Source organism: Maniola jurtina, chromosome 5, assembly GCF_905333055.1.
Source record: "Maniola jurtina chromosome 5, ilManJurt1.1, whole genome shotgun sequence".
NCBI lineage: Eukaryota > Metazoa > Arthropoda > Insecta > Lepidoptera > Nymphalidae > Maniola > Maniola jurtina.
Window position 1 is genome coordinate 7,353,720 of NC_060033.1, and position 513,821 is coordinate 7,867,540.

Below are 513,821 nucleotides of genomic sequence, written 5' to 3' on the forward strand. Positions count from 1 at the left end.
ATTAAGTATTATACAATTGATGAATTTATTAATGAGAAAGTTGCGGGGAAGCAATCAGGTGAGCTTACAGTTGCACACTAGGTGTGTAGTAAATTACTACATTGTTAATATGTTGTCTTATGATTTTAAAAGAGTAACTGCTGTATTTCTTCTCGGCTCCTATCAGTAGAATCTGCTTACTGAACCGTAGATTGCGTAAATCGGGTAGACTCTCAAACGTAGCATAATGGCTCACATGGACAATGTTTTAAGCAATTGTTGCTAGGCAACACGTATGGATAAATCTGGAGCAATAAGTGGAGAATCTGGAGCAATTATTTTGCATAACATTGCTGAAATTTCAGATATCGCTGGGCATTGCAGTAAGTCATAATTGACTCAATTGTCTGTAATTGAGGAATTTCTATTGTGCATGTAAGCGTACCTTAAGAGACACCTGAGAGAGACTTAGCTGTAGTCCTACGTGAAATAAATAAACGAGTTTTTTTTAGTTGGATTGGTTTATCATTTGATTACCCAGTGGAATCAGAGCTGCAACTATGTTAATACGCTGCTGTTTCCAAATTACATTTACAATGATTTTCTATTATATTATGCATGAGGTTCTACATCAAATTCCAGTCTAAAGCCTGAGGCACACGACGGTTTTTGTCAGTAAGCACAATGCTCGCAATATGTACTTACCTAGTTACAATTTATGAATATTAAGTTTAGAAATAACTAACTTATGATTCGGACACACTAATGAAACCTCAGCAGGCATGCAACCACGACAGACTCACTCAGAAAGTGGTGGGACTTCTAACAGGTCATCGTCGACGTTATAGGTGACACCGAAAGTCCTCTGTGCAGAGCCTGTATGAAGTTAGACGCCGAAACACCGACGCACATACCGCTATCTTACTCCACTCGGCTTACCTCAGCGTCAATGGAAACGCACCCTTAAGTGCGAAAACCTTCGAAGAAAGCAAGAAAGACACCACGCTGTGTTTGATGGCGTGAAGATCATAGGAAATAGTGACATACAATTTGATCAGAACCTGTTAGAACCAATCTGCATTACTTGGCTTTCATGGCAAATCGCGCAAGGGTCTCGAACTGTATACTGTTGTATCACAAAGAACTGTCACGTTGTTATCGCCAATCACTTGTCAACCTAGTTTTGTGTGGGATGACAGCTCGCTAAAGTGTTGTATGATCAAGTAGGTGTCGAAGCAATTGATGGAATGCAGTCATACGCAAAATAATCTATAATAAAATACCTATTGCTTTGTAGGTATACGTATTATTGTATGTGTGTACATGACATCAATTCCATATCTACATAAAATACAGAAAAGGCAAAAATCCATACCATCCATACTGTGCCACTTATTACTATCATTATACCTTCATACTTGGAATTAAATGTAACTGCGTAGTTCATAGAAATCGTTGCCTACTTGCCCATAAATATCATCAATATTAATATCGTAAATGCAAAAGAGTGTCTGTCTAGTCTCTCTAGTCTGAAATGTAGATATATATTGTCTGGCGGGAGGTTTCGGCCGTGGCTAGTTATCACCCTACCGGCAAAGCCGTACCGCCAAGCGATTCAGCGTTACAGTACGATGCCGTGTGGAAACCGACGGTATGGATTTAATAAAAACTGCCATTCCCTTCCAGGTTAGCCCGCTTCTATCTTAGACTGCATAATCACTTCCCACCAGTTGAGATTGCAGTCAAGGGCTAACTTGTGTCTGAATAAAAAAAAATATTCATGGCTAAAGCACCGCCGAACTGATCATTGTGATACCTTTTGTCCCAGGAAAACAACTAATTTCTACGTGAATTTTAGAAACCAAACCACATGGATGATTGGGTAAGAGTAAGTAAGTATAATATTATTTTAATATTTTAATTATCTTCACACTAATACACGATCAAAATAGGTAAACTAATAAATTACACACTAATAACCACTAATAACAAAGTATAATCTCTTGGTAATATGGCAATTTGTTATCGTATGCAATTTTAATTAAACAATAATATGTTAACATTATTAACGTATCTAATTTAAACTACGCACAGATAAATTAATTATACAATTCCAAATAATCGATTTTAGTACATTGTTTTAGAATGATATTATGGTTAACAGGCTTTAATGCAGTAACTGATAAAATTATTACATATTTTTGTATAAGTAGGTAGGTATGCGTATTTACGAGTAATCTGTACACCTCGACTTCGCATTGGTGAGCTTACCTGTTCCACATATTATAGAAAAGAATATAGAATTGTTAGGACGTCAATCTGTCTGTACGTTTGTTACCTATGCATTATTATACATAAGCATATTATTCAAAGATTTGCATGTATTTTATTTATATGTGTTTTACAAACATTATAATAGGTATTAATACATCTAATTCATCTTAGGTATAGCTTAAATCGATACACATTTTGGCAAAAGGCAAAGTTATTTGGGATTGCTTATCCTTTATCTCTAGATAACTAATAGCGATTATTTCAATATATGCTGAACTATCTTTCGTTACAGTGTTTCTTCCAGATATTTCTGTCAGTTTTCCTTCATAAGCTTCAGCAATAACTTCAGTTACTTCTTATCCAGTTTCATCATTTTCTAAGACATCTCTTGTTTTAGGATTATGAACGTTGAACATTTGTTTAATATCCTCCAGCATAGACTTCGCTTCTTCCGAGTCATATAATGTCACGTTGTCCGTTTCAACAATTTCAGCTCCAACTAATCTTTCCCTCAAAAAATTATTGCCAAAATTTTCAAAGATCACTTGATCGTTTTCAATATCTTCATCACAACATTTGTGGAAAAACAAATGGATCACCGGTCGGCCGTAAATGCAGCTCACCACTACAAAGAGTATTAAAGTGACCAACACACAGAATGTTATGAAACGACACCACATTATCGTACTTTTGTCTCATCTTAAAACCTCCAAACACATGCTGTCTTTTGCGTGACAGGTCCTTTGCACTACTTATAACACGAGCTGCCGTGCGTGAAACTAATTTGTTACTAAAGCAATTGTAAGGAAAAACACTCGAGAACCAATCAACGTTCAACGGTGACGATTGATTGTTTTGCGTCGGGACACTTTCTGCAGACTTACGACAGTGTCTTGCGAATTAAAGCCGACAGTGCGCCATCAGAGCACGGCCTGACCGGCGTGGTGTAACATGTACCATCCAGTGATTCACATTAAAGCGTACAAGGCCCGCTCTGAAAGTTGCGCTATAAGTTAATTCAAACGAAAAATCCTTTTACCAAAATCGATAGAAGCTTTCAGCAGTCGGCAAACAGCCCGGTGTAACGTGAATGTCTAGACTCTAGCCCGACCGGCCCTCAGTGGAAACAATAAGGACGTTTGCGACCTGGCTACAGCACGGTGTAAGGTGGTAATCCTAGGAACTCGGCCGCCCAAGTCGCGTTGGCGAAATTTTTAATCGCAAGTCTGCATTACTATTACACAGAAGCGTTGCTTATAATTTGTATGCAGATTCGTTTTATACTTCACCAAAGATGTTTGTCCCCTATATTAAAGACGGGTATTGAATATTGATGAATCTAACGAATAAACGTCATTGCCGCGCTGTGCTGTGCCGAGTCACGTATATCTATTGTTAACCGACTTTTATAGCTTCCGGTGTGGTCCCAATAAATTTTGAAATATTACGCGGTGTTTTGGAGTATTTTTGTTATTGTCGTGCAGGTAGGAATATCGTCTTGTCATCTTTTTGGAAATTAGACTAACACATACCTAGTACTATTTGAGGGGATTCTGTTATATTCCTAAGTATTATGTAGTTGTTACAATATGTATATTTACTTAATTAAATGTCAAGTAGATACACTAATTTAATTGATTTCTGAAAATTTCTTTTGTTCCATTTTTTTTACCTATAATGGATGAGTATAAGTTAATATTTATTTTATAAGACGGACAATTTTCTCGATCAAAGTTGCGTAGATAAGCATTGTTTTACCAAATCATAATTCAAAAATTAATTTCTTGAACTAGCATTGGGGTCCGTAATGTGAATGCCATGAATATAAAGCTTGTCTAAGTTTTTTAATATTGAATCTGAAAGTAATAACTGAAGACTGTTACCTACTCCGATTTTAAATAATATTATGTATGTTGTATACATAGGCAGCGTTGCGTATTAATTACGAGGACGTTACACGAAAAGCGCGCATAAATGTGTACAATCTTAACTATTGAATAGGTAAATCTGTCCCGGTAGGCATTTTCTAAACCCTTTTTCACTATTCATTAAGAGGATACTTGTCAACGAGCCCCCGTCGATTTCCTACGTATGATATTATTGTTCTTATCTCTATTTGCCCTGGTTCGTGCATTCTCGGTTCCTAGATCGGTACATTTGTGATAACCAATTCAAATTGCTGTGATTGGCTGAATTTACCATGTTCTTGCTGCGACAGTGAGTTTGAGCCACTAGCGGAACAATGTTAGCCGGTCAGAAATGATTGCAATTAGTCAACCTGTTTGACGTCCGTGTTCTGTTTTAGATTACAAAAAAGCAAAAATTGTTGTTGCAATCATCAATTTTAGCAAATAGTGAAAGAGAGTCGGCCAATCAGAGGTCACAACTACCGCCACACTTTCTGTCAAACTTTGGCAGTAGGCCTGCCGAGTAATGAAAACAAATTTTTCATTCTGTCTAGGTGTAGGGTAGGTGTAGGGTTGCCACCTGCCTCTTTTAGATTTACAGGCTACCACCATCAAAAATACGGGGTTTAGATTTGTTTACGGGAGACATTGTTTCTTATATATTGTTGTATTATTGTATTGTTTATTATTGTATTTGAAGAAATAGGCGGTGGTTCTCTCTGAAAGCTTATTTAGGTATTTCAGTTTATTTGTATGTTTTGTATTTTTTCTCTGTATGTTGCCGGGTCTTGATCGGTGAACTGTGTTTACAATGTGGTCTTAAATAAAAGATTATTTATTTATTTCAATAGTTTTTAAAAACTCAACACAACACAACACGAAGCATAAGTTTCATCTAGATTCTAGATGATTCATTTTCTTGGCTTTATTTATTACTCGACTACAGCGAAGCCAAAAGGAAGGGTCATGATTTTAGCAGTCTATGTATGTATGTATGTATGTAAGTTTGTGTTTACTTATGTATGTTCCACCGTGGCGCCTAAACTATTGAGCCAATTCTGATGAATGAGGTGTCAATCGATTTGTTATAGACCGGGTGACATAGGCTACATTTTAAATGAACACAAGACTGTGTAAATTAAAAATTTATAACACCCCCGACAAGTGAAGGTTACAATAACTAGAAAAGAGCTGATAACTTTCAAACGGCTGAACCGATTTTCTTGGATTATAGCTAAGAACACTCGATCAAGCCACCTTTCAAACAAAAAAAAACTAAATTAAAATCGGTTCATTAGTTTAGGCGCTACGGTGCCACAGACAGATACACAGATACACAGACACACAGATACACACGTCAAACTTATAACACCCCTCTTTTTGGGTCGGGGGTTAAAAATCAATATGGCGGGTGTTGCACCCAAAAACATCTCTAAAAAAAATTTTTTGCTATCGTATCGAGTGGAGAAAGAGGAGAAAATTTCGAGTTCATAAATTATATTTTACAATATTATTAAAATATACCAAGCCACAGAAAAACAATTTTACTATAATATTTCAGCGTTTATTAAGACGATAGTAGACGGGTTTTAATTTTCAACTATATCTTGTTGAATTTATTTAGGACTTTGTGAACTTTATTTGGAAACCTTGTTTTGATTAAGAAAACACGATATTCTTCTTATGCTTCGTCAATAATAAATAATTAATTGATGAGTGGTTAATTAGGGACTCGCAGTTGATCGATTTTATCAACTAGCTCAAGACCATAACTGGTGTTACTTACATACGATGTCTCATAATGTGGAAAATGCTTATTAATAAGAGTAGGCGCTGCGCTCTACAATTTATTTGGAAAAGCTAACCCGCTTTCATCGGCTTTAGCTGAATGCGGAATGCCTACTTGTTTTATCAGTATTATAATAATGGGGTTTCTTAAGAAATTGTCAAATTGCGCGAAACCAAACATAATCCTCTCAGACTGAGATCTATAGACCGCACTTTGAGTTTGCTAAGTCTTAAGAGGATACTTGTCAACAAGCCCCCGTCGAATTCCTACGTATGATATTATTGTTCTTATCTCTATTTGCCCTGGTTCGTGCATTCTCGGTTCCTAGATCGGTACATTTGTGATATCCAATTCAAATTGCTGTGATTGGCTGAATTTACCATGTTCTTGCTGCGACAGTGAGTTTGAGCCACTAGCGGAACAATGTTAGCCGGTCAGAAATGATTGCAATTAGTCAACCTGTTTGACGTCCGTGTTCTGTTTTCGATTACAAAAAAGCAAAAATTGTTGTTGCAATCATCAATTTTAGCAAATAGTGAAAGAGAGTCGGCCAATCAGAGGTCACAACTACCGCCACACTTTCTGTCAAACTTTGGCAGTAGGCCTGCCGAGTAATGAAAACAAATTTTTCATTCTGTCTAGGTGTAGGGTAGGTGTAGGGTTGCCACCTGCCTCTTTTAGATTTACAGGCTACCACCATCAAAAATACGGGGTTTAGATTTGTTTACGGGAGATATTGTTTCTTATATATTGTTGTATTATTGTATTGTTTATTATTGTATTTGAAGAAATAGGCGGTGGTTCTCTCTGAAAGCTTATTTAGATATTTCAGTTTATTTGTATGTTTTGTATTTTTTCTCTGTATGTTGCCGGGTCTTGATCGGTGAACTGTGTTTGCAATGTGGTTTTAAATAAAAGATTATTTATTTATTTCAATAGCTTTTAAAAACTCTTCATTTTGTAAAACAAAATGCATGTTAACTTAAAATTACATTTAACTTGTAATTCCACCTTCAAAGTATCAATACCATGGCCGTAGCCAGGAATTGATTTCGGGAGAGGTTTTATCAGGGCCGGAACTGAATCCTGTCATGAGGAAAAATACGTTCGCTCAACTTTATGGGCTAATTACCTGGTTAGTTGAATTTCGCCTTTCAATTTGATAGTGGAATAAAATACAACAATGAAAAAGCGCAGCGCAGTGAGCGTAAGTGTTTTTGGTTCAATACAGAAAAAAATAAGTGAAAGGGAAACGAGTTTAGCCATAGCAAGATACTTCTTTACCAAAATTTTGATACTTACTATTCAGAGGTAACTTGCACCCCAGAAACGAACATAAGCTTTTATCCCGGAAAATCTCCCACGGAATTTTTAAAAACCTAAATTCATGCAGACGAAATTGCGGGGCATACACCAAGTAATACAAATTCAAAACGCGAGTGAAGCGAGCGCGAAATGTTTGATATATTTCCAAAAAAAATTGGTAAGCAAATGCAAGAAATAGTGTAAGTATTATTTTAGGTTTAGGTTTTTGACGGTCTCCCAGACGCAGTGGCCATTTCTAAATTTCTGGTCTGGTGGGAGGCTTGGGTCATGGCTAGTTATATGGTTAGTATGGCCCTACCGGCCAAGAAATTAGACTGCACTATTACCACTAGGAGGGATTAAAGTCAAGGGCTAACTTGTATAAAAAAAGGCTTAGATCCTAAAACCAACCTCCGCCTCTTTGGCTACGGCCATGATCAAAATCGAGTGGGTTTCGGCTACGCAGGTATTATTCTACGCATTGTCGCACAAGGAAAATATGTATTCTTTCTACTGGACATAACGTCAGCGTTTGGTTTCGCAAGCCAGCCCGGCTGAATTTGTAAAAAACCGGCCAAGTGCGAGTCAGACTCACGCACCGAGGGTTCCGTATTCGGGTATTTTTTTTCGACATTTTACACAAGAAATCAAAACTGTTATGCATTAAAAAAAATATGCATAAAAATAAATAAAAATCTGTCTTAGAATGTACTGGTAAAGTCCTTTCATATAATAACCTACTTGATTTAATATTTAGTTACTTTGAAAATTGAAAATACTAATATTTGTTCATGAACACATGACAGACGAAGAGACGGACAGACGGACAGATGGACAGACAGACAGACGGACAGACGGAAAGACAGACAGACGGACAGACAGACAGACAGCGAATTGATCCTATTTCCTTTTTGCTTTTGAGGTACGGAACCCTAAAAATATTTAGTTTTATTTGCCCCATATTTTATTTTCATAATTACGGGTTTCTGTATCCTGAAATACCAACCAGTAACCAGTAAAATACGGGGCCTCTGGCAACCCTACTCGGAAATCACTGTCACATTCAAGTTAATGTCAAATATTTTGTTTTCGATTACAGAAAGCTGCATCAATCATTATTAAAATATTTTATTTGTTGTGATTGGCTGAATTTTTGAGTTTCAGCCAATAAACAGACTGTTTGCCAATTAAACGTCATAACAATATAAATGCCAGAAAGTTTAACCAAATAAAACAAACTTAATGAGAACTTAGTGAGAATGCAAACGGCACACAATTTATAATACATATTATGTTAGTCGTATATAATAGATATTATAGTAGTCGTTCACTTTGGTAATAGTCAGATTGTCATCAGTAAAATTGATATTGGTTGATGTATCGTAAATTATTGTTTCGGTGACAAATATTTTTATAATCTATTTATCTTTGAACAGAATGGAATAGAATGAAATGGAATGGAGTACAATGATAAATTTTTATTCCTGTAAACTTTTAGGTAAACTTCAAAGTGTTTTTTGGTCAGAAAAATTTACCACTGGTTCGGAATGCCGTTCCTACGTTTCTAGGGTTTCGTACCTCAAAACGAAAAACAGAACTCTTATAGGATCACTTTGTTGTCTATCTCTCTGTCTGTCGAGTGTGTCAAGAAAACCTCTAGGGTACTTCCCGTTGACTCAAAACCATGAAATTTGGCAGGTAACCTAACTGCGTAATTTTGGCTAGTTTTTTTAATCGATAAAGAAAGTTTGCGACATTGTTCAATAAAAAATTTGGATTCCAACTCCTCAATCCTGATGTTGCAGGGGACCTGACTACTAAAGCTAATGGGATTTAAAAAGTGTCGATTATTAATTGATATTGAAGGTATCTATACCAAGTAAATACTTTGTCGTTGACCTCAACCCTGATGCTGTAAGAAATTGCATTCCTAAATCCTGGTGATCCCTCGGGATTTGAAAAGGATCATCCGTTTAAATGTTCTTACGTGATACAGAAACAAGTTGCATCCCGGGGACGGGCTATTACGGAGAGGCAACTTTTGTTCTGGGAAATGAAAGGATCGGGATTTTCAAAAACCTAAATCCACGCGAGCAAAGCTGTGGGCATTAGCTAGTAGTAAATATATTTAAAAGCTACTATAAGATAATAAATAAGGTACTTATTTCCTTATATTTTTATTGTATGGCAGCGCGCGGTTTTAAATTATAAATTGCACGTCCTGTCCTTTTCTGTAATACATTTTTTTCTCAATATCTATCGCTTTATCTCATAGCAAGAGTCCGTAAGACATAATACAGTGAAAATAGGCAAAATATACAATTTTTGCAGTTTCCACGTCAGTACCTGTCGAATTTTTCTAACAGTGTAAGCAGCAGAGTTGAGTTTACCATCAAGTGTTGATATGTGGGTGTTCCATAGAAGCTTTGCATCTAACGTTATACCGAGAAACACGGGGTTCTCCTTTATTTTCAATATATGATTATTTATCAATGAATTTATGTCATTTAAGGTCCTGGTATTGGGCAGTGTGAATTGAACACACTTAGATTTCTTTGCATTTGGAATTGATTTGGAAGTAAATTGTTAGCAATAAATCAGAGAGTGACCTGTGATATGGCATTACATATAGTATACATTGTCAAAAATTATAATATTAAAGCTGTGCGTATTGCGTGAGGAATTGCGTATTGGGTGAGGAATAGGTGCAACTTGCAGGGTTTGATGCATGCGCTATTGCCAGCAAACATGAGACATATTTTTATCTACAGGCAACGTCTGAGTAGGTAACGCATACGTCTAACGCAAGTTGAAATGTACCAGTGTATTTAGTTAGACCTATCGACAAGTTTAGAGTCGGGTGTAGTTTAAATGTGGCCCGTGTGTTTAGACCAGTTTAGACTGTCAGTTTCCGCCCCCCGTCACCGTCGGGGGTTGGTCGTCCCCCGCACCTCACCACCCCTCTTGCAGAAATCGAGACAGCACGAAATTTTCAAGATTTCTGGGTGTAATTTCTGGTTTTCGTAGTTCCAACATAATTATAACAATATAAAATATATAACGATAATTTTTTTACTGCATGATATTCATTAAATTTTCTAGGTCTGTGGTTTTTCCAAATTTCATTAAATTGCTTCGTTGTCTAGAAAAACGAGCACAAAGTTGGGCCTTTTTTTAAAGAAAAATACAAATCTTTGAGCCCCTGTAATTTTAAAACTACATATTTTTAGAAAAATCTAAAACACCACAGACACAGATATTAGTTTCTAGACTATGTCTGCAAAATTTCATGGACTTTGGTTGCTTAATATTCAAATGAAATGGGAACTACGATTGTATGGAGTAAGTGACGGAGAGAGCTCTGTTAAATCCTCCTCAATTTGGTTGCCTAGTAAATATAGCTTCAAAGCGATAAAGCCGCCAATTGCACTTCTATTTTGCTTAGTTTTTTTTTTACTGTTGTCTTTCTTTTTAACACAATTTAGTGTAAAATAAAGCATACAATATTTCATTCATTAATTCATTAATGCAATCTTTATACAATTCTTTGTATTACAATCTTTCAAGAGCCGTTTGTCAAGAGGGCTCTCTCCGTCACTCGTTTCATACAATCGTAGTTCCAATTTCATTTGAATATTAAGCAACCAAAGTCCATGTGCACACATATTTTAGAAACTAATATCTATGTCTGTGGTTTTCCAGATTTCTGTAAAAATATTCGGTTTCAAAGTTACGCGGTCTTAAAAATTTTCATACAAATCTTTGAGCCCCTGTAATTTTAAAACTACATATTTTTAGAAAAATCTAAAACACCACCGACACAGATATTAGTTTCTAGAATATGTCTGCAAAATTTCATGGACTTTGGTTGCTTAATATTCAAATGAAATTGGAACTACGATTGTATGAAACGAGTGACGGAGAGAGCCCTGTTAAGGTACCTACTCTACCGACGACACGCGTTCTTTTTGCTGTCATTATTTTTTCTTATGACGATCCGACACTCATGGAGCATACGAGTTACGATATATCATATCGTAAAACTGTGGTCATACCAACATTGCTTAGCTATTTGAAATTTTAGCGTTCATATCTTTATAACGATACATATTATAGTAATTTGACGATCAGCTCGGGCCCACTGCAGCCTGTATGTAGTACATATTAATTTATTACTTATTTTCAGAGAGCATGCCACCATGCAAACTCTTCTTCAACTACCCGCTTCCCACTTGCACTTGTTAAAGTCGTCGATCCAATAGATTAGGAGGTCATCCCACGTTGCCTATTGTCATTATTATCATCAGTTTGAAATTTCAGAGAAAATCAATATGCAGATTTGGTCTTCGGCAAAGATGTCACCTCCAGTAAAGACGGCCATTGAATATTGATTTGTCAGAAAGTACGGACAGACAACGGTCCGAATCACGTAGCCATTGTTCACCGAATCGGCAAGTTGCGGAACTAGGACTGAAGTCTGTAATGTAAATTTTATAAACGAATTCAACAAACTTTTTTAATATCGGGACCTTCCCACAGTCTTCTAAAATAAGATTGAACTGATGTTTGGTAGAGACAAATATTTTACGATGTCTGTCAGTGGTTATTTTAATTCATTGGGATTATTCTGGTTACTATTTTGTATTCAAGGAATCCTTAGAGTTTCGTCTTATCGTCCAGATAAAGTACTAGTATACATTCATTTGTATCTATGCCACAGCCAATTATAGAAACTTGTTACTAGTATAGAAAATATCGAACTATAATATGAATAACAATTTTGAAAAGAAAAAAATTGGGTATGGGTTTTTGGGTATTTGGGTAAAGCATGAGAACAGAAAGTACCTGATAATTCTTATTTAGAAGATGTACATGACAATTTTATGAAACCAATACCTCCTATCGGCTTCTAATGTGGTAACTAGCCACGAAGCCTTCTATTAGACCAGAGATAATTTGGAAATTACAAATTCCCAAACATCCTTACCGGAAATCGAACCCACGTCCCAAAACCTCTCCTATAAAATATAAGCCCACAAAAAAAAATTGCTGTTCAATCAAAAAAAGTTAATAAATGGTTATAAGTTATAATATGAACTAGTGTTTTTCATAAAACACATTAATATAAATATTTTGTATTTGAAATGATGTCTCTGTTTGGTAAAATTAACTCGTTAAATTATTTTTGTTTCAGAATAATTCTTATACCTAATTGTAATCAATTTGAATTCATTCTAGGCACTGCTAACATGTCGGCAATTAATCTAGTATTCTGGTACAATGCCAATTGAGGTGTGTGCAAACTGATTAGAGAGCTACTATTATACTATGAAGGTATTGTTGTACACGTCACCTGGATATATCGGATAATATCTCTTCCTGGTGAACGCATTCAATATTAGATTGTATCAACACTTACCATCAGATGAGATATTATGCACGTAGGTACGTGTATGTATTTAATTCCAAACCAAGAAATTAAAGTCTACAAACAAGATTGCCGAGTGTAACTAAATTTTAAGAAATCATCCCTCATGACATGAGTAGACCCGACTAACTAACTGTCGCGTTTTCCACGCGTTGGTGGTAGTTTAACCATGATCATAATTATTGAACACATCGCCGCCCACTACTAAACATGGGTATTTTCTTAAAATGAGCAGAGTACAATGAGAAGAGTAATCTACCGTGTTGGCCAGTTATAGAGTGGCACACTTTACACACCTTTGATTGAGAACATTAATTATGGCGTACTCTCAGACATGCAGGTTTCCTCACGAAGTTAGAGGTGCCTGCCCGGGATCGAACCACGGTATCATTATATCATATAATATAACCATCATCTTCATCATCATTTCAGCCTGCAGACGTCCACTGCAAACCATAGATAGACTAGACCTTTCCCAAAGAGTACCAAAACACCAATAAAGAGGGCGGTGAGACTATACAGTGGAGGATAAACGTTGCTTTTACCATTGTACTATTAGGTATGACACGGCTACTAATTTCGAATTTTGGAATAAAATATACTGTGCAATCGGGTGTACAGTGAGATACCGTGGTAGGCGCCTCATTTTATTATAAATATGCAGTACACGTCCTTGCATCTACGCAGTTATTCGACCTTCACATTAGCATACAAATGAATTCCCCGGCGTTGCTCGGAGATGATTTACGGGCGATCTCAGCCATGAATTCATTAAGTTTACTGATTTCGGGGTGTCTGACTACGCCGTCGGGAGCGGATTTTAATCAAATTTAAGACTAAGTCTACAATATTTAGATTTCATCGAAGCAAAACAAACTAATTTCTGAGGCTAAAATTTGAAAATTAACTTAGAATACTAAATTAGCATAATTAGCTGTTAAGTGCAGCGCTATATTTGATTGCAACTTGAATGTTACCTGGTAGGCTGCTGCTGCTAATACGTGACAATCCCAATCATCTCTGATTGGTTGACACTTTTTTACTAGCAGCAAGAATACCATAAAAGTCAATAACAATATTTATATGAAACTGATTTCAGAAGATTTAGGGGTTTCCGATAAGCATATTTACGTTTCCGTATGCAGTTGAAAAATTAGAATGTTATCTTATACCTTTTATCTACCGGTCTCTTTATGTAAGAACTTAGATTGTCATCTGAATAGGTTAGAGTCAGGTCTGACCCTTAGATATCCGTTGTAGGCCGATTTATTAGAAAAGTTTTCCAATAATAATATGCCATACATAACGCTTGTCAATGATGATGGCCCTTAAGCTATGAAAAATAGCACACTCATAGCATCAGAGGTCGATCGATATGAGTCAAGTTCTAATATGGCATCATGCTTCCATGCATGTCGGAGTTAATTGATTACGTGAAAACCGTTCATGATAGTCTTTGTTTATTGTTTCGATGTATAATAAACGAATTAGTATGGACGTCCGACGTGCATAATAAGGAACAATAAATAATCGGTTCAATGCAAAGTTAGACATTGGATTTCCTTAATTTTTTGCGTTGTTTTTGTGTAACCTACTTCTTTGTAACAAGTACTTAATATAGCTTTCTCCTTCACAAAGGTCTTTCACGATTAACAATCCAATATTAAGATTATAAAAATTGCCTATATAGTTTAGTAGTCCTTATAATTACGTTTAGATGATGTCCTCGTGCCACGTAGACGCGTGTATTGAAGTTTTTCTACATTCCGTGTGAACTCTTGATTTTTCAGGATAAAGAGTAGCCTATGTTTATGTTTAGGATGCAAAATACGCAATTTCTCTGTACCAAATAAATAATGCCTACAACTTCATCCACGTAGATTTATGGTACACGACAGGTGGAGTACGCAATCGGGTAATAGCGCTAACCCGCACTCACCCGCAGCGGGTTAGCGCAGGAGCTGTGCGGGTGTGCGGGGTGTTCCCTCTCCGATTGCCATTTCAACCTGTCGCGTAATTTAGGTTTCCTAAACCTTCACTATAATTATGTACCTTTTTTGTATTCTCATAGTTGTGAATAGTTTCTACGGGCATCTACGCAGGAACTTTATTCCGTGTCATATAATTGTATATCTACTTTTTAACCCCCGACCCAAAAAGAGGGGTGTCATAAGTTTGACGTGTGTATGTGTATCTGTATATCTGTGTATCTGTCTGTGGCATCGTAGCTCCTAAACTAATGAACCGATTCTTATTTAGATTTTCTTGTTTAAAGGTGGCTTGATCGATAATCCAAGCTTAGCTATAATCCAAGAAAATCGATTCAGCCGTTTGAAAGTCATCAGCTCTTTTCTAGTTACTGTAACCTTCACTTGGTCGGGGGTGTTATAAATTTTTAATTTACATTTGTTAGATAAGGAAAAAAATGCTTTATTTTAACGAAAAAAATTTAATTTGAAATATTATCATCTATCCAGTCAATATAGTAACTAAGATCGGTGAAATAAACACTTCTGTCGAAGCACAGGCCACGGTCGCTCGGATCTCCGCTTCGAATTCCTTGGAGATACCAGCCGTTTCTTTGTTTCACTGCATATACACCCCCGTAGCTTGGGCATACGGTGACGTCTGAAAACGAAACATGTACCTATATTATATTACACACCTAACTTGTGAGCTTTTTACTGGTCCTTGAGAACGGGGCGAGCCCTAGACCCTAATGTGGGAAGCGACGTGCGTTGATACATTGACTCCGTGTCATAAAGAGACAGAATCAAGATCCGGAGCCGCAACAGAATGGCTGAGACCTGTTATTTCAAACAGATTACTTATTGTGCAACCAGTGATTAGTTTCTAAACCCATTTTCATGGGATATTGATAATTAAGAACGTAATACCGCTACAAATGAAAATTTGATCTTCAGTCTAAGCATGGACTTAAAAATCTTGTTAAATGGCAACTGCCACTTAATTTTGACACATGGCTACGCTTGCAATTGCTCAACAAACATTGGCACAGTTCTTACAGTTTCTTAAATTTTTACAGTTTTTTATATTTTAATTGTAGTAGATAGTAATGTATAAAATGTAAAAATTAATATTTGTGTTTTTACGTAGTTTTGCCACTGGATTGTGGCCCTTGCCTGCTAATATGTTGCCGACCGTTACACTACATCAACGAGGTGGTCAGAAATTTTAACTATACTAGTAGGTTGTACCTAACTAAAACTAGTTCCACTGACCGTTTCCATACGCAGCGCAAATTTTTTTATTTTCCATTGAAACCCTGCAATTTGGACTCTGGTCGGCGTCAAAGGGGATTATTGTTAGTTCACCTGAAATCGCCCAACCGGTTGTCTGAAACAAAATGAAACTTTTAAGGGTGAGATTAAACGGATGATTGGAGGAACCTCGTAGACTATTTATGGTCCTCAGTCATCCTCCGAGTTAAGCTAAAAGTGGAGAATTAAGTCGTTTAATGATCACGTAGTAGATATCTAATATTATTAGAGTTAGGGTTAGGGTAGGATAGGGGTATCAGCCAGGTAACCTCCCCGTGTGTTGCGAGTAACAGCAGCAGCTGGGCCGGGTAACATGGTTTACAATTTCTGTTCGTGAGATATTGTTAGCTATGGCTAATAGACCTCGTAGGAACTAGGGAGGGAGTGTTGTCCATGCGTCCCTCCGAGTGTTTCGAGCAGAGGGCGCACTAGATGCACCCATGTTGCGTAGCCCCATGGCTGTGTTAGGTAGATGGTAATGAGTGTTTCATCACCCATCCAATCAATGGCGTCCCACTAACCCTAGCCCTCGGGAGGACCTGTGGATGATGGACGCGGGCCGGTCCGTCGTTCACAGTGTTGTCCTCGGGTTAGTTGGCATGTTGTGGTTCCATCATGCTTCTAACGGTGTTTGGGGGCTCGTAGTGTTCTAGTGGTGGGTGTGCTGCGGCGGACATCCGCTGGCGGAATAACGAGGCGTTGTCGGTCCCTTATGCTCCGTCGTCAGCGGTGGGAAGGAACTTCCTAAGGTTTTTAGTCGGTAGGAGTCCGACATAATCAGTTACACCACAAGCGCACACAGGGTGAATTTAATAGAAAACATAAATATTTAATTGAATTACCTAGCTTTAACTACTTATATTATGTATCACGAGAAGTTTAGAGATCAATTCGTATCTCTGAACTTCGTTCGGAGAAAATTTTAATAAATCTGTACCTAATACTTTTATCTCAAAAATGTAAAGCAATATCTTAAGTTGAACTTACTACAGCTTCCAACCCCTTCTCGCCCGCAAGGCAAGCGGTTTGTATGTGTTCGTTTAACGGGACTCCCTCCATTAGGAGGATTGCAATATCATTTTCTGATGTAGCTTCCTTTGTGAAGTTCTCGTGTATTATTATGGATTTGACCTGGAAAATATAATATTGTTCCATTTTAATTTACGAAAATGCCATCTGGTAACTCTGCTTTCCTTAATATAATAATCCAATAGGTACTATTTTTTTATTTTCATTATTGTATGATTTTTTATGATTTTATATTAATGTAAGTACAAAGCATCATTGAGAAACTCGAATTCATTTGTCTTTATCGTTGAATGAAACCTGCGATTTAAAGGCATCGGCACACAAAAAGCGTGACGACAGCGACGCATGATGGCAACTGCATGGCAAGACGTCACACTGACTGAACGCGTGGGTGCGTTTGTATGATTTGTTGGTGCAGCCACGGTGCGGCAGAAGACTCACTTTTGGTAGATGGATCATAACAGCACTATTCATACTATAAATGTAAATGTGCGTTTCTTGGTTTCTTTTTCAATCACGCCGCAATGGAGCTATGGATCGTCGAGATTTTTCACATGTATTAAGTTAAAAACCTAGGCTACTTTTCATTCCGGAAAATCAAAGAGTTCCCATGCGATTTTTAAAACCTTAAATTCCCTTGGTCCAAGTTGCAGGCATAAGCTAGTATCTTATACAGTAACAAGGACACGCAACATAACGTAGCTGTTCACAATATTGGAGGACAGAACACTTCAAATATATTCACAGCAAACATATTATTACCAGCCGCTGACTGTGAGCGAACTTTATGCAGTTCTTGTTCATTCATATTCAACTTTTAGTTCATACCAAATCAACAATACGCCATTACGCTATGCGTAGCCGCTGACTCTAGGCGATGATTACACTGAGCTACGCATTGTGGATACAGATCGGTCACGTAGCTAAGCGTATTGTCAGCAAGGTGTGAATGAAAAATGCAGTCTGACTTCACGTTTACACTGAGGCTCACAGTGAGTGATGAGTCTGCTAACAATCGGCGACTGACTCTCCGTTTGATGTGAAGCCTTAGAAACAGCGTTGGACACGTTTCCGTCACACATTGTGTGTGTTTAGACCTTTATTCATCGGATTTCCTTCTGCACCTCGATAAAAAGTCCAACTCGTTCGCAATTGTTTCATTTCTTTTTTCAATGGCAAGTAATAAAATTACCTTCGCCGCCTTCACTGGCCCACTCGTCGATTGTAGCAACTCTTTCAAGTAGTATCTACTTTTTATTAAAGGTTTTAATCCAATTTGTAGGATGGCGTCTTTTTAAAAATATATACCTAAGAGAAATTATGAAAACTGATGTAGGTATAATGAAGATTGAAGCGCCATTAAAAAAGTTAAATGATCCTAATAGGTATCCTTGAAGATTATCCAGCAATGAAAATAGTGAAACTAGACATATAATGAACTAGAACTTTCCCTAGTGAGCACCACTACCACCACTCTTAAGCCTTCCTCATCCAGCAAGTTCTCGCCAGGCAGTCCATCGTGCCGGAAGGCGCCCAACTGCGCCCTACGCTTGTACTTACCTACTAGTAGGTACTAAGGCTCTTAAAACTCAAAACATACTTTTAAACCATTTTTAAGTGTGACAATATTTTTAGTAATTAATAACTCAAAATTTAAAAAACCCCCGACACAAAAACCTCTATATGAAAACTAGAAAAGAGGTGATAATTTTCAAATGGCTGAACCGATTTTCTTCGATTATTATAGCTAAGAATACTCTCGATCAAGCCACCTTTCAAACAAAAAAAAACTAAATTAAAATCGGTTCATTCGTGTAGGAGCTACGATGCCACAGATAGATACACAGATACACACGTCAAACTTATAACACCCCTCTTTTTGGATCGGGGGTTAAAAACTAGTCTGAACGTCTTCCTGTGCCACCATTATTGACGCCTCATTGGTATATAACTGCTTTGTTAGATAATAGTGTGGAATGGTAGTGTGGAAAGTCTTAGTCAGGGAACGAAGTAATCGAATTACCTTAACCGCTCTCTCCGTTCCACTCATTGATTGAAGAGAACTTTTTCCCAATAAAACCAACAAGTTGTTGGCATCCACTTTCTTCCCGTAGTACTCCATGCAACGGGCAGCTGGAACAAAAATTAATATTGATAACTTCAAAAGAATAACATTATTTTAACTCCTGAATATGCAAATACCTACATAGGTTAGAGTTGAAGTCTGGACTCTCGAACTTCGTGTGAAAGTTTTCTACTCTTTGTTCAGAGCTGTGAAGTCAGGTATGAAAAATTTAATACTATTCTTATGCTTCATAATATACAATCGAGATACTTCAACCCGTTATAGCTCAGCTGGGGTGCCTAAGCTAATGGCGCGACGCGCCTTGAAGAACTCGAGTTTCTTCGAGTCATATTATTTTATCAGTTCTTATAGTTCTTACACGACTGCCCAAAAATAGGAGCATAATGTTTTCAGGTTTCATGTTTGTGAGTTTCTTTATTCCACCATAACTTCCAAATGTCTGATTTGTATGGGATACTTATTGTTAGAATTTTTACATCATCCCGACGATTTTTTTTCAAATAAATTCAATATGACGGATGTATGGAGCCTTGATGGAGCCATTTTCAAATGTGAATAATTTTACTTTTTGGTTCGTTTTGGCAGGGCAGTCGTGTTTTTTTTAATTAAATAGGTACGCCTTGTTCTTTGCACGCAAAGAACATCCAAACGTTTAGTAGAGAAGAGACTTGAGCAGCCTCATCTCTAAACCTGAAACTACTCAAATGGTTTACCTATCGCCTTTCAAAAATATTAAGTACTTTCTAATTCTTACATAAAGGAAAATATCCTAATCCCATGAAACGCTGTTAAATTCGATTAAAAACCCTGTCTTCACGCAATTTCCACAATATAATATGTTTTATAGCACGGAAATGAAAAATGAGCGCGTGGCATTGAAATGAAAATATTTTGTACCAAAATCGGGTGATTATGATAATGGGGTTATAATTTAAGCCTCGAAAAAGATGCTGTGACGCGAAAAATTGTCTGCAATCCAGATAAGAAATGAGATCAGTCTTTTTCCTTGCGTCACGTTTTTATAATGTAGGTAGATGTGTGGCTCATTCTGTGACAAACTGTTACCAAACCATTGCATCAACTAAGTAACTTTTACCAGCCGTAATATTCTGTGTCTATTGCCTAGATGGCAAAATCTGTAACGTGTGCAAAGTTCTCAACAGTGCTTATTCGGTTGTACACAAACTGCTCTTAGTAACAAGTTTAAATTATGCCACCTTTGTAAAAAGGGAACGTAACTTACAAAATCTTAATTAGACGTATGTGTCGCTTAGACTATTTTATTTGCAGCAAAAACTATAAAACTATTACGTACCTGTACCTAATGCTTAAACATTGCATTTTACAAATTACTTACCATATTTAAATACCAAATATAAATCGCCTAAATAACAAATATAGGTAGGTACGCGCAATTGTGCTTGAGTTGATATTTTCACGAGCACTGTTTTGACGTTCTCACACTCATCTTGATATCATATTCTGATGATTAAACCTGTCATTGAAGTTTTGTTCAGAGATATTAAAAACCCGTAGCACCATCGTCCGGGCTAAATACTTAGTCTTGCACGCCTCCAAGGTTCAAAGGTTGGAAGTAGAAACCAAAGAGAGTAATCCACCTACCAGTGATAACAATACTTTCTGACAACAAGGCCCCGTCACAGTAATAGTCGAACTGGTCGCTGGTATCGTTCTTGATGAATAAGGCAGCAATCCACGGGAATATTGCTTCTGTGACGTTTTTTGTGCTGTTGCTGCATTTATCAGCTACCTGAAAGTATAAGATTTAAGAAATGTTTAATATGCGTCTTATTTTAAGGCTCGGTGCAAACGGCACTCTTTACAGTCATATAAAATACACATAAAACACAGCCTATTGATTAAAATGTTACTTAAGCGACCGAGCAGTTGCTCAAGCTACCATCCAGTTGCTCAAGAGTTAGGACATATAGGTAGGCCAATGTCTATGTATACCTATTATCTAAGTGGTATTAGTATTATAGAAAGAACATCCAGAGTGAAGATGTTCCCAAGGAGAAAAATAACTCGTACCTTCCTAGAACTTCTATAATTTAGTCCAAATAAACATTCTAGAACACAGCGTCCATGTTAAAATAAACAAGTTTAATGTTATGTCAGTATCTTAAACAGTTAAATATTATAACAGATGCTCTATGCGGTGTGCAGATGCACTTGTGATAACAATATGTTTAATGAACCATAGTAAAGTAAACTAATGTAGACAGCATGCATGTTATGAATTTTCCGTTTAACCGATTTTGATGAAAAGTACAGAAATTGCAACCCGGACGGGTTGCAGACGGACATATGCTATATTTTATCCCGCGAAATCAAATAGGTAGGTATAGTACCCAGGGAATTTATTGATAGACCTATCGGTTCAACCGATTTTGACGAAATTTGATACAGAGATAGTTTACATCCCAGAGATAAATATAGGCTACTTTTGATTCCGAAAAATCAAAGGATTCTTACGTACTTCCGTGATATTTAAAATGGTCACAGATTACTTCGCGAGCCATAGACCTATAAATACATACTCTTAGCAAGCATCATCATTATAATAAGACGGCTCCTAATAATCTCATTAGCCAAATCTGGCAATGCTATGCCTTGCGATTTTATCTTTGGATAAACGTGTGGGTCGTGAAAAGCTGTCAGACAGACAGACAGATACTTTCACATTTGCATTTATTGTGTTAGTATGGATAAATAGAGAAAGATTAATAGAACTTGTATGACAGAACAAATTCTTGATTCTGAATTCTAGAATATGTCCACTCTAAAGGTCGGATTACACTAAGTATTCCGATTTTCCTAATAAGCGTGAACACGGGTAACCGATGGCACGTCTTTGACGAGGCACTGGGTCCTGTCAGCCCGGAGCTCAGGCCTGACCCAAATAGGTATATTATGTGGATAGCGCTTTATAGTTAAACACATTAAAGTAATATCAATAACAAAAACGCGTAAAATAAAACAGTATTTTACACGGAATTATTACACTGCAAAGTTTAAATTTCGGCGTCTGTATTTTACTGCGGCCATTGGTATTAAATACCCGCACGCAATATTTACCGCCATAAACAGCAATCCGAAATGGCGGCGATCCAAAATGACGCGTCGGTCAGTACATTTGAATCTTTAATTTTAATACGCCACCCGGTTCAAATTACGTACTGGCCGGCACATAGCACAAATATAGTATGCAATTTTCAAGTTGCCTTCAAACTATGGAAATTTAATATAATATATAAATATCGCTCACCCTACTTTGAAATATTACATCTAAGTGTGAACAGTGACATTTCAAAGTAGGGTGAGCGATATTTATATATATTATATTAAATTTCCGTAGTTTGAAATCACCTTTAAACTCAAACTATTTAATATCCATACATTTGAGACCTCAATCGCCATATTTTAGCTCTGTCTCAACTGTTATATCAAAAGTACGATTTTAATTCTTAATTATTTAAAGGTGATCCGTATTTTTGATATGATAGTTGACCAATAGACCTTAAATGGCAAGTGAGGTCTCAAAATGTGCGCACTATTCAAATTGGGTACCATCGAACATTTTTTTGACTGTCAATAACTATGGAATTTGTAAGATTTATAATAATGTAATGGTGATAATTAATTACGTAAGCTTAAAACTAAAGGGCGCGATTAGAACCCTCGTAGGGTTCTAATCGCGCCCTGGTCTGAGAAGAAGCCCTCAACAAACTTAGCCTGGTATTCTTTTTATTATCATCAATAATTATATTATTAGAACTATCAAAGCTATTAACGCAATTCATTCCCAAACTTTCTTTTAAATAATCCTATCTAGGCTTCTTTTCATCCTGGTAACATATACTACAGCTAGAATTCCACAAGGACATTTTTACAAAATCTCAATCTGTATGTTTCTGCCTACGTTATTATTAATTTCTAATCAGTAAGTGTGGTGCTGTTAGGTGCCTAATAAATAGGATATACACAATATTATTAAATTAAAATTCTCTATAAACAAAAAGAATTCCTACCTAATGATTTTCTATAATTTTAGTTCTCCTCAGCTTGCTTAGAAGGTTTACAAGTAGATGAAATACGTAAGCGCTATATACTTATGTGGCCTATATATACAACCTTGTTACCGTTAACTGACATTGAAAATATCTACGAATAAAACACCTAACCCCAGAAGGTCTAAAGCACGGGTTGCGTTAAAATCGCGTTGCTTACGCGTTTATTCGAGAAACTGCGATTCGTTTATCATTTGAGCAAACTAAGGAAAATATTTCAAGAGTTTTTATCTCATCCATACTATATTATTAATATTATAAATGCGAAAGTGTGTCTGTCTGTCTGTCTGCTACCTTTTCACGGCCCAACAGTTTAACCGATTCTGACGAAAGGTACAAGGTTAGCTTATAACGCGGGGACGGACATATGCTACTTTTTGCCCCGGAAAATCAAAGAGTTCCCACGGGATTCCTAAAACCCCATCCGTTTAACCGATATGTATGAAATTCGGTACCGAGGTAGCTTGCGTCCCTGTAATTGACATAGGCATTTTATCCCGGAAAATCAAACAGGGGATCTTTAAAAAGCTGAATCCACGCGGACGAAGTCGCGGGCATCCTCTGGTAGTTAACAATATTTTTCCAGGGGTTCTATCTATACTAATAAATAAAATTGGAGTGTCTGTCTGTAATTTCGAAATAACTACCACATATTAAGGTCATATGGTTATTTGATTAACGATACCATAACTGAATCACACGTTTTTAAAATTTTTGTCTGTCTGTCTGTCTGTCTGTCTGTCTGTCTGTCTGTCTGTCTGTCTGTCTGTCTGTCTGTCTGTCTGTCTGTCTGTCTGTCTGTTTGAAAAGGCTAATCTTCGGAACGGCTGAACCGATTTTAACGGGATTTTCACATACAAGTAGAAAATTGACCAGGGTGTAACATAGGCTACTTTTTTAACCGACTTTCAAAAAGGGAGTTGTGTTTTTCTACCTATGTACATTGAAATCTCCGAGATTTCTGAACCGATTTGCCTCATTTCTTTTTTAATCGATAGAGGAATTTTACGACATTGTTTCATAAAAAATTTGGATTCCAACTCTTCAATCCTGATGCTGCAGGGGATCTGACCAATCCACGCGGGCGAAGCTGCGGGCATCAGCTAGTCTTAAATAAAATAGATCTTTGGACCCTAAACGGAATATTCCATGAATAAATAGCTTGTCACTTACGCGAGGATAAGCATGAAGCAAAAGTTTTTCTCTTAATTACCCAGTAACCTTGAAAATTCGTGAGCAAACCATTAGGGGTCATGGATGTAGGTGCTAAAAGTCCGATTGATCCGGTATGATTCAAAGTTTCTAAAAGCTCACATTTTAATTCCGTCATTATCATAATATTACGTCTATACTTCAATGAAAACTCTGCCTGTCTGTTTTCTTATTAGAAAACAAAATATGCATTATTACTTGAATTTAAAAACTTATGATTTTATTATAATACCTAGCCCAAAAATGGAAATGACATCAACAATAATAATTATTGCTATGAAAGATATTCTCATACATAGATAAAATTATTCATAGATAAAAATAAGCATTGAGATAAAATAGAGGTTTGGAGCTGAAAAAATACCTTGGTAAATAGAACAAAGCAAACTCAATCCGCTATCTGTTTCTGCAAAAACCTCTGTAGGTACTGTATTAAATATTTTCACTGTTAAGACTTGTTTTCAGCTACTACTAATATTTTTGATCCATCCGTTGGGTTCATTCTTATTATTGGATCACAGCTACTAAGTAGTACGAAAACAATAATTTTTGCCATTTGTTTGTCGGCGTCATAACGGACACCCGTAATTTTTAACCACTAGTTTATATAAAGCTATCAAAAAAAAAGACAAACATACAAACTTAAACTGTTAAACTCATAACCCTTTCTGCTTCAGTAGTCAGATAATAAATAAAATGCCGCCGTCTATCAATTTTATACATCCCAGTTTTGCACATTGGCGTGTGGGGTGCGTGATTGATGTACTATTTCGCGTGTTGTTGACTATCAGCCAAATAACACAAAGCGTTCACGAGAAATACGGATATTTTGCTTTCCGTTCACTTCTTTCAACTTTTACCCTATCCTTACAAATCCGACAAAACAAAAGACTTCTGATAAATGGCTACAATAATCGAATGTATGCCTAATATTCTTCTGACCGAATTTCGGCCATGGCAGCCAATCTCAACGGACATTACCCAATTACATAGAAGATATTTTAGTGCACAAATATGTTTAAACTTTCGTTACACCTGTGTATTCTCTATTCCCTCACTCTCAAAGTCCAATGGGATGGCAATCCAATACGACCGCGGTAGAGAGATCAGGCGTAGGTTCAACGATTTTACGATTCGTAGAGACTCTCCGAGGCACTAAGAATTTTTGAATACTTATGAAAATTCAATAATGATAATTATGTCTACCTATACTTTAATTATGAAATACCTAATACTACTACCTAAAAATTCACTTTACAAAACTTAATGCATAGAAAACTTTGTAAAGGTTGCTGGATAAAATCTTAATATTGTGGTTCCCTAAAACCAGCTGGTAGTTCTGGTTTGCTGAAATAAAATTAAACAGATTAATCGTCTTCACCAACTCAACTATCGCCTTATACTAAACGCCTCTTCAAAACTTCCCGTGGGTTCTCAGGTCATGGTATTTATTCCTGCAGCCCTGACAAACAATGGGTAGAAAAAAATGTACGCACTAAAAAACAAAAATTCCTATCTTTTTCACGCTTTCTATCATGTGTGAAGTCAAACAACATTCTGACTTGACAAATTACAGGATTTATCAAACCAGTATTTGTACGCGACGAGCATTTTCAAAAAAATATAGGCGGGGATTTTTTTTTCAATGAAAAATGTTTGTAACGAACGTTAATTTGTTATGCGAGAACAGCTATGTCTATACCCAAAAACGGGTTATAAGTGCATATATTTCTTTCTAACATTTTACATTATTCACTGTCAGTTTCTGCCCCATTGATCCCGAAAATGCCAGACACGAAGGCCAGACTATACCTATCAACCCCTTATTTCGCACTCAAAAACTCTTAGAACAAGCGTAAATTAAAAATTTATAACACCCCCGACAAGTGAAGGTTACAGTAATTAGAAAAGAGCTGATAACTTTCAAACGGCTGAACCTATTTTCTTGGATTATAGCTAAGAACACTCTCGATCAAGCCATCTTTCTAACAAAAAAAAACTAAATTAAAATCGGTTCATTACTTTAGGAGCTACGATGCCACAGACAGACAGATACACACGTCAAACTTATAACACCCCTCTTTTTGGGTCGGGGGTTAAAAATAAAATATTACTCCATCTAAGAACTTTATTCTATTTTATTAGATTGCCAAATGTTGCTTTGCATACGCATTGCTCACAACTTACTCGTACTGCATCAAGAAAGTAAAATACCCATCTGCTTTTTCTTCCATAAATTGGATGAAATGATCTATCAAAATAATATTGTTATGAATAATTATGAAATCTTTTATGACCAAACAAACGAAGGCAGCTTTCATGTGAAAAGCTTGTTAGCTTTTAATCTAATTTCATAACGTACTATGACAAAATATAATCTAGCAATAACAAATCATACAAGTTATTTATTTTATGATTAAGCTTAAGGTACGCAACATTTTACATCTCTGATTTTTAAAGCTCCTTTTTCTATATATTATTTATCTTTATTACTTACATAGCTGCATTCTACACATAACAAATTCCATTGTTCCGTCTGACTGTTATTTAATTGCATTACATGCATATTAGGTTCGTTAAAATAATTAAGCGCGTGACTGATGTCTATCAAAAAAAAAATCTGAGGTCCTTACTTAATTAAGTATTACTTAAACAAAGAACAATTTACTTACGGAAATACTGCCATTGTTTATAATATTCTCAAACATAATTGCATTTGGTTGCATACTCTTGATTTCTTTGTCATTATCATTAACCTTATTAATATAAATGGTTGATTCTGTTGGTTTGGCATCAGTATATTCGTTTGTGGTATCTTTATACATTTCTAAGTAATCAATTTTAAGATAATCGGTGCCATTATCATCTTCATCCATATCATAATACAATCCAAGAGGGTCATCGTCATCTATTATTTCATTCTTTTCTATATTTTTATGCATGAATATGTCTTTAGGTGCCGAAGTGCTTTTGATCGGCACTGATTCAATGTCGTTTAAACTATTGCTCGAGTTTGCATATTTGACAAATGAATCAATTGATTTCTTAGGAGCTATATATTTTGAAGATTTGTTATGATCATGATCTCCAAAATTATTATTTATTGTTATAGACTTAACATAAATTGCAGTTCTATTACCAATATTTTGAAAAATATTCAATTGTGGTCCAAAATTTACATTACCATCCAATTCTTCTCGGATATAATCCGATACACGTGACAAAATATTAGTTATATTTTCACTGTCAATATTCACAGTATCAAAACCTGGGACCGTTATATTACCAACTTTAATATCAGTTTTATAATTCTTGTAATTTCCAAAAAAGCTGTCGAAAAATGAGCCAAGGCATTTTAAATACGTATTACATTCACTTTTCACGTTACTCACTACTACTATTACTATAAAAATTAATTGTAACTTTGCGAACCTCATTTTTATGAAAAAAAAATTATTTTACACATAAAAACGTGAGCACTTTGTGCATGGTAATAAACAAGTGCAGGCTTCTTCACAGCTTTTTTGCTTTGTAAATTTGCCTTACTTTACTTTATGTTCCTACTTCAGCGCCATAAGTTTCAAATTCGTTTGCAAATTATTTTGATGTTACACAACAACTTTACCTTGAGAAGTTCGTGGCAAAATTGACTTTGATGGATTACTTTGGACAATGAGCAGATAATAGGCAATTTGTGGTGTAAGCTCTCGGGTCACTAATATTACAGTTGATAGACCATTTGATAGACAGACTCCTCTACTAATAAACAGATTCACCGACTTTACAATTATTATTGTACCTAACTGATAGTTTTAATGTTAAACTATTTATTGAAGTGAATGAAGATTTTGTAATTTTTATGCATAATTATGTAAGTAGGTATAGCCGCGCGAAACAAGTAGGTAATGTAGTCAAATCCAAACACGATGGGTATGACTGCATATTGTACAAAAATATAGGTAATACTGGGTTTGTGTATTTAATCCTTAGCCTTTGACCTGTGCAAATCGCCATGTTGCAACTTCATAGTTGGACTAGGTACTTACTTGTTTTGCGATACTGTAATACTTGAAATTCAAAACATAGCTATTGCTGTAACATTCGGTTTTGTAGATTATAATATTATAAGGGTCAGTAGAATATATTAAAAGCTCAAAGTTATAGCAAACAGATACAACACTATATCAAATCTACTCTTATTTGCATTGCAAATTGCTTCCAATTTATTCACAATTTCCTAACAGAAATTTAGGCCTGTTGGTTTGATGAATTCTATTAAGAATAGTTGGCCAGGAGAATCTCACCATGTAAAATTATTTTTAACATATAGGTAGGTACTAGGTACCTATGTAGAATTTAGTTAGCTGGGAAACTTTGTTCTAGAAACCAGTTGAACAATGAAAATCAAATATTGGGAAAATTATATTACATTATATTACTTACATTAATTATATTATATTATATTACTTACATTTTTCAAATATTTAGGAGTATTAGACATTCCTGGAATAATTTCAACATCTATCATATCTCTAGTGGTCAATTTGTCTTCATTCACTAAATCTTCTATTGTTCCCGTCGTCGAATAGCCTACATCAAAAAAATAATCAACTAAAACATCTGATTTTGGTACTTCGCTGTAATCTTTGGGCATCTCTATTTTTACATTTCGTTTCTTTCTATGAACATCATCTAGATCAAAATAATCAGTTTCAAAATCTGCAATTGTAGTGGTTTCTATATTTTCATACAGAGACGTTGTTCTATACGTCTCGGTAACCTCTTCGACTATTGTCATATTTTCTATTTCTGATATCTTTGGTATTCTCTTAATAGTAATATTTGCATTCATGTAGCTATGCACGTCGGGCCAATATTTCGCACTGTATAAAAATGCGGATATTATGCTAAGCATCACAATTAAAATTAGTAGAATTAAAATTTTTATAATCATTTTAATAAATGGCAAGTTTAACTTCATTTTTCACTAAAACACTAGGTATCCTTGTTGCTATTTCAATATCTGAATCAATACTATCAAACAAATCTTATTGTGTCACTATAAAGTTTTATGAGTTTTCAAATATGGTGATGTGAAGTGGAAACAATAGACTATAACAGATGCTTGCTTAGAAGGGCATGCAGTAGATCATTGATAGTAAATCAAAGCGGATTAAACATTAAATCCAGCCTAATTTATACTTCCACACTAATATTTATGAAATATACAAAATTGTAACTATCTGGGTATTCACTGCTGCATATGCCATCCGTTTAACCAATTTTGATAAAAAGCACGGGATAGCTTGCGCCCAACAGACGGAAAAAAATCTTTCAAAAAATCTATTTAAATTAGAAAAAGCCTATTAATTATTATACAATCGAAGATTATGTAAATGACAAAAAAGCTTGGATTTGACTCGCTCCAGCAATACACGGCGCTGCAATTGCTTGTATACCTACGTATTGGTTTATACGCCTTTTGTAAATTGAAAGCAATCTTTGAAACTATAGTAATAAATTTACAAAAGGCGTATAAACCAATTCAAAATCTACCGCTTTCAGCGCCGCAAATCATAACAGCTGAACCTCCTAAAGCTAGCAAATATTAGTTAAATTCCGACATGATCTATATTTAATCTGAATAATAATTGCGAAACTGCAACGAAACTGCATGTTTTAATTTCTAAACTTCTAACGCACGGATTCGACTAATCTATGAAAGTATTCCACGGCTTTTCTGCGTGAATGAGTTTCGCTAAGCGAAACATGTAGCAGTTTCGCTATTTCATATGTATTGTGCCATCTCTTCATTGAAATCGAGTGGGAAAGAAAAGAAAATGGGCTCAAATTCAAAATATCCAACCTAACCTAACAATAACTGGACGTTTTAGAACAAAATTTTCGCTTCTGTTTTCCATGTCACGGCGGAATCAGTTTCGCTATTAAAATTTCGCAGGAGAAGTGTGCTGCGTGTGTGTGAAAGTAGGATCTGCAGGAATAAACTGGCCAAGTGTGAGTCAGGCTCGCCCATCGAGTCCTATTCAGATGTTTGGATAGATAGGTACATTTACCTAAATAGGTTACCGTCTCAAAAACAAATCCCTCTTATTTGGGCCCCAAACTAATTTTTAACTGACTTCAAAAAAAGAGGAAATTCTAAATTCGACTGTGTGTTTTTTTCTTCGTCAAATATGAACTGATTTTGATATTTTTTTTGTTTGGTAGGTCATACTTCAGTGGGTTTTTAACGAGGTATAGCAATTTTAATACAGTAAGACCACTAAAAATTTAGAACTTAAAAAAAAATTTTTTTGGATGTGGTGCCAATGTGGAATCACAAACGATATGAAGAATAAACGGTTCGTGTGGCTAATTGGTACCGGCTCCAAAAAAATGTTATTATAGAACTACCATAAAACTAAATTCTTATACCTAGGTATTAAACATAATATATTCGGTATTAAATTAATTTATTTTTTTGTTCGTGGTTACTGAAGTCGGTTTTTTTTTAGCTTTTGTTTGTAAAGATTTATATTTTTATCATATTTTATTCTCTTCTATAGAGTAACTTCCAGAAAGTCTACCTTTACAGTGTTTAATTGTAAGTATAAATTGGTTTTTTACACGTTTTTTTGATTATGTACGTAGCTACCAAGCTGAAATTAAATTATTATTATAATTATCCAGATGCAGGTAATAGATATACATTTGCAGTAAAAACCACTGAAGGTAAAGTACCTACCCCTAAACATAAACTCAGTTCAAATACAAAGTATTTTTAACTTAGTTTTTTTAAATATTTTGAAAATATGGATATCTTTTTGTGTCCTTGGTATAAAACTTAGAGAGTTAGAAATAACATAAGGCTATGAATAATAATATCGATTGTAAGAATATCGATATATTGACCCAGACAATTTTTTTTAAAGAATATTAGCCCTGCTAATCATGACTAATACTCCCCTTTCCCCTCCAACTAAGCGTAAAGCTTGTGCCAGGAGTGGGTACGACAATAGTGCAACGGGTGGGGTTTGAACCGCCGACCTTTCGGAAGTCAGTCCGCTTCTCAACCGTTGAGCTATCGAGGCTCTAAATTGTTGAACAACGTACGTCTACTACCTACACGGACCGTTAAACGGTCAGCTACAGTTGAAATTGTCTAGGTAGGTACGAACTGCACAGACCACTAGTCTTAGATTGTCTGTGAGGCAAGTAGGTACCTACTGCTAGAGAAGTTCGTTCTCTATCTTCGAAGATATTCATCAGATCTTCACGAAAATATGGGACCATCTCTGAAGTATGATTACTCCGGAAAATCAAAGAGTTCCCACGAGATTTTTAAAAACCTAAATCCACGCGGACGAAGTCGCGGGCAACAGCTAGTATACTATGCTTGGTTAAAAACCTACTGTTTACTAAGTTTACGGAACCCTCAGTGCGCAAGTCTGACTCGCACTTGGCCGGTTTTTAGTAATCATAATAATATTAAAAAGTTTAGAATAATTTTTATTTCATAGGTATAGGAACATTAGCATGGCAGACAATCATTTCCCTAGGCAGTTTAGCGTATCAAATAACATCATACTTACTTAATTTATTCATTAAAAAAATTAAATTGTTACCTCAGTTGTTTTTAACTCAGGTCATAGACACCTTTGGCGAGCTAATTGGCTTTGGTTTTATTTAAGTGCTGTGGCTGGTTTTTGAACCTTCTGTGAGCAACTTAGCCATTGTGCTATGAACGAGATACTCTATCCGCGGAAAGACGTTAGTACCTATCGCTCTCTCACTTACGTAATCCCATACAAATGATAGAGACAAAAATCACAGTGGGTGCTAAATTCAATGATCGCTAACGAATCTATAGATACTTTTTATCAAGGCCCTATAATATATAATTTTAGAATATTATATTATTTTAGATTATAAGTAAGTATCTATATCTAATAGATATAGTATACCTACGTTATTTTGGTAACATTTTAATAAAAAAAACTTCTAAAAACTATTTTTCTGACGCTCTAAAAATCATAACGCTCAACTTACTTAGATAATACATATTATGTATGACGTACCTATATCCCCATAACAAAAACTTGATATTACTTAATACTCTTAATGAATAGTAAGTGTTGACTGATAACATATATATTATGAACATTGTTAACATCTTATAAACACATCATTTCTAATCTTGTGGCCGCCGCCGCAGCCACCTCCATTGTAGAGGATTTTTAATTTTAATAATGGTGGCATTTATTTATTGGATTCTAGTGTTTAATATATGTGTTGGTAAGTACTCTTCATATTGATCTACTTTCTTGCTAATTAATACGTTAGTCCATTTTTAACCGACTTCAAGAAAAGATAAATATTTTTGAAATTGGAACGTAATAAATAATAATAATGTATTGAATTTTCTAATGTGTTTACTGTTTACCATTAAAAAACTACACTCTAAAATTCATTATACTTAATTGATAACTTAAAATTTAAAAAACTCTATAAAAAACTAGAAAAGAGCTGATAATTTTCAAACGGCTTAACCGATTTTCTTCGATTATAGCTAAGAACACTCTCGATCAAGCCACCTTTCAAACAAAAAAAATCTAAATTAAAATCGGTCCATTCGTTTAGGAGCTACGATGCCACAGACAGATACACAGATACACACGTCAAACTTATAACATCCCTCTTTTTGGGTCGGGGGTTAAAAAGTGAATTGAATTGAAGAGCTGTGTGTGCCTGCGTGTGTTTTGTACCTATGTTGTATTGTCCATTTTTGAGATTTTATGATGAATAACGGTTAAATTTTAAAATAAATATTTCTTTCTGTTTTTAATAAAATTTTTAAATGCAGAACTCTTAATAGAAGCATTATTAATTTCAACTTTACAACTGTAGTTATTAATTACCCTCTAAAGAAAAAGGCACGTGAAACACAGACGGACATTAAAAAATCAAATGATTGTTTTACTACAAAATCCTAAAACAGAATCATTCCTGCTGTTGACAGCTCCAATCTCAATAAAATCATTTATCAGTAGTTGTTTTTCTCTAGTATCTCCATGGAAAAAGAAAACCTCATCTAGGAACCAGTGTAAATTAAAAAATAACACCCCCGACAAGTGAAGGTTACAGTAACTAGAAAAGAGCTGATAACTTTCAAATGGCTGAACCGATTTTCTTTGATTATAGCTAAGAACACTCTCGAGCAAGCGACCTTTCAAACAAAAGAAAAATAAATTAAAATCGGTTCATTAGTTTAGGAGCTACGATGCCACAGACAGATACACAGATACACACGTCAAACTTATAACATATTTAAAAATAAAAACTTAGGCTATTTTCAGTCAGCCGAATACTTTTCTGTTATGCTAGGCGCACACGGGCGGGTTAAGTGATTGGCTGGTCAAATAGCCGCCAGGACCTGGATTTATCATACACCAATTTATTATGATGTGATTGCACGCACAAGCGTCCATATTTACGTGAAAATTTGGCATGACATAAATCGAGGCGGCTATTTGATCAGCCAGTCATTCAACCTTCCCCTCAGTGCGCGCCTAGCCTTAAAGCTGTCTAATAATTTTAATGATCTAATAAATTTAATGATGGCCTTGTTTCAAATCTCACATTAAAGTAATCGTCGTATTATTTTACTCATTAAAGAAATTTTATACATTACCTAAAATAAGTTTTACTTTTCAAATCAACTCAGACCCGACCCAAAAAGAGGGGTGTTATAAGTTTGAAGTTAATAAGTTAATAATCCAAGAAAATCGGTTCAGCCGTTTGAAAGTTATCAGCTCTTTTCTAGTTACTGTAACCTTCACTTGTTGTTATAAATTTTTAATATACACTTGTGGCAATCCCTATTTTAGCATAACTTGATAGCTATTACATATTATAAAAAACAATCGTTGTGTTTTCTGAAATGGTTTCGTCATAGGTAGGTAGGTACCTACTAGCTGTACTTGTAGATAGCTAGGTATGTGGTAATTTTTGCGTCTGGTTCACAACAATTATTGTGTGAACTACCGTAAACACTCTAATACTACCGAAATCCCCCACAAACACTCTTTTAATCCTGACTATTATGCAAAAGTATTTCGTCCATGAAGCATACATACGTAGAAACACGAAATTATTTCGGCTGAGTGATTAGGTTAGGTTAGGAGTGTGGTAGAGTTCGCTGATACGCAGCGGTCTACAGATGAATATTGTAATGTTTATATACGAGTATGTCTCATTTATTCATAAGGTGAAACTGTCACGCAACGCCAAAATAAAATTAAAAATTCAAGAGGAAACGAGATACTTACAAAAAATAGGAAACGGATATCGCACTTGGATTTGATTATAGAAGATCTTTTTAAAGAACAATGGGCAACAGAAGAAATTGTATGTCAGCAAAAAGTCTTAAATATATTGCAAAATGTGAAAAATTCTACTTTATGGGCAACTTGGAGTAAGTAGCAGATTACTTTACTGATTATCCATTCTCATTTCACAATAGGTAATTAATGATTTATCATTCATCATCAAAATCAATTGAGCTATGTCGGTCACTCTGGTTCTCCATGTCTGGTTTGATCACTTAGGGAAAATCCAAGCATAGCTCCCTTCATTGCCGTTGAATTTATCACTATCTATCATTTACTTTACCAACGCGTCATTCTATTACATTTTAAACTACATGTACTAGTAGGTACTTATTGTAATCATTAACTAAAATATAAGATGAGATTAAAACATTTTATTATTGTGTTTTTACAGTATGGGATTCAATGCAAACTCCAACAGGAATCTTCTACGGTTCTCGATATCAATTCGGAAATTACGATCAATGCATGAAAGCACCATGGCTAGAGACACATTCGGAGTACAGAACGCAATATTGTCTTGCTGATATCAAGCTTTATAATAAAGAACCACAGAAAATGATTGTAGAGCCTTACAGTTCTGTGAAGAGTTATGTAAATGTAAGTAAAACTGCTTTGTAATGTTTTTCATAAAAAAATATTAAATCAACTGAGCATTCGCTAAATTATTCTAGTTGGTAAAACATAGGAATCAAATTTATTTTGCAAAAATCGGTATAATCGGCATATATTTCCTTAAACCGTAAGAAATGTTTGTATGTATAAAAAGGGGACGGAAATATAAAACAAATTAAATTGAAAATATTTATTGTATCCTGTGTGTGTGTAAGAGTTATGTAAATGTAAGTAAAACTGCTTTGTATTGTACTGATCGCGATCGATTTGCTGCTACCCGTTGATGAGTTCCATCCTCTATTTCCGAAACTGTTTATCAAATCTTCACCAAACTTGCATGTTACCAACCTGACAGTACAACAAGAAAAAAGAATTTTGCAAATTGGTTCAAAGACGGAATTATGGAGTAAAATCGATAAAAAGTTTGATCCCTAATTTTTTTCGGGATAAAAACTACCCTATATAACCTAACCCGGATTACAGCTACCACTGTACCAAATTTCATTTAAAAATCCGTTTAGTAGTTTCTCGTGATACACGTACAGATAGACAGACGGTCAAAAATTCAAAAAAAAATGTTTTGGGATACTAATCTTTTCTCCGACTAAAATTTCTAAATGTACCAAACTTACCAAAATCTTCTAGATACAGTTTTCTTATAAGTAGGTATAGATTATGAATTGAATATTTGAAAAGAGCAACCGCCGAGTTTCTTGCTGGTTATTCTCGGCAGGAAAGTCATTCTGAACCAGTGGTAGACCCTTTTTTTTAGTCAAAAGCTTTCCAATTTCGTCCCAGGTTTAACATAATATACTTCAATAATAAAAACCTTGCATTGTTACAGTCTTTGACAAAACACGGTGTAACATTCAATACTATCACTTGGGGCGTGTGCGTTCCTGTCGATTGCAACTCGGAGGCCATCTCTAAACTCGTTCAGAGCTTATTCAAACAAACACATCTTGGGCTTACGATACCAATTGCCGATGTCAGCGTTGATTCATGCCAAGTCGCCGGGCTTAAGGAGGAGTACCCTGTGAAATTTTATCTTATTCTGTGAGTTTTATTTACTAACTTTTGTTTTAAATAGGCACCAACGTCTTTATCACTAACTTTTACAACGGGTTTTCTTATTATCCTCCTATCTACTTAATTAAGTTTATTAATTTACTTATTTTTGTAGATTCTATAGACACACTACTAGTTACGGATTTAGTTTATTTCATGAAGCGCCTTTTATATAATTAATTTATATTTGTTTTTGTCAAAAATAGCAGATTCGTAATACAGTCACAGTTCTTCTGTTATTATTATGATTACTATGTATTTTTAGGTATGTTTTAGCTTTTGCTATAATAGCAGTAGTCACTTGTACGACGTTGAATAGTTACTACGAAAATCGTCTCCAAATGGGCAGAGTTGGTAAGTCTTTTATGAAACCCTAATATGTTGTAGTTCAAAGCTAAAATGCGGGCACATCGCGATTGGTCAAGATTCTAGGCAATCCTCAGGAATGCCCATACTTATACAATATAACAATAATAACTTCCTACAGGTGTTTATAATATTATATGAATAACACAACAATGGTATCACACTAATATTATAAAGGCGAAAGTTTGTGTGTATGTGTGTGTGTATGTTTGAAACTACTCGACAGATTTGGCTGAAATTTTGAAAGGAGATAGATAATACCCTAGGGATAGATAATATTATCTATTTCTAGCACATAGGCTACGTATTATCCCGGAAAATAAAAGAGTTCCTACGGGATTTCGAAGAACCTATATCCACGCGAAGTCGCGGGCATCAGCTAGTTCTTCATATTTGTTTAGCTAGTTATTGCCTGAAATGATTGCAGGAAATAGGTTTGTCAAAGCCTTCTGCATGAAGGAAAATGTGGCGTTGTTATACAAGGAGTACAAAGATGATATCCCGTCGATGCATGGCATCAGATGCCTGACAGCTGGCATAGTAGTCGCCTTACACGTCTGGGTTGTAAACAACTTAGTCGGGACTATTAACTATTTGGATGTTGATAAAGTAAGTTTTGTAACAATCTAGAAATTATGCATTTTTAGGGTTCCGTACCTCAAAAGAAAAAACGGAACCCTTATAGAGTCACTTTGTTGTTTGTCTGTCTGTCCATCCGTCCGTCGTGTCTGTCAAAAAACCTATAGGGTACTTCCCGTATTTGTGGTTACATCATTTAAAAAAATTAAAATGTGTTTTAATTTTCAAACTACGATAACTATACCAAGTGGGGTATCATATGAAAGGGCTTTACGTGTACATTCTAAAACAGATTTTTATTTATTTTTATGTATAACAGTTTTTGATTTATCGTGCAAAAAATATATATTTGAAAAAAATACCCGAATACGGAACCCTCAGTGCGCGAGTCTGACTCGCACTTGGCCGGTTTTTCCTATATACATTTTCTCTCTTCTGTAAAACTGTTCCTTTGACTGTAGAACACGTAGGCCCTTCAGTCGTGAAACCCTCGATATCTATTTTTCTATACCTAGCTGAATTAAAATATAAACATTTAATTAGAAATGTGACTTTGATTGTAATGTTCGCGTGTTTTGAAGAGCAATATAACTATATTTTTAGAACTAACTGTAATTCTAAAGTGAAGATAAGATACTTATCGTAGATTGCTGTAGATTATCTAAATGAACTAACATTTACATAATCTACAATTTAAATCAAAAAATTCGTAATAACAATTATACTTAACTGTTTTAGGTACATGGAGTTATTGAACTCTTAGACGACTACATAACGCAAATTCTGTGCAAATATACCTATTACTTATAAATTATATTCTTTCATTAATCCCACGTAAAAATAGTTCTACCAGATTGACCATTTACCATATTTTATAGTTCATTTAATGTTATATTATGGTTTCTAGTGTAAAAGCTCGAACAAGGCCTCATTTACAGGAGAGCTTTTTTACGTCCGTTAAAAAAGCGTCCAAATAGAACAAAATTGTATTCCCAAATTGATTCCCAAGTATCAGTTCACACGTTAAAAATCGTTTACTTGTGAACATTCTTTTATTTACAGCTACCACTTCTGACTAAAATGTAGACATCTAATTTTGCAGGACACTGAAAAATATAACTTGACCGCTTTAGCACACGCAGAGCTAGTCGTGGACACTTATCTCATGATGTCAGGACTTCTTCTGGTTAAGGGAGTTATGTCTTCGTCGAACCATTATAACCCATTGCTTATGATACTGAAGCGATACTTAAGGTACCGTTTTTATATTTCATTACATTCCTTAGATTTTGTTTGCTTAATGAGATATACCCAAATAAGTCAGTGCATATTAAAATCAAGCCCAAGTAGCTTTGAAAGAAGTTAGGTAGTAGAACCAAAGCACAATAAGGACCAAGACAAAACTAAGACCTGATCAAGATACGACTAAGACAAGACTTAGACAATACCAAGTCGCGACCAAGACAGAATCTAATACAAGTTTCTAAATAATTTTAACCTTATTAATATGTGTGCGACTTGATTTTTTTTTTGCTATTACTTTAAATAAGAGCAATGAACTGGTTTTGATATTTCTTTCATTAATTTACATACTTTCAGGAAGGTAATAACATACCTACTGAATATAATAAACCTAGGTATTGTTCTCATGTAGGAAGTACCTAATACGCATAAAACACATAAGTCACTATATTTTTGATATGTAGGTAGGTAAACCGATTTCTCCGAGATTTCTGAACCGATTTTTTTTTTTAGTTCTGATGGCTTTTAATTTCCTATGACGTTACTTATTTAATTTGTTTATGTTCTAGGTTTGCATGGATGTTAGGATTTCTATTACTACTCTCAATGCAAGTGTTAGTACGCAGTGGCGACGGCCCTCTATGGCCCAGGGTCGCACAGGAAGAGGCCGACGTTTGCAAAAAGACCTGGTGGCTGACTTTGCTTATGCTAGGAAACTATGTAGACACTGCTAATATTGTTAGTATTGGTAGTATACACAAGGAACAACAAGTATATTAATTTTTTATTTCACGAGCTCGGAAAGGCTTTTTCACCTCTCTAGCTCAAACAGGGCGCCTTTGCTGCCTTAAACCAGTGAACAAAAGTCGTATTTGCTCACCCAGTGAGAAAAAGTGTTTTGAATTTAGAATGCTTTGGATTGGTATTGGCAATCTTGTATTTTTTCGCTATTGAGGTGAAAAGTTGTATTTATCACACGATAGCAAAGTTTTTGTTTCTTGTGCCTTTGAACCTCTCGCTACACTCAAGATTCTTACTTAGAATCTTCTATTATAGAGTCCTTCGCCCACTTGGGGTTCAAACTAGGCACTCGCAACAAAAATGAACTTTGCTATCTTGTTGAACAAATAACTATTTTGTCGTTCAAAATCTGCGATGAAAGGTTCATTTTGCCTCCTAGGATAGAAAAGGTTTTCGAAATCTGAACGTGAGCCCGGGGGAAGTAAATTATGATAGTACCTATATTTTATTACTTAAGTAGTTAATATCTAAAACAATTATCTTTTCTTTCTCCAGTGTTATCCTATCTTATGGACAGTGCCCTGTGATTTTCACCTATCAATCGTAGGAGTGATAATAATCTGGCTATTCAAAAAGAACCGTCGGATTGCGTTTGCAACGTTCACAGTCCTCGTCATTGCTGCCATAGTCTTGCCGGGAGTAGTGACTTATCAGCAAAGGCTACCTGCAGTACCTCCTTTTAATATAAGGTGAGATTCTGTTCGTCTGATCAGAAAATACTTACAACTACTACTTACTTACTAAGGTACTGTTTTAGGGTTCCGTACCTCAAAAGGAAAAAAGGAAACCTATATAGGATCACTTCGTTGCCTGTCTGTCTATCGTCAAGAAACCTATCAGGTAGGTACTTCCCGTTGACCTAGAATCATGAAATTTGGCAGGTAAGTAGGTCTTATAGCGCAAATAAAGGACAAAATCTGAAAATCGTTAATTTGTGGTTACATACGAAAAAATTAATTAAATCACATAATTAGATATAGATGGCGCAGTCCGTCATTAACTTGCAGTGATCTACATAAAAGTGTTAGGTTTATCTTTCAAGATGGTACGGAAGTCTTTGTGTTGGAGTCTGACTTGCACTTGGCTGATTTTTCAATTAAATATGTTAAAGTTTCAATTGTGAATCGATTCGATTCTGTGAATTTGCAGCCTATTCTTCTTAAAATATAAACTTTATTACAAAAACAGTAAACAGGTGAGTATTTTGGTATAACTACTTTATTCTAAGCTCATTCCCTCTTCCGTGGTATACCTTCCCCTCAACTAAGAATCTGTTATCTGAGTAGATAGGTGGCGATCTAAAAACACCGTTGTAATGACCACTACAGTGTTACAATCGCAATAATTATTTTCGATGACCACTAAGCAGATACACTAAAGTCGCAAACATTATTGCTGTGGTAAATCTTTTATGAATTGACTTCTGCTTCTGGACCGTGTGATGTTACACAACAATACAGTAGGTAATATCACAGAGTAAGTTTATGTCTTCACCTAGTAGGTAAATAAATATTTACGCAACATGCTTTCTTACAGAAGTATCAAAGACTACCGGAACTCCTTATTCAAAAATCCAACTTACTTGTGGAGTCACCTGCGAGCCGGCCCTTACTTGGTAGGCCTCGCAGTGGGTTATCTGATGACCGTTTACAAGCCGGACAAACACAGGAATGTTATCCCTAAGGTACCTATTTCCAGATACAAATAGAGAGCTTTAAATAATGTGTATAAGATTATGGTCTCATGCCTAGGTGCTTAGGTACATGATGTCATGATATGTCCTAGGCAAACACGCTCCACCTTAGACTGCATCATCACTTACCAGCAGGTCTGATAAGTTAGCCAATAACAAAATAAGGAGTTTGACTGTTATCTTTGGACACGGAAAGTGTAACAATTGCTTAGTTTCATAGATACTGAGGTATTCCTACGAAAAAGGTCTCTATGTTTACTACATCACACTTCACACTAATATTATAAGGCGAAAATTTGTATGTGTGTGTGTGTGTATGTTTGTTACTCCTTCACGCAAAAAGCACTAGACGGATTTGGCTGAAATTCGGAATGGAGATAGATAATATCCTGGATTAGCACATAAGCTAATTTTTATCCCGGAAAACTAAAGAGTTCTCCCGGGATTTCGAAAAACCTAAATCCATGCGAACGAAGTCGCGGGCGTCAGCTAGTATTACATATATTTTCAAAATTACCTGTTACCTACATTCGACATTACCATTAATATTTCAGGCATATTCTCAAATAGGTTTCATCATTGCGCTGGCTATAGCAATGAAAATTATGGTAATGGGCGGTACATTCCAAGACATAGACAGACCGTACAACGTATGGGAGGCGGCCTTATTTGTCTCCTTCAACAGGACTATCTGGGCAATAGCTATGGCTTGTTTGATTGCCTTCTGCGAATATGGTGCAGTTCGTAAGTTCGTCTTAATTTTATTCTGTATTTTATTTTTATTAACTTTCCAACTCAAAGCCTGAAAACGCTCATTGAGCGAAAAAACAGTTCACAACGCGTTGTGGCAATCGCAGAAAGGTCACGACGTAAAATTCGTGATATGCCTCTTATGGAAAAGCTCACGACGCGACGTGATGGCAATCGCAGAAAAGCCACATAGTGAAATGCGTGGCTATCATGGTACATAACCACAACGTGTTGTGGCAATGAAAAAAACTACGTTCTGAGCACTAATTGGTGTGACTATCGCAACCAACTACGACAAAAAGGAGTAGAGGGAGTAGTAGAGACACGTAAATGTAATATCCATTTTGTGCTGGGTTTTGTTGAAAATTTTCAAATTATCATTAACTAGCTATATTTTTCTCTTTCCAGCTATTATTGGTCCTTTTCTCAAATCAGGGATTTTCTTGCCACTTAGCAAACTTTCGTACGGAACGTATCTCCTCCACACGGTGGTCTTTTCTCGCGCTGTCATGTCTACAAGAACTCCATTGAACCATGACATGTTCTTAATGGTATGTTATCATGCTGATTTTAATATAATATCATACTTAACTTTTGTTCTAAGAACCAAAGTTACAAAAGGCTTAACGAGTTGTGAAGTTGCAATGGCCAAAGGGCACGGCTCTGGTTGACTCTGAATCGAAAAGACCTGCAGTTTTAATAGACCGCCTACTAGGTGAACTGAGGCTAGCAGACTCGGAGCAAGGCATTCGAAGAACACGACAGTCATGCAGTGTGGAAAACTTTGGAAACTTCTGTTGTTGAAGACGACTTAAAAAATAATGTTTCTTATTAAATTACACTTACTTTTTTCGAAACCTAAGTGCGTGTTATTTTTTTCAGCTTATCCACATATTCGGTGTATTGGTAGTATGTACCATAAGCAGTTTATTGCTCTTTGTATTCATCGAAGCTCCAATGAGTAAAATCATCAATATTATATTCGATATTCAGTAAGTGAAGTAATTTTGTAATTTTTCGAAAAAAATTAACCGCACAATCTTCAGTTTAGTATGCGAATGCCTTACCTGACCTTAGGCTTGTGGAAATTGCTCTTAATATTCTAAAGGGTTGCACACTTAGAATATTAAGTGCAACTTGTTGGAAATATTAAGTTCCCTGCATCTTTAAATTAAGATTAGGTACTAGACTCGCCCCGGCTACCCAAGGTTGGAAATAGGTATTCTATAGATGAAAAGTAATAGTCTTACTTAAATACCTATTTTTAACACGTAAATAATATGGGCCTCGTAAAATGCTCCAAATGCTAATGAAAATCGCATCGAAATCCAGTAAAAAGTGTAAAATATATAGGTACCTACACGAATATGTAGGACTGAAAACGCGAATTGCAACTTTTGTTTCATGCTGTCTAGTTACTTATTCTATAAATAAAACCTGTGTATGTATTGTGGTAATAATTTCGTACCATTCTAATTATTTTCGTTCTTTGTTTCCAGGAACAAGAAAAACGACTATAAAGTGAACGAATGCCAAAATAATAATATACACGCCAAACAAAAGAAAACTCAGTAAAAAATATCACTTTGTTTAAACTTCGTCTGTACAAAAGTTTGTCCTTTGTTATACCTTTAAAGTTTCTACATTGTTAAATTAAAAAGTATCAAATCTGTAGTTGAATTTCTATTTTAGTTTATTTACCAAAATCAGGTATAAGTACCTACGGACTTCCTTCATACAGTAAGTACAAATGAGTGCCATGGGACATTAACTCGATTGACATGATTTTTTTCAATCCCAATTTCACCAATAGATAATATTATTATGCAAGGAATTTAGGTGAGGATTATAAAAAAACTTAATATGTCACTAAAAATATTATTTATATCTTAAACTAATCAACAACAACAATAACAATATTTACAAAACATGCACACACTCAGACATCCTAACAATAACAAAAAATCTGTCACAAAAGGAAATATAAATCAAGGCGAATTTAGATAAATAGGGGCCTCTTATATTTTGTCGAAGCATCAAAGATAACAAAGCTTTATGCTTAAAACTATCGCAAAAGTATTAGAAGGCTTTTCTTTTATTTAAGAGGGCTCTCTCCGTCACTCGTTTCATACAATCGTAGTTCCAATTTCATTTGAATATTAAGCAAAATTTCATGGACTTTGGTTGCTTAATATTCAAATGAAATTGGAACTACGATTGTATGAAACGAGTGACGGAGAGAGCCCCGTTAACGGCGGGTTTAAAAATATATAGGATTTCATCATAGAGATAGTTAAAATTTTTTAATTTAAAATCCCTTTTTAATAAAATACCAGACGTAACTACCTATATTCCTTTCGATTTTTGATATTTACGTCTCTCATCAGAATATTCAGAAAGTAGTGGTTAAGACATAATTCTTTACCTAATTATGCGCAAAAGAATCACAGCGAAACGGCAACTTTACAATTTTAACGAATCTTGTGTGATCCTTTTTTTGTGTGGATAATAGTTTCATATACAGGTACTTTGAAAGGTACAGGCTTTTCCACTGGTACGATTATGTGTTTGATAACTTCGAACGGAACTTCCTTGATCTTGGGAACATGCACAGTCCTTTCAACGGGATACGGAACAGATTTCTCGACCGGGATAGAAACTTCCTTTATAATCGGGATGACTACTGCTTTAGGGACGGGAACTTGGATGGGGATGGGATGTGGGACAGGAATAAGGATGGGCTGATGGATTTTGAACTCAAAGTTCTTTGGAACAGGGACGACGATTTCCTTGTAGTGTTTGATTGGCTCGGGGTTTTCTTCTTCGACGTGGTGATGCACAGGAAACGATTGGGCCTGTAGATCATGGCCTCCGAAGCCTTTCCCGAAGTCTCCTTGATCGCCAGAGTCGAACCCATGACTTCCGAAGTCAAAACCAGAAGAATGGTCGCTCGGTTGGTACTGTAAGCCACAGTTAACATTAATTTTTTCAACTAAAAATTATACTATCTAGAAGAATTTAAATCGGACTCAGATTAGAATCGGAGCCAATTCTTCAACTCGCACTTAACTGTTCCGATGGCATAGTAAGGAAAAGAACATAAAAAGTCTTGAGTTTCTAGATACCTACGTATATTATGTAAAACTTGATTACAGCAGAACGTGATATGAAAGAACTAAAAACAAAAACAAAAAAGCGCTCCCAAACAATGGTGAGCGTTCCGAACGAAAGTTATATTTGACTTTTCACTATTCAGTCTGCGCTAGTTTATTAAGGTGGAAAAAATAAAAAATAAAAATGGCGCCGGTTCCGCGTAACGGTAACTTAGCGGCACACCAGACTTAACTTTTGCTCTATTTTCTGTTAAGTAAGCATCGATTCAGTTATATTTTAACGTATCTTTTTTTAGATCTATTATGTCATAGGTTTAAGAGGGGTCTCTCTGTCACTCGCTTCATACAAACGTAGTTCCAATTTCATTTGAATATTAAGCAACCAAAGTCCATGAAATTTTGCAGACATATTCTAGAAACTAATATCAGTGTCTGTGGTGTTTTAGATTTTTCTAAAAATATGTAGTTTTAAAATTACAGGGGCTCAAAGATTTGTATGTAAATTTTTAAGACCGCGTAACTTTGAAACCGAATATTTTAACAGAAATCTGGAAAACCACAGACATAGATATTAGTTTCTAGAATATGTCTGCAAAATTTCATGGACTTTGGTTGCTTAATATTCAAATGAAATTGGAACTACGTTTGTATGAAGCGAGTGACGGAGAGACCCCTCTTAACGCGCTGTATTACGTATCTGAAATGCCTATAGATAAAACAACTAAACTTAAAAGACTTTTTGAAAATTACACTTAGATAATTAATATTATATCTTTTACCTTGTACCTACTAGCAGATGCCTCCAAATTTTTACGCATAATTCTTAATTTTTAACATTTTTCTAAATAATAAAATATGAGTACCTAGAGGTAATCAAACGCTGTATTCAATTTTGTCTGCGTGGGTTTTTTGCATATCGAATCATGTGGGACCACTTTGATTTTTCGGGATAAAAAGTATCCTATGTCCGACCCACTCTCCAGCTCTTTGCAAAGTTACGTCAAATCGATTTAGCGGCTAAGCTGTGCTAACAAACAAACAGAGACTTCGCATTTTTCAATATAAAAGTACAGAATTCGTCCAGTTACCGTTTTATTTTATGTAAAAATAATACAGATATAATTAATTATAGATGTAGCATATGGTTGGTAAACGTGAAGGCTGATGTAGCCACTCATTCGTTCGTTCATTCTTACATAATTTACCACAAAACCATAACAGTTGCGGCTATTGTGTTGTGTAATATTATCAATATTTTCTCAATGCTATATTCCTCGATACTTTCAGAAAATAATATTATTCCCCAAAGATTCTTTTATGTTAGTCATTAATCGAATGAAATCTGTTTTCTTTCATCGGTCGAAGTAATAAATTCGAGTAGGTACTTCATTACATTTTCGAATATTTTTGCCGCAAAATAACAATTTATGAATATAAAACACCTGTAGCATGTAATAAAAATATAATTTTACGGGCCGCTTTCAATCCTTAGTCGTATTCCTTGGTCGTAACCCATTTTACGATCTATAAGTATTCTCAATTTACTTAGATATTAAGTTTTTTTCGAGCTGTAGGTATTGTGTAGACTGTAGATAATATAATATGATTGATTGTATGATAAAGCCCTGAATAGGAAAAGCAGCGACCTTTACAGTGTAATTGGAAAACTCCGTCAAACCCCGCAGAAAAAAATTACTTTTAGATGTTTGAAAACTGGTCTTCCTTTATTAAAGTCCGTCCCTGCACTTTTAAAGAATAATATTAAATCAGTTAGTACCTATCGTTTTATTTTTGATGAAGCCCGCAAATTACTTACTTTGCAAACATAATATGTAATATGAAAAATTTACTATTTCGAATTCAAGTAAAGATAAAGTTTTTAAAACTTGCCCTTTTAAATATATGACGACAGATACAGGGTACAACACAAGTTAAATTGGCGAAACAAAGACAAACATTGCATCGAATTTTACGAAAATACTAGAAATGCCCTTATATGGTCGTCAGACTCAGAATCCTAGAATAAAATAATAACACTCTAGCTAACAATTTGTGGCATCAATTGCTAATTTGATGCCACAAATTGGTATTTTGATATTTTTCATTTTTTTTGTGCGGATCCCTAAAAGACTCGCACATGGCCAGTTTACTTTTATCGTATTGTGCTTTTTCGTTAGGTTCTTAAAAACGCCATTGGAATTTCCCGAATTCCACCCGAACGACGCCGAGCGGATCAGCTTATACTTACTACTTATTCCTATCTATCTATTAAATAAATTAGAGAAGAATAAATTGACGAAACAATTTTTGGATTTATTTATATCAATGGCGAGAACCTATAATTATTATAGCGTAAAAATTACAAGATAGGCAAGATATAAAACGGGTAGTTTTCCAACAAGTGACATCGCATATGAACATTGTGTCTGCTTTATCGAATAAACATAACACGATTTAGTCCCGAAAACTGAGTTTCGTCCCATACCTAATAATTTACGCGACCTCAGTGGCAATCAGAATGAAATGTAATTTGTTCAATTCACTGTTGTTGTTTTGGTCTAGCAGACCTATTCAATTAGCTACATGAACCATTCTCAAGTTGAATAAAACAACAAGATGGAAGATCTATACTTATAATAAAACTGTAATTGGACGATTTTCGTACGTTATACACTTTGAAAATTTTAACAGAAGTAATCATTGTCCTTTCTGATACCTTAAAACATTTTTTAAATCTTTGCCTGTCTGTTTTTCTGTGCATGCATGGCGAGTGCACATCACGCTGAAACTACAAAACGGATTTGAACGCAACTTGGCATACTTATAGCTGTTAATAGTAATACCTACTCATTTAAAACTTATTATAGGAGAATAATTTCTTCTTCTTTTCTTATTTGGTGGCTTTTTGTAGTACCAGACCGTAAGGACCGTAATGTAAGGAGTACTTTTATCCCGAAAAACAATAGAGTTCGTTCGGGGTATAAAATAGTAATTCTTCTCGATTTTACTCTGTGATTTTACTCCACAACTCTATCAAAGAACCGATTTTAACAATTTTTTTTGCAAAGATTTACTCTCAGGTTGATTCTATATTTTAGGGAAGATAAGATGAATAGTTTCGGAGATAGAGGATGGAACTCCTCAATAGGTAACAAACAGCAAATCATTGGCGATCAGTGTAATAGCTTAGATTACAATAATTCCATCCCTATTAGTAACATGTTCAATTTCGGGTATAAGAACAATTGGCAGGGTTTAAAAACGTACCTGTTGATCGTGTTGTTGTAAATAGCTCTCAAGATTGGTGTTGTACGGCATCCATTGCTGTTGCTGTTGTTGTTGCTGCTGTAGTGGATTAGCGAAGGACGAAACTAACGCCACGGCGAATATGCACTGTAAGTATATTTAATTTATAAAACATAGATATTTTATAAGAACACGATAAAGACCAAAACAAAAACCCGACTACTCCTCTTAATAAACGTTAAAATATTATAGTAAAGTTGTTTTTCAGTTGCTTGTCGTATTATAATATAGAATTTTCTCCTCTCATATGACATCCCACTCCACATAGCAAAAAAATCTGAGACTCCCGGAGGAGTTTCTAAATGGAACTAATCTATCTATTTCGAATTAAGTTTCGAGTGTTTTTTGAAAACCTGAATTGAATTTAGTTTTTTTTTAAACTGGCAAGTGATTGGTTGGTGACTCAAAATGGTTAACGCCCACTGAAATTATTGTCTCTTCTCAGTCATTTGTATGGGATTACGTAACAGAGAGAGAGCGCTATACTAAATTCTTTCCGTGGATAGAGCATATGGTTTGACATTTTGATGCAATTTGCTATTAGGATGCGAGGTGCATTACTGCCGATCAGAAACAAGAAAACTTTCGGTAGAAACTAGTTCAAGACTATCAGCAATCCATCAAACAATCCAAATCTCTGGAAATAGCAAGCCTTTTTGATCTTCTGTAATGTTGCTAATTTTGACTTGCGTGGTGTTAGAGCTTAAACGATAAGTCATTAAAGATTAGGCAGTAGCAATCAGTGTGCGCCCAGTCTTATGTAGGTATAGACAGAGTAATAAATGTTCAACTATTAGGTCGCCGGTCGCTGCGTGAGCTATGAATCACAATCAGGCATGCAGCTTGTTGTATGCAATAACTTAGCCGATGTCGTTGGGAGCTCTGGTGGAACATACGGATGAAAATTTCGTTTATATTTATTTACTAGCTGTGCCCGCTGTGTACGCGCGTACCGCGTAGGGCGTCACTGCCGCGCGTCGCGGCTGGAGAGTATATCGTGCGGGGCGCTGACGCAACGCGCAGTTCAGCTGCAGTTCAGTTCGAGTGCGTGAGTTGCATGAGACTTTACTCAAGGGGAAATAACTCTTTTCAATAGTACCTACCTACTTACTTAGTGATATAAATAGTGGATAACAATATAATACGAGTAGGGTGAAAAGGAATTTAAAGCACTATTATACCGTTTTAGATGTGGATAAGCAAAATACATCATTCCATTTTATTTTATTTTTTATTACCTATTTTTAACCGACTTCAAAAAAGGAGGAGGTACTCAATTCATCGGAATATTTTTTAATGTATGTTCCCCGATTACACAAAGACGCCTGGACCGATTTGGAAAATATTTTTTGTTTGAAAGGGTATTCTTTGCAGGTGGTACCATATAAATTTGGTGAAGATCTGATGAAATCTTCGGAGATGGCGAGCAGAACTCCTCAATGGATAAGAGTAAATAAATTGCTCGCGATCAGTGTAGTCATAGTTTGGTAAACAGAAGGTTTTTAACTAGGCATAGCATATTTTAGTACAGTGGGGCCACTAAAATTGTGAAACGAAAGAAGTGTGAAAAGAATTTTAATCCGACTTCAAAAACCACATACTCTAAAAAGTAAGAGTAAGTTTTGAAGACGGTTCAATTTTTTTATACCATCACTATTCACTACCTATAACGTCTCTTGATTTATCCTTCAATCACGGCGCACACGCAATAGAGCAATTCGTTACTATATAAAATAATGTAAATAAAATGATGAATAAAAATTAATTAATAAATTACGTATAAAAGTATTTATAGGTACATGAAAATAATGAATAAAATCGAAAAAATAGGCAAATAGTGATCCCTAAGCGCGTGATGCTAAACCGTATATTTCAGGGCAAGAGGCTAAGCTTTTTACAGCTCGCTAACATCGTCTATCTGAAGCGTAGTGCACGACTGAAGGATATTTATAGTGGAATTATATGGACCAGTAAGTTACTATGACCTAGTGGGTATATGCAGTATGCCTTACGAATGTCGCTATAAACCAACTATGTGTCGGTATAAAATGTGAATCTTTATTTATAACTAGAGGATGCCCGTGACTTCGTCCGCGTGGATTTAGGTTTTTAAAGATCCCGTGGGAACTATTTGTTTTTCCGGGATAAAAAGTTGTCTATGTCAATTACAGGGACGCAAGCTACCTAGGTACCAAATTTCATACAAATCGGTTAAGCGGATGGGTTTTTAGGAATCCCGTGGGAACTCTTTGATTTTCCGGGATAAAAAGGAGCCTCTCCGTCCCCGTGATATAAGCTAATCCTGTACCAAATTTCGTCAAAATCGGTTGAACTGTTGGGCCGTGAAAAGGTAGCAGACAGACAAACAGACAAACAGACAGACAGACAGACAGGCACACTTTCAGTTATTATATCACAGGCATTATTAAGTTTACTTACCTAGCCAGGCAAATCCTGGTTGCCTAGTTAGGCAACCTTATAAATATTTAAAAATATTTTATCTTGTACAATATTCCTATTCCCGTCTTATGAAAGAAATAGGAATATTCGAGCATTATACAGACAACAAAGAAAATAATCATGAACCTAAGTGAACCGCTTTAAATATTTTATTTATCATTAAATCTCACATTTTAATTTAAGCCAAAATTCAGCCGTTGCTGGATTTAAATCAAAATGACTATTTTAAATTTTAATCCTTTGAAAATATTTTAATTAAGTATTTCTGAAAAGGCAACACTTGCATTTCACCGCAACACTCGACTTTCAACGCAAATTAATTTGTTAAAATTATAATTATTTATCTACACTCACATAATATCTTTGTAGAGCGAACATTTTGATGTTGAGTTTCTGAACGAAAAAGTTACTATGATGTCACAATAACTGGCGCGCCATTTTATAGTAAAGTGACAGGTTCAGATATTTTCTCGCGTTCCGGAACTTTTTTTAACTGTAACACCATTTTAAATTGACCGTTCATTGGCTTACGTCCGTTTGAATCGGTCAACCTACAATTATTTGTGATTCCAATCTAATGTCCAGTGTAGCTAGAGACTTGAATGTGGTCAATTTAAACAAAAACTAGATCAGACTTCGTGGTTTATTATATCATCAATGTATCTTTTAGTTAAAATAAGTTTACATTTGTCGATTTTCTACTCATGTAACATGTACGTAAGTAGGTACCTAACTGCGTTCTTATAGTTTTTTTTAAATGTTATAACCGTTATGGAGTAAATAATTTATATAATACCCGCGACTTCGTCTGCATGGACAACACAAATTTCAAACCCCTATTTAACCACCATAAGAGTTATTTTTTCAAAAATCCTTTCTAAGCGGATGTCTAAGTCATAATAGTTATCTGCATCATGTATGCCAACTTTCAGCCTGATCCGTCCAGTAGTTTGAGTTGTGCGTTGATAGATCAGCCAGTCAGCTTTTCGTTTTATATACTTATACCTACATATTTAAATAGAGGAAGAGAAGATTTAGATGGCTTCCCTGAATTAATTATTATTTGTTCACCCGAACACCCAAGTTTGTGAGTCTTACCTCGCTAACTACCTTCGTGCTAGCTACCATGGCCGTAGTAGGGCCGTAGGTAATATTTTAGTAATGAGAAACTTTTGCAAAAAAAGTTGAGTTGGCATTAAGTTCTGGCTCTAGTACCTTCAGCCTATTTCGTTGTTTTTTTAGGTATATCTAACGGGTACCTAGCTACTACCCACCTATAATAGGAGCGAACCCTGGCGTAGACAGGACAAATCCTAGAATCTTGTAGGTACACACCTTTCTTAATCCAGGGATAGTCGTACAGGGGCAGGTCTGGGAGCCCACCGCATTTAATTTTAAGAAACCCTCTACCATTATGTGATTAATGGAAAGGGGTCACTACCCTCAGCTATGAGGAATACGACATAGAGAAAAAAAGTTGAAAACTAAAACCCGAATGCGATCGTCTTAATAAACGCTGAAATATTATAGTAAAATTGTTTTTCTGTCGCTTGGTATATTTTAATGTTGTAGTACATTTATACATATTTATGAACTCAGAATTTTCTCCTTTGTCATTTGACACCCTACTCGATACAATAGCAAAAAAAAATTTGAAGACCCCCACTTTTTTTCATGTAGGTAACATCCATTAGGTCAATTTTTTTCGTTTAAAATGTAACCTATGTCACCCGGGCCTTTACGACGAATCGATGACACCTCATTCATCAAAATCGGCCCAGTAGTTTAGGCGCTACGGTGGAACACACAGTATCTGGATACAAACATACACACACACATACATACTACATACATAATTACATACACACATTCATACATACATTGACTGCTAAAATCATAACCCTTCCTTTTGGCTTTGCCGCAGTCGGGTAAAAAGAGACCTAGGCATACTTTCGCTGTTGAAAGAGAAATATCCAACAAGTACACAACGTACAAACAGGTAAGTACGACAGTATTGTTCTCTGCAATTGTCTTGTCTTATCAAGATCGGATCAGGAAGACGTAGCTTCCGCCTCGCATTAGGTACAACGTGTTCTAGATTTTGTTTTGTTCTAAAGCCAAATAGGTAGAATGTAGGTAGTAGGCACACTTAATTAAATGTTGCAGTTTTATTCGTAGTAGAGACATTTTGTAATTTTCTGCAACGTTTTTAGGGTTCCGTACCTCCAAAGGAAAACGGACCCCTTATAGGATCACTTTGTCTGTCTGTCTGTCCGTCCGTCCGTGCGTCCGTCGTGTCTGTCAAGAATCATGAAATTTGGTAGGTAGGTAGGTCTTATAGCACAAGTAAAGAAATAAATTTGAAAACCGCAAATTTGTGGTAACATCATTATTTAAAAAAAATGAGGATTTGTTTCAATTTTCAAAGTAAGATAACTATACCAAGTGGGGTATCATATGAAAGAGATTTACTTGAACATTTTTAAAACAGATTTTTATTTATTTATTTTAGCGCCCACTCAGATTTTTGGCTTTATCATTTGTATGGAAAAAGTCTGAGGGCAATAATTTACTGGATCAAAGATAACTTCATATTTGTTTAATATATACCTATAAGGTTTATTAGGATGGGTTGTGGTTTCAATAAAAGTCGCTATACAGATGAATACTGTAATCGTGAAAACTATGTACAAAATAATATAATCTTATATAACTAGAAATGAGCAGTCAGTCTGTCTATTTCGTAGAGATCTCCCATTATTTCCTCCACTTTGGTACCAATCTTCTTTGCGATCTGAAATAAAACAGAGAAATTTAGTGTTACGAGTATGTGGGACTTGTCACATTTCCAAAGAAAATAGTTCAAGGCCTTACTTACTAATAGTACCTATGGCGTTATGTTGACTCCCCTGTCTGTCCAAGTCATTGGCACGATATTTGCATAAGACGCAGATTTTGTTTATTTTCATTTGATTTTCCTGAATGAATGAAATGAAAATCAAATGAAAATAAACAAAATCTGCGTCTTATCATGCCAATATGGTGCCAATGACCACCCAACAGACAGGGGAGCCAACATAACGCCATAGGTACTATCCGATGAAACGCACTATACAAGGCCAACTTACACCTGTAAGTTTTACTCACGTAAGAAGCTTACGTGATTAATTTAGAAAAAATTTAGTAAGATTAATATACAAATAGGTTAAAGTGTTTGCTTTTTAACGTTTAAACTATCGTGAATGATTTCTATTATAAGTATAGATTATAGAGTACGTCGACTACGTACTCACGTTATTTCACATATTCATAGCAATCTATCTTATAGTGTTTACATTAGTGATTTTGTCGTAAGTTAATAATGTAAGCTACTTACGTGAGTAAAACTTACAGGTGTAGGTACCCGTGGCTACATACATACATACATAGGGTTATAATCATAACCCTTCCTTTTGGCTTTGCCGCAGTCGGGTAAAAAGTGGCTTACGTCTTGTTGTTCAGCGATGGGCATGGACGTGTAGAGGGCGACCAGGTCTCCGTCGAGGATGCCGCGCGCCGCACCGCCGCCCGCCGCCTTGCGAGCCGACTTGTACGTCCTATCCATAAGTTTTGAGTATGAGAATATGCATGTTGCCAAATGCCAACGTGAGACGGATTGCCATCCCATCGAATTGTGACAGTGAGAGAATAGAAAATGCAGCTTTTTTCGGCATCCCGCACAAAAGCGGGTATGTGAGACTCACTGAAGACCTCCGTGGCGCAGTGGAGAGCGCTGTGCTCTTGCTCTATTATTAAAAGCCCAAATGAACCCAGGACGAGTTCGATTTCCGGCAGGGTCAATTTGGGAAAAGTATAATCTCCAAATCGTCTCTGGTCTGGTCTGGTAAGAGGCTATTGCCGTGGCTAATTACCACCCGCAAAGCCGTGCCGCCAATCTACATATTTAGCGTTCCGGTAGAAACCAAAGGGTTAGCGCGGTTCCATCTTAGACTGCATCATCACTTGCCACCAGGTGCAATTACAGTCAAAGACTAATTTGTATTGGAATTAAAAAATCTCATGGGTCAGTTGATTTAATAGGAAACAAATTGTGGAAAAAGTCGTAAAGTCGTATTATTTTTACAACCACATCAATCAGTAGGCAAGTGAATATAACTTATTCGTTCTTTTCAAACAAGTCATGTTAAGAAAAACAATTTTAAAATAGGTGCATTAGTCTTTGAGATAATCTCGGAAATGGAACAATTCATATGGAACAAATGCATAACCTCTTAAAAGTTATGAAACTCGCTGTGCTCACCTGTGAGCTCTAGGGTTCAACCCGGCGATATGGCAGCAGTAGTTGTTCATCACATTTTGCAACATCAGCAATCTTCGGTACACCTTCTCGGACACTGGCAGTACGTAGCCCAAGCCGCCGTCCAAAGTAGCTGTATAATAATGAACTTGTTTAGAAACCGGCCAAATGCGAGTCAGACTCGAGCACCGAGGATTCCGAACTCGGGTAATTTTTCCGACATTTTGCATGATAAATCAAAAACGATTTTTTTCTTTATTTGTGCTATAAGACCTACTTACAGCTACCAAATTTCATGATTCTAGGTCAACAGGAAGTACCTCGTAGGTTTTATTAATAGACGGACAGACAGACAACAAAGTGATAATTTATAAAGGTTCTTTTTTCCTTTTGAAGTTCGAAACCCTAAAAATGGTTGAGATATAAAGATTTGGGTGGGGGGGGGATCAACTTTTAAACCACATACATACGATCTATTGTGCCGGTGCGTGTATTTCTTAAGACTTGGTGATACTTTATTCTTCTTCTTCTTGCCGATTTGGCGGTTATGCCAGGCTTTTTAGACTCCATATCACGTTGACCGTTGCCGATCTATTGTGATCGCAAGGTGTGGTGATACTTACTAAACATAGTGACATGTCGCCGCTGCGGCGGCTGGCCGGGCGTGGCGCGCGCGGCGATGCGGAACATGGCGTGCACTTGCTGCCCCAAGTGGTAGTCGCACTTGCGGATCAGCCTCTGACCTGTGCAACGAAGCCAGGTAAATGGCAGCTCACCAACTAAATGACATGGCTCGAGTGCCCAGGTTTGCACATATACACAGTACACACGTCTATGTCCTTATCCGTGCCTCGGAGAGCACGTTAAGCCGTCGGTCCCGGTTATTATGACTAACATCTGATAATAACTGTAAACTACCTAACCTAAAAGTCGATATTTTGTTCTCTTAGTTGGGTTGTATGTGGGAGGATCTGGGAACCCACCGAATTAGTATCCCAAGTGAACTCCTACCATTATAAGATTAATGGCAAGGGGTCACGACCCTCAGTAATGAGAAATACGACTATATAGAGAGGTTTCTTATCACGCAATGTAGAAAAAAGTTAAGCTATCACAATATGGCAGAAAAATCATTCATATTCATAATAGTTTCATACAAATATTTATGAAATACAGTTGATATCGTCATACCTCCATAACTTTCCCTGGCCTGCGGCTGGTACATGAAAAGTGCGAAGTTACCGTCCAAATCGCTCACCAGAAACCCAAGATTCATGTTATCTACCATGAATTCCATTTCGTATATCTGAAAGAAAAGCATTATATCATACCGGCAATACGGAATTGACTGTTGAAGAACCTATCGTCTAATGGACGCCTGAAAATCCTTTATTAGTCTATTTTATAGAGAAAATCTCAGGATTCTAGACTCGGCGCGTTAATACGTTGATATCAGTCAGTCAGTATCTCCTATAATATATGTATAGGTACATATATGAAATATCCAATCAATATCAGCAATACAAGTATTTCCTAGTGCAGAAGGTAGGAACTAGGAATCTCAATCTTGCTATGTAACCCATGTATGTATAAGTATCAATAAAAAAAATAAAAAAATATATATGTTACGGGCAACGTGATTAATTGGGCATTATTAATAAGGACCGGCCATTATTAATAATTCCCAAGAGCGATGGGCAAAGTGATTAATTTATCACTTTGACCGGCCCTTATTAATAATGCCCGACGGCTCGTGGTCCATATAATAAGTCAGTGTTTGAGATAGCTTGAATTTATCACTTGGACCGGGCAGTATTAATAATTCCCTACTTGTAGCCGAACAATGTGATAAATTGGACCGCGGCCTTTGGCAGGGGCGCGTACGTGCGGGGGGAGGGCCTTAGGTTAGGTTAGGTTAGGATAGGTTAGCTCCTCTTCCATTGGCAGAGGAGGCTTGAGTCACCCACTGCTGGTCATAAGATTATCGAAGCTATCCATCCCATCCTCGAAGATTAGACGAAGAGGAAGCATGGAGCACTCACGTTCCGTTCCACCTTGTACAGGTTCTTACGGGGCACGGGTGCTTTGGAAGATACCTGTCAGGGTGGCGCGAAGAGAGCCCACAGAGGAATGCCACCAGTGCGGTAGTGTCTCAGACACAGCACAACATACGCTGGCTGAGTGCTTGGCGTAGGCGGAGCCTCGTCAGTCACTGGTAGGATATTATGGGGCAGGACTTCTCATTGCCCGCCGTGACTAAATCCATGGTGGACAGTGAGTGGGCCTGGCAAGCGATGGTCTCCTTCAGCGAGGGAGTAATGACGCAGAAGGAGGCAGCGGAGCGGCTGAGGGAGGAAGCCTAAGAAAGCTCTCATCCCATGTGCCGCAAGAGAATCGGGCGCAGGCGAGCTGCACACGACCGACGCTTGCCCCCTTGAGTAGGGCCTCTGGGTAATACACACGGGGAGTCTGTTACCCGGGGGAGAGTAGGTCCTCGAGTTCGAAGGCAAGCCCTTGTTTCCGGCGAGCCTAAAACGGTGTTGGGGCCCCTTTTAGTCCCAGAGCTGGGCATGCCTTGGCGGGCGCCGTTAGCTGGGTCGCAGTTGAATACGTTCGTGTCTCTGTGCCCAGCAACAACGATTGACACGGTAAGCCGTGGGGTTTTAGTCGGTAAGAGTCCGACATAACCACCTCGCCTCCCCGAGCACGGTGGTATCCATGAGGATTTTCCCATGTATAAAAAAAAAGCTTAGGTTAGGTTAGGTTCTTTCATTTAATAAACAAAACACTACAGTTCACCTATTTTATTACTTTGCCCAAGATAGGGTGGGCATTATTCATAATGGCCGGGAAAAGTGATTAATCATGCTGTTTTAATCACATTGCCCAATTGAGTCGGGCATTATTAATACAGACCGCCCATTATTAATAGTGCCCGGACTTATCAAATTGCCCGTAACATATATAAAACATACATACCTGTGCCGTCCTTAAGTCTCTGGAAACTAAAGACAGTGTCCTCTGTTGGTCCTGATATCTCAACAACGATATAGATTTATACACATCGGCGACTAATATCAGGTTCTTGACAGCTAACATCCGATGCACGTATATCTGTGTGTCTATAAACGCTACTCCTACTAGGTCGTTGTCTTTCAGCTGCCAAATGTAGATCTGTATGGGAGATTATGAATTATTTTTTGAGATTGTAAATTAACATAATTATCCTTACTATCCATCATCATCATCGTTAACAGATATTCTTGCTGGGCATAGGTCTCTCTTTTAGAGAATTCCATAGTTTTTGCGAAAATCCATACTAATATTATAAATGCGAAAGTGTGCCTGTCTGTCTATCTGTCTGCTAGCTTTTCACGGCCTAACAGATTGACCGCTTTTGATGGGTACAGAGTTAACTTGTATCCCGGGGACGGACATAGGCTACTTTCATCCCGGAAATTTAAAGAGTTCCCATGGGTTTTTTTTAAGTCTAAATCCACGCGGGCATCATCTAGTTAGGCTATAAGCTAGTAGTCAAAACATTTTCTCACCTTTTGTCCCACAGCAGATATGAGGAAACCCAAAACTTGCGTGAGCGCAGTGACTGGACCTTTTTGTTCCTTTGCATAGATTTCTTTAAACCTGTTCTTTGTCAAAGGTTGACCCGGTTCGGGAACTACGTCTATGATGTCGTAAATTATTATCTGTAGAGAAACGATCATCATAACCTTTTTTATTTTTGTGAGAAGCCATTCTTTTTACAAATTTTAAATATGATAAGACTAGTCTTTTTAGTGATAGCTGAGAATGGAAAATGGTGGCAAATTGAAAAAACTTAAGTCGTGTATCCCTGTGTGTTATAGAGCAGACGTATTTGGTATTTTATATATTTCAATATTTTGATTATAATTACGTTATATGCTGATTACTTATCATAATAACTATTCTTACAAACATACCCGTCCTCTAGAAGTGATGTCTTCACCGTAATTGTAATTAGTTCCTATTGCGATGTATCCACGAAGACCTGATCTGCGAAAAATACGCATAAAATTGAGGACCTACTCTTTTTAGGGTTCCTAAAGAAAAACGGAACCCTTATAGGATCACTTTGTTGTCTGTGTCTGTCTGTCTGTCCATCTGTCTGTCTGTCATGTCTGTCAAGAAAACTTATAGGGTACTTCCCGTACAATCATGAGCAGGTAGGTAGGTCTTATAGCCCAAGTATCGCGGGCATCGTCTATTTGCAGGGATAGCCAGCATCCCGTATACGGATATAGACTGCTTATTATCCCAGAAAACCAATACTTCATTTAATAAATGCAATGAGTAGTTAGGCAATATAAGCGAATTGATGAACAAACCGATTAGTAAAGTAATATGACAAACTCACCGGGTCCCTTCGTATGAAAGCGAGACGTTTTTAAAACATGTTACATGCTCCCATTCCTCAAATTCTATCCTTGTGTTCGGTATAATTTCCCACGAAACTGGTGAAAACAGCATCACGGAGAAACGATCTTGCAAGGGGTATGGAAACCTATGTAAATTGCTTACCATTAAAAAAATTAAGTCTTTTAATCATAGCTGACATTCCCTTTCCCCCTTTTACTAATCTTAAAGTAACATAAGCAAAAGGCTTAACGTAAAGGTACGACAATAATACTGCAACTAGTGAACAGCTGTTGTGCACTGCTCCAATAATAATCCCGGGAAACCGATCCAAAATGTCACGGGTACAGTAATTTCTCGAGCAGATAAGTGCACTACCGCTCTTATCACGGTTGTAATGCAATTAGGGGCAATATTCCAATTGATTTTGGAACCTAGTATTAAGTTGACTTTTATTTTATCACCATTTATTTGTAAAATTGAATCATTGACAAAAAGTAGGACAGTGCAATATAAAATAAATCGTCTAATCTTTGAATGATAAATTATGCCATTGTCTCTATCATTTGTATGGGATTACGTAATAGAGAGAGCGCTATACAATTTCATTGCGCGGATAGAGTATAATACAAAACGTCTTGTATCTTACCTATCTCCCTTATTCTCGGTGGATTTTTCCTTATCCTCGCCGTTGAACTTGTAGTAGGACTGTGTGGGCGTTGCGGTGGAACATACAAGGCAATATGTCTTGGACTCCACGTGGAAGGTCACAGCGTGTGGGGTCTCACGTAGAGGCACTTTGCGCACGGCCCACGCCGCTTCGTATGAGAGATGGGTGGGAAGTACTGAGATTCTGAGTGAAACCTGCGAAGTAAACGGCTATGTTGTGAATACGGAAGACATCGAACTCAGTGAACGACAAAATATAGTAATACTCAGTACGCTCCATTATAGCGTAACGAAATCTCCACCATGGTAGGCAGTGCATAGTAATATATTCTTTGCCGCATACGTCTTCAATTCGATCCTTAGTTATATAGGTAAAAAGATTTACTTTGTTCTCCACGAAAGTTAATAAATCCCTTACGAGACCGTATCGCATGCAGTACAGGTACAATGTATCAGGTTAATGTGTACAGATTACAGAACGGATAGACTACCCAAATCTGTATAGTATCTGAATTTAATATGGGCTAGACATCCATCATCAAGGGACACAACGGTTGCAATCGTAATTCCCTACGCAACCCCAGTAGCAGAAATCTTACTTCTACTTTAAGATGGACTTCGTCTGTGTTAGCGTTTGCTGGCGCGCGTGTTGTGCCTTTTTGGAGTGTTTTTTATTGTTAAAAGTGGCCGGTTTTTGTGTTTCACTGGTGTTTTTTGGTGCTGGAACCAGCTGCAACTGACTGGGAAGCGCTCTAAAGGGGCGCCGCGCGTATGTCGGCGAGCGCCGGCACGGGCGAAGTCCATACTTATATAGTTTCCCTAACTTGTAAATAACTACAAACTTAACATTGGCTAATCTTTGTAAAGCCAGACGAGAGAAAAAAAAACTTTAAGATTGGTGTTCTTTGACTTACCTGAGCGTTAAAATACAGGAATCCCTGAGGACAATTGGTGTTGTTGAAGGAGGCGAAGGACGACACGGGTCCCTCGTCGGGACACAACGGATGCAGCCGCAATTCCCCGCGTGACCCCAGAAGCAGAATGTATGGCGTGTGACCGCAAATAAACACTCCGTTGTAACCGCCTACGTTACCTGATGACCAAATAAATTTTGAAAATATTAACCGAAGGAAGTATTATTATCGATTATTATCACTAGCGTATGCCTGCAACTTCGTTCGCGTGGAGTACACTCCTATTTTACCCCCTTAGGGACCGAATTTTCAAACATCCTTTCTTAGCGGATACCTACATCATATCGGCACACCCAGCCCGAATCGGCAAATATTTTGAGCTGATCTAGCAATTAGTCAGTCGGTCAGTAAGTCACCTTTTCCTTTTATATATTTAGATATGAAGTCCAAAACAGTATTTTTTTTTTAATTTTTGTATGTCTGTCTGCCTGTCAATGCACACTGCACGCTTTACACTGAAACTACTAAACGGATTTAAACACAACTTGGCATATGTACCTATTTACCAACAACTAATACTCTGGGTCACTATATAGGATAATTTTTGAATAGGATCAAACTATTGTTTTTCTGAAAAACTAAGCAAAAACGAGTTGCAGCCCGCCAACATTTTTGTTCAAAATGACTCGTCTAGTATGTACTATGTAGTAGATAGATAGATAGAAAACTTTATTATACACATAACATGAAATTAACAAGGACAAAGGAACTAAAAACAATTGTATGCAAAGGCGGCCTTATTGCGCAGAGCAATCTCCACCTTTTGTAAAAGCTAGTAGTTGTTCCACATACCAAAGTATCTCATCTGGCGGACGCTCTCCCTCAACGCGGACGCCTCGTACCCGTCGTCTGCGCACGTCACGATGCCGCTGCGGTAGCCGAACGGGAACGACACGAGCATGCGCGAGAAACGCATCTTGAGGTTGCCGCGAGGGTATTTGTATGCCTAAATATTTGCGCATTCGTTAATAGAAATATGAAGATTTTCTAATTGAAAATTTCTTTAGGCGCACTGGGCGATTTTGGGATGGGCAAAAACTGCAGGGTCACAACATGCTAATTTTATGAGCTTTTATTTGCTCCTTAACACGATCTCACAATCGGCGGTGTTCCCACTAGATTACAACGTGGGGTTACTCAAGGGGCGGACCAACAAATTCTTGAAAGGAATGCAACGCATCGGCGGTACCTCTGGTGCTGCAAATGTTCATGGGCAGCGGTAATTGACAAGACCAATAAAAAATTCCAATATTGAGGGACTCAGAAACATGTACTGAATCGGCGATTTCATTATTCGTTAGCATGCCCCTTACACTCTGTAAAGAAATGTATTTCGAGGCTCTATCTTGGGTGATTTAAAAATATTAGTATTTTCCAAAACACTAAATAATATGACAATATGACAACCGCATATTTAATGAATAGGTCCAAAAAAATAAGAATCCATTCCGTGCTTGGCCTAAGCTTAGAAAATGTTAGCAATAAACAGACCAACATTCTAACCTGGTATATCATTAACTGGTCACCATCACATCTCAACAACATGAGCACCCTGGAGCCCTTATTCCCCAATCCCACCACCAATATTTCCTGCAGCTTCTCGACATTGGTGCTATGGCCTGTGTTTAGTTCTTCTTCGTCAGTTGGATTTGTAAGGATCGGAACAGATTCCAGACTGTCTGCTAATATCTGAAGCAAATAATCTTTTTTTTAACATACAAACTTTTTAGGGTTCCGTACCTCAAAAGGATAAAACGGAACCCTTATGATGTCTGTATGTCCGTCCGTCTGTCGTGTATGTCAAAAACCTTATAGGGTACATCCCGTTGACCTAGAATCACGAAATTCGATAGGTAGGTGGGTCGTATAGCACAAGTAAAGGAATAAATCCGAAAACAGAGAATTTGTAGTTACGTCACAAAAAAAAAATGTGTTCACGAAAAAATTAATTTACTAAATTTAATATCTAATACATGGAGCTTTTGTCATTAACTTGCAGTGTTGCACATAAAAATATTAAAATATTTTGTACGATGTTACGGAATCCTTCGTATGCGACTCGCACTTGGTCGGTTTTTTTACATAGAAATTAAACTTTTCTAACCATTCAGACCTAAACAAAAAGATCCTCACCCTTTCCCCGGCGCACACGTCGCGTACAAGGAAGCTCAGTCTCATCTCCGGCAGGGAGTATATCTCGAGATTGCCGTTGTCTCTCACTACGAAGAGCCAGAACGAGGGTTTGGGCTCCATCAAATGCCGCCTCCACCATCGGGACACGCGTCGCGGCACACCCGGGTTCTTTGATTGTTCTGCTAACATTATCTGTGTACAAAATATGAGAAAACTATATGATGCCCGCGACTTCGTCCGGGTACGTTTCGGTTTAAGGCGCACTAAACGGGTCTAACCGCGAAATTCAAATTCAATTTGGTTTTTCGCAATTTGTAAGTTAATACGACAAAGTAGGCTTATGTCATTCTAATTTCACCAACGGCAGTATCATCTTCATAGGATTACATAAAGATCTTAACTTGAAAGTGTTCAGTTTACAAAATTAGTCAAAATAATGAGTTTGATATGAGTTACTCAAAAATTAGTCAAAATAATGAGTTTGATATGAGTTACTCACAAATTAGTCGTACTTTAACTAATTTCTAGGTCGCACTAGGTCGCTTGCCTTTGCAACGCGATGGACGTCGAAACTGTGGCAGCGCGCTATTGCATACTTACTGACAAAATAGGGAGCGATGGGCATGAACGAGGAAGATGCGAGTAACGCGGCCACACTACTTCTCTGCCTCCATTCCTCGCTTCTGTCCATGCCGCACGGGCAGTGTGTGGACGGGGGGTGAGACACACTACTGATTATATAAATAAACACAAATCCGTTTCAAACAAAGTTATACTCACGCTCGCCATAGAAGCGGGTGTTTGATCGCCACCATACAGCAACTCGTCCTCGTCGTTGAGCTCGTACACTGCGCCCGGCTTGAAGCCTTCCGCCTTTATGTTCTTGCCCTTCATTTTTCCCGTAAATTCGCCTTTCACCTTGGAAAAAAGGTTTAGTTTTGCACTGTCCGAAAATTATTTACCGGATGCAACCAGAACGCTAGCAAAAACGAAGACAGGTAATAGTGCTGATGATTACTGATAAGATACCATAACAAAAAACTACGAATTTTTTAACAAAAATCTTATATTTTTTTAAAAGTTCACAATATATTGCAAATAAAACACCTGACTGACGGTCAACGGACGTTCCATAAATAGGTCACTCGAAGTCAATGCCGCATCGTAGGTGGGGCATTGACCCGAGTTTTGCATGCTTTACAATGCGGGTAAGCTAATTTACCTGCACATTTTCCATGTCCGTAGTCGTGAAAAGTCCACTCAAGTCTCTATAGGGCACTGCTTTAAGCAGCGGCGGGCGGTGAGGCACGGCTTGTCTTGTGGGCGCAAGTCTTGCTGACTGAAAATAATAGTATTTTTAGCTAACCTAACTAATTCTTCATACTGCAATGCAAATTACTCGAAACTAAGATGGACCTTTAGTATGACATTTGAAACTTACCGTAGCGTCTCTAGCACGAAGCTCTCTAAGCGCTAGCACTAACGCCCTTCCACACGTCGACACCACGCACAGATAGGGATCTGCGGTTGATGCTGTTTTGGCCGTCCACTCCAGGGATATAGACTGGACGAGCACACCATCTATACCAAGTAATGGAGATGTTACCAACTCAACAACAAAAAATTACAATCAAATCAGACACTTTTTACTGCATTCTTACACTACTTACACTACGGCAAAGCCAAAAGGATAGATTATGATTTTAGCAGTCTAGTATGTAGGTATGTAAGTATGTATGTATGTTTGTGTTTGTATCAGATTCTGTGTGTTCCACCGTAGCGTGTAAATTACTGGGCCGATTTTGATGAATGAGATTTCAATCAATTTGTTATTACAATCCGAGTGTCAAAGCTACATTTTATGCGAAAAAAATTGACCTAACAGATGTTACATGCAAAAAAGTGGGAGTCTCCAAAAAAATTTTTTTTCTATTGTATCGAGTGGGATATTAAATGAAAGAGGGAAAAATTCTGAGTTCATAAATATAAATAATATATATAAAGTGATAGAAAAACAACTTTACTATATCGGCTATCTATCGGCAGTTCGCGGGTAGTAGTGGGTTCAACTTTATCTTGTGTTCGTAGGCCTTAAGGGGGTTACAGGTGAGAGATCAAATACACTTACTTCTTACAAGCCGTATAGCGAGTGTGGTGACTTGAACCATGAACTTATTGTTGCCAAGGTTGCCCGCGAAGATGGTGGGAGCGCTAGTCATGAATCCAGAGTTGTCTACCTCGTTGATCTCTTGACCCGTTTGCAGGATCTAATAATGCAACACCATATTGATTTATTGAAGAATGCTCGGTATGCTTACAGTCGAACGCCAAACCGCATACCGAGTTATAGGTTACATACACATAATTTCTTAAATTCATTAAGGCTAATACAAAAAACATCCAATAATTCGTGATGCTGATCAATTACTCTTGAGCAATGTAATTGGAGCCAGTTAAAGCCAGGAGTAACAAACATCCAAACATCCAAATATCCACACTTTCACATTTATAATATTATTAGGATATTAGAATTAGGATTAAGCTTTTGAATCTTTGTATATCATGGACTTCCGCAAAGTATCGCCTGCTTTTATACAAAATATAGGAAAGTCTCACCATGCTGGAGTCCTCCTGAGTCAGAATAAGGTAAGCGTGAGTTCCCTCCATGTCTCGATGTGCCTCGCGGTTAACCTCTGACGCTTCGCCGATCACCGTCCACATGTCGATGCAGCCTGTAGAATACGAATGCCTTGAGACTTGTGTCTTTTACTTTAAAAAATCGATCTTAATTATTCTTAATTCGTTATTTTTGTAAATATGGCACATGACGAAACGCATTTTCTCTAATATTGGGAACAAATTTTCCGTACAACACCTCCAGACCTCCAATAGAACCGTTGTCAAGTTTGTTTAAACTGATGCTGAGATCTATAGAAAGTACTGAGACTTTACTCAGACTTAAGTTTCAGTTAAAAGGGGACAGATTTATGCGGGCGATATAACGCTGTCTCGTTCTAACCGTGTTCTTAAGTCTGAGCAAATGAAAGTCTGCTCTATAGATACCTTAAACTTATGTTATAAATAAACGCCGGCCAAGCTTTCTTCTTCTCTGAAGATTCCAACCGAGAACTCATCTCTATATGTTATTAGGTTCGAGTTGACTATTTGCTACATCCATACATCATATTTGAGCAGTTGCAGCTTGCCCATCTTTACGTCGCCGATGGGGCGATTATTTCACTCACCCGCCCTTGGCAACCTGGGCGGTCTATTCGGTTTCTGGAGGGTGCTTGGATGGCTGGAGTGAAGATTTCAGCGGGGCGAGGCAACGCACGCACAACAGACGGAAACGTTTAAGTGCGGAAACCAGCCCAGAAAGAAGATTTCGCTCACCCGGCAGCTTGAACGCGGTAACTAGCTGCGGTCTGACGGAGCGCTGCAGCACGGTGAGCGCGCCGTTCTTGCCGCGCCCGCTGCAACAGACCAGCTCTAGCGCCAGTCCCTCTGCGCGCTTGTTCTCCTCCCCGTCCGTGAGCAGTTGCAGCTCGCCCATCGTCACATCACCGATCGGGCAGATGTTGAGGAGGGAATCACATACCTGACGCAATATTTTTGAAGGTTAATAGTAATTATTTAGCTGCTCGGACTTCAAACACGGCTAATCTACTAATCAACTACAGACATGGTATACAAAAGCACAAACACAGTTTCATTCTCTATTCCTCTCTAATAATCCGATAGGACGGCAAACCGAATCAATCAGATAGATAACATGCGCAGAACCAGCAGCAGCTGTAGGTACACCAATTTTCTAACAACAAACTCTTACTTAGAATTTATTGGCCGATAAACTCAATAAAATTTTTACTCAAGTGCGACTCCAACCCGGCATATCAAGATTCGGAGCTGATTAAGCTAATCTTGTGACCAGGAGACAGTCATGAAGAATTATAATAATAATTACTTAATCAACCCACGTCAATCAATATCTTACGAGGAATAACACATTTCGTGGGACTTGTAACTTCAAAATCTGAAGGGGACTTATATTGAAAGGGTCCTAGAACACCAAGTAAGTTCCTTCAAACAATTGTACTATTACATACCTCAAAAACGTAACTGGTTAGTTGTGTAGACGTCCTTATATCCGATCCGTACACCTCTAATTCATCTTTGTCACATATCTCAATAACATTACTCGCAACACAGTCACTAAGGTTTTCCAAACGACGCTTTTTCGCAGCCGACTCCGCAGATTCCTTTTGAGTTTCTTTGTTAGTTGATTCTTTCTCCCTTTCTGATTCGGGGACTGTGAGGTCAACTGTGGCTTCTAAAGGTTTATCTACTGAAAAGAGCATTCTGTTTTCTCGTTCTGTCACTCGTAATAATAGGGAGTTGCCGAGACGCGATCCGAGGAATAGAAAGTCCTCTTCTAATACGCACATCTGCAAATACGTACATGTTTAAAATTTGCTTTCGTACAAAAGTTAACAGGGCATAGTGTTAGATATTTATAAGGATACTAGCTGATACCCGCGACTTCGTTCGCGTGGATGTAAATTTTTTAAAATTCCCGTGGGAACTCTGATTTTCCGGGATAAAAAGTAGCCTATGTGCCAATCCAGGGTATAATCTATCTCCATTCTAAATTTCAGCCCAATCCCTCCAGTAGTTTTTGCGTGAAGGAGTAACAAACATACACACACACACACACACACACATACAAACTTTCTCCTTTATAATATATTAATTATTAATTAAGTACCTATTAAGTATTAAGTATTACGTATAACCTACCATACAAAAAAAGAATCATCAAAATCGGTTCATAATTGGCGGAGAAATCGCGTAACAAAACATTAAAAAAAAAACATACTGTTGAATTGAGAACCTCCTCTTTTTTTGAAATCGGTTTATTAGGATCAACTCACACAAGACGTTAACACAGATGCTGCAGCTCTGTCGAGATGGAAGCTCCGCACACTACGCACGGAGTCCGAGAGCAGTGTCAGCACGTATAACTGACCTCCGCGTAGAGCTAGCGCTAACCGAGTGTCGCCTAGAGCGGCCACTCTCGCGGCGTCTAGAGTTATGCAAACACCTTCTTGGATACCTATAAATAAAGTAAAATATTGTATTAATAATTTCAGGCTGGGATTTATAGTCTACTTTCACTTTATTTAGATATAAGCTTGGATTAGCGTCAGCGATGTAATGCTATCCAGCTGAACGATTCCGAAAAACTTGCATCAATTATAACTAGAATCGCAATTGTTATGCGTAAGATTCGCCGACTATTGACGTGCACATTCGCTCGCAATGTATCGGGTGCCTAGTACACAAGCCAATCACAATGGATCAACGGCCGGATTTACACTTTAATGCACATCTAGTGCATCATTCAATCTTGAAACTATCAATATTTATTTAAAAAATTGTAACTTTAGTATTTAGATATTTTAGCTCTTTAAAACTAGCTAACTAGCTTTATATTTAGCTCTAAAAAAAATCTTTCAATAAAAAATCTGGTAAAAGATCGAATACTGTCATATTAACTTACGCAAAGGAAAATTAGTTGTGTGTGTTGCAACGCTGTTCAATGATACTCCGTACGGCGGCACGGACTGATTGAGGTATATTAAGGAATTCACCGCCATTATCAAACAACCACCTAAAAGAAAGTGTTAGAATTTTATATCAAAATTCAGTCTCATGCAAAGGCTTAGGTACTGTGCAGAAACTGCAGCTTTGATCTCCCAGTTGCGACAATAAGCAACTTGCAGCTAGCTATTTATGACGATTTTCATAAAATTTTAAGAAACTGCGCAGTCATAGTAACTTTAGTTACGAGTTTCTGTGATTGATAAGAGTTTTCAGTTGCCGCATTCGGATCTTGGTGACAAAATCAATTCTAAACTGTTGCAACTAGTCTGGCAACTAGCAACTTAATTACCAGGTGCGTCCAGTTGCTGCTGAAACCTGATGGCTGTGATTGTGGTCAAGCGTTTGCCTATAATGAATTTAAAAAATAAGTCTGTATAGCGCCTTAAACTAATTAGGTCTGTGCAGGTTTTTGCAGTTTATTTATTTATAGGATTACTAGTGATTTTGCAGTTTATTTATTTATAGGATTAATAGTGATGCCCACGACTTCGTCTGCGTGGATTTAAATTTTCGGAAGTCCGTGGGAACTCTTTGATTTTCCGGGAAACTCTCCAGGTCTTCAATTATACCCATGTAAAATCATGTCAATCCGTTGTTCTGTTGCAACATAATTAAAGGACAACGCATTTATAATATGGATAGCTGTATAAAATGGACTCCTTACCAAGAGGTTTTTGTAAGGGCACTGCTTGAATGCAGTCGAAGGGTAGGCCACCAGTGGCCCATATGACTGGATGCACCCGAGCGCTCATGTTAAGACTGACACCAGCCATTGCACATGTATCAGTTCTTACGGCTGTGCGTCTATAAAAGAGGAACTGATTAGTGTGAAAGACCAAAATTTACAAAGTAAATATGCACATTGAAAACAAAAGTGACTCTATCCAACAAAAAAAAACTCAATTTTTTAATATGGCCATTTAAAGCTTAAAATTGAGCAAAAAGTATAAAGTGAGCAGAGGTCATAGAATTTCATCTGCAGGGTTCTTAAAATTCCTTGTATCCACGTAAAGAAGTTAGTATAGGGCTCTCTCTGTTACATAATTCCATACAAATGACAAGGACGAAAATCTCAGTCATCTCTCAATCTCTCTCACCATTTTGAGTTATAAACAAATCTATGTTTTTGAATTGAATTTTGAAATGTTTCAAAAAATGGAATTGAATTTCGAATATCTATTGAAAACATGTTTGTGATACTAACATTTAATATCATAAAACTTACCCAGCAAATGTCCTGACTGGTTCATATAACAATAGCAAAGTTGGTTCATAGTATCCATAAAGGAATTGTATGTCTAGAATGTTGTCTATCTTTTCATCCAGCTCTTTTAGCACTATCACGTAGGAGGCTAGAGTTGGTGCACGAGTCACAGTTTGTGGACCTTGCTACAAAAATATTACTTAGTACTATTAAATTGAAACTACACTTAGTTTATTTAAAAACACTTTTTTTTGACTCTTTTCGAATATTAACTGTTCTTTTTTATGTTTATGTATAATGCATGCTAGGGGTCTTACAAATTAGTGATCAAAGAAAGCTTTCTCAGGGGGAAGATCTTTATCATAATCAGCTTTCAAAACTCTATAAAAAAAAATTATGGTAGAAAGTAGTTTTGTGCCGCTTGTCTCGAGCATTAAACAAACAATTATTGAACATGAACATAAAATATTATAATTTGAAAACAACATGATAATTTTATTTAACTTACATTTTTCTTATTGTCAGACAATGGCTTAGCTTCTAAAGGGTCACCTTCTTCAGAAGTAATGTCTTTCCGAAATGGCAGCACTGCTAACTTTCGTCCATATAATAACATGACTGCACAACGGAATTCTGGATCCACCCTGATCCATGGTATGTGTGGATGAGTTGTCCAACCTCCCTGAGAGAAATTAGGTTTTCTTTTATTCAAATAAAGTTTTACAAGAACTTTTGAATTGATTGATAACAAGCCTGATTTTCCTGTAGAGCATTCTATACCACTAAAAGATTCATTTGACTTTCAAGATATAACACTTGTAAATATTTGTTTGAATTAAAATAAAATCTATTATATTTATTAGTAAGACCCATGTAAGACCTTACTAATAACACACCACTTATACACTTTTCTGTCATACATGTTGTCAGTTAAATCACAAAGAGGTGTATCTGAATTTTATAAATTTTACAACAGTAGAGTGATGCACTGTGACCGACAAATTATGTATGTATGTACATTTTTAGTGAGGACCTAACTGAAAGAGTAAATAATTCTGCTAAAAACAAGGAATATGCAGTATTTAGTAATTAGTCTATATCAGCATAAAGACAATCACCTCTTAAAAAAATTACAATATAATACACAATATAATATACAAATAAAACAACATGTAAGCAACACACTATTTAATAAATAGAGTGTTATTATTTGAAATTTGTTTTTCAAACCAAGCAATATTTTCAACTCTCACAGTTCTCTTTTTACCTTTCCTTCCTTTCTATTTTCCTTCTGTTTTCTGCATGTATTTTCTGATAAAAAATTTAGACTCTATCAAAGTTGCTTGTCACAAATAATAATCTTCAAATACAATACCTTCATATCTTCCTCTTCAAAGTAATGCATACTTAATGTAGCCAAGTTGTTAGTTTGTGGGTCATATTGCAGAACTGATAGTTTGGCCTCCTTGAAAGATACCAGCAGGAGGTCTCGGCCAGCGCTGGGGCATTTAACAGAGGCTATTGACATTACATTGCCCCACAGCGTATATGTGGCCAGACATTCAAGTTTCATTTTAGGCGGGACTGGTTGGCCGGCTATGTAAATAAGTGAAAAATATATTTTACTGATGATGCCTGCGATTTTGTCTGCTGTATGTTTCAATTTGAGTTGTTTGAAAATCCCATGGCAAATCTTTGATTTTTCAGGATAAAAAGAAGCTTATGTCCATCTCCAGGATACAATCACTATATTACCAAATAGATGATGCCCACAACTTTATCCATGAACTCTGATTTTGTAGGATAAAAGTAATTAATATCTGTCCCTGACCAAAATTCAAGCTATCTCTGTACCAAATTTCGTCAAAATTGGTTAAACTGATGGGCTGTGAAAAGCTAGAACAAAGACACACTTTCGGAACTCTAATATTAAAAGAATGGATATGCATTATTAATATAACTAGTTTCTATCTATATTGTGGAATTTGATGAGGCTTCTTTATTCTCTGTACATGTACAACAAATAGTGAAGAACTTACCGGCATTAACCTCCTTAGTATGGCCTTCGGGAACAAGCCTAAACACTTTCACGATATTGGCGCCAGCGGTTATCAAACACACCTCGTCGTTATTAAAGAAACAGCAACTTATGGCATGTTCAATTCCCGTGGCGGGATGCGTTTGCCGACAAATGGCAAACATTTTAAATTACATACACAATTGTATAGGTTATGTTTAAAGATTGAAAAGTTGGATTTAAGTACCTATAACCACTTTTATTAGAATATAATGAACTTATACAGTGTTTAGAATGTAACTGCAATTCATTTTTATTATCCAATTGTACTCCTAAATACTATTTTAAAAATTCCTTTAACTTCATTAATTTTATTAGTGTTTACGTTTAGTGTTTGACCACAGACCAATAGCATAAATAGGATATAAGGATGAGTGTTTGACAAATAGTCAAAGATCACAGACCACGAATCCGGGTCAAAGATTAGGCAATAGAGGATTTCACCGTTGACGTTTGATCACTGTTTGGCAATCAGTGGCTAATGTTGCCACTAATTGCCAGCAGCATTGCCACTTGCCAGCAACGTTGCTAATAATACAGGTCGATTACGAAATAGGTACAAAAAGCTTGAGCGTGATTACTTGATTACTTAGTAGTTACTCTTTGTCTTGGAAACTCGTGAGGTTCCCGTGAGTGGTGTATTCATTCAAAGGTTTTAATAAACGGTCTGCATTGCGGTCTGCAGTATTCGTAACTAGTTGCAATAAGCACGTATGTACATTGTACAATAAATGTTCTGTGATGCCAGTAGAAAAGCTGAGTAAATAAGGCTCAAAAAAAGCTAGAATCTAGAGCCAGAAAGCCAGTTGAAAAAAAACCAAAAACTTGCTGTGTAAAAAAAAAAACTATAATGTCAGTTGATGCGCAGGTCAAATGTCATGATCACGTCATGATGTCAGTGAATCAGTGAAAAAACCACAGAGTATCTACCTACAATAGAGTACCTACTTTGGAAAAAACCTAAAATTATGATGAAAAAATAAGTGTTCCAATTTTGATTTATGACTGATTTTAATAGTGAAAATTTTATTGATTTCGTTTCTTACAAATTTTTATAAAATAATATTATTTTTTGAGCTAAGGGCTAACCCAAATATAAAACCTGAATAGTTTTGGGTTGTTGTGCGTTAAATTATTTTGTATCACATTAATTTTAAAATGGATCCTATTGCTGTTTTGCAAAATCGTATTGAGCTATTGGAAGCTAAGTTAGGTCTAAATGCTAGTACACTTGATGGCCAACAAGGAGATTCAGCTACTGCCAATCTTCTGAATGCTGCTCAAACTATTAACAACGCGACCGCTGGCCATGAAAAGCTGTCAGAAGCCAGGAATATGGCAAGTGAATTGAACAACTATACAGACCCGAATCTGGTTGAAAATGTAAGTTGTTTTTGTTGCTTATATTCTTGATTTCATTATGAATGTTATTATATTAATATTTGATTGTGATCTGATTGATCATCCAACACCTGACCTCATCTATTGTTAACAGTCGTTGTATAACTGTCCATAGTTAAACAGACAGACTAGATACAGGCCTCTTGTCTGTTGATGCAGATCATTTGGACTCGCATGTAATTTTGTCAAAGCATTGGATAAAGATATTAGGCATGAATGCAACTCATCTACTGAGCATGGGTCTCCTTTCAAAATGAAAAGAGTTAAGGCCAGATTGACATGCTGTCCCAGTTGGATTGGCAGTCTTCACACATGTTTGAGAACCCCATAGAAAACTCAAGCATGCAGGTTTCTTCACAGTGTTCTCATTAAAACAAGTAATACTTGCTTATAATAGAGAGAGAGAGACTTAAAGTAGATTTATTTTGTGGTTCCAGATGCAACAGAATAACATGCATATGCATGAGGTGGCTGCAGCAGAGCCTCTCATTCAACACCATTGCCATTGTATGCACCGCTGTAAGCAGGTATATTCAATAAAATACCTATGTAAGTTTCTTTGGTGCTAATCCTGCAATTCTTGTGGATTCCATTTTTTTTTAATCCTGGTGATTGAAGGATAAACCAACAAAGATACTTTCACAACAACTAATACGGGAAGTCATTTTATTTATTTACATTAATGCTAAGCTTGTTTTTAGGCATCTCCAGTGTTGGAATCGGAGCCTATCCAGCAAGTCCCTAAGATGCAAGCTGCTGTCAACCAAATGCATGTGGAAGCTGCTGCAGTGAAAGAAGAAGCTGATAATGTAAGTTTGGTTGAAAACCTTATTTAGAGTTCATGAAGTTTCGGATTACTCTATTGTTTACTGGCTAAGAATTGAATTGATTTTTATCTAATAGTTGCTAAACATGATAAATAAAAAAAGTAGGCAAGTTTTTCAAGGTTAGTAAATTATTTTTCCCCATTCAAATAACTGCAAAGCTTGTAGGTACTAAGTTATTATGACAACAATGCAAGCAGAGGGATCTAACAGTTTTTGACTTAGTGAAAAAAAGTTGTTTAAGTCAACTTTTGTTTTAATTTCAGTTGTTCCTTTATCATTGCCAGGCCAGGCCTTTTACAATCTTTTTCATTTGCTTCAACAACATTAGGAATGATTGGATCGTGCAGTGTTCTCTTAAGATATAGTACAAGCGTAACACATAACTGACTAGGTTCCTGCAGTAGTGGAGCAGTGCTGGAGGTGTGTGATGAGTGATGACAAGACACGAGAGCTCAGTGATTTGTCAACTTGTGACAACTGTCACCACTCCCGCACCCCTCCACTGCCGCATGAGCCTACTCAGTACAGTAAGTTATGATACCTATAGTAATTCTTATTCTTTTATTAAAAGGTCTCTCATGGAATCCAAGAGTTGGCTGAAACGTGTGGTACTGCAGCTTCAAGTGCATCAGAGCAATTGGCAAATGTGGCTCAGAAAGTGGAACTGGTGGAGCAGAAAATGTTCCCCAAGAGGAGGAATGGCCTGGATTAATGAGAATCTGCATAGCAAATTTTTTTTTGTAAATTGTTGGAAATATAATTTTTTATTTAATTTATTTTAATATATTAAATCTGAATGTAAATGCTGTAGTTATTTTAATAAACCTTTGAAATTTTGAATACCTATGTATGTAGATAAGTCAGTTCTAGAAATGGAAATTTCACAGGTAGCATGTGAAAAATCACTTGAAAAGCCTTTTCATGTATTGCTATGTACCTTACTTATCTAAATTTCTCCTAGTATGCTAAAGAGTGCGCGAGCGCGGATAGTATGTACAGGTATAAGATGATCACACTGCACAGATAATATAATAATGTGACCTTTGTTGTACTTATCTTTGAATTTGCTTTGGATATTGCCTTGTCACTGGTTCGTTCACAACTCGAAACACTCATGGAATACAGTTGAAATTAGTGTTGTTATGGATATCCATATCCGTAACCGAAACTATCGGATATCCGAAATAAAAAAATATCCGTAACCGTAACTGAATCCGTTATAAAAGTTTTGGATAGTTTTGGATAGGGCGGAGTCTAATTAAATACTACACTCGTACGAATTAACTGTACACTCCGCTGGAATGCGACACCTTCATCAGTTCACATTTTACAGTTCCTTAAAAAATTAATATCCGTAACCGAAACTATCGGATAATCCGAAATAATTTAATATCCATAACCGTAACCGAAACCGATATTATTTTTTACCAATATCCATATCCATATCCGGATCCGAAATTATATATCCATAACATCCCTAGTTGAAATCTATAGAACGCACTTTGACTGCTTAGACTTAAGTTTCAGTTAAAACGAGACAGATTTATGCCAGCAGTATAACGCTGTCTCGTTTTAACAGTGTCTGAAGTCTGAGCAAAGTCGAAAGTGCTTAGCTTATTTAAGTAGGTAGGTATTAAGAATCAAGGCATAAACATTTTTTTCAAAAACCTTTATTGAATTACTTTGAAAATTTTGATTACTTATTTTATTACATTGATTAAATAATAGTACTGACATAATTTGTACCTAAATCATTTACCTACATACAGAAAAAAATCCGGTCAAGTGCGAGTCGCATACGAAGTGTTCCGTACCATTGATCGTACAAGAAATAACACTAAAAATTTTTTAATAAAGAAAAACGTTTTTTTAAGAGTTGCCTAGGTAGTTCTAGGAAAACCGGACCACCAACAAGTTAATAGTTGTAGCAAAGAATTTTTAAATTTTTAGAGTGATTACGCACTGCATATGATCCGAATCCGTGAAAATACATTCTGAACTAGTCATCCGTGAGAATATCTCATAGACTACAGGCCCATGTTTAAAAATGGGTGGGTCATATGAACCACCAGGTGACGTATACAGGACGATATAAGAGCATAAAATAATAAGTTTCAGCACTATGCCGTCACTCGTAAGCTGTCCAACAGAGTGCTGGTGAGAATTGAAAAGTGCAGGTAGAGTGAGTACATTTTGGTCATATATTTTTGTACGGCATTTTTACCATCGATAGATCCATGAAAAATAATAAGAAAGCGCGCAGTGCCGTAAAAAAATGGTGCGCCACAAAGTCAGTAAATGTTTTGATTTTCTGACAATTTCCGGGGTCAATTTGGTCATTTAATTCTGTACGGCACTAGTTTCATACTGTTTCAATACAGCCTCTAATCCATTATTCCGCAACGCCGTACAAAAATCATGCGACAAGGGGAAAAAATTGAGGGTAGCAACCCCCTCTCTTTCCGTGGTCCGGGGGGTGATTTGAAACAACATAAAATTAATTTATTTTGAAAGTGTTTTATGCATAGATAATATTTTTTTACATGCCGTACATTTTCGTTGGTCCAAAGGTTTGTAGGGGATGTGGATATTATATACACACCCGTTCACTTCAGTTAGACGGCATAGTGATTTTATCATATTATCAATTGTTCTCTTCAAAAATATGTTAATGCCGTACAGTATCAGATGGCCATAAAGTACTACACCCTTAAAATGGTAGCGTCATTTTCATCAGCCTAAAAGATATGGTCTGCATTAAAATGTACGGCATAATTTTTTCCTAATTTATTTATCTTAATACTATTTAAAACAAGGGAAAAGCGTAGAAAATTGCTATATTTTATTAATCTATGAATATTTAAACTTTTGCAATAATTTGAAAAATTTCAGTTTTTGTATTTATCTATAATTTTTTTTAGAACAGTTTCTTTTGAACGGCAATACTATATAACAATAGTATTTTACACTATCATGTTAAAAAAAAAGTTGCCGTACAGAGTCAAATGATTTTACAGCTTTAAAAATTAAGTATACCATGAAATTAAGATAATTATTGATACACATTCAAATGAACACTAATTTTTTTACGGCATTATTTTTAATAGTACTTTTGAGTGCTAGATAATGTTTTGGAACCAAAGCCGTACTTTGTCAAATCACCCCCCGGACCACGGAAAGAGAGGGGGTTGCTACCCTCAATTTTTTCCCCTTGTCGCATGATTTTTGTACGGCGTTGCGGAATAATGGATTAGAGGCTGTATTGAAACAGTATGAAACTAGTGCCGTACAGAATTAAATGACCAAATTGACCCCGGAAATTGTCAGAAAATCAAAACATTTACTGACTTTGTGGCGCACCATTTTTTTACGGCACTGCGCGCTTTCTTATTATTTTTCATGGATCTATCGATGGTAAAAATGCCGTACAAAAATATATGACCAAAATGTACTCACTCTACCTGCACTTTTCAATTCTCACCAGCACTCTGTTGGACAGCTTACAAGTGACGGCATAGTGCTGAAACTTATTATTTTATGCTCTTATATCGTCCTGTATACGTCACCTGGTGGTTCATATGACCCACCCATTTTTAAACATGGGCCTGTAGTCTATCAGATGTGCCTTGGATTCGATTCGGCCATAATGGTGTCAAAGGCTTCCACTGAATAGCTAGCTTGACTATACTTGATACTTGACTGGATTAGTGTGTAAGCAATATTTGTATGAGTTCGGTCCGAGTTTTTTATATCCGTATTTTCACGGACTCGAATCAGAGTAGTGCGTAACCACTCTTAGGCATAAATGGCTCAAATACATTTAGACAATCACACAAAATATTACCTTTATAATAAGTTAGATTGGAATTTTGGAACAGTTTAATGATTTAATAGTCAGGTACATCATCATAGGTCATAGTGGAATTTACTATACTTACAAAAAAAAGTGATTAGCCAATTTAATACTAGTACTAAATCAATAAACATTTATTAAAACCAATAACATTTCAGTCTTCCAACACCACACCAATCCCTTGATCAGTTTAGTTTCCACTCCATTCAGCCGAACGACACATTTCAGCAAGCAGTTCTTCAAATTCTACAAGTGAGCTTTCGTGTATAGCAAGATCTTTGGATAGATCCTCATTAGTCATATCAACATTCTGGCTTTCAGAGCTTTTAGTCTCGAATGGATCGTCTGCCAACTTCAGATGTGGAGCATTAAAGAAATCCTTATAAAACTCAGCTAATTCACGAATCGGATGAGTATCCGCAAACGGAAAATGTAACAGTTTTAAAGGTGGTTCATTTTCGCTGCGAAAACCAGGAAACTTTTTGGGTGGCATCTCCAGAGATGTCGGACTCTTTGATATGACATTCATATCCAGATCTTGAGTACTTTTACAGTCGGCGACTTTTCCTTCGGGCGTTTTTGGCCTTGGGGGTACTCTACAAATGGGTATGGGCATCTTTTCTAGAAACTCTTTGATGACCTTCTGAATTACAATTTCATCCACGAATGCCGCGAGTCGAAGTGGCTTATTCAAATCGACTGGAGAAGCAGGTCGAGGATCTCTTTCCTTTTTCTTTTTGGATTCGAAAATAACGTGTTTAGGACTCAGTTCAAAATGATCGCTTTTGAGCAGTAAAGTTTTATCTGTTTGAGAACGATTTGGCGATATAGAGAAATTGGTTCTGTAAGAAACTGTGAAACAGAGTCCGCCCAATGGGGTTTTCAATATTCCAGCCTGGATTTTTTTAACAGAATCTCCCAACGCCTTCAATTTTGGCTCTCCGTTATACACACGGTAAAATATGGTAAACGATTCCGTACGCTGTTTTCTAGACAAATGATATGCTGGTGTTATTCTTGTAATTGTTATCAGCGATTTTAGCAGTATACCCATTCTAAAGTACACAGTGTTCATAGCCTTTAATGATGTATCAAATTGGGAATCATCAAGTTCTAAAGTCCATAACTCGAGGACCATTTCATCACCATCGTCTGTCTGCACGGAAATTTCTACGTGAAGTTGAGACCTGATAGTTTCCAGAATTCTGTCTGATGGCAATGCATTTTTGGTGGCCTGGTTGACTTCTGGAGAATCTGGTATTTGAAGGTTAAACCAATCTGAATCTGAAGAAAGTGGTTTGCTGTTAGGCTCTATTTTAACTCCCTTTCTCGATTCTACAATAACTTGAACTCCTTTATAGGCGAGGAATTTAGCAAACTTTGTAAATTCGTTCTTGTCATTTATATTTGAAAATGCTGCGTCCGGCGCCATTTTTATAGTAAAAATTAACAGAATATAACCACTACTACTACTACTAATGATAATTTTAATATGTAAAGATTTAGTTTCTACCCTTCGTCGGCGATACAGGTTTCCACGAGGTTCCTTAAATTGGGGTTTTCCATCGCAGCTGCAATTCTCTCCTTGTCGTTGATTTGCTTGTTAACTGGAACAAAAAACAAAAACATTGTCTTACTCTATAGAACACTATGGATGTGTTATAACTATTCTCAATATACAATATACCTTGGGAAATGTTCTAAATGACAATAATAAAACCAATATAGAATTAAACTGAAAACAAATCCCCGTTCATTTATGGCATTTATTATTTCAGGCAGTGCTTTCCTAGTATGGGTGCCAAAGCACTCCATTGTGTTGCATTTATTGTTTACTGTTTACCTTTTCTGTGTACTAGATTTATTTTAGTCCAAAATTTTTCTTAGTTGAATATTTAAAAAAAAAAAACAAATTTAATAATATTTAACAAAAAATTGGCTCAGTAGTTTAGAGACTACAGTGGAAGACACATACAAAGACTACTAAAATCATAACCCTTCTTTTTGGGGACCCCGTAGACGGGTATAAAACAAGGACAGTCTTGTGATGTTTGGTTACATAGATCAATGTATTGTTATGTAATGTGGATGTTAGTATATGTTCTAAGAATTGATCAAACACTGAAAATACTATTCAGGTAAGTATTGCATAATCTTTTTTCCTATTTTCATCCTATTTTAGTGAATTAGTATGCTCCTCCAGTTCCTCGCTTGATCTGTGCTGATCTCCAATCTATAGTTACCATATTGTTACCATTACCAAGATATCAATCACATATAATTTATTTATCTAACAGATAAATAAACTAGCAACAAAGTTCATAGCTAAACCAGGTTATCTGACCTTATCAAAGACACAAATAACGAACAACTTTGCGTTTTAGATGATAATTATTTTTAATATATTTCACATCACATTGTAAACATGATTATCACTAACCATATTATAAATGCGAAAATGTTTCTTTGTTTGTTTGTCTTTCAATCAAGCTGTAACAGAGCAACAATTTACGTGATTTTTGCATGGATACTGGAGAGTGACATAGGCTTCTATTTAACCCGGAAAATCAAACTTATCCCAAAAAACAAGAGTTACCACAAGGATTTTTAAAAACCTAAAGCCATATAGACAAAGTTGCTGGCATCAGTTACTTGTTTGATAATACATTCAATAATACAAGCATCTGTAGTCTGACTTGTGGCATTGATCAACATCTGCTAACTTATGCAATCACAATGTCTGGTAACATAGTAAACATCTCTGCTTCAATATAAAAAGGACACAGACCAGAAAACACTTTTTTTCTTTGAGCTATTCAAAGTTTTGAAATTTATTTTTTGTCTATTAGCTTTGTGTTCTTTCATCGATTTTGTTTATATGGATTTAGATTTTATTAAAATCCTTCTGGGAACTCTTGCTTTTTGGAGATAAAAGTAGCCTACATGCAAGCCTTCAGGGAACAAGCTATCTCTGTCTGCTGAATTTTGTCAAGACTTGTCAAGCAGTTGAGCTATGAAAAGATAATAGATAGTTGTTCGCATTTATTATAGTGGAGCCACATCCATTATTAGTATGGATAATAAGTAGATTTAAATGCAATGTAGGTAACTAAACCTATCTGTTTTGCTCAATCAATGACTTATTTATTTATTTATTTTACTATGCTTCCTACTTATAAGGTAAATAATACTATAAGACACCTTCTGAAATGTAATTTTAATTTAAATTTGAATCAATCAATCAATAACTTTTTGCAAATATCATGCAACAACCATATTAATACTCACTTTCATCTTCAGTAGTGTGTGCTCCCTTTTTGATGTAAATATCCAACTTAACAGGGTGATGTAAAGAGCGTTGTATTTTTATTCTAATACACAGTCCAATAAGTGTAGCTAACGAGCAATGGGGTACCGTAGGATTGTATTCAACCCTTAAAACTGGGACTTTGTCTGCCGTTGGCTCTTTCACGAAAATACCTTCTTCATAAACGACCTTCAAATCCTCCAAAGTACTCGGCTTCTCCGGGTCCCGAATAGTCCGCAAAAAGTCTAGAAACACCACAACACTAATTAAAATCACGAACAATCCAGTAAAACAGTCCAAACACTTTTAGAAATAATTCAAAACAAACCATAGATGGTCTCTCTTAGGTCATTATCGTCTTTGTACCCGAGTTCCTGAAGCGATGCACTTTTGTCCATATAAGCTGGCTGAGCTATCTCCGGTGGTTTTTCTGTATTCTTCAACGATAACTTCGAAAAGAATGATATCATGTCGTAAGATATTCAACAATTTAGATACGTGGTGCAAACAAACAAGGCAGACATGTTTATTACCACAGATTAAAGTAAAGAAATACGTTCATGTATTTTTTCAACTGACTTTACGGCTCTGGGTTCTAGGAGCCTCGTACGTACAATGGGAGCCCACCTATTCATTATTAACAGAAATCGTCCAGTTGGTTTTATTATAGTTAAGTACTTATAGAAAAGGCGAAAGTTTGTGTTTGTTACTCCTTCACGCAAAAACTACTATACGGATTTGGGTGAAATTTGGAAAGATATTTATTATAGGTACTGGATTAGCACATCCCGGAAATCAGTTCCCACAGGATTTCAAAAACCTAAATCCACGTGGACGAAGTCGCAAGCATCAGCTAGCTAGCAGTAGATCAGTTATGGGTACCCTTGGATGGATAAATATCTCTGTGCTTAATCAGCGTTGCCAGATAGGTGGCAAAATAAATCTAGGAATGAACGTAGCTTCCTGAATCACAGGCTATTAAACTACTACATAGGTATTAATTCCTGTAAGGGTAATGTTTTATGTAGGTATTGGTTAGGTTAGGTTAAAATACAGAAAAGAGCCACAACATACTTATAAAGTAACTTTATTATATTAGAATTTTTTGAAAGATTTCTTGGAGCCCTTGCCCTTGGAAACCTTAAGAACGTTGAACCGTACAGTTTTGGACAGCGGCCTGCATTCACCGATGGTCACAATGTCGCCGAGTTCCACATCCCTGGAATAAAAAATTGTCTTGTTAAGAATCAATTATATTTCTTGAAATTATTATTGGAATATTAATAACAAATTCAGTTTGGGTTAGAACACGTTTTATCGTCAATTGGTGTTCGGAAGACCGTCGTGTAGGTATCATCATTTAGAAAACCTAACAATAAACTGTTTATCAATTTTAAAAAACTAGCAACTCCATTATGGACCAGTTGGTAGGTCTCATGGATGGTAGGTCTAGTAATAGTATGTCATACTGAGTATCCATTACAATACTTAAGCGTGAAACAAATTATGGGCCGCATCCCTGATATCTCTGACATCCGACCATTCAAGGTTAAGTCCAACAGTTAGCAGAATTCATAATCCAGATACCTATAAGTCGCGTCCGAAAAGAATTTGTTCCCACCTTTATAGATTGTTTAATGTTAAAAAACCACTGACCATGTCAGGTACACGGTCAGTGGTTTTTCATGGCAGGTGACTTATAAATCATTTTGGTAATCTAAAGTTAGGAGAGAGAGGGCATCTATATAGCCACACATTAGTTAGGAAGTTAGGTTGGACAAGCTTTAATTAATATTGACTTTAGAAAATGAGCATCTTTCCTACTGTAGGAAACAATCCCATCAAGCAACTCCATAAAATTCCTAAGCAGTCAGTATTGATAAACATAATGAATTAAATATTCAATGAAACATACCTAAAGCAAGGCGACAAATGGACAGACATATTTCTGTGTCGCTTCTCAAATCTGTTGTATTTGGGCAGGTAGTGGAGGTAGTCTCGTCTAATGACAATGGTCCTCTGCATCTTCATCTTTTGAACCACGCCAGTGAGGATACGTCCACGGATTGAGACATTGCCAGTGAATGGACATTTCTTGTCAATGTAGGTACCTTCAATTGCCTGTAAAATAATAACAGCTTGTTTTATTTTTGTAAGCATTTCTAGGTCTTGTGGAGTGTTTGAAACGCATCTATTCGAAATAATGGCTGTTTTTTTTTTAATTTCAGTGTTTGAAGTCTACAAATAAAATAAAGCATTCAAAAATTAATTCAAAACCACTGAAAAATTTAATAAATATAAAAATTGTTTACCAATTAAATTATAAAATAAGCAGCCATTTTCTCTTAATCAGAATTTGGGTTGAACACGGTGTTCATCATACAGTAATCAGAAGACCGTCGTGTGAGTTTCATCATTGGAGTATTTAATGATAGTATACATTTTTGCCCTCATGCTACGTAACATTTTTTACAGTGACAATACATAAGCATAATATTAATAATTATAGTGCATGTAAAACAAGTAATTTAAACCGAACATGATGCACACCTATCACTGACTAGTGTATTTAATCCTCAGTCTAAGACTTGCATAAACCACCATATTGCCACTTCAGATTGATTCAGATTTCATTAAGATTGAACTAACTTATTTTGCATGCACTATTAGTATATTATAATAGATTGTTTAGCCTATGGTTAATCCTCCACCAATAATTTTAATCTTATATCTCAGAAGACCAATTTTTCCCACTTTAAGTGATACTAGTATTTCTTGATTATGATCTTACAACTAAAATTTCTTACAGTAACATGCTTAACCAGACATGCAAACTTACCTTATTATAATAGATAACAAAATAATTATTACCTATTTAAATATGTATTTTGTTCCTTATAAATTATTTTGCCATCTTTTAGGATCCTTAACTTAACTGTATAACCAACTTATATAGCTTAATGAACATGGACCAGCACCTATACAGAGAGAAGAATAACTTTGACTTGGGAATTCAGTAAGACCATCAGTGACCTTTTATATTAACAGTACTGAAAATGACAATATTATTTCAAGTGATAAGTTAAATAATGTTAAAAAATAATTGTCAAAGTTAATTGTTCTCCTCTGCAAAAGAACCACTGTTAGCGACGAAGAAGCCACCGTTGCCACCGATGCCAGATAAAATGGTAAACTCAGACCTCTCTTGGAGTCTTGAAACCTAGACCAACATTCTTATGGTGTCGCATATCCTTTTTCTTCATTACCCCCTTGCGGTTGAGGAACACCGTCGCCTGTTTCTGAAACGCTTTCTCTGTCTACAGAAAAAAGAAACACACTGGTTAGAATCACTCCCATGCGTTACCTCTCTTGGTGTCTTGAAACCAAGACCCACGTCTTTGTGGTATCTCAGTGGTTTCCGGCTTCGTTTAACACCAATGCCTTTCTTACGGTTCAAGAAGACCGTCGGTTGCTTTTGGAATGAACGTTCGGTCTGGAATTTGCAATAAATATTAGGTACCTAAGTAGCTTAAAAATATCTAACTAGTTTTCCTAGTGCTGCTGACTTGCTTCTGTTATTAGTGACACTATTTTCTATCAAGAGAGAATCAGGTTGAATACAAAGCCTATGCCATATTTAAATATAAGTAATCATAACTTTAGAAATACCTACGTTTACAAATAAGTACATACCCATTACAATGATATCCTTTGTTTAGAAAAGCATAAACTATAACCTGGCAATGCACTTTTAACCTAGCAATTATAATAATTCAAAAAGGATTCTCGAACATATCAAATGTATTATTTATTTATAACATAACACAAAATCTGGGAAGTCAATAATTACGTGTATTATAGTATTCAACTATTTTATATAAATACAGTATCTATTTGCAAGAAAATGATCAAAAACCGAAACCCCACGTGGATAGAATAGTAACATTTCAAGGTATTTTAAACACACTTTCCCATCAAAAAACACTTCTACATAAACGGGCCGGCCTTTTATCATTTATTTATAGCAAATAATATTCTTATTTCTTTGTAAAATACATTTTTTCTGCTACAAACTCGACACCTACCTGATCCGCCATCTTGCTTGACAATTAAAAGAAAATGTGCATCAATCAGTGTGACCATCACGAAAGTACAGAATCTGCCTGCTGCCATTACATTCATAGATTTCATAAATAATTAATTAAATACATGGCTAAGCCAAAATCTGCTAAACATTTCCAATTTAGTGTTAATTTCATTTCAAATGTAAAAAGCCAGTCAGCGTGTCGGGCCTCTCTCTTTTAGGATTCCGTACATAATATTATGAATATCATAATATTTTTGGTGTATGAAATATTTCTTTTCTGTTCTAGAGCATCCCAATAAACCGTGAAGGAAAAACAAAAACAGTCAGGAAGTATTTACGTCACAAAATCTGCCAAAAGTCAAAAACTTTATTAAACATTAACAAAATCTGCCAGAGAAGGAAAATTTATCAAATCGGCCCAAATGGCAGAAATCTGCAAAAACGGTCACACTTTCTGCAAGACAATATCATCAACGTCAATCAATTCTCAATTCCATAATACGTCCATGCTCAATTCTGTCTACGCTTGTCACTGTCAATCGTACGCCATTGTGGTTCTGTGGTATTATCATTCGACAATGAGGTAGAATTAGGATATTTAGCATGGGTAGGTAGTGTGTTCCATGTTCTGTGGTATTATCTATGGTCAAACACATATGTCATTTGCGAATTGTTATGAAAATAAACTCAAAAAATAAAACTTAAAATTTTCGCTCAGATTGTTTTTAATAACTTCATTTTCATTTATTTTTCTTTTGATTAACATTTATAACTTTTTCTCATAAATACAAAGTGTTTTGCTCGAACGTTTGTGCGAGAGCAATGTGTTTGGTTAAACCATTTGTTTTTCTTTAGCCAAATATATTTTGGTTGATTTATAATGGAAGAAGTAAGGCAGCTGGTGCAGGAAGAAGGCAGAGAGGCGAGGAACCTCGTGGCTTTTCATGTTGCCGTGGATACTCCTGGTAAATCAATAGATATAAATTGCTAATGGCTATTGATACTTGATACTCATGTAGAAGATACCTCGACAGAACCAAAGACGTTTCACCGTGGGCGGTCAGTTTGAGGAGCAATACAAATAAACTGGCTATAAGATTACTCAATTTTTGTAGGAGTTTAAAAACATTAAAATTAAGAAATTGAAGTTTATTCTTATCCCTATCCTTTGTTGACAAAGAATTATATTGAGACAGGAAGTAGATAGATATGTACTTACATACATGTTTGAAGTGAATTATATTATTAAAAATATACATTAGGTAAGTTTTTCTAATAAGACTTTTTTTAACTTCTTTCAATATTCTCTAATGAGTTATAACTTGTAGCAGTTACATTACTAAGCTTAAATACAGTTTTTTTTTTGGCAAGAAGCTGGTTTTACTTACAAAAATTTCTGAACATCAATTCTAATTGGGGGTAAAAGCTACATGAGAAATCTCCAGTTTTGAAGACTAATAGTTGAAGTTGTTGTTGATATGCACTGATGTATGGGAAAACTCCAGTTAAGAGTTTATTAAGAGTTTACAAATACAAATCGAACTTATAAAAAAAAAACAATATTCATTAAAGAACAAAGATACATTCTCGTAACTACATAATTATTATGTATCTACTTACATACATATTTTCTTTAATGATTAAAATATTGCAATCTTAATATTTCCTACATCTTTAATTTAGTTTAAAATACTCATAATTGTCATTTGGCTTAAACAATTGGTCGGTTGGCAATCTGGATAATTGTTAATGACTGAGGTCCGGACTCCGGATCATTGAGTCTCTATTGTATTTACTAGATATCACCACAAAACCAAAAAACACAAATAGTAGTACACCAAGACACAAATCTTTAACACCCTCACTATCCATACTGTGTATATAACAATCTTGAAAGATACTAAGCTAATAAGTGATAAGAAACTCGTCTGAAAGACCACGAGAAAGGCAGTCCAGTTTAGTAGTAGTTTGTAGTTATAAAATAGGAAGATTTCTTTTTCAATTAACTGTTACAAGGTTGCTCTTTTCAAAACTTTTTGATACTGATTTTTTTTCTGTGCAATTACATCAAAGGTGGTAATGATTAATTGGGCTATAAAAATTTCTATCGAAACCAGGATCTATCTTAAACATGAAAAGTTCAAATTAATTGTGAATAATTTCAGTCATATTTTGTGTTAATCAAACTAATATCTGTCAATTATTGTCAAATAAGTACTAAAAATCAATACACTTTCTCTGTGCAAAAGTGCATTCCTTATCAATAGCTATGAACTTAGGATGCAAGGTCTCAGTTTGGGCCATTAGTTTTATTCAATGACAAGTTAGCACTTTACTGTGGACTCAAATCATAATAAATCTTTCCAAGTGATACTGTCTTGCAATCTTAAATCCCTTTACAGTATCTTCGCCCATAAGCATTAAAAAAATTTGTAATTATATTGATCTAACTGGAAAAGGACTCGGGATATTCCACTTTTAACGCGAATAACTGCCCCAAAGAGGTCAAAAAATATTACTACTGCTGCACATCAGTGCTTGTTGTTTCTGCTAAAAAGACCTCTGATCTTTAAATTGTATGTGAGCATTCGGTTCAGGATGTCCTTTCTCATTGGCTTTAGTCTGTAGATATTATAATTTATAGCTAGGGATGTGACCTCAGAGGGCGATGGAGAGAGCTATGCTTGAAGTTTCTTTATGTGATCGGTAGACGTTGAGGTCTCAAGGTGCTTGAATGGTGACCTCACATTGGAAAGCACAGCATTAGAAAATCCTCCACTAGGCAGACAGACAACATCAAACTAGTCGCAGGGAGCCGCTTGATTCAGGCGGCGCATTGCCGTGGCGCACGAAAGAAGAGTCCAGCACTGGATGTCTATCGGTTGATAATGATGTTTTTCTCTTAATAAAGGTCAGACTAAACTACGTCGAGATTTTATTTTGTCTGAAATCTGACCTTGACTTGCTCGTAAATGTTTAGATACGTAATCGATATGGAATATTTACAGATGGTGCCTTGAATAAATCAATAACTGTAAATAGTTAAAGTGGCTTCACCTCGAGTGCTGAACAAAAATATCGATTGTCTGCTAGGTTTCTATTTTTATGTTTTATGCTTAAAATAAAGTCTGGAAACTTTGTGTTTGCGATTATGTTGCGATCCATAAAATAGGGCAAATTCGTGCCGATATCAAATGAATTGAAAGAAAACCTAAGTATAAGAATACCTACTTTATTTAAATGTGTGCTAGACAAAACAGAAATGAGTAAAGAGTAAAGACACCCCAAAAATTGGGGAATTACATTGATGAGGTTACTGGATTGAATTGGTCAAGTAACATGTAACATAGATCCCTGTTGGTGATTTCTCATGTTTGTGTTTGAGTAAATTCTGTGTAATACTAAAGCTGGTCAACTTAGAAAAAAACCACTGGATGGTAAATTATCATTAGGGATTTATGCGTTTTCGTAGCGGTCCCTATCTAACACGTGCAAAATCGTCGTCACGACACATTAAGGCGCACTAAACGGGTCTAACCGCAAAATTCAAATTTAATTTGGTTTTTCGCGTTTTGCAAATTAATACGACAAAGACTACGGCAGACTATGTAGACTTATGGCATTCTAATTCCGCCAATGGCTGTATCATATTCACAGGATTACATAAAAATGTTTAGTTGAAAGTGTTCAGTTTAAGAAATTTGTCAAAATAATGAGTTTGACATGAGTTACTCACAAATTAGTCGATACTATAACTAATTTCTTAAACTAGACCCTTTCAAGTAAAGATTTTGACGTGACAACGTCTTATAATTCGATAGAGCCGGCTGCACGCACGAAAAAACATGACTCATGCGGCGTTACCTCGCTCTGAGGCGTTCCATGTAAGGCTTGAAGTGCAAGCGAGAGCGCGGAACGAGCGACAAAGAAGCACAATCGGCCTTTGTTGTCACGTTCAACTATCGTCAGTAAATCGACTTTACAGACAACTAATTTTTTTATATAAACCTGTGAGGATGGTACTATATTATGATACGATATGATATTGGCGCAATTAAAATGCCATAAGCCTACTTTGTCGTATTAGTTTACAAATTACCATATTTAATTTGAGTTTCGCGGGCAAACCCGTGTCATGCCCCTTAACTCCCAATGAGGAATATGATGCAGAGATATGTTTATATTTGTTTGTTTTCCACAGCTCGGGTGTCTCGCAAGCCACCTCGCGCCTTGCCTCCCGCCCGCCGCGCGCCTCCGCGGGCCACACGCCTCCGCTCCGCCTCGGCCGGTCGCGACAAACGCTCAGAACTTCGAGCTCGCTATTGGGCATTGTTGTTTGGAGATTTGCAACGAGCTGTAAGAACTTTTATCTGTGACTAATTTCGTCATTAGAAATACGAGCATTATTTTCTTGACAATCAAAAACATAATATAGATTCTCATTCAGAGCATTCTCAACCTTTTCTTTTCATATATTTCAGGTTGGTGAGATTTACAATACTGTTGAAGCTCACGAAAATCTTAACGAGTGCCAAGAAGTTATACTAGTTCTAGAGAACTACACGCGTGATTTTAAGGCCTTGGGAGAATGGTTCAGACTAAAATGGGAATACGACAATACACCTCCACCACAGAGACCACAGAGCTTAGCATGGGAGATAAGAAAGACTGATTTTGTAAGACCCGAATCGAGGCGTACTTTTTCTGTTAAGACTTCGCCATCAGTATCAGGGAAAAATAGTCCTTGTCTATCGGGATATAACACGCCGAGTGGCAAGAATAGCCCTAACTTAACCGGTAAAGCCAGCCCAGGCAGCGGGAAAATCAGCCCTAGGATATCATCTAACTCAAGTCCAAAAGCAACTGTTGAATTTTTTAGTAATAAAATTGTTGCATCTAAAATAACAGCAAAACCTGAACCGAAAGTTGCCAAAGAAACTTCTCGATTATCTGATATCAAAGAAAAAGATGTGACATTGGAAAATTCGAAAGAAATAAATGATGACATTAAAATTGAAAATAAAATATCAAATAATAAAGAAGAACAAATAAAGGCAATAACCGTCGAAATTGGTACAGCGAAAGAATATCAAAATGCTTGTCCAAAACAAGTAGTTGTTAAATCACCAAAACATGTTAAAACAAAAATAACCAACAATAAAAAATCTGCAGATGATATTTCTTGCCAGGCTAAAACAACTATTACTCAGCTAGATGCTATGGAAAACGAGTTTTTATATAAACAACTAACTGAAAATGAAGTAAGGAATAATAATATAATTAACAAAGATATTGAGAAAGAAAACATTATAAATAGCAAAATTTCTGATATTGTTAATATAAATGATAAAATTGAAAAAATAAAGGGAGAAAAAGACGACTTATTGACTAAATCGCCTACTAAATCCGAAGATAATTTTGCAGATATATCGAACGAAAGTTCACCTAAATTTAATATTGAAAAACCCCAAGATAAAAATGTTGATATAAATAAAGTGCCATTGAAAGCAAATGAAAATTCAGTGCACGATTATAGAAATTTGAACGGTAACGCAGGAGAATTGTTAACAAGTGACGCCATTGGTTCAGATATTGAAAAAACTCAATCAGATCCAGTCATAAACGAATCAGAAAATGAAAAGTTAAAACCCGATGTTCATATAGGAATAATCAGTCAGAATCTGAGTCCATTAGTGGCTGAAAAAGTTGACGTTTGTATTGAAGATGATAACGGAAAGGAAACACGAACAGAGGAGATTCAAGAGAAGTCGAAACCCGTTAAAATAGTAAACAGTATTAATTGTCCTGTTATAAAAGATACTCCTAAAAACGTAAAACTCAGTGGTGAAAAAAAGTTTGATGAAACTATTGGTGAAATTAATGAACCTACAAGAAACGTAACTGTTGATAATGTACATAAAAAGAATCAGATTTTTACTACACCCATAGAAATGCAGAATCAACCTCCGGAGACTGTTATAAATACTTGTGATTCCTTAAAGAAATTAGCAGATTATGATTCAAAAGACCTCATGCAAGAAAAAACTTTAAACATGTCGAGTGAGGCAGAAAAAGAGAAAAAAACAACAACAAACTGCAAAGAATTTACGAAAGAAGCAATTGCTATTGAAAAAGATGATTCTAAAAAAGATCAAGATTTGAAGAAGTTTGATATTAAATCTAATTTAGAGGCGAAACCAACTGCTAAGCCAGCTTATTCGCAAGCAGCTGCAAAACCCAAAACATCCACCCAACCAACAAAGGTGGAAGTGAAAACTCCAACACGATTGGCTCGAAGTTCCACTGTAGTAGAAATTCGGCCCACAACCGTACCTAAAACTCCACGATCATTCCAAAAAAAGAATCAAACAAATAAATGCAGCTATCCATTCAATTTAACGACTGGTCGTAGTAGCCTTTTTGATGGTACATCTAATACAAATAACAAAGGAGTTATACCTAAACGAACAATTAATAGAATTAGCCAAAATATGTCTTCTGCGGATCCTAAAACTGTGACAAATAAAGAAGTTATTAAGAAACGTCCCCCAAGACCGAATTCGCTAAAGATTAATGAAAAAACTGATAAAAAAGAAAAGAGTTCTGCTTTAGAGAAAAATAAAGATAGCAAAGATTTCAGCAGTTCTGATACAGTTGTACCCCAAGGAGATATTATGTCAAGAATTGAATCGAGTGAGAGCATAAAAACTCTTGTGCCTGAAGATCATCACGTTTTGCAAGATGTTGCGAATTCCATTGAAGTACTTAATGTTGATAGTAATAAAAACGACAACGAAGGTTGGCTAACAGTTAAATCTAGGCGACTGAGCCGTGAGTCTAAAAAGCACTTAAAGTCGCATTGGAGCAATAGATTCCATCAACCGTCAGCAACGACAAGTCTCCCTACTTTAAACATGTTGGAATCTCCTAAACAAGAGACAAAAAGTATCGTCGTTTCTAAGGAGAATAAAATAGATCGAGCTAAGTCCGAACAACCTCAACAAATTGAAAAGCAACTTCAAAAAGTGGAGAAGATTAAGCCCGAAAAGCTGGTTCCATACGAAATGTTGGTAAATAATGAAACTGTGATTACCAGTGAAAACTTAGTTTCAAATAGTAGCCTTGATACGAACGAAAAACTGCCTCGAAATGAGAAGCCAGCTTCAAGCAACATTTTTGAGGGAACTCCGAAGTCCGAAAAGCTCGTGAAGATTTCACCCAAACCGAAATCTGATAATAAACTTAGAGATGCGTCGATGATCAGACAGAAGTCTGATGTAACTGGTTTAAGAACTAAATCTTCGCGAAATAAGGTGCTGACCAAAAGAGCGGAGAAAGTAAAGGATTGTCAGAAATGTGATGATACTTCTGAGTTAACGAAAAACCGTTTGCATTCGTCTTTGGAAAGTCTAACAACCGCTTTAGCTAGATCGCAAGAAAGTACGGCTGACGCTTTCGATTTTGACAAGTGGAAGGCAGAATTCAAATCCACTTTCAAATATTTAGAAGACGATGATCAAATGCCCGATCAGAATGAGATATTGAAAGCGGCTGATCCTTCGGAAATGTCCGAAATAGCTGAGATGACGTCACAAATCGAAGAGAATGAAAGGATAATCAGTTGGGCTTTAGATTTCCAATCGGAAGTTGATCAGAGGAAATTATGTGAGGAGGAAGATTTGTTGAATAGGCAGATCCTGGAACTACAACAGGTTTCTGATATTGAAATAGACACTGAAACTGATGATACGGAAGTAAGTATCTCAACCTTTCGCGCATTATAAGTATATATACTTATTCTTTGGAGAAATTGTAAATAGCTAGTTCTCGTCATTAAAATCTGATCAATAAATAATTATTATTACAGACGGATGCAGAAATCCTTTGTGAGGATCCCCCAGCTCAAGTATGCCCCACGGAAACTTTGGGAGCTCTAGCGGCAAGTCTAGAAGACCAATATGAAACTGCTCTCGCTGGTATGTCTTGGGCAGAACGTGTCGACACTTTGGTGGTTTTAGAAGCATTGGTTGCTAGGGACCCCGGTAAGTTATGTACTATGGCAAAATATAAATACTAGTTTGAATAAATATAAGACATCATTTGTAAATAAAAAACATTGCTTTCAGGAAGAGCACAACAACTGCATGCTAAATTGTCACAAGGGATTAAACGCCGCGGGAGTTTACAGGATGCTTTGCGAAGGTATATAAATAACTAGATTACCCGCGATTTAAAAAATCCCGTGGGAACTCTTTGATTTTCTGGGATAAAAAGTTGGCTATGTCAGTTTCCGGGATACAAGCTACCTCTGTACCAAATTTCATATTTATAAATCGGTTAAACGGATGGGCCTTTAAGAATCCCGTGGGAACTCTTTGATTTTCCGGGATAAAAAGTAGCCTATGTCCTTCCCTGGGATGTAAGCTAACTCTACCTTTCATCAAAATCGGTTAAACTGTGCCGTTCGCGATTGTATCTTCCGTGGATTTTCGGACTTTTGTTATTGACTGCACTAATATTATAAATGCGAAAGTGTGTTACCATGCAATAAAACTTGTTAACATATAAGTAACACAAACTGTTTTAAATACATTGTTTACAATATTACAAAACAGTGAAATATATATACAATTATTTTTTGTCAACGGTATTTCGCTGCGACATATAGATCTCACCATAGAGAGGTTCAAAATCTTTCGACAGTTTACAATATCACAAGATTGATTCTGTTAATTCATAATCTGACGGTATTCACAATTTCACGGTGACATACCTATAGTCTTATATACTACAATAATATATTATAACAGGATATTATTTACTTTGATTATAGGCTTCAAGCTAAACAAGCTAGAGCTGAACGCCAAAGACTTGAATATCAGACAGAGCGTGCCAAAAAGATACATCAGTTGTTGGCACGCGTGGAAGAAGTTAAGGTGACTAAAATTTTGTTATTTTGATTAAGGTTTTGAAAAATCCCATGTGAACTCATTCTATTTCTGGGATAAAAAGTAGCCCATGCCCGTCCCTGAAATGCAAGCTACCTCTGTACTGAATAGATGCCTGCTATGTCCAGGTGAATTTAGGTTTTTAAAAATCCAGTGGGAACTCTTTTTGTTTTTTTTTGGAATAAAATGTAGCCTATGATTGTTCGTATCCAGGATGCAAGCTGAATCTGTACCTTTCATTAAAATCGTTTAAGCAGATGATCCTGTGGTAACAGACAGATATACGTAAAATTACGTATGGATTATCATTTGTTGTTTAAATACTTGTTTTATTTATAGGTGGCTAAAAACCAATTGATAGAGGAGAAGAGAATGAGAATGGAGAGGCGTCTTCAGAAGGCTGCAGAAAATAGAGATCAACATCTAAAGGTAACATAAAAATCACTGTTGAGATATTTTTAATTAACTTAAAAACAAATTTTTGCACTCTTGGCTTTGACAGTGAATTCTGGAGAGGTCTAAAAATTTTGTTCAATATCAGTTAATACTGACAATTTGGCAAAGTCCGTGATTATATTATACCGTGTACCATACTATATATTAAAACTACAACACTTGGGCTACATTTGTAAAGCGCTATTTCTTCTACTCTTGTGCGTTTTCTCTTCCTTATTACCGAGCACAATTTTTATACGCCATGTAATATGAATGTAACTTGCCTAATGTCTATGGTATAATGTAATTGGTATCATATTTTGTAGGACATAGTGCGCAAAGCACACGACGAAGAGGAAAAGCTACGCGAGATCGCTTTCATCAAGCAACTAGAGGCGGAGAACAGACGACACGAGTTCCTGGAGCAGTGTCGCACGCACACCACCAGACTGCGCCAGATGAGAAGGGATAGACTGCACAAATTGGTAAGACTTCACCAACACATACAATGCAATCTTATTTATTTATTTGACACACAACAGTTGTTCATTTTATTTTATTTGTTACGGAACAAAACACAGAATTACACACTTAAATTACATAATATGTTATTCCTTAAGTTTTATGGAAGCAGTAAAATGTGGGCACATTTTTGCAGCCGCTCCGACATGTTGTGTAGTGATGGGGGCTTCTTGACTGGACCTTTTTGTTAAGACGTTTGACATCGAGGTCTTAAAGTTAGCGTTCTTCAAATGCCATACCATTTGTTGGATGTGGATAAAATAGATAGTAAATTACGATTGTAGGAACAAAAGGCAGCCCGCGAGGCGGCGGTGGGTGCGCGGCGCCAGGCGCTGGAGGTGGCGCGTCAGCAGCACGTGGCGAGCCTGCTGGAGCGGCGCAAGGAGCGTGACGCGCGGGTCGAGGAGCTCAAGGAGTTGAAGAAGCAGGAGAGAGACGACGCGGCGAGGGAGAGAGTGAGTGTCTAGAGTGTAGGAGTGAGTAGGTAATGTAGGTAGGCACCGTTACAATTAAAGGGTGTTGTGTAAAAAAACGGGCCGGATCATTTCAGCCCGTTCTCATGAACCACCTCCTTTTTAGAAGTCGGTTAAAAAAGAATCTGATTAATTAAATTAATTAGTGATTGCCACAAATTAAATGATAGAATCTGGCTGATTCTGCTGCACACAATTTCTAAACTAAAATGACAAGTATCCATTTCACAATGCTCCATGGAAAAGGATAGCTCCAGATTTAGATCTGTCAATAGTATGTTTGTATACAACAGAATTAGCCATACTATTTTAATTTAGTCGATATAGTAAAATGTAATCATAGAACAACTAGCTAATAAAAATGAATTTTATTGAAAAAAAAAAAAGGAAAAAGTGACGTTCGCCCAACGTGGGGCTCGAACCCACGACCCTGAGATTAAGAGTCTCATGCTCTACCGACTGAGCTAGCCGGGCTGTGCGAGAGAGTGCGAAAAAGTGATATCATATGTTTTGTCTTTATCTTTATTATGATTTGCTACGATTTCAGCTGCTGGTGTGTGCGACTTAGTGTGGGTTTAGGCTTTTCTTTGAATATCCCGAATAAAAAGTGTATCCCTTCCAGGATGCAAGCTATCCCTGTTCTAAGTTTATCAAGTTCAGTGTTTGAGCCGTCCAAAGGTAATAGACAGAAACACTTTCGCATGTATAATATTAGTATGGATTTAGCATTTAAACTGTCGTGAGTGATTTCCATTATAAAAATAAATGATACCGGCTGTACTCACGTGGTTAGTCGACGTAAGACCGACTAATTTCAACATTGCGAGCTGAGTCCCTTTGAAAAAGGACCCCAGATGGGTTCGAAACTAGTCAGGCTTACATCGAATAACCACGTGAAAACAGCCGGTATCATCTATATTTATAACTAGCTGATGCCCGCGACTTCGTTTGCGTGGATATAGGTTTTTAAAAATCCCGTAGGAACTCTTTAATTTTCCGGGATAAAAAGTAGCCTATGTGTTAATCCAGGGTATAATCTTTCTCCATTCCAAATTACGAACGAAAGAGTAACGAACTTACGCACATATACACACAAACTGTCGCTTTGATAATATTAGTGACTAGTACGGTTGTAATCATTATATATTAATATATGTAATATAATATAATGGTTATAGTATCACTCTTATTCCAATAGGCAGAAGGAGTAAAATCCCGTCTGTCAGCATTAGCCGCGGCCGCGGAGTTGGAAGCTGACGCACTCCGGTCTCGAATTCGAGACAAACAAGACGCTAGCCAGCAAAGGCTGGAATCACATCTACAGGCTATTCGAGAAAAAGCCACTGGCCCAAGACAGGCGGTAAGATTTTTCAATCTACATCCACAGAGCACTGAATAGTACCTTCCAGGCTGTGGGCCTCTTATTTGGGAGGTCACGAGTTTGATCCCGAGCACGTATCTCTAACTTTTCGGAATTATGTAATTACATTATACAACACAAGCCCTTGACTGCAATCTCACCTGGTGGTAAGTGATGATGCAGTCTAAGATAGAAGTGGGCTAACCTGAAAGGGGTATAGCAGTTTTTATTAAGCCTTTGGTTTCTACGAGGCCTCGTACCGGAAAGCTAAATTACTTGGCGGCTCAGCTTTGCCGATAGGGTGGTAACTAGCCACGGCTGAAGCCTCCCACCTGGCACAGACCAGACCTGAGATTTAGAAATTATGAAATTCGATACCCTTTCCGGGAATCTAACCCGGAACCTCCCACTAATAAGACCACGCTTACCACTGTGCCGGGGAGTTTGTTAATTTTTTATGTATTTGTTTTTGAATTTGACGATTCAAAAGAACTTGTGAAAGTCTAATCGAATAAAAATATTTTGAATTTGAATTTGAAAAATGGACAGATTTGGCAATAGATGCTGATCTCTGAATTGCAATCGCTGCCTGAGTAAAATAAAATGGAACTTTTTTTTGCTAGACAACATCCGAAAGCCAAGACCAAAATTCAAAAGAAGAAGAAGAGGAAACTCTTAGACTAGATCAAGAGAGGAAAGAGAGGGAGAAACAGAAGATGATCAATAAGAAGGCGAGGAAGCTGAAACAAAAACTATTGCTCGCGTAAGTGGTAGACTTTATTAACGGTTAATTGTACTTAACGCTTATCGAGTGTCCAGAATGATACCTAAGTGGAAAGAGCCGAAAGAGATATTATGTAATTTATGAACTGAAATAAATTGAAAATTCGAACTCGCTTCGCTTGCGTTTTTAAGTTGTCAGTTGATTTTCACTTTAACTTCCTTTGAATAGTAAGGGGGTACAATTTTCCTTAACATTATAAATGCGTCTCTGTCTGCCAGTAACATTTTCACGGCCCATACATTTAACCAATTTGGATGATATTTGGTGCAGTTATAGGAAAATCAAAAATGTTACAATAAAATTTTAAACTCTAAATCCACGCACAAAGTCCCGGCATCATCTATTTAGTACTGAGCATAGTTCAATTAAAAATCCGAACAAGCGATTTATTTATTTTTGGTTTTGATATCCCTTTGCAGCGGTAACACAAACCCAATTTTCGACGATAACATCACAACACTCGACACATTCCTAAACCAAGCGACCAGCAAAGTATACCGCGCTATTAGCTCAATACGACACATTATCGCCCCGTTGGTTGTCGAAACCAAAATCGCCGACGGTATCGAAGATGAAACTGAATGCTCCACCAATGGTACCAGTAAAAAGAGGAAAAAAACTAAACCTATGAACGGTGATGTAAAAAATGAACCAGATAAGGAAAATGTAACCAAAAAGAGAGAAACTAATACAAATACAGACTTTAGAATAGAACCGAGTAGCAGTAAAGAGTGTGTAGAAGAAGTACCTAAACAACCGGATGAGAAGGTTCTAGAAGTTTCCAAAGAGTCCAAAAAGAAGAGGAAGAAAAAGAAGAACGGTGAAGATAAACTGACGTTAAACATTGCCGGTTCTGTTTGTAGTTCTATGAGCGACATGAGTCGGACCAGCGGGAAGAGTGAAAGGAAAGCCAAAGTTGACCTGGATTTACCGTTCTTGGAGAAACAAATGAATGAACTTTATCGGTTGATGGAGAGACATGAAAAGGTTAGTAATTGAAATTAAAAACATTTGTTTTTATGTAGATCAAGTCATGGCTCTTTTATAAGTTAACACCCGTATTCACAATCATTATTATGAGGTCTAACTCCCCCGTCCAGACACTGCCCGTGTGGCATGGGCAGAAGCGAGGAACGGAGGCAGAGACGTAGTGTGGCCGCGTTACTCGCATGCTCCTCGTTCACGCCCATCGCTCCCTATTTTGTCGGTAAGTATGCAATAGCGCGCACGCTGCCACAGTTTCGACGTCCATCGCGTTGCAAAGGCAAGCGATCTAGTGCGGCGTTGTCGCGATTAATTTCGCGAGTAGGGCAGTGTGTGGACGGGAGGTAACAGTGCGCTCGAACGCTGTGTAGATTCCACCAATCGGATTATTGAAAATTGACGTGACGCAGTAATCAGATTGGTGGAACACAGGTATAATGCAAGAACTCGCTCGCCGTGTGTGTGTTAACTGTCATGTCAAAAGTGCGGTTCGTCTTTAAATTAAGGACTAAAATCGTATTTTTGACATGACAGTTGACATATAGAGCTAAAATGGCGAGTGAGATCTCAAAATGTTTGCATTATAATGCCAGAGTGAATTTTTTTTGTCAAAACAAAACCGATTTAGGCACGCAAGAAGTGAGCACCTACGTGAAAATAGTCATAAAAATTATTTTTTCTTTTTGTAGAATAATAGGACTGAGAAGGCGGCAGTCCAAAGGTTCCAAGCGGTAAAAGTGATATCACAACTGCTCGCAGTTGCCGCTGAGAAAGAAGACCTGAACCCACCCATATCAGCCAAGTGAGTTTCAGTTTGAATGACACGTTTTTAGGTTATCTTTTTTCTTGTTTAGTAGTGGTTTAGTTGGATTGAGCGGAATTATTATTATTGAAAAATATTAAAATGGCACTTCTTAAATTATTGGCATGGCTTCACCATTATTATTTTTTGTTTTCGTTTATTTATCCTATTTCATGTTTTGTAATAATGTAATGCGCGCAAAACAAATAGTCTGATCTGAACTCAGCGTCAGCGAATTGTACAAAAACAGATCTATGCTAAGATTGTGTTGTATAATCCATATAGTCTATGACCTGCACAAATATGGAACGTCACAAACTGTCCGGAATATACACTCATAAGTCACAACCTCACTCGGACGCTGACCTGGTTTACATAATTTTACCACTGGAACCCATATTACCCGTCCCGATCTATATTCTATACTGATTTGTTTGTGTGCCGGGCGCACTGAATGATACAAGTACGCTTCGAGTGCCGATTACAAGCGCCCAACGAGCGTAGGGGCAATTAAAATTGATACTTTGTGTCAAATGGTTTGTTTCAAATGGATACTTTGTGTCAAATGGTTTGTTGTGTCAAATTAGTGTTGACACAATGTTGACAGATGTCTCATCACTAACATTTAGTTCCAAGTACGCTGCAGTACCAAAATGGCGAAGACCAAGTTGCTTCAAAAACAGATCGGGAATCGCAGGTCCAGCGTAGGTATTTGCATTAGAAGAGGTCAATGACCGGGCGCCTATGGGTACAATGTGCAGTTACTGTATTGGACTTCGTCTGTGTTGGTGTTTGCTGGCGGGCGTGTTCTGCCTTTTTGGAGTGTTTTTTTTTTGTTAAAACTGACTGGAAAGCGTTCTAAGGGGGTCCCGTGCGTAATATGTCTGCGAGCGCCGACACAGACGGGGTCCATACTTGTATAGTTTAACTAACTTGTTACAAATAACTACAAACTTGATATTGGCTAATCTTTGTAAAGCCAGACGAGAGAGAGAAAAAAAAAAGTTACTGTATTTGTTGCCAGGTGTCTGACAACTGCCGTGACATTGGTGACTCGCGTGATGACGTCATGCACGGCCACGGCAGCTCAAGTCCTCTCCACCAACACTTGCGTGCATCAGGCGACGCTGCTGGCTAAGCAAATGGTAAGCTCTTGCCTTTTTTAGGGTTCCGTACCTCAAAAGGAAAAATGGGACCCTTATAGGATCACTTGGTTGTCTGTCTGTACGTTTGCCGTGTCTGTCAAGAAAACTATTCCCGTCGACTTAGAATCATGAAAGGCAGGTAAGTAGGTCCTATAACACAAATGAAGGAAAAATCCGGAAACCATGAATTTGTGGTTACATCACAAAAAAAGTGTGTTTCAATTTTCAAATTAAGATAACTATACCAACTAGGGCATCACATAAAAATGCTTTATTTGTACATTCTAAAACAGTTTTTTTTTATGTTTTTTAGTTTTTGATTTATCGTGCAAAATGTCGGAAAAATACCCGAGTGCGGAACCCTCGGTGCGCGATTCTGATTTGCACTTGGTTTTTAAACGATGGTGCACGACTTCATTCGTGTGGATTTAGGTTTTTTAAAAATTCTAAGGGAACTCTTTGATTTTCCGGGATAAAAAGTAGCCTGTGTACCTTTCCGAGATGCTAACTATCTCTGTACGAAAAAGATGATGCCCGCGATGTCATCCATATGAAATTACGCTTTTTAAAGTTTCTGTGGGAAATCGATGATTTTCTGGGACTGAAAGTCTTATTTTTATAGGTCTATGTACATCCCCAGGATGCAAGCTATCTCTGTACAAAATTTCGTAAAAATCGGTTAAACGGATGGCCGTGAAAAGTCCGCTGACAGACAGACAAACACTTTCGCTTTTATAATATTAGTATGGATCCCGTTATTATGGAAATGTAACTTCAAATAAGTAACGTGAATTCACTTTAACCATAAACTAAAGACGGCCTAATCAAAAGTTTTGTACCAATTTGATAAAAGGGGAAACAAGGTAAGGGGTAAAGAACATTTTTACGCACGGTAAGTTTTGATATCCTTCAATCAGGGACGTAGCGAACCTTTTTCGACTCGCCGCTGTGATTGATTTTACGAGTTTAGTTCTTTGTCGGAAGGGTTTTGTATCGTCCTCAATTCTGACTGACTATTTTTCGACTCAACAATTTATATATACCTACTCGTAATAAAAATATATTTGATAGTTTTTGTTATTGAGCATCTTTTGTTTATAAGTTTTTTTCGTCGTTAGGTATCTATACTAATACCATAAAGAGGTAAAGTTTGTAAGTTTGTTTGTATAAAGTAATCTCTGGAACTACTGAATCGATTTTGAATATTTCACCAGTAAAAAGCTGTATTATTCCTGAGTGACAAATTCTATATTTTACATCAAAAAAATTACAGACCTCTACGAAATTTGTAATAAGCTACCCGTGCACTAGTTTTTAACAAGTGTAAATTAAAAATTTATAACACCCCCGACAAGTGAAGGTTACAGTAACTAGAAAAGAGCTGATAAATTTCAAACAGCTGAACCGATTTTCTTGGATTATAGCTAAGAACACTCGATCAAGCCAACTTTCAAATAAAAACACAAAATTAAAATCGGTTCATTAGTTTAGGAGCTACGATGCCACAGACAGATACACAGATACACACGTCAAACTTATAACACCTCTCTTTTTGGGTCGGGGGTTGATAAAATATGGCATCTTTTGACACATTATGAAACACAGTTTTCAATTCATCAGAAGTCTGTAAATAATGTTCTGCTAAGATAATAAAGATTTATTTATTTATTTATTTATTACATGTTAATAAATCATTAACATTTTTTGTGATTTGTTTGTATAATCAAGGGTCTAGGTATGCTTTACTGTGATAATAATTATGTGATATGTATATGACGATTTTGTGTGTTGTTTTACACGGTGTTAGGTCGCACTATAAAGACACGACGCACCTTTGTACACAGGGTTGTCACGGCCATCTTTTTAACCCCCAACCCAAAAAGAGGGGTGTTATAAGTTTGACGTGTGTATCTGTGTGTTGCATCGTAGATCTTAAACGAATGAACCGATTTTAATTTAGTTTTTTTTTGAAAGGTAGCTTTATCGAGAGTGTTCTTAGCTATAATCGAAGAAAATCGGTTGAACCGAAAGTTATCAGCTCTTTTCTAGTTTTCTTATAGAGGTTTTGTGTCGGGAGTTTTTAAAGAGTTATTATGGACTAAGTATCGCTTTTTTCTGAGTATGAATAAATCTGCAAGGCGAAATGAACAACCTTAAATTACTAAAGTCATTATAAATAAAATGAAAGTTATTGATAGTTAAATATTGATTACTTATTGATTTACTACATTCACATAATATTTTGAAATGGGCGTTGGTTGTGGCGCTGATTATAGTATTTCTGTCATTATTAGTGTTTTACGAGTCCTTATATGTAACTTAGTTATAACCATACCTATAAATTGATTAGTAAATAATCAATTTTTTTTAAAATTTGTTAAATTAATAAGCCTTTTTTTTTCTTCCATCGCAAGTAAAAGAAATAGTGATTCTATTAAGTAGTTTCGTTATTTTGGGTACCAGTAACGGGTCATAACGGGTCACAGTTGAGTTATATTAATATCTTTTGAGTGACACCCCTGAACAGTCTCGGTAGCGGCAAGTGGGCGGGCGCCTTGAAAGCACCGCTAATGCATCCACAGGGAGCGTTCACACGTGCCACTGTACTTTTGTTTTGTTAGTGGCATAGCTAAAGCAAGTAAATCAATAGCAAGTGCGATCTTGTTATATGATCAGAATATATATAAAAAAATGCCAAAAAATAAATTAAATAAATAAAAAATTATCATTGTACACTTTTGTTTAATGCCTTTTTGTGTCATTTGAGATATTAACAGTAAATATAACGCAACTGGGTTAAAAGTACCGAATGAATAAGTTTGAAAATTTCGATATTGGTTTTATTAAAAACAATAATAATAAATTATTATCACAAGTTAAAATCATAAAGAAGCAGATAAGTATAAAAATTCTGGCCCAAATTTTAAAATGCCGATAATATGTAATAGGCTTAAGGCCGATCGCATTTTGGATGCGTTTTCGTAGGAATTTGACTAGTGTGAAGACGTACGAACAAACTCGACCTTCCAAATACTATGGAAGCGCGCAGACTTGGTGCGAATTAGTCGTACTTAGAATATTACGTGCGTGCTCACTGCTCCCACATCCGAAAACAATCCGAACTTGTTGGCATTTCATACACTGTCGTGTCGAGACGAGTATTATCTTGAAAATACAGATTATTCATCATACACCAAAAATAACTTCGCGAAAGTGATATCACCCAGACACTGCTAATTTGACGGAGAGAAACGTATTCAGTACGAGCAGTATTCATACGTTTGCGTGCATTACAAATTCGCATCTAAATTACGGTTAACCAAATTTAAAATATCATATTAAAACATCCGTTCGCCGTCTGCTATGTTGATCGTCGTTATCATTAACGTTATCTTTATTTTTTGTACGTCGGCGCATTCTAGTTGTTTACGAGATCTGAATCGAAACATCGTTGTGATAAAATCTCGGTACGCGCCAAATTTGTTATTTCATGGCTCTTTTGCTCCCTTTCTGCATAATGATGCCAGTATTTACTTCCATTTATACGAAATCAGTGAAAACTTGTAGGTTTAATGATCCAAATTTTGTTTTAAAACTTTTTGCTGGTGATCTTTTATTAAAATTGCCCATTTATGTACACTTAATAATGCACTAAAACTCCGAATTTTAAGTAGGTAATAAGGTGGGGGATTTAATGATAAAATTAAAAAGATTTCAAAAGTTCGATGACAACCAAGACATAATAATATACCTACCACATTTGTAGTATTGATAAACATATATGTTTTGACCATTTGAAGTAAAGTTATTGTACACTTTTAGATTATTCATTGTTGAATATATAAGATAGTAAATTGATTAAATTGAGTAATGGCGATAGTAGTCTTGGACGCTACTTAAATAGTTAATACTATGAGCAAGTGCACTTGCTTGATTGAAGCTAGCATACGAAACGTATGGAACGCTCCCGATCCCTAATGTCCTTTCCTCTGACACTACACACGTAACCCCTAATGGTGACTATGTCTTGCATTGTTATATACATCTCCTTGTTTATATACCTGGTTAAAAGTAGTTTACCTAGTTAAAAGTAGTTTACCTAGTTAAAAGTAGTTTACCTAGTTAAAAGTAGTTTAGGTACCTAGTTAAAAGTGAGGGATGTGTAGCCGATTTGTGACAGAGGATATCAGTCGAATGCGCAGCTTCACGCCAGTCGGGTCTTTTGAGAACATATTGTATGTACGATTAGATTCACTTCGTTAAACCAGCTATACCTAGAACGTCCCACAAGATGTTTTCCTATTAGGCTACCCAAGTATGCTCTTTTTACAACACGATCTTCTCCCATTCTAGGTGTCCAAAACAGTAGAGTCTCGCCGATTTGGTCTCTTGTATTATATTGAGTTCATCCACTAGGACTTCAGCTATCTCTTGATTCTTTTAATGATATGATGTAGGTACGTGTTGCTATAAACGAAAATTGGACTATTCAAAGTTCGATTTATGAGCTTAAGTTAGTTTCTGAAACCTAATCCACAATAACAATAACAATAAAAATATTGAATCGAATGGTCACCTAATTTATATATAAAAAAAGAAGAAACGGATAAATATTCTAAATGAACCTTGTAAACATTTACGCATACGCAAACATATAGGTACACGCACGCACGCACGCTAACTTCGGTTTAGGCGGACTTTCTGAAAAGCCATTCTTAGTGAAAATCTATCGAGAAAACTCTACACGTGAAATCCGAAGATTCTAGACCCAGCTGTTTGAGCTGACACTCAGTCCGTTTATCCTTTTTTATAAATTTTATTCGGAAAAAGGAATATTCGTAGCTATTTTGTGTTTGTCTCAGGAAAAGGATCTACAATCTGACGCGAGGGAGATGGAGCTAGCAAAACAGCTTACCGACTGCATATCTGTGGCACTAGACTCCGTGCTCTGCGCTACCCGACTGCACGAGGACAACGGGACCAGACCTAAGGAGGAGTCAGAGATCCTGGGCGAGTTGAGGAATAGAGCTCACCAGCTTATCAGGTTAGTAGTATCTGCTGATGTTCATTTAACTCTTACTGGGCTACTTTTTACTCGGAAGAAGTCGCGAGATTTAAAAAAATCAGGCTATATTGCGTCAGTTGTGTCTAATCTGGATTTTGTTTATAAATAGTGTTTCGAAACTATTGTGTTGTGTCAAATCTGGATTTTGTTTGTAAAATATTGTTTTGAAACTATTGTTTTATATATCGTGAACGTGAGTCTGCTTTTCAATTGTTTACTTATTTATTTCTTCTTTTCGAAATTATTTTTGCAATTGCACATAGGGCCTAATTTTGTTTGACACTTTCTTTGACATACTCCGGGGTAGTCATAATCTAATTTGTCTAATGCACTAGCACTCACCGCCCCTCGTTTTTGGGCGGGTGGGTTGAGTAAAAAATATAGACGGAGGGTTTTCTCAATACTTTTTGAAGTTTTAGGAACTGATGTCGCCGAAAGTGTAAATTCAGAGGGGTTTTTTTAAACTAGGGATATATGTAGTGAAATTCCGTTGTAAAGTGACAATTTGAATTATTAGGTGAGTAAAATATCTGTTTGTTATAGATATAAGCAATGATAATTGACCTTCTATTTGAGGGATCTGAGATTCTATCCCGGGTACGCAATTCTAACTGTTACTTGCTTTAACGGTGAATGAAAACATCGTGAGAAAAACTGCATGCCTGAGAGTTCTCCATAATATTCTCAAAGATGTGTAAAGACTGCCAATCCGCACTTTGCTAACGTGGTGGACGATGGCCAAAACTTTCCTCAATCTGAGAGGAGACCCGTTTCAGTAGTAGAGCCTGTGGTAGAGCGGCAGTGGATTGATGATGATACAGCATGTTGCGCAGGATTACACTGGATTTGTAAAAAACCAAACAAAGCAATACTTTAACATTATGATTGTTTTTTCGAGTGCATAAAATCGAAAATTGAATAAAGATTATGCATTTCCTTATAATGCACAACGACAAATAAACAATAAATGTGCCAATACAAATAAAAAAATGAAAATGGAAATAAAAGCTTAACACCCTATCAAACAGTAGGTGCGCTATTCAGAATCCCATTTAATTAAGGCGTAAGGCACAACAATATGGGTCCCTCTTTTGTATGGAGTAACGCGACGTTTTCACTCTCAATGTTTTGGTAGGTACGTCACTCGTTGGTCTTTGTTTCTTGCCTGATTTTCAAAACCTTATACATATAATATGCCCCGGCTTCGCTTGGGTTCAGTTTCTGCAAAGCCTTTCTTAGTGGAGGTCTAATACTGAGATCTGTTAAGCAAACTTTGAATTTGTTCAGACCTAAGGTACTGTCAAAAAGAAACAGTGCTATATCTCTGACATAAATCTATCTCGTTTTAACCTACTTATCTAATCCTGAGTAAAGTCATAGTAGGTTCTAAAGATCTCGGCCTAAGTTACAGAAAAAATCTACACTTCCACACCCAGCTGTTTTAAATGTAGTACTTACTTATAGAAAAAAAATGAATACATTTTAAACTTTTATTTAAGTACCTGGGTATGACCGAGCTTTTGTCTTATGGTCGACTTCTTTCGGATTCTTCTTGCGGGAACCTCTGGGATGACACCTATCCAGATAAATTCGGGGATTTGCATCACCCGATATTTAATAATCGCCATAAATCCAACACCATAAATCCAATTTAATGACCACTACAAGGCTAAAAGGATCGATTGTTTTTGACACGTAACTTTTACGGCTAAAAGGCCAAAAATCAATTACTTTCCAATGGAATAGACCTAAAAGGCTTACAAGCTGTATCGAGAACCCTCGATCGACAATGGAATCGAGTGTCGGAATCGAATTAAGTACTCGATTTGATTACCTCTCCGCCTCGATAATGCTATTATTCTCTTAGTGTTCGCGATCATGCTTTGTACTGTCGGCGAACTTTTGCAAAGCTACATTGTGCCAGGTCTGAATATTGGTTTGTTACCAAATGGCAAATTACGCTGTCAAAGAACAAAGTGTTTCAATACGATGTAGCGTACCTAATATCTTCTCGTTACGTTCTTGATAGAACGGTTGTGGTTCTCGCGTGAATGTTATGGCACGCTTGACTATATGTTACGTTTCCACGTTTCCACTCCTTCCTAACAGCTGCCTTGGTCGTGCATTTGGGTAAGGGAACACATCCTCACATCGTCAGTCCATCTCAAAGACGATCTGTGAAACTCACTTCTTGATACATGATGAAAGAAAGTGAGAATGCGAGCCTGTACATCGGAAGATAGGAGTGTGTGATTGAATGTCAGTGCTCTATCGTTTAGTAGAGATGTCAAACAAAACCATGGATGTTAGACCTGTTAAAAAAAATGGTTAACCACTGCAGTCTTGGACTGCCGCGCAGCGCTCGCGAAGTCAGAGGCATCTGCTACTAGCAAAATAAAATTACAGGGTAAATGCGCCTATTTCCACATACCTACCCTCATTCAATTCGTTTAAATATCAAAAAGCCAATGAGCCGCTTTGTAATTAGTCAGCATGTCGTCCGATCGCGACACCACGCCTACCAATTGCGAAATTAAAATGTTGAGCTCTTAATACGAGATTGCGACCGTCCCGTGTTGTGGTACAGCCGATTGGTGTGCTGCTAGTGACAGCGGAAAGCGTCTTGCATAAAAAACCTCCTATGTTGTAGGATTCAAAACTCGTACGTTACAAAGGTTTTTTACGATACAATATGGTAATATTTCAACACTTTTTTTTTTCTGCGGATTGAGTTTATTTTCTTAAGTAAAATTATAACTTATAACTATGACGTGAAAAGAGCTACGAATTAAAATTTAAAGGCTACAAATGTAATCGAAAATACAGGCAATACTGTCTTTATATCAAACGTCAAATATTAAAATTTATATCGCTGATAGTGACGCTCCAACCTTTTGGGCAGCAATTTTAACAAGGACATTTTTAATTTATTAAAACGCCGCTGGTTCGATGATTATTTAATATACCAATATTTATTTTTTATTACCGCTGACTTTCACGTTAAGTTAGTAGGGGAGACATGATTAACATTCTTTGTTATGAAAATCGTTAAAAGAATCTGGTTCAGTAATTTGATAACTAAAAAATATTTTGCTTGCTAAATAGGTGTAAACTTTGTAATCAATCATGTTATTGCGTCATTTAAACTTATTTGGTCACGAATTAATAGGAGGATATCTAATATTTTAATTTCATTAATTAAAAAAAAACATCAAGAAATACCGTCTGTATCAGATTGTGTCCACATAAAACTTGAGCCTACTTTATTGCTCTCAGCGTGTTCCCAACACAACTTAATTCAATCCGTCGAAGAAACAATATTTATTCAATAGCGCACGGACAGAACAGGGGTGAGCCCCCTCTTGCATTCAATTTGTGTTTTGTCAATGATGCGCGCTCGATTTAATGGCAGGTGACGGTTATTGGAACCTTTGCCCTACTTTGCTAGTAATGACTGATGATTGTGTTACAACGGTGGTCGATAATGATTTTTTTTTCTTTAAAATGATGTAACGAAACCTTCGCAGATTAAAAGCATAAAATAAGATTAGGTCCGAGAGATCCTACTACCTAAATACCGTTGGACCCAAAATATTTATTTAATTTTAGACTAGTATAATAATTGCAAAAAAAAAATCTATGATATCCAAATATAAAAAGACAAGCCGCGGTAGGTACTTAATTAATTTTTCAGGTAAATAACAGAGTAATTATATGTAAAACGAAATAGTTTCAATACTTCTAGAGCGAATTCACTAATTAATTTAGTTTGTACCTACTAATTTTCAAAATGTATGCCTAAGCAGTCGCCTTTTTTGCAATTTGGTGAAAAACTAAAGAAAATCGGAATGACCTGGATAGCTCTCTTCTCACAAAATGGCGTCTTTGTTCCTAACTTGAGAGACAATGAACACAAAAAGTAGGCCGCAGTTTTGAGCAATGGTAGACCTTTCAAAGTCACTTTTGGTTATTTTTAAGTTTTGTTTTACAAACGCCTAGGACTGTCTATTGCTCTGAACTACGACATTAAACCCCCAAAATGACCATACCTGTCCCTGACACTAATCAGTAATCTTCAAACCTGAATTTTTAAGGTAAGTAGGTATAGTGTTTATTTATATTTTGTGTTTGAAATAAAGGTACTTAGGCTGAAAATGTTCAATCAAAGACTACAAAGCCCCGTTTTTCATTTATGTTGGTTCATATATGTTGTTAAAATAGTTTGACCTGGCGTTACTCGTTGCCGCAAAAAAGCTACGCTATGCCGAATTACCATAATGCAATTGCCAATTCTCTCACCTCATTGCCCGTTTCAAAACACGCCATATGCGCGCGACGACTGTGAAATTAAATCAAAATATACCAGAAATAAAAAATATGGCACTGATTCGCGTTAATTGTACTTGCTCCATTGCCTCCCACCCTAACCAGTTTAACTATATTTTATTTTTGTTAACACTCGAGAATCTCTAGTCTGTTTTAGGTGTTTTTGGTTTGTTTGTTTGACGTCGAAATCTACGACCCGACTTCACGACAGAGAATACATTCTTCATCATGTAGCTAGTTACAGACTATTAAAAGTTCTTCTTTACTGCCAAAAGAGGTGATCACAATATCCTGAAATTTTGAGAGTTCACCACATTTTCTTTTTTTCAAATACACCAAGCCTGATATGGTAATCACTGACTTGAATATAATTGAATAGGTATTTATTTCTGGCTTATATCTGAAACTTCGTCCGTGTGAAAGAAAGTTTTATAAAATTTCTAGGGATCTGTTTGCTTGAGATGAATAGTTTCGGAATAGGACATAGAATAGTTTATTCTATGTCCGTCTTCAAGTCGCAAGCTATAAAGCCAATCTTTGTAAAGATCAAATCAGTGCTTGAGCCATGAAAAGGTAACAGACAAACAGCCAGACAGTCAGACACATTTTCGCATTTATAATATTGGTATAGATGTGGAAATAACCAAACACTATTGTAATATGTCATATCTAAGTTTGTTATACTCCAAGAAATAAAATATAGCACGAAGTTGAACAACGATATTGCAAGTGGTAATTTTTCGGTCAAATAAAATTATTTAACCGTTATTCACACATGTGACAGGTCGCGTGCCGTCGCGTCGATGTATCCTCAAGGGTCCTAGGTTCGTTTATCGTCCCCTGTGTCGTCCTGTCTGTCATATGCAAGCGATATTCGTTGTGAAAATGGAAAAAAAATCGCTATGGTACAAAAATAAACTTGGTCTCGTGTTTTGGTCGGTAATTCGTCTCTACACGTTTAATTTTCGTTTAAACATCAATAAAGCCTACTTATTTGCTCGGGTACTTTTTTCCTCATATTATATTTACTGAAATTAATTGACGATTTAAGCACTAAATGGCAGCCAAACCGATAGTCTTCGTAGGCGATTAGAAATGTTATTTGTAAGCAATCTGATTTTTCGTACGATTTCGTATTTCTAAGTAGGTACCGATTTTTATATTGAGGTAAGTACAATTTCAACCCTTATTTTTTGAAAAATTGAGTTGAATTTCGTTTGCATATTATAGTTTATACAAGTCTACACAATGAGCACTCACCGTAAGTAATTAACATACGCGTGCCGGGTAATTATAATAATTGTTTGCGTTTCTCTAATTGGATTAGCGTTATATTTATTATCTGTGAGAATTATTCAGATGTTTTGTTACGACGCTTAGTTACCACCTTAGATAATAATTAGTTATCTTCTTTTTGGATCAAGCCAATATTATACTTGTAAATTTTTATAACTCTGTTTCTTACAGAGCTTAACAATGTCTGCTCTGAGGGAATGTGATGATGTAGTTTTTAATAAAGCTGAAAATTCTCAGTTTAATTTATTAATTAATTTATCGACCTGATTGATTCAGATATGATTAAGTATGCAGGTTTGGACAAAAGGTTAATGCCTTTAAAGAATAATACTAAGTACCAATTGTATTTCGAACTATCTGATGCCCGCGACTTCGTTCCCTTGGATATAGGTTTTTAAAAATCCCGTGGGATCTCATTGATTTTCCGGCATAAAATTGGCCTATGTGTTAATCCAGGATATAATCTATCTCGATTCCAAATTTTAGCCTAATCTGTCCTGTTGTAGTTTTTGCGTGAAAGAGTAACAAACATTTATCCATCCATACAAAACCATTGCGTTTATAATATTAGTAGGAAGTAGGTATTCCTTGCAGAAACGATTGCAGTAGTTAATGTTGTTAGACTGAAGAGCCATTAGGCGTATTCCACAAATGGGGTTTCGCTGTATACTCCCGGGACTTGGTTCGGTTACCGGCTCGTGACTGTCTCGTGCCGTGATTATGAGGTCATGCTATGAATAAAGAATTTTGATTACTCTGTATCTACTCCTGTCTCAACATGGTTTGTATCTAAACCCATGCAGCTTCCCAGCTTCAAATAATAAATAAATAACTAATTTTTATTTCAGGCAATATATTCCATAACAAACAAGGAGAAAAAGAAAAAACACAAAATAATACAGCATAATGCAGATATAGTATAAACTAATCTAAATAAAGCTGTTGTTGGCGCACCGATGCAGGTTTGACCAATGTTTAGTAAAATGATTATAAAATAATGCGGAACCCTTTTGAAATATCCGCCAGTGTCCTTTGACTCGTCTTCTCTTCCTGCGTCGTTTCCTCAATTTCGAGGATCGTGGCTCCCTTTTGATGCAATCTTTGCTACGATATTCTTCCATTGCTCTCTGTTTCTTGCCGCGTGGATTGCATCGCAGATAGGTGTGTTGATGGTTGAATCGAAAAAGGAAGCCGCAGTCTATTGGCGAAGTGTTCGGCCATTCTTTGGCAGAACTTATAAGCTGATTAGCTACAATACAATCAACATAGTCTACTCTTCAGTGGTTCGATATAATTTATTGCTGTTAAACATAGTTAGTTTTAGTTGATACTTTCTAATCCCAGAATTACTCAAAAAATACCTGTAGTAAGTATTATGTATATCTTCCTAATTCAGTAGGAAAGGCGTGTTAAGTTTTTAAAATTCCTCAGGTTGGTTATATAACTATGTATTTAAAAATCAGTTCTAAGTTTTCTAACTTTGAATTCACTTAGCGGTCGAGTTTGCAAATGTCGCCATTTACATTAATGAGCTTTCTTTTTAGTTTTAAAGGTGGGTTGTTTTCGTTTTTTTTTATCCGTCTGCATAACATGGGAACGTTCACTTGGGATGAATCTAGTGGAAGGTGAATTATCTAGATTTGTATTATCACTAGCTGGTGCCCGCGATTTCGTCCGCGTGGATTTAAGTTTTTCAAAACCTGCGGGAACTCTGATTTTCCGGTATAAAAAGTAGCCTATATGTTAATCCAAGCCCCAGGGTATAATCTATCTCCATTCCAAATTTCAGCCAAATCTGTCTAGTAGTTTTTGCGTGATTAACAAACATCCAAATATCCAAACATCCACACTTTCACATTTATAATGTTAGTAGGATTAGGATTATTATGGAATAGGGTCACTTTAGATGGTCAGATTATTTTACAGGTACAGAAATAAATATCGCAAACTACATCCCCGACTTATAGTACACTTTAATGCAAAAGCCCCATTAGTTGCGTGGCACAAATGGGGTTTCCCTGTATCCTCATGGGGCTTGGAAGTAGGTTCGGCTACGGTCGTGACTGCCCTAACTCGTGCTCCGGTCATACGTACTCTTAAGAACTTATTATCCCCTTTTTAACCGACTTCAAAAAAAGACGGAGGTTCTCAATTCGACGTATTTTTTTTGTATGTTTGTTACGCGATTACTCCGCCAAATATGAACCGATATTGATTTATTTTTGTTTGGTTTTGTTACTACTGAGGTGGTCCCATTTTAGTTTGGTGAAGTTCTGATGAGTATCTATCTTCGGAGATAGAGAACAGAACTCCTCAACGGATAAGAGTAAATTGCTCGCAATCTGTGTAATGGCTTAATAAACAGTAGGTTTTAACCAGGTATACCATATTTTAGTAAAGTAAGGCCACTTAATGTTGTGCAATAAAAAAAATTCAAAATAAAAATACGTGTAGAAACAAAAATTATTTTTTATTTTTTAGTGCTTGTGCTTGTTGAAGTCTGTTTTTATTTTAGTTTTGAATTCAGTTTTTTTATAGGTACATACTTATTTTATAATGAGTGTTTCACTCAATAAAAATGTTTTCTAACATAATCACTCCCCCATTTCACAAACATCTTAATCGACGTCATGCGGTGCCTGCTGTGCTGTTGTGACCACTATGGTCACATTCTTTTATTACACAAATATATTTTATTCCTGGGTCAGTTAGGTATATGAAAGGATTCAATACTTCGCTGGCTTTGCTGCCTACTACTATTGTAGTATGCAGCAAAGCCAGCGAAGTACCGCATTTGAGCTGCTTTTATCGGTTTATTTTCATAACATCGCTTTATTGAAAATGAGTGCAATGATCTATGCTATAAAATAAAGCGCTCCTACTCTACTCTGGGAGTCTTAAAGTCAAAGTTTATTGGAATATGAAAATTTCTATTATCAATCCGCATAACGTGTGAAATTGTTTTTGCTCTGAACCAGACAACCACAAAATAAAATATGTAAACAATAAATTAATCAAAGAATCGTGATTACAAGTTTCGCGCTACAGCATTTCATCCCCAATTTATCGCAAGTGTCGTGTTTCCCACCACCTGGACGTTCGCACGACACTTAACACAGACTTACACCTCCCCCTAGATTGACAAGTTCGCTGGGATTGTTTAAGATGCGGAATAAAATTATTTGGTGGTAATCCGCCAGAACACTCGCCGTCTAGGTAAAGTCACGGAATATAATAATAAGCGAACTAAGAAGATTGTTTGCATTTTTGAGCGATATGGATATCTATTTATCTTGTAATAATAATTTAAACAAAGGCAAGATCTTTCTTATTTCAGAAAAACTGTCTTTTCATATTCCTGGTCACATGTGTTTTATGTGACATATGACGCGCAATCGAATGAAAACAATCGACTTTTTTGACCCTCGTAATCGAATCGGACAATCGAAAACAATCCACTATGACGATTATCGCCGCGTCGCTAAGTAGTCGCGACATTGAGGAGTATGGGGCCCATTGTACTAGGGTGTGTGAGTGAGACAAGCAGGCACAAGTAGCGTGTTAGAAAGGGACGTATGATACTCGAGTGGAGAAGTAGCGACAGATTGGCGTGCACATGTCGAGATGCGATGTGCTTTTTGCTAACTTTACGCTAAGGTTGGTTGTAGTAGGTTTTGGTTATCGATATTTATGACGGTCTTTTTTGTATTCATAATTTTGCTGTACAGCGTATTTTATTGTTTTAGCAACTACATATTTATTTTAAACATTCAATATTTCCACTAGGATTCAAACAAGGTTTAGTTACCGCTCGGTGACTTAGATTATTTCTCAGCTCTGTCCTTCATGTTATATTATGTATATTCAAAAATTTGCTAATTTTTATCTGTATGAACGTGTATTTATATTAATTTCGATATGTTGAAAATTGTAAAATCGATAACCTTATGGTGCGTCTCTAAGCACATACGCGCGGTCTTATGAAAGGGGAGCCGCGGGCCGAATGGCGGCACTTGTTTGTGCGATTTAATTTCATTTATCAACGCATTACTTACTCAGAGAGAATTACTTATCCGGATTACTCGACTTTCCCCGCCCCTTTTTCATATGTAAATATGGCACGTATTTGGAATTTTAGAGTTCCGTTATGAGGGCTTAAAGAGAATTTTATCATCCTTACATTATCCTTAAAATGGTTTGGTTTCCCGTAAAAAGGATTCAACTAATTGTACTTTCTGCACCAAACCGCAATGTTTTGATCGAATAGTCATTCATTTCGACACATGGAAAACAAGCTATAGCTCCATACAGTGCGATATAATTGATCCGAGATAGACAAGGTTCAGTGACAGTATTTCATTTTGTGGTGGCAACTGGCAACCCTTTTTTGTTGACGCGGAGTTCCCCCGTATCTTCTTAAGATACCCGATTTCTTTGGGGGAGAGATAGGATTATGTGAGGCTTCTACTAACTAAACCCCTGGTGGCAATCCTCAGCGCATATTAACAGGCTCCGGGAACTCTAAAGAACGTGTGCTGCCTGACACCATTGGGCTCTTCCTGGTTCCTAGCAACCCTTAACAAAAATATGTTAGGTATGTCAACTGTCGTTATACATATAGGAAAAGTGAGCCCCATAACACTTCACAATTTATTAAAATGTAACAGAACCCCTTTTGGAATTGAATAAATATATTCAAAAAGGGGCTTCGCAATGAATTTGTTTGGACTTCATTTGCATTTATATTTGCGTGTATTAAAACGAAATAAATTTGATGTCTCAATGTACGGTCACAATCACGCCTCGCATAGTCGTTTCTTCATGCGTTTGAATGATTTTATGGGCATTTATGGGCCAGTGTAATGATCTAAACACCTGTTGCGTATCATAGTTGATATTTTAAGTGTAAAATAAAATTTATGTATTGTAATTAAACAAGCATTTGTTGTAGTTGTGGTTTATATTACATCTTTTATGCATATGAAATTTACTTTTATCGTAAGACAAACGCTTTATCAAACCACTTGACATGCCAGCCAAAACTTTTGTATTTTACCTACTCGGAATCAATCGGTGTACATAAACGAAAACAAACTTTTTAAATACGATTAAAATACGTCAGTATAATCGGCCATTGGTAAGAAGCTACAGCAGGACTTAATTATAGTCAGTCTCACAATTTTAAAGTTTTCTTATGCGTTAAAGATAACACATACTCGTATATGGAGTTGTTTTAATAATTCTGTAACATTAACAGCCAAATCAAATCAAATGTCGCTCTGATATATGGGAAAGTGAAATCATTCAGTTTCCTGCACTAAAATAAATCGTGTCGTGAAATTAACATAGCGCGCGCACTTAAGATGCCAGAGCAATCTAAGCTTGCCCATTTTACCTTGACCTCCCCTAGTGTTCTCTGGCGAATACTTGGTAGTGTAGTGTAAACAAAATATAGGTAAAAGATTCTAAAGATAAATAGGAATCGCTACTATTAGCTGCATATAAACTTTGTACAAAGCACCTAGACGACTCGCCCCGGTTTTCCCCATGGATGGGCTTAACTGTTCTCTAACTTCGATAGAGTTACTAGCTGATGTCCGCGATACATCACTACCTAGTCACTAGGTGTATAAACTGAATTATTTAAAGTTATTTGATATTTAATTAAAGACATTCTATATAGTGTAGTAAGATACTCGTACACAATCTCGATACTAAACTACATTGTCAGCCCTAAATCTAGGGCTATTCTTTTCCGCTAGGATCACCATGAAAGGGATAGCATGTAGTCTAGAACTAGCCACATTTTCCACCTGAAAATTGTGTCAATGGTATTACAGCTTATGAACCCTTGGTAAACCTAGCCATTAAACTGTTACGACTTAACTCTACTAAGGAGTTGAAATTTATCACAAATATTAAACCCAAACATGTCAACATTACGTCTTTAAAAGGTAAGGCACAGACCTTCACCAAGTGGCCGGGCAAAGTAAAAACGTATCGAAGAAGACACGAAGTTGGTAATGGAGGGGCATATTTCACGGCCTAAAGGCGCCGAAACGCGGTCGGCTCGTTTATCTAACTGAAATTAAGAACGAAAACATTTTAAACGCACTATAAATTTTTGTACGCGAATGCGTTTATAGTGTTGCCAGTTCTGCGTTAGATTTTCCCTAATAATTACCTATATTTTTCTCAAAAATGTGAGGCATAGAAAAATATATTTTTCATATTTTTGTGTTGGATGGTAAAAATTTACTTGGTACATTATGACTAGTAGATATATAATAGTTATTTTTTGCCTTCTAGCCAAACATTATTCTGCCAAACAGTAAATATAAAAGATATTGAGTTTTACTTATTAGTATAAATAAATAATTTAACGTAACTGGTAAGTATTAAGATTTATATTTAGTTTTTAGTGAAAATAAGCAGTCTTTAGTAGTAGTAAGAAAAAGCCAGTAGTAAGTTAGCCGTCTGCTGAGCGCTGCGTCGCATGCAGAATTCTCATAAATAAAGACCCCGAACGGGTCTGAAACTAGTCAGGCATACTCCGAACAATACGTGAGTTTTGGCCGGTCTTACATATATTTTTAGTACGAATGATTTATTTTTATTCGGCTCTCCTAAATTCAATAAAAATTTTGTTATCTGATAACTCAGAATGCGCAGGTACCGCCAAATAGTAATATGAAAGTAATATATTGACAGAGAGAAGGACAATTCTCATTCCTAAGATTAGTGTTGGAAGGGAGAATTGCAGACAAAAAACTGAAGATCGCCAAAGACGCAAATGGTTAGACGACATAAGGGGGTGGAAAGGGCTTAGTTACCCAAAATTAAGAGGCGGCTTTAAATAGAGAAGCTTTTCGGATGATTATCGTCAAACTTCGTTTCGAAGAAGGCACGCGAAGATGATGACGATGAATATATTTTGCTTTTTAGTAAAAATTAAATGTTTATTTTTATTTGGATTTCCTCAAATCCGGGGAAATTTCATTATCTGTTAACATTGAATGCGCAGGCGCCTCCTGTTAGCTCGTCTTCCATTAGCGTGTTTGGATTTAGAACGTGCCCCGATTGGGCGACGTCGGCCATTAATCATTGGCGCCTGCTGCTTTTAAATGTTTTCTATCTTTGTTTTGTACAGATTTAATGCAACATTGCTTGCGGTTGTGGTCGAGAAAATATGCCAATCAAAAGTTTTTAGAAATTAACGTCAAAAATATTGACACAACATTCCTGACCAACCCAGGTTATCTTTAAATTATTTTGTGTAATTTTTTTTATAGTGTAAAGTTCTTGTAAATTTAATAATGATCATAATAAAATAATGATAAAATGAAACAGGTATAGTAAAGTTCAAAGCACAAAGCTCTACAAAGCGTTTTAAAAAACAAAATACCAATATGGCGCCCTTTGAGCGCCGGGAATTCAAAGTTGGAATTACAACCTCCGTTCCACGATTCACTCAGGCATAATGTGGTCTTATACAGAAATGTATTTACTCCTAAAAAAAATATTTTCGCTTTTATCACCTTGCTATAAAGGTGACTATGAACGTCTTTGTATTATTGCCGGTATGTAAAGACACGATAATATTGGACCTCCTTGCCGAGTGACGGGTTAAGATAGTGTTATCTTAAATATTTGTTGCTTGGACTGCATCGGTTCAGGCATTATTTTGGATATAGGTAGGTGGAATTATAAATTCGTCTGGAATGTTACCTACACGTCTAATGATTGCAAATTTCTAAAAATAAATAAAGGCCACAAAGCAACAATTTTTTTCTCATTTGCTTATTATACTTATTACTAGTACCAAAAATAGACTGAACAAGTACTTAGATATATTTATTTCTGAATTCATACCGTAAAATAAAGCATGATATCCAACTTATTTGGGTCGATTTTGGATAGTTATGAAACCATATTCGCACTGTAGGCTTGCAAGTTGTATCCTACAGAAATTAAATTGCTGACTGTGTTATATATTTAAACTAACCAGCACCCCTTTAACTGAAGCGAGCAAATCCGAATGAAAAACAAACATTGTTGTGTTGACGCATCCCTAAACACAACACCGGTGAAAGCCATAATATTTTAATATTGAATGTACGGGATTTTAAGTGAAATTGTGGAGCATTTAATTATTATTTATGATATTTAGATGTTTGCGGAAGTCCTTACTATACAAGGGACAAAAAGTTTATTTTGTTATAATTCCTACGCTGGAATTAACGAGTGGGCAAATCACCTGATATGCTTCTTCTTTTGATTACTCTTCGAAAATATTATAATTTAATACTAGAAGACTATACAAAGTATACCTACCGCGAAGCGAGGCGTCCGTGTTTCCAACTGTCAAGGCGAGAGTGAATAGGCATCTTCTAAGCAAGCGCGATTGTCGTCAAGCGCAAGCCTATCTTTCTATGAAGAAATAGCATGATAGACGAAGTCAAACTCAAGTATAAGTTGTTGATGTCAGCGTTTGTTTCAGCTACCTCTGTCTAAGCGGCGTCGTGACCAACGCAGAGAATGCCGGGGAGGTTCGCGAAACCATTCAGACACTACTGACGGTTTGCGCTGACCTTTGCCATCCATACCAAGCCGATTTCGTAAGTTTAATCAAGTAACAAAAACTTTTTTACCTAATAATCTACCTTGTTATTCATTTAGGGCCGATTTTTCAATCACCAAACAACTTTTTAACTGAGGAATGGGTATTTAGACCTTTTGTATTGTGGAAATCTGTCAATACGTCTATTCGTCAGTTAAAGTTTATTTGGCGAATGAAAAATCAGGCCTTAAAATAGGAAAAAGCAATATTGTTATTTCATTATAGGGCTCAGAGCGCGAACATGCGAGGCAAGCACTTAAAACTGCATTGGGCAAAAGCGTTTGCGGTTCCCGGGCAGAGTTCTGCATGTTATTTGCCAAGGGAGCATCTTTAGGCCAATGCGGAGATTTCGTTAAAGCCGCCAGAACCTCGCATTTGCTGAAGGCAATAGCTGAAATGGACCATCACATTGTACAAGTAAGTTGATTGTGAAAAATGTTTTCCTAGTAGAGAATTTGCATAAGGTCCCTTTGGCATGCTCAAGGTGCTGTGCAATTTGTTCTATGTTTGGAAGCCGTCAGTAAACTTCTCGTTATCAAATGTAACCTGCGGCTTTGTACAAAACTTCATACCTATTCGTGATTTCGAAATAAAGCGGGTCTGCGTTGATAGGCACTCGGAAAGACTGATCTAACCTTACTTATTTGGCTGGCTTAGAACCAAAAATGGATCTTGGCCTCTAATGTTAGAAGCTGTAACTCATACATATCCTGCGCCTCTTCACGCCAATCGGATGTTCCGTTACTATAATAAGACTTACATAGTTACTTACACCCGTGTTCCCAATCATTACTATGAGGTCTCACAGTACCCTCAAATGCACAGTGTAGGTTCCACCAATCAGATGATTAAAAATTGACGTGACGCAGTAACTTGACTGGTGAGACCTCAAAGTAATTATTGTGAATATACGGGTGCTAGCCATGTTCTCAAACAGACACCTGTAAAATAAAATGAATGATGCATCATCACTTCAATAATTAAATCTGCAATGCCCAAGGCTATCCACAATTTATTCATCTCGCATCTCGTTAGACGTATTTGTGGAGACTCCTTAATTAACTGCAGTATCATTACAGTCTGTTTGCTATCCGCAAACAGGGGCAGCGCTGCATTGGCAAGTAGTGTGGAAGTTTATGCCCAGATGTAATGCACCTAATTGGAGTTTTCTGGGAATTTTCATATCAACCCACTAAAAACTATATCACTACCCATAGTATGAATGCAAAAGTGTATTTGTTTATTGGTTTGTCCTTTAATCACGTTTCTATAAACATAGCACGACAAAACACCAATATATAAAGGTATATCTAGATGATGCCAGCAACTTCGTCCACTTGGAATATGTTCTTTTTTAATCCCGTGAAAACTCTTTGATTTTCCAGGTCGAAAGGTTCCAGGGAATGGACTTTGTCCATTCCCGGTATGCAAGCTATCTATTTACCAAATTTCCTCAAAAACGGTAAAGCCGATGAACCGTGTAAATCTAGCAGACAGATAGACACACACACACTTTCGCATTTGTAATATTAGTATGATTCAGCATAGTTTGATTATTTTTCCTTTTGATCTATTCTAGTTACTTTTCCCTCAAGTTTATAAATTGGCTTTTAAAAATAGCAGGGCTTTTGTGTGAAAATCAAGGGAAATGGTAAAGCGAGATGTGATTTGTAATAAAGTTACGTAGGGCCAATCAATTTAAAACCGCTACGAATACAGACAAGAAGCCAATTTATCATCTGCTCACCGTACCATAGAATAGAGATGTTACAATGATATCTGCGATATCGATAAGTCGAATACGGATTTTATTAAAACCCACAGATCGTTATTCTTTTCATCGTTCTAAAATCTAAATTTGTATATTAATAAGGAATTTAAAAATCAGAAACAAGGCAGCTCAGCTACAGCAATCGATTTTTTTCGAATCCAAAATCCAAACTGATTATTTCTATTTCATCGGTTCTGTTTAACCTGACCTGTTGTAACCTGTTAACTGTTACTTTGTTTTTACCGATTTACTAGTTTTTCCTAAAATTGGGTTTGAGTGGTAATAATAATATCCTCCTCCTTGCGTCGCTCCCTCACTACTGATGATTGTGGCTTCTTTCTGATAACACCCTCTTGATAATGTTCTTCCAACGAACTCTGTTTTCCGCCGTGTGCTAAGCAATCTCAAGTCTCGGACCGCCTTTCCTCTTTCCTTCCAACTTCCTTGTTAGCATGAGGTTTTCTACGCTTGTCGCGTATTTCCTGGCAATGTTTATTGTTGTTCCTGTATGTTTCCGCAGACATATTATGGTCCACACATACATAAAAAATAATATTAATAAATAAGATATCGATGACATAATTTTTCACCACACTAGCCGGTATACGTACTCTTGGTGTTTGCGGAGCGCATCGCAAATATATTACGGCGGCTCGGCGATTCTGTTTGCACATCTAACCGAGATCGCTCCTCGCTGCGTAACTGATTCTATTCTATTAGCTTTTATATCGCAAAACTTGTACATTTCGGTTTTACTAAAAACCTTTAACTAACGTTGAAATACTGTAGGTAAATGGAGTTTGGTTTAATGGCTCGTACTCTTTAGATCTCTTGGCGATTCCCAACTGGTCAGCTAACTAGATAAATTCTTACTTTTGATATCACAAGTTTCGTCTAGAGTTACTTTAATTATGTGAAAAATGTAGTCTCGTCTCAATGCATCCAATATGCTAGCAAATATTATAATTAAAAATGAGTATGATTTTGCTGAACTTAACGATTATTATATTAATTCGGTGTCAATAATAAAAGATCGATTGCTTAAAATATCTTAAGCTCTTCAATTAATTAAGCTTATTTTCAGCAGTTATGAGTGCATAATATTAAGATTCAAAGACAATAAGAACTGTTTATAGAATTCTTCTGTGGTTTAGACACTATGCCTCTTCCATAGAACGGCGTTTATAAATAGGTGATGCGGCTCCTACCATAAGAGTTTTAGAAGGAGATATTATGTGTCCACTGTTTAGACTTTTGACCATGCATATATTTCTATTAAAGCGTATCGGAGACGTTTGTTTTCGACCAATCATTATTAGGAGATTACTTGAGAGGGGAAAAAGATAACCTGGTAGGTTTGTTGAACACGCCTCCGCTCCGCTTCAATGGGAACGCATCCTTATAGAGAAGCAGTATCGATTTCGGTTCTGTTTCACGTGCCACAATGACATTGATGTTCAAGTGACATCTGTCACAATAGGGCTGTCCTGTAGGGGAGCGAATATACTATTGTGCTGCATCAAGTTACACGGACTTTCGAATGTAAAAGTCCTGTAAACAATACAAATTCAAGAATGGAGAAAAATGACGATTTTTATTTATTTATTTTTCATGTACCAAAATTGTAGTTACAGAGTTATGATAAATTAAGCTATGTACATAGGAAATGCTTATCTCTAAACAGAGATTTCTTCCAGTTTCCCCGTGCAGGTTGTGAGTAAGGTGCATTTATACGTGGAACTAGAATTATAAAATGATTAATTTATAATTTTTTATTTTTGTATTAAAAAGTAATATGGTTTAGAGTTCATGTTAATTATGGGGTGTGTCTTAAGTCTGAGCAAAAACAAAGTACGGATTTTTCTCAGACTTAAGATAGGTCCAAAAGAGACAAAGTTATTTATTTATCTCTGACATTTTGTACAGTCTGAGCTAAGTCAAAGTATCTCAGCCAAGAGTAGGAAAAGGAAACAGCATAAATGATCATATATTGGCCCACTACTATTGAACTGCAACTAAATGCTGCTTTTCTTTGTTAGAGTCGTGTGATTTAAAGAAGACACGAAGGAAGTTTGAGGTTTATCTTTTGGTTTTGTACCGCGGTACAATAATATGTGTTTGATGTTTGTATGATTCCGGTGGATTTAGAATGAAGAGGAATGATTTAATGACTCTAATGAAGTGTCTAGTGTGCGAACTAATTTGGAGCTGTTCATCAACATTGAAATTCTAGTTGAAGCTCGCGACTTCGTTCGCGTAAAGATTTTTTAAAATTCTTTGGGAACTCATTGATTTTCCGGGATAAAAAGTAGCCTATGTGTTAATTCAGAGTATACTCTATCTCCATTCCTTTCAGCCAAATCCGTCCAGTAGTTTTTGCGTGAAAGAGTAACAAACATACACACACACACACACACAGACTTTTGCCTTTATAATAAATAAATAAATAAATAAATTAGTGTGAAGTTTGATCTACTAATATCGCGACGACAAGGATATTAATTATTCCATTATCAATTGATACAATACGATGATGTGTAGTGAAGCGGAAAGTACACAAAAGCGGCACGTGATAGATGATTGTAAAATGATGAGAACGAACCGTTTCCAGTATAATTGAAAATTATTTTGAAAGGGTTATAATAACGCTCAATTTGGGAAAAAGTTTGCTTACAAAGTAGATTGTGGATCTAATCAATTTAACTCTATACTAATAACTCCAGCCTTACCATGTATTACAAATACAATGCTTTCTGTTCGTCAAGCTATCTCGTAATAAAAAATACGTAGATATAGGTAGTGTTTCTGTTACATTGAAAATAAATATTTTTTATCCACTTGTAACTAATGTTTTTGTTACAAGTAGGTACCTAATGCCATCTGTGTTATTACTAGATGTAAGAAAAGTAAAGTTTATTGATCATAGAATTCCGTATTTTTATGAACATTTCATTTGCGAATGCGGACACTGATGCTGGATAATAAATTTGCTTTTCACTCATAACTTCAAAGTAAACGAGAAGTATAAATATTAAAACATCTCAACTGAAATAATAATAAAAATCAAACAATCCAACTCTCCAGGGTGCGAGGGCCAAACTTTTGATGTCTGTATACGGACCCTGCAGGGCCCCATAATGGCATGAATAATTGCGGGCCCATGGGACCTCCTGTTTGTTTAGTTGTCTGTGGGCTGTAATAGATAATAAACACGATTATAAGTTTATTAGCTGTGGTCGCAGATGCGTTGGTTTTGGGTTTATAAGGTTTTTTTGAGGGGCACAATTGGGATTGATTGATCGCTTTTGTTAATTAACATTAACGTATAATAAATTATATTGACTAGTTAGGTAAGTATACCTACTTAACTAATTTTATATCCAACTTTGTCACAATTTCATTTTCTTGAGTTGAAAAATACGAGCTATCCTTGTGATAAACACCAAGATCGGTTGAAAAAGTAACATCGATACATTTTCATTTCTATAATATGAGTACGGATATGGGTCTTACTCAAAAAAAAAAATTTCAAACAATACCTTTGAATGTCCACTTAAAAACAAGTAGGGTCCCATTCAACTCTCGTGTAGTTTTATTTTAACTAAGTAATTTAAATTAATTTCACCGTTGGCAATGTTAATAGGAAATTTTCATACCATTCTTCTCAAATCACAAATAAATCAGAACGTAAACTGAGATCTCGTCTGAAACTGAAAGAGACCATTGCGTGACCAGCAGTCGTAAGTTTGCCAGATTTTTTGCATTCACGCTCGACCGCTTGCGGGATCTTCATACCCTAACAAATGGATAAGAGGAAAAGTTTCGACGTGCGAAATATGTTTGGCCAACTCTCGTTGTATCTAATAGGACATAAATAATGATTTTAGACTTATTTCCATAGTAATATTTGTATAATAATGTAGGGAATTTATTTGACTGATGTACCTACCATTTATTTGCGATATCATACGCCCTCTTTCTTGGTTTGTTGATCTATAGATCTTCCAATGATTTTTTTGCCTAAAATCACAAACACTACGTCATAGTTTCAATTCAGAGTTGTTGTTTGTTTAACAGTGGTATCTTTGTATTTATGTTTGTTATCACTTATTAGGAAGCGTTCGGCGAAGACGGCTGGCCTCTAGAATTCAGAGCGGCAGTCGCAAGGCTTCTATCTCAACACGCACCCAATGAGAAGGAGGCGCCCAGGACTTCTGCTTTAGGTAAGAAAATAATCGTACTCAATTCTACACCACATATTAAAAACTTGGGCTTATTTCGACTAGTGGTTGCTGAAGTTTTCGCCCCCGCAAAATAATTAATTTATCTCAAAAGCACTTCTTTCAAAGACTTCTGCCTATCTCAAAGTGGCATCAAAATAATTCAGAGATTCCCGGAGTTGTGCTTAAGAAACAGTAAATATCGAAAATAAAATCACAGATACACAGCAATAATTTTATTTGCTGTATTAGTAGTTGTACTTCATCTTACTTAATATTATAAATGCTACGTTTTCACGACCCAACCGCTGAACCGATTTTAATGAAATTTGGTACAGACTTGGGATACATCCAGGAGAAGGACTTAGGCTACTTTTTATCCCGTAAAATCAAAGAGTCCCTATAGGATTTAAAAAACCGATATCCAAGCGGGCGCAGCCGCGGGCATCCTCTAGTTTCTTATATATCAAGAACGTATTTAATATAGAATATTTGTGCAGGGTTAAGCAATCAGCGACTGGATCAAACTCTCTCCGAGACTATGGTGCTGGATTTGATTATACTAGTCGGATTCGTGGTTGTGAATAACCCTCAACTACAGGTAAGCCAATTGGCACTTTTATTTTAAGAAATGTACATTTTTGAGTAGCTTTAAAGTCAGATTTGGATTACTGTATTTGTTATCCAAATCTGGCTTTAAAGCTACTTTAAAGGCACAATATTATTGGTTCTACACAACCGAGTTTGACACAATATTATATTTTAAGCTCTGTAGCTTAAAATATAATTTATTGTGTCAAAATCTGTTTTGGTTGTTTTCTGAATTGTAGTGTAACTGTAACTTGTAAGACTCAAGAGATGCAGCGAACACGATGTGCGAACAAATACACTAATAGACTAATTGATTTTATTTATTATAATTTAATAATAGTAGAAAATTATGGAAAAGCATTGTTGTTGCTAGTATTGATACAAATGCTTGAAAAGGTTTTAAGGTACCTGGAAAGATTAAAAAACAAAAATTAAACTAGTAACAGATGAACCGTATAAAATGACCGCCATAGCATACAAATAACCAACAAAAACTGAATGTTAATTATAAGAAACACGTGTAAGCTGCAGGTGGAACCCGCATGAGAACTGCCGTGGAAGGAAATTAAAAGTCGTTGGACATTGCAATGGTCAAACGAGGTCATTCGCATAGGAATAGGTCGATCGATTTGTTCATCGCATGTTTTACCCGCCACTTCGAGTTGAAACACACATGGAATTGACTTTAGCACCCCGTTGCAATTAATTCTATCTTGTTCAATAATTTGTTTAGAGTATTCGAACTTTTTAATTTAAGGCAATACATAGGTATGACACAAACTGATACTTATTAGAAAATGGTCTCGTTTCTGTGTTCTAAATCCTTTTTTTAAGACAGTTGGTCTGATTTTCTTTGTCAATTCACAATGCAGATTATATTCAGATAAGTAAATACTTAAAAATAAAATTGGTTTTTTTAAATGAAATAAACTTACAAAAGTCTTTCAAATCTAAATTTAATAAAAGGAAAAGCTGGCTGACTGACTGACTGATCTATCAACGCACAGCTCAAACTACTGGGCGGATCGGGCTGAAAATTTTGCATGCAGAGAGCTATTTATTACCTATGACGTGTGACGTAGACATCCGCTAAGAAAGGGTTTTCGAAAATTCAACCCCTAAGCGGGTAAAATAGCGGTTTAAAATTTGAACGAAGTCGTGGGCGTGAGTTATGATCGTATCTGTACAGAATGTCCAATACTAATATTAATTTGAGCCTGTGCCATATATCAATATACAATATCCTGTCTACACAAATTGTTACAATTTAATATAAGCTACGAATACCTACACTAACAATGTAAATTTATGTGCCTATTAGCAAAGTTCCGTAAACTTCCCACGGACACAGGTGTTTCAAGACAGAGTCGCTCGAGGAAGCACTCAGGGCCGCTGTTGTATCTCTTGTGTTTGACTAGGGGAGTGACCATTTAGATGAATAATTTATGTAGACTAATGAATTTCAAAAAACACATGGGATCTATGCTAGTGGGCTCTGTAAAACTTGGGACGCTGTTATTTTGTTACCTTACACATCAGTATATTAGCCTTTAATGATTTTAAACTAGCTTTTAACCACACTTCATCCACGTAGATTTAGGTGTATCAAAAACTTTGCGGGAAACCATTGTTTTCTGGAATGAGAAGTACACTATGTCCTACTCCAGTTCATTGAATTATTATGTACCTATTCCGGTTGCGCTTAAGCTTTGTTGAAATCGGTTGATTTGGTGGCGTTTTGAAGCGACACAGATACAAATTCATGTTGATAACTGAGAGTTACAACTTTTTTTCTTGCCTGAATTTATGGAATATGTATGGAACGACCTTGGGTAGTGACTAATGTTACCAGTCTCACATCTAGTGAGTAACGCAATTCGTAGAAGTGTGGCTGAACAGTATTTAAAAAAAATACTGCTTTTTTCTGTTTGCGGCTGTCTAGACACTTCTTTTTTTAATGTAAATGAATCTGTTTACTTAAAGGGAAGCAATGAAAATGTATGCATTATATAATATTATGTTGTGTAGTGTTTTTACTAACCTATTCATTTTTTTTTGGTTTACGGTAAGGCGGGTTTTATAAGCATGACTAACTAAAAAATTCTGCTTTTTTGATGCGCACTTGACCAGTTTTTGTTGAATATAGGATACAATCTGCGAGGGGTGGAGCGTGATCAAGACGCTGTGCACTCTGCCCGCTAACTGGTTCGTCTCGGAAGCGCGATGCAACGCGCTGTTGCCGACGCTCATCACCCTGGCCGACCGGCCGCAGTCCGCAGCTGCTATTGCCTCGGAAATGAGCATGAGTGTGAGTATTACCGAATCCTTTTTTCTAGATGATGCCCGCGACTGCGTCTGCGTGGATTTCGATTTTCATCAAATCCCGTGGGAACTCTTTGATTTTCCGGGATAAAAAGGAGCCTATCACTCTGCAGATTTGAAGATGACCGGAGAAAATAATAATTCGGAATGCTTTTGCAAACCCTAGCCACGCGAAAGCATTAGGAGTGATGATACTTTGCGCCGATAGATGATGACGTTTTGCGTAAATGTCACAAGACGTGTCGCAAAATTCCAAAGCGTTTTGTGCGTATAGATGTATTTCATTCGATTACAAATGAGAGCTTATCCGCAATCTCAAATGGTACGCGACGATACAGTCAGTCGCATCAGCGCCGACGATACGAGCCATACGAACGATTTGAATTTGTCACACACGCACTTTCAGAAACTATTTATGTAAAGTATTTGTAAGTTTAGATTTAGATACCTAATTTTAAAACGGTGCATCTGCTTTATGAATGCATGCACTAATAAAGTATTGTTTTATTTCCCTAGATACTAGAAGAGTTCTTGGAAAACCCAGGTTATCAGAAAATAAAACTCATAAAAGTTATCAAACAGGGGCGAGCGAAGAAAAATTCCGCTAAGAAGTAATCCAGAGTAACAATATCCGAAACACCAAAATCACTGTATTAGTTGATATAACATAACAACTAAAATCGAATTTAAGGCTAAGAATAGATAACCCAGGCTTAATTATTAATGAGGCTTTATGTCACAAATGAATTGCGAAATGAAATACAATTACCTACCATTTTTTACAAGTAAAATGGCCTATATCTTGATGTAAAAGAAAGTATCAAGAAAATGACAATGTGACATTCATTAAAATCCAAAATAACATGACACTTTGTTTTATCAATTAAAAACATAGAGAACAAACGCTGTAAATTGATCTTTTACCTGTTTGATAATAATAAATTAAATATAATTTCAATAAAAATAAATTATCACTGTACTTAATGTTAAAACAAACAGTAACACAAAACGAAACGTAACTCTTTCAATTTCTTGTACCGTAAGGCTGTGAGGATGTACGGTGTTACATTATCAATATTATAAGAATATTATAAGATTCACCATAAAAGGAAATATTTATTGTATTGACAGTATCGATACAAAATTGGCTTGAATCCGATGTTTTGTATATCCTACGATACCTGAATCACTATACGGTATTGATTTTGTAACACTGCCCCAGTTAAGAAATACATTTAAGATAAATTGTCACGAAAACTTAAATTATACTGTCTAATTGCGGTATATTTATGGAAAGCTTATAATTATTATTAAATACCATTCAGGTTCAAAATGTTGAATTCTCATAATGTTGAATTTGCAAAATGTTGAGTCCTAAAATGTTGACCTAAAAAAAGACTTACCGTCAAGGTTGTCAGTTTTAGACCATTTTTTGACGGGGGATACCTCAAAAACTAAACGAGAGCTGAATATCCAGCAGGGGGGGGGGGAGCTTGGGGTGCCTATACCCCCCCGCCCCTCAAATCCAAGGCAAAGATAAATTATTTTGCATAGTACTTGCATTTATCAAATTTTTTGGTAAATATTCAACACAACTCCGAAATTCAACATTTTACAAATTCAACATTATGAGAATTCAACATTTTGAACCTGAATGTTAAATACTTATATGAGTATTATCTTATTGGCGTGTTGCAGTTTACTACAAGAAACGTCAAATTAATGTGTAATTTGATTCAACAGTTTACTTATATTTTTGTAAGATTTTCTGAATGAAATCTCATACAAAACAAGATGTATTAAAATATTTTGCTAGTCCTGATGTATGGCCCTGTGACCCTGAAAGTGTTTTCTTATATGCTATAAAGTGTTTTGAATAATATGTATCAGGGATATATGACTTTGTAACCAGTATCATACTATTATGTCTTGTGTATATGTACTTATCAATTTTTATTTGCATTACGAATGTGCAATATTATTATTATTTATTAATGTGAAAACCATTAGCATCGCCATATTAATAAAAACGCTTAACTGATTTTCAAATAGGTCCAATAATTTTTCTTTATTAACTACATGTTATATAAATAAACTTTAAGACTTTACGAGTTTATAAATTAGTTTCATTTGTACTTATGAAAGTATGGGTGGAGTTTAGTATTTTTGCAGTTATTATGCATACAAATTGAAAACTTTTAGAAAGATGAATTTATTATACAGACAGAAACTTAATAATGAATAGGATAGATTATTATTTTCGTCATACTTTTGGATGAATATAAATTATAGATAAATGATTGCTTTCGAAACATATAAAACTCATACCTAGATAATAATTAGATGTTGTGATATACCTACAATCTACATAGCTAAATTGTCGTATCGATGTTACTTATTTTATCGAAACAGTATCAATAAAGTAAAATATTTACCCAAAAAAAAATGAATAAATAACCTTCAGAGATCACTGAATAATATTAAATTATTATACTATAATATTTATCAATAATAATAAAAAAATATGTGTAGTCTGTCTTACCTTAACTTTTTGATGTCTCTATACATATTTTTCTACGGATGTAAAACCTTTAAAGTTTAAAGCATGAGCAAACATCAATTAAATTTTGCGTTGTATTAGTTGATTTTCTATTCCAACATACTTTATTTCCAATTATCCAGTTAGTGAATTTTATAATCGCACAAATATATTTACTATCTGGAATAAATACTATTCTTCTATAACATTTTCATGGACTCAAGAAGACAGCTAATTCTTTATAAGATTGCGATATGCTTATATTTTTTGTGAGAATATTATCAACAATTAATTTGCGATTATTGTTTTATGTTGTTAATGAAATATATTGGTTAAGTATTTATTTAAATTATTTTAAGCTGGTGTGTCTAACGCATGAAATATATATAAGGTGTGCTAGGAGTGTGCCTTGCAAAACACCTGATGTTTATTCGAGAAAATTGAAAGGAAAAATAAATTAGGTATTAAATTATAGGAATGCTGTGATATAAAAGGAAAATAGGCATTAAATTGTTGGAAAACATTTTATATTTGAATAAAAAATTTGATAAGGGCTGATAACGATAATGCACACAATCGAAAGCTTTAGTCAAGACGGTGAAGTTTTTTTTCCAATTTTGTAATTATTTTGTGATAAATCTTTTTTTATGAACTGTGATGTAAGTATATTTATTAGTTTTTGCTGCGAATGATGTATAGTTGTTTTAGTTTTAGCAACAGTGAATCGAGTTAAATGTATTGGATCTGTGATTTCTTTCTTTTAGCGTTTAATAACTCTCGCGTATAACTTTCATTGACTATTTTGAGTAAGCGATAAATAAACGGTTTGTGTAACAACAAATTTGGTTTAATTTGCCTTACCACTTTTGTATTTTCTCCTGCTGATTTCGCTATAATAGCGTCACTGTCAATGAAATATCTGAAAAACAATATTGGTTTTATTGTGAAGTCGTAGACACAAATCTACGACTTGGTATCATTATACTCGTACAAATAGTATGATAAAAATGCTGAAATAGTTCAAGTAAATTAGGAAAATAAAAACAAAGTTTGTAAATTAACCACCGAAATCAAAACATTTCGGCCTTTATGCTGAGATGAAACACAAGGAATAAAGGATGTCATTGGGTCGTTGATACAATTTAAAAGTGATTCGCAGGCTGCCCCTTACAACAAACGACAACGATACGTAGTTACAATCCGACATTCCTAATATATGTTTAACACAACAAATTAATATTTCCTTCAAATCAGTCTACGAAGTTAAAAATAACATGTCAATTTTTAACGCCTATTGAATCAATAATATATTCGTTACAATACTTTTATGATCAAAATAAAGACATAATTTAGACACTGTTAAGGACTAGAGTTTTGTGCAGCCTCTGATTTTATCGGATGGCGATGGCAATCGATCCTGTTTTTATGCAAAACAGACTTGCGCTGACTATCCTACCTACAGGAATGAACATCGTGAGGTCTGTACTCTGTAGGATGTCTTTATTTCTTGTCTGTAGGACAGGCAAACTGATCCCAGAAGGGCGTTCCATATCCTAGCAGTGCAGGTAAAATCGCTTGATGGGTGTCCGTGGTATTTCGACTAAGTACGTAGATATATACCTTGACGATATAGTAGAAAGGTGAAGAAGGAACTAGGTCAAAGAGTTCTTGAGCACACTCTTTGGAATATAGCGTGTAGAATACCTATAGACATGCAACTTTGGTTCGGATCAGAAATGTTGAGCAAATTCCATTTCTGTGTCGATTTTGTCGCTTGGTCTAAAGGCGTAGTGAAGCAAGAGTTCAATTATCAAACTCAGTCACAAGTAGAGTGGCGGTGGCGCTTTGCGCTTTGATCAGACAAATTTACGCTCCGCGCCTAAGTGCCGTTAGAAATATGGCGACGCCACGATATACAGCATGATTAAATTAATATCTAAGTACCTACTAGAATTTATTATTAGGAATAGGTATCATTCACTTACAAAATGTTTACTGGGAGGTGATAAATACCTTGTTACCTATAAAAAAATCTGTAAATGTCGTAGCTACTCTACTACATCTAAAAGGTAGGTAATTTAATAAATAAATTTAAGAATTCTATGGAGTTCCGTGATTAGATAAATTAGTAACTGAAATCTCCTCTTGAACTTTTAAAATTATTTTGTACTAGCCGATGCCCGCGACTTCGCTCGCGTGGATTTAGGTTTTTTGAAATCCCGTGGGTACTCTTTAATTTTTAGGTATAAAAAGAAGCCTATGTGCTAATCCAGGATATTATCTATCTCCATTCTCAATTTCAGCCAAATCCGTCCAGTAGTTTTTGCGTGAAGGAGTAACAAACATACACACACACACACACACACACACACACACACACACACACACATATCCAAACTTTCGCCTTTATAATATTAGTGTGACAACTCAGCGTACGTCACTTAAATCTTTCTAGTTTACCTAAAAGGACGACAAAGCGTAAAAGTAACTAGCGAATTACATGCAGGTGAAAAAAGAGCAACCTGTATGTAAACCGCTACGGAAGCAGAAGCTAAGAGCGAGCGGAACTTAATGCTCGACACTCCAATATAGTATTTATACGCCACTTAGCTTATAATTTATCTATTCGACTGTCCGCCTCATGTGAACACATTCGTTTTTACTATTATATAAAATGAAAAATGGATACTTAAAATGTGTACATTTAGCATGATTTATGAATTTTTGTCTGTGTGGATACGTTTTTTCAAGTATTTGAACAGTAGCAACAGTAGATTTCTGGGGCCATAAGTTTATTTAGGTGCATAAACTTTTTGTTAACTAGATAGGTTGTAAGATAGGTTAGTACCTAGGTACTTATACTAAATACGCAGGAACCTATTCACAAAATAAGTAAGAGTATGTCAGAGATATTATAAACTCCAGTATGAAAAAGCTCATAGATTTGTTTTAAAAAAAGTTGAATTCGTCTGATCTTGTACGTGACACAGTGCATAGCAACACGGGTTAGACCATTATTAGACAGATCATTAGCACTTATGCACCTTTTGACTCCTTCGAGCTTCGTGTGATCGTGGCCTTCGAGCATGCTTCGAAAATAGCGATCCATGACCATGGTTGGAGTAAGTATAAAAGTCGTAAGTATTTTATACTAAAACTTATATTAAATCTGTAAAACCAGATCATACTACAGTAGACTGAAATCACACTAATATTATAAAGGCGAAAGTTTGTATGTGTGTGTGTGTGTGTGTTTGTGTGTGTGTATGTTTGTTACTCCTTCACGCAAAAACTACTGGACGGATTTGGCTGAGAATTGGAATGGAGATAGATAATATCCTGGATTAGCACATAGGCTACTTTTTATCCCGGAAAATCAAAGAGTTCCCACGGGATTTCGAAAAACCTAAATCCACGCGGGCGAAGTCGCGGGCATCGGCTAGTCACTGAATAAAATCTTTTAAATGTAAAGGGAAATTATAGACACATTTATTTTTAAAGCATTTACCCATTGAACGTTTTCAAACTCCGTTAATACCACATAAATCGCGGGCCCGACAGCCATCGGAAGCGTTTTTCCATGCCATCGCTCCGAGCGCGATTATGTTGAATTTTCTCATTTTTTTTCTTTAAAATGTTTTGTCATTCAGTTATTGTAGGGAAGTGATGTGTGCGTAATTTCTGAATGCCGAACCTTTTTTTAACTTTGCAAAACGAATTTGACGAATTCGACTAAGTATTCCTTTTATCTAGAGAAAGAAGTACCTAAGTATAGGGTAGATACTAGATAGGTATATTATAAACTAACTGATGCCCGCGACTTCATCCGTGGATTTAATTTTTTGAAAATCTCGTGGGAACTCTTTGATTATGATTTTCCGGGTTGAAAGTAGCCTTTGACACTCTTTATGTCATTAACTACGAGTATATCCATACAAAAAAAACCGGCAAAGTGCGAGTCAGACTCGCGCACCGAGGGTTCTGTACTCGGCTATTTTTCTGACATTTATAAATCAAAAACTTTTATGCTTAAAAATAAATAAAAATGGCCTTTCATATGATACCGCACTTGGTATAGTTATCTTACTTTGAAAATTTTAATAAAACACTTTTTAATTTTTTTTTCTATGATGTAACCACAAATTTACCGTTTTCAGATTTATTCCTTTACTTGTGCGATAAGACCTACCTACCTGCCAAATTTCATGATTCTAGGTCAACGGGAAGTACCCTTTAGGTTGTCTTGACAGATACGACGGACAGACGGGCAGACAGACAGACAACAAAGTGATCCTATAAGGATTCCGTTTTTCCTTTTGAGGTACGATACCGTAAAAAATCACATCGATGCGTCGCTCCGTTGCGACTTGATTGAAGGTTTTAAAGACTTTGCCCTCTTTTCTTCATCAATCATCATCGGCTCATATTCGGGCAGAAATATCGCCCTGGTTTGGTAGAGGCGTGTAGAGATATGTAAAGTTATATTTATGTAGACAAGTAATCAAACGGAGCGATAAATCAGTGTAGTGATTTTATTTCAGCCTCATCTCCACGACTCACGCTGACGGCGACCTTGTAAAGCGATGGATGTGTCCATGCGAGAGCGAACTTTTAAACATGTTTCAAAATCATACTTATTTAACTGTGATTTCCAATATCAATATACTTAAAGCACGAAGAAATGTAAGATTTAACTTTCTAGTAATTTTGTTTTAATTAAATTTAGCCCAAATAGTCACTTGGTTAAAGCTCAAAATGATATTTTAGTAGTTTATGAAAGGATTGCATAATATTATCTAACTATGAAGAGTTTCGTACACTAACTACTTTATATAAACTCATTTTTCTTAAAATCCAAACCATAACCTGGTAACATAATATTTTGTCATAACATATACCTACCTACTTACTTAAGCTTTTCTCAATAATAATGCAAAAAACCCTGAAGTAAAATTCTTCACAGTATTTAATAAGTACCTACCTGCCTACCGATTATACCTACATTTTAGCCACAAACAAAAAAATAGCGGTTGTTTGACGTATATAGTGTTGTTATTTAAATCGGATCTTTATAGGTATTCCAAGTAAACATGAATATCGCGCGGACGACCTCCAGCCCTCAAGAGTGAGGTCATTAATAAGATGGTGGCGTGGGGAATAGGTGGATGAGAAAAGCGAAGGACTGTGTGTTATGGCTTGATCTCAGGAAAGTTTATATTTAGCAGTAGACGCAATCTGTCTAATTGGTCAATTCACATAGGTCTCATCATCGGCGCTACAGCCCTTTGAGGTTCCGAGCCTACTCCAGAAGATTTCTCCATGTCTCTACCATTAACACTTTTTTTTCAGATATCTCTCACTGAAAAATAATAATGAAAATAAAATGCTTCCCTTTCGTATTACGCGCTTCTGAGTATACCTACACTCCTAAAAGCTTTTGAGATGCATTGACGTGCGTGCACAATATAGCTGTTTTAGTTTATTTTTAGTGAATCGACGACCTTTACTCTTGTTCCACATGAACACGTAGGTACAACACGTATCTAAGTTTAAAACAAGTAGCTACTGAGGTATCTACAATCCCATACCTAAAAAAATTGCTTCTATGTTCGGTCCTTCCTAAAATATGATATACCTATGATAGCTTTTCTTAAAGTATGCAGATCCATTTAGACATTGAAAACTCAAAATCAGAATACAGTAGGTATCTTTGGACCAAGCTTGAATACAACGCATTTTAATTGACCTAACCTAACTAACCCAATTGAGAACAGAATTCACAATGTAGGCTATTATCTATTATAAACATTGGAAATTCTGACTAAAGTCATCTTAAAGTCGCACTTAAAACCTATTATTGAAACATATTGCAATTTCATTTACTACCCAAAAGATTACATATCTTTTGTAAAAGATGAAAGATAACGTTCCCTTTATGACGCAGCAATGATTTTATTACTGCATCATCTAATTATGGTAGTTGATTCCTATCCGTGACACATATGGCGTGATTGAAGGGTAGATAAGGAACCACTCACAAAGACCCTTTCGATGTTTATTGGCGTGTAGGATTGGGGATCAAATTGTACTGGTCAAAAATCTGGCTAATCAGCGCTGGCTTCTATTTAGACAATGGAAATTATAGGTGTACAGAAATTATCTGATGTGAATCTTTCCTGGGTTTGTGTGGAACTAAATTAGTTTTATTGTGTTCCAAAACGTCTTACGATCTCTGTCAAGTGGTGAAATTCAGAACGGTAGGAAGGTCTCCTTCAAAACAAGAGCTCAAAGCTCGTTGGGTTTTACGAAGTTTTTAAGTTTGTTCAAAACTGACCTACACTAAATAACGTACCTAATTTCTATAGTTAGTTTTAGTTAATTATAATTATATAGTTAGTCTTCAAGCAAAAAATACTTACCTACCGAAAAAAGTTTGTGATGTATAGGTACCTAATTCGGCATTCAGCTATGAAGATTGGTCTAAAAATTTCGAGCTTAGGTAACACTTACCACCTACCTCTAACTTGCTTCCTGAAGATGTACTTATGTACTTCCGGGAAAACAAAATAGAATTCCACAAGAATGAAGTCACATACAATAGAAAAATATTCGTACCTAAGGCCCAAATGTTTGTACGTAAATTGAATAATAACAACATGTGCGGTCGATTACTGACTATTCGACGTCGGTAATGGTCAGTACATGAGTCCGGTGGCGTCGGTACCCCTCCGTAATTAACCAGATGCACTCACCCTCTTTGTAGATGGGGAGGTTGGAAATAGAATTTTGAAATTGTGAAAATATGGCTAATAGGCTAGCTTAGCTAACTAGACATTACTGACTACCAATGTTAAGTACCTAGCTTTGGATAGAATTAGGCGTTACTTTGCGGAAGTTCATGTTTAGCAAGAAACAGTTAAAAATTGTTTGACCATACAGATTTTTTTTGTTGGCGGATTATAGCAAAATAATTTTTAACTGTTTCATGTTAAGTAGCTTTTTCTTTATTTCTGCAGATAGGTACCTAGGAACGTATTGTAGGCTAAAAGAAGAGATATAAGTAGATATTATGCAACAAACAAATCGATCCTGGAGCAATTTCTTATCGACACTCGCGTACTGGGTTAGCGCGGGGCACCCCGATTGCCATGTCGACTTGTCGTGAAGTACTATAGGTATACAACGTACCCGCTGGCTGTAACTAGAAGATATTACTAGAGTAATTCTAGGAGAAATACAATATGAGCGCAGAATGTTTGCCAGCGCATCATCTGCGCAAACACTCTGTAACAAGATCGTCATTCGCAGAACGCAAACACCCTGTGGATGGCGCACCCTCAATGCATGGGACACACGGTTCTTAAAAATTATGCCCATTATTTTATTTTAGGAAATTATTGTAAGGAATGTCCTAGTTTAAGGCCAGGACTCCATGAAACTCGCATGTAAAAGTTTTTAGATTAATAAATTTTCAGTTCATTTTAATTTTCAATGTCCTTGCATTCCTTCCATCATCACCATCATAATAAGTAGATATGGATAGTGATTTTTTTAAAATAGCTAGACCACGAATAAAAGCCGTACTTAAAAGGAAACCCACTGCACCAGAACTTTAAGATCCTGAAATTAATAAAAAATCTGCGGAAAACAAAATATCTTCCTGTCCGTATGTCCGCCACTTAGCAGAGGACACCTGGCGCTGACGTCACTCCACCCCCGCAATATAGCACAATTATAAAAAGATTAACTCCTGAACTCGCGTAACGGTCAGGCTAGGTGTGGCGAGTCAATGACTTTCAAATGATTCACCGTTTAATCTTCATTCTTCTTCAATTTTTCGGCATTTTCCGACGATAGGTAAAAAAATTGATTACCAAAATGTGATGGTATCACGAAAAGTATTTCGGTAATCTAGACAAAACGTGTGACAGTAAATATTATTAACTAGATGATGTCCGCGACTTTGTTGGCGTGGATTTAGGTTTTTAAAAATCTTGTGGGAACTCTTTAATTTTCCGGGACAAACAGTTGCCTATGTCAGTTTCCGGGATACAAGCTACCTCTGTACCAAATTTCATCAAAATCGGTTAAACTGTTGAGCTGTGAAAAGCTAGCAGACAAACAGTCACACTTTCGCATTTATAATATTGAGTATGGATATGGATTAATATCCTACTGGCTCATAGAATTCGTAAAGCAATGTATGCTTAAAACTGTAGAGATGGCTCTCTTCTAAAATCAATGCCAAACAATAGGTAGGTATGGAGCGCGCGTTGCAACCACACTGCTGACAGCGCCGCCCGTTGCGCTCCATAGTGTGATGTACCTACTTACTTTTTTAAATTACAGGATTGCGCTTAACGACAATCATGCCTTAAGAAAAGCAATCATGAGGTCTAAGTTGGAGCGTGCTTGCCTAGAAGATGCCTATTCACTATTTTTAACCCCCGACCCAAAAAGAGGGGTGTTAAAAGTTTGACGTGTGTCTGTGGCATCGTAGCTCCTAAACTAATGAACCGATTTTAATTTAGTTTTTTTGTTTGAAAGGTGGCTTGATCGAGAGTGTTCATAATCCAAAAAAATCGGTTCAGCCGTTTGAAAGTTATTCAGCTCTTTTCTTGTTAGTGTAACCTTCACGTGTCGGGGGAGTTATAAATTTTTAATTTACACTTGTTCATTGTGTGAATGATAATAATATACCTAACTGGGTTCACACAAAGTGCTGCCGTGAGTATCTTACTTATATACTGGTTACCTGTATAGACATTATCTATTGTGTCTACAACATTATTACAAGATCCTCAGCCGGCCGTAGACGTCTACTTACACTAAATATTTTCCTACTATACATGCATGTTGGTAGACAGCTACTGGGACCTCGTAATGTCCCCGCTGGAAACTGAGAGCGCTAAGTGCGTAGCGTGCCGCTCTGTTGCGACGAATTGGTTTGGTACACATTTATACGTCTATCACGTTTATGTAAAAAATAGCAATGAACACACAGCACAGTGAAACTGAAAAAATTGGTATAAATATCAAAAAATTAAAGTTACGTCTATTAAGCAAATAGAGACTAATGAATTTTGCGTTAGTCTCTATTTGCTTATAGCTATGTGTAATGTGTATTATTATTTACTACATTTCATCAGTCATTATACTTAGTCTCAAGAGAAGACACGAAGTACTAAAACGAGACAGATGTATGTCTCTCACATAAATCTTTGTCGTCTCTATAAATCTCTATATAAAAAGTGCGCTCTATGAATCTCACCCCCTAAGTTAAGGCTAGTCAGCTGATGGTTCCGGGTAAGAAAATCGGTGTAACAGACCTGCACGTTCTCTAACCAAGGGGAAGCCATCATCGTCAATCAGAACTAACATAAATATGCTTTTACCTCTCCCTCACGAGCGGAGGGCGCAAATGTACCCAAATGTATATAATGGAGCTGAGGCATGAGGGCGCATACGATTTTTAGCCTCGCACAGAATCTCGCAGGATTAGGGGCTGTGAGTTTGAATTATTTAATTGTTTCGAACAATGTTATATTCATAGGATTTAAAATATTTTTATGCTAGCGTTAACGGTTTTCTGCATTGCTTACAAGCAAGAATTTAGGTATGCACCATCCAAATGTTTTATATTTAAATAAAATTATACAAGTCTTCGTTAGGTCTATGAATTTGATGATCTATTCTACTTATAGAAAGTAAAGTCTGCACTCTGCAAGAATAGTATATTCCTTGGTAACAAGTGAAGGAAAATAGCATACCTATCAGACTGTTTTATGTTGTACTACTTATATAGCCTTTATATTTGGTCGGAAGGGTTAGCCGGAAGGTCCTAAGGAGTAATATCAACCGATCAGACCCTACATGGTGAGCTTTCGTACGATGATACTTCAGTTTGTTACTGATATGAAAACCTATGGCATTATTTCTTGATAGATAAAAATTGGCTTGTAAAAGACATTCATTTATCTAATAGGTAATCTCTTGAATTAGCGCAATATCCCATTTGAAAAATCCAGTAAATACCTATTGACGACGTTTCTCTCAACGTAGGGTGCCAACGGGACCTAAGCCTCCGCTGTCCGTCCGTCCGTCCGTCTGTCTGTCTGCCAGCGGACTGTATCTCGTGAACCGTAATAGGTAGAGAGTTAAATTATTATTACCGCTATAACAAATTATAGCCTCGTCCACAAACTAAAGGTCGCTCAGCGCGCTATGGAGCCAGCTATGTTGGGTATCACTCTCAAGAATAAAATCCGGAACGAGGAAATTCGCAGAAGAACAAAATTCAAAATTCAAAATTCAAAATATTTTTATTCAATTAGACTTTTACAAGTTCTTTTGAATCGTCAAAAGCATCTACCACTGCGACCTGATATTGTATTGAAAAATTAAAGAGAGATATTTACTTATGATGACTGTTTTATTATAATAATTATAAAATACATTAAACAAAATACAAAGGTCCGTGGTACAGCAGGTCGATCACACTTCACGAGAAAAAGTAGGAAGTTAATATGGGGCAGTGTTGCTATATACAAAACAGGGATGACATACATAAAATTATTGTTACATTATTTTAACACCCCCCCTTAATGGAACAATTTATACAAAAATAACTGAATAAGCTCTAGGACTACAAAATCCTTGTAAAATGTAAACTCTAAATTAAATTAAGACAATTTTTAAACTTATCAAATTTTGGTTTAGGTAAAGGCTTTGTCAAGAGATCTGCAATTTGTTCTTCAGTTTTTATGTAATTTATTAATATTAAATTTTGAGATAACTTGTCTTGAACAAAATGATATTTTATATCTATATGCTTCAAACGTTTGGAAATGCCACTATTATTAGCAGCACAGATTGCAGACCTATTGTCTTCAAAAATCAGAACACTAAGTTCACTATCAGATAACAGCGACAACTCTGAAAACAGATTTCTTAACCAACATGCTTCAGCGACACATTGACTTAGTGCTATATATTCAGCCTCAGTGGATGATAGAGAGACACACGTTTGTTTTTTACTACACCACGGTATTAGGTTATTAAAAACCATAAAACAATAACCTGAGGTTGACTTTCTACTAACCATGTCACCTCCCCAATCAGCATCCACATAGGCTTTCATAGGAATTTCACAAATAACATTATTTAAATTCCGTTTATATAATAACTTTATATCTAAAGTAGCCTTTATATACCTTAGTATATGTTTTAAGTGTTTCCATAGATCTGTACTTGCACAGTTTTGAAATCTACTTATTATACTTATGGATATTGACAAGTCAGGTCTGGTTCCTAACATAGCATACATAATGCAACCTATTAATTTTCTGCATCTATTTTCTATTTCTGGAGTTTCAGAGCTTTCTTTTAACAAGTGTGAACTGTTGAAATTTGGTTCTAAAGGGATGGTCACACCTTTGCAATCTGACATGTTAAATACCTGTAATATATTTTTTAAGTATTCACACTGATCTAGTGAGATGAAATCCTTATTCTGCATAATTCGAATGCCTAGGTAGTATGATGCAAGACCTAAGTCTTTAATTTTGAAAGTTTTACCCATTTGTTGTTTTAGGTATTCTACCATAGACTCATGAGAACTTATTATCAGAATATCATCTACATACTGTATGACAAATGTTTTTGTGTTTTCAAAAATTTTAATATATAAACACATGTCTGTTTTAGACCTTTTGAAACCCTGACTAATCATGAAATTACAGAAAGTGTCATACCAGTATCTAGGTGCCTTCTTTAGCCCATAAATAGCTTTCTTAAGTTTTCCAACTTTGCCTGACTGACTATGACCCTCTGGTAAGTAAATATAAATATCCTCATTTATAGAACTATGTAGAAAGGCACTACATATATCAAGTTGATAGATATTCCAGCCATAATATGCAGCTATAGAAATTAAGATTCTTACCGTAGTTAAGCTGGTGACAGGTGAGTAAACCTCATCATAGGATACACCTGTTTGAAGGAAACCTCGAGCGACCAAGCGAGCCTTATAAACTTGGACTTTACCTTCGCTGTTTTTCTTTCTTTTAAATACCCATTTGGTGTCTATAATATTTTCTTCCGGGTTTACCGTTATTAAATCCCAAGTATGGTTTTCTTCCAAAGCTTTCAGCTCAGTATTAATAGCTTCTTTCCATTTAGTGGACTCGTTGGATTCCATAGCCTCTTGGTAGGACTGGGGTTCATTTTCCAACTCTGTCATGTAAGCATAACTTAAAAATTCAGTTTCATACCGTTTTGGGTTGATGATTTTATCACGACCTCGCAGCATGATATCTCCCGCTTGTCGTTGACCTGAACTTTTACCTGATGATACATCAGTTTTGTTGCCTATAACCTCACCAGTAATCTCTGTAGAGTCTTGCCCTTCCTGGGAGTGTTTTTCCTCCGTAGAGTGTTCTAGTACCTTGTGAGAGTGTTTTAATACCTCCTGAGAGTGTTTACTGCTCTGACTTTGCAATTCCTCTTCGGACTCTTCACTACTGGAAGATATTATATCAGAGTCATGATGGCTATTGTTTACCTGATTTTTCAGTGGAATTTCCCCACTTTCCGGCAGAAAGATGACATCCCTCACCGTCTCAACTTTATCAGTATTAGAGAAATATACTCTATAGCCTTTGACATTGGTATCATAGCCTATAAATATCCCAAATTTGGTTTTCCCATCCAGTTTTCGGCGTTTTTCTTTAGGAACATGTACAGCACATTGCATACCAAACTTCCTAAGAAAATTAATATCAAAAGATTTATTAAACCATACCTCATAAGGAGTTTTATTCTTCACTGGACTGGATCCGCACCTATTTAATGTAAATACCACTGTGTTGACAGCTTCCGCCCAAAAACGTTTAGACATACCTGTAATCAATGTTCTTGCAGCTTCCATGATAGTCCGGTTCTCGCGTTCTGCTCGGCCGTTCTGTTGAGGGGTGTAAGCTACGGTTCTCTGATGGCAGATTCCTAAGTTGTCTAACATGACCTTTATATCACTATTACAAAACTCTAAGCCATTGTCAGTTCTCAAATACTTCATACAATTACCAGTTTGATTTTTAATTAATTTTATGCAATTTTGTAAGTGTTGTTTTACTTCATTTTTATGTTTGAGAAAATAAACAAATCTATAACCTGACATGTCATCCTTAAGCAACAAGAAATATCTAGAGCCACCGATAGAATAAGATTCTACAGGACCACATAAGTCGGCATGTATCAACTCACCTGGCACTGAAGATCTAGACTCACTGTTACTGTAGCTCACTCTGTGCTGTTTGCCTTGTAAACAGGATTTGCATGGATACACTTTGGAATTTTCATACCTAATATTATGAAGATCAAGATACTTTTTAACATATTGATAATTTTGATGACAAAACTTTTCATGCCACTCAGTTAAACTAGAAACATAGTTAGCAGTAGGTGGTTCTACTCTAAAAAACAATTTATATAATTTAGTATCTAACCTCTTAGCAATTGCTCGCACACTGTTATTTGAATCTAAAATTTTACAATAATTTTGATCACTTTTCATGAAATAACCTTTATCTAAACATTTACCAACAGAGAAAAGGTTTGCTTTTAATGATGGAACATACAATACGTCTGACAGTTTTGTTTCAATCCACTTTATACCGTTCCAAGCCTCGCATTGTACAGTACCAATTCCTAACACATCTAACGAGGTGCCGTCACCTATTTTCACTTTACGCTGAGAACTTTCACTAAACTTTGAGAATATAGACCTATCACAACACATATGCTCACTAGCGCCGGAGTCCAGGATCCACTCGCTCGAAGAAGATGCTGTAACCGCTGTTTCCTCATCTGATGCTAGGATGAATGCGTTGGTATCCTTGTGTGTATTCTTTTGAACCTTCCTTTGTCTGAACCAGCAATTTTCTATAGTGTGATTATACTTTTTACAAAATTTACATTGAGTTTTATTTTTATTATTGTATGTTGGATGTTGTTTTCTTTGTTTAACTAGTAGTGCCTCGCTGGCCTCGCCTTCTTTTGACCGCGTTTCTTCTAAATGTAAGCGTGCACTTAACTCGTTCAAAGTTTGACGCTCTTTAGGGAGCGACTCCCACGCTGAGATAAAGTGTTTGTATTCTTGAGGTAAACTCATCAATACCTTTGTGATGATCATTTTATCTGTCAGATTCTCTCCACGAGCAATAATTTTTGATTTAATGTTTTCAATATTTGTTAATAAGTTTGTTATATTACTTTCGTAAGTTATGGAATAAAATTGCTGGTACAAGAGATGAATACTCACATGAGAGTCTTGTTCAAAAATTGGTAGTAATTTTGTCCACATTTGGCTTGCACTGTCACATGATAACACGTGCGGTATTACATTTTCGGTCATTCGATTTACTATTAATGCCATAGCCTTTGAGTCTTTCTCGGTACCTTTTTCTTCCTTTAAAAGTGTGTCGTAAAGCCCTTTGGATTTTAGTTGAAGTGTAACCTGGAACTTCCAAATCGTCCAGTTTTCTTCGCCCCGTAGTTTAATTTTGGAGTCTTCTTTGTCCTCCATATTTTACAACCGTGATTACTCCGTGTCCTGAGATTGGATTTCACGTATTCACGTTTTACTTGCGTTTTAACACCGGGTGTTTCCAAGATGGCGAACCCACGCCGTCACACAGCGTAGTATTTTTTCGACCTGCTTTTTGTCCACACGTACCTGGGCCCATAACCTGATATTGTATTGAAAAATTAAAGAGAGATATTTACTTATGATGACTGTTTTATTATAATAATTATAAAATACATTAAACAAAATACAAAGGTCCGTGGTACAGCAGGTCGATCACACTTCACGAGAAAAAGTAGGAAGTTAATATGGGGCAGTGTTGCTATATACAAAACAGGGATGACATACATAAAATTATTGTTACATTATTTTAACACGACCGACATAGCTCAAAGGATTAGCAAGCTGAAGTGGCAATGGGCAGGTCATGTCTGTCGTAGAACCGACGGCCGATGGGGCAGACGTGTTCTGGAGTGGAGACCGCGTACGGGCAAGCGTAGTGTGGGACGACCTCCTGCCCGCTGGGCCGATGACCTGAAGAATGTGGCGGGGAGCAGGTGGATCACGAAGGTGGAGGACCGTGTTTGGTAACGCGCTCTTGGAAAGGCCTATGTCCAGCAGTGGACGCATACAGGCTGATGGATGGATGGATGGAACAAATTATAACAACTTCAAAATGGCTGGCTTGAAAAAAAGTGTTATTTCTTCCTGTGCGAGTCCGACTGGTACTTGACCGATTTTTTAATTAACCTTTATTTTTGCAGACGTCTGTCGGAGTGACCTTATCAGTCTGCGATAGGAGTTAGCGTGTGAACAAGATCTCTCCCCTATTATACTATATATAGCTCGATTACCACTCACTGACTCACTCATTGACATAATTGTTCTCCTAGAAGGAGACGGAAAATGATATAGTGATGAAGGGGAGTTGTGTTCGGATGGGGGATTCGACTGGGGAAAAATTATGACATTTCGGAAAAACAAGATGGCGGCCGATGTGATTTTTGCAGCTCCGTTGTTTTCCAACCGATTTCATGGAATTTTACAATCTTTAAAGAAAGTAGTAAACGGTTAATAGAAAATGTGAAAAAAATTGGAAAAACAAGATGGCGGCCGAACCGTAGCATTTTGAAAATTTTGAATTTTCGACCCCGAACCGCGGTGCCACAGATCCAAGACGGGGTAGTCGAGGATAACTATTTTTTCGTGTTTCGCCCACAATTATCCTGTATTTTGACATAACGGGAGTGGTTTTAAAAATTTCAAGATGGCGGCTGTCATGGCGGCCGTTTTGTTCGAGGTACGAAAAAACGCAATTTTAAAAGTTAAATATCTCAAAGTTGGCAACATCGGAGCGATTCGGCTTCTATGAAGCGGTTGTACGTATTAATTCGAGGTATAGATCGGTGGGAAAAAATTACCCCATTTTTAGGGAAATTTCAAGATTTTCGGGAAATTGTAAAAAATAGAAATACGCACTTTTAGCAAAATCCGAGTATGAGTGATGATGTGTTTTGCTCGTACAAATGACATTTGGGTATTTTTGTCACCGGAGACTGGCAACACTGGAATTTATCAAAGTAAAAGTGATTTTCGACACGTTCTTTTTCACGGTATCCCCTTTCGTGTGGGTGCGAGCGAGAGGAAAGATTGAAACGTCATCGGGAGCAGTATATCCTGTAGTTAATAGGAAAATTATGAAACCGTGTAAAATCTTTGTGTGAAACGAGTTGGCGGCCATTTTGTATTTTTTTTAATTTTTCGAAATTTTGATCACGTTTTTGAGGCAGTTGGCAACATTTTGGAAAGTCAATATGTATGAATCGATTGTGTGACTCAGCCGGCAATATCGAAATATAGAAACAGTGTTGCCACTTTTGGGGAGATTTACGAGATTTTCAACTAAGAAACTCCTGTAAAATTTTGTATGAAAAATTTTTTTTTCAATGATGGTGTTATATAGAAAACAAAAACTTAGTAAGCCAAAATTATGGAGAGAGCTGATGATTGAGGATATTGGAGACGGGTGAAGGGTCCGCTCAAGGTATTGAAGATAGGTAGGGGGTGCTCGACCAAATGTCATTCATGACGTCATCCAATTGCCAAAAAGCTGAAAAAAAATTCAAAATGGCGAAGAAAAGATGGCCGCCATACAAATTTCGCCGGTGTCCAGCTCGGAGGGTATAAAAGATGGAGGTGCGGTTTCTTGGCAAAAGGTGATCAGGATCCGAAGGTCTACTCGATGAATAGAAAAAAAATTCAAAATGGCGGATTTTTTTTTCCCATACATTTTGTATGGCGAATATTGAATGTCTCATTCTCCTAGAAAGAGACGGAAAACGATACGATAATGTAGGGGAGATGTGTTCGGGTGGGGGAGGCGAGTAGGGAAAAATTATGACATTTCAGAAAAACAAGATTGCGACCGACGTGATTTTTGCAACTCTTTTGTTTTCCAACCGATTTCGTTGAAACTCACAATCTTTGAAGAATGTAGTAAACGATTAATAGAAAACGTGGAAAATTTTGAAAAAACAAGATGGCCGCCGTACAAATTTCGTCGGTGTCTATCTCGGAGGCTATAAAAGATGGAAGAGTAGTTTCTTGGCAAAAGATGATCAGGGTCCGGAGGTCTACTCAATGGAACAAACTCTGCATGCTCGCGGACCACTTTAGTGGTCCGCGCACCCACGCACCCTACTTTATTAACCTCAACTACCCCGTTTTTATAAAAAATGATATGGATGTCGTTTTCAGAGTTTCCCAGGGTGCTGATTTTGATAACGACATTTATTTTGAAATCCAAGATGGCGGTCATGCATTTTTTAAGAAAAAAATCGATATGGGTGTCGTTTTATGGTGTTTTTGGGGTGAATTTTGAATCTTAATAAATAAATTCGTTTTAATACTTATCAACCTAACCACGTCACGCGAGCTGCTTTAGCAGCTCGCGCACCGAGCAAAACACTAGTTTTGTTTATATAGATAACGGCTAGGCGTCGCGTCCCAACACTCACAACATTAATTAATTACAATAAAACGCAAGCGACAGACAGACACGAGCCACGTACCTAAAGGGTTAAGCGGCAATCAACTAATTGCTTGTAATCCACAAACGGACAGAGCTACGGTATTATTTGTCTATGTAACTGTACCTTGGTACCTGTGTTGCAAACAATTTCGTGGGAGGTAAATAATTTTGAAGAGTGGTTTTGAGGATCAATTCAAAACAAATGAGAGCGCCATGTTGAAATTATGACGTCATGTAACTCGGGCTTACTTTCAATAAGATAATATTGTGTACAAAATCATATTATCTTATATAAATGTACTCTGTAGGTAGGTATCTGTAATAGCAAAGTATCGATAGAGAAGTAGCCACAAAGGCATATACGCATTATACAGGCATCATACCATAAAGATATTATGCATCATACAGACTTATTAAAATATTAAACAAGTGTAAATTAAAAATTTATAACACCCCCGACAAGTGAAGGTTACAGTAACTAGAAAAGACCTGATAACTTTCAAACGGCCGAATCAATTATTTTCTCGGACTATTCCGCGCCTACGATCCAAAGTATCTGAGTTTTTCAAAACATCATTTTCAAATAAATAATTATGTATCTAGGCATCGTCCATCTTGACAGCTTGACATTTGTCAATTGGCACAATATTATGAACCTAACGGTTATCTAACCTTCTTTTCTACAAGAAAACTAGAAAAGAGCTGATAACTCTTAAACGGCTGAACCAATTTTTTTGGATTATAGCAAAGAACACTCTCGATCAAGCCACCTTTCAAACAAAAAAAAGTAAATTAAAATCGGTTCATTCGTTTAGGCGCTACGATGCCACAGACAGATACACAGATACACACGTCAAACTTATAACACCCCTCTTTTTGGGTCGGGGGTTAATGACAATTTCTTGCACCAAGGTAATGACAGGCATGGTAGGTACTGACGTCCGTTATTGGAGTCGAATGAAACTGTCATTAGTTACAGTCCATCAATGTTATTAATGATATGTCAGCATAGAGTTAGGGCTATTGATCTTTCATTTCGTTATGCTTTTAAGTAAGTACATACATAATTGCGATTAAAACATCTAATATTTATTGGTAACGGTTGTATCCAATAAGTAGGTCTACATATTCCTCATCAACTATCGCGTGCAATCATAGCTATTTTACTAAACAAGGCACCCTAATGCTGACATAGCTGACAATTAGGATGATCAGAACAGTTGCAGTCAATGAGGTGTGCGCACGCGATCATCGCGCCATATGGAGCCTTGGTCAGATTGTGCTTACCCCTAAATGCCCATTTTAGGGTGTGGGCTTAGTTATTTAAGCTATAATTCACTCATTTTTCTCTCTCTCATGGTCTCGAGACAAACATTGAAATACAAGTACGTATTACTTAGATCGTTGTCTCTAGAGATGTCTACGTAATTTAATAGAGTAGGTACGTAGGTACGTCAGTATATATTTAGTGGATAAGATGCTGTAACTTCTAGTGCTTCTGGCAACCGAATTTAGTATCTACCTACAAAATTGTCTCGATCCGAACTCTCGGCTTAGGTTTGGTTTTAGGTAGGTAAGTCAGGTATACCTAATACATGTACTTACCTAGTAACTGTGGGAAAGAGAAATGTCGTCAAAATTGTATATTCCAATTCATACTTAAGTAACTATCTAAGTAAGTATATATTTTTGTTTATTATTTCTAAAAACAGAATAAATGGCATACTTTTGACTCAAATATTAGTTCGTCGGTATAGATACCTATAGTACTTTTTATAGCTGCGTCTTATAATAAAAAAATCCAAAAGTCACCTAGCCAATATATTAAAGTGGCGAGTAAGTTCACGGCTCACCGGCGAGGTGCCAGTAATATCGGCGAGTGGGCGCGCTCCACTGCACACCCCAGCCCGCTGTGCTGGAATTGATCATCCTCATCGGAGAATTTTGTGGCATTCTTCACGATTTCGGTGTAGGTTTATTGATTTGGATGCTTTTTAGCCAATTAATGTTAATATTTTTGCAACAACACTCAATAGTGTCTCAGCAAGAGTGACCAAAATGAAAAAAACAGACAACAAAGTGATCCTATAAGGATTCCGTTTTTCCTTTTGAGGTACGGAACCCTAAAAATTGGGCTGTTTTGTACTGATCAAAGCTTTTAGGCACAAATCTATAGAGCACACTTTGACTTTGCTCAGACTTGAGACACAGTTAAAACGAGACAGCGTTATATACTTAGCTGGCATGAATCTGTCTCGTTTTAATTGAAACTTACTTAAGTGTGATCAAAATCCAAGTAGGTACGCTCTATAAATTTCAGGTTAACCTTGATACCGGCGGCGTTACATTAATCTACCAAAATTATATCACGACATAATACTGAAGTCAATCCATACTAAACGACCATGTTTGATACGTGTTAGCACCTAAGATATAAATAATTACACTAAGGTTTAGATGATACGAGTACCTATTAGACGTACCTACTTTATCTAATTAATAAGTACACGGTGAATTTGAAAAGTAGGTTCTACCTAATTGCCCCATTTAATCATCATAAGTTACTAAATCTCCTTTTTTATCCAACTTCCGTCATTTTTATATATTATACTTGCCTTTGTTCAATGTTATCTAGTCTGTCTCCTCATTATCAAAAGGAATATTGCTAGTCAATACCGAAATCATTCCAAAAGTCACCCTCGCTAGCAAAAATATAAAAATGTCACAACACTTCAATTTCAATATCTTCTGCCACACTGAGTCCTTGTTGAAAACAATATGCCGGAAAAGAATCGTGATTGCGAACTTGGAACAATGGTTTGTCAACTGCCATTAGGGGTTTGGTTAATCATTGATTGAACAATCGATGTAAGACTGACTTTTATTATACCTACTATGAATATGACTGACGTGATGCCATCTAGCAAGTTAACCTAAGCTTTTTTCATAAGATGATCTAGTAGCATTTGGGTTATAAAGAAATAGACACCAACGTAGATCATTCATTACTAAGTAACTAAGTAAGTACTTATGGGGCAGTAAAAATGCCGATAAGGTTAAAACCTTATCCTATTTTCCTATAATCCTAAAAAAATATAAATATTTTTTTTCCTATAATCTGTGCCTAAGTAAACTTAGGCACAGATTATAGGAAAAAAAAATGTTGATGGCTTGTAAATTTTGGTCATCGTCTATTATATATTCCTGATTTAAGAAATTGTGAGGATTGAAGATACGCTACGTACCTACTTAACGTGTACCTTTAGAAATAACAGACATTAGACTCCATTCCGACACTTAACGGCTTAACGACATGCTAATTAGTTGCTTCCTTGCACCGACATAACTGCATGGATTACTTACATGGTCATTGGTCGTAGCCAAAGAATTAACGGAGACTGAATTTCAGGCTACGCCTATGTACCTAGGTACCTATATTCTTTCTTGACGATAGTCCCTATAACAGAAAATTAAATTACTCCTACTAAAAAACTAAACATGTCAAGCGTAGGTAGGCTAGGCACCGTTTATTCAGAAATGGATATACCTACCTACTTAGTTTTCATTAGAGTTTTGCAGGATCAGGAAATTGCCTGCTGAAGGGCACGCTGCCGGTTTGAAATGCATTCAATACAGTGTGAAGTGTCAAACACTCGGCGTTCCAATAATATTCAAATGTGTTTCATATCCGCCCTGCTATAGGTAGGTAGTTGGTTTGCGTTCGGTAAACTTAGCGAAAAGTAATGATTGGAGAGCAATCAATTCTAGAGCTTTATCTATTGGAAAATATGCTTTCTTCTTCAGGCAGATATCTACTGCGAAGATACCAATATTATGAGAAAGTAAGTTCCTAAATATAAAAATTCTTTTCACAGCCAATGGATCTCGAGTTCAAAGTTTTGCATCCCACGTTCACTTCAATCCATGCAATCTCATATCTACACAAAAAGTAGGTATCTACCTATTTAACTGCACACCAGTTAAATTAGTGCAAAGTTACCCGAAGTGGCGAAACGGGCAACGACTCTAGATTTAACCGTGTTCAAAAAAATGTTTTTAGATACACGCATTTTTTAATTGCAGTAATGTGTTTTACTCGTCTCTTAAATCCTCACTCAAGATGTTTTTAAATAAATTAATTTCGAAATGACATTGAATCGAAGTAGATCCTCTCTTGAGATAGTCTACACTTAATAATAAGAAATATATATAGGTCCTAAGTATACCTACTTATTTAAAAATTTAAACCTACTAGAGACCTTGAGAAGGGATCTCTAATTAGCTCTTGTTTGCTAGGTGACCGGCGTGCATCCCACACTCAATCAGATGTTAGGTATACGTAAATATGACGAACTAGAGGATGCCGCGACTTCGTCCGCGTGGACTTAGGTTTTTAAAAATCCGGTGGGAACTGTTTGATTTTCTGGGATAAAATGCCTTTGTAGATTACAGGGACGCAAGCTGCTTCGGTACCAAATTTCATACAAATCGGTTAAGCGGATGGGTTTTTAGGAATCCCGTGGGAACCCTTTGATGTTCCGGTAGCCTATGTCCGTCCCCGGGATATAAGCTAACCCTGTACCAAATTTCGTCAGAATCGGTTAAACTGTTGGGCCGTGAAAAGGTAGCAGACAGACAGACACACTTTCGCACTAATATTAGTATGGATTTGCTTTTTCGTATTCTATTCTCAGTGGAAGGTAGGTACTCGTAGGTAAATCATAACTCATATCAAAGCGGCGCCGGCGCTGTTTTTCAGAGTTCCGGCGAGATAAGGACCCACACTTAGACGCTGAGTGCTCTTCAAATAGATGAGTATTTTTAACTTCTGGGCTTTGACTGCGCCGGCGTTACCGGCATGCTTCATTCTGGGTCATGGCTGCAAGACTTTTTAAGAAGGTAAAGTAAATTAAATTGAGATGACTGTGAGTCTTTACTTTCGCAATAATTGTACTATTTAAACGACTGCTCGACGTCGAACTCGACCACGACGAAAAATGAGTGTAATATTTTCAGGGTTCTTTACCTACCAGTAAATAAACCCTGAGTTTCTTTATTCCACCATAACTTCTATGCTTGAATAGATTTGGATGTACCTATTGGATGTAATTTTTTTTTAATAAATTTCAAGGGCAGATCGTGTTTTTATTTACTTATTATAAATTTTTATTATTTATTATTAAGTAGGTAGGTACTTGTATACATATGTTTTTAAATTGTATGCGTTTGTTTGATATTATTTTTTAGAACCAGCTAATTTATCATTTAAAGCCTTGTGGTCACAAAATTCACGTTGGTACTTAGATAGATAGAACTTACGAATATCTGCAATGATAATGAGGTTACAGACATAGCCATTGACCCATTCACTTTGTCCCTTGAATTAAACGTTCCAAAACTATAAAAGAATTAATATTGCAGTGATTTTAACACACAAACATTTAAAGTATAATTGCAATAACAATTTTTTCAAAAATGTTTATTTAAAAAACGTCATCAGGAAATCGATATGATTCCATTAAATCGCTTAAAGCGTTTACTTTTGCGATATCAATTTTGGATATTTATAATTTCCGATAGGTACACAGTATTTAATGGAAGGTGCAGACAGACGTACCTACTTATCGTAAATCTGTCGATATTGCATTAAGATAAAAGTTTTTCTAAAAATAAATGACGATCACTTTTTGTTATTGTTATTGTTCATTCTAATGCAATAATTGATTTAGATAAATATTTGAGCGTTTATTTGAGTCGTATTGTAAATAAATTGTATAACTATTTCTATTTGCAAAACTATCTATATATGCTAATGGTTATCAAAAAGTGATTGTTTTAAGAGACTGCGTTTGCAAAGTTTTTTTCAGTATTTTACTGGTAGAGATCGGTTTCATAGTTTTTGTAGGTAAAGTTTGATAGGCATGTGGCCTAGTGCAAATCAGATAGGTACCTACCTACATATTCATCATCATCATCATCAGCCTGTGGACGTCCACAGCTGGACATAGGCCTTCCCTAAAGAGCGCCACCACACCCGGTCCTCAGCCTTCCTCATCCAGCCACTTCCCACCAGCTGCTTGATATCATCAGTCCATCGTGCTGGAGGGCGTCCCACACTACGTTTGCTTAAACGCGATCTCCACTCAAGGACTTTCCGGCTCCAACGGCCATCGCCTCACGACAAGCATGACCTGCCCACTGCCACTTCAGCTTGCTAATAGTTTGGGCTATGTCAGTGACCTTGGTTCTCCTGCGGATCTCGTCATTTCGGATCTTATCCCTCAAGGAAACTCCTAACACCTACCTACCTACATATTACACCTACATATTATAACTGATTAATTCCACTCGAATCTACACCGCCCATCTAGGTAACAGGAACATTTTAAGCGGTAGGTATGTGTACCTAACAGGATTTAGCATAATTCGTTTTTCAATATCAAGGGCAAACCGAACCTCACGATCTTTTATATTATGATATCATGAATCGTGAGTCGTGACCAATGGCAGATGTAGTAGGATAAATTTGAAACCAGGCTTCTTGTAAAAGTTTAAAATTAAAAAAAAAAAAAACTATATATAGGTATCTACTCAAACGCAAATCTGGCTTTATACTTATGCAAAAAAGCGCACATTAAAATTTAATATAAAATTTTAATTTTAATTTTTATTTTAATTTAATTATGGTCCTCTAGGACCTAGGCAATAGAGGTTGCCTGGTAGAGATCACTTTAGTGATGCGGTCACCTTTTATATACAATTAACTTCATTTTCACGTCCTAAGTGGGTATGTAATATTTTTAAATTAGGTAGGTATATAGTCCGGTCTATTTGTCCGGACTACTTTTCGGAACGGCTGAACTGATTTTAACGAGCCGTCTACAAGCAGGTAGTGGTTTTGGCTCTCTTTTATCCCGGGAAAACAAAGGTTTTCTACGGGATTGATAACACATTGCGTTTCTCAATATTTTTCCCATAAACCTGAATTTCCAGTTGCTCCACAACATAATATTATAAAGATGCGTGCGCGCAGTTTTTTCCACCAATCAGAGACCAAGGTTTCCAAAAGGCGGAGCCAGAACCTTTTCAATAATTACCAACAATTTTGAAGCGTCCGATCTCTTGATAAAACTTTTTATGGGAACAATCGCTTGTCATAATATTTTAATTTTTTTTTATTTTGAACCAAGCCAAGGTCCGTGACTTCGTTCTACTCGAGAACAGTTTTGTTAGCAAACATAGCAAGTAGGTGTGTACTTAAGTAACGATTGGATAGACAAGTAGACAATTTTTCATACGTCTCTTGTGCACATTCTGCAAATAAAGAAAAGTTGCCGATGCTGGTCCTATTAGCCTTTGAAACGAATGACGTACTTAAATATATTTACCCCTCTGTGAAATGTAAAACGTTAGGTAAACCTACCTACTCTATAAATCCACCATATTGATTGGCATAACGTGGCATAGCAACATGATAACCGTACATGGTCAGGTACTGATGCAAAATTAGTACAATATCTACCTACTGGGAACTTGATTTACATAAATATGTTATATTAAGTGTGCAGACTGCGGATGCATCCTTCTTTAAAACAGGAAAAGACGCATAAGCGAAGTTGCGGCCATATAGTCCTTCTGTATTAAATAAATAAATAATAAAAATGAGGATGCATAGAAGATATACCTATATACTTACTACAGAAATCTCATGCCTTTTAATCCATCGAATTATCGTAGTGTAATAATATTAACGTATAGTGGTCAAATCGTTTGATCTTACCACTAGGTACGCTATCACGGTTCAAATGCCATAATTTTAACTCAAAAAACCTAAATTATACACAATCACCCACTATTGTGCTGCATCACACCACATAATATAACCAATTCTGGTAATTATTATAAAAAGCTTTTAGTGCGGCTCAGCAAAAAAGATTCGAAATATATTTACTACTTTCGAAATAAGGTCCAAATAGTTAACAACTAAGCAATATTTTTAAGTGGTTTAGATGGGCCAACCCCTAAAAATGTCTTGTCAAAATAGTCGGCTACATCAATCGGTGTGTGAAATTTAAAAATTGGCCGTTTCCTTTAGGGCTTGCACAGAAATGCTTTTAGCTATTTAACAGACGGCAATTTTCAAAAATTGCCCTTATTTTAGAACTGCTAAAATCACTATGATTATAAAATAAATGTCTTATTTATTACTTTCTTGGCCTTAACAGGGCTCTCTCCGTCACTCGTTTCCACTCGTTTCATACAATCGTAATTCCAATTTCATTTGAATATTAAGCAACCAAAGTCCATGAAATTTTGCAGACATATTCTAGAAACTAATATCTGTGTCTGTGGTGTTTTAGATTTTTCTAAAAATATGTAGTTTTAAAATTACAGGGGCTCCAAGATTTGTATGAAAATTTTTAAGACCGCGTAACTTTGAAACCGAATATTTTAACAGAAATCTGGAAAACCACAGACATAGATATTAGTTTCTAGAATATATCTGCAAAATTTCATGGACTTAGTTGCTTAATATTCAAATGAAATTGGAACTACGATTGTATGAAACGAGTGGAAAGGAGTGACGGAGAGAGCCCTCTTAAAAGAGAATTATTAGAATATCCATTATCCATAGATAGATATTATAATTTCACTCACGTTAGGTAACTAGGTATATACGTACTTACCAACAATTTCCACTTAATAGTTGTTATACCTACTTACTTATAAGAGCGAAATATTTAAATAGTTTGAATATGTACTACCTACTATTTAAAAGTATAGTAAATTTTGTACCTACATTTAAAGTAAGTTGGTACCTACAACGCGACTTTTAAAATTTATTTTCGGTAAATGAGAAAACACACTGAAAATATTTTTAAGTAACTTTTTGGGAAATGTATGTAATATGACAAATTACACAAATATCACGATATGCTTGCCATGTCAGTTTTTATTTAATAAAGTATATTAAATGCAAACTTCATATTGCGCTTTTCACTCACATGACCTTAAAAACCGGTTAAAGTGCGAGTATGACTCGTACACTAAAGGTTCCGTACCTTGGAAGGATACTTATAAATATTATTACTTGTTTATTTAACTCCAATTAATGAAAATTTGTAATCGCTAAAAAAATATGTGACATAGGTACCTACTCCCTTTACTCGTGCTGAAGGACCTTGCTTCTTAGGACATACCATATACCTACTTAGGTTTTTATTTATTTGCAAGAGTCAAAATATGCGGTGGTAGTCACAATATGGCCGTATTTTACCATCGGGTTGACATAAGAAGCTTGATTTTTTACAGCTCTAAGTAGGTAGGTATGTAGTATGTACATACTACATACCTACCTACTTAGAGCTGTAAAAACTTTGATATTAATTTCAAATAGGTATCTTTACGCGTTTCTGAGAAAAAGTGCTTTGAGAGACAGACAGATGGATGGACAATCTTTCCACCTTTTGAAATAAGGAACCCTAAAACATCAGTTGCCACGCAAATTTTCACGGTGATATTGGAAAGGAATTAATATGGAATTTTCTAATATCATTTCATGATTTGTTGTTATAATTAATTTGCTACATCGTATTTATTTGCTATAAATTAAACGTGTGTCAAAAAATTCTGATATGCATTTTAATGGAAGTATAAAAAGGGAAGTTTCCGAAATAAACGTACATTTCGCCATCGCAGCCATTTGAACTTGGGAGATAGAGGTAAGAATTTTACATCACCTATTTACTAACGTAAATTATTGTCATCATCATCATCAATCCTAAGCAAAATATTATTACTAAGCACGGTCTCCTCTCTGAATGAGAAGGGTTTGGCCGTAGTCTACCACGCTGGCCAAGTGTTGATTGGCGGACTTCACATACCTACCCTTGAGAACATTATGGTGAATAGGGTATTTTACTCAAATTTTTTTATTACTTTATTATAAACTAGGATAAAAATAATGACGTTAACTGAAAAAAACTAATAAAATCGATCAAATAACAAAAAGTTATAAGCATTTAAATATTTCAGATTAGACAGAGATAGCGATAATAGCATTTTGACGTCACTCCGTGCTAATGCCATAGTAGCTTCCTGCGGTTTCATACAAATTTTCGTTTGGCGAGAAAAGGATAGAAGACCCTCCCACTTCAAAATTACAATGCCTGTAACTTTGTAAATCTTTGTTGGACTTTAATATTTTTTTCAGCGTACGTCATTATTTTTATCCTAGTTTATAATAAAGTAATAATATTTATCAAATTCAAAAGTAGGAAAATACCCAATTCTCAAGCATGCAGGTTTTCTCAGAATCTTTACTTCATCGTTATAGAAAATGACATGTAATTTCTTATAACGCACATCAGTCTGAAATGTTAGAGGTGCATGCCCGGGATCGCACTTCGGACCTCCCGATATCTTAACCACTAGGCTACCACTGTTTATGGGAAATAAATAACCGCTAAGGTAAATAACGACTGAATAACGACTCAACTTCCATTGAATATCAACTTCATATACCTAATATTCGTTACTTACATCTGAACGAATTGTTTAAAAACTAAATTGATAGGGATTAATTAATGTAGACCATTTATTCGTCTAAATATATAAAAAAAAACGTGAGCGACTGACTGTCCGATCTATAAATGCACAGCACAGACCACTAGACGGATCGGACACACAGATTAGCTATTATGACGTAGCAATCCGCAATAGAAAGGATTTTTCAAAATTCAATCCTCTGTAATACTATAGGTATAAAGAGTTACCTAACTAACTGTATAGACTATACAGTATAGGTATTATGTAGTTAGTGTAGTTTGATATTAATTGTATGAAAATTTGAATGTTCAATCCCTCAATCCATAGAAAGGTTTAGTTAGGCTTTCAGTTGAAAATAAAGGAATAGGTACTTAGGTGTTTCTCGATTTTTCGAAATTCTACCCTCAAGTGGATTAAATAGGGGGTGATTTGTATGAAAGTCCATCGTTATAGTTTGAAGTTATAGTTATAGTTTCGATAAGAAAGGGAAAGGAATTTTCACAGGCAGGTAAGATAGACACACATTGATATAAGTATCTAAAAGGAGTGACACTCGAGATTTTATAAAAATCTAATTTCACGCGAATGAAATCTCGGAAAATATATAAATATGTACCTATTTCCCGCGATTTTAATCTAGGTAATAGATAATGCATAATAATAGATACTAGCTAATAAATAATAATGTACTCATTTGAGTTAAATTTAATTTAATTTAATTCCCCTTATCGGTTAAATATTGCAATGTTATTTAAAGCTCCTTGAATATTAGGTATATTACTATAATAATCATTATTATAATGTTATCACTGTGACAGCCGTTAGACGTGATTGATAAACGACATAGCAAAATTAAATTGATAATAATATACCTAGGTACTTATTTTTACTGTCCCAACTTGGTCCTACTAATGGAATAACGTATTTGCGATGAAGTATAGTGCATTTATTTATACTGTTAACTATCGAGCAGTTCTGAAGCAATCACACTATCACACTAATATTAAATAATGTATATGTAGAGTTCCCGCGGATTAGCAGACCTTACATCCACCACGCAGACCTATAGGTACTTAGTAGTGTTTTAGTACCTAATATAATATGTGTTTCCCATCCCCTCGCCTCGGTCTCCCCTAATATCAACAAAAGTAGGTAACCTTACCTACTTCCTTTATATTTCTTGATACCTCTTGATCCTGATAACATTAATTTTTCGATTTTTTTTTTCAGTTTCAAAACACTGTTTATTTTTTATTGAGAAAGTAATAATACAGATTTTCACAAATGTTAAAAATACTTAAATATAAAATTTATAAAACAAAAATATCATCCAAATCACTGTAACGAGGCAGGGTGCCCAGAACACATTTTTCGATTCGATACCCATCTTCTTTAGCATGTTACTAGAATCGTTTTGAATCCAGTGATTTTGAAAGACCTGATATATATTAACTAATTATATTTATTTACGCCCGCAACTGATCTGCGTGGACTTAAGTTTTTAAATCGCATGGTAACTTTTTAACTTTACGTAATAAAAAGAAGCAGGCCTGATGGCCTGCTTCTTTTTATTACGGTATCAGGTGACCGGAGATGTAAGCTATCTCCGTACCTACCTACTGTCGAAATTGGTTTATAAGTAGGATGGGCGGTTAAAAGGTGACAAACAGTTAAACTGACAGACACATTTTTGCATTAGTAATATTGTAGGTACGTGTAACATTTATGAAAATATGAATTAGTCGGTATATAAAATCAATTCTACATCAACATATTATATAAATTGTAGTACTTATTAGATGAAAATGTTTTGCTTATTATCATGTTAATTAAGTTACATTATTACTTGTTAAAGGTTTATCTCCGCGATGGCACCAATCTACTTGATATTTTTACTCTGCGCGTTTGCAAACGGTCACAGACGCAACTCGAATGCAGGTGGCCAATTGTCACAATCTGCCGGACTGAGTAGCCTGAGTGGTTCAGGTTCAAGTGGTTTACACGGCTCAAGCAGTGAAGCAAGTGGCCACGGTGGAAGTGGGTTCCATGGATCAGGAGGCTATGGTAGTACCGGTGGTTCAAGCGGTGCAGGCGGATCAAGCGGGCTAAGCAGTTCTGGTAGTGGTTCGAGTGGGTCGAGCGGATATGGCAGTTCGAGTGAAGAATATCGAGGCAGTGCAGCATACGGGTCTGGTGCCGGTAGTTTGAGTGGATCGGGTGTGGGAAGCTATGCATCAGGTGCAGGAAGTGCAGGAGGTTATGGATCAGGTTCAGGAAGTGCAGGAGGTTATGGATCAGGTTCAGGAAACGCTGGAGGTTATGGTAGTAGTTCGAGTGGTTCTAGCGGTACTAGTGGCTTAGGAGACGCAGGTGGCTATCATGGTCAAGAATCTGAAGAATATAGAGAAGGTTTTGGCTATGGAAGTGCTAGTGGTATGAGTGGATCAGGTGCAGAAGGTTATGAATCTGGCGCCGAAGGTGCAGGAGGTTATGGATCAGGTTCAGAAAGTGCAGGAGGTTATGGATCAGGTGCAGGAAGTTATGGATCTGGTGCTGGAAGTGCAGGAGGTTATGGATCTGGTGCTGGAAGTGCAGGAGGTTATGGATCAGGTGCAGGAAATGCAGGAAGTTATGGATCTGGTGCAGGAAGTGCAGGAGGTTATGGATCTGGTGCTGGAAGTGCAGGAGGTTATGGATCAGGTGCAGGAAATGCAGGAAGTTATGGATCTGGTGCAGGAAGTGCAGGAGGTTATGGATCTGGTGCTGGAAGTGCAGGAGGTTATGGATCAGGTGCAGGAAATGCAGGAAGTTATGGATCTGGTGCAGGAAGTGCAGGAGGTTATGGATCAGGTGCTGGAAGTGCAGGAGGTTATGGATCAGGTTCAGGAAGCTCAGGAGGTTATGGATCAGGTTCAGGACGCTCAGGAGGATATGGATCAGGTGCAGGAAGTGCAGCAGGTTATGGTTCAGGTGCAGGAAGTGCTGGAGGTTATGGGTCAGGTTCAGGAAGCTCAGGAGGTTATGGATCAGGTTCAGGAAGCTCAGGAGGATATGGATCAGGTGCAGGAAGTGCAGCAGGTTATGGTTCAGGTGCAGGAAATGCAGGAGGCTATGGATCAGGTGCAGGAACTGCAGGAGGTTATGGATCAGGTGTCGGAGGTGCAGGAGAATTAAGGGGTTCAGGTTTAGTTGGTTCCAGTAGTCATGGAAGTGGATCGAGTGGTGGTTATGGCTCGAAAGGAGTTTCGCAATCAGTTGCCAGTTCAAAAAATTTCAATTTACTAGGGCTAGGTGTGGACCATAATGGGCTTACGGAACAAGAAATAAAGGCATTATCTGATGCAAGACGAAGATATGGTTTACTATCTATGCAACGACATCCACAGGGTCTACCAAACCCTTATCATCACGTCTTGTTATCTAAATATCATCATCGTGGTATACAATCCCAGCATTATCCATTTTCTAGAAGCATGAATGTTGGTGAAAGTGAAAGCCAAAGTCAGGCAGCAAACTTGGGGTCACATGGTGGGGCCAGTGGTTTAGGCAGCACAGAAGATTATGGTAGTAGTGAAAGTAGTAGCTTAGGAGGCGCTGGTGGATATAGTGGAAATTCAGCTCAAAATAGTGCCGGCGGTCTCAGAGGGCAAGGATCTGAAGGACATAGAGGAAGCTTAGGTTCAGGTTATGGATCAGGTGCAGGTAGTGCAGGCGGTTATGGGTCCGGTGCAGGAAGTGCAGGAGGATATGGATCAGGTGCCGGTGGAGTAGGAGGTTATGGGTCCGGCGCAGGAAGTGCAGGAGGTTATGGTTCAGGTGCAGGAAGTGTAGAAAGTTATGGTTCAGGCGCAGGAAGGGCAGGAGGTTATGGTAGTGGATTAAGTGGTGCTGGAAGTTATAGTGGCAGCTCAGGGCATAGTGGGGTCAGCAGTCTAAGCGGGCACGGATCTGAAGGATATAGAGAAGGCTCTAGTGGCTTAAGAGGTTCAGGAGGGTATGGATCAGGTTCAGGAAGTGCAGGAGGTTATGGGTTGGGTTCAGGAAGTGCAGGAGGTTATGGATCAGGTTCTGGAAGTGCAGGAGATGCAAGAGGTACAGGGTATAGAGGAGTAGGCGGCTTAAGAGGACAAGGGTCTGAAGGATATAGGGAAGGATCGAGTGGAAGTGGTGTAGGTGGATTAGGATCAAGTGGAGCAAGTGGTTATGGTAGTGGATCGGGTGGTTCCAGTGGAGCTAGTGGTTATATAAGCGGTTCTGGTGGTCATGGTAGTGGATCGGGTGGTTATGGCAGTGGATCGGGTGGTCATGGTAGTGGATCGGGTGGTTATTTCAGTGGATCGGGTGGTCTTGGCAGTGAATCGGGTGGTTATGGCAGTGGACCGGCTGGTCATGGTAGTGGATCGGGTGGTTACAGTAGCGGATCAGGTGGTTCAGGTAGTGATCTTTATCATAAAACTGATACTACCATGGGGCACATGCAAAACGTTAATTCTCGTTTCCATTAAACTATGAGCTAGATATTTTTATGTTATCAGTGTTTAATAGAAGGAGTGGATACTTATTTGTTGAGCTTGCTGCGGAGGACAGTAAAATTAAGCGCAGAATGTGAATTACAAACCTTAAGTAATACTTATCCGTTTAAGCTTTTCATGTACATATACTGTTCTCGATTTGCCTTTTCTACGATGCACAAATAACATAAAAACATTGACCTTTTCTTATTTTATAATATATATTTGGCTACCAAATCTAGTGGGTGGTTAATTAAATGTTGATTGGTATTAAGTAATAAAGAATTTTTATAATATGTATGGATAGTGTATTTTTTTTTGGTACCTATATATAATATAATGTTAAAAAAAAAATCATAATATTATTTGTCAAATATTGTAAATTATCATTATTCCTATAAATTATATATTATTGTAATGTATATTTAGTACTTAATATAAATTGATAATAGTGAAAAACTGAGCCTAATTTTTTCATTCCAAAATACCTATAAATTATAGTACTATTAATTAATAATATAGATGTACATAATATTTATTAGACAACCCAGTGCCTTACATTGCCATAATGTTACTATTTTTTACATAACGGAAAATAGTGACATGTTTATCAACATATCATAACTGAAATTCGAATAAATTCATAAAAGTTTTACAGTCTTATTCATAAAAATTTGTAGAAGCTTTATTAGCTTGTTTTAAGCAAAGTTCTCAAAAACTTTATTCATAAACGTTCAATAGTGCTAAAAGTGTTCAATAACAGCTCCATAACTTATAACAGGCTGAACCCTACTATAAACTCTTATTAAAGAACAACATGGCCGGCGTCTTGTCTTAACAGCTGATAATTTGTTTGATATATGCAAGATGTGAGGTTATTTTGTTTTGGTTGATTCTAGTGTCATTGCATTGTAATTATTATTTGAACGTTATTTATTCTGGATTCGAGAGGCTGTGTTACTTAACCAGAGTTGCAAGTTTTAACTGCCATAAGATGCTAGGGACGTCGTGAAGCAGGTACCTAAAAGTTCCTACTTAATTTCGAAGTTTCTTTTCATGTAATCATTCCTTTACAATAAGTGTGTGATTTCTTTTAGCGTAAGAAATATGGCGGTGATGCAGCTCAGTACCTAACTACATAAACCGAGAAGGATTTGGGTAAAAAAAGGGCTGGCTCATTTTTTGCGCAACGGATCAGCCTGGCTGTCAAGCGTGGAAATGCAGCCAGTATTCTCGGCACCATTCCACACGGGCATGATTTGTATAGGTAGTAATTAGAATATGGCTAGTTTTAAGTTTTATTGTAATATTTTCAATTAAAAAAAAAGGATTTTATTCCATGAATATCCAAATACTGTATCTAATACATACTTTTACTATACATGTTTTTTTTAAATAGTATAATAAAATCTAATGCTAATTTCTAAATTCCTTCCTGTTTCCATTTTTAATTAAATAAATCGGAACAAAACTCCGAACGATAATACCTAACTATCCTCCAGAACTCAGACAATTGACCGAAAACATGTCACACCTGCGTCACTTTTCTGTGTAGAGCCCAGTTTTTTTGCAATTTTGTCTATGAATTCATCAGAACGACAACATAACAAAGCGAAACTAGCTTATAGCGAGAATTTAGTTGTGAGAGGTTTATTGAACCTATATGAATAAAGAAAGTTATGAAACGTTTAATAGGCCTAATGAGCATTTTAGCTAATGAACGTTTTAAACCTATAATAAGGGATTTTTATGAATAAGACTGTAAGTGTTTAAAGTCTACAAAGGCCGCCGATAGCCGAGATTTTATCTTTACGTTTCGGTAAGATGAAAACGCAACACTGTTTGTAAGAGTTTACATTGTCCACAATAAAGTCTAGATTCCTTTGGTTTCTGTCTTCGAAAAAATAAAGACATTTTTAATCGATTTATCATTGTGGAGGCGAAGTTATCTGCCGTTGAATCTGACGTTTGAAAGTCCACCATTGTTCGCGGCGTCCAATGGCAGTAGGTATCTGTTTTGAAATTCGATTGTTTTTATTTTATTTTAGCTATTGTTTCAGAACGATTCTGAACATTGTCTTACCTATTACATTTCTGTAGAATATATAACTATAAATTATTATAATTCTTGCTCCGCGTTTTATGCGTTTTTAAGTTAGGTAAATAGGGGAAAATAATAAAAATAAATACTTTGATCCACTAGTCTAGCCTGCCAGAAGTCTAAAATCATTACCATAATAAATATAGGCACCTCATTGAATCCATGTAAAATGTTGTTCGTGAGAACGTAATCAAAAAACATATTGTTTGTGCGAAACTGGGAGCTGTATGAAGCGTGCTCTACCATTTTTAACTTCTGACGTAAAAAGAGGGGTGTTATAAGTATAACGTATGTATGTGTGTAAGGTACTGTACAGTAGTGGGCCGGTAAAGATTGATGATGGTGGTAGTCGCTGACTCTAGGTGGCAGACTATTATCACTACCTATCAGTAGCTATTATATTAGTAGGTACCTACTACGCCGCTATGCGTTACGGAAACAGTCTAGCTACGTAGTTACGGTGTATTGTCAGTATAGTGTGAATGCATTTTTCCTGTATCCACTGTTCATTCCTGCTCAACATTCCAATTTCCTGCATTCACACTGTAAACCTAAACGGAAAATGCACATTCACACTGAAGCTCTGACCCTGCTTACAGTCTGACATTACGTTAGGTGTAAAAGCCTATTAACATTTTTCGCACTAAAAAGAAACTTTATATAATGTGGCGTATACAGATATGTCAAAAGTTGTATAGGTCGTTGAGTTATCTAAAACGAAAAAAAACTTAAATCACTGATGTGACGTGGCGCAAGCACAAGTCGGTATTAGAAAGTGAACACGTACACTAAGCATGAAAAAGTGAACAGCGCTCTTGGAGAACTATAATTTAAGGGTCCCATTAAAAGGGAATCCTACTGCTGTTATTTGACAGCCGACACTCTGTTGCTATTGGCTGAGATGCATTATTATATTTTGTTGCAGCAAAAATACCACCGAGGCAGCCAATTGCGGCAATTGAGACTGTAATGATAATAATGATTGATAATAATAATGATCATTGATACAACTTTTCCAGAATCAATCAGCTGTGTTTTAGACCTGTGCGTTTTATCTGTGTGGTTGTAATGTCTCAATAATCAAATCATCTGCGATCTGGTTATTATTATAACTGATCGATCTCCTTATTTCTGATTTGATCACGTAGAGAAACTTAACAAACCAACTCTGGCTGGTTGGAATGAAGCATACTTCATGTGTATTCTGTTTTCCACGCCCTACACCTCACGACACGGATCGCAAACGCGGCAGGCGCGGCGTGGGAACTGCACCGTGACGGATCCGACACGTGACATATGAAATGAGCCACTGATGAAGCAGTTCTCTTAACAGTTTTAAATAATTATGGTTTGTTTGTGTTAAACATGTCGAGCTATAATAAATATTTTTTTGAAGTGAAATCTTTAGGCGCGTTTAAGTTTCCGCTTCTGGCAGCAGTCTGCACTGATTGCTAAGTATTTTTTTTCATAAATTAGTCCAGGATTTCTCATCAAGAATACGAGAGGATACGTTGCGCTCTAAGTATTTACCTATAGGTGGAATCCGTTAAAAATAGCTACTTACTTATATCAGCGCAATCCATATCCATACTAAGTATAATATTATAGATGCGAAAGTATGTCTGTCTATCTGTCTGCTACCTTTTCACGGCCCAACAGTTTAGCTTATATCCCGGGGACGGACATAGGCTACTTCTTATCCCGGAAAACCAAAGAGTTCCCACGGGATTCCTAAAAACCCATCCGCTTAACTGATTTGTATGTTTGGTACCGAGGTAGCTTGCGTCCCTGTAGCTAATTGACTCAATCAGATTATTGATAGATGAAGTGATAATTTCTTGATGTCATCTCTCAGTAATGGGACTGGCTGAAGCATTCACGTCTGTGTTTCACTCCGTTCGTCTCATTTTCAGTGGAAAGGACAAAGCACTTTGAGTGTTACTTTCTAAGTGTTTCAAATTCGTGTTTTTGGTAGAAATAGGTAGGAAAAGACGTTGGTCATGGTATGACTAAACACAATGGCCGGCAGTGTTTTCATTCTACCTAATGAACGACATAGGAATACTTTTAACTAAACATGAGACAGGAAATCAGACATTTTCTAAAAATCATTCAGGTCATTATTGCAAAGTAGGTATAGGTAGGTACGGTCTACCAAAAAAGTATAGGAAGGAGATTAGCATAAATTCAAATTCAAAATATTTTTATTTAATTAGACTTTTATAAGTTCTTTTAAATCGTGAAAAGCATCTACCACCGATTCGGAATGCCTTTTCTACCGAGAAAAACCAGCAAGAAACTCGGCGGTTACTCTTTTCAAAGATTTGATATAGGAAGAACAATATTATGCCATGTATAAAAGCAATGAAAGTCCCGCGCATTGCTGGAACGAGTAATGTACAGTAAGTATAGGCACATGAGTAAATATCGCACTTAGAATAAAAACCTATCCAGCACAAAATAATATCTTGTTATTATGTGGTCAATTTATTAATAGACCCCACTAGGTGGTCAGACGACATCAAATGAGTCGCAGGGAGCCGCTGGATTTAGCCGGCACAATTAGCTTGGACAATAGAAATCCCTACAAGAAACCTATGTCCATGCAGTGGACGTCTTTGGGTTTATGTTTGGGATGATGATGATGTTGATGATTATGTGGCATAGTAATAAAAATAATAGTAATAATAAAAATGACATAACAATCTATTTGCACCATCCAGCCGGCTGCCTCAACGATGTAGGTATATATAGACTACAGGCCCATGTTCAAAAATGGATGGGTCATATGAACCACCAGGTGACGTATATAGGACGATATAAGAGCATAAAATAATACGATTCAGCACTATGCCGTCACTTGTAAGCTGTCCAACTGAGTGCTGGTGAGAATTCAAAAGTGCAGGTAGAGTGAGTACATTTTGGTCATATATTTTTATACGGCATTTTTACCATCGATAGATCCATAAAAAATAATAAGAATGCGCGCAGTGCCGTAAAAAAATGGTGCGCCACAAAGTCGGTAATTTTTTTGATTTTCTGACAATTTCCAAGGTGAATTTGGTCATTTCATTCTGTACGGCATTAGTTTCATACTGTTTCAATACAGCCTCTAATCCATTATTCCACAACGCCGTACAATAATCATGCGACAAGGGGAAAAAATCGAGGGTAGCAACCCCCTCTCTTTCCGTGGTCCGGGGGATGATTTGAAACAATATAAAATTAATTTATTTTGAAAGTGTTTTATGCATAGATAATATTTTTTTACATGCCGTACATTTTCGTTGGTCCAAAGGTTTGTAGGGGATGTGGATATTATATACACACACGTTCACTTCAGTTAGACGGCATAGTGATTTTATCATATTATCAATTGTTCTGTTCAAAAATATGTTAATGCCGTACAGTATCAGATGACCAAAAAGTACTACACCCTTAAAATGGTAGCGTCATTTTCATCAGCCTAAAAGATATGGTCTGCATTAAAATGTACGGCATAATTTTTTCCTAATTTATTTATTTTAATACTATTTAAAACAAGGGAAAAGTGTAGAAAATTGCTATATTTTATTAATCTATGAATATTTAAACTTTTGCAATAATTTGAAAAATTTCAGTTTTTGTATTTCTCTATAACTTTTTTCAGAACAGTTTCTTTTGAACGGCAATACTATATAACAATAGTATTTTACAATATCATGTTAAAAAAAAGTTGCCGTATAGAGTCAAATGATTTTACAGCTTTAAAAATCAAGTATACCATGAAATTAAGATAATTATTGATATACATTCAAATGAACAATAAATTTTATACGGCATTATTTTTAATAGTACTTTTAAGTGCTAAATAATGTTTTGGAACCAAAGCCGTACTTTTTCAAATCACCCCCCGGAACACGGAAAGAGAGGGAGTTGCAACCCTCGATTTTTTCCCCTTGTCGCATGATTTTTGTACGGCGTTGTGGAATAATGGATTAGAGGCTGTATTGAAACAGTATGAAACTAATGCCGTACAGAATGAAATGACCAAATTCACCTTGGAAATTGTCAGAAAATCAAAAAAAATACCGACTTTGTGGCGCACCATTTTTTTACGGCACTGCGCGCATTCTTATTATTTTTCATGGATCTATCGATGGTAAAAATGCCGTATAAAAATATATGACCAAAATGTACTCACTCTACCTGCACTTTTGAATTCTCACCAGCACTCAGTTGGACAGCTTACAAGTGACGGCATAGTGCTGAATCGTATTATTTTATGCTCTTATATCGTCCTATATACGTCACCTGGTGGTTCATATGACCCATCCATTTTTGAACATGGGCCTGTAGTCTAATAGGTACACGTCATGACTCAAGGCCTTTCATTTTCCTAAGATAAGTACCTACTTGTGAATACATAATGGCAACGTAAGGGTATAATTTTTTACGGTAGGTAGGTATATCATGAAGTCTTATTAGTACTTATTTTATGCTATTAGTAGAAATTAGCCAGAGTCATCGTTATTTATATAATAACAAGTGTAAATTAAAAATTTATAACACCCCCGACGATCCAAAGTATTTGAGTTTTCCAAAACATCATTTTCAAATAAATAATAATTATGTATTTAGCTTGGATGAAGTGTATTTAGGCAACGTCCATCTTGACAGTTTGGCATTTGTCTATTGACATAATATTATGAACCTAACGGTTATATAACCTTCTTTTCTACAAGAAAACTAGAAAAGAGCTGATAACTCTTAAACGGCTGAACCAATTTTTTTAGATTATAGCTAAGAACACTCTCGATCAAGCCACCTTTCAAACAAAAAAATCTAAATTAAAATCGGTTCATTCGTTTAGGCGCTACGATGCCACAGACAGATACACAGATACACAGATACACAGATACACAGATACACAGACACACAGATACACAGATACACAGATACACAGACACACAGATACACAGATACACACGTCAAACTTATAACACCCCTCTTTTTGGGTCGGGGGTTAAAAATCAACTTTGCTTACTTACAAACTAATCATTTAAGCTCAAATAATTCTGATTTCCCTAACCGGATTCCAAACCAAAAACCCCGACTTATGATACCACCGCACCACGTGTTCACTATAACGTATTTCAATTTTTTCCTAAACCGTGTCCACCCCTTGTTGTTTACGCAATTTCTCTAATGCACCGAATACATTTATTGGTGCATCATGCTACGTACAACAGCTAAATATACTATTACAGGATTACTATTTCTATTTTACTTGAAATAAAATCGAAAATAGTGTGCACTATTTTGTTTCAAAGGTTCTCTGTATGTGCATGCACTTACAAATCTACCTAGTATATTTTCATCTTTATGATTAAAAATATAGGGGTTAATCTTGTTTGAGTCACTTTAGTGTATTGGATGCACTGTACGTTACATCTTGTAATTTTCCAGCTAAGTATGAAACATTCATGAGGTTATTTTAAGCCCTGTGGTTTATACAACTTATTGGAGGTTCGTATGCAAGAGCGCAGCAACAATGCTGTATAGAAGCAGGCGTGACTTTACAGAAGTTCATGATATACAAGGAAGTAGGAACCAAATGTTTAATTTACTATGAAACAAATCTGTATAGTGCAGCTTACTGCATGCTGCATGTAAACAGATTTGTCTGTTTCAACGGATTATGGCAAATTAAGCTTTTGGTTCCTCGCTCTCTTTATTCCAAACAGCGATTCCAGCTAGGAGTTTTACAAAAATACATAGTTTAACGAGTGAAATCTTATGCTGCTGTCATTTTCTTATGTATTTATGAAGATCAGGGCTTTGAATGTGATAGATTTATTAGAATAAGCCTTTGTATCAAAGTTCGATGTTCATTGCGATGACTTAAACACAACGATAGAGCATACCTAATCTTATGTATTAATACCTACCTCTAAAAATAACTAGCATAAATAGGTCGGTAGAAAGGTACCTATTTGTATTTATGCCAACCTTTAGCTAGTGTTCTAGTTTTACGTTTCGTTTGCTCTGTAGGTATAAAAAATATAAAATCTATCTAATTCGTTTCTAAAGACAACTTACTGTACCCGATATCTACAAACCTCCAAATGATATAGGCTAACCCTTTGGAGGTAAGTACCAAAGTAGATTCCGGGTAGATATGCACGTCTTTACACCTTGATATGAAAAAAAATATGTCTTGGCTCGCTATTGCATACTACTACAATAATTTCTTGATCTCATCGCGCATAAGACCATTATACGTATCCGCATGGGCGAACAGTGACAGATTGCTAAGCCGCGGGTTCGATTCCCCGTTTGCACATATCATTAGCACCTATTACAACCCCAGATGGATTGCAGGCTTAGCTATTCAATCGGACTTATTAGAAATTTCGCGGTGCCACATTGGAATATTTGGTATCAGTTTTCAATGAGGACTGAAATCAAAATCTTACTATTTGCGATAAATAATGTAACCTAATACCATCGCCAAAATACATAACTTGAGGTGTATTAATATTTTTTTTAAATTGAAATGCGTTCAATAAAAATAATATTATTCACCTAAAAAAAATTCAAGAAAGATAGATTATTTAAATTTTAACTTGTAGTAGGAACACCAAGAAAGTGATGGCGTGGTGGTATAACATGATGTTATCATCGCCTTTGGACGTGCGGAAAGATTGGCAGAGAAAAACCGCATAAAAAGTCAGTGCCATAGGATAGTTTTATTAGCTCATAGCTGTTAGCGGCGGACGTTGCGGAAATTCGCGCCAATGCTTATGCAATATTGATGCGTGCTGACTGTAATGGATCGCAAAAAAAGTGGATGAATAAAAAATTAGGTTAAAGTCTCAAAAATGTTCCACACTTCAAGGAATTTTTAGCGACTAGCTAATCCACCCGGCTTCTACGAATAATATACCTACCTAATTGCCTTTAGTATGTTACCTACTTAGGTACTTCTGGATAAAAAAGCTTTCTAATGTTGGAAGATTTAAACTTTCTTCTTTACTGTACTACTACGTACTCCTTAGGCACCTTTCTAGCAGTAGAATACCTACCTCTTGCAGAATGTAATCAAAGCCAAGTTCAACTTATATTTTGAACTACATATTATACCTAATATCAAACAAAGGACAAATTGCCCTAATTATAGGATGCAATTCTAACTTCCGAACGCATTTCTGTTGACAATTCCTATAATTGTACAGTGGGAAATATGTCACTTTTATCACTACCACAATCATAGGAAGAAAGCCATAATTCACTATAAATCGTTTTATGGCTTTTGGAATAAAGGCCAAATTCGTATAACAAATATACATAGAATAAAGAATCTATAGGAAACGACGCCAGCGGACAATTTGAAAAGTTTAACTTTTAAAATAAATCTACCATATTCAAATCTAAACTCTATTGAATCGTAATAACGGTGAATATTCTACCCATGGAATCAAATTAGAGCTTAGAAAATTATGTGTAATCTGTGGTTCGTCAGTTACCTTAACAAATGAAAAAATACTGAAATAAGCTTCTAACACGAATAGCATAAGGTGTATTTTGGGTTGTGTAAAGTTTTTAGGGTTATTTTGTAAAAGGATCGCAAAGAAAACAATAGTATCCATTTGACGGCACGTGGACGCACGCGGCCGGCACGCGTCAAAATGGCGTCGAATTTTGACAGTCATTAGAATGTTTTGTGTTGATTAGATTAATGTGCGGTCTTTCTATTTCCAGGGTAGAGGAAGATCCGGGGCGGATAATTTGGCAATATTTTTATTTTTGCATTCATGAAATAAAAAAATAAAAAACCGGCCAAATGCGAGTTAGACTCGCGCAAAGAGGGTTCCGTACTCAGGTATTTTTCCGACATTTTGCACGATAAATCAAAAATTATTAGGTATGCATAAAAACAAATAAAAATCTGTTTTAGAATGTACTACCTACCTACAGGTAAAGCCCTTCCATAATAATATGATACCCCATTTACTATAGTCATACTTTGAAAATTGAAAATATTTATTATTATTTTTTCATGTAGGTACACATTTTAATTTTTTTGTAATGTAAATAACAATAATTTCACGATTTTCGGATTTTTTCCTTTACGTGTTCTATACGAGATGTTCTTGACAGATACGACAGACGGACAGATGGACAGACAGACGGACAAAGTGATCCTATAAGGGTTCCGGTTTTCCTTTTGAGGTACGGACCCCTAAAAAGTTGTCGAACGTGGTTTGGCATCACCTCATAACCTCTGCAGTGTCCCCAAGGAAATACCGTGAAGACAAATTAGATTAGAGATTAGTGGGAATAAAAAATATAATGAAAAAATAATATACTTATTACTTACTCGTAGCCGTAACCCTGACCAGCTGTGAAATATAAATTTGACACGTGCCCTGTTATAGCACCGCTGGGAGTAACAAAATATTTGGCTTTTAGGATGGCAAAATATAGTGAGATCATCGTTTTTCCATGTAGCTCCTGAGTAGTAAGTACTTAAAAGGTTTTAGAAATTGAGGCATTTTCAGAATTGGCTAAGTACGAAAAATCTATTGAGAGTCTAAGTAAGTAAGTAATAAGTACTAAATGCATTATTATTTATTATAGACTTAATTACTAGATGATGCCCAAAATGATGATGTCCGCCTAAATATAGATTTTTTTAAAATCCCGCAGAAACCCTTTGATTTTCTACGATAGAAAGTAGTCAGCTTATTAAGGGTAGGTATACTTAATCTATCTCCATTCAAAATTTCAGCCAAATCTGTTATAAATATGTGGCGTAAACTGTAAAGGAGTGAAAAATATCCAAATATCTATCCAAACATCCAAACACTCACATTTTTAATAGAAGATTTATCGAAGATGGATTTTTTGAAGATAGAAAATCCGATTTAATTTCTATTAGTGAGATATCTGTGAAAACCTTGTGAAAACATCTATTTTTACTTGTCAAAAAAGACATATTTCTAAATAACAATAAATTAACAAAAACACGCGTAACGAAAAGTGAGGGACCTAGGCATAATTCTTGTGAACACACCCCATAACATTAACGCCAGTTTTAATCAAAAAACCATGGGTGTGAAATCCAAACATAAGGGGAAGCAACTTTCCCATATCGATAATGAACCAACAGAAATAGGAAAAAAACATGGTTTTCAATGCAATAGACGTGTGCATTTTAATCAGGAGACAATCAAAAGTATTTGTGTCAATAATTACGATTGGGGAAGCGGTGATTTGGTCGGACGATACACCGATGACTTTTGCCGATTAATTGTTACGAGGGTGTCCTTTTTAAGGGAAGTGCATACAGTATTGCATCGTGCATGTGGCATTAAATACAGGTGGAATAAAATAATAAAAACCATGTCATATTATATTATTACATTAACGACATATTTGAAAGCGTAGATTAAAGTGTAGAGTCGCCGAGGCCCCCTGCTATGAATCCAGTTGGTTTTAAATCGGGGAAAATTGAAAGCTCATGATGAATTACCGGTTTTCAAGGAATTTGTACGTATCTCCACCTTTTGAGTAACACATATCGGGTTACTCAAAAGCCAGAAATCCTATTAATTTTCGAGGGAGAAAATAGAAATGCCCTGTATATATGAAATAACGAACAGAAGCATAACAGATCTCTATTTTCTCAACAAATACCTTGTTGTTTTCCGTATTATTCAAACATCTCTCTTTAGGTAAGTATGTAAGTAGCAGGTACCTTCATGACACCGATGTGACTCAAAAATACTCCAATGCCACGGTTAACCGACCAACGCGCAATGCGAAAACTCCTTGCCAACTTGACTAGCCTGCTGGAATTGGGATGATGCCTATGTCAAAAATAAATTATTTCTTAGGAATTATTTAATAGAGGGTCTTCCATAATTCGTAAGATCTACGTCCGCTGTTAGTTTTAAGTTTGCTAACCATTTTAAATTATCGATTTAACTAAAAAAGTAAGTCAAATTATGGCAAATGTCTATGACGTCACTTCTGTAAATTTCATACAAGCTCCCTTCGAGCGTTTTGACGTTTGATAAAAAGCCACTGATTTGACTAGTAGTCATCATCCCTATTGTAGAGCTCACTCTAGAAGCATGGCTAGTTGGAGTGAACTGGCGAGGAGCTGCACCAGTTGTCTCACGTAGGTATAACAAACGCACCCAGGAAGGAAGATGAAAACGAACGTTAGTAGAAGAATACCGGGCACCTGGGTAGTGTGTAGGTTATATGTTCGCACATTAATACAACATCTATGTCGCACTAAACCTTTCTAGTCAAAAATAAGTCTACTTTAATGACCATTATAGTAATCAAAGCACGAACGGAGAATTTCGTGTTAATGATAAAGTGTAATTTAATAAAGTGCAGCGCACAACGGGATCAATGAGGTGCGCTAAGCTACACTCACCAGGGCCGCTCACCCCATATGTCGTACTTGATTCTGTGCTTATCATTGTACAGAAGGGTTGTGCGGTTTTGATACTTTCGTTGTAGAACCAATGGTTGGAACGATTTTAACAAGATCACCTTGCAAAAGTTCTGTTAGACAGTTTGCAAGATTTAATTTTTTTTCTATTCGCTATATATTTCGTATTAAGACCGTGAATCTGTGGTTACATCACAAAGAAAATTAAGAGTGTACTTTCTTGTAGAATTGCACGGAACCCTTTATGTGCGTGCCCGACTCGCAATTGACTGTTTTTAGGGTTTCGTACATCAAAAGGAAAAACTGAACCTTTATAGGATCACTTTGTTGTCTGTCTGTCTGTCTGTCTGTCTGTTTGTCTGTCTGTCTGTCTGTCCGTCTGTCTGTCTGTTTGTCTGTCTGTCTGTCTGTCTGTCTGTTTGTCTGTCTGTCTGTCTGTCATTCCGTCCGTCCGTCGGTCGTGTCTATCAAGAAACCTACAGGGTACTTCCCATTGACCTAGAATCATGAAATTTGGCAGGTAGGTAGGTCTTATAGTACAAGTACAGGAATAAATCTGAAAACCACGAATTTGTGGTTACATCATTAAAAAAAAATTAAAATGTTTTTCAATTTTCAAATTAAGATAACTATACCAAGTGGGGTATCATATGAAATACCTTTACTTATACATTCTAAAACTGATTTTTATTTATTTTTATGTATTTTTTTGTTTAGTTTTTGATTTATCGTGCAAAATGTTGGAACAAATACCCAAGTACGGAGAAAATACCCTCAGTGAGCGAGTCTGATTCGCACTTGGCCGGTTTTTTTAATTGTATTTTTTAGTTGTATGGGTGTCGATTTATATAGAATGTGACGTTTTCAAAAAGCTTGGTAGTGGCTTGAATAATACCTTTATTAAAATAGATAATGAAAAGAGAATCGTTAGGAATAACGTTACGCATTTTTTTCTTTCTAATATTACAAGTATCAAATGGTTTCAGTCTGAGTTTAAATCACACCCCGTCAAAGCCAAACTAAAAGCAGGGAATTTGACGGACATTTAAAAAAATATATTTTCTATGGCGCTGAATATTAATTATTAGAATATTCATAATTTAATTCACAAAATATGCCTTTTGAAAGCTGTGCTTTTCATTCAATTATGCAATAAGGGTTAATGTGAGGGCGGCTGTGTTCAAAATGTACCTATTGTTTGCATATTATAATACACTTGTCAAAATTTTCATACAAGTATTTATCTCCTATTTGTAGTATATTTTTTTAATACTTTTGTTTAGGTATATTAAATTCGTATTATTAGGTATCTCTGAGAATTTAAAATCTAAATAATGATGCAAAAGTTAAGGGGATGATTTTAAATGTGACGGCAAGCAGTGCCTTGTTTTGTATTATGAAAATGTTTAAGTATTTACTGTAATATTTTTTGTCCTTTTTGATAGGTAAGTAGGTACCCTACATAATATTATCGGCTTGTAGTATTATTATAACCAGGTAGTTCCTACTCACTTCTGTATCTCTCTGAAATATTTTTTTATATTATTATTTTCTTAGTGACAGTAGGTAGTAGGTAGGTACACATTCTGGCTGCACAATTTCATGATATCACTAGCCATTAAATGCAAAAGTGTGTTGGTTTGTCCTTCCATTTACCTAATATAATATACAAATCGCAACTCAGCATTATGGTCGAACATCTAAACTGAATGTAGCCTGTGGATTTAAAGATAAAAATAAAAAATCCGTAGAGAAAATCGCTATGAGCTACTTACCTTGGTTTGCCTTGAACAAAACAAGTAAGTACCTAATGTCATTAGGATCACAGCAGTAATTATGATAGATGTAGCCCACCACCCCATCTGCGATAAAAAATAACACACGATGACTGTCGCTTTTCATCGGGCACCTACCAACCTATCATTTATATCAATTCATTTTTATACCTTTTACTTGCTTTTTAACAATCTGTGCGCATTACAGTGACGTTACAGTTTTGGTCTACCATTTTCAAAACATGAATAAATACTTGGTAATGGTGATTTAAATTTGTACGCGATTCTTTCATCATCATCATCATGAGCAGCCCATCGCCGGCTCATTACTGAGCACTGGTCTCCTCTCAGAGTGAGAAGGGTTTTGGCCATAGTCTACCACGCTGGCCAAGTGTGGATTGGCAGACTTCAAACATAATTATTTGAGAACATCTCATGGCATGTAGGTTTCCTCACGATGTTTTCTTTCACCGTTAAAGCAAGTGATACTTAAGTATTTAATTTCTAAAAACACGTACTTACCTCCGAAAAATTAGATGTAGAGCACGGTAGAGAGAATACCTAGGCAGCGGACGTCTTAACAGGGGTCTTTCTTAAATTGGAGCAAAGGTGATTATCACGAATGTACCGAGAATATACCTACGCATCAGGACTGATAAGGACAGCTACATAAATATCATATTATAAAGTTGACGAGCGGCCGCCGAGTGAACTCCTTTTAACCACTACGCTATCACGGCTCTTATGCAGACCTAGTATTGTATGTGCACATTAAAAAGAGACTTTAACAGCAAATGAGTCAGTCAATCAGGGTCATGTTGACTGTAGCCATAAACGTAAGAATTTCGTACAAAAAAACCTAAACAAAAACCTAAATGTCGCCAACACGGGAGGTTCCCAAGACAGGTTGTATTTAAATCGTCCACGTGAAGGATAAAAATTTATACCGCGATAACTGTGACGCCGGTCGGAATGTCGGCCGTCTGTCCGGCTGTCCGTCCGCGTCGTTATTATTACCTACTGACCGCTTCTAGATATGAGTATCTTGAGGTCTGAGGGCATAAATTCTTAGCAGCTTCGTATTGTACTAGACTAGCTGATGCCCGTGACTTCTTCCGTGTAAATTTAGGTTTTTAAATCTCATGGGAACTTTTTGATTTTCCGGAATAAAATGCGCATGCCACTCCCCAGGTCCTTAAGTATAGCTATGCAAAAAAACACGCGGATCCTTTCTCCCAGTACTCGTAGAGGTTTATAAAAAACTCTGTAGGAATCCCTGACTCTTTCCGGGATAAAAATGTCCGTCTCTAGAATGTAAGCTCTCTCAGAGTAAGAAAGGTTCCAGCACGCTGGCCAAGTGTCACTTAGCAGACTTCATAGGTACACCTCTGAAAACATGATGGGGAACTCTTCGATATGCAGATTTTCTCACGATGTTTTCCTTCACCGTAAGTGACATTCAATTGAACGCACATAGGTATACCCGCACATAGGCACTTAATAGGTAACCTATTCAGTGCACATACCTGCTTGTACCTAAATAGCTCATAAAAGTAAGAGGTGAGTGCGTGCGTGTAAATTAGAGATTGAAACCAGGACCTTACCTATACTTTCCACCTACCTGCCTACCTGCAAAACTGTACATTTTCCACATGTACAGCGCTAATCTATCACTCAATAAAAGCACTCGAGTTGTATCCAAAGCACTATCGAGTAATCCGGTAGGATAACACTATCTGATACAGTAATTCGTATGTAAACAGATAAAAGACACGGGTAAAAGCATATGGCGTTACGGGCTTTTAAATCGTACAATTTTATTACTACGAGTATTTCCTTGATAACAATGAGTGAATCGTTAAACCTCTCCCGAATGCATTTGGCTCCTATATCTATCGATAGATTTGGTTAAATACGTCCCCCAAAAATAAGTGACTTTATACGTAAAACTGGGTGGCAAGGAATAGATAGGTAGGTACTTACGTTCGGGTAGAAACATTTTAAGAATCTTTAAATAGATAAGTTAGGTTACCCAAGTATTTCATTATACCAGTGATGATCAAAAAATAATTTTCCAATGCAATCAAAATATAAAGGAGAAAAGGTAGGTTTTTTTAATCGTAGGTAGGTAAAAGAAAATCAGGTAGAAACCAGCTCTACAATTTTTTGGCAAACAAGTATTCTTCCGGAACCCAATATTACCTAATGATTTTAGAGGCAGAGGTATTTAGGTACTTAGGTGTGCATACATGCTCGTCTCCTCGGTGCTCGTAATGAACGTCATTATTGTGCAATGTTTCTAATGAAATTCATATATTTATTCGACTATACGCTCTCTGGCAATCGAATCTCGAACACCCAAGTAAAACACATGATTTCGTGAGAGCGAAACTTTGTCAGCTACACGTTATCTCAACGCGTTAAAGATGTACAAAGACTTGTTTGTCCGTCTCGAGTGCGAGTTATCTACGAAACCAGACGCATGTGACGTTGTTGTAGAACGGGCTTTTGATTTCGCCCGTCTTTGTTCCAGATGTAGGTACAATCTGTATTTATATCAGCTATAAAAGGAGAAACAGGCATATCAACGTACAGATCAAACCACTGAGTGTCGAAACTTGAGATTTGTATGAAGGTTTTCTTGATAACTTATTTCAAAATGGCTGCTATGAAAATTGAAAAAAAAAAATTAAAAGTGTTATTTCTAGTACTATGCTACCTAAGGATTAAGGAACCCTTCGTGTGCAAGTCCGACTCGGACTTGACCGATTTTTTACAACTTTTTTTTATTACCAATGGATTAATGAAGATCTTGTTGAACTTAACAATTAACGAAATTAACTAACGAAAGATGTCCCAAAAGCAAAAGCTTAGCTATTCGGCGAAGCAAGAGTGCCAGTGTATTGGGCACAATGCCCAATGACCTTTTGGACGGTGTTTATTTTTTGTAAATATTACCGAAGTACTATAGATATATTATGCATATTTTTATTCTTTTAAGTATTGTTAAATTTATGTAGGGTAGTTAGTACGCGACAGGTTCAGTTGGCAATCAGGGTATGAGGCGGAGGATGTCCCGGACACCCGCTACGCGCTGTTGCCATTTCGATCTGTCGCGTCGGCCCTGTCGCGTACTATATTTACGTATAAATAAAATATAACGTGGTTCCTATTTCTACTATCAAAAAAAATTAATAAGAATGGCAAAAAAAACTTAAATCTTTACGAACCGACGCAATGTCCAAAACCCATTCGGGGCACGTAGACAATAAAACGCTGAGCCCCCAGTGTTATAGGATTAGCACATACCGACACACGGAACGCTTTTAGTAGCTTTTTTACCCGAAACTTATAGAGTACTAAGTATAGAGTCTAAGATAGATCTTTTGCTTTTAGATAACTAAGTCTTCGGCCTTACGGGCATACAATATTTAGACAAATTCAAAAAATGGGATTTGTTATAGGTAGTTACCATTTTAAAGAATACCTACTATTTGATTTTCACAAACTGAAGTTTTTAATTACATAGGTACCTAACTATACAACCTAAGTAATAGCTGTTAATACCTACCTACTACTAAAAATCTGCTAGCGACACTAGTAGGTTTAGGTATATAGAATTTTTGCGATTTGCCTGCTGCAATTTTATATTCATGGATGGCTACAAGAATAACATGAATCCAGAACGATTAACAGGTAAGTACTTAGGTACTACACTAATTTTAAATCCCATTAGGGGATGAGCTTTCAAAAATCCTTTCTCAGCGTCATAGCTCATAGTCTACATGCAATGATGTTCTATTGTAATATCATTGTCTACATGCCACGGCCCGATCCGTCCAGCCAGTAGTTCGAGCTGTGCGTTCATAGATCAGTCAGTCCCTCAGTCAGTTAGTTACCTTTACTTTTATATTATATGTATGTTTAGATTTTACATTGCATTTTACGTAGGTAAGTACCTTCATCGGGTGAAAGAGACTTCCCGAATGTAAAACCTAGCGTGTTTGCCTTTATGGAGTGAACATCTTAGACAATTCAATTTTGTCTGCCTAAAGGTACCTACTAAGGTAGGACTATTGTGATGTTCTTTTTGATATCTTTTAACAATATATTGTTTACTACAAAGTGTCCGAGCCTCAAACGGGCAACAAACATAGGTGTAACACGACACCATGGTGCGTTAAGATGGGATTTTCTTAATCCCATCATCGTGGACCGTGAAATCCCGACCCGAGGGGCGTTGATGGGGATTTTGTCCCAGATTGTAGACTACTGGAATTTTAACTAGTTCATGCCTATTGGTTTTGCCTACTTTAAGTATCTCTGTAGATTTGAACTAAAATAGTGGACTCTTGTAGTTTCGTTATGTCCATTTGTCTGCATGCTACAACTATTTTCGTCCATAATATACCAACAATAAAGTTTGGAACCTACCTAATAAAAATTGCAACTAATTTTAAATAATATAAAAAAACTACCCTAAGTCCCTACCACATCCCTACAAAGTTTTTATCCCTGAATACGTATCTAATCATGATCTATCTGATCGAAAACTGATACCCCACAATAAAATGGCGCCAAACGGAGTGTTAAATGTGTTCTATTTCGACAAAGAAGGTTTTAATATTAAGCTTCTTATTTTTTATCAGTGCATTAAACTTTTTTTATGTTTTTTTTTCTATTCGGAGGTCTATCACATAGGTATAAGTTCATCATATTCCTGCAATAATAAGGCCTACATTTTCATAGGTAGAAAGGGATTAAAATTATATTGCAATCTGGTTTCAATTTAAACTTTATGGTGGTTATTCTAAGGACTTTATGTCACGTAGGTACCTAATGTAGCTGGTATATCAGGCCATTATGAGATTTATGTACCTATATAAAGACATTTTATCGTCGACTCATGATCATAGGTAGGTATTATACTCCTACTTACCTAGCCTCAGTTAAGTTCGAGATAAATACATAAGTAGGTACCTACTTAGTTTGCTAAAGAGTAGTTCTCATTTTCATTACTCAGAACTTTCATTGCAGTGGTTTCGGTACCTAGGTAGGTATACCTTAACTGGGATCCGAAAGGTGGTGGTTCAAACCCCAGCATTTCCACTAAGTACTTATTATCGTACCTACCCCTAGCACAATCTTTAGTTCAAATCGTTGGAGGGGAAAGGGGAAATATTAGTCATTATTAACATGGCTAATGCTTATTCCTTAAAAACAAAAAAAAATGTTGAAATAAGTAAGTACTAAAATCTCTCTCTAAAATTTAAATCTTAAGAGGACTCTCTCCGTCACTCGTTTCATACAAACGTAGTTCCAAATTCATTTGAATACTAAGCAACCAAAGTCCATGAAATTTTGCAGACATACTTATTCTAAAAACTAATATCTATGTCTGTGGTTTTCCAGATTTCTGAAAAAATATTCGGTTTCAAAGTTACGCGGTCTTAAAAATTCACATACAAATTTTTGAGCCCTTGTTATTTTAAAACCACATATTTTTAGAAAAATCTAAAACACCACAGACACAGATATTAGTTTCTAGAATATGTCTGCATTTCATGGACTTTGGTTGCTTAGTATTCAAATGAATTTGGAACTACGTTTTTATGAAACGAGTGACGGAGAGAGCCTTGTTAAATTAGGCAGAAATTAAAATGATAATAAGTACCTACATAATATATCGTAAAGAAGGTATAACTAAAGTAAAAAAGTTGTTATTTGTTGTAAAGTTGTTGTGTGACGAAGCTTTACCACCAAGAAGATGTACCAGACTTGAGTACTCAACTCTAGTTCTCAAAAAAGTAGAATCTGTTTATGTACCTACCTAACATCTGACTAACTCTAAAATCTGTTTAAACAACTGTTTATGCACATAAGTAAGTACCTACCTACCTACCTACTTAGGTATAACCATAAAATGTAGGTACCTATAGGTAGGTACCTATTTACTATCTTATTTTCCAAAATTTTGTAATAAGTACTTACTTACTATAGGTAGGTATGTAGGTAATAGGTATCTACCTACCTAAGTACCTATTTAGGAATGCTTCTCGGAGCACATAAAATTAAACTATTTACCTATACGAGTGCTTATTCAGTTTACCCAAATTCAGTAGAAGCTTGCTCTATTGTCGGTAACTATAGAACGATACAAAGTGTAAAAGATGTCTCTTTTCGTGACAACATAATTTTTCCGTTTTGTCAAACATTTTGTCTTGCTCTTTTGAAAGTGCGCAAAGCTTTATAAATGATGTTTTTTTTGTGTTTTTTTGGTCGGTATATCTGTTTGTGATGAAGAATACTACATAAGTAATCTAAATCCCTTTTTGCACAAAATATGGTGATTGAGGTTTAGGCTCTTTTTGAAGTAAGGGTAAAAGGAAAAGGTCTGATTGACTGATTGATCATTCAACGCTAAGTAGGTACTTAGGTACTTACTGGACGGACTGGGCTGAAAGCTAAAAGACATGCCGTTAGCTAAGTAGGTGGCATACCTATTATGACGTGGACATCCGCTAAGAAAGGATTTTTGAAAATTCGACCCCTAAATATAAAATATGGGTTTTAAATTTAAGAGGGTAGGTTTGTACCTAGGTACTTATTAGTAGATGTTTTGAACTTTGTCTCTCATACGATCAGTTCTATGGCATTGTGAAAACACACTGGAATATAACTTCTGCCTTGGAACCGAAAAACGTGATTAAGACCTCTAAAAAGTTGTTATTTCGTCTCTCTAATTAACGAACACATCACGCTCGCCCTTGTTTAAACGACAGACATATTGACTGTTGCATTAGACCGATTCTTAGTAACCGACATATTACACACGCCTACATATACTATAGGTACTTACGTAGGTATGTACTTACGTAGTACTTCCATAATCATAATGACTTGCCATTAAAATGGTCCCAGCGATGCTAAAAAAGTACTAGAAAAGGCCAATGTTGTCGGAACTTAAGTACCTACCTATCCACATTGAGTTCCAGGTAGCTACAACCTAGATCTGTACTATTATCACATCAATACATCAAACGTAGGTATTACCTACTAGGTACATAAATGAAGCTCACGCTGGCAAAGCTTCTACTTATGCCTATTCTGAATTCTGTAGTATCTAAGTAGGTAGGTAGCTACCAAAGAATCAAGAATAGGTATGAAATATATTATAAGTAAGTAGATTATTATAGAAGATTTAGATGCGCATTTTAAAGCTGTGATCCTAATCTTAATTCTTAATATTATAAATTTGATAGTGTGGATGTTTGGATGTTTGTTACTCAATCACGCAAAAACTACTGGACGGATTTGGCTGAAATTTGGATTGGAGATACCAGGCTACTTTTTATCCCGGAAAATCAAAGAGTTCCCGCGGGATTTTGAAAAACGTAAATCCACGCGGACGAAGTCGCGGGCATCAGCTAGTAATTCTATATCTTTCTATTTTTAACGCCATATCCACTGAATAATTCTATGTAGTTGCATAAAAATATTCTTAATTACCAACTTGCGGTTTATAATAGGCAAGTAGGTACCTACTTACTTACCTACTATTCTAGAATATCAAGGTAAGTACCTAAGTAGTTAGTTACTGACCTAAAACCTCTCCCAGAAATAGATTTCTTTATGATAACTTCGTAGGTGGTTGCTATTTTTTTTTTTTGTAAAAGAATATTAGCCATGATGCTAATCATGAGTAATACTCCTCTTTCCCCTCCAAAGCGTAAAGCTTGTGCCAGGAGTGGGTACGACAATATAGTGCAACGGTTGGGGTTTGAACCGCCGACCTTTCGGACTTCAGGCCGCTCTTCAACCGTTGAGCTATCAAGGCAATATTTAGGGTTTTACACAACCTTCCGAAAAAAAAATACTGCCATTGGAATATTTTTCAACTAACTAAACAATATTTGTTTCACCTTCACGATCGATCTAATTTCCAAACAGAACTCTAGTTAGGTACTTAGATGTTAGGCTACGTTAGAATGTTAGAACCTCTAATTGGAAAAATACACATCATACGTGTAGCACGTTGTAGGTACTTAGTACTTACGATGATCTGTAATAAAAAAGTTTATCACACTTCATGTGAGCTTTTGTGAACCTAGTCTTTAAGCTGTAGGTATATAAACATACCTACATGAACAATGTACAATTATTTACAGTTACCTTACTTACAATTTATCATCATCATCATCATCATCAACGGATAAACGTCCACTGATGAACATAGATCTCTTGTAGGGCCCTCCACACGCTACGATCTTTCGCCATTGCTACACCTTAGAACCCCAACGTCTCTTCGGTCTTACATTTCAAAGCCATAAGTAGGTACCTATACATATAATTCCAATACTTATGTTAAATATTAAAATGTTACGTAAATCGCAATATATATTCGTAGAGCAGCTACGACGTAGACTGTGCGTAGAGACTATTTTTAGGGTTCCGTAGCCAAATGGCAAAAAATGGAACACTTATGGATTCGTCATGCCTGTCTGTCTGTCCGTCCGTATGTCACAGCCGCTTTTTTTAACATATCCACCCCTTGCAGATTTAAATACGCTTACAATATTAGGTCTATTTGACTAGGTCATCATTAGGTTAGATCGCAGAGGAAGCAGTGGCGTGCCTTCCATATATGCATAAAAGCACTGCATATTATGGATTGCATTACCTATGTCTGAAATAAAAAAAATCTAGGTATTATTATAGGTAACTATATTGTTTAGGTTTCTTTTTAAATCCAATGGGAAATCCTTGATTTCCGGGATAAAGAGTAGCCCTATATTATATTCGTTTCCGGGATGCAGCAATCAAAATCAATAATTAAACGCATGGGTTGTGAAAGGTCGACAGACAGACAGACAGACATACTGACACAATTTCGCATTGACAATATTAGTATGGATATGGATTTCTAAGTTGACAGTAATAATATGGGATATCCAACTATTTCGAATCTAAGGCATATTTTACTGGAAGCAGGCACAGACTATTGTCTGGAAACAAAGAAATTAATCTTCACCCCTGACCGGACGCCGGATACGAGGGGCAAGCAGACCGGACCGGAAGCTACTGGACAACGGACAACTTATTGATTGCGGTTAATTCCTTTCTACACTGGAATGACCGAGTAATGACTAATGAGTAATGATCCAAGACGTTTCATTGGCATGCAGGGAATTGATAGGTACGATAGGTAAGTTTTGTATCAGTCGTGTTAGTTTTTTTTTATGATTGATTTGTATTTTTCGACATAATACCTACTTAATTATAAGATTAAGTACCTATCTATTAATAATTTATTAAATTAAAGGTAGTTTCTCGCCATCTTACTAGAATTTGTATAGGTAAGTAGGTATACGTATTATATTATAGGTCTATGAAGTATAAGTACCTACCTACAGATGTTTTGATGGTTTTAATTTCGGTTTTCCTCCGAGACTCGAAACGATTAATAATTGAATACCTTCGGTGTTTAGATCGTGATTTGAATAAGTATGTAGGTACCTACTTACCTAGTTAGATGTAGCGATCCGACCGTGCTCTAATGAACAAAATAATTTTGCCATTAATCATTTTTAGATTAAATCTCTCAATAACCTCTACGCGTTGTGACCTGTGTTCCTCGCGTATGTTTTGGGAGAATATTTGAATTATTTGTTGAAATAATTCAAAAATACATACCACCTGCTTTTTCTGAATGGTGACTTATAATGGATTCTGACGTTAAGTCAGTATATTGGTAATCATGAGAACCTAATAGTTGGAGCGAAAATTGTCTCGCTAACATTAGTTATCAGGACGGATGACAGGTCGTTACAGCAGTAATTGTGGCAAAGCTTGGGCAACTAACTGCAACACCTATCGGTAAGTAGTTACCTAGTAGGTAGGTAAGTGTCGTCGAATATATCTACCTATGTACAATCTACCTAATAGAAAATGTGTTTTGGGTAACAGGCACGACTTTCCTTCTCGCCTTGAAGAGTTGAGGATAATGAAACATTATGTTTTACATTATGAGTTGGGTTTCTGCATACCTATACCTACTTAGGTACCATAATACGTTAAGTAAGTAGGTAGGTACCTACGTACGTACATATTTAGGTACCGACATAACTAATTACCTAAGTAAAACTAAATTCCTATACTTAGGTGTCTACTAGAAATCAATTTCAACTCATAGGTCAGATGAGAAGCCCTTAACAACGTCAAAGATTAAAAATACCAACCTATTAAGACGTGATGAATTCGTCAGCTTACTTTTTATCATCACCCCAAAGTGTTTTAACGCAAAATCCCCTATCGAGGGCATTTTTACACATCTGCGATCTTTTTAAGAGCTCATTTCACTTCCTTCCTTAAATACTTTAATTTTAACTCAATTTTAAGCGATTTCTAACTTTAAAACGTTTTTGTACGGACTATTTTAGTGTTTTGCTTTATCTTTACGAAACATCTGCTATGATAACTTTATCATCTGTGTGACTTTATTTTATCTGTGGCGCTCTAATGACGTTGACAATTGGCGCCGATTTTTTGTCATTATTTTGCGAACCTCTACCTCACACGTAGACCAACGAAGGTAGTAGAACTAATGAAAAGACATTTGCTTTAAAAAAAGTCTAATTAAGATTACCCACTACTAGTACCTACCTACAAGACTATCACTTGAACAGACCTAGTAGGTAAGTACCTAACAACTTGCCCCAGCTCGATAACAACTTACCCCAAGTTGGGGCAAGTTATGTTACTTTCTGACTTTCTGTACTTACCTACTTGTACATTTCATATAGGTAAAAAATCTGTCTAAGACACAAATAATAGTCTTTTAGTACCTTCCCCACTTATTATAAAAAAGGATTCTCCAAACTCTCAACTTTAATAAAATTTATTCAGAAGTTTCATTAGGCCATAGATAGGTAAGTAGCTAGGTAATAGATACAAAGATACATACCTATAAACTAATTAGGTAGGTACATGAGGCTCTGACAGACGGACGCAGACGGACAGACAGACAAATAGGTATCTAATGCAAATCTACTGAGTAAGTACTAATTAACACGAGCTTTTTCTCAGTCCGAGAAAATTATATTGGGTAGTTAGGTTAACCCTTCAAATGCGTTCGTAAAATAAACAGGTAAGTAGGTAAGTGAGTAAGTAAATGTGGCATGCCTACCTTACCTAATAAATGTTCCAATTTTATGATTCACTGTAAGTTCTATAAATAAGAACGGTAATTATAAATATTACTAGTTAAATACACGTTTTGAAAAATAAACAAATGTACAATTATAAAACATTTATCCACTGTACAGAGTCGCACACAAAAAAAAAACCAGATTAACATGACTAGATTAACCAGAAAAAAGAGACCGCGGATCAAAATCATAAATCATGCTCATTATATTCGAACAGGATTATTTTTTACCGAAGAAAATGTTCAAAAAAGCATCAAAAGGCTATAAGGGGGGCGCCATTTTGTTAGGACACCGTCGATTAGGGCGGGAAAATAGGAAGCTTTCAACGAATCACAGTTCACCATTCAAAAAGGCGTTCTGAAATTCTACCAATGGCACAGAAGGCCGGTCTGATCATGCGCTTTGGCGTCGATCCATAGAATTATAGATATAATACGGCAGTGTGGGCTTGGCCTCTGCCGTGAGAGGATGTGTTTGACGCGTCACAGACAATATTTTTAGATAAAAAAAAAATGTCGAAGTGCCTATTAACCAAATAGTGATAAGTAACCAATTTTTAGTGTATTTTGTGATGAACTGTTATAATTGTGAACTGATTTAGGTATACCATCTCCCATAAATAAATAAAAAACCCACTCATTTCCTTCCTTCCATCACAAACAAAACAAAAATAATCCTAAAATAGTAAAAAAAATATAAAATTCTTTCAAGCGGTTCTTTACGTTAACCCGTTCACTGCACACGGCTGATATCACGCGTGATTGCTATCACGGTGTTGTAAATATAAGGGGGTGGGTGTGATCATCATCAGTGATGGTGATGGCCAGCGGTGGTGGCGGGCTGGTGCAATCCCCGCCCGACATGTTGCACCACCACAACATCATGGACACGTCGTCTCATGTCGAGATGATGCCCAGTAAGTTTATCAACACCTTGTTTTGGATATATCTACCTAGTTATCTTATTTTACAAAATGCGATAGTGTCAAGTGGTGCATTGTAAATGTGTATTGTGTAGGTACCTACTACACATTGTTTCGTAAATTATTGTATACTGCATCCACCTGCACGTATAAAGAAAGATATTGACTAAACATCAAACAAGCAACCACTTAAACAAGCAACCAGTCTTATTGGAATCAAGGATGAAAGGAAAAACTTTCATTTAACCAATATTTTGCAGAAACGTCATACTTAGTATGTAAAATTAAGCCTACTTATAGCTTAACTATTTTTCAACACTGACTGAAAAACTGTTGAGAAATTGACCTCCTACTAACAAACTTTTAGCTTGACAAACAAACTTAAATAACTAAAAAGCAAGAAACTAGGAACTAGAAAAATACCAGGTCTCACCAAAATTTTAAAGAATAAATTACCCCTGTAACAAAACAAAGATAATGCGACAAAACAAAATATAGGTCTACTTACTCAAAACAATTAGGTACATAGGTATATATATTTTGTCCATGAATCTTGTATCTAAAGATGTTTCAAAAAAATCTAATAATTTAATCATTCCGCCCAAAGTTTAACCAATAAATGTGATGTAGCATCAAGGGGTGGCCCTGATTGATTTATAATCTACGGGGTGGATTGCACCCGCGCATTATTTTTGCTAATGCAAGCGAGACCGACCATTAGAGGGTTAGAAGATTTATGTTACGCTTCTCTCTATATTTTACAATCTTTATTCTTTGATTATTTTGTTCTAGCGTGCTGATTCTAAGTATGTAGGTCTAGTTATCTGCCATGAAATTGATGCTAGGTACAAAAGGTAGGTATTTTCTGTTTAATGTGCTTAAAAATTCAAAATTCAAAATTTAAAATATTTTTATTCAATTAGACTTTTACAAGTTCTTTTGAATCGTCAAAAGCATCTACCACTGGTTCGGAATAATGTGGGATAAATACCAGTATTTATTACCATATTATGTGAGAAACAATGTTGTAGGTGCGCGTACCTACACGTACAACAAACCTATCGAATACCAAAAGCCCCACAAGTGCAATATGATTTATGAACCACAGCGAAAACCACGCGCATTTTTTCTGTCAGTGCAAAAATTTTCCGCGATGAAATCTTTTCGCCGTCGCGTCGCATATTTTTTTGTTTGATTGTAAACCCTTTTGTTTTAATGACTCTCATTCAATGCCATGTACCTAAATAGTTTGCAGTCAGGGTAGCCGGTAGGCAGACGGATAGGTTTTAAAAAATTGATTTGAATTTTCAAAAATAATATAAAGTTATTTTTATGATCGTACCACGACCAATGAAGTTTAATAAAATCGATCAATTTGGCTCATCCGATATCATACGGTCTTTTGCTAGGATGCCAACAAGAGTGAACTTGCATAAATACCTTCGGGTGTTTTGGAGATTTTTATATGTAGTTGAGTCTCCCTTCTGAGATTCGGAACGATTATTGTATTTTTTCGATGAACTGGATTAAATCGTAAACTGGATAATTATTTAAATGTTATGATAGCAATCACGCTCTAGTTAAGTTTTATTTATTTTGCCATCTATAGTTTTGTTAAATCAAAACTCTCGAACAACCTCTACGTGTTGAACCTGTGTTCCTCGCGTAGGTTTTAAGAGGACATTCCAATAATAATTTGTAAAAATGATTTAAATAATACTTGTTTGTCTGACGCTTATAATAGGTACCGTTTTCAGGCAGGGCATAAAACTAATAGGTACTAAGTACGCCGGCAGCCGCGCGTCGCGGCCCGTGTGCAAAACCAGTTTCTAGGAGTAGGTTCGGTAGCCGTCCGCGCACTGCACTTGCGGGTTCCGCGTTAAATATTTATTTAATTTTTAGGGAACAAGTTACAACGTTACACTATCTACTGAAAATTTGCCATTAAGTTATTTCAACTAGTCTCTCTCTTTCTCTGCTTGCTGAGGTCCGTGAACCCTTTCTATTAGTGCGGTGGGTTTTCAAATTTCAACTAGGTAAGGTCGATAAGTATACTTGCCTAGTGCCTATAGTTTGTGAATGTATGGTCTGCACGCCACTGTTCTGTTTATAGTTCAAAGTATGTATATCTACCTACCTATGTTTATAATGTAGTTAATTCTGTTGTACACCTTGTGCTTTATCAATTTGCGAGTAGGTAACTAGATTCCATTTCCATATTCCAGACATCCTAATTTTGTAATGAACCTACCTGGCATCTACCTATCACTATACCCATTTTATACATAGATGCAACCGTGTGCTTATTTGTTGACTTACCTATTGGTTTGTCTGTCAATCACGGCGTAGTTAAAGGAGCAATGGGTTGATGAGATTTTTTGCCTGGATAGATCTTGGAGAGGAGACGATTTTATTTTTAGATATAAATAATAAAACTTTGGCGCTCGCTTCGTTCCTACTTAGTGGTATAAGCTGATGATTGTGCACCTACTTTTAATAGTCATCATCATTAGCAACAATCCATCACCAGCTTTCTACTGAGCATGGGTATCCTCTCAGACTGATGGCTTTTGGTCATGGCCTACTATGCTGACTAAGTGTGGCTATGGTAAACTCCACATACCTACCTTTAAGAATATTGGCACTGTGATACTGCCTCTCAGGCATACAGGTTTCCTCGCGATGTTTTCCTTCACCGTTAAAGCAAGTTATATTTTTAATTGCTTAAATCTCACTAAACTACAAAAAGAGGTGTGTGCCGGGGATCGAACCAAAGTCCCCGAACAATCAGTAAGGAATAAGAATGTAATAGGTACTAAAAAACTTTTTAGAAGAAATTTCGCGCTTGCTGCGCTCGCGCCTCTTTTTGATATTAAATTCTACTGCAGGTACCTACTATTAAATTGAAAGTCAACATTCTACTGACTGAGGAACTTCGTCACATCGGGTTAAGTTTTGTTTCATGAAAGAGTTTGGTAGAAAAATGGCTCTGATAAAACCCCCCTAAATTTTTTTGTGAGTCTGCTGAAAAACCTGGTTAGCCTTGAACATTCTGTAGGTAATATCTACGTAATTTACCGAAAATCTTTATTAAACAGAAAAAGCCATCTAGTTGCCTATGCAGTGGACTATTAATATAGGTAGGGTAGGTACCTATATATATACTTACGTGAGGAAGGTATACTAACATTCCTCATGAACATATAAAAAAATCTATACGTTCATGATTTCTCTATAGGTAGTTTTGTCGAAAATTTGTGAAACCTATTAGTCTTTTAATAAGAAATTAATTGGATATGTTGGTGCCATTCGTACGCTCGATAGGGATCTTGATTGTTATCGCGTTTACAACTTAACTCCTTTTTAATGGTTTGCTGCCATTATAAATATGAATCTCTGCATCCGAATTTCATTAGAAAACTATAGTAAAAAGCTTCTTAAGGTTCTGTACCAAAATGGTAAAATAGGAAGCCTACATGTTGCGACTAAGTCGACGTATTAAGATATATCTACCTACCTTCACGATGTCTGACTCGCACTAGGCCGGTTTTTTTTCTATGAATATAACATTTATATTACTACCTAGCTATAGTACTTAAGCAAAATTCTACCAATCTACTTACCTATCTACTTAACATAAGTAGGTAGTTTTCTTTTTATTAATAAATTTTTAATTAATAGGTGAAAGTAGTTATCTACCTCCTTATTTAAGTAACAACTAAGTACCTCTCGGTATATCTACAACTTTACCAGACACGATAGTTCCTGAATCATTAGAAGATGTACCAATAGGATACAAAGTCTGCACCCAAACATTTCCTTATTTAGTTTCTACGCAGCATATAAATACTTGTTCTAGCTAATATTTCAAATTGTAGAGGTACCTGCCTACGTCGTAAAATATAACTGCAAAAATATCAACTTTCAAAACAAACTGAGAGGCGAAGTTACAACAAAAATGCAGCAAGACAAACACACTGTTTGCCTTTTAGCGTGCAACGTTTTATTGCAGGCACTAAGTAGCGAGGTAAATACCGGGCTTAAAATAGCTATTTTGAGACTTACCTGTCCTGTCTCGCCATATTCGTATAGATGGACCATACATTTGACTTATGGGAAACTATAGTGCGTTTCATCGAATAGTACCTATGGCGTTATGTTGGCTCCCCTGTCTGTCCAAGTCATTGGTACGATATTTGCATAAGAAGACGCAGATTTTGTTTATTTTCATTTGATTTTCCTGAATGAATGAAATGAAAATCAAAAGAAAATAAACAAAATCTGCGTCTTCTCATGCCAATATGGTGCCAATGACCACCCAACAGACAGGGGAGCCAACATAACGCCATAGGTACTATTCGATGAAACGCACTATACTTTGGTATACCTAGGTAGGTACTTATTACTAGCTACACCTAGACCTACTTACTGTGTTCAGTGATCGATAGTAATAATTAATAATAATAAATATGGCTGACATTAAGGAAGCAATAACCTTAATCATTAAAAATGATAAATTGGTAAATAATCCTATAGATAATCATAACTGTATCGATAATAATAAACAAGCTAACGCAGACAAAAATAAATAGAATTAAAAAAGCTACGTTTTTAAAAATATCGATGCGAATATTTGATTTTATGCTTTTTCGCACAACCCATTTCAAATTATAATGTTTTTTATCTAAATTCAATTCACAAACTCGTTTGTGTCTTAAAATAAGTTCGTCAATTGCTCTTGGAGGAATAAAATCTGACCGAGCGGTTAAAACAGGGCTCTCTCCGTCACTCGTTTCATACAGTCGTAGTTCCAATTTCATTTGAATATTAAGCAACCAAAGTCCATGAAATTTTGCAGACATCTTCTAGATACTAATATCTGTGTCTGTGGTGTTTTAGATTTTTCTAAAAATATGTAGTTTTAAAATTACAGGGGCTCAAAGATTTGTATGGAAATTTTTAAGACCGCGTAACTTTGAAACCACATATTTTTAGAAAAATCTAAAACACCACAGACATAGATATTAGATTAGAATATGTCTGCAAAATTTCATGTACTTTGGTTGCTTAATATTCAAATATTGGAACTACGATTGTATGAAGCAAGTGACGGAGAGAGCCCTCTTAAGGTATCTGACATAGAGGAAGGTATACCATATTATACCTAAAGAAATTGGTATTCTTATCTCTCAATTTATTTACAACAAATTAACTTTTGTAAGATAAACTATTCTTAGTTTGAAGAAAATTGGTGGTCTACAGGCAAACTAGAAACTGCAATATAGATACTATTGCGACTCTTACGTTCCGCCTCAAAAATGTCCGAATGTCGTTTATGGGAATCAGTTGAAGTCAGAATGTTTTTATAAGAAAATTTTGCAATCAATTTTAGACTTGCATTTTAGTGCACACGTTAAAAATTCTATAAAAAGTATCCTCCTAAAAAGCATAATGAAAGAGCTCGCTTAGATAATGACTAGCTTATGCTTGCGACTTCGTCTGCGTGGACTACAAAATTTCAAACCTCTATCTTACCCCCTTAGGGGTTGAATTTTCAAGAATCCTTTCTTAGCGGATGTCACTACATCATAATAGCTATCTGCATGCCAGATTTCAGCCTGATCCGTCCAGTAGTTTGAGCTGTGCGTTGATAGATATCAGTCAGTAGCTAAGCTTTACCTTTTACTTATAGGTACCTAATTATTTTTAGAAGATGAAAGAAATTGCTTCAGCAATGCACGGGACTGCAATAGCTCGGAAGTTGCTTTTAAGTAGTTGTATGTACATAGCATCCTAACATTATTGTAAATCGAATCTTTGATAAGAGCAACCTCTGGGTTTCCCACTCGTCTTCTCCGTAGGACCTTTCTTTTCTTTCATTCGGAACCAATAGCAAGTATACCTACCTACTTAGACGCATTTGAATATTCAAAAGTAGATAGGTAGGTACTTGTAGGTACTAGTAAGGTATTATGTACCTACTTTTTTTGTTTCTCTTTTATGAATAAATAACTGAAAGATAAGTATGAAATAAAAAACCGGTGAAGTACGAGTCCGACTCGCACACTAGTGTTACGATTTCTGTACCATCGTACAAAAAATTACATATTTTTGTGATCTAAGTAACCAGAAATTCACTGTTTCCGGATTTTTCTCTTTGAGTACTTGTGCTTTAAAACCTACCTGCCTTCCCGCCAAATTTCAGGATTCTAGGTGAACGAGATATACCTAGGTCCTTACCTTATAGGTTTCTTGATAGACACGACAGATCACAGCGACAGACAGACAGACAGACAGATAGACAACAAAGTGATCCTATATGGATTCCTTTTTCCTTCTGAAGTACGGAACCCTATAAACCAGTCACACAGAAGCAGTATGCACATCGATCGCCCATCTTAAACTTGGTGGGGACCACCAGAGCACGTTTTATTAGAGTGTGAACTCAGTAGCGTTCGCACCTACCTCCTAAACTAAACTATGTGTTTGCCATTGCCGCCGACACAGCCTTACTAGGTTACTACCATAGTTGCCGACATAAAAATATTAAAACCTGTGCTGGATTTAAAATACGATTTACGAATATTGTTTTTTTTTACTTAATAAAAAAAGGTACCACATGCAAAAAATAAATGGCTGCGAATCACAGAAATATTTGTGTCGTTCGTTCCCATCGATTAATAATTCGATATAAAATGCTTTATCGAAGTTTGTACTAACATATTATCATTGAGTTTGTATACTTACCAATAAAAAAAAATTGAGTGAATATTTTGTGAAAGTTATTTTTATTTTCATAGCAGCATCAAATTGACGAAATATTTTTTTTAGTCTTTGGGTTGGGGTACGTCTTAGGTACCTACTCAATGTCGTCAACGTTGGAAAAGCGCGCATCGACTGCTATGATCATTAATTTAAACCTTTTATACTTAGGTATAGCTGGACATACCTACTATTATGGCCCGCTCTGACGTCTTTTTTCTTATCAGAATCTTAGATCGGAACTAGGTTGGTATATTTTTTCGTCTCACTTCCTTTTCAATTTTTAAAATATTATTCAGAACTGGGGATAGGGTGCAAGACTCTACCACCAGTTTTTTTTTCTGTAAAGCCCATTCTACACGGCATCTTACTGAAAACTAAATCACTTGGCGGCACGGCTTTTCCGGTAGGGTAGTAAATAGCCACGGTCGAAGCCTGCCACGGCCCACCAGACCAGACCAGAGCAAAAGAAATTATAAAATTCCAAACCCCTGCCAGGAATCAAACCTATAGGACCTTCCACTGATAAGATTACAGCGCTCACCACTGCGGCAGGGAAGTGTCAAAACCACCAGTTTTTTTTTAAAGAATATTAGCCATGCTAATCATGACTACCTAATACTCCCCTTTCCCCTCCAATTAAGCGTAAAGCTTGTGCCAGGAGTGGGTACGACAATAGTGCAACGGGTGGGGTTTGAATCGTCGACCTTTCGGAATTCAGTCCGCTCCTCTACCGTTGAGCTATCGAGGCTCTAAGAATAAGCTAAGGCTTTGGAATAAGATTACCTACCCTAAAAGATGCCTGTCAATTTCGACCGCGTGGATTTAAGCTTTTTAAAAATCCCGTGGGAACTGTTTGACTTTCCTCCATCTAGATTTATGAGAGAATTATGACTTCACTTCATTCAGACCTGCTACTTTAGTGATTTTGCACAAATCTTTGGATCAAGGCCTACCTACATAAGTAGAATCAATTAATTTCTTTGAGGTATCTAAGCACTAAGTACCTAAGTATCTAAATGGCCTTTAAGGCACAAAGTAAAATTGAGAAAAGAAAAAGTAAATCGGACGTGTGCCTTTGGCTAAGAAAACTTTAATAAAAGTTGTGACACTTTGTCTATGTTTTTTCGTCTCTTGTCTACCTAATTAGGTGGAAACTTTATCAGGCACGTTAAATAATGCTGGTACAATTTCATCATAAGGGTGGGTAGGTATACGTATCTACGGGAGGGGGGCGCTAATGCGAACATATGTTTAGGAGATACGTTATCAAGTACAAACGTTTCAACACACTTCAGTAGTAAAATGCTAAGTAAACGCAAATCATTTTATCTGTATGCTATTAAAAGCCCTCATACCTTTTATGTGCATATGTCATATTTTTCACGATTTCATAAATCACTTGGATACCTATTTTTTATTTACTTATTCTGATACAAGTTACTATACTGCAATCTCACCTGATGGTAAGTGATGATGCAATCTAAGATGGCAGCGGGCTAACTTGGAAGAGGTCGGTATGGCAGTTTAATTTTTAGTTTTTCAGGCTTTAGGCACTTTGTAGCCATAGGCAAGGAGTTACCTACTTGATAATCTTTTGAAAAAAAAAACTTACCTTGATAACTTTTTACATCGATGCTTTTTATTATGGTGCAAATTCAATTTATCTATCTACTAGCTAAGCTCACGACTTTGTCCGCGTGAACTACATAAATTTAAAACCTCTAAGTTATCCCCTAGGGGTTCAATTTTCAAAAATATTTCTTAGTGTATTTCTAGGTAGGCACGCCTTATTATTATATTTACCTATAGATAATAGGTAGGCTACCTGCATGCCTTTCAGACCGATCCGTCCAATAGTTTAGGCTGTGCATTGATAGATCAATCAGTCAGGAATCTTTTCCTTTTATTAACCCCCGACCCAAAAAGAGGGGTGTTATAAGTTTGACGTGTGTAATCTGTGTATCTGTCTGTGGCATCGTAGCTCCTAAACTAATGAACCGATTTTAATTTAGTTTTTTTTTGTTTGAAAGGTGGCTTGATCAAGAGTTTTCTTAGTTAAGTATAATCTAAGAAAATCGGTTCAGCCGTTTGAAAGTTATTAGCTCTTTTCTAGTTACTGTAACCTTCACTTGTCGGGGTGTTATAAATTTTTAATTTACAGTTGTTTTGTATATGTATTTAGATTTATGGTAGGAAGGTACTAGGTACCTAATATAAATAATGTATAATGTGAAATATGTATCCACGCTTTTGTTTTTGTACCTAATTATACCTAGGTGTGAAAATAATGAAGACAAGATAGCAACTATAGTTGCAATATTATTATCAATCGCTTGGCTAATGTACCAGGTAAGTACAGGTAAGGAAATTTTATTAGCTGGAGGTACCTACCTATTACTATAGTAACTAGTAATCGTTAATGGTTTTGCGTCGCCATAATGAAGGTTTATTTACTGCACCATCAACAAATTGCTTATTATTTTTTATATAAGTAAGAACTGTTAAAGTGTTTTCTTCGATATAAATTAGATATTAAGTATGTATTTAGCATTATTGAATTTACTGTATTAGCATAAGGTGAAAATGCTTTTATTAATATACCTATGAACCGTGCAAGTGCGTAATCCATACTATTCATTCTAATGTTACCTACTTGAGTATCAATAAATAGAAGAATGTGTCTACCTATCTCACGTAAGTAAGTACCTACCTACTTACCTACCTAAACTTACCTAATCTTTTCACGTTCCCATTCGGTCCCTATCCGACCAATTTTGACATTTGGTACAGAATCAGCTTGCATCCTGTAGTAGAACATAGACTATTTCTTTCCGGAAAATCCAAGATTTAAAAAAAAGTCTAAATCCACGCGAACGAAGTCGCGGGCATCAACTTAAACTAAAACTTAGTTTTTAAATAAGCCACTAATAGAATTATTTTAAACACCCGTATGTACCTACTCACAACGCCACGGTATGCATTTCTCTACATATACCGGTACATCAAACTACTAAACCTTGTTTCTTCTACCTTCATAAATATTTAATTCTGCTCAACCTTAGTAAAATACTCGTGTAAGTAATATTACGTAATAGGTACAACGGAATTAGATAGGTACATATAGGTAGGTACTTAGAGTACTATTATATTATTCTGTGCCTAGAGTCCTTTTTAGTTTCTTATAAAATCGTACGAAAAGAGAAACCAAACAGGTGAAACCGCAAACAAAAGCTAGTTTCTAATAAAATTTCATCGGATTTAAATTGTCGTTTCTTTTGGTAAACGCCTACGCGTAAACCCATCAATATTATTTAGATTTTAAGCTGTATTGCTTTAAACTTAAGAATCAGTATAGCTATCTCCAATGATGGTACAACCGGAACTGGTTAGATTTTATCTGTCCCTTTTAAAATTGCCGTGGACATGAGGCGCCGAAGGTTTTGACCTAATTAAGTGAGAAATTATTGAAGTTTTTTCGTGTGTTTGCAGTAAATTAAATGTCTGCCTTAGCCGAGTTAATAAGAGTAGGTAGTTGTCTACATACTTACATTATTTTAAAGAACCAAATATAAATATTTTGCACTGAATACCAGAACATGAGAATTAAAAAAAAATAAGTTCAATAATCATCTAGATATTCTTACCTACTAATTATTATTAAATGCGAAAGTGTCTGTCAGTCTATTTCCACATAGGATAATTTTTATCCTAAAAAATAAATGTCCCACGAGATGTTTGAAAACCTAAATTCATGCAAAGTCGCGAACATTAGCTAGTTGTGAATAATTTCAGCATACCTATGTGACAAACGCGTTGAAGTCTTTTCCTTGATCGGTTTTAATATTTAATTTTCTTTTATGGAATAATTTGTTACAAGTGTAAATTAAAAATTTATAACACTCCCCGACAAATGAAGGTTACAGTAACTAGAAAAGAGCTCATAACTTTCAAACGGCTGAACCGATATTCTTAGATTATAGCTAAGAACACTGTCGATCAAGCCACCTTTCAAACAAAGAAAAACTTAATTAACATCGGTTCATTAGTTTAGACAGACAGATACACAGATACACATGTCAAACTTATAACACCCCTCTTTTTGGGTCGGGGGTTAAAAATAATATTTTTTAGAACATTAGTTTTCGTCAAAGTAGAAATAAATCATCACGTATACATAGATAGTCATTCCAGCATGGAGCATTTTCAAAGATATTAACAAAATGTTCAGAAATTTTATATTTAAGTAGGTATTTTTAGATAATTTTACGCAAAATCACTTGAAAACTAATTTGTAGGTAGGTACCTTTCTTTCAAAAATAGTCTTGAATTGAAAATAAAATTAGGTATGTACCTACCTACCTACTAAGTGATAGATAGTTACAGGTAGGTAGGTACATGTAGCGGCTTTCCTTGATGTCGACATGCAAGCCAATGTAGCGGAGTCCGACTCGAAAACATTTGAAAACGAAAGCGCTGAAATTTATACTGTACGACCGAATTCCGATACGATAAACGCTATAGGACCTTAAAAGTACCTCAAAAGTATGGATTGCTTCAAGTGACAAAAATAATTATACAACATGTTGATAAAACCTGCCTGACAGATAAAATGCATACCTACCTAATACATAATTTAGGTAGATACCTACCTTCTTAATCTAAATTAAGCTAGGACCTATTTTTGTAAACCAAAAATATTTTCTCCGGCGGAAAGACCCGATTTTAAGAATGATACATTGCAATACCTACTATTATTTACATTCACTTACAAAGTCAAAGTCAAATAATTTATTCAAAGTACTTAGGTAGGTACTATTGTACACTTTGTGATTGTCAGTTGTTGGATATCTTGTTGTAGGGTTCCAAACGCACCCAGATCTGGGACTCAACAAACTGTAACGACTTAGCATTTGCAATAAATCTAATAAACTTACCTCTTATTAAGAACTGATTTTTCATTCAGTCAGAATTTTTTTCACTGAAGAACTTCTGACGTTTTGACAGTTTTTGCCTAGCAAATGCCTCAAGTTTATTTAGCGATTGAAAAATCAGCCGTTAATCGTATTAAGAAATCGTACAGTAAGCAGACGCCCACCGTAATAATATACAACCTCCTTTATCGGCTGCGTAAATTCTGTCAATTACGGGTCGGGATTTTCGCTTCGGAAAAAATAAATTTAAAAAAAAGACCCCGCCTCGCTGCCACTGGCGCCGTCCGGAGATAAGGACGGATTTTTTCGAACATTTCATTGTTTTTTTTTCAACTGGAGACGTTATAGGTCTTTTATGGGGGACATTTGATAAGGTTCGAGATTATTTTTCAACCCGTTCAGTAAATCCGAAGTTTGGAATTAATCTATTGGTTTTGGTCCGCATTTAGTTCGTATTCGCTATGAGGCAAATTTTAACAAAGATGCGTGTTATTGTATTAAAATTCTGTTGCTGTTAAAATATACAATGTGTTTTTATTGTGCTTTTACTGTGCGTCATATTATTACGATAGGGATTTTATAATTATTACCAAATCAAATACCATTATCAAGAAATAATATGTACCTTCCTACCTAAGAATATTGTTGCCTAAATCAAAAACCATCATTAACAACTTAATAAAAAAAAAAAATTCAAAACTTTATCCAAAGCTCCAAATATTATATACATACTAATGTGTGAAGTTAAAATTACCTTTAGTAAGATTATTTAGGTTGTATTCAGAACCCAGAAGCTATTCTTTTTCTTTATTCTTCTTTCCTCATTGCTGTGGTCCGTGAATCCTTTCCATTAATCTACGAGTAATGGTAGGAGTCCTCGTGGGATAGGTACTGTAGTAATGCGGTGGGTTTCCAGATCGTTCCGCATACCTAAATCCTATTTACAACTCGACTAAGAGAACGAGATTTCGATTCTTAGGTTAATTTTCAGTTATTATCAGATGTTAGTGAAAATAACCGGGACCGACGCGACGCGCGACGGCTTAACGTGCTCTCGGCACGAAGGAAACGAAAAAGCCAAATGCAGACCTCTAACCCATCGAGTTACCGACTTGGGTCAACGTTGCTTAACAATTGTTGATTGATATGCTTTGTCACAGCTACACGCTACAACAGCTAGGCCACACGTCCCACAAAGAAGCTATAAATAAACGAAAAATAAACAATTTATGATTGGCGGTAGGAATTTTATAATTGTTACGGTACACCGAAATTAATGAGTCAGTCATAATTTGCCACAAAAAGGACACCCATTTTGACAGCTGTCAAATAAACTGACATCTCTATACCCGCCTTTCTGACATTTATTTTGTCTATCGACATTAGACAAGAATTTCGGCAAGCGCACGATTTTTTTGGCATTTTTTTTTCGATGTGCGGTGACGTAGCGGCAAAATATTTGCTATTGTCCATTACTATCTTACAAGCTGACAAATACTCATGGAATGGCGCCTGCAGGATGCCAATTTTTTATTGAGCCTGTTGAGTGTTGACAAACTAGTATAACTACCTATTTTTAACCGTCTTCACAAAAGAAGGATGTTCTCAATTCGTCGGAATCTTTCTTTTATATTTTAACGATATAGGTACCTACATCACTCGTCAAGTTTGAACTCTGAACCAATTTTGATATCTCTTTTTAATTTGTAATACCTAATAGAAAACTACTTTTAAAATGATTTTATTTTTAGTTTAACTTAATTGATACACTTTATAGATATATTATGCGAATAATACCTAATAAGGTTATTTTCAGATTTGGCTCTATATGACCTCTAACCATAAATAAATTATATGTTTAATAAAATACCTACTCAAGAAAATAAAGTAAATGAGTCCAAATTCAACTTTCCAGCCATATGCCATCACAGATTTCCATTTGGCCATCTCCCATCTCCATCATTAGAAATGCTCAATGGTATAGGTACCACAATCATCAATAATAATAATTGTCATCCAAACCACATCAGTCTATTAGAGACGGAGTCGGCCTCCTACGGGAGGTCGGACATACGAGGATCAGGACGGACATAAGTAGGAACCTCTAACTTTTAGAAGTTAGGCAAGTATATAGGTATACGTTATAAGCAAGTAGGTACCTATATATCACATGCATTAATACGCTGAAGGTATAAACATCGTGAGGAAACTGCATACCTGAGAGTTCTCCCTAATGTTCTCAAAAGTGTATGGCCAGCGTGGTAGACCCTTCCCATTCTGAGAGGAGTTCCCATTCTGAGAGAATTCGGATTCATTGGTGGCCAACCCTTCTCATTCTGAGAGGAGGCCCGTGCTCAGTAGTGAGCCGGCGATGGGTTGATGATGACGGACAATTGTATGTAGCCGTTAAATCAGTTACCATTTTCAATGGACAATAAATGAACAAGTGAAACTAATATAAACCTTTAAAATGAAGGAACTCTAAAAACCCGCAGACAACTTTATCGCTATTTGAATATTTAAGTCGTAAGTATTTTTTGTGTGCTGGACTTGAAATTTGAGCGTTAAATTCGTAAAACAAAAGCCTAGTGACAATAATTGTTGACTATTTGTTTATGGATTAAAATCATCACCAATTCAAAATAAACTCTATTGTCCATATAATATAGAGTTAACTTTGAAATTATGAGGAGCAAAAAATTGAGGCGCCACAATTTTGTCGCCCGATATCCGGTGTGTGAAAGGGACTTTTGGTTTTTTTTATTGTTTTTTTCTCTTCTGGCCTCCGTAGGTCAGCGACCATGGCGTTAAAATATTGTCTGTACTTGGCACAATGATTTATAGTTGCCTGACATTTTGCTTCTATTTTTTTTCTTTCGGAAGTCTGTGAGTAGCAGATGCTGCAGTTCTTTTAAGTAGCTGTTTGAGGGTTAAAGTATTTTACAAGTTTTAAAGTATTTTAATAAGTTTGTGGGTTTCTGCCTCACATCACAGCTCACATCGTGCTATTTTTTAAAAATAAGTCAACCTAGATAAAAAATTGTTTTTTTTTTTTTTGTATTTTGTAGATACCAATATGATTTCTATCTGTGTTTATTTAATCTTCGTACCTTTTCATAAGCTTATTGATGCGTGTGACCTCGTACAGGTTTTTAAAAATTCTTTTTTTTACCTGGTGGTCCGAGATAGGTATGTCAATCAATCAGTTTCTCTTAGATATAGATTGGTAGACTTTAATTTTAAAAGTATATGTAATTATGAATACATAATATAACCGACGTACTATGTGAACCACAGCTCCTGCATAGTTTACCTATTTACCTATAGATAGGTAAGTTAATGCTTCTATAGGTGTCATAATATCGCAAGGCATTGGACAAGGTCTGCATCCGTAAGCAAAATTCTACGAAGCGATTTGCTTTCTCATTTCTAATTCGAACAACTAGGATAAGGACGTCCTTCCAGCATCAGTTTTCCATTCTACTTTTAATATGGCTAAGTACCTGTAAGACAAAAATGAGGCATCTTCTAGGCAAGCGCAAGTTCCGTCTTAGACCGCATCATCACTTGGTCTGAATGCAGCCCAACGTATTTCTATATACTTAATAACTCAAAATTAAAAAACCCCCACACAAAAACCTCTACTAGAAAACTAGAAAAGAGCTGATAACTCTTAAACGCCTAAACTGATTTTCTTCGATTATAGCTAAGAACACTCTCGATCAAGCCACCTTTCAAACAAAAAAAACTAAATTAAAATCGGTTCATTTGTTTAGAAGCTACGATGCCATACGACAGATACACAGAAACCCACGTCAAACTTATAACACCCCTCTTTTTGGGTGGGGGGTTAAAAAAATCTACTGGCTATCGTGTCTAGGATAGCTCTACCTACTTTTGTATATTTTTGTCTCCTTGTCTTACTTAGTTACTGTACTGATTTAAAACCCATCGTATGACGGCTTATATTATGATCTCTTCAAACGAATGGATTTGAAATAAGATAGAGGGTAAGTAGGTAGGTACCTACTAGGTTAATTACATTACTTATACTAAATTGTTCAGTTGTTATTTCTAACAAAACCAATTACGAATCGGTGTCAAAACAATTTTGCCGAGAAAGCTCAAGTAGTAAACAGACGCGGCGTTATTCACAAACAAAAAAAACCATTAATCGACAAATATGTGTGTTTGTTTTCTACAAATTCTCTCACACGACTCAGACGTGATCTGACGGCTTTCTCACGATCGGCAGGTCATTAATTTATCAAATTACTAGGTTATTCTCGCAGCTTTGTTCATGTCCAATTAGTAGCAAATATAAACTACGAAGAGTTTGAACTTTTGAAAATATACCTAACAGCATTTCAAAAGTAAAGAGCCTTGTACATGTTGGCCAACGCACTCGGCTAATGCATTCGGCGAATATGCAAAGGGACACTTGACAAAGGTACATTAGGTAGGTATATATGTATTATTATGCTGGTTTTACTGGCCTGCCAATCTTTGTGGGTCGTCAATCGTCATACAAAGATGAAAAAATCTGCCAAGTGCGAGTCTGACACGCGCATGGAGGGTTACTTGGGTATTTTTTCCGACATTTTGCTCGATAAATCAAAAACTATTAAGTATGCATAAAAATAAATGAAAATCTATTTTAGAATGTACAGGTAAAGCCCTTTCATATAATTCCCCATTTGGTAAAATTATCTTACTTTGAAAATTGAAAATACTAATTATTTGTTCACGAATACATTTCAACTTTTTTGTGATATAACCACAAATTCAAGTTTTTCGGAATTTTTCCTTTACTTGTGTTATAAGACCTACCTTCCTGCCTCTCATGATCCTAGGTCAACGGGAAGTACCCTATAGGTGTTTTTGATAGACACGACAGACGGACAGACAGATAGACAGACAACAAAGTGATCCTAAAAGGGTTTTTTTCGCACCCACCGGTGAGCTGCTCCGTTCGCTGTACGGATATGCCGAACATTCGACCGTTCTCATATCGAGTGAATATTCATGCCAGTCTACGGCTAAAGGATCTTGGCACCATTCGGAAAACGTTTATACATTGACCGACACGTCTCACCCGCCAGTGTGTATCCGTAGAATAGGTAGGTACCTACCTAAGTAGTTAAGTTCGTCTTACGTCCTGTGTGTTCTCTTACCAGTTTCTGATCTTTAACAGTTTCTTCCTGCCAACTGGCCTTCCGCTCACATAAACAATACGAATAAAGGACCCAATATGAAATTATCGTAAACCCTTCTTTATAATCATTCGGTTCAGTTATCACCAATTTTTTATTCAAAAATAAAAAAGGTTATAATTTTTACAGCCTATGAGTTCGGTGATAAATTTTTTACTTTTTTCATATTTCGTGCTCAGAACCATCCTTCACATTGTCATAAATCCTACAGTAGCTCGGATCTGTCAATGGTTTTTTTTTCGACTTTTTTATAAATTTCGGCTTAAGATAGTGACACACTAAGTTATAATTATGTAACTTAACTCTCAGTAAAGAAAAGTAAAATATTCTTTATTGCACACCAAAACATTGAAATGTATACTTAAAAATAGATTTTTGTACAATAGGCGGCATTATCGCTAAAATAGCGAGTTCTTCCAGGAAACCTTAAGGTAGAGGATATAATTAAAATTAAAGAAAGTGGAAAGGGTGTACTAATTAAATAAAGTAAATAAGATTAACTATTACTTGAAAAGTCATAGATATTATTCAAAATGTATGTAACAAATCAAACTATTTTATAACCAATTAAATACAGCTCAGATGTCGTTGAAGTTTTTAATATTATACACGAAAGTAAATTACTTTTGTAACCTATTAGGTATACCTATCTATTGGTCTGAATAACAAAAGTAAAAATTAAACTGTTTCATTAACTCTGTATTTAAAAAATGCTTTTGATCATTAACGCAAAATAAACACAATGCACACTAATAAAAATAGATACCACTAATAATAGCAATTTACATTTTTAATTATCATCTACTGATCTTCGTGTGTACCACCAACCTTACGCTAAGCCTTACTAAGCTCCTATAATCTGACGTCTGAAGCTATTAAAATCAAAAATACCACAAAAACAAGTGATATTCACGCCAACATGACCTTTATTTACAAAGTAGGTCAAACTAAATTAGCGTATATATTTATTCATTACATTCCTTGTATTTGACTGCGACTTTGTTTATTATAATAGTAGTTACCTACCTATCTACCAACAGGTGCCTATAACTATGCACCTTTTTGCAAAATATACGAGTAAAAAATTCATACATTGGATAGTAATTTCCCCAATAATGTGTTTATGTCACAGCCAAAGTAATAAATCCTGATATTATATATATTATCTAGTCATTATTTATAATGTCTACCCAATTTAGATAAACTGATAATTGACACAGAATTAATCACATTAACTAGCAATTTTATATAATTTCTTCGAAGACTTGGATGATGTAATAAAACAAGTAGGTACTTACAGGTAAATATTATAAAATTATATTTCAATTTGCCTTATGCATACCTAACTATATGTGTAGCAATATTATACTGTTTTGAGACTTATTTCGTGGTTTAATGACATAATTATGTATTATAACGGGTACATAGGTTAGGTTAGGTTAGGTTAGGTTAGGTTAGGTTAGGTTAGGTTAGGTTAGGTTAGGTTAGGTTAGGTTAGGTTAGGTTAGGTTAGGTTAGGTTAGGTTAGGTTAGGTTAGGTTCAAAGTTAGACCGTATTTATTACTTTGGCTAACTTTGAACCGCTATTATGAATAATATCCGGATAAAGTGATTAATTTATTACATTGTCTAGTCAATTTTGATATTATACATAATGACCAGTCATTATGTATAATAGCTATTTAATCACTATGACTGTAACATTTATACCTATCTAAGGTATATAAATTATATCATACGCTTTAGATTCAATCACACTAATATTATAAAGGCGAAAGTTTGTATGTGTGTTTGTGTGTGTGTGTGTGTGTGTGTGTGTGATGTGTGTGTGTGTGTATGTTTGTTACTCCTTCACGCAAAAACCACTGGACGGATTTGGCTGAAATTTAGAATGCAGATAGATAATATCCTGGATTAGCACATAGGCTACTTTTATCCCGGAAAATCCAAGAGTTCCCACGGGATTTCGAAAAACCTAAATCCACGCGGGCGAAGTCGCGGGCATCGGCTAGTATTAAATAATTCGTAATATAAATCATATCGTCATTATAGCTATTTACCTACGAACATACCAGTAGCTTGTGCTATTATTCTTCGATTTCATAATGATGTCAGCCACGGGCTCTGATGAACCGTTACCAAAATACATTCTGGCATAAAATCAGTAAAAAAGCTATGATAGTTAATGATACAATTACTTTAAATCATCAACTTCAATCTTATGATCCCCAGATGACATCGTGAATATGGATTTTTAGAAAGGTCCTAAGACTTACCTATCTAGTTTTGTTTTGAGTCCTCAAACAGTAACAGCTGAGTCGGCTTTACAATTCTTACTACAAGTAGGTAGGTACAATTATTGGTTGGGTTTCGTACATTAATGTCTTAGTTAATTAAGATTTATTTAGTATCTAAAACATTAATATCTACCTGTATTAAGTATCGATATTCAAATAGATGTCAAATATAAAACATTATTCACTATTTATTATTGGGCAAAGAAAATATAAATAATTATTAAGATTTATTTCTACCAATTAAAAATCTAATAGGAACATCGTTTGAATTTATATTGATAGTATAATTTAAAGCAGTGCACACACCTTTTTCTTCTACATTTCTTATTTATATGTAGGTATAAGTAGGTAGGAACCTACCTACTATGAGATGCCGCCGCGCGTAGACATTTGATTTGCATAACGAGTATAGTTTCGAATGGTGAAGGACAAATAGACTTCGTTTACTATTTTGTGACTGGATTTGTTTTCATTACGTTTTATCATAGCAACTATAGAGTTCGAAGGAATTTATACGTTTTTAGAGTTTCGTACCCGAAAGGTGCCAACGGAACCCTCTTATTAAGATTCCGCTGTCCGTCCGTTCGTCCATCCTTCTGTCTGTCAGGGAGCTGTACCTACATATCTCGTGAACGTTTATAGATAGAAAGCTGAAATTTTCATACAATATTTATTGCTATCCCCGCTATTACAAAAAATAATAAACATTTCGAAAATTAAAAAATTATAAGAAATTATGTCTTGTACGATGGTACGGAACCTTTAGTGTGCCAGTAGGCAACTGGTAGGGATCTATCTACTTAGCTTAGAAAAAAATTATTTAGATCTAAGTTTTTGGTTTTGTTTGGCTATAGGTAGGTACTTGTTTATAATATGACATAACATATTATGCGTTAGGTAAAAATATGATTATATTTTTTGACGGCAGACACGCAGAGTTCTATACAAATATATTATGTATACTCATACTCAATAAATCTGATAAATTGAGCATTGGTGAGCACCAGGACAGGCGCGAAGCTAACTTTAAGCCCTGAGTCACCTCGTGAGAAGAAAAAGCTACAAGTCATTAGCTTTCATATCAATAATATCTACATTATACCTCGCTACTGGACTGTGTGGGGCAGGAAATCAGCGGGTAAGTGAGTGGAAGCGGGAAAAGATAAGTAGAATGCTTTAACCCACTTATTTTGAAATATATTAAAATAATTAGATAAATGGAGCATTGTTATTATCATTTAAGTACTTTAAAACTTCTCCCTGCATCGTACAGTGTACTCCTCATTTCTGAAAGTCATTACTCGACACCATTAATTAATGGTAAGGGGTTTCATGGGATGATCCTACCTTGATTCTTCCATGATTTGGCTAAATATTTAGGGATTTTCAACTCTTACTTTAAAAGATTATTATCAGATGTTAGTGTAGTGTTTGTTAGATTGATAATAATCACGACCGACTGCTTAACGTGCTCTCGGCTCGGAGGATACTAAAAGATCAAAGTTGACCTCAATAACATCACTTTTATATTGGTTATACCAGCAAATTATTTAATTTGATGCATTAAAAACAATTTAACGATCTTTTAGTGGCCCACCTGCAAGGTCGCTAGATCAAGATAAAATCTCCTTTGCCTCAATTTGACGTCTAAATTCACATATCGGGCGCCATCTTGAATTATAAAAAACGAAGAAATATGGCGTCTCTGAGTGTCAAATGATCGGAGATTAGGGTATTGGAAAGGTAATCAATCGATGCATCGATGTGTTACCAGTATTACGCCCGAAGGGACACTAACAAATGAATATTGTATTAGTACAAAAGTTCAAGCATTACATACTTACATGTAATCGGGATTAGCTGATAATCAAACTATTGCTTTAGATGTCAGTTTAAAAGACACGCATGGTCTAATAGGGGAAGAATAATGTTCCGTTATTTTTTCCGAATGAGGTAGGTACGATGGTCTTAACAGGGCTCTCTCCGTCACTCGCTTCATACAATCGTAGTTCCAATTTCATTTGAATATTAAGCAACCAAAGTCCATGACATTTTGCAGACAAATTCTAGAAACTAATATCTGTGTCTGTGGTGTTTTAGATTTTTCTAAAAATATGTAGTTTTAAAATTAAAGGGGCTCAAAGATTTGTATGTAAATTTTTAAGACGGCGTAACTTTGAAACCGAATATTTTAACAGAAATCTGGAAAACCACAGACATAGATATTAGTTTCTAGAATATGTCTGCAAAATTTCATGGATTTTCGTTGCTTAATATTCAAATGAAATTGGAACTACGTTTGTATGAAGCGAGTGACGGAGAGACCCCTCTTAAGAGATTCTTTAATCTGACTCATTGATTTTCTGGAACAAGAAATAATCTATATCCCGGGACGAGATGCAAGCTTTCTATGTAGGTAAGTAGGTAGGTAATTCTAGTTCTAGTTTATACTATATCTAGATATATGTAGATAAAATCGTTTATTTAAATAGTTTACACTTTACGGATCTCCAATACCTACAACTCAGTGACTTACCTATAAGTTATATCCAAAAACCCTTAGTTTGTTCGTACTTGAAGTAAAGGCTCCTTTTTCAAACCGCCAAAGGGCACCGGCTGCATGTTTACGTATCTTTGTAGTAAGTATAAAAAACTCTCGCTTTTTTACCTTTTTTTCGTTTTTGATGGCAGAGGTACAAGGGCAAGAGGCTGGCGGAAGAGTGGACTGAACTTTTTAATTGCAAAACCGCAGGATTTGTCATGCTCATGAATGTGAGTGGAATTAGGTATTCAGTCTAATGAATCGTATTTAACTACCTACCTAGCTCGTGTAGAAATACTCCCAATTTTTGTTAATTTATATTGGACAGATTTTAATTAGGCGATCCATATTAAGTAGGTATAAACGGGAAAGTGTGCCTGTCTATCTTTTCAAGGTCCACCCGTTTAAAGATTTTGATGAAAGGTAAAGAGATAGCTTGCATCCCGGGAACTTAGGATACTTAATGCTCCGGAAAATCATAGTTCCCACGTGATTTTCAAAGGCCTATCTTTTAACGATTTTGACCATATACAAGGATAGTTTGTATCCTGGGACTAACATGGGCTATTTTCATCCCGAAAAACAAAGATTTCCCACTGGATTTTTAAAAAACAAGTCCACGCGGGTAAAGCCGCCCGCGGCTCTTAATGTTCTAGCCAATTTTAAGTAGTAGGTACCTACCTGCTTAGTTTATTTATAAAACTAGATGATGCCCGCAGCTTCGCCCGCGTGGATTGGTCAGATCCCCTGCAGCATCAGGATTGAGGAGCTGGAATCCAAATTTCTTATGGAACAATGTCGCAAAGTTTCTTTATCGATTAAAAAAAAATTACGCAAATTGGTTCAGAAATCTTGGAGATATCAGTGTACATAGATAGAAGAACACAACTCCTCCATTTTTCAAAGTCGGTTAAAAAGTAGCCTATATTACTTCTTGGTTAATCCTCTACTTGTCTGTGAAAGTCTCGTCAAAATAGGTTTAGCCATTCCGAAGATTAGCCCGTTCAAACAGACAGACACTTCAATTTTATTTATTAAGTAGTATAGAATAGATATACCTAACAAATTACGATTAAATAAAGAAGACGATTAATTGCCTCAATAATATGATCTACCTATTTGTGGTAGGTAATAATCAAAGTGCATCTAAACAGACAGCACACCAAATATACCTCAGACCAAACATAACTACTTAATTTCCAAAGTGTTAATGCCCGTCAAACAGACTTGGCCCCTATGACCAACAATGCGGTATTTTTCGACCAAATCCTATCTTCTCATATTTACTTTTACTATTATACCTCTGGTTATGGATCCCATAGGATTATTTTTATCCGGACTTTTCCTATAATTTTTATTTCAAAGTATGTACCTACTTGAGTATGAGTTTGAGTACGACATGCTTGGGAATATAATATGTATAGGTATGACGAAAATTAGATATTTAGGACCTTTATGCATCTTTATTAACTGGTTGAAATCTTAACATAGTGGTCTTCAGAGACGAAGTAAAAATATTATAATATGTAATAGGTAAAAAAATACTTATTACTTTTGTATTAATTTATATGTTGGAAATAAGTACCCTTACTAAGAAAAAGTTCCTGAATAAGAGAAAATTGCCGATAGGTACATGTCTATATGTATAAGAAGGACGTACACACTGAATTTGTGACCGAAAAGCTAGTCGCCATTCTTATAAGTTTTTTTTTGTTATTGGAACTTGGCTTGAAATACGTGCCGTGTGTCTTGATAAACAGAGTGTAATTTTTTTTCGTATGATTATATGTTATGGAATCAAACCTTCATGATAACTTTAAACTATTGAACCCTACTTACTTACAATTTTGCATATCTAAGTATTAAAACTCCTTTTGGACTTCGTCTGTGTTGGTGTTAGCTGGCGGACGTGCTCTGCCTTTTGGAGTGTTTTTTTTGTTAAAACTGACTGGAAAGCGCTCAAAGGGGGTGCCGTGCGTGTGTCGGCGAGCGCAGGCACAGACGGGGTCCATACTTGTATAGTTTAACTAACTTGTTACAAATAACTACAAACTTGACATTGGGTAATCTTTGTAAAGCCAGACGAGAGAGAAAAAAAAATCCTTTGAACACTGAATCCCAAATTTCATTAAATCATTTTAGGTAAATGGCTGCTCAACACAAGACGTGTCGACTAGTTACCTATAGTATATTATAGTTTAAAAAATATGAAATAAAAATTCAATTAAAAATTCAAAACCCCCGACACAAAAACTCTACAAAAGTAAAAACGAATAAGTACCTTTGGGTCTTTAAGTAGTATCTAGGTAGTATTTTCATCGTCGTGTCATGGGACCACCAGAAAGAACAGCTACCTAGTAGATAGGTATGCATAGGTTAGTGACTAACTTCAGGAGCCCCCCCAAATGGACGACACCTGGACTATAAAACATTACCAAGGCCCAATACATATTTTTACTTTTTATAGATTTTTGTGTCGGGGGTTTTAAAATTTTTAATAGGTAGGTATGTATAGGTACAAAATGTTAATGTACCCCACTGCGCTTATGGACTGTAGATGTGGGTGTCTACTTATATGATAATATATTATATGGAGTCATTCAGATTTATCCTCGATTGTCCAGATCGGATACCCAACCTATTCCTGTGGTCCTTTTAGCTGCGCCGCGGTAGTACTCGCTAATTTGACCCCGCGTCCTTTTTAAACAGTTTAAAACCAACAAGACGAACCATACGGGTTAAAATCCCGTCAATCACCCTGCCATCCCCAATACCAATATCTCTTGCTTTATGATATTTTGTACACGGTTATAGGCCTTACGAACAATGTAAAGTTGTTTTAAATTGTTTGTAAAGTCATTACAGTCAAGGTTCACTGTTTTATGCGTCCATTTTGAGTATTGAGACGTTAATTTTTAATATAGAGTTGAACAATCGATTACCTATGACTTCGTAGATAGGTAGGTAGTAGGTACGTACACTATCTATGTTGGCTACTAGTGAGTCGGCCACATTATATTTAAGAAATCAGTTTTCTTTAGTTTGCTTAAAATATAAACAAAGCGCAGAAACCTCGGAAATTCTTCCGGCGCTTTAGTCTTTCTGGAGTTAGGTTTTTCACTTGTATCATGATAATATCATTGACAGTTCGCGGCAAAAAGGTCGTATGGGCCGCGCATAGTGCTTTTAAGTACAGCTACACTAAGGAAAACTAAACATAATTAGAGTATACAGAGAGTTCAGTGATCACTGTTTCTCGAGACTAAGGGCACAGAAGTAAAGTACTTATAAAATAATCAGCGTAAAATCATAGACACAGTGAACGGTAGGTATAGGATAGCTATCCTATCCTATATCACGGCTACCCCCGATGGTAATCGTCGAGATAACGCGGTACACGCGGCGGCGACTTTGTACTACGCCGCCTCCGACTTTGATTATTGATCGTAGGGTTGGCACTAAGTTACTCAAGATTCAATTATTCAAAATCCATACTAATATTATTAATGCGAAAGTGTGTCTGTCTGCTACCTTTTCACGGCCCAACAGTTTAACCGATTCTGACAAAATTTGGTACAGGGTTAGCTTTTATATCCCGCAAAATCAAAGAGTTCCCACGGGATTCCTAGAAACCCATCCGCTTAACCGATTTGCATGAAATTTGTTACTGAGGTAGCTTGCGTCCCTGTAATATTGACATAGGCATTTTATCCCGGCTAATCAAACAGTTCCCACGGGATCTTTGAAAACCTAAATCCACGCGGACGAAGTCGCGGGCATCCTCTAGTAGGTAGATACAATGTTATGATATCAAAAGTTTTCATTGATGTTTATAGGTTTTCCAGAATTTTAAATTCAGAAAGTTAAGTATTGCTTACAAGATAAAGTTTAAGAACTACCTATAACTACTCTATGTCGAAATGTAATGATAAGTATCTACTTGGCAATACTGCGTAGGACTGAGGAACTGAAAAAAACATTAACCTTCACACATACCTACCTAGTCTAGCGTAATTGCTAAAAACCTACCTACATAATATCTACTTACAATAAATTTTAAACATTGTATGTATGCCATATTGTTGGCTTTTATATTTTCTTAAGTATTTAAATGAATGCAGAACAAATTCATTATTATGCATGTAAATAACCGTTATTACACACCGTGTATAATAAAGCTATAACAATAAATGCACAAGATATAACCATCTCATTATTTAATAGGTACCTCTTCAATTTTAAATAAAAACAAGTTTTAAATGTTATAAAAACCTGACTGCGCATAGAAGTCTATAAAATAAATGAATGAATTATTATGTATTTTTTTTACTTTTTACCCGACTGCGCCAAAACCAAAAGGAAGGGTGATGATTTTAGCCGTCTATATATGTATATATCTGTTACGGGCAATTTGATAAGTCCGGGCACTATTAATAATGGCCGGTCTGTATTAATAATGCCCGACTCAATTGGGCAATGTGATTAAATCAGCATGATTAATCACTTTTCCCGGCCATTATGAATAATGCCCACCCTATCTTGGGCAAAGTAATAAAATAGGTGAACTGTAGTGTTTTTGTTTATTATATGAAAGAACCTAAGCTAACCTAAGCTTTTTTTTTATACGTGGGAAAATCCTCATGGATACCACCGTGCTCGGGGAGGCGAGGTGGTTATGTCGGACTCTTACCGACTAAAACCCCACGGCTTACCGTGTCAATCGTTGTTGCTGGGCACAGAGACATGAACGTATTCAACTGCGACCCAGCTAACGGCGCCCGCAATGGCAGGTCCAGCTCTGGGACTAAAAGGGGCCCCAACACCGTTTTACGCTCGCCGGAAACAAGGGCTTGAGGACCTACTCTCCCCCGGGTAACAGACTCCCCGTGTCTATTACCCGGAGGCCCTACTCAAGGGGGCAAGCGACGGTCGTGTGCAGCTCGCCTGCGCCCGATTCTCTTGCGGCACATGGGATGAGAGCTTTCGGCTTCCTCTCTCAGCCGCTCCGCTGCCTCCTTCTGCGTCATTACTCCCTCGCTGAAGGAGACCATCGCTTGCCAGGCCCTCTCACTGTCCACCATGGGTTTAGTCACGGCGGGCAATGAGAAGTCCTGCCCCATAATATCCACCAGTGACTGGCGAGGCTCCGCCCACGCCGGGCACTCAGCCAGCGTATGTTGTGCTGAGTCTGAGACACTACCGCACTGGTGGCATTCCTCTGTGGGCTCTCTTCGCGCTACTCTGCACAGGTATCTTCCAAAGCACCCATGCCCCGTAAGAACCTGTACAAGGTGGAACAGAACGTGAGTGCTCCATGCTTCCCCTCTTCGTCCAATCCTCGAGGATGGAATGGATAGCTTCGATAATCTTATGACCAGCAGTGGGTGACTCAAGCCTCCTCTGCCAATGGAAGAGGAGCTAACCTTACCTAACGTAACCTAAGGCCCTCCCCCCGCACGTACGTGCCCCTGCCAACGGCTGCGGTCCAATTTATCACATTGTCCGGCTACAAGTAGGGAATTATTCATACTGCCCGGTCCAAGTGATAAATTCAAACTATCTCAAACACTGACTTATTACATGGACCACGAGCCGTCGGGCATTATTAATAAGGGCCGGTCAAAGTGATAAATTAATCACTTTGCCCATCGCTCTTGGGAATTATTAATAATGGCCGGTCCTTATTAATAATTCCCAATTAATCACGTTGCCCGTAACATATCTATGTTTGGATCCAGATTCTGCGTGTTCCACCGTAATGCGGCAACTACTGGACCGATTTTTCAATTCAATTGATTCGTTGTATAGGTCCGGGTGACATAGCTATACTATGTTATCCAAAAAAAATTTGACCTAAACTGATGTTACATCAAAAAATAGTGGAGGTCTCCAAAATTTTTTTTGCTATTGTATCGAGTGGGATGTCAAATGAAAGAGGAGAAAATTCTGAGCTTACATGGATATAAATTTACAACAACATTAAAATATGCCAAGGGACAGAAAAACAATTTTACTCTAATATTTCAACGTTTATTAAAACGATCGCAGTCAGGTTTTAGTTTTCCACTTGATCTTGTAAACATATATTTTCAACAAAATCACACACCTCTACAACCCTATTCACGGCGTCCGTCGGTTCATTATTGACACAATAAATTCTAACGCACGCGTTTTTAAAACCAGATTCACACACAAACACCTACGTGTGTACGTACACACGGTGTAAGCTGTAGTTGTGTGTCACTGTAATGTCTATGAATTAGTGACACTCACACATGGGTAAGTACAATTAATGGTGTGCCCACCTGTGTCTTTGCTTTCGTAAGTGTCTAGACTCTGATTGAAAAATATGCCAAAACAAACGTAACTTTTGTCAACCGATAGACATCCAATGCTGGCTTCTTGTACCAACTGAGTCAAACAAACTTACCAACCATTTATAATATTTAGAACAGTGAATCATTTGACTCTAAGGACATTTTCTGACTTAGGTAGGTATATGAATATAGGTAGGTACGTACAGTCTTAAAAAATCGGTCAAGTGCGAGTCAACCTCGCACACGAAGGGTTTTATCATAACTCTTTTATGTAGAACACTGCAAGTTAATGACGGACTGCGCCACCTGTATGTGACTTAGTAAATTAACTTTTTTTGTAATAAAACCACAAATTCACGGTTTTCGGATTTTCCCTTTACTTGTGCCTGCCTGTACCTGCCTTTCATGATTCTAGGTCAACGTGAAGTACCCTAAGTATAGGTTTCCTTGACAGACACGACAGACAGACGGACAGAGACAACAAAGTGATCCCTTATATCCTTTTTTCCTTTTGTGGTACTAAACCCTAAAAACAAGTCGGAAAATGTAAGTACCTACTTGGAGATCTATAATTTAGATGTTTCCTTAAAACTTCAGGATGAAAGTGGAAACAAGTACCTACCTACCTATTTATTAGCGCGTTGGGACCTTGGGAGTTGGGTGCTGGTTGCGTTTTAAAAATATATTTCCATCCTAAACCAAAAGGATTACCTAAGCCAGAAAAATACTCATATAAATACGCCACTCCACCCGAAAAGGAACAATACGTGATTCCATGTTTCCGGACTTGAAACCAAAATCACTTTGCCAAAAGTAAGTAGTAACCCCGCCGCATAAAAGTAGAGAAATCCTCTCGTCCGTATTAGGGTCAGAACTCCTGCAAGCGGTCAAGCGTGAACACAAAATCTGGAATGTTTACGATTGCTAGTCACGCAACAGATTCTACCACGAGGGCGAATATTTGATTAAGAGAATTCTCGGAAAATCTTGGATGCAATTTTTTTCTGGAAATTACTGAAAGCTGTGTACCTTTGTTAAGTTCAGTTTTTAGGATTCCGTACCTACCTCAAAAAGAAAATGAACCCTTATAGGATTACATTGTTGTCTGTATGTTCGTATGTCCGTCGTGTCCGTCGAGAAAACCTAAGTAGTAGTACGTAGGTACTATACCTAGGGTATTTCCCGTTGACCTAGAATCACGTTTGGCAGGTAGGGAGGTCTTATGTGCTACTATAAGTAGTAAGTAAAGGGAAAAATCTGAAAACCGTGAAATTATGGTTACATCACAAAAAAAAATTGAAATGTCTTCACATTATTTGCTAAATCACCTAAAGTTGGCGCAGTCCGTCATTTAACTTTCAGTGTTCTACACCTACGATGGTAGGTATTCGTTTCAACGGGTTGTGAAAGCTGAAGGGACAATGTGTAGGGCACATAGTTCAAAAAAGCCGGCCAAGTGCGAGTCAGACTCGCGCACCGAGGGTTCCGTACTCGGGTATTTTTTCCGACATTTTGCATGATAAATCAAAAACTATTATGTATAAAAATAAATAAAACTCTGTTTTAAAATGTACACGTAAAGCTCTTTCATAATATGATACCTCACTTGGTATAGTTAGATAATATGTAACTTTGAAAATTGAAACACATTTTAATTTTTTTTGTGTGATGTAACCAGATTAGTTCGTTGGCAACAGAGGGACAGTTCGGAAAGAATTAGTTCGATCTGTCCCCTCGTCCGTGGCAGGGGGACAAATCGAACTTTTTATTCCAATCTGTCCCCCTAAGAAAGCAGCGGGGGGACAGACTGGAAATAATTAGTTCGATCTGTCCCCTCGTCGCGTGTAGGGGGACAGATCGAACTTTTTATTCCTATCCGTCCCCCCGAGGGGATAGATTAGGGGGACGGATAGGAACAATTCAAATTCAAAATTCAAGGTTTTCGGATTTATTCCTTTACTTCTGCTATAAGACCTACCTACCTGGCACCTGCCAAATTTCATGACACTAGGTCAACGAGAAGTAGGTACCTTATAGGTTTTCTTGACAGACACGACGGACAGACAGACGGACGGACAGACAGACAACAAAGTGATCCTATAAGGGTTCCGTTTTTCCTTTTGAGGTACGGAACCCTAAAAACCGATAGACGGTGGGGTCCCACGGTGCTAGAATGGCTATCTCGCTCCGGAAAGCGCAGCCTCGGAAGACCTCCCACTAGGTGGACAGACGATATCAAACGAGTCGCAGGGAGCCGCTGGATTCAGGCGGCGGTGCAAGACCGTGGCGTGTGGAAGCCCCTACAAGAGATCTTTATCAAGCAGTCTTTCGGTTGATAATGATGGTGAAGATATAGTACTTAGGTATGGTACTTACCTACTTACCTACATTTTTCATATTTTCTCCTTGTTTTACGATTTCCTACTGCTTGCTTCTTTGGTCCAGATGTATAATTAATTAACTAAAATCGTTAACTTCATGATTCCTTTGCGAACGCCGCTCGGCACATTGTTAATGAGATAATGAATTTAATGACGTTAATTATAATTTTAGTGCCTTTTTAATGGCTCACTTTTATTGTTAACAGACTTTAGGTTTATTTATCACATTATTTAGTGTTTATTAAAATGCTAGTTGCTATTTGAAATTGTTGCACGTGTAATTACCTACTTATAATAATTGCCTACCTAATACTCGTAGTTTGTTGATTTGGTTGGGACCTAACTACGAGATGGAAGGTATCTATAATCGGCTCGGATCAAGGATTTAAGTTACCTTATTTAGGTATTAGGTATGTCTGCGATTTTGTCGGCATAATGTTAATTATTTATTTATTCATATCCTTTTTAACCAACTTCCAAAAAGGAGGTGATTCTCAAGTTTCCCCATCGTTTCGAAGGAATTTCGGTTCAACCCTATTTCATATACTTACTTAGGTACCTACCTAGTAGGTAATTAGGTAGTTAGGTACTTACGTTACCCACGCGGTCGATGTTGCAAGCACCAGTTACCTACTCACTATAATAATACCTAGGTATAGGTACTTAGGTATACCTACTTAAACTGTAAATCTCTGTGTCAAGTCAACTCAAGCCAACGATCATAGAAAACGTGGTTGGTAGCTAGCTACCTATGTGCCTTTTTTATTAAGGTACAAGTTAGCCCTTGACTGTTATCTCACCTGATGGTAAGTGATGATGCAGGCTAAGATGGACGCGGGCTAAGGGAGGGGTATGGCAGCTTTTACATGTAGGTTACTAATATCTGCTTATAGGTAAAGAAAACTGTTTTGTTTTATTAAGTAGGTAAATATAAATTATAAAATTATTTTAATAGGTTGTTAGCTGCTGTTTTCGGAGTTTTTCGCGAACCATACCTTTTTATGTTTTATAGCTAAGTACCTACGTAGGTACGCAGGATACAGTTTTTAATTATATTTTTTATACTAAGTTATAACTTGCGTATATAAGTTAATTAGTTGCACTTTATTACGCTTTTTGATGGATTGCATTGTTTTTTCTTAAATTTTATGACAGTTGAAAAGCGTTTCCGCGGTTTTAACTGCCTGAAGTACCTACTTAGGTACGTATTAAGTAAGTAACTATGGATTATTTTGGCTTTATATTTTATAGCTGCAACGAGATATAAATCTTTTTACAGTTATTTATTAACCAATTATACACATGCAGAGATGCGTGTACCTAATCACATCAAAGTTTTTAGAATGGGCATCGTCCATGAATAAAGTACCTACCAACTTAAGTATAGTAAGTAACTAGCTGTGTCCGCGACTTCGTTCGCGTGGAATAGTGACTTTTCGGGCAGCATATTCTCTGTACGTTTAAAATATTCGCCGTGATTCTTTAAATTGACATAACTTTTTTATTTATGAACCGATTGACATGAAATAAACACTAAATGTTAAGTGAAGCTTACTACAATATATTAGTGAAAACCGTATCTAAATCGAATAAGCCGTTTCTGATATTAGCGTGCACAAACACACAGACAAACAGACAAAAAAAAAATTAATTACAATTTCGGGTTCGGCATCGATATAATAACAACCCCTGCTACTTTTTTTTTACATATTTCCATTGTACAGACACCACTTTTCTACAATTTTATTATATGTATAGATTAGGTAGGTAGGTAGGTACTTTACGTGCCACCTATAAATTGCCGGTGGGCCGTTTCTAGGGAGTCAGCTGGTACCTACACCTGGTAAACTCAAAACTCAAAATCATTTAGGTATTCAAAGTAGGTACCTACCTACTTAAGTAAGTACCTACGTACCTATCTATACCTACGTATTATTGTATCTGCACCTTTTGATGGTCAGAATAATGTTAGGTTTACTTATAAGTAATCTAAGTAAGTAAGTAGTTAGGTACTTACCTAAGTACCTACGTGGTGTATTCTCTGTATACCTTTAGATTCCTAGTAAATAGAGTGAATAGGCACCTTCTCGGTAAAAGCGTCCCATCTTAGACCACATCATCACTTTCCTTCAGGTGTGATTGTGGTCAAGCGCTTACCTATAGTGAAAAAAAAAAATGATATACTTACCCTTGATTACGAACGCACAAAACAGTCGCAGGCGTCATGGCATGACGCCTGCGACTATTTTGTGCGCTAATGGATCAGCAACGCCAGTCCGCAAGCCTGCGAGCCCACGAATACTTAGACCGTTAGTCCGCCGACTTGTCAATGATCGCCTACTGCAGTGTCTGCAGCCACAAAGTACCTACTCATGTACGCTGGTACATGAGACACCTTCATCACATCTCATCACCATGAGGGGTCTCTCCGTCACTCGCTCCATACAAACGTAGTTCGTCTCTCATTGGAATAATAACCAATCATACTCAATGGAATTTTGTAGAAACGTTTCGGGAACTAATATCTATGCCTGTGGTTTTCCAGATTTCCGTTAAATTATTCGGTTTCAAAGTTACGCAGTCTTAAAAATTCACATACAAATCTTTGAGCCCCTGTAATTTTAAAACTACATATTTTTAGAAAAATCTAAAACACTACAGGCACAGATAGTTTCTAGAATAATATGTCCGTGACGGAGAGAGCCCTGTTAAACGCTTTTCTTTAAACGCGCCTTACAACAATTCCTCTATACTCTTAACTCTACTTGTTTTAATGCATAGTCTACGTTACTCCTTGAATCCGACCACGGTAAAAAGTAAAAATCCATCCATGGAAGTTAAAAATATCAGAAAGAAACGTGAAGCGGGACAGAGACAAACTCACCGAGCGGGTGTGGTCCGCCCTAGCCACGCCTATCGGATATCGATTCGATGGAAGATAATTTATTCATAATCCTCTCTTACCCGCTGTTTATATCAACGGAGGACATCTTTGGTGATATTTGCATTTTTATGAATAATCATTAGTTTGTTTTTCGTACGGCGTACTTACTTACCTCATTTTTGCTGAACCATGGTCTTATGTTTTTATCTGATCTACGCACAGTTAGGCGATATTTCCCATTAAGGTTCCGTTCCTACTTACATTAGGATTACCTAAGAAAAAACTAAACCCATAAAGAAGCAGTCTATCAAAGCTTTCTTATTATTTACCTAAATAATTAGGTAGGTACCTAGTTAGGTTCTAAACCGCTCACAGGCTACAAAATTTTAAGCGGAGTTACCTACTTCTATCTGATCTCCAAAACCAGTTAAGGATAAAATACCTATATCTATACACAGGTATTATTAAAAGATGTTAATTATTAGATAAGTATGATAAGATTTTAGCATGCTCCTAGGGATCTCCTCTCAGAATGTAAAAGGCTTAGGCCAAGTTCGCCACGTTGGCCAAGTGTGGATTGGTAGACATTACACACGTTTGAGAACATTATAAAGATCCTTAGGCATGTACTTACTCACGATGTTTTTCTTCACCGCTAAAGCAAGGGGCCTAATTAAGTAGGTAATTAAGTACTTAACTCCGAAAAGATAGAGAGCCTGGGATTGAACCCCCGATCTCCCAAATAGAAGGCGGATGCCTTAAATAGGTACCTAAGTAGGTATCACGGCTTTATCTGATCCTGAGTATCACTCTATAAAACTACCTACTTTCCTGAGTACTTAGGTATGTTATGCAAAGGCCGCATTTGAACTATAGAAATTTATATTATTTATATATTAGAATTTATATACCTATTAGAATATTTAACAGCGCATCGGCTCTATGTGCGCTCGACGCTCTCGCAACTAAGTACCTACTTAGGGTACACCATCTCCAAGAACAATATCATCTTCAATCTGTTTGCTTTCATGGATAGACATACCTAAGTAGGTACCTACTTACCTACTTAAAGATAGGTAGGTAAGTAGGACATACTTAAACTCCAATGTTCCGTTATTTGTTCACAGAAAAGCTCAGGCTGTCGCTGTGCGTGGGCTGTGGTGGTCAGATCCACGACCAGTACATCCTGCGAGTGGCGCCAGACCTGGAGTGGCACGCGGCCTGCCTGAAGTGCCAGGAGTGCCGGCAGTTCCTCGACGAGTCCTGCACGTGTTTTGTGCGGGATGGCAAGACTTATTGTAAACGAGATTATACTAGGCAAGTACTTTCCTATTTGATCCGGTTACCTACTGGTAGGGTTTGGTTAGGTATGTAGATAGGCACTAAATTTACTGAGAGACAGCCAGCGATATGGCCGCCTATGTAGGAATTTTCCTGCGTGTCGTACATCGGACTAAGGGTGGCATCCAACCTTTTTCACAATAAGTAGGTACCTAATGTCAATCATGAGGAAGCATGAGAGAAAAGGAAGAATATGAGTTTGCAGACCGCACTGTACTTACCTACTTAGTTAATGGTAGACCTACGAGGCGATAAGTAACACTACCTATCGCTTGGAAAAAAGAGGGGCTAACCTTAGGTACGCTGAGCCGCTTCTATCAATTTTTGGTAGCTTGGCACAAAATATTATGATGAGCACATTGTGACGCAAATCGTGATATACCTACTTAGGTACCGAATACCGATCTATTCCTAGGTGAGTAAATAGATATATCCAATAATAATAGACACATTAGCTACTTACATGCATAGGTAGGTACCTACCTAACTACCTACCTACAGCTACTTCACTTCTAAAAATATCGCAAAATCCCACGTAAATAATAACTGTATGAAACAAGTAAACACATGTGACTATTTGTTTACTGTATGACGCGCTAACTGACACATAAACAAAGATTTATTACATGTAATGATTTGTGCTTATAATTATCACAATTGAATCTTCGAATTCACAGCAGTTACCTAGCAATTTACGTTTTTTTTCCTTTCACATCATTTAGCGAAACAGGCGATTTAATCGTTGTTTCTTCACAAGCATATAAGTAATATGCTAAACTACCGGCTATACTACCAGGTACCTACTACCTACTTAGATATAGGTAAATAATATATGTTCGATAGAAGCAGGCGTTATTTTGAAACCTAAGTCTAGTACACGAGGAACAGCGAGCTTGATTCGCTATACTTACCTAATTCGCCAAAACAGATAAATCTGTATGGTAGGTAGGTAGGTACTTACCTACTTACAACGTGTAGCATGTGATATGCACCAACCATCCGCATTCCTCTAATAAAGGAAAATGTAAAGTGGTGAAAATAATAAAAATAATACCCAGCTGAGTTTGTTGTGGGCTCTTCTCAGACCTGGGCGCGTTTGGAACCCGTAGCTTTAGTTTTAAGTTTACGTTATTAATTATCACCACTGTTTTTTATATTATTATGTTACAAATCTAACAATTCTCAAATGATTTGACTTTAATTTAACCCTTCGCTGCTCATGTACAAGGAATTATGATAAAACCCTAGTTTTGCTAACGTTACAAACAGCAGAACTCCGAAATAAGCCGTAGTGGTTTAGTATTTTGTTCTGTAATCACATCTAAGTACCTATTGAAAAAACCAAAACAAAAATTCTGAATAAGAAAATCCTGTCGAAGCTAATTTTTGACATTGTATAATATTATGACGTGAAAAGATACTGTGTCAGTAGATACTTAATCCTTAACTAGGTGCCTACTATTAAAGCTAATAAAGATACCTATTTAGTATTTAGCCATTAATATGATTATGAAGACACGAGGTAGAGACGTACTGTCTACTCGTATCTAGATACTAATCCGAGATTGTATAAAATATACTGCAAAAATAGCAACCAAAGGTATAGCCCTGTAAAGGCTAATAGTAAACAAACGATCAAAATGAAAGACGAGCATACGCAGTTTACGTTATCATTCCAATTATAGACATCACACCCATATTTAGTCTGTGGTTTACCACTTCAAAAAAAATATATAAAGAATATTCATAACTGTACGTCAATCATATCGGCGCCACTTTTTCAAACACAGACAAAATCATCTTTGAATTCACTAAAATAACTTAGATGTTTACCTTTTCACCCTTCTATCATGCAGCTAAAATATAGAATTACACATCAGCAAACAAAATTCTCTGTGTTCGAATGCCGTCATCCTGTCTCTAGCGTCATAGGGTACACAATTGAATGGTAGTTTGAAAATTTAAGTTGGCTGAAAGACGAATTGTCTTTGCCGCTTTGAACGGTGATGCGCCGAGAAAAACAAACGCGGCGTTATGTATTTTGGCGCCAAAACAAACGTCAGTTTGACAACGCGGCGGGCGGCGGGAACTCGATATGTCTATGGTATGTTTGTTTCGGTTCCACCGGAAAAGCGATTGGGTTACTTTTTTCAGCCTAATGCACTATTTGTTTTCATATTGATTTAATTTGTGTTTGTCTTCTCACGAATCGGATTAAATGTGTTTTCTCAATAAATATATTAGCCTGAAGCAGGCAGACGATACCCTTTAATACTTACACCTAATTAACCGATGCAAAAAGGAAAATCTATGAATTTCGTTTGCCCTACTCACCTTCTGTAGAGTCTATAGGTATAGACTGTATGATTTAAAGTCTTTTTGGTGTCTGTCTACAAGGCATTTTTGTAACTTAAGGAGGTACCTACTTAAGTATTTAGCAGTAGGTATCTTCGTACGCTTCGTACGTACGCTTCTATAATAAATAAAATATAAGTAGGTTTTATAGATAATTCTTAATAATTGATACGTCCTTCCTAAAGAGCTTCCGGACGGAAGACTCGATAAATGAATTATATAAATTAAAATAATAAAAACGGTAGGATGTTTATTCTTTGGCAATCTGATACGTAAACATTGCATCCGTACGCGAAGGGTTAATTTGTTCTATTATCGTTTGTTTGTACCTATTTATTTTCGGTAGAATACCTAGTCGCTTAATAATGAAGTTGATATTTTAGACTGAGTACTATTATTTTTTTCCTATAAATAGATTCATCTACCTACTTACCAATAACGACATTTGCTAGGATTGATTCTGTTTCAGCCATTCAGTCGTTAGATAGACATGGTTTCAACGACGTTTAGTGTTATGTGCAAAATTAAATAGATGGCTAATAAATAATCATAGACCTATAAATACTGTAATAATCTATAATTTTACTGTTGTATAGGTACACAGTTGTTATAGACATCACTTTCGAAATAGGTATAAAAGTATTTACATTTTAATATGATTTACATTTTAGTATGACATTTTAATATGAATTTTTAACCCCCGACCCAAAAAGAGGGGTGTTATAAGTTTGACGTGTGTATCTGTGTGTCTGTGTATCTGTGTATCTGTCTGTGGCATCGTAGCGCCTAAACGAATGAACCGATTTTAATTTAGTTTTTTTTGTTTGAAAGATGGCTTGATCGAGAGTGTTCTTAGCTATAATCTAAAAAAAATTGGTTCAGCCGTTTAAGAGTTATCAGCTCTTTTCTAGTTTTCTTGTAGAAAAGAAGGTTAGATAACCGTTATAGGGTTCATAATATTATGTCAATAGACAAATGTCAAGCTGTCAAGATGGACGTTGCCTAAATACATAATTATTTATTTGAAAATGATGTTTTGGAAAACTCAGATACTTTGGATCGTCGGGGGTGTTATAAATTTTTAATTTACACTTGTAATTTATATTAATGCAAGTACGATCATAATACTTAATTATACCTAAAATATTTTTCTTCATGTAAAAGTTTTAAAACCGTCAGGTTGTACAAACACCTATGCTTGCCTACCTTACTAGTAGGTAAGTATCTACTTAAGTAAGTAGTAGGTAGATGCTACTCATGCGACTTGTTCTTAGTAGCATTCGTTACTTGCTAGAATACTCGTTATTCGTTAGTTTCCTTAAACCTGTTTGGGCCTAAGCAAGCTATCGTAATTAAAATCTATAGGGCAAAATATATTTACTATTCGTACATGACATAGGTACTTACTTACCTATTTAACCCTAAATCACCCTCCCGGCCCTACAATTAGCGAAATTTGATACAATCCGTGCGTCTAACGTGGCACTGTCTAAACATACCTAATCTAAGGGCGATTTATTACCCGACTGCGGCAAAGCCAAAAGGAAGGGTATATGTATGTTTGTATCCAGATTCTGTGTGTTCCACCGTACTGCCTAAATTATTGGGCCAATTTAAATGAAAAAACAAACGCAGAATACAAATTGAGTCAAAAAAAATATCCAATAAATTAACTCATAATTCATATTTAACTCTTCAAGTCAATCTAAATATAAACATTTCATACGGAACCTAATACATCTAATTACTAGCCATCTGCTGACAATGATTGACACACAGCTGCAACAACAAGACCACACAAATCGGTGTTAACTAAATATAGGAATTTGCTATTTGCAATAAGCTCATGCTTTTATTTTCGTGCTATTGAAATATTATCCAGCTTGAACTTTGCTTTTATTAGCGGCGATAGTCGAGTCGTTTAGCTGAAGTCGGCTACATAATATTATGAGAGCAACCGCCGAGTTTCTTGCTGGTTCTTCTCGGTAGGAACGGCATTCCGAACCAGTGGTAGATTATTTTGACGATTCAAAAGCACCTATTAAAAGTTTAATTACAAACTTGACATTGGCTAATCTATGTAAAGCCAGAGGAAAAAAAAAGTTTAAATGAATAAAAACATTTTGAATTTGGAATTTTATGTGGGGCATCAGAAGTTCGGTCCCGGGCATGCACCTCTAACTTTTCTTCAGGTTTATTTATGCGTTTTAACTTTTTAAGCAATAAAATATCCTGATGTATTTCTAACAAAGTTAAAGCACGTAACTTTGTAGAAAAAACATCGTGAGGAAACCTAAGGAGTTCTCCATAATGATCTCAAAGGTGTGTGAAGTCTGCTAATCCGCACTTTCCCAGCGTGGTGGACTTTAGCCTAATCCCGTTGGCCGGCGTTGGTTGATGATGATGTTGTTATTAAACTTGCTTTCTTTCATCGTCGTGATTCTCATTGCTGAGGGTCGTGACCATTTCTGTTAAATAATAATTTCGGGGATTTTATTACTAACATGAGTAAGTACAATACTTCTTTTTTTAAACCTGGGTAAGTAGGTAAATTACGAAGTCAACCGTAGAGGTCAGAAGATTTCCAACACCGAAATTTATCGGTTTTACAAAAGCATTTCCAAAATAAAATCGTTCGCAAGTAGATACAATTTTCAGAATAAACATTAGTTAAATACTTTTAAATTTACATAGATAAATAACAACAAAATCCGAATAAATCATCGCTACACTTTGGAACTCCATCCCCGATCGACCAATAAACACAAAAAAATACCCAAAATAAATTCACGGGGCGAAACGTGAAAAGCGGAAACTTCGAAAACCCTAAACGTATTTTCAAAGGGAGGGAGAATGGTGGGGTTATTGACCGGCACTTAGTGAATGAACCCCCCGGCAATCTCGCTAAAAGCATTGCCTGTAGGTAGGGTGTGGGTATACCTTTTTAGCATCGACTATACCTACGTAGAGAATAGCGATATGTTCTACCGTCTACGACGTTTTATAGGTAAGGTATAATGTTGACTATCGTTTGTTATGGGTAGGTAGTTCAAAGGGTTGATAGGGGTTTCATTGGTTAGATAAATATATCATATAGGAATATGAAGGTATATTTTCATAGACATTGATCGAATTTTATTTAAAAATAAGGAATTAAATTAACGATATAGATTTATTTTCTTGAGGACAAATTGATTTAAATATTGTATTATCTTAGAAAGAAATATGACGCTCTGAGGAGTGAGTGGGATTTTTAAAGGCCCATCCGTTTAACATTATGATTTATGGTAAAATAAATTTAAAAAAACCAGATTTCACACACAGAGAAAGCTTACATCCCAGGGCCCCAAGTCTGCTATTTTACATGATTTGTCATTAAACTACAATGCAATTTTAATTCAATTACCATTGGTTCATAATTTCGTAGTCTAGTAAATTCACAATGGCCGACCGATGGTCTTATAAGTAATTGGATTGTAGTTGCATTGTAGTTGGTATTGCCATTTGCTCAAAAAGCGTTTGCCGAAATGAGTCCAAAAAAAACTGGGTATTCAATGCACACCGGTGAAACCATGGGTATTAATTAGGAACTTTTAATACTTAGGTAAATATTTTTTTCTTGTCAACAGGCTATTTGGTACTAAATGCGACAAGTGTGGAGCGTCCTTTAGCAAAAACGACTTCGTGATGCGAGCGAAGACGAAAATCTACCACATCGACTGCTTTAGGTGTTGTGCCTGCGCTAGACAACTAATACCTGGTAACTAATATTTCATACTTTATTGTACTATTAAGTTTGAGTTTACCAGGAGTTTATCTGTCCTAGATGACTAAACCTTATCAAACTGTTGAAAAGTTGAACCAGCACCTCTCGTTTTGATTGATAATGCAAATCTAAGATTTTTTATTTTTATTCAGATACAAGTTGGCCCTTGACTGCAATCTCACCTGATGGTACAGGTAAGAGATGAGGCAGTCTAAGATAGAAGCGAGCTAACCTGGAAGGGGTATGGCAGTTTTTTACTAAACATACCCCTTTGGTTTCTGCACGCCATCTTACCAGAACGCTAAATCGCTTGACGGAATGGCTTTGCTGTTCACACCAGACCAAAAAATTTAAAATTATGAAATTTCAAATTTCCTCTGCTGGGAGTCGAACCCGGGACCTCCCACTAATAAGACCACAATGGTCATCACTGTGCCATTGAGGTCGTCAAAGGTAGCAAGTATGATAAGTCCATACTACAATACTTAATTACAGGTTCTCGGGCCCTTAGTTGTAGTCTTAAACCTGAATATTTTTTTCAGGTGATGAATTTGCGTTAAGGGAAGGCGGTGCTTTATATTGTAGAGAAGATCACGACGTTTTAGAAAAAGTAAGTAAATGATATGAATAGAAAAGTTAGTAAATATTGGATTGTAAATATTGGAAGTAGGTACACCAAGTTAAATCAGTTTTCTTGCGTCTTGAGTTTAATCTTACGAAGCAACCTTATTAGGACAACAGTTTTTGTAAGTTCCTATGTCTTTTGACGATAACAGCTTATTAACTACTTTTTCCAGTTAGCCGGGTTTTAGAAAAAGGATGGTAGTTGTATTGTTGAATTTCCGTTTACTCTGTTTATTCGTTGCAGAGTGCAAACACGAGCGGCAGCAGTAGTGGCAATGCAGAAAGCAATAATAACACAACACTTAGTAATAACAATTCACACCATCCACACGAATTGGGCTCTATGTCAGGTAAGTGTTTAATTACATAATATATGTTACATAAACCTAATCATATAAACCTAGTTTCTCACTCATTCTACTACTCGATAGTACCTACCTACTTACGCACTATACAGTCAAGCATTGAACATTGAAACAACTTCAAAATAATTTCAAAAAACCTAAATTTTTTTCATTTGCTATACCTACCTATCTACCTAATATTATGTCTAGGAACTAGAAAGGCGATTAAAAACCCCTTCGTACTTATTTTCCTACTAGGTGACGCCCGCGACTTTTACCACGGGTATAATATATACCTGCCTACTTAGTTTAAAAAAAATCCAGCAAGAACTCTTTGTTTTTTCGGGATAAAAAGTAGCCTGTGTACCTATTAAATATTAATTCAGGGTATCTATACCTAAGCTATCTTTATTCCCAGCCAATTCTGCTCTAACATTGTGGCATGAAGGAGTAACAAACATTCAAACTTTCAAATGTACAATATGTTATTCTTAGGAATTTGGATTAGGACTTTCCTATACTTACTTAATATATGCTGTTGACTAGGTAGACACTTACTCTACGGTCCTAGGGGCATTGCTACAATATACCAATTGAATCTGGATATATGCCTTATGTAGCTAAAAATATAATTTTTTACCTAGGTTGGTACGTAATAACTACAATACAGTCACTCCCCTTTCAAAGGATAATCTAAAATCTAGATTATCAAGATAATATTAATATCGGAAACACTCGATTGTAGTTTTTATCTGTTACATGCGTAATGAGCTCTATCGTATCGAATACTACGATAATCGAGCAGTGATTAAACACTGATTTCGGGTACAGTCGGCGGCAAGTACCTACCTGTACTTATTTATTAAGTACTTATTTTTGTGATAAACCTATAAAATTATTAAAATTAGCATTAGTTCAAATTAGTAGGTAGGTGTTTTGAAAATTCAACTAAACGCCCGTGTTTATGAGCTAAATCGTGTCATTTTAAACTAAAGATGCTTTTCACTTTTAGAATTTAGGGTCTATGACCCTAAATTCTAAAAATCTTAATTCCGTTTTAGCTAATGTCCAACAAATCCAGTATTATTCTACCTTATAATATTATATAGGACTTCAATTGTATATTCATTTATCTATGTACCAAATATTGAGTGTTACACTAAAACATTTACATTGTAGTGAAACAAAAACCTAATATTAGATATCTTTATTGGAGAGAAATATTCCAGGACTCCTAGAAAATCTTTGGAAACTGCTGAGGTTCAATAAAGCCTTAAAAATATGTCTTCAACCACTCTATTATTTCCTATTTTTTCTATGTACATACACACTGGTAAGCTACGGGAATTAGGTACAAAAGGTAATGTATATATTCGAAAAAAATATTATTAAGCTTTTACATAGTGTGCTCAGCGAGGTATTGAAAAATATACCTATTAAAATGCAAAAAGCTCTATCGTTTGTCAATGACTTAATTTCTTTTTCTATTTTATTTTATACTTTTGTACCCCTATAAACTAAGTGACTTTTTAGTCTTACGAAAAATTAAAAAATTTACGTCTCCAAATCTGTGTACAGATTTTGCTTTAAGAAAATATTATTTTTCATTTTTTTTTTTTCATTGTTGTAACGTAGAAAATAACTCGAAATATATTTAACTAATTAAATGTTGTTTTCTATGCGTATTAATTGTAGTGGATAAATAAATTACTAAAAAGATAACATGAACTATGCCTATTTTTCAAAACTATTTTGAGATTACAATTGCGTGGATACTTATGTTGCTCACTGTACCCTATCTCCGTTTGTAATGCGCCGACAAAGTGACCGCCGCCTTTAATTCGCCGCGTTAAATTCGAGTGCCGTTTTATCTAGTAATTGCGACCTAAAACTGATGGGAATATTTTGTGCAATTTTCACTTCAGTATACAGAATCGAAAATATTAAAAAAACCGGCCAATTCCGGTTTGACCACAGCTTAAACTACCTAACTAATTTATGAATCGTTGTTTTCAATAAGTAGGTAGGTAGGTACTACCTATTTGTTGTTTATATACAGTCAGTACATAATTATATGAGTCTTACATAATATACCGTCATATTCCCAACTAACTAGGTACTTACATAGTTTTTGAGATAGAGTCCGTCACAAAAATGGTCCAAAACTGACGCTTTTAACGTCTTTAACTTTTTTAAAGTAAAAATAATAATAAAAAAACATATTTGTACCTACTACCTACTCAATGTGTTCTAAATGCCTATCTCACATGCTACGATAAATCTAAGGCAAGATCTTGGCAAACATGAACAAACCTACTTACCTTGCATGGCATGGCTAAGGTTTGGAATACTCTTCCGCGATCAGTGTTTCCTACCAATAACAATCCGGGTATCTTTAAAACAAGAGTGAATAGGCACCTTCTAGGTAAAGGCGTCCCATCTTAGACCACATCATCACTTTCCATCAGATGTGATTGTGGTCAAACGCTTACCTATAGTGAATTTAAAAAAATACCTACAAGTAAGTACCTACCTAGCACTAGTAGAAACGATTGTACCTATCTATTGTGTTGAGATAGATATTCTTATACTTACCAAATCTATCGGTTATTTTTATCACACAAGATATGTAGGTACATCAACTATCAAGTCAAATGACCGCCCCTGCCTTTATGAATATATAAACACAGGGAATTCTTAAACAGATCCCTGATGTCCAGCGTGGATTAGCTTGGGTGTGAAATGGGGGATTATGAGGATGTGTGATTAGCAACCCCTTTGTATTAGGTACTTAAACCTTATTAGAAGTAGGTAGGTAGGTACCTACAGGTCAAACTCATGAGACCTGGCCGACATTAATTACATTATTAAATTAAATAATTATATTGAATTCAATAAAATTCTGTATTAATAATACCTAATAATTAATTTTTATCCACACAGAAAATATTCATTATTATTTTTGTACTGTCAAAGTAATCTACCGATATCTTTCAAGTATCAAGTCCAGCCCATGAATTCTCTGAAATGCTATTTTGCTGCTTCCTTCCTATAATTTCGGATATTTCTCGCTGATAATGATTTAAAATACTTTTTGAAATGTAAATCGTGTTAAATTTTTTATATGCAGTTATCAAAGGTGTTATCGTCAGAGATTAACATCAGAAAGTGAATTAGGAACTAATGTGATGTTAAGATTAATCAGCTTCTTACACGGCATCCTAATTTGCTTCCAGTTTATCGCAGTGTAGATTTCAATCGGAATGTATGAAAGCACAGGTATCTATAAAAGGTTAATTTCATAAATTGGTTCAGTGCGGTGATTAAGCAACTTTAAATAGGTAAGTACCTATTTAAATTTGAATGATTCGACGCAATACCTAAGTGACCCATGAAATGCCATGCCTAGGTACCTATCTACTGGATGCTATAAAAAAGGAAGCTATAAAGCTAGGAAAAAGTAAGTAGGTAACTATCTTGGTTCAGCATGTCTATTAAAGGAAGAATAGGTATATAGATAGCTAAAAACACTAAGTATCGTATAAATTATAAAAATAAGTAGGTATACATTACTACATATTTTCCGATATTTCCTTTGACAGGTAGGCAGGAAAACATGTAGGTTCTTGTAGGTACGTAATTTGGAAACTTTAAACTAAGTAAGTAGAATAGTGGAACTCAAAGCTGATAAAAATTCAAAAACAAGTTTTAATTTGGACTAAATACTGCACGCGCTGTTTCGCTCAGCGAGAGCTCTCTCTTTCTTCCCTATCCCGTAGGAATTTCGAAAAATTCGAACACTCCTTATTTGTGCTTATCTAGATACTTACATTATAAATGAAACTTCTGTGCAAAATTTCAACTTTCTAGGTCCAGAGGTTTTGGCTCTGCGTTCATGAGGCGTAACTTTTCTTTTTATCTATTGAGAGAAGTCCTTTTGTTTTAGATTCGGGCAGCGAGTCGGGGTCTCACAAAAGCGGGCGAGCGCGAGCTGGGGCGGCGGCCGACGGCAAACCTACCAGGGTACGCACCGTCCTCAATGAGAAACAGTTACACACGTTGAGGTAAATATCGAGTTAATAGATCTTGGCTCCTTTCCCACATTTGTTTTTGTTGGGATACACTTCTCATGGCTTCTCCATACACACCTATTGTACGTATTATGGCAATTTTCCTATTTTTTATAAGGTATAAGTATTTATAACTAAGCTAGGTAAATATCAATTTATTTCTTCATTATGTAAGTATCTTAGATATCCCTAACCCTTCTCATTCTTAGAGGATACCGATGGGTTGATGATAATAATGATGATGACAATCAATGTTTTTTATATCCCCAAGCGCTTGTGCTATATTATTATGCTATTTTGTATACCTATTACGCGGATGAAGTCACGGGCAAAATTAAGAAAAAATTCAAATAAATATGTAGCAGTAGGTAGGAACTACTTATAGTACGCGACAGATCCACACAGCCTCCGTGCTAACGCGGGTGGCGTGTGGGTGTGCAGGGTCCCGCCCCGCCTCATACCCCGATTGCCATGTCGACCTGTCGTACTATATCTATCTAATAAAATTAGATATTATGTATTAAAATATAATATACTGTATATAAACCTACCTATGTAATTTTTTTTTTTCAGAACCTGTTACGCAGCGAATCCTCGCCCCGACGCGCTTATGAAAGAACAATTAGTAGAAATGACTGGTCTCAGTCCAAGAGTCATCAGGGTATGGTTTCAAAACAAAAGGTGCAAAGATAAGAAGAAGACTATCCAGTTGAAAATGCAAATGCAACAGGAAAAGGTGATAATCTATATGTTCCCTTTGTACCTAGGTATCATGTGGTTTAAGTAGGTATAGGTACCATGTGGTTTATGTGGTTTAAGTAGGTACAGTACGATATCATTCTTGCATTCTGGTAATATTGCAGCGCGTAGTCGGGTTTCTCACAGATTTTATCACGTAAAGGTGTCCATTAGAGGGTAGGTTAAACCCTGTCAAACATGAGATTCTAGGTACATACCGATGCAATCATGAGTCACGAGTAAACTCCGTTATCTTGTCCCATTCACAAACGTCAATACAGTCATGGAGTAGGTAAGAGGCAAGATGGCACACTTATAAGGTTTAGGAAAATGGTGGCCCAAAGCTGACCGCAAAATGAATCGTCTAATGGACAGTCCAAACCGACATCCTAATTACTAAACTGCAATCGGTCGGATGCACCGATGGTCGGATGTTGCAATGCAGTTGTGTCAATTGCTCAGCAATTGGAAAATGAAATCCAAAGGCAGATCGTCTGGCTTGACACTTAAGATTCGTTGTCAAAACCCTTTAAGTACCTAAATAATTATTATTACTCAAGTATAGAAGGGCTATTTTAAACAAAAATCGTGTCCTACGAAGCAACTCACACACATCAAGTCCGCATTTATGCGCATCTATTGCGTAGTAGGTGAGGTACTTGGTCCAAGTACGTTAAAGTAACGTGAGGGTATGGTACAGGAAGGTCGTCGACTGGGGTATATGTCCATGGGCGTGCCGCTAGTGGCGGGGTCGCCGGTGCGGCACGAGGCGGGCGGCTCGCTGGCGCTGGAGGTGACGGCGTACCAGCCGCCGTGGAAGGCGCTGAGCGACTTCGCGCTGCACGCCGACCTCGACCGCGCGCCGCAGCACAGCGCCGCCTTCCAGCAGCTCGTCAACCAGGTACCTAAGCGCAGCTGGAACATTGCTCAAACTCACATCACACTATCACACTTCACACTAATATTATAAAGGCGAAAGTTTGTGTGTATGTGTGTGTGTATGTTTGTTACTCCTAACACGCAAAAAATACGGGACGGATTGGGCTGAAATTTAGAATGGAGATAGATTATACTCTGGATTAGCATATAGGCTACTTTTTATCCCGGAAAATCAAAGGATTCCCACGGGATTTTTAAAAAATCTACATCCACACGAACGAAGTCGTGGGCATCAAGCTAATATCATATAAATTTTACGCATGTCGTTTAAATTCGAACAATTACAAAGTCTGTTGCTGTAACAGAAAATATCTAGCGTCATCTATAAGAACTACTCTAAACTACGTTATAATACGTCGCTCGTCGGTACGTGGCACTGGGACTTGGTCCAGACGAGAGAAATCAGAAAAATTAAATGATGCATTACTATTCCATATATTCCATAGTTATGTATTAGCTAATGCCCGCGACTTCATCCACGTGGATTTAGGTTCCGAAATCCCGTGGGAACTCTTTGATTTTTCGGGATAAAAAGTAGCCTATGTGCTAATCCAAGATAATATCTACCTCCATTCCAAATTTCATCTAAATCCATTCAGTAGTTTTTGTGTGATTGAGTAACAAACATCCAAATATCTAATCATCCACACTTTCACATTTATAATATTAGTAGGATTATACCTACCAGTCAAACCAACTTTTTGTTATGTTCTCTTTCTCTCATAGCTCTTGCATTTTTTATCATGGAACTTGGCATTTTTACGAATTACGGTACATTCAAATAAGTGTTGTAAACTGTGTTCCTATATCGCTTATAATTTTCTCGGTAAGCCAAAATACGAAATCGAATCTTTGATAAACTCTGGTTTGATATTCAGTGAACCATATACCTACCTAGTAAGGATTGCTGAAATAAAACATAGTCTACTGAAAATTTTCTTTGTGGACTCCTTGTAATGTAACTATTGCCTACAAGATTTTTGAATAAAATCATTTAGAGATGTTAAATATTATGTTCCTTTCCAGATGCATGGTTACGACATACCCTCCCTCCCCCCGCCCCGGCCAGCTCACGGCGGCGAAGACAACTACGTCACCTACCTCGAGAGCGACGACAGCCTGCCCCCGTCGCCCTAGTGCCGTCTCTCTTAACACCCTCCGAGAGAGAGTGATAGATATAGACTTTTCTTCTGACAATCAAAGTTACGAGTATATCAAGATTATTATCCAAATTAGCTACAATTCTTAACATAATAAAAAGTGATATGTGATTCTCGATTGCATAAAGCACCTTCGGATATCGCCTTACTTATAATAATTTATGTATAATAAGTATTTCTAAAGTACTTAAGGTTTTCAAGTATTATTACAACATATGTATGAAAATTGCTGTATACATTGTATGATAACTATTAAACTAATTTATTAGTGAAAGCCAACTATCTCATAATTGAATCGTTATAATTTAATCTTAACTAACTATCTCGAAATCGTATAAAATATTCGTTACAATGCCTATGATGTATTTAAATTACGAGTAGTCAGTCGTCGTCTAACTTTTTCGGTTTGGTTTTTACTAAAATGAGTAACTACCTACTATGTTTGTTGATATTAGGTCGGTGAGCGAATGTTTTGACCGTATTTAGACAAAACAATAAACAGCAATTTTCTTATAATATAAGTAGCCTTGTGAAAATAAATTTCTACTATGATGAATGGGATTAAAATATTAAAATATGAATATCATGGGTCAGTGCAAAAAAATTGTTTTAGCGTGAGATGGACTTGCCAGGTTTTACGTATGTGAAGCTTACTGTAAATGACTTTAGGTATTAATATTTGAAGCTACATAGCTAGTCTTCAATATATTTTGCCTCTTACAGAAGAGGCTTGTTTTATCTTTTCAACCAATTTGTATCACCACTTACCACCCGATGAGATTGCAGTTACGGGCTTCGGAAAAAAGGCAAATTTTGTAATTTTTTATACAAATGGTGAAAAGATCTAACAAAGAATCGACAAACCCGTTCTTTTAACAACGTACCTAACAACAAATGTAAGTAAATGTACATATTTATGATTCAATGTGATGTTTACCACTAGTTTTACTTTAATTTAACATATTTACCATTTATTTTATTTAATGTATTGATATATATCGGTACTTTATTATTTTAATATGGAGATCTGTATTCTGTTAGCTATCAGCGCAATGTACATATAGGTTGTGTAAATAATTTGTATAAACTTAAATAATATAATACCTAAGTGTATTTTAGATAGAATTATGTACTTCCCTAAGTCTTATTGCTTAATGCACATAAACCAAAACCGTTTTGACTACCTACCTAATAATAATAAAATAAGGAAACGTTACGTCCTACGTTAGCCTGTGAGTTTTTCTGTTTGAAAGCATCCCGTTTTAATTATTATGCTCTAACTGCGCTTGAAATGGAAGGGGGCAAGACGGCATACTTAAGTTTGAAGCTCAGTAAAACTAAAATAATATAATACTTACCACTTCCTGGTATAGAAGGATCAATCCGCAAAGACCTTTAAATCAATTTCGACTTGTTATGACGCAATAAAATGCTATTCAGCTCCCATAGCGCTGCAGCCTAAAATTTTATAAATGCCTCTCTTTCTATGCGTAAACTCTCAACTTACACTTTCTTATGAGTTACCCACCTGCGCTAAAGCTGTCTAATGGATAGGAATATTGCTCCGCCAGGTAGATATTTCTCGGATCACGTGACTAAGTACGTCCGGCCTACTAAACACTAATTAATGAATTAACATAAATACCTATCACATTTTAATTAGAGTTCTGTAGATATACAATGAACGTTTATAGTTGCGTCTAGATATCTGTCTGTGTGCGTAGCTATCTTAAAAAAAAGAGCTGTTAGGTTGAAATATTACAGTACAGTTATAGAAACTTATTACCGCTACGCATGATTAAATTTAGAAAGAAAAAAACTAAAAGGACTGGGCCTTCATCATTTCCACTATACCGTCTTGTCCTTCCTACCTTAAAATGTGTGCGCTTGGATTCTTAATAAACTGAAGAAAAGCAACGCTTAAAATAGGTACCAACATTGCAATTTATTAAATTGAAAGTACCTAGGCTTACTTATATTGTTTATTACAATACAATATTTTTAGCATCGTCAAAAAAATGAGGAAGGCGATGTATGTGCAGTTTTATTATACCTACTTACCTACTTGTTGGTAGGACGTAACTTAATCGCATTATTAAAAGTAATTTTAATAAGTTTTATATTCGTACAATACGTGAGATTATTTTAACGCCTTTTATTAATAAAATGTAAATATTGTAGTCTGTGATTCTTGTCAGAGATTGATAAAGCAGGCGTAGGTAGGTATCTACTAGGTACAGCAGTCCAAACACAATTAGTGCAAACGTTTTCTCGCGACTTTTTGCATCGATAAAGCGTTACAAAAACTGCGAGATTGCCTTGTCGCATTGATTGTGCTTGGATGGTCACTGGCCGGGCCACCAGTCTGAATTACTCTGAGACGAAAACCTAATAAAGTATTATTTTGATGCTGTTTTTGTTACTAAAATATCTAGGTACCTAGTAATACCTATCCTGGGTTCGTCACTTTTTTATTATTCTGTTGTATAAATAAAAGGGATGTTAAACTAATCTTTCCGATAGAGATTACCAGACATTTAATTTATTCTGTAGTTAAAACTATACACTACCTACTTAGATTGTGAGAATAATATTATTAATAAAACATTGAGTACCTAAGTATCGTTTCACTATCCGATATCACCTTCACTAACAGTGCAGTGGAAATCTAAAGAACTTCTGAGACGGTCAAACGGCTTGACGGCAAGCACGTAGGCACTTACCTATAGCTATCTACCTAAAGTAGCTATAGCTATAGCTATCTACCTAAAGTAGTACTTTAGGTAGTAGATAGGTAGCTATCTACTACCTAAAGTAGATTTTGCTTGAGCCAAGCATGTTGACCGTTTACAATATTTGCTTGATGCTTGAGTCAATACGTGCTTGTCCCATGATAAATGCGATTTTATATTTTTTGCTTGACGATCAGGTACGAAATGAAAAAGTGCCTCTTGCTGGCTCAAACTGCTTGACGAGCACACAAAACTGACTGAGCAAGCAAAAAAAAAAAATTTACAATGCTATGCTACCCATCAAGCCGCTTGATCGTCTCAGAAACCCATTAGATTTCCACTGCGTGTACCTGCATGGTCTGGTAGGTATAGATATCTGGCAAGGAACTTCCAACGACTTGTCATCATCTGTCCACTGAGTGACAGCCAGACTGCCATAATTTGGGACTCCAGCTCTCTGGCCAGGGAGTCCATAGATTTGATTATCTAGTTACTGTGACAAGTCACCACTAGAGATAGACTTTGTCACCGTGGATGTAGGAACTCTTTGATTTCTCGGGAGAAGATGTAGAGTACCTAGCCCATGCCGTGTTAATTCAGGGTAGGTATAATTGCTATTTCATTCCAAATCGGTTCTGACTTTCTGCCATGAAAGCGTAACAAATCATTCATCCAACCAGCAAATCGTCTCAATGCGTTCTACCATCGTATATCCAGAATCCATATTATCATTGAGTATACCTACACAAAATAATATTTTAGTTATGGGACAACGTGTCATCCTTAGTTGCGGATATTAAAAACTAGAGGATGCCCGCGACTTCGTCCGCGTGGATTTAGGTTTTTAAGATCCCGTGGGAACTATTTGATTTTCCTGGATAAAAAGTTGCCTTTGTCAATTACAGGGACTCAAGCTACCTCGGTACCAAATTTCATACAAATCGGTTAAGCGGATGGGTTTTTGGGAATCCCGCGGGAACTCTTTGATTTTCCGGGACTATGTCCGTCCCCGGGATATAAGCTAACCCTGTACCAAATTTCGTCAGAATCGGTTAAACTGTTGGGCCGTGAAAAGGTAGCAGACAGACAGACAGACAGACAGATAGACAGACAGACAGACACACTTTCGCATTTATAATATTAGTATGGATAGTATGGATTAAAGTAATCTTTGGGTAAAACTCATACTTAGGTACATGTTACTTAGTAATTAACAGAATGGTAAAAAATAACTTCATCATGATTCATGGATGCATGAAGAGACCCTAGATGAAATTAATTATTTCCCTGCAATAAAGAAAATTACTAAAATAATAACGATTTTTTAGATTACTAAAATAATAACGAATTTCCAAACATTATGTTTAGAAATTCAAAAAAAGGCGCCAATGCTGATATTTTGACCATAGACCAAATCTAATTCCAAAGATAATATATGTGTGACTATGTCTAAACTTCGTCTGTGATGGCGTTTGCTGACGCGCGTGCTGTGCTTGTTTGGAGTGTTTTTTTTGTTAAGAGTGGCTGGGGTTTTTGTGTTAGTTGGTGTTTTTTGGTGGTGGAACTGACTGGGAAGCGCTCTAAAGGGGCGCCGCGCGTATGTCGGCGGGCGCCGGCGCAGACGGAGTCCATACTTGTATAAATTCAATAACTTGAAAATATCACAAACTTGACATTGGCTAATCAGAGTAAAGCCAGATTTAAAGAAAAAAAAGACTATGTCTATTATATCCGTGGTCTATGTCACATAGTGATGTAGCAGATGTAGTTGGGGCGACGCTAAATAGCCGATCTTTTTAATATCGTGCCAATCCATCGAGGTAGATTTGTAATCGTTTCTTATTATTTTGTCTGTTTTGGATAAAAAATTATGATAAAAGTAAATATAAGTCTTGGAGAGATTTAAATGAGTAAAATAACTAATTGTTATAAAAAAAAAGTAAAAATAACAAGTGACATGCTTGGTATTTAATGTTGCAGGTTTCTAAAAACAATCAGAAATAGATTTCTCCATCAAGAATTTTTTAAGGACCTTGAATCGGATTTAGTCGAATATTCGATTTAAACAACATTGCCAATCTTTGCAATCTCTTTTCTGTACATCACTAAACAAAGTGTTTATGACTGGCTTTTCTGTGGTGTTTTTTTGGTGTTTTTTTTTGTCAACATGTCGGACAAGTTAGTGTTATTGTAATATTTTCCTAAAATTTAAAATAAATCTTATTAAATAATCTTTATGAGTGTTACTAATTCCATTATTTTATTTAAAAAAATGTCCTTAATGCTTTTTTGGTTAACTACTCAAGCTTTGGATCTTACGATAGCATTGTGAAAGTGTACAACACATGTGAGAGATTATTAAAATGAGTGTTTTCTTTCATAGCGAGGATTTACTCGGTGAAGATTTAGGTGACCACAGTTTAGCGGATTACAATCTTGGTAACGATGAGGAGGATCAGCTCTTGGCTGACGATTACGACTGTGGTCCGTCTCAGAATGTGCCCACATCGATAGGACGTGGACCCGTGGGGTACAGCGGTCCAGTGGACATGGTACCCAATGAATACACTCGACAAAACTTAGATTACAGACAGGTACGTTTCTAACTTCTCAATACAAATAGAAAAAGTTCAGGCGTGGATCATAATATAATCAATGGTCTAGACTAGACTCCACTTATAGACCTCTGCCCGTGGGTCCTCTAGACCCACGGGCCGAGGGTTAATCATGACTGATATGCTAGTTGGCTCTACACAACTAACTCTGATAAAAGTATTTATTACTATAAGATGATGTCAGTGCAGATAAAGGTTTTAAAAGTCCCCTGGGAACTATTTAACAAAATATAAAATACAGTGAAAAAAGTAAATTATGTTAATTCAGCTTATAAGCTATCTCCATTCCCAGCCAAATTGGTTTCGTCATTGTTGCATGAAAGAGTAACAAACATCTAAATATCCAAACTTTCAAGTTCATAATGGAAAAGCTCACATAGTTAAAATACAAATTTTCTTTACATTAATTTATCACTTTTTTTTTAACAGCCAATGGCATACTTGCCACCAGAAGCAGAATGTGTTGTACCCAATATAACAGTGGAAGTGCCTAACACACCACGTCCAGAACATTCTACATATGCACCATACAGTGAGCCAGCTTATGAACAAGACCATGCTGTTGTACCAACACCTATAGTAAGTGTATGAATTGTAAGCCTTAGGTGTAAATTAGGCAGATATGGTGCCACTTCAAAACTTAATATATGAAACAACAACAAACAAAATATATGAAAGTGATAGTGGCGTGCACAAGTTTTATAGCCAGGGTAGGCATAAGTTAGGTAGTTTCCTATTTAATGGCGGTGATGATGGAAAATGAGCATTGAACTATTTGAATCAGGGTAAGCAGCGCTTTTATGCCTCTATGACCTGCACACCGCTGGAAAGTGAGGCGTTGTGAATTATATCAAACGGCACAGCCATAATGCTTCATAGAGCGTAGAGCTAAGCTTCTGACATCAGTGTTTCCCACCATATTATATGCCCTAAATACCTTCAAGGCATCTTCTGGGCAAGCTAGCTTCTGGATTTGAAACTTTGTGTAGTTGTTGTTGGGACTTTTGGGCAGTTTTTGTCATAATACCGCCAACATAGACATTTGTTGCATGGCGCGTGTATCACATTGTAATAAATATGGTGCGATAGCTAGTCATTACCCATATTATAAATGGGAAAGTGTGTTTGTTTATTGGTTTGTCCTTCAATCTAGCCGCAATCGAGAAATGGATTGACCAGATTTTTTATATGGATATAGTTGAAGGCATCGAGAGTGTCATAGACTATTTTTATACCGGAAAATCAAAGAGTTCCCACAGGGTTTTTACAACTAAATTCACACTCACAAAGTTTCGTGCATTAGCTTGTATGATACCATATTAGAAATATTATTATCTATGTGCAATTCAAAAGTACATGTAAATTTTTTCTTGCAGGCTGCACGCCCCGTGGAGCCGCCACAAATTGTACCATCAGAAATGACTGCCAGTGAGTATTGTAGTTTTATTGATATATTTAGTTGTTTTGTTTAAAATGTTTTTTTCTAAAATTCCATATGCTTCCATTTTAGATGTAGAGGTGGGGCGTGAGGGGATGCCTCAACGCGTGTTCAGGCACCGTGCTCCCTTGCCGCGCAATATACCTGACTCATTGGGTAATCTACTAATTTTATTATTTATTAAAGCTTTTATTAGAAATGCTGCAAGTAGTTGTTACAGGGAATAGTCGAATAACGATTAATCGCCATTTTTTATAGCGAAGAATCGTTTCAAAACACTAGGATATGGAATGCCTTTCCAGCATCAGTTTTCCTCCACTTTTAATATGGGTACTTTCAAGTCAAGAGTGAATACGCATCTTCTAGGCAAGCGCGCTCCATCTTAGGCTGCATCATCACTTGCTAGCAGGTCTGATTGCAGCCAAGCGCTTGTCTATAAATTAAAAAAAATTATTGGTTAATTGCAGATTTCTAAATGAGCAATATGTCCACAGATAAGGTGTTCGTTCCGCGCAATGCCTACGGTGGCGGCCGTGGACGCAACTCGTGGCGGAACCCTCAGTACAGGCAGAACCACCCATATCGACGGAACAATGTTTTCAGGGTGAGATATATGCATTAATTACTAGCTAATGCCCACAACTTCATAAGCGTGGATTTATTAAATATGGATGGATTTAAGTTGAATTAGAACTCCCTCTGGATTTTTTTAACTTGTTCAATAATTGACAACTTAAAGAAAAGCAAACCACACAAAGTATGCTCTTTGTGCATTATTTATGCATTGTAATGTAATGTTATTTATTTCAGGCCAACTTCACTCAACGCCCGTCGTTTCCTTCGCCGCAAATACGGCCACAAATTGTAATGCCACCACAAATACGAGAGCAGATACCTCCAGAAATCCGACCGGAAGTGCCCCGAGAGATCCCCCGAGAAATATCTCCAGAAAGACCCCCTATTTTGCCCCCAGAACGTCAAGGTTTACCTATGGAACAACCTGTACAACCAGAGAGAGTAATTTTACATTCTGAAAGACCAATAATGCCGCCAGAAAGGCAAATTTTGCCCCAGGAAAGAATGAATTTTACCAGAGATGTATCTCCAGAGAGAAGAATGATGTCTCCAGAGAGAAGAATGATGTCTCCAGAGAGACGAATGATGTCTCCAGAGAGACAAATGATGTCCCCAGAGAGATCTGGTATGCCTCCTGAAAGACCAGTTTTACACCCAGACAGGCAACCATTCTACCCAGAACGACCAATCTTACACCCAGATAGGCCAATGTTACATCCAGATAGGCCAATGTTACATCCAGATAGGCCAATGTTACATCCAGATAGGCCAATGTTACATCCAGATATGCATATCGAAAATCAAAATTTTCCCAGATATCAATTCCGGAATGAGGAAAGATTTGGGTCTAATATGCGGCCGAATTTTAATCAAAATATTCGGCCAAATTTCGAAAGGCCTATGTACTATCGTCCCTACAATCCGAGACAATTTGGACCTCCGATTCGTGAAATTATTCCTAATAATAACCTTCCCCAAGTGACGATTCGGCAATCGTTGCCGATGTTGCCAGCTATGAAGGGTCGGGAGAGAGAGCCGGAAGTGCGAATGTTGCCAGTCCTTCCGCCAAACCTACCCACTCTACCTCCTGGCGGGCTTGCCGGAAAGAAAGTTTTGATCAATCCACACTTCAAAGGGAACTTCCAACCTCCAGTTGATGGTAAGTGTTAAATGTATTTGTAACTTTATTTGATCTGTCCGATAAAACTGTCTGGCTGGTTTTTTGTGGAAATAAATTGAATTAAAAATTAATATTATAAATCCGAAAGTGTACATGTCTGTCTGCTACGACCCTTTTTGGCCCATTCGTCTTATCTATTTTGACGAAATTTAGCGTCATAGGCTACTTTTGTCCCGGAAAATCAAATAGTTTCCACATGATTTAAAAAAAATCTTAAATTCACGCGGATGAAGTCGCAGGCCTCATCTGGTATCGTTATAACCTGCTGATGAAAGATCTGAAGGTGCAAACACGTTGCGGTATTGTGTTGTAAAGCAATGACCGACTAATCGGAGTGTACCATAGCTTCACAACAGACAGAGTATGTTTTTAGATAAAATTATACATACAAGGAATGGTAAGCTTAAGGTCGCTGCATACGTTACGTGTTTTTTCACGTTCCGGACGGGACGAGAGGATTTCTTGAACTACTATTGGACAACTGGAACATCCCGCTTCGTCCGTTTTCTAGGTATCCAATAGTAGTTCGAGAAATCCTCCCGTCCCGTCCAGGACGTGAAAAAACACGTTACGTATGCAGCGACCTTTAATTGGCTTTAATCCGCTCTCCCATGATATGATACTCTCCCACTACTGAAGAAGCAGGAAAAACGACCAGTACACACCACCAACACAACACGCTCAACAATGCACAAAATAAGTGCTAGAAGATTTGTGTGGTAATGTGTTAGTATTCTGCATGGCTTGATTTTCTTGCTTCTTTAGTAGAAGGTGGGCGGGCAGTCCATATCGCATATTACATGTTGTACCCTACAAAGTCTGTTTTGGTGGGTTATAGCAGATTAAGCTAATGGTTCCTTGCATATCTAATATCATGGACTTCGGCAAAGTAACAACTGCTTCTATCCAAATAGTGTATGAGCTCGATCGCGTGTCTCACAACAACATTACAATAATGTTACGTGCTTGTACTGTTTATCTTGAAAATGTAATTAATTTCAATATAATTTGTAATGGAAGTCATGGCTAAAAGCTAGCAAGATACATATTTGTTTAATATTGTAGGGTTCCCCGCATACATTCCGACAAGAATACAAAAGACTCCGCCTCTCAGTCCTACGCTGGAGAGCAAATTCGGTAACTTGAGTTACGGTGCGTCCAGACTATGTAACATGTTATATAATGTGGTTTGCACTATGTTACATAATCTGGCCAAACCTTTATAGATTATTATGTTACCCCAATGTGTGAAATCTATCATCTTTGTACATGCCTAGAAATAGCGTAAGATCACATTAGCATGTCGACAAAAAGTTGCTGTATATTGAATTTAATTTTGAATGGAAAACACGGAAAAGATATATACTGAATGTTATTGTTAATATAGAGCGCACAAAATAAATAATTAATCTATCTGAATGCTGTGCATTGTACAAAAACAGATCTCAGTTCGGTCTGTGTAATTCTTAATCTGTGACCTACGTAAACTGCCATGTCGCAACTTCAGATTGGACTCTTGTTTTGCACTTACTATACCATGATTGCCCACATAGGGGCATTGTTCTATTTGTGTCACATAGGCGGCAAGGCAAAAAGTGGCTAGTTTTATCTTACGCTAATGTTATGTTATTTGACGTTTCCTGAAGTTAATAAACTTTTGTCACGTTAATTACTCTATATCCGCCATAAAAAATATTCAATATAATTTTTTTAGTGACTAAAACTTGAATATTTTATAGAATAACTAGATATTACATAGAATGCATAATTTATACACATTGTTGGTGACATGTAGAGTATGCAATAAATTATGCACGCTTTTATCTATTTTATGTATGATTTTGTAAAGTATAATCCTTCTTAATAATAAGTTTTCGTTATTTTCTGTCACTTTATCTGTTTGTCCAGTCTGGTCAATTTTTCTTTAACATAATATGTAGCTTAAAGTTTAGTTAAATTTTCAATTTCCTAAGCCTTGTAGATATGCTAGTGTGTGTATGCATTTACTTTACAAATACAAACCTTGTGGTCATGTATAACTCTATTATGAACTTGAAACTGTATTGTACCAGGCCCAATAAAGGACATAGACGACGCCGCCGAAAGATTTATCGCAGAACAAAGGAACGCTTTAGCGAGAGCTGCCGGGAGGAAGTTTGCAAGACGCTCCCCACAGAGGTACTTGAGGATTTTTTTTAAAGTAAATTGCAACAGGCTTATGATTGGTTCATATGTGTGTCATGCAAAACTCAATCCAATCCAATCCATGCCTGTATGCTCCACTGCTAGACATATACCTTATCAAGAGCGCAACCACAACACGGTCCGCCGCCTTCCTCATCCACCCACTCCCCGCCACCTTCTTCAGTCATAGGTCCAACTGGGTTAAAGGTCGTCCTACACTGCGCTTACCGGTACACGGTCTCCACTCCAGAACACATATTCTGCCCCATTGGTTCTGTGACAGACATGGCCTGTCCTCTGCCAGTTCAGCTTGCTAATCCTTTGAGCTATGTCGGATCTAGATTTTATCTGAGGCTGACGCCCAATATAGCTAACCTACGTACCAAAGCGCGCTGAGCCACTTTTAATTTGTGGACAAGACCAACTGTCAGTGTCCACGTTTCCGCTCCATACATCATTACATTACATGCGACACTAGCCGCTGATGAATCTTAATTTTAAATTATTGCAGCGGTCAAAAAGGAACCCCCTATATTTATATCCAAACTAAAATTATAAATGGGAAAGTGTATCTGTCTGTCTGTCTGCTAGCTTTTCACGGGTCTTTACGGCCGTTCAACCGATTTAGATGAAATTTGGTACAGACAGCTTGCATCCTGGGGAAGGACATAGGCTACTTTTTATCGCGGAAAATCAAAGAGTTCCTATGGGATTTAAAATAATCTTCCACGCAAGCGAAGCCGCGGGCATCATCTAGTTAGTAATAAAGGCTACGATTATACTCCACAGGTACATAGAGAACACTACAATCGAAATAGAAAACGATCTGGCCCGCGGAGCCCCGCCGCCCAGGCGCCGCAGTGAAGACGAGGACTTGCTGAGGAGGCAGGAGGAGTTCATTAACGCCAACAGGGCGGGCCTGAGGAGACGGTAAGCATTACGACCATCTCACTAATATTATGCATATTACAAATACGAAAGTGTGTCTGTCTGTCTATCTGCTTGCTTTTCACAGTCCAACAGTTTAACTGATTTTGATGAAAGGTACAGAGTTAGCTTACATTTCGGGGAAGGATATAGGCTACTTTTTATCCTGGAAAATCAAACAGTTCTCACGGGATTCTTAAAGGTCCATCCGTTTAACCAATTATATGAAATTTGGTACAGAGGTAGCTTCCATCCCGGAAACTGACATAGACAACTTTTATCCTATTTAAAATCAAAGACTTTCTGCAGGATTTTTAAAAATCATCATCTAGTATCGGATATGTTATGGGAATATAACGGTATCCTCTGTACTACTACAAGCATCTACTGCGATCACCAACCCGTTTACCCCGCGTGGTGATCATGGGCAAACTCTCCCGTTGGGAGAGGCCTTTAGTACAGCAGTGGACTGTTAATAACTAACAGTCTTATTCATAAAAATTTGTAGAAGCTTTATTAGCTTGTTATAAGCAAAGTTCTCAAAAACATGATTCATAAACGTTCGATAGTGCTAAAAGTGTTCATAACGGCTCCATAACTTATAACAGGCTGAACCCTACTATAAACCCTTATTAAAGAACAAGATGGCCGCCGTCTTGTCTTAACAGCTGATAATTTGTTTGGAAGTGAGGTTATTTTGTTTTGGTTGATTCTAGTGTCATTGCATTGTAATTATTATTTGTACGTTATTTATTCTGGATTCGAGAGGCTGTGGTAATTAACTACAGTTGCAAGTTTTAACTGCCATAAGATGCTAGGGACGGACGTCGTGAAGTAGGTACCTAAAAGTTTCTACCTAATTTCGAAGTTTCTTTTCATGTAATCATTCTTTTACATAGGTATGTGATTTCTTCTAACGTAAGAAATATATCGGTGATGCAGCTCAGTACCTACCTACATAAACCGAGAAGGATTTGGGTAAAAAAAAGGGCTGGCTCATTTTTTGCGCAACGGATCAGCCTGGCTGTCAAGCGTGTATTCTTGGCACCATTCCACACGGGCATGATTTGTATAGTAATTAGATAGATAAGGCTAGCTTTAAGTTTTATTGTAATATTTTCAATTTAAAAAAAAAGGATTTTATTCCATGAGTGTTCAGGTACTGTATCTAAATTCTAATACATACTTTTACCTAATACATCTTTTTTTTAAATAGTATAATAAAATCTAACGCTAATTTCTAAATTCCTTCCTGTTTCCGTTTTTATAATTAAATAAATCGGAACAAAACTCCGAACGATAATACCTAACTATCCTCCAGAACTCAGACAATTGACCGAAATTCGAAAACAAATGTCACACCTACGTCACTTTTCTGTGTAGAGCCCAGTTTTTTTGCAATTTTGTCTATGAATTCATCAGAACGACAACATAACAAAGCGAAACTAGCCTATAGCGAGAATTTAGTTGTGAGAGGTTTATTGAACCTTTATGAATAAAGAAAGTTATGAAACGTTTAATAGGCCTAATGAGCATTTTAGCTAATGAACGTTTTAAACCTATATTAAGGGATTTTTATGAATAAGACTGTTATACTATACCCCTTTTACCATTGAAATGGGCTTACACAAGGACATTAGAAGGATGTGCCATACAAAATTACAGTTATTTTTGCCGAATCGAAGCATACCAGTACGCCCGTGGTGATATTTTTAAGAGGAGTTTGATCTGAGTATTTTGTTTACAGCATGCGATCGCCGTCACCTCCGCGCCGCAGTCCTGAACGACGCCCTCGCCCGCAGAGTGACGAGGTAAATTCCAATTCTGACAAGTTAGAAACTAGAATCAAATGTTTTTGTTTTTGCAATTTCCACGCAAAACTTATTTATTTTTATAAAAACATTTGCTGTAAAATAATGCATTTTTTACAGCAATCCCATTAGAAGTTTTTGATTCCTTTGACGATTTAAAAACACTTGTAAAAGTTTATTTCAATAAAAAATCTTCTACTTCATTTGGCTAAATACCTAAATCCTAGTGTTCTGACTGCTGAGTATGGTAAATAAATTACTTTGTTCGTAATCGGCCATGGCAACGTTGTTATTTGTCAAAGATTGTATGGTATGTTTTGACTTGAATATTGCTAAGTAACTTATTGACAGATCACAGATATTATATTGGTAATTATTCATTTCGGCAGTAAATCTTAAAATTTATAATGCATCATAAGAGCTGTAATGATAACCAAAACATCGAGTTGAGCAATATTATAACAACTGTTTGTTAACCTTAGTAAGAAATACAAAGTGATTTATTTTGCTTTTCTGTCCAATGCAGGAGAGTGAATACAGGCGTAAAGTGCGTGAGCAGGAGACGCTACGCGAGCGCGTGTTGCGTGCCAAAGAAGTGCGACGCAGGAAGAACGCCGTAGAACTACAGAAACATTTACAAGAAAGGTAACCTATTTAAATTTATTATAGTCTTCCTCTTCTTCTTTTCTTCTCTATGGCTCTTTGTAAGGTGGCTTTGTAGTCCGCAATAATTTCAATGTCAATTCAATTCAAGCCATGCCAATGTCAATTCAGTGGAGAAAACAACGATGTAAACATTAAGGGGCATGGGACATCACTTCCACCTTAAGGATGGCACAACTATGGTTGTATGTTAGTTATAACAGAGTGAACAATAATCAAATGGTTTAATTCCATTGCAGAGAAAAAGAGAAGGAAAAAGAAAAAGAGGTACCAGTGAAACCACTGAAACCAGTGGAAGTAACACCGGTTGTCAAAGAAGATAAACCGACAACCACAGTGATCTCAGAGCCGCAGCAAGTGAAACCAGACACTACAAGGAAAACGCCCGAAAAAGTAGAGCCCGAGAGAAAGAGAGAACGCTCTCCGATCAAAGTGGAGAGTGTTGAGGCTAATTCTACTTGTGGGGGTGAGACTATAATTGTATTTAATTTTGCTTAGCAAGAATAATAATAACATACAATTCAATGGATGATTTAAACTGGTTAATAAACTAACTGACTGAGGATGTAGATTTTATGTATTTCAGAAGACCCTCTATTGAATAATCACTTAGAAATAGATTAAATATGAACCAAACATATTAATAAGTATCTATACTACTAATAAATAAAATTGGAGTGTCTGTCTGTAATGTCGAAATAACTACCGCATATTAAGGTCATATGGTTATTTGAACGATACCATAACTGAATCACACGTTTTTAAAATTTTTGTCTGTCTGTCTGTCTGTTTGAAAAGGCTAATCTTCGGAACGGCTGAACCGATTTTGACGGGATTTTCACAGACAAGTAGAGAATTGACCAGGGAGTAACATAGGCTACTTTTTTAACCGACTTTCAAAAAGGGAGTTGTGTTTTTCTACCTATGTACACCGAAATGTCCGAGATTTCTGAACCGATTTGCGTCGTTTCTTTTTTAATCGATAGAGGAACTTTGCGACATTGTTTCATAAAAAATTTGGATTCCAAATCCTGATGCTGCAGGGGATCTGACCAATCCACGCGGGCGAAGCTGCGGGCATCAGCTAGTAATCAATAAGAGTAATCAATTATTTCAGATAATCTAACCCCACCCCGTGAAAGCATAGCCCAAGCGTCCCCTGAGCGTGCCCTCACGCCGCCACTGCCCAAGCGGGAGGACAAGCGAACCATCAGTGACGACGAACTGGATCTGATATTGGATGATATCGACGACATATTGTCTGACGATGATGACACCGGCAGGTTCAAGGAGAAAGCCAAAAAGTGAGTCAGCTAAAATAAAGGGCCTTGAATATTTTAGTATGGAATCTAGCTACCTACATATCCGCCTATCTACTATCAACGTTGTACTGGTGGTTTGACTGTTGTCATCAGTACAGCTTTGATAGCTTATATCTCGAAAACATGACACTTTGGAAGATTTTGTCTCATACAAGACTTGTTTGTATTGATGCCAGCTATTGATCAATACAGGTTTTATGCGTGGCAGCTATTTTGAAATAAAAGAAAAATGGCGGCCTACTGGGTAGGCAAAAATCTTCAAATGCCTTTAAATCCATCTCAAAAAAAATTCGGTACTGGCAGGGATTAACGATTAATTATCATGACTTCGAGCTCAAATGCCAATTTTTATTCTTTAAATTATTTCCAGCTATTGATTAATACAAGTTTTATGCGTGGCAGCTATTTTTAAATAAAAGAAAAATGGTAGGCCAAAATCTTCAAATGCCTTTAAATCCATATCAAAAATTTTGGAACTGGCAGGGATTAACGATTAATTATCATGACTGCCAATTTTTATTCTTTAAATTACTTTAATGGAATAATCATTTGATTTATTTACTGTTAACAGGGTAGAACCAGCACCGAAAACGCAAGTTGACTTGCGCTCCAAGTTACCGCCCAAACACACTGAAGCTAAGAGGCCTAGGCAGAAGATAGTCTTCCATGATCCTACGGAGGATAGGAAAAAGAAAGGTATATTACGTAATCAATATAGCTATATTCTAGACTAGCTGGTCTGCCCTAGCTTTGCTCACTCAGCTCTCGCTTCATTCATAAAGCGAAATAAATTTTATTCCCGACTCCATTGGAATTTCGAAAGATCCTATCTTATTCCTTGTTGTAATGAGAACCTCTGTTCAAAATTTCAGCTTTCTCGGTCCAATGGTTTGGGCTGGGCCATGATGAGTCAAGATTTTTTAATTTTTTTTTTAATATTTGTCGTTAAAACAATTTAAAATAGTCCAAGTTTATATTTCGATTTAGCGTTCTGTTAACATTCATAACATTTTTTTTTTTCAGAAAAATCTCCGCCAAGCCGCACTGCGCTGAGCGGGTCTAACAAAAATACGATCAAAGTTGAGGCAAAGGTTGACCGAGTACGTATCTATTATATTCATACTAATAATATTATTAATGCGAAAGTGCGTGTCTGTCCGACTGTCTGTTGTTTTCACAGCTCAACCACTGAATGATCACGAAATTTCACAAAGAAATATCTAGACACAGACATAGGATACTTTTTGTCTCAGGAAATTCTATTATCGTACCGCAAGGCATCGCCACGGTTTGCACCCGTACGCAGTCGAAATTTAATTTGCCTCTTTATTTCTAATTCGAACTGCTAGGATATGGAACGACCTTTCAGCATCAGTTTTCCCTCTAATTTTAATATGGGTACCTTTGGGTCAAGGGTGAATAAGCGTCTTCTAGGCAAGTGTGCTCCATTTTAGGCTGCATCATCACTTGCCACTAGGTCTGGTTGCAGTCAAGCGCTAGTCTATAAATTACAAAACAAATAAGGTTTCCACCAGTTAAGTTAGGTTTTTAAAAAACAAAGACGTTTATTTACTAGTTTATTTTTTGTATTTATCGATGTACAATAAAGAATTCAATGTCACCTAAATCCACACGGACAAAGTCACGGGCATCAATAGTTAAGTTAACTTTATAAATTAAAAACTAACACTAAAGAATGTCCAATGGACGATAAATTACTATATGAATTGCTGTTTATACCCGGAAAATATCGCATGGTTGTTATTGCTAACCAAATTTTCCATGGTGTCTACTAATATTTATTAGATTTCATTGATCAGGAACTGCCTCTTTATCTAGATATTATATATTTAATTAGTATTGAATCGATTATTGTAAAATCTATATTCATAATAACCTGCAACTTTATAGTTGAATTACTTACTAACTTTATAGTTTTCATTTTTAGGTGAAACCAAAAGTAGAAGTGACTAAATCAAATACTAATAAATCGCGAGAAAAAATAACGTATACTAATAAAGAGGTAAGCAATTCCAGTCAATCCTATTTAATATTTTAATTCTTTCAAGCATTTCAACTTTTTGTATTTCTATTAACTATATTAAAAAATATTTATATAAAAGAATATAGTAGTCAGCGCCAAGTAGCCTATTTAGAAGTATATTGCTAGTTAAATATAGTTCAATCCAAGAAGATGCGCCCCACTATTTATCGTGGGAAACCACGTCGTGCGTGTAGTTCTCTATGTAGTTCTCTATGATTTTTAACCCCCAACCCAAAAAGAGGAGTGTTATAAGTTTCACGTGTGTATCTCTGAATCTGTCTGTGGCATCGTAGCTCCTAAACTAATAAACTTATTTTAATTTAGTTTTTTTTTGTTTGAAAGGTGGCTTGATTGAGAGTGTTCTTAGGTATTATCCAAGAAAATCGGTTCAGCCGTTTGAAAGTTATCAGCTCTTTTCTAGTTACTGTACCCTTCACTTGTTATAAATTTTTAATTTACACTTGTATATGGCCACAATGGATCAAAGATAGTCGAAGTGATACAGGGTATAAAAGAATCTGCATAGCCCCAAAGCAGAAGAAGATGCCCACATCGCTGATCGATGCTTAACGATAGAACTCACGCTAGCACACTTTCACTGTAACTCATAGAGACAAGAGTGGGGCCCGTCATTGTGGATCGAATAATTTATATGGAGTGTAGAGGTAAGGAGCACTATCTCTTGTGGGAGAAAAGTTGAAAAGGTGTCCAGCTATAAACAGTAAATGATAGTTCAAAAGCCTCCAAAACAGCGCTAGCGGCGGCAAAGGTAGTGGTATGATTGTAGCAGTTGTTAACGTATGTAGAGTTAGAAATTCTAACGGATTTAACGTTTGCCGAGTTGGAAAAATTAATATTTGTGGCAGCTAGAGTAGTTAGTGATAACTTACTTCAACAATTTACGTAGTCAAGTTCATTTCTCTATTTCAAAACCGCTCTTTATAAAATTTAACCACTGACTAGTGTAGCGCCACCCTTACAATTTACACACGGATATCGTCCTCCTTACCTCTACACTCCATAATAATGATAAGTGATAACCTGCAAATACAATATAATATGGCTAATTCTTTGTACACTATCTCTAAACTAAATAGGTCTATATCTAATACTATCCTTTTCCACAGAAAAACTTTTGAAAGAGATGGCAATATATTTAGACCTGTCATTTCAATTTAGAGATTGTGTGCAAGAGAATTGGGATGATGATGTCAAAAATAAATTATTTCTTAGGAATTACTAAATAGAGGGTCTTCCAAAATTCGTAAGATCCACGTCCGCTGATAGTTTTAAGTTTGCTAACCATTTTAAATTATCGATTGAACTAAAAAGTGCGTCAAAGTATGTCAAATGTTTATGACGTCACATCTGTGAATTTCATACAAGCTCCCTTACTAAGCGAGCGTTTTGACGTTTGATAAAGTCACTCATTCGACTAGTAGTCATCATCCCTATTAGCCAAATAACTATCACTATATGGGATTTAAAATATAACACATCATTTCTCCTTTCCAGCAGCCCCAAAAAGAAAAAGACGAAGACAAACCCAAATTCCCGAACCGTCGCGTCATATTACAACGTAAAGTACAAACCAAAGAGAAATCCGTATTTTCGCGTATAGACAAAAACGACCCAACGCAGCCCAACCCGGGCATCTTTAGCCGCGCGGTCCGCACCGCCATCGGGTCCGAAAAGCCCCGAATCGTTATAAAAAATGAACCGACCATAGAGTATGAGAGCGGTTCAGATATCGATGAGGACAAATTACTGGAAGAATACGGGATGATGGCCATAGTTACCAACCTGCCCCATGGAATGACTGATACCAGATTAAACACGTTGGCAGGAAACGATGTCCAGGTAACTGTATTTTAGGTTTAGGTTATTCTCGAGATGCTCTAAATGCTTTTATATATTTTTCAATATTGAAAACGATAAACTTATAATAAATCAATAATAACTAACTTCAACAATTATATGTCAAGCAATTGGTTAACCATAGATTAAATAGAGTAAAGCGATCATAGGCCATTCCGAATATTTTTTTAATCGTTTTCTATTGTAGGAAATTTTTATTATTATAGTGGGAATAGAAATACACTGAAAATTTTAACTCTCTACCTATTAGGGTTTATGAGATACAATCCGCTGACAAACAGACGGACGGACAGCGGAGGCCCCGTAATAGGGTCCCGTTTACACCCTACGGATGCGAAACTCTGAAAAGAAAAAAAGATTAATTTGTGCTGACTTGACTAATAGCGGAGTAGTTTTTCTTACGACTACTTGTGGTGTTCCTTGAATTATAGTTAAGTATCAATAAATTAATATTAAAGAAATATTCATACAGTTGTTGTTCTAATAAAAATAAAAGGCACTTTCTTAAAATGAAAAACTTGTTAGTGGAGAAGATGATACTACATTATTCATCAGAAAAACAATATACTAAAATGCGTATTATATGAAGCAATAACAAGAAATTTTCCAAAGGAACATGGGATTAATTAGATCTGGTACTTGAATGCAATGACGGCATTGCAAGTTGAAGCAATAAACTTGGTGACGTGGTATTAAATAAATAAATAAATAAAATAAATAAATAAACTTTTATTTCAGGCCATTAGACCCATAATTTTGTTAGTATGACAAATCACTTAAACTATGTTAGTAGGTACTTATTTCTAGCTTAACAACTAATTCTACAACTAAAACTATAACTAAAAAGCCCGAGGGAGCCTCTTGGCGCCTATGTGTATTAAAACGCTTAGAATTTCTTACAATTTATTAAATAAAAATGGATTATTAGAGCAGACGACAGACGTAGCAAAATAATAGAGCGTTCGAACAAAGATCCACGAGTAAGGCCTCTTTTACACAAGAGCTTTTTTAACGTCCGTTTTTAGGGTTCCGTTCCTCAAAAGGAAAAACGGAACCTGTAAAGGTTCACTTTGTTGTCTGTCTGTCTGTCCATCCGTCGTGTCTGTCAAGAAGCCTATAATCCCCGTCCCGTCCCTATCCGGGGATTTTATGATTCTAGGTCCCGTTGACCTATAATCATGAAATTTGGCAGGTAGGTAGTTCTTATAGCACAAGTACAGGAATAAATCTGAAAACCGCAAATTTTGGGCCACAGCGTTTAAAAAAAAATTAAAATCGTGCATAATAAACTCGAGTACGGAACCCTCAGTGCGTGAGTCTGACTCGCACTTGATTTGATTTCAGAGATTTATAACTCGTATGTAGGCAGGTGTATGTAGGCAGGAAATAAAACCAAAGTATACGTTTAAAGCATCTCGTCCCTTAATTGCTTTGTGATACATGATTTCTGTGATATAAACTGTGATAATATTTATGTTTATGTATTATATATTTATTTATTGTCTACTTATGTCTTAATGACTAGATGTTAAGAACTTTGATCTAAGTGTTGACCGTTTATGTGTGATAGATATCTGTTTTAATTTAATGTATACTTGCTGAGTAATTAAGTCTCAATAAAACAACGGACGTCGAGTCCATACCCGGTATCCACCAATGCCGAGATGGAGAAAATGCAATTACGATTGAAATTATAATGAATCCTATCTGTAATTTGTCGATACTTAGCAACGTTGTTATTTGTCAAAATTATATTATCTTTTTTGACAAATAACAAAGTTGCTAAGTTACTTATCGAGTAAAGATAGATTGATTATTAATTTTGTTCCGTTAACAGACCAATCGGATTATATAAATCAATAATAATCTAATTGGCATGTTAAACACAATCTCCTCCCATATCCGCTTTGGTTGATACCAGATCTTACGCTTAGGGGAATGTTACACATTTTTTGTATTTTTTTTTAAACATGTTACCATATCCCGCCCAACCTCTCAAGGCTTACTAAGTCTCGCCGTATTGATATTTAAGTCTCGTTTAAAAATATAGTGCTGATCAGGATCTTTTCTTTCTAACTAGTTAGTTCCCTTAAAACATTATAAACATGAAGAACCTATAAAAGTCAAAGTGCAGCAAATTGAAAATAGGTACCATTGTAGACTTATTGTCTGTCAATTGTTGAATTTGTTAGAGCATTGGTTGGTGTAATAATGATAATATAATTACGTAAACTTAAATTTTTATGCGTCAATGTTGTTTCATTTCCAATTTTTGAATGGATCGTGATCTGCTACTATATTTATTTAAAACAACATAAGTGGTAAAAATGAAAAAGTTGACTTGTCAGATTCCTTAAAATCCCAGAAACTTTTTGAGTGTTCCATAGTTTTCATGTGTATGCATGGAAATCACCTAAACACTATTGATAGATTGAAGAAAAAATCGCAGTTCGGATAGACAGCGCAAGTTTGATCAAAATTGGTCAAATGTTGACTAAAATATGCCTCTCACAGCTCTGCTTGCCTTTTTGTACAAGTTTTTGTGTTAATATTGGCAGGTCTCGCTCTATAAATCCAAAATGTCGCTTAAATACATAGCTGAATTTATTTACCACTTTTGTTGTTGTATTTGTTTTACTATGTATAAAGAACTCTCAAAAATATGTACTATTGGGCGTGTGTAATATTATAATGATTATTATCCGTTGTTATAATCTTTTTCCTATGTCGATTTATATTTTGTGTACTGTAGGTACATACTTAGTTTTATATTTTATATGTTAGACATGTATAGTTTAAGAGCGAGTTTCATGAAAACAAGGGATTGATGTTCCAGAACTTAAGTTTGGATAAGGAGGACCGCAGCGCTAAAATTACATTCAAGACTACAATAGCGGCTGAGAATTTCAAGAAGAAATTTAACAACAAGATGGTGGCCGCCAGTCGACTCACTGTTAGCTTACGATAAGGCGAGTCGGCTACAATACCTAATACTAAAGTTTTTATTATTTAAATATTATTAGAACTTTACTATCTTTCACTCTGTATATTAAGTACATTATATTTTGTATTTCCCTTGTGGGTCATTTTTATAGGCCACTCTTGACAGTGTTTTATTAAGAATGTACAGCAAGAAAAAATATAGGTATCGGTAGATTTTATCCATGAAGCACAGTTCTGTTTTTAAAATAAAAAACATGCCAGTTGCGAGTGTGGGGGAAATATTTACATATTTTTCATATATTTCTGTAAAATAATTTGCCCCGCCCCACATTTGGACCCTTTTGAAGTCATTTTAATAATAGTTTTTAAAACTTTTTTCATTTGCAATAATATTGGGCAAGCTAATGCTAATGCTGATGCTTAAGCTAATGCTCAATTTAAAACTATTCCCAAGTTAATAGCATCCATTTTGGTACGGAACTGAACTAAAAAAAAGTAAATATATTCTAGGCTTGATATTGTCTAAAATATTATAGAAAGACATACTTCTAATAAAATATTATTAATTATGTTCTTTGGCGCGTCACTCCTTTTTTTAATGATATTATGTGGTCGTCTGTACAAAGTTAAAGAGTCACAAAATGTCAAAAGTGACCTGTTAAAATTCTATAATGCATACATTTTTAGAACTCATTCGCCATATTTGTTCTATATGTTAACTGTCATGACAAAAGTACGGTTTATCCTTAGATTAACTACTGAAATCGTACTTTTGACATAACAGTTGCCACATAGAGAAAAAATGCCGAGTGAGTTCACAAAATGTACGCGCCATACTGTTATTTTTTGTTAATTCACGCGGTGTGTGTTTTCATGTGTGGGCTAGTGCCTATTTGTTTTCCTTTATATAATAGTAGAAGATATTTAATTACTCCATACACTTGTAATTTTTCGGATTTTAATGATAGCTTTGTAATAATTGTATTTGAAATATATGTCGAACGTTATAATTGTATACAAATAACACCTTTAGAATTTTAGAGAGAGAAACGACCTTGGATACCATCTTCATCGTCTCTTATTGAAACAGATGCCTATTGAGGTGTAGAAAGAGACAAAACAATTAAAAACATACTCACTTCAATGTTTGGCTAACTTTTTATTCTCTATAATTCTGTAGGTGTGAATATTCATATTCCAAGTATTTTGTACACATTAAAATAAGCTAATCAAGAATTTCAATAAACTCATTGAAAGATTCACAGATCACATTGTTGTCCAATGTAAAGCCATTTTTTTTGCATTTGCCTTTATACAAATTAGGTACAAAATATAAATCTTTTGCTGTATTAGCAAAAATTGTTCATACATATTTACATATATTTCGTGGTTTAAAAATTTATTTACGGCCGAATACTACAACAACTCTTACAAATCAGATACTTTAGCGAAACTGAGTTTCAGTAAAAATATGAGATAGATAGATTTTGTTACTGTTAGTAGATACCGAAAAATAAATGGCAATAAAGCAAGTTAACGTTCGCGGTCAACTTTATTCGACATATTGCAGATAAGATTTCATTTTTAATTTTTGGCCGTTAACATTTCAGTGTTCGGTCGCTAGTTTTTATATTTACAAATAAAAAGACCTGGTGTTTTGATTTTTATAAATAGTTATATTGAGAGTAATTGTCAGAGTAATAATGTTATAAATAGTTTTTCTGAAAATTTTCCTATCATTCCTGTGCTTTCTGGTATTTAGTAAAAACTTGTTCATAATAAAATATCCTACTTATTGTGTAATTTCAAAAAACAAGTTAATACAATAAACATTTCGATAATATAAGTCGATGTTCATTAAAAACAGTTAACTGCTCTAACTTGTATTTATTGTAACCTTCGTAATATTATGTAGGTACCACATAAATATAGTACAGTTTAAATATTCATTGGGCATTTTATTATTAAAAATGTTAAAGCGGCGTTACAAGGTAGTTTGTAAATAGACTAAATTGCAGTTAACTAAACTTGTGGTTAGTTCTTTTGTATACAATCTCTAAACTAAATTGACAAATCTAACGCTGAGATCTATAGGACGCACTTTGTCTTTGCTCAGACTTAAGACACTGTTAAAACAAGACAGTGTTATACCGCTGGCATAAATCTGTCTCGTTCTAACTGAAACTTAAGTCTAAGCAAAGTCAAAGTACGCTCCATAAATTTCAACCTAAATCGAGTTGCTATCCATTTCATATTTGTTTTCTGTGGAAAAGGATAATGAAATGGATAGCAATATAGAGTTTGTGTAAAACAAAAAGCTAAATTATTGTACTAAACTTCTTGTACTGTACTATAAAGTGTTGTTACTTGTCAACATAATAATAATTTGTTTATATAATATGTACTTAGTTTAGTCATACTGATATCGTTTTATTTATATACGCTGTTTACTGAAGCTGAGCGTGATTATTTAACTTTTTTTTTAAAATTCGATACTCTTCATATTAGACTTGGTGTGTCAATATAACTGTTTTAAATTGAACACTGATAGCTCTTTTTGGTTCCAAGTAAAAGATAAGTCAATAAACATACTCAATCCGATAGTAGTAATTCTATAACGGCGAATAGAAATAACATTATTCTATTTTTCATTAAAAAAATCTATATTCTTTTTGATGTTGTCCGGATTGAAATCTTTTAATTTCTGCTATGGAAACCAGAAATATATTATATCAGTAACACACAGGATTATTGCATCGAATTATGCTGAGCAATCAGATAGACATAATTACCTACGGTAAAATTAAGTACTTATATTTTGAAAATTACATATCAAATAGGTACCACGTTTATCCCTCGTTAATCCAGAGATACACAACCTAATTATTTTGCACTCTCGGTTTTCATTAGACAGACTTCCTACTGTATATCTCAAAACATTTTCTTTACATCTAAATCAAATGCTGTCTAATAACGTGTTCTTATGTATCAAAACACATGTCTACAAAAAGAAAATTCATTGATTTACTGAACCGATTCTGATAAAACATTTTTACTGTTGTCATTGGAACTTTTTGAAACTTTTTTCGGAAGAGCCATTAGTTTTTTACCATCATCACTGAACCTGAGTTTTAAATCTTGTTCTAGTTAGCCATTAGTTTTAGAACAGAACCAGGCGTAATGTATAAACAATTCTTGTCGAATTTATAATTTAGTTTAATACTTACTGAATAAGTTCATATTTTTTGTATTCCACGTTACGTCAACTGTTTTAAAATGTGGTATAGTTGACAGTTCATATTTTTTTCTAAATATAAGGTGCTTGTTTAAGTTTAATAAAATAAAAGTTTGCGTCTGCTTAGAGATATCTGCATTTTCATTTATTTCTTAAACGATATTAAAACGTCGCAAAAATGTTATAAATTAAGTAGAATTATATTTACCTACTTGTGTATTTAAATGTCTGGTGGATTACGACTTAGGCTGAAATCTATCTCACTCTTAAGTTTAGTTAAAACGGGACAGATTTATGTCCGCGATATAACGCTGTCTCGTTTTACCAGTGACTTAAGCCTGAGCAAATTCAAAGTGCGCTCTATGGATTTCAGCCTTCGATTTTTCTCAATCTGAGAGGAGACCCTTGCTCGGTAGCAGGCGGGCCGGCTACGGGTTCAAATTATGATGATAGTTTACGTAATGTGTTAAAAATTCCAACATTATATTTTTCATTTTGTATCATATAGCTATCTAAAAAACAGTAGGTTATATCAAGCGAATATGAATGTTTTGAACACTTGGATTATTAATTAAACAGGATTTGTCTATGTAGAAGTAGCTGAGTACGTTTATTTTGTGTCAGTAAAAATGTTTTTATATTTATTTGATTTCACTGTCAATACTTTTAATAATGTTAAAAATAAACAAAACTGTCGCCTGACTCTCGTGCTGTAGAAAGTTCTTGGTAACAACTTGAATTGTAACTTATCAGCCTGCCCAATATAAAAGATACAAGTGCAATGCAATGTACAAAGTACGAATGAAATAAAGCAATATAGGCATTAGCATAGTATGCGTCGCAGCGTAAATAAAAACTATGTTTTTATTTGCGTACTAACATATTCGGTTGTTAGTAGATCCAATTATAAATGTGAAAAGTGTTAATCGGAAATGACCAATTTTTTATTTTCAGTAGGCTCAACAATCAACATATTTTTTAATTATACCTCGATTTAAGAAAAATCCTCAAAACATAGCCCACATACAAATAAATAAATAGATCATAAATAACATTACCAGAACAGTTTGAATTTTGGTTATTTTTGAGAATCATCTTTTTGGATGGAGTCATTTTCGCATTACGCAAAAGTAAAATGCGTGTCAATCTGTATTGCGGGCGGCTCTTGTCATTCGTCTCCAGATACTTATTTTTAAAAATATTATAAACAATCCTGTTGTGTAGTTATTCCGCTTGTTACTTTGTGACCTTCGTCTATGCTGTTTGATCTCAAATAAAATAGCGACATGTGAAAACTCCAAATGTGTTTTTTATTTTATATTTAAGATTAGTATCATCGAATATTATCGATCTGAATTCGATAGATTTAATTAATTTAAAAAAATTAGCGCTCAGTTTTTCGAAACTAATTCAAAAATTTAAGTAGAGATTAAACTAATTAATCACAAGAATCCTATAGGGTCCTATGATTAAATTAGTTTGATTTCTACTTTTCAAAAAAACTCAGCGTTAGTCTATCGATTTGTATAACAATCGTATTTTTATAATCCTATACATACCTGTAAATATGTACAACATAGTTCATAGATTGCATTGTAAAATAAACTACCATTTCAAAGGTGATATAACGTATAATATTTTGAAGACTGAATAAATGAAACATCAAGAACGATTCAATAGTTTTATTTCTCATATTATTAAGTACCTATCCTCAACCATAATCTCACATTTCACTTTGTTCATAAGTCTACAATTAAATAACTTAACTGGACAGAAGGTAATAGTAAAAAAAATTACTTAAGTAATTATTATTAATTTTGAATGTGCGCGAAAGAGAAACCAGCTCAGTAACAACACTAAAGTGAGAAAAAATCACATTACGCTAGGGACAAATCTACGGGAATTCCAAGCGAACGGAAAAGACGCGAGGAATTAATTGTCATTTGGCGTCTTGCCCAGTTATACGCATAATATAATGAGGCCCCTAACATTACAATTCGTCACCATTGAGGTATTAACGTAGGTTAGCCACCAGCAAACTAAAAAATAAAATATTTTTATCAATACTAAACAATGTTAAAGTGGGTCTGTCTGTTCGTCATCTTTCCATTTTTTGGCGAAAGGTACAGACATAACTTGCATCCCGGAGACCAGAAATTAGAGTTCTAGAGATTTAAAAAACCTAAGTCCTTGCGCATGAAGACACAATTATTATTTAGTAGACTCTAAACTAAATTGACAAATCTAACGCTGAGATCTATAGGACGCACTTTGTCTTTGCTCAGACTTAAGACACTGTTAAAACAAGACAGTGTTATACCGCTGGCATAAATCTGTCTCGTTCTAACTGAAACTTAAGTCTAAGCAAAGTCAAAGTACGCTCCATAAATTTCAACCTAAATCGAGTTGCTATCCATTTCATATTTGTTTTCTGTGGAAAAGGATAATGAAATGGATAGCAATATAGAGTTTGTGTAAAACAAAAAGCTAAATTATTGTACTAAACTTCTTGTACTGTACTATAAAGTGTTGTTACTTGTCAACATAATAATAATTTGTTTATATAATATGTACTTAGTTTAGTCATACTGATATCGTTTTATTTATATACGCTGTTTACTGAAGCTGAGCGTGATTATTTAACTTTTTTTTTAAAATTCGATACTCTTCATATTAGACTTGGTGTGTCAATATAACTGTTTTAAATTGAACACTGATAGCTCTTTTTGGTTCCAAGTAAAAGATAAGTCAATAAACATACTCAATCCGATAGTAGTAATTCTATAACGGCGAATAGAAATAACATTATTCTATTTTTCATTAAAAAAATCTATATTCTTTTTGATGTTGTCCGGATTGAAATCTTTTAATTTCTGCTATGGAAACCAGAAATATATTATATCAGTAACACACAGGATTATTGCATCGAATTATGCTGAGCAATCAGATAGACATAATTACCTACGGTAAAATTAAGTAGGTACTTATATTTTGAAAATTACATATCAAATAGGTACCACGTTTATCCCTCGTTAATCCAGAGATACACAACCTAATTATTTTGCACTCTCGGTTTTCATTAGACAGACTTCCTACTGTATATCTCAAAACATTTTCTTTACATCTAAATCAAATGCTGTCTAATAACGTGTTCTTATGTATCAAAACACATGTCTACAAAAAGAAAATTCATTGATTTACTGAACCGATTCTGATAAAACATTTTTACTGTTGTCATTGGAACTTTTTGAAACTTTTTTCGGAAGAGCCATTAGTTTTTTACCATCATCACTGAACCTGAGTTTTAAATCTTGTTCTAGTTAGCCATTAGTTTTAGAACAGAACCAGGCGTAATGTATAAACAATTCTTGTCGAATTTATAATTTAGTTTAATACTTACTGAATAAGTTCATATTTTTTGTATTCCACGTTACGTCAACTGTTTTAAAATGTGGTATAGTTGACAGTTCATATTTTTTTCTAAATATAAGGTGCTTGTTTAAGTTTAATAAAATAAAAGTTTGCGTCTGCTTAGAGATATCTGCATTTTCATTTATTTCTTAAACGATATTAAAACGTCGCAAAAATGTTATAAATTAAGTAGAATTATATTTACCTACTTGTGTATTTAAATGTCTGGTGGATTACGACTTAGGCTGAAATCTATCTCACTCTTAAGTTTAGTTAAAACGGGACAGATTTATGTCCGCGATATAACGCTGTCTCGTTTTACCAGTGACTTAAGCCTGAGCAAATTCAAAGTGCGCTCTATGGATTTCAGCCTTCGATTTTTCTCAATCTGAGAGGAGACCCTTGCTCGGTAGCAGGCGGGACGGCTACGGGTTCAAATTATGATGATAGTTTACGTAATGTGTTAAAAATTCCAACATTATATTTTTCATTTTGTATCATATAGCTATCTAAAAAACAGTAGGTTATATCAAGCGAATATGAATGTTTTGAACACTTGGATTTATTAATTAAACAGGATTTGTCTATGTAGAAGTAGCTGAGTACGTTTATTTTGTGTCAGTAAAAATGTTTTTATATTTATTTGATTTCACTGTCAATACTTTTAATAATGTTAAAAATAAACAAAACTGTCGCCTGACTCTCGTGCTGTAGAAAGTTCTTGGTAACAACTTGAATTGTAACTTATCAGCCTGCCCAATATAAAAGATACAAGTGCAATGCAATGTACAAAGTACGAATGAAATAAAGCAATATAGGCATTAGCATAGTATGCGTCGCAGCGTAAATAAAAACTATGTTTTTATTTGCGTACTAACATATTCGGTTGTTAGTAGATCCAATTATAAATGTGAAAAGTGTTAATCGGAAATGACCAATTTTTTATTTTCAGTAGGCTCAACAATCAACATATTTTTTAATTATACCTCGATTTAAGAAAAATCCTCAAAACATAGCCCACATAAAAATAAATAAATAGATCATAAATAACATTACCAGAACAGTTTGAATTTTGGTTATTTTTGAGAATCATGTTTTTGGATGGAGTCGTTTTCGCATTACGCAATAGTAAAATGCGTGTCAATCTGTATTGCGGGCGGCTCTTGTCATTCGTCTCCAAATACTTATTTTTAAAAACAATATAAACAATCCTATTGTGTAGTAATTCCGCTTGTTACTTTGTGACCTCGTCTATGCTGTTTGATCTCAAATAAAATAGCGACATGTGAAAACTCCAAATGTGTTTTTTATTTTATATTTAAGATTATTATCATCGAATATTCTCGATCTCGATTCGATAGATTTAATTAATTTAAAAAAATTAGCGCTCAGTTTTTCGAAACTAATTCAAAAATTTAAGTAGAGATTAAACTAATTAATCACAAGAATCCTATCTTATGATTAGTTTGATTTCTACTTTTCAAAAAAACTCAGCGTTAGTCTATCGATTTGTATAACAATCGTATTTTTTATAATCCTATACATACCTGTAAATATGTACAACATAGTTCATAGATTGCATTGTAAAATAAACTACCATTTCAAAGGTGATATAACGTACAGTATAATATTTTGAAGACTGAATAAATGAAACATCAAGAACGATTCAATAGTTTTATTTCTCATATTATTAAGTACCTATCCTCAACCATAATCTCACATTTCACTTTGTTCATAAGTCTACAATTAAATAACTTAACTGGACAGAAGGTAATAGTAAAAAAAATTACTTAAGTAATTATTATTAATTTTGAATGTGCGCGAAAGAGAAACCAGCTCAGTAACAACACTAAAGTGAGAAAAAATCACATTACGCTAGGGACAAATCTACGGGAATTCCAAGCGAACGGAAAAGACGCGAGGAATTAATTGTCATTTGGCGTCTTGCCCAGTTATACGCATAATATAATGAGGCCCCTAACATTACAATTCGTCACCATTGAGGTATTAACGTAGGTTAGCCACCAGCAAACTAAAAAATAAAATATTTTTATCAATACTAAACAATGTTAAAGTGGGTCTGTCTGTTCGTCATCTTTCCATTTTTTGGCGAAAGGTACCCGGAGACTAAAAATCAGAGTTCTAGAGATTTAAAAAACCACACAATTATTATTTAGTAGACTCAGTCTGTGCTATTCTTCAGTCTCAATAAGAACAGTTTTCAGGGTTCCGTACGGAAAGGGTGCCAACTAAGCCTTCGCTGTTCGTCTATCCGTCTGTCTGTCAGTGGACTGCATTTTGTGAACTGTCTTAAGTAGAAAGATGAAATTTTCACAGAATGTATTTCTATTGCCGTTATAACAACTAATAAAAATTTAAAAATGGCCGCCATGAAAATTAAAGTTTTTTCTCGTTTATAGTGCGGAACCCTTCGTGTGCAAGTCCAATTCGCACTTGATCGATTTTTCTTAAAATACATAATTACTCTTGAAACTCAAAAATGTGGCTATATTGAAGTATTCTGGCATAACTTCAAGCAGCTGCCTGTATTCGTCTATGAAGTCGTCTGGATGGTGGATCTTATGGGCGTGGTGTGAAATGTCCAAAAGGACACTGGTCTGATTTGATACCTGCAAAAAGAGATTTGTTTATATTATCATCAACATAAAGAAAAGAAACCATGAGTGTTGACATCCTTAGCCAATCTACTCGTATGGAACGCTTGGCTCTATATTTCTGATACGAATCACTGATGTTTGGAACTCCTGCCTCCGCCTCTGATTCTGATTCCGGTTCCGATATAACCAATTTAAAAACTCCGGTTCCGGTTTCGGTTCCCATATACTCACTTCCGTCACATCCCCACTATTATCCAGATACCTTTTAAGTCGCGGCTGTCAGCCGCTTCCTATGTTTCCACTTCATATAAAGAAAACTCAATTTCTAGACCTGGTACAAACTGCGTAGGTACGTTGATGTTTTTTAAATAAAAAATAGCGAGCAAACGAGCAGGTGGGTCACCTGGTGTTAAGTGATTACCGCCGACCATGAACATTTGCAGCACTAGAGGTACCGCCGATTCGTTGCCGGCCTTTTAGGAATTTGTTGGTCCGCCCCCTTGAATAACCCCATGCTGTAATCAGTGGGAACATCGTCGATGGGAGTTGATTCCACAGTTTGCTTGTGTGTCGAAAAAAGGATCTGGCACTACGGTGTCACGATTTGTCTGATCAACGGTCTGGTACGATACTGTCAGTTTTTCCTATTATACTAATGTATAGAAGTTTAATAATATTACATAGTGTATACTCACAATTAAGTTTAAAGTGAATATTAAAGGCTCAAAGAACTCTGTGTACGTCCCTGTAGAATGTATGATGGTGTACACCGGTCTGCCTTGAAATGTTAAAGTTTCCTTTAGAGGGGAATTAAATGACCAACTTGTGATGTTCACGTTCTGTCGCGGCCATATTGTTATTGCGTTGTGGGCGGGGCCTGGAACAAATTAAACAATATCATCAAACAGAAATTATAGTATATTAAAGTAATAAATCGCTTTGCAAAAAAAATTGAGTGATTTTTATTTTTAATTGGCAATAATTTTTACTACTACAGAGTTTTCAACGTATAAAATGTTACTGGCATCTAGCATGAATAATTTGATAGGAAGGACTAGCGAGGTGATTCGCTAACTCAGTAAGTATCTACCACTTTAAGTGGTGGTTCTAAACTACGACTAACTTCGGTAAGTCGACTAAATACGTGAGTATAGCCGTAACAACATAATATCTACTTATAATTAAAATCACACACGATAGCTTAAACTTATTTATTTAGTAATATATCGGAAAAACTGCTAGAAAATTTCGAAGTCGAAAATCAGTGAACAACTTACCATCCATTTGAAAACTTAAAGAGCACACGTCCTCAACGCAGGTGCGCTTAATTAACTTCAGAGAATGTGTGAACTGCGCCGGAGGTCCCATCTTTACGAACAGGCTGTTTTTCCTGAAAAAAAAAACTATTTAATCATTTTAAGCTTTAATAGACGTCGGGTAAAGTGAATTTTCGACGACAGGAAATGTGCATGCTTAGGGGATCTTTACATTACATACAAATATAATTCATTCATTCATAGTAATTTATACTTCTCTCCTACTCTGTAGGATCGACCTAAAATAGGTATACTTATTGTGGAACCCACATTCCACCCTTAGTGTGGAAACATTCTCATGCTATACTTATTCTGATTTCTGTAAATTTATCAAAGTAATCAGACTGAGAGACATTGTCATATTTCTGGAAGAACAACCCTTGATTTATCAAGTGTCATAAAACGCCGAATGATTGCAAAGATTTAAGCTTATAACGCTTATATGCTTAAAGAAGCTACACTATTTTGAAGCATAGTTTTTCAGTATTATAATATATTTTTAATTATGCCATTATATTACCACCCATCTAACTAATGTTACCTACTCGGAACAAGTACCATAGTTTATTTAAAACATATAAAAGCTGCCATGTAATAAAACTTTATTAGATTTATGAACACAATTGCCTAAAAATAATATACGAATTGAAACTTTGATATATTGTGTGAATTGACAGGTATTTTGAATTAAATTAAACTTAAAGGTCATAGCACATTATTAGTGTGAGTTGCAGTAAGGAGTTTCATACAAAGAATACTGGACGGCTCAAGTGTATACAGTGACGTTTCCTTTGTTGATAAAATAATATGTGTGCTGTTACCTTAATCATGCAGAAATCATATTTTAGGCCTCATTTACACGAGAGCTTTTTTTGAAATCCGTTAAAAAGCGTCCGAATAGAACTAATGCATTCCCAAGTATCTGTTCACACTTAAAAAAGCGTTGACATGTGAACATTTTGTGAACACATGGGAATACATTTGTTCTATTTGGACGCTTTTTTAACGGACGTTAAAAAAAGCTCTCGTTTAAATAAGGCCTTAGACGTAATCAAATCTTACTTTGATTAACATGGCCATGTTTTCCTGTTTACTATAAAACTTTGCTTTTCATTAATTAATAATGTTTAAGTTAGTATGTTAGTAAAATAATTACATAAGCTTTTCAAACCGCGGTCGGAACATTGGCATATCGCAGTACAGTAACTTGTCACAGTCTTCATCTATTATTTTCAAGTCACTATCTTTGATGTGTAAATGTAGGCTGTCTTTTTCGGTAACTTGGTTGTTTTTCCCGATAACTTGGGTGTCTTTTTCGGTGACTTGGCCGTCTTGTCCGACAATCTGGCTGTCTTTTAGGTACAGATCACTATTTTTGATTGCCGACAGAGCGGATTGTACGTTGTAAACGTCTAATTTAGTAATAAAGACGCCTGAAACACTCTCTGTTGCTATCGAATTCAAATCGAAAGATGTTATTTGTGTGTGCTGAAAATAAAGAAAATGTTTCAAGATAGCATTGGAAGTGTAAATAATTGACAAATATTAAGATGAGATACATCACTTTTAAGATAATTGTAAAATTACAGAAATTTTGTAAAATATCCCAACTAGTTTTCATCCTCGACTTCGTCCGTTTAAAGTTAATAGCACTCAGGATAATGTAGCTATCTATCAGTGAAAGAATTTTCAGAAAAGGATCATTCGTTTCCGAGATTACCTCTGTACACAAATACACAAACTAACAAATTTTAACTCTTCGCATTAATAGGTATAGATATTTTACAGTCACCGTCGTGGTTTGACAGCTGTACAATGACCGCTATAATCTCTGATTGGCTGATAGTAAGGCTAATTCTATTCTACGTAATCTCTACTGAAATGATAGGTTTAACTACCAATTTAGTTTAGTTTACAGATTAAACAGAAACTATAATAGATACTTACAAACCAATAATGCCTCTGTATAGTATTTTCATCACGGTATGGACTGAATGGGATGAGCATTATAATAAAAGATACTAGAGAAACACCGCCCAAAATGGTCCAAAGACGTCTGCGTGAGAAGAGGAGTTCGATTCCAGACTAGAAAAGAGAAATTTTAATTTTCAAATTGGTTCAGGTCTGGCTGCGGGTGTGCCTTGTTACCACCATACTTGGCTAATGGGTGAAATTAAAATTCAATTTCCTGCCCTACGGTAGGCACACGAAGGGTACGGAACCCTTCGTGTGCAAATCCGACTTGCACGTTTTAGGGGCCCATATCTCAAAAGGAAAAAAGGAACCCTTATAGGATCATTTGGTTGTCTGTCTGTCTATCCGTCTGTCCATCGGTCGTGTGTGTACATATGTATAGGGTACTTCCCGTTGATCTAGTATCATGAAATTTGGCAGGTAGGTAAGTCTTATAGCACAAGAAAAGAAAAAAATCTGAAAACTGTGAAATTGTGGTTACATCACAAAAAAAAATTTAAATGTGTTTCAATTGTCAAAGTAAGATAACTGTACCAAGTAGGGTATCATATAAAAGGGCTTTATTTGTACATTCTAAAACAGAATTTTATTTGTTTTCATGCATAATAGTTTTTGATTTATCGTGCAAAATGTCGGAAAAAATACCCGAGTACGGGACCCTCGAGTCTGACTCGCACTTGGCCGGTTTTTTCTGCCAACTCACCACAGTACAAGCAGCAAGGATCACAACCGCGGCATTGGCGGCTGCGATGATCGCGTCCGGGTATTCGGCGGCCGAGCGACCCATTATCGGAATAAGCAGAGAGTTGAAGCGGGACGCCAGAGAAAACGCTATCATTGTAGCAGGAGCATTCAACAGGATTTCCAGTAAAAGGTGTTGCAATGCTGAAAATATTTATGTTACAAGTGCGGAAAGCTCAAAATTATAGTACGAGGTAGAAACTTTCTTACTCGAGCCGCAGGCGAGGGTTTTAAAATTTTAATCTTATTTTCAATGCGCACGTATATAAGTACAAATACACCTACAATGTTTTTCAATACATTTGCATTACATCACACTGGCCATATTCTGGGTTACATTACCGCACTTGTGCGATAATACACATAGAACAGTTATTTCTTTGAAAAAACGATTCTAGCTATTACATCGCTAAGCACCGGGTCAAGCCAAGGTCAAACATCCCAAACGAAAGGTGAACAATCCATGATGTATGTGTTTAAGGTTAGCCTTGGACTTCAAGAAAGAGGTAACTCTTTGCGTTCGCTTCGCCAATGCTTTAACCCTGCTGTTGACAGGAGCGATCCAGTACGGTTACTTTATGGATTATGTGCTAGATGGTCAGCGTATTGCACAGAGTGAGTTAGGCTAATGGACTACTTAAATCACAAATATCATAATGTACTATTATTATTATACAAGTGCGGTAATAGTCTAGTTTTGACGGCAGTAGAGACACTTTACGAGCTTGATTTAAAATATAGTATTATCAATATGCCTCCCTCTTCTTCGTTTTCAGGAGGCAATTTAAAAGATGGGAGGATGATATAAGAAATATGGTTGGTGGTATGTGGACGAGATTATCCAGAAACAGAACCATTTGGAAAAAATTAGAGGAGGCCTATGTCGATGGACACGCAGAGTATGAATTAATATAAACTTAAAACCTTATGGCATGTAAATAGTTTTTAATTGTAATAATTTTAAGTACTTCTATCTAATTAATTAATTAAGAAAAACCTGTAGTTTTTACTCTGCAATAAAGGCTCTTTTTATTTTATTCATTTATTTTATTATTTTCAATATATTTGCTAATAGAAAAAAAAACTGCTAACCTTTGATTCTTCCGTACCGCACTGCAGACATAGTGACGACACTGGCAACTGACATCACGAGCAGAGGGGTCGTGATTAAATACCTCACATTAGACAAACTTGGGAAACAACAGAGGACCAACAGAACTAACGAGATCAGCAGCCGGGTCGCGGACATAGCTTGCGACGTGCGAATGGAACGGCTGAGACTTGTCTGAAAAAAAAAAATACGGGCTGTATTGAGAACCACCTCCTTTTTGGAAGTCGGTTAAAAATTGAAATTTATCAACGTATTCTGGTGTCTTTTTTATCTTTTTCTTTTTAATATTGTAAAAAAATGGGGATTATGACTATGTCAAAAAATTCATTATTTCTTAGTAATTATTAAACAGAGGGTATCCGAAATTCAAAAAATCCACATTCGCTATTTTAAGTTTGCTAACCATTTTAAACTGTCGATTTAAAAAAAAAATTTATTAAATTTTTAAAAAAGAACGTCAAACTACATCAAACGTTTATGACTTCACATCTGTGTATTTCATACTTGCTAGATCAGGCACAACAAAATCACGTGCTTGACCTCAAATCAAATTGAGTCAATTGAAAAGGGCAACCGCCTAGTTTTTGCTGGTTCTTCTCGGTAGGAACGACATTCCGAACCAGTGGTAGTTAGATTATTTTGACTATTCAAAAGCACTTGTAAAAAGTTTATTTGAATAAAAATCTATTCTATTCTATTCTAATCGCTTGACCATCTCGGAAGCCCTTTAGTTACCTTCCGACTTCTCCAAGCTTCAAACGCGTGTGACGCAGCTACGGACGCGACCAAATATGGCACCCAATAGAATGGCACTACGATCCAATGTTCCGATAAATACCTGAAATGTCAATAAGAGGCCGGGTTCAATTGGCCACATCATCATCATAATCAACTGATAGACGTCCACTGCTGGACATAGGCCCCTTGTAGGGATTCCCATACGCCAGTCGCAGCTCCTTGCGACTCGTCTGATGTCGCCTGTCCACCTAGTCGGCAGTCTTCCAACGCTGCGCTTGGAAAATCTAGTCACATGACCCCATAAAAATATCTACGCCAGCGCACCCTTTCGACATCACTCACGTCTCTAATGACAGAGAAAGAGAGACAGGTGAGTTTACGCGTTAGAAAGAGAGTAGTTTAGGTTGCAATGCATTTTATTGCATCGTATCAAAAGTCGCTATTTATTTAAACGTCTTTGCGGAGTGAGCCTTGATACGTATGAATGAAACACGGCTTCAACCGACTTTAATGCGAATACATACAAACAAATGACGCTGTAGGTTACACTCATATCTATAGCTACTTCGTATACCTGCATCACAGTTTTCTATAGAAGTAGGTAGTATCTTACAGGTATATTAAGTATTCCAGGATAAGACTAACCTCATTTGCTTGGTGGCCGCGATCATAAAGGCTGTACACAGCGCGACAGCCGCAAGACCGGCCGCCGCGCACACCACGCGACTCGTCGCCGACCACAACAGCTCACCCATTGACGACCATCCTGACAAAGTTTTATCCATACTAATATTTATTGCAAAAGTGTATCTATCTGTTTGTCTGTCTGTGTGCTAGCTTTTCACGGCCCAACAGTTTGACCGATTTTGATGAAATTTGGTACAGCTAACATCCCAGGGGAGGACATAGGCTACTTATTATCCCGGAAAATCAGAGTTCCCACGGGATTCTTAAAAAACATCCATTTAACCGATTTATATGAAATTTGGTACAGAGGTAGCTTGCATTCCGGAAATTCACATAGACAATTTTTTATCCCGGAAAATCAAAGAGTTCCCACGGGATTTACAAAAAACTTAAATCCACGATGACGAAGTCGCGGGCATCATCTAGTAGCCTAATAAAGAGTGAGGCTTTGTTTTGGCGTAAAGTACTGGTTCACCTCGTACAGGATACCAAGTTTTTTGGCAGCTGTTTCGGTCTCTGGCTCAATACATTTCCCTATATCCCGCTTGGGTGAGATATCCATACCCAAGACTGCTTTCTTATCACCTATTATACTCACTAAGTCCAAAAAGCCACAAGAAATAGCCGACGGTCAATAAGCCCAGCAAGCCAACTAACACATCCAGCACGAGCGCGACCGTTTTCGAGTATGTCAGCAGGAACAGCCCCAGGTAGTCAAAGTACACAGCTGTTGACACTGGCTCCTAAAACAAGTATAACCCCTTTAGAGCGGTCAGTTTCACCACCAAAAACACCAGTAAAACACAAAACCCGGCCACTTTTAACAAAAAAAAAACACTCCAAAAAGTCAGAGCACGCGCGCCAGCAAACGTTAACACAGACGAAGTCAACAGAAGCTTAAACATTATTTTCGATCTCATAACTAAAAAAAAACCGGCCAAGGACGAGTCAGACCCGCGCATAAAATAAATAAAAATCTGTTTCAGAATGTATAGGTAAAGCGCTTTCATATGGTACCCCACTTGGTATATCTGGTATACACTATCTTGCGTTAGTAGGTATGGTAAATTATTTTGACGATTCAAAAGGATTGTAAAAGATTCGTTGAATAAAAATATATTCTATTCTATTCTATTCTATTCTATTCAAATGCGAGTCGGACTCGCACACGAAGAGTTCCGTATCACTGTACAAGAAATAACTTTTTGAATTTTTTAAATTTTCATGGTGGTCCTTTGAAATTCTTATTATTTGTTGTTATAGCGGATTGCTGCTATAACAACAAATAAAGAGAAACAATAGAAAAGCACATTCTGTGAAAATTTTAATTCTACCAAATTATTACAGTTCACAAGATACAGCCCGCTGACAGACAGTCAGACAGACAGAAGCTTAGAAATAGGGTCTCGTTGGCACTTCAGGTATGGGGCCCTAAAAAAGTGATGATAGCCTAGTAACTAGTTATTCTACACGGACAGCGGAAGTTTTGTGATAGGAACCCTAAAAAGCATTTAAAAAGACAAAAGAGATACCGTAACATTCAATTCCTGGCAATCAGCCGCTTCCCTGACGAGGTTCAGGAGCATGTCTCCCGCGTTCTGTATGACCCCGTCCTTTATCAGCTCCGGTTTGTCGTTCCGAGTGTGATACACGTTACCCCATTTTATAAACGCTATGTCGATACCTTAAATATTAAATTACTATAAGTTTTATTGTAACATTTTCAATTAGAAAAAACTAAAAAGTACATTAACGAGAATTCTTAGGGTTCTGTACCTCAAAAGGAAAAACGGAATCCTTATAGGATCACTTTGTAGTCTGTCTGTCCATCCGTCCGTCGTGTCCGTCAAGAAAATCTATAGGGTACTTCCCGTTGACCTAGAATCATGAAATTTGCCAAATAGGTAGGTCTTATAACACAAGTAAAGGAATAAATCTGAAAACCGTGAATTTGTGGTTATATCATTTAAAAAAAATTAAAATGTGTTTCAATTATCAAATTACCTAAGTTAACTATACCAAGTGGGGTATCATATGAAAGGGCTTTACTCTTAAATTCTAAAACATATTTTTATTTATTTTTGTGCATAATAGTTTTTGATTTATCGTGCAAAATGTCGGAAAAAATACCCAAGTACTAAACCGTCGGTGCGCGAGTCTGACTCGCACTTGGCCGGTTTTTTAATACATACATACCCGTGATATTTCCAAAGTCCCTCCATATCCGGAAGTCAGTATCTGAGGGTATGATTCCTGTACTGAACAAGAATTCACCCATGCCTTGTGCCGTTGGTCGCCTACTAGTTTTTCGGTATATTTCTAGTACTCTCGGGTCTGTCACCTGTGACAGAATTCAAAGCATTTAGTGAAGAGAAAGAAAGCGAACGTAATACCTCAACCTCCTAGTCGGGAGCTGGGGGGTTCGATCCCGGCCATGCACCTATAACTTGTCAGATTTATGAATTTAAGTTAGATTTTAGGCGCAATTTTTGTAAATGTTTATTGTGTTTAATATGTGTTGGAGCAACAAATAAATTTTATTCTATTAAATTATCAACTATTCAATTAAATATCACTTGATGGTGAAGGCAAACATCGTGAGGAAACCTGCATACCAGACGGTTCTCCATAAGGTAGTCAAAGGTGTGTGAAGTCTGCCCATCGGCACTTGACCAGCGTGATAGACTTTGGCCAACCCCTTCTCATTCTGAAGGTCGTGTTTAGTAGTGAGCCTGCGTGGATTGATCATGATGATGATTAAAGAGAACTTCATTTAGAAAGTAAAAAAAAAATACATGGACCATTGGGCCTGACTACATGACTCCAAGATAGTTTCAAACTCTCTATTTTAATTTACCTGAAAAACATTTGGTTTTCCATTCATCCCTGCAGAATCCAGATTTATAACACTGATGACACCTTTGGCCCACGGATGACTAAGGAACCCATGGCTTCCCTGAAAAATGTAAAAAAAAATTATTGGAATGGTAAAAAGTATTGCTAAGCTCTGAAATGGTCCACATAATAATACCTATAATATTATATGGTTGATCAATTGTGTGGCCACATATTTTTTTCACTGTACAGTGATGAGGAGTTTTTAGCCTTAGAAAAAAGGAATTAAAAATAGATATTAGGTGGTAACGGCATTAAACAGAAGTTTCTGAGGAGTTTAGCTGCAGAGCAACACTATTGTATAAAAAGTAGCTGTTATTTAGGAACAATACAATTTTTTTTCTTGTTGATAAGACAGTTTTTTTTAAATCGTTTCGTAAAATATTACAAAATTTTTGATTATTATTTGAACTCCAATCAGCACGTTGCATAGGGTAGTTACTTTCGCTATATTAATAAATAAATAGTCGGAAGTTAACAACATAGATATGTGTTAACAATGATTTTTTACGATATTACATTTTAAAAGTTTTCCGCATTTGACCTGAAGTAGATAGATGTTTTAAATAATTACGCACACGATCATATATACGGCCGTATTCACAAACGTTACTATAAGGTCTCACAGTGCGCTCGAACGCTTAGTGTAGGTTCCACCAATCAGATCATTGTAAATTGACGTGATACAGTCATCTGATTGGTGGAACGGACACTGTGCACTGGGCACTATGAGACCTCATAGTAACGTTTGTGAATACGGGTGTTAGTCTAATAAGCAGTTCCAACTTTCATAACAAGAACTGTACCATACTGAAGCTTCACTCACAAGTAGGACGTTTTCTTCTGCACCGTTGAAGAGGAATATGATGTTGTGTTTCAACTTGTTTTTTCTTCGAGATAGTTTAGACAATGTTTCCGCCATTATGGCACAAAAGACACCATTATCAGAGGCGCCTAGGAACAATACAAAACATGATTAACCACAGCCTGAAAAAATACTTCATATAGTGGTCATTCATTAGTATAGTAACACATAACTCGCATCTAGACTACCTAGCAATCCTACAGGGTCACAGCTGGAGCAAGACGAGTAGGAGGCATATACTGACCGGCAGAAGTCGTCAGAAGTTACAACAAACTTTCAATCAGTTTACTTAGTTAGTAGTGGTTCAGTTGTTCGGGTATGTACCTACCTAGTAGCTATGATCGTAAATATGTACCTATGTCCGCAAGCATCAAAGGCATTGCCTCACTGTATGTATTTAGCTACGCTGTGATAATAACTGAGTTATTTGGCTAAAATGATAGCCTTTTTCTTGGCAAAATTGGCCTGTAGATTCAACCAAACTCCTGATTTGTGAATTTGGCTAGAATGGTATGTGACTTTATCAAAATTAGTCTTTGCATATACCACAAAGTTGAGCTGATGTGACTTTAGCAAATTAGAAAACTGATCTGTGATTTTGGTAAAACTTTTCAAGCATGCACACCGCACAGCCTCCGCGCTAACCCGTTGCAGAATAGCGCAGACGACGTGCGGGTGTGCGGGGCGTCCCCCGCCTCGTACCCCGATTGCCATGTCGACCTGTCGCGAACTATGTATAGATTAAACTACTTTAGGTGCCGATTCGTGAATTTAACTAGTAAGGTCTGTGAGTGTAGCAAAATTAGACCACACAGCTGCGTTTGCAATACTCGTCAACTCTTTTTAAAATTCAAACCGAGTAGGTAATTTACACCAAAATTGGAATAGAATTTTAACATAATTATTTTTGAAAATGCTCGTAATATCTTCTTACCCATAGCAAAAGGCACAGAGTCATAATGACAATTGACTAGAATAGAAGTGCCAGTAGTTCCGTCACGATTAAATCCACTCTCCCCTTCCAATACCGCGATGATGTTTGAAAGGTTCTGATAGACATTCACGTGGGGTGAGACAGAGGCCAGCCAATAATCCCCTGTAAATAAAAAATCGCTTTAGAAGCTGACAGCTCTATTGTAAATTCTTCTAAAAAACCGAAATTCAAACACTGAGTATACTCTATAAGTATAAGGAAGTCGGTTAAACGGACGAAGTCGCGGGCATCAGCTAGTTGATCGAAAAGTTACATCGAATTAGAATCGCGCGTCGACTTTTTTTAGGGTTCAGTACCTCAAAAGTAAAAACGGATCCCTTATAGGATCACTTTGTTGTCTGTCTGTCTGTTTTTTTTTGTGCCCGCTTTCTACCTTTTTCAATATGTCTGTCTTTCTAAAAATCATGCATAGTAGATGCTGCTTAGGTGTAAATAGATATGACATCATTTTATGATTACGTACTGGAGTTTTCCTTTGAATTCGTCCGCGTGGACTTAGTTTATCTCTTTTTATATTTCTATAAGTGCCTAATAAAAAGTTTATCTCTATTAATCATTCTTCGGGTTTTCAACTAAGTATATTCATGCATGTTCAGAAACACGCCGATAAGTACCTACCTAGCGAAATTTAAAAAAAATGCTTACAACCCCCTTGAAACTCTTTTTCTCCTATTGCTGGTTCTGGTAGCAATGCCTTCTGACACACTGGTAATTGATAGATTTAGAGTTTAGACTTTAGATGGGTGAAAAGCAATTCGTAAAAATTTATTTATTTGAATAAAAATCTTCTCTACTCTATGAAATATTAGTAGGTACTTACCATCAACATATTGCCAATCTGTATGTACAGGCAGTTTTGCAAACCTAGCTATACTGTCAACCAGCTCTTTAAGATCCCTAGTTTTTACAAAATGGTAAACAGTGCCGGATACCCTTGGCTGGTTTCCAAGTATTTCCTCAAGATACTTTCTCGCTGACTCCTCACTGAAGGTGTCTGCATCCTAAAATATATAGTCCACCACATTAATAAAAACTGGGCAAGCAAGTTAGAACAGATAATCACACTAATATTATAAAGGCGAAAGTTTGTGTGTGTGTATGTTTGTTACTCCTTCACGCAAAAACTACTGGTCGGATTGGTGGAATGGAAGTAGATATTATCCTGGATTAGCACATAGGCTACTTTTTATGTCGGAAAATAAAAGAGTTCCCGCAGGATATCGGAAAAACTTATTTCACGCGGACGAAGTCGCGGGCGTCAGCTAGTATAATATAAAGTAGGGTTACATTCCAGTCTAGTTGGTATTAACTTTGGCTGTCAGTATTTCTTATAACAGTAGATTTTTTTAAAACTGTATAAAAAACCTAATAATATGTAATTTAAGGAGTATCAGTCCAGGGGTGAACCAATTTTTTTCACTGTTACTTTTTATGCTAGATAGGAAGTTAGGTACCCTGAAAAATCTTTTTACCATAGGCCTTGGGAAGCTGTAACAAGTTTCAGTGTACCAAACTGACTACTGCAGAAAGTCTATAAATAAAAAAATTATACATGAATATACTTACATCCTTAGAAATATCCCTTTCTCTAGTAGGATAAGGCAAATCATTTTCAATAACTATAGTCACAAAGGCTAACAATAAGAAGAAGCCAAATAAGATTACTAAATATTTACTGGATATCTGAAAAAATAGGTCTAGTTATAAAATTAAAAATAGGTTAATCTTCTAATAATAATAATCGTGACTTGTCAAGGTAAGCTAACATTATGGCTGGCCGCAGTGGATTGGGCACATTGCTAAAATCTGCCTTGATTGCTTCTACACATTGAAGGAATTTATCCTTCTTCTACAATTTATATAACCTTTCAAAAAATATGAACACTGTAGTGCAGCAGATTTTAGATTTTTTTGGGATGGGATTATTCAGAAGCAAGCGACCCACCCCAGCTTGGCACAGGTGCTTGAAATTAAAAATAGCTTATGTCACTCAGGAAGAATGTAGCTTTCTATTCCTGAAATAATTTTCAAAAATGGTTCAGTAGTTTCAGAGATTACTTCATGCGAATAACCTTACAAACTTTATCTCTTTATGATATTAGTATAGATAACATAGGCTATTTTGATCAGGAATTGTAGGCAAAAGCTAGTTTATGATATTATTAAGATTAGGGTTGAGATTAAGATAAATGGGTAATATAAATTTTTTGTGACAGATTAATATTGTAAAGGATTCCACATAGAATCCTTTACAAAAACAAAGAATTTGAAGTCTAATCAAACCAGTTGTAAGTAACTGGTTTTATCAGTGATGGAATTTGGTAGCATGTGTGTGAGAGAGGAATTCTTAATATTATTAGTTAATTTAAAGACATTCAACCCATTGTGATGGTTTTTCTCCATGGTCGTTAATCCCGAAATATGGAAGGCCTGATGATTGTTTGTTACTCTGCAAATGTTAATACAATATGTTTAGTTTAGTAAAGAGCGGTAAATAATGGGGGTAGGTAGGTATACCTATGTCATTCAATGTTAAGTAAAATCTACATACTTAGTAAATAATTACAATATGATACTTAAATTATTATTTTTTACTTAATTTGTTAGACACTAGACATCTAAGCTATTCTACGAAAGTACACTTAATTATTATTTAAGTATACATGCAATAAATAAAAATAACTATAATTTTGAATTGAACAGGTTTTAACACCAAACACAAGTAGATACTACAGTAATAGGAATCTGGAATTATTACCTACAGTTGACACATAATATACTTGCTCAGATCTTTATTTACAAACAGTGCTACATTATATACAATTGATAAAATCACTATTTTAACTTACCGATGCAACAGCCATACTTTGAATTGTAGCAGACTGCAGAACAGGCCACACAGAACAATATTCACCAAATCATCACCAAATACTTAAATGAAATAATTATTATTGACTTCCTATGTTAATGTTATGTTCTAATAAGCAGAATTCTTATTTAACATTAAAAATATACCAAACATTAAACAAACAACAAAAATTCAAAAAAGATGGCAAAAAGCAATCACAAATAGTGTTGTATCGATAGACTAATATCGATATTTTATCGATAGTTGAGGCAAACCATCATAGTAACTACAATCTACCGATAGTATACCACGTCGCAATACTATGCTATAGTATCCATTGCTTTTGTAATTATATGCTTGCAATACTGTCTATAGTATCGAATAGGTACTATATTTACTATACTATACAATCAATGAGGAAGGCAGATTTACGTGTTTGATGGCACTCTCTTCGTAAGGTCTATGTCCAGCAGTGGATACATACAGGCTGATGGAATGAATGAATGAAAAAAATACAATCGATATCCTGAATTGTCGAGATCAACTGTCGATAGTCAAACTATCGATAGTTTTTCAATCACTAATCACAAGGCAATTTGTTGACATTTGACACTGACAGGGGCTAATGTCAAGTCAGTATCTTTTTTTTAACGTAGACTGAGAATGTGTAAAGCCCAAAGACATTACACTTACTAACTAGACTGCGTACCAAACATTTTTGTTAGGCTAAAATGAGATCTATTGTATTGTCTTAGGGTAGCTATTTCCATTATAATGGGTAGCTATCTAAAAGCGGTCCTGGTGAGAAGGCTTCCGGGGGTAGTGTGTCCTTGTCTGACGTCTTGCCAGCACAACAAATTATTGGGTTTGGTAGTAATGGTAGAAAATTTTATATTTAACATTTTTATGATTTACCAAAACGAACAATCTATAAACTTTGAACCTTAATTTTAATATTTCTACAGTTTATGTGAATAATAATTATCTCGTTGTATTTAGAAAATAATTCATTAATACTGAGTATAAGTAGTACTTAAATGTTTGGGACTGGTAATACTAAATGCAAGATGGTGGTTTGTTAACTTGGTTGTTTGGTTGATTTTCGTGCTTCGATTTGCGATTGTGTAAATTTTCATAATAAACCTGTTTGTTTTTCATGAAAAATGGTGAATTCATGTTGTGTAACAGGGTGCAAAAATGAATCTTATTCTGGTAGCAGCTTTTCTTTCCACAAGTAAGTAAAAACAACAATCGTATTCTTTAGGTTAACCATGAATTATGTGGATCAAAGATTTTTCTAGTCTTGTAGAAGTAGGCAGGATACGTCCCGACTGACTTAAATTGGAGATTTACACTAATAATCTACTATTATAATAAAAATGAATGTCTGAAATGTTTGTACGCGCATAGCTTCCGAACGACTGCACCAAATTGGATATTTAATTTTTTAATGTGTTTGTTAGTATCAGGAGATGGTTTTGTCACACTAATATTATAAAGGCGAAAGTTTGTATGTGTGTGTGTGTGTGTACGTTTGTTACTCCTTCACGCTAAAACTACTGGACGGATTGGGCTGAAATTTAGAATGGAGATAGATTATACTCTGGATTAGCACATAGGTTACTTTTTATCCCGGAAAATCAAAGAATTCCCACGGGATTTTTAAAATACCTACATCCACGCGAACGAAGTCGCGGGCATCAGCTAGTAAAAAATATTATTCAAAATTCCCGGGCGAAGCTGGGTCGGGCAGCTAGTTTCTAATATAGAAAAATCTTAGTTCGAAGTTGGAAATACTGTCCGACGAACGGTGAAGCTCTTGACTTGCCCTCTATTACTTACGGGTCCTAAACATAGCTGGTATAATGTGGGTGATATTCACCTCTGCATACACCTTTGGGTAGGTACCTAACAAGGTTACACTATGTTACGTTAACTTAAGTTGACTCGAATTTTTGTTAGTAACAGAAACTTAATCTATGTTAGTCATTATATTTCTTGTATTGTAGATTTCCGAAGAATGAAAATCAGAAATTGAAGTGGGGAAATGCAGTGCCTGGAAAAATCTCAAAATGGTCTGTTGTTTGCAGTGCACATTTTAAATGTGACGACTTTATTCCTGGTTATATTAGGAAAATGCTGAAACCTGATGCTGTTCCATCAATATTTCCTAAGGTGAGAATAAATCATCTGAGTGTGTCCATGCATTAACCTAATAACCTTGAAGATTCAAATATTGCAACGCTATTTTTCAAATAATTCTAATGAACTGATTTCCATAAAATTTCGTACACGTGTTAAGATCACGTGTCAACATAAACGTGTTGTACAACAAATATTTTGAAGTTTTAAACTTTTGGTGACGACGTTCCTATGAAAAGGTGGAAGTAAAACTTCGTGACGATTGCTAGTTTCTACTAGCAATCATCAAGGAGTTTACACGGTAGACAAGAGTAGGCTTTAGTTAGTACTTTAACTTGTTACTGTTTTTTGTTCCAAATAAATAAATAAATGGATCTTCTGCTCTGACCACACGGTAGTTAAGAGTAGACTTTAGTTAGGCGTTTAACTTGTAGCTATTATTGTTCCAAATAACTAAATAACGGAGCTTCTGCTCTGTTCTGCACCATTCTGCTCCAGTCTACTCTTTTTTTTTTTTTATTCACTATAGGCAAGCGCCTGACCACAATCACACTTGATGGAAAGTGATGATGTGGTCTAAGATGGGACGCGTTTACCTAGAAGGTGCCTATTCACTCTTGTTTTAAAGATACCCGGATTGTAATTGGTAGGAAACACAGATCGCGGGAGAGTATTCCAAACCTTAGCCATGCGTATGAGGAATGAAGACGCAAAACGTTTCGTGCGTGTAGATGGAATGTCGACGACATAAGGATGGAAACTCGCCCGACTTATAACTTACTCTTAGTGTTCCATTAACTTCAAATTGCTTTACAGGTCGTGCCCTGCGAAAAAAAAATACATGTTTTAAGCAATATATGTCTAGAGGAAGGACCAGCACCAAAAATGATAAATCTGCAAGAAAGTGTCAAAAAAGAGATAAAGGAAAGTGTTTGCACGCAAACACCATCTGATGCAACTACTGCCACACCACGTAAAAAGAAATTACGTCGAGATGTCAAAGTCTTACAACAACGCCTGAAAAGACGTAATATAACTATTGATAACCTAAAATGTTTGTTAAAAATAGTTAAAGAAAAGTGTGATAACTATTCTGAAGTTGAACAGATGGTCCAACATAATTTCGAAAACATTCACACAAGTTTAAATACGACAAAATCCAACACATCCAATAAATATTCAGATGAAATGAAATCGTTTGCTTTATCATTGTATTATTATTCTGCTAAAGCCTATTTGTTTTTGAGGAATCGTATTCCTTTACCTCACCCTGCAACTCTGCGAAGGATATTGGCGACGCATAAATGCAACGTGGGTTTTATGGCAGAAGTGATGGAATTCCTGAAGGTTAAGGCTGAGAACGTTGAAATGAACGTCGCTTTAATTTTTGATGCAATGGCCATCAAAGCTGGCAAGCAATATGATAAAGGGTCAGACAAGTATTGGGGTGGCGTTGATTTAGGTGGAATATTGACAAGTGATTCTGAAACATTTGCTACAGAAGCCTTAGTGTTTCAAATAGTATCTCTAAAAGAAAAATTTGTCTGCCCTATCGCTTATTTTTTTATAGATAAGATTTCTGCGCATGTACAAGCTCAGCTCGTCCTGACAGCGATTCGTATGCTGGCTGACATTAATATTGTGGTGAGGTCTTTGACAGCGGATGGGACACAGGTAAACATAAAAACGTTTGAAATTCTGGGGTGCAATTTTACCCTTGCAAATATGAAAACACATTTTGATCACCCAATTAAATCAACTAAAGTATACTGCATACTTGACCCCGCCCATATGATTAAATTAGCCCGTAATTTATTTGCCGAAACTTGTTTGTCATCGGAAAAAGGGGATATTAAGTTCGCATATATACAGAAATTGCAAGATTTGCAAGAGGAAGAGGGGCTGAAATTGAAAAATAAATTGACTAGGGTGCATGTCGATTTTTTTGGCAAGAAAATGAATGTCAAATTAGCTGTTCAAGTACTCAGTTCCTCTGTGGCTGATGCAATTGACTATCTGAGGTCAATTGGTCATCCTAGCTTTGCTGGGAGTGAAGCCACAGTGGAATACCTACGGTACTTGAACAGACTGTTTGATGTTCTTAACGCCAATAATCCTATAGGGATGGGTTTCAAATCTCCTTTGCGACTTAACAATAAACACGTCTGGACACAGGTTTTCGAAGAAACAAGACATTACTTGACTGAACTTAAAGTCGATGGGAAAAATATAATGACCCATAGAAGGAAGACACCGGTTTTAGGACTGATAATAGACACTTACAGTTTTGCCGAATTAGCAACTGATTTGTTTGATGCTAATATGACCTACCTATTACCATACAAGGCATCACAAGACCACATTGAAATGTTTTTTTCATGCGTAAGAGCAAGAGGAGGGGCAAACGACAACCCTACTGCCCTTCAGTTTATGTTTACTATGCGAAAGTTGCTATTTAGTAACAGTGTCAGACCAAGCATTAATGCAAACTGCACAAATCCCGATTATGAAAATTCTGCAATACTTGAGTTCCGAAGTACCAAAAGATCGATCGTGGAAGAGAACACTGCAGATGAAAATGAGACAGATAAGAGTGATGTTCTTATGCACTTAGTAGACAGAACCGATTTATCGGAGTATAAAAACAATATATTGTACTATATATCTGGCTACATTGTAATGAAAATTTTAGACAAACTAACATGTCAACATTGCCGAGCCTTGCTCATAACGCATCGTACACATAAAGATCATGACTACTTGATTGATGTCTGTGAATTTTCTTCCTTTACAGCCTTTGTAGACAGAGGAGGGCTAAAATATGCTTCACCATTTGTGTTCGATGTAGTAAAATATTTAGAAAAACTTTTTTTGCTAATTTCTCCTGATTTACAGAGTTTGAATGTGAAAAAGATGCTTAACATGACTTTACATCATTTTTCCCCGAAAATTAAACGCATTTTGCCTGCCAACCAAAGCTCTGACGAATCTCACGAATTGGAATTGATTAAATGTATTGGTCAAAAATACTTAAATTTAAGACTTAGAAGCTACGGGAGGTCCTTAACCCTCAAGCACGTAGGTGATAAGGCTACATTACGACAAAAATTGCGTAAAACTGTATTGTTCAGCAATGTATAAAAACAGATCATTAAAAAATTATTGCAAATTTTAGTCTTTTTTTTCGTCTAGAATATTGCATCACGTTCATTTGACATATCAATCATTTAATAATAATATTATGTAGCTTTTTGTACTGACTCAATACGGAGTGAAAAGTTAGTAAGGTTGTTGTCAAATTAACGGTATGTCAGATGATACCTATTGTACAGAGAAGAAAACAGTACTTCCGACTCTTATGAGTAGGTACGCAGTAAGCTCGACCGAAGTTGCCGGCGCACGTGGGTAACGGTGTAACCTGCTTGCTATTTCACCTAACCTAATATTGTGTGAGAAACAGATAAGACTCAGTGTAGCGAGTACATGCGCATATAATATTTTCAGTTATTTAGGCGTAAAATAGGAGATTTATTGGAGTTCAGTAAAAGACGAAATATCATTTTACTGCATCTAGTTAAAAGTCGGAATATACAAACAATATGTCCTGTGTTCTGTTTTATCATGGTCACCTAATTAGAAAGGGACACACTACCAACGGGAGCCCTCTCATGCGGACCGGCTTTTTCGCCACAGTGCACAGTCTAGTTAGTAAGTGTAATGTCTTTGGTAAAGCCAGACGAGAAGAAAAAAAAAACTGAGAATCCGTCTACGTTTTTTAAACTTAATTTTTTTTTAATTTATTTTACGGCCCTGGATATGACTCCTTTAAGACCAAACTTTATTTTAGCTTATGCCACTCATGGAACTAATAAGTACCTACTTACTACGTCGTAGTAGGTAGGACTTATTAGTTCCTGAAAAACTTCGCTGGTCCTGAAAAACTAATTCTAGTTCCATGATGCCAATTGATTGAGTCAAAGAGAATAACCTAATTTTCCCGTTATTTGTGAGTTATTATTCCGTGGTTGATGCTGTGTCCATTTCAGCACCAGAGTACTTTGTAAAATATCAGTCAAGACTTGGTCAAGACGTAGTCAAGACTGGTCAAGACCTTACAGGAGTGATATCCTGTATCCAGGGCCGAAAAATAAATTTAAAAAAATCATTTCAGTCATTGCCACAGAGTACAGTACTGTCAAAAATTTTGTTTGTGATTTGTTCTTTTGTTCTTTATATAGTGATCTGTGGATTTGTTTTCCAAAGAGAATAGGTATAATCACTATTTCTGATGGTTTTCTGCATGGTTTTCTGTATTAAAATATTTTTTTCTGTTAGGTGTCTTAAATAATGTCTGATCCAGAAGAATTTGAAGGTGAAATAGAATTCTTAGATGAAGATGCAGATATTGTCCAACAATGCGTGCTAAATGTTGAGAATAAGTTACTCAAAGCTGAGCCAGGCTCGCAAGATTCAGGGGCAGGCAGCACTCGGATGTTATATGAACTGCTCGTCGACAGTACTGATGAGAAACAAGAGAAGTTGAGAAGGAAACGTAAAAATGACGACGATAGCGATTACGATCCGAAGGAGGATTTACTTAGTATGCCTAATAGGAAAAGGAAACGACGACCAGCTGTGCCCCAAAATGTACAGCGCGAGCGACTAGTGGAGTTTGTTCCCAAGCCTCAGATTAAGAAGGATCCCTTTGACTACAAAATGGATTTGGGAACCCGCAGAAAACTGCAATTAAAAGTACCCGATTATGACGATCCTCTGTGTTTGCCCGTTCGAGCACTAAGAAAAGACTCTGTAGAGCTACAGAAACTTAAAAATTGGAATAATTTGTGTTTGGAACATTTCAAGAACTACGACAGTCTGTTAAGGGTTGATAAGTTACAACCAACAGTTGCATCTAAAAGGATTTTAGTTTTTAAAAATTTACACAACAAAACGAGTGGTTAGCAGATTTTACAACTTGCAAAGTTTTATTACTGATTACTTTTGTTGACGAAAGAAAAAAATGTTATTTCCTCAAGTTACTGGCCCTTTTAAGTACTTGAATTATAAAACTTATTTGGTACTAAAGTAATTATTTTCAGAGTTGTATGAAAATTTATGGAGAACTCTCCAGCATGCAGATTTCCTCACAATGTTTTTCGTCACCATTAAAGCCGGTGTATGAAGTCTACCAATTCACACCTAGCTAGCATGGTGGACTTGACCTAAACCCATCTCATTCTGAGAGAAGATCTGTGGTCATTAGTGGCCCAGAAATGTGTTAATTGATGAAAGTGATAAAAATATTTGTTGTAACTGTTTTCATTAAGTGGAAAGTGTTTATGTTAACTCTCATTTCTCCATTTTTTAGGCAAAATAGAAACAACAATGTCTGCCAAACTTAGCATTGAAAATAAAAATGGTGAGAAAAGAACAGAAGTAACTCAATCTGTCCTCCCTAAATACAGAGAGAAAAAGCTCCTTAATATCAGGTTGGTTTTAACTTCTAACTAATAACTTTGTTACTTAACTGTTTTTAAATATCATATAAAACTATATTATATACCTAACCGTTGAGCCTCAATAGCTTAACAGTTGAGGAGTGGACTGAATTCTGAAAGGTTGGCTGTTCAAACCCCACCCGTTGCACTATCATCTTCTGGCACAACCTTTACTCTTAATTGGAGGGGAAAGGGGAGTATCAGTCATGATTAGCATGGCTAATATTCTTTAAAAAAAAACATAAAATCTGAAAAAAAAAACATATAATATTATCACCTGCTTTAAGCAATTAATATTATTTGGTTTTGGTGAAGGAAAATATCTTGAAGAAATCTGAATATCTGTGAGTTAACATTGAAGTCTGCCAATCTGCACTTAGGTGGTGGCCTAACCCTCTTCATTCTGAAAGGAGATCCATGCTCTGTAGTGGGCTGGTGAAGGTTTGAAATGATGATCATGAATCCAGATTGGGTTAGATTGTTGCTCTAGACTTCAGAGTGCCTTTGGAAGAATTTAAAACTTCTATGATGTGCATACTATAATATAGAAAGGCTCTAGTATCAAGAAGCAGAATATTTTATTGCAGAATAACAAAGCCAAAGAAGCGTCGAGTATTCTATAGAAGAGATGAGGTGATATTAACAAAAGAGGTGGACAAAGGCAATGAATCACTTGTTGTGTACAAACCATCTGAGTCTTTGTCATTGGTCTACAAAATGTTTGATGACAAAGGGTAAGACATTCTGTATTATCTACTTTTTAAATTCCATTATAATTTATAAGTCAATCCTTGACTGCGATCTCACCTTGTGGTAAGTGATGATCCATGAGTTTAAAATTAAAGCAGCCTAGCTTTGAAGGGATATGGCAGTTTTTTAAATCTATACTAATAAATAAAATTGGAGTGTCTGTCTGTAATTTCGAAATAACTACCTCATATTAAGCTCATATGGTTATTTGAACTATACCAACACCGAATCACACGTTTTTAAAATTTTTGTCTGTCTGTCTGTCTGTCTGTCTGTCTGTCTGTCTGTCTGTCTGTCTGTCTGTCTGTCTGTCTGTCTGTCTGTCTGTTTGAAAAGGCTAATCTTGGGAACGGCTGAACCGATTTTGACGGGATTTTCACAGACAAGTAGAGAATTTATCAGGGAGTAACATAGGCTACTTTTTTAACCGACTTTCAAAAAGGGAGTTGTGTTTTTCTACCTATGTACACCGAAATCTCCGAGATTTCTGAACCGATTTACGTCATTTCTTTTTTAATCGATAGAGGAACTTTGCGACATTGTTTCATAAAAAATTTGGAGTCCAACTCCTCAATCCTGATGCTGCAGGGGATCTGACCAATCCACGCGGGCGAAGCTGCGGGCATCAGCTAGTCCTATATAAAAATATATTTATTCAATCATTCTTCATAATTCATAAAATTGATGTACCTACATAAGCGGACTTTAATACCTAAAAGGAAAAGGATGATAGGTATTTAATATTTATGTCATTTTGTGAAATTATTTCTGACATACTGTGGAAATTTCAGCGATGAAGGGGAGTCAGTAAACGAAGACGAGGACAGGAGGTATCTGAAGGAAGTGGCGAGCTGTAAGATGTGCGCGCCTTGCTACCAGACCTCATGGAGAGCTTTTAAGACCACTAATAACAGTAAGTTTTATAATTTTAGTGCTCTGCACTCACAAGTGTAGGCTGACCTCTAGCCAGCTGGACAGATGACCTTTAACGTAGCGGGAATTGATTATGTAAGGGAGCAAGTGATTTGGGCTAGTGTAGAAATAGAAAGATCTACCTCTGGGTGGCTATCATAACCGGAGACCAGTTGTTCTGACTGTTGTGTCTCGAAATTTGTATAAGCAGTTTTCCTAGGTTAGCCCTCTTCCATTTTAGACTGCATCACTTACCACCAGAGATTGTAGTAAGGACTTGTATCTGAGTAAAAAAAAAACATTGTTAGCTCGGTCCAGATTTCGTATTGAGTGATTGTTTTAAGTTACTTCATCACAAGCTTGTAACATGTGATAGCTGTAGGGTAGAACGGTCATCTAGTGTCAATATGTGGTGATTGCCACAAGCGGATGAATCAGGCTATACACTGGATTTGGCACCTAATATCATTGTGGTGTGGATGCCAATTCACTAGACTCGACTGGCTCAAGGCTGATGCTGAACAGGAGTGGCCTCATCTCACTGTAAAGGAAAAGGCCTGTAAAAAATAATACATATAATAATAGTAGATAGGTTAGTTGTAGATATAGCTTAGAATTACGAAGTGTTCCGTGGCGCCACCTGAATCGGGGTTCCGGCTGAAAATCAGCACTGTATTTTTGTGTATGGACAAGGCATTTATGCTGAGTTGGGACCTTTTTTCGGGTTTGTGCCACGCAGTTTATTCCAGTGCTCCTTCTACTTGAGGTCTTTTGACTTTAATGCTCAAGTATTAGAGGCGCCGGGATAACCAAACCCGTAGGTATAACTAATGTGTGGCACAGCTTTCAAAAATAAACGTTTTTCTTTCTTTCTTTCTTTCTTTCAAAAGTCTTGGCTATATTCCAAGGCTTTTTGACTTATGCTCTGTTAGAACTTCACTGATGGTATGTGAGTTGTGACTAAGACGACAACCCATATTTGTATTTGTTTGTATTTTAGAGAAGATCCTGTGCTCGATCTGCAAGCGTCCCTGCATCTCGCTGTACAATATGCTCGCTCACATGAAAAGCCACCCTTATGCGGCCGTTCGAGCTTGCAAGAAAGAGATCGCGCAGTGTTTAGCCTCCGTACGTATTCCTTTTGTGCACTAAGTTTTATTTAAATACTAGTTGATGCCCGCGACTTCGTTCGCGTGGATATGGTTTTATTTGGGAACTCTTTAATTTTCCAGGATAAACAGTAGCGTATGTGCTAATCAAGAATTTCTGCCAAATCCGTCCAGTAGTTTTTGCGTGAAGGAGTGACACAAAACCTGTATCCCTAGAGCTACCTGGCCTAAAGTTGTCTCTATATGTATATGTATTATTCTGTCTGTATATGTATTATTATGTTGTCACACTATCACACTAATATTATAAAGGCGAAAGTTTGTATGTATATTGTATTCACGCAATAACTACTGAATGGATTTGGCTCAAATTTGGAATGGAGATAGATAATATCCTGGATTAGCACATAGGCTACTTTTTATCCCGGAAAATCTAAGAGTTCCTACGGGATTTTAAAAAACCGAAATCAACGCGGGCGAAGCCGCGGGCATGTTCTAGTATTTTATTAAATTAAACATGATAATGTATCAAATAGTGTCATAGATTCTTTCCTTGTCCAAGTAGCAGACTACTTGACAAATATTCAAACGGTCTTTCGAGTTCACAGAATTTTTTTACGAGTTTATTTCCGCGATCAGCCGTTTGCAGAGTTGTTATATGGGACTTTTAAACAAATTCTTTAAGTTCTCACGAGTACTACGCTATGAGGATCACTATTTTATGATACACATCGGTCCTAACCTCAGCTTGCCGGGATGTTACGGACATTATCTAACACCTTGTATTTTTGCAGGCAGTGGAGTATCACTACAAGTGCAAAATTTGCGATGAAAAGTTCCTCAGCATCATGGCTTTGCGATCGCACGTTAAAACACATAAGGGTAAGTTTTTATAACAGACAGTTTTTAATAATTTAGGTACAGATAAAGCCAAAGCCATGAATAACGTGTCGCAAAATTCACAGTTTCGTTATTTTTTATTTTATCTTTATTTATTCTTGATTTTAAAGTTATTTTTTATAGAGAGGCATATTCACCAAGCGAATAATCTCTTAAAATAAAGGTTAAAAAATTTGAATTGTCAAGAATAATATAAAATTATTGATTTATCTGATGAAGGTAGTTTAATAAAATCGTTATTTGGCTAAATAACTGTTTTTTATATTTTTCAGGTACTGATTCGTTCAGGTGTGAAGTTTGCGACCGAAATATTACCAGCTAATAAATAATAAAGATTTGTATGGAATACATTTTTTTATTTATTTCAAAATGACCCAAAATCGCCCTAAAACCCTAAATCTAATTAATTATTCGGAAAAGGAATATAGCGGTGATAGTCCAGTGATTTAAGACGAACCTCTGACAAAGTACGGCCGGTTGTTCGATTCCGTGCACACCTCACTTTTTGGAGTTTTGTGCGTTTTAAGCAATTAAATACCATTTGGTTTGAAGTTGAGGGAAAGCATCGTGAGGAAACTTGCATGTCCGAGGGTTCTCCATAATGTTCTCAAAGGTGTGTTTGAAATTCTCAAAAGAAGTTGCTTGTTTATAATGGTGGTTGGTATCGAAACTTACTTTAATACATATTATTAAATATGAGCCCAAGTTAAAATTTCACACTAAAGCAGCTTCACATTTTACATTTACTTAAACATTTTGTTCACCAGAGTTCAGATGATGCGGTTTTACTAATAGTATTAAGTTTTTTGATACCTACCTAGTACCTACCTAATCTCTTCCCAATAAAAAAAAAATTGGTTGTCTGTAAAGTCGGTTTACTGACGATAGTTAAACGTGACAACAAAGGCCGATTGTGCTTCTTTGTCGCTCGTTCCGCGCTCTCGCTTGCACTTCAAGCCTTACATGGAACGCCTCAGAGCGAGGTAACGCCGCATGAGTCATGTTTTTTCGTGCGTGCAGCCGGCTCTATCGAATTATAAGACGTTGTCACGTCAAAAATAAAGTGCGTGATGACTAATCTATGCAAATAAGCATTGCATTTCATATATAAATTGGTATTACGTAAGTAGGTACGTATACGAAAACCTGCTGTACTGACCCTTAGCAAGCAAGGGTTGCTGTAGTAACATGCCTATTCAATTAACAATTGCAAATAGGGGCATAGTTTAATTACGGAAATTACTTGGGGTTGCTACTTCATTACGATATCGCATGTATGCAAAATATGTGATGGAAAGAATGGGGAAAGTAGTTATCTACCTAGAGCGCTATTTGCGCTGAGGGTTGTTAGGTGAAGGAGTGTAGGTATATTTTGGGTTCCGTACCTCAAAAGGACAAAAAGGAACCCTTATAGGATCACTTCGTTGTCTATCTGTCTGTCAAGAAAAGGGAATCAAAACCTATATGGCACTTCCTGTTGACCTAGAATCATGTATCATGTGCCTAGCACAAGTAAAGGAAAAAATCCTAAAACCGTGAATTTGTGGTTACATAAAAAAAAACCGGCTAAGTGCGAATCAAACTCGCGCACCGAGGGTTCCGTACTACAGAAGAAGTAAAACTGAGTAAAACGGTAAGAATCACTTTTGTTAACCAACCACAAAACTAACTTTGTTTGTAGAGCTTTTTTGTTAATATAAAGTACTAGATGATGCCCGCGACTCCGTCCGCGTGGATTTGGGTTTTTTTTAATCCCGTGGGAACTCTCGCTTTGCTTTTCCGGGATAAAAAGTTATCGAAGTCAATTTCCGGGGCGCAAGCTATTAAACCCTTATTAATTTCCGGGATAAAAAGTAGCCTATGTCCGTCCCCGGGATGTAAGCTTACTCTGTACCCAATTTCGTTAAAATGGTTCAGCCACGGGTTCAGCGGTTGAGCCGTGAAAACGTAGCTGACAGACAGACAGACACACTTTCGCATTTACAGTATTAGTATGGATGATAGAGCGTTGGTATTATTTTTCCTGTAAAGTATATAGATACCTTTTGCTTTTCGAGGCACGGAACCCTAAAAAGTACCTAAAGTGGTCCCGACTTAGAACTTTAGTTTACTAAATCACATCAAGATGGCTCTGTTCCTCCAAATTATTATACTGATTTGAGATTATATATGCTACTAGCGACCCGCCCCGGCTCGTACGGGTGGACATTTATTTTTTCTATTTTCCGGGATAAAATATAGCCTATACGGATTCGGAAGAATCCCTCTAAGTAATGGTATAAGATATTTTGAAATCTGTCCAGTAGTTTTTGAGCCTATTCAATACAAACATACAAAAATACAAAGGTTTCCTCTTTATAATATTAGTACCTATAGATAGTATAGATGTGGGGTCGGCACAACTGTCTCTTCTACCAATTACCACTCGCTTCTGTCATTCGTCAACTCAACACATTGTCCACCTCTTTTACACGCATATCCTCTTCCGCGCAATCCATCCATATTTTCTATTATCAACTCAACATTCGCATTTCGGTCGCAAGTACCTACTCCTCTCTTTTACTGCCCAACATTCTGGACCATACAGTGTCACAATAGATAAAAATGTACCAACAAAAACTTGTAATCCTACACCCCCCAGACAATGTTTATAATCTCTATATCTCATTTCCGGAGATATCGAGGTCATCGCCCCGAAGGTCGTTGACACGCGCCCGGGGGTGATTTTCGATTATTATCTTTTTTTGGGGTGAAATCTTGGGGTGAACGCCAGAGTGATATTGGAAGTAATATTGGAAGCTAATTATAAACGTATGGTGCCAGAGAGCAGCTATGTTGAATTAGATATAAATACCTATTTAGGCGCAACATAACGTAAGATTAAGATTTTGGCGGGACAAATGGCCGGTCACGTCAATCAATCATCATGTTTTATGTAGATAAAAGTAGATACCTATTTTTAAAAATTCTAACCAGGGGGATTTAAAAGTATGTAACTACCTATGCTTACAAATTGGTTTATTTTTTGAACACACAGATTTAGCTGTAGTTACTCGTAGAGCTGTAGAACCTCGATAGCTCAACGGTTGAGGAGCGGACTGAATTCCGAAAGGTCGGCGGTTCAAACCCCACCCGTTGCACTATTGTCGTACCCACTCCTGGCACAAGTTTTACGCTTAATTGGAGGGGAAAGGGGAGTATTAGTCATGATTAGCATGGCTATATTCTTTTTTAAAAAAAAATTTTGCTTATAGTCGTATAATTTAGCTGGTAGGCAGGTACTTGAAATCAGAGATTGGCAACCCTAAGTTCTAGTCGTTAGGTATCATTTATTATACTTTTAGCGATAGGTACGCATAAACCCGTCAATAGCGAGTAAGCGAGGGGTTGGAAAGGGTCGTAAATCGTGTCTTGTCACTTGCCAGGGGACGCCTTATTTGGGGTGATTTTTAACCCCCGACCCAAAAAGAGGGGTGTTATAAGTTTGACGTGTGTATCTGTGTATCTGTGTATCTGTCTGTGGTAGCGCCTAAACGAATGAACCGATTTTAATTTAGTTTTTTTTGTTTGAAAGGTGGTTTGATCGAGAGTGTTCTTAGCTATCATCCAAGAAAATCGGTTCAGGCGTTTGAAAGCTATCAGTTTTTTTTCTAGTTACTGTAACCTTCACTTGTCGGGGGTGTTATAAATTTTTAATTTACACTTGTTATATCATTTTTAGTCCATAGGGACAATATAAATTATTTTAGAAGATGAAAAAGTGACGTGTCGATTTGTCCCAAAATCTGCTAGATCTAGACTATACCTATTAATAGATACTACGTACTAGTCGTACTACCATGTGGGGTATCATTGCAAGGGCTCATTGTTTTTATCTTCAAAAATATAGAAATGGGAGTTGACATAGTCACAGTTTTAGACCTTTTTTGTGAGTTATTTCGTTTTCTCTTTCCAAGATTTCTCTTATACCAATAAGAAGAAAATTGACTGGAAGAGATATTAATGCACTGTAGTGATATGGTCGTCCTTTTTTAAGTGTATGCTGTATTTTTATTCTTTGTACTTAATATTATTAGCAATAAAGATGTTTAATAAATAAATAAATAAATAAATAAGAAGAGTACCTATCAATAATTATATTATCATTCTCAGAAACAGATGGTTGCAGAGAAGGTACATAAAATAAAATGAATGCAACTCGGGTTTTTTATATATTTAGAACAAGAAATGTATAGTTACAACCATTGAGGATATTAAATATCATATTGTAAAAACTATTGTATAAAGTGAAGAGAATGTGACAATTTTTCATTATTTTTTTATTCAATTATAATTAATTCCAATAAATTAATAATTATAGACACATAAATTACGTGAAAATATTAATTAATGAATAAATTACTTAAAACAGCCAAGTAACCACTACAGATGTAAATATTTGGTTAATAATGCCTTATTTTTAGGAATGAGTATTTTCAAAAATGTCTATACCGAACTTTAAAGAAAGAACGGTGTGTTGCGATTTTCCAAAACGCAATTCAATTTAATTTTCACCCGGAAGGGTTCAACTGCGAATTTGGAAAACCACAGGCTTAAAAATATAGGGAACAACATTTAGTCTAACGGACCTTAAACATTTACTTATTAAGTTTCACATAAAATAAAAACGGCGTTATATAAGAATATTTTATAATAAATAATATCTTTGCATCCTTTTAATTCGTATAGCGCCGTCTCTATTTGTTGTGAAACTTAAAAAGGTCATATTATATAGTCTCTAAGACGACACTAAAACTGAGTTCTTTAGGAAAGTTCAAGTTTCATAACGAGTTAAACACAGATAGATATAACAATTTAAAAAATTAATATTCACGCACAAAATATGGTTTTGTACTTTGGTGCCGCAACATTCCCGCTTAGCCAAAATTATGTTTCTAACAATAATTAAGTACCTATTACGATGAACACAGTATATTAGCTTGATTGAAGGAAAGGGACAAATCATATTATTATTAATCATATGTGAAAACTCGTTAAGATACTTAAATCGCTGTGCCCAATTACAAAGCAACAGTATTTTCTGTAATAATAGCGACTTTTTATTAACCGTGTACCCCGTGCCTTTACTGTTCTCAGATAAACTACACATCATATCAATTTTACGCTATTATACAAATGATAACAATTTTATAGAAGGACGAGTATAGTAGCGCATTTTGAGTAACAATTTTGTTATACTTTAAAGCTTTACAATAGGAGTAAATTGTTAAAGAATATCATCATAATTTAACTACTTATACAACTCCATGATATATATTTATAGACGGATGTAGAAAATTATTCTAACTCTGTTAGTTATATTTGTCCAAAAATGGAATTTATAATGAGCATGCGATGCGCGAAATCTTAAGGCGTAGGATACACGACCTCTACAAGACGCTACGAAATTCAGGTTTAGCCTCGATCTTATTCTCACTACGGTATCTTGTGCAAATCAAACGTCTTCACAAAAGCTATAATCAAGTAGAGGTAATCGTTTAAACAGACACAATAAGAATATAGAAATACCTAATTCTTAGGTATAAAACGCAAGACCAACCCGTACAAAGATTTGGATACAATTGCTTTTATTTTGTGAACTAGAACCACCTGCACGGATCACTCTTGCGCGCAATATCAACTAAATCTGTTAGTACGTTCAACACAGACACCTACATCTTAAATTTAATTAACCATAGACGAAATTAAACGTCGTCGATTTTAAATACCGGAAGATCTTTTTTTAATAATTTTTCGCACGTTTTACAAAATACGTCTTTGTATCAAAGTGTAGTCAGCGGTAACAGGAAATCAGCTGACAGATATTTAATTTCCTTTATAAATATTATATGATTGCTTCTAGAACTTACTTTGAAGTTTGGTAAAATACTTACACAATACTTTGAGATTCTTAATTTTATCTTACGTTGCATTTGTCTAATTATTATTTATTCGCTAGCCTTATACAAATTGGAAGTTGGGGTTTTCAACACCATTTGTAACCTTCTGGCCTTTTATGGGAGTATGAATGAACTACAATAATGTTAGGTATCACATGCTACTCTGCATTATAGGTACTACAAGTTTGTTCCCACCCCGTATTTCGGATTACAGCGTATTATTACAGTAAAATGTAACGTGTGCCTGTCCTTAGTTAGCGACAAGTACGGAGAACCGTGATTTAGGTAGGTGATTTAATGAATTGCATCTCAAGTGAAGTATCAGTTATACTTAGATAAAGTCACCAACCAGAACCCTCTGATAACAACCTTTTCAAAATTTCACTGGTGACAGACCCCACCTACTTATTTCCTTGAAGTTTAAATCACGTGATCGGTTTAGGGGACGCATACTTTCATAAAAGTGGCAAGTGTTCGACTTGATATTCGCATTAAGTTGCCTTCAAACTACGGAAATATAATAAATTATATAAAATATCGCTCACCCTACTTTGAAATGTCACTATTCACACTGAGATGTAATATTTACATTACATCTCAGTGTGAAAAGTGACATTTCAAAGTAGGGTGAGCGATATTTATATATTATATTATATTTCCGTAGTTTGGAGACAACTTTACAGGTTACTTGCTTAGTGTCACATACGCAGGACAAAGTGGTGTATATGTTTAAAGCCTCGTTATTATTAGTTAGGCCTTTTAATAGTTGTGTAAATGTAAAATATATTTATATTATGTAGATGGTGACAATACGTTCATGCGGCTATTTAGGGTGCGGTATTTTCGTTGTTTTGTTATTTAAGAGTTTACGTAATGGGAACGAACCGTTATGCAGTAAAGAGGAATCAACACCGAAAACAATCTAACAAATAGACAGTGAAATTGATATTACTTTTTATTTGTTTTTTATTAAATTCGAAACTAGTCAGTAATTCACCCGAAGCTGCTCCAATGCCTGTTTATTTACATATTTATTGCAACCCTTAGTTTAGCCGAAAGCTAAATTTGAAATTGAAAATTACGCGCTGAAATCGGATTTTCATTAATCTTTTCGCTCTTGTTTTACTTTTCACTGTCTATAATGATTTTGCGAACACATACGGCAACGAATTTTCATTTGAATTTAAAAAAGGTAGGTAATATTATGACATTTGAATAAGGGTGAAAATCTTAAGGCTATAGAATTGTTATTATAGACTCTATTTATTATAATTTTAGTGATAGCAATTGGCTCGGTTTTAAAACGCTGTCGTATGCTCTCACAATGGTAACGAACATGAGGAAGGCGAAAACTGACGTGGAGTCGGCTATATCTTATAAAACTATTAGGAGGCGTACGCTAGGCTAACTACTAGAGAAACGGATTCAAAAGACGAGGAAGTACCTGATGAGCAAACGTATTTAAGTATTTTTAATAATTTTACAACAATATAGCCCTCCCAACATAAAAGTGTAGGTGTTGTGCAATGCAATTATTTTACTAGCATTTTGATTTATGAAGTAATAGTAACACATTTAGTCGATGTCTCGAATTGTGCGCGACGTAAAATATTTCATCCCATCGACCGCGCAGTTGCGTCGCAACACTAAATGCAACATTTTAAATATTGAGCATTTGACTAAAGTTCGCGCATTTAAGTATCGGCACACAACTGAAAATTGAAATATTTTCAGTCGCGAACATTTAACTTACATATTATTTCCTATGGAAGATTTCATTTCTTCAATTTGTGTCTTAACTATGGGAATAGCGTAGGACTCGGCCATTGTTTTAGTATTTTGTGCCTATGTCCGAGACTAAGGCCATTCCTTATCACCTATACACCATGATTAAGCTTACGGCATAGAAAATGCTATTTATTTCTCCCATTACTATTTTATTTGGACAGTCAACGGTTCACGCAGTATCATCGGATTAGTCAATTGATTTACTTATTAAATATGGGCCATTAACCTTGTGTTTGTACGCGTGATTCCACCCACAGAACGATAGTAGAAATGTCATTCGATTGACGCAGGCTCGCCGAACGCACCCTAACTTTGCCAGGTGAGAACTGTCAAAGTCAATGAAACTCGCGGAAGCCTAACTCTCACATCGCATTTCTACCGAATATTACAAAAATACTCCACCATTCTGTGTTTCCACTTATTACCATACTTTATTAATTAAGATCATTCGTCACGTGTATTTTTATTTTGCTAATTTCACAGCCTCAATGTCAATTAGCCTATGCGTATTAGAGTATTGTTTCTGGATTGCCAATAATTACGTTTATTTTTAATATTATTTTTTAAATTTCTTAAAAAATGCATCAAAACACCATTCAAAAAGTAGCAGTTATGCTATTGATAATAGGTCTGATTATCCCTTGTCAGTTGTCACTTGTCGGGGCTCTTTACTTATTTCAACATCCACAATACTATCTCAATAGTTTTGTAGATAGGTATATTGCGATTCCAAAGCATTAATGACTACCGATTTCAGAACGTTGCTTTTATTATACCTTTCTGGATGTAGAACTTATTAAAGTTTCAAATGGTGTTTTTTGTTTATTGCTTTCCAACAGCCTTTATATTTTTTTAAATTACGCCAAATTTTCGATATAAGTAGTCGATAGTCATAAACGCCTCAATCACAGTTATTAGTAGAACGTTTTGTTAGCTGTCCACTTACATCTATGAAGATATGAATTACAGTATATTTAAAGTACATATAAAAATATTAAGTTAATTATATTGTAGCATACCTACCTGACTGCGATGGTGTAAAATTCACAATTTATTTTATTATTGCTTTTCCAGTTTTCCTCTTTATTCTAGAAACAGGCTCACGCCCTCTACTCTATTGAGCACTATTATTAATTTATCTTTAATATATTTTATTAATTATGTCCGAAAGAAGAGGGAAACACACAAAACATTCTACTAATATTAGCTCTAAGTGACTATTTCATCACCTATCAAAATCCTAACCAACATTTCACTCCAAAATATTTTGCGTTTTCACATTTACATTATTTATTATCTAAAAAGTCGATGAGTTCATTACAATACTTTGGTGTTATTGTTTCGATTCAAACGTACAATTTTGCACAAAAATGCGAAAATAACACTAAAGAATTAATGCAGTGTAAAAACTTTTACAAAGAAACGATACCCATGGATGGTTTTTGAAATAAATTTACTTTTAAATACTTAATGTCGATTAATCGCCCGATATATTTTCCCTAATAAATAAATCAATTTGGGTCACCTTTCTTTGCCTCAAGAAGTTAAAAATACAAAATATATTAAATAAGTTAAATGCACACTTACTATAAATATAGACGTAAAATACAATTAATTGCACATACACTAAATGAATGAGTTAATCTAAGAACAAAGATTGTTGAAAAATTATGATTACAATATTCGTCAACATTAATTCGACTCAGTTTCAAATATCAAATAATATTCCGCTCACACGGAAAGGTTGACTAGAATACTTAGATGCTGAGTCGAAACAACACAAAACACAACAACTATTTTTAACCTAAGAGACGACTACAATAGAATATTATTAATTAGTTTGCAAAACTTGTGCATCACACTCCCACTCATACAGTTTTTTTTTAACCGTATATACCTTTATTATAATCATAATAATAAATAAATCAAATATTTACTTAAAGATCCCACACGTCATTCTGTCTATAATTGTCTTTTAAAACTTGCTATAAAATCATAAATTCAATGATTGTTTTTTCAAGACCGAATGACGTCCAGTTTCGAGAAGGTAACTCACAATTCATCTAAATTAATACAATACACCTAATAATAAAACATATTATCACTAAATGGAATGTTAAGCATTTTAGAAGCTGGATCAAATAAAGCGTTTTTTTTTGTAATTTTTTAATTATATAAATTAATCGAAATCGTGGCTCGCTCGGTTAAATAAAGTTTACAATAAATAGTAAACAAACGGCTGACATGTAGTAACCCACATGACATTATGTCTACCAACGCCTCTTCGAGTCATTTGTTTAATATATTTTTATTAAATTACTGGCTATCAGTTATTGCACGTTTTACATTTATAATAAATATATAAATACTTGTAAATTTAAATCTTCATCTTTGGTAAGTAATGCGTACCTATTTATTAATATCTGAAATGTTACAAAACTGTTTTTACATATATTATTAAGTATATATTTTTTTACAAAAATCGTAGGGTCGTTAGGACGGCACGATAATATATCTATTCAAGTTCGATGTTTTTTCGGGTTGAAGTTATTACTTGTGTTCGGTGGCAAATCTGACGCGAGAGCTCTATTTTATATATTTTTAAACAACTTTTTTTCTATTTACAAATTTTCATTTAAACTAAGACAATTAAAGCCTACTTCGAATAGACGCAGGGTCGCATCCATACATTATTAATATAGCAGGTACCGATCATAATATGTTTAGACATCGATTTATTTACGAAACGATATCGTTAGACTAGTATGCACCATTGTTCCGCGAACGGACCATTCTTGTCACCCACGTGACCGGCTTGAGCCGACTTCCGTCTCGCTCTGGCGCGGGCGGCGCGCGGGGCGCCCCGCCCGCGCCAGCCAGCTGAATCGATTTTCCCATCTTCCTTTGATAGCGCGTGCCTTGTGACACCGCCCTAAGCGTAATCTCATTTCTATAGTCACCTCAAAATGTTTCTCAAAAACTAACCTACCTTCGCCCTCGGTGGCGTACACGGCCACGCAATTCCATAACGGCATAATAGTATGCGATGGCATACAACGGCCCAGTGCACACCACCCTCTACGCCGAATCAGTTCGCACCCCGAGATCTTTCATTCAAGATTTATTTTTAAAATTTTATCAAAACCTATCACAGTTTTTGATTAGTTTTCATTCTTAATTAGATTAATATATGATTAAAATATAAGTATAGATAATATATATTTTCCAATCTTTAACAATAACTCTATTTTAGTTGGATCGAGCCTCGCGGCGGAGGCTTCGGCCGGTCTACTATCTAGATATTTGCTATCTGTGAGCGACTGAGACGAATACAGCGACAATATACCTATTAAGTATTTGGCAAACGTTATCGATTTGAGCCGAGCCGGCCTTTAGTAAGATATGATCGCCTATGTGAGAATAGCATTAGGCTATTATTGCTAATATTTATTTTATTTATAATCGAAAACTATTTCTCGATAACCACAACCTTTCATAAGCGAAGTCGATTGTCATAATGTTATTGACTATTTAATATGTATGGTTGTCGTCGATGAGAGCATTAGATGCTTCGTCTTATAATATTATTGCGCGCTCGCTCTCCCGGTCGGCGGTCGCCATTTCACCCGGACATGCGCGTACAACGGGCCGCCATTTTGATTTCCGTAACACTTAACCCACTTGCGAGGAAATGGCGAACGCTGAACAAAGAGGTACAATGAGCAAATCGATTAAATATACAATTAATGTACAAAATATCCCGCGTGCGGGTCGTCTAGTCGGGAAGACACAGTCCGATCAGGTCCATCGCGGCGGGGCTGGGCGGCGATGTCCTCCACCGTATTAACGAGTATGTATGGGTGCGTGCCTGCTGTGCCGTCCTAGCGTCCAGCTAGGCCGTGTCCGGGACGATTTAGATCGTCTTGATCTTGTTTGTCTTGAAACTGACCTGCAGAACTCTGTTCCCGAGCGTGTAGCCGTTGAGCGACTGGATCGCGACGACGGCCTCGTCGTAGTTCGTCATCGTTATGAAGCCGTAGCCTTTGCACTTGTTCGTCTGCAGGTCGCGAATCACTTTCACGCTTTGGACGGCGCCGAACGGCCCGAACAGCTGCCAGAGGACGTTCTCCTCCGTCTCCGGGGCGAGGTTGTACACGAAGATGCACCACTCCGAGCCCACGGCGCCCGGCAGCACGCCGCCCAGCAGCTCGCCGGCCAGCGGACTGTAGCGCTGTAGACCTTTGTTGATAGCTAGAAGGGACTTGCCTGAGCTAAATCTCCCCAGAGGAGCCGGGAAGCGCAGCGCAGCCGGCAGATACGCCGCGAGCGGAGCCAGCGCCTTCCCATTGTTGCTCGGATTGTTGGCAAACTTCACTGTGATGGGCTCCGTGGCTCCCTTAGGCACTGTTCCGTTCAACTCCTGAATCGCACGTTCAGCTTCCACTCGCTGATCGAAGCGGATAAACCCTACTCCTTTCGATAACCCCTGTTCCCCGCCAGTGAAGGGCCGCCCTCCGGAGTTTTCGCAGAGGATCCGCGAAGTAATGATGCGCCCGTACGGGCTGAATAATCTCTCTAGCTCAGTCTGTGTCATTGTTTTGGGTAGGCCGGAGACGTACAAGTTCGCTCCCTTGATGGCCTCACTGCTCGGGCGGGCGTACGATACCTTGATCGTCTTGTTCTGCAGGCGCAGGCCGTTGAGCGTGGCGATGGCCTTCTCCGCGTCCTCCGGGCGGTGGTAGTTGACGAAGGCGTAGCCTAGGCTCTGCCCGCCGCCGTGCAGTGCGTGGTTGAGAGCGTCCGGGAAGGCCGCTCCTTTGTTCCGTATCAGTTTGCAGGACTCCACTTCGCCGATACTCGAGAAGAGGCTCCGAATCTCCTCTTGTGTCATGCTCTGCGGCAGGTAGTTGATGATGAGGTTGGTCTTGGACTCCTCGCCGGAGCCATTTTGCTGTTCACCGTCGCCCTTCGACATGATGGCTTAAATCATAAACGGAAAGAACGAAAGGGAAACAAAACGCGGTAAAAATAAAACACGGCACGTCCGTAACGGCGGCCCGCGCGAACGATTATGCGAGGGTTGCTGGAAGGGTGCGCGCATGTCCCGCTGTATCGATCCTCCTTACATAACCCCGTTCGTTCACCCCTCCCGGTTGGTATAGTGTCCGAAAAAACCAGATACAAGGCATCGATCCCTGTCCCGGGAACGAGCTCGAAACTGGGTACCTCCACGCCCTCGCGCGAAATTGGACCTTAAATGTAGGTAGCGCAAAGAAATTAACCGCTGTTCCCGTCCCTGGAGCGACCTAAAAAGCTCGCTCCTTGATATTTCAGTAATAAAATGTGACCTCAAAGATTTCTGGAGCGACTTGGAGTGTTGCTGAGTAGGTATTTATCACGAAGGCTATACCAATTTCGTTTTAATGTTATAGGGACAAATTGGTATTGAATATTGGTGATTTTTTTTAATAAAACATAATTATTATATCATAATATTCCTAATCTAAAGGATCCCAACAAAGACTTTCTAAATAATTGGTTTTTCTCATGCAATTGTGCCTCCGGAAGCCTGATCCTCACGGTATGAGCCAAATCCGAAACAAAAAGGCAGGTTCTATCATTTGAAAGAACAGTTTTTTAAAACTCCAGTCTTCTGAAATACAGAAAAAGACTAAATATAGATACGAGTTTACGTAGATAAGTACAAAAATAAATGCTTTAATAAAGGTCAGTAGTGGTACCTACTTACCTACTTAAAGAGAAAAGTTGGACGGCTTTTACGTAAAAGGTCAAAAGGCTCAAAGCAAAAAATTTATAAAGTTCGGATTTAAAATTGAAAACCTAAACATGTAGGTATTCTTTGCTCGTAGTATACTAATTAGTACATATACTGTAACTGTAACTATTGTAATTAAGTAGTTAGAACTGGACGATTTCTTACATTATTTTGGACGGGTGCGTTATCTGCAGGATTTCAATGAAATATGTGTGCCTACTATGAATATTTGTAGACAGTTCTATTCTGAATTAGATAACATTTAGATATGTAACCTGAAAACCAATAGCATTCCATCGGGTTTCGGGATGAACAGTGTAGTCGATGTAACTCCTTAACTTCGTCAAATCAAATCTGAATCGATTTAATGCGGTGAAGATCTGATAATTTATTACCGGAAATGGAGGATGGAACTCCATTTAACAGCAAATTTCTCGCAATACTTAGCAGTTAACGATACTTAATAGTTAATACATGTATTTAAACTTACCACATTATTATAATAGGTAGGTATTAGGCTCCTAACTCTTGACCGCTAGCTATTATATATAGGTACATAATCATAGGGATTTTCTTGGAACAATTATATTATGCCGTGGGCTTCTATTGTCTTTCTCATACGATTTGAGTAAGATATGATTTTTTAGGTTCGACTAACATTAAGTTATTAGTAGGCAAGAAATGGAGTGGAGTGATGCCCAATTATTATTTTTCTCCAAATCTCCAAAGTCGGTTGCTTTCATTGATGTTGGAAGAGCCAGCTAGATACCGACTTATCCAGATAATATTTTGTAACATGACTAGAATTCATAGACTTTACAGTTCCTCATACCTACTTGAAGTAGGTACCCTTTCACAATTCTTTATACTTGGATCGGTAAGCTGTACCTAGACAAAAAAGTAGACACACGATTGCCTTATCAACGTAATTTTTAGGGTTCCGTACCTCAGAAGGAAAAACGGAACTCTTATAGGATCACTTTATTGTCTGTCTGTCCGTCCGTCGTGTCTGTCAAGAAAATCTATAAAGTACTTCCCGTTGACCTACAATCATGTTTGGCTGGTAGGTAGGTCTTATAGCACAAGTAAATAAATAAATCTGAAAACCGCGAATTTGTGGTAACATCATTAAAAAAAAAATTAAAATGTGTTTCAATTTTGACAACCAAGTGGGGTATCATATAAAAGGGATTTACTTGTAAATTTTAAAACAGATTTTTATTTATTTTTATGCATAATAGTTTTTGATTTATCGTGCAAAATGTCCGGAAAAATACCCGATTACGGAACCCTCGGTGCGCGACTCTGACTCGCACTTGGCCGGTTTTTTATTATTTGTTTAAGCTTGTGACAAAATTCAGAAGGTACGAAAGTATAGAAACTATAGTTTGTACCTATGGATTATTTACTTAGTGCATTATTTTACCCACTAAGGGGTTGTTATCTGCATGCCTCAGTCCGACCCGTCCTGTAATTTGAGCTGTGCTTTGATAGATCAGTCAGTCAGTGAGCTTTTCTTTCATAAATTATATTCAGTATTAGTACCTACCTACTTATTACTATTATTAGTAGAGATTTTTAAACGAAACTCTTATATCATAAGTACCTCTGAGACTAAACATGTGCCATAAAAAGTAAATCATATTAAACTATATTTCTCTCAAACAATTATTTAAATAATTTTGGCAGCATAGCAGGATCAAATTCACAGTTTATTCTTCGAGTTGGCAATAGTTCAAGAGTTATCGAACTTTGGTTCGTAGCGTGGTTCTTTTTGTAAGTATATTAACATTTTGATAGGTCTCTAGGTAGGTATACTCATTTTCTTGACCTAGGACTACGAACTATTATAGCCCTCTCAGACTCCGAATGGCGAACACGCGCGAAGGTAAAAGTCAGTCCGAATTTCGGACTATATTTTCGAGAATACAATGAACTGAAGGATATAAAGACGTTCATACTATGTAAGATGTAAGAGCTTACAAGTCATATACCTACAAAGACCTGTAAACTTAATATACATACAATATTGTAACATACAAACAAAACAAAATAAACAGTTTTTCTTTTTTTCTTTAATATCCCTATTTTTAATCTGTGCCTACATTCTAGACGACTACCAAAAAAGAATGAGGCACTCAACTCAGTTTTTTTGCATGTATCTACCTATGTGCACCAATTTTTCCGAGGTTTCTGGACCGATTTGCGTTTTTTAATTACTTAACAGAAGAATTTCACGAGATGGTTCCAAATTTTTTTTTGGAGTTAACTTCTTAATCCTGATGGTGCAAGGTTACTGCCGCCTTAGTTATGGATATTCAGGACCTGTTGATGGTGAATTAATGTTGTAAATACTTACCAAACAACGACTCCATTGAAGAGTTGGGACTTCAGAGTTCAACTCCATGTCCCAACTCTTCAACACTGATGGTACAGGGTACTGCACTCCTATACCGTGGGGATTTAGGATTTTTTTAATCCTCTTGTACCTACCTACCTAATGTAGCGTAATTTAGTAATTTACGATTGTTAAAGTTTATTTATATATATAAAAATAATTATTTCTTAATCTTTCCCAGTTCCTTTATAGATACCGTAGAGTTCCCTAACTTCGTCTGCTTTTGACCGTTTTTTCAAATTTTCCGCCAATCGGATGTAAAAAAATCTGTTATGTCTGACAAACATCGTCCAATGGTAATAGTTCTTTTTATGTGTGTGTGAAAGTGTACCTACTGTTTATAGTTTAGGCAAGCTAATGACCGCTAAAAAAATAGACGAAGTTAAGGTGAAATTCCAAACTTCATCTATGCATAGGAAATTTATTTTAAACATAATGCCAATTTTATCAAAAAAATATAAATAAGATAAAATTATTCAAAAGTCCAAATACACTATCTTAATGCCTCTTAATTTTATATATTTTATACTTTTATTTAGGTAGACGAAGTTAGGGCGTACTTTGTCCAAAATCGTTCTTAAATTCAGGGGTGGCACAAAGGTATCGTAAATAAAAATGAAATATGATGAATGAATTAAACACTTTAATCGTAGTACCTAATAAAAAAAACTTATTCTTATAGATACCAATTCAACTTTGGTAACACAATTTTTGATGCCACAAAGGTATCTTAAGTAAAAAAAATGTTAAAATGTAATACATATTAAATTATAGTACCTAATCAAAATAACCAAAACAAAAAATATTTATTCTTATAGAGATCAAAGCAACTTTGGTAACACAATGCCACAAAGGTATCGTAAATAAAAATTAAATATTAAAACGAAATACATACATATAAGGTATTTTTAAGGATCAGCCAATTAAAACAATCATGTGTTGCTCTGAATTAAGAGAAACGACATTAAAGTTTATATTTTCACTAAGTTAATTGCTTATTAAAGAATTTTTACTGTTTCAATTTAATCTTTTCACGTCAGTCCTCTCATGTTGTCACCACAGAATACTTCTATTCGTTATAACCTCCAATCTTGTCAAATGCTTTGTAACTTCCAAAACACAGACAAGATACAACTCGCTGACAAATGACAGTCTTATTATGGAGCGCGGTAAAATTCAAATTCAAAGATTACTAAGAAAATGGGAATGTATTTTCTTTACATCTCCCCTCCCGGTGGAGAAAATTTAAAATTTTCTCTCAAATACAGCAATTCCTTAAACATCTAACGTAGGGACTGGTATTAATTTTGTAATATGGAAAAGGTTCGATTCTGTTTTTCTGTGCCCTGTATCAATTTTGTAAATTGAGTTTGATAATTTTTGTATTATTTCATAAGGTCCAATTTTTAGTTCATCTAATTTCTTCCTGTTTAGCTTGTTTCCATTTTCCACATAAACCATGTCTCCCACATTAAATTCATGGTGTATCCGATTCCTATCAAATAGTGTTTTGTTGTAGTTGTGTGACTTTATTGTGTTTTCTAGTGCTGTTTTTCTGTCCTCTATCCAATCACTATTGGATATCTCTTGCTTTAATTCGTTTGGTAAAATATTGACATCTGTTCCATATAAAAGATATCTTGGTGAAAAGCCAGTGACTGAATGTATAGTATTGTTGTATATATTTACACATTCTTGGGCTATTGTTGTCCATGCTCTCTTTTCCCCTTTTTCATTTATTTTACATCTGATTTTATTCACTAGTGTTTGATTGAGCCTTTCATTTAAGCCATTTGAGAATGGGGCATTTACTGCAGTGAAGACCATTGGGATTCTCTTGTCATTTAAGAATTTCTTGAATTCTTTCGAATTAATTCCTGGGTACTGGTCGGTGAGAAGCATGCCAATATCCTCCACCTCTGATATGTTCATGACTAGTTTTACAAAATCGTCTGCTGTCTGCGTTTTCGATGTTACAATAAATGCATATCTTGTAAAGTGATCTACTAAGAGATGAAGATATTTCTTTGTTGATCTTGAGCCCCCAAAGCCACCAATTGTGTCTATAGAGATTATTTCGAAAGGCTTTTTGGCCGGGCCCAGATGAGACATAAGTCCAAATTTGTCATGTCCTCTTGATTTATTTTTAATACAAATTTCACAATTACTACAAACTTTTTTAATGTTTTTCATCAAATTTTTGGCAGCATAGTGTGGACTAATTGTTTTCTGCATTTGTCCAATTCCAATATGGCACAGGTTTTTATGTATATTTTCCAATAATTTAATGCTGAATTGTTCTGATAGAATTATTTTTTCTTTTTTCCCCCTCTTTTTTAAGTAGACCATGTTTTTTTCAATCAACTTGCTTTTTTGGTTTTGTATTTCTTCATTGTTTTTCTGATCTGTTAAAATATCTTCAAGTTTAACCAAGTTAACAACTTTCAATTGTTCATCTGTATTTTCTTCAGACTCTAACACTGGGTTCCTACTTAAGCAGTCTGCTTCCAAATTTTGTTTTCCTGGAGCGTATTTTATTTTAAAATCGTACTGGGAAACATAATACATTAAATCGCCCAGCTCTTCATCCGTTCTAGATTTCAAATTCATGTTTTCTAGTGGTTTGTGATCTGAATAAACTGTAAATGATTTACCTATTAGCCAGTACTGCCAGTATCTCAGTGCTTCCTTGATAGCTAAACATTCTAAGTATATTGCCTTCTTTTTCTTCTGGGCTTCATTTAGTTTTTTTGAAAAGTATGCAACTGGTTTCTCTTTTCCATTAGGCTGGGTTTGCTTTAAAATTGCTCCAATACCTTCTATAGAAGCATCAGTGTAAATGTTGATTGGCAAATGTTGGTCAAATATTTCTAGAACTGGTTGTGAGCAAAGCAAGCTTTTTATCTTGTCAAATGCTTTCTGGCATTTGTCTGACCAAAAAAATTTTTGATTTTTCCTGAGTAAATTATGCAATGGTTCGAGTATTATTGCCCTATTTTGTATATACTCATGGTAAAAGTTTATTTTGCCCAGAAATTGTCTTACATTTTTTTGTGTTCGTGGAACTGGAAAATCCTTTATAGAAATCAGGTTATCTTTTAATGGTTTTACAGAATTATTCTGTATGATGTGGCCCAGGTATTTGACAGAGTTCGATGCGAATGTGCATTTGGTAAATTTTAACCTGAAACCTTCTGTTTTGATTGCCTCTAACAACATTGTTAAATGATTAATGTGCTCATCGAATGTTTCAGAATAAATGAGTATATCATCAATGAAATTAACTGTAAAATCCGTAAGTTTATATTTTCTCAATATGTTACTTAATATTCTCTGAAAAATTGCTGGCGATGTTTTCAGTCCGAATGGTAGGCATGTCCACTGAAAGTGGCCATCTTGTGTTACGAATCCCGTCTTTTTTCTATCTTCGATTCGTAAAGGAATGGACCAAAATGCTGAGTTTATATCTAATGTAGAAAAAAATTTGCAATTTCTAGTTTTTATTACCAGGTCTTCAATTAACGGAAATGGTTGAGCTTGAGGCACTACTATCTTGTTCAAGTCTCTGAAGTCTATGCATAGCCTGGATTTTCTGTTATCCTCTTTTTTAAATGCCAATGTAACAGGTGCCGCAAATGGACTGTATGATTCTTCTATAAGTTTATGATCCAGTAATTTTGCTATTTGGTTCTCTATTTCTTTTTTATCTTCTATAGTGCATCTATAGGGCCTCTTACTGCAATATTTGTCTACCAATAAATCTATTCTCGCTTCATATCCCTTAACAGTACCAACATCATACTTATCTTTTGCAAAAACTGATTTATATTTGCAAATCAGTGTATCTATTTTGTTTTGTTGATACTGATTTAAGTGATCTATCTTTATTTCAAAATCTTCTTCTTTAACATGTTCATTGAAATTTATTTTGTATTCTCTTGAAATGTTATTATTGTATTGTATATTTACCAATCCAATGTCTGTTTGCGTATTTTTTAAAACTTCTTCCATTTTTTTTGTTTCACTCAAACATTGTTTCTGTGTTATTGTCAAGTCTTCATTTTGAATAAGTTTAAACATTTTTATCATGTCTAATCCAACCAAAAAATCATACTTAAAGTTTTGTTCATCAATTATGTATACATCCACATTTTTTTCTAATTCAAAAATTTTTATTTTCAAATTTGTCAAACCAGTTGTCTTTTTAACACCATTAATTGTTACTAAATTAGCTTTATTCAAATTGTTTCCTTTTCCTTTAAGTTTCAGCAATCTTGAATTAATCAAAGAAACATTTGAACCCGAATCGTAAACTCCATAAATTTGTAATTTATCATTTATTAGTAGTTTGACATTTATTAATGGTGTTACTAATCGTTTTTTTGATCAGTTTCATTTAATTCAGCTTCGATCACTGAATTGTTTACATGTTTGATTACATTTTTCTTTAACTTATCATCCTCTTTTGTTCTAAACCAACAAGAAGTTTCAGCGTGGTACCGAGTGCCTTTATTTAATTGTTCACAAATCTTGCATGGGTATTTATCTTCATTTTTAGCATTAATTTTGGAATTTCCATATCTTTTCTTATTCAAAAAAACCCTTTTATTTACCATATGTTCATACTTGCTTACTTCATTGAACAGATCAACTGTGTCTTGCAATACTTCCCTATCGATCTTATTAAGAATAAATTCTGGTAAACCAGCTGCAATAAGATCCACCAAAGTACCTGTATCGATTGTTCTTCTCATTTCTAGTAAAAGTTTCTCTTTCCTCATAGCGTAATCCAATAATGAACCTTCTTTGTATTTAAATAATAATGCGTATGTGACTGGGTTCCATCCCTTGTTTGCGAATGTCTCACAGAATTTGTTTTTCCATGTCAACCATTCAGAGTTCATGGTTAATTTTATGATCATTGAACTATACCAATCTACGCAACTTTTATCCAAAAACAATCGGAGTATTTCTATTTTTTTTTCATCTGTTGTTATATCAAACCGCATGCATTCTTTTTCAAATAATTCCATCCATTGGTTCGCATTGGAATGTTTGCTTGTGAATTTATCGATCACAAACTTTTCTGCTATATGTTTTAGGCTTTTACTCGCCTGTGAACTTTCTACTAGTTTTTCAAACAATCTTTCTAACGTACCTGTTTCTGTTTTCTGAGTAGCAAGTTTTTCTTGGTTGATTTCTTCAAGAAATTGATCCCCAAATTGTAAATTACCATCCTCATCCATGTAGGTCTTTTCAAGGTCTTTTGTCAATGTTATCCATATTCTTCTTACCTGGTACCTTTTTTTTAAACTGTTTTTTACTTTAGTATAAGCAGGTGTTTTCACAATTTCCTTATGAAGACTGGCTGACTGTAAATCTTCCGGTATTGCATACACTTTACTATCACTCGTAGCTATTGAGGTTATAGAAGTAATGTTTGATTTTCCATCACTTCCAGGCAATAGTGTAAATTCAAAACGTAGTTTCTCCATTTTCAATTGACTTTTACAAACAAAAATGTCGTTTTATAAGGTATTTTTAAGGATCAGCCAATTAAAACAATCATGTGTTGCTCTGAATTAAGAGAAACGACATTAAAGTTTATATTTTCACTAAGTTAATTGCTTATTAAAGAATTTTTACTGTTTCAATTTAATCTTTTCACGTCAGTCCTCTCATGTTGTCACCACAGAATACTTCTATTCGTTATAACCTCCAATCTTGTCAAATGCTTTGTAACTTCCAAAACACAGACAAGATACAACTCGCTGACAAATGACAGTCTTATTATGGAGCGCGGTAAAATTCAAATTCAAAGATTACTAAGAAAATGGGAATGTATTTTCTTTACATACATATTATTCAATTATAAAACCTTAAACTTTTTTTCGGAAATGTAACGCTCTTGCAGATTGATTTATTATTTTTATTTGTAAAATTCTTGCTGTCGAAATCAATCAATCAGATTGGCGGACAAGTGAGAAGGTTTTCAAACCCTTTTAAAAAATATTGTAGTTTTTTAGATTGGACATGTTAAATGTTAAAATACCCCTTCTTTCTATTACTGGGTTGGATAGAACTTTTTCAATATCCGTTTCAAAAATTGTACATATGTCATCATTAATCGGCCATGCAAATTTTCCAGCACCTTTGTAACGTAAAAACTTTACCTTAAAACTATTAAAATCAATATTTAGTACTTTTCCAACATAGTATTTATCTCCCTTCTGTACATTAAACTTTACTAAAAGGTAAGAGTTTTCATCAATTTTTTTTTCATCTATAATATTATTATCTATTTCGATGTATTCTGTTTTCTGTTCACCATCGCTGTTCTCTTTGTCATCTTCAATAAAGTTTGATCCACATGAACTGCTACTGTCATGAACTGTGTAGTTATCTTCTTCTTCATCAGAACTTCCTTCAACGAACAGACGATTCTTTACCGGTGTTATAACTTTTTTTGGCTTCATCTTTGGCATATCTTCATCATCATCGTTAACAGTGCACGATTTCTGTGGCGTAAAATAAGCAGTTTGCAATGACGTTTTCTGTGCGCTCCATTGATTTTGAACCCTTGTATTATCAGTTGTGAGCAAAACATTCGATGTAATCAGTACTCTTTTTTCTGGCGATATCGGCTCTGAAGTCTTCGATGCGGGCATATCTTCAATACAAACTGAAGATCTTTTCTTTCGCTTTGCAGTAGTCACTTCAAAGTCGAGATTTACAGTAAACGCAAAATCTTCAGAGGAAATAGATTTACCGGGTTCTATATTTATTTTCTTGTTCCGGCCTTTTTTTTCTTGCGGTTTGCTAGCTGGTAATCTCACTTCTTTTAAGTAGTCAATAAGAGCTTGATCAACGCCATAATCCACAGCTTCCTTATAATCAGGCAGTTTTTTAAGGACTTGTTCCGGCTTAAATGGATAAATCCCAGTAGAAGCAAAAGCACTGATAACATTTTCTTTTCTTTGTAACAATTCTTCTCTTAATTGTTTTAGTAATAATGGAAAATGACATTTGTTTAATCCATTATCAGAGGGATATTGCATTTTGTATTTGAGTAATATGTTACGCCATAGTTTCTTAAGAGGGGCATAGACACATACGTCCAACGGTTGCGTTATGTGGGTAGAATTTGTTGGCAACAGCACAAAACGAATGTTATGTTGCTCACACAGACTTACAATAGTGGGATTAATATGGGACTGTAAATTATCCCCTATAATAACTTTGGGTCCTGAAAGCTTTCTTGCCCAAGGCACTATTATTGTAGAGAACCAATTTTCAAACAGGGTGCTGTCAAACCACCCAGACTTGGAACAGCTGTAGCGCGTTTGAGGAGGTCCTCCTAACACCCACTGGGTCCATACTTTATTTGCTTTATATACTACATATTCTGGTAGTATACTTCCATCGGCAGTTGCTGCGTACATTATAGATATGCAACCTTTTGTATGGTTCTTTATACGCTCTGGATATTTGGCTCCTCTTTTAACAATACATTTTGCTTTTCCTGGATTATCAGAAAGATTCGTCTCGTCATAGTTAAGAACATTCTCTTTTGGTATTTGTTCTAGAGTTTCTTTAAGGTTGTCAAAATATTCACGCAGTTCTTCACAGGACTTTTCTGCTCTAGTTTTTTTTATGTTTGCTGTCACCCGTAGTGACAACTGGTGACGGTGACGTTTTAGGAAACCGTAAGCCCATTTCGGTCCGGGTAATTTCCCATTAAAGATGTCCCTATTATTTTTTTCCAGATAATTATGGACCATCAGTCTTAGGTCCAATAATGTCAGTGGACAGCCATAATCTGCTGCAGCAACAAGAGCTTTAATGAGCTGATTTTCTTCTTGTGTAGTCAATCTTGTGGGGCATCCAACAGCCTTTTCGTGTTTTTTCTTCAACTTATCTAGCAAAGTACTTCTTGGTATACCAAAACGTTTCTGAGCTTCGTAAGAAGACATCTGTCTTTTTCTTAGGCATTCTAATGCTAAATCCAACATGTCTTGGCTGTGAGCAACTGTATATGATCGTTTTTTCTTTTTTACGAATTCTCGATTCATGTCTAGAGTTTTTGGATTACCTGTAAATAAAATTAAAATAATCGACTATTGCAAATATAAATTTATAGTGGTATATTTTGTAATTGTTAATTTTCTTCAAATATAAAAAGTGAGTTCATTTCTAGCACTTTTAGTTGGCGCATGTCTGTTAATAAAAGTTTTTTCTTATAAAATTTCTAGGTTTTGCCCGCGGCTTCGCTCGCGTGAATTTTGGTTTATCATAAATCCGGCGGAAACCGTGGATTTCAGGATAAAATATACTCGTTCAGAAGTTCTCCTACATCACAAGTCTCAACTGTTTATCCTTTTTGGCTGAAATTAGAAATGGAAATAAATTATACCCTGACTTAATACCCTGACTTAACACAGGCTACTTTTTATCGTGAAAAAGCCATGGTTCATGCGGAATCAATAAAAAAAAATAACATTCACGCAGGCAGCGCCGCAGGAAAAACCTAGTAACTTTATATTTAAAGAAACCTTTTATTATCAAACATTAATTTAAAACACCTTAAATGCGCCAGAAATCAACTCTTTTATCAACTTACTTTACATTTTGTTATGTAGGAAATACATTTTGGTAATTATTCAGATACATAACAGTTTTAAATAGGTATAGAGTAAGAAAAAATACAGACCAGGTACTTTTTCATATAAGTATAGTATAAAAAAAAAAAGTTCTTATTCTAATTTTGACAACCCTAAGGGCAGACGAAGTTAGAAAAACATCACATTACAGATTGTATCCTAACATTGTCTGCCCTAATATTTCTGTAGTTAACGAACATATCTGAATGATTTTTTTAATTTTGGTAATGGATTATATGAGTAAACTGTAGTAAAGATTTAAAAAACTTACCTCCAAGCAGTATTGAGTAATGACACAAATTTTCGGGGTCGGTAAAAAAGAAGCGTGTGCGTGATCCGAAGTTACTCACGATTGTGACAAAATGGCCACCAATATTTTGACAAATGACATTGCAATGTTGCCATGACTAAATATGTATACTTCCCAAATCACTACAATTAGTGTTTCCATAAAAGGAAAAAAAATATTGAATTTTTTAAATTTTAGCCGATGTTAGGCATATAAGTTGAAGTTAGGAGACTCTACGGTACTAGATAGTAAAAACCACTGCCAAACCAATACAGGAAACATTTTTTTATTAAAAAAAAACGTCATTGTAGAATGAATACCTAACATTTTCTTCCCATTTGGTGAGTCCCTACTCCTAATTTGCTATCTACTACTAATTTTGTTACATAAAAATCTGTAACCTACAAATTTAATTCTAATTTCGTTACCACTTCAGTTCATTTTCCGACAACTTCTATGTACAAGACATTTTATTTGGATGCAAGGTGAAATAAACTTAATGTCTTTGTAGCAACGTTCAATCTCTATTGTTGCGAACTAATGTTTTATTTAATGGAAGCTTTTCTTTATGGTGAGGTGAAATAGGATTTGTTACGCGATAATAAGGTTGAATTTCGGCTGCAAATGTGTTTATTAGGGTAGCCAGTGGCTTTTTCAGCCACTGTCGGGAGCATGTTTCCATTGATTAAAAATGTATTCTCTAAATATTTAATGAATAAAACTGGCCATGTGCGTGTCAGAAGACGCGTGAGGTGTAGAGTTCCAAAACCATGCTAGGAAGGTAGGTGCCTATATCCTATCTACGGAAAGAAGTTAGTAAGGCTCTCTCTGTAACGCTATCAAATAGAGGCAAAACTCTCAGTAGGCGTTAACCATTTTGAGTCACCGACCAATCAGAACAAATATTTTCCAAAACATTCAAAATTCTATTTGAAAATGTTTTCAAGAAACATTCGAAATTTAATTTGAAAACAAACGTTTGTGTTTAGTTGATGACTGGTGAGTGGTGACTCAAAATGGCTAGAGCACAGTGAGATTTTTGCTTTTATCATTTGTATGGGATTACGTAAAGCACAGGCCACATTGAGAGCGAAACAAAACTATCCACCCTTACCCACCGTGTTCGACAACCGCACGTCACCGTAAGCAATTTCACCCAGGGTGCCTGGTGCACTTCTACCGCCCGTTGTACCGTACCTTTTTCCTACCTATTTCTTTTGTAAACGAGGAAAGAAGTGAAAAAATACTATGTACACACGTGACTCTAAGTATGGAAACATGCACAAACACAATCAGGGTGGTTTTCACCCCCTCGCGGAGGTCAATGACTCAGGCGATCGTTGTTTGTAGGCCGAATAGAATCACTGTAGATATACCTACCTGCCTACTAGAATTTGTGAATCGTGATTGTGTTGGTATTTTACTACAACTGTAATAAGAGAGAATCGTTTATTCCCAGACTTAGTTCTGTTGACAGAACTACTTACTGTCTACTGAGGGTTTTATTCACAAGTTCTGTGAATAAAAAAGCACATCCCTGCACAGAACTACTGGGATTTTTATTGTCTAACTATTTCAGTATATTTTTTGACCGAACTACTGGAAATCATTTCTTAATGTTTTTTTTTTAATATATAGACTAGCGCTTGGCTGGCTTGACTGCAATCAGACCTGCTAGCAAGTAATGATGGAGCCTAATATGATTAGCTAAGTTTTGTTTGTTTTGTCATGTACTTAGGTATCGTTTTAGCAAATATTATGCCGCATCCACTGTTAGACATAGGCCTCTTCTCATTCCTATAGATGATCAAACGAACTTCTTGAAGTGAAGTTCGATCGTTATTATATGAGTCGCTTCATTCGAAGATATAAACAATGTAGTCCCCTTATTATAGAATATGCAAAGTATGTACCGTACAGTGTGCAGCCTGCGATATGGCATGCGGCCCCTCATTCGGAACTAGCAAAGTTCGCCTTTGACGGAAGCAACTAATTACTAGTTTAGTGTATTATTTAGTGTTTAGTGTATATTTATATCGTTAAAATAATTACCTACTAAAACGCAAAATAATGAAAGAGTAACAAACAAAAAACCGGTCAAGTGCGAGTCAGACTTGCGCACCGAGGGTTCCGTATTCATGTATTTTTTTTGAGTTTTCGCACGATAAATCAAAAACGATTATGTATAAAAATAAATAATAACCTGTTTTAGAATGTACAGGTAAAGCCCTTTCATATTATGATACCTCACTTGGTATAGCTATCTTACTTTGTGGTGGTAATCATAATCACAAATACACGGTTATCGGATTGTTTCCTTTACTTGTGCTATAAGACCTACCTACCTGCCATATTCCATGATTCTAGGTCAACGGGAAGTACCCTTTACGGGTTTTCTTGACAGACACGACAGACGGATAGATAGACAGATAGACAGACAAACAACATAGTAATCCTAGCTGGTTCCGTTTTTCTTTTGGGTAGGTACTGAACCCTAAAAACTACCGGTCAGCTGTTCCGAAGTTCGATATCGCACGGGAATCAAACCTAAGCCGTTCGTTCGGCAATAGTCACGCACCGCACTCATAATATTACGTTTTTATGCAAGGAATTATTCAACAGGCCATTAATATTTCGTGTCCCCATTTGCATGGAGACACAGAGCATGCAACCATGTTATTTTGTCTTTATTGTATTTAGTTCATCGACAGACTACTTTTAGGTAGGTTAATAAAATTATAAAACTAAGCCAAATATAATAATAATTAATAACATTATTATTATATTAAGTAGGCACATAGGTACCTAATATACATATAGGTAAACTACATAATCGGAATGTATATCTATATACTAATAAAATAAAATTGGAGTGTCTGTCTGTAATTTCGAAATAATTACCTCATATTAAGCTCATATGGTGAAACTAGCATCAGCTAGTTTTTCAATTTCAAGAATAAAATGGCGCACAAGGCGCACTGCATTCCTCCTCAAAATGATAGACTTGACGAAATTCTATGTTCCCAAGAAAAGCACGTGTTTGTGAACTTTAATGTTTAGTTTTTGTTATATCTACCAGTGATCATAGCTAATAAATTTTTCGAAAACAGGGATAAAGTAACAAACTCAAAACAGATAAAGTTCATAACCCAACTGCTTCACTTTATAAATGCGCCACCATATAATATGTACTGTTTATTTGTATTTTAATGCTATACTTAGTGAATTATATTTTTATGTATTAGGTAGTAAAGCATATTATGTGATTTCTCGAAATATTATTTAATATGCATATTGAGACAGAAAAAATAAACTTGAGATAATTGGACCGACCAGTTAATTAGCTAAGTCTATATTATTCTTGTCATTTTTGTTTATCATATTCGCCATATTGGATTGTCGTGACATCATTATCGCCTATCACAGTCAGAACGCAAAGACAAATAGCTAACAATAGCTAGTAGGGTAACTACGAGGGAACCGTTGAACCGATAGACAAACAAACACACATAATATATTAGTGCCAAACATCGTACCCTTCCGTAATCGGGTAAAAATACTATCTGACTTCATAATTCATTAGATAGACCTACTATAGACTTACTCTGTGGCATTTCCCCAGTCGAAGCACGCGCCAAACATGTGCGGATTTTATATCACGATCGGCTAGCTAAGTTAGAGATGGACTTTTGACGACCTCCTAGGCGCAGTGTCACAGCGTTGTGGTCTGATTAGTGGGAGGTCGCGGGTTCGATACACGGCAGGAGAACTTTGGAATTTTATAATTTCAAAATTTTCTCTGATCTGGGTCTGGTGGGAGGGTTCGGCCGTGGCTAATTACCACCCTAATGACAAAGCCGTGCCGCCTAGGGATTTAGTGGTCCGGTACGATGCCGTGTAGAAACCAAAAGCGTATGGGTTTAATAAAAACTGTCATACCTCTTCCAGGTTAGGCCGTTTTCATCTTAGACTGCATCATCACTTACACCCAGGTGAGTTTGCAGTAAAGAGCGAACTTGTATCTTGTATCAGTTGAACTTGTATCAGTGGTAGATTATTTTGACGATTCAAAAGCTTGTAAAAGTTTAATTAAATAAAAGTTTTTTTTTTAAATAAAATAAAATAAACCACATAAAGATGGACCTCATAAAAATTTAAGTTATGACTTATGATCGTTACTAGCATTTTGAACTAGGAATAAGTACTTAATATAGGCTTAAGTAAAATAGTGTAACTAACACATCTAAGTAGATTGTAATATGTCTGAAATAAAAACATTAAATAGAATTAAACCCTTTCCACATACTCAGCGCATGTCCGAATTCGTACGCGCAGTTATAATTAGTTTAGGTACGCGCGGTGTCTTTTATCTCCCCTCGCAGCGTAGGGGACGCGGTTTTACCCTTCCAGCCTTTTTAGTCTAAGAGATGACAAGAAAAAGAACAAAAAGTAGGTATATTACCTGTGAGAGTGAATCGATCTGGACGTGAAAACGTATATTCACTCGTTACAGTGATGGTAAAGGTGATGGTAGTCGGCGGAACTTTCTTGTGTGACAAAAAGTTATAGTTAAACAAACAATAGACTCACCGATTCTAAAAAAAATCTAATATTTTATACATTTTTTTTTGTGATTTTTACTATTCTCGCAAAAGTAAAGATAAATCTTTCAATTCGCAACCAGCTATACCTTATGTAAACTTAAAATTCATTGTTACTGGATATATTATGACTAAATGAAAAAGTTTTTTTGAGATTTTTAGATTTTGTCTAATAAATAGTTATTGAACTCGCGCGTAGTAAAGTTATTATGCTTGATGATATTCTGGAACCATCAGGCTCATTCAATTATGACCCACCCAACCTAAGTAAATACTACTGAAAATGTAAAATATCTAGATTATTAGTTTATTTTATGATCAATATCTAGACGAAACCGTTATTCCTATGATTTTGTCTAGGGAGTAGAACCATCTAAGATATCTCTTATAGCTATTTATCAGCATTTAACACTCAGTTGAGGATTGAATCCTACATATCTGATAGAATGATTATGATGGTATATTTTATGGCTATACCAATAAACTTCACACTTAAATAATAGTAAGTGTAAAAATTACTCGTAAAACCTTACCCATCGTCTCATGAACTATAAGTTTTAGGGTCCGCCAACCCTTCTTCATTAGCATTTTAAAACGGGGGCCACTCAATCAAATGACGTGCTATGGTATGAATTAATGGAACAATCCGTCTTTCAGCCGATATCATAAGACCCATTATCCTTTATCGCTCAAACTGCAGTGAAAATAATTTTTTATCGATAGGGCGAGGGTTGCCTTTGGACACGTTTTTATGAAAGATTTATTTAGGTCATTCCAATTTTATTTACAAGACAGATTGTGTCAGATAAAGCTTCCTATTGTCAAAAAATTTAACTGTTCAAGCCCATTATTAAAACGTTAAGAGTCATATTATCCCTTCACAAAAGTACTGGTAAGTTATGATATGCCTCATAAAGCTTGTATGGTGAAAGAGTAAGGTAAAAGTTAACATGATTTGACTAAAATATTTTTTTTCACTCAATCAAATCATTTAAGAACGTTCTATAAAAAAATAAAAAAAAGCATGTTTTAATCGGCCTACATTCGGTTCGAACTTCGATGACAACTTATTTATCACGTAGGCGCAAAAGTAATTAGTAGTATATTCCAGATATTTTTAGATTTGTGATAGAGCAAATGCACTTTTGGCAGGCCACTCTTCCTAGTTGCTCACGGTATGTCGAAAATTTTCAATCGCTCGCCAAAATTGAAACTTATGTCTAACGTCTTTGAAGCCAATACGCAATACGAAATATAACAAGTGACATTTTATGGTACGAGTATGTCACGTTGAAATTTTAGGACGAGAATAGCAACTGACACACAATTCGATCAGACGAACGTAGAAATTTGTATCGGACAGTCGATTCGAGTTTTAAGATTCGATTTTATTTGATAATAGTGAAAGTTTGTTACAGTAGTTATTCAGTGACAGTGCACTGGTATAAAGATGAATAACAAGAAAAATAAAGGTAAAAGTCGCGGTAAAACAGCTACCAAAACAACTCAGGAAGAAAATATGGATAATATTGAAGTTCCTATGCTAGAGACTTTAAATACAGATGAAACGAGAGTGCCAGAAATAGTAACTGAATCAATCAACATCGTAGAAAATGATCAATCGATGGCTGATGTTCCTAAGAAACCCAAACGAAGTAAAAATAGTAAGAAAAAAGAACATTTATTAGATATAAAAACTAAGGAAGAAAATGTTGAAATAAAAGAGACCAAAGACGTATCGGAAAATATTGAGAATGCGACAGAAAATATTCCGATATCAGCTTGTGTTCGAAAAAAGAAAAAAAAAACTAAAAAACAGGATGAAAATTTAAAAGGAAATTTAGATAGTCATGCTCAGGTGGTTGCTTTGAAATATGAAGGCAAAGAATCTGAAAAAGAAACTGGTGTAACATTCGAAACAGATGAACGTGATCCGATTTGTATCCAAATATTGCCTGAAAACATTGATGTTGCCCACAAAGAGGATGCACTTAGTAAGAAGAAAAAAAAGAAGAAACATTGCCATGATTCAGATAAATCTGCTAATCACGACCCTTGTACAATGGCTTTTCAAAAACTAATTGTACCTTTAGGCACTGCAAATGAAACTGATAATAACAATAGTACAGAAATACAGCAAATAATGGCTGACACGAAAGAGTGCACTGAGTTGATACCACTCATAAACCCGGATCAGGTTTCCGAGGAAACAAAATCCGCAGAATCAACAATTAAAAAAAAGAATAAAAAAGGTAAGAAGAATCCATCTCAAAATCGTATCGACGTGGAAAGATGTGAGGAAGCCACTGCAGATAAAAATATAAGAACTGTTTCTAAGGAGGATATAACCTGCTTAGAAAATTCTGAAAATAAAACAGTTATCGAAGAAACAATAGCAAAACCTAAAGCCAAAATTGTTAAACCTGTTCAAAAAAAACTTCGGAATAAGTCAGAATGTGAGTCAGTAAAAACTTCATCTGACCAAAATTTTGAAATCGATACCAGTGGAGATATTGAAAAACAGGTTTTGAACACAGATGGACTAATAGAGAAAACAAATACCGTCGAAAACAAATATCATCCAGATAATGCTGTTTCAATAGATATTATTACAGCTTCACCTACTCCAGAGATATTTAAAAGTGATGATAATGATAATAAGGTTGTTGAAATTGGTCAGAGCCAATTAATGAAACAAGAAATAGAAAATGAATCTAAAGATTCAAGTGAGATGACAAACATGTCTGAAAATAAAAAGAAACCAGAAACATCATCTACGAATTCAGATGATTTAGGGTTTGTTGAAGTCAAGACAGGTAAAGGTAAGAAAAAACGAAACAAAAGTGTATTTACGCCAGATCTAGGCGAAACGATTGAGATAAATGCACTTGACAATGAAAAAGATGAACAAAATTTGGACTTAAAATGTACAAAAAAATCTATTGGAGTAAAGTCTGAAGATCCAGAAGCACACACAATTATCATCCCAGATTTGATTGAATATCCACGATCTACGAGCCAACAACATATCGACAGTAATAATAACACATATATTCAAGAGATACCATCAACAGAAGAAGTCAAATTAGATATTCCTGTCTATACTTCAACACCAATTATACAAGGATCGGGAGAGTCACCAGAAACAAAATTGATTAATCTCGACATCATAACAGAAATTGATGTACAACCTAGCAGTATTAAAGAAAATATTATATTACAATCTGCAGAAAAGCAAACTTCTGAAAATATTGATATTAAATCCAAAATGTATGAGGTGAATCGAGATATGGAAGAGTTGAAACGTTCAATTGAAAGATCCTTAGCTGAGTTAACTGCTACTGAAAAAAGTGGTACCGAAGTTGATAAAGAATTTGAAGAATTATTTCAAAGTCAGACTGTAAAACCACCACAAATTGATAAAAATAAAAATGACGATCTTGAAAGTTCTTTTAACGATTGTGAGAAAAAAAATGACATTGAAATGGCTGAAAATAGTGAAAAGACTGACGAATTAAACAAAAATCTCGAGCTTAAAGAAATTGAAAAGGTTAAAACTGATGATAAGAATGTTGATCTGATTAATAATCCATTATCAGTAGAAACTTTAAATGCTTCTTTAATAAGTGACAATAGTGAAACTAAATCTGCTGCTGTTATACAACAAGTTGCACCAGTTTGCCCAGCACGACGAGATAAAGGTAAAAATAAATCCAAAAAGAAAGGGAAAAAAGAAGCCTTAACTACTAACTCTGGTACAAATACATCCTACGCAACTTCAACTTCAAGAACTCAAACAACAAGTGTCGAAAAAGAAGCTAACCAAAAGTCAGAAACCACTCAAGAAAAAGAAAAGCAGCAAACATCTGGTGGTGAAAAAGACACAGAACATTCTCATAATGACATGTCTTTTGAACCTATAGAAAATTTTGAAGATGCTTTAACTTCTAGTGTTGATGATATTAACCAAACTTTTGAAATAATAGTTAAAGATGCTACTCAGTCTTTGAATTCATCACAATATCAGAACAATCCTAAAATAAACATAATTTCACCAACAGAAGATAGCGAAGGAGAAGAAAAACAAGACAAAAATGAATCAAAAGATAAACAAAACCCCATTTCACGTCCAAAAAACTTATTAGGCTCCCCAAATATTCCTGCATCATCGAATAAAACAGATTTTAAAAAGGAAAAAAGTAAGCCACCTAATTCAATACAAGCTAAAGTAAAGATTAAAGATTCAGTTGAAATTGAACAGGCTGCGAATAAGAAATCACTGTTTGATCAAAAAAAATTAATAAAAGAATCGAATAGAGATGATACAACTTACCTGATGAAAACAAATGAAGATTTAATCTATAAATACAGTTTTCGTAAGGTATTTCTTCAGAACACATGTCATGTATGTAAAAAGGATTTGGTTCATAGGGTGCCTTGTAAATTTTGCTCTTTAGTGTTTTACTGCAGCCAAAAACATAAAGATGAAGATTGGTCACAGCATCAATCGCTATGCTTTGCAGTGTGTACTATAGCACATTTAAAAGGTAAATAAGTAATAATTCAATCTCAAATCACTATAAAAGTACATAATATATTTATTTAACTATTCATTATTACAATTTCAGAACAAAAACATATCTACGCGGGTAGCCAAAACATTTTGGGTCATAACTATCGCGTATTAAGAATGCAAACTATACTATCCTGTGAGAAGATTTTAAACAGGAAGTTGGTGCCTTGGGAACAAGAAGCGCTTCTGTACCCTAGACTATGTTCTGATGTGAAATGTAGACAATGGAAACAGGGACAGTTGAAGGATTGTACGGGATGCGGTCAAGTAATATTTCGCATAAATTGTGTGACAATAATTTAAAGTTAACTAAATGATGCCCGCAACTTCGACCACGACTTTTTTAAGAATCCCGTGGAAACTGTTTGATTTTCTGGGACAAAAGTAACCTTTCCTAGACATACTGTGGGAATTCTTAGATTTTCTTGGATAAAATGTAGCTTATGCTCATCCCCGGGATGTAAGCTATCTCTGTATTACATGTCAAAAACTGACAAACAGATAGGCCGTGAAATTCCAGGAGACAAACAAACACACTTTCGCTTTTATAGCATTTATAGTATGGACATTAAGTATTCATGTTGAATCCGAAAAATCACAGCTACAGTTAGTAATTCGTAAAATACGATAGGGCAAATAAAAAAGTAAAGAAATTGTAAAATATTTTATTGTACCAAAAATTGCAGTTATCTTACTGTATCGATTATCCGGAGCATTTGCCGCCGTCGCATCAGCGCTGGTGTAAGTCATATGCACTGTATCAGAGGCTGGTGAATTATCAACTGACGAAGGGTCGGCTGGAACCACTACTTCCCACGAAGGTCTTGAACCATTACCAACTGCCAGGGAAGATAAATGACGTTTTGGGATCAATCTATGAAGAGAAAATAGGTGAGAATAGAAGTAGATATTTGTATCTAAAACTATTGACAGAGAGAAGGACAGACGAACACAGATGGATGGACGGACCATTGAAAATGCACCCAACTAGAGAGGATACCTCGTTTTGCTTATCCAAGCTGTTGATTATTCCTGTATAATTTATGCGTCATGTTTTTGGATGAATTAAACTCCTACATGAATTGCTATGAAATTATGTTTCTATAATTAGGGTCTCCCAAAAGCAGTTGAGTGTATTATTAGCTGACACATACTGTAATCAATGTGACTAATTCTGTTGAACACTATCTCTAAACTAAGTTATAGGTACATAGGTACAGATCTGATTCTAGTGCAGTTCTTTTTAGCACAGATAAGATGCATTATGAAAATAGCAACACATATAAACGTGTGAGTTTAGTTCAGTTTAGAGATCTTATACTACAGGACTTGCCAGAATATCTTTGTCATGGAAGTACTTGAAATTTTGACAGCGTTGATAAAAAATTTAATTAGTTTGATGGTTTGATACCATTCCAATTTCCAATGGATTTGAAATAAGATTAATGTTTCTATAGATAAAAGAAGAGATAATCTGTTGAAATTGGATAGAGGAAAATAGGTAGATTTTGAAAAGCTTCTCTATATTACAAAAGCAGTAAGGTATAATTTGCTTAATTTACAGATATGGATGACATCCAATACGCAGCTTTAACACAAATCGCAACCGCTCCGTTGACCGCAGCATACAGCTATCAAATCCATTACAGCAAGATGAACTCTATATGCGCCAATGGGATAAAAAAGGTTAGAGTTAAGTAATATAACAATTCCTTAGCAATATAACTATCCGTTACAATATATTTTTACGACCCATCCGTTTAACCGATTTTGACGGTAATTGGTACAGAGATACGAGATCCACGCGGGCTAATCCACGGGCACTGTCTAGTTCTAAATATATCTATGACATATTAAATTTGGATCTGTAGGCGTTTTGCAAGTAATAGTTCTATACTGATATTAAAAAGGGTTTATTCCATTTATCCACCCTAAAACACCCATATTCAGAAAGGTGTGTCGAACTATCCACCCTGGACTTGAAAATAATATACTTACAAATCCATCGCCATCCGAAGTGGATAGATAGAAACTCGTTTCAGAGTTGCAACCCAACTCCCAAAAGTCACTGTTTTAGGGTGGACAAACGGAATAAGCGTTAACCTAAAATCACCTGGTAGGCGATAGCATAATGAATCTGTAAGTTCACGTTTTTATGTTTCGTTCATATGTTATACAGAATTCAGTCTTCACAATCCACATAGTCGGCGCTGAGCTTCCGTTCGAAGCAGATTCTCTCAACAAATGGGAGACATTCTTTTTGCATCTGCGGTCAGATGTAAAAGACCTGAGGGTGGTGATGGTGGGTCCGGATATAAACTCCTCTAAGCTGCCGCTGGATTTGCTCGCGAATGTCAAGTAAGTAACTAGTTAGCTAAGCTATTACTCAAAATAGAGTCCAATATTATAGCAGGTTACCTTATAGTTTATACCTATATCATTGTAGGTTAATTTACTATAGCTAATGCTGTCTTCGCTAACTTTGATCCCACTAACACTTGAACATTATGAATGAAAAGATGCATTATAAATAAGTTAATAAAGTTAATATAAAATAAATAAATGTAAAGGCATTCGGCAGAAACGTTCATAATGGTGAGGGCGTCCAGTTTATAAAATTTTGGAAAATAAATAAAGGAAAATCAGAATTTGAAAGAATTCGCACCAATATAAAAATAGCCAATAATTTCAAAATGGGCCCACTTTTTAAAATTATCGGTTTTGTACAAGAGATATAATATAGGTACGTCATAACCGTCACCATTACACGGATACATAAGTTTCACTTCAGTAGGTAAATATCCATAATAAAAGCTCGGCTTAGCTAGTGTAATAGAAGTATGTAAATATCCTATGTATAAAATCAGAAGTAGGTGATAACATGTAATAAAAAGTGAGAAATGATTTTATTGTTTTCAGGTTATGTGAAAACTGTCAAACGAACAAACGACGTGTGTTATTTGATTTTTATGATAATGAAAATTACCACGACTATTACTCGAGTGATGACTTCGTTACACCTGATATAGGTAACATACAGACAAAAGTTGAAATTTCTTGGAAACTATTTTATTAACCCCCGACCCAAAAAGAGGGGTGTTATAAGTTTGACGTGTATATCTGTGTATCTGTCTGTGGCATCGTAGCTCCTAAACGAATGAACCGATTTTTATTTAGTTTTTTTTGTTTGAAAGGTGGCTTGATCGAGAGTGTTCTTAGCTAAAATCGAAGAAATTCGGTTCAGCCGTTTGAAAGTTATCAGCTCTGTTCTAGTTTTCTTATAGAGGTTTTTGTGTCGGGGGTTTTTTAAATTTTGAGTTATTTATGAGTAAATTTTAAAATAGTAAGTAACCAAGCGCGAGTTGGACTTGCACACGAAGGGTTTCGTACTATCTTAAAAGATTGCGTACTTTTTTTACATAGCGGTCATTTTGATTTTTTAATATTTTTTGTTATAGCGCCAATAGAGATACATACTTTGTGAAAATTTGCACTCTAAACTTATTAGGATTCATGAAATACAGCCCGCTGGCACACAGGCAGACAAATAGATAGATGGACAGACGAAGGCTTAGAAATAGGGTTTCGTTGGCACTTAGTGCCTTTCGGGTACGGGACCCTATAAAGTGATGATAGCCTAGTTATTAAGACGTCTGCCCGCTATTAGAGGGATCTATTATAAAGAATACTGTTTTTTATTTTTTCAGTTTGTGCTTTCAACCAAAATATACATAGAGCATTCGCATATGACATAGAGACATGGCCATCTACAATAAACAGCATTTTAAAACAACGAGTCCCGTTTGTTCTTACTTCCTACTCGATTGAAGAGTTGAGGAGAGATCTGGGAAAAGTAAGAGAATGCGCAAGAGTTGATTTTAATGTAGTTTCCGAAATAAAATATAATCCATTCAGTAGTGTGAGACCAGATAGAAACTTTATTACTGACCATGAAATACCTTTACTATTCAAAAATTATTGTTTTTGTATCATCTGTGGGACCCTTTGAGTTTAACGATTGTATCAGATTTGTTTAGGTTTTGTTACTTTGTCATATTAATGTGAATTAGAATAAAATATTATAACACGTTTATTATTGTGTAGTTTCATTTCTTCTCAGTAGATTCCGCTTCCCGAACCGCAGTAAAAGCCACTGAAATAAATATTTTTGAATTATTTTTACTAACTGATACCCGCGACTTCGTCTGCGTGGAGTTAAGATTTTGTAAATCCCGTGGAAACTCTTTATTTTCCGGAATAACAGCAGCCTATGTCACTTTCCAGGTCCCTTCCAAAAATCCTTTCCAAATCCTACGTCCATCGCTTGCTCCATTACGACGTGATTGAAGGACAAACAACAAATAAACTAGCACACTTTCGCATTTATAGTATCAACTTACGCTTGACTGCAACAGGATTGTGGTCGGAACAATTTGTGCCATCAGTTCTAACTTTCTATGAAAGTGAATCGCGATTTTGTGCGAATAATGTCAATCAATCGATCATTATCAATCGCACTTTCTCGCATATTAAAATTATGTGACTTCTGTGTCGCCTTGCACAGGAACTGTCAGATGAAAACTCATCATCATCATCATCATCAGCCCGTGGACGTCCACTGTTGGACATAGGTCTTCTCTAAAGAGTGCCACCACACCCGCTCCTCAGCCTTCCTCATCCAGCCACTTCCCGCCAGCCGCTTTATATCGTCGATGCATCGTGCTGGATGAAAACTATTTCATCAAAATGATATCGCTGTGATGAGAAAAAATGGTGGCAGGGTTTACTCGAAGGTAAAAAGGAAGATAAATTTAAATTTTTGGAGGACTATAATAAAAACAAAATTTTTACTTTATTACTAGTTATTAATATATGTCAATGTCATTAGAAGTTTCTAAATCTATATCATTTTCATCAGCCTCGTAATTTTCTATTACTTTATCAATTTCGTTAGCATTCACGGATGTATTGATAGAATTTGATTCTCTCGCTAATGTAATAAGATAATCTGGAAAATCGTTTTCTCCTCTTGCTGTTGCTTCAGTTTTGGAATAAAGAGTATTTTCGTTTAGTTGCTCAGCCTGGTCTATGCTTTGCGAATCCATAGAAAAATTGATTTTTGATGATGAAGTCAGTTCTAGACTGCTTTCTGATTTTACATTTTCCATTACTGTAGCGTCATTACTATTCACAGAGGTGTTCATGCAATTATTCTCTTCCGTTAATATTATTAAATAGTCCGAAACCTCCGAAACATTGCTTTCTCTACTAACTGACGTTTCGATATTGGCGTAAGTGGTATTTCTTATGAATTGCTCATCAAGTTTTACATTTTGTGAAATATCTATTGAAAAATTATTTGGTGTTATTCCAGTATCATTACTGTTTACTAATGTTGTTTCATGACTAGTCGAATTTCTTGCCGATGCTACTAAATAGTCTGGAATGTTATTTTCTGCACTAATCGTAGTTTCATTGTTAGTGTAAGTAGTGTTTTTGAGTTGATCATTTTCTTTTACTTTCTGTGAAATGTCTTTTGAGAAATTTTTTGGCAACAATAACTCTAGACTATTACCTGCTTCCACATTTTCTATTATATCAGTATCATTAATACTTACTAATGTTGTTTTGGGACTAGTTGAATTTCCTGCTGATGTTACTAAATTGTCTGAAATTCCGTTTGCTGTAGTAATCATATCTTCATTGTTAGGATAAAAAATATTTTCAATGCGTTGCTCATTTTCGTTTACAGTTTCTGGAATGCCTCTTGAGAAGTTGTATGGTAATAACAACGTAGATTCTAAACTATTTTCTGTTTCCTCATTTTCATTTATACCAGCATCGCTACCATTTAGTAATCTTGGTATAGGAACAGTTGAATTTTCTGCTGAATTTTGCAATATATCATCCTCTATGCTAATCGTTGCTACAACGTTAGGGTTAGTGGAATGTTTAATAAGTTGCTCATCTTGTTTTACATTTAGCGAAATATCTCTTAAGAAATTGTTTGGTAATGACACAGATTCTACTCTATTTTCTGCTTTCATATTAAATTCCATTATAAGAGCATCGCTTTCGTTTACTACTCTTGTCAAAAGAATAGTCGAATCTTCTGCTGATATTACAGGATTAATCGATGTATCATTTTCTGTACTAATCGTTTCTTCATTGTTGGGGTGAGTGGTATTTTTAATGAGTTGCTCATCTTGTTTTAAATTTTGTGACATATCTTTTGAGAAATCGTTTGGTAATAATAGAGTAGTTTCTAGACTATTTCTTGTTTTCACATTTTCTATTATACCAGAGTCGTTACCTTTAATTACTATTGATACTATAGAGCTAGTCGAATTACCTGCTGGTGGTACTGAATGATTTGAAATATCGTCTTCTATATTAGTTATAGCTTCAATTTCAGGAAAAGTGACTGTATCAATTATTTGCTCTTCCTGTGTAACATTTTGTGAAATATCGTTTGAATCGGTTCCATAATTGTTTGATGGTAAGTCTTGTCTGTTTTCTGACTCGCTATTCTCAAAAGTTATTTCAACATCACTATCATTTACTGATGTGTTCATAGGGCTAGTTAAATTTACTGCTACTGTTATTAAATAGTCAGAAATATCGTTTTCTTTCTTAAATAGTGCTTCATTGTTTAGAGTGGTAAACTCTATTGTGGTTTCTGGATTTAAATTTTCATGTATTTTAATGTCATAATCTTTCTCTGGTGTGTTCAAACTATTATTAAAATTAACTTGTACTGTTATTAAATAGTCCGAAAAGTCGTTTTCTCTATTATCTGATGCTATAGTGTTTTGATAAGTAGTATTTTCAATTTTTCGCTCTTTTTGACTAACATTTTGTGAGTAATAATAATTATTACCATTTTCTGGTATTATGTTCATGGGGCCAGTCGCATTTACATCTGAAGATTTGTTTTCCTTATTAACCATTTCTTCGATATTGTCAGAAGACTCATTAGTGAAGTGCCTTTTGTTATCAAAATTATGTGCAAATTCTGTAATAATTTTAGTTGTTGACATCGTGGGTATGGGATCGGTTTTCATGACAATTTCACTGTTATTTCTATTTACGGATGAGTTCCTCGACTTAGGCTGTATTGTTAATATTGGTAAATCTTTCAAATGATTTGTTATATTACTATTCATTGTTTCAGTATTTGGATTAGTATTATTTTTAATTATTTTAAACATAGGCTGACTTTTGGTTTTGAAAATATTAGCTGAATCAATTTCTGATAAAATCTTATCTGTTGCAGATAAATATTTGTTTAGGGAGGTATCTTTGTTGGAAATTGTTTTACCAGTTGTTGATGTATTATTATCATAATATGATTCTGTATATTTCTGGTTTAAGCTTTCGGGATTTCTTGCATACTGCGTACCGTTCATACTTATTGCACCCTCTTTTTGTACGAGATTTTTTTGATATACTCCAGATATTATACTCCAGATGTCACTTTCGTTGGAACTTATGTTTGCTTCATTATCATCAGTTTCATAAAAGTAATTGTTAAGTTGTTGTTCCAATTCTATAGTTTGTATGAATTGTGGATCAGTTTCTGTTGTAATTTCAGTAACATTGAAATAAACCGATGTTTTCATAGGAGTCATCAAATTTACTTCTGACCTGATTAAATCATTCAAAATAACCTTTCCTGTATTGTTTGTTGTTAAAATAGTTGAAGATGTTGAATTTTCAATTTCTCTAAAGAGATTATCGCTTATGTTATTGAAAACATTACTTGAATCATTGATTGATATTTTTGCTGTAATGGATAAATCATTGTTTAACGAGGTATTTTTGTACGAAATTATTTGATAAGTTGTTGATAGATCAAAATAAGGTTTTGTATGTTTAATACTTTCTGTACTGTATGAAATTATACCCCAGATGTCACTTTCGTTGAAACTTTTTACATCTATTTTATTATCATCAGTTTCATATAAATATTTACTAAGTTGATCCTGTTCAGTGATCATATAAGATATGTTTTCAGATTTTTCTGTAGTAATTAGATTATTGTGTGTACTTTCATCATCATTATTTAAAATGGGTTTATGTGTTGTAGTCACAGCATTGTTTGAAGTACCATTAAAAACATTTACATTTTTAGAGTCTGCTTTGTTTTTATCATTATATATTTTGTTGATTCTCTGTATATACTTCTTCGCAATTGGTCCTAAACTGCTGTTTACGTAATTATATAATTTCTCGCATTTTTCGAATAGATTTACATCATCTGAGCTTCCCCATATAACAAGGCCAGAAGCATTTTTTCTCTGCAACGTCTCAAATACTGCTATTAAATCTTTCTGAAAAAAAAAGTAAATTATAACTATAGGTATAGTGCGCGACAGATCGAGATGGCAACCGGGGTGGGGACGCCTCGCACACCCGCACATCCCCCATGCTAATCCGCTGCAGCCGAGCGCGCGTGACGTGCGGTGTGCGGGGCTTTATGGGGTCCCCCCACTTGATACTCTCTCATTGCCATCTCAACCTGTCGCGTACTATATGTTCTTATTTATTCCAAACAGACTATTATTTTTAATAGTACAATAGTGAGAAATATAAACACCTCTTTGAAGAAACCTCCGTCTCGGTATTTAATCCAAAAGTAAGGTAGAACAAGAGTCCCAGCTTGTTTCACTCGGTTGGCTTCAATGAGGCGGCCACGAACAAGCGCCTCCAGCTCAGATGTTGAAAACTGTGAAGGGCTGTATATTGAGGGATAGAGAGCTGTGCTTTCAGCCCATAGCCAGTAAGTTCTGGAATAGAAAATTAATTAGTAAGGATTTTCATTACTTCGGCCAGCGCTCTCTCTGGTACAGTGGTGAGTGATGTGGTCTCACAAGTAGGATTCATTAGTTCGATTCCCGGCAGATCTATTTGAAACTATAATTTCTTAATTATTTGGTTCCAGTAATATTGCTCTTTAAAGAATTTGCCTTTCCATACTAAAAATATTATAAATGCGAAAGTGTGTTTTTCTGTTTTCATGACCCATCCGTTTAACTGATTTTGATGAAATTTGGTATAAAGATAGCTTGCATCTTAAGAAAGAGCATAATTAAATAGCTCCCATGGGAACCACCTCAATCGACATGGATGAAATTGCGAGCATCGTCTAATCATAATAAAAAAATTAGGTAGGTATTCGATGTATAAGACACAAACCTATCATTTTCTTCTTTAACAGTTTTTGAACAGTGCTCCTCCATATCTTTACCCATATTAAAACAAAATGGGAATCCATAGTAACCCCAGACTGCTTTTGGCCTCATTTGCTTCGCTGTCGATAGCGTTTTCTCCATAAATATTCTTGCAGCATCTTCAAAACGTTTTGTAGCCTAAAAAAAATATCCTTTTTGAATAATACTAATAGCGTGGCTAATTATTATTTATTTATCTAAGGATGATCTAATGAAATAAATAGTTTCTATAAAGTAATTAAGTAGGTACGTAAGATTCCTGTCCGTTGAAAATAGTTTAATCCTATTTTGTCAATTCCACTTATTTTTAACGCCCGACCCAAAAAGAGGGGTGTTATAACTTTGACGTGTGTATTATCTGTTTATCTGTCTGTAGCATCGTAGCTCCTAAAATAATGAACAGATTTTAATTTAGTTTTTTTTTTGTTTGAAAGGTGGTTTGATCGAGAGTGTTTATAGCTATAATCCAAGAAAATCGGTTCAGCCGTTTGAAAGTTATCAGCTCTTTTCTAGTTACTCTAACCTTCACTTGTCGGGGGTGTTATAAATTTTCTAATTTGCAGTTGTTTTAGAAGAAAAAAGAACAAAAATATTTAGGTACCTATCTTCACATTATAAAAACTTATCACTTATATTGACAAAAAATAGACATCGTCCAAAGTCATCGATGGGCATTGTGTCCACTGGCGTTATTGCCCCGCTGAATGGCTAGGTTTAGCTGTTGAGCGAGGTTATAAATTATTTATTGATTTTTTATTTTGTATCGTGTCAATGATTCATACTTCTTATTTTTAGGAAGAATTACAATTATAAAATATTCCATTAAAGTTAAAGCGAGTACCTCCATCTTTAGCCATGAAGTGGGCCACCACCAATATTGTCTCTTCTCCATACTCAATGATAAGTCAATAACATTAGCTAGCTTACTCCAATGTTGTCGGAATATTGGACGCCAGTTCTCCATATCTATTATACCCAGACCTGATAAAGATGAACGATTACATTTTAAACTACTTACAAGATAAAGTTGAAAACTAAACCCGACTGCGATCGTGTTAATAAACGCTAAATATTATAGTGAAATTGTTTTTCTGTCGCTTGGTATATTTTAAAGTTGTAGTACATTTATATTTGAACTCAGAATTTTCTCCTCTTTCATTTGACACCCTACTCGAACAATAGCAAAAAAAAAATTTTGGAGACCCCACTTTTTTCATGTAACATCCGTTAGGTCATTTTTTTTGGTATAAAATGTAGCATATGTCACCCGGACCTTTACGACGAATCGATTGACAACTCATTCATCAAATCGGCCCAGTAGTTTAGGCGCTACGGTGGAACACATAGAATCTGGATACCAACATACATACATACACACAACATACATAGACTGCTAAAATCAAACCCTTCCTTTTGGCTTTGCCGCAGTCGGGTAAAAATATAAGACACCAATCCCTAATACCAAATAGACTTTGTAAAGTCGCGGGCATCAGCTAGTCACACATATAATTTACAAAACATAAAAAATTTTCAAAAGAAAAATAAAACCGACTTCAAAAACCAAAAACACTAAAAAGTAGAAAATAATTTTTGTTTAGCTACACATGTAATGTACCTAGGTATGAAGTCGAGCGAGCATATTAAAACAAAATTAGAAATCCAAGAGTGAAGCTCGCCCGACTTCATACCTAGGTACATTACATGTGTAGCTAAACAAAAATTATTTTCTACTTTTTAGTGTTTTTGGTTTTTGAAGTCGGTTTTATTTTTCTTTTGAAAATTTTTTATTTCACAATTTTAGTGGCCCCACTGTACTATAATATGCTATGCCCAGTTAAAACCCTACTGTTTACTAAGCTATTACAGTGATCGCGAGCAATTTGCTCTTATCCATTCAGGAGTTCTGTTCTCCATCTCCGAAGATATTCATCGGATCTTCACCAAATTTATATGGGACCACCTGCACAGTATACCCTTTCAAACAAAAAAAAAAATTTTCCAAATCGGTCCAGGGGTCTTTGAGTAATCGGGGAACATACATAAAAAATATAAAAAAAAAATAAAAAAAAAAGATCCCGACGAATTGAGAACCTCCTCCTTTTTTGGAAGTCGGTTAAAAAGAACTTACCTTTAAAGTTTGGATCAGGAATTAACCTTATCACAGTTTCTCTAAATACAGTCAAATGAAGTTCCAAATTCCCTTCTTGAGGCAGCCCGCCATTTCTGATTGAGTACTTGGCACCATCGCTTTTCAGAATAGCCGGCATGTAACCCCCATCATAAATTATTGTGATCGTATCGCCTTCGAATTTATCGTTTCTATTATAACTAATACCATATTTTTGTAAAATGTTGTCGAAAGGTATGGAATTCTTTTGGTATCTGCACTGTTTGGTTGGGACGTTCCAATAAACTTTGAAGGGGGTGTTGTGAGCTTTTGGAACGTCTCTATCTGGCATTTCGAGTATATAGTTTTCGCTGCAATGATTACAATTGGTATTTTACTTTTAATTAAAACTTTACCCTTCCGGATGGTTGCGGGTTACAGAGATGTTTGCACCCGGACATTGGCATAGACTTCACACACCTTTGAGGATATTGTGGAGAACTCAGGCATGCGGGTTCCGTGACGGTGTTTTCCATTACCGTTAAAACAAGCGATATTTTAATTGCATAACTCTAAAAAGTTACAGTTGAGAAGATATTGTGTGGCCCGATAAAAATAAACAATATTAAATTTAATTTGTTACCTGACATCGCAGTTCACTACATATATTGCCAAAACAAAAATCCAAAGGAACAACATAATAAAAAAAACGGCCGTCAATACGAAGATATAAACAAACGTAACGATATAACAATAAATTGTTGTTTTAAAAATCGAATATAATGAGCAAAAATACGTTTTCCTGTAAAGCACACTAGCTAGTGTACAACTTTACTGTAAGCTTTAAGCCCTTTTACATTGTAATATATACAGAAACCTACATTAGGTTAGCAGCTTTATCAGTTTATTAGGCCAGTATAGGAAACAGGAATACGGTAGGTACCTATTGTTATTTTTTTATTTATCACTGACGCAAAAAGGGGTTATAATATTCAGCCTAAGCCTTCGTCTTTGGCATCGTACGAGTCGCTATTGGGTTTTCCTGTGAAAACTTTGTTATTCGGGTAAAAAATATCCTTTGATATGTCTCTAGATGCCAAAAATAGTTAAAACTAACCTGATAGAACCTTTCATAAGAAAAAAGAAGTGTTAAAATCTAACATCGAGAAAAAATTTCATCCCTATCCCTAATAAATCCTATTGTCTTTCGGGACAAATGATAATTTTTAATTATTAATCTACTATAAAGTGTTAGTTATTTCAAATCCGCTTAGTAGTCATTTAATTATTAATCTAGAGTATTAGTTATTTCAAATCCGCTTAGTAGTTTCAGCGTGATGCTCAGAACAGACAAACAGACAGACAAATATTTATTGAAATACTATTTTGGGATATCGTAATAAAGATTTCACAGGATTAGACCAGAAATAAAATTTCAACTATGGCCTACATAATAGGCTGACCCGAATTATGTATTTTGCTGTGTATTTCTGAATTAAATATGTTTCGAGTAATATAGTTTTAGGTACCATTAGGTATATGCAAAAATTGTATGTCTATGGGTATATGAATGTCGACTGCATTATTATTTAACTATCAATTAGTATATTAAGGAAAAAGAGCGTATTATTTTTATAATCTGTAAGTACCTAGTTAATTTTAATTAGGCACGAATCAAGGAAAAGGAAATACCAAGTCCTTTTATCTTGATAGGTAGGTATTTGTTCCGCTTATTAGAATCGAGTTTTGGAGGGGTTTCCGATTCTAATTCATAAAACCTACATAAAACTGGTTGGTAGTATTTAGTTAGTATGTGTGAAAAAAAAAACGATAACTTGCGACAAAAACATAATTTTTATTAAAACAAAATCTACTTAAAATATATAACTTAATCTAATTACAAACACCATCTCTGTGAACCTCTCTGGATCACTGGGGCCCGAGTTTGTCCTGTTGGGTAGGAATAAAACCTAGGGAATAAACATAATTTATATAGTAAGTACCTAGTTACATTCTAGATAAAAATTACAATTCCTATCTTTTGAGGACAATTTTAATTTAAAACGTAAAGTAAGTACCTACTAATTAATACCAGACTTTTATTTATCTACGTTCAAAAAATATAGGCTTTCAGCGTACATTTATTGTCTTTGTGCTTGATTTAAATGTATTTATATAAACTTGAATAAAACTGATCAATATTCTAAATGATTATATTTTATAGTGTGTAACATAATGTATAAGAGGCCGATTCATTATTTTTAAAACGTTAAAAAATACACAATTCAAATAGATGCATTGGCATATCGGCATAGTCGATGCGAATCAAATATTCTCTATGTGGTATTAATCTACCGTTAGCTAAAAAAAGATCCCGATGCCGCGGCCGAGATCTCTTGCAAGTACGTTAGCCCTAATTCGCACGAGCGTTAAAAAAGCGTTGCGTTAGCCCTAATTCTCACGTGCGTTAAAAAACCCGTGCCGTAAAACCCGGCGTTGCGCTGAAAATACAAAATGCGCGTTACAAAAGCTTTGACGTGTGAACATATACTTGGGAATGCATTTGTTCTATTTGAACGCTTTTTAACGGACGTTAAAAAAAAACTCTCGTGTGAATGAGGCCTTAGAGTAAGTATGTCCGTAGGTAAGTATTACCACCCCAGAGCCAAAGAGGTCAAATTAAATGCAGTTTGTATATTGAATGAAAATTACTATCGGTGGGTAACATTATAAAAGAAATAATATTGTTTCTTCTTAACGATCTATATAACGAAATATTGTGATAATCACAATCCATAATAATATTATAAATGCGAAAGTGTGTCTGTCCGTGAAAAGGTAGCAGACAGACAGACAGACAACAAAGTGATCCTATAAGGGTTCCGTTTTTCCTTTTGAGGTACGGATCCCTAGAAAAGGTACAAAGCCTAAAGGTACAGTATATTTTTCCATATGACGTGATTTTTGCCGATAAAATACATATTTCTATAAGATAATTTTTATACTTTTCAAGAGTTTGCCGTCACAAAATTTTGGTATGTAAAGATTTTTTGGAAAACAACGGAAATTCAGACAGCAGAAACTCGCAATTATAGTATTTGCACTAAATACTTATATCACGCATAGGTGATTTCTTTTTATTTTCATCAAATAATTATATTCTCTAGTGTTTATCTAAGACATTAGATGATGTCTTCATCCTATCTTCTTTCGAAGTTTTTTGGTAATATTTGCAGCTATATAAATTCAAGGTTACTCATAATCACTATTGTCCTTTGTTAAGTCACGTTCATCTTTGTTGTACTATAGCTTTGTTTTCTTCTTCTTTGATAATAAAAAAGTTCTCTGAGCTGTCTGTTAATGTTTCCGTAAAAGTGTCAGTAATGGATTTATCGTCTTTAGTATTTACTGATACGATCGTCGGTGGTTTTAAATTTAGAACTTTAATCAAATCGCCATTTTCATTATGTAAATTGTCTATGCTTTCTGCAGATATTCTATTAATATGGTAAGTATTATTTTCAACTGTCACCATAGAGTCGTCGCTTTTAATATCCAAAACACTAATTAAAACATTTTCCGGTATTGCCCTTTCTGTAGATGAATCTTCGATATTAATAGTGTAATGTTGCGTGGAAATTTCATCGAACGTTGCTGCATTTTTGAAATCTGATTCTACATCATTTTCTTTTAACATTACAGAGGTCTCTGCTTTATTTATACTTCTTGTAGTTTGTTTATTTCTTTTTCCAAAATTAAACTGATTTTTTAGTATATCCCACAAGGAACTTTCATTAAGAGTTTTTGAATCTGTTTCATTATTACTACCAGCCCCTTTATTACTTGCACTTGATTGCTCTTCTTCATCATTTGAAGTATTTTTACTGCTGTTTTGTGGTAATGAAGTTAAATTTAGATAGATTCCTATTGTGAAAAAATCATTTGTAGTAGTTTCGATTTCATTTAAAGATTCGAGTGTTGTAGTTGCTTCAGTTGTACTAACTAAGGAATCGTTATACTCATTGTTATTTTCGAAATCAGCATCTATTGTTTCGTCATAATTTCTGTTAATTTGTTGTACATATTTTTTGATAATCGGTCCCAGTTTATTTTCAACGTAGTTATAAAGTTCATTACATTTGTCAAGTGAGTTAACATCGCTCGAACTTCCCCAAATAATTAGACCAGATGCATTTGTTTTCTTTAATGCTTCTAATACTGCTGTTACGTCTTCCTGAAAGTAGAAACAATATTATTGGTATTTATTTTAATCTAAACTACCTAATTATTACACCCCTAACGCGGCGAGTTAATAGACCAACCAGGGTCAGTTAATTAAACCAGGGTTTCACTCGGGTCCTGCTTACTAGAGGACTGGGTATCTATGTTATAGCAAAAGTGTACATAAAAGTTTCTAGACCCAACGCTTTGAGCTGCATGTTGATATATTTTTTTTATAGACGAGCGCTTGGCTGCAATCAGACCTATTAGCAACTCAAAAATAAGGTCAAAAAGCTCTTGTGCATATTCTCCGAAATATATCCTGTAGAATACCGATAGACAGGCAACTTTGTGCTGATGTCCCAAACTTTAAAGTTTAGAGTTCACCAGTGCTTCGTCACCAATACTTGGTACAGGGTAAGAAGCTGTTCTGGCGTAAAGTACCGCTTGACTTTGTTGAGGATCCAATGATATGCCAGTAAGATATCGTTTTGTCTGTTTTTTTCCTAACTTTGAATCGTCAGAAATATGTAAATAAAAAGCCCTCTTAGGTCTATGACCTCTTAATGTTATTTTACATTATTATAAAATGCATAATAGGTAGGTATATCCTTAAATGATAACATAACCAATTAAATAAATAATGGTGTACCTACTTACATATTATATTACATGCAATAAAGTAGGTAGGTACGAGTACCTACTTAGTAAATAATAACTTACAGAATAGGTAGTAGCTATATCTACTTATATTATTGAAAATTAAATGAAATTACTTGTTATGGAATAGTTATAATCTTATTATTAAGTAGGCTTATGGCATTCTAATAGTTAAATGGCAGTATCATCTCCACAGGTTTATATAAAAATCTTTACTTGAAAATGTCCAGTTAGTCAAAATAATGAGTTTGACGTGAGTTGCTCACAAATTAGGCGATACTCTGACTAGTAGTATTCAGCATATTCAGTAAGTATAACAATAACATGTACTCTTTGGAACCTACCTCACTCATAAAGCCGGCATCTCTATATCGATACCAGAAGTAAGGTAGCACTAACGACCCAGCTTTCTTCACTCTGTTGGCCTCAGTGATCCGGCCTCGAACGAGCGCCGCCAGCTGAGAGGTCGAGAGGTTCACAGAACTGTACACGGAGGGGTATAAGGCGGTGCTCTCCGCCCAAAGCCAATAGATTCTGGAATTGAAAATAAATTAACAGGGCTCTATCCGTCACTTACTCCATACAATCGTAGTTCCCATTTCATTTGAATATTAAGCAACCAAAGTCCATGAAATTTTGCAGACATAGTCTAGAAACTAATATCTGTGTCTGTGGTGTTTTAGATTTTTCTAAAAATATGTAGTTTTAAAATTACAGGGGCTCAAAGATTTGTATTTTTCTTTAAAAAAAGGCCCAACTTTGTGCTCGTTTTTCTAGACAACGAAGCAATTTAATGAAATTTGGAAAAACCACAGACCTAGAAAATTTAATGAATATTATGTAGTAAAAAAATTATCGTTATATATTTTATATTGTTATAATTATGTGGGAACTACGAAAACCAGAAATTACACCCAGAAATCTTGAAAATTTCGTGCTGTCTCGATTTGTGCAAGCGGGGTGGTGAAGTGCGGGGGACGACACGTGAAACTGACAGAAACTGACAGTCTAAACACACGGGCCACATTTAGACTGCACCCAACTCCAAACTTGTCGATAGGTCTAACTAAATACACTGGTACATTTAAACTTGCGTTAGACGTATGCGTTACCTACTCAGACGTTGCCTGTAGATAAAAATATGTCTCATGTTTGCTGGCAATAGCGCATGCATCAAACCCTGCAAGTTGCAACTCTCTTGCAACCTATTCCTCACGCAATACGCACAGCTTTAATATTATAATTTTTGACAATGTATACTATATGTAATGCCATATCACAGGTCACTCTCTGATTTATTGCTAACAATTTACTTCCAAATGCAAAGAAATCTAAGTGTGTTGAATTCACACTGCCCAATACCAGGACCTTAAATGACATAAATTCATTGATAAATAATCATATGTTGAAAATAAAGGAGAACCCCGTGTTTCTCGGTATAATGTTAGATGCAAAGCTTCTATGGAACACCCACATATCAACACTTGATGGTAAACTCAGCTCTGCTGCTTACACTGTTAGAAAAATTCGACAGGTACTGACGTGGAAACTGCAAAAATTGTATATTTTGCCTATTTTCACTGTATTATGTCTTACGGACTCTTGCTATGAGATAAAGCGGTAGATATTGAGAAAAAAATGTATTACAGAAAAGGACAGGACGTGCAATTTATAATTTAAAACCGCGCGCTGCCATACAATAAAAATATAAGGAAATAAGTACCTTATCTATTATCTTATAGTAGCTTCTAAATATATTTACAACTAGCTAATGTCCGCAGCTTTGCTCGCGTGGATTTAGGTTTTTAAAAATCCCGATCCTTTCATTTCCCAGAACAAAAGTTGCCTCTCCGTAATAGCCCGTCCCCGGGATGCAACTTGTTTCTGTATCACGTAAGAATATTTAAACGGATGATCCTTTTCAAATCCCGAGGGATCACCAGGATTTAGGAATGCAATTTCTTACAGCATCAGGGTTGAGGTCAACGACAAAGTGTTTACTTGGTATAGATACCTTCAATATCAATTAATAATCGACACTTTTTAAATCCCATTAGCTTTAGTAGTCAGGTCCCCTGCAACATCAGGGTTGAGGAGTTGGAATCCAAATTTTTTATTGAACAATGTCGCAAACTTTCTTTATCGATTAAAAAAACTACCCAAAATCACGCAGTTAGGTTACCTGCCAAATTTCATGGTTTTGAGTCAACGGGAAGTACCCTAGAGGTTTTCTTGACACACACGACAGACAGAGAGATAGACAACAAAGTGATCCTATAAGAGTTCCGTTTTTCATTTTGAGGTACGAAACCCTAGAAAACGTAGGAACGGCATTCCGAACCAGTGGTAAATTTTTCTGACCATCCAAAAACACTTTGAAGTTTACCTAAAAGTTTACAGGAATAAAAATTTATCATTGTATTCCATTCCATTTCATTCTATTCCATTCTCTTCAAAGATAAATAGATAATAAAAATATTTGTCACCGAAACAATAATTTACGATACATCGACCAATATCAATTTTACTGATGACAATCTGACTATTACCAAAGTGAACGACTACTATAATATCTATTATATACGACTTACATAATATGTATTATAAATTGTGTGCCGTTTGCATTCTCACTAGGTTCTCATTAAGTTTGTTTTATTTGGTTAAACTTTCTGGCATTTATATTGTTATGACGTTTAATTGGCAAACAGTCTGTTTATTGGCTGAAACTCAAAAATTCAGCCAATCACAACAAAGAAAATATTGTAATAATGATTGATGCAGCTTTCTGTAATTGAAAACAAAATATTTGACATTAACTTGAATGTGACAGTGTTTTCCGAATAGGGTTGCCAGAGGCCCTGTATTTTACTGGTTACCCCGTATTTCAGGATACAGAAACCTGTAATTGTGAAAATAAAATACGGGGCAAATAAAACTAAATATTTTTAGGGTTACGTAACTCAAAAGCAAAAAAGAACTCTTATAGGATCACTTCGTTGTCTGTCAGTTTTTCCGTCTGTCCGTCTGTCCATTTGTCCTTCTATCCGTCTGTCATGTGTTCATGAACAAATATTATTAGTATTTTCAATTTTCAAAGTAAGATAACTACATATATCAAGTGGGTTATCATATGAAAGGGCTTTACCTGTTCATTCTAAAACAGATTTTTATTTATTTTTATGCATATTTTTTTAATGCATAACAGTTTTTGATTTCTCGAGTAAAATGTCGGAAAAAATACCCGAATACGGAACCCTCGGTGCGTGGGTCTGACTCGCACTTGGCCGGTTTTTTACAAATTCAGCAGGAGCTGGCTGGCGAAATCGAACACTGACGTTATGTCCAGTAGAAAGAATATTTTCCTTTTGCGGCAATGCGTAGCCGAAACCCACTCGATATTGATCATGGTCGTAGCCAAGGCGGCGGGGCTTGGTTTGAGGATGTAAGCCTTTTTTTATACAAGTTAGCCCGTGACTTTAATCTTTTCTAGTGGTAAGCGATGATGCAGTCTAATTTCTTGGCCGTTAGGGCCATACTAACCATATAACTAGCCATGACCGAAGCCTCCCACCAGACCAGAAATTTTGAAATGGCGACTGCGCCTGGGAAGCCGTCAAAAACCTAAGCCTAAAATAATACTTACACTATTTCTTGCATTTGCTTACCAATTTTTTTTTGGAAATATATCAAACATTTCGCGCTCACTTCACTCGCACTTAGAATTTCTATTACTTGGTGTAAACCCCGCAATTTCGTTTGCATGAATTTAGATTTTTAAAAATTCCGTGGGGGATTTTCCGGGCTAAAAAGCCGCCTCAAAAAATGTCTGGGATGCAAGTTACCTCTGAATAGTAAGTACCAAAATTTTGGTAAAGAAGATGGGCCGTGAAAGGGTTACAAATAGATAGGCAAATAGATATACTGTCGTATTCGTAATATTTCCTTTCACTTTAATTTTTTCTGTATTGAACCAAAAACACTTGCGCTCACTGCGCTCGCGCTTTTTTATTGTTGTATTTTATCTCACTGTCAAATTGAAAGGCGAAATTCCACTAACCAGGTAATTAGCCCATAAAGTTGAGCGAATGTGTTTTTCCTCATGACAGGATTCAGTTCCGGCCCTAATAAAACCTCTCCCGCAATCGATTCCTGGCTACGGCCATAGTATTGATACTGTGAAGGTGGAATTACAAATTAAATGTAATTTTAAGTTGAAATGAGAAGATTGTATGCATGAAATGTATAACATTTTGCTTTACAACACTAAGAGTTTTTAAAAGCTATTTAAATAAATAAATCTTTTATTTAAAACCACATGCAAACACAGTTCACCAATCAAGACACGACAACATACAGAGAAAGAATACAAAACTTACAAATAAACTGAAATATCTAAATAGGCTTTCCATGCATTTCAGAGAGAACCACCGCCTATTTCTTCAAATACTTCAAATTTTCAAATTTCTTCAAATCTAAACCCCGTATTTTTGATGGTGGTAGCCTGTAAATCAAAAAGAGCCAGGTGGCAACCCTACGTCGACCTAGACAGAATGAAAAATTGTTTTCATTACTCGGTATGCCTACTGCCATAGTGTGACAGAAAGTGTGACGGTAGTTGTGACCTCTGATTGGCCGACTCTCTTTCACTATTTGCTAAAATTGATGATTGTAACAACAATTTTTTCTTTTTTGTAATCTAAAACAGAACACGGACGTCAAACAGGTTGACTAATTGCAATCATTTCTGACCGGCTAACATTGTTCCGCTAGTGGCTCAAACTCACTGTCGCAGCAAGAACATGGTAAATTCAGCCAATCACAGCAATTTGAAATTTGGTTATCACAAATGCACCGATCTAGGAACCGAGAATGCACGAACCAGGGCAGATAGAGATAAGAACAATAATATCATACGTAGGAAATCGACGGGGGATCGTTGGCAAGGATAGCCTTAAACGGAGTAATTACAACGTCGGTTGATATAACTAGCCACCGGTCAAAGTGATTTGGTGACTCAGTGATTATCACTAAATGAAAGACATCAAAACCATTTGATATTGGTGGTTCTACATAGCTGCTATAACTGAACGATATAAAAAAATCGTAGAAAACCTTTAATGGATTAAAAATAAACGTCACATGCTTGGTGGTTTTCATTCAGTGATGATCACTAAATTAGCGAATCACCCTGTAAAGCTAATTTCCGAAAAACTCCGTAAAGTTAAAGATGCGTGAACGAGATCGAACGCCGGACCCCCCGAATAAAATAACCACTAGGCTATCAACGCTCTTTTGTTGATTTTTGGTTCGATTGATTTGATTTTATAAAGATACGTAAAAGAATGTAGGTTTGCAACTTACTTATCATTTTCGCCTTTAACAAGATCTGAGCAATTCTCCATAGCGTTGTTGGCAATATTGAAACAGTAGGGGTACGCGTAGTAGCCCCAGATCGCGTTCGGCCTCATCTGCTTGGCTATAGACAGTGTTGTTTGCATGAATATTCTCGCGGCGTCTTCGAAACGTTTTGTTGCCTGGAAAGTCAAAAAATCCTTGATTAGATTCCAAGATGAAATTTGGAGGGCATACTTAGTTTCTAAATGTGTCCCATAATTTTTGGGGTTCCGTTCCTCAAAAGGAGAAACGGAACCCCTATAGGATCACTTTGTTGTCTGTCTGTCTGTCCGTCCGTCCGTCCGTCGTGACTGTCAAGAAAACCTATAGGGTACTTCCCGTTGACCTAGAATCATGAAAGACTGATAGGTAGGTCTCATAGAACAGGTAAAGCAAAAAATCCAAAAAATCACAAAAAAAATTTAAATGTGTTAATGAACAAATTTGGAATATTTTTAAAGTAAGATAACTATATCATGTGGGGTATCATATGAAAGGACTTTACTTGTACATTCTTAAAAAGATTTTTATTTATTTTTATGTATAAAAGTTTTTGATTTATTGTGCAAAATGTCGGAAAAATACCCGAGTACGGAACCCTCGGTGCTTGAGTCTGACTCGCACTTGACCGGTTTTAAGCGGTTACGCCACTTCACATGCACATGTCCATTAATTTGTCACGCCATAAACTCGTAGCCCTTTTAAACGTTTGTGCAGAGCAGTTATCGCAAAGCAAATCTGGTCGTCCCTAATTATGCAATCTGTGTAATCAGGGCAACGATGCCATCCATTTAGGTGTAATCACTCAGTGGGAATTTGTTTTAATTAAAACGAATGCCTTTTGCAATCTTGCCTTTTCATAACACCAGATGCTGAGATGCACATTCTTACAGAACGAAATTGTCAACAAGAATCACACTTCACACTTAATCACACTAATAATATAATATAGGCGAAATTTTGTGTATGTGTGTGTGTATGTTTGTTACTCCTTCACGCAAAAACTACTGGACGGATTCGGCTGAAATTTGGAATGGAGGTAGATATTATCCTGGATTAGCACATAGGCTACTTTTTATCCCGAAAAATCAAAGAGTTCCCACGGGACTTTTAAAAAACCTACATTCACGCGAACGAAGTCGCGGGCATCAGCTAGTATTTATTATAAAGGCGAAAGTTTGTGTGTATGTATGTTTGTTACTCCTTCACGCAAAAACTACTAGATGGATTTGGCTGAATTTGGAATGGAGGTAGATATTATCCTGGATTAGCACATAGGCTACTTTTTATCCCGAAAAATCAAAGAGTTCCCACGGGACTTTTAAAAAACCTACATTCACGCGAACGAAGTCGCGGGCATCAGCTAGTATTTATTATAAAGGCGAAAGTTTGTGTGTATGTATGTTTGTTACTCCTTCACGCAAAAACTACTAGATGGATTTGGCTGAATTTGGAATGGAGGTAGATATCATCCTGGATTAGCACATAGGCTACTTTTTATCCCGAAAAATCAAAGAGTTCCCACGGGATTTCGGAAAACCTAAACCACGCGGACCAAGTCGCGGGCATCAGCTAGTGTACATTATAACAAAAAACTTTTAGGTATATTGTGTACTGTATTTTGTGCAAAATAGTCGATATTTTTAACGTCTTGATCATGCGTGGTGACTGATTTATTTGACTGTTGACAGTTTATGACCCAAAAGGTACTGAAAACCAATGCTGAAAGGAATTTCGAATTCTAAATTCTCTCCTTCTTTTATTATAAGAGAATTATTTTTTAATAGGGATTAAAATAAACTGTCCGTATTTTCTTTTCCCAAAAAAGAAAACTCCTGGAATACCAGGAGTTTTCTTTGCATCATTCCTTAGAGTAATAACTCTAAGGAATGATGCAGACTAAAAAAGGGCGCCTGAGACTAAGATTAAAAAGCCTATTCAGTCAAAGATTTTAAGATAACTTAGCATTTAAGATTTAGCATCGAGAGTTACATTTTGTTACCGTGGAGACCCTGGGGCCATGGAGTCTTAGTGCTAAAAAAATTTACGAGACATTTCTAGCCTCATCTTGTGACAGAAGGGCTTCGGTTCATTTTTAATAGCGCAACGGATCCATTGAACGGATTTCCAGCGCGGCAATGCAGCCAGTATTCTTGGCACCATTCCACGTGGGCATGATTTGAACGTACAGTAATTAGATAAGACTTTAAGTTTTATTGTACTATTTTCAATAAAACAGTAAAAAAAAAAGAAAATAAGTACATTATATATTATGTATTTTCCATATCTATGGTATTTTCTATTTCTCTTCGAAGCCAGGGAGATTATTGACAAATTGCAAGCGCAAAGCAAAATTAAGATAGGTATGGTATGGTGGTAATAGTATGGTATGGTATGGTATGGTATGGTATGGTATGGTATGGTATGGTATTGTATGGTATGGTATGGTATGGTGTGGTACTTACTTCCATCTTTTGCCATGCAGCAGGCCACCACCAATGTTTCTTCCTCTCAATACTCATTGATAAGTCCACGTACGGCGTCAGAGTGCCGAATTGCTGGCGAAATATCGGACGCCAGGACTCGAAATCAATTACACCGACACCTGAAGTTACAAACCGTTCTTATAAATCGACAGTTATTAAAAAAATTAATCATAGCGAGCAAAAGAGCAGGCGGGTCACCTGATGTTAAGTGATTACCGCCGTCCATGAAGATTTGTAGCACCAGAAATACCGGCCGATGCGTTTCCTGCCCCATCTAACATTTTATCACCTTCAAGGCAATGCAAGGCCTAGAAGACGTCCTTGTTCATAAGTACCTACTTTAGCGATAACATAATTATAGGTAGGTAAATGTTATCGTTAAAGTGCGTGAACCAGTCAGAGTTTAGATTAACTAATAAATCTCAATTCTATCTGGATGAGTCCGGTAAGGTGCGAAACGCAAGCCTAACCTATCTTAAAAAAACGGTTCTAGTGCGAGTCGGACTTGCATACGAAGGGTCCCGTATCACCGTACAAGTTATACTTCACACTTTTATAATCGAGACGCACGGAGTTCGTCAGGGCAGTTCCGGCCTAAGCATGCAGTGCGTATAATATAGAACACTGCAAGTTAATGATAGATTGCGCGGTGCGCCATCTACTTATGTATATTACGATGTAGTAAAACGACTTTTTCGTGAACAAATTATAATTTTTTTATTGAACCACAAATTCATGGTTTTCGTTTTTCCCTTTACTTGTGCTATAAGACACCTGCCAAATTCCATAAATTCTACAATTAATTCATGATTCTAGGTCAACGGGAAGTACTCTATAGGTTTTCTTGACAGACACTACAGACAGACGTACAAACGAACAGACGGACGGATGGATGGACAGACAACAAAGTAATCCTATAAGGGTTCCTTGTTCCCTAAAAAGGCAGTCTGCGCATTTATATCTGAAAGTGCTTAATTAAAAACGTTTCGTTTTAAAAACTTTCTACCAATTTGTAAAGTCAGCTTATTGATTTAGAAAGCTATTGGTTTTTCATCCAAGTCTAGAATCTCAGCTAAAATCTAATTTGTGGTTCATGTCAAGAAACTTAATACTGGTGTATATTGCAGATTTTTTTATTAATCTTTAAAATAGTCAAATGAAAATAGGAAATGAGAACTTACCACTGAAATTTGGATTGGGTATCGATTTGTTCAGGCTCTCTCTAAATGCGGTCAAGTGCAACTCCAAATTCCCCTGCTGGGGCACCCCACCATTTCTGTATCTATACTTTCCACTAGCACCCTTAAATATAGCTGGAAATACACCTGGGTCATACATTATTGTAACTCTTCCGCCTTCGAAGCTATCATCTTGGTTTTGGATGATGCCGAACTCTGCCAGGTTGTCAAACGTCACTTTTCTGCTCCTGCACTGCCCGGTTGGCACATTCCAGTAAACTTTGAAGGGAGTGTTGTAATCCTTCGCGATTTCCGCCTCTGGCATTTCTATGATGTAGTAATTGTTGCTGAAATTAATGAAAAAAATATTTGTGTAAACTTCAAGAAAGCTGCTCGACTTTGTCGCAACTGAAGAATATCCTAAATTTTTTCAGTAGTCTTAAGTTTATTTATTATAAGTTATTTATAAGTAGATACTTCTTATTTTTTAATAAAATATTACAATAAAACTTAAAGCTAGCCTTAACTAATTACTATAAAAATCATGCCCGCGTGGAATGGTGCCAAGAATACTGGCTGCATTTCCGCGCTGGACAGCCAGGCTGATCCGTTGCGCAAAAAAAAGTAAATCCTTAATTTTACAACTACCTAAATAAGTAATTTTCTTTATAGTCGCATTTCCTCATTGCTGAAGGTCGTGACCTATTTCCACTAATCACATAATGGTAGGAGTCCTCTTGGAAAAATAATGCAGTGGATTTTCTGATCCTTCCGCATACAGCTTGACAAGAGAACGGGATGGCGACTCTGGTTTTACGGTCATTATCAGATGTTAGTGATAATAACCAGGACCGAAAAATGTAGATAAATAAGTCACTATTACTAAAGGGTGTGCGTCGGGGTTAAAATATAAGTCAACATACTGTTTATTAGTATCTAAATAGGTACAGATTTCCGCTTCAACGGTTCATAAACACTGTAGACAAGTCCAACCTTGACATTGTATCTCAAGACTATAATAATATTATGTAGAGTTCAATGGCCATATTATTACATCATGACGTTGAGCTTGGGTTACTACGTAATCAATAATGAAAGTAGGTACTTTTCATATATAATCTGAGTTCGGACTAAAATTATAAGCAAAAGCATTTTTTTCGATTTGTTTTTATATATAAAACGCGGCATCGGTATAGAACCCAATCGCATTTAAATTCGTTCAGTAGCAATGTGATGCGCTAACAAACAGACGAAAAAAATACTGCTTTTCTTTAAACTTTTTCTTCACTCGGATTAAAGTTTTCAAATTATGTTACCAAATAAAGCATATTCGTCCAGTTACAGTGTTATAAGTATGACGTGTGTGTCTTGTGTCTGTGTATCTTTGTATCTGTCTGTGGCATCGTAGCTCCTAAACTAATGACCCAATTTTAATTTAGTTTTTTTTTGTTTGAAAAGTGGCTTGCTCGAGAGTGTTTTTGGCTATAATCCAAGAAAATCGGTTCAGCCGTTTGAAAGTTATCAGCTTTTATAGTAATTCTGGTTGTTGTAACAGCTTCGCTTGTCTGGGGTGTTATAAATTTTTAATTTATACTTGTTGAAGATCTTGACAATCGTCTCAATCTGCAGATTATATCATACATGTAATCTATGTGCATTGTGTTTTCAGGTTTTTCGTTTGAGGGATTTGAACTGTGCCTCAGTTTTTACAAATCACTAGCTAACAACAATAATGTATTATATTCTGGATTCTATTAGCTAGATATGTTAGCCTACTATTGAAGTATTGATATCATTTAAATAGACTATTAAGTGTGTGATGATATCATACATAGATTATGTTGATAATTTATTCATCTTCATATTTCCTTGTAATCGACGAGGACAGCTAAGCACAATATTATAGTATGTATAATGTATGTACATTTTCCATTTGACATTTGACAAGTGTAAATTAAAAATTTATAACACCCCCGACAAGTGAAGGTTACAGTAACTAGAAAAGAGCTGATAACTTTCAAACGGCTGAACCGTTTTTCTTGGATTATAGCTAAGAACACTCTCGATCAAGCCACCTTTCAAACAAAAAAAAACTAAATTGAAATCGGTTCATTACTTTAGGAGCTACGATGCCACAGACGTCAAACTTATAACACCCCTCTTTTTGGGTCGAGGGTTAATAAACTGGTGCTCCTAGCATTTGCATACGTGCCAAAAATTTTGTAATAGTTTAGGGCCATAGCAGACAATATACTTTTAGAATCAATGATCGGCGAATTTGCGTTGCATTGATGCTGCATCGTTTTTGACGACTTTCTATGTTAGATCGCTGTATTGAAATTGCGCGTTTGTTTCGATTTTGCAACGCGTTTTGGCGACTTTCCTCGTTCGATCGCTGATGCACTCAAATCGCGCGTTTTTGTGTTTGTTTCGATGCTGAATCGCGATTTGACGACTTTCTGCATTCCATCGCTATAATGAAATCCATACTAATATTATAAATGCGGAAGTGTGTCTGTCTGTCTGTCTGTCTGTCTGTCTGTCTGTCTGCTACGTTTTCACGGTCCAACCACTGAACCGATTTTGATGAAATTTGGTATAGACATGGGCTACATCCCGTGGAAGGACATAGGCTACTTTTTATCCCGGAAAATAAAAGAGTTCCTGCGGAATTTTTAAAAACCAAAAACCACGCGGGCGAAGCCGCGGGCATTCTCTAGTAATAAATAAAATTGCTTTGATCGCAGCGACTAAAGATTGTATGAGTGTGGAGTGTCGAGCATTCAATTGCCGCAGCGAGTTTCTGAAAAGCAACTAATTCGCCGACCGATGATGCTAAAAGCATCGTGTCAGCACTCTGCTAAAAATCAAAGTACATCCTGACCTCATGTAAACACAAGCATCCATTAACTATTTTGGGATTCGATTTCTGGTGAGATTAATTTGGCGAAAAAGGTTTATTTGGATTCATTGCAATGTCTATAATATAGGTAGGCTAGGCTAGGTATAATATGCTGGAAGTTGGAACGGCTGTGATAATCAGAAGGTACAATACGTTCAAGATAAGTAGGTACCACTTATTATAATATCTCTTATATGGAATAAACTACTTTTAAAAAGGTAGGTATTATTTATTTTATTTTTATTGAAAGAACTTTAATACTTGAATGGAATTAAACAAATCGTGCCTCACCTACGCTGATAAGAAATGTCATCGCAATTTAGTTCGTTATTTTATAGTTAAAAATGTCGTATTTTTTTTAATGTATGCACGTGTACCTAGAAAATAAATATTTATATTGATATCTGAATGTCTATGAAATATAGGGCACGGTTGTACATGGTGGAAATCTGATAAAACGAATGAAGACGTGTGAACATTAAATTCCCGAGCTTTGATGGCTGTCGTTGTGCTTTTATCACGACATTTTTAAATCAGGTGAAGATAAACTTAATAAGTAGCGTTGTAGGAGGACGAAACCTTATCTGTTATTTAAAGGAAGTGCTACAAGTATGATAATTGAGTAACTAGGTACCTTGGTGGGTTCTTGCTGTGAGCTTTTAACATAAACTTAACTTAACTTTTAACATTAGTCTACCAAGTTAATTCACTCTACCTGACTGACTAATACATTACTGTTGAATTTGTACGATAAATGATATTATGTTTATAAAGCTATGATAATAGCATAAATATAACTTTATTATTTTTAAATTAATAGAGTAGGTAGTAGGTACCCATATAAATGAAAAAAAAAGTTAGTTAGTGTTAACTGACCTTTGATCACATTATAATGACTTAGGAACCACAGGACCAATATATATATATATATATATAGATTATAATAACCAAAATATTAATAGAGCACAAATAAAAATATTCCAACCTAAATATTTTCGAGACAATGAGATGAGAGAAAAAAATTTCATAATAATTAGGTACAACAAGCTATTTATATTTTATAAAGAGCTCTTTGTTGGCACATGATTTATACCAGAAAGTGAATAACCGAGGAGCCCTTTGTGAACATCGGATAAGTAGGTACTTCCTCTTTCGTACGAATTGAGAAAAGTGGAGACAAATATTACGCGGGACGAAAAATAAACACGTTTTGAAATAAACACGTTCATACGACAATTGCAACAATATGATAAGAAGAGACCGTCCAGAAAAAAGAAACGATTGTTTCCCTTGAGTTTAATTTCTCGGAATTTTTAGAAGACAAGGTGGTGAGCGCTGTGGTTTTATAAGTGGGAGGTCTTAGGTTCGATTCCGTTTCGGGTCTATTAGAGAATTTTAAAGTGGCTCCAAAGATTTCAAAACATTATCGTTGTTGTATGTCCTGCCATCAGTGTGCTTTCCGGTGGTGGCTGTTCTAGCTCCTTGGGACCCCAATCGAACCTCGGTTTTTCGAATTATGTGCCCTGCAAATTGCCACTTCAGCTTCTCAAGTCCCAACCAGATGAGTTATGTCGGTTCCTCTGGTTCACCTGCGGATCTCCTCATTTCTGATTTGATGAAACTCTAGCATAGATCTTTTTATGAGTGGCGTATAATGGAAATCCGCTCGGTATCTCGGTCGATGATAATGATTGCTGTATGTTAGCCCAAATTATATATTCCATGGTTTCCAAATGTGAATAAACTACCAACAAACGCAACCCCGGCGTCATCCTTCGAAACTAACCTTGTTGTTTCTTGAAATTTATTATTTTTACTTCCGATTTCTCGAACTAAAAACGTGTTTTAAACGAGTTTTTAATTAGAAAACGTCGTGTTATCTACGAAACAGATTAAGTATTAGAATCTCTAAAATTAATGTTCGTCTGTCTGTTCGCCTCCGAAACGATTAGTCACAAAATGAGAAAGGAAAGAAAGTTGAAAGTCATTAACTTAGTTATTTTTTTTTTAATTTTAAGAGTGCAACGATTGACGGTATTACGTAAAGATGCATTCTATAGAGCCTCCAAATGCTCTATTATTGATTTACTGCATCCCTATTAGATGACTTTGCTGGGTATAAAGGGGTTCTATTTTTTTTACACAGAAGAATAAAATAGTACCTAAGTTCTCGGACTTTATAATAGAAAATAGTTTTTTAGAGTTTTCGTCACGGAATTCTTAATAATGTAATGACATGGTAACTATTTACCTATTTGCTGTCCTGCAGGATAGCGTGTCGCAGATTTAAATATATTTAAATAAGGGCTACCATGACTTTAGCATACAAAACAATATAAATTAAACTATAACGGTATGCAAACACGTCTGTTTTTATTGTTTTTATTAGTCATGTATATATTACGCGCAGAGATAAGCTTATTGCTCTATCACTTCTATCTATATTCAGTGGTTTTAGGCCTAATTTGACCACTGCTTGATAGTGGCTTTATATGAGAGGTTTCGGCCGCGGTTAGTAACCAACTTTATATTATGGATAGCAACGCATTGATATCAATTAGAAGTGTCTGTATGTAGTGTCATAGGTACTTTTATGTGTTATGTCATGTAAAGAGCCCTAGCACACTGCGATGCCATGGCGAAGACACTGGCTAGGTTACGTAGCCATGGCTACCTCTGGCTATCTACCGTAGGCAAATGAGGTTGCCAAATAAGTAGCGTAACCACTCAACAGTAGAGACAATAAACACGGGGGCGTCCGTACTTGCAATCAGTTGGCCACCAAGTAAGGGAGACGTAAGTAACTTATTTGTACACAAAATACTGGCGACTTAGCTACGCGTCGCCAAGTCTCTAGAGTATCCAGTCCCCACGTAGGGGCTTGGCTTCCAAATTGGCGACGTCACCAGACCGTAGCCAAATTAACTGTCATACATTTCAATACGATTGTTTGGATACGTAGCCGGCGACGCCGCTATGGCATCCTAGTGTGTTAGCGCTCTTAGGTAGGTGTTATTAATGAGTCACGAGGTCATACGTAATTACGTTTAGGCAATAGAAAACGGACGCCATACTATTTGTGTTTAATACAATAATACAGCTGACTGGGCACCACTATGTCATTGAGGCATTCGTACTGACTAACATGATAGTAAACGTGTTACATATGGATTTGTTGTTTTGCTGACGAACGATATTGTTGTTATGTTATGTGACACCTTTGAGACACCAACAACTAAAACATAACAAATTTAAGAAGATGTTTTTTTTTAAAATGAATAAAACCGTTACCTGCCCTACCTACCTAACTAATTTTTGCCTAAATAATTACGCAAATTAAAACAAAAATAGATCGCGCAAACGTTGCCTATAACAACCTGTATTCCAATAATTGAACAATTCAAAAATTTTGTACCTACTGGCGAAAATTCAGTCATAGTACAAAATTTGTAAAAAGTGAACTGAACATTTTATAAGGCCAAAAGTAGTGCTACTGGGATACCTTTTACTATGTTCCCTATAGTACTTAGTTTAGCAGTTAGCATTACTTTTTGACCTGTTGTTTTATTGTAGTTTAAACATTATTTATTTTACATCCGATTTAGTACTGTGATAAGATTTAAATCTACACTTTTTACTATCGCTGCCTTAAAAGCTCTTGTAGAATTTAGGAAACGCTTCCCATACAGGAGTAAAAATAAAATTCAAACAATCAACAAACTAAAGAAATCCACGCTTACAACAAAGCTTCTAAATACATAGTTAGTTACCTATCCAGATTAATATTTTACTACTAAGCTTTGAAGTACATTTTTATAAAATAATAAATTCAATTTTATCGATTTAAGTAAATAAATAAATATTTAAATTTACCTAACATAATCGCATCTCACCGTACAGCACACCAAAACAAAGAATAAAAATAATAACATCGTAAAAAAAACCAAAAAAAAAACACTTAAATTCAACAAAAGAGGAAAGATAGTTTTTTAAACATCGACTTGTGTTTCACTGTAATTATATTTTAATTAATAATTTATAATTCATAACAATTAGGCATTAATTTTTAGTCTTTACTGTAGTGAAAATTACGCGAATTTCCCGCCATTTATAAAATTCGAACGCTGCGTGTATCGAGCTCGCTTGTTCACGACTACAACGGTTCAGACTATCCGCATTGCAATAAATACTCCGTGCAGGCTTCATACTACAAGAGTCTACATACTATCATTTTTCATTTACAAGAAACCGACGTGATGTGAATTATTTGCATTGTAAAATGTTTAATGTGTACCGAGCTTTTTATGATATAAATCTTTTTTAGTACTGGACTCACGTGGAATCATAATGGTCTTTTAAGTAATGTCAATAGACATCGTTAAATAACAAATGAGTCTGACGGGCGCGGAGGCTTGTAAGATCTATTTTTACCCGACTTGAGCAAAGCCAAAACGAAGGGTTATGATTTCAGCAATGTATGTATCTATATAGGTATGTTGTATGGGTGCTTATCAGAATGACCTTTTTGCTGAAAGACAATTCATGTTGGATGACTTGAAAGTAAAGTAGGTACCTAGTTCGCCGAAAGATAATTCAGCTAGATGACAAAAGCAGATTACCCAGTCAGCAGAGAGTCAACTCAGCTGGACGATACAAAAGCAGAATGAACATGTAGCAAAACGTCTGGAATTGTGAATAGTCTGTATGATTAGAATACTTCATTAGCTAGACCTAAAATTAGTTGGATGACATAAACGCTGAATGAGATGAAAACATCTGGTACCACCGTAGCGCCTAAACTACTGAGCTAGTTTTGTTGAATGATGAAAAATTGGCTGAAATTGACTTTGACTATGACAGCTAACTTCTGCAAGTTATATTGCTGGTGGACAATTAGCATAAAATTGCAATGTATATTTGTAGCTATTTGAATAATGAATTGCTAGTTAAATACGGGTTTCAAATTTTTAAAATTTCAATACGGGTTAAGATTCTACAAGGGCGATATAGCACTGTGACTTCTGGTGTTACACGAATGCAGTTTTATCGATATTATCAAATCGATTTTTTTTTTTTAACAGTAAGTTAGATCGTTGTTTAAACCCACTTTAAATACAAAATCTGTCAAGTGCGAATTGGGCTACGCTTAAAGAAGGATTCCGCAGCCATGTTAGTTGCAAAAATTTTGATGTTTTTTGGCAATAAACTACCGTTTAAGACATATATCTTACAAAAAAAACAGAGTAGAGATACCCTAGTTTTTTTTTTCAAAATTTAAATATGCCTCTTTATAGCAGCAACAGTTTTCTCTCTAAATTTGAACATTTCAGCTCTGGTGTATTACAGTTTATTTTTTAAATGGCTGTGACAGAGGGACAGACAGACTGGACGAAACTATATAATAGCTACTTGTACGGAATCCTAAAAAGGGCGGGCCCTTTGATCTTATAGCTTAAAAATATCTTTTGTACACGAATGACGAGCATAATATAGTATTTAATTTATAGAGTAAACAGATACACCCAATATGTAGGAATTTTACAATTTAAGTAAATATTTTTTTAGGTAGATTAGTATGTAAGAATGTTTTGTGAACTTTGTCGGCTCTTTTTGAAGTTGAACCTAAGTTAAGGAAACGTTCAAGTATTTCGGACTGCGCCTTATATTTTGGTACGCATATCTTATTCGCTGAAAGAAGCGCCGCACCTTTACACTCTAAATCTAAGGAACACAATAATTACCCTCCTTTGAAGTTCACAATTTCATTCGATTTTTAACCCCCGACCCAAAAAGAGGGGTGTTATAAGTTTGACGTGTGTATCTGTGTATCTGTGTATCTGTGTATCTGTCTGTGGCATCGTAGCGCCTAAACGAATGAACCGATTTTAATTTAGTTTTTTTTGTTTGAAAGGTGGCTTGATCGAGAGTGTTCTTAGCTATAATCCAAAAAAAATGGTTCAGCCGTTTAAGAGTTATCAGCTCTTTTCTGGTTTTCTTGTAGAAAAGAAGGTTAGATAACCGTTAGGTTCTTAATATTATGTCAATTGACAAATGTCAAGCTGTCAAGATGGACGTTGCCTAAATACATAATTATTTATTTGAAAATGATGTTTTGGAAAACTCAAATACTTTGGATCGTCGGGGGTGTTATAAATTTTTAATTTACACTTGTAGCAGATAAAATTGCATTGACGCCCAGTCCAGGAAACAATGACTATAATATTGTTACAAGAAGCCTACTTAGTTTTACAGCTACAGTATTGACAATCGTAATCATCTTTACTTGGTCTCACTCTCTCACAATGGGCTAAAATTCATATTCAGCATGAATATTACAAATTCTGCCGATCGTAAAAATAATTGGGATTGTATATATAGCAATGATTAGGTATGACATGATAGCAAATTCTTCAGAAGGCTGTTTTAATCAACGAATCCTAGGTACGTTACAGTATTAAAAAAGTTTTCATAGTCACTACTAATAATAGTAACTCATATTACATCTAAGTCATAAATATTAGATATTTCATGTAAATCTTAATTTACACGGTTAGTACAGGTAGATACTTTATATTATTTTAGTTACACGGGCTAAGCTAAACTGAAACCTAGTTCCATGAATATGCATCCATGCCAATATTATAAATACGAAAGTGTGTCGGTCCATCCGATTAACTTTTAATTAACGTTAATTTGTTACAGAGATAGCTTGAATCATAGTCATAGGCTACCTTTTACCACGGAAAATCAAACGAAATCCATGCGGGTGAAACCGCGGTCATCCTTTAGTTAAAAATATGTAAAATTTTGATGTTTGGGTGTTTGTTACTCCTTCACACCACAATGATTGAACCGATTTGGCTGAAATTTGGTATGCCCTAAATTAATACATACTTAGGCTACTTTTTATCTCGGAAGATCAAAGAGTTTCTGTGGGATTTTAATGAAAACCTAGCGTCATCTAGTAACTTATAACACTGTAACATAGAACAAAAGGCAATGTCATAATAGTGATAATATAGACACGCCGTATGTAAACAGAACAATTAGATCGCGGAATACTAGTTGAATCATTCAAATTGATACTAATTAACAAGTAGACACCATTTATATAAATAAATAAATAAGCCATATTTTATTTCCTAATCAAGTTTATATTATACTACACAACAGAACAGTACTTACTTGCTCCTGGCACGATGAAAAAATTGAATATCGCTTGAGTACCTATGTAATTCGTATCTGAAAATATGAGTTCGCTAAATCTGGGATTTTGTAAGAGAACTTACTTATTAACATTTCGAGATGTAAAATGACCAATCGTAAAAATTATGGTAATTCTTACTTGTTAGTAGTGAATTAGAAGGAAAATCTGTAGCCATTTCGCTATAATGGAATTTAAATTCAATAAGGCATCATTTTAGAACTAAAAAAGTTGAAATAATACAGAGAAATAGAATAGAAGACAGAGAGACAGAGGGACCAGCGGAAGCTTATTAATAGGCCCCATTGGCACCCTTACGGAACTCTAAAAAGTATACTGTAGGTACCTACCTACTAAAGATCAGAATCTAACACGTGACACGTGATGAGAAAGTGTTACATTTATGGTTTAATTTTACTACTTTTCAGGGCTTATCTAATAAATTAACGCGAAGTGTATAATTTGTACGCATGTTGTCTCAGCAAATAGTACGCCTAAATCTTCTAAATAAGAAGTTTACTCAAGCTAATAGATACTTAACAAAAGTTATAATCTTTGAAAAGCCAAAAATTAAATAGTTCTGTTTTTAACCCCCGACCCAAAAAGAGGGGTGTTATAAGTTTGACGTGTGTATCTGTGTATCTCTCTGTGGCATCGTAGCTCCTAAACTAATGAACCGATCTTAATTTAGTTTCTTTTTATTTGAAAGGTGGCTTGATCGAGAGTGTTCTGAGCTATAATCCAAGAAAATCGGTTCAGCCGTTTGAAAGTTATCAGTTATTACTTTTTTTACAGCTCTTTTCTAGTTATTACTGTAACCTTCACTTATCAGGGCTGTTATAAATTTTTAATTTACACTTGTAGGTGTAAGCTGTATCCACCAAAAATTAAATGCGATCTTTCCGAAAGTGACAATACTTGTATCTTACGATGAACCTTGTACCTACCTATAACCAATATATCTCCTGAAGTTCTTTGCCTCATTCCTTCTTTTATATACTCAACATATACCCAAAAATTTTCCTTACAGTTCCTAGCTAAGCTAAGCTAGGTAAAAGTAGATTTCATTTATAGTCCTACCTATTATCCTTTTACAAACTGGCCAATATTGCAGACTTACGAGTTCTCACCATATCTATGTACCTATTTACATATTATTATGAGATAACATTTAATCTTTACAAACTTTACATAGGTTTATTACTTCTTTCCAAAAAATAAGCATGTACCTTTATCGCGTTTTTTTCATTAGAATTATTATTTTGTGCCGATTTTAGTTATTCCTCATTCAGCAAGAATAAAACTCCAAAATTAGAAAAAGAAATACATTTATTTATAATAACTACAATAACTTAATGTGTTTTATGGTAAAGTCGTTTTTAACACTTTTCTGTAAATATTACCTATGAATTATTATTATTGTGGAAATATTTTTATCGCAAATAAAAAACTAATCTAGTAATTTCAGATTAATTTATATTTTTGGCAGGTTAAAACATTTTGTTTGCTCTGTCATAAAAAAATATAAAAACTAAAAATTAAGTTTAATGCTAATGTAAAGAATATCTTCAAATAAAATTGTTTGTCCTATTCGAAAGAGTCATAAAAATTTGAAGTGTATTTTTAGAAATGAGTAGACATTTTAAAGCAAAATATTTACCAAGTCATAAATAAGAATTTTTTTGTATAAATAATAGTAATTATATTTACGATTAATATAAGTAAGTGAGGTATGATGAAAATTACAGTCATGGCGTGCGGCTCCACCGCTCAATAGTGCCTAGAGATTACTTACTTAGATCTTTTGCATATTATGTTTTACAATAAATTTATGAGTAAATCCATACTTCCATTCTATCCATACTATATACATATACTATACTATGATATTATAAAAAAGTGTGTCTGTCTGTCTGTCTGCTACGTTTTCACGGCTCAACCGATCCCGGGGACGGGAATAGGCTACTTTTTATCTCAGAAAATCGTAGAGTTCATACCGGATTCTTAAAGGTTAACCATTTAACCGTTGAATTTATATGAAAGGTGCAAAGTTAGCTTACGCCCCGGAAATTGACTTCGGCAACATTTTATCCCACGGGATATTTAGAAAACCTAAATCAACGCGGATGGAATCGCGGGTATCATCTAGTAATACTTATTATAATTTAAAAATAAAGTTCTTGAGATTTTGCTAGAACAGAACATAAGTTTACGGATCTTCTCATTCTAAATTTTATCCCTCGAGGAAACTCCTAACATAGCCCTCTCTATAGCTCGCTGAGCGACTATTATGAAGAAGCTGTTTGTCAGTGTCCACGTTTCAGCACCATACGTGAAGACGAGACCATAAATTACTATCAAACAGTGATATAAATGTTAACTCTATCAAAACACTCGTGTGATCGATTTAACTACTATTAAAAAAACAGTTTGGTTTTTAAACCCTCACTCGTGTTTTAATACCCCCTATTATGCAACCGTTTCATAAACTAAAATTTTTAATTAGGTACTTACCTAATGTACCTCTTAATGAACCATTAAGAGGTATATTTAAATTTGAAAATGAAAGTAGTGAAAATGCCATTAGCTCTTAGACTACAAGATCACGATCACCTGGTGCAGCATCGCACGCGGAAGCAAGTAGGTATGTAATGCCCTACAATTATCATGGCAATTACTCATACAAGTGAGTAATCGACCGTTGATCAATGGATAATACCTATCAGCATTTTTATCCAGTCTGGCATTTGAGTCAATGCAGTTTTAGGGTTCCGTACCTCTAAAGAAAAACGGAACCCTTATAAAATCACTTTGTTGTCTGTCTGTCCGTCCGTCCGTCCGTCCATCCGTCGTGTCTGTCAAGAAAACTTCCCGTTGACCTAAAATCATGAAATTTGGCAGGTAGGTCTTATAGCACAAGTAAAGGAATAAATCCGAAAACCGTGAATTTGTGGTTACATGATACATCATTAAAAAAAAAAAAATGTGTTTCAATTTTCAAAGTAAGATAACTATACCAAGTGGGGTATCATATGAAAGAACTTTACCTTTACATTCTAAATCAGATTTTTATTTATTTTTATGCATAATAGTTTTTGATTTATCAGGAAAAAAATACTCGAGTACACAACCTTGGTGCGCGAGTCTGACTCGCACTTGGCTGGTTTTTGGTATTAGCTGCCTGGTTGCGTTTGCGGTATTTGAGGCAGGGAAAAATTCGAGTGGCGGAGTTTAGAATAATGGCGGCGGGTGGCTTGTTGCTGGATAAAAAGGAACAAAGAAAGCACTTACAGGATGGTCTTTCGCTCGCTTCTTATCTTCAGTCTTCCCTTCTTACGGTTCACAGCACAGCACTTCACTTTATTTTGGCTCGATTTTTGCGTGAACAACGTGGGTTTATTTATTTGCGCGCAGCGCGTTGCGGTTTACACACGATCGATCGTTGACATGCGTTTTTAGCGACTGGCGTTGAATCTTGCGTGTGAGTTTTCGAATGTACGCGAAGGCGGGGGAGTGAGATGGGTAATTAAGGTTTATAGGAGTGCGAGAGAGAAGGAAATGGCGCAAACATAGCTCCCGCCCCTTGAAACGTCGTTTCAAGAAAACACTATTAAATAAAGAGTATATAAAATTAAAATATCCATGACTAGGACAGCGATTAACCTTACTGAGCATTAATTATCTAAGAGAGACTAAATAGTAATAATTAGAAACTAAAAAATATAAATTGCGTAACTTAGAAAAGATTAATTATTAAGCTCAACAGGAAGTGGGCATAAGCGCACTACAGGTCGTTCGAGTGTACCATTCTTTGTTCTAACTAAAGCGACTCTAATACGGCCATCTGGGCCTGGAAAGACTTTCTCGACTTTGCCTAACGGCCAGTGCAGTGGTGCGCAATTTTGATTGATTAAAACTATTGTACCAACTTTTACTGGTCGAGATTCCGTATTCCATTTTGCTCGAACCTGTAGCGTTTGTAAATATTCTTCTCGCCAGCGTTTCCAATATGATTGTACTAATTTATCTAAAAGCGAAAAGCGTGAGAGTAAGCGAGAATTTTCGTTAGCGACGTCTGCAGCTGGCAGAACTTGGAGAGGTGTTGTGTTCAAAAAGTGAGCTGGCGTGATTGGTAAGGGCTCCGTTGGATCCTCACTAAGCATTCCGAGTGGTCGCGAGTTAAGCAAAGCTTCAATTTGACACAACACCGTAAGTAGTTCTTCATAAGTCAATATCTGTGAACCTATGACTCTAAATAGATGCGTTTTAAAGGATTTAACTGTCGATTCCCATCCCCCGCCAAAATGAGGGCCGTTGGGCGGAATCATCGTCCACGAAATGCGATTATTTGCGAGTTCATTTTTAAAGGCGTTATCATAAGTTGTATTCAAGAATTCATAAACCTCGTTTAAGTAGGATTTAGCACAAACGAAGTTACTGCCGTGGTCCGTCCAGATCCGCTGAATCGGGCCCTTTCTACTAAGAAACCTTTTCAAAGCATTTAGAAATGACTCCGTAGTTAAGTCAGGTGCGACCTCCACATGAACGGCTCGCGTAGTTAAGCAAATGAAAACACAAACATAAGCTTTGTGACTTTTTATACCGCGTCCTCTAGCGAGTGTTGTATAAAAGGGGCCACAATAATCTATTCCAGTATGCGCGAATGGCTTAGAAATATCCAACCTACATGCAGGTAGGTCAGCCATAACCGGTGCCTGGTAAGGTGTCGGCCGAGTTTTGAAACAAGGAACGCAGGCATGTATGCGAGCGCGGACGATTCTCCGTGCGGACAGGATCCAATATTTCTTGCGTAATAAACATAATGTGAGTTGCGGTCCCGCGTGACAACTAATGCGATGAACGTATTCGATAATTAAATTAACAATATGATCCTTGCTAGGAAGCAAAATAGGATGTTTATGATCAAACGAAATATCCTTGCAGGCAGATAAACGTCCACCAACGCGTATAATTCCGTCTACTAATATGGGGCGTAATTTTCTTATAGCGCGCGGTAAAGCCGTACCTTTGTTTAAGGCTTCTATATATTCAGAGAAATAAACTTCTTGAAGCGAGCGAATGATAAACAATTCAGCGGCATTTAAGTCCTCTGCGGTTATTAATCCGCGAGTAATTATGCGTTTAGAAAAACGTAAAATGTACACAAAGATGCGTAGCAATTTCGACCAATTGGACGAGCGTTCCGCGATAGCCAATATAAGAGGCTTTTCTGGTAAGACATTATTTAATACGACTGTTTTAGTCTCAGGTAAATCGTTTAAATCTGGAGCGAATTGCTTAACGGGCCAATCTTTACAGCTTTCGCGCATCCAAGTTGGGCCGCTAAACCATAAAGGATGAGAAGCAAGTTGAGAGGGAGTTAAACCACGAGACAAACAGTCACTTGGGTTTTCTTTACCAGAAACGTGGAAGAAGTTTTCCGGGGCTAAATTATTTTGAATTTTCGATACCCGATTAGCGACGAATGTTTTTAGTTTATGCGGACTGGAATTTATCCAATTGAGAGCGACTGTCGAGTCCGAGAATGCGTATGTGCGAGCAATAGTAACGCGAGAACAATAATTTGTCAACACAGCGCGTACCAACTTAGAAAGCAAATAAGCTGCACATAGTTCCAAGCGAGCAAGCGATACTGTTTTAATTGGTGCAACCTTGGACTTGGCACAGAGTAAACTAACAACGATTCCGTTTGGTGTGCTTGCGTGAATATATAAGACTGCACCATAAGCCTTTTCACTTGCATCCGAGAAAGCAATTAAATTTACTTCACAGTTTTGCGTTATACCGACATGTCTAGGTATCGATATTTGAGATAAAATGTGTAACTCGCTTTGGAATTTTAGCCAAGTTTGTGCAATATGTGCGGGAGGCTCCTCGTCCCAGTCAATTTTCAAAAGCCAAAGCTCTTTAATTAGTAATTTTGCGAATAATATGACAGGTGCTACAAATCCGAGAACGTCAAATAACTGAGCAATGACCGACAACATGTTGCGTTTAGTGCATTTCATTTCTTTAGGTGCAAAGTCAAAAGTAAACAAGTCTTTATGAGGTTCCCACTTAACCCCTAAAACCTTCTGACTAGATTCGGGTTCAAAGTTAATAGCAAGCGAAGGGTGCAAAAGTTCTTTAGGATAATGTTCAAGAAATTGCGATGAATTGCTCGACCATTTTAATAAATCGAAGCAACCCGCTGCGAACATTTCCGATAACTGGTCGGCCAACTCAATTGCGTCTTCTACGGTGTGCGTTGTACATATGACGTCATCCATGTAAAATTGACCTGCATTTATTACGGCAGCAGCTAAAGGGTATTTTTTGCCTTCGTCTTCAGCTAACTGCTTTAATGTGCGAAGCGCAAGAAAGGGACTTGAAGCGAGGCCAAAGCATACGCGTTTAAATTCAAATAATTGCAAAGGATCATCTTTGCAAAAGCGATAAAAAATTCTTTGAAATTTATAAAATTCTGGATGAACTTTTAATTGTAAATACATCTGTTTGATGTCTGCACAAATAGCAATTTTAAATAAGCGAAAATTTAGTAATAGCATAAATAAATCCGATTGTAAATTAGGACCTTTATGTAATAGCGAGTTTAAGCTTGTGTCATTTTCAACAGCAGAAGCATCCAGAACGATTCTGACTTTAGTAGAAACTTTATCGTCGCGTTGAACGCCGTGGTGCGGAATAACGTATTGTACGTCAGAGCGAGTTTGCGTTACTGGACTCAAGTAGTCTTTCTCCAGATATTCATCAATAATGTTATTATAAGCGTCGCGTAAAGAAGGTGATTTTTCTAATTTGCGTTCTAAATAATTAAAGCGTTTTTCTGCGTTTAGCGAAGCGTTACCCAACACACTAGGGTCGGACTTAAACGGCAAAGCTACGATATATCGACCGTGAGAATCGCGTTCTGTCGTATTTTTATAAATATCTTCGCATTCTTGTTCTTCCGTGCTAAGGAAATTACTCTTAGGGGAAGGTACATCCTCCAATTCAAAAAAGTTGCGTAAAGAATTATCTAAGCGTTCATTAGTAATAGCACATAGCGTTTGCGTTTGCGAAGGTGAAACTGATTGCGTTAGCGGGGCTGTGCCCATTAAAATATATCCAAGCGTGGTTTGTAAAGCGTGAGGCTTACCAGGCGGAGCCGCAACGCGGCCTGATAGCAGAATTTGCGTAAACATTTGCGCGCCTAAAATCATATCAACCTTACTTGGAAGGTGATAGGTATTGTCTGCGAGTGGTACGCTCTCTAAATAATTGAGCAGCGACCTTTCTACTGGTGATGTAGGTAAGTGATCTGTGATTTTGTCAACAATCAACGGCGTGAGCGAATATGATTTATTATTAAAGCGTGAAAATATTGTTATGCGACTTATACCCTTTATTTTGCTAGAGGTACCCCCAAACCCGTTCACAGACGCGGGATGTGTCAGGTTCTCTATGTGTAAATTTAAGCGTTTGACACAATCATTTGTTATATAGTTGTGTTGCGATGCATTGTCAATAAGACATTTGAGAGTGTTTTCTGTCCCACGTGAGTCTAAAGCGCGGACGCACGCAGTTGCCAGCAAAACGGTTGTGCGCATTGGTATACTAGTATTAAGCGAGCAAAGCGAGACTGCAGTTTGACTTTGTGATTTTGTATCCGAAGGGTCCGCAGGTGTGCGATCACCCTTATCTGCAGGTGTGCGATCACCCTTATCTGCAGGTGTGCGATCACCCTTATGTCCAGAAGTTTCGTTTGGACTAGACATATGGAGCAGAGTGTGGTGGTATGGGTTCATACAGGAAAAACAGGATTTATCCGAACGGCATAACCGGTTTTTATGCAGGAATGACAAACAAACTGTGCAGGATTGGTTAGCCTTCACTACCTTATATCGTTCTTGCGGCGTCAATTTTAAAAATTTAGGACAGCGGTAAAAATGTTTGTGCGTATCAGTTTTACAAAGCGGGCAACACTGATTCTTATTATCAACCGAAATAACAAATGATTTAGATGTACTTGAAGAGGGTATATTTCGTGGCGAAGGGATTGTACGTTGGCGCCAATTTTTATTTTCACTTGGAGTGCGGTGAGTGTTCTCAGGAATTCTATCATTAATTTTAGCTTGTTCCTTTATAAATTTAATAAAATTATCAAAAGTAGGTATTTTTTCAGAGCGTATATAATTTTCATACAAGCGGGCAGTCTCCTTATCTACCTTTTTTAAAGCTAAATATAAATAAATAAAGTCAGCCTTATTCTTTATATCCAACTTTTCAAACGCTGCGATTGATGTCCCACAAACATCTAAAAACGAGTTTAAATTATGCGATGATTGTAACTGTTTAAAGTTAAGCACTTGATCTAGATAGCTATAACCTAAAGCGCGGATATCCTGATATTTATCCACCAATGTTGAGTAAATAAGCTCATAGTTTTCTCCAGCGGGTTCGATTCCAGCTATGGACGTCAAGGCGGTATCCGAGAGTTGGCCTAATAAATAATGCAATTTTTCAGAATTACTAAGTTCTTTATTTTTGTGAATTGTTGTATTAAAACATTCATAAAAGATAGTCCATTGTTTTATATCTCCATTAAACTTAGGTAAAGTTATGGGGGGCAATTTTACTTTAGGCTTCCATGACGTCACAACTGGGTAATTATTCGGCGTTGATGTGGAAGGCGCACATTCATTCAACTTATATTGAACGGACGAAAACAGATCTTCGAATGCAATTAAAGATTGAAAATTCGCGACATATTCTGGATTATTGCGGATACGAGCCATATTTAAATCTTTAACAAGGTTTATGTATTCTGTGCGTAAATTATTTATATTAGCGGCTTTCGACAAAAAGTATTTAATTTCATCTTCACTTTTCGTATGTTGCGATGCGTTATATATAGACTGCATATTTGCAAAATAAGCCCCAACCTGAGCTTCCAAAATTAACACCTCTGCACTCACCTTCGGGGTTGAGCATTCTCCTTTCGACATGTTTTTAACTCGAGATTAACCGCGGCACAAAGTAGGTATTCAATTCATATACAATACGTAAAGTGAATAATAAAATGAAACCAAGTAGGTAGATAGAAATAAAATATCCAGCTTACGAGAACAAAGTACGTACTTACTTACCGATTCAATTCATACGACCCGTACTCGTAGGTAAAAAATTAAATTTTATACTTGAGTGGGTAAGCGAGTATAATATCACGCCTTAGAACAAGTAGGTATAAACTTATTGAAGTCGCTCGTTAGCGTAAACAACATTGTACCTATTCCATTCTGAATAGAATACGGCGTACCTACAGTCGGAAATAAATTATGATGTGTAGGTAAAAGCAACTTGGCGTACGGAATTTACCTATTCGATTTATACCTTATGTGATTCACTTAACCTTTTTGCGAACTAATTTAGGTTTTGTGATTTGATTTAAATGCACTGCGCTGTATGTAGGTACCTACTGCACTGTAAATATTGCACTGTAAGAAAGTCTTTTCTGCGTTTTAAATGATACGATATATTAATATCGTTCTATAGCGTTGCGTAGTAATTAATACTATAATAAATAGGTACACTCGATTTTCCCTGTAATTTGCGTATGCGAAGTAAGTAAGTATTGCGAAATAAGTAATTTGCGTATGCGAAATAAGTAGAAGTATACTTTAATCAAGAGATTTTACCGAAGGACCTGCGTTGCGTTAATTGCGTGAAATATTATAGCGAGATTGAAGTGGCCAATATTTGTGGCCAAAATTGAATATTATTATTAAGAAATGGTTCCATCCAAGGTTCGTTAAGGACCAAACTTTTGGTTGCGTTTGCGGTATTTGAGGCAGGGAAAAATTCGAGTGGCGGAGTTTAGAATAATGGCGGCGGGTGGCTTGTTGCTGGATAAAAAGGAACAAAGAAAGCACTTACAGGATGGTCTTTCGCTCGCTTCTTATCTTCAGTCTTCCCTTCTTACGGTTCACAGCACAGCACTTCACTTTATTTTGGCTCGATTTTTGCGTGAACAACGTGGGTTTATTTATTTGCGCGCAGCGCGTTGCGGTTTACACACGATCGATCGTTGACATGCGTTTTTAGCGACTGGCGTTGAATCTTGCGTGTGAGTTTTCGAATGTACGCGAAGGCGGGGGAGTGAGATGGGTAATTAAGGTTTATAGGAGTGCGAGAGAGAAGGAAATGGCGCAAACACTGCCAAAATGCAGACGTGTTAATTTCGAATAAGTTGATACCTTTCGAATGTTCTTACAACTAAGGCAGCCATAGCGAAATAGGTATTTATAATTATAATGGTATTTATAAATATAGACTTCGTCCGTGTGGATTTTTGAAAATTATGCAGTTGCAGTGTAAAGAGACTGTACCTATCCAAAGAAAGAAGCTAATAGCGCTCAATCTTTTACTTAATCTCATCTCTCTCATGATAGAGCCAAAAATCTCAGTGGGTCATTTTGAGTCACCCAACCGATCAAAAACATGCGAAATTCTATTCGAAAATGTTTTCAAAAAAACATTCGAAATTCTATTCGAAAATGTTTTCAAAAATACATTCGAAGTTCAATTAAAAAAAACATAGTTTCCTATGGTCTACCTTCCTACCTACCTTTTAGTGGGTTGGTACCTACTTTCGAACGTAACGGTCATATTCGTTGCAGCCTCCGATGCAATTGACTCATGCTGCTAGCGTTATTTGGTTTCCATAATTGAAAAACACTGCGACGACGCGACGTTTCTTTCTTCTTGCGCCTCTTGCAATTTGTTAACCGACTTCCAAAAAAGGAGGAGGTTCTCAATTCGTCGGAATCTTTTGTTTCTCATAGTATGCGATCAGAAATGGACCAAATTGCCATTTCTACGTTATGGTCACTAACAATCTTTTTGATACACGAAACTTCTCAATAATAAAATTAAGTATAAGTAAATTCATTGTTCCGAGTAAAGGTATATTGAACTTGATAATACTTACCTGCATGCACAGCGTACTTACTTTCTCTAAATAAGTTTTATATAGGTGAGCAAATAAAAACTCACATGTTTGTAAATAAATAATTTACTTTAACTAAACCTGTTTTATCCTATTAAATAACTTATTTACTTACCATCCTATTAAGTACATGCATAAAATGTAAAATATCGTTTTCACTTAATTATAGATACCTATTATGAACTTATTAGGTATTATTTATTTAATTAATTATCACCACTATATCGTACAAAAACAATTTCATCAAAAGGAGTACAATAGTACCTACTTTGAATAAATGATTTTGACTTTGACTTTACTTATTTTGTTAACCTCCGCAATCGACTAAGTACATTTTCATTCATGTGAGTTTTTCTGTAATCTATAATTCACTCGCCTTTACTAACCCCCTGTTTTGACTTTCCATATATCTTTCTGGAAAAAATCTTCTAAAACGCCATCCAAAACTTCTTCGGGTCGAATTCATATTGGTTGTTGGACTAGATGGTACTGATTCACCAGCTCGGGAGAAAGTAGACGTATCCTCTTGATTCAAAGATATGCGTGTGAAGGATAAATTAGTGGGGCTGGATAAGAGCTGTGCTGAAGACTTGATGTCCTCTTCGAACTCTTTCAACTGGCAAGCGCTGCAAAGTGGTGTTTCGACTTGCTCTACCGAGTCCAGGTTCTCAACGTCGATGGTGTATGCTTCGTGTTTCTTCGACCAGCTGAAATTTAGAACGTCGCGGTTTATTACTTTTATTCATGCACAATAAATTACTAGGTAAATAATTAGGTGTGACCAGAACGCCAGCAAAAACGGAGACAGGCGATAGTACTGCTGATAAGCTAATAATAACGCGAAAAAAACCTGTATTTTTTAAAAGATCACAACCTATTGTAAATAAAACATCTGACTAACGCTAGAGGTCAACGAACGCTACGTAAATAAGCTATTCAGGGTCAATGCCGCGTCGTAGATAGGGCATTGACCCGAGTTTTGCACGCTATATATTGCAGGTTTGAAAAATACTAAATCACTAAAACTACAAAATAAGACAAGTGGTTATTTATTTGCATTGGATTGTGTTTAGATAGTAAGTACGATTTTTCACGACGTACAAACCAACGAACAAAAACACTTTCGCATTTATATGTGTAGTGAATGTGGTTCCTATACATCTTTCATTCCAACATCAACAAAAATTAACAATTAAAAAATAAAAAGTACTGTAGATAATATAATATTTATTTTGTGTAACGGTTTCTAACTTTGTTTCTTACTTTTTTTAAACGTTTTATTTGAAGAAAAAGGGTGTTTTAATGAAATAAAGGTGCCCATTAAAAATATTAAAATATATATTATAAGAGTACTAACTGTAATACGTTTTTGAATCTATATCCCCAAATGATTTCCTTGGAGAGGTAGGACGTCCTGCTTTGGGTCACTGTTCCCATGTTTTTTGATGAGCCGGTTAGACAAACCACTATCTCAAATCTAAAATAAATAATAATAAAATCATAAGTATAGATTATAAATTTATAACACCCCCAACAAGTGAAGGTTATAGTAATAACTAGAAAAGAACTGATAACTTTCAAACGGCTGAACTGATTTTCTCGGATTATAGCTAAGAACACTCTCGATCAAGCCACCTTTCAAACAAAAAAAAAACTAAATTAAAATGGTTTCATTAGTTTAAGAGCTACGATGCCACAGAGACAGAGCTTCTGGCTTCGCGCTTTACAAAAACACTGTACCTACTAAATGGTAGGACAGTACGTGGAGACTAGGTAAACGCGTCCCATCTTAGACCACATCATCACTTTCCATCAGGTGTGATTGTGGTCAAGCGCTTGCCTATAGTGAATAAAAAAAAAAGACGTATTTGAAATAATAATAAATATGGATTACCTAAAGTCCATCATATCTTGTGCTGATAGATCATAAAGAGGACTTTTATGATTTATTACATGCACTACAGTAATGGGCCAAAGCAAAAATGCACGCCCTTCCTTTAGTTCCAGTTGATGAATGTAGTTCTGCACTTTTTCTCCTTCTAGTGTTCTGAAAAAGAGGATGAAAAATTAGTTAAAGCTGATTAATTAATTTCTTTTATGGACTTCGAATATTATCATTCACGGAAAAGATTTTAAATATGCAGACAAGAATCCATAAATTCCAATATTACAAAACGCGATAGAATGTTTGTTTGTCCTTCTTTATTCAAGAAGCAAGGTATTGAAGTGAATTTTTGTAAGCTGAGCCGTTTCTTTTTTTTCATTCTTAGTTCTATGGTTTTTTGAATGGCTATAGTTAAGAGCCGGAGAGAGAAATATGCTAAAGATGAATTTTGTAGGTGATGTTTTACTAAGACGAGTAGTTTAAACTATCGTGAGTGATTTCCATTATAAGTATAGATTGTTACGGCTATGCTCACGTATTTAGGCGATACGTATGACTATGCTCGAAAGTTTCGAATGCGTGCGGCTCGCACTCCTATGAAAAAGGACCCCGATGGGTTTGAAACTAGTCGGGCTTACATCGACTAAATACGTGAGTATAGCCGTAACAATCTATACTTGTAAGACAAGTTGTGTAAAGGTAATGCTGTAATTTTAAATAACAAAGTAATTATTGTCTAACCTGATTGGCTTCAGCATGTATGCAGTGATAGTGCTTCCAATTAAATGGACATTCAATAAGTCCCATACTCTGAATTGAAGACATAGTTCACCATCTCGGAGACAGACCTATAACAATATTTTCATAGAATTTTGAGCTTAATAACAAGTAAAATTAATCAGGAAGAAGCATTAAAAAAACGATTTACTCAGCTAGGATTACACAAACTAAAAAAGATAATAGAAACGATAGATATCTGACAGAGATTTTCAAAAAGAAAAGAAAATAATTAAGTCTCGGTTCCTAAACCCTCCTACATCCTTATAATAGTCATCAGTCATTTTGATTTGCTGAATAAATAGGTCGCGACCTGAGTTAATGAAACTAGAGGGCCTTGAAGGGGCGCCTATAGCGCTGATTTTCAGGCATGGCCCCAGGGTGATGTCATAGGCATAGCTTCTTATTTCAACGACATAATTATATATTATTAGGTACCTCCTGATACCGTCACAGACAACCAGCATGATTTTTCGCAAGTAGCAACACCACCCGATCAAACCGGAATAAATATGGCAGCTGTCATGTGATTTTGGGTCTGCCGGATAGCGAGTGGTGAGATCGTTTTGATGATCGGTGCAATTTGCAGTAAGCCTTGTTGTTTTAATTTGATTATTCTAAAATCTAATGTTTTATTGTGAAGTAAAATCATAAGAAGATAAATCTCTGTTTCTTGGTTCCATATTTCCGTTTTCTTAATCTTTTTTAAAAAACTTAACCTAACTATTTGTAAATAAATCATGTATTTTGGCTAAATATGGAATGGCTATATGGTAAATTTGGCTAAATATATGGTAGGTAAGTAAGATATTCTCCACTCACAGTGGCTTTCTTACTGAAACCAATGGTCGCACCTTGCCTGTTGGGTCGCACCATCTTTGTGAACAGCAAGCCAGCTAGACCACCTGACAATGCCGTTCCTGCTATTATCTGTAATAGAGAGAATCATTTATCCAGAAAACTTTTTCATGAATGGCGAAAATGCAGATGCATAAACATTGGTAGACCATACCTCAAACACCATAACAATTATCGCTTCAGGACATTCTTCGTTAGGATATCTTACTCCATAACCAATTGTCATCTGAAAATAAAAGTATTAAAATTAAGTAGTATCCCCCTACATACAAACTCTACCACATGATGATACACTACCTTAGCTATAGACGATATTATTTATCTAATCCTATTGATCTGATAATGATGAGCGTTGTGGTAGGATTCTCGGCAGGGTTTAAAAATTTATTATTTCTAAATTGTCTCTCGTCTAGTCTGGTGTAGTGAGAGGCTTCCGCCGTGGCTAGTCACCAATTTATCAGCTAAAACTTGCTGCCAAGCGATTTAGGTTCCGTTACGATGCGTGTAGAAAATATAGAAGGGGTATTTGGTTTAATAAAACTGCCCAATCAAATACGCCATCCAGGAATAGCATGCGTCCATTTTAAACTGCATCATCACTTACCAGCAGGCGACATCGCAATAAGGGGCTAACTTGTAATGGAAAAAATACTGAAACTAGGTTAGATATTGCGTATCATACCTGCGTCTCTACTGCCATCATAAGCAGACCAGCAAACGAGGAAGTGCCCGTGACACAGTGATCCTTCCCGTCACCGATGTCATCCTTGTAGGAGGAGGTCACTGCATACCAGATCCCCGCAAAGAGGAACCAGAATAAAAAGTAAGAACAGACCATCATCAATATTATGAACCGCCATTTACTGTTTATCTGGAAACCAAAATAAAAACAGTTCTTACAGATAAATATGTAGTAAAAAATAAAACACAGGACTGCTTTGCCATAATATTGAACTAAAAAAAAAAATTAGTGTCACCCGGGATGCTGTACGGATTCTAAAGGTAGCTTATCTATGCAAATCTGTACCGGCATTTAGAAGTTAATATGGTGGAATAAAGAAACACATATTTAGGTACGTATGTAGTATGTACATTAACCATGAAAACTTTACACTCTTTTTTGGGCAATCGTTTAAAAAGTAAACCTTTAGTTGAAAAACTACCTACTTGATAATCCTGTTTTAGAAACGTCATTAGTACTAATATCTACTGTTGATCATTAGCATAACCGTGGGCGTATCATACGGGCGGCTTTATTTAGAAAATTACTGGAAACAGAAGTATAATTCATTTTTGCTTCTGCGGGAGTGTAATAAACATTAAAATGTCATTGACTATTTCATTGCTAATAAGGTAAGTAAGTAATCAATCATAGTTATTGAAGAACATAATGTTTGATTGATAATATTCCTTATAAACAACCCTTTCCTTTCCTCATCATCATCATCATCATCATCAGCCTGTGGATGGCCACAGTTGGACATAGCCTTCCCTATAGAGCGCCACTACACTCGGTCCCCAGCGTTCCTTATCCAGCCACTTCCCGCCAGCCGCTTTATATCGTCGGTCCATCGCGCTGGAGGGCGCCCCCTACTAAGCTTTAACCTGGAACGACGATGACTGAAAGCGTTTGAAATAACGGTGTACAGACGTAAGGTGTTCTAAGAATTTCTTGGACAGAATTGCATTTTGTTACAGAAAATGGGGGGAAAGGGGTACTAGGAAAAAGAAATTATAGGATGCTTTAAGCACGTGAAACTGTAATACTAGGAAATTATATGAACTGCTTCTATTTATCATGTAAGAAAAAGTGGCAATCAAGAAGAGGCCATAAAGATATCGTGGTTAAAAAACTTGCGCTAGTGCAGTGATTCGGAACGAGTACGAGATCTCTATTTAAAGCAGCGATCTTGTTAGTTGTTATCTCCCAATTATTGTCAATCTTTGGGAGGAGACGGAACGTTAAGAAGAAGATGGTGCATCGAGTAGCGTTGAAATCTTCAATCTTTTAAAATATTTCGGTCCAACCCTGAACGGTCAATAGCCGCAAAAGCACTATGTTTAAGTTTCAATTGACAAAAATTGGGGAAAATATTTTGTGTAGAAAACCTATAAAATAAACCGAAAATATAACGGTAATTACTGACCACAGTATTAACAATGTCTCTCATGTATTTCATGGATTTGGCTGGTATATTGCTCCTTACAGGAACATTTTCTTCGCCGCTTTTGTAAACCACTCTTCTAGATCGAATGGGACGACCAGGCTGACGTCTGTAATCGAATAAGTAATATGTATGTAATTACAACTCTTAATCACGTCAATTAAAAAAACTTTTCTTATTTATTATTTCTTACGAGTTCAATAGTAAGTGTTATTGCCATTTTGTAACCTCAAGGCGAGTTCAAACCCAAACTTAAAGCTATCCGTAGGATGGTTGCATGTTGTGTTGTGCCAGCAAGTTGCCAGTATAAAAAAAAAAAATTAACCAAACAGTTCGTCTTGCTATGACACAAATATTTAAGTTTCAAAATATTTAAACTGGATTATCTCCAAATATTTATTTAAAAGATTACGGTTAGTGAATTTCTAGAAAATGTGTCATATATATTTGGATCCTATCTTATCAAAATTGATGATAAACATCCAAGTACTCAAGTAGTTATTTCGTTTGCAAAGATTGAAAATATGTTAAGATTTCGTATTGATTTTATTCACTGGATTTGGATTCTTATCTGTCGAACAAAAGAAAAATAAGTAACATGCGTAGTTTCGGTAGAGTGAACTAGTTTTGGATTGACAATGTAATGAAAATCTATATAATGTAGCTACGTTTTAGAAAACTGTGTTTTCACGAAACAATAGGGAAGCCGTTTATTATTTAAATTCCAAGAGAAGTAATACTTGCTCATCGACATACAAATAAACATTTCCCGAAATCGTAAATGTATCTACGGGTACATCCACTAGGTAGTCAATATAAGGAACACAACAATATTAAGACATCCTCTTTCAGTTTTCCAAAGGCAATTCTACCTAATTTACGAGAATTTTTGGCCAACTTATCAACTGAGTCAAACGAACTTTAAGGTTCAAATGTATGGAGCGCACTTTGACTTTGCTTAGACTTCAGTTAAGAGGGGCCTCTCCGTCACTCGCTCCATACAAACGGAGTTCCAATTTCATTTAAATATTAAGCAACCAAAGTCCATGAAATTTTGCAGATACATTCTAGAAACTAATATCTATGCCTGTGGTTTTCCAGATTTCTGTTAAAATATTCGGTTTCAAAGTTACGCGATCTTAAAAATTCACATACAAATCTTTGAGCCACTGTAATTTTAAAACTACATATTGTTAGAAAAATCTAAAACACCACAGGCACAGATATTAGTTTCTAGAATATGTCTGCAAAATTTCATGGACTTTGGTTGCTTAATATTCAAATGAAATTGGAACTACGATTGTATGGAGTAAGTGACGGAGAGAGCCCTGTTAAAACGATATAGATTAAATGCCAGCGGTATAACGCTGTCTCAACAGTGTCTGGAGTCTGAGCAAAGTCAAAGTGCGGTCTATAGATCTCAACCTAAATGAGGCAGATGAACGGTTTCATTGCGTGTTTAATCATGTCTTACCTAGTTCTCTTACTTTTTTTACGCCTTTTAGTGTACTGTGAAGTATAATCATATACGGTCGGCATTGTATCAGTGTCATTTTCAATACTTTCAGCCATTTCAATAGTATCGTAAATGTCAGTAGAATTAACAGAACCAACCACAGGTTGTGTGGATGCATCTGATATATTTCTTTTTTCAGAGCTTTTGGGAGACTCTGTTTCAATATCAATTGTCATTACGAGGCCCTCATCTCTATTCTCATCTTCACTCGAGTATTGCGAGCCGTATTCTTTGTCATGTTTCGTCGCGTCACTATTTTCAGTATCTACATTTGTTACAATGAAAGGAAATGCAATTTCTTTACCTTCGACGTAAGTTTGCGAAATTCTATATTTTTTTAAATCTTCGTTGGTGTAAACTTCAGTGTTTGTCATAGTTGGTATTTCTATTGACGATCTTCCCGATAAATTGCCGATTGCAGCGGAGTAGCTAAATGATCTTTCAAAAGCGCGCCCCTTACTTTCTCTCCTTTCGTATTGGACGTTATCCATTTTTACGCTATTTTTCACACAACACCACTGTGTTAGAATTCTTTTGTTTACTTAATTATTTCATTTTCAAAGTGTAACTAACCCATGTGATTGCAAATTGTTATCAGATATACCTGAGGACTTTATCAAAGAATAGTTTCATTTATTTGATTTGTTGATATTTTAATTGGCGATGCAACCTAAATATTTATCACTACTTTCACTTTTATATTATATTGTTTTATGGTTTCTAATTATTTTGCGATACCTGGCTCAAAAATTAAAATTTAAGTATATATTTTCAAAGAGTCGTGTTACAACTAAGTGAAGTTATCTACGTTCCGTCAAGATAACACCTTTATCCAATAAGATAACGAATATTTTGTTGATAAAGCGATGTTTGGATCAATACCCATGGCCTAGAATCTAAGTTTACACAGACTTCACAAATAACCACATTTCTTATTGGTTTAGTATGAATTTTGCAAACCTCACTGTGCATCGATGTAATATTACTTCATCGATTGTGTTGATACAGTTTATGTAATACTTGATGTAATACATTAGCATTACAAAAAAAAGCCTAAGTTGAAAGGCAGTTCATCTCATACTTTTATGAGAATCTAATAGATAGGATCCCATGATCGTATTAAATAATATGGATCCATGTCTATATTTAATTTAAGCATAATATAACTACATGATATCTTTTCTTTTATGCTTTATCTAAATCATAATATTAAAAAAAAACTCATTTTTATATTTAGATGTTTTTAATAATCACTTTTCTATTAACAATAATACTGATGTGCATAAAATTAGTACAGTTCTTCTATTCCCAAATAGTTCTTAATTTTTAAAACATTCAGATCTTTTTATCTTTTCTCTTAAAAGATGAGGTCCTCTCAATCTGGAAAGTGGAAACTCTGTCGCTGAAACTTCCAGGAGTGCCGGGTGGTTCCAGTTTTTCTTTTGGTGAACCACCTGATAATCTGAAAAATATTTTGAAAATCGTAAAAATGATAAAACTTCCTACAATACAAAAGAATTTTGGGCCCTAAATTAAATTTAGAACTTCTTCAATTAATACAATTTTATAACTGCGTTATGATATGTTAATAATATTAATGCACGCTGTGACTGCCCGTAAGTGGAGTTGCATAAGAGCAATAGAAAGTAAGGAACAACATGTATAATTTAAATGTGTAACTCAGTGGGCGGAACTATAGTAAATAAATAAATAAATAAATGATATGTTAATTCAGGACGATTCAGCTTTGAATAATGTTTTTAATAAAGACATTTCGTACCACCTTGGTTGATACGCTAGAGCCTTTTAGAACTGTGAAGGATTATATGTATTTTGTTTTTATACCTGTATAGTTCATGGGCACTGCAGTTAGGCGTATCTACTGGCTCTATGATGTCTAACTTCGAGTGATCTATCACGTACTTTTGTCTGTGTTTGTCATACCTGGAAAAATAAATAAAGAAGTTGTACCTACATCATCGGTTTGGTTTTAGGCGCTACGTCTTTTATGTAATTTGTAGTGAGCAATTATACTCACATTACTAAGACATATTAAGTATATTTAAACTTAAAAGCATTTAACGATCTAATTACAATATGGTAAATAATGACACATTGAAAATTGAAGATATCCCTGGGAATAACCTTAGAGGCTATCTTAGTAGCAAAGCTTCAATGGGATACTCAAAAATCTTGCTGATAAGCTTAAGTGCGCTGTTACAAAAATCGACAGTTAGTTAACTGATGTGGAAATTGCAAAAATTGTTGATTTTAATGAAACTATTTTTGATATCGGATGAGTACCTACTGCTTCGGAGATTACCTCCTACATCCAAACTTACAAATTATATTGTTAGTGTAGACTACATAATTTTCGTTAGACAAAACATTTCTAGTTACAAAAATTCGTTAATTTAAACCACAGGCACTCTAGAATTCGAAATAGACTCGTGATCTTAGGTCCCAAGTCCAAATGTTTGTAGTGAGAATGATAAAATTCACTTTGGTTTATAACTAACACAAGTTTAAAAGTATGCTCTTGAAAAGCTCACTCGCCCCAGCAATGCGCACGATTACTGATAGAATTTTGGAAAAGAGCAATCGTCGAGTTTCTTGCTGGTTCACGGTAAGAAGGGCATTGCGAACCAGTGGTAGATTCACTTCAAAATTTAAAAGCATTTTTAACAATGAAAAATTAAAAATAATAATTATCAGAAAAATTTGAAGGTAAAATAGAATGCCCTAAGTTTCTTGGTCACTTCATAGGTCCAATTACTTATTAGATTACTCTACTGACTACTATGCCACTCTACAACAATCTACTATATTATATTATTATGGTTTTTAATTTCAAGTACATTACAACTGGCGGGAAACGATGACCCCAAACAACTTCTTTCGGTAGATAGGAGGTTTGACTTTGAGTAAAGGTTCCCATCGAGGCAGATGCGCCTTTCAAGCTTACTGTGATCTCGAAACTGGAATGAATTGAAAAGAGTTTCGTAAGTAAACTATCATATTAAACCTAGTAAGTACATAATAATATTGCACCTTGTGTTTTGCTTGATAATATACGAAAATAAACCGGTCAAATCCGAGCCTGACTCGCACACCAAGGGGTCCGTACCATCATACAAGATACATATACCACTTTTATGTAGAATACTGCAAATTAATAACGGACAGCGCCATCTATATGTGATTAAGTTCACTAATTATTTTTTCATGAACACATTTTAATGCACACGTCGATGCTGCGCCAGGTCCTCGCCTCAAACCTCTCACTGAAGACCAAGCTCCGAATCTACGGAGCCTATGTCCGCTCAAGGTTGACGTACGCGGCCCCAGCCTGGTACTCACTCTGTTCGGAGTACCAGAGACGCCGCCTACAGGTCCAGCAAAACAAGTGCCTGCGCCTAATCGTGGAAGCTCCGAGGTACGTGAGGAATGACGTCATCCATCGCGACCTCAAGACGCCCACCGTGGAGGAGTACGTCCGCACACTCGCGCGGCGCATGTTTGCGCGCGCGGACAACGGACCGTACGAACACCTCCACGGCATCGCTCCACTTATCCCTCGACCGCCGACCGGACGTCAACTACCTCGTGAGCTCCTGCGATCGCCATCCCCGGCGCGGCACGCAGCCGACCTAAGTGACGACGACTACGACGACGCAAGATCCACCGGATATGACCCCGTCTCCGCGCTCGACAGCGAACTCTAGCCGCCGTCGCGCGGAGACCAATCCCGGACTAACAACACCGGATATACTAAGAAGTCCACTAGGGCCGTAAGCCAAGATGGCGGGCCCTAGCCGGTGAAATCCCGGCTAAAAGATCACCACCAGGGTACAATGTTGCCCTGCGCCTCACCCGGGTAAGGAGGCCATGCCTCGAGGCCCGTACCCCCGCTTGGCCGTTCCGACCAAACGGAGAAGACCCGCACTACTACACATTTTAATTATTTTTGTGTGACAAATTCTTTCGGATTTTTCCATTTACTTGTGCTATAATATAACTTACCTACCTACCAAATTTCATGATTCTAATTCAACGGGAAGTACCCTATAGGTTTTCGTAGCTTACTTAAGTGCTAATAATAGTTAACTAACCTGTTTTCAGTAATATTACGAGGAGATAATCGGTATAAAGGGCTGGTGGCATCGATCTCATGTACCAGGACAACAGGCCAGAGCAGGAATTGCCGTTGTTGGAGAGGCAGACTACGTGCATAATAGCGGATTACTTCGCTCTCTTTTGTCCTGGAAAAGTTTTACAAATACTGTTATTAGGAAAGGCAAAAAAAAAAAAATCATACCATCGTATTTTTTGTTTTGCGATGTAACCACGAATTCGCTGTTTTCGGTTATAACTTATAACACATCACTACCTGCCTTTAATTATTCTAGGTCAACAGGAAATAGGAACCCTATAAGTTTCGGGACTGTACTTACGACGGATAGACAGATTTCGGGTTCCTTTTTCCTCTTGAGATATGGAACCCTAAAAATGCAGACATTTAAGATCAACACAGACAAATTCGAAAAAAAATCGTGATTATCGTGGCAACATTGGTGGCAGGCACACAGGAATACAAAGAAACTACCTTGTATTTCCTATTTAAATATATCTAACTAGTACAATAAAAGAGGTAGCTTTCACTAACGTACTTCGGTTATGGTACTTCAATAGATTACTTACCTGTGCGTATTGACGAAGTGAGCTGTGAATTCAGAGCTAATTATATGGTCATAGTTAAGATCCCATGCTCTGATCATCAGGCACAGGCGGCCATCACGCATACAGATCTAAAAAAAAAAACATAAGGTAGGTACATGTTCTTCTCATTGCCAAGGTACAAGTTAGATCCAGGCATAATGAAGCGGTGATAGCCTAGTGGTTAAGATGTCGGCCTCCTTTTTGGTACATTGGGGGTTCAATCCCGGGTGCCCACTTCTAACTTTTCGGAGTTATGTGCGTTTTAAGCAATTAAAGTAGCTTTAATGGTGAAGGAAAAAATCATTGTGAGGAAACTTGCATGCTTGAGAGTTCTCCATGTCCTCAAAGGTCTGTGAAGTCCGTCAATTCGCACTTAGCCAGCGGGGTGGGCTATAGCCAAACCTTATTCCATTTTTGGAGACCCGTGCTCGGTAGTGAGCCAGCGATGAGTTGATGACGTTGATGAGTTCCTAACAAGTGACAAAATATTGTTTAACTGATTTATTGAATAATAAAAATAATGAAAAGGAGTGAAACGCTTTACACTTACAACGGCTTTTTTGCTGAAACCAACGCCATCTCTTGACAGCTTTTCCGGGCGCGTCAGTTTTGCATAAACCACGCAAGTCAGCACTCCTGACAATCCGGTGCCGAGTATCAGCTAAAATAAATAAACAATATTGTATCAGATATATATTGAGAGTACGAATAATAAGTATCAGAGATAGGTATATTGAGACTTGAGAGTATGTTAACTTTTCGCGGCGCAACTGCTGGACTGATCTTGATGCAATTTCGCCACAGAGATAGCTTGCACGCGATTCAAGAAAAGGTTCGCACGGATTTTTTAAAACTCTGAACCCACGCGGACTAAAGCTAAGCAAGTTAGCTTAGTTATTTAATAAGTAAGTAAAAGTTTTAATACAAGCTAATGCCCATGATATATTTCACGTGGATTTAGGTTATTAAAAATCTTGTGAAAACTTTAATTTTCTGGTATAAAAGTAGCCTAAGTATGTCACTCTTCAGATCTTTAACTACTTATACGAGTAAGTATATATCCTTGCAAAAAATCAAGTCAATTTATTGCGCCGCTATGCCGTGATTAAGGACATACCAACAGACAGACACACTTCCGCATTTATAATAATGGGTAGTGATTTATTTACCTGCATAATGAACAGAAATATTGATTCAGGACATTCTTCGTCTATGGCACGATCTCCGAATCCGATTGTTGTCTGAAAAATAGTATTAAACATTTAAAGTATAATATTTTAATCTCATAAAATTATATAAACCGTGTCCAGTAACCAAACTTGAAGCTAATCACACTTAATATTATAAAGGAGAAAGTTTGTATGTGTGTGTGTGTGTGTGTGTGTGTGTGTGTATGTTTGTTACTCCTTCACGCAAAAGCTACTGGACGGATTGGGCTGAAATTTAGAATGGAGATAGATTATACCCTGGATTAGCACATAGGCTACTTTTTATCCCGGAAAATCAAAGAGTTCCCACGGGAATTTTAAAAAACCTACATCCACGCGAACGAAGTCGCGGGTATCAGCTAGTTAAATATAATTAATTAACGAATTAATTTTTAAGACTATTTATTATGTTTCACCTGATAATATCATCACTGTATTGTTGAATTCCTGGGAGAAAATTGCAGGAAAACGAACTTATTAACATGGTTAATATAAGGAGTACAAAAAAGTGCTGCAGCATGATTCAATAATGACTGAGCAATTGATCAATCAACATTTTGATTGAGATCCGTCACTTTACAGCATTAACAGGGCTCTCTCCGTCACTCGTTTCATACAATCGTAGTTCCAATTTCACTTGAATATTAAGCAACCAAAGTCCATGAAATTTTGCAGACATATTCTAGAAACTAATATCTGTGTCTGTGGTGTTTTAGATTTTTCTAAAAATATGTAGTTTTAAAATTACAGGGGTTCAAAGATTTGTATGAAAATTTTTAAGACCGCGTAACTTTGAAATCGAATATTTTAACAGAAATCTGGAAAACCACAGACATAGATATTAGTTTCTAGAATATGTCTGCAAAATTTCATGGACTTTGGTTACTTAATATTCAAATGAAATTGGAACTACGATTGTATGAAACGAGTGACGGAGAGAGCCCTCTTAAGCACAAAGCGAGCAGTTTACGAGTAACTGGGTGCTTAATGGTATAATCATGCACATCTACTCATGTGATGCTGTTATAAAGCTGAAGATGATACGACTATAGGTACCTACATATTATTATATTGTACATTTAGTCTGGCACTAAGGTGACTTCATTGTGTACCTACAGCAGATTTTTTCAGACGAGATTTGTATTTCAGTTTTTATAGTAGCAATTCTTATGAACATAAAAATAAACACAAGGCGTCTTTGACCTTTCTGACGAACGAAGTGGTGAGCGCTATGCTCTTTTTAGAGGGAAATCCCGGGTTCGATTCCCGGCCGAAGAAATTTGGAATTTTATACTTTCTAAATTTTTAAGAGCTAACTTAAACCTGAATAAAAAAAAATTAAAAGAAAAAAGGAATGGCTTACACACCACAACCACATTCCGTCTACCTAGAAGATTATAAACACTTATGGAAACACTTTGCTTTCCATAACTATATTGTTTGAAAACCATAAAGCAATAGATACTGGGAAAATAGCGACACGGGTGATTTTAATAGTAATGAATCAATATTTGTAAAATACCCTGAAGAACTAGAAGAAAAATATACTTCACTAATTTATAAGTTTATGCATTCCAATAATTGGTCATTTGAGAGAAGAAATTGGAATGATTGGTCAATCAAAAGCGATTGCCCAAATTTTCTTAATTGGTAACAACCGCGTCGGTCTTACTGATCTAGATTGTAACTAATGAGTATAGGAAATTATGGATTGTTCAATTTTATTGCCACAAAAGTGGCTCTATAACCAGGGTCGGTAATATATGTTGGTTTGTTAGAAGCCATTTTGTATTTTAATGATTAAATGGATATATTTGATACAATTTTTTCGTTGATAAAAGAAGAAGCAAAATTTCATCTTGATAAGAGATACCTCTAAAGACAATCTAAAAGATTATTTTAAACTCCACAGTCAATATTGGAATTATTTAGCGTTATTAGCTCTGACGATAGCCTAATAACTTTATGTTGGTAGTAACCAAGTACTTAGTAACAGTAAAAAAATCGCTGGTCTTTTTTATTTTGCACCATTTAAGAGACGTGAACATGAATGACACGTTCCATTGCATTGTTATCATTATCTCGTCATATTGCTTGGCACGCTCCGCTATATTTAGTCTACAAAATTGAACACATGACCGAAGTAATGTATATCTCCTTCTAGTTCTTTTCCGATGTGGTATAATGTTCTTGACATCATAAATATTAGTAGAACTATGAATTTTGATCACAAATGGAGCTACAAAAAATTAAAGCGTTAAAGCATAAGTCGTAGACGCTGTAATTTTCGATGTGATGCATACCGAGAAAAATCCATACTATCCATTCCTACATACTAATATTATAAATGCGAAAGTGTGTCTGTCTGTCTGTCTGCTCGCTTTTCACGGCCCGACAGTTTAAGCAATTGTGATAAAAGGTATGTACAGAGTAAGCTAACATTCCGGAGTAACACAGGTTACTTTTTATCCGGAAAATCTTTGTTTCCACGGGATTCTTCGAATCCCATCCGTTTAACCGATTTATTTGAAATTTGGTACACAGGTAACTTGCATCCTGGACACAAGTAACTTTTTAACCCGGAAAATGAAAGAGTTTCCACGAGACTTATAAAAAATCTTTAGCCACGCGGACGAAGTCGCGGGCATTATTTAGTGTAGAATAGTAAAAAGGAAAAAGGACCTGTGCTTCAACAGAAGCAAGAAAGATGGTAACAAAGTCCTTGCCGCCGGTGACGCAGGAGTGCTGCGGTGGTTCCGGTTCGAAGTCGTAATGCGCGAGCGCGGTGATGTACCAGAAAACAGCAAACACGAGCCAGATCGTGAAGTGTACGATCACTGTGCCGATGACAATCCAGCGCCAACGAAGATTTATCTGTGGGAAAGATTTCGAATTTGTCTGTGTTGATCTTAAATGTTTGCATTAGGGTTCCGTACCTCAAAAGGAAAAACGGAACCCTTACAGGATCACTTTGTTGTCTGTCTATCTGTCTGTCCGTCTGTCAGTCTGTCGTGTCTGTCAAGAAAACCTATAGGGTACTTCCCGTAGACCTAGAATTATGAAATTCGGCAGATAGTTAGGTCTTAAAGCACAAGTAAGGAGAAAAATCCGGATTAAGATTGAAGGAGTGAATTAAGAAGGACTGTACAAGGTTATCCCTTACCAATGTGTGAAAGGTATCGTTCATTAAACGTATTTTCTCAAATGGAACGTTGGATATTAAGGCTACGTTTTCTGTGCCATTTTTAGAGACCAGTCGCTTTGGAAAATCACCGTAAGCCTTATATCGTAATGCAGGTTCAGTCCTGAAAAAAAAGGTTAAATTCATTTCTATATTATGTATTAAGGTAATTGCTATTTGACAAATCGCAAAAATGCTGTACTTTGAAGTAAATTGTTTATTTTTCTAAAGCATTAACAGCTATTAAATACATGCAATTAAAAACTTCAGTTTGTGAAGATTATAAGGGCCTCTTTTTATTTAGTATACATTATCCCAATAAAAAAAAAAAACCAAGTTGAAAACATTGCTGTTCGCAACTTGTTCTGTAAAAGTTTTCTTTAACATCTTGATACTTTGAAGCCAATCTCCAGAAAATGATATGTTTAGGTTTAGCAATCAATTTTAACTGTTAGTTTTATACTAAATGTTTTTCGTTTCTTAAATAATCTAAAACTAACCAAAAAACTTCCTGTGCTATTTATTTTCTTGCAGGCGCTCTATGGAATTCAGTGTCCACTGGACTGTCATGGCGGAAGGACTGTGCGCGTCATTTCGTCGCAAAATATTATTTAAAATGAATTTAAGCTTATTATTTTTGAATGAAAGTTGTGTTTATAATCGTTGAAAAATAAAATAGGGATTTTTTCATTTCTAAATGAAGCCTGCTTATATACTAAATTTTATTCTAAAGTTACGGTTTTACCAGGTAAATACTCGGAGGTTGTCATAGATTATGATGACAGATAGTAAGTGTTCTAAATAGGTATTATACCTATGTTAGGAGATAGCGCGCCTCGTTCCGGGTGCCGTGTTCCGAAATGGATTTCGTAGTAGTGCAAGTTTGGTGCAAGCCCCACATGACGGAGGGGTATGCGTCAGGCATTTCCTGTGTACAAAAAAAAGACCTATATTTCGGATCCATATTTCATCACTGACAATATGCACTATTCAAAGACTGTTCTTCAAACATTGAGGAATTTTGGACAGAGACATCTCGAAGGTTCCCGAAGGCTGCCTGAGTTAGATTTGTCGGCTAGCTAGCTTTTTTCGAAATTGGACTTACTTAGCTGGATTGTGTGTTAGAGCTTTCTTATGAGATATTATATGTACATAATATAACCATGGGTCTCATAAGAAAGCTCAGATTCATGCTGCGGGCAGTGGGGAGAGCCTAAAGGTTGGAACGCCATTTCGGCGGCCGTGTTTCCTGCCATATATACCTTAGATACCTGCAAGCCAAGAGTGAATAGGCATCTTCTAGGTAAGCGTGCTCCAACTTGGACCTCATCATTGCTTTCTTTAAAGCATGATTGTCGTCAAGCGCAAGCGCAAAGATTCAGGCGGCGCAAACCCGTAGCATGTGGAAGACCCTATTAAAGACCTATGTTCACTGTGGACGTCTGTCGGTTGATGTTGATGATTATGTCTTTAGTGCAAGTAGTAGTAGTTTCAGAGTTTATCGATAACAAACAAACAAACCTTTCCTCTTCATAATATATGTAGTTAGTAGCGCAAACTTGGAAAAAAATCTCGTGGACACTCTTTGATTTTCCGAGATAAATGTCATTTTACCTGACAGCCCTAATCAATTTTATCACTGATATTAATAACTAATTCATAACCGTTAAACCTAAGAGTCCAAATCTCGTTTTTCTAGTCGAGTTCCGTAGGCTCTTTGAACTCATCGCATCCCAAGAAAACCTACCATTAGATGTAGGAATAATGGAAAGAGGTCACAACCCTCAGCAATAAAGAATACGATGCGGAGAGAGATGTCACTCTCAAGGTCTTTAAATGTATCCATGCAAAAAACCACGTCGACTGGTTGCTCCGTTGCAGCGTGATTGAATATTAAACCAACAAACACACTTTCGCATTTGAAATATGGCCAATGATTATAAGAAACAGTTTAAATCTCTCTCTGCTCTCCGAGAGACGTTAGGCAAAGTGAACACGAATTATGACACTTCTGTGTTCTTATACAAGCTTAGGTCTCTCAATTTTGTCAATTAATGTCAAATTCCTTTCTCAGATCAAAACCTAGTAAGTGGTTTAAATTCAAGAGAAGTTTAGGCCGTAGTCTTCAACAAGAAACTCGGCGGTTGCTCTTTTCAAAGATTTGATATACAATATTAAATTGCTCAAAACGCACATAACTGAAAAGTTAGTAGTGCGTGATTCCGGGATCGAACCCCCGACCTTCGATTAGGAGGCGGACGTTCTAACCACTAGGCTATGACAGTTTTTAAATTAAAGGGGTTTAAATATTTTAGTGTGAAGACTGGCCAACACATTTATTCATTACATGTGCATCATTTTCTTTTTTAGGGTTCTGTACCTCAAAATGAAAAACGGAGCTCTTAAAGGACCACTTTGCTGTCTGTCCATTTGTCCGTCCGTCAAGAAAACCTATACAGTACTTCCCGTTGATCTAGAATCACGAAATTTGTTCTCGGATTTATTCCTTTACTTGGGCTATGAGATTTGAGACCTATCTACCTGCCCATAATTCTAGGTTAACGGGAAATACCCTATCGGTTTTCTTGACAGACACGACAGACGGACAGACGGACAGAAAGACAGACAACAAAGTGATCCTATAAGGGTCCCGTGTTTCCTTTTGAGATATGGAACCCTAAAAACATTATGTAAGTATGCAAAGTATTTCCCTTGCAAACCATATTTAACAGTTGACATGTAGAGGTCATTGACTTTTCCTATCTTACTTTTAAGTTTTAATGCATTATTAAGTATTTACTGTTTTGACATGGTATTTAGATAATGGGTGATATTTATTTTATTTAATCTAATTCCTTTTAAAAACTTAGTAAGGCGCATTAATCTATAAAAACCTAGCCAGTTCAAAGACTTACTATGTTTTAAAATGGTCAAAGCGACTTGCTAGCTTTTAATTTTACTTTAATGTGGGTGTCCTTACAATACAACGGGACATACTATGAAAGTTAGGCTTATGACATAAAACGATTTTCGGAAAAATGACATTTACTTTGTTTTGATATGGGGCGGTCGATATAATTAGGTACTAGGGTAAAGGCTCGAGTAAATGAACAGATTGGACGTTTTTACATGTATTAAGAGCTGGAATAAAAAACCGGCTGATATACCTTTTTTAAATATTTTCTTACAAATTCTTACACTTTTTTCAATTTCAATTTCAAAACCGTGTTCCGTTCAAACCGTTCAAAAGTGCGTGTGCGTGCGTCCATGTGTGTGTGTGAGTGTGTTGTATGTTTGTACGAGTGTTTGTGAGTGTGGTATTGCGTTGTATAACCACATGAGTAGCGAACAGAGTCAAAGCTTCATACAAGCGCGCTACGATAGGTACACTACTACAAGCTTGAGGCGCGTGTGTGCGTGAGCACAGGCGCTACGTCGCGTACGGAGAGAAATCGGTTTATACCGGCTCGGCCTGTGCTCAAGTTCAGGGGCTGCAGTACACGTCGCGCGTCGTGTTTTCATTTAATTTAATGTTAATGATAATAATTTAAATAGTGTTTAAAATCTATTTTCTTGAACTGTCATAGATTTTGTTCAAAATCAATATCTGAGGATCCCTAGGATCACAAAACAGGAAATTGTTACCAAAATTTAAAAAAATCGACGCCATTTTGAAATTCTTTGTTAATTGACCGATTTCGTTCAAAATCGATATTTAGAGCTCCCTGGGATCACAAAATAAGAAACTGTTACCAAAATTTAAAAAAGTCGACGCCATTTTGAAATTCTTTGTTAATTGACCGATTTCGTTCAAAATCGATATCTAGAGCTCCCTGGGATCACGAAATAAGAAACTGTTACCAAAATTTAAAAAGTCGACGCCATTTTGAAATTCTTTTTTAATTGACCGATTTCGTTCAAAATCGATATTTAGAGCTCCCTGGGGATCACAAAATAAGAAACTGTTACCAAAATTTAAAAAAGTCGACGCCATTTTGAAATTCTTTGTTAATTGACTGATTTCGTTCAAAATCGATATTTAGAGCTCCCCGGGATCACAAAATAAGAAACTGTTACCAAAATTTAAAAAAGTCGACGCCATTTTGAAATTCTTTGTTAATTGACCGATTTCGTTCAAAATCGATATTTAGAGCTCCCTGGGATCACAAAATAAGAAACTGTTACCAAAATTTAAAAAAGTCGACGCCATTTTGAAATTCTTCGTTAATTGACCGATTTCGTTCAAAATCGATATTTAGAGCTCCCTGGGATCACGAAATAAGAAACTGTTACCAAAATTTAAAAAAGTCGACGCCATTTTGAAATTCTTTGTTAATTGACTGATTTCGTTCAAAATCGATATTTAGAGCTCCCCGGGATCACAAAATAAGAAACTGTTACCAAAATTTAAAAAAGTCGACGCCATTTTGAAATTCTTTGTTAATTGACCGATTTCGTTCAAAATCGATATTTAGAGCTCCCTGCGATCACAAAATAAGAAACTGTTACCAAAATTTAAAAAAGTCGACGCCATTTTGAAATTCTTTGTTAATTGACCGATTTCGTTCAAAATCGATATTTAGAGCTCCCTGGGATCACGAAATAAGAAACTGTTACCAAAATTTAAAAAAGTCGACGCCATTTTGAAATGCTTTGTTAATTGACCGATTTCGTTCAAAATCGATATTTAGAGCTCCCTGGGATCACAAAATAAGAAACTGTTACCAAAATTTAAAAAAGTCGACGCTATTTTGAAATTCTTTGTTAATTGACCGATTTCGTTCAAAATCGATATTTAGAGCTCCCTGGGATCACAAAATAGGAAACTGTAACCAAAATTTAAAAAAGTTGGCACCATTTATAATTCTTTCTAAATTGACTGATTTCGTTCAAAATCGATATTTAGATCTATGGATCGATATTTAAAGATCGATATTTAAACTAAGCAAACACAACAAAAACAAACTTTACCATCTTGTTGAACAAATAACTATTGTTAATTAAATTGTATCCTCCAGTGCCAACCCTACCAAAATAGTTATAAAATTTGCTTGCTTCTTAGAAGCTTTGCCTCTGTTTGCTACTCTGTGGTATAACACCATGTTAGTAAATCTTAGTATATTTTTAACCGACTTTAAAAAAAGGAAGAGTTTCTGAATTCGTCGGTATCTTTTTTTTTTATGTATGTTCCCCGATTACTCAAAGACGCCTGGACTGATTTGGATTTTTTTTTTGTTTGATAGGGTATACTTTGCAAGTGGTCCCATATAAATTTGGTAAAGATCTGATGAATATCTTTGAAGATGGAGAACAGAACTCCTCAATGGATAAGAGCAAATTCAATTTGTTTTTAATGTATGTTCACCGATTGCTCAAAGACGCCTGGACCGATTTGGAATTTTTTTTTTTGAAAAGCTAGGTATACTTTGCAGGTGGTCCCATATAAATTTGATGAAGTTCTGATGAATATCTTCTGAGATGGAGAACAGAACTCCTCAATGGATAAGAGCAAATTGCTCGCGATCAGTGTAATTGCTTAGTAAACAGTAGGGTTTTAGCTGGGCATGGCATATTATTATAGTACAGTGGGGCCACTAAAAATTTTGAAATAAAAAATTTTCAAAAGAAAAATAAAACCGACTTCAAAAACCACAATAACTTAAATTATTTTTTACTTTTTAGTGTTTGTGATTTTGAAATCGGTTTTATTTTTCTTTTGAATTTTTTTTATATTTATTCTGGTATTCTTCTTTCTTGGATATGGATCCCTCTTGGGTATCCCCATTTCTCTCTGTCTTTGGTACTATCAAGCTAATTTTCTCTCGCGATTTGCACAATAGCATTAGACCAACGCGTCTTCGGTCTACCTACCTGTCCTTCTTTCATCTGTAAAAATCGATACAATATGACCATTTGCATTTCAGTTTTAGGGCATGTCTCAAGGTGTCTGTAGGCTTTGTCTTTTTTCTTATGTCTTCAATTCTCACTTTGAATATTTTTTGCTTAATTTATGCAACTTGCCATCGCCCTTTAGCAAGTTACTATTTCTTTTTATATTCTTTGTCTGGACCCATGTTTGGCTGGCATAGGTAAGGCATGGCAGGATGCATGTATCTATAACGGATCTTTTAAGATGTACTGGGTAAGCTCCTTTCATTCTTTCCTTTTGTGCCCAGTAAAACAAGCATACTCGGGCCACTTTGAGAACCCATTAGCAGCTAACAGCAAGGCCTGGACTCCAATTTTTATATGTGGAAGCTGTATTTCCTCGTTGCGTTTATGAGCAAATAAGAATAGTTAACTACTTTTACTAAAAAAAAAATTTATTATTTGGCGCGAACCATCTAAACACCATGATGATTATTATTTCTGCGTTGTGAATATTACCAGAAGAAACAGCAAAAAAATTGTTCCAAGCGGCTCTATTGTAACTTGCAGTCTGCAATTTGAACGCTTCTGACTTCTGGTGATAAATCTGTACCTCAGCCCCAACCCAGTACCTCTAATCTACCATTTCAAGAACTTTCAGAAGGTAGTGACGATGTAGTGACTTTTTTACATCTCAACTTAGACCATTCAATCAAAATTATTTGGATCACTTAATGAGAGATCTTAGATTGTCTAAAAAGCATCAGAACATGTGGCTTCTCGGCTCAAAGGAACAAATCTGATAACATCAGACACTTGTGTTACGGTATATTATTCTCACTACTCTTAACACATTCAGTAGCTGATGTTGCACTTCCAGCGACTTGGATGCAACAAGGGCGTTAAGTTTCATTTTCTCTGTAGTCATTTGGACTGTTTTCCAGAAAATTTAGGTGACTTTCAAACTAAGATAACTATACCAAAGGGGATAATATCATATGAAAGGGCTCTATTATACATTCTAAAACAGGTTTTATTTATTATTATTATGTAAAAGAGTTTTTGATTTATCGCGCAAAATGTAGAAAAAAATATACAATAAGTCAAAAACTGAAAATCTGACAATTTTTTTTAAATTCCAAGCCGAAAATATACTTAAGAATTTATTAATAGGAATCGAGAGTTTATGCACTAGATAGAGTTCGTTCATTCACTAAATTCCCAGTTCATTTACTGGCAATTTATCCTTTTGTTAAATAAAATAATTTATAATAATTAATACCACGCATTTTATTTGATTTTTTGATATACTGTGTACAGATACACAAAAAATAAAAATTATATATAGAACAATTCTCATATATCTTAATTTTAGGTGAAAGTCAGGGTAATCCTTATTCGTTCATGTACTGGATCTTTTACCCTCCTACGTCAAAATACTAAAAGTCCGCGTAAATTTCGCAGATTGAAATGTCTGCTTGATTAATTGTCAATAGAGGGTCATGACATGTCAAAATTGCTAGTTTGAAGGTGAAATCGTCTAAGTCATTCGAGATGGTTTTCCTCTTAATAAATCGACACAAACTAAATCCGTTTGTTTAGCTTACAAACAAAGGAAAAAGAATTTGAAAGTCGAAGACTTCGAAGTCTTTTTGATTACAATTTCTTGTAAGGTGTTAAGAGGAAAACCATCTCGAATGACTTAGACGATTTCACCTTCAAACTAGCAATTTTGACATGTCATGACCCTCTATTGACAATTAATCAAGCAGACATTTCAATCTGCGAAATTTACGCGGACTTTTAGTATTTTGACGTAGGAGGGTAAAAGATCCAGTACATGAACGAATAAGGATTACCCTGACTTTCACCTAAAATTAAGATATATGAGAATTGTTCTATATATAATTTTTATTTTTTGTGTATCTGTACACAGTATATCAAAAAATCAAATAAAATGCGTGGTATTAATTATTATAAATTATTTTATTTAACAAAAGGATAAATTGCCAGTAAATGAACTGGGAATTTAGTGAATGAACGAACTCTATCTAGTGCATAAACTCTCGATTCCTATTAATAAATTCTTAAGTATATTTTCGGCTTGGAATTTAAAAAAAATTGTCAGATTTTCAGTTTTTGACTTATTGTATATTTTTTTCTACATTTTGCGCGATAAATCAAAAACTCTTTTACATAATAATAATAAATAAAACCTGTTTTAGAATGTATAATAGAGCCCTTTCATATGATATTATCCCCTTTGGTATAGTTATCTTAGTTTGAAAGTCACCTAAATTTTCTGGAAAACAGTCCAAATGACTACAGAGAAAATGAAACTTAACGCCCTTGTTGCATCCAAGTCGCTGGAAGTGCAACATCAGCTACTGAATGTGTTAAGAGTAGTGAGAATAATATACCGTAACACAAGTGTCTGATGTTATCAGATTTGTTCCTTTGAGCCGAGAAGCCACATGTTCTGATGCTTTTTAGACAATCTAAGATCTCTCATTAAGTGATCCAAATAATTTTGATTGAATGGTCTAAGTTGAGATGTAAAAAAGTCACTACATCGTCACTACCTTCTGAAAGTTCTTGAAATGGTAGATTAGAGGTACTGGGTTGGGGCTGAGGTACAGATTTATCACCAGAAGTCAGAAGCGTTCAAATTGCAGACTGCAAGTTACAATAGAGCCGCTTGGAACAATTTTTTTGCTGTTTCTTCTGGTAATATTCACAACGCAGAAATAATAATCATCATGGTGTTTAGATGGTTCGCGCCAAATAATAAATTTTTTTTTTAGTAAAAGTAGTTAACTATTCTTATTTGCTCATAAACGCAACGAGGAAATACAGCTTCCACATATAAAAATTGGAGTCCAGGCCTTGCTGTTAGCTGCTAATGGGTTCTCAAAGTGGCCCGAGTATGCTTGTTTTACTGGGCACAAAAGGAAAGAATGAAAGGAGCTTACCCAGTACATCTTAAAAGATCCGTTATAGATACATGCATCCTGCCATGCCTTACCTATGCCAGCCAAACATGGGTCCAGACAAAGAATATAAAAAGAAATAGTAACTTGCTAAAGGGCGATGGCAAGTTGCATAAATTAAGCAAAAAATATTCAAAGTGAGAATTGAAGACATAAGAAAAAAGACAAAGCCTACAGACACCTTGAGACATGCCCTAAAACTGAAATGCAAATGGTCATATTGTATCGATTTTTACAGATGAAAGAAGGACAGGTAGGTAGACCGAAGACGCGTTGGTCTAATGCTATTGTGCAAATCGCGAGAGAAAATTAGCTTGATAGTACCAAAGACAGAGAGAAATGGGGATACCCAAGAGGGATCCATATCCAAGAAAGAAGAATACCAGAATAAATATAAAAAAAAATTCAAAAGAAAAATAAAACCGATTTCAAAATCACAAACACTAAAAAGTAAAAAATAATTTAAGTTATTGTGGTTTTTGAAGTCGGTTTTATTTTTCTTTTGAAAATTTTTTATTTCAAAATTTTTAGTGGCCCCACTGTACTATAATAATATGCCATGCCCAGCTAAAACCCTACTGTTTACTAAGCAATTACACTGATCGCGAGCAATTTGCTCTTATCCATTGAGGAGTTCTGTTCTCCATCTCAGAAGATATTCATCAGAACTTCATCAAATTTATATGGGACCACCTGCAAAGTATACCTAGCTTTTCAAAAAAAAAAATTCCAAATCGGTCCAGGCGTCTTTGAGCAATCGGTGAACATACATTAAAAACAAATTGAATTTGCTCTTATCCATTGAGGAGTTCTGTTCTCCATCTTCAAAGATATTCATCAGATCTTTACCAAATTTATATGGGACCACTTGCAAAGTATACCCTATCAAACAAAAAAAAAATCCAAATCAGTCCAGGCGTCTTTGAGTAATCGGGGAACATACATAAAAAAAAAAGATACCGACGAATTCAGAAACTCTTCCTTTTTTTAAAGTCGGTTAAAAATATACTAAGATTTACTAACATGGTGTTATACCACAGAGTAGCAAACAGAGGCAAAGCTTCTAAGAAGCAAGCAAATTTTATAACTATTTTGGTAGGGTTGGCACTGGAGGATACAATTTAATTAACAATAGTTATTTGTTCAACAAGATGGTAAAGTTTGTTTTTGTTGTGTTTGCTTAGTTTAAATATCGATCTTTAAATATCGATCCATAGATCTAAATATCGATTTTGAACGAAATCAGTCAATTTAGAAAGAATTATAAATGGTGCCAACTTTTTTAAATTTTGGTTACAGTTTCCTATTTTGTGATCCCAGGGAGCTCTAAATATCGATTTTGAACGAAATCGGTCAATTAACAAAGAATTTCAAAATAGCGTCGACTTTTTTAAATTTTGGTAACAGTTTCTTATTTTGTGATCCCAGGGAGCTCTAAATATCGATTTTGAACGAAATCGGTCAATTAACAAAGCATTTCAAAATGGCGTCGACTTTTTTAAATTTTGGTAACAGTTTCTTATTTCGTGATCCCAGGGAGCTCTAAATATCGATTTTGAACGAAATCGGTCAATTAACAAAGAATTTCAAAATGGCGTCGACTTTTTTAAATTTTGGTAACAGTTTCTTATTTTGTGATCGCAGGGAGCTCTAAATATCGATTTTGAACGAAATCGGTCAATTAACAAAGAATTTCAAAATGGCGTCGACTTTTTTAAATTTTGGTAACAGTTTCTTATTTTGTGATCCCGGGGAGCTCTAAATATCGATTTTGAACGAAATCAGTCAATTAACAAAGAATTTCAAAATGGCGTCGACTTTTTTAAATTTTGGTAACAGTTTCTTATTTCGTGATCCCAGGGAGCTCTAAATATCGATTTTGAACGAAATCGGTCAATTAACGAAGAATTTCAAAATGGCGTCGACTTTTTTAAATTTTGGTAACAGTTTCTTATTTTGTGATCCCAGGGAGCTCTAAATATCGATTTTGAACGAAATCGGTCAATTAACAAAGAATTTCAAAATGGCGTCGACTTTTTTAAATTTTGGTAACAGTTTCTTATTTTGTGATCCCGGGGAGCTCTAAATATCGATTTTGAACGAAATCAGTCAATTAACAAAGAATTTCAAAATGGCGTCGACTTTTTTAAATTTTGGTAACAGTTTCTTATTTTGTGATCCCCAGGGAGCTCTAAATATCGATTTTGAACGAAATCGGTCAATTAAAAAAGAATTTCAAAATGGCGTCGACTTTTTAAATTTTGGTAACAGTTTCTTATTTCGTGATCCCAGGGAGCTCTAGATATCGATTTTGAACGAAATCGGTCAATTAACAAAGAATTTCAAAATGGCGTCGACTTTTTTAAATTTTGGTAACAGTTTCTTATTTTGTGATCCCAGGGAGCTCTAAATATCGATTTTGAACGAAATCGGTCAATTAACAAAGAATTTCAAAATGGCGTCGATTTTTTTAAATTTTGGTAACAATTTCCTGTTTTGTGATCCTAGGGATCCTCAGATATTGATTTTGAACAAAATCTATGACAGTTCAAGAAAATAGATTTTAAACACTATTTAAATTATTATCATTAACATTAAATTAAATGAAAACACGACGCGCGACGTGTACTGCAGCCCCTGAACTTGAGCACAGGCCGAGCCGGTATAAACCGATTTCTCTCCGTACGCGACGTAGCGCCTGTGCTCACGCACACACGCGCCTCAAGCTTGTAGTAGTGTACCTATCGTAGCGCGCTTGTATGAAGCTTTGACTCTGTTCGCTACTCATGTGGTTATACAACGCAATACCACACTCACAAACACTCGTACAAACATACAACACACTCACACACACACATGGACGCACGCACACGCACTTTTGAACGGTTTGAACGGAACACGGTTTTGAAATTGAAATTGAAAAAAGTGTAAGAATTTGTAAGAAAATATTTAAAAAAGGTATATCAGCCGGTTTTTTATTCCAGCTCTTAATACATGTAAAAACGTCCAATCTGTTCATTTACTCGAGCCTTTACCCTAGTACCTAATTATATCGACCGCCCCATATCAAAACAAAGTAAATGTCATTTTTCCGAAAATCGTTTTATGTCATAAGCCTAACTTTCATAGTATGTCCCGTTGTATTGTAAGGACACCCACATTAAAGTAAAATTAAAAGCTAGCAAGTCGCTTTGACCATTTTAAAACATAGTAAGTCTTTGAACTGGCTAGGTTTTTATAGATTAATGCGCCTTACTAAGTTTTTAAAAGGAATTAGATTAAATAAAATAAATATCACCCATTATCTAAATACCATGTCAAAACAGTAAATACTTAATAATGCATTAAAACTTAAAAGTAAGATAGGAAAAGTCAATGACCTCTACATGTCAACTGTTAAATATGGTTTGCAAGGGAAATACTTTGCATACTTACATAATGTTTTTAGGGTTCCATATCTCAAAAGGAAACACGGGACCCTTATAGGATCACTTTGTTGTCTGTCTTTCTGTCCGTCTGTCCGTCTGTCGTGTCTGTCAAGAAAACCGATAGGGTATTTCCCGTTAACCTAGAATTATGGGCAGGTAGATAGGTCTCAAATCTCATAGCCCAAGTAAAGGAATAAATCCGAGAACAAATTTCGTGATTCTAGATCAACGGGAAGTACTGTATAGGTTTTCTTGACGGACGGACAAATGGACAGACAGCAAAGTGGTCCTTTAAGAGCTCCGTTTTTCATTTTGAGGTACAGAACCCTAAAAAAGAAAATGATGCACATGTAATGAATAAATGTGTTGGCCAGTCTTCACACTAAAATATTTAAACCCCTTTAATTTAAAAACTGTCATAGCCTAGTGGTTAGAACGTCCGCCTCCTAATCGAAGGTCGGGGGTTCGATCCCGGAATCACGCACTACTAACTTTTCAGTTATGTGCGTTTTGAGCAATTTAATATTGTATATCAAATCTTTGAAAAGAGCAACCGCCGAGTTTCTTGTTGAAGACTACGGCCTAAACTTCTCTTGAATTTAAACCACTTACTAGGTTTTGATCTGAGAAAGGAATTTGACATTAATTGACAAAATTGAGAGACCTAAGCTTGTATAAGAACACAGAAGTGTCATAATTCGTGTTCACTTTGCCTAACGTCTCTCGGAGAGCAGAGAGAGATTTAAACTGTTTCTTATAATCATTGGCCATATTTCAAATGCGAAAGTGTGTTTGTTGGTTTAATATTCAATCACGCTGCAACGGAGCAACCAGTCGACGTGGTTTTTTGCATGGATACATTTAAAGACCTTGAGAGTGACATCTCTCTCCGCATCGTATTCTTTATTGCTGAGGGTTGTGACCTCTTTCCATTATTCCTACATCTAATGGTAGGTTTTCTTGGGATGCGATGAGTTCAAAGAGCCTACGGAACTCGACTAGAAAAACGAGATTTGGACTCTTAGGTTTAACGGTTATGAATTAGTTATTAATATCAGTGATAAAATTGATTAGGGCTGTCAGGTAAAATGACATTTATCTCGGAAAATCAAAGAGTGTCCACGAGATTTTTTTCCAAGTTTGCGCTACTAACTACATATATTATGAAGAGGAAAGGTTTGTTTGTTTGTTATCGATAAACTCTGAAACTACTGAACTACTTGCACTAAAGACATAATCATCAACATCAACCGACAGACGTCCACAGTGAACATAGGTCTTTAATAGGGTCTTCCACATGCTACGGGTTTGCGCCGCCTGAATCTTTGCGCTTGCGCTTGACGACAATCATGCTTTAAAGAAAGCAATGATGAGGTCCAAGTTGGAGCACGCTTACCTAGAAGATGCCTATTCACTCTTGGCTTGCAGGTATCTAAGGTATATATGGCAGGAAACACGGCCGCCGAAATGGCGTTCCAACCTTTAGGCTCTCCCCACTGCCCGCAGCATGAATCTGAGCTTTCTTATGAGACCCATGGTTATATTATGTACATATAATATCTCATAAGAAAGCTCTAACACACAATCCAGCTAAGTAAGTCCAATTTCGAAAAAAGCTAGCTAGCCGACAAATCTAACTCAGGCAGCCTTCGGGAACCTTCGAGATGTCTCTGTCCAAAATTCCTCAATGTTTGAAGAACAGTCTTTGAATAGTGCATATTGTCAGTGATGAAATATGGATCCGAAATATAGGTCTTTTTTTTGTACACAGGAAATGCCTGACGCATACCCCTCCGTCATGTGGGGCTTGCACCAAACTTGCACTACTACGAAATCCATTTCGGAACACGGCACCCGGAACGAGGCGCGCTATCTCCTAACATAGGTATAATACCTATTTAGAACACTTACTATCTGTCATCATAATCTATGACAACCTCCGAGTATTTACCTGGTAAAACCGTAACTTTAGAATAAAATTTAGTATATAAGCAGGCTTCATTTAGAAATGAAAAAATCCCTATTTTATTTTTCAACGATTATAAACACAACTTTCATTCAAAAATAATAAGCTTAAATTCATTTTAAATAATATTTTGCGACGAAATGACGCGCACAGTCCTTCCGCCATGACAGTCCAGTGGACACTGAATTCCATAGAGCGCCTGCAAGAAAATAAATAGCACAGGAAGTTTTTTGGTTAGTTTTAGATTATTTAAGAAACGAAAAACATTTAGTATAAAACTAACAGTTAAAATTGATTGCTAAACCTAAACATATCATTTTCTGGAGATTGGCTTCAAAGTATCAAGATGTTAAAGAAAACTTTTACAGAACAAGTTGCGAACAGCAATGTTTTCAACTTGGTTTTTTTTTTTTATTGGGATAATGTATACTAAATAAAAAGAGGCCCTTATAATCTTCACAAACTGAAGTTTTTAATTGCATGTATTTAATAGCTGTTAATGCTTTAGAAAAATAAACAATTTACTTCAAAGTACAGCATTTTTGCGATTTGTCAAATAGCAATTACCTTAAAAATTTTGAACTAAATTTTGTTACAAAATATAAAATTTACTCGATACCTATTTTTTTTACAATAACGCTTGCGTAAAGAAATGACTAAGTACCTATTTGTCCAAGTTTATTATTTTATCGAAGAAGAGTACGAGTAAATAAGTGAATTTGTATGCAAATCTCGACTACCGCCTTGTTATTCAACTAATATTTACAGGCGACAAGATAATGAAATGTACTTTTGCCATAAATACAATCGTGTCTTCCTCATTAAATACTATTTTTAAATTTTCTTACTCACCTTTTTATTGATTCACACTTTTTCATAGGCTTAGGGGGTATGATTTTATGGTTTTCAATTTTCTTCTTAGTCTTCTCTCCAACGTGTATATGATTTAGGAGTATCTTTTCATTTTCTCCTTTTCTAATGCTCAGACTCGTATTACTTTGGGTTATAATAATTTTAGGTAGCTGTTGTGATAAACGTCGTAATCTTTCAGACTTAATCACATTAGAAATTGAAGTAATGCTTCCACTAGAAAACATTTCATTTTCAACCTTGAAATCTATGTTTGGGACTAGATCTAAGGATTTTGATTTTGGCACAGCATAAATAGAATTTATGTCCTTATTTTGTATTTTTTCCTTTATTTCTGCAATGGTTTCATATCCAGGGTCAGGGTCTTCGTCTTGTTTTACTTCATCCTCGTACATAAAGTTATCAGATTTGACTGTCTCCAAATAATGAAGGCACTCTTCGTATAGTTGATTAATTTGTTCAAATTCTAAATCATTGGGTGTTTCATTATCCATATTATTTGCAAATTTAGATGTCTTAATAGTGTGTGTATATTTCTTAGTAAAATTCTTTTTAATCCCTTTTTTTCTTAAACACGAAAATTTAAAATGAAACTTAATATATTATCACTGTCCTTTATTTGTCTGAGGTTATTTGGAATGCACAGAACCGTTCTTAATTTCACTTTCATTCAAATAAAAATAGTTTTCACAAAAGATATATTTACTAAATTTTAACTGAGAACTCGTTTACTTTCGAGATGCGCTACAGAGCCAATAGTGTTATCAGATGCTTATCTGTTATCAACGCTAATTGCGTGAGTGAAGAGCAAGCACTAAGCCACATTAAGCGGACGGAGCAGTGCTACTCTGGCCTTGTTAAGATGCTTGGGTTATTCTACATTGCAATTTTTGTTTCAATTTCTTTAATAAAACCGGTCAAGTGCGAATCGGTCTCGCACTCGAAGGGTTCTGCAGGTACCATTGTACAAGAAATATCTTTTTTTTGTGATTTAACCACAAATTCACTGTTTTCAGATTTTTCCCTTTACTCGTGCTATACTTAACACATTGCTACCTGCCCATGATTCTAGACAAACGGCAGTACTTACCCTGTAGGTTTTGATTCCCATGGCAGATCTTGGCATACAGACAGACAGACAGGCAGACAGACATCAAATAAGAGTTCCTACGGAACGGTACGGAACCCTGATAAATGACAAAGACTGACTTTCAATCTTGAATTTCCAAATCCTACCTAATTGTGGTATAAGTTGGTTGGGTTTTTGGAAGTCCCAATAATTTAATCTAATTAAAAAAAATACTGCTTACATAAATGTATTTTAACAGTAGTTAAATAAATTAGAGATACCATAACTAGTAATTATTTTAAAACACGATCAGGTACACGGCTGGACTTTGCAGGAAACTCCACAAAATATAGGTAGGTACTTATATTCGTGAAACTAACGTAGGTAGGTATGTAGGTAGGTACCTACCTATATATTTTGTATTGAGTTCGCTAATTCGGTATCTCCAACCAATTTTTAGTAGAATAGTTCAGCCATACATAAGGAAAGCAGGGTGATTATAATTCCCTTTCCCTAGAAACAGTTATAAGCTATGGACGTAGCTATAACTGTTTCTACAAGACGTCGCGTCGGTCGTCTTGAACTTAGTAGGTGGTTTGCGTCCGGCGTGTTAACATGATTTACTTCAATAAAGACATCCTCTTTTGGGTACATTAGCCCAAATATTTCGAAATGGTGTCTGGCAAGTTAATTCAGGCGTCAACTCCAGTCTATGGACTCCCGTAGAAATTTTTTAAGCTTCTAGATGAGTCAATTAGTGTTTATTATAAAATTTATTTTGGACTAGTTCCGTACCTCAAAGAAAAAAAGAACCCTAATAGGATCACTTCGTAGTCTCTGTCTGTCCGTCTGCCTTATCGTACTTTTAAATACCTATCTACTTAGGTACAATTACTTTATAGCAATTTTACTTACTCAGTAATAATAATTATCTGAACAAATTGTAAACTTCAGAGTTTGGGTTGGCTAATACTTAGGTAGTTAAACTGTAAGGATATCGATTTCTAAAATTCCACAAAACGGTCTCAATCTCTATCTATTTGAGATCCGACGCTTTCCACCAAAAAATGATGCACATCGTCTATGACGCCACAGGCGTCACAACTCGCGTAAGATGTTTTTCCCGAAAACCTACAGAAATCCTAGTGCGAAAACCAAATAAATTTGGTTGGATGATAGATAGTTTTTCCGTTTTTTCCATAGTTATCATCTCTTTATGAACGAACATTTTAGCTACAAGTAGCAAAAATGTTCGTTCACGTATTCATTATCAAGGCGATATCTGCTAATATGTTGTGTACTGTACCTATCTATCTAAAATAAATATTTGGTCTCTAGCGGAAATATTTTACTCGATACCTACCAGCTAACCCGCCTCGGCTTCGCTGGAGTGCAATGTCTGAAAATCCTTTCTTAATGAGGGTCTACGTTACTGAGAAAATCCGCAAGCAAAATTTCAAGTTTTTAGACCCACAGTTAGAGGCTTTAGCGGCACGTTGTTATGCTAGCTAAGAATTTTCTCCTTTTAACCCCCGACCCAAAAAGAGGGGTGTTATAAGTTTAACGTAAGTAAAGTAAAGTAAAATATTCTTCATTGTACACCAACAAGACATAGTAATATATAAATAACATTATAGATTTATGTACAAAAGGCGGCCTTATCGCTAAAATAGCGATCTCTTCCAGTATCGACTTCTTCTTGACGTGTGTATCTGTCTGTGGCATCGTAGCTCCTAAACTAATGAACCGATTTTAATTTAGTTTTTTTTTGTTTGAAAGGTGGCTTGATCGATTGTACTTAGCTATAATCCAAGAAAATCGGTTCAGCCGTTTTAAAGTTATCAGCTCTTTTCAAGTTACTGTAACTTTTACTTGTCGGGGGTGTTATAAATTTTTAATTTACACTTGGTACACAAGCGCGTGTTCTGTATTCATCAGTCTAATAATATGTTTGTTTCCTCCTTTGTTAAAAGATTTATTATGAACTATGGAACTATGGTGTGAAAACAAATTTCGATAAAACATCAAAACAATATTTATTTATTTCTATTAGGTACACCGACTAATTAAAGTAAGGGCCGAAGTAAACCGTATACATCTTTAAATTATACAAAATAACTCCATAATATTTATACATAATGTACAAGCATAGATAAAGGTATACATATTTTTTTGCGAATTTAGTATTCCATCCGTGAAATAGTTTAGTAAACGAGCTGTAAAACTTACCTATTATTTTGTAAATTACTCAGATTATGAAATATTTTCATTTGAATTCTTTTAAAGCCTCATAAAAACCTGCGCGACCAAAGTGACTTCGAAATCGGAAAGTCAGTCATTAATTAATGGTGCCATATACTCCTATAGGCGCACTTGCACGTAGATATAGATTCGCACGTGGACGCTCCCGCATTGCGTCCCGCATCCGGCACTCATAACGCGCAGGTGTGGCCGTAGCTTTAATTTTAAGTTCGTTTACTAAAAATCAATCGAGTAGGCGAATGCATATTTATTATAATAATAATGTTTTTATTATAATAATTAATTTATACTTTTTGTAAATATTTTTTATTTCTGTATTTAAATATTTTATTCTGATTCTATTTATTTACGCGAAAGAGCAATACGCGGTTGGTATCTCTACATAGTGAGTCGATCAGTTATTACTTACCATAAAATATGAGTATCTGTATGAATGCTTGTATTTGGATGAGGAGGTGTGTAAATAATATGAGATATAATATGCTCGATCCAAATATTGTTGTTAGTTTTTTCATCGAGGCAGTTCACAAGTTATTGATATTCCGTCGAGGCGCACGGTCACAATTTTCTCGGCTGCGCATCGCTCTCAATGCACGGTAGGTAGGTAACCACTAGGTAACTAACAAAATTGAGTACACCTGCATATAGATAGCTATACTTATAATAAAACTGTAACTGGACGATTTTTAACTATACATGACTTAAAGTATATTTTGAAAATTTTAATCGGAGGAAGCATTTATTATCGATATAGAGCCTAAAATAGATTTTATAAATTATATACTATTTCAAACTACAGAACGAATTTGAACGCAATATGTCAACATATAGGCATATAGGATAGTTTTTATCCTGAAAAACAATGGGGATCATTCGAGATTAAGAATGGTAAATTTTGACAATGTTATTCCACAACTCCGTCAAATGTTAACCGATTTTGATAATTCTTCTTCCTTTACACAAATTTTATTATCAGGTATACCTCATATTATAAAAGTGAAGATCTAATGAATACATTCGGAGCTGGTGGACGGAATTCCTCAACGAGTAAAAGCAAATCGATGGTGGCCAGTGCAATTAAGCTTAGTAAAAAAAGACTTTGATCATACATCATATTATAATATTCCCTATATAATTTTGGTTCAACTTCAGTAAAAGAAATGAGTACCTTTTCTCAGTGCAAATAAATACCGGGTCTTACTATCACGAAGAAGAGTTTTTAATGAATTGTAATATGTATATCATGTTTATTCATAGAATAGGTAAGCCCACCCGGAAGCCGGGGTGGATCAATTAGTCTGAAAACAGCGAAATTGCGGCTATGTTATAACAAATCTTTTTTGTAAATAATACCTATGGTCGCTATTTAAAATATTTATATAGAAACTAATGATACTAAACGATTTAAATGCAAAAGTCTAGGTTTTGTAAGACGATTTATCTAAAGTTAGTCTTTTTAATGAAAGATGATAATTTTGAATAGCTAGATTTAAACGAAATAATAATAATTAAACTTATGGTGTTTCACAACCTATTTTGTTCACTACGCCGGAAACATAGTGAATTGAATAATAATTCTACCAATAAGGTCAGACCACACCACAAAGCAGTTTAACAAACCTTTTCTTTTGCATTAAATAGTCGGTTTGATTGTTAAATGTAGTTAGCCACCATAATCTACTTATGTATAACTGTGTTACATATATAAGTATATTAGTAATTATTCACAAACAATAAAATATACCTACTATATTAATGGCAGTTTCTAGTTATATGATTATTCTAAAAATTACATCAGCTAATTAATACATCATTATGTAAAATAAGCAAATTTTCTTTTATGTAAATAAGAATCAGAGAAAACACGAATAAACACTAAATCAGTATATTTTCTACTTATATCTAAAGATAGATCCACACTTACGCACGCGCACGATTCGTGCACACAATATGTCATGTATAACATGCACGTGAACCGCTCGCAAACCACTCATGAACATGTCCACATTATGTTCTTATGATGCGCGTTGTGTTTCTAAGATGCGAGGCGGCTGATCCAAACTTGCGTACGCGCATAATTCGTGCGCTTGCACGTGTGGATCAGCGTTATTATTTAAAACTCAGTCGATGGGTGATTGATGGAGATTACATTAATTGTGAAAGCTGTCACATTTCATAAATAGAGAAAAAATAGAGAGTAATAATTGTAAGAATTAATTATTACTAGGAATAGTTTCATAGTTTATCATTGCTTTACAAATTAGCTAAATCCGTACTTATCCGTAATCCCTATTCCCAACAGTAAGATGGATTTTACTGTCTATCGTATTCCATTTAGTAAGTAGGTATATAGGAAGACCTCTCCTTATTGCGACCTCAGTTTCTAGTACGCACTTGACTCCATATGCCTGGTAGTAGGTACTAGGTGCGTATTAAAATTAATATGATAACTTTCATGCAATAAAATCTAAAATGTTGATATTATTAATACACTGGTGTTTCCTAGAAACCATGAAGCTCTTTTATGTTCTTTTAAATACCTCTAATTCTGTTGATTGGTCGAATAAATGTATGTAAAAATAAAATAAATATTTTCTTACCTGTAAATAATTACCTGATGATTTGTTATAATTTTATTAAACAGAGATATAATATTTAATACCACATTCATAATTTATTCTTACCATTGAACGATGTTTGACGTCATTCAATTAAGTAGGTATTTTATATTAAGTACATAATTTGGAATAAGTAAAGCATTATTTTGGAACTATTTGATTTCTATAATAATTATTATTAATCTATAAGTAAGTATTTAAATGGCGACTTACATCCTATGTTTCGCACTTTTTACTTAATAGAGTTCTTACTAATATCATTCCTATTTAATAAGTTTGTAAAAAGTTTGGAATGCGCTTTTTGATCAAAATGTCATGAAAAAGCGAATTATTATCTTCTTGGTAACAATTTTACTTATAAGATATTCATACTATATTGTAAATGCGAAAATGTGTCTGCCTGGGTGTTAGTCTGTCTCTTATATTTTTACAGTACTTCTATTCCAAAAAATATATGCATTCTTAAAAACTTAAATACACCCGGATGAAATTTAGTAATTTTTTAAATATTTGCGGTACATATTTGAAAACTGTAACAGCGAAAACCAATTAAATAAAAAAAATATACTAAAATTATTACTACTTAATATAATTAAATATAACCTTCTAATTTAATTAAGTTTTGGGTACAGTGTAGGTAGTTATTGGTAAAATTAACTGGCAATAATTTTTTTTCCCTTTTTTATGTCTAAAGTAGCTTCTATATTATTTTATTAGATCATAAAATACGTAGAATTAAGTTCAGTTTTTTCACAACCTCTCATAAATTCCGAAAAAATTTTGTTTATGATTTTATTAATGTTTTTTTTTTGTAATATAATTGCAATTTTATAGACAATGCAGCATAAAAAATATTGTTAGGTTATGTATTTCATTTTATGTTTTTAAATAATAATTATTCAAGCATAATTGTTCAAAATATTTGGTATATTTTTCATTTAAAATTGTGTAAATATAAAATTGTATATTTCAGTGTGAGTTTTTAATAAAGCTAATGCGTAAAAAATAAGAGAATAATTAAAAAAGAAAAGAAAAAGGGAAACGAAAAGAAAAAATATATAAAAAACTGTTTATTTGTACCAATACAATAATTGAAAGAATTTTAAAATATTTACTATCACTAACGTAACATAAGTACTTAAAATTTATTGAAAATCACAACAACGGGTACTTAATAATAAAATCTTTAACATGATTAATATTACATTATGACCTTTCCAAGCAAATTAGTTACGAAATGTAGTTTTTTTAATTATACTAATTAAGACAACAACAATCACAAACTCATTGCAAAGAAAATATGGTATGAAAGTTATTACTATACACAAACCTAGCATAGTATTTATCTTATTAAGAATACTTTACAAAACCCAACCGATATCAATGGAATTTATGGAAGATTTACGAAAGTTAGTTTTATTTTAGAAGACTGTAGAAAGTGAACTAAGTATATTTGTTTTTGCAAAGTTATATGCGATTGATCAAAACTGATCACGGAAAATAATGTAAACGAACGTTATGCAAAGACAATTTTTACCATGCTAGATAATAATTTCGGAGGTTCTATGTATAATATTATAGGTAGGTATACTAATTTGTAGGAATATAATATTTCCTACACAACTTTACTTATATTTATAAATTTAAGTAGAAAGTATAATTGTCTGTTTCTATATTAGTAGTAAGGCGTGAGTTATATAAATATATATTCAACAGAATTACAGTAAAAAAAACTTCTATAAAGTAAAGCCTTATCCAAACCTGCGCGACCGAACCGACTGCGAAGCGGGAACGTCATCAGCCGCGTGGTGGTCACCTCCCACGATATTTAATGGTATTATGCAAATGCACGTCATCTACGCGACAACAACAGTCGCGTGGTCGTAGACACACGTAGGTATAGATTTGCGTCGTGGACGCTTCCGCATCGCATACCACATTCCGCGTTCACGACACGCAGGTGTGGCGGTAGCTTAATAACATCTACTACATACAATTGAAATAATGGTATCAAAATCAAATCAGTCATTACTTTGGTCAAAAAATCCCTAAATCGGTTATCCGAGAATAAGAAAATATAAAATTATTAAAAAAAAAAAAATGGAAAGAAATTTCTTCCAAGAATTCATTCTTACTGAATGATTAAAATCACAATAATATCTTATTCTAAAGCCTCCATATACAATTTATATTAAGTATATCTAACCTATAAGAGATAACATGTTAGACGCTGTAAATGTCGCGCGGACTGAAGCTGGTATTTCTGGAAAATTAAAATGAAATTATTTATATATTTATAAATTAAAATGAATATAAGTACTAATAAATGTGCTTATAGTATTAATAGTTGAAAATTGTTAATTCTCTATCAATCATCAAATAAATTTTAACTGGCGAATAAATTACGACGAAGAAAAACGGTTTACGGTCACAATTATTCCTTAGGTACACCAGATAAACGTTGTTCTATCGTGGATACTTACTATTTATCTGTGATTATTTTATTAGATATATATTTTTTTGATTTGATATTTTGGCGACGGAAAAATCGCACCTAAAGTTATTGAAAAGTAAAACCTTAGCACTAACCACGTTATAACGTAACCACGTAATACAAAACTGAACTAATTTCCAAGCAAAGCGGCCTGAAACTAAAATTGAGTCCAAAGTGCGCGATTTATAGATCAAAACGGTAGGTATAATAATAATTATCACAATACCTAAAACTTACAAGCTATCATTCAGTTTTTTGCTCCTGTTGTAAAATTTTATTTCGTGTATTTTTCGCTGTTTTATTCGCCAGCTCTTCAATATTAATATCTCAAATTTTGTAAGGTTTTTCAGAAAATCTCCAAAAAATTGTAAGTTACAAATAGTTAGAAAAGCTCCAATAACATTGTAAGTTACAAATAGTGAATGTAAGTTACAGAGTAAAGTAATGTTAGTATAAAGAGATGCATACCGATTATGTACTAAGAGTATGAGATACGGCTACACGTCAGTTGTGTACCTGGAAATGGAGTTAGAATGAACCGAATAGGCTGAGCACTAGTAATATGGTCTCAGTTGGTGAGTTGTGAGTAATGATTATTACGTAACTAATATTAAAGCAATATCTGATGAAAAAAAAAGAACAAATATGAAAAATGATTAATAAAACTTCAAAAGTGATTAACCAATTTTTAATTTAATACCAACCTGGCACTTACTGGAACTATGTCGTCGTCTGAGTCAAGATCGTACGGGCCTTCACGCATGTAGCTTTTATTAGAGTAGCCTCTGACGTCCACTGAAATAATAAGTAGGTAAAAAATATTTAAAATCTAATACAGGCCTGATAAAAATCGATATCTATTGAACGTGCGAGGGTTTTTATCTAACCCCACGATTCAGATAACTTTAAAATAATATAATTAAAACCAAATAGAATTAAGTATAAATTATAAGTAAGTATAGTATAAATAATATACTAATAAGTTGTCGAAAATTTAGGAAAGCTTAGATAGAGTTTGCTTAACTAAATAATTTTGTGTATTCTGTTGTCCACAATATTATCAATAGGTTTTAATTATTATTTACCATACTTAACGTTCTTTACCACTGTCTTAGCATCAGGAATCAGAATCCAGAGTTTTAATACAAACGTATTACGCCTATTATACTATACTTTGCTGTTCTAGATCTATAAATAAGGCATATATATATCGATTTATTTCTCTATTATCTATACCTTAAAACAATTAAAATAGGAAAATTGTTTTCATTTTAAAACTGCTTAAATAAATTACATTAAAAAAACTATAAAATTGAGAAATTAATAACTTCATGTCACGCTTTACTTCATAATAATTTCAAATGTCTTTAGTTTGCGTGAAAAGATGTTTTCTTTTGCCAAAAATAGAGGCGTAATTCCAAACGTCGCGCGTCGATTAGCAATTATCACTTTAAAAGAGGGATGTTAAAAGTTTGACGTGTGTATCTGTGTATCTGTCTGTGGCATCGTAGCTCCTAAACTAATGAACCGATTTTAATTTAGTTTTTTGTTTGAAAGGTGGATCGAGCGTGTTCTTAGCTATAATAATCCAAGAAAATCGGTTCAGCCGTTTGAAAGTTATCAGCTCTTTTCTAGTTACTGTAACCTTCACTTGTCGGGGGTGTTATAAATTTTTAATTTACACTTGTTCTTACCTTTCGTGCTGTTATCATATTTCTGGTCGGCCCACTTGTAATCAGTATCGCTGTAGAGTGGCGGGAGCGTCTGGTGCGGCGTGGGATACAGATCCAGATTGCACTTCTCTTTTATGCTGTCCGTATCGCTGAATGCTGGCATTCTGGAAATAAATTATTAAAATATAAGACAACCCTTATAATATTATAAACCTACCCTTGTATGGTTAGGAAACTTTTCCCGGTTTCGTTGCATCTTGATGATTTTGAACGCTATTTTGTTCTGAAATTTCTTTTCGGATCACTTCAAACTTTTATCGGAAACAGCTCTAACAATTTGAATGAAAGGAGACTTGGCAGACACAGACTGAGGGTGTCCCCCGCACTAAAGTGCCTATAGCTACTTCAATTTTATAAATATTAGAGTGAAAAATAGAATAAAAAATAAAGTCCTGGCTAATTTGAGTTATTTTTTGCTTTAACCTCGAGGAATACTATACATGAAGGAAACATGCATAAGAAAAAAGAACCATCAGACAATTTCATAAACAATATTTTAGCGAGACACAAAAATATTTGTGAGGGGCCCAAAGTCCATGAAAAGTTGGTCATTCTCCTTTGTATTTAGATAACGTTTTACTTTCCATAATCTTAATAGTGTCCCTGAGTTCAGTCGCGGGAATTCAGGGATAACACCAATCAAATCGAAAAACACCGAGCGAAGCTTGGTCTTATACCATGACCCAGGTACTTAATTAAACGGGTGCCTAGTTAAAAAAAGGCAGACATGAATGCTTGCATTTTAGCATTTTTAAACATCTAATTTTGAAAATCCCAGTCCATAGCAATGATGAATTTTTACCTAGTGTAGTCTTCAAAGCAGCTGAAGCGCCACAGCGCGAAGGCAAGCATGGTCATAGAGATGACAACACCTCCAGCAATCACGAGCCACACTGTCAGAATACCTCTATCATTTGGCACTTGGTACTCCTGAAAAAAATAAATGGAAACATGAACAACCTTGAAAATACTAATTTTACCAATTAATTAAAAAAACTCTTAAGTTAAAAGAGAATAAAATAAAAAACCAGGTCAAGTGCGAGTCGGATTCCCACACGAATGTAAACTCTACCTATTACGGTTCATGTGATACAGCTGCTGACAGACAGACGGACGGATGAATGGAAAGCGGAGGCTTAGTAATAGACTAGGGTAAATTGACATCCTTCGGGCAAGCAAACAAAACCAGAAACAGAATATAACCGAAAATTCAAATACAAAATATTCCCATATTATAAATGCAAAGGTGTGCTTGTTTATTGGTTTGTTTATTCTATCAAACCGCTACTATTATATTATTCTGTGCTGCTACAGAGCGATCCACGTGATTTTTTGCATAAATATAGGTAGTAATAGACCTGGAGAGTAACATAGGCTACTTTTCCCACAAAATAAGGATTTTTACACGGTGGGTACCTATACTAGATGATGCCCACGCGAACAAAACCGTGGGCATCATCTAGTATAGGTACCCACCGATAAAGAATACTTAAAACAATATTAGGTATAATCTCGTATAGATAATAATAATCTCAATTCATACTCCAAAGTATGGTACCTAAGACAAACATTACCTACTACATAAATGAGCGCATTTTTTCGAAGTTATGCATGAAAAAACAGAAAAAACAAAAGAACAAAGCCACAAAATCTAAACTGAAAAGCTAGCTCGCCATTTCCGTCGCAGCGCAAAACAATTCCTCACCTACTTCGCCAGAGTATTGTGATTCTAATTCTTAGCAAAGCATTATGTGTTAGCTGAAAAGTACATTGTTCACATTTTAAGCGGCTAACGTGTTCTACCTTACTTATATATACTTTAATATTGTAAATGCGAAAGTGTATCTGTCGCACGGCCACCGATAGAAATATTAGGTATTATAAGTTTTGTCTGATATTTTTTTAGAATTTGACTACGTACGAGTTGTTACATGAAGCAGTCATCATCATCATGATCAACCCATTTCCGCCCCACTACTGAGTACGGGTCTCCTCTCAGAATGAGAAGGGTTTAGGCCATAGTCCGCCACGCTGGCCCAATGCGGATTGGCAGACTTCACACACCTTTAAGAACATGGAGAACTCTCAGGCATGCAGGTTTCCTCACGATGTTTTCCTTCACCGTTAAAGCAAGTGATATTTAATTGCTTAAAACGCACATAACTGAAAAGTTAGTGGTGCGTGCCCGGGATCGAACCCCCGACCTCCGATTAGTAGGCGGACGTTCTAACCACTAGGCTATCACAGCTTGACATGAAGCAGTAGGTAATAATAATTAGAACTTAGATTTTATAAGCTAATAGGGTCTTTAGAACAATAATTTCAAATCTAAGGCGCCGCGTCGTCCGATATCCTAATGCAACGCGAATGCGCGATGATCGCGTAATCTCGTTGTATTAGGACAACGCCTTAAAGTATCTTATAACAAAACACATATCCGAAAACCAAATAAGTTATTCAATGAAACATAAATATTACCGTGATTCCCAATGATCTCAACCTCTCCGCGTACGGCTCAAGTTGTGAATAAGTCTCCCACATGCTGGTCAGATCGGCCGCATTTAGTCTTGGCTCCCTTCCATCGTCATCATCCTCGTAGACGAGAGGCACTCCGAAACTCACTTCAACACATTGCTCGAACTTTGGCCAGTTGTGGAAGCATAGCGCTCTGCTTCTTATTTGTGTCAGTTCTAATCTGAAATTAAATTAGAAAATATTAACATACACGGCAATAATCTTAAGATATCTTTCTTTTGCGTCCCAATAGGTGCAAATTATAATATGGTGCCGTACATGGCCGTAGGCAAGAAAGAGATTTGGAGACTCCAAACAACCTCCCTTCCTTCTCACTCCCCCCTCCCTTCGAATGCAAACTCCCTTCGAATTCCCAAGCATGAAGCAAAATAAACATTTTTACCATACATTCGTAGGTACTTAAAATTGTCAATTTTTTTCTGCTAAAAAAATTCGCGCTTGCTGCATCTCGCAATATATGCAGTTAAAATATCTTAATTTAAAAGACTTTCAAAACATACAATTTTGGGGTTCGTGTATTTCGTTTCTGTTTAAAAATACTCTAATCAAACCTAAAAAAATGCGCTCCTGTTTTACTATAAAATTCTATCTTACTGGTAAATTAAAAAGACGCGCTACGAGTGAATTTCTGGTGACCTTGTTACTGAGGCATACCCAAAGTTTTAGCATATTCATAGCTGTGACTCCAATAAATAAATGGAAGAATATCAAACATGATATGATAATTCTATCATCTGTGAATAAAAACAAAATGAATTATCACATGTAAAAACGCTTCTTAGAAACTAAAACTTGGAAAATAAAAATTCTCCTTATTAGTCCAATGCAGATGTACTAAAGTGGAATTTTCTGTTTATCAAAGCCATTAAACATTCAGTCTATCTGGACTATTTCCGGCAAAAGTTGATAGTAATCTTGGCTTTATTCCAATCTTTGCTTTTGCCAAAGAACTATGTAGAAGTCCTACATATTAGATTTATTTAATAACTTGTTATTTTTAACATCAATATAAACTAAGAAAAGTGAAGAATTTGTGATTTCTTCCATAATTTTAATTTATTACGTTATTGATAAAGCACAAGGTCAATCAGATTTCAAGTCGTAGGGTCAGTTAAGGAAACAATTTGTATTTTCATTAGAATAATAAATTTTACAAGCTGCTTTATCTCGAACTCAATAAAATATTCTCAAATTGTCTCAGATAAAAAACACTTTACTGTTTTTATAAGCATTTGTTTTTTACAAACTGCAGATGAGATAAAGATAATTTATTAACGTTTTCGTTTTATCAAAAGATAGTCCCGAAGCGATTTTACAAGCCAAATGCTCGACATTTGTATCCCACTAGCAGCACCCATATTTGATTAGGGCAATTACCTCTGGTTAAAAATAGCTTTAATTAAAAGCATACCCGACGCTTCCTAACTGCACTGTTACTGTAACTTATTCCTTAAATCTAACAATGATAGAACTATTCAGTCTGTCAGTAATTTTGGATTTTACTATTGAAGAACCTGAGAACATTGTAAAATATCTACTTGGTTAACCAAAGTTTTGCAACGCAGCAGAGAATTCCTTATCTAGGTACTAAATCAGATTATGAGATAATATCCTTATTGGGACTACTAATTTTATCACAAGTGCAGACTTTATAATCCCTATTCGATTTGCATATTAAAGTGTTCTTATGAATTCGAGTTGACATACGAATGAATATTCATTTCTCAATTGCTCTTAAAAAGCATGGTTGACTGAAAGAATGGGGTTACATAATATCGTCAGAGGTTGAAAGCTTGTATTCTGTTCTTTTATTAGAATCATAGTAGTAGGTACTACGGTCAGAGAAATAGGCTGAGCTTTCGTAGATTACTCTGAACTTATTTAAGTACCCCATTGCCTAAGTAGATTTGGGGTAGTTTTTCTATGTTTGCAGTTGCGTATTATTCCCGATAATCATTGCACTGGCATAAAACAAGTATTAAAAACCGAAAGTTTTTACTGAAATATGTGTTTGCAGTTTTTATAAATGAAATTTTATGTAAGTGGCTCTATGGATGTTTTTCTATTAAATAACCCAAAAATATGAGCCACGTGTACCGTGTATGTTTTGTAGTTTATTAAAAAGAACATTGAGTTTTTTTTTTTCAATTTTGTTAAAAAAAAAACAGAAATTTTTTGAAGTGTTGGGTATCATAAAATTTATAAACAGGTTAAGAATGTCTTATGCATACGTACATCAAGTCAAAAGATTTTTTTACGCCAATCAACACAAGTAGCGTACAAAGAAAAGCAACTCAACTAATTGGATGATACTAACAATGTATAGTTATTAATAGTCTGTGAAAAATAGACTACTGCCACTACTCGTGCTTCGCCCAAAACAAAAAAAAAAAAAACAAAAACACGTGCTTGTTATTAAACAGACTATGAAGCATATGAGTTTTGTTCTCACACATGGATCAGATTTGTAAAGCGCTCTCTTCTACTCTTGTACATTTTGTACGTAAATATAATATCTTGTCTTACTCATCACCGAACACGAATTTCATACTCCATGTAAAATAAACGTTACATGTCTATGATAATATAATGTTGTTATTGAGTTAATTTTTTTTTTAAATTTTGACCTCTGAAAAAAGTCAAACAGTATTTTATTTAGCTCCATTATAATAAATAGTGCGTTTCAAGTTTGGAACATCCGCGGCGTTTGGCTAAAACCTTGCTAAAAACTATCAACCATTTTTCTTTTCTTCCAAACTGTTAACTATAAATCGAACTTTAGTTACATCACACGCCTTTACGCTAGTGTTATGTAATTTATAAAGCATAAGTTAAATCAGGCCTTTATAAATCGGGCTTTAGTCAAACGTAACTGTGTAGGTTTTATGTGTTTAGGTATTATGAAGATTATCGTAGAAAATGCGAAATCGCACTATGCATACTGTTTCGCTTATTGAATAGGTACTTTTACCAGTAAGTTCTTTTAATAAAACTATACCTGCACGGCTTTAAATATATTTTGAAAACTTGAATCGGAGAAAGCATTATTACTGTCGAGAAGCAACTGCCCACAACAGTATTTGTTTTTCATTTTTGTCTGTCTTTCTGTCTGTGCGCGCTTCACGCAGAAGCTACTGAACGAATTTGAACGCAACGTGGGATACATCATACAATTAGTTGTTAATACTTCAGGTCTATATATAGGATAATACAATATAGGATTTTTTATCCCAAAAAATAATAGGGATAGTTCGGCATAAGGAATGATAATTTTGGTACTTCGTTTTTCGTCAAATATTAATCGATTTTGACAATTTTCAAACGTTATGCTTTCAGAAGGGTCAGGTTTGTTTCATATACGTAAACTTAGTGAAGATCTGATGAATAATTGCGGAGCTGGAGGAAGGAATTTTGCAACGGGTAACAGCTTTGTATATAGATAAGCTAAGCGATCTAAACTGGTTAAAATGAAAATAAACTAGATTTTAGTAGGTAGGTACTTACCTAACATATAAGCTTCTTTTATGTTTCATATTTTATTAACTACTTCTCTGTATTATAATAATCTAACGAGTAACAATTAATAGGAAGAAAATTATTCTAGTTGAGACGGATTCGACTATTTTACCTAATTTGTACAAACTATCATAATATATTTTAACGTTAACGTTTTCTTCACTATACAGCTTAGTTTAACAAATTAGTTCTTCAATTATCATAAGAAAAAATTAGAGCTCAAAGATTACAAAGAATCGTATTTAGTTAAAATTTTAATCCAGTTTTTGCCAGTCTTTTTAATAATATTTACAACATTTTATATTTCGATATGTTTCTTTTCACTCTAAGGGGTAATGTCCGCCAATATTTCCACATTTTCATTTGAAATGAAAAATGCGAGGCTAAATCTCATACAAGCTTTTCTTCTGTAAATTTAACAGGTTTTCTTAAAACTTCTAATGGTTTAGATTTAACACAATTTGTTTTTATTGTATGACTATTTTCATTATTGTTAACGTTATGCTTTGCTTGATTAACAACTACTTTAGTCTCTTCAATTTCAGACTGGTTATTGTTATCGGCCTTCACTTGTTCACTTAGATTTAAATCTGATTTTACCATACTGTTTGAGTGTCTTACTTTACAATTATCAGCACAGTTTTTATTCTGCATTTGCGGATAGTGATGTAATATTGCAGTAGTATTAAAAGTAATTTTTCCGTACTTAACATATTCTGTAGGCCTCTTATTTTCTTGTCTACTTGTACTAGGTGCACTTATTTCTACATCAGCATTCGGCGATCTTAATCTAATGTTTTTAATTGGGCTTTCAACTGAGATTCCTTCAATAATATCTTTCGTTTCGTCTATTAGACCAAGTGCAACTGTTTTGCTACGCTTTAAATTTTCCATGTAAATATTATAACGATTCATATCTAAAGTATTGTTTTGTTTCAGTGGCAACGAATTTGGCAATTTCTTTTGAGGTTTTTCCTCGGCCGTGTATCACAACTTTTGATCATTTTGGCTCTTTGGATTACTCGATTCTTTTGCCGCAGCGCTGTCGCGCGCGGCGTTTGTTAGCTATGTCTGAGATTGCACCATCGATATACTAGTGGTCTCGGTCACAATTGTGGGAGCAGGGAACTCTTCTCTTGTAGAATCATAAATCGGAAACTCACAGCACAACATACATTTGAGAAATCTTGGAACTTCGACATAAATAGCCGGCGGTATCGGTATAAAGGGTGACGTGGACGCTTTGTAATATAAATAATCAGGGTTATCTCTATACTTTTCGTCCGCCGATCGTTCGAGTAATGGTATTCCAGATAAGAATAATATAATAGCACTCGTGAATAAAGGCGACAATATTGCAATGTACTCGATACCCTCGATAACATTCAATGATATTATAAATATACCCCACCAGAGTACAACTTCGCCAAAATAGTTTGGATGTCGGGATAGTCCCCAAAGGCCGTCGTTGCACCACCTTCCTTGATTAGCTGGCTCTTGACGAAATGCGAACTTCTGTAGATCTGCGTACGTCTCAATCAACAATCCGATTACGAACACACCCGCGCCGGCGGAGTCTAATGTTGTCATTGTTTTGGGAGCTTTCGGATATGAGTGGTGAGGTGAATTAATAATAATGACTGGCAAGCTAACAATATAGACCCATACCGCTTGAAAGGTGTAAAAAACAGCAAATCTCAAGGTGTTACTTTTGCGATCTTCGAATTGTTTATCTCTTCCAATATGGTAAATTCTGTAAATCAGATATCCAGAGAGCCTCACACCCCAAACACACACGAACGCTGTTACCATAAGTTGTCTGCTGTCATAGTTTCTTAATGTGCTTCCTCCTTGACCAAGAAAGAATGTTAACAGTGCTATTATGATAAAATTGGCACCACCAGTGAAATCTGTAACTTTGTCGCTCTGTGACAGCGAGGCGATCATGAAAAATAGTATCTGCATCGCCACCGTGACCATTGCGCTAACAGCAAAGTTGTTTCTATCTATGAGGGGCTCCATTTTAAATATTTGACACTAAATTTTGTAAATTTTGGCATCAGGGAATACTGACATCGATCTTTTGGCGCATTGCTGCATTTTAACACTTATGCTTATCTCATTTAGGTGCTATAATTGCTATTTTCACTTGTGATTAACATTTTTTATAAGGAGAACCATCGAGTTTAATATATTTACTATAAGCTTATTTTAAAGGTGATTCGTTTATTTTATACGAGACACTGTAGTTAATAGTTAAGCGTGACACTGTAAGCTTGTCCCGCACGAAAGCTTGCTACTAAAATAGACATGACGTTTCCACTGCGCATGTCAGTACCTTGCGCAGGCGCGGAACTCACTTTGAACTCAGTGATGAAATTTTATTACTTCTTTCCTGCTTCAGTTTTATAAAACTTTTACTAATACAAGTTACATACATTACCTACCTACTTCAGTACTTATAATAAAAACTATTGATATTCAAATAGTATACTTCGAAACAAGTTTTCACAAAATAACCTATTCTAACTTTGATATACTTAACCAACACAGATCGCTGTTGATGAAAAGTCGTTAAAATATGTTAAAAAAAAAATTTAAACTATTGAGAATGTCCCATTTTTTATTTTTAAGTAGCTAGAAATGATTGTTAATAGTAATTACGAGTATCATTGCGGAATAAGTCAGTGTATTATGTAATATCGTGTGTGATGTCTGGAAAATAAACTAATGATAAACTTAGCCACGACGCGACGCGGACATTATGATAAATTGGATGTATTGTATACCAGCAAACTATGTAGGTAGGTAGACGTTTGAATAATTGTATAGGTATAGGTACTTAATAATAACTTTCAAACGGCTAAACCGATTTTCTTGGATTATAGCTAAGAACACTCTCGATCAAGTCACCTTTCAAGCAAAAAAACTAAATTAAAATCGGTTCATTAGTTGAGGTGCTACGATGCCACAGACAGATGCACACGTCAAACTTATAACACCCCTCTTTTTGGGTCAGGGGTTAAAAAGGCTTAAAATTACCTTATACGAAGAAAAATACATTTCCTGTTTTAGCAAATGCGTTCGTCATTTTATAAGTCACTCAAAACAAAATAATGACGAATGAAATATTTGTGACGTTTTATTGCAGATTAAGCGAATAATATAATTGAATCATCGGTATATTAGGTATAGGTAGCATAACAATATTATAACTCATAAATATTGTCGGAATTCAAAGCAACCAACATTTTAAAATGTAGGTTTCAAAAATCTACTCATTGAAAATAATATGTTATCGTAAAATTATATCTATCTGCAAGAAGACAAAGAAAGATATATGTTACAATAAAATAAAATGATATTTTGTAACCGATAAGAATAGACGTATCTACAAATGTTAAAAAAAATACAATCGAATGTATATCCACAAACATAATATCTAATTAGTAGGTATATTGAATTTAAAAAGTTGAATATTACCTGATTTGCCAATCTCGCAAAAACTGTTGTGTATTTGGTTCCTGTGTGTAGTAATTGCCAACATATTGCAGGACTTACTACTACTCCTACTACTACTTACTAAACTAGTAGGTATTTGGTACTTTAGGGCGTCGATAGCTCAAGAATTCCGAAAGGCCGGCGGTTCAAACCCCAACCGTTGCACTATTGTCGTACCTACTCCTGGCACAAGCTTTACGCTTAATTGGAGGGGAAAGGGCAGTATTAGTCATGATTAGCATGTCTAATATTCTTTTAAAAAAAACTTACGTTGTGTTGACACCAGGATCAATGCCATTGTTGGTGATGTACGTTGCTGCCATCTCCGCTACGATCTGACGGAACTGCTCTTCGATGTGAAGGAATGCTTCTAGGGACACGCCACCAAGATTCAAGATGATAGTTTCTGGTGGTTCGGGTAAAACTGGCTCCGGTTCAGGTATCGGCTCAGGTGCCCCAGGTCTCGGGACTGTAGAAACAAATTCCAAACTGTACCTACTGTCAAATACTATAGCATGTATATCGGAAAACAACTTTCGCAAAAATTAATGTTAGAGATGTAATTATAATGTGCGTGGGCTGACGAAGGCATGGAATGATTTGCCATCCATTGGTACTCAAGAGATTAGCATAAAGCTTCATTTACACCAGAGCAACATAGTTCGACATTGTGGTATGCTCCAGGGTCACATAGTAGACTAATAATTTTAAAATATGCAGCAAGAATCATCGGTAGACTGTCGTATCGAATGTAGTATCATCAAATAGATTACCGTACGTTGCTATACACCGTAAAATTAATGTTACCTTTTGAACATGTGGTATTATCGCATCTAGTTGCTCCGGCGTAAAACAGCCTTTATAAAGAGTAATAACCGACTCGTCATGTAACTCACCGACCATCCGAACGCTAAAGCTAAAACCACGCATAACTTGTGGTCCACGTTTGGTTTCGAAGCGAACGAACATCCTGTCAACGTCGAGGAACCGATATCTTCTTTCTTTGTGTAGGGCGTACGAAAATATAAGACCAGTTGAGCCAGATTCATCAACGCCACCTGAGAAATTTTAAAAACTTTTCACAAAAGAATTGTTGCGGTAAGCTTCAATTATACGTCATTCATCATTGCGGCAGGAACTTAAAAATGTTTTGCGAAAAAACAATTTCTTATTGATTAATGAGGATTATCATGATTTGTAAAGTTCAGTAATTTCAAATTGAAGAAAAATAAAAATTTTACCTGGCTTAAAAAGAAGATAATCTCCTGCGTGGCCATTTACAACAAAATCAGTAATATTTAACTCGATTCCAATTCCATCTCCAGTGATTAACCAATCGGTAATCAAGTTTGTTGGATATGGACTAGGATAGCCAGTCGATGTTATGATAGTAGAACTGTTGACCGTTAACCATACTTTATTAGCATTTCTAACATCACTTTGAGTGATTTCAGTTATTAGATTCTGAGAAGTGAAATTTTTCATGAGGTCTTTAACTTCTGAACTGGATAAATCTTCAACTTTTGGTGTGGTTTGAGTAACTTTGTTGGTATCAGTGCTTCCTGGCTCACTTATCGAGTTTCTATTAATAGGTTGAAAAGCATCTCCAAGAACAAGATCTTGTGTAATATGTGTAGGTGCTATAGAACTGGAAATATTTTCGGTTTCATTGACTACTAAAGTTATTTCAGAATCGGTTGCTGGTAAGGCATCATGGAGATACAATATTGGTTGAGACGTAGTTGTTTCTTTATTTGGTTGAGAGTCATCTGGAAATACTTCACTAATACTGTCTAATTGTTTTTCTGTGCCTTTGTTTTTATTATCATCAGTAATTTTGCTAACTTCATTTGAAGAGGTAAAACTATTGACTGGTGTTGTATCTTCATCATTCGATTCCAGAATGTTATCATCATAATCATTTAATTTGCCCCATGTTTCACGTAATCTTTTTAGATCCGCCCTAAAATCTGAAATAGCTTGGTCTAGCGTATCTTCTTCAGTTGTTTCTTGTCCCTCTTCAATTTCTTCATTAGATTTTGATTGTTGATCTTTTTGCTCACCGCTGTTATTATTTTCTACCTCCATAGTATCCAGTGTCTCGTCTAAAAGTCTACTAGTTTCTTCAAGTATTTGTGTGAAAGCGGTTGTTTTTTCTGTATTCAATTCAACTATATCATTTGGAGTAAAATCGTTTTCAGTTTCTTCACTTAGAATAGATTTTGTATCCTCGAATATTTTTTTTTCGAAATTAATCTTACGTTCCTCAATTTCTAGCGGTGTTTCTAATATTTTGTCATCAGAATCACTTTTGATTGAGCTATATTTATCAATATTTAGAGTAGAAAGGTCGATTCCTAAATTATCGACTTCCGTAGAAGTTAGATATTCTATTTCTTTTTGTTTTCCTGTATTTTTTTCAGAGTTTGTATTAGTATCGTCAGCAACATTATTAATACTGTCTTCATTTACTTCTGATCTATTATCTTCAAACTGGTAATCGTGAATATCATAATGTTTATCTGATTCTGTAGTTCTAAATCTAACGTCACTGGGTAAATCTTCTACATATTTATTTTCACTGTTATCTTCGGTTTCTCCACCTGCATATTCTGTTGAACCAAAATTTTCATCGTACCAATCATCATAGTACCAGGAATTTTGTTCGTCACTGTCGTCCGCGGTAGCTGAAAAAGACAATATTATAATTATTAATCATACGCTAAAAAGGTATCAATCATCAGTAGCATGAGTCATGACCGTTGAAATTAACTGTAGATACCTATTTAGACTGAATTCACTAGAAGAATTACCTTTACCTACCTTATCGTAAAAAATCACAAAGGAGTTGGCAACAGGAGAAAGAGACTGAGATATCTCCAATGGAGAGATCAAACCGTCGTGTTGCGTCGTCGCGTTGCATTGGCTCTACGTATAGGAGAGAAACTTGGGATTTTGCATATAGGCTCTCTTTTTAACGCAAACCTTAAAATCGTTTCTTAGTAGGGGACTAAGAAAGGATTGTTAGAAATTCCACTGACCAAAGCCGAGACGGGCTAGCTCGTATTAGTAGGTAATTAAAATAAGCTAGTACCTATTAGTTAGTGAGAGTATAATGTTATCAAATTATTAATATGAAAATAAATTAATAACACATATTTGTATGTTTGTTACTTTTACTGTTTACTGATTTGGTTGGGAATTACTTTTGTATCGGAAAACCAAAAACCTAGGTCCCGTCGGATTTTTAAAAACCTAAGTAACTACCTATATCCAACAATCTAGTAATAAAAAACGTACATATTATAATAAAGCCATTAAGCACAACATTGCTGGTCTTCCAAGATAGTAGGTGCCTACGTATTATATTTTACGAGAAATGAAAATATATCCTTATAAAGATAATACCTACATGTTTATTCTCTCAACTAATTTTAATGTAACGAGCATTGAATTACTGGTTACGATTGTTTTCTTCAGGTTCTTGTGTTACAATTTTCGCTGAAGCAACTTTTATTATTATAAAGAGATAAGACATGTTTTCGCGTGAAATTTTAGCTATTGAAATTATAGCTGTGTAGATATTTATAAATTGTTGTTGTATTACTTCATTGTAAAGTATCCAGAAATAGGATATCTGTACCTACCTACGAGTACCTACTTGTAGAAGTGATTTGGGTCGAATATATTATTACCTACTGTCTTCTCGAAATATTATGTGAAGCCCTAGAATTTAGTTAGTTGTTTTAAAAGAACGTGCAACATCCAAAAATACTCATGAAATTTTCAGGACGTGAAGCTGAAAAATGCAAACCTATTTTTCTATCTAAATAAAGAGTACTTATAGGTAAATAAGTATCACTAGTGACTAGCGTAGTGATCTCTAGTTTAGTCTCATAAGAAAAAGCCTTTGCTCAGGAGTGAGGGAATATGAGGTTATCCGTGAAAATTTAATAAACTAGATAAGTATCTATTTCTAAATAGTAGGTACGTATATATTATGTAGTTAGGTATATAAAGTATTTACTAGCACTATTTTTGTCACATGGGCAAAAGTAAGTCACAAAAACTGGTCAATGGCGAGTCGGACTAGCACACGAGGGGTTCCGTACTATAGTACAAGAGATTTTAACACTTTTCTGTGCAACACTGCAAGTTAACGATATGTGATTTAGTAAACAAATTAATTATTATTACCTATTTATGATCACGAACACTTTTTAAGGACCCAACTATCCCAAGAAGGCAGGCCTTAGCCAACAAGAACGTTACCGGGGAAGCGGTCTTCCCCGCGCCACACCCGGGTAAGGAGGCCATGCCTTGAAGCCCGCACCCCCGTCGTAGCCTAAGCCAAACGGACAAGACCCCGCTGCTGAACACATTTTCATTTTTTTTGTGGTATAACCACAAAATGTTTTTCTGATTTTTACCTTTACTTGTGACGCTATAAGACTTACCTACCTGCCTTTCATGACTCTAGGTCAACGGGAAGTACCTACAGACAGACAGATAATGAAGTGATCCTATAAGGGTTCCCTTTTTTCGTTTTGAGGTAGGGAACCCTAAAAATGACGAGGAACATAGGAAATTTCCTTACCAAGAAAGCATTTGCATGAGGAACTACCTACAAAACAATTCCGCTAAATCAGTGATCCAATTTCGTCGCATAACCTTTAACACTATCCACGATAAACAACTCATCACTATAAAACTAAATATCTAATTAGTATTGAACATACTATGATTATTTTTTTAATCCAGGATTTTGCCCTTACCTAAATTCCCGAAAATGGCTACAAAAGCCACGCAAATCCACAGTCTCTTCATATTTTCCACCAATGCGCGTGCGCACGTCGCTACTGCGCTATGCGTGAAATTGTACTGACGAATGAGGATTAAGCATTGATAAAATCGACTAAGTACCTATGATTTAATTATTATTTACTTTACTTACAACGTGTACCAGTATATGGGTACATATTATATTACACTTAATAAGCAAGATGTAATTTAAGATTGCTTTGAAACTTTCCGCGGGCGAAGTCGCGGCGGGCATCATCTACCTACCTACTAGGTACCTACTACTTAAATAATAAAAATGTTTCTTTCTAATTATCTATCGCGATCGGTCCGCTAACCGATTTTGATGAAATTTAACTCGGAGATATTTCATCATCCTGGAGACGGATAGAGGACACCTGCTGTGAAAAGATGATATATTTCCACGGCGCAACCGCAAAACCAATTCTGGAGACAGGGACTTTTTTCAGGGCTCAGCCACTAAACCTATTTGATGAATTTTTTTTATACTTATTGTAGAGATAGCAAGCTATGTATGCTATCGTCTTTCTGGAAACGGACATAGGATACTTTTTCCCCAGGAAAACAAAGATGGTTCACGAGATTTTTAAAAATCCTTCCTTTTCTATTGGTAATAAGTCTATTTGTATATGTATACTTACCTACACTATTATCTAAATATATCGGTAAACTACCTAGGTAGGTACTGTACTATGTAGTTATATAATATATTATATGTAAACTTCTCCACTTGGGTACGATAAGTAACCTTATCAGTGAAAGAATAAGTATAGATAGACCTACATGTGATAAACTGTCAAGTAAGAAACGTACCTACCTACCTCTGGGTATCTGTTGCTATTGGTTACTTCCTAAATATTTGAATTAAGTTAAGTGCCTTGTTGGTTTATTTCGGCAACGAATCATCAAACGTAAGATGCCAGGTTCCAGGGTTGGGCCTAAAAAGTACCTATTAGGGTTTTCTGTCAAGACATTCTACATAACACATGCTTCTGATCTTATAAAATGAACAAAAAGGGCAATTTGGAATAATATAATCGTAGGAAGATATCGAAATTGTAGAGCTTGAGATATCAACAATTAATTAATGATTGTTTGACGTGATGTATCCATGACTATCGAAAGATGACAGCTATCTTCATAAGTCTCGTTGCACTTCTAAGGAGGTTCTTCATAACACGGGAGTCGGGGAGTTGGGCAGTTGGCAGTGTTATGCCCCGGCTTGGAGATCACGGAAGCTGTTGAATTGCGATTGATCTCTTTTCGGCAAAGAGATTATCAATCATAGTACTACATACTTGATTATACGGTAAAGTTCGCGCTAGCTAAGCGCCTTTTGGTACAATTATATAGCACTAATAAACTCCACAGTTATAGCGTGGCTTACTGCGTATTCATTAGTTTTTCGTATCGTGACATAAACAACCGTTAGATGTCGCTCTTTATGAATATGCAGTGACCATCGAAGCTGAACGGTCTAAGGTTCACTAAGTTTGTAAACAAGCGTAGTAATACCACATCGTAGTTTATCGTCATTCCGTCAGATGTCGCTTCATGGTTTATTGTCAGAAGTTAACGGCGCTAAAGAGATTGTTTCGCGAATCATCACCCTAGCTGGTTCAGCCAGTTTCGATAAGACCTTACTTCATAGGATCATTTCTATAGTAAGCTCTTAACAAGACGCACACATCATGTGAGCCCAGTACAGGTCACGATGACGAGACGTGGCGCGGCGACCTGAGCGTGAGGCGGACGATGGTGGAAGCCGTCAGTCCTCGATGATCGTTCACTCCTCTCTTCGGAGAGGGGCGTGGGTCGCTGTCGCTTTCTGAGTGGCTTTTTTGAACCCCTTTTAATTTAATTATATTTTATACGCACATAGCTAATAGTATTAACTTGCAAGTAAATTCTTTTGTTTAAAGCTTAAATATGAAAAAAAAACAATTGAACGTAACAAATATAAAGTATTTTAATTAAAGCTTGACCCAAAGCTTTTTTAAATTATAAAGCACGTCTTCAAAAAAAGTAAACAAGTATTTTTTGTTTCGGACTTCAATTCCTTCAAAGAACTTATAACTTCAAGAATTTCGCATTCTTGGATCGGAATCATGGATCAGAAACGGAGGTTAGCAAAGTTCTTATCCAAAATGATCCATAGACTTATTTAAATGTCTAATGTCTTCATCTAAAGATTTTCATTTTTAACCAACTTCGAAAAAGGAGGTGGTTCTCAATTATTCGGCCCGTTTTTTTTAAATATATGTTTTTCGAGGTTACTGGACCGATTTGCAAATATATTTATTAAAATCTTAATACCATAATATTACTTAAGTCTATTTCATTTCAAAACTATTTTCCTCAGTTGATTTATTTATATCACTGTGACGTATGGTAATAATATTATTGTTGAGTAACACAATGATTTCAACTGTTACTATGAGGCGATGGACGTTATTAATTTAGGAAACTAAATTACAATCCAAAAATTTATCATTGAACTTCCATGCAAACCTTCAATTTCAAGGGCGTCCTTGACACAAGGCCGTGTCCTTCTTCCAAGGTTTTTACCTTGGCAAAGGACGCCACCTTGGCTGGAACCTTGGCTGCAAGGTTGGTGGCAAGGTTATAGACTTGCGTATTTCCGCGAATCATCGCCTATGACAGATAGCGAGTTACGTTGCTTGACGTAGTGTGTGACGTCATAAGCATAAATATTACGTGTTCTATTAATGAAACGTACTGTGAATTAATTTTAGATTTCCTTGATACATAAGCTTTACATTAATTCAACATTAAAACTATTGATTTCAGTTTTAAAAATAAATCAAAAACTAGATAAGTTAAAAATATGCAAAAACATCGACAACAGCAACTGCTGTAACCACTAATTGACTAGTGCTTAAATGATAAATAGAAGACTTTCTTTGAGATAAAAAGAAACAACAACAGAAAGATAACAATCGCAGTTTATTTCATAAACTCTCGACATTATTAAACAAACAACATAAACATTCAAAAATAAATACTTCTTTATGCTACGAACACATTGCAGGTAACTTTGAGATAAAAGATCACAATAACTTTAGATCTAGTGAGTACTAAATAATATTACAATATTGCTTGGTAAATAATTTATCTTACATTAACCAACACATGATAGAAAGTTGAAATTTTCTTATGAAATAAGCGTGTCTTGAAAAGACGTTGAATCTGGCTTTTAGTGTAGAAATTAGCAGATACAGAAAAGTCATAATTCATGAAGAATTGTTCTAAGAATTTCTCTTTGAGGAAATAATAATATAAATAGCCGATACGCGAGTCAAAAAGAAAGGGTCAGCATTTTGCATGGTAAAATTATTATACAATAAAATCTAATTAATTACAGAAAGAAATTAACTTATTATTGGCACTTAGATTATTCCTACTATCCACAAAATGTTCTGTAAATAATGGACTATTGAAATATATATATATATATATATATTTAATAACTAGTAAGCACTAAATAAATTAAAATACATAATTATTAAATAAATTACTAATTAAATTGCTCTTCATACTGTGAGAAATACCTAACTTCTTACGCAAATAAAATTTTATTTATAATGTCACTTAGGTTATAAGTATTAAATTGTTTTTATTTTATCACGGCATGACTTACCTGAGCCCATTCGAAAATGTGGTATTGCATGACTTTAGCACGGGACTGCGCTCGGGCGCTAACTAACGTCGTGCAATAATAAAAAAAACATTTTGTAAAATGGCATATATAAGTCACGGATAAGCGTCACGCAGGTTTAGCTATTAAATAATTTACGATAGGTATTCGTGACTTGAGAGTCTATTTATACACGGTGTATCACTCATGCTAACTCACGCTGTGAAATGCACCACATTTTAATAAATTAATAATAACACGAGATGTTTCTTGATGCCTTATTCCATCCAAACAGGTATCACTTTGGCTGTCCCGGTTTAAAATACTTCCTTTCTAAAGTTGAATCCGAACTGGTCGCATTTGACTCGTAGAATCCTTGCTAGTTGTGGCGGTCCGCAGTAGAACACCGTAACTTTTCCCTTGTTCTGTTCCTGAAGACGTTGAAATACTTTATCCCAGTTCGGACGTCCGGCGTTCGTTCGCGTCTTCAGCCCTGTTATTAGGTCACGCTTTTCCTGAAAATAAGAAATAATAAATTACTCATACTTAACCGCACCGCACACCACTGTAAGGAATTCCATCACAATAAATCTCCACAATAATGCTTACGGTGGCGTCTGGCACTTCGACATGTTACATTGCCACATTTTTTTTCACGCTCACGCAAATTATGAAACCAACTCCTATTCGGCAGCTTTACCACAAGTTTTCAATATGAGTTTATTCAAGGGGTAGTTCAACAAATTCCTGTAAGGTCGCCAACGTATTGGCGATTCCTCTGGTGCTGCGAATGTTCATGGGCGTCAGTAATCGCTTAACATCAGATAACCCACTTGTTTGATTGCTCGTTATGTAGTATGAAAAGAAATCATCATTATTTTCTGAATTCTCAACCCATCGCCAGCCCACTATTGAGCACGAGTATCCTCTCAGAATAAGGCGGATTTAGGCCATAGTCTATCACTATAGATTTACACACTTCTAATCCTGCATCCTCCATAATGTTCTCATTATGGAGAAATCTCAGGTATACAGGCTTCCTCACGATGTTTTTGTTCACCTTCATAACAAGTATAGCATACTACAGGAAAGGTAGATTATACCACTCACTTTTTCATGCAGCAAATCGAGAGCAAGTTGCAGCCCGACCGCCTTCATATCGCTCCTCTGCAAAGCGCTGGTGATGTACATGTGCATCTCAAGGAACCTCTCGCCGCCGGCTTCTGCTTGCTCTATCTCCAGCTGTGACAAGAGCGACACAAACCATTCGAAGGAACGTTGCTCGCGGTTGATCCAGAAGAAGTCCACCTGTGAACATAATATTTCATCAATATAACTTATGAAAAACAAATATTTGTAGGGTTCCATCAAAAGGAAAAACGGGCTTATAGGATCACTTTGTTGTCTGTCTGTCTGTCCGTCCGTCGTGTCTGTCAAGAAAACCTATGGGGTACTTCCCGCTGACCTACAGGTAGGTAGGTCTTATAGCACAAGTAGAGGTATAAATCCGAAAACCGTGAATTTGTGGTTACATCATTAAAAAAAAATTAAATGTGTTTCAATTTTCAAAGTAAGATAACTATACCAAGTGGGGTATCATATGAAAGGGCTAATACCTGTACATTCTAAAACAGATTTTTATTTATTTTATGCATAATAGTTTTCCATTTATCGTGCAAAATGTTGCAAAAAATAGCCGAGTACGGAACCCTCGGTGCGCGAGTCTGACTCGCACCGAGGCGCGAGGGTCGTAGTGAGCCGACCATGAGTTCACTATGATGATAATGATGATGTGTGTTTGCAATAAAGTATACAATCAACCAATCTCTTATAACCTCGATAGCTCAACGGTTAAAGAAGCGGACTGAAATCGGAAAGGTCGCCGGTTCAAACCCCACCCGTTGCTTTATTGTCGTACCTACTCCTATAATAGGCTTTACGCTTAATTGGATGGAAATATGAATATTAGATTACCTTTCTTAAGCTCATGCTGTTCTGTGGTAATTTAGTGGCGAACGTGTGGCTGCACTTAGGACAGGTAGCTCTGTTGCTCCAATAGCGGTACATTATGGACTGCAGGATGGACGCGAAGGGCGTAACTCCTATGCCGGCGGCTATGAGAGCAGCGTGTTGGGCTCTGAAGATGTGGGAAGATGCTGCACCATATGGACCATCCAGAAATATCTGTAATAAGTCTTACAATTCAATCACAGGAGCACAAGCGTCTGTTTGTCCAGAAATACATTATACTACAATAAAATTACCTACAAAGAGCAACCACCGAGTTTATTGCTGGTTCTCCTCAGTTGCATTTCGAACCAATGGTACTTACGCACATTTATTTGACGATTCAAAAGCATTAGTAACAGTTTATTTGAATAAAAAATCTTTCTATTTCTGTACAAGTTATCTCAATGCCAAAAATTTGCAAATATCATAAGGCTTAATGTATTAGAGCTAAGATTAGAACACTAGTTTTAAAAATTTATGTTTGTGTTGTCAAATCTTTGCTCGTTTGGTGCCGGAACACACCACCAGCCCCGTTTGAAGTAAACCGCAACAAATAGATACCGTAGAGCTTTGCAAAGAAGTTATTATAGTTCAACATACCTCTAACGGCTTCCCCACAGCATAGTGATCTGATACGTCGCTGCTGGTGCATTCGGATGGAGACTCAATATTGATACAAGGCTTGTCCGTTACTTCCACGTCGCGCTCTGAAGACAGGCTCTTTGATAGGCGACGTCTTGCTGAAAATTTTGTAAAAGTAGATAGTTAGTACTGTATTGCCCAAAAAACAGTTACTTTGGAAGCTTGTCAACTTTTGGTTAGGAACACAACTTGAAAAAATTGGATTTCGTAATAAACATGTCCTATCTGCCGATCCACACATGACCAGGCCAAACCCTTCTCATATTGAGAGGAGATCCGTGCTCTGTAGTGAGCCGGCGACGGGTTGATCATGATGATGATTAAGTTTTATCTAACTGAAAGCCATTTGTAGCTTTTGGATTTCAGTGAAGAGATTTATTTCATGCTTAACAAAATCATGGAACAAAAATACTTAGTGGCAGAAAATACAAAAAAAAAAAAATCAGGCAGAGATTATTCCTACACACGATATGATAATTCAACATGTCATTATCACGCCATTCATGCAGCTTGTTGTTTCTCTTGTTTGTTTCCAGTGTATAATAACGTTTTTTTGCTAGCATTCTGGTTACACCCTGTATAATGCTCCTGCTATCCATTGCTACTTCCGCTTCGCAACTTTTTTACTTTTATTCCGTTATAAGTTATCCCTTGACTGTTATCTCACCTGGTGGTAAGTGATGATGCAGTCTAAGATGGTAGTGGCGATTGGGCTTATCGGTTTTACACGGCATCGTACCGAAATGCTAGTCGGTAAATTAGTTAATTTTGGTCGTCTCTTACTCACCAATGCTCAGTATACTCTCGTTGGAGCGCCTCCTCTCTTCGCTGGGCGGTTTACAGGCGATGATGGTAGGCTTAGTGCGCATGTATCGGAAGCTGTGTGCGAGCGCGCGCGTCTGTGCATTCGCGCCGGCAAGCTTGCGCGCTCGACGTATTTCATACGTGGAGAAGCTGCGCGTGGACTCCGAGCGGTGGTAATCGTTCAGCCTGAGGTCAAATTGGGTTCTCAAAAAGCAGGCAACTAACCGCCTGCAGGCTTTCGAAATGTGGATATACAGGAAAATGCTCAAGATAACCTGGAACAGCTTTACACCGAACACCAAGGTACTGGAATTGGTTCATAAAGAGAGAGAACTCGTGTCCACCATCATGCGAAGGAAGCTCGCTTTCTTTGGGCATTTACAGAGAGGAGGACAATTCTCATTCCTAAGATTAGTGTTGAAAGGGAGAATTGCAGGCATAAGACCTCAAGGTCTCCAAAGACGCAAATGGTTGGATGATATAAGGGGGTGGACAGGGCTTATTACCCTAAATTGAAAGTGGCGGCTTTAAATAGAGGAGCTTTTCGGATGATGATCGCCAAACTTCGTTTCGAAGAAGGCACGCGCTGATGATGATGAGATCAAATTCAAAAACATTTAAAAAGTCCAACTTCCAGTCCTTTGAAGTTTTTTAATTTTTATAATATTATGTCAAGAGTCAGGATTCGCCACAGCGGACCACAGCCCGCTTCGGACGGCAGGGTCTTCTTTATTATTAAAAAGCTGGCAAGAAACTCTGCTTCAAAAAGGGAAAATGTATCCTGACTTACAATGCATACATAATAATGTATTCATTTTCTGTTAATCCAGCTTCTGCCCGCGGCATCCTCCGCATTGATATTTTTAATCCCGTAGAAACCCTTTTTACAGGGATAGAGATAGAAACACTTTTAGATTTGTAATTTTATTATTTGTATGGGTTTAAAAGAAGAATCCAGAGGTTTGATATAGTTACTCGTAATTTTGATTAACCTCTCTATGACTAAAATCAAAATTTGATTCATTCCTTCGACAAATTTAATCGATATAATAATAACTGGGTAATTACTTACGTTGGTGTCTTCTTGGTGTTATTTCGTACGTCAGGCATTGATCGAGATTTCTCTAAAAACTTCAGAGGAGACAGAAAGGGAGATCGAGGCAGTCGAGAAGGTGGTGGTAAGACTATGGACAAAAGGAGATACATATTTAAACACTATTTTAACAGATTCTAAAATAAGAATAAGAGAGAATTTCGTTACACACCTGACTAACAATAAAAAAATATACAAACAGTTTTTGGTAGAATATTGGGGGGTTTTCGATGACAAGTTAGCCCTTATCTATGGCGGCCCTTACACAGTCAATTTAAATCGCGATCAAGTAACTTTCATCGCGATCACAGATTGATGGATTGCGCTACAACATTACACGTTCAATCTCGATTTCGTCAGTCCGTGTTATCCTACCGCCGCGTGAACATGTGTTATCATGGATTTACATGAGGTTAACGCTGTAGTATCTCTTGTCTTAGCCCTAACTTTGAAGAAGAGGATTCGTAGAAGGCGCTGGGTTAAACAATTGTTACAGAAAAGAGAAGTGTATATACTCATTTAAATCTTTTTAAAGAAATACAACTAACTGCTGAAGATGATGATTACAAAAACTACTTCAGGATGGATGAAAATCTTTGAACGGGTTACTACACATGTTAACTCCATATAATAAAACTGACTGACGCGATCCTGCGTTTACACGTTCAATCTTGATCACGATCAGTGGATCGCGGTCTTGATTTCAAAATATCCAGATATTTTGTGATCAGATGCATCAATCCGTCAAACTACTCCGTACACTATCAATCTGGATGGCGATCATTGATTTAGATCGCGGATCGCGATCTAAATTGACTGTGTAAGGGCTGCCTATGACTTTTAACCTGGTGGTAAGTGATGGTGCATGCAGTTTAAGACGAATCGCATTCCACACCATCGCGTCTGAAAAAACGATACAATAGTGTGTTTGTGGGATATCCATACCAGTAAATCCATTATCAATTTCTTCGTCAATAGTGAAGGCCTCATTGGTGTATGACACAGGAGAGAAGTCGACGGAGCGTTTTTTCGCACTGCCTGCGGAACCCTTCCGTTTACTTTTGTTGCTCTGACCTGAAGCGCTGCGGGTCACCTTCCTGAAAATTCAACATAAATATAAACTATCCAGTAACATAATGCAAACGAAATACTTAATTTAAAAAAAAACGTAGCGATAAACTTATTAGTAGAAACTAATATAATTACTTAGGTAACCTACGTTCTTACGCGTATAACGTGGTGCATAGAATCTGTTCTCGCAAATAAGTAAGAAAGAAGATACAAAATACACGAGTCGAAGAGAAATCTATCTACGAGTTTGAGTAAGTAAGTACTTACTCTAAAATGCTGCAACTTTGCCAACTAAGCTCTTTTGCTTATTTGTATCGATTTGAAATTCGATTTTGAAAGAATTGTCAGAATCAGACCATTAGTTCCGGAGATTACTGTCTACAAACAAACTGACAAATTGTAACTGTTTATGATATTAATTTTTTTATACATGGCATAATATTGTTTATCAAAACTTTGAAAAGAGCAACCGCCCAGTTTCTTGCTGGTTTTTCTCGGTAGGAGAGGCATTCCGAGCCAGTGGTAGATGCTTTTGATGATTCAAACGTTACTTGTAAAATTGAATAAAATTATTTTGAATATTGAATTAGTATTATAGACAGGTGAATATTATGTGGCTCACTCGTGTATAACCTCGTTGCCATGCAGTCGCTCTTGTTCCTCTTCAAAGTAGGCGTACAGGCGGTTGGTCCACTCGCCCACGCCTCTGATGTGAAGCCAAATGTAATCTAAAAAGTTACTTCTAGTTACTAAAGAAACTACTTAGTTATTGCCGAAGCCTCTCCTAAACCAGGCAGACATGAGTCAATTTAGAAATTATGCATTGCATGTAACTGAAATAAAACTTGGGACCTCCCACTTAGAAGACTACTGAGCCAGAGGGTCATCAAAGCAGCTTCTTACCAACGATAAACATGCATTTAACAGACAGCAGGTCTATCATCACAGGCTCTTTCATTATCATCATCATATCAACCCTTAGCCGGCACACTACTGAACAAGGATGCCCTCTCAAAATGACTTCAGGACTGAGCCTATACTCTAGGCTGGTTCAGTGCAGAGTGGCAGACACACTCACTGTCACACCTTTGAGAACTTATAGAGAACTCTCAAGCTTGCAGATTTCCGCACGATATTTTCTTTCACTGTGATAATTATTGAATCATTTGAAACGAGGAGAGAGACATTTATTTAGAGCGAGGAACTGTGGTATGATAGTAATATGGTGTGGCATGGATTTGAAGGTAGACAAAAATGTTAAGCGAAGTTAACTGTTATTCTGAATTGGATAGAGCAAGTTTTGCATAAACACCTACATAGAATATGCTCAACTGAAATAGGCGTGAAAACGTGATCATAGATACATCATTCCTCGTTTCTCCTTACCTTCTTGATCTGGTGCACTGCTGATAGTAAAAGGATGCCACTCGTAGATTGCAATGGCAGGGATGTTAACGAACACGTAGTCGCCAGCGTGGAACTCGAACAGTGGTGGTCGCCGTATCACCAAATGTGTCACTCGGGATGGTAGTAATATTCCTGATGCTATATAGGTTTTTCCGCTTTCTGACCTATTAAAAGTAAAAGGTTTTTAAAGTAAAAGATTATCAGTGCACTGAAAAGAACTAAAACTTACTGATGAAACAAAACATATAACATATAATAGATATGAATCAAAACAAGACTATACTGTCATATCCAACTTCCCAACAAAAAAATCGAAACATTGGTATTACAAAGATTAGTCAAATACTCAAATTTTGCTAGTTACTATAAGTGTGGCTACTCTTGTATGAAGAAGTAATATCAGATCTGAATGAAGAAATACCTCATCCAAGCCAGTCTCAGGATACGCTCTATAATATAGACAGTGCCCGGTACAATGAACCATTTCCAAAAATTCGGCGCGTGAAGAATCAACAGGATCCAAAAGGGAATGTAGAGAAGATGGACAAAATAGAAAACCTGAAAATTAAACAAACAATTATTATGAGAACAAGACAATATGTAAATGCAAATAAGATACCTAAGTAAGAAGAATAATAAATCTGAGAACTTCCTTGGCACAGAGGTAGTCTTTGAAGTAGGAAAGGCTTAACTATTAACTAACTAGAAAGTGGCTGCGGTTCCAGGTTGAATCATTTTGCAAACTTTAATTTCTTTTTTTTTTATTTAGGGATTTACTAAGCACAAACATACTCCTTGCAGGTTAGCTCGCTTCCATTTTTAACCCCCGACCAAAAAAGAGGGGTGTTATAAGTTTGACGTGTGTATCTGTGTATCTGTGTGTCTGTGTATCTGTGTATCTGTGTATCTGTGTATCTGTGTATCTGTGTATCTGTCTGTGGCATCGTAGCGCCTAAACGAATGAACCGATTTTAATTTAGTTTTTTTTGTTTGAAAGGTGGCTTGATCGAGAGTGTTCTTAGCTATAATCTAAAAAATTGGTTCAGCCGTTTAAGAGTTATCAGCTCTTTTCTAGTTTTCTTGTAGAAAAGAAGGTTAGATGACCGTTAGGTTCATAATATTATGTCAATAGACAAATGTCAAGCTGTCAAGATGGACGTTGCCTAAATACATAATTATTTATTTGAAAATGATGTTTTGGAAAACTCAGATACTTTGGATCGTCGGGGGTGTTATAAATTTTTAATTTACACTTACAGATTAAATACATTATCATAAGGTGAGATCACAGTCAAAGATATCATAAACAAAAATAAATAAGTATAAAGATTCCTACCTCAAAACATCCTCCTTTTCTGAGCGCAGGTCTAGAAGACACACCGAGTACAAACAGTGCCACACATAACGCTATACCAGTGGGGTTGGCACACCCAGCGCAGAGGCCAAACAAACCCGGTCGAGTGGTACACACCCATTCAAACACAGTGTAATTGTTTGCGTTGAGTATTGGATCATTCACTACGATAAGACCTGCAAATCAAAAAAAATAATGCATTGACACGTAAATAATTTTCAAAGATTCATAGTCAGCGATGTCGTAATAAATTATACAACAGTAATTGATTTGATAAAGACAATGGTTGTTAAAGCAAGCAAAAGATTGAATTGCTTATATATTTTTCTTGAATGCACAAATATGACTGCAGCAGTTGTTTAAAAAACTTATAAAGGTGCCAATTTTAGCCTACAAACAGGGCCTTTCCGAACGATAGGTAGGTATACATTTTGTGACGCTAGACCCTTTCACAATCGATCAAGTTTGACTTCGAAAAATGCTATTATTAGTTAGATCTAAATATGACAAAAAAATCGCGATCTAGAAATACTTACTGAAGTTACTCAAATGCATTGCCGTGTGCCAAATACTGAAAAGAACAATTAGTACACCAGTCAGCTTGTGCAAATAGATGTGATAGTCCAACGGCAGAACGGAACCAAATCCACGTTCGCGTAATGCAGTAATACAGCGACGAAGCATGAGGACGAGTACCCAGGTGCAGTTGAAGTTTAGACATTGGCCTGAAATGTTTACACTTTAAGCGACTTTCAAAATGAATGCTAAAAATTATTGTAGCATGATCATAAATATGGTACGGCAATATTGGATGGCAAACTATAACAATTAACAGTTGATCAACAATGATTATACGAGAGGACTGATCGACGATCACTTCATGTTTACACTGAATTTACATATTTTACTAATTTTACTTTATTAATACAAATAGGGTTAACTAAAACTTAATTCACGTGGCCGTAAAAGAAAAGATCTCAATATTACTTACCACAAGCTCTAGCAAATATAACAAAGATATTCGATTCTCGATACTCCACAATCCTCGCCACAAACAGTCCTAAATTCACCATGAAGAAGACAAATAGGTAGCTAAGATAGACATAGTTATTCTTGAAGTATGGTAAAGAGAGTTGATAAGGCTTCATTTTTAATAGACGGTATCGAAGAGTTTTTGGTTCTGGTTTCGGATTCGGTGGTACCAACCATCGGTCTATGCTGGAACAGACAAAATTTTATCATTGTTGAGCACAAAAAATGATAAATTGGCTGTGGTCACTTGAAAAATCTGACTGCAATCTCAACTGTGGGGAGACGCTTCAGCTTGTTTACGAAATTCAAAAAATCAGGACCGAATCAATTGAAAAATAATAAAACCTCGCACCGGAAAATGTAATGTTGGAAGATTTCCCTACCAGGTGGATAGATGATATCAAACGAGTCGCAGGAAGTCGCTGAATAGAGGCGGCGCAAGATCGTGGTGTGTGGAAGTCGCTACAAGAAACCCATTCCCAGCAGTGAAAGTCTATCGGTTGATAATGATGATGAAAATTCCTTTCCTACTGGGACCTACTTACCACTTATGCTGAAAGCAGGCCAAAGAATTTGAAGGTACAGTATAAGATACCTTATAGACAGATTTTCCAATAACCCTCCGTGCTTATTCAACTGGTCTCTTAGAGCCTCGTAAGTAATGGCACCCCGTTGTTCCGTGTCAGCGTCCTCAAACATCGCACTGGTTAGATCCAATAACTGTTCGTCTGAAAACTGCATGCCATTTTCTTCCATGCATGCACGCATCACGTGCTGCAATTCACGGTGTTGAATTAGACCATCGCCTGGAAACATTCCTTACTTTTTCATACCTCTTATAATATTATAAAATGCGAATTATGTCTGTCTGTTACCTTGGTAAAATTTATCACGTTCAGATTCAGTTAAATCTACTGTTTATTCCTTATATTATACGGAAATATCTTAGTTCAGGTTAACAGTTTCGGGAATATAGAATAAGTTATACGCAAAGTGATGTCGTGTATCGCTGTTACCTACATAAAGAGTTAGGTGAACAAAATAATATGAAATAAAGTGATTTTTTAAGTCGTCATTTTCCATTTCTATCTTAGTCCCATTTTTGAGCCGCGCAAAGTAATAAAAATTCGCGTTGTCTTCGTGTTCGGTGAAAATTATTCTGTGGAAGCATTTTTATCAGACTGGATATCTTTTCAGAGTCGAAAAGATTCAAAGTGGCAGCAAACGCTACGTTCAGTTTTTAACACATGAAGCAAATTTTTAATAGTGTGGATACATCTTACCGCTAAAATACAAAGTGCGCTTTTGTTACTTGAAGAATATTATATGGGTGCCATATGGGTGCACCACAGATACTCGTACGTACCGTCCAAGTCATAAACTTTGAAGAGAAACCGAATTTTGTCTTCTGGGGTTTGTCTTCCAAACCTGTTCACGGCTGCAATGAACTCGTGATGCGATATTGTTCCAGAGTTATCTTCATCGAAGATTTGAAACACTCGTTCAGTGAAAAATGGCTGTGAAACACAAAGACATAATAAACATTTTGATATAAAATTTTGAAAAGCAAATTCTGTCAGAATAAGACTGTATACAGTGGAAATAAATAAGTGCTGGAAAATCAATATTAAACATGGTTATTTTAATGGAAAGAAATTAAAAAATAGTTAAAATGGGCATAATTCCGCCTTGTTGTTCCCCTTTTGGTTCTTTTTGTTGTTTTTAACCCTTATTGGTTTTTATCTTACTACTTTTTCCCTCTTATCTCACTTCTCTAAGTCGAGTTTTTGTTTTTCTATCTATGTAAATTCTATCTGTGAAAACTTGTTATTAGCTTTAGTTTTCTTCTGTTCTCATTTATTTACTTTTCCTGTAAGCTGTAAGTTTTCCGTGTAAAGTAAAATAAAATAAGATAAATTTAGTCATTGCAGAATACTTACATTTTTAGAGACAACGATTTTTTGAAATTGCTCCCTTGTTATCTCTTTCTGATCACCTACAGTCTGTCTGAAGAGCTGTTCTAGGCGATCTACGCTTGGTTTGTCGATGCCCATTCGTGGTCTACACAAAAAGATATTTTTATGGCTGACTCAAAAGCTGAGCAGGCTCTAAATTAGCAAATTTACATATTCATATTTACAAAAATAATGTATTACTTATGTACATTATTCTATAATGTAAAGTATTATTTAAATGATAAGAAAGCTTGGTAACGAGTTGCTTAACAGCTTTGATGGTTCTAATAAGTTAAGTGATTTTTTGAATTGGTGATAATAAAAAGGCTACCCGGCTGAATTCGTTGTGGGCTCTTCTCAGACCTGGGCGCGTTTGGAACCCTCCTAGCTTTAGTGTTAAGTCTACGTAATTAACTATCACCACTATATCATCTTACAAAAACAATTCTGACCATCAAAAGGTGTACAATAGTACCTACTTTGAATGAATGAGTTTGAATTAGGTAATTAGGCAATACTTTTGTCTGCCTATGTAACAATCAAAACAGACCTTGAGCTAGAAAGTGTGGAGAGGAACTCCATAATTTCATCCGCTGTTGCGCACCCGTCGCCGTCAGTGTCCACTACGCGCAAAAGTTTGTTAGTAACCTGCAAATCATGGTTAATTTTTTAATTAAAATAAACTTTAATTATTAAAAAATTATTTAAAAAAATAACTATTACTTAATTAAAATTAAATTATAGTGAAATTCCAGGAATAATAATTATAAAATATCTATGTACCATAAAAAACGGCGAAAACTTCGAAAGTGAATTAATACTACAAACCTGACATTAGCTAATCTGTGTAAAGTCAGACGAGAGAGAAAAAAGAAAGAAATTATCTTTTGTAAGCATTGCGCCAGATTTTTCCTGCTTAGTGGCGCCAGGTTTCCTAGTTCGCTCTGGATATGCGGCGAATGTGTTTATTTGTAAGGCTATTTGATGCTTCGTATTAATTTGTTCTTGTTCAGCATGATACTAAATTTATACCTAGTTACTTATTAAAAATAAAAATATTATTTCTTTAAAATGTAATATTTATTTACCACTTTGTTTTTCAAGATGTGCTGAAACGTGTCAAGTGTGATCACTCCATCTCCGCAAAGCACGTACGCTACGCTTTCTACTTGCTCCACGAAGTCTAGTTGTTTATCTTCTCTGAAAAATAGGTCATGTAGAATTATAATAGTCTACCCAAGTGGTTATAGGTATCTCGATATAGAAAAGGTTGAACCTTGATTTTTATTGAACAGACGAAGGAGTCAGTGCCACAACCCTCTATTTTCAAAGTTTCAGTTTCATATTCGGTAATCGGTAATAACCTGTTATAAAAAACCTTAGAGAATACATAAACAAAACAAGACGGTTATGTTTATTCGAAGGTACTTATAACTTACTATGCAGACTGATGGCCAGAGTTCATATTCATATTTCGTTCAATATTAATTATTTAGACATTTACTTACGTTAACCTCTGTTTCAGAAATTCGTACCAATCTTCCTGCACTAGTTGGTCTTGTCTTTCCACGTCGAATAGTCTGAATATTCTTTCCAATAGATCCTGGGACAAACAAGAAAATCACTCAAGAAACCACCAAACAATATGTAAGTATATCAGGTATAACACTAAGTATATCAGGAAAGTTATGAAAGGTATATCAACGAAAAAGTGACATAAGTACCCGCATTATAATAATACTCAACAAATAAGAAACTCGTTACAAAAAAAAAAAACAAAATTGCAATGAAAATTTTATAGATAGACTGTAATATGAATGTGAATGTTAATCTACCTACACTTTATAAATATAATTATGTTTCTTGCAGTTTTGATTTGAGTATTTAAAAACAGACAAGATGTTAATTTTTCGTTTTTTTTTCAAAGAATAAATTAGTCTATAATAATTATGCAATAAAAAGAGTGCGACATCTAGTGGTAGCGTCCGAAAATTAGTAAGTATTAGTGGGTCCATATGTAATTGATATGGCGCTGAGTTTCGTGCGCATGAACAATGCAGCGGCATCTCGCGGAATAGTTCAAAATAATTTCGTCTTGACACTTCAGTTTCAAAGCGTTATGCGCACTTTGCCCTAAAGTTATTTTAAGTTCTTCCGCAAGATATCGCTGCATCGTGTGTGACTATATTCATATGACGCTAAAGAGATTGTTTCGCAAAATATGACCTCAGCTGGTTCAGCCAGTTTTGATAAGACCTTACTTCATAGGATCATTTCTATAGTAAGCTCTTAACAAGACGCACACATCATGTGAGCCCAGTACAGGTCACGATGACGAGACGTGGCGCGGCGACCTGAGCGTGAGGCGGACGATGGTGGAAGCCGTCAGTCCTCGATGATCGTTCACTCCTCTCCTCGGAGGGGGGCGTGGGTCGCTGTCGCTTTCTGAGTGGCTTTTTGAACCCCTTTAAAATTATATTAGTAAAAAAAGATAATAATGATAATATTATCGTTGCTATCGTACCTGTGTCGGGAATAATGCACCCGATAAACTTTCAACTTTTGTAAAATAACTAAAGACTGGCCCTCACAGGCTCTCGCTCTATACCTAGTTCCATATAATTTGCATACGACAAAATCTTTTGTCCACTTTTTATCTTTTTACGTTCTTTACGTTTGTTAATTTTTGGAACCAATACAAATTCGAACTGGGGCTAGCGTGGCAGACGGCCTAACCGTGTTCGGGCGATGGAATGATCATGATGCTGATGACAAAATGACAAAAACTAACAAAGCCGAGACAGAGTACAATCTTCGATGAAGAATTTAAATTCTATATCGACGTGTCCAATACTAAGTAGGTAGGAATCCATTTATCATTCCCGCGACATTAGCAAAATGCAGTCCAGAGAATTATTGTCACGCTTAATTACCTCGTACTTAATTAATACACAGGAATCAGGACCAGTCACGCGAGCTGTAGGCTTGTCACAAACATGTCAAGCATCATACCGAAGTCCACGAATGACGCAATGGGCAATGGCGATGACAAGCGATCCCCAGCATCAAGATATCGATTACAAACTCCTATACTACCTACCTGTCTTGTTTTTTATGTAGCTATATACCTAAAGTGAAATGGCTATTATTATCTATTTCGCTTTTATGGGTACTAAATAATTATGAGGTCGGACGATGTGAATTGTGATGTATGGGAACATACAAGTCACAAAAAAAAGATACGGGCCAAATTGAGAATCGGCTCCTTTTTGGATGTCGGTTAAAAATAACAAATGTGCGATAGCATATTTTGTTGATACTCCAGCCGATTGCGCTAGTAGCAGGGTTGACCCGTGCCTTAATCGGTAACTGAAGAGGAGACTATTAATTTTCGCATTCTTCGGACAATATGGATCTATACACTTTAAAGTTTATAAGTAATAAAAGTAGGTAGGTACATAATTTCTAGTAATTTGTTAATAAATAGAATCTAGATGGTTAATTAATATAAGAAGGACTGTCGATTAGTGTGATATATCCGTCCTAGCCTCGTTTGATCGGTAGTTTAGGTTTGACTTGCTTAACGATCGTTTAGATTCTAAACGATCGTTAAGCAGGTGTTCCAAGCTGTGGTTCCAAACATCTAATAAAAATCATATTGATTACGCTGAATTTACATACAAACGATGTAATCTCTAATATAAGATACTGTACCGTTATTAATATAATCGCTTTAAATTGTAACATGCATGGAACGTTCATGTTGTTTGGGACACACTGCTGTAAAGAACATATTGTTAGTTATTACATTTTCGCTAGTCAATACACGGTTTTATGTAAATACCTATCAGGTTACCTAATGAATTTGTAAGTAATGTGATTTTTATTTACTCAAGTAAGTAAAGCTCTTCTGAATTGTTCACAATATATATTTGTCATTAGGTAGGTAGGTATAGTGAGGTAATGTGGTATAAGCTGTGCGTATAAGTAACAAGTAATAACAAAAATAATATGGCATAGGTATGCTTAATGACAAAAACGAAAGTCAACATAATAATTTTTCAATTGCAAAAGCTTTAAATTGACAAATTAACTCTGAGAAGAGACCCGTGCTCTGTAGTGAGCCGGCGATGGGTTGATCATGATGAAGCAAAAAGTAGTAACTTAGAACCGTGTGTCTCATACAGCTTATGCCACCAATAAATACTTAATTACTATCCAATATGTAGGTAATAACAGGGCGTGAGAAGCAAGCCAATCCCCTCGATAAATTACACTTCGGAAAATATTACTACCTTCAAGTGTTCTACTCGTAATAAGAGGTCTGTGTTAGCTGTTAATCAATCTTCAACCGATGCAGTTAAATAATTGCTGGTTGGTGCTTGTCTAATCATTAGACTTGCAACGAATATTCGGTTACTATTCGGTATTCGGCCTATTCGGCTGCTTTTATTATATTCGGCCGAATACCGAATACTTAAATAATATATTTTGTCGTAGAGAAATAATTGGTAAAATGAAAAATTAAAATCGATTGATTACGTATATATTCATATTTTCATTTCTGTTATATTCATTTAAGTAGTCATTGGTGCATAACACAGGTACATAATCATCTTCTGAATTGGAAAAATGGAGGATTCTATGTATTTGAATTATTGTGGTAATCAAAATTTAGAAGGGTAAGGTTCTCATTTCTTTTATAATCATTTATTAAGTAGTCGTTGGTACATAAAACAGGTACATAATTTAATCATTTTCTGTATTAAACAAGTTAAGAATTTTTCTATGCATTTGAATTATTTTCATAATCAAAATTTAGAAGGGAAGGTTATGGTGCAGAAAGACTAACTTTTCTGCATTTTTAGGAAGTAGTTTACTTCTTTTTTTCTCGTAGACCATCCCAACTTCAGAGCGATGAGTACATTAGAACAAAACAAAGGAGCGCGAAACAATCACGTCTGTGCAAGTTTTTGGCGCTAAAATCCAGCCGAATACTTTTGCCGAATATTCGGCTATTCGGTCAGGGGCCTCGCCGAATATTCGGTATTCGGTATACTGGCGAATATACTATTCGTTGCAAGTCTACTAACCATTGATTAAAAATATGAATTTGATGATTTTATCCACTGTTATAAACTGTATGCCATGCCACGAATTCGCGATAAATGTTGTGAAATATAATTTTACCGATTGGAAGATAGATTGTTTGTTTGATTGTACCTATATTGGGTTTCATTGTATATAAGTTCCTTGCGTCACTCTCTTATTACTGAGGATCGTGGCTCCTTTCTGATAACACCCTCCTGATAATGTTTTCCCAACGAAGCTTGTTCTCCGCCGTGTGATAAGCACAGTAGATGCCAGAGTCAAGCTGTCTTGTTGGGCAAGTCCGCGTGGCCTTCTTCTCTTCGATCTTCCCTGTTAGCATGCGCTTTTCTATGCTTGTCGCATCTTTCATGGCTATGAGATGTACTCGAATGTTTTCCAAAGACATACAATATTAATATTATAACAGATAGCCGAATTTTTACGTCTAGCGTTGTGAATAAGCTCACCAGTAATTAAAGCACACCGAATTATGTAAATCGAGTTGAACTCTTGATTTGTATGTAGCGTCAAAACTACACCTGTTCCACCGGATACAAGTATCCGTCTAAAATCTACTTTGATGATGGCAACATCCGTTGATACGTTTAATTCGTTTGAATATTGGCGACACCACGGATTAAATTGTACCAAGTTTCACAGGTAATTACGTTTCACCAACGTGTCTTATCCGAGCGTAAATTTGATATTCAGACAGGTTTTCAATACAAAAACTGTCATTACGCCCAATTTATTCCTCGGTTAAACGTCATTCTACGTTGCGTTGGTGAAATCGGCACTAGTTAGTATAATTTAAATCAAAGATACTTGTTATAATAAAACTGCAGATAGGTAAAACTCATTAGTTTAATCGTATATTTCTAAAAAAAAAACCGGCCAAGTGCGAGTCAGATTCGCGCACTGAGGTTTCCGTACTCGGGTATTTTTTCCATTTTACACGATAAATCAAACATAGTCACACTAATATTATAAAGGCGAAAGTTTGTATGTGTGTGTGTGTGTGTGTGTGGGTGTGTGTGTGTGTATTTGTTACTCCTTCACGCAAAAACTATTAGACGGATTTGGCTGAAATTTGGAATTGAGATAGATAATATTCTGGATTAGCACATAGGCTACTTTTTATCCCGGAAAATCAAAGAGTTCCCACGGGATTTCGAAAAACCTAAATCCACGCGGACGAAGTCGCGGGCGTTAGCTAGTAGTTACATAAAAAGAAATAAAATATTGTTTTAGGATGTATAGATAAAAGCCCTTTCATATGATACCCCACTTGGTTATCTTCTTTTGTAAATTGAAACACTTTTCAGTTTTTTTTTAAATGATCCAACAAAGTGATCCTATAAGGGTTCCGTTTTTCCTTTTGAGGTACGGAACCCTAAAAATGAAGACGAATTCGTGCGATTGTGTGTGTGAGTGTGTTCTTTGTTACTACAGAGTCCTAAAATCGCAGGTGCATCAACCTTGAAACGTAGGTACCAAGTTAAAGCTCAGAGTGTCACTATGATTTGCTCGCATGTTCATAGGTGTGATGTAAAGATAAGCCTTCACACTGATTGCTCCATGATCAATGACACTAAGCCGAGACAATACTGCACCAAGTGTTGTAATCAATTTCATTTTAAAATACACGACGACGTAGACTTGCGACAGTCTAGTCGATTGCATCAGGAGCTGATTGGGTGCAGCGACCACCAGAGCCGAAAAGGCCAAGAAACGCAAATATGAAAACCTCGATGGGAGCCTTTGTTTATTTGTGGCGTGGAGATTTTGGAAACGTGAGGCCCTGGGGCTTTAGCTCTTTTTGAGGAGATTTCAAAAAGGGTTATCGAGTCAACCAGGGACCTATGTGCTGGCAGCTACCTTGGACAAATAATTAGTTTGACCTTCCAAAGGGGCAATGCTGCCAGTATCCTAGGTATACTGTAATCTAGGCTAATATATGTTGTTATAGCAGCAAAAGAAATACACGTTTTGTGAAAATTTCAACTTTGTACCTATTACGGTTCTTGAGATACAGCCCACTGACAGATAGACAGACGGACGACGGAGAGGCGGACAGCGGAGGGTTACTAAATAGGGTCCCGTTGGCACCCTACGGGTACGAAACCCTAACAGTTGGAGCGCCTTACTAATATTCTTAAAAGCTATGTCGTATCGTTAGTCTACGCTCCGTTCGAGCCTTCGAGGTTAATCTGTCGGTCACGCTCGACACATTAAACTATGTACCTACTGTACAATATGCATAATCTAATATAGTTAATCCAACTAAAATAAACACATAATATTACAATTTATTAAAAAACGTTACTCATTCCTTACATGTTTACGATAATTACTATTTAATTTGTGTTCACTGGAGAATTAATTGCCATCACCCAGACACGATTTTATAGTAAAAAAAATAATTTTGCTAAAAACTAAAAAGTTTGTGTAATTAAAACTTATTGATCTTTAATTAAGAAGAACGCCATCTTGTATCTACGTTATTAATTATTTATTTATTTTCCCAAAATTATAATGCGTAAGTAACAGGTAGGTACACACCGGCAGAATGGAGTTGTGCCGAAGCACGTCTAAATTAAGTGATCTTAATTAATTTTGTTTTTACTCAGATGTGTACAAATTAGCCCTTGATTGCATTTTCACCTAGCGATAAGTGATGCCGTCTAAGATGGAAGCGGGCTAACCTGGAAGGAGTATAGCAGTCTTCATACTCCTTTGATTTCTAAACGGCATCGTACCGGAACGCTAAACCGCTTGGCGGTACGGCTTTGCCAGTAGGGTGGTAACTAGCTACAGCCGAAGCCTCTCATAAGACGCACTCTTACTCTTCTTGTGGTTCTGATGACTCTTGCCTTTCCTTTAAGTCTGCTCAGGACAGGACAGTAGGTACGTTTTCTCTCAGTATTGTTTTATTTTGAAAGTTGCCGAGTTCAAGAGCTAACTTGATTAAACCTTTGATTCGCTCTGCTTTATAAATCAAGGATTACAGTCTGGTCCAGTCTTTTTGTTGTTTTAAAACGACCATTACGTGAATGGGCTATGGTAAGTTTATGCTCTTTTTATTTCCAATTAAAATACCAACAAACGTTGTGAAACATCAATCAATCACAGGTTGCCAGTAGTCAGGTACTGACATGAAATATTTGCTCCGCTATCACTAGACTGATTCATTGTGTTCAAACATAAATCACGATTCATTGTGTAGAATCATAAATCAGCGATTCATTTCGCTCGAAGTATAAATCAATAGGCAAATCGGAGACAGCGCAATGCATTTACCTATTCCATTGCACTCTTTTGCTATTATGGAGAACATGATGCTATATCGGCTATCCTAGCCGCTACCTTGCCAGTACTTGGGTTGCGTGACTTAAATCGACCACTTATGATAGCACTGATGAATACTAAACTCCAAAGTTTAGAACATCGGCGTAAAGTTGCCAGTCTATCGGTATTCTACAGGATATATTTCGGAGAGTGTGCACAAGAACTCTTTGACCTGGTTCCTCCTTCACCTTTCTACCATCGTACTGCCAGGCATCGTCAAGGTCTGCATCCGTACGTAGTCGAAATTCCTCGAACACGTACGAAACGATTTGCTTCCTCTTTCCTAATTCGAACCGCTAGGATATGGAACGCCCTTCCGGCGTCAGTTTTCCCTTCCACCTATAATATGGGTACCTTCAAGTCAAGAGTGAATAGGCAACTTCTAGGCAAGCGCGCTCCATCTTAGGCTGCATCATCACTTGCTAGCAGGTCTGATTGCAGCCAAGCGCTAGTCTATATAATTAAAAAAAAAAAAAAATATTTTGTCAGGTCACTACCACCAGTTAGGAGAACAAATTCTTTCAACGCTGCGTTTTCCGGTACGAGGTGCCATTCCAGCACTAATCGGCTTTTCGAACTATATGCCCTGCCCATTGCCTGAGGTACCTATGTCAATTAGATACTCTGGTTCTCCTACTACGGATCTCCTCAATTCTGATTTCACGTAGGTAGTAGAGTGACTCTAAGCTTTATGATGATTTTGGTATGAGGCCCAATAAATCATCATAAAGCTTAGAGTCACTCAGCGAGCGATGGAAAGAGCTATGCTTGGAGTAGATAGCGACCATGTCTCGGATCCATAGTATGTCATCATGATGTTATTAGTTATTACCATTGATATAGATTTAGTACTTCCCTACTTACCTATACATATCGGTGGTTATTACACTATCGTATGTGTTCTGCTCATTTGCAAGGCTGATTGTTTCCATTCCATACACTTTTGTCATCAAGAAAGTTGTTAATTGTATAAAAACCTCGACTTATTATATACGTTTTTATGCAATGATAAATCCAATAAATCATTTGGTTTAGTTAAAATAAGATTAGGTAGGTTTTTTTGGAAAAGTAGTATTACTATTATTATGGACGTGCAACAATCGTAAATAATTTAAAAATTTGGTCTTAAACTAAAGCATTTTTGGTACCCCTAATTATAGGTACCTATCAATAATAGTATGTTGTATTATTTATCCACCTTTTTTATACTTTTAAGTACATAAGCTTTAAAAGTGTTTTGTTTCATAATCACCATCGCTATTACACTTCATTAAGTAGGTAAGTAGTTAACTTATTTTACTACTTACCTATCATTTGCCAATCTAACCTTGTGTTCACTGCAACAATCGCTTTACCATTGGTCATTTCACATTAATTGTGACAAGTGAGGCCAAGAACAGCCAATCCAAACGTTTTATTTAATTGAGTATAATGTTTTAACTTTGCCACGCCCCTGTCGTAACCAAGATGTAAGAAACCTTCAAAACCTATACTTATATGCAAGATCAAATTCGTAGCTAGTAAAGAGCATAATTATAATGTAGTCAAAGATATAATGCGCCTACTGTGACATCTTCAGGCTGGAAGTCGAGTCACTCTTCGCTCGTTAAATACGGATGTACCTACTAACCTCAGAGATCCTCCTCAGTGGACAAGACCACTCAATCATCACTCATCAGTCACCATTTAATATATAGGTCTATGTACTTAACTAAGTTTGCACCCGCCAGTACAAGCGACTATAGACGGGTGCAAACCTATCTTTGTTGCTGACTGTACCTACCCAGAATTACGTTTTTAGGTTTCAACTAAGCCATGACTCAGCCAAGTCAAAAAACAGAAAGGGTGATCTAAACCAGTTCATATTAGGTACGAAAGATGTCGAAAGATCCTTCGAAAACAGTTTCGTTAGGTAGACTTTCTACAATGTTATTTTATAGAAAGTTGTGTCTTCTTATTGAGTAGACAACTTTCAAACTACATAACATAATAATCAATAACATATAGTTACATATGCGTCTAAGATACAAAGGATTAGAACAATTTATATCTATTATATTTTATACAGACTACATAAATCTGAAATACGTGACTCCCTAAGCTATACAAACCAATTAACGTTTGACTTCAAGTACTAAATAGCTTTTAACTAAAATCTAGATAGCCACTGGATCCATTTATCTGTCAGGCTGACACATGAAATGTATGTGCCCACAATGCCCACCTCGGTAACATTTTTCGCTACTAAGGTATCTCTTTCATCCCATAGCTTCGAGTTGGCTCTTGAACATAGAAACCAGACCAAAGGTTCCTTTGAAATATAGACAGGGAATAAGGCCACGTTTTTGAACTTCCTACGGAAGCGAAGGCTAGAGTGGTCGCTAGTCTATCAATGATGTGATTTGTCCGCTCAAGACGTCTCCGGTCCGCTCCGTTTCAATGGACAGGCATCCTAGGCACAGTATACAGAGAGACCCAGTAGTCTGACGCATTTGATCTCGTGGCAAATGACGACCACGACGACTCTTTTATAGGGTTCTAATCAGATAGGCCAGTTTGGGTCACTCCTTTGTCCTGCACTTACTACCCGATTTATATCCTATCTATATAATATCATTTATATCTTTCTTAACCTACTCTGTATCTTAGGAGTAACTATTTGAGCGAGAGTCGTTCGAGAAACCTTAGTAGGTACTTACCTACATATTCGCAAATGTCTACTGTCTAGTCGAAGGCTCGATGCTTGGTCTTAAATCTGGTGTAAGCACTAATAAGCTGACAGTCAGCCTTGTTACATTTCATCCATTTATAGTTTACTATTTATGGACCTAAATTTTTAAACTCAACTTACTGAATAGGTCGCAGTTAAGGTAGGACATATTATTTACAGTTTTAGTAAGTATCTTATAGTGAATCTTTAACATTATGTATGTCGACTGATATGTGTCAATCTGGCTTAGTGTAGGTAGATATGCATATACTCGTAATGACTCGTATGGTATAAGTAGATAAGTATTTTAATTATTGTGAGATGCATGACAATGGGCTATTTATAGCTTAGCAAGTAGGCAAAGCAGCGCAATATTACCTACTTATGACAGATTTGCATAATAAATAGGAATAATTTATATCAAGGGAGCGTTTTAGGACCACGCTGTTGTAAAATAAAAATAATGCTTGTATAGGTAAATAAATGATCAGATACGCATTTAACTTTTATCTCCGTGGAAACTCTTTGATTTTTTGGGACAAAAGTAGCCTATGTCCTTTCCTGGGACGCAAGCTATCTCTGTACCTTTCGTCAAAAATTATTAAACAGATGGACTGTGGAAAGATATATGTAGTTCCTGTGTTCCCGTTAGCCGTGCGGCAGGAATTCAATAAAATTATCAAAAACTTGACAAAACTTTCGTATTTATAATTTTATATTTAATTAGTACTTATGGATTAGGTACCTACCTTATTTAAAGTTCGGCGGTTAGAATCGTAACTGTAGTAGTTAAGTCGGTATATCGTTTATGATAAATAGTGGTATGCTAAATGGCGAGATAGCTAAGCGCTAACTTGTCGTCGAATAATAAAAAAGTGCTGAAGTTGAAATACACTAGCATGTAAGTAGGCACTAAGTACTAGGTAACAGAAAGGTTTTTGTGGCGTTCGCAAGAAAAAGCGTGAGCCCCGCGGATCCCTGGTCGATATCTAGCGGAGCTAACAAGCGCCCAGTTTCCATACTGAGTGTATAATTAAATATATCACGTACGTTACAAACTGACAGCTGATGTAAGGGCGCAGTTACACTATGTAGAATTCCATAAACGTACCAGAAACCAACACTGTAACTTTGTATAATCCAAAGTACCTATTTAAACTCTGTCTAACTCAAATATGCACAGTAAACCAAATAAACGGGATGTTTATCAAACTTGGTGTTTTTGTTTTTTAAGCACCAGATTGGTTGCCGTTCGGTCTACCTATAATATCTAATTCGTATATTGAGACCTGTCCTATAATAATTCGATACATTGTTAGTAGTTGCTCGTATGTGGTGAAAGGCAACCATGGTAGCAATTATGGCAACTTGAAAACGATTTTGCAGTATGAATTTTTTGGTAACTAAAAACAGGTTTTTTAAAGAGTTAAGTATAACAAATAAAGAGAAACTTATCGGTTCTTTTTAGTGAATAATATTTTATTAATAGAAAAAAAATTAACTAAAAAAAACTGGATAATAATAGATATACTATATTGAAGAGCATGGTCTTGGATGATGTGGCAGCTTATACATATAATAAACCAATTCCGGTTTTCTTTCAACTGCATACTTCGAATTAAATACTCATAGTCATTAAAACTATAATGTGGTAGAACCTTAATAAAGATTTAAAAAAAAACATAAGGAAAATGGCGGATTTGTCGCACCAAGCCTCGTTACTGCGAGCTCCCACTAATTAGAAAATAGCTGAGATTTATTGAATATTACTTATTAACTACGTTTAATACTTCAGCTTCGTCTGCAATTCTACCTCGATAAATCGTTTAATAAATAATCATCAATGTAGTCAATAATATTTGTGATATATTATAGGAGCCTGTTTAACTTTTAACGAAAATTGTGCTTATAACAGAATATTTTATATATAAGCAAAGTTTTCGTTTACTGAATTACAGATTTCAGTATGCACCAATGAAAAAGGAACGGATAATTTTTCAGTCCCTTTCCCGATGTCAGCACCTATCTGGTTTCAGAGTCGAAAGATTTTTCACTCTTTTTAATTAATTAGTTTAAATTTTTAACTCAAATAAGTACCTAGTACCTACTACTATTTTTGAGCTTTGAATTTTTTTAATTTCTGAGCTTTTAATAAAGATAGAGATATGAATTCTGTTCACGAATTTTTTCATTTTTTTTGGACAAAATGGACATTTTGTTGATATTCCAGATATCTCTACGATATTTCAGAGAGTTCTTAGTAGTGAATTCAAATGTGAATTCTACTAAATATGTATACTGTTGGAATTACATAAACAGTGCCAACCAGCTAAATACCATTCAACACCATATTAGTGTGGCAATAACAATTTGTATTAAAGTAGAATAAAAATTTATGGATTTCTGTGGTATTTTTTAGATTATTATTGACTATAAATAGGTAAATAACTTGGCTTTAAAGGTCTTATGGCGTTTCTAGCAAATGCTTACGACTTTACGTAAAATTACATAAAAATCGTAAGCACTTACGTACCTACATTAAATAAATCCACGACCACTGGGTACTTATAAATAACCATATCCCGCAAACTGTTTTATTATTTGCAGTCTTTTTGCAGTGAAATACCCTGGCGAAAAGATAAAGCTAAAACGGGGAAAAAAGTTTTGAAGCTAATAAATAATTAATTAAATATTTAAATAGCATGTTTCCATCTACTTATATGACGTGGTTACAAAGACCATATGGGTCTACAAAAACTGCAGTGGAGTCCCGTGGCGAGATAATTAAAATATCTGAACGCTCTCTGGGGTTTAGTGATCCCTTAGGTGGAGTAAAAACCCAGTGGTGAAACGTATCTACTACCTACCTACTTAATGAAGCATACAACTATACGCATGTTAGATTTGAACTATGAAAAGAAAAAAAATACTTATTATAGGAAGGATGAAGAAAATAGACAGTACTCCTTACTTATGTGTTTTGTGTCGTAAGTTGAGGACAGGGGCCTCCTTACTTTTGTGTTTTGTGACGTAAGTTGAGGACAGGGGCCTCCTTACTTTTGTGTTTTGTGACGTAAGTTGAGGACAGGGGCCTCCTTACTTCTGTGTTTTGTGACGTAAGTTGAGGACAGGGGCCTCCTTACTTTCACTATTAGTCGTGTCCAACGAGGATGAGGGCTTCCGTGCGTAATCTGTTTCGTACAACGGTACTGTGTTCTTTTTTTTTTCTTTGGCAGGTCGAGGGCGACCTGTGGTCAGAATGGCCATGTCGGCGCTGATTTACGAAGGCGAGCACGAACGCGCACGAGCAATATCGGACAATCCATGAATCAGGGACGGTGGGGACGGACCGGTCACCAGCTAGCTCCCGAGGACGGTCGCGCGTCAGAATGGCCGTGACGCGACGATGTTAAAAGAGTTTTACTGTCATAGACACCGCACAGTTACAGTTAACCACATATCCTTAACAACAACCAAAAAAAAAAATTTTTGTTTTTAAGTTCAGTTAGATGCCAAGAAATTAATGACTCAGTTAGACGCCACCGAGTTTCTTGCTGGTTCTTCTCGCTAGGTTGTGGCATTCCGAACCAGTGGTAAATTCGTTTTGAATAATGTTTAGATCATGATTGATTAAGAGTTGCAATAGCAATTGCGCTCTAATCATATGAACTGTAGTTTAGAATCGGTTAAACTAACTTTCGCGTCGCGACATGTCAGTAAATGAGTTCTTATAATTAGGTTTTGGTTCTTCTCGCAGTGTTAGCCTATGTTGTAGACAGATGATCAGTTGAAAGTGATTTTAACCTAGGTTGGTTGTGTCAACTTCCTAAGTGTTGAGATGTGATGAATTAGTCAAGCCAAAGAGACCTAGAAAAAGCCGTGATGGTCAGAATCATAACCAATAGCATTGTACGTTAATTATTGTAATGTTTCTGGTTTACGGAGGTTTAGTGACTGAGGGGACGCTGATGTCCGGTCCACTAGTGTTGAGTGGTTGAGGGGACATTGGTGTCCAGGTTTAGAATGAGAAAGATGTTCATTAACAGTTAACTGCTAGTCAGGATGGACGAGCGGTATAATGATTTTGTGGTTATGGTTTTGTCCTCACATGCTTTGTGACATTTAGCGTACGAGGACGTACGCAGGTCAGAATGGCCGTGTCGGCGGTACCGACTTTTAGCTGTCAATACTTTGCTCACTGAGCATTACGTCATCTCCCCACTGTCGTCGTTGGACTATAAAATCAGACACGCTGTGCATAGCGAGGCATTATTCGTCCGGTTGTTGCCGAGGACACTTCTCAGTAGGAATAGTCTGTCGTACTGGTTTGGGACCGGTGTAAGGGGTGGAGGAGCCGGTCTAGGTAGGTTAGGTTAGGTTTACCTAGTTACGCTGGTAGTTGTGACATGCAGTAAACGGAAGTAGCCTAGTGATCGAAGCAGACCCTAAGGATCTCCGCCTGCCTTCATCTATTCTTAAAACGATCCTCGGCTCGATCCGACAGATAAGAACTGTAAAAGTGCTGAGAAAATGTCACGTGAAAGTCTGGAAAATAAAGACTAAGGATTTTGTAAAACAGAAGAAAAAAACTGAGGTTGAATCACAAAAAAAAAACCAGCGATATAGTGCAAAGATGAAAAAAAACTACTTCGGCAAAAGAACAGATCTTATATCATATAGAAGAAAAAGATCACTTTTGCTGAGCCAAATGTGTTGGAAAGAAAGAGCAATGATTTTGTGAAGCAGAAGAAAAAGAAACTTGGAGTCGAAGGTAAAAGAAAGAGCCAGAGGTATACAAGGATAGTATTTATCCGCCTAAAGAGCAGCTATAACATTATATACTTAGAAGAAAAAGATTTGTGCCGGACCCATGCAATTAAAAGCAGCTCAGTTGAAAGGAATTGAGTAATAAATTGCAGCAATCATTTCCATATCCGGCGACAGTTTTGCATTCACCGATACCGTGAAAATGGATCAAAGGTAAAAAAGGGAAATCATTTATAATAGATTACCATTTAGCACTCCGTTATGGTGATAGGGCCTTGTACCTACCTTTTTCTATGAAACGGATAGCATCTTATGGAACTTAATAGGTATAGGTTTTCTATAGAGCATAGTGCGGTCATTGATTCGTTTATGGTTGTCTTTAATGGTGAATATCCCACTGCATTGCTAATGGAACCTATAGACTTATACAAGACACGATACGAAGGCATCGAGTATGGATAAAATTATAGTTATTGACTGGTAGTTGTAGCAATCGTTAGTCAATGTATCATGTATATCCCTTGAAGTCCCTTTCTTCAAATCTATAATTTTTTCTATATGTAGTGGTTTGCATCTTCGATATTGCTAAGCCGCTTCGCTATTCACAACTTTATAAGAAAATTAATTAGGCACAATAGAGGTCATATTTTTATTATTGTAAATTAACTATGTTTGTCTAGATATACCTTATCCATGGGTAGGTCTTAACTGGTTCTTCGGTATTCTATTTTGAACTGTATCATAAACTTTTATTATTACGTTACTTACATAACTAAAATATTGATGGTATTTCCTTTCACTGTTTTATTAAATAATTTTTTTTATATCCACGAAGTCAACATGTGTCTCTGATACATCTTTTACTTTACCACCAGTTTGGAAAGCAGATTCTAGTTCCTCAACAAAATCCTGAAAGATCAGCGCGGCGGTACCTCTGGTGCTGCATGAGCGGGGGTAATCACTTAACATCAGGTGACCCGCCTGCTCGTTTGCTCGCTATTTTACTATAAAAAAGTGCCGACAAGATACTCAGCAGTTACTCTTTTCAAATCATACAAACAACAATTTAGATACTACACTATCTAATGTTACTTTATTATGTAATTCATAACAGTACTTATGAAGCGTGTTTTTGAACACTAATTAAAGTGGAATGGCAAGTTTAAAAATATGTTATAGCCTCTCAATACTTACCAATATCCTACCTACTATCCAACGTTTCCAACACTAGATATTGTACTAGATACGTTCTTGATAGAACCACTATAATTATTGTCCATCGAATAAATAAATAACCTACGGAAGATATCAAAGACTTTAAGATTTATGATACTCAACCTCAAGTATCTAGTTGAGAACCATTAGGCCATACCATCCATTTGATTGCACCTTATCACATGATTAAGCCATGTTTGGTGCCCCGGCCTCCCTTATTAATATCTGCTGTATAATTGAATAGAAAAAGTTTGTTAGTTTGTCTGCTTGGATCATTAATAGTGCCTTATAAGTGGAAGATCTGTGTATAGGTCATGTTATGTTTTTATTTGCTGGATGTGGGTTCAAAAGCAGTTATGATCAAAGAATTTTAATTAATAGAAATAAACCATGTTGCAAGCGTGTTGCTGACATGACAGTGACGATTTGAGGGCGTTGGTATCGACCCAAGATAAGGGACATTTATTTTTCATATTCATATTCATTTAATTTGCCATAATATCACAGATTGTACAATTGTACATTTTATATAGGTACTTATTAAAGATAGGAGTCAGCATTTCGATTAAATAACAATACCTACCTACTTATTTTTTAAAACCTGCTAAAATATTATCACGTTAATCCAGCCAGCCTTAGCTTCGCCCAGCTTCTGATCTGTGGAAACGCACCCTTACAGCGTATAATCAGAAGAAAAGGTATTTAACTATTTTTACTACCTAAACAAGCAAACTAACGTGCATATAAAAAAAATAACAAAATATTATTATAATTGTAGATAGTGTCATAGTGTAATTGAGATTAATTAGTATTGACAGTTCAATCCAATTAACTCAATCCAAATCAGAGTGAGCTATCCAAATGGCCCACGCTTGTCAAAATGTTTTAATTAAAATAAAAAATACAATCTAATTTCTCATCTCACCGTTTCGTTTTACAAATATTTTTGTACCTCTAACCAATTAGGCATAATATGTATTCTGTGCTCGAAGGAAACGTAAGTTACCTAAGTTAAGCGCTTAAGTTTTGTAGCATGTCATAACAGTTTGAAGAACAGTTTTAAATTACCTACTTAGGGTTTCACGTTCGTCGCTAAACTTGAGGTCAAAATCAAAGTTTATTACCTACTTGTAGGACAACTAGTATCTCTTCTGCTACGCCTGTGACTCTACCACGCACCGGTTCAGATTCAGAATGCAGATTCTTCTAACAGACAAGAAACTCTTTTCACGTCATAAAAAGTTACAATATTATAATTTACTAGCTGTGCCCGCGACTTCGTTCGCGTGGAATAGTGACTTTTCGGCCAGCGTGATTCTTTAAATTGACATAACTTTTTTATTTATGAACCGATTGACACTAAATGTTAAGTGAAGCTTACTACAATATATTAGTGAAAACCGTGTCTAAATCGAATAAGCCGTTTCTGATATTAGCGTGCACAAACACACAGACAAACAGACAAAAAAAAATTAATTACAATTTCGGGTTCGGCATCGATATAATAACAACCCCTGCTACTTTTTTTTTATATATTTCCATTGTACAGACACCACTTTTCTACAATTTTATTATATGTATAGATAATTCACTAGATGATACCCGTGGCTTCGGCCGAGTGGATTCCGAAGCCATTAGCCGATAGCCATTCCGAAGATCAGCCTGTTCAAACTGACAGACAGACAAAAATCTTAAAAACGTGTAATAAGTATATTGTTATCGGACAGTTCAAATAACAATTTCGAAATTACAGACAGACACTTCAATAATATTTGTTAGTAAACAGATTACGGCCTTAGGTATCTACTATCTACTATCTTGTGAGCAACTGAAAGCTCAGCTTTTCGCTACTGTCCAACCTTTTTTTTTCTTTCTCTCGTCTGGCTTTACACTGATAAGCCAATGTCAAGTTTGTAGTCATTTACAAGTATCTGATATGTATAAGTATGGACTTCGTCCGTGCCGGCACCCGCCGACACACGCGTGGCACCCCTCCTGAGCGCCTCCCAGTCAGTTACACCAGCAATAACACAAAAACCGGCCACTTCCAACAAAAAAACACTCCAAAAAGACACAGAACGCGCGCCAGCAGACGCCAACACAGACGAAGTCCTCTGTCCAATTTTGTGATTCAGAAACTCATTTGTCACACAATGTTTTTTGTAAGTTTACTTACGTAGTGGTTAAGCGGCTTTACTCTCAGACACATCCAATCAATTAAAAACCATAAACTAGTTAAAAATTTACATACATAAGATGTGGAGTCATCGCCTAATTGAAGTGTGTCTGATTGCGACAACTTGTCAAAAGAGAAAGTAGATCGGGATCAATAATATTTCAATCAAAAATCAATATACCATACCTATCATTCGATGGGAGATTATGTTAATGCGGCAGCTTTGATGTTTTAATTAAATTATTGCTGATCTGGTTCAACTTCGCTTTCTGAAAATCCTCCGCTTTCTGAAAATCCTTTCTTAGAAGATGTTACAAAGGTAATCTGCATCCAAAATCTCAACTTTCTAAACTTGCGCCGTATGTTGATATGTCAGTCAGTTCCCCCTTTTTAATTAATATAGACGATTAGATGATGCCCGCGACTTTGTCCGCGTAGTTTTAGGTTTTTTAAATCCCGTGCGTACCTACCTTTTCATTTTCCAGGATAAAAAGCAGTCTATGTCTCACCGGGGATGCAAGCTCTGTACCAAACTTCAAAATCAGATACACGCAACAATCGGCTTCAATCAATTTGATCAATTGATTGCTATAACCATAGATAAGTATATATAACTAATAGGTAGATATAGGTGAGAATTTTATTACTATTTATTACTAACCAATTAAAGCGAAATGAAAGTGATAATTTCAATAACAAAAGATAAAATTCCGACTCCAAAAGATAAACGATCAGTCTACGTCTTGAATCAATAGACCTTTCTGAGACATACAACGCCAAAACGGAAGCAACATGATTTAAAGATAAAACTAAATCTTTCGAGAGTCCAGATTGTTATCTTGAATTCGACACGACAGAATTTCAGTCGTGACTAGGGTAACTTAATTAGGGTAACTTACCAGTTGGCCAGTCCCGGCTTTCCGTACCTCAAAAGAAAAAAGGAACCCTTATAGGATCACTTCGTTGTCTGCCTGTCTGTCTGTCGTGTCTGTCAAGAAATCCCGTTGACCTAGATTCTAGAATCATGAAATTTGTCGCGCGAAATCGCGCATTCTAGCGATTGTTTCAATATTGCATCCCAGTTTGAAAACTTTCTGCGTCCGATAACTGCATTGAAATCCTTACTTAATATTATAAATGCGAAAGTGTGTCTGTCTGTCTGCTACCTTTTCACGGCCCAACAGTTAAACCGATTCTGATGAAATTTAGTACAGAGTTAGCATACATCCCGGGGACGGACATAGGTTACGTTTTATCCCGGAAAATCAAAGAGTTCCCACGGGATTCCTAAAGACTCATCCACTCATCCGATTTGTATGAAATTTGGTACCGAGGTAGCTTGCGTCCATGTTATTGACATAGACAACTTTTTATCGGGGAAAAACAAACAGTTCCCACGGGATATTCAAAAACCTACATCCACGCGGACGAAGTCGCTGGCATCTTCTAATAATTCATAAGATGAACGCGTCAGTGAATTAATATCGAAACGAAAAAATGGCTCACTTCCGTTCTGATCGATATCAAAACTGTTAATTATGTGAGGTATTAGTTCATAAGAAGCTGATATTACGGTCCAGTGGGTAGGAATTTTTCTCATGCCCACCTATACGTGATGGAATCCGTTTATGTACATGTTGAATTTCTAGTTTGGTGGATTTTGAAAACGATACTTTATAACAGAAGCAGGGGAACAAAACTTTAATTTAACTACACTTTCTGACCAAATACCTACTTTTTAGGGTTCCGAAGGAGAAACGGAACCCTTGTAGGGTCACTATGTTGTTTGTCTGTCTGTCTATTTGTCTGTCTGTCTGTCCGCCCGCTTGCCCGCCTGCCCGCTTAAATCCATGCGACCGAGGCTAAGTAAGTCGCGATCTAGATTATAACGTTGATTCGTGTCAATATTAAAATTACAATATGTGAAATCTTATACAAGTACCTACTATAATTTCAAAATAGCATTGACATTATTATAATAAGATTATTTACAGTAGGTAAGCAAAACAGACCGAGACAAGATCACCTTCAACCTTCGCTCGGCTGAACGTTTGATTTAAAACTAATTTGTATTAAATCTAATTGCATGTATCGACAGGCAACATGACATAAACCATTGCTATTGGCTGTCCCACATACAGATCTGGCCAATCACGACATATCTCAAGTTGAATCTGACCTACATTGCCATACCTACGTGCATTTTACAGCAAGCAGAATGATTGCGAACGAAGGTTAACTTTATGACAAAGTCACTACCATTGTATTTCTGAGAGAAGTATGTAGGTACCAGTCACCAGAAAAGAGTAAAAAGTTTGTATGTATAAGTAAATCACAAGTAAGTGTAAAATGTTAGAATAGTTATTATGAATACAAGTGTAAATTAAAAATTTATAACACCCCCGACAAGTGAAGGTTACAGTAATAACTAGAAAAGAGCTGATAACTTTCAAACGGCTGAACCGATTTTCTTGGATTATAGCTAAGACACTCTCGATCAAGCCACCTTTCAAACAAAAAAAACTAAATTAAAATCGGTTCATTAGTTTAGGAGCTACGATGCCACAGACAGATACACACGTCAAACCTATAACACCCCTCTTTTTGGGTCGGGGTTAAAAATTGTAGAGGCAGACTAAGCGTCCGAAGCCAGGAGCGGTATTACTAATTGAGGCCTCCGTTCCAGGTTACATTTTTTACAGAATATCATCATCATTATCATATTTTCACTGATGTCAAAAAAGATCATATCGCATTAATGGCTTTCACTCCTTTAGTATTTAACTTTTATATATTACTGGGAATTTCACTTTAGTGAAGTTAGGATTTATGAATTAATAAGATTTGAGGGCGTATGCGCTTGACTTATTCGGTTGATTTGCGATTGATTTCCGCTTTGTACAGTTGCTCTTGGCACTTGCGGGAATGTTTCTGAGATAGTACCATCAATGTACAACATCAGCGAGTAGTATCTGATAACTCGAACGGAGCCGACCGGGTCAGTTAGTGTATCTATACTAATAAATAAAATTGGAGTGTCTGTCTGTAATTTTGAAATAACTACCGCATATTAAGGTCATATGGTTATTTGAACGATACTATAACTGAATCACACGTTTTTAAAAATTTTGTCTGTCTGTCTGTCTGTCTGTCTGTCTGTTTGAAAAGGGTAATCTTCGGAACGGCTGAACCGATTTTGACGGGATTTTCACAGACAAGTAGAAAATTGACCAGGGAGTAACATAGGCTACTTTTTTAACCGACTTTCAAAAAGGGAGTTGTGTTTTTCTACCTATGTACACGGAAATCTCCGAGATTTCTGAACCGATTTGCGTCATTTCTTTTTTAATCGATAGAGGAACTTTGCGACATTGTTTCATCAAAAATTTGGAGTCCAACTCCTCAATCCTGATGCTGCAGGGGATCTGACCAATCCACGCGGACGAAGCTGCGGGCATCAGCTAGTTAAATATAAAATACAAAAACAGAAAAATCAACTATGTACATTTATCGGCAATACGTCTGCCTGACAATATCTAGTCAACTGTAAACGCAATGATCATAACTCCTGGGCACCGCGCACGTATATCATCGTTAGATCACTGATCTATAGATCATTGATCGATAGATCATTAGGGTGTGATCGATACGGCAACACGTCGATGTTTTATTCATGCCGTCTACTAAAGTGTTTAATATTTCAGTATGTTGGAAGGGATAGAAGAATTTTCTGTTTTATTCAAGTCTGTCATTAGGTTCAGTTTTTAAAGTTTCATTGTAGAAGTACTTTTTCTAGTAGACAGTTTTCTGGTAGAACTTAGAAGGCTGGATGGCTTCAAATGAATTTTAGCATAAAAATAGTTTGAATTTTAGCATAAAAGTACTTTTTCATAGGGACTTGAGACTCAGGCTAAGATCCATAGAACGCATTTTGACTTTGCTTAGACTTGAGACACTGTTAAAAAGAGACAGCGTTATACCGCTGGCATAAAGCTGTCTCGTTTTAACTGAAACAAAAGTCTAAGCAAAGTCAGAGTGCGCTCTATAGATTTCAACCACAGTCCAATCATTTAATCCATATTCTGTGCCCGCAACGCCCGCACACGGCCGTGCGTGACAATATTGAGATCGATCGTCACAATGCAGCGTCACGACTTTAGCATTACACACGGACAGACGTGTTACATCTCACGAGGCTATCCCAATATATCATGTAGCGTTTACAGCTCAGATAAAGGCTTGATAGGCATTTAAACATTACTGATTCAAATCAGTGGAACACATCGTGTACGAGGTGTGGAGAGCGGAGTACTTACCGCGTGTTATGCGCAGCGCAGAGGCTTTCGTTTTTTATTCGGATACAAATTAGCCCTGCAATCTCACCTGGTAGCAAGTGATGATGCAGTCTAAGATAGAATGTCTAACCTGGAAGAGTTATGTGCGATAATAATTCGCTAATATGCGATAGCTCTACGTTTATGATAAAGTCTCAAGTAATTGCAATTGTTAAGGTTTCACTCCACACGCACCTCTCCATGAAAATATAATATTGTGCTGATAATAAGTTTTTTCTACTTTTTTATTTATATTCTAACTCTACAGCATCAGAAAACGAAGCGTTGGAGGACTTCCCACTAGATAGACAAACGACATCAAAAGAGTCATAGGAACCCGTTAGATCCCGGCGGCACAAACCCCGGCATTTGCTATGTCGATACATCGCACATTTCGCTCTCGAGAAAGCCGCCCGTAAATACGAATTGAAATAGCATGCTATCATGCTATGCCGTGGAGAGCGCTCTTAAATATTAATATGGAGGCATAATATTATAAAGAATCGCCGCAGTGTATGACTCGCACTCTGCAAAAAGCCCCGTTTGATAGAAATTATACTCTATTGCATTCTCTTGCACAAATATTTATATGAATAAAATCATAACCCTTCCTTTCGGCTTTGCCGTAATCGGGTAAAAATGTACACACAAATTAATGAATTTTAATACAAATAAACGCAGGTAGATCGAGAGAAAAAGTACCTTGAATTCCATGCGTAAGTAATTTACATATTACGTACTTCAACTGTCCAACTGGGGGTTTAATTTAAAGTAAGATTCTCATATTGCAGTATTAAATCCACACGTTTTTAAGAATTACTAAGGACATGTTTAATCATTTTCAATTGTAGAAAATATCAACTAATTATTTTACGATAAGATTAGACAGCCCGAAGGAAGAACTTTCTGCTTAGATTGTGTATGGACTAAATCTGACAACTGGACTGGTAGATTCACTGTAAAAATTTAAACTTGACAGCACCTGTTTAGTGCTATACATAATATTATGTAGCAGGCCCAGCACCCGTAGTTTGACTTTCTGGCTAGGACAAGCAGTAGTATATCTTTGATTAGCAAATACTCCCTCACTATTGGCTAAAATATAAAATGAGCAATAATACCGTAAATCTTAACCTGCTGCAGTTAAGATAATACCAGTATAATAAGTTGAAAAAAAGTTGTAATAACTTTTTTCTAAGGGGCTAAAGTTAACAGCTAGATAATTAAATACTAGACGGCGCTAGACAGAATTAAATCGCGCTAGCATTAGAAACTGCACGAAACGTCATAATATGACGATACTACGTTGAACAGCGACTTGGACTTGGTGGGCTTCATATTATATAACACTGTACGACTGATAAACAGATGTTGTGAATAATTGTTAGTTGAAAATCATTTGAAACAATGGCAGATGATTAAGGCAACCCAAATACTTGGTAGAAAACACCTAAAATACTCACTAAAATATAAAACTTGTAAACCTCTTGGATCAATTTAATAAAAAAAGTGATGAAAAATTAACGATATATTAGTAATTATTAATTATCTTATTCTTAATATTGAATTATTTTATCCTGAAACAAAAACATAGGTACATGGTTTCCCTTCCAATTAACATCGCATTGCCTAAAAATGTGAGTTGGCATTTTACGATCCGAAATTACACTCTTATACTCGAAAACAAATACAGAATATTTCTGTGGATCTTAATACTGACCATCATCTCGGGTAATTTGTAAACGTTTATCACAAAAACCTATTTAAATTTTATTCTTTAAGCTTTTGAGATAAGTGCGAAATTCACTTGCACAAAATCGATAACGTGAATGGAAAATAAGTGCTTCGAGTGCACCAATATGATATTGAAATTGCAGGTTTTGCTCTTCACTGGTACCAATGGCAATAGTGGGTATAATGTGTATAATATTATCATCGGTAATTTTAAGAATATTATATTAAAACGAGAAGAGTTTGTTGTGAGCCACACACACAAAATTCCAAAAAAATATGCAAATAATACTTTTTATTCACAAAAAATAATTATTATTATTATAATGATGATAAACATGATAGCTAGATTTAGATTTATTCGGTAATCTGAACAATATGGCTTTATATTAAAGTTTACTAAGGCTTATGTCGAAAACAAATCCTCACATTTTAAAGCTTCAATAATATTCATCATCATCATCATCATCATCAGCCTGTGGACGTCCACTGCTGGACATAGGCCTTCCCTAAAGAGCGCCACCACACCCGGTCCTCAGCCTTCCTCATCCAGCCACTTCCCGCCAGCCGCTTAATATCATCGGTCCATCGTGCTGGAGGGCGTCCCACACTACGTTTGCTTAAACGCGGTCTCCACTCAAGGACTTTCCGGCTCCAACGGCCATCGCCTCTACGACAAGCATGGCCTGCCCACTGCCACTTCAGCTTGCTAATAGTTTGGGCTATGTCAGTGACCTTGGTTCTCCTGCGGATCTCCTCATTTCGGATCTTATCCCTCAAGGAAACTCCTAACATAGCCCTCTCCATAGCTCGCTGAGCAACTTTGAATTTGTGGACAAGGCCGTTTGTCAGTGTCCACGTTTCAGCACCATAGGTGAGGACGGGAAGGACACACTGGTTAAAGACTTTTGTTTTCAGGCAATTTTGTTTTCAATAATATTATGTATCTGAAAAGGGTATCTACGTAAGGAGATTGAAAAATACTGCCTTAATAATCTTGTAAACATCAAAATTAAGTATTGCTGATTTTGGACCTACCAATTGGATTGCGGAACTATAAAGTTCAAAGTAGGTGAGAGAACGTAGGCGACTTTGATGACAATTTAATTAGCTTGACAGCCGTTTAGCATTCAAAACGATTAATTACATATAGCAAATTACAGTCATAATAAATATGAAAGGAATGATTAATGAGTGTTACATTACCTCATCTTGAAAAGTGCGATGCAATGTCTCTTTGGTGTACCTCTGGTCTCCTTGTTTCAAAATGGCCGAACACTGCTTCAAAAGAGATAGTCTCATTCTTTCTTTTACGCTCTCTTCTTCCATAAACGACATACGATGTCCATTCCTGGGTACACCTAGTAAGTCTGTAGGATTATCACTTTTAGCGTCAGCCATTTTTAGTCCAATTTTATCACTTCTATCGTCCATCGTTTTAATTTCACTGTCACTTGTTCCGTTAGGCGAGGGATCGGTTTCGATGCTAATTTTAATATTGTCATTAATGTGGCCATTTAGTTTTTCAGTAGACATCTTGATAGGTATAAATTTTACCTAGTTTACTAACATTTTCCTTAATAGATTCTGTAAAAACTTCTGTGTTAAACTTAGCCTGAGTAAATAATGTAAGTATTACCAGGCTGTTATTGATAAAAAATATTCGCTGCTTAAATATAATATCCTATTATGTACGTCAAATGTATGAGAAAATAAAGATGGTTATATAAGCCGTGTGTGAGTGTCTAATTTTTAGGGTTTACTCGAAGGCTGCCAACGGAGTCCTAGTACAAAGACTCCGCTGTCCGTCCATCCGTCCGCCGAAAAATCATCGAATAACAATTATTCAGCTATTGAGAACGTCTTACTCCGAAGTTCAAAAAAGTTTATCTAACTATGAGGCTGGTTGAGATTAACCGGGTGCGAGTAAACAACGCAAAGAAAAACAAATCAAAGCGCAATGAAATATTATTAAAAACCTAATTATGCGGATAGGATGTGCAACGTTTGCAATATTAATGTCACCACATACCGCATACCGACAGCGGCGGAATCTGTACCAAATAAAAAACGAACACCTGCGGCTCCTTGCGTGTGTACCGCATGATATCCGGAATGTAAGCTTTAAAGGGAAAAAATATTTTAAAGTAATCCTTTTTTTGCTATTTTGTGTACAAAATATCTTTTTACGAATTAAATATTTCCTTGCATAATAATATATTCTTCTTTCGAATGTCTTTCTGATGACAGAAATATAAATATTTAACCGTTGGCCGTTATACAATGGTATCTACTAACAGAAATAGAAATAATTTTTATTCAATTTAGAAATTTTTACACGTTCTTTTGAATCGTCAAATGCAACTACCACTGCATTCGGAATGCCTTGCATACCAAGAAGGACAAGCATAAACTCAGCGGTTGCTAATTAATAATATAAAAATATTTAAATAAACTGACTTCAATAACCACAAACACTAAAAAGTAAAAAATAATTATTGCTTCTACACGTGTAGATGTATGTATGAAGTCGAGCGAGCATAATAAAAGAAACTAGAAATCTAAGTGTGAAACTCGCTCTGTTTTGATCTTCATCTCGGAAGATATTCATCAGATCTTCACGAAATTTATATGGAACCACCTGGTAAGTATACCCTTTCAAACAAAAAAAAAAATTCAAATTGGTCCTGGCGTCTTTGAGTAGTCGGGGAACATACATAAAAATAAATAAAAAATATGTTAAAAACAGATTCCGACGAAATTGAGAACCTCCTCCTTTTTTTAGTCGATTAAAAATTATGTTAAAAGTACAGATAGTGGACTGATGGATATTGAATAGCTTTAATGCTTTTATTTTTCGTAACTATTATTTATTTTTCAGAAATAAATAAATTAAAAAAATGTATTCTATAATTTTTTTCATAGGTAATAGGTAGATATAGAAAATAGGTAGATATAAAAATATTTGGAGTGAACAACATATTATGAGTACCTAATATAATTATTTTTGTAACTTCTACCGTAACTTTCCGATTTTTTAATATTTATTTTAGTAAGTTACAAAATTGAGTAAAACTTTGACGCACACAAAAAGTAACGCAAACTTTCACACCTGCCTCGCACGAGCGAACGAACCGCGTTTTGATCCAACACTAGAGAGTAGGGTTCCAACTTCAATAGACAGACCTCTAGACTGGTTACAATTTATAAATGACATCAAAATATTTTAGACTTATTTCTTAGGGCTTAGGTAAAAGCAGAGTAAGAATAAACCAAAAAAAACAGTTAGTTACACTTTGGTAGATAATATAATAGAGTAGAGTTAGTCTGAATGCCTTTTATACCTATTCTATAAATTTATAAATATAAAAAATAAATAAAAATAAAAAATATAAATACATATCACAATAATTAATTTGATGATTTCGCCACGATGATGAGTTGATGCAACTGAATCGAAATATTGAAAAATCTAAATCATCAAATTTTATTAGTGGTATGAGCCCGAAACCACGAAATAAGTTTAAAATCATTAGTTAACTTTATGGGATGTCGGATGGGAATCTACCAAGATTTCAAATGTCTCGTTTAAAGATTTATTTTTAACCCCCGACCCAAAAAGGGAGGTGTTATAAGTTTGACGTGTGTATCTGTGTGTCTGTGTATCTGTTATCTGTCTGTGGCATCGTAGCGCCTGAACGAATGAACCGATTTTAATTTAGTTTTTTTTGTTTGAAAGGTGGCTTGATCGAGAGTGTTCTTAGCTATAATCCAAAAAAATTGGTTCAGCTATTTAAAAGTTATCAGCTCTTTTCAAGTTTTCTTGTAGAAAAGAAGGTTAGATAACCGTTAGGTTCATAATATTATGTCAATTGACAAATGTCAAGCTGTCGAGATGGACGTTGCCTATGATACATAATTATTTATTTGAAAATGATGTTTTGGAAAACTCAGATACTTTGGATAGCTATAATCCTAGAAAATCAGTTCAGCCGTTTGAAAGTTAGCAGCTCTTTTCTAGTTACTGTAACTTTCATTTGTCGGGGGTGTTATAAATTTTTAATTTACACTAGTACATAAATAGGTATGTAGGTATAGGTACCTAGGTATTTAAAGTAAAATTATCTATTTAACATTTTATATTATTTCATACACTTTCATTTATATTATTTTATACGTAGAGTGTGATATTATGTTTACATTGCAGTACGAATTTCAAATAATATTAAATTACCACCGAATATTTCAAATCTAAATAAGTATACATAAAAAAATATAGGTATAGCATTTGTAATGCATAATGTTATAAACCTTTATTAATGTATTATTTAGTGATGTAAAACTCCTTATAGATAATTAATCCGTGAGTGGTTTCATGTTTTTTAGTGTAATTGCTTGCTTTGTACTGAAAATCGCTATTTTTAAATTTAAATTGAAGGTCCAAAAGTTTTCTTTTATAGGAACAGTGAGGAAATTAAAGACGTTTTTGAAATAATATTTACTTCATGAATTCTGATAAATATTCAAAATAGTAAAAAAAAAACAACAAGTAACCGGTTTTTTATTTTGAATTTCTTATTAGGATAAAAATCTTTAGGTACTTAGTTACTTTACAATTTCAATTAGATTATTTTAATTACATAGACCATAAATCAAGTGTTATTCCTAGATATTTCATACAGATAATTATTTTTATATTAGTCCTGGTCGTTAGTTTATCTGGCTGTCAATCTGTCAGACCCAGTTTATGAGATAAATGTTTATTTTTTTAATTATAGCAATTATGCTGTCTTGAGTGATATACAAGAGCAAGAATTAAGACATATGGAGGCAATTTGCTGGCATTTTCATCACACAAGTTCATAATACATCTTTGAGTTTCATTACACGGGATGGCATTTTATTAAGCACAGTTTCCCTAGTGCTTAAGTTCATACAGAAGTTTGTATTTAGAAATGAGTGTGTAAATAAAACAACCCCGACAGATCAAAAAGAAAAATATAAAGATGGAAACAAGATGACGTAGGGACGTTTAAGAATTTACTCTAAGGGAAATCGGTTTCCGTAAATTAAAACTGTTATTGTTATTATCCGTCTTGAAAAGATAAAGGCGCAGAATCTGTAAAAATAATCCAATCAAATATAATAAATAATTGCAGTGGGAGACATGAAATTCATGGACACATCGAACAGTCGGATAAAAAAGTGTCGTAACACATCCTGACAGAAGCGAAGCTCAATTCAAAGGAATAATCCCTTATCTGTGTAAGCTTCGCTTCAAAAACTTTGGTAGAAATAAGTTAATGCCTCTTTAAGAACAAAAAATCATCAATCATTTTTCTATAAAATTACTAAGCATCATTTTAAACTATGTCAAAAGCTCTGTATAATTCTCACTACCTATGGAATACTTATTAAAAAGCTTACGAAATCCTACAATCTCAATATAATCAATAACTCATTTATAATCCCGTGGTATTCAAGATAATAATTCTTACATACGAGTCATACGTAGATTTCGTAAGAGCCATTAACGAATTAAGGCGAAGATCGAGAGCAGCCGCGGGCTATGACTAGTTATTAAGGTCTAAGTTCGACGCCAGCATGCGAGGATATAAAATATTGCGCATTGAAAACTTTTGTTTTCTAAACTGGAATACTTTTAAAAATTGGCAGTTCTGAGTTACAACTACATAAGCTAAAATCTGCATAAGTATATACATACTTTGTAAAGATCCTCGTCTTTAAATAAATAAATTATACAATATACTTAACAGAAAAACTATGCATTTTCGTCTGGCTGCAACAGTTTTTTTTAAATCTTTATTTATAGGCTTTTACATTTCGATATGTCAACCTATCATTTTTTGGTTGATATATTCGGTAATCAGGATTCTGCGCGATCACAAAAAGGGTCTTTTAGGTGCTTAAAATTAACGACAAGCATTGCCTTATTATTAAAACTGAGTGTCTAAAATTATGACATAATTATTGATTTATGTAGCCAAAAGCTTTCATAAAAGCTTCACACATTATTAAGTAAAAGTAAATATTTTTAAGTGATTACCTATACGCTAATGTAGGTAGGTACTTATAGCTTTCAAAAGCTTTGCTCCTAACATCGGACCAAGGCATTATCAAACTGGACACGAACTAATCAACTCTGTTTATTGGTATACACTTAACCTTTAAATTTAAGCAATTATATAATTTACTAGTATAATAAACGTGTAATAACACCAAATATTGCTTCACCTTGAGTGTGCAGTGTAACCTCTAAATTCGTACGAATATTATAAATATTCGTACAAATATGAAAAACGCCATCCAAATGTACCTATTTGTATGACTCTTAAAACAATTTCATAATGTTTAATGGCTATCGAGTTTTGCGTAAAAGGGTATACTTACCCATTACTTACCCAGTAGATAAATATCTATCCTTTGTCACAAAATAAAAAATTGCTATGGTCCAAATCTTGGGTCCAAATATGTATAGAGACTTAGACCATTTAGGTTTACCTAGGTACAAGATTACTAAAAAACTTAAAAGAGATGACGCGCGAAACGTACGAGTGTTGGGGTCTGTAACACATGTTACAGAACCCAATTAGACATTGGAAAATGTTTTAAAATGCTTATAAATATACAATAGTTAATGGTCAATTAGTACGAAATTAGCGTACCCAAAACCTTGAATAGGTACATAAATAACAAATAAGTAATATTTTTTGTTAATTTGTTTTGACTCCAGCGTGATCTTGACCTGAATTTTTAATATTATTCGCAGCCCTATTTCTTGTTGTTTATGATAATTATTTTTTTACCTAAATATATGCAAGAAAAAGGATCGGGTGGGGCATGCAGGTAGCGACGTAGACAATAGTCATCCGCTAATTTTCGAAAACTCAGTAAACAAGGACGACGTATTGAAAAAAACTAAAAAACCTGACTGCGTAAAACAAACTCTTTACTGGTAACTGAAAAGCAAAGACATAGGAACGGGCATAAGCTAGTTGGCTAATAAATTGATACGAAATCAACTAACATTTTAAACCACACGTCCTAAATATTTAACTGTTTAACCAGCCATTTATTAGTGCTTTACGTTTAGTGGTTTAACCTAATCACCTGTCAAGATGAACGATAGGAAAATAATAAAGTAATTATATTAAGCAAAGTTCATGACCCGCTGCTGGCCGAATGTTTTGATAGCCCGCCACACCACATCTATCAACATCTTAATTTTTTAACATGCGAGTATGTGTGACAGCTGCAATATGGCCAATAAAGGTTATTTGTGTAATTAAGACCTCTCTTGCGCATCAGTGTGTATAGGTATTCACATCAAAAGGCAGGGTTTCAGTTCCTGCTTGGTAAAATTTCACCTTTTCTATGTGACGGGCAAGATGCAGGATCAGTAGGATCCGATCATTCGTTAAAACCATTAACTCGTAGGACTACGTATGAAAGAATCAAAAGGTAGATAAGTTGGTATAATAATGTACAGAAATAATTCATTAACTATTTTAAATGTAAGTAAGCTGATGCCCGGGACTCGTCAGCGTGGGTTTAGGATTTTAAAAATCCCATGGGAACTCTTTCATTCAATTGGAAAGTGCGTAATAGGCTACATTTTAGCCAGGAAAATGAAAGACATTTTCCTGGCTAAAATGTAGCCTATTACGCACTTTCCAATTCTTTAAAAATTCAAATTTCATTTGGTTTTTCGCAATTTGTAAACTAATACGACAACGTAGGCTTATGGCATTTATCAGTAGGTATCATCCTCACAGGTTTATATAAAAATCTTAACTTGAAAGGGTTCAGTTTAAGAAATTAGCTCTAGTATCGACTAATTTGTGAGAATTTTTTATATAAACCTGTGAGGATGATATTGCCACTGTCGCAATTTAAACGCCCTAAGCCTACGTTGTCGTATTAGTTCACAAATTGCGGAAAACCGAATTAAATTTGAATTTCGCGGACAGACCCGTCGCATCCACCTTAACGAACCATCCATGCAAAGAAATCGTCAATCCGTTGGTCCGCTGTTACGGTGTCAATAATCAAACAAACTTCGCCTTTATAATTATGGTTAGTGATAGAAGTAGAGACAAGTTAGATTAGGCAGGTAAACATTTTCCAATTTCACGCGTCTCGTCAATTCTGTGGTTTCGAGTAGGTTTGGTTTTGGTTTCTGGTGCCACTTGCTTGTTTATAATTTTAATGGAGTTAAATTACAATATTTAGGTGGGTATTATTTATCAACATACAGACACGATCACTTTCATCTTGATCATAATAATGGAATAATTGTATGAACGAACGGGCAAAAATTATGTAATATTTTTAGTCTACTGAACTGAAACTTATGAGGATTAATAAAATTGACTTCCAATGTCACAATAGATATTTCACTTGTACGTAAGTGGCATTTGGATATTTAGTTTAATAATAAATAATTGATAAAAATGCGTTAGACATGTTATGTTTTAAATATGGCATTTCTTTATGAAAGGCTAAGGTCATTTAATGAGACAGACAGAAGGCAACGCAGTAGTCAAAATAATTTTACCATTCGTTTGGTTCAGTGGACTGAATAATAAACTCTTGCGCAGGAGTTGAGAATTACTGCTAGCGCCATCTAGTTAGTAGCGCATAAACTAGCGGCAAATTCGTGACTCGTGACTCACTAAGCTGGAAGTTAGCATCTTGGTTCGAAACATACTTGGACTAATTACATTAAGCTAGCCTGTACAATCGTCGTAAGAGAGTAGTATGTTCCTTAGTTCTGACGCTTTTTGAAAGATGGGTGTACTAGTTTCTTAAAAATGAAGTTTTAATGAAGAAATTAACTTAAATATTATATAAGTTATCTAAATAATAAGAACAAGAATTTAATCCATCCAAGCAATTCAAATAGTATTTAGGCATTTTACTGCGATCATTACATAAAATCGAGAGCTGATATCTAGTTTGAAAAAAAAACGAAAGGTTGTTGATAGAAATTAAAGAAAATCAAATTTTGCAGTCTTTATTTTAACACTTAATTTAAAATAAAATGACAAAAATATCGAATTAAAATAAACTTGGCGCCAAACAAACAAATAATGATGCCCTTTTTTAAACAAAATATAATGGTGACCAAGGGATAGTTAATAACAAACGCATGCTTTTGGCAATAAACTTTGAATACCAATATATACTAAAATAAATATTTTTTAGACAATACTAAATTTAATAAAAACTAATAATAACTAGGTATAAAAATACTTTTTAAATAATAAAGCTGTGAATGCTAAAAACATACTATAAATACTCAAGCAAGAAAAGATTGCTGTACTTAATCAAATTATTATTTGCGAAACATAAAAGCGAATACTAAGTTATAGATGCTTTACAATATTATCTAACTTCTAGTCAAGAATTCATTAGCAATAGCTTTCCAATTGGTTGGATCATCGTCAGGGTCTGGCTTGGTCTTTCTGATCTTCTTGAGTAGCTCCCATCCATTAGCCTTTTCCGTAGATGTCACGTAAGAGTTGTTCGGGTCCTTCTCTTTTGTGTACGCGCCGATGATCAAACTCTGGACGAGGCGAGCTGATATCAGCGTCTAGGAACAAACGTATTATATCTACATTTTTAACCCCCGACCCAAAAAGAGGGGTGTTATAAGTTTGACGTGTGTATCTGTGTATCTGTGTGTCTGTGTATCTGTGTATCTGTGTATCTGTCTGTGGCATCGTAGCGCCTAAACGAATGAACCGATTTTAATTTAGTTTTTTTTGTTTGAAAGGTGGCTTGATCGAGAGTGTTCTTAGCTATAATCTAAAAAAATTGGTTCAGCCGTTTAAGAGTTATCAGCTCTTTTCTAGTTTTCTTGTAGAAAAGAAGGTTAGATAACCGTTAGGTTCATAACATTATGTCAATAGACAAATGTCAAGCTGTCAAGATGGACGTTGCCTAAATACATAATTATTTATTTGAAAATGATGTTTTGGAAAACTCAGATACTTTGGATCGTCGGGGGTGTTATAAATTTTTAATTTACACTTGTTATTATTACATTAATCTTATATCGCCCTTTATCTAGTCAAGTCTAAAGTATTCTTTGAATGTAAATCGTCAGCAAAAAATCGAACTGAGATCTATTTCGTCTTTGAGATCTCATTCTTTCATGTTTGACGAATAATATTCTTATAAACCATGTTTTAAGTTTAACGTTTAAAAAAAAAATTGTTTGCAATTTTTCTCAACATAAACCTATGTTAGAAACTGAAATATTTCAACGTTTTTTTTTCTAGCTATAATAAATTGAAAGGCGTCTCTTTTAAACACTTTTCAGGCCTACTTTTCACTATTGAGCTAGCCTTATCTAAATACTGTACAAATCATGCTCGCGTGAAATGGTGCCAAGAATACTTGCTGCATTTCCGCTCTGGGCAGCCAGGCTGATCCGTTGCGCAAAAAATGAGCCAGCCCTTCTATCGCCCGGTGAGGCTATTAATCGCGGTTGATTTTGATTTGATTTTGTTTACCTTCAGAAGCCTGTACTCGTCGTCAGGTAGTCGCCTGTTGACAGTGTACCCGGCGAGCACGAAGCCTCCTGAGCGAGGGTCTCCAGTTATCAGCATTGCGTACGTCATGGTGATGGCCAGCTCAAACACGTAGTAGGAGTACTGGATGTCACCAAAGTCGATGATTCCAGATATCCGATAGTCGGTTTTGCTACAAAACGAATAAAATTACACCGTTAAATTCTTTTTAGACTTTTTTCATACGTGCCAGTTTTGTACCATCGCGAAAATGGCCACCAACAGAAGAAAATGGAAACAGCTGATCCATTCGAGGCTGGGCTCTTGCAAGACCATGATCTTCAGGAATAGGAATTGCTGATAATAGGCCTTTTTTAGAGTGTGCTCTGCCTGTATTGCCATAAAATCCCGATCAATCGTCTTCCGCGTATAGGTATAATTCCCGCTTCCTGTAACCTATAACCTGGTATTTAAGAATATCGGCCCAGCAAGTTGAAAGTCGTTGCCCCAGTGCCACTTCAGTTTTTTTTGAGCACTTTTGAGCTAAATAATTATGGAAGTCACTTTGGTTCTCCTACGAATTTCCACCTTCTTGAATTTATTGCTAAGAGAGACACATGGAAGACATATCTCGAATTCACGAGATACACGACGTATAAGGATTCATCGCATTATCTTCCACTGCATCACCTACCTGCCACCAGGTTTAAGTTCACAAATAACGTTCATCTCATTCACATCACCATGAATGACACCCTTCTCCAATTCATCGTACCGAGGCACAACAGCATACTTGAATTCTTCGATCACCTGTAAAAAATAAATCAGAATTTTGACTACTGTTGACGTAATTCGCATTTTCAAAAAAAGTGTGTACCCAGATCAATCGGTCAACAGCAAAGGGGGTAAAATTTTAATTACTATATAGATTTGACCCACATAAGACACAAACAAAGCAAATTAAATAGAAATGCTCCTCCCATACCACCTCGTGTCCCATCTTAGGCCACATCATCACTTTCCATCAGGTGTGATTGTAGTCAAGCGCTTACCTATAATGAATAAAAAAAACCTTTCATGACTCTGGTGGTCATACCGCCTACTGCAAGTCTTGAAGCATGGTAGATCTTCTTTATGGGCACTTGTTTCTGACTTTTCTTCTGACAAACGCAACTAACGCAGAAATGGCGTCTGATGAAGACTTTCGAACCAATCATGGAAATTAGACGATATAATATACCTATTTGATTGGTGGTGTTGGGGCTATTAAATAGGGTCCATCGTTTTCCAAATCTTCTACATAGATTTTAATGTTTTTCATTTTACTTACCTCTTCTGCCAAGTCCGACTTCTCACTATCCTTGATCACGCACTTGAACTTGTCCAGTTCTGGAACCTTGCTCAACATCCAAATGTGCTCACGGGAAACCACACCGGAGTGGTTGAAGTTCTGAAAGTATTACAAATACATATTATTATAGTGTAGCGACCACTCACAACTTCCGAAATCTCCCCGAATCTTCGTCAGGGTGGTTTCTCTTAATGTGACGCATAAATAAATTAACAATATAATACATAGGTATAACATAATATTGTTAATAGCTGTAGAGAAGGGAAGATAAAGACCACAGACCATAAAAACGAAAGAAGGTTGAAATGGCGATAGGATCACACTTATAATATTATAAAAGCGAAAGTTTGTATGTGTGTGTGTGTGTGTGTGTGTGTGTGTGTTTGTTACTCCTTCACGCAAAAACTACTGGACGGATTGGGCTGAAATTTAGAATGGAGATAGATTATACCCTGGATTAGCACATAGGCTACTTTTTATCCCGGAAAATCAAAGAGTTCCCACGGGAATTTTAAAAAACCTACATCCACGCGAACGAAGTCGCGGGTATCAGCTAGTATTCTATAATTTTGCTTTTGCACATTTAGTTTAGAAGCTACCTATAGGTATGTATATCTAAGCTATTAATATATTATTATAATATAACCAACTATATTATTATGGTAGGTACCTACGTAATTTATTAGTCCCCAATCAAGACAAATAATATATAACATAGCTGTCTGGTCGTGTTCGTTATATTTTATTAAGTACACCTACTGTAAAGTATAAAATTATTTATCAAAACTGGATACCTGAACAATTTATTTTCTAGGAAAATCACAATAGCAAACAACCTTGAATTTGATATGAGACTTGTAGACCATTATCATAATGTAACGAACGTATTACCTGTGTTCTCTAGCATAGGGCTACCGATTTATATTTAAAGAGCTAGGTATACCCTATCCGCGGATTTAAAGTTAAGGTGCCCACGCACTCGAACTGAACTGCAGCTGAACTGCGCGTCGCGGCAGCGCCCCGCACGATATTCACTCCAGCCGCGACGCGCGGCAGTGACGCGCTACGCGGTACGCGTAGTGACTTTTGACCTTGAAATTTAATACTTGCGTACACCCTACCATAATGTAGGTTTTGAGACAACTTTTAGGGTGTCATTATACAAGTATTTACAGACTTACAGCTGGGTATCTCGAATTCCGAGATCCTTACCTAATTCAAGCTTAAATGACTGGCCTACAACATTGGCGAGATGTAAAAACTTTAGCATGAACTTCTCACAGCCCTACTCTATGAAAAAGATAACGTATGGAAATAAACTAGGCTAACTAAAATGACACTGTAATATTACACTGTAACAGCTAAACATGCTATTCGATGCAGTCAAGGTAAAACGTATGGGCTTACATAACCCTAGATTACATTATAGGTACTACATAGGCAGAGGCGGTCTTAGCCATTGCGAGGCTCCGGGCGGCAGGTCTTGCGAGGCCCTAGTTTGTTCTTCGTGAAAAGTATGTGATGCGAAAGTAGGTCTGTTTGTTTGTTTAGGTATTTTTCATGTTTGAGGAGAAATGCTAAAGTTATACAAATAAATAGAGTTTTAAAATATTTTACATTAAAAGATTTACAAAATTAACAAATACAGAGATGATAAATTTTAAAATTAATATAAGTGGCTTTTCCTAAGACTAAAATATTTAATTAAAGCGCAATAATCTAACGAATGATAAGACGAAAGATCCACGTAGATTTACCTGCTTTCTTTTGATACCTCGTTTCCTTTTTGAACTACCTGACTCAATTTTTCTGCCGGCATCACGATCACGCGAACTCATTTCGTGAATCTTGTTTTGTTTCGCACAAACAGTCAGAAATAATTTTTAAGTATCACACAGTTTTTTTTTACTTTTACCTTACTCAATACTTCAAATACTTTAATTTACACATTTCCAGCTCACTCAATACTAGAACGTAATCTTGGATACTTAGAATAAAACTGTAACTGGACGATTTCTGTACATTTGATATATTTTGAAAATTTTAATCGCAGAAAGTATTATTATCGATATAGATCCCAAAACAATTTTTTTTAGAGTTTTTGTCTGTCTGCCTATCTGTCAGTCTATCTGTCTGTACGCGCATCATGCGAAAACTACTGATCGGATAGGTACCTACCGTGAACCCTTTTTGACGGCCTCCCTAGCGCAGTGGTAGGTAAACGCTGTAGTCTTATAAGTGGAAGGTCCTGGGTTCGATTCCCGGCAGCAGTTTGGAATTTTATAGTTTCTAAATTTCTGGTCTGGTCTGGAGGGAGGCTTCTGCCATGGCTAGTTACCACCCGACCGGCAGAGCCGTGCCGCCAAGGATTTAGCGTTCCAGTACGATGCCGTGTAGAAACCAAAGGAGTATGGGTTTAGTGAAAACTGCCTTATACCCCTTCCAGGTTAGCCCGCTTCTATCTTAGAATGCATCATCACTTACCACCAGGTGAGATTGCAGTCAAGGGCTAATTTTAATCTGAATAAAAAACCTGCCTATGGGCTCACGGTGGTTTTCCAAGATCACATTACCAGAACCAAATAATATGACAGGTTGCTTTCCAAAGAATTACAATAAACGAACCTGCAGTTTATTGTCCAAATTGGCCACAAATTCTCCAAGTTGGTAGAACAAGGACTCTGAACGAGGTACATCCTTCAGTATTTCGCCAGGTACATACTCCAGCAGTCGAACCACGTGGTTCTTGCCACTGATGTTCTCAAGCGAGTGGAGGTGGCCAAACACATTGCGGATTGGTTTCGGACAAGTTACTGAACGAGTAACTGCAATGAAAAAAAAACATGGAAAACTGAATTAATAGCTACCTAAGCATTCCATAATGAATCCCTATCCTAACTATATAAAATATAACCTACCTACCTATCAAATATGGCATACGTGTTTTGATCAGTTTTGAATACACTACAATAATCAATCACCATATCTATAACTACTTAAAATTTAACTATTGTGTTAGCTTGAACTGGACCTTACTACTCGTATTTATGTAAAAATAAATGAAACTTACTCAGGAAATTCATAATCTCATTCTGTGCTTCCACAACATCTACGTTCTGAGAGTCCATCGAATTCATGATTTTAAAGACGTATCCGTGAGGGCTATGGTTGGTTATCAATGGATTCTTGACATTGGGGTCTTCAATGATTTTATAGTTCTTATCATCGTAGCCATTCAGTTCAATAAGTTCGAGTACCGAAATGCCGTAGAGTCGTTCCGCTAGAAGTTTTACTCCATCATGGTCGATGATGGGTCGATATACCGTTCCAGGTTCTAGGACTGGTCTCTCTACTTCTGTCATTTTCGATCTCAATTATTATTAGTCGTTTTATCTGTGAAAGGCAAAGAATAAGATACCTAGGTCCGTCACTTTGAAAACTGCAAATCTTTAGCAGATTCTGTTTTCCTATTGATATAATTATTCCTATAATGATATTGGTACCTACAGTTCAAAAGGAGAGTGAATACCTTCCAAGGCAAACTCTAGGTAGAGGCGCGCTCTAAAAGCTGTCTGTTAAGAAAATATTTTTGTTTGATAAGATTAACTCGAGTGGTTTATCATGACAAATTGAATAGCTAGCTGTACATATTTGTGTGCTAGGCTGCAGATATAAGCAAGGTAAATAAACTATGTAAAGTATAGGTAGGTAATATTATGATGTTTCGTCAGTTATAAGCCGGTAGGTGTTTCGCCCTCTATCGGCTGTTTTACGAACAGCCATCGTCACATGATTTGGTACACGGTGTTACTAAATTAATACCATTGTACCTAGTACCTATAACCTACCTATGCTTGATACACCATTCAGTAATTAGTATATAAGATCAAAATATTTATTATTATTTAGATTAAGTGACTATATATTTTTACATACGAATTAAGTACCTACCTTAATTAATAATAATTATATAGACAGAAAACGTAGAACTTTCACGAAATCCTAAATTATAAACCTATTTGTTATTACTTAGCCACGTAAAAACTCAATTCAAATAGTTTTTTTAATTAACAAAATAGGCAGGCCCTGCCTACCTTATTTGATTTTATATTCCTATAAAATTAATAATTTGTAAAAAATACCTAAATAATTCAGTGCAAAAATTAAATAGGGACAATAATTTGAACATTCATTCTAATATTGTCATAGAAAGCTTTAAGAGTAAAATCAACTTTTTTATTAACAAACAATAACAATAAATGAAATCCAAACTACAAAACACAAAAGCACAATCTCACCGTGAACCGTTTAGTCGCACGTCCAGAGATGAACTAGGTATGCATTATCCACACAGACAACAAACACACGTAACGAAACGTAACGCGGAGATAAACGAGAGCACTGATAACGTATGCTGATAAGATCATACAAAAATTGTATATACCTACTTAGGTACCTACCACACACGGACCCTTTATAATCTTAATAAGTAGCTGACTCGCTCCGGCTTCACTCGAGTGAAATTTTTGGAACTCATTGAAGGGATTGAATTTCCAAAAATCCTGAAGCACATAAATAGATACCTACTTCTTTCAAAAGGAAGAAAAAGGAAGGAGGAGGAAAGGAGGAAGATATGGATATTTCGACACAAAAGTGTCCGAATGTCCAAATACAAATTTTTAATAAATATAGAATTTAGATACTCAACTTGAAAAACGACGGAATTTCATACAAACCGTCATCCTCTATTTAACCCCCTTAATGATGAAATTTTTTTTCATTTTTCAGGAAAAGCCCAAATCGAATTTTTACAGATATCCCTAAGTTACAAAAAATGACGAACCTTCGTACAAACTTTCATCCTCTATTTAACCCCCTTGGGGATGAAATTAGTGAGCGCCCTCGTTATAAAAGGACAGCCAAAATTTCAAGTTTCTAAGGCTTCAAGGCTTTAGCGCCTAGTTAGCTACAATAATAATTTGAACTAAAGATGTTTCGGAATTTTAGTTCTCTTGACAAACCTACCCACTAACCGCTGGTCAAACCGTACAATGAATAAGTGGGTTCTGTAGGTAATATTGCAGTTATAGGTGCCTACGTAGTACAGTCAACTTGATTAAAACCGATTGCTATCTCCATACGTAATAGCTAACTACCTAAATTGGGTATATTTTTATAAATTGTTGAAGTAGAGTCATTATATTCGTGACATCGCAGTTAACACTCATGTTGTCTACTGAATATTGGTGTGATTTTGGTTGTATTTTATATTAGCAAATAGGTACCTACTTGTATCACATAACAAATTAATTATCGTTTATTATAGGCAAACTATAAGACAACAGTTTCCGTGGTGAATTTCCGAAGTTTATATTCAAAAATCATTCAAAACCTGTCATGTGAAAATTCACAAACACATACTGTTCAGCCAAAAACGATCTAAAAAGTAAAAAAAAATCAAATTTGAGTCCATCACACTTATTACACTAATACAATAAATCAAAACTATTATGCATAAAAATTATAATATATAATAAAAATCTGTTTTAGAATGTACAGCTAAAGCCCTTAATATAGTTATCTTACTTTGAAAATTGAAAACCATTTTTTTTTGTCGTGATTTCCTCTACTTGTGCTATAAGACCTATCAAATTAAACGATTCTAGGTCAATGCGAAGCACCCTAGAGGATTTCTTGACAAACACGACAGATGGATAGACGGACAGACAGATAGACATATTAAACAGACAACAAAGTTATCCTATATAAGAGTTCCGTTTTTCCTTTTGAGTTACGGAACCCGAAAAACGTCGAGTTCAAAATCTTCGAGTTCCACTACCTATGATATTATTAACCCCCGATCCAAAAAGAGGGGTGTTATGAGTTTGACGTGTGTATCTGTGTGTCTGTGTATCTGTCTGTGGCATCGTAGCTCCTAAACTAATGACCGATTTTAATTTGGTTTTTTTTGTTTGATAGGTGGCTTGATCGATCTGAACCGATTTTCTTGGATTAATAGCTTCTTAGCTATAATCCAAGAAAATCGGTTCAGCCGTTTGAAAGTTATCAGCTCTTTTCTAGTTATTACTGTAACCTTCACTTGTCGGGGGTGTTATTAATTTTTAATTTACACTTGTATATATACCAAGTACATAAATAATTTTACCTACCTATATTTCTTATACCTACCTACACGATACTTAACATACCTATTATTAATAATTAATAATTATTTATTATCTTTGTTTGTGTTTACTGTAGTCTGTAGGTATGTAGGTATCTACGTGGAGGAAAATTGTGTGTGATCTATCACGAGTGATGGAGAGATAAGTGGGTCGACGAACTACTCGCTCTATAAATAGCTGATTGAATAATAATATCACATAATATGCAGGTAAGTATAGGTAGGGATTTGTAATCCTATGTATTATTTACTTAAAAGTTAATACGATCTTAAAAACATAAAAGGATAAATAAAACAACCCAAATTGACCGAGATTATTCTCGACCAAGTTTTATAACTACAGAAATAACTACAACCGATGACTATTCAAGACCATAATATCAAAATCAAAGTCAAATCATTTATTCAAATTGGGTAGGGTTAACCTATTGCACTCTGTCTGATTGTCGTTTGCTGGATTTGCTATACAGTATGTAGTGGTCATATTTAATTACGCATACTTAAATACTTACTAAGTACTATATTTTATCATAAACATTAACTAGGTATTTGAGGCAATAGAAAGTCTAAACTCTACCTAGATAGGTAGGATACCTAGGTATTTGCAGCATCTTTCGATATGTTTGAAAGGTCAAAAAAGATAAGATGATAAATGCGTAGCTAAATAAGAACTTACACCAACTTACACAGATATTTTCCTAAGTTATTAAGAATTTGTGATTATTAATAATCAGATTTTTAAATAATCGTTTACTTATATAGGTTTATTTTTAAACTAGCGGCCCACCTCGGCTTCGCACGGGTAGCTTATTACAATTTATATAAGGATCTCTAATTTTTGAAAATAAGTTATAGATGTCATAATGGGGCATTCTACTGGTGAAAGAATTTTCAAAATTGGTTCAGTAGTTCCGCTTCCTACAAACAAAACTTACAAAACTAGTTAAAAGTATTAGATTGTCATCAGTATAAAAAGACATGTCGAATATATGGACCAACGAAAGGGCTCTTTTTATAAAAGGACGCTATCTACTGTAAATTCATTGTACTTAAAATGAATGAAAACTGTGGTAAGAAAAATGTTCATGAAAATGGCAACCTAAGTATGTAGCCATGCAGCTATTCAGCAATAGATGGCAGTGTCAGATATTTTTTTATTCTACTACTCATCGACAGATGGCAGTACTAAAAAGAATCGGTTTATAAAATATAGCAAACAGCAAATTATAATTATTTAATCGTGGTATGTAGCCGTTTCTACATCAGGTATACTTAATATTATGTGATTAAAACTTTATAGAATTAAAGTAGTACCATTATTAGAGTTGAAAACAATTTTTTTTTCGAAACTCAGTTCAATTTTTTCACTATAAGTAATTAGCCCTCTAAAAAACACACTGCAATTCTTTAAGTTCCAATTAAGTACTATTAAAGTTATTTAAGCACGTCCTGAAAATGTGTCATTTTATTTGTTTTACTTGTTTAAATTATTTTCCAAAAATAATCAGTAGATAAGCAGTAGGTGGGTGAGTAGTTACCTAAGTGAGAATTTTCTTTATGTTAGTAAAATTAACCAACCCAATCATGTTTCGCCCCTACACGATGATGGTTTAATTACTGTTAGTAATTAGCTTACAGACCGAGCTGCGATAATCCAAGCCACGCGTCAGCTGAAGATGTAAAATAAAGGCCGGAAAGACTGGTAGCGGTTGAAACGCTGCGTAGCAAATTAATAGAAAATCGGTCAAGTAGCTACGAGTCGGACTTGCACACGAAGGGTTCCGTACCATCGTACAAGACATAGTAATTTGATTTTTTTTTAATTTTAATGTTGGCCATTTTGAAATTTTTTGTTACAGCGGCAAAAGAAATATGATAAAAATAAATAAAAATCTGTTGTGAAAGGGAATCACCCTATAGGTTTTCTTGTCAGACACGACAGATGGATATACAGACAGACAGACAGTCACACAAAAAAGTGATCCTATAAGGGTTCCGTTTTTCCTTTGAGGTATGGAACCCTAAAAATAATATTAACATTTTGTGAGTTCTAACTCTACCACCAACCACTTGTTGATTGGTGACTTTTGGTAACTTTAATTTACAAAATGACATCATACAAATTTTTCTGGGAGCCTTGAAGCAAAACTATTCTTACCCTGCCCATCATAAAGATAGAATATACAGATAAGTCCATACTAATGCCTCTAAACATTAAGTTCTATGATGTAATCCATCCATCCATCAGCCTGTATGCGTCCACTGCTGGACATAGGCCTTTCCAAGAGCGCGCCACCAAACACGGTCCTCCGCCTTCCTCATCCATCCGCTCCCCGCCACCTTCTTCAGGTCATCGCGGTCAAGCGGGCAGGACGTCGTCCCACACTGCGCTTACCCATACGCGGTCTGCACTCCAGAACACAGAATAGAATATTATGTAATATGGGAATAAAATAAACAATAGTTTTAGCTCTAAAATTTACTATACATAATATTATAGTTATTTACAATTTACACAAATGAATAGAAGTAGCGTTTGTTAAAAGACGCAGCCAAGAATTCAGTCTGAAGCCACCTCACTGCTCTGATTCAAAATGCGTGGGGTGAAAAACGATTTTTAATTTGTTTTTAGCGTCGAGAGGTGTGCTCGTGACAGAGGGGTATTATTGACCCCTTGCTTTATAAAGTAACTGAATAAAATAAGGGGTTCGATTTCTGACCAGAAATTGTACGGTGATCGATTATTATTATTAGCTGAAGTTGAGCCACTGGTCACCACAGGATAATTTTATACCCTCTACACCAAAAGAAAGGGTGTTTTTCGTGTGCCTATATTATAAGTAAGATAGGTATACTTAATTAGATAAATTTCTTGAATAGGTGAGGCCCGCGATTTTATCCGCGTGGATTAAAATTCTTAATTTTTCCGGGATAAAGAGTACCTAATCTGTTTGCGTCTGCAGGATGCAAGCTATCTCTGTAAGTAACTAGGATGATACCGCAACTTCGTCCATATAGACTTAGGATTTAAAATATCCGGTGGGAACTCTTTAATTTTCTGGTACCTAGCAAAAGCAGTCAAGTTTCAAGGGGTCGGAAAAAACTAACAAACGGACTGACACACTTTCGCATAGTATGGATGTATGAATACGGATTTTTCTATAATACGACTTAAACTAGTTATATAATAATAAGATTATTCCATTTTAGCTTTACTTTGATCAACACTCGTCCAACTTGACATCAAATATGTTTTCACTGAAAACCAGATTGCAGATCTAATTTTATAACATATGCTCGTCTTAACGGGGGTCAACCGTAACTGGACCTTAATTATACTTTGACAAACCTAGTTTTACGCTTCGCATACGTTCACAAAGTCTCTTCCACTTTACAAAACTAACTTTACGCACTGACGACGACACCGTCGTTTAAATGTGAGCTTTAATATAAGAGTGATAAGGTTTTTGTTTGAGCTTGAAGGATGAAATATTAAGTTTGTAAATAAGTCCTGAGGCAAAACACTTGGAGATAGAAATCTTGTTAAAGGAAACGTCTTTTTCAGCTTCCATTGTCTACAATTACTTGCTTTGTACTTGGAAACATACGTCTCTCTCATTCTGTCATATGGTTATGCTTATAGCTGTCTCCTTTCGGATACGGCTTGTGGATCCAATTTAAGATTTCCGCCGACTGTTATTTCGAGGTTTTCTTTTTTAATTATTCTTTTCTTTGTACAAGGAAGCTGTGTAAGTGAGATATAATATAAACAAAGAGTACCTTTATGCGTTTTCTCTAGATACAATATTGAAAAAAAAAATGGCTTTTTCTTTTAATTTAAATCGTACGTGTCACGGAATTAACTATCGGTTAGTGAGGAATGCGTATATAAAAGATTTTCCCCCTGCAATGCGAATGATAGATGCTTACAATTTGTATCGTAGGGTTAGATCAGCAACATAAAGTGAAGTCTGATAAAACTGATTCAGTTTTGCTGGGAATAGCCATTATAACTACAAGTCTTAAAATTGAATAGCCGCCACAGGTATATGGCTGATATTTCAGAAAACTTTGTGAGGTAAGTTGGAAAAACTAGGTAGGTAGTAGGTAGGTACTTAAATAAGTTTAAACTCAGGTCCACAAGGAAAGTCTACCGCTTGCTAACTACAAATCTATTTGTAACTAGGTAGGTAGGATTGCATCAAATTCATTGTACTTAACTAGAAATTTTATCATTTGCTTATCAAGAGCTTTTTTTAAGTTTCGTGAAATTCTATTTTCGGTAGAGCTCGGTATTTTCGGTATTTTCGGTAGATTCTATGTTCGGTAGGACATTATTCTAAGACTAAGCAGGGAAACAAGAAGATTAAGTTAAATGTAAAATCATTAAAAATAAACAGCTATAAAATTAATATGAAAAAAATGTAAACATTGAATATGGCTCAGTAACACCCCTAGTCGTATATCAATAACTGACCCAGGGGCTGTTAAAAAGAAATAAAAAAGTAATAAAACGCAAGCCACAATAAAAACCACAAGAAGGGTTCTACCCCCATCTATAACCTCTTCACCGTAAGAATATTTTGAGAAGATGATACTATTTGCATAATTGGCATTTTTAGACATTATGCTTATTTTATTTTAAGTGTAAGTAGGTACCTTTTCTGTCTTACATAGATTAATTTCTATAGCTGCTAGATCATGCTCGCGACTCCATCCGCGTATCTTTTAATTTTTTTAAATCCGATGGGGACTTTTTGATTTTACGAGATAAAAATTTTTATATCCGTCTCCAGGATGCAAGCTATCTCTGTGCTTAGCTATCGATGCTTGCAACTTCATGCTTCACGAATTAGGTTTTTTTTAATCCCAAGGGAAATCTTCGATTTTCCGGGACCAAAAGTAGCCTATGTCCTTCCATGGGTTGCAAGCTGTACTTTTTGTCAAAATCAGTCCGTCAAAGACAAAATGGATGAGCTTCGAAAAGCTAGCAGACAGACAAACAGACAAACTTTCGTATTTATAATAAGTATTTTATCAATTAGTAGTAGGTACTTAGGTAAGTATGGGTTAAGGAGTAGGTATATGAGTAGTTACCGCTAATGAATGGAAACCGTTGTCAATATTAAAAACAAGATAAGCTTGATATTACCGAGTTGGATACGAAAGTGTGGAATTACATTAAGTATGTAAAATAGCAGATTTCTGAACTTTTCTAATTATAATGAGAGGGTAGCAATCCTAGACTGAAAGATTTTAAGAAGATTGAAAGTCTATATGGCTACTTTAAACCAGAGATGCACTGATATAATCAAGCTTGGAGTCAAGTCATAGTAAAAGAAAGCTAAAACAGTGGTCGGTGCGATCACAGGCGCGGAGAGCAGAGCGCTTGAGAAGACAGGGACGAACTCGACGAAAGTTACAAAAATCCACGAAACTAGCTGTTAGAAACTAGCTGTTATCGTACTTAATATTATAAACGCAAAAGTTTGTTGGTATGTACCTATGTGTGGATGTTTGTTACTCTTTCACGCAAAAACTACTGGACAGATTTGGCTGAAATTTGCAATGGAGATAGATTATACCCTGGATTAACAGGCTACTTTTTATCCCGAAAAATCAATGAGTTCTCACGGGATTTTTAAAAACCTATATCCACAGGAACGAAGTCGCGGGCATCAGCTAGTATTTTTATATAACTACTACTTAGTAGTTGTATTCTATATTTTAGATATAAAGTATATTTAAATAGATATAGAGATCAATCATGATATTGATATTTTTAGCATGAAAGCTTGATGGGTTTCATACTGAGTGTTTTTGATACTTTTCCAAAATAAAATTGTACAATCGATCCGTTGTACCTAAATATTTTATTTTTAATGCTTTTAAATTTTTCAAATGAAATGTTTTTATCATCTACCTATTAGTTGCTAATTGCTATCTATCAGTTACATAAAAAGACTTGCTCTGACTGATTTTATTATCAACACAAAGCTTATCACTGCTGGGCTTAGAAACTTTGTTCAGTTTATGGACGTATCACCAAAATGGATGAAAAGCACTCGTAAAAGTTTAATTGAATAAAAATATTTTGAATTTAAATTTGGATTTTTGGAAATTCTTCCCCTAACGGAGTTAAATGGGTGATGAAAGTTTGTATCTAAGTCCGTACTTTTCGCAGATATACCTATCCATCAAATTCGATAATAAGTACTTGAGCTTTTCATTGAAAATGAAGAAATAAATGTGTTTTACGAGTTTGAAAATTCCATTCCCATGATAGTTAAAATAAATTAAAGTTTGTATGACAGTTATTTTAGGATTTTTGGAAATTCCACCTGCTCAACGATTTTTAAAATTCTACTCGAGCGAAGCCTGTCGGGTGCGAAGCTCAATCGTATGACATCCCACAGTTCCATAATTCTTTACCCGAATCCATCCCTGTATTGCCACCATGATAGTATTTTGTTAGTCGGCAGCTTTGTCTCCGACTAGCGCACTTCACTATCACCAGCTGTCCCTCTCAAACACTATGTAACTGAGCGAGAGAGCATCGTACCACTTGTCTTGCTTAGAACAATATTTGGTCACTTATTGGTTACAATAGAACGGGCTGAGTGGTCAAAAACTATTTGTACTCTTGAATTTGTGATATTTTTACTTTATTGACTGTCCCACATTTTTTAGCTTTTTTAAAAGCTACATCGGACGGTTTCATGTTACCTACGGCTTGCGAGCTCAGACCTTTACCTTATGCGGTAACAAAATTGTTGATACTTAGGAAGTACGTCAAATTGTGGATCAGTTGGTCAACTCCTGCGCCTAATCAATCTCCGGACGTGCCGACTGCCGCATTACCATTCTATCAACTATGAGAGTGAGGGAAGAGAGTGCAGTGTGTTTGAGCACAAACTTAGGTATTTCCTGTTCAAGACAGGACCAAAGACAACTTGGTCACGATGGCTGGATGGAAAAAGTGGATGGTTTAAATGATTTCACGCAATATCTTGATATGTACATAGGTACCTATGTCTAGTAAGTACTTAGGTACTAGTATCTAGGCCTGTCTAATAAGTAATAACTACGGTGATTTGCCGCACCGATATCAGCCTTGAATTCTAATAATCGAATTTTATACATGTAGTTTGTAGATCATCAATAAGAACCGATCAATTAGCTAATTAAATTATGAATAAGGGTCTCTACATAATTAAATTAAAAATATTTTTAGAACATTACTATCAAACTAGATGATGCCCGCAGCTTCGTCCGGGTGGATTCTACCGAGGGAACTCTTTCATTTCCCGGAATAAAAAATATAAGTAATTCCGGGATAAAATAGCCATTGTCAATCTCCGGGATGCAAGCTGTCTTTGTATCTTTCACACAATTGGTTAAATGGATGAGCTTTTACGAATCGCATGAAAACATTTTAATTTTCCAGGATAAAAAGTAGCGTCTTTGGGATGTACCTAAGCTAACTTTGTAGGTAGGTACCTTTTATCAAAATTGGGCCGTGAAAAGGTAGCAATAATAATAATATAGTATGGATAGGTTGACCAAAATATGCACCGTTTAAAAAATGATGGAGTAAATACTTTATGATTACAAATCCAATAAAGTATTACAGCACCTTAATTACTTAATTTTAATCACGGCTTAATATAAACAGTAAGTGCGATTAGTCGAACAATAAAGGCTTTCAATTAATTAAACAAAAGTTTAATATTAATAGTAAAACGAATAAGTATATGAAATCGCTTTTAAAGATTGGGCAACTGTTTGACAAACGCTACGCACGGTACAGTCTGCAAAAAAGAATACGTCATAAATAATATACAAGGAAAAACTGACTGACTGACATATTATTATCAACGTAGTTCAAGCTGCGGGATCAAAAAACTTAAGATTTTGCATGTAAACTACGTTCTCTCTTTAAGGTAGACTGCTTCAATGAGAAAGTATCTAAAGAATTTACATCCAAGGTAAAGGAGCTCCGGGTCTGATTTATATCTAAGTACCTACATAGGTATAGGTACGTATTTAATTTAAATATTTTGTCAAATTACTTACTGGTAAGAAATGTTTTGTTTATATTTCACTAAATGATGCCCGCGATTTCGCGACGCGTTCATTCTGGTCTTTTTAACTATCCCGAGGGAACTATTTGATTTTCCGAAATAAAAAGGAGCCTATGTCCGACCCCGGGATATAAACTATCTCAGTAGCAAACATCAAAATCGGTTTAACAAAAGGACTGCGAAAAACTAGCAAAAAGATAGACATAGATATGGATTATGACTTCCAAGCGCATAGGTAGGTATACCTAATGTACGATATTTACCAAAAAATCAACCAAAAATTTTGAAAAATTTATAATTAGATACTTAAAAACTAAAAATATAAAACATTTTTTTTGATGACCCTACAGAACTTACAAAAACATTAGCCTGTTAAAAACTAGAAAACGCATTACGGAGATAATGTGTCGCGTACAAACACACACGTAGGTATAATTGTTATTCTAGCGAGTGACGCAACTATACTTAATCTGGGCTTTGCTTAATTCTGTCTACTTTGGATATTTTTGGAGACACCAATTTGGGACACTTGTGTAGAAAATGCGTAGGTTTTATATGTTACCTATTACAGATACATACAGATTATTTATATTTTATGTAGTATAATTTACTAATTAGGTTAAAGTATACCTAGGCACTTCTTGGGATCTAACGCAGTAACACTTAGTTTTGTTTTCACTGATCGTTCCTCCCTGTGTTAGGGACCGTACGCAGAGAAATCTTCGCCCTCTATAAAATAACGAAAATCTAGCTCTCACTCTTAATCCACCATATACCTATTATGTGTGTTCATGGAATTTAAGCAAACTCGGTACCTTTAGGTAATCATAAACGGATGAACCATGAAAAGTTAGTAGACAGATAGACAGAAACACTTTCGCATTTATTTGTAGAATGGTTTAGTTAATCTTATTTTATTTAACTCAATGGCTGATGTATGGCTGAATTAAAGCATTTGTCATCAATTGTACTGCAATGTAACACGATCACCTCTCTGGTTGATCACCTCGAATATTTGTCTCTTCTGTTTGCCCACCAGCCACCAGCGACCGGGCACCGATATACACAATATTTGATCATTTTAGAAACTTGAATTTCCATTTTGTAAGTACATACCTTCACATTCCTGCCATAACCACGTTACTGTTTGTGCCTTTTAAAAATTCAATCCAAACGACAATCGACTCTATTTTGAATTAAATACAAGCTTAATACTCATGATCAGGTGTTAAGGAAAAAAATATGTCAATTTTTAAATAGACAAATATAAAATTAATAACGGATTATGGTCTCTAATATTTTGTAATTTAAGAGTGATTGTTCGAAGTTAGTTTATTGTTTGACTTGCTAATGGCATGCGTTGCAATGCCTCTTTGTAGCTTTGTATGAAGTAATAGATCTACGAAACATATAATATTATACCTGTCTTAAAATGTCATTTTAAAGGTATTTCTTACAATTCTACATTCAAAGAACTATTTAATTCTACATTTTTTTGAATTTCTCTGAAACTGGAGCAAGGTAGAGCAATTTTATTGAAATCAGTAGCCAGAAACCAGATATTCTCAAATGAGAAATTGATACTATTATATTCATAAGGTTTTTGAAAAAACTTGTTTAGAAAATGCGATATCTCGCAAATGAACCGTGATCCTTTAAAGTTGAGGTGTTCCTTTTAATAGTGTTGTGTGAACATTATTATGTATTCTGAAGCAGTGTTTAAAAATGTACCTAAAAATTGTTGTTTTTATTTACAATGTAGCTATTTGCTATTTATTAAAGATTTTTTTTGGCTATAGGTAGGTATAGGTATAGCTCAATTTGGAACTAAAATCGTATTTCTAGATTTAGGTAGGTATGCTATTGTTTTTGCAAGGTGTATCGTTATTGCGACAAACGTTCTATAACAAAATTGATTTAATTTCTATCATAGAATATGAAAAAATGAAAATGAAAAATGTTTATTTACCAAATAGGTACAGTCTTGTACAATTTTTCTGTGTCTGGTGGTACCCACACTAGGTAGTCCTGTATCGTGGGTACCTAATAAATATAGCTTAGCCTATATACGGCCTCTTTTTCGGGAGATCAGGGGTTCGATTCCGGGCATGCATCTATAACTTTTCGGAGTTATGTGCCTTTCAACAATTTAGATACCTACTTAGGTATCAATTGCTTTAACGATGAGTGAAAAGAACGTGTGGAAATCTGCATGCATGATCAACTCAAAAGTGTGTGAAGTTTGCCAATCTGCAACTGCCTAAACCCTTTTCATTCTGAGAGGAGACCCATGCTCCGTGTTGAGCTGGCGATGGGTTAATGATGATTGATGATTATATTTATGAAAGCGTAAATTTCAACTATACCTAGGTAGGTATCTAAAGTAAGCGCACTCATTCTTATACAAATAAGTAGTAACAAAAAATGCAATTGTATCTATCGATCTAACATTAAGAAGCGTCTACGATCGACGGCGCGTGAAATCGCAAATTGTGCAAACACCCTTATTGTTAAATTAAATATCAAGTGTTGAGATTACCGGATTTGAGGCTTTTTTTTTGCAAAAAAACATGAATGGTGCAACAGTTCAGCGAAATTGTACTACGCAAATATTTTGACGTGAATGGTGAAGCAATAAACCGAAAAATAAAGGGAAAACGGTGCGGAAAGCTTCAAAACAGAGTAATAAGTGTGTTCATTACCTAGCTTAAATGTTGCAGTAAATTTTACCATAAAAATAGCCTTTACAATACCTATACAAATAGGTACCAATTTACTGCCAAGGAAAATGATACTAGAACTATAGAGTCTTACAACTTTACCTAGTCTTTTTCTAAGCTACACCACCTCCAACAATCTCTCAGCCAGCTCATGGTAAGTAGGTAGGTAGGTACATATTCGACTAAGTTTTCTACTAATTTACCTACTAAAGAAAAGACCTCCATTAGTCTCCATTAGACTACAATTAGTCTCTTCTCTAACCCACGGTATATGTTACAAAACCCTCGTTGTACCTACACTACTTAAATAAAATTACCTATCCTATTCTAATCCATCGAACACAAAATAGTCTATTCAAATCAAATCAAAACACTAAATTGCTAGTCACATGTCAAACCTTTTAACATTTCAATAGAATGTAAAAAACCGAAAATTTTAATAACAAACAAAATGCTTTTCAAGTTTCAACCGTCAACTATCTCCCACGCAAATGCATTAAAAATAATTTGAAAAATTCAAAAACAAACCCTATTACCTTTCAATAAAAATTTGTTAAGAGGCAATACTTATATTGGGACAGTAAAATATAATGTTTGATACGGGACAAAGGTTATAATAAAAATGATTCCGCCCGATTCCGCGATTATTCCTGTACAATAAGTAATTGATATGTCTTCGCTGGTTTCAAATAACCACCAACCAGTTCTGCTTGACACCCGCAGGGCTTGGAGTGTAAGGGTCTCTACACAATTTATTTGGATAAAGTTAATATAAGATGTACCAATTAACGCCAAGCCATCTATAGCGTACCGGTACAATGCTGCGTTGAAATCAATATAAGTAGGTACCCATTGTAATGATTTGATAAACTGCCCTTCCAGGAGAGTGTGTTTCATTTCAATCTAAAATTGCATTGTCAAAGATGGGATCAAGCTAGTCAAAAAAAAAATGAAACGAATTGTCTTGGCTCCAAAAAGTAACTTAGATACTTATTCTAGTTCGAAAAATAAATCAACCTACGATTTTATTATATCAGGGTTATAATATTATTTAATACAAGATAAGATCTGATCCTGATATAATATTTCAATCTTGCATTGACTACATGCTTTACTAAGTAAGTAGTGTAACCTAAACAGTATGTAGAGACCCTTACAAAATTAAGTAAACGCGATTTGGAGGATCTCTTTAAACTGGGCAATGAAAAAAGAATTTACCTGCTATTATGTTGAAATTTTCATTGAGTTTTTAAGTGTTTTTTTTCTGCTTCTGTACAATTAATATATTGCGGTTTGAATAAACCACAGCTGAGCGTTTGGAGTATTGAATGACAGTATCTTTGTTTGTGGAAAAAATTCAACCCGTTGTACTATGGTTTGGTTTTCTATTATTTGGTAGATAAAGTTGTTTTAATTCTGTCTCTATCATAGGAAGTGGAAAAAACAACATCGAAATTGATGAAAGTAAAAGAAAGGAAGCAACCAATTCCTTTCGACTTAATCTATAATTATATTTTATTTCCTTTCATTTAAAGAAATTGAAATTTTTACTCGGAGGGAAGTAAAGTTTGCTTTTAAACCTAATTTACAGACAATTATGGTTATTAGCATTGTGCTAAATATAACTGAGTAATCAATATTGCCTCTTAATAACATATACTTGATAACAAAAACCTGTCCCGCCCCTAAATTATCGCAAACGGTTACCGTAGCCACGCCCAAAACAAAAGAGAACAATGGACTCATTGCTTAAATATTTTTAACACAACTTTTTGTTCCCATTTACCCTTACAATTTTAAAGCACTAATGTAACCAGAAACACTGAGATTCTCGGGACCATCTCCCCGAGAGGTTTCGTCTTTTAGCCATTAAACACGCTGTGTGTCAGTCAGTCAGTCAAAATTCAAGATACTTTATTTGCAGAAACGTTTTTTACAATGAGATGTTATTACATGTTACCCAGTAGAAATGTTTTACCTTACATAATCAGGCATGCAAAATTAGTACTTTAACAATTTAATATTTAACCTATTCCTTGAAATTCAAAAATTCATCAATTGTGTAGAAGCGCCTTTCCATAGGTTTGATGTAAGTTTTCTAATCGCTATTTGATATGTTATTGTAAACTATAGTAATAGATTTCCGTCATACAAACCGTAGCTCAACACAACCTATCCTCTAAGCAACTTAGGTACTTCAATGGGTTATGTTCGATCAGCTGCTAGCTATCACTGTTGAAAAGTAGGTCACCTACATAAATATAGCCTACATGTTACTTTTGGATAAAGTAAGCTTTCTAATTTAGAAAGAATCATAAAATCGGTTCAGTCGTTTTAAAGTTTTCGATTACAAACAAACAAAAAACTTTCTCTTTTTACCCGACTGTGGCAAAGCCAAAAGGAAGGGTTATGATTTTTGCAGTCTACGTATGTATTCTTTGTGTTCCACCGTAGCGCCTAAACTACTTGACCGATTTCGATGAATGAGGTGTCAATTGATTCGTCGTGAAGGTCCAGGTGCCATAGGCTACATTTTATACGAAAAAAGAATTAACCTAACTACCAACTGAAAAAAGTGGGGGTCTCCAAAAAATTTTTTTTTGCTATCGTATCGAGTGAGATGTCAAAATAAATGAAAGAGGAAAAATTCTGAGATAAATCTCCTACATCATTTAAATATATCAACTGACAAAAAACAATTTTACTATAATATTTCAGCGTTTATCGCAGTCGGGTTTTAGTATTCAACTTTATCTTGTATAATATTAGTATAAAAAAGCTGAGGTACATCAATTGGTATAAGCAAATTGTGATTACGAGACCATCTACGAATGGGGACACCTACTTATTTTTCTACAAAATGTCCGGAATAATTTTGACTGCCATCTGGGAATCCTAACAATTACCCCAAAATAAAGTACCATAGTTTGTAAGGTTATTAAATAAAGGTTATGAGATATAGAGGGTTATTGAATAACAATTATCGAGGGGGGTTTTATAATAGTTTTAATAAAAGAATAATGCAATAAACGGGAGGAAAAGTAATTGCGCTTTCGAGTCAATGACGTCGTGTGGCGTCATTGTTTTCTTTATAATATCATTGTTCGTGGTTATAAACGATTACTTGTAATCGAACTGTTGTGCTCGTATTGTTCCGCAATAATTATTGTTCGTTGTGTTCTAAGAGCAGTAGAAAGTAACAGCCCTGCAGTCAGCCCTTCGATTCAAAAGTAAGGAAAGAAGAAACTTAATATAATATGCCTCCTTACCTATTTAGTACTTACTTACCTACCCATTTAATAAAATTGATTTTTCTTCGTATTAAGTAAATATAGATATATTTTTGTCGTTTTAGTCTTGATTTTGAAAGTTAAATATTTTAACTACAGACCACATAATCCCTCAAACTAAACCTTCACAAAAAATATCTCTTTTTAAAGTAAGTATTTATGCTAAAGTAATATCAACTAAGCGAAAACGTGTTGTCAACTTCCCCCACAAAGAACTATCTAAAATAACACAAAAAAAATCAAAATAACAAATAAACAACTAAGAAACTTACTCTTTTTACCTAAATACTGACGATAGGGACAGAACTAATTTTGTTACATTTTTTCTTGAAAGGGCATATCAGAAAAATCTCTCCCACGCAAACAACAAAAGCCGCAAGTGCTTTTACAAGTGTTTTTGTAACAATTGTGGTAGCTACTGATAGCTCTGATTTTGATCTTTTCGGTTTTGAAACCAAATACAAAAGATATTATCTGTGATCTGACGCAATAATCCTAACAAAGACGTATCAGTTACCTATATTTTGTATTCCCAAAGGATTAAGATGACAAAAAGATGAAACACCAAAAATATCTGCAATATCTAAAACTGACGTTCTTTTTAGGCGCGTTGGGCGATTTTGAGATGAGTAATAATTTCAAGATTGCGTCAACGAGATGCTAATGTTAATAGTTAGTGCTTGTAGTGCTAATAAGTCTAAAAACCTAGTCTTTACTTCTGCCGGCATTCGCCACTGACTGACAATTTTTTTAATAAAATTAAACTTCTACAAAGCTTTTTTGAATAGTTACTCAAATACAAAATTTTTAACACTCAAAAACTCAAGCATCAAGATCAAAACAACCACGTAATAATGATACACGTTAGATTCATCGGAGCCAAGTCATATGTCTAACAATCACCCCCATGTGTGATGTGTAGACCCATTGTCTCCATGATATTATCAAATTGCCGTCTCATCTCGACCGAGGCAATTGAAAGAGATGATTCGAGGCTGTGCCATGGACAGTTCGTGCCTAGGCGTATTGATCTAGATTCAAGAGTTAGGCTTTACTATCCCAATGACATCTTATTCACTTTACTTCAATTAACTAACATAGTACCTACATATTATATATGCTATCAGTGCCGGAATTTTATATCTTTGCTTCAGCTATTAGCAATGTATTCAGTGCCACCATTAGCTGCAATACTTACTGACACTTTTTATCAAGCGTAGATTTTATCAACGATCTATCTAATCTATATTAGGTAGTTGTAACTTATATTAGGGTACCTGAAAGGGAAACGAAAATATCGTGATGAAACCTGCATGCATGAGACTTCTCCATAATGTTCTGAAAAGTGTGCGAAATCTGCCAGTCTGCTTTTGGCACAAGTGGTGGACTATAACTAACCAGCACCCTTCTCATTCTGAGAGGAAATCCGTACTCAGTCGTGGCCCGGCGCGGCGATTGGTTATTGATGATACTGATGACTATCACACTATCACACTATCACACTATCACACTAATATTATAAAGGCAAAAGTTTGTATGTGTGTGTGTGTGTGTGTGTGTGTGTGTGTGTGTGTGTGTGTGTGTATGTTTGTTACTCCTTCACGCAAAAACTACTGGACGGATTTGGCTGAAATTCGGAATGGAGATAGATAATATTCTGGATTAGCACATAGGCTACTTTTTATCCCGGAAAACCAAAGAGTTCCCACGGGATTTCAAAAAACGTAAATCCACGCGGACGAAGTCGCGGGCATCCTCTAGTGACTAATATACCTATCTAAGGACTGTGACCTGCAGTCTGAACTATGTAGCACTAGCACAACTAGAGCAGGATAGCATTCATCTCGCTTACATTTATTATCGCCTGCTCCAAAGAAGTTTACCGATCATTGGGCATACCTGAAGTGTAGCTAGATAAGATAGGTGCTTTTACTGAAATACTGTGCTAAAAAACTAACTCACTTTTTCAGTCAAGATTATTTCTTTTTTTCTCTAGACAAGCAAAATATGCAGAACGGGACCTAAATAGCCCTTTAGTTAGAGAATACCTAGTTATTTTTGAAATTTTTTTCTTCGGCCAGGAAGAGTATTACCACCAATGTCGCCACTCCTTTTTAAGAATTAAAGAATAAAATTAAATGGTAGGTTTTGCCTTTTGATCTCATCAATGCAAATGACAACAATGAAATAACTCATTCGATAACTGTTTGCTCCACCGAAACGTATGTCGGGTGGAATTATACTAAACACTTCTTCAAACTCCCACTAATACTTACAAAATGTGGGACACTAAAATAAACCGTATGTTAGAAATAATAAGCTATATTATTGTGTGGATGCACAGCACGTATGTAGCGGTCATGTAGCAGTCTCTAAAAATCGATGTAGTGAAGCTGGTTCAAATAAAGAATATTGGGCATTTAAAAGCAAAGAAAAATAGAATTTATTTCTCATACTCATAAGACCTATAATTTTCTATTGATTAAAATGGGCTCGTAACACTCGTTGACAGTTTAAAAAAGATTTAAATTCAGTTAATCGCAAGATTCGAATTTAGAACACGCGCCAGGCACGTGACTCTAACAAGATGGCGTTCGTTCTTTATTTAAATGACCGCTTTTAATTGTTGGTTGGTTTTTAAATAACATTATGCGAGAATAATTAAAACTTTGGGATTTAGAAGCGTGTGAGAAATACGAATTAAATTTAATTTACCTAAATTGTTCACGAGGAAAAACCATGAAAGAGATAATTTTCCTTCTAAGGATATTCAGGTTTTAACGAATTCTACCGATTTTTTAAAATAATTTCAATCTACTCAAACATGCATCAGGCCGAATTGTAATGTTTTCAAGGGATACGTAAAACAGTATGTATTGTATGAGTTGTCAACCAAAATCATAACTTTGTTACTTATTTCAGGTAGATACCTACTGTGCAAGCTTTTATGACAGAAATTATCCCATGAAAAATACAAATATTATCAAACTTTCCGTTCGATTGTTATTTACTTAGATGAATTTATAATGTGTGTTCTTTCACGGATAGGTGCACAGTATTAATTTTTAGTATAAAGGGAGGGAACAAAAGGCGAGTGCGGGTTATTGGGCAACTTTATATATAATTCAAACACTCGCCAACGGATTTTACATTCTATACCCGGTTTGCGCTCACTGGGGTTGGGCTTATGCAACACTCTTAAAATATCAGATAAAAATAGCCACCTAGTTATATACCCTAATCTCGAACAGTGAAGGTTGGTGCTTTAATCTCGAACAAACTAATCTCTTCTTTCTCCAACAATTCTCGTTTCTTCGTTTCATCTTCGTTTTCAATCTCGAATAATGGCTCCTCCATTGTTCGAAATTGAAAAAAGAAGTAAAATAACGTAAATGGCTATCGCAAGAACTAGGATGGACAAGCTGGAAAAAAAGAGAACATAACAAAACCTATGAAAACTTTACAAAGTTACTCAAATTCACATGAAATAAGAATAAAATATTTTATTGTCGTGTGTTCTCTAGACTTTGCAATATTAATTCAAGTTTGCAGATCAAGCAATAGCAAGTTTCAATTTTATAATAATAACGATCAAAACCAATAGCATTTCACTTGTTTACTATAAAGGAAAGGGCTTACAATATCATAATTTAATAAGGGAATTCTCAAAAAAATAGAGTGACATTGCATAGCACTGTCCCGAACGCCATAATTCAATACTTTCTTCTAACTTAGCTACCACTATTACAATAAGTTTTCAAGAGCGGGACAGCGTTATTACTCTACCACAGAGCGAAAGAGACGGAAGCTCCCTTTGTGTAAGTTTCAGCTTTCAGATCGCAAATTGTAAAATTTCTCCGAAGTCCTCGCTAATAGCTAGAAACTTGGAATAAAAATAAATTTAACTGCCACTGCGCTAGAGCTTTCGATAGAATAGTGTTTTTGATATTGAAATTTCTGCAAAAATCAAGATTTCTTTGTTCCTCCATATCTAGTACTTAGTATCCTAATAATTTAGAAGCAAAACAGGTTATTCAGTACTTTGTATTATCACAGTATTATACTTATTAGGTAGGTAGCGTACCTATTAAAGTATCGTAGTAAGTAAATTAAATTATTATTATTAATTAAATTACTATTAAAGTAAATTAACAATTAACTACTACATAGAACTGATGTACCCACGACTTCGTCGCACACGATATCATGCTATCACTAAATGCTAGAATATTACAAAATGGCAAGATATCTAATATTATAAAGAGGTAAAGTTTGTAAGTTTGTTTGTAGGGGGTAATCTCTGGAACTACTGAACCGTTTTGAAAATTCTTTTACCAGTATAAAGCTACATTATTCCTGAGTAGCAAGAGCTACATTTTATTTTCAAAAAATTACAGGTCTCTACGAAAATTATAATAAGCTACCCGTGCTAAGCCGGGGCGGGTCGCTAGTATTATATGAAATTAAATATGTTATATTTGGACTAAGCTAAAAATCTAAACGGTTCCAAACACATTACTTAACCCTCCAACACGTACTTTATAAAAGTAATTAAACCGTCGGTCGGTCGCAAAATAAAACGCAGTAAAACAAAAATGAAAAGCAAAATATACAAACTGCGAGCTTAGCGGCGCTCAATAATAAAAATAATTACTGAGAGTGTCTGTGACAGCTTTGCGGGTTGGTGGCTATGGACAAGGCTTTATTGTTGACTAGCTGACCCATCCCGTCTTCGCTCGGAATGAATTCCTGAAAATCCTTTCTTACTACGCTGATTACTAAGAAATAATTTTTATAACCACGGGTCTACGTTGTAAAGATAACCTACAAGCAAAATTTCAATTTTGTACACCCAGTCGGAAGATCGGGGGTTCGATCCTGGGCACCCATATCTAACTTTGCGGAGTTATATGTGGCTTAAGAAATTAAATATCATTTGCAGGTAAGCGTGAAGGAAAACATGTGAGGAAATCTGCATACCTGAAAATTTTCCATAATATTCTCAAAGCTATGCGAAGCCTGCCAATCCGCACTTGCCAGCATGGCGAACTATTTCCTAAACCCTTTCTCATTCTTAGAGGAGACCGGTGCTCAGTAGTGGGCTGGTGAGGGGTTGATCATGATGACGATGACGCCCAGTCAGTAAGTGTTTCTTTTATTTATCTGTTATCTACTTCCGGGATCGTTTACGTGGACTTTTATCGAAATAACACACTCGTAGACTAAGACAAAACCAACGTTATTATAATATTGGTATTTGGTAATTATGATTGATTCACCAAGTAGATTCACCACAAAGATAAAGCATGATTAATATATGAAAAATAAATTGTCGCCTGAAATACAGGTTCTACCGAGTTTAGGGACAGTGGATCAACAATATAATTTGTGCTAGTTTTGTCATTTTGTTAGGTTATACTAAATTATTTTAAATTATATTTTAGTTGTTTTAGTTGTAATTTTGTCTAGAATAAGTTGTAACTTTTGTAAAATTTTGGCTGCAATAAACAATTTATTTATTTAATTTATTAAAATAAAATGTATTTTGAACGAAAAGAAGCCTATTCAATATAAGCAAGCCAATAAATATAAAATATCGTCATGGCACAAGTATAGCGAATTAATCGAAACACAATCGTCCAATGTTCGATAGCGGACGGGTGACAAAGTGGGTCAAATCTACCCCCGCGAGGAAAGGGGTTAAATATAATAAAAGGGCTTGATACTCTATGTTTTATAAATGGATTTACTATACTTAATTAATATTAAATTTATGATTGCAAACAAATTCTTGTTAATTAATTAGATGTTGCAAGTGACATAATTCCTAAATTTAAAAAAAAAAATCCTCAAAACTGGTTGAACGGTGAATTTTTGAAAAACGGTGAAGGGGTGGAATTTCAAAAAATCCTGAAACACTTCTGCATAGATATAGTACGCGTCAGGCCGAGATGGCGATCGGACTGGTAACGCCCCGCACAGCCCCCGTGCTAACCCGTTGCGGGATAGCACGGGTGCGGGTGTGGCACGTGCGGGTGAGCGGGACGTCCCCCCGCCTCATACCCCGATCGCCATCTCGACCTGTCGCAGACTATAGGCATGACTTGAACAATGATGGACTTTGAAAAATGTCAGCGATTGTGTGGTTTGATAGAAAAATTAGTCAGTCAGTCAGTCAGGACCTCTTTTATATACTTACCTATATTAGATTAAATATACATAGATACATCTACATTAGTATCAGCCCCCAAACGGTATATGTGCGTAGAAGTATGGTGATTGGCATAAAGTAGACGCCAGTCCACTGCTGAAATGTAGTGGTTTAGAAATGTGGGAGTAGTAGGTATGTCAAGGCAATGGACATTTGACAATCTCGGCTGAATCCTTTATCACTTTGCCAATGTGATGCCCTAGTGACGGTCCATTGTGGACTGGGACGCTGTGATGTCGAGATGAAATCCGTTAGATCATGCAAATGGTGTGAACCTTACTTTTATATTGATCTAGGCTAGGTATAGGTAGACACTTATTCCGAGGGATCACAAAATCTGTTTTTATAACGATCGTTTCATATTTCAACTTATAAAAGATTTTTATAGCGGGATAAGGTAATGTTTTTATTTAAAAACTAATTATTAAATAACAAGTGTAAATTAAAAATTTATAACACCCCCGACAAATGAAGGTAGCAGTAACTAGAATAGAACTGATAACTTTCAAACTGCTGAACCGATTTTCTTGGATTATAGCTAAGAACACTCTCGATCAAGCTTTCAAACAAAAAAAAAAACTAAATTAAAATCGGTTCATTAGTTTAAGAGCTACGATGCCACAGACATATACACAGATACCTACACACGTCAAACTTACACCGCTCTTTTTGGGTCGGGGGTTAAATATTACCTTCTTACTAATTTTACCTACCTCTTTCATTTTAGTGAAAAGATTTCGACTCATCAATGGAGTGATTTTCACTTTTCAGTCCTAGCAATTATGGACGCATAAGGAAGCAATAGCAAATAAAAGTTATAGACATATTTATCATAATAATTTATTCATTGCAAATTACAATAGGTGGTAGGTACAAAAGTTTTCATGTCATAGTGCTAATTAGCGCCACAGTTTTATAGTACATCGTAAAACTGTGTTAGCACAGTGTAATGGCATTGTATAATTAGCTTACTAGTTTCCCTTAAAAGATCTAACAAGTTGTAGTAAGGTTGTAGTGCGCTTACAAGTTACAGCTTTCTAATTTAGAGCAATTGTTATATCATCAGCAGTCGTCGACATATTCGACGTCAAGTGACGTCCCATTGTCGATGTCGACAGTTTGATATCGACTCGACGTCAGCTAGATAGGATAGATGGTGCATTGTAGTTTTCTTTTGCTATTGTTCCTTGCTATACGAAGTTTTAGCACATCCACGATTCACAGTTCAACTTAATACGGAGGCCAGAGAGTAATCGTTATATTTGAGTATATAGAAATATATTTCTATTTTTTCCATTCCATCAGCCTGTATGCGTTCACTGCTAGACATAGGCCTTTCCAAGAGCGCGCCACCAATTATGGTCCTCCGCTTTCCTCATCTAGCCGCTCCCCGCCACCTTCTTCAGGTCATCGGTCCAGCGGGCTGGAGGTCGTACCACACTGCGCTTACCGGTACGCGGTCTGCACTCAAGAACACGTCTGCCCCATTGGCCGTCGGTTCTGTGACAGACATGACCATAGAGTAGGATTATATTAGGGTATGACCTGCGTATTCCCACTTCAGCGTGCTAATCCTTTGAGCTATGTAGCTCGCTTGTGTTCTTCTGCGAATATCCTCGATCCGGATTTTATCCCTGAGAGTAATACCCAACACATTTCTTTGCTGCGATAATATAGCTGAGCAGAAGTCGGAACCTAAATCTAAGGGAGATCGCGCATCGCGAAATTGTGCGGCGATAGGTATAAGTAAGTAGTTATCGATACAATCACAAAAGGTTGCGGTACAGTAGAGATTTGTCGCTGGCCCGTGTACATTGCGTACCATTGGGTATATATCATACCATTATCATTAGCAGGAATACGCACAGATTACGATCTACATATTTGTATGGTAGCTTACGCACTAGCTCCGAGTTCCGTCAACCGAGTTCTCTCCGTCATC

General features: G+C 35.8%; 28 protein-coding genes, 1 long non-coding RNA gene and 3 other non-coding genes across 99 annotated transcripts; 12 read left to right on the plus strand and 20 right to left on the minus strand.

Moving 5' to 3' along the window:
- The first annotated feature begins 1,797 nt into the window (after positions 1–1,797).
- On the plus strand, positions 1,798–43,549 carry LOC123865044 (nose resistant to fluoxetine protein 6-like). The gene is made up of 14 exons (XM_045905867.1): positions 1,798–1,871; positions 34,649–34,855; positions 35,164–35,369; positions 36,229–36,440; positions 36,718–36,806; positions 37,246–37,427; positions 38,500–38,651; positions 39,209–39,377; positions 39,936–40,129; positions 40,977–41,124; positions 41,688–41,877; positions 42,292–42,434; positions 42,766–42,875; positions 43,383–43,549. The coding sequence occupies exons 1-14, from the start codon at positions 1,850–1,852 to the stop codon at positions 43,456–43,458; spliced, it is 2,100 nt and encodes a 699-aa protein (XP_045761823.1). The 5' UTR covers positions 1,798–1,849; the 3' UTR covers positions 43,459–43,549.
- LOC123865046 (serine protease gd-like) lies at positions 15,122–29,399 on the minus strand. 2 transcript variants are annotated; one of them, XM_045905870.1, is made up of 6 exons: positions 28,853–29,399; positions 20,702–20,849; positions 19,016–19,125; positions 16,951–17,094; positions 15,925–16,039; positions 15,122–15,310 (listed from the first exon to the last, which is right to left on the minus strand). In XM_045905870.1, the coding sequence occupies exons 1-6, from the start codon at positions 29,360–29,362 to the stop codon at positions 15,132–15,134; spliced, it is 1,206 nt and encodes a 401-aa protein (XP_045761826.1). In that variant the 5' UTR covers positions 29,363–29,399; the 3' UTR covers positions 15,122–15,131. The 2 variants fall into 2 exon arrangements, with proteins under 2 accessions (XP_045761826.1, XP_045761825.1); XM_045905869.1 differs by lacking the exon at positions 28,853–29,399 and adding an exon at positions 27,054–28,185.
- A 791-nt stretch (positions 43,550–44,340) lies between the features above and the next one.
- Positions 44,341–51,177, minus strand: LOC123865049. The gene is made up of 3 exons (XM_045905872.1): positions 51,117–51,177; positions 48,264–48,389; positions 44,341–44,843 (listed from the first exon to the last, which is right to left on the minus strand). Exons 1-3 carry the CDS (start codon positions 51,138–51,140, stop codon positions 44,355–44,357), a joined length of 639 nt encoding a protein of 212 aa, XP_045761828.1. The 5' UTR covers positions 51,141–51,177; the 3' UTR covers positions 44,341–44,354.
- Positions 51,178–53,418: 2,241 nt separating this feature from the next.
- On the minus strand, positions 53,419–72,510 carry LOC123865022 (cleavage and polyadenylation specificity factor subunit 1). 2 transcript variants are annotated; one of them, XM_045905838.1, is made up of 28 exons: positions 72,135–72,510; positions 71,471–71,691; positions 70,604–70,777; positions 70,117–70,280; positions 69,556–69,695; positions 68,788–68,898; positions 68,159–68,340; positions 67,334–67,672; positions 66,621–66,825; positions 65,844–65,959; positions 65,356–65,494; positions 64,669–64,808; positions 64,450–64,566; positions 64,008–64,145; positions 63,228–63,419; positions 62,598–62,783; positions 61,887–62,040; positions 61,035–61,213; positions 60,101–60,315; positions 59,453–59,599; positions 59,019–59,091; positions 58,611–58,763; positions 58,039–58,233; positions 56,251–56,365; positions 55,683–55,802; positions 55,063–55,192; positions 54,250–54,358; positions 53,419–53,556 (listed from the first exon to the last, which is right to left on the minus strand). In XM_045905838.1, the coding sequence occupies exons 1-28, from the start codon at positions 72,295–72,297 to the stop codon at positions 53,476–53,478; spliced, it is 4,398 nt and encodes a 1,465-aa protein (XP_045761794.1). In that variant the 5' UTR covers positions 72,298–72,510; the 3' UTR covers positions 53,419–53,475. The 2 variants fall into 2 exon arrangements, with proteins under 2 accessions (XP_045761794.1, XP_045761795.1); XM_045905839.1 differs by lacking the exons at positions 70,117–70,280; positions 71,471–71,691; positions 72,135–72,510 and having other exon boundaries at positions 70,604–70,732.
- Positions 72,511–73,088: 578 nt separating this feature from the next.
- On the plus strand, positions 73,089–75,203 carry LOC123865025. Its single transcript, XM_045905841.1, has 4 exons — positions 73,089–73,555; positions 74,011–74,100; positions 74,275–74,382; positions 74,972–75,203. The coding sequence occupies exons 1-4, from the start codon at positions 73,331–73,333 to the stop codon at positions 75,110–75,112; spliced, it is 564 nt and encodes a 187-aa protein (XP_045761797.1). The 5' UTR covers positions 73,089–73,330; the 3' UTR covers positions 75,113–75,203.
- Positions 75,204–78,272: 3,069 nt separating this feature from the next.
- On the minus strand, positions 78,273–79,685 carry LOC123865024 (autophagy-related protein 13 homolog). The gene has a single exon (XM_045905840.1). The coding sequence runs from the start codon at positions 79,683–79,685 to the stop codon at positions 78,444–78,446; it is 1,242 nt and encodes a 413-aa protein (XP_045761796.1). The 3' UTR covers positions 78,273–78,443.
- A 34-nt stretch (positions 79,686–79,719) lies between these two features.
- On the minus strand, positions 79,720–82,107 carry LOC123865026 (MIP18 family protein galla-1). Its single transcript, XM_045905842.1, has 3 exons — positions 81,889–82,107; positions 81,542–81,805; positions 79,720–79,860 (listed from the first exon to the last, which is right to left on the minus strand). Exons 1-3 carry the CDS (start codon positions 82,028–82,030, stop codon positions 79,763–79,765), a joined length of 504 nt encoding a protein of 167 aa, XP_045761798.1. The 5' UTR covers positions 82,031–82,107; the 3' UTR covers positions 79,720–79,762.
- Positions 82,108–82,631: 524 nt separating this feature from the next.
- Positions 82,632–85,725, minus strand: LOC123865273 (40S ribosomal protein S11). Of its 2 annotated transcripts, none has more exons than XM_045906223.1 (4): positions 85,646–85,725; positions 84,761–84,877; positions 83,476–83,681; positions 82,632–82,779 (listed from the first exon to the last, which is right to left on the minus strand). In XM_045906223.1, the coding sequence occupies exons 1-4, from the start codon at positions 85,655–85,657 to the stop codon at positions 82,656–82,658; spliced, it is 459 nt and encodes a 152-aa protein (XP_045762179.1). In that variant the 5' UTR covers positions 85,658–85,725; the 3' UTR covers positions 82,632–82,655. The 2 variants fall into 2 exon arrangements, with proteins under 2 accessions (XP_045762179.1, XP_045762178.1); XM_045906222.1 differs by lacking the exon at positions 84,761–84,877 and adding an exon at positions 84,925–85,053 and having other exon boundaries at positions 85,646–85,718.
- Positions 85,726–86,281: 556 nt separating this feature from the next.
- LOC123865061 (S phase cyclin A-associated protein in the endoplasmic reticulum) lies at positions 86,282–132,691 on the plus strand. Its single transcript, XM_045905882.1, has 21 exons — positions 86,282–86,612; positions 89,849–90,003; positions 90,129–93,401; positions 93,515–93,689; positions 93,774–93,849; positions 94,481–94,583; positions 94,935–95,024; positions 95,357–95,515; positions 95,837–96,007; positions 97,224–97,385; positions 98,009–98,148; positions 98,589–99,156; positions 99,843–99,955; positions 100,980–101,100; positions 105,963–106,144; positions 120,288–120,405; positions 120,633–120,824; positions 126,293–126,401; positions 126,899–126,999; positions 129,136–129,297; positions 129,828–132,691. The coding sequence occupies exons 1-21, from the start codon at positions 86,528–86,530 to the stop codon at positions 129,924–129,926; spliced, it is 6,354 nt and encodes a 2,117-aa protein (XP_045761838.1). The 5' UTR covers positions 86,282–86,527; the 3' UTR covers positions 129,927–132,691.
- Positions 96,427–96,499, minus strand: Trnak-cuu. Its single transcript has one exon. It is a non-coding gene; the product is annotated as a tRNA-Lys (tRNA).
- A 26,428-nt stretch (positions 132,692–159,119) lies between the features above and the next one.
- LOC123865224 (glycine-rich cell wall structural protein-like) lies at positions 159,120–164,594 on the plus strand. 49 transcript variants are annotated; one of them, XM_045906130.1, is made up of 8 exons: positions 159,127–159,187; positions 161,869–162,311; positions 162,462–162,893; positions 162,954–162,971; positions 163,062–163,559; positions 163,602–163,715; positions 163,815–164,237; positions 164,277–164,594. In XM_045906130.1, the coding sequence occupies exons 2-8, from the start codon at positions 161,882–161,884 to the stop codon at positions 164,516–164,518; spliced, it is 2,157 nt and encodes a 718-aa protein (XP_045762086.1). In that variant the 5' UTR covers positions 159,127–159,187; positions 161,869–161,881; the 3' UTR covers positions 164,519–164,594. The 49 variants fall into 49 exon arrangements, with proteins under 49 accessions (XP_045762064.1, XP_045762086.1, XP_045762080.1 ...); XM_045906124.1 differs by having other exon boundaries at positions 162,462–162,803; positions 162,840–162,893; positions 162,954–163,559; XM_045906144.1 differs by having other exon boundaries at positions 162,462–162,623.
- Positions 164,595–190,512: 25,918 nt separating this feature from the next.
- LOC123865307 (insulin gene enhancer protein ISL-1) lies at positions 190,513–242,268 on the plus strand. Its single transcript, XM_045906265.1, has 9 exons — positions 190,513–190,976; positions 225,440–225,629; positions 231,638–231,768; positions 232,317–232,384; positions 232,643–232,748; positions 236,689–236,806; positions 237,386–237,548; positions 238,251–238,451; positions 239,516–242,268. Exons 1-9 carry the CDS (start codon positions 190,874–190,876, stop codon positions 239,624–239,626), a joined length of 1,191 nt encoding a protein of 396 aa, XP_045762221.1. The 5' UTR covers positions 190,513–190,873; the 3' UTR covers positions 239,627–242,268.
- A 2,248-nt stretch (positions 242,269–244,516) lies between these two features.
- On the plus strand, positions 244,517–265,327 carry LOC123865570 (titin-like). 6 transcript variants are annotated; one of them, XM_045906668.1, is made up of 20 exons: positions 244,517–244,559; positions 244,765–244,975; positions 245,426–245,575; positions 246,373–246,424; positions 246,507–246,590; positions 246,929–247,038; positions 247,245–247,720; positions 247,784–248,169; positions 249,256–249,327; positions 250,263–250,368; positions 251,164–251,304; positions 253,049–253,112; positions 253,639–253,757; positions 254,015–254,241; positions 254,893–255,079; positions 255,669–255,793; positions 256,121–256,197; positions 257,046–257,120; positions 258,657–259,001; positions 261,856–265,327. In XM_045906668.1, the coding sequence occupies exons 1-20, from the start codon at positions 244,549–244,551 to the stop codon at positions 261,985–261,987; spliced, it is 3,150 nt and encodes a 1,049-aa protein (XP_045762624.1). In that variant the 5' UTR covers positions 244,517–244,548; the 3' UTR covers positions 261,988–265,327. The 6 variants fall into 6 exon arrangements, with proteins under 6 accessions (XP_045762624.1, XP_045762622.1, XP_045762623.1 ...); XM_045906666.1 differs by having other exon boundaries at positions 247,245–248,169; XM_045906667.1 differs by having other exon boundaries at positions 247,245–248,169; positions 258,660–259,001.
- A 1,537-nt stretch (positions 265,328–266,864) lies between these two features.
- LOC123865572 (endoplasmic reticulum metallopeptidase 1-like) lies at positions 266,865–285,604 on the minus strand. Of its 6 annotated transcripts, none has more exons than XR_006795996.1 (20): positions 285,397–285,604; positions 284,928–284,996; positions 284,114–284,230; positions 283,368–283,548; positions 282,488–282,649; positions 281,515–281,642; positions 280,651–280,749; positions 279,990–280,134; positions 279,326–279,477; positions 278,392–278,536; positions 277,752–277,872; positions 277,104–277,206; positions 276,350–276,542; positions 275,220–275,401; positions 274,490–274,627; positions 273,699–274,030; positions 272,504–272,616; positions 271,922–272,103; positions 270,768–271,238; positions 266,865–267,379 (listed from the first exon to the last, which is right to left on the minus strand). XR_006795996.1 is itself a non-coding variant. In XM_045906673.1 (20 exons), exons 1-19 carry the CDS (start codon positions 285,409–285,411, stop codon positions 271,077–271,079), a joined length of 2,739 nt encoding a protein of 912 aa, XP_045762629.1. In that variant the 5' UTR covers positions 285,412–285,604; the 3' UTR covers positions 270,774–270,827; positions 271,072–271,076. The 6 variants fall into 6 exon arrangements, 5 of the variants coding, with proteins under 5 accessions (XP_045762631.1, XP_045762628.1, XP_045762632.1 ...); XM_045906673.1 differs by lacking the exon at positions 266,865–267,379 and having other exon boundaries at positions 270,774–270,827; positions 271,072–271,238; XM_045906675.1 differs by lacking the exon at positions 266,865–267,379 and having other exon boundaries at positions 270,748–271,238; positions 273,714–274,030.
- LOC123865573 (zinc finger protein 624-like) lies at positions 267,503–297,049 on the plus strand. Of its 2 annotated transcripts, none has more exons than XM_045906678.1 (8): positions 267,503–268,686; positions 291,884–292,494; positions 292,906–293,026; positions 293,623–293,769; positions 294,577–294,698; positions 295,698–295,825; positions 296,601–296,688; positions 296,979–297,049. In XM_045906678.1, exons 2-8 carry the CDS (start codon positions 291,885–291,887, stop codon positions 297,026–297,028), a joined length of 1,266 nt encoding a protein of 421 aa, XP_045762634.1. In that variant the 5' UTR covers positions 267,503–268,686; position 291,884; the 3' UTR covers positions 297,029–297,049. The 2 variants fall into 2 exon arrangements, with proteins under 2 accessions (XP_045762634.1, XP_045762635.1); XM_045906679.1 differs by lacking the exon at positions 267,503–268,686 and adding an exon at positions 291,714–291,757 and having other exon boundaries at positions 291,821–292,494.
- Positions 286,455–290,678, plus strand: LOC123865786 (DNA transposase THAP9). Its single transcript, XM_045907019.1, has 3 exons — positions 286,455–286,629; positions 287,405–287,570; positions 288,354–290,678. Exons 1-3 carry the CDS (start codon positions 286,559–286,561, stop codon positions 290,676–290,678), a joined length of 2,562 nt encoding a protein of 853 aa, XP_045762975.1. The 5' UTR covers positions 286,455–286,558.
- A 9,402-nt stretch (positions 297,050–306,451) lies between the features above and the next one.
- On the minus strand, positions 306,452–309,847 carry LOC123865574 (ELAV-like protein 4). Its single transcript, XM_045906680.1, has one exon. It carries the CDS (start codon positions 309,406–309,408, stop codon positions 308,347–308,349), a length of 1,062 nt encoding a protein of 353 aa, XP_045762636.1. The 5' UTR covers positions 309,409–309,847; the 3' UTR covers positions 306,452–308,346.
- Positions 309,848–318,172: 8,325 nt separating this feature from the next.
- LOC123865787 lies at positions 318,173–320,679 on the minus strand. Its single transcript, XM_045907020.1, has 2 exons — positions 318,781–320,679; positions 318,173–318,184 (listed from the first exon to the last, which is right to left on the minus strand). The coding sequence occupies exons 1-2, from the start codon at positions 320,677–320,679 to the stop codon at positions 318,173–318,175; spliced, it is 1,911 nt and encodes a 636-aa protein (XP_045762976.1).
- Positions 320,680–327,472: 6,793 nt separating this feature from the next.
- Positions 327,473–334,824, plus strand: LOC123865569 (centrosomal protein of 290 kDa). The gene is made up of 7 exons (XM_045906664.1): positions 327,473–330,704; positions 330,786–330,997; positions 331,417–331,621; positions 332,295–332,416; positions 332,910–333,088; positions 333,650–333,759; positions 334,438–334,824. The coding sequence occupies exons 1-7, from the start codon at positions 327,608–327,610 to the stop codon at positions 334,737–334,739; spliced, it is 4,227 nt and encodes a 1,408-aa protein (XP_045762620.1). The 5' UTR covers positions 327,473–327,607; the 3' UTR covers positions 334,740–334,824.
- A 10-nt stretch (positions 334,825–334,834) lies between these two features.
- Positions 334,835–342,937, minus strand: LOC123865568 (putative uncharacterized protein DDB_G0282133). The gene is made up of 7 exons (XM_045906663.1): positions 342,714–342,937; positions 342,092–342,441; positions 340,805–340,944; positions 339,929–340,101; positions 339,330–339,519; positions 335,582–339,063; positions 334,835–334,883 (listed from the first exon to the last, which is right to left on the minus strand). Exons 1-6 carry the CDS (start codon positions 342,767–342,769, stop codon positions 335,596–335,598), a joined length of 4,377 nt encoding a protein of 1,458 aa, XP_045762619.1. The 5' UTR covers positions 342,770–342,937; the 3' UTR covers positions 334,835–334,883; positions 335,582–335,595.
- Positions 342,938–344,661: 1,724 nt separating this feature from the next.
- LOC123865223 (hyaluronidase A-like) lies at positions 344,662–363,064 on the minus strand. 3 transcript variants are annotated; one of them, XM_045906106.1, is made up of 7 exons: positions 362,785–363,064; positions 356,013–356,356; positions 354,811–354,950; positions 352,313–352,485; positions 347,296–347,485; positions 345,583–346,304; positions 344,662–345,501 (listed from the first exon to the last, which is right to left on the minus strand). In XM_045906106.1, the coding sequence occupies exons 1-7, from the start codon at positions 362,841–362,843 to the stop codon at positions 345,360–345,362; spliced, it is 1,770 nt and encodes a 589-aa protein (XP_045762062.1). In that variant the 5' UTR covers positions 362,844–363,064; the 3' UTR covers positions 344,662–345,359. The 3 variants fall into 3 exon arrangements, with proteins under 3 accessions (XP_045762062.1, XP_045762060.1, XP_045762061.1); XM_045906104.1 differs by having other exon boundaries at positions 344,662–346,304; XM_045906105.1 differs by having other exon boundaries at positions 344,662–346,300; positions 347,292–347,485.
- On the minus strand, positions 352,055–373,249 carry LOC123865222. The gene is made up of 3 exons (XM_045906103.1): positions 369,407–373,249; positions 369,244–369,246; positions 352,055–352,093 (listed from the first exon to the last, which is right to left on the minus strand). The coding sequence occupies exon 1, from the start codon at positions 373,231–373,233 to the stop codon at positions 369,862–369,864; it is 3,372 nt and encodes a 1,123-aa protein (XP_045762059.1). The 5' UTR covers positions 373,234–373,249; the 3' UTR covers positions 352,055–352,093; positions 369,244–369,246; positions 369,407–369,861.
- A 4,151-nt stretch (positions 373,250–377,400) lies between these two features.
- On the minus strand, positions 377,401–385,245 carry LOC123865697 (ATP-sensitive inward rectifier potassium channel 1-like). The gene is made up of 9 exons (XM_045906905.1): positions 384,283–385,245; positions 382,791–382,917; positions 381,326–381,514; positions 380,798–380,869; positions 380,608–380,715; positions 379,750–379,856; positions 379,018–379,170; positions 378,481–378,600; positions 377,401–377,830 (listed from the first exon to the last, which is right to left on the minus strand). The coding sequence occupies exons 1-9, from the start codon at positions 384,813–384,815 to the stop codon at positions 377,485–377,487; spliced, it is 1,755 nt and encodes a 584-aa protein (XP_045762861.1). The 5' UTR covers positions 384,816–385,245; the 3' UTR covers positions 377,401–377,484.
- A 309-nt stretch (positions 385,246–385,554) lies between these two features.
- Positions 385,555–409,471, minus strand: LOC123865698 (ATP-sensitive inward rectifier potassium channel 11-like). 2 transcript variants are annotated; one of them, XM_045906906.1, is made up of 10 exons: positions 408,537–409,467; positions 393,415–393,556; positions 392,934–393,125; positions 390,213–390,284; positions 389,594–389,704; positions 389,026–389,132; positions 388,437–388,586; positions 387,183–387,302; positions 386,170–386,268; positions 385,555–385,786 (listed from the first exon to the last, which is right to left on the minus strand). In XM_045906906.1, exons 1-10 carry the CDS (start codon positions 409,046–409,048, stop codon positions 385,660–385,662), a joined length of 1,632 nt encoding a protein of 543 aa, XP_045762862.1. In that variant the 5' UTR covers positions 409,049–409,467; the 3' UTR covers positions 385,555–385,659. The 2 variants fall into 2 exon arrangements, with proteins under 2 accessions (XP_045762862.1, XP_045762863.1); XM_045906907.1 differs by lacking the exon at positions 385,555–385,786 and having other exon boundaries at positions 386,197–386,268; positions 387,188–387,302; positions 408,537–409,471.
- A 6,087-nt stretch (positions 409,472–415,558) lies between these two features.
- On the minus strand, positions 415,559–433,183 carry LOC123865696. Of its 2 annotated transcripts, XM_045906904.1 has the most exons (10): positions 433,058–433,183; positions 429,524–430,969; positions 429,179–429,340; positions 428,553–428,751; positions 421,209–421,425; positions 419,533–419,660; positions 418,692–418,834; positions 417,702–417,792; positions 417,466–417,513; positions 415,559–416,766 (listed from the first exon to the last, which is right to left on the minus strand). In XM_045906904.1, exons 1-9 carry the CDS (start codon positions 433,107–433,109, stop codon positions 417,495–417,497), a joined length of 2,457 nt encoding a protein of 818 aa, XP_045762860.1. In that variant the 5' UTR covers positions 433,110–433,183; the 3' UTR covers positions 415,559–416,766; positions 417,466–417,494. The 2 variants fall into 2 exon arrangements, with proteins under 2 accessions (XP_045762860.1, XP_045762859.1); XM_045906903.1 differs by lacking the exon at positions 417,466–417,513.
- Positions 424,810–425,709, minus strand: LOC123865700. The gene has a single exon (XM_045906909.1). It carries the CDS (start codon positions 425,694–425,696, stop codon positions 425,172–425,174), a length of 525 nt encoding a protein of 174 aa, XP_045762865.1. The 5' UTR covers positions 425,697–425,709; the 3' UTR covers positions 424,810–425,171.
- On the minus strand, positions 425,824–427,081 carry LOC123865699. Its single transcript, XM_045906908.1, has one exon. It carries the CDS (start codon positions 426,801–426,803, stop codon positions 425,847–425,849), a length of 957 nt encoding a protein of 318 aa, XP_045762864.1. The 5' UTR covers positions 426,804–427,081; the 3' UTR covers positions 425,824–425,846.
- Positions 433,184–434,737: 1,554 nt separating the features above from the next.
- On the plus strand, positions 434,738–434,940 carry LOC123865828. Its single transcript, XR_006796052.1, has one exon. It is a non-coding gene; the product is annotated as a small nucleolar RNA U3 (small nucleolar RNA).
- A 1,111-nt stretch (positions 434,941–436,051) lies between these two features.
- Positions 436,052–475,085, minus strand: LOC123865695 (NADPH oxidase 5). 2 transcript variants are annotated; one of them, XM_045906900.1, is made up of 20 exons: positions 474,708–475,085; positions 449,638–449,732; positions 449,218–449,329; positions 448,680–448,777; positions 448,115–448,235; positions 447,541–447,691; positions 446,770–446,980; positions 446,134–446,360; positions 445,679–445,867; positions 445,125–445,318; positions 444,210–444,346; positions 443,768–443,952; positions 443,004–443,109; positions 442,256–442,407; positions 441,290–441,401; positions 440,201–440,403; positions 439,372–439,511; positions 438,736–438,945; positions 437,872–438,069; positions 436,052–437,276 (listed from the first exon to the last, which is right to left on the minus strand). In XM_045906900.1, exons 1-20 carry the CDS (start codon positions 475,035–475,037, stop codon positions 437,079–437,081), a joined length of 3,369 nt encoding a protein of 1,122 aa, XP_045762856.1. In that variant the 5' UTR covers positions 475,038–475,085; the 3' UTR covers positions 436,052–437,078. The 2 variants fall into 2 exon arrangements, with proteins under 2 accessions (XP_045762856.1, XP_045762858.1); XM_045906902.1 differs by lacking the exon at positions 474,708–475,085 and adding an exon at positions 449,854–449,874.
- LOC123865702 lies at positions 440,033–455,944 on the plus strand. The gene is made up of 3 exons (XR_006796028.1): positions 440,033–440,111; positions 452,808–452,811; positions 455,917–455,944. It is a non-coding gene; the product is annotated as an uncharacterized LOC123865702 (long non-coding RNA).
- Positions 450,381–450,583, plus strand: LOC123865829. Its single transcript, XR_006796053.1, has one exon. It is a non-coding gene; the product is annotated as a small nucleolar RNA U3 (small nucleolar RNA).
- A 7,439-nt stretch (positions 475,086–482,524) lies between the features above and the next one.
- LOC123865287 (hydroxylysine kinase) lies at positions 482,525–488,752 on the minus strand. The gene is made up of 6 exons (XM_045906236.1): positions 488,461–488,752; positions 488,016–488,215; positions 485,370–485,489; positions 484,734–484,849; positions 484,043–484,232; positions 482,525–483,117 (listed from the first exon to the last, which is right to left on the minus strand). Exons 1-6 carry the CDS (start codon positions 488,750–488,752, stop codon positions 482,914–482,916), a joined length of 1,122 nt encoding a protein of 373 aa, XP_045762192.1. The 3' UTR covers positions 482,525–482,913.
- Positions 488,753–513,821: the final 25,069 nt, after the last annotated feature.

Excerpts from the sequence above, each read along its gene's own strand:
- LOC123865700 (XM_045906909.1), bottom strand. The coding sequence starts at position 425,696 with ATGAATCGTTATAATATTTACATGGAAAATTTAAAGCGTAGCAAAACA.
- LOC123865025 (XM_045905841.1), top strand. The coding sequence starts at position 73,331 with ATGGATCCTATTGCTGTTTTGCAAAATCGTATTGAGCTATTGGAAGCT. Across the intron at positions 74,101-74,274 it reads GTATGCACCGCTGTAAGCAG|GCATCTCCAGTGTTGGAATC; the intron begins GTATATTCAATA and ends GCTTGTTTTTAG. Across the intron at positions 74,383-74,971 it reads TGAAAGAAGAAGCTGATAAT|GTCTCTCATGGAATCCAAGA; the intron begins GTAAGTTTGGTT and ends TTTTATTAAAAG.
- LOC123865786 (XM_045907019.1), top strand. The coding sequence starts at position 286,559 with ATGGTGAATTCATGTTGTGTAACAGGGTGCAAAAATGAATCTTATTCT. Across the intron at positions 286,630-287,404 it reads AGCAGCTTTTCTTTCCACAA|ATTTCCGAAGAATGAAAATC; the intron begins GTAAGTAAAAAC and ends CTTGTATTGTAG. Across the intron at positions 287,571-288,353 it reads TTCCATCAATATTTCCTAAG|GTCGTGCCCTGCGAAAAAAA; the intron begins GTGAGAATAAAT and ends ATTGCTTTACAG.
- LOC123865273 (XM_045906222.1), bottom strand. Across the intron at positions 83,682-84,924 it reads GTTTCAAGACACCAAGAGAG|GCAATTGAAGGTACCTACAT; the intron begins GTAACGCATGGG and ends ATTATTTTACAG. Across the intron at positions 82,780-83,475 it reads CATTTGTCGCCTTGCTTTAG|GGATGTGGAACTCGGCGACA; the intron begins GTATGTTTCATT and ends TTTTTATTCCAG.
- LOC123865697 (XM_045906905.1), bottom strand. The coding sequence starts at position 384,815 with ATGGATAACGTCCAATACGAAAGGAGAGAAAGTAAGGGGCGCGCTTTT. Across the intron at positions 379,171-379,749 it reads TACATGCTGAAGCCAATCAG|AACACTAGAAGGAGAAAAAG; the intron begins GTTAGACAATAA and ends CCTCTTTTTCAG. Across the intron at positions 378,601-379,017 it reads CAAGATATGATGGACTTTAG|ATTTGAGATAGTGGTTTGTC; the intron begins GTAATCCATATT and ends TATTTATTTTAG.
- LOC123865573 (XM_045906678.1), top strand. The coding sequence starts at position 291,885 with ATGTCTGATCCAGAAGAATTTGAAGGTGAAATAGAATTCTTAGATGAA. Across the intron at positions 293,770-294,576 it reads AAAATGTTTGATGACAAAGG|CGATGAAGGGGAGTCAGTAA; the intron begins GTAAGACATTCT and ends TGGAAATTTCAG. Across the intron at positions 296,689-296,978 it reads GCACGTTAAAACACATAAGG|GTACTGATTCGTTCAGGTGT; the intron begins GTAAGTTTTTAT and ends TATATTTTTCAG.
- LOC123865024 (XM_045905840.1), bottom strand. The coding sequence starts at position 79,685 with ATGGCGCCGGACGCAGCATTTTCAAATATAAATGACAAGAACGAATTT.
- LOC123865699 (XM_045906908.1), bottom strand. The coding sequence starts at position 426,803 with ATGGAGCCCCTCATAGATAGAAACAACTTTGCTGTTAGCGCAATGGTC.
- LOC123865574 (XM_045906680.1), bottom strand. The coding sequence starts at position 309,408 with ATGTCGAAGGGCGACGGTGAACAGCAAAATGGCTCCGGCGAGGAGTCC.
- LOC123865222 (XM_045906103.1), bottom strand. The coding sequence starts at position 373,233 with ATGGGCACAGCCCCGCTAACGCAATCAGTTTCACCTTCGCAAACGCAA.
- LOC123865568 (XM_045906663.1), bottom strand. The coding sequence starts at position 342,769 with ATGTTGTTCCTTTGGATTTTTGTTTTGGCAATATATGTAGTGAACTGC. Across the intron at positions 339,520-339,928 it reads GTTAAAGAAGAAAATGATAG|AACTTACTGGCTATGGGCTG; the intron begins GTTTGTGTCTTA and ends TTTCTATTCCAG. Across the intron at positions 339,064-339,329 it reads ACGGAGGTTTCTTCAAAGAG|AAAGATTTAATAGCAGTATT; the intron begins GTGTTTATATTT and ends TTTTTTTTTCAG.
- LOC123865046 (XM_045905869.1), bottom strand. The coding sequence starts at position 27,818 with ATGAGGTTCGCAAAGTTACAATTAATTTTTATAGTAATAGTAGTAGTG. Across the intron at positions 17,095-19,015 it reads GAACGGAGAGAGCGGTTAAG|GTCAAATCCATAATAATACA; the intron begins GTAATTCGATTA and ends TATATTTTCCAG. Across the intron at positions 16,040-16,950 it reads AGAAGGGGTTGGAAGCTGTA|ACAACCGGTTGGGCGATTTC; the intron begins GTAAGTTCAACT and ends ATTTTGTTTCAG.
- LOC123865696 (XM_045906903.1), bottom strand. The coding sequence starts at position 433,109 with ATGAAGAGACTGTGGATTTGCGTGGCTTTTGTAGCCATTTTCGGGAAT. Across the intron at positions 429,341-429,523 it reads TTATCTTCTTTTTAAGCCAG|GTGGCGTTGATGAATCTGGC; the intron begins GTAAAATTTTTA and ends AAAATTTCTCAG. Across the intron at positions 417,793-418,691 it reads ATATGATAACAGCACGAAAG|TGGACGTCAGAGGCTACTCT; the intron begins GTAAGAACAAGT and ends TTATTATTTCAG.
- LOC123865787 (XM_045907020.1), bottom strand. The coding sequence starts at position 320,679 with ATGAATCGAGAATTCGTAAAAAAGAAAAAACGATCATATACAGTTGCT.
- LOC123865698 (XM_045906906.1), bottom strand. The coding sequence starts at position 409,048 with ATGGATAATGAAACACCCAATGATTTAGAATTTGAACAAATTAATCAA. Across the intron at positions 389,133-389,593 it reads GTTTCAGCAAAAAAGCCGTT|ATCTGTATGCGTGATGGCCG; the intron begins GTAAGTGTAAAG and ends TTTTTTTTTTAG. Across the intron at positions 387,303-388,436 it reads CGTAATATTACTGAAAACAG|TTTCGAGATCACAGTAAGCT; the intron begins GTTAGTTAACTA and ends AATTCATTCCAG.
- LOC123865569 (XM_045906664.1), top strand. The coding sequence starts at position 327,608 with ATGAATAACAAGAAAAATAAAGGTAAAAGTCGCGGTAAAACAGCTACC. Across the intron at positions 330,998-331,416 it reads ATTGTACGGGATGCGGTCAA|TTATCTTACTGTATCGATTA; the intron begins GTAATATTTCGC and ends CAAAAATTGCAG. Across the intron at positions 332,417-332,909 it reads GCGCCAATGGGATAAAAAAG|AATTCAGTCTTCACAATCCA; the intron begins GTTAGAGTTAAG and ends TATGTTATACAG.
- LOC123865572 (XM_045906672.1), bottom strand. Across the intron at positions 280,750-281,514 it reads CAGAAGAAAACGTCCTACTT|GGAAGCCATGGGTTCCTTAG; the intron begins GTGAGTGAAGCT and ends TACATTTTTCAG. Across the intron at positions 279,478-279,989 it reads GGACTTTGGAAATATCACGG|GTATCGACATAGCGTTTATA; the intron begins GTATGTATGTAT and ends TTAATATTTAAG.
- LOC123865695 (XM_045906900.1), bottom strand. The coding sequence starts at position 475,037 with ATGTCTACTGAAAAACTAAATGGCCACATTAATGACAATATTAAAATT. Across the intron at positions 446,361-446,769 it reads TTGGAAAATCTGTCTATAAG|CATAGACCGATGGTTGGTAC; the intron begins GTATCTTATACT and ends TGTCTGTTCCAG. Across the intron at positions 437,277-437,871 it reads TCGATTTGCTGCATGAAAAA|GAAAAGCGTGACCTAATAAC; the intron begins GTGAGTGGTATA and ends TCTTATTTTCAG.
- LOC123865287 (XM_045906236.1), bottom strand. The coding sequence starts at position 488,752 with ATGACAGAAGTAGAGAGACCAGTCCTAGAACCTGGAACGGTATATCGA. Across the intron at positions 485,490-488,015 it reads ATTTGGACAATAAACTGCAG|AACTTCAACCACTCCGGTGT; the intron begins GTTCGTTTATTG and ends TAATACTTTCAG. Across the intron at positions 484,850-485,369 it reads AGTCGGACTTGGCAGAAGAG|GTGATCGAAGAATTCAAGTA; the intron begins GTAAGTAAAATG and ends TATTTTTTACAG.
- LOC123865570 (XM_045906666.1), top strand. Across the intron at positions 247,039-247,244 it reads GACGGAACAATGTTTTCAGG|GCCAACTTCACTCAACGCCC; the intron begins GTGAGATATATG and ends TATTTATTTCAG. Across the intron at positions 251,305-253,048 it reads AGGGCGGGCCTGAGGAGACG|CATGCGATCGCCGTCACCTC; the intron begins GTAAGCATTACG and ends TTTTGTTTACAG.
- LOC123865061 (XM_045905882.1), top strand. The coding sequence starts at position 86,528 with ATGGAAGAAGTAAGGCAGCTGGTGCAGGAAGAAGGCAGAGAGGCGAGG. Across the intron at positions 94,584-94,934 it reads CACGCGTGGAAGAAGTTAAG|GTGGCTAAAAACCAATTGAT; the intron begins GTGACTAAAATT and ends TTTTATTTATAG. Across the intron at positions 101,101-105,962 it reads CGCTGCTGGCTAAGCAAATG|GAAAAGGATCTACAATCTGA; the intron begins GTAAGCTCTTGC and ends TGTTTGTCTCAG.
- LOC123865044 (XM_045905867.1), top strand. The coding sequence starts at position 1,850 with ATGGATGATTGGGTAAGAGTAA. Across the intron at positions 1,872-34,648 it reads GGATGATTGGGTAAGAGTAA|GTGAAACTGTCACGCAACGC; the intron begins GTAAGTATAATA and ends TTTATTCATAAG. Across the intron at positions 42,876-43,382 it reads AATATTATATTCGATATTCA|GAACAAGAAAAACGACTATA; the intron begins GTAAGTGAAGTA and ends CTTTGTTTCCAG.
- LOC123865026 (XM_045905842.1), bottom strand. The coding sequence starts at position 82,030 with ATGATATCATTCTTTTCGAAGTTATCGTTGAAGAATACAGAAAAACCA. Across the intron at positions 81,806-81,888 it reads CCTAAGAGAGACCATCTATG|ACTTTTTGCGGACTATTCGG; the intron begins GTTTGTTTTGAA and ends TGGTGTTTCTAG. Across the intron at positions 79,861-81,541 it reads ACACACTACTGAAGATGAAA|TTAACAAGCAAATCAACGAC; the intron begins GTGAGTATTAAT and ends TTTTTGTTCCAG.
- LOC123865307 (XM_045906265.1), top strand. The coding sequence starts at position 190,874 with ATGGTGATGGCCAGCGGTGGTGGCGGGCTGGTGCAATCCCCGCCCGAC. Across the intron at positions 190,977-225,439 it reads TCATGTCGAGATGATGCCCA|AAAAGCTCAGGCTGTCGCTG; the intron begins GTAAGTTTATCA and ends ATTTGTTCACAG. Across the intron at positions 232,749-236,688 it reads CGAATTGGGCTCTATGTCAG|ATTCGGGCAGCGAGTCGGGG; the intron begins GTAAGTGTTTAA and ends CTTTTGTTTTAG.
- LOC123865223 (XM_045906104.1), bottom strand. The coding sequence starts at position 362,843 with ATGTTATTATTTTTATTCTTTGTTTTGGTGTGCTGTACGGTGAGATGC. Across the intron at positions 352,486-354,810 it reads CTGCATGGCAAAAGATGGAA|GCAACAAAACGTTTCGAAGA; the intron begins GTAAGTACCACA and ends TTGACTTTCCAG. Across the intron at positions 347,486-352,312 it reads GTTAAAGGCGAAAATGATAA|AATCTATTGGCTTTGGGCGG; the intron begins GTAAGTTGCAAA and ends TTTCAATTCCAG.
- LOC123865049 (XM_045905872.1), bottom strand. The coding sequence starts at position 51,140 with ATGTTCGCTCTACAAAGATATTAT. Across the intron at positions 48,390-51,116 it reads TCGCTCTACAAAGATATTAT|TGCATATTCGCCGTGGCGTT; the intron begins GTGAGTGTAGAT and ends ATATACTTACAG. Across the intron at positions 44,844-48,263 it reads TACAACAACACGATCAACAG|TACCAACCGAGCGACCATTC; the intron begins GTACGTTTTTAA and ends TGTGGCTTACAG.
- LOC123865022 (XM_045905838.1), bottom strand. The coding sequence starts at position 72,297 with ATGTTTGCCATTTGTCGGCAAACGCATCCCGCCACGGGAATTGAACAT. Across the intron at positions 55,803-56,250 it reads GGCCAGGGAAAGTTATGGAG|GTCAGAGGCTGATCCGCAAG; the intron begins GTATGACGATAT and ends TTCGTTGCACAG. Across the intron at positions 53,557-54,249 it reads CCATCGCTGAACAACAAGAC|ATCGCAAAGAAGATTGGTAC; the intron begins GTAAGCCACTTT and ends GTTTTATTTCAG.
- LOC123865224 (XM_045906108.1), top strand. The coding sequence starts at position 161,882 with ATGGCACCAATCTACTTGATATTTTTACTCTGCGCGTTTGCAAACGGT. Across the intron at positions 163,560-163,601 it reads TGGTGGGGCCAGTGGTTTAG|GAGGCGCTGGTGGATATAGT; the intron begins GCAGCACAGAAG and ends GTAGTAGCTTAG. Across the intron at positions 164,238-164,276 it reads TGGTAGTGGATCGGGTGGTT|ATGGTAGTGGATCGGGTGGT; the intron begins CCAGTGGAGCTA and ends GTTCTGGTGGTC.